This window comes from Thunnus thynnus, chromosome 21 (genome assembly GCF_963924715.1).
Source record: "Thunnus thynnus chromosome 21, fThuThy2.1, whole genome shotgun sequence".
In the NCBI taxonomy this organism is placed as follows: domain Eukaryota; kingdom Metazoa; phylum Chordata; class Actinopteri; order Scombriformes; family Scombridae; genus Thunnus; species Thunnus thynnus.
In genome coordinates, this window is record NC_089537.1 from 13,364,481 (window position 1) to 13,941,196 (window position 576,716).

General features: G+C 41.1%; 18 protein-coding genes, 2 long non-coding RNA genes and 1 other non-coding gene across 42 annotated transcripts; 10 read left to right on the forward strand and 11 right to left on the reverse strand.

The window, feature by feature from the left end:
- Nucleotides 1–343: 343 nt before the first annotated feature.
- Nucleotides 344–3,953, forward strand: LOC137173799 (caskin-2-like). The gene is made up of 5 exons (XM_067578876.1): nucleotides 344–735; nucleotides 985–1,016; nucleotides 1,568–1,735; nucleotides 2,904–2,995; nucleotides 3,689–3,953. Exons 1-5 carry the CDS (start codon nucleotides 669–671, stop codon nucleotides 3,951–3,953), a joined length of 624 nt encoding a protein of 207 aa, XP_067434977.1. The 5' UTR covers nucleotides 344–668.
- A 3,135-nt stretch (nucleotides 3,954–7,088) lies between these two features.
- mybl1 (v-myb avian myeloblastosis viral oncogene homolog-like 1) lies at nucleotides 7,089–19,741 on the reverse strand. Of its 3 annotated transcripts, none has more exons than XM_067578193.1 (16): nucleotides 18,766–19,741; nucleotides 15,895–15,994; nucleotides 15,572–15,643; nucleotides 15,213–15,305; nucleotides 14,185–14,405; nucleotides 13,893–14,094; nucleotides 13,726–13,800; nucleotides 13,316–13,426; nucleotides 12,265–12,504; nucleotides 11,782–12,174; nucleotides 11,510–11,649; nucleotides 11,233–11,347; nucleotides 10,996–11,112; nucleotides 10,715–10,819; nucleotides 10,280–10,471; nucleotides 7,089–10,070 (listed from the first exon to the last, which is right to left on the reverse strand). In XM_067578193.1, the coding sequence occupies exons 1-16, from the start codon at nucleotides 18,786–18,788 to the stop codon at nucleotides 9,945–9,947; spliced, it is 2,325 nt and encodes a 774-aa protein (XP_067434294.1). In that variant the 5' UTR covers nucleotides 18,789–19,741; the 3' UTR covers nucleotides 7,089–9,944. The 3 variants fall into 3 exon arrangements, with proteins under 3 accessions (XP_067434294.1, XP_067434295.1, XP_067434296.1); XM_067578194.1 differs by having other exon boundaries at nucleotides 11,782–12,156; nucleotides 18,766–19,740; XM_067578195.1 differs by lacking the exon at nucleotides 13,316–13,426 and having other exon boundaries at nucleotides 18,766–19,739.
- A 2,144-nt stretch (nucleotides 19,742–21,885) lies between these two features.
- Nucleotides 21,886–33,647, forward strand: sgk3 (serum/glucocorticoid regulated kinase family member 3). 2 transcript variants are annotated; one of them, XM_067577949.1, is made up of 17 exons: nucleotides 21,886–22,126; nucleotides 26,697–26,879; nucleotides 27,044–27,127; nucleotides 27,235–27,307; nucleotides 27,540–27,615; nucleotides 27,844–27,919; nucleotides 28,260–28,309; nucleotides 28,466–28,523; nucleotides 28,861–28,944; nucleotides 29,033–29,164; nucleotides 29,829–29,941; nucleotides 30,570–30,606; nucleotides 31,010–31,096; nucleotides 31,379–31,474; nucleotides 31,587–31,742; nucleotides 31,979–32,068; nucleotides 32,738–33,647. In XM_067577949.1, exons 2-17 carry the CDS (start codon nucleotides 26,802–26,804, stop codon nucleotides 32,906–32,908), a joined length of 1,461 nt encoding a protein of 486 aa, XP_067434050.1. In that variant the 5' UTR covers nucleotides 21,886–22,126; nucleotides 26,697–26,801; the 3' UTR covers nucleotides 32,909–33,647. The 2 variants fall into 2 exon arrangements, with proteins under 2 accessions (XP_067434050.1, XP_067434051.1); XM_067577950.1 differs by having other exon boundaries at nucleotides 21,886–22,121.
- A 1,015-nt stretch (nucleotides 33,648–34,662) lies between these two features.
- On the forward strand, nucleotides 34,663–40,549 carry mcmdc2 (minichromosome maintenance domain containing 2). Of its 2 annotated transcripts, XM_067577998.1 has the most exons (14): nucleotides 34,663–34,881; nucleotides 35,009–35,139; nucleotides 35,214–35,273; nucleotides 35,411–35,606; nucleotides 35,782–35,904; nucleotides 36,042–36,143; nucleotides 37,419–37,547; nucleotides 37,709–37,946; nucleotides 38,058–38,263; nucleotides 38,382–38,548; nucleotides 38,996–39,175; nucleotides 39,302–39,441; nucleotides 39,859–39,968; nucleotides 40,343–40,549. In XM_067577998.1, the coding sequence occupies exons 1-14, from the start codon at nucleotides 34,779–34,781 to the stop codon at nucleotides 40,507–40,509; spliced, it is 2,052 nt and encodes a 683-aa protein (XP_067434099.1). In that variant the 5' UTR covers nucleotides 34,663–34,778; the 3' UTR covers nucleotides 40,510–40,549. The 2 variants fall into 2 exon arrangements, with proteins under 2 accessions (XP_067434099.1, XP_067434100.1); XM_067577999.1 differs by lacking the exon at nucleotides 34,663–34,881 and having other exon boundaries at nucleotides 35,008–35,089.
- A 267-nt stretch (nucleotides 40,550–40,816) lies between these two features.
- LOC137173268 (transcription factor 24-like) lies at nucleotides 40,817–46,812 on the reverse strand. 3 transcript variants are annotated; one of them, XM_067578002.1, is made up of 10 exons: nucleotides 45,937–46,812; nucleotides 44,748–45,671; nucleotides 43,875–44,054; nucleotides 42,854–42,904; nucleotides 42,663–42,726; nucleotides 42,346–42,407; nucleotides 41,725–41,776; nucleotides 41,393–41,451; nucleotides 41,097–41,163; nucleotides 40,817–40,912 (listed from the first exon to the last, which is right to left on the reverse strand). In XM_067578002.1, exons 1-2 carry the CDS (start codon nucleotides 46,360–46,362, stop codon nucleotides 45,552–45,554), a joined length of 546 nt encoding a protein of 181 aa, XP_067434103.1. In that variant the 5' UTR covers nucleotides 46,363–46,812; the 3' UTR covers nucleotides 40,817–40,912; nucleotides 41,097–41,163; nucleotides 41,393–41,451; nucleotides 41,725–41,776; nucleotides 42,346–42,407; nucleotides 42,663–42,726; nucleotides 42,854–42,904; nucleotides 43,875–44,054; nucleotides 44,748–45,551. The 3 variants fall into 3 exon arrangements, with proteins under 3 accessions (XP_067434103.1, XP_067434104.1, XP_067434102.1); XM_067578003.1 differs by having other exon boundaries at nucleotides 42,854–42,901; nucleotides 43,875–44,062; XM_067578001.1 differs by having other exon boundaries at nucleotides 43,875–44,062.
- Nucleotides 46,813–48,202: 1,390 nt separating this feature from the next.
- ppp1r42 (protein phosphatase 1, regulatory subunit 42) lies at nucleotides 48,203–54,405 on the reverse strand. Its single transcript, XM_067578000.1, has 9 exons — nucleotides 54,276–54,405; nucleotides 53,325–53,548; nucleotides 53,074–53,240; nucleotides 52,837–52,975; nucleotides 51,831–51,947; nucleotides 50,049–50,166; nucleotides 49,726–49,860; nucleotides 49,169–49,256; nucleotides 48,203–48,660 (listed from the first exon to the last, which is right to left on the reverse strand). Exons 2-9 carry the CDS (start codon nucleotides 53,454–53,456, stop codon nucleotides 48,576–48,578), a joined length of 981 nt encoding a protein of 326 aa, XP_067434101.1. The 5' UTR covers nucleotides 53,457–53,548; nucleotides 54,276–54,405; the 3' UTR covers nucleotides 48,203–48,575.
- An 834-nt stretch (nucleotides 54,406–55,239) lies between these two features.
- On the reverse strand, nucleotides 55,240–62,051 carry cops5 (COP9 signalosome subunit 5). The gene is made up of 9 exons (XM_067578564.1): nucleotides 61,993–62,051; nucleotides 61,763–61,909; nucleotides 61,261–61,495; nucleotides 59,526–59,654; nucleotides 59,075–59,140; nucleotides 58,715–58,800; nucleotides 58,425–58,536; nucleotides 57,529–57,677; nucleotides 55,240–56,856 (listed from the first exon to the last, which is right to left on the reverse strand). Exons 2-9 carry the CDS (start codon nucleotides 61,897–61,899, stop codon nucleotides 56,766–56,768), a joined length of 1,005 nt encoding a protein of 334 aa, XP_067434665.1. The 5' UTR covers nucleotides 61,900–61,909; nucleotides 61,993–62,051; the 3' UTR covers nucleotides 55,240–56,765.
- A 152-nt stretch (nucleotides 62,052–62,203) lies between these two features.
- On the forward strand, nucleotides 62,204–75,464 carry LOC137173645 (centrosome and spindle pole associated protein 1). 4 transcript variants are annotated; one of them, XM_067578561.1, is made up of 30 exons: nucleotides 62,204–62,314; nucleotides 62,868–62,988; nucleotides 63,077–63,155; nucleotides 63,249–63,346; nucleotides 63,468–63,548; nucleotides 64,478–64,579; nucleotides 64,722–65,098; nucleotides 65,218–65,280; nucleotides 65,856–65,950; nucleotides 66,101–66,197; nucleotides 66,312–66,369; nucleotides 66,522–66,856; nucleotides 66,943–67,067; nucleotides 67,822–67,909; nucleotides 68,148–68,259; nucleotides 68,749–68,896; nucleotides 68,991–69,116; nucleotides 69,255–69,325; nucleotides 69,514–69,657; nucleotides 69,785–69,934; nucleotides 70,018–70,116; nucleotides 70,207–70,267; nucleotides 70,383–70,509; nucleotides 71,405–71,541; nucleotides 72,915–73,052; nucleotides 73,123–73,157; nucleotides 73,263–73,326; nucleotides 73,910–74,019; nucleotides 74,226–74,361; nucleotides 74,822–75,464. In XM_067578561.1, exons 2-30 carry the CDS (start codon nucleotides 62,977–62,979, stop codon nucleotides 75,013–75,015), a joined length of 3,462 nt encoding a protein of 1,153 aa, XP_067434662.1. In that variant the 5' UTR covers nucleotides 62,204–62,314; nucleotides 62,868–62,976; the 3' UTR covers nucleotides 75,016–75,464. The 4 variants fall into 4 exon arrangements, with proteins under 4 accessions (XP_067434662.1, XP_067434660.1, XP_067434664.1 ...); XM_067578559.1 differs by lacking the exon at nucleotides 62,204–62,314 and adding an exon at nucleotides 62,324–62,756; XM_067578563.1 differs by lacking the exon at nucleotides 62,204–62,314 and adding an exon at nucleotides 62,324–62,756 and having other exon boundaries at nucleotides 65,859–65,950.
- On the forward strand, nucleotides 63,847–63,919 carry trnar-ccg (transfer RNA arginine (anticodon CCG)). The gene has a single exon. It is a non-coding gene; the product is annotated as a tRNA-Arg (tRNA).
- Nucleotides 75,465–75,539: 75 nt separating the features above from the next.
- On the reverse strand, nucleotides 75,540–126,824 carry arfgef1 (ADP-ribosylation factor guanine nucleotide-exchange factor 1 (brefeldin A-inhibited)). 2 transcript variants are annotated; one of them, XM_067578557.1, is made up of 40 exons: nucleotides 126,474–126,824; nucleotides 108,849–108,879; nucleotides 105,675–105,831; nucleotides 105,249–105,395; nucleotides 103,690–103,869; nucleotides 103,141–103,194; nucleotides 100,510–100,894; nucleotides 99,669–99,797; nucleotides 98,294–98,541; nucleotides 97,598–97,731; nucleotides 93,701–93,935; nucleotides 92,856–92,955; nucleotides 92,371–92,510; nucleotides 92,156–92,264; nucleotides 89,651–89,852; nucleotides 89,452–89,563; nucleotides 88,427–88,632; nucleotides 88,211–88,295; nucleotides 87,905–88,070; nucleotides 87,597–87,748; nucleotides 87,376–87,504; nucleotides 87,127–87,285; nucleotides 86,511–86,655; nucleotides 86,282–86,372; nucleotides 86,102–86,142; nucleotides 85,790–85,959; nucleotides 85,086–85,237; nucleotides 83,879–84,051; nucleotides 83,406–83,566; nucleotides 83,051–83,181; nucleotides 82,774–82,903; nucleotides 82,406–82,541; nucleotides 81,772–81,910; nucleotides 81,466–81,538; nucleotides 81,023–81,182; nucleotides 80,781–80,920; nucleotides 79,813–79,984; nucleotides 79,466–79,604; nucleotides 77,329–77,446; nucleotides 75,540–77,014 (listed from the first exon to the last, which is right to left on the reverse strand). In XM_067578557.1, the coding sequence occupies exons 1-40, from the start codon at nucleotides 126,595–126,597 to the stop codon at nucleotides 76,793–76,795; spliced, it is 5,877 nt and encodes a 1,958-aa protein (XP_067434658.1). In that variant the 5' UTR covers nucleotides 126,598–126,824; the 3' UTR covers nucleotides 75,540–76,792. The 2 variants fall into 2 exon arrangements, with proteins under 2 accessions (XP_067434658.1, XP_067434659.1); XM_067578558.1 differs by lacking the exon at nucleotides 103,141–103,194.
- Nucleotides 126,825–127,949: 1,125 nt separating this feature from the next.
- cpa6 (carboxypeptidase A6) lies at nucleotides 127,950–147,046 on the reverse strand. Its single transcript, XM_067578528.1, has 11 exons — nucleotides 146,635–147,046; nucleotides 143,204–143,279; nucleotides 136,346–136,470; nucleotides 134,177–134,291; nucleotides 133,531–133,632; nucleotides 133,312–133,416; nucleotides 131,867–131,977; nucleotides 131,260–131,350; nucleotides 129,583–129,785; nucleotides 129,328–129,412; nucleotides 127,950–129,086 (listed from the first exon to the last, which is right to left on the reverse strand). Exons 1-11 carry the CDS (start codon nucleotides 146,763–146,765, stop codon nucleotides 128,872–128,874), a joined length of 1,359 nt encoding a protein of 452 aa, XP_067434629.1. The 5' UTR covers nucleotides 146,766–147,046; the 3' UTR covers nucleotides 127,950–128,871.
- A 7,076-nt stretch (nucleotides 147,047–154,122) lies between these two features.
- Nucleotides 154,123–248,964, forward strand: prex2 (phosphatidylinositol-3,4,5-trisphosphate-dependent Rac exchange factor 2). The gene is made up of 42 exons (XM_067578909.1): nucleotides 154,123–154,239; nucleotides 154,359–154,611; nucleotides 174,300–174,371; nucleotides 175,457–175,579; nucleotides 177,140–177,244; nucleotides 179,586–179,687; nucleotides 180,603–180,764; nucleotides 183,814–183,947; nucleotides 184,897–185,000; nucleotides 186,539–186,688; nucleotides 187,273–187,414; nucleotides 192,525–192,625; nucleotides 193,633–193,736; nucleotides 193,836–193,885; nucleotides 196,847–196,922; nucleotides 197,996–198,068; nucleotides 199,501–199,643; nucleotides 199,935–200,027; nucleotides 201,210–201,358; nucleotides 201,473–201,558; nucleotides 203,735–203,871; nucleotides 205,540–205,657; nucleotides 206,310–206,494; nucleotides 208,031–208,192; nucleotides 212,630–212,852; nucleotides 212,978–213,185; nucleotides 216,493–216,672; nucleotides 216,898–216,992; nucleotides 217,624–217,706; nucleotides 218,635–218,725; nucleotides 221,046–221,174; nucleotides 222,161–222,202; nucleotides 223,198–223,295; nucleotides 223,458–223,604; nucleotides 226,771–226,873; nucleotides 227,025–227,168; nucleotides 227,296–227,410; nucleotides 238,140–238,206; nucleotides 239,005–239,195; nucleotides 242,581–242,683; nucleotides 246,035–246,102; nucleotides 248,322–248,964. Exons 2-42 carry the CDS (start codon nucleotides 154,474–154,476, stop codon nucleotides 248,365–248,367), a joined length of 4,842 nt encoding a protein of 1,613 aa, XP_067435010.1. The 5' UTR covers nucleotides 154,123–154,239; nucleotides 154,359–154,473; the 3' UTR covers nucleotides 248,368–248,964.
- On the reverse strand, nucleotides 166,590–167,789 carry LOC137173358 (uncharacterized). Its single transcript, XR_010925167.1, has 2 exons — nucleotides 167,357–167,789; nucleotides 166,590–167,039 (listed from the first exon to the last, which is right to left on the reverse strand). It is a non-coding gene; the product is annotated as an uncharacterized lncRNA (long non-coding RNA).
- Nucleotides 248,965–249,447: 483 nt separating the features above from the next.
- Nucleotides 249,448–308,898, forward strand: c21h8orf34 (chromosome 21 C8orf34 homolog). 2 transcript variants are annotated; one of them, XM_067578464.1, is made up of 15 exons: nucleotides 249,448–249,820; nucleotides 260,599–260,743; nucleotides 260,974–261,105; nucleotides 263,199–263,318; nucleotides 263,550–263,578; nucleotides 264,537–264,700; nucleotides 269,877–270,043; nucleotides 285,030–285,165; nucleotides 289,283–289,368; nucleotides 289,488–289,561; nucleotides 297,260–297,386; nucleotides 301,085–301,545; nucleotides 304,650–304,746; nucleotides 307,597–307,635; nucleotides 307,885–308,439. In XM_067578464.1, exons 1-15 carry the CDS (start codon nucleotides 249,752–249,754, stop codon nucleotides 307,887–307,889), a joined length of 1,851 nt encoding a protein of 616 aa, XP_067434565.1. In that variant the 5' UTR covers nucleotides 249,448–249,751; the 3' UTR covers nucleotides 307,890–308,439. The 2 variants fall into 2 exon arrangements, with proteins under 2 accessions (XP_067434565.1, XP_067434563.1); XM_067578462.1 differs by lacking the exon at nucleotides 307,885–308,439 and adding an exon at nucleotides 308,449–308,898 and having other exon boundaries at nucleotides 249,449–249,820.
- A 3,595-nt stretch (nucleotides 308,899–312,493) lies between these two features.
- On the forward strand, nucleotides 312,494–398,699 carry sulf1 (sulfatase 1). Of its 7 annotated transcripts, XM_067578764.1 has the most exons (22): nucleotides 312,494–312,636; nucleotides 361,390–361,609; nucleotides 375,116–375,416; nucleotides 375,886–376,125; nucleotides 376,851–377,002; nucleotides 379,769–379,938; nucleotides 382,745–382,895; nucleotides 383,091–383,266; nucleotides 383,545–383,673; nucleotides 384,289–384,345; nucleotides 386,616–386,742; nucleotides 388,950–389,163; nucleotides 389,604–389,850; nucleotides 389,950–390,046; nucleotides 390,178–390,272; nucleotides 390,421–390,498; nucleotides 391,268–391,440; nucleotides 391,747–391,889; nucleotides 392,137–392,260; nucleotides 394,507–394,540; nucleotides 395,416–395,466; nucleotides 396,242–396,426. In XM_067578764.1, the coding sequence occupies exons 3-22, from the start codon at nucleotides 375,242–375,244 to the stop codon at nucleotides 396,273–396,275; spliced, it is 2,667 nt and encodes an 888-aa protein (XP_067434865.1). In that variant the 5' UTR covers nucleotides 312,494–312,636; nucleotides 361,390–361,609; nucleotides 375,116–375,241; the 3' UTR covers nucleotides 396,276–396,426. The 7 variants fall into 7 exon arrangements, with proteins under 7 accessions (XP_067434865.1, XP_067434862.1, XP_067434866.1 ...); XM_067578761.1 differs by lacking the exons at nucleotides 394,507–394,540; nucleotides 395,416–395,466 and adding an exon at nucleotides 339,976–340,025 and having other exon boundaries at nucleotides 396,242–398,699; XM_067578765.1 differs by lacking the exon at nucleotides 395,416–395,466.
- A 58-nt stretch (nucleotides 398,700–398,757) lies between these two features.
- On the reverse strand, nucleotides 398,758–437,302 carry slco5a1 (solute carrier organic anion transporter family member 5A1). 2 transcript variants are annotated; one of them, XM_067578766.1, is made up of 10 exons: nucleotides 437,151–437,302; nucleotides 435,182–436,658; nucleotides 416,635–416,767; nucleotides 416,325–416,545; nucleotides 411,562–411,726; nucleotides 407,046–407,244; nucleotides 404,665–404,824; nucleotides 403,941–404,182; nucleotides 403,710–403,774; nucleotides 398,758–402,490 (listed from the first exon to the last, which is right to left on the reverse strand). In XM_067578766.1, exons 2-10 carry the CDS (start codon nucleotides 436,140–436,142, stop codon nucleotides 402,033–402,035), a joined length of 2,604 nt encoding a protein of 867 aa, XP_067434867.1. In that variant the 5' UTR covers nucleotides 436,143–436,658; nucleotides 437,151–437,302; the 3' UTR covers nucleotides 398,758–402,032. The 2 variants fall into 2 exon arrangements, with proteins under 2 accessions (XP_067434867.1, XP_067434868.1); XM_067578767.1 differs by lacking the exon at nucleotides 437,151–437,302 and adding an exon at nucleotides 436,879–437,115.
- A 26,248-nt stretch (nucleotides 437,303–463,550) lies between these two features.
- Nucleotides 463,551–468,314, reverse strand: prdm14 (PR domain containing 14). Its single transcript, XM_067577956.1, has 8 exons — nucleotides 467,661–468,314; nucleotides 467,370–467,423; nucleotides 467,103–467,263; nucleotides 466,724–466,994; nucleotides 466,428–466,630; nucleotides 465,884–465,985; nucleotides 464,618–464,837; nucleotides 463,551–464,313 (listed from the first exon to the last, which is right to left on the reverse strand). The coding sequence occupies exons 1-8, from the start codon at nucleotides 468,292–468,294 to the stop codon at nucleotides 464,144–464,146; spliced, it is 1,815 nt and encodes a 604-aa protein (XP_067434057.1). The 5' UTR covers nucleotides 468,295–468,314; the 3' UTR covers nucleotides 463,551–464,143.
- A 2,114-nt stretch (nucleotides 468,315–470,428) lies between these two features.
- Nucleotides 470,429–532,907, reverse strand: ncoa2 (nuclear receptor coactivator 2). Of its 4 annotated transcripts, none has more exons than XM_067578893.1 (21): nucleotides 532,889–532,907; nucleotides 506,672–506,779; nucleotides 506,029–506,201; nucleotides 500,814–500,917; nucleotides 496,285–496,462; nucleotides 493,551–493,739; nucleotides 491,065–491,166; nucleotides 489,613–489,753; nucleotides 489,153–489,300; nucleotides 487,204–488,563; nucleotides 481,525–481,723; nucleotides 480,957–481,163; nucleotides 479,863–480,066; nucleotides 479,243–479,369; nucleotides 478,701–478,875; nucleotides 478,304–478,597; nucleotides 477,763–477,840; nucleotides 477,108–477,573; nucleotides 476,052–476,229; nucleotides 475,572–475,785; nucleotides 470,429–473,780 (listed from the first exon to the last, which is right to left on the reverse strand). In XM_067578893.1, exons 2-21 carry the CDS (start codon nucleotides 506,758–506,760, stop codon nucleotides 473,769–473,771), a joined length of 4,638 nt encoding a protein of 1,545 aa, XP_067434994.1. In that variant the 5' UTR covers nucleotides 506,761–506,779; nucleotides 532,889–532,907; the 3' UTR covers nucleotides 470,429–473,768. The 4 variants fall into 4 exon arrangements, with proteins under 4 accessions (XP_067434994.1, XP_067434992.1, XP_067434995.1 ...); XM_067578891.1 differs by lacking the exon at nucleotides 532,889–532,907 and adding an exon at nucleotides 532,057–532,295; XM_067578894.1 differs by lacking the exon at nucleotides 532,889–532,907 and adding an exon at nucleotides 532,057–532,294 and having other exon boundaries at nucleotides 477,345–477,573.
- A 1,203-nt stretch (nucleotides 532,908–534,110) lies between these two features.
- On the reverse strand, nucleotides 534,111–541,520 carry tram1 (translocation associated membrane protein 1). The gene is made up of 11 exons (XM_067577940.1): nucleotides 541,206–541,520; nucleotides 539,266–539,329; nucleotides 538,035–538,156; nucleotides 537,820–537,936; nucleotides 537,664–537,722; nucleotides 537,466–537,550; nucleotides 537,190–537,260; nucleotides 536,886–536,990; nucleotides 536,576–536,719; nucleotides 535,790–535,941; nucleotides 534,111–535,448 (listed from the first exon to the last, which is right to left on the reverse strand). The coding sequence occupies exons 1-11, from the start codon at nucleotides 541,326–541,328 to the stop codon at nucleotides 535,378–535,380; spliced, it is 1,113 nt and encodes a 370-aa protein (XP_067434041.1). The 5' UTR covers nucleotides 541,329–541,520; the 3' UTR covers nucleotides 534,111–535,377.
- A 165-nt stretch (nucleotides 541,521–541,685) lies between these two features.
- xkr9 (XK, Kell blood group complex subunit-related family, member 9) lies at nucleotides 541,686–545,693 on the forward strand. The gene is made up of 4 exons (XM_067577939.1): nucleotides 541,686–543,013; nucleotides 543,687–544,119; nucleotides 544,485–544,699; nucleotides 544,797–545,693. Exons 2-4 carry the CDS (start codon nucleotides 543,752–543,754, stop codon nucleotides 545,423–545,425), a joined length of 1,212 nt encoding a protein of 403 aa, XP_067434040.1. The 5' UTR covers nucleotides 541,686–543,013; nucleotides 543,687–543,751; the 3' UTR covers nucleotides 545,426–545,693.
- A 19,197-nt stretch (nucleotides 545,694–564,890) lies between these two features.
- LOC137173711 (uncharacterized) lies at nucleotides 564,891–574,016 on the forward strand. The gene is made up of 2 exons (XR_010925231.1): nucleotides 564,891–564,960; nucleotides 573,341–574,016. It is a non-coding gene; the product is annotated as an uncharacterized lncRNA (long non-coding RNA).
- The last annotated feature ends 2,700 nt before the right edge of the window (nucleotides 574,017–576,716 follow it).

Here is a 576,716-nt window from a genome sequence, read left to right on the forward strand (position 1 = left end):
TGGATGCTTTTTAATCGCTGACACAAGCTCACAGCCAAGCTCCATCACACCGGAGCGGGAGAGCAGAGGTGGGGAGGTGGGGAGGTGGGAGGTGGGAGAGGGGGGGTTCAATCACCATCTGTTGAGCAGTCCGCCACCCTGTCCCAAGCCCATTCATCTTTGTCCCTGCTCACCCAGGCCACTGGAAAATGGGACACAGTCAATAACCCTAAATCAATCAAGCAGCTCCTGGTGAGGTAAAATTATGAATTCTCATCCACGTCAGGCGAGCCGTGGCCTCGAAACTTCTCACAGTCATGTGTGACCAGATGGTCAAAGAACAATAGGCACTGGCATGAAGATGAGTTGGTCAAGCATCATCTCTGAGATGGACGCTGCCTTTTATTCCACCGCTGAGCTGAAAAATATTGAAAACAGATCTGTGTCTGGTGATATTTAACCTTGAAAATGAAGAAAATCCAAACTATTAGTCTCATAAACTAACATTTTTCTTGTTCTCAGTCATGTGCTGCTAATGCTTGTAACTGTGTTGTTGCTTGTGTCCAGCTCCAGTCAGTGCTGCGGTGGATTAGTCAGCTGCATTTATTTAAAGGTAGTGCAGAGAGAGAGAGAGAGAGAGAGAGAGAGCGCATGAGCCTCCGTCAGTGTGCAAGTGTCAGATCTTCAAGATGCAGCGCATCTACATGCACAGCAATGAGCACTTTGAAGTCTTCACCACTGTCCTTGCCCCACAAGGTGAGTGGAATCATATCTGCAGTGAAGTGTGGCATAGCATGACATTATTATTGTTAATGAGAGCGAGATGGTATGTCACTGTACAGAGGATAAATAAATGATGGGCTAGATCTCTCCCTCTAAGGACTCTTCATTTGCTGAAAATACTCAAGTGCATGCATTTTTGTAGAGATGTTCTCGTGCATATTTGCAGCTATGAAAAAATCACAACCTTTTTGCTGATTCATGTCCACTCTCAATGGTTAACAGGGAGGTATCGATACAGAGCAGAAGCTGAAAAGGCAAGTCAAACATTCTCCTTCATTAAAATATCATCAAGTATGCACTGATAGAAAAACTGATCGCTGGCTGCAGGTTTCGCTTCATGTATGCCTTAAGCAGCAGAAATAGAAAACAAAACTCATAATCTCGTATGATCTTAGTCTTACGTACGCTGGACGTTGATTGATATGAGTTTGACATTGATGTTATTATGTAAAGTCAATCACTTTCCTCCGTCTCCATTATGTGTTTCATTTCTCTAATTCCTCTGACAAACATGGACCATATTTAGGAGGAACAGATAATGAAGAGTAGACCCAGATTTAGAGTCTCTATTTCACTGCACAGCAGTTAATCTCTGAGTCTTGACACATAATCCTCTCCATTCCATCGTCAGACCTATAGACTGCAAAGAGTTTTTAACTGCAGTTTTAATCAGTGCAACAAAAGGGAATGTCTCAAAATGCAAATCATTTAGATTTAGCATCATATTTATCAGTGCAGTGAAGTACATATTTCTGGGTACAAATGGCTACAAAGCTCAGGCTGTGACTCTCACTCTATCCATTAGATGGTAGTGGTGCACAGCTACAGGCCCCACTGGCCAGATGAGCTGGTGCTGTCTCCGGGTGACGTCATCCTGGTGCTGTCCAAACATGAGGAGGAGAGGTGGTTTGGGCGGCTGCAGGACGGCCAGCAGGGCTACTTCCCCGCCTCCTGTGTGATGGAGCTGAGCCAGGTTGGTTGGCTGCCTGTATGCGTTCAGCAATGCAGCATTACAGGATTGTACTGCTGCTGCTGCTTACTGTCTGAGGGCAGACTATGCTTCTATTCTACTTTGTTTCTCCATAACTGTGTAGGTTTTAAAAACCCTGAAAAACTATTTCTCAATCTGCTCCTTACTATGAGCAACAAGATCCTACATAAAAACATTATTTTTGACAAAATCTTAACAGATTTGGTTGTTTCTATCTGTGCTGTTTGGTTGAGTTGTTTTTGTAAATCATACCAAAGAATGCTTTTTTTACACAAACTCAAACTTTGTTTATTGTTCATTTAGTCATTAATATTTAAAGGGGCACTGATTTTACACATGAAATTCAGGCTGTAAGGACAGTTTTATAATGTCCTCTGTTGCTCTGGAGGAGCTTTCCAAAGTTTGAAAGACAGCATATCAATGTATAGATGATTATATCGGTTCAGGCTTGAGATTCAAAATACAGGAAATCTGCAGTACAGACTGGAGTCATGTAGTTTGAAAGAAGTGGACATTTACTAATGAAATTTATTGTTGCATTATAGGAAGTGTAGGATCCAGAGTTTTTGGAATGTAACCCATACTAATGACTAAAAATCTGGATATCTTGACCTCTGCTACTTCAATTTTGACCCCTCTTTATTTAATTTGCACCATGTGTGTTCCCCATCTTTATGGAAGTAAAATACTAAATCTCTCGAGTGCTCCTTTAAGGTTTTAGAGAAATAATTACAATCTGAAACCTTTTTTAACAGGAGAGCTCTATAACTTCCTTATTAATGTCCACTTTAAATTACATGAGAATGTTTTTCTGTATAAATAGACTTGATATAATATATAAAGTTCGTTTTTGACAAAGATACTTTATTTGGGGGTTTTTATAGCAAGAAGAGATGATATAGTGTTCAATTCTTGGATCAAACAGTGCAAATACACTTACATTTTCCACTAATGTCTAAGTAAAGAAATAAATGAAAGTAAAATAAAATATAAGGACTTTGAACTGTCTACTGTGTTTTAAGGTGAAAAAAACAAACTAGAGGGAAGGATTAGCCCAGATAAGAGAAGACGGCTGAGGCAGATGCAGGTTATTTCAGGATACCAGTAAGACAGTTTTACCTCAAACACACACGACTCTTTTCATTCTCAGGCGAATCTGCCTCCCAAAGGCCTTCGAAGGAGTGTATCTCTGAGAATCTCTGCCTGGGACAGTGATGTAAGTCTGCGCGGTAAATGTGGAAGGTAAGTGTAAACCTCATATAGCAGCAACAACAACAAACTACCCCCCTCAACAAGTGCATGCATACACATCATGCACACACACACACACACACACACACACACACACACACACACACACAGCAGCTGTTCCACCATCACACATCCCCCCATCCCCAAATCCCATCCCACTGCTCTCCGCCCAGCGCCCCTAAACAGGTGGCCCCTCTCGTCCCTCATCAGTTGACAAAGCACACTGATTACTAACCCCCATACACACACACACACACACACACACATACATGCAATCCCCTCTCACTGCATTGCATCTCATTAAGGTCAGAGAGGAGCGGGAGGATGCCAGAAAGACTTTGTAGTTTTTCACCTAAGAGGAAATGAAAACGCATGATAGCACAAGCAAAATTTTACTCTTTTTTATGGTAAATTATCAGCTATAAAATAACTTTTTATCAAAGCAATACATTCATTTTTGCACCATAAGTTGTCTGATATGATACTGTATCTCTCTCGCAGTTTATTTGACAGTAGGGGGCATTTACATTTGACAGCCTGCCACTGAACTTCACTCACACACACACACACACCACACAGAGCCCTCTGTACAGCTCCGTGCCTGTCTTGTCTGCTTGCAGTGGAATTTGGGTCATGAGGAATAAACAGGGCCTTTGTGTTTGTTATTTCCTCTTTGTCCCCCAGTGGACACATTCTGCAGGCGCTCAAGAGGGGGAGCAGAGGAGGAGGTGGAGGTGGAGGTGGAGGAGGAGAGGTGGGACTGGATGGGTGCCAGGGTGATAGCGAGGGCCCCGTCCCGGTGCGGAGGCCCCAGATCCCTCTGCCTCAGCCTGTGGCCTCCCAACCCCAGACGCACAGATCCCCGGGTCTGCTCCACAGGATCTTGTCCAAGTGCCGGAAAAAGAGTGAATGCCAGGGAGCCACCAACGGGGCCTTCGAGGGCGACTAAGAGGCCCTCGTTTTTGTCCTGGGTGGCTGAGTTGAGTTCACTTCTGAAGGGGGGCGGGTGAGCGGAGGAACTTCTGAAATATACAAAAACAGGTCTTGAATATCCTGATTTGAGCAGGAACTTGTTGCCATATCAGGTATTCTTGACTTGGCTACATTTCCAGAAGCAAGAGGTTAACAGGTGTGACTGTACACATCCAAATCAGTGATGTCACAAAAGGTGTATCACCCGTACACACATATGGTTGACAACGCTTGCTGTGACATCACGGAAGGGGGCGTGACCAGAAAAGAAACATGCCTGTGAGTTTGAATGTCCAGATGCAGTTTTCTTCTCTGTCGCAGTATGTTAAAACCTAATGCCAGGCCTTTGCTTTGTATAATATATAATTACATTCACTGCAATCATACAGTATGTGTAACTATAAATGCAGCACATAGAAATTAGTGGCAGCCAGTGAAGCAATAAGTCATGCTTCAGTGCTCAAATTTAACCTTTTTCTTCAACTTTGATGCAGTAAGAGAAATGTTATTTCCATTGTCTGTGTGCATTTTGTCCCCTGTGTGTCAGTGTCAGTCTGTTGATATGTATGTATATATTTGGCTACATAATATGCAAGCTATTATTATTTTTATGATTATAAAACCAGCAAACTCTCACTGGCTAACATCTTTTTATTTCAGTGGAAACATGCCTCAACGTATTACCTCATACTTCAGCTCCTGTTCATTTTCCTTTGAACACACTGGGCCTCCCTCCTATTTACCAATGCCGGAGGGGGAAAAAAAAAAAAACTCTCTCAAGCGAAAGGAAGTGTGATTGAGGCCTGCTGAAAGCCTCGCCAAAAGACCAGGGATTGTGCCGGTTGCCCCGGAAACGCCAAAGCAGCTCTCAGAAGTTGCATGTCGTCTTCTTCCTCCGCAGTGCCTCCCAGCATGTCCCAGTAGTGGGATCTCTATAGGGTGGGATGTAGATTACCTCCTTCCAGAGGACGCAAACACCAAACCTAATCCTAACCTTGGCCTTGACCTCCGTGGGGGGAAATGCACCCCTTTCCCTCCCCTCCCCTCCCTCTGGTTTGATTTGCTCTGTGGTATAATCCTTTGTAATAAAGGCTGTAGGAGGCAGTCACTCTGGGGCCAGTGTTTGGGAGGCATGTCTCGCGTAGGGAAGGGAGTAAATGTTACAAAGAGAGACAGCGCCACTGGTCCTCTGATTCATGAGGAGAATATTTGAGTGGGCCTTTCCGCTGCTACTGTTGCAGCTTATCTCAAGCTTGTGACTCTCACTTTCATGCAGAGGGAAAGAACATCTTGCACGAAATTTGACCTTTGAGCAATGACACCATATACCCTCACTGAGTATAAAAGGTGTACACTTTCCTTAATGAGATACACAGTATGTTTGTGCATGAATGGGAAGTATGTGAAAGGAGAAATGTCACTGACAGCTATGTAGAGGCGTCCTCTTTCACCTGTTAGTGTAAGAAGTGGTTCAGCACTCACTTATAAGTTCTTGGCAGCGATACATTTGAATTCAGATAAGGTCACAAACTGTGGAGATGCTGTTTTAATTCATACTTAACACCAAATCATGCACTGTAGGCGTCATTTCAAAACTCTGCAAATCCTCAGTCAAATGAGAGCCGGATTTATCTCACACGGCGCTGACACATACAAGTGGAAACAGTGACCTATATAGGGCGGAAAGGCCAGGGTCCAAATTTGACACACACACACACACACAGACACACACTCAGGGCTGTGGACTCTCCCGCCTAAAGTGTGCTATCCCTGCTGTGTTGTGCTGGGTGTCTTTGGGGGGATGGGGGAGGAGGGGTAACAGGGTGCCTGCCAGATGACTGCTCTGTCAGCCCTATAATGGGTTGCCATCTGCTGTCTAGCATACACAAAGGCAAACAGTGTGTGTGTGTGTGTGTGTGAGAGAGTTTGTGCACTCGCTCATGGGTGTGTGCTCAAGAGGAAGAAGGCAGGGGAGATCTGGTCGGACGCCCGCAGGCTCTGTTTCATGTCTTCGGTGTTCAAGGAAAAAAACACACAACTCACCTAGAGAAACACTCTTGCACTTATGGGCTCACTCAGCGAGCAGAAATAAAGAGGGGAGAAGGCCTGTAATGGAGAAACTGAAGCGGTGCACACTATGGTATGTTAAGTTTTACAAGATATTCAAATAGAAATGATGGAAAATATAATAAATCCCACAATATGAGCTGTGTAATAAGTCTAGTCTGTATTCAGCGGATTTGTGTCTACGTGTCAGTAAGTCACTTTAAGGATTGTTTCCCTTAAATACATGCAGGAACCATAAGGTGGAAGGGCTGCTGCCAATAACCAATTAAGAGGGAAAAAGGTCTCTGACATCTTTCAACTCTTAGTGTGGGTCACGCAAGAACAAAAGACCCTCTTGTACGAGAACGACAGAGAAGAGAGACAGATTGATTAAGTGGACATGGCGTGCATGCAGCGCCTGTGTGTTTATGCGCGCATTGTTTTGTATGCATGTGCGCTGCTGCTCCTTAAGCATAAGGCAAGTCGTCACGTCCTTTGCCTCCCTCATTTGGTGGGCAATTGAGTGAATGGGTCTGTAAAACCAACAGCCCCGAGGACAAAGGAGCCCGGGGGCATTAAGTCATGGGTGAGTGGGCCCCTTTAGGGCCAGCAGCTGACCCTGTGGAGAGGCCTCTTGTTCTGGTGGAGGGGGCTCGTGTCCCTTGGACCCCAGGCCAAGTTGACGGCATCCCAACATATACATACACACATGACAAGGAGATTCCACTTGAAACCACTCAATCAGTGTCAGTCGAACCCCGGGGCCTCCCCAGTTCACCTGCCACATCCACCTGAGGACGATTACAGTTACATGTGGAGGATCTGACTTTCTGTTTTTATCCCCAAAGAAAAAAAAAAGCTCTCAAGGAATCACTTGTTGGCAAGAGCTCAAGATGTTGCTATGCCTGCTGTGAACATGTCAGAAAAACTAAAGGATCACCAGAAATCTTTATTACGTGGGAAACGCCATGTAACGTATACTAATTTGTAGCAGGGGCAGCTGGCAAAGAAAGAAGGCTCCCATCAATTTCAAAAACATGGAAAAAAAAAACATAGACACAGGAAGTTCATGTCATGCAACAAAGGCATTTATTTTTCCAAATTAAGTACACGGTTACAAGACAGTCGGCAGGATTTCTATGGTACCTTGGTTATGATTTCAAATGCTACAAAATACTGTGTGAGTGTTACATTTGTGATTCACCATATAAATTAAAGCAGAGTCCAGCATTATGTGTGTTGCTCATGCATAACTACAGTAGTATGACAGCTGCTTCTATCATGTATATGTACTTAATTCCCTCAAAACCTATGATGTTACATGGCCAAGTGTTGTTAACGTACAAATATATTAACTTGGACTCACAAATGGAATGTACAAACACAAATCAAACCAACAAACATACAACATATAACAAATATATACAGATTAGACACATCTCAGCCACCAGATTTTAAAATACAAATATGTTGATGTTAGTTTACTTTCTGTTTTAGAGTTGTGTGCTGTATACTCCTGATCTTTCCACTTGATCTCCCTGACAAGATTCCCTTCTTAGTCTCACTCAAATGCTTAATGCTGGATAATCCAGATTATTACTAATACTGGATCCACTAATGCCAATAATACAAAGAAGACCATTTATAGCTGTAGTGTTGCCTCACCGGTCCGAGATATAGTAGATTACAGAGTGTTTGTGTCAGGATGGTTAAAAAAAAAAAAAAAACAAGTGTCATGAGTCAGCCTGTTAATATGGAAGCACAGTGTGGTACATTTCTTCAACATCACACTCAAATTTGTGCGTTTTTACATTACATTTTAAGCATTTTGTTCTTATGTAAGGTGTTAAATGATGAGTGAGCAGGTAGGGGGTTGTGGTTTTGCTCAAGGGGCATTTCAGCAGGGTACAAGCTTGTTGAGTCACAACTTTGGGTCCTGCAGTGATCAAATTTAGACCTTCTTGTAATAGGACGGTCTCTGATTGTAAAGGATTAGCTGTGTTTTTGCCCGGAGTTGTCTCTTTTTTAAAAAAAATGTTAGCTGCAAAGGCTTTGATGTAGTGTATTTAACTACACATTTCTGCAGCAAAGCAGGATAAAAATATTAAAAAATCAAGCAGCATGATCTTAACGTCAGCATTCAATTAAAAGAAAAAAAAAACAAACTGAGACATCCATCTAACACACAAACAAAAAAACCAAAATAAAAATAAGGACAAGAGCTACATCATCAGAATGAACAAACACACATTTAAAATTAAATGATGAGTAAAAAAGTGCAATTTGTCTATGATTAGAGGTCGGAGATGGCGTCCTGCTACCTAATTAGAGAACATCTGAATAAAAAGGAAAAAAAAAAAAAAAAAAAGTCCTAAAAACCTATTTGTTACAAGATCACAGATACAACTACACAATGATTATTTGCTAGATCTTGCCTGGTGAGGAAAAAAAAAAAAAGAGAGAGATTAACATGTTAAATTAGTGGCAGTGCATGTTCTTCTAACTTGGAGTAATGAAACTGAATGAATGGTAGCCCAATCCTGATTTTGAAAGAGAAAAGACAATAAAATTCTTCAATAATTCCTCTTAAAATGTTTTTTTTTTTAGAAATAAATAAATTAGTAGACATTAAATAAATAAAAACCTACAGCCTTCATATAAAAAGTAAATCCTTCTCGACCAATATGCTTGTTGTAGAACACTGTTGATATGAAAACTCTGGTCAGTACCAACCGTGAAACGCCTGACCGAAGCAATGGTGACCATTCATTTTTTATCACAGAGAGAGAACTGCTTTAGAGAAAGTGAGGGTTTTTAGGCTGTTTTGTCAGCAAAGTTAAACTTCTTTAAAAAAACAAAACTCATGGTGTCCGATTTATATTAATATCTAGGCTTTAGAGCAGTCAGATAATAAATAAAACAAACAGAAATAAACATTAAGGTACCCTTCTATCTTTTGAGGTTCTTACACATGTACATTGCAATGAAATACATTCAACCGATGTCTCGACGGACACTATGGCCTTGGAAAGGAAACGTTGTGTTGTTACAAAAAAAAGAAAAGAAAAAAAAAAGATACCATCGCAAGTGCTATCCAGTTTGCCCTTAAAAACACTGCTCCTTTCTCAGCAGCAAAATCAACTCAGTAGTGCAATACTGACAGCTTCCTACTGTATTTCCATCCTCAAAAAACTTCACATCACCATGGATTCTCAGCAATGTAACACCGCTGTCTCAAAAAAAAAACAAACCACGCAGCTGCATTTTTCTCTAATTTGAAAGCGGTGATTAACGCTCATGCGTGTGTGTCTGTGTGTGTCATGACCCTTTAGTCCATTAAAACCCATTTTAAAAGTACAATACAAATTCTTGTGTGCATGTACGTGTTTTTTTTATCTGATAACAGCAATGGGGCAGTTTAGCAAAAACGAGCTAGAGGAGATACACAATGTATGTACACAATGCGTTACATCATAAAATGTTTTTCTTGTCATTTAAACAATATATTAACAATATAAAACTCGGAAGCAGCCACTGCTAGTAATAAACACTCTATTTCTACAGCCTATACTGTATGTGCAGGTTGTTTCAACATTACTGACTAGTGCAGGAAAAAAAATCTAGCCTCTTCATATCTGTACAAAACTGCACATGTAGCCAGGTTTTGTGTGTGTTCGTAAGAAAATATAGGCCAAAGAGAGAACGCCTTTAAACAAGAAACTACTTGGGCAGTGACCTAGAAACGTGTTGAAAACAATACGAGCAGCCATGCCTTTTTTTGTGCACGTCCTTGGCAGTGCATTTCTGCTTTGAAAGAAAAGAAAACACTTCGTCTTCACTGGATTGTCTCTTACAAGATTCAGTGGAGGTTTTTTAGTTGTTGGGCAGGTGTAGTGTTGCCTGTGCAGTGAGGGGGACGGCTTTAAAGCACAAGGGCCCTTGAGGTAGAGCCAGATGATGGGTAAGGGTTCAGGTACTGACGGGCCTGTTCTGTCATGATCAGCTGGTCCTCTGTCTTCCCATAAACCACTGCTTCCCACTCACTCACCTGCGGAGAAGCGACCAAAGGTTACCAATGGTAATGCACCCTTTCTTACGCACAACAACACTGGTCACAACTACACTTATCTACTCACTGTACATTCTCATTTACATATTTTACCCTTTATTATTTAATAAAAGGTAAATGAAAACCATGAGCATACTTCCTAAGGACTAGAAAACATTTTATGCGGGGTTGGTTTGGTTTCAACATACCTGTACAATGGCGTGTTTTGGTGCTTTGTGGGAGGCAGGGAGCTTCTTCACCCTGGGGCTAGTGAAGCGATGGGGATGCACGGGGACTAAAGGGGGCTCCTCTGCCCCAGAAGTCAAAGGGCGGCTACACTCCTCTTGCTCAGGGGTTGGGGTGATCAGAGAGGAGCTCGTCAGTAGACTATCATCTGGCACCTGCAATATGATGTTTAATGAATGGAGGAGCTTATGATGACGTAGTAGATTGACAATTTAAGTAATGATGTTGCATGAGTATGCATGCTTTTTCGGCAATGCCAGATACTTCACTATTGATAGCTGCTGGGCTGCTCTACCTGCCTATAATCAAGTGCATATCAGTGGTAGTCACTGGGTCAAGATAAGACTTACTGATCCCCTGGGTAAGCTTTCTTATCAAGTGTCCTCGGAGTGACTTACTTGTGCGTTGTTGAGCTGCTCTTGGAAGAGTTGGACACTGAGGCAGTCTTTCCCCCAGGGGTCAAGCACAAGGGACTTGCGCACTTTTCGAGCTGGACCATCCATCTGAAATCAAGGGGCCAAGATATGAATAATAGTAAATGCTCTAGTTCCATCAGTACTACCATTTAACTCATTAAAATTCTAAAATTTGTGCATCATTAAGTATTTGCTTCTACAGATAACAGAGCAGGTTAGTATGTTGATATAATGGACGATTTGCATCCTAATGCTACACATACATTATGTTTCCATGCTCTGTAGTCTGGCTGGAAGTCTGTTCTGTTGAAGATGTCTGCTCCAGTCTCCTGCTTCAGAACTTCTCGAATGTCCTCCTCTAGAAATGCCAAAGGCTGCGGCTGAAAAACACAAAGAGACTAGTATCACCCACAAGGACAGGTGACTGCGTATACTGTATGTGAGGAACGTTTATTATAAATACAGATGAATAAAAAAGCATACAGTGTGCAGACACTTACCTCCATCTTTAGTGGCCCATGCATTTTCTCCTGGGCAGCCAAAGCATTTTTGAAGGGAGTCGGTGTCCTCGGGGTTGGAATCATGACAGTTTTATGGAATTTAGGAGTCCTGGAACTGGAAAATTGAAAAAAAATGTTTTTAATTAATCTTGTCCTAACAATCAGATGGAAAATTTCCTCAATGCATATCATGATTCTGGCTTTTATCCCAGCTCTTTTGGGATCTGTATGTATCTTTATTGCCTTTTTTTTCCCCTGTTTATTCATATTTATTTACCCATCATTCTCTTTCTGGTGCTTGGGTGTGGTTTCTTTGTGAAGCGGCGTATTGAGGAGACATCTTTGGGCGCACACAGGAGTCGAGGTGAGGGCTGGGTTATCCAAATTCAGATGCTCTGCCCCTGATATATTGCAGAACTGGGGAAAACAGACAAGTCATGTCAGCCACATGACCAGAGCAACCTCAGTATATCTACTCTGTAATAATGCAATCAGCCGAGGGGAGGGGGGGCTGTGATGTGTGAAGAAAAGAAAACAGATTTCATTTACTCGTGATGGAGTGAATGGCAGTGACTTTGTGGGCGTTTTCTTGGGCGAATTTGAGACATTTTCCAAAAAGGAGGAGCAGGTCCTGTCGCACAAAGGAGACGGTTCCCCCCTCTCTCTTCTCCTCCTCCTCCCAATAGATGCCTGGGTGGGTTTGGATGAGTTGATGGGCGTCAGGGAGGTGACAGGGCCCATACCAAGCGGATCACAGTTCTTGTCACAGCCTGAGATGGCGGTCGGAGTGTTGACTATGAAGCCCATCGAATTGTCAATCGTCCTCTCTTGCAGGAGAGAGGTGTAGCCTGCCTGGTTGTGCCTGGGTGGTGTCGCTGCCTCTGACAAGTCAAAGCTGGCCACATCGCTCCATGCCACAGGGTCCTGCAGAGCAAAGCACATCTGCAGTAGATCTTTAATATATTCAGGACTATTTCAACAAATTCATACTGAGATATTTTAGTTCTCTGTTGTGCTCTTTGTGTTACTTACTGAGTCAATGAGCTCCATGGTCTCTGCAAATTCTGGTATGGTCTGCAGGGTGGAGAGCACAGTGCTCGCCTCTACGGCCAGGAACTTGCTGGGCGAGACAGGAAGTTGTGCTGGAGGTCCCCGGGGGATCTCAGGGCCCCTCCAGGGCCTCCTTTCCGCCTGCTCCTCCAGGCTGCTGCTACTCGTGGTCAACGTGTCATCTGACACACTGTCCGACCAGGCCGAGTACTGCTCCAAGTTCTGAAGGGCAGGAGTGAGAGAATCTGATCAGGCGGTGCAGGAAAATTATTCTAAGTTTGTGTGTGTTTTGAATTGATATGTGATACTGCAACAAATCAGCCCAATCTTGACCACTCAATCATTCAATATTACATCACTGACTGTGAAGAATGAGGTATTACATGAATGGAGTGAATGAAATGTGAAAACAGTGCAAGGGAGGGACAGAACAGGAACAGGAGAGACAGAGGAGAGTGCGCTTGTTTCAAAAACAAACTGTTGGCGGAGCATGGGGGTGTGAAGACTGGAGGGGATGACAGAGCGGGTTCATGTTTGGTAATGATGGTAATGGGGGGCGGAGGGGAGGGGAGGTAGGGCGGCTACCAAGCACAGCTTCAGGCCAGTCTGAATGAGTAGCGATGGGAAGCTAGTTACTATAGCAACACTACAGCAAATCAGGCTACAGGCACGCATACATGTGCGCCATTCTTGTTTTCACATGGATACACTGCAAAAAGTCCATTGCGCCATGTCTTGAAATCTTCTTTTCCTTAAAGTAAGGAAAAAAATTCACCAAGCAGATGGGATTTGGGAATTTTCTTGAAACATGTGTCAGTATTTTTTTTAAATCAAGTGATATTAAGGCCTAAAGAATAACACCTGGTTCGAGAAAATTCATAAGATTCTGACTTTGATTTCATTTCAAGACTCAAAGCTTGGTTAAATAATATTTTTAATATTAAAATGACCCTTTTACAGTGTATGTAAGCTACAAACACACGCAGGCTATGCTGACTAAGATTGCTAACACACATTTGGAGTGTGTTCTTACACATGGACCTCTGCACTGCACTTGTCGTTGGACTTCATTTTCTGCTGACATAAGCAGCAGCTCAAGCTCCTTAATTCTTTGCTCTCTGTCGGGATCATCCAGGCAGGATGGCTGAAATAAACAAACGTCAGGGAGGAGAGGTTGAGAGGAAAGGAGGAAAGGAAGAAGTTAAGAAAAACAGGAGAAAAAGACACAAAAAAACAACAGATTTACACATAAAATACTATGGGAGCATTTGAGATTAACCCCCTTATATCTGTTATTGAATGTTAGGTGAAAATAACGGGACATTCAAGTATTTGATTTGAAGTCCAGAGTTAGCGATCACAAAGAAAATCACAGAAAGTCTAGAAAATAAAGATGTGGCAAGTGATTTTCAGTAGCATGCACAGAATCACACAAAGACTCACCGGTATGAAGCCTGAACTATCAGAGAGACTGTCCATCATGTGTCTACTGTGAGGATCATAATTATATCCCCCCATCTGAATCACAGAGAATCACATTTAAGTTCAAATCAATAAAGACAACAAATAGAAGAAATCAAAACAGTATTTAGACCAGAAAGAAAGTAGACCTGGTTGGGTCCCGTCATGGGCAGGGGGCTGCGGTCACAGTGCTGGGGCTCTGTTGGTGTTGGAGGACACTGTCTGTGATGGCGCCTCTTCCCTCCAGTTTGAGAGGAAGTGAAAGTCTTGCAGCCATCTTGTAGGTAGCCCTCATGCTCCACCTTCCTCCTCATGGTGGAGTTCCAGTGGTTCTTGATGGAGTTGTCTGTCCTGTTGAGAAGAGGATCAGCCATTTTAAGCAAATTGCCTGTTTCAATGCTCAAACTGGAAATAGATACAGGATGTGTGAGATGATATTACCGTCCAGGAAGGAGCTTGGAGATCTCTGCCCAGCGGTTGCCCAGTCGTTTGTGGGCCTCATAGATGATTCGATCCTCTTCCTGAGTCCATGAAGATTTCTTTACTTCTGGGTTAAGGTGGTTGTGCCACCGTTCACGGCACTGCTTCCCAATTCTTCCCTGGAGGTGCTTTGCGATAACCGACCAGCGCTTGGGGCCATACTTGTGAACCAGGTCAATAACCTGCACAAACACCATCAGAAGAAATATATATAAGACATAGTTTTGATTCCTTAATCAGAAAATTATCATTTAAACATTGCTGCATCTTCCTATAATGCTCTCTGTCATCTTTCATTTTATGTACGATGGGGCCCATATTGCATTCTTACAAATTACAAGCTTTATAAAGAGACAAACTGCATGTCTTCCTTCTTTTTCTTATTTATAGCCAACAGCAGCTCTGGTGTTTGGAAAGCTCTCACTGCAGCAGCAGCAGAGCTTGTTTGGCTGTTTCTGTCACAGTTGAAAAATGTTGTGACGTCGTTGTTGGCAACCCAGGCTATTATTGATATTGTAGGTTTGTGTTTCTGATATGATGCCAAGGTTTTGGAGGAATGAGACACCATTCTTAACATTCTTGAAGAATCCTGATCCATGTAAGGGATGCATTATTCATCTTAGAGCTTGGGCTGATATTAGAGCTCTACTGTGTACAAAGAAGGGCTCGGCTCTACACGAGTGACGTGTAAAGTCTGTGTTTTATTAGGGATGATGTAGTGGAGCATTTATTTAGCAAAAAGAAAAAGAAAAAAAAAAGAAGCTAAGGCAAAGAAAGTTTTCGGCGGGAAGTAAGCTGGCGCCTGTGCACAGCCCTGTTAGCTTGGTGGTAAAAGACACATTGCATATTGTGGCATTTGTGTTTGTGTTCTTGCACTTAGACTAAACTATTCTCGACACTCCTCACGGCCTCCTTCTGTCTCCCCTATCATTTAACTATTTTGTCATCCCTCTTTCTGTCTAGAACAGGACACTCCCGGCTCCTCTTACCTTTTGATCCTCTTCTTTTGTCCAGGGTCCTTTCACCAGCTCTGGGTTGAGTACCTTCTGCCAGCGGTGCTGACACTGGCCATCTGTCCTCCCCTGTGACAGAGCAGCACAAAGCTCAACACCTCATTACACCACACCACTACCTCACAGTTACACCTTCTCCTGACAGCTGTAAATGAATCAGTCCAGTCGCTGAATGCATGACTATCACTGTTAAAAACATTGGAACGATGTTAATTTACTGAATGGTGTGTATAGTTATAAACTGTTAAAATGGAAAGAGATGGACCAATGCCATACAGCACTTAACAAAATTTGTTTTTGTTACACAATGCAGACACATCACATTATATACTTACTAGAAAATAGTTTGCTATTAATTTCCAGGAGTCAGTTCCATGCTGTTCCACAAGCTTTTTCAGCTTTTCATCCTTAAAACAAATAGAAACAGAGTGAGTAAAGACACTATTCCTTCATCTACATTACCATACTGTCCTCTTTAATTGTACAATTGAATAAAATAACAGCAGTGACTCCACTAAAACGTGTGGAAAACGCCTTCTTATTGGCAAAGATAAAAATACAAATCTCATGCAGCAGAAAGTCCCCATCTCACTCTGCCAAATAACCTGCAAAACCCCCCCTACAGTCCAGACCTCCCTCGTACTTCTGATAAACTTACCTCATCACGGGACCACTTCACTTTGCACAGCACTTTTTTGTCTTTGCTCTTCTCTTTACTCTCTGGATCTGTGGAGTGTAGCTCTTCATCCTCATCATTGCTAAAAGCACACAGGACAAATGTGGAAAAAGGAGTAAAAGAAGAGCAGGTTTTATTAATGGAGCCAAAATTTCTTTATAAGGTCAATGACTGTGAGCAGGACGTGATATGTGATATGAGTATGGCATTGCATGGAAGTTGCCAATACTGGCTCCTGTATCAGTATCTTAGTTCCTATAAGTACCTAATACATTTTGGATAGTCAAACTTATGCAAATGCATACATGTAAGTCTCTCCACTTGTAAAGGATATCCTGTCATTGCACAAGCTCCCAGGGGAAAGGTGCAAGAAGTTACACAAAGCTCAGCTTTTAGTAGATTTCTTTAAACCAGGTTGGCTCATTCCTTGCTGTATTGCAGGCTAAAAGAAGTTTGGACAAAGATGTGGCAACTGAAGACTAATCACCAGTGACCGGTAATTGATGGATTGAATGGAAACAGGTAAGGATCACTGGGGTGGTCTAAATAGTATATAATAACACTGTATGAGTAAAACTAAACTGTCACTGGCCTTATTTAGAGCCAGAATTTTTGACAAACCTTGTCAGAATAAAAAAAAGTAAGAGAGAAGCAACTTGCATACATGCCAGCATACAACAACACAAAATTCCTCTCCTCTGAGTCTGACACAAGACGTTGGCAGGTAGTTCTGTACTTCTGTGTTCCCATAATACTTGCTGCTGCTGCTGGGCAACACTTTCTTTGTGGTAGTGGAGCAGACTTTAATAAATGGAGTAGAAATTAAGTTAGCCATTACCAAGATCCATTACCATACAGAAGACCTTTACAATCATACACACTGACACAAGGGGAAAACAGTGCTTTCCTCCAGGTCTCGTGTCAGAATGTGGAGTGAAAGGTTTACTTCAGTGTGGAAACTTGAACATGGCACTTGAATTTTGGTGTGGCCTGATTCCCTCACTGGAGCAAAAAGAAGTGTGGAAGTGAGTCTGGACCTATGGCTGAACAGGAAGGAGGGGCATAAGGGGGCCGAAGGAAAGGGGCAATCCCACATCAACAGGCTCTTTCACCTCCAGAGGTGTGTGAGTGTGTGAGTGTGTGTGTGTGTCATTTTTGATGGAGGAGGCGGTGCGCTGGGGTGTGGTCAAGGGAATGGCAGAGCCCTAACGGTCCAGTTGTTCAAAAAGTTTCAAAAAACAGGCAGGCTTATATAACTCCTTCACATTTTATTTAACACATTATTTACCTTAATATAATAAAAATATGATATCAAAATCTGTTTCAAAAGTTGTAGAATGAACAACCGGAGTATCAGTAGTATCAAACATTCATCGTCAGAGTTTCCTGCATTTTCATAAACAGTTAAGAGGATATTGCAAGATACAGGATGTGCGCGCCCTGCATCAAATCCTGAGTTGGTCTAATTGCAAAATCCCACCCATCTTTCCCCAGATGTGAACACAAGGAGGCGGTTCATGGTGGTGATAACACATAGCTGAAGTTACATAATTGCCTTGTTTGTGTTTTTAGAGTTTTATATGATCAGAATCATGAGTAAGGCTGCAACCAAAAATTATTTTCATTGTTGATTGTTTTTTTTCAATAAATTGTTTACTTTAGTCTATAAAATGTCAGAAAATAGTGAAAACATGCCCATCACAATTTCCCACAGCCTAAGGCTGAACCTTCAAAATGCTTGTTTTGTCCGACCAGCAGTCTAAAAACCTAAAGGTGTTAAATTTATGATGATAAAAATCAAAGAAAAACATCAAATCCTCATATATGAGCAACTGGAACCAGCAAATGAATGGCATTTTTGCTTGATAAACTACTAAAATGATCAATCAATAGTCAAAATTAGCAATTAAAATTATGTTGGTGAGCCAATCAATTAATCAACCTATTGTTTCAGCAATAATTGTCTGTTTTTAACATGAATAATTATGACACATGACAACACTTGAATGCAAATATTATTAGTTTTATGCAACCAGCTGTTTTTGGATGCCAATGCTCTGCCTGCTTTGGTCACTATAATTAAACAGGCAAATAAATATAACTTGTCATGTCTAAGCACAAACACACACAACTTTCTGTCTCTTGGGTACTTTTTGAAAAACAAAGAATGACTTTAGGCTATGCAAGTTACCAATATGACCAATATGAGCAAAACATTTAACACCAATATGAGCAAAACATTTCATTCAAAACATCTCATTTTGTAGCTTTTTATCGGTTTTGTGTCCTCATCCAGACAAACAGAATCTAACTTGTAAAAAGGTTTTATATGCTACAATTAAGCTGACTGACCTGTCACTTTCAAGGATGTTACTGTTACATAACTACTCTTTGACAATGAGCTGCGCGCCTCCCATACATAGCAGTCTAAATTATTCCAACAATATAAAAAAAAAAAAAACACGTTAAAAACATACTAGATATAACTCTCATCTTAAAATAATATCCACATTTTACACTATCCAGACTAACGTTACTTTTAAGGCAACTGTGAGAGGTCGGTTATTAACCATCAGTTACTATGTATGCATAAGGCACTCTCCATTAACTAGCAGTCATTAACAATGCAGGTGGAGCTCGTTACAGTGTGTCTGTGCAGGTGCAGGTGCAATGCAAGTTGCATAATGCTGTCAAAAATGAAACTTAAAGCAGCGTGGCTTTTTACGTTTCATTTTCAGGACACCGTAGCAACACCCAGCTTAAATAAAGGTGCACAGAGACATTGCTGAAGGTGACAAACAGATCCTAGCGACCTGGATAATGAAACAACACTGTATTATTGTTGGCACCCACCTGCGTGATTTCACGTTGTCCATGACAGTCGGTAGGATGATTGAACCTTTTCAGCGACGAACCTGTGTTTGGCAGCTCTGTAAAATCCCACATTAATAGATGTTTATCCATAGAAATCGTTGTCATTCGGCTAACGTTAGCCAGCGAGCTAACTTAATGTACAGTTCATAATATTACGCTGTCTCTGTAAAAGCCGCGTTCATGGTCGATAACATCTTTACAGAGAAACGCGGTGCTCCGTCCTCCTTTAAGACTTTTACAGGACAAAAACACAAGATAAAACGCCGATATTAACCTAAAAAGACGGACATATTACTTTCATTACTCGCAGTCCGAGTGCTTCTATCTCACTCATCTTATTTCCATTTGGCGTTATGATTTTTGTCCATCCCGCCGATTCTCGCGCCCAGCCCTCTGCGCAGGCGGCCTCGCCCCTGATTGGTCAGAAATATGGCTCTTAAAAAAAAGGAGTCGATACTCGAAACCGATTGGTCAAACAGTTGGAGGAGAGGCTCGCGTGTGATTGGCTAAAAGTGGGATGTGGTTTTGTTTGATTGGTCGACAACGCGAGGAGGCGGGAATTAAGTAAGACGACTGTGCTGTCACCTTTCTAGAGAATGGGTCTTTTCATGAAGGCGGTGGTGGCTCAAAGTGGGGTGCGGGGACTTTCAGGGGCCCTTGATGGAGTTTCAGGGGGCTTCCCAACCACATAATTAATTTCACTGGTGACAAGCGCGATGAAATATCACTACTAGCCTTCAGTGACTTCACTTTTATCCTCTTACACAGTGCTGAGAGTAATTTTGTGTTCATGTGTAACCAAACGTATTCCTAGAAGCTGACAGCTCTACTTGAATGAATATAGCCCATTTTTATGCAATAGGGCAAGTCTTTATTGGAGTGCAAGACAGCAGTGTTTATGCCACCTATTGCTCTTGTTTCACAATGTAAGGTCAATTAATCGCGAACTCAAAATTGTGGTGTCCTGCAAGGAATTATGATGGTTGTAGGACTTGAGATTCGTTCCACTTTGATGCAGAATATTTGCAGAAAACTCTGATAAACATATAGATGCATAGATAAACATTTCCTTTCGCTTTGACAGGCAGCAATTGTATATCCACAGCACACACTGCAGCTACTTTAAACTGTGTTTTGCTGACACCTTGTGGACGTAACTTTTGCATCCTCACTGTGCATATAAAGCTATAAATATAGTATTTAACATGAAAATGAGTTATATCCTCACATTTCTGCAGATTTCACTATGAATTTTAATTGGTCATAATATCATATGTGCTCATCAGTTCCAATCGTGTAGGTCTACTTGGGACATACTCTTGATGGATGGGGTAAGTGGTGCAATGCGTCTGTATGGATTTTGACAGCTACTTACTCGGAAACATTTATTCAAAATGATGACCTTGAAATAGAATGTAATAGTATGAAATAGACGCATTTCACTATGTGTGTTGTAAACTGTATCATGATTCTGAGATATTATAATTCACAGTTATGAATTTATGTTGCATAATTAGTGTATCATCATTTTTACACAGTCATATTTATGAGATATCGATTATTTTTCTATCACTCCTTGATCTTTTTCCATTAATCTATTTTTCTGGCGATTATGGGCCAGAAATCTATTGTTCCTCCATATAGAATTAGGATGTGTATGATTTTATGGATACCTAATAGGCATGTCCCTCCTTTCTACCTGTAGGTGACACTGTTTAACTGTTTGACGTCTAACATGTTGTCATTCTTGAGTGTGAGTGTAAGACAGAGTAGATATGTGAAGTTAGCCAGGAAACCACAAGATGACCGGAAATGACTCATTATGCGTCCAAAAATAACAGCATGAAAGCTGTCACTTTGGAAATAATGCATTTTGTGCAAAAATGCATTTAAAGTTTATCTGAAGCTTTTATGAGGCTTCAGCAGTCTGAGTTAGTCATATCAAGTGGATATCTGCCATATTTACAGTGTTTTTAGTATAAAATTCCCTATTTGTGTTTCCTTGTTGTACTACAGTGGAAGTATAATAAAAAGAGAGACTTTGGCGCTAAAAAGACTGTAACGTTGAAAGATATGATTTGACTAATTTGGATGGCTGAAGCTTCATATTAGCTTCAGATAAACTTTTAAATACATTTTTTCACAGAAGGAGGACTTACATTTTAAGCACATTATGAAGGGATCTTCTAATGGCCAGTATAAAAAAGAGAAATGATTATGGCAAGAAAAAATTTGGGCCCCTTACTTTTGTTTTAACACAGACTTGAAAAATTGTGAACCTGTCCTTTAATGTGTTTACTTTGAGGTGACAGGATATGCAGGCCACAGAAGATACAGAGAGATGTGGTTTTTAAAAAACACCCATAAGAACTGTAAGCAAAACTAATTATCAAAGACTTGGTAGCTCTTCAAACATATCAAAACAAATGTAGTATATCAATGTATGTCAGTTTAAGGGGTGAATTTATTGAAGAGTTGTAGAGAAGAACTGAAAATACATAACACACTTTGTACGTTTAAAACATGTCTAAAAATAATTTAATGAATAATCATATTAGCATGGTAGGGACACAGATGTTACATTTTGACATCAAAAAATGTTAGCTATATTGTATTATTTTCTAAAATTGCCTGCAGAAATAGCTTTTTTTGTTTCGTTTTTTTTTCTTTCATTATTCCAAATTGGGTTTTATCATTATTTACAGAACAGAATACATATAGAGTTGTTAATAGGGTCCTAACGCCTATTTCGTGGCCCAGGGCACCTAAACGGGTTAATCCAGTCTTAACGATTATTAAGAAGTCCCATTTCCCTGGTTTTATTTAAACCTGTAGTACCGGAACTTCAATGTGTACTCTGCATCGCTTTATCAGTACACCAATCTTTTTTTTCCTAGGACGGCGATATCATGACCCGCCCTCCTCTGCCTCTGATTGGCTAAAACTCATTGCTTTCTTTGGTTGGATTGGTTGGGTTTAAGCATGAAGAATAAGATTGGTAAAGTTAAGAGAAAGAACATCAGTCTCAGCCAATTAGAGATAGAGTAGGGCGGGTCATGACTTCGCCATACTAGGAAAACAAAATATTGCGTCCCGTGACAAATTTCATTGGAACTTTTTACGGCCAGGAAACACTGATGTTTCCTCCTTCTCGGACCTGACAGACGACTATAGGTAGTCAGAAACTATACCTTCAGCTTGAGGGGCTTTGGGGTTTTTTTGTCACGACTAAACACGAGATAAATGTTGGGTTAAGTGACAGTTTAAGTGGCGTAAGCGAGCGAAATATCCCCGGCTGGAACTAAGAAAACAGATGAACACCGCATGAAAACACTGTAAGGTACGTGATGTTCATGTCACTAAAACGTTAACTTGTTTTCGTTTTGCTAACGTAGCATTGCCTAGCTGTTGAATAATATCTACTTAACATAGGCACTAGTATCATTTAGGGTAACATAACGTTGTATGTAAGTAATAGTTGAGTTACTGCTATTGCATAACAAGAACTTTTTTCGACTAAAAAAAAAGACTAACAGAGGCTTAACCGATGCTAAATAGCATAAACAGCTACTTTGCTGTTTAGCATACATGATAGGCTGAGAAATGTACAATTATGAGCTTTTACAGTGCTGTTTATAGTTTGTATTACACACGGGAGCCTGTAAGAGCATGTAAAACCTTTCATTTCGTGTGTGTGTCTGTGTATTTGTGTATATTCAGCTCCTCCCTTCTCTGGCTCCTTTTTTTCTCCTCCTCTCCTCGGCTGGAGAAGGTTTGCTTTTTTTCCTGTAATACACGTGATCTGTGCTGAGATTTTTAAAAAGTTGTACCTGTGTTAGTACACATGCAGCCTCAGGTGAGAAGTATTTAAAAACTTTGCCAAATTGCTCAGCCAAATTCAGAGAGGAGTAGGCGAGGCATTTTTAGTGCTCTGTTTCTGTGGAAATGTCATATAATTGTTCTTTGCACTGTTTAAATTATGCGTCAGACATCAGAGGCTATCAAAATGAGTCCCCACCTTGCATGTTGATATGCTGTGTGGTGTTGCCAGTGGCATGCAACCCCTTTCTTAGTTGGATGATGTGCTTGTGAATATTTTTCCTCCTGTGATGGGTATTAACAAATTTGCAGTGACAAGAAGGATGCTTTGCATGATAGTCCTCCTCATTATCCTTTCTACCGACTATATTTCAACTCTGTTATCTGGAAATCTCCTTACTTTATGTTTGTTATGAGTTGATGAGGTTCACAGCTGGTTCCCTGATGTAACAGGTGGCTTTGAAGAACATGTTTTGTATAACAAGACAAGGTTTCAAGTTATTAAAGATGGTTAGATAGATTTGGTTTACACATAATGTGAGAGCACTACATCTGTGATAACTGTGTTGTGGGGGTTTAAAAACACCATCCGAACATTAGTTCAAATCTCGCATGTAGACCTGATGTGCATGTCTTTCTACATGTCATTTAGTCTGCACGCTTGCTGATTCAGACCTGTTTGTAAAAGGAAGTGGGAGCCACAGTTTGCAGACCATGAGCTGTCTGGACGGTCAGGTTAAGTCAGGAATTTGACCAGATGCTGAGGTCGATTGCACGTACAGGGGTTGACTGAGTTCAAGCCCCTCACACTTCTCCAGCTGCACTTCCTCAATCAGAATGAGGTCGCCTCTGTTGCATTTTAATGAGACGATATATCTAAACTGGAATAAAGTTTATGTTCTTCAGATGTATCCCACGCTTACAGATATCATTTACATTTGTCCAAACTTTACAGGTGTATTGTCAAACTGTAAACATTTTGAATAAACCCTAAACAGATTTTTAAAAGTGAATTTGTATAAGTACCTGGTCATAATAAAGCTTATAATTGACATTTTTTCTGAAATAGTCTTCTGGTTCATACACTGAATATGATCACAACAGGTCTTTATGTAGTTTTTCTTCTCTAAACATTTCAGTTTGTGTGGCTCCATGTTGCTGTTTATCAGTGAATGCATGGCTGATTGAGCTTTCACATCGCATTTACCATTTCTAGGGTGACTTCTGCTTTGTTTTCTTGTGAAGTGACACACACACAAACAGACACACACACACACACATGCACAGAAAAGAAAATATGGTCAACATCCTCATAGGATATCCACAGGCGAGGATGTGTGTTTGAGCTAAGCAGGAAGAATTCTATTTTTGATCCCCCTGTAGTAGCCCCGGCATATTTGTGCCTGTCAGCACAAGTTAATTCATGTTGTGGCGTGAATGCGGGGCATGCTGCGCTTCAACTGCGGCGAGGGGATGTGCTTATTTAACATGAATCTTGTTCCTTTTCACACTCGCCGTGCCCTCCGAGCCTTTGTTTTCAATCCTTACTATAAACTTGACAAGGTCTGTTAGTGGGTGTGGTGAGCTGCAGCAGCATACCATATGAACGCAGTAGCAGTGTCAGCTGAAAATCGAAGTTTTACCAGACAGTTATAGGTTATTCCCCCCGTGAACAAAAATCTCTCTGGAATGTTAAAAAGCGGGGCCTACCCAGCTACCCAGAGTCAGTTAACCATGAAAACAGGCACAGATGTGAGGCAGCTCAGGGAGGTTGCCTGCAATTTTTGTTTTACCAGCCACGAGTTGCACAAAACACAAAAGAATGTGTGACTGTTTTCCACCAGGGTGGCTGGTAGGTGAGGCAAACTGGGTTGTTGTGGCTCAAATGTATCATCTACATGTATTTGGTGTTGATTTCTCACAATGATAGTGTCTTTAAGATCCGGTTTCAACTAGAGCTCATATTATAAGTGAAAGAAAATTCATTTGCAACTGTTTAGATTAAATCGTTTCTGTATCTTCATGCTTTCTCTGCTTCTAGCTTCTCTAACGTGAATATCGTTCTTTAAAAATCTGTTTTATATCATTATAAACTGAATATCTTTGGGTTTTAGACGGTTGATCAGACAAAACAAAACAATTTAAGATGTCAATTTGGGGTCGGAGAAATTGTGATGAGCACTTTTTGACAATTTCTGACACTAGAATCAGAAAAGAGAAATGAAAATAATAAAAATCAAAAACCAAAGTCTAAATAGTTTAAGCATAGGAATATAAACAAATTGTGAAAGAGGAAAATGATTCATGCTTCTCTTTGTGGTTTGTCTAAATAATAGTGAGATATGGTGAAATTAAAAGAAGGTTTTATGCAGGAACAAAAGAGAAAGAAGGGTTAGTGATGAAGAGGGCATGAAGGTCCCTCTGACTGCACACATGCATTTTAAAGAGGGCCCGTTCTTTTGCTGTCCCCCAACCTCCCCCCCCCCCAACGTGAGCAGAATGAGATATCCTGTCAGGATGCGTTCAGGATCAATACGCAGACGGAGAAAGTTAACCAAAAGCAGGTTTTTCTGTGTGTGGTGAGCAAACAAGGGTGAGAGGAGCAACGATTGTGGATAGAAAGACAAAAACTACTGAACAAACGAGGCTGACCTCACCAACATCAGACAATGGACAAAGTCAGATCAGCAAACAAAGAGCTTTGTTGCAAAAAGAAACAGACGTGACATAACTCACAGTGAAGGAAAAGAGATATCCCCCGCTGTGTGTGACCTAGTCTGATTACACAGATTTTAGTGTTGACCCTGCACAAAATAGTTTAATATCAAGCCCTCAGTTTAATCATCAATGAATACAGGAGATGGAGATCCCCTCCCTCACCATCGGGGAACTAAGATCTTGAACTTGTGTTACTACAGTTGTCAGGGGAAGGAGTCTATTACACCACAGCAGTGAGATTTATTTCCCTCTATAAAATTGTGGGGGAATTACAACTCTGGGGGTCTTATTCTAAACCCATTGTGTAACTCAAGCTTCAAAGACCCATGGAAGGTTATTTAAAAATACCTTTCCACTGACTGAAACAAGCCAGAATGTCACAGTCCCAGCGGGTGTGTAAGAGCGTGGGCTTGTGTGCGTTGACATATTAGAGAGGGTGTGCGCCGACGGACGAGGCTGCGCAGAAAGAGACTCTTGATTCTCATGTGAGTGATAAAGATTACATCATTAGTAGTAAAACAAAAAGTCGATCTAGAGAGTAATTGACTATTATGTGCTGTAGTGAGTATTTTTTTTTCATAATCAACAGTCAGATGAGAGGGAGGATGGGATGTTCACGCTCAGAGGAAGGAGTGAGTTAACTGGCTTCTGAGGGGGAGGGAGCCCACCTGCTGTCATGTTGCAGCTCACTGACCCTCCTGTTGTTGCTTGTGCACTCTTGCTACACAAGAATAAACACAAGAGCTACAGAACCCATGGTCAAGGTTGCAACAGAAATGCCTTTAACAGCAAAAAAACCTCACTAATTGTTGACATTTTTGCCCAAATTTGTTAGTAAGCATTGACAAACAGGTGTAAAAACACATCTGCAAGAGTATTTAGACCAACATGCAACATTAAATTATGTTGAAAGTGATACTAATAAAACAGTAACAACAAATTATAAATAACTTGTACTGCTGTTAAGGACATTTAAAGTAAAGGGGTTTCAGTTGAAGGTAGTGACAAATAACTGTTCAAAAATATATTTTTGACGGGGGAAATAAGTATATATTTTTGAAATATACATATAGCAACAGCACCAGGACTAGGGACATCAGTCCTTGTAGCTCAGACAGACCAAAGAAAAAGGCAGCATTGTTTAATTAAAAATCAAGAGGCAATGTTACTACACCAGGAAATACCTTTCAAAAGATTACCGAACAATCAAATTAATCAATAAAAAAAACATTGATGTAGCTGTAGTTGGGAACAAACATGTATCTTGTTAGGTGTAAACAACATAGTCACTGTGGACAGAAATGTTTTGAGAGCATGACACCAGTTTCACTTCCTGGATAACAGAGCGGTCTGTTCTCTTTTCTCCTCTGTAGCAGTGGCCCAGACTGAGCATGGGCCTGTTGTATACTTGAAGTCTCATCCCTGGAGGATCCATTACTTTATAACCTTGCGCCTTTGAACGCCGACGGCCCCCCAAGATGGACGAGCAATCCAGTCACCCCAGTGTTAGCATACCCTGCCACAACGAGCAGAGGGACAAGAAAAAGCGATACACAGTACGTGCAAAAATTCTGCTGGTTGTTGAATTAGCATTTATGAGTAGCAATAATTCTTCAAATTGTTTGGTTGTCAAAAACTGAACGCTTAAAAATGTTATGTTGCTGTGAAATTAGCTCAAACGTATGTTAATGCAACACATGTTCTTCCTGCCTCTTTGTAGGTTTACAAAGTGATAGTCAATGTTGGACAGCAGGAATGGTTTGTCTTCAGGCGATACGCAGAGTTCGATAAACTTTACAACACAGTGAGTGATGTCATTTTGATTTTACAACATATTAACATATTTCTGTTCTGTTCATGAGTCTTTGATGACGTCTTTTTTTAATTTTGCTCTCATATCTTTTAACGCAGTTAAGGAAACAGTTTCCATCAATGAACTTGAAAATTCCTGCCAAAAGGATATTTGGGGATAATTTTGACCCCGGTAAGTGTTCCCACGTGGCTCATGTTAGGTTATGTGATGTAAATATGCTTAAAATATTCTTCACAGCATAATCCAACACATATATTCAGATAAAAGCCCAGTTCCAGATGTTGAATACTGTCAACCCTAATATCCTGGTGGAACGCTGGAACTTTTGATTTACAACAATGTTTTTCTTGATACATGTTTTTTTTATTTGATAAAATCAAAACCGTATGCATCCATCCGGTAGAGTTCATCAGGCAAAGAAGAGCAGGGCTGCATGAGTTCATCAAGCGACTTGTGTCTCATCCTCAGCTTTGCAACCAGTAAGTGTCGGGCTTCTCACTGTCATTACATTACATTACATCACCGCCTGTATTAAGACGGATGGTTTCAGTTACCTGAATCCACCGTTCTAATAAGATACAATTTGATTCGCCATGGTTTACACTTGACATAAATGAGATTAAAAAGATGGAGAGTTCTGCTTTGTCATGTGTTACTGCTGTTGAACTTCTCTTATGTAACTGCTTGGTCCCTCTTTAACTTTACAGTCCAGATGTGAGGGCTTTTCTACTGATGGACAAAATGCAAAACTTTTCAGATGCATCTGAGGATGAAGATGATAAAGTAAGTAACCAATCAACTTATTCCAGTTTTGATTCATTTACTGTTTTTTGTTGTTTTATATGTTGCTAACCCCAAAATAAGACTATGTCTTGTCAGTTGTTGCGTGGGATTGTCAAGAGATAGTACATGTTAGCCACTGATCGTCTATGTATACTCAAAATAAAAAAAAGATTGTAAACAAACTCCCTTAGGTTGTTCTTGGAGCACAGATAAAGGAGTGAATTCTCGGATCCAAGAACTGTCCTTGGCAGTGACTCAGTGTTGAGTGTGTGTCTCTGTTTTAGCCTTTGGTTACATCTTAGCAGCTACTCTAGATAATATTTCTTCTTCTGTTTAACAGAGCAACTCTACCTCGAGAAACATTAACCTGGGACCCTCTGGAAATCCACAGTATGTTTCATACACTTTTAAGAAAATCTAATGTTATAGCACCAAGTGGGCTGCCTTTCTCTTTGCCTTTAATAGCCATTTCACACTTTGGAGTTGTGTAATGACATACAGTACATTTTTACATTAGTGAAATGAATGTCATAATTTCTGTTTCAGTGCCAAGCCCACAGACTTTGACTTTCTAAAAGTCATAGGAAAAGGGAGTTTTGGGAAGGTATGTGAACAATGCAATACTGGAAGATACATTTGGTTTCTGTTTATCTCAAGAGTGATAATTTACAGGAGAACAAACCAAATTTATGGATGTATTTAGATAAAATATTGTCGTTAATGCAGTAGTGTCATCACATGGAAAGCAGTTTCATTCATAAATCAACTTTTTATGTGCTACTTTTGAAATGTTTGTGTGTTGTTTTTCTTTTGGGGTAGCACTGAGTTTTAGTTCTGCTCTGTCGGTCTTTCCATATAAGAAGTGAGAATCAGATTGGGAGTTATACTGGTTTACACTGTTGATGCAATGTTCCACATGCTGTTTCTTCCTTGTGATGCAGGTCTTCCTTGCCAAACGGAAACATGACGCTAAGTATTACGCAGTCAAGGTCCTACAGAAAAAGGTCATTCTCAACAGAAAAGAGGTAACTTTACAGTCAGATGTGATCTATATGTCAGCCATGTTTATTTAATCTATTGTTCTCCTACTAAATTACTCCTCCTTCAAATTAGCAAAAACACATCATGGCAGAACGCAACGTGCTGCTGAAGAATGTGAAACACCCTTTTCTGGTCGGGCTTCATTACTCCTTTCAGACCACAGACAAGTTATACTTCGTCTTGGACTTCATCAATGGAGGAGAAGTGAGTTGTTTCAGCTTTGTGAATAATGCGCTCACACAGATATGAGTCACAAAGTCAAGAAAAGCTGAGGATGGCAGTAATTCAGGAAATTAGTTTTTAACGACTTTAATGGCATTCCTCAGAGCTGTACTGTCACTAGTCAACACACTTCCACGTGTGAAATTCTTATCAGAGATCACAGTGTTACCAAGAATAAGGAACAGCTTGGAGTGTGACTTCCTCTGTGGACCTCCTTCAAATGTGATCAGCCTTTTTAAAGCCGCCATGTGTGACTGACTGTGTGAGAGTGACTAAGTACAATCTGTGCCCAAGTTAATCCGCCTCTTGCCCTTCTGAACATGATGACTACAAAAACCTGTTGGATATAAATGAAATCAGATCAGTATTTTCATTTTCCAGTCAATGTACTCCAGTATTAAGATAAAAAAGCATTTTCAGACAAAGGCGTATTGTATTTAATTAAAGATATTAAGGTATTGTGAAAATATTAACAGCTGTGTAAAGCTTTCCTATCATCATGGCTCATTAGGTTTTTTTTCATTCAGTGATATCTTTGTGATATAATGGCTATAATGGCTTTGAAGTGATACAGTATGCTCCTATAATGTCTCTGCCGAGTAATATTAATACATCCCAATAATCCAGTGGAACCTTTTCATTTCAGCTTTTCTTCCATCTTCAAAAAGAGCGGACCTTTCCAGAGCCCAGGGCAAAATTCTATATTGCTGAAATGGCAAGTGCACTGGGATATCTGCACTCGCTCAACATTGTTTACAGGTATGTTGAGGGAGGCCTTTAAGTTGTCAATATGATTCAACCAAAGTTCTTGTCAGATGGTCGAACAGCGTTTGAACCCCTTACCCCAACACCTGTCTGATATCGGAATTCAGGGGCCGCGTCCGACAAATTCAGTAACTTTCTGAAACCATTAACCTGAAAAGCATGCCCTCTTGACACAGTGATTGGTCAGACTCTCCCTTTACCCTTCACACAAGTTCTCATCATTTTTCGTATGTATAAATGCAACACTACAAACACATTTGAGGAAAGATTGTCAGAAAGTGCACAATGTTATTCCCATTTGAACAATCATCATGTCTTGCCCTTCTCTATGATGGCAGGCTGTTTGCCTTTGAATAGGGGTGTTTGGAACAGCTATAAAAACACTTTCACATTCAGACGTGGTCGGGCGCCCCGCCATAGTTTGTTTGGAGCTTACTGACACCTTTAATTGAACAAATGCTGTAAAGTAAAATATGTCTTGTCAGTTAACCAGATAGCTATAATCTAGAAAATTTAACCGGTTGCTATAAACTTATACATCTAAACTTGAAGATGAATTTACTTTAACATATTTTATGATAATAATTGCTTGATAAACTAACTTCATGTTCATTTCTTACAGAGACTTGAAGCCAGAAAATATCCTTCTTGACCATGAAGTAAGCATTCCTGTTTTTCAATCAAACTCATTGCTGTCCAGTTAACATCAGCTTAACAATATTTACAGTAAATACTCTATACCTGGATGAGACTGGAACCAATTTTCACTATGTTTAATATTACATGTACCGAACTACAAAATGTCATCCTTTTCCAGCCATATTTCCACCACCAGTGTCATTTCCAGTCTCGGCTGTACAGAATGCATGTGATTGGATTAGGTCTTACTAATGATTTTCCTGCCTAGCCTTATAGAGAAAGTGAGGGTGCGATGAATGGGACTGACTGAGCTACACTGCAGCCAACATTCCTGGGCAACAATAGAATCCTCAGTCCGGGGGATAATGAGCTGCTTGTGTGGCACATGTTGTCTAAAAACGTCCCTGTGTCCTTTCTTTAAAGGGGCATATCGTTTTGACGGACTTTGGATTGTGCAAGGAAGGCATTTCACAGACAGATACCACCACTACGTTCTGTGGAACACCTGAGGTACGGCAGCATTGAGTTGGAAACTTACTGCTAATTGTGTGCCAGGGTTGAACAATGAAGCCTCACCCTCAGTGTCAAAAAGTAATAATTATTAACAGACTTTTGGTAATTTTGTGTAGTTAATGATTTTGAAAGAATGACTGTACCCTTTTTGGGGTCATAATGCTGTATATCTACTGTAGGTTTATGAGTCACATTTTCCAGAGGCTTTTTTTGAACAAAAATAGTAGTTGATATACATTTAGTTGGTCTATTTTAATGTTGTTTGCTTCTTCTTACCAGTACTTAGCTCCAGAGGTCCTGAGGAAGCAGCCATATGATAACACAGTAGACTGGTGGTGTCTGGGTTCAGTGCTGTATGAAATGCTCTTCGGCCTGGTGAGTTTTTACTTTGAGCCCCATAACCCACATATAGAAATGTGTTTTAGTGGCAAATATTAAAGCACCTCATTGTACTGTCACACCCACTACGTCTTTTTTCATTTCCTAGCCACCATTCTACAGCAGGGACACACATGAGATGTATGACAACATCCTCCATAAGCCGCTGGCGATGCGTCCTGGTGCGTCCAGCACAGCCTGGTCTCTCCTCCAAGGCCTGCTGGAGAAAGATGGCACACACAGACTCGGGTCCAGGAATGACTTTGTGAGTGGACTTATATCATAAAGATACTATACAGCGGACTTTTCAATTTGTGGGCTCCCTCTAGTGGACATGGTGTATTCACCATCACACTGTTGCAGATATCTTATATAAACTTTAAAAATGATAATAAACTTTGTTTATAAAGCACCTTTCATACTCAAAATGCAGTTTAAAGTACTTTCTATGAATCCAAAGTTATATTTTTGTTGATATTTATACTTCGTTTGTATTTTCAGAGTGAGATCAAAGCACACAACTTCTTCTCCTCCATCAACTGGGATGACCTTGAACAGAAGAAGATCCCGCCCCCATTTTTGCCTCATGTGGTAAATATTTTGTCTTGCCCATTAATCAGAACTATAGAGGTGTTTTATAGTGACTTGCTCTTTGACGTCTGCACTCAACACTTGCATACACCATTTTAACAAAGAAAGCATCTGTGGATGCTGGCTCTTTGTCACTCTCTCATAGCTTTAGGGCACTTGAATAAAATGGAGTTGTTATTAATGTTATTAGTAACACCTGTGCTTTTTCTACTCTGACGAGTCAAAATGTATGCTGTGAAAGAGGTCCATTAGTGGCCTCTTAAAGGGGGGATTTATTGCAGGGCTATTGTATTTTTTGCACAGGTGTTTCTAATTAACAGTGGAGGTTGTCTAATTAAGTACCCTCTTTGAACCCACCTCATAAAATGCATTTTTATTGGCTTAACTTCATGTAATGTTTTGGAGTTTTCTATTTTTAGTCTTGCGTTTGTTCATTTTTGGCTAGCACCTTTTGTTTTTAATGTTTTAATTGTTTTACATGTACTTGTAGTTTAATTGTTGCATATTGTTGCACCCAGATAAGTGCTATAACTTCCATGATTGTATTTTATGTCATCAAATTAAGTTCCTTTTACTGAAAAACATGCATTGTGTCTAGTATTTGCTAACACATAAAGAATGGTAATAAGACACATGTTAATGTTTCCTTTTCCACCATGTTTTTTACAGAGCTCTTTCTCTGATATCTCAAACTTCGATCCTGAGTTTACGGATGAGATGGTCCCCAACTCCATCTGTTGGTCTCAAGAACATTCCATAGTCAACGCCAGTGTAATGGAGGCCGATGATGCCTTTGTGGGCTTCTCTTACGCCCCGCCATCTGATGACTCTTTCCTATGAAACATTCCCAACGAGGTCTTGAATTGCCTTAACCTTCATAACTTCTTTTGACTAAAGGGAATAAATTTATACCATGGATGAACTTGTTCTACAAAGCCAAAGCAAGCAGCTGACAAGAAACAGCACTTAAAACTGATTGTTTGCCAGAAAAGTCTTTATTTTTTACCAATTTGTATTTATATAAATATATATACATAACAGATGATATTTTAAGAATTATGGACAGCCATTCTCTATTAATGTAATTCCTGGTGGTTTCTAAAATGAGCCATTATAAAGCCTTAATTTTCTCCCTTAAATGAAATCAAGAAGCAGTTTTCTGAAAAACTTGAACAGTCCACTGGACTTAATATAACACCATTTGACTGTCAGATGGAGGCGCGTTTGTCCATGTAATTACTGTAAAAAAAAAAACCTTATGTATCATATTAATGGTAACTAAGCTGGAAATAGGGATTACTTGAGATACCGCTGAATTAAGCTGGTTTATAGGTCACATTTGTAAAAAAAAAAAAAAAGCAAAAAAACAAAAATTTCAGTTACTTTTCAGTTTGTCTTTGCAGATACTGAGTGAATTGTTTTTTTTTATTGGATTATTTGTTAATTTTTTTTTTTTGCTGTTCTCTGCCTTAACACATTTATTCTTAATGTCAAATAATAGAAATCCACAATGCTTTGCTTTGCCTGGCAGTTAATTAGGCCTATACTCCTGCACAATAATAATAAAAAAAGAAATATAGTCTGTGAGTTTCTGTGTGTTTTGTAGTGAGTGGAAAGTTTCTCTGCTCACTGAAAATCATGAGTTTAACAGGTGTACCTATTATACTTGATCTTGATCACAGCTAGTTGGGAGCCAATCATGGTCCAGTATGCCACTGACGCAAGTGTGTCATGGTGTGATGTAAAAACTTGAAGCCACCTTGTGTTCAACGAAATGAAATAGAAAAATATTTGCAAATTTATAGATTCTGAACTGTTCAAAGAGGGAGGAGTAGATGTCATTTTAGGGATTTTTTATACAGTATACCGTAAAACATGTCTGGAGGGGATCTTTAAGTAAAAGTATCACTACTACAGTGCAAAAATACTCTGTTATAAGTAAACGTTCTGCATTATCAGCAAAATATATAAAGTATCACAAACGAAAGTGCTCATAGATGTACAATGCCCTCTGTCAGTGTTACAGTTTTATACACTGTAATGTTTAATTATTATTGTTGATGCATTAATGTGTATGCTGGCCAAATTGGAGGAAACTATAATTATACATACTCATATTTTATAAGTAACTGGTAGTCGTCAGATACATGTAGTGGAGTAAAAGAACAATATTTTCCTCTGAAGTATGCTGGAGTAGTATAAAATAACACAACTGGAAAAACTCAAATTTTTTGGTACTCAAAATTGTACTCAACTACTCAAGCACAGTACTTGTGTAAGATGTATTTACATGTACATCCTCTTAAAAGCATTTTTCAGACTTTAATGCTTTATTGAACAATACATTTACATATAACAAGGCAAGGTGTTAAAAACCTGTGCATGTATCTGAGTAAGAGAAAACAAACAAAAAAGAAATCAAAAAATCATAAAATAAATAAACAATACAATAAAACTATTTAAAATGAGAAAATAAATTTTAAAAAGATATATATCGTAAATAATACAACATAAATAAAACAATAAATAATGTTTTTTAAAAAAGATCAATTAACTGTCCGTCACTGGTTATATGTAAATACGTCACTCACTTGCTCAGAGTGGTCACTATGGCAACGCGGTCAACTAGCGCCAAATCAGTTCGTATGTTAGCTAAAGATTGTATTGGTTTGTGCTTACTAGATGTGTTGTGTTGATGTCTTGCTATTAAATGAAAATGGCTGACATCTTGTCGTTAAGAGAATCAGTTCTGGTTTATTTAGACAGAAGTGGTGGCCTTCAGAAACTTGCCGCAGACTGCATACCATTTAACGGTAGGCCTACTGTTAGTTAAATATAAAACTAGCTAACCGAATTTGAGCTAAGTAATGTTAAACTTCAGAGTCACGTTCAATATACCTAACGCTAAGTTAACTATTAAATGTGCCCCTTCATTTCCAGACCCACAACAAATTGAGGCAGTGTACAGGTTTTGTATCAGCGTGAATCCCTCTGATGTGATAGAGGTGGATCCTGTATTGGGTGACTATGTATTACATGATCCCCTAAGAGCAACATCTTTGTTTCAGTCTGTAAGTGAAGTGACTGTAACATTAGCATTAAGTCTACTGTAACATGAGCTTCATTTGCCCAATTCCTCTTTCAGGTTTGCTTCCTGGCTATAAAGACTCTTTCACTTGTTGAAAAAATACACACAGAGAGTCAGGTATGAATACACTGTCTGGCTGTTTTCTCCTTTTGAACACTGACAACAATATATTTACCATAAACCTATTTGAAAAAGGTAACTGAATGATCAAATCAATCCGGTAACAATGTATTTATCTGGTTGTTTCTTTTGAGGTGAATATAATTTTGAAGTTGACACACCTGCCTCCATTCCCTGAGTACACCTTGGACCTTTGTAGTTTTCCACGTGGACATGGTCCCATGAGACCTGTGGTCATGGAGGGCCTAGTCACTGCCATTACAAGGGTCACAAAATATACTCAGGGGGCCAGGTTCCTCTGCACTAATGATGACTGCCCTTGTTCTACAGGTACTACACATACTACTATGTTTCCAATAAGGTGTACGAGTACTAACTGTAAACACAAACCACAGTGAAGTAGGTTTGTTCAGAAACCATTGTATGTTTCTCATCAATTACCATACAAGTAGCTAATCTTCATGGACTGCAAAAATGTTTCACATCTCCCTAATGCTGGCTCTAGGATTCCACCACATCCGGGTCCATGCACCTGGAGCCACAGAGTCAGCTACTGTGAGAAACGACTTCAGCTGCATGATCTGCAGCTCCCAGCTGAGAGAGGATGTGAAGTTCAGAGTGTTGGGAGGTGAGAATGATGCCTTATGAATGTCAGACGCGTAGGACGTTATGTAAAATGCTTAATGGTTACAAAAGGTTTACAGAAAATGTGCATTTTGCATTGTTATGCTCTGTATGTGTACATATGTGTCTTTGTGGAAACAGATAAACAGCTGGTGGAGCTGATCCATGTCCAAGCACTTAATGTTCTCAGTGCCCATCAGCAAAGTGCACTCAGATACCAGTCTGTCACCTTGTTTCTCAGAGGTAGGTCTACACCATAAATTGCTCAAACACAGGACCAATCTATAATTGTTTCCCTGATTACATATTTGATAATTGCAACCATTAGAAGCAACATAAATGCTAGAGTGAACAAAGCTAATAGCCAGTTGAAAGAGGCAAGGACTACTAGCAGCATGTATTACAGCGCATAATCAAAAACAATAACAGCATTACTTCTCATCTACTTTCTCAAACAGGACTTGAATCTATTTGTGTTTCTTGGCATCTTTGAGTATTTATTCTAGCTGCAGAACAAAAGAGTGACTCCTTTCTTATGTAACTTGTAAGCTATACAGCACAAAATAAGTAGATGTCCCTCTGGTGGAGTATAAATAGGTATCCCTTTCATGTTTAAAAGAGTCCCTGGGATATTTTTAGACATTAACACTTTCCAACTGTTATGCATGCTTCACTCTGTATTTAAGTGAGTACATGACTGCTAGAAAATGCAGAGGAATGGCATGGGAGTATGGAGACTGATGGCGACTGTCCTTTAACCAGGGAGCTGGTTCAAGCCAGTGAGCTGAGGTGTCCTTGACCTTGTCCTTCAGTGTTTGCATAGCGTAGAGCAAGTCAGCGCTTTGATTTTTATTAAGTTAAATGGCTCATTTTTCATTTGCAAATCAATATCTTAAAGGTAAAGGCAAAAATGCTGTAAATCTTTAAATAAATATCCTCAACATTTAAAAGGGTATTATTTGTTTGTAAAATCTTATTCTCATACATTATGTTCACTCCCAGTCCTGAATAATGTGGTTGTAATAGCTTATATTTACACTCAGTCAGATGTGTTGAGGTTTGTCATTAATATTCTCCGCCTTTCTAAATGAGACTCACTTTGGAACACAAACTTTGTGGGGGAGAGTTCAAATAAATAAAATTTTGTGTAGCCAGCCGCGCACTGTGCCTCATGGTGGGATATTAAGTGTTTCTGTCCCCTCTCATAACATTGTTCTGCTAGTACCCCTGAGATCTTAGCAAATCTCAGCACCAGGATTAACATATTCTGTTGACCCAGTCCTGTGGAGGAATTCAATACACCGGGTTCCTGTTACTAAACATATATGTTAATAAGTGCAAGGAACACTCATTAGCTGGCTGTGTGATTTGCTCACAGAGAAATCTTTGTTCTGAAGGCCTCACTGTGTTTCTCTTGGCAGTGGTTTGTAGGTGGCATGCGTGTTTCTTCAATAATCACCAGGCAGCGGAGAACAACCCCTTTGAGTGTTATTGCTTTGTTTCCCTTATTTCACACAGATGAGCTGTGTAACTCGATGAGAATTGGTCGTCTCTACAGGGTGTTAGGCATTCCTGCGCATGTGCACCAGTGGCCAAATATTACCTGGAGTGTTGAGGCAAATAGCATCCAACCGTGGGAGCCAGAGTGTAAGGCAATAATTTGTCTTCTAACACTGCTTCAAACTGCTCCCAACCACAAGCATACTGTGTACACTCTCAAAGACCAGAACATTTATATTTTTCATATGCAGCATTGTGCATCATAATTGTGCTGAAACACCTAATATATTCCAAAACTCTACCTACAGATCCACATAAAATCAATGCCAACTTCCAGGAGCTGTTGAAGGCCACATCCGGTTCTCCATGGAGGTTCTCTGCCATTGTAGCTCACTGCTTCGGGTTGGACATAACTCCTCCAGGCCTCTACAGCACTTTAAAACTGTGCTTGTTGCTCAGCTTGGTGCAAACCAGAGCGGACGCAAAAGACACTTTTCACAGCTTGGATCTCCTCGTTGTCACCACTGACACGCTCATATTAGACAGGTAGAGTGATCTGAATCACCCAGCTTCACATGGACACACTGGGTACCAGGGGGATTTGATCCTCATTACTCTGAATTGACCAACTTTTTAAAAAATGTATTTGTGTGCCAGACTATTATCGTACAGCTTGAGCTTGGCGTGTCGTGGGGTCAGGCATCAGGCCTCAGGGGAGATGTTTGCATCTCTGTCCCGGGACGAGCATGGAGCAGGCACTGCTAACATCCATGCTGGCTCTGCCCTGCTAGCTACCGGTGGCATTTGCATGCTGGGAGATCTCAGTTGTTACAAAAAGGACAAGCTGGATGCCATTCAGTCAGGTAGAGCACCAGAGAGAATAATACATAAGTTATGGCATTGTGTAATATGCTGTCAGCTATGCGAATGATTATATTAGACACAATGTTGATGTACTTTCCTCCCCTGAATTTTTATCAGTTCTGGAAAACCGCACAGCGTCTGTGTTCATCCCAGGGAAGAAGTACGGTGAGGACGCTGATCAGCAGCTTTCCTTCCCAGTCCAGTGCAGCTTCTGGGCCCTCACAGACTCCACAGATAGCTCCCGACGGTCTGGGAGGGCAGACTGTGCTGTATTGGGAACAGCAGTGAGTTCAATCACAACATGGTGTTAAATTACTGTTGTAAAGCTCACTTAAAATGTGGTCTGGATGTGCACTAGAAGGTCTGAATTGATATTTTTTTGAAAATGAATTACATTTGAGGAACTTAAGCCAGTGTGGTACATTGACTACAAGAAATGTAATTTCATGTAACTCAAGATGTTGTTTGCAGATAAATCTGGCAAAACAGGAAATTGAGACAATTTGGTGTTCTTGAAGGAAGTGCCCTGCCCAAGCAAATGTACAGTGGGACCCTTGAGAATAATCAATGCTTTGTTTTTAGCTTTTGGAAGGTGGACAATGAACTGTATAAGCAGTAACCAGCACTTTAGATCTCAGGTTAAAAATAAAATGGTCTCACTCATTTTAGAAAGGTGGCAAAAACAGCACAGTAGACAGTTTTCTGATGCACAGACTCTTCTTCATGAGCAGGAAATGGGTCCCGTACCATTTCAATTGGCAGATGCCTTTGGCCTGGTCATTCAGTGTCGGGATAATGTGGGAGAGCAGGCCCTGCTTGCCCAGACTGTCCACACCCTCCAGCAGGCAGTACAGCCTGGAAAACCCCACTACCCATCCTGTGTGGAGCTTTCTACCCAAGACTACCGGGAGGTTAGCAAACATTCTGATTTTAACTGGATTGCATCAGTTTGTTTTTTTTTATAAAACACTGCTTTGATTTTAATATTAACACGTTAACCTTATATTGCACTTGCTGTTCTAAATTCTGTCTTCCAGCTGGTAGCCCACGCACAAAGCTTGCAAGTGGAGCTTAGTCCTGGAGCAGAGAAGATAATCCATGGCTACTACATGGCCAACCGTAGAGTCCGATCACAGAGTCAGGGTGTCAAGATGTCTGTGACTTCTGTCAAACTACTGTAAGCAAAGCAATACTGCAAAAGCTGGATGAATCAGAACAGTTGTAATGTTGTTTCCTATGTCATGACCCTGGAGTGTGTATAACAAGATGAGGATGTCTGTGTCCTGTTATGTCATTATCATCCACTAGGTGGAGAACGTTCATCTATGTTGAGCCATATCCTTGGATGACAATTTTTCACCTACTTATGACAAATGTTTACAAATCTTTTTCAGTGTGGTGACATATTTAATGTTGAACTAAAACTATGAAAATAAATCTGTTTTCACTGAGAGTGTAGGACAAAAGTCACATTCTGCTCACTCTCAATTTTACAGATTACTTGTTTTTCAGCAAATTAAAAAAAAAAAAACTACTACTACTCTGGCAGTCTTCCACTTATAAATGATCCTTTTCATGTTTATTTTTGTCACAGGATTTCTTTGGCTGAGGCCCACTGCAAGTTGTGCCTCAGAACACGAGTACTGGAGGAGGACGCTGTGATCGCTGTGCTCCTTTGTGAAAACTCAGTCACGCTGAAGCACGGTATAATTTTCTTTTTCTTTTTTTTTTTTTAAAATAAACCCCCCTTCATTTATACCACAAATACAAATACACTACTTCCATTCATAGAATTAAATCATATCCTAGTACAAATGTACTTGTATGCTATTACACTTAATCTACATGTAATCCAATATATTGCTATTGTCTTACATTATGTTCTCTTTATGAGCAGATCGATAAAAAACACCTGAGTCAATACTGTACATACACAGCATTACAGTCAAATATTTCTTTATTGTATGTTTGATCCTTGCCCTGGGTATTAGTTATTTAGGAGCACTATAACACTATAAGGGTTCTATGTAGGCCAACAGCAGCTCCCTTTTTCAAGGGTTGCCTGCCTCTTCCAACAGGGGCATCTGCTCTCGTTATTCCACCTGACGCAGTGTTTCCTTGTGACCTGGGAGATGTGGATGGTTTGCAAAGGAGAGACATGACCCTGGATGATCTCCACCAGAATATCCTACGCTTCATCTACGCCTACGCACCAGGAGCAGACACATACATCACAGAGGAGTAGGAACCTCTATACGATTAAAAAAAAAAAAAAAAAAAAAAAATACAGGTAAGAAGCAGGATCCTACTGCCCATATACCCCCCTTTGATAATGATCCTATGCCTGATGTTTGTGTCCCTTCATAGTTCTAGACTCACTGAATCAATAGACAGGCAAAAACCCTTGAATTTATTGCAAAGTGATACTAGGGATGTTGCCATTATCTGACCAATATCTTGTTAATTTCTTGGGGGGGAAATAATCTAAAATATATATAAACAGACAAAGACATGCAGGGTAACAGATTTGTTCAAAAAATGAAGTTGAGGTATTTTCATAGCAAACAAGTTTTATTAATGATGAATGAGACTTTGATCACGCAGATGTGGCAAAGCCTCCAAATCTTGGTCTAACGCCTCGATGAACACTGTAAAACAAAACACACATTAGGATCACTCATACACTTGTACAGACTGTAACAGGACAACATGCAGCTAAAGTCAGTGTCTGTATTGCATTTGTAGTAATATAGGTTAACAGCTAAAACATGAACTCCTCAATATAACAGTATAGACGTCATCCAAGTTGACTGGGGTAGGGGCGATACTTACTGGTCAAACGAGGCTTTCCTGAATTCCCAAGCCATGCAGACCAGTGAACTGGCTACTGGCCCAATCCCTGCCAATAAATAAACAGAAATATAATCAGTTTGCATGAAAATTCAGTGATTTGAGATTTTACAAGTCTGACTTTTAGTTCAGTTAGTCACAATCTCAGCAGCCCATTTTGGTCTGATGGGTAAACGGCGAAAATGTGAGCTCATCATTACTATTTAAAATAGGAGATAAATCAGGCCAGATGTAATGCAAAACAGTGAACACATTAGTTTAGTAGTGGCTTTACTCACCAGAGATAAGAGAATGCAGACACTCATGTCTCTCCATTACTGCTGCTGGTGCGCCTTATCTGCAGAATATGGAAATTTTATTTGTCACTGCAGCTCCAACTGTACTATAACAATGTGGCATGTCAAGATGACAACTGCTGTCTACATGTGAAACCATTTAGTAGTTGGGAAAGTTGCAGCAAGTAATTCAGTAGTCACAGTCTCACCACTCTATTGTCTGATGGGTAAACGGCGAAAAGGTGGACTCATCATTATTACTTATAAAGAAGATAAACCAGGCCACATAGAATTCAAAACAGTGAATACATTAGTTTAGTGCCGGCTTTACTTACCAGAGATGAGACGACGCTGACACTAATGCTTTTCTCCATTACTGCTGTTTATCTGTAGAATATGGGAGATTGATTCGTCACTTATCCACTGCAAATCCATCTGTATCATTACATGGCGGCATGTCAAGACGACAATTCAACATGAAACCTTTGTAATGGTAAATAGATACATAGTCTAGTAGTTGGCAAAAATATAGTTGCAGCTAGTAATTCAGTAGTCACAGTCTCACCACTCTATTGTCTGATGGGTAAACGGCGAAAAGGTGAACTCATCACAATTCCAGCTGCAAGAGTTGCCAATGCTCAAAGTTTAGAAAATTATCTAAGACTTTGCACAGCAGATATATTATTTCTGACCGCTCTGCCACACAGCGAGTTGATGAAATTTAAAGAAATAACCAGATTTGGGGAAATATTTCTTAACCAGGTTGGACTAGTTGGGCAATGACTTTACCAAAATCACTTTTGTTCAGTTTAAATCAAGACAACTTTAACAATTATTTTGAGAAGCTCTGTATTATTTTTGGCAGTCTGACCACTCAGTATGTCTGGTGGGTAAACTGAAAATATGACAAGTGTACAGCAGCACAAAGAGCGAAAATACTGTAATAAGAAACCAACCTCCTCCAGCACAGAAGACAAAGATTAATCATGGTGCATCTCCAGTGACCACAGCAGGACATCTGGGGAAATGAAGGAAAAAAAACAAGAATAAATAAATCTTTAAAAAAAATAAATAAATCAAAATGCCATTATCTATACCAAATACTCTCTTATCAAACCAGTACTGCTTGATGTTATGCTGGTAATTCAGTTAGTCACAGTTTCACCATCTTATTGTCTGATGGGTAAACGGCAAAAATGGTAACTCATCACTATTCCAGCAGCAGGACTCCCCTGTAGCCTAAAGAACAGCACAACCAAACTCCAGCACTCACCTTAACATCCATACAAGGAAGACTGCCATGTGACGATCTGTAGTTTACAGTGGGGACCCGACATCTGCGGAAGAAAACGAAAAGACCACTGAGTGACTCGATTCAACATGTATAGTCCTCTCCAGGCTCATTTACTATTTGACTGATCATTAAATTATGTTTGATTACTGATATAAACCTTCTAAACTTACCTCATCAGGTGTACCAGTCATAGTTAGAATCAGCCATCTTCATCAGCACTTCTAAAAAAAAAAAAAAAAAAAAAAAAAAAGACAAAAGCCACATGATTAAATAGGTTAATACGTGTTCAGTCTTAATTCATAATCACCACTTCAGACAGCAATGATTTTTTACCCCCCACATGATCCGTGCAAGTCTGTCACAGCAACTTAATTACTCTCAAGTGTGAACTATTGATTTGTAGCTTGCATGAATAAGATGTACTGAAGGAATAGTCGATATGGAGGGGACACATGACTGATCACCTGAAGGTCAAAGGGTACAATGTAACACAGCTTGGGAGCACGACTAACATCGCAGGTCTGAGGACGGGTTCAACAGCAGGTCACGACCTCTGCCATGACCTTACGTCCTCAGAGGGGGCCGTGAAGCCTTTCCCCAGTGAAATAATGGGGGGGAGAGGGCAGCAGCTCTTCTGCTGACCCCTGGACAAAACCAGCTATGATCAGTGACGTAGAGGGCGTTTTTTTACTCTTTCAGCTGTCTGAAACGATGATTTATTGCATTACTTCAGGGATAAGACCTATTTACAGAGAGAGACGGAAAGGCTGACCTATCTATGCGTTACATTTCTACGTTGAGTTCACGTTACACTTTTTTGAGGTTGTTCTGTTGCTTCATAATTTGCAGGACGTGTTTCAAACACTAGCACAGACGTGAGAACAACTTAATAGACAGTAAGACCTGCATTAAAGTCAAACTCAAATTCATCTGCGTGCACGTTGCACCGCCTGCCTTCATAATTGAAGTGTAATTGACATAAGATGCTAAACTGTAAGCAATCAATGCTCATTATATTATACGATTACTGCTTGAATCATGATACACACAAATCAAGTGGCACGCTGCGCTCCTTTCTCCCACGTGGCCGAGATGCTAACGTTAGCTGTAAGCTAACTAGCCATGACTATGTTTAAAGCGCTAACTCTAGCCTACAAACAAGACGACAATATGCAAGTAAAATGATCTCACCATTGCCCACAAAGGTTGTGGAGATTAATCGTGAAGAAGTGTTCATTCTGTTGAGATGTGAAGAGGAGCAGGGAGGCTTGCATTGCTCCTGCTTGTCTCTCTCCAAGACCAAAGGAAGGATATCCGGTCAGACCTGCAGTCACTGTCTGCGCCACAGAGCTGCGCACTGCGGCTCATCCACTGCGCAGCTGGGCAATAATTTAGTTGTCAGCATCAACCTCACTGAATTGCGTTGACGCTCATATTTAAGTTACAGTGATGGTAGGTGAATACATTCACTCGCTTTTCACTACAGAAAAGCACCAGGTTTTTGACGAATTAGTGTGGAAATTCAAGGTTATCTTTCTTTTCTTCAGCTCATTAAAACAGATACAGATTTTTAACCCATGACTTTTTAAAAAAATAAATAAAATAACCACCCTCATTTCCATCAAACTGGCAATAATAAACATATACCTGTCCTCTTAAAAATGATGGCATTTGTTCACGTATGCCTCAACATACAGAACATACATCATATAATTACACCAGTTAGACTAACAAAGTTAAGTAAATTAAGACCTAATTATTGTCGAAAAGACATCTTACAACTTTTGCTTCCACTCAAATGTTTCGTCTTTACAATGCCTGATGTTAAGAGGAGAATTGCTTATTAAAATGTACCCCTGTAATCTGTGAAAATAGAGGTAGGTTTTCTTTACTTTCTTTTTTAAACATGTTGACACTATAAACACAGCTGAAACACCATTTTATATACACAATTTTATATTTTAAATATCTAATATTAGGCCTATGTATTAAACCTAATTATTAGGCTATTTCTATTAATATATAAATATATTTCTGTATTTCTGTAAAGCTACATAGCCCCACCGTATTTTGCAGTCAGGTGCAGTAATTTTGCTGAAATTAAATGTGGTGACCTGTTAAAATCAAATCCTGTATTTAGCCCATCGAGCGCCACAGCTGAATTCAATTGATTTGATTGAATGCTGCTAATTGTCATAGAAGAGGAGAGTCTGTCCGATGACCACGAACAATGATAAAAAGCCAGCAAATACATACCGTTAAGTGGTAAATAAGTAAAGTAGCAGTAACTTAGTTTATTTATTATATTACAATTAATTATGTCATAATCTCTACGTTCAATTATTTTTCGTTTTCACTTTTCTTAAACCGATTCTCGATTATTTTTTTTAAAACTTTATGAGACATGTCTTCTTTCACTGAAGTCATTTATTCACAAACACATTTACAACCATGCATGTAAAAATAAGAAGGAACATGAGATGAGGAGCCACCATTGTTGACTCTCTGACAGACCACTTCACATGACAGATGTTAAGTTATTCACACATGCATTTAGTGCAAATGTTTCAACTGAAAGTGCACACTTCAAGCATGACGGACTCATTACCCCACGGAATTTCTACAAATATCATACCTGGGACATGTATGGAACTGCACAACGCAGGATAAGCCAAAATAACAACAACAGAGAAACATAATGTATGCTTTCTCATACATTAAAATTCACGTAATATATTAATTTACAATGTCCACATGGAGCGGGCTCAGTGGAAGTAAAATCAGTTTAATTTGTTCTACACTCATGCTGCTGCTGCCAGAATAAACAGCAACACTCATGCAAATATGAAACAGTTTCATACAGATGATTTAAGCCTGTTCCTTGGATTTGGACGATGATGGGCCTTGATTCTCTGAATCTGAAGGATGTGTGGTGTTCAGGAACTGTCCCGTAGCTCCGACGTACAGTCTGGATCGCATCGGCCATTTCTGTAAAGACATTTAATCTGTTATTAAATTAATGTAAAGGCCACCATGGGTGCACTATTTCAAATGATGTAACATTTCCTATAAAATATATAAGTACCCGAACAATGGATATATACAGTAAGAAGTTTCATTCAGTCAATTTATCAAAACAATTTAATAATATAGCCTACTGATACAATAGATCTACAGGTACCAGACCTTTATTATTATTGTTAATAATGATATTTTTATTATTATTATTATTACTATTATTATTATTACTGACCTTCACTGGGTGCAGGTAGCCATCACCTTTTAATGAGTGTAACGCATCTGTTTGTTTTGTGCTCTCTCCCTCCTCCGTGCCTTCCTCTTGTAGTGTTCGAGTCAAATGGGCAATGTAGGTGGTGGCCAGTATCAACACGTCGAGTTTGGACAGCTTGGTGTCCGGCGGAACGGACGGCAAAGTCCTTTGTAGCTCCAGGAACGCGGTTCTCAGAGTTTGCACTCGACTCCTCTCCCGCGCTGCGTTAGCTGCCGCCGGGCGTCCTCTGCCGCCGAGCCCGCCGGCCTGAAGCACCCTGGCCCGCTGGAGCTCCCGACGACGACCGTCCGGACTGGGACTGGAACTTGGACTGGATGGAGGACTGTCATCTACCACAGTCCCGGAGCACTGACCGCTGTGCATTCCGAGAGTCTGTCTTCCAACCATCGGGGTGCACTTACAAACCTGAAGAATTACAGACGAATTATCAAAACACCATGTCACTTTTAGTGGTTTTTCCGGCCCGTTATATTGCACATTTGATTTGAACTCAAGTTACATTTGACTAACTTATTTTAGACATAACTTATTAATTATTTACTGTAGCCTAGTAGCCCTGTTCTCTCTGTTTAACTTAACTTTTAACTTATATTATAATTCATAAATATTTAAGATATTGTCATTGTTTTTTTATTAATTAAACCATAACTTATGTTCTCTGGTCTGCAGTCACTTATTGAAAATGTCTGTTGACAAATTGCACATTAGACAGTCAACACACCCAGTAATAAACAAAACTTTAAAAAGCCAAATCATACACAACTGTCCAATGTTGCTCTAAAGACACATGAATTAGTTCTGATTACACGGTGACATGTGAAAGACATGCAAGTGAAGCCCCTACCAGGCATATTGCCAGTGTACAAACTCATGAGAGCAGTTTCTGGTTGGTGGTCTGATATGGAATTTACCTCTGGTATTTCTCCAAGGCGCTGTCTTGAAAAACGACATGAAGGCAATCCAAAGACGGCTTCTATAGGATACAGAATTTGCTCCTCAATGTAGAATTGTCCCACTCCACGTCCAGCTTATCCTTATAAAGTGGCGCGTCTGCAGAAAGGGTGCGCAGCGGTTCCTGTACGCGCATCCAACACTTCACCTGTGTGCGTAAAAGTCTCAGGAGCCCTTAATTTATTGGATACACAAAGCGGTAGACAAGTATTTCACTCCGACGTAATTAATCACTCGCCCCATAACACTCCCTCGCAGTGGAGAAGACTGCTCTTTCCCCTCTCTAACTTGTTTCTGTCTGAGGGCAGTAGAGGCTCGTTTTCAACGCCAGAGGCTGGACTCTCTTTTCCTTCAACTCTGATATGTGGTGGGCCATATCCCATTCTAATTGGCTGCGAATCCGACACTGTATTTTCTTTATAAGCCTATCAAAAAGTGGCAAAAAGGAAAGAAATGTAGTCAAAATTACCTCCAAAATATGCTTTCCATGGTTAGAAATAAAGACTAGTCTATCAAAACGTTATTTGCAGTTGACCATGAAGAGAAACTGACAAGTGTAAGGTGATATGCAAAACATTTGACTAATTGCCAGTGTGTCTTGAATTGCAAGCTCATTGGAACAGCTAATAAATAAAGTCCAGCACTGCAATCAACAGGCAGGCATTGAGGAAATTCTTGTGAGACTCATAAATTAATCACTCTGATTTTCAGGGCTCCAAACGGAGATGTCGGCAAATTAATGAAAGGAATTATTCATAATATGTATATCCTCGGACTGTTCTTAATAAACATTGTTTTTGTAAGGATGGAGTAACAGTATTGCTCCGGGCCACTAATTATAAGGCGAAGCAAAAGGAAGGTTAAGTAAGCTTGTGTCTCTAATTACCCCGCATCTTTCAGGGGTTACACACCCACGTGGCTCCTAAAAACTCATTCAAATATTTAGCAACAATGCTGACAATAAATACATCCGTGTTGTTACTGTATTTGATATAAATAAGGGTTGCATCATTTATCACAGTTGATTGAATAGAAGCATGGGTTATGTTATTAACTTTGGATAATGTAAAGCCTTGTTATGATAAGGCAGATTGATCATTTAGATTATGCCACTCCTATTTGCTAAAATCCATGAAAAAGTACACACGCCCTAGAAAATGTAGGACTGGCAGCAAAGTACAGTTTGAGTTAGACAAATTATTTCTATCCTCAGACCCAAAATTGTAATTAGAAATAAAGCAGCTGTTGAAGCAAGGCAAATAAATGTGAACAAACCTTTCATTCACTGTTTTACTGTTAAATTTTTTAACAACAGCAGACAATTTCCAGACCTTTTAACTAATTTACAGCAGTGTAGATTAGGTGACAGAGAAAGATAAAATCAAAACATTTGAACATAGTTTTTTGACAGTAAAAATGTTAATCTTATAAACCAGACCAACTATTTCATCCACTGCGTCAAGAATATTGCAGTAACTTAGAAGAGACTGCAGCTATGGACATCACACAGTTTTCTGTCCTGTCAAATATAAAAGGATAAAAGATTCACTGCTATTATGATGACCAAGATGCTTGAACAAAGCAGTAGCACCAGTCTTGTGCTGCGGTTAAATTGTGTGTGTGTGTGAAGAGTAGGTGGAGAGTTTGTCTCAAGCATCCACAGGACTGCAGATGGCTGATGACACAGCCATATGGTTGAGTAGTCTACTCATAGGAATCTTTAATTTTTGTGCCCTATAAGAGAAAGAAAAATGTATGAAAAAGCAAACGTTACTGGATCATGCATCAACTAACAGAGAAATCTTCCCTTAAAATTACTTTGTAGCAACAAATTTAGTAAATATCCTTTTTTAATTTCAACACAGCTAGACAGTACTATGGTAATCTTTTTATTTATCCAAATAAACACATAACGTCAATCGAAGTGTCGCCAAATAAACATGATTACAAATTAACTTAACTTAAACTTAATAATGTTTGTCACATGGATTTTGAGGGGAGCTATACGACGGAACAGGATGTGGGGTGAGTTCAAACCTATTAGCAGATGTCATCACACATAATTTGTATGTTTCATCAAAGGCATATAATTTCTGCGCGACCGCTGGTTGTATAGTTTTAAAGATAAAACACCGAGGATTGAATTTCTAGAGTTTAATAATTTAGTAAAAAAAAATAAAAAATAGAGTCAGTGAAAAACGTGTACTCTCGTGCTTCATCTGAGTGAACTATGATACTGGACCTTAGAGACTGGTGTGGCTGCCATCTCTGCACGTTAGCGTTGCTGTAGATGTGACCGGGATGTGGACCCTGACCCACGTTAAAGTCATCTGGGATATAAACAAAGTCAAAGCAAAACACACAAATTCAAATGTGTACAAACCTTCACAGCATAATGAAGTAAAGAATGATAAATATGTTTACAGGAATAAATATGTGAGTCTTTTAAACAAGTTACCATAAAATTCAGTTAACACATTTTTTGTGGTTTCCTGATTTTGCTGAAAATTACAATATCTTTTAAGTTTTTTAGTATTGTGGCTATACAGACTATTACATTTCTAATACACTTTAAAAATCCTTACATGTAACTGAAGCAAAGATATGACCAAAAAAACCACGCAAAAAAACCAAGTAAAGTGAATAAATATTAGGAAGATTAAAATTACTGTAAGACATTTATGGGCCAATTTTCTTAAAACATACTTGATTTCATAAATTGTAATTAAGAATAATTGTGATTATGTGGGCAAAGATGTTACAGTAGATTTTTAAAAAGTGCAGAATTTAGTGTCTTACTTGTTAAGGGATGGGGGACCAGCGGTCCAGTCAGCATGTGTTTGTTGTTTTTTTTCTTCTTGGCCTCTTTGGATGCTTTCCAGTTAATAAGAAACTGTCTGGTCAACTCATTAATTTCCCGGCCATCGAGAATCTCTATAAAAATAAATACAGAAATAATACAAACAAAAAATGTAAACAAATAATCACATTCTTCATTAGTATGTTTGTAGAGTGAACAGATTTTAGTGTTTACATTTTATCATAAAGTGGCGCCTTAATGTCAAAGCAATAAAGAGCACAAAATAGGTCGTCAATCAAGGAGAAGGTGAGTAATACTTCACCGAGTCTTTTGCACACGGTTATCAGGCGGTCTCTGTACTTCGTTTTTTTACACGCAGGATTTCCACTCAAATCCATTTGAAGTAGCCGAGGCCAGTGGCTGAACACATCCTCCAACTCCTGAAAATGCACAAAAAAAACTTCACCTATCATGTGTTTTTGTTTCTTCCACCAATGACTCAAATGGCAATTCTGCATCACCACAACTATGCTCAGTGACTAAACAAATATGACGCATAGTTATAATATGATTACAGATCAGAGAAACACATTGGGAAAACTTTTAAAGATGTGGTATAAGTGAATGGTAATGTGAAGCACAAGGGCCAATGGAAAGTGCATAAACAACACATCAGTCTATTTTAATAAACAGTGTCGCCGGTGTCATGTAACTACAAGTTTTCTCCTGGGGCAATGTGAGGTTGGCTCCTCCAGCGAGTTGCCTGCAGTTGTATGTTTATCTAAAGGCACATTAATCCAAGCCTGGAAATATGAATACTCTCTGGACACGCTCTGATTGTTCATTGCCTTCCTGTCTCGGCCAAAGCGCTTCCACTTTTCCAGCCCGTGCTGCAATCAGTTCAGAGGGGACCCCTGAGCACCGCGCGCTCCCAAGCTTTGATAAATGATCGTGTCAGGGCCGTCACTCAGAAGGCCCTCACTGAAGAGCAGCCCAGCGCCAAATTGCCCCCCACGCGGGGGCGTGGAGAACAGCAAAGGCTTGCAACTCACTAAGCTTGGCTGACTCTCTCGCCTGGACTAATGATGGGCCAGTTATGAACCTGTATTTGACCAGGGCTTCGATTCCCCTGTCCTCTCTGCCCTGCACACGGCTAACGGCCTCCAAAGATGCTCCCCATTTGTCACCCTGGCTGACTGCCTGTCATAATCTATTTTAAAAATCCATAATGTTTCCTCTGGATTCTGACCAAATGGTGCAGAAGGAGGGATTGATCCTTCGGAGCGCTGTCTTTGCGGAATCAATAGTGGCAGACGGGTTGTATAAATTATAGGAGATATCTGCTAAAAAATGACACGTGTACAGCAATTACCTGCATCAATGTTCTCAAAAGAAAATCACTTGTGTTAAGAAAGTAGCTTTAGCAATATAGTCAATTATAAAGTGCTTTCAATGTGTCACACTGATGTTCAATGCCAATAAGAAAGAATGATTAAACCCTTTTCAATTCAGCCAATAAGCTTTTCAGTTAATGTCAGTTCAAGAAGAAAAATGAATGCCGTCCAGAGAGTGGGTCTCAAAAGCAAGCATAATGCCAGTGAGCATAAATCATATCTGTTTCAGATGAATCTCCCATACAGTTAAGTACTGGTGGTTTAAAGTATCAGACACAGGATTCTAAGGCAGAGAGGAAAAATCAGCCTCCCCAGGAAAGAGAGAAACTTGTGCTTGTTTAAAGCTGTCAGCGAGAAAATTCTCCAGGGAATGGCTTGCTGATTTGTTGAATAATTCTGACCCTGTGCGAGTCATGGAGACTGGGAACGTATGGCGGGATTTGCAGGATTTGGTTCTTTAGAACCCTGTTCTCCATATCATTTCACACATCACTGCAGAAAGCTACGGAACAATGTTAATGCTAACCCAATCACCCTAATATGATGGTATGTATGATTTTAATGTGCCGTGTCATGCGTAGTTGCTGTGATGTGGTACTGTTTACTTGGACTGCACAGTGCAAAGCATGCAGTCAGTTTCTACTTGTGTAATTCTGCAGAAAAATGGAAAAAGTCTTGAAAGGTTAGTTTAAAAAAAAGGCTATATTTACCTCCATATTGTGAAATTTATTGTCAGCAGCACAAAAATGCTGGATTTCCTTCAGCACTGCCAGGTCCCGGATTTCATCAATGTTGTTGTTGTTGATATTCAAGACACAGAGAGATTCCTGTGCAAAGAATTCATATTCATGAAAAGAGAAGGGTTAATTTTATGGTAAATATAACAGAATATTTGAAAAAAATATGTATATATATTTTAAACACTTAAGGAGAAAACCCAGCATAATTCAACAAAAGATATGATTTGTGTTGACATTACACCTATCGAACAGAAAAAGGCTAAAATCACAGAGTACATTAACACAAATTTACACACACTGAAACAGCTTTATTTGAGTGTTTCCTTATGATGACAGCTTCTTAGCAGAAGCACTTTGCAGTACTGTTGTGAGCCCAAAATAAATCTGCAATGAACTGTATTTTTTATATCTGTTCTCTTGGCCTGCAACATTTCTTCCCTTCGCATGTCTGAACTACTAGGATCGGGTCCAAATCAGACTCTAGATAGTGCTGTTTCTAAATATTCACCTTGGTTTGAAGTTCTATAATGGCACATTTATAAAAAGCTGGAACTCTTTAAATTTGCACAGCAATTTCTTTAATTATCCAAACAAACAAGAAGCTGAGACTTTTGGTGTGTTTATCCATGGCCTGGGCAGTAAACGAAGTAAACAGACCTAACTGATTTGTCAGACCAGAGAGAGCAACAGAGGTCTCTTTGACATCATCAAACCCAGCACAATACTGCTTTTACATGGATCACTGGCCTGTGAGAAATCTGAGAAATCTTTACCTATGGATGTGATAACCTACCAGGCGGATACACCGCACATATCCTTGTGTGGTAAGGAGAGAAAATAAGGCGGCCATTTGATCTTTTAATTACTTTAATTTAATTTTAAATGAAGAGAGAGCCCAATAAATTACACAGGGAGTGTGGATCATCCTTTTTTCTCATACTATCTTTGTACTGAACAGAGTAAAAATAGGTCATACAGCGAGAGAACGGAGAGTCCTGGGGTCAAGGAGCAACTTTTCCCCTGGTGCCAGCCTCTGATTCTCCAGATGAAGCTCCTTAAGCTCACTGAGCTGCTCTAAGCCCTCCACCACTGCAATCCTGTTTCCACCAAGATACCTACAGAGCAGAAAAGCAACACACATGTTCATACACACCTAAGACTCTGAATGATTGTCACAGCATAGGACATAAATCAGTTAAACATGTCTACTTACAGCTTGGAGAGCTTCTGAAGGTTAGAGAGATTATCTATTTGTGAGATGTTGTTGTTCTGCATATACAGATGGGTGAGGTTGTAAGCGAAGCCGAGGTTGCAGATATGTGTGATCTGATTGTCATACAGGTAGAGAACAGTGAGGTTTCTACACATGGACAGATCACCCTGAAAACAGAATGACAACGTGAGGCACATGAGAGGAAGAAAAGCACAGAATCAAAAGCGCCAGCGTTAATATTGGCTACTCACAATATCCTCGATATTCTTGCTGAAAAAGTGGAGGTGGGTAAGTGTCTTGAGGTACTCCGGCAAGGAGAGGCCCCTTTTCTTTTTGAAGTGGTTTCTAGATTTAGCGATCAGATCTATGGTCAGGCGTACCATGGTGGCTTGTCACATTCGCTGCTTCAGTGAGGATCCTTTTCAGCTTCAGCCAAGCGTTCAGCCCACAGCAGTGACTGGAGCTGTCTGTCTGTCTGAGGGAGAAAAATAGACACATGTGAGCTGAAATAGATCTTAGCAGGCAAACAAATGTTACTCTGAATTGCCTATTTACACATTGCCACATTAGTTCAGTATTTGTAACCACAAATGACAGGCAAAGATTAAGCCCTGCGCAGAACTTTAAACGGGCTAAAATCCAGTTGTCAATTCACAATTAGGGATAATTGATGACCAAAAAAGGAGAGAAAAAAGAAACTACTCTCCAGGAAAGAGGCCAAAGGTTGGGTGACCACTCAATTTGTGTTGTAATTAAGCGTGGTCAATTCCCCAAACAGACTGAGCAGAGGGTCCAGTACTTCATGTTATTTAGCACCCATGGGGCTTGTTTGACTGCTTGACCTAACATTGAAATATGACAATTTGCACTTTGCTTTTACTTCATTTAAAAGTGCTTTATGATACATCCCCTGCTGCTAATCATACAGCAGCCAGTGTTTGTGTATAGAGAGAGAAAATGTGGTGGTGAGGAGAGAAAGACACAGCTCTAAAATTAATACAGATAGCTAGCGAAAGGCCCAGAAAACTTCCAGTAGGATGTTATGAATTCAACCGGACTGTGTAGCCTAGACAGCTATGGCTAACGTTAACATTCATAGCTAGCTTAAAAGCTATCCTGACACAGCAGTAGCTATTTCGTGTCACTCCTTTATATTTCTGGTTAATTTTAACGTATATAACACATAAAGTAAACTCTCCTACCTTGCGAGGTCTGCAGCGAGTTATATTCGAGGTCACAGAGAAGTTGTGAAGCAAAGGGCGAAGTTTTTTTGGCTGCTTTGTTTGGGGATACCAAACTGTTGCTATGGAAACCAAGGCAGCGGTGAGTCAGTGTGATGGTTCAGATTTTGGCAAAGATGATACGTCTGCATATTACGGCTTTTGTATTATTTGGGTTACAACCAAACATTCATAATATAATAATACATTAATTTAGAGTTAATTTAATTGCATTTTAATTGTATAGTTGCAAATAAAAACAAAACTAAATATGTATAGATATATTTGACAAAACCACAGGTAGCCACAGTGCAGTTGCACCATTTGCACCTTTCACACAAAACCACAACCGTTTTACAACATACAGACAAATTCTGACCTTTTATTCTGTAATGCAAATGCAGTAAGGTCTTTAAACAGGAATGGTAAAAACTATTCTGTGTTGAAGTCAAAATAGGGGATTTTTACAAATAAAAAACTCAAGGAACTCGATGTACACTAAATTTATGTGTTCATACCCTCTGACTTTCTCTTTTTTTGCAGCCAAGATGACATTTCTCCAATCAAATAGTGTCTATCTGTCCTGGCAACACATGCCAAGTCACAACCCCTCGCAGTGACCCCTGCATTGTTAATCTATATGATGTCAAGACCTAGGTTTCCTGTGAGGGAGTGACTTACCTCCACTTATGCAGAAGCACATGGCAGAGAGGAAGTGTGGCACCTCCAGCTCTCTGAGCTGGGTTCAACTCCTTCACACACGGCACCACATTCGTTTGTGGGGTGAATTCCTCTGAGAGGCAAACTAAACATAACATCTACAGACCTTAGTGGGGTCATTAACTCTATAAGGGCCTTAATACTGTAGCTACCCATAGCTATTAATCATGAGCCTTATCAATCTGCTGCTCTCATATCAGCCGGTGTCGAATCACTGAATTGCTCATACCATTAAACCACTTTATTTTGGTGTGGACAGCAAAAGGAGGAGGCATTCCTGTGCAATCTGTGAAAACCTTTTTTTATAGTAATGGGGAACATATTTTGGAATTAGAAAGTTGCTAAATGCTAAAAGAGTAAGGTAAAAATACATGTGTAATGGATTTTTGGCTGCCCACAATTTGACTTGATTAGAATTTACATAAATTTTCTTATTCCACCTTTAGTCATGCATACAAATGTCCATCTGGTGATAATCACAATATTTATATGTCCAATGAGTTCAACATGTTTTACCGATTCTGAAATCACCATGAAAGACCAAACATTAGGTGAAAGCGTTTAAGAAGTGCATTCTTTAAATACTTTCTCAGCACTGTGACAGTCATCCATGTAATACATTTAAATATCTGGCAAAAACATGAGCTATTCACTAGACCATGTGTGCAGAGGACCTATTCAAAAATTGCGAATTCCTAAATTACATTAAACATAATCTAATAAGTTTCTTCTTCCTAAACCGCTATACTGAACACCCTCCATTTTTAAAACATGGCTTAAATAATGGTAAAAGAAAATCATTATAAGATGTGGTGCCAAAGCTCATATATACATGAGAAAAAACAGACACCTCCACTGTCCCACTGGGATTTTCTTCTCAGTGATACATGACATCAAAAATATACATTCAGCCATTACAATACGATAAAAAAAAAAGACATGACACAAACCCAGGCCAATGCGTCTGTCTTTAAAAAAAGGCAGACTTGGTGAGTGCCTGCTTCGATGGAGAGCAGACACTTTGGGTGAATAGACTCCAGTGTGTACGGCTTCTGTTTCTGCGCTGCATCACTGCCACACCACAACTTGACGAGCTGGCCACTCCGCCGGACTGTGTACCACTGAAAGCCAAACTGTGCTGGGAGTGACTCCGCAGAGACATCCCACACATGCCAGCCGATTCCCTTTGAGTCTACGCAGAAGCTTGAGTTTGTTGTTCCATTATGTAATGCTATGACAGGCTGCACTTGAATGACGGACCAGTGTTAGGTTAGGTTGTGTGTTAAATGCAACCATGGTGTGTGTTTAAATGTTGTGCTGCAAGAGAGTTTTTTAGCAACAGCCAGAGCATGAAGTGACACAATGCCACTTGCCTCACGCCTTAAGAATACTGTACTATATCTATAAATGTCCACATTAATACACCAGTGAAACATCAATTTATCAGCTACAAAAAACTTTGTGTTGCACAATTTTGACTGGAATAAAATCACATCAGATTGTTTAAAAAGTATAAAATACCCAGATACAGTTTTTGCACTTTTTATGTTTTATTTTTGCATGTTTCCTGACTGGATTTCTTGGCCATTATTAGGACAAAAGAAAGAAATGAATTAAAAAGAGCCCAAAGAGAAAAAAACCAAACAGCTAATACTACCCTTAGAAGTAAAACATAAACCATAAACCAGTAAGTGCTAGACATGCACAAGAAAACATTTCCGGGTGAAATCCAAATCGGCTCGTGGTTCAGGTCTAATTGCCGGATGTGTTGATTTGATTGAAGAGTTTGTCCTTAATGACTTGAGACATCAGACCATGAATTGCTTCTATGGTTGTCTTGCAGCTAAAATAAACCACGGTGAAAAATGGAGATTAGTTCAAATACCCAGAAAAACAGACACAGCATACAGAGCTGTAACATCTACACTGGTATTAGCAGACCTCCAAGAGGAACAAATAGTAAAAGTGATGTTTCTAAGTCTCTATCTTCAGCCTCTTTTATCGGCTCTTAATCATTCAATGTGTTGCATAAACAAAATAAAACAATGGAAAATGTTCTTCCTTTTCTGTTTTTTATAAAACTACTTGTAAATTTAAATACTACATATCAGTAACATATTTAACAAAAACTTAAAATTTAAACTGGCATTAAAAAAAACAACACACATTTCTATTACTTATACATACCAGTACATAATTCCCAATTAAATAAATAAAAATTTAATTCTGGGATGTGATAATGAAGTTATTAGTTGAAATGTGACAAAAACAACATGTATTACATGAGATTACGAGTTATTAACATTAGAATAAGGATGTATTATTAACAAACAAGTTGAGTAAGCAAACACTGAATATCAACATAGTAACAAAAAATAAGCATTAACCCACTCTCTTGTTAGGATATAATTTAAGCAATGAGGGAGCAGGAGTTAACACTATAGTAATAGTGCCCAAAATAATTACAAGTTCATGTTTTAGTATACAACCTCTCTTTTCAAAGTGCAAGGTTTACCTATCTCGTGTTGCTTTGGCCAGTTTGTCCTCAGACTTCCTGTCATGTGTGTCCAACCCAAGCATAAAGCTGCCTCTCCCCAGCTGGGCCTCTGACTGCTCCAGCTTCTCCGACAGGTCAAACACCTGGCCTGTGGTGTAGTCCGAGTTCTGACCATCCAACACACACACACACACACAAACATACACAGGCACACAGAAACCAATTCATGCACAATTTCCCAACAAAAGCCAGATAACAGATTTTCCACAAAGAACAAGAATTTTGCAGGATGGCAACAAATCCGTCTAACAAGCTGCGGAGACACTTTGTGCTCTGTGGTGAATGAAAAGAAGTCAGTGAAACGTTTGCTTAAGGTGAGGCCATGTTTTTAGTGGAAAAGGTAATTAAAACACAATGACGTAGGGGCCCCTGACTTGGCGCGACAGTGTAGCAACTGACAAAGCCTGTCACCCATGGAGCAGCTCGTTCCTGACATCTAGTCAATTCATCTTCATCCAGAATGCAAAGAGCTAACTGTTTGGATAAGCCTGATGCCTATTTACACTGTTTAGTCAAGCTCGGGACAGAGTGACTGGATCAACAATGGGAATTCACATGAGGGGCTTTCAATCTTTAGACTGACCCGAAGTGGGAGGGGGGGGGATGATCCATGACAGCATCTGTATCACTGGAGTTGGATGCAATTTTAATACTCATCTCCCTTGTCACAAAGTTCACATTAACCTTATTACTAACATCAATAAACAAAGACTCCTGGCTAATAGGCGGCAATAAATCACAACATCACAAGCTGGTGACCACATGTCTCAATGAGTTATAGTGTAATAATTAACCATAAATCAAAATGTCAAATTAATTAGCAAACATTTTGATTTTTAAAGTTGCATACATACCGTAAGGAGACTTGAAGAACTTAAGGTATTGACCCAATATTTATTCCAAAGGAGTTCCAGGAGCTTTCTATCGAGGGAGGACTTAAAGTAAGTTACCTCCAAGGCGTAATACCTAAAAAAGATAGATCAAAGAAAAACTATGAGGCACAATTATTGTGTCATACAGTAAAGATAAAGAGAGTAAAGGTACATATTTAAAAATAGGATTTGTACAATACATATATTTTAGAGGTATTCTTTTAAATATCTCTAATATGGTGAAAAAAAATGTGATTTATATGAACACTCACTGTTTACAGTGTACACCGAAGTCTTCAATCTTGTTCAGGGGGATTGTTTGATACTCTGAGGGTCCTTCATCAGGCGGTTTGTAACCCTGAAAATCCAGAGAGGACATGCTGAGAAATAATAATACAAGTAATAGCTTTTCACATTTTCAGAATTTCTGTAATATAGCCAGATAATAACTACTTAGTCATGAGATAGGTGTTTACAAAATAGTTCATTTCTAGCCTGTACAGTATAACTATACAGCTGTAAAACCCCAAAATGGAAAAACTACAAACACAAGCAAAAAACACACATGCCCAAGCTTCATTAATAGCAAATAATTTTATTACTTTTGAGCTTATAAACAGTATTTGTTTTACCTTTGGGTATGTCCTGAAGGCGCCAAGGTTGACTTTCCCTGCAGAAATAGTCCGAGTGGGGTCGATCTGTAGGAAGCAAGATACAGTAGAACAGGAAAACAAAGTCAGAGGTCACACAAACCTCCGGGGACCACTCAAATCTGGCCACCAGGAGCCTTCTACCATGGCTGTCAGTGTGCTGAAAATCCACACTTAATTATACGACGCCCATGGCATTCAAGCACTGCTAAACTAAATGAAGTGTAAATAGTGTATATGGTTGCAATAGCAAAATATTCATCTGTACTACATGGAAACCCACAACTCATACATCAACAATCTCAGCCCTTCTCAGTTACACCCACATTAACTTGTATTAGAAGGAAAAGATCTTACTTCCCTGAATTTAACATTGCACACTTAGAACTGAACGTTGACTTGAAATAAAAATGGTTACTATTTCCTGTCTTACCACAACGGCCACAAAAGGCTCCTGAAACTGCTGGTTGAGCATCTGAGTGCTGACATCTATGCCCGAGAGCCAGCATCCATAGCCGGGGTGACTGTGGTACCAGCCAATAGCATTCTCCAGCCGTCCAACCTGAGGGATGAGAGATTCGATGAGAGCCGTTATTCGAGGCACAAAGCCGGTACAATTTTAAAACGCTCCGACATACAGAAATAACGCAGATTTAAAAAAAAAACAAAAAAAAACAATAAAATGAAAATATTGATTACATTATATATGTAGGGTATATGTAGAACTGACATTCTTGTTATATTTTTTTAATGAATATGCCACCTAAAACAAATGTCAATTTAGCAAGAGAATAAAGGTATGATGGACTTGTTTGAAGAAACAAAACCCACATCTACCTTAATGCAGCCATGTTCAAAGGCATACAGTGTTAAGCACTATCACTTGAAACACGAATAACAGTATCGGACCATACGGGTGATATAAGGGTGGATGATGCAGATAAAAATCTGGGTATGCGTAATTTCATTTTGCAATATTGATATAAAGGATTGTGATTCAGTACACTTAATGGAAAAGACAGTGAGAAACATTTTAGGGATAAAATAACCAGACATTAATGTTTTTGACAATATTCATCTTTTCATTCAATAAAACTGTAAATACCTCACAGAGCAAGGTGCTTTATCATATTGATGCAAATCCCTTATAAAAAAATCCTATATTACCATACAGTAGTCCCGCTAATTGCTATGTAACATCACCTAAAATGGCCAAATACAATCAGAGATAATAAAGTAACAGCTGCCACAGTATGAGTGGTATGGTAAAATTTCCAATGGATGAAAAATATGTGTTTTTTTAATGGTATTAATTAATGGTCATATTGCCCAATTTTAGGTTGAGAATACCCACTGCACCTACAAACAAGGCTGTATATACTGTACACAACTACCTACTATCTATCTATCTATCTATCTATCTATCTACATATATACACACACACACATATATATATATATATATACACATATGTATAATGTAACATGTCTTTTAATATTTATCTCAGCACTCCTTGCACTCTTCATGTCTTTGCACTATTTGTATCTTGTTAACAGAAACATTTTCACCTGTACTTAGTCATTCCATGTGTATATTTCTCAAGATTGTTGTGTTGTTATTCTGTGTAAGTACATTGAGAGCCAGGTCACAAAATTAGCGCCAACCACCAGCCAAATGCTGGTAAAATATGCAAGTGGCTGGTAGATTTGCTTCACTCACCAGCCAAAAAAACAATGGTAATCTATTGAGTGGTGTTACATCCTGTTTTATTTTGGTGTTTCCTGTTGATCTAGTAGTAATCTAGTAGTTTGAACATTCATCAGCCATTTGGCCGATGGACAAAAAAGTTAATTTTGCACCCTGTTAAGAGCCCCTAAACCAGAGTCAAATTCATTGTATGCATAAACATACTCGGCCAATAAAAATAATGATGATTCTGAGAGTATCCACTTTCAGTACTGACGTCTATAAAGTCATATTGGTTCATGTCTGTCCACATGTCCCGAAATAAACAATGACTGCACATTAATTACATAATTACATGTAAAGAACGTGGTGAACTATACATTTACATTATGGAACTGAATAGAGTGTGTGCACAGCTTGGTTCATTCTTTCTCAATCATGAAATCCATGAGCTGCCCTTTAATGGAAGTCAGTGACCAACCTGTTTGGCATTTTCAATGTAGGCAGCCATGTATTCATATGCTGCAGCCTGGGCGTTAACTCGGGTCTCTGTGCCTTCCACAGGCAAGGCAAAGCTGTCCATAATGATCATGGTTTCACCGTCCACCTTGCCCAGCATGAGGCCCATCACCTCCAGGTTTCCTCCAGACCTGGCATGCATCACCATCTTCAGCAGTGCCAACGCTGAGATCTTGCAGTACTTGAAGTAGTGATGGCTATTCATCAAAAAGAGATAACATATTAAATAGTAAACGTATTAAGAATGATGCTATGGGGTGGATAAAGCTGCAAATACACATTAGAAAACAGTTTGCTCTGCTGCTGTTGACAAACAAACCAATGCTAGCTTTGTAGCAAAGCTACCAAGGGTATCCTAACAAGAAACCTCAGTGACACAACAACTAACACCAGAAGATAAGCTCATCAATCGCTTAAACACTCAAATTGAAAACCCAAATACCACTTTAATGTTTTGAACTTACTCTTTTGTCCATGGCTTCGCAGCGAGGATTTCTTGTTGTTGCTTTTTGTCGTATTTGTAAATTTCATCAATGCTCTGAACTTCCTGCATGCTGTTAGTTAGCTCCCATGTTTTCTGAGCCGTGCTGCTCCCCGCCATGATGAACTATCTAAGCACAAAAACGAGCCGTTAAACCCCCTTTTTCTGATAAGTAATCGAAGAAATGTTGTATTTCTTCAAGATTTTTGATACCGTAAAGGGGCCACTTGCTCAGGGAGCCATGACAGTGAATGATACCAATACAACAAATTGCAGTCGCCGGGGGGGAGGGGGGCTTTGTCTTAATATTACACAAGTAAGATATTGATGTGATTTTATGATACTTTATATTTTTAAACATTGCAACATACTTATATATAACAATATCATTCCACCTGAAGCGATTCTTACCGTATTTATCACTTATATTAAAACATAAACACCCCTCTGACGGATTGCATGGTTTGGTCCTGGGAAGACGTCAACTAACGGACAGGAACGCGCTGACATCTAGCGGCGCTTTTCAGAACAGCAGGTACGTTTGTGAGGGCTTTTGCTCTCAAAGTCTTTGGGACTGTACTTTAGTGAGGGCTGAAGTTTTGGACGAAAGGATAAAACTGCAGCTAATGCTCATTTATGAGGCTAAATTCAAGACTCATAGGGCTACTAGTAAGAGCTAATGCTAGTTGGTATTTCATTACTAGCGTTAACCCGCCAGTAAACTTGTTTTCCACCGCGGTTTGTAATGTTAAATCAGCCAACGTCCTAAAAAAAAGCCAGTATAATCGACTAATATAACAACTTTTAGACACTGGGTGAGACGGGTCTCCTGAATATTGTCCTCAATTTTCCGCATTGTGTTAGTAAACTTAGTTAGCCTCTCCTAGGAGAACCTTTTGTGTCATGGTTGCCCCTAGCAACGGAAAGATGCTTTGCGCCTCGCTGTTAATCTTAACAACAGCATTTCTCAGGTTTTGGTCAGTGAAGAAATATAATATAAATATTAATTATATGGTGTATTATAATATTGTGTATGGCTTCCGTAGCCAGAGTCATAGCTGAGCATTGAAACAGGGCTAATTCTTTAGCCATATACAGGTTCAGTGATTAACTTCCACTTGGATACGTGCGTCGAGGAACATGAAGAGGAAACACCCAAAGATATATCATCACTGACGTGTGACACATCATTCATGTATGCTAATCGAGGTATGTGAAATATCAACGCTTTGATGATTGTTAAAGAGAAAATACACTTCATGTATTCATGATTTAACATCATGTGTGTTCTCTACAGTCAAGGGCATGTAACATAAACACTGTGGATATGCCTCCAGCATCAGCAGCACAAGGAATAACATTTAATCCAGACAGAGGTATTGTGCAAGTTTTTAACAGTGGAAACATTGCATTCTTTGAGTAGAATGTTACATCATACAATCCCTGGTTATATGTTGTGTATTTTACAGGTTTGGGCTTAGGTTTGGTGCTGGGAACAGACTATGAGAGGAAGAAGCAGAAGCTTCAACAGGAGCTTCAGCTGGACTACAAAAATTATGTTGCCAAGGTCTGATTATGTCTCAGAATAGTAAATAATCACCAAAACCTTTTTTGTTTCACTTAGTAGTCTCTTTATCGCATTTTACTGACTCACTATGCTGTCCTTCTTTTTCATATTCTTCCTCCAGAAAAAGGATCTGAAAACTACTGAAGCTCGTCCACAACCCCAGGGTCTCTCCCTACCTATTGATGAGAGGGTATCAGTTAAAGTGAGTGACTGAGTGACTCTGTGTTCCTGTGTGCTTGGATGGGTACATAGGTGAATATGTGCCCCTGAGTGTGACTTGGCAGGAAGCAGATAACTCCTCATGGTCATCAAAGTGGGACTTTTCCTCATGACATGACGTGACATGCTCACAACAACACTAATGGAGTTAATATACTGCAACCTCAGTTTAAGATTATATAAATTGTTGATTGTACTGTGCTTTGTGTCTTACGCCAACTGTTTTTGTCTACAAGTGCCGTCAAATTTGTTAGAGGTTACAAGTTATAAAAAGGTATAGTGGCCCAGTGGCCTAATGGATAAGGCATCAGCCTCCGGAGCTGGGGATTGTGGGTTCAAGTCCCACCTGGGTCGATTGAGTCTCACCTGCATTGTACAGAGCTTTCAACTCTTTCCATGGTGACATGCAGCTCAGTCTTTCTTTAATAGTAAAATAGATGCAATAACATCTATAGTATAATCAGGCTGTCATGGGTGAAGTAGTCTAGTGATAGAGCCAGTCAAGCTGTCATGGGTGAAGTAGTCTAGTGATAGAGCCAGTCAACTGTTAATTTCAGGGTTGGTGGTTCAATCTCCAGCTCCTTCCACAAGAAAGGGAAGTCCATACTTTGGACAAAAGTGTCTGCCTCTCACATCTTCCTGAATGGATTGATTAGGGTGTAAGAAATCCTACTGCATATAAGCAGTTAGTGTAAACTGTGATATAGGAAAGGTACATTAGGTTGTCTAATTTTCAAATACTACTGAGTGTTGATGCTTTTAAAGACATTTTTTCATTTATTAATTAGAAATCAACAGAGAATTAAATGAACAATGATAAGATTCAAACATTGCATAGGATCTGTAGATGTTGCCCGAGATGAGTAAGATGGCTGCTTCATAGACATGACTCTGAATTTCTTTCTCATACAGGAAAAACTGAGAGAGGAGAGAAAGAAAGAATACAACCTCTTCCTCCAGGGACAAGCTCACACCAGACGGTTAAAGAGGGGAACATCTCCTGTCACTTGTAAAGTAAGGAAAAGGATAAATAAACTAACAAGTACAGATTATGTGCAATGCAACAGTGCATTTGGTGCAATTGTAAATATTCTAATGAATAGAATTGCTTTTACCAAGTTGACACAGCTCACTAAACAAAGATTTTCACTTTCAGCCTGGACATGGTCAAGCCTCAGATGCTGTGTGCATTTCTTCCCCAGCTTCTCCCCTGCCTTTGCCCATCCTCAACAGCCACACAAACATACACCATCCTCAAAGGGAGCACGCTGCATCCACAAGAGATGCTGCCACTCTGACTGAGGCAGGGGATAATGGAAAAAATGGAAAAAGCACAGAGACTTGGGGTCCGGGACATCAGGAGCGAAGGCGTTGGCACCTCTATAGGCCAAAGGAGCTCTACAGCTCTGAGGAGGAGCTGAACATAGACAAAGATAAGGAGTTGGATCTCAGACACAGGAGGTGGCAAGACACACACACTCCAAAGCCTGAGTACAAAGAAGAGAGGAGAACGTGGGAACGCAGAACTAAGAGGTGTAGCTTTTTCTGTGTTGTGATTTTGAGCTACTGATGTTTTAATCTATTAGCATTGAGTAAAGGTCAGGTATGGTAATATAGTTCCTCTTCATCTGTCTTGTCTGTTTCTATGGCAGAGCCCCTCAGGACATAAAGGAGATGGAGGCCCCTGGTGTTCATGATCAGAACAACGAGTCAGAGTAAGCGTGACCAGGTTCTATGTACAGTTCTGGGCGATTTGTCTTGCAGCAATGGGATTTGTAAAGCTGCAACAGAATGATTCTAAATAGCAACAGAATTTACATACAACCAATTACATCATCCTGGAAAATCACATACGTTTTCCCAATTGATAAAGTACTCTCATTAAGCAAACTAACACAGCACAAGACAGTTATGGAAATTTTTTTCGATACTCATTTATTGCTCTATAGCACTTCTCTTACATGCAATTGCATTCCATTGTTTGCCCTCAAGCTGAGCTACTGTCAGTAAGCTGTTAACTCCATCCACAACAGTGATGGAGGGTGAGCCTCGGCCCAGCTCCAGGCAAGCAATTACTCACCCCAGTTCTATCAGAGGAGCTGAATTGATTAGAGATTTAGGCTTCACTCCGCATCTGTGACCATAAAGCTCTGCGGACAAACTGTGAGGGAGTGTATGATGTAACATGGTCATTGGGTGGGGCTCAGAGGGGAACTGATTGCTGAGCTGTTACCTTCATATGTTGTTTGTGATTGGCTTACTCTGTGTCTGAGACTGTCTGTGTGTTCAGTAGCCTGCAAATGCCAGACAGGATGACTACAGCTACAAGATCTAGACCTGCTACCAGCAAGGATAAAGCCAAGTTTGCAACTGGACTCATGATTGGTGAATACCTTTCTTACTGCATAATGCACATACAGTATTTGGACACATATTAACTTGTGGGATTATTGACGGAAATGGTCACTGGAAAATCCTATTTCAGCATCACAGGGGACAGAATTTGTATGTTTGTGATGCTCTGTTGTCACGCAGGAGCAACAGAAGAGCAGATGGCCTCTCAGTTGAGGAAAGAACAGTACAAGCAGGAGCTGCTGAAACAAATTGCTGAACAGCAGAGAAACAAGAAGAGGTGAGTGTTTACTCACTAAATCAAAATTTTGTACTTTTTAAATTTTTTGCTGTCTGAGCTGGCTACATCCCTGTGAACCAACAAGACATTAAGGTTTGGGTGATCTACTTTCAGGGAGAAGGAACTTGAGCTGAAGGTGGCTGCGACTGGAGCCACAGACCCTGAGAAAAAGGTAAAACAAAATTGCTGTTACTTGATAATATTTTGACGTGATGGCATAACACTGCCCTGAGAAAAACCCTATCTTGAGGTTTTCCCAATATTTGTTGTCTAATTTCCTGATCATCTTTGTATCTCTGTTACGTGATGTATCCTCTCTTTCAGCCTGACCGAATTAAGCAGTTTGGGGCTGTAAATCGTCATTATGACAGCTGGAGACGGGATGTTCCCTACAAGCCTGGAATAGGTGTGGGGGTCATAGGGAAGGACCCAGATCCAACACCTGAGGCTGACAAACCCATAGAGGCCACAGAACAGAGGGTCCCCCCAGGAAAGTCCCGGGTAGCCTTTCCCTCTCCGACCATGGACAACAATACAGCTCTCAATAAGCTGCCTGGGTCCAGATCAGGCGCAGCACAAGGTGGCCCCTTTCTGGACTATTTTAATGAGGACTACCACAGGGGCTTCTCAGACATGCTAGGAGAGGTGACCATACCGAGGTAGTTCACTATTGCTTTGTGACCCTACACATGAATAACAATTCTACTGTTAATTCATTGTAGTTTCTATGATTTTGTTTTCTCAGAGTGGCTGGTGTTCCTCCTCCTAAACCTCCCGCTGTAGCCAATACCTACAACACTCCATATGATGAAGCCTATTACTACTATGGAACCAGGAATCCATTAGATCCTAATCATCCCAACAATCAAAGTATAGTATTACAGTGTCTTTTTTTTAGTTTAAATTTTATAGAAATGTTTTTCTTCCTTTGCCTTTTACTATATGTATACTTTGCATTATTTGTAGCCATTTAAAAGCATGCTGAAATGTGTTTTTAACTGGTTTCTATTAATTTTGCCATGGTAAGAAAATCTACTTACAGACTGTCAAAGTTAGACTGTCATTCATTGCTTGGCAATGCAGATGTACAGTTTCATTTCTCTGTAAAATAATTTTCATATCATACAGAAATGAGTGTAAAACTGTGGCTGCTTAGAGTTAGGGAAATACATCTAAAATACTACATTATGCTTTGGGAAATGGTCAGAAATTTCAAGTAAACACTGGAACACTACACAGTCATTGGGAGTAATTCACATTACCTTACATAAACTCCCAGACCTCTGTCTGTAGAGAACTATTACCATTTATTATGGAACCATTTTATCACCATATCAATGGCCAAGAGGACTTGGCATGGCAATTCATAAATCTCCTTTTACAACAGAACTGATTTTATTGCTAAGGGGATATACAGTTTATTGGATATGAGTTCAGCAGATCCAGATGGATCTCTCTTCATCCAGCTGGTCCATTTGGTTACATTTATTTTCTTTCCATTTTTAGTTTGCTGCCAATTTTTATGTTGGAAAAAAAGCTGACAGATTATGGCAGCGGATAGCTGATGAAACTGTTAAATCAGCATGTATTAATTGTCTTGTGTCTTTGTTTTGTTCTTCATTAGATGGTTTGCCTGGGGGAGTGCAGCTGTCTGGGAATTTCCACAACCCCTCTCCGAGACCACCTTCTGTCAGACACAGTCGTCGCACAGAGTCAGTGCCCATCGTACCACCTTGATTTCTGCAACAGGCATTTATTTATTCAGATGATGACTTCAGTGTACACAATTTAAAGCAATTTCAAGACATGTGCAACAGCTATTCTTTACACTGAAAATCAGTTTTAAGATTTTTTTCTCTCTCTTCCAGAAGAGGGCCCTCACTGCAAACTAACTGTGTGTCTGTATGTACCTTCTCATCATCATTTGTCACATTGTATGTCTGCTTCTAGAGCAACTGATCATCATAGAGCATCACCGCTGGTCTTTGGAGAGCTTTCTGCAGACAACTCTAAGCAGAGGAGAGAGAGTGCAATGAACTACCAAGAAGCACTCAAACAACAGGTACACGTTCAGGTCTCTATGACTTCCTGAATTAATGATCAAGTCCATGTGGCAAGTCAATCTCATTTGTAGTTTTTGCAGTTTGTGGCCAAGAAGCAGGCTCACTTTACTTCCAAATGTGTTTTGGACTGTGTATTTTTGTGCCCACCATCGTGGTCTGCTAGTGGGTAGTTGATGGATTTTGTGAGGGTTAAATGAGGCAACAACCCATTGACATGCTAGTGATTGCTGTGACAGACTTCCTCCCAACTGATGCCAGATGAAACTTTAGACAATGACTCATTTTAGGGACAGACCTCAATATTTTGACAGACCAGATCATGTTGGGGTCAGCATTTTCCCCATGGTTAAAGACATGAACTGTGGCAAGACCAGCACTCCACTACTTGCAGCTGTAGTTGAGGACATACAGTAAAAAAACAAAGTCAGTCCCCGCTTCAAGGGTCAGAGATGCATGAACTTTTAACACCCTACCTGCCTTGTGTCTAGATCAAAGAAAGAGAGGAGCGTAAAAGAAGAGAGAAAGAAGAGAAGGAACGATATGATGCCAAGATAAACGCTGAAATGATGGCCTACAACCCCTGGGGGAGGAGTGGGGGAGGTGCTCCAATTAAAGACCAAAGAGGCAACCTTGTTAGTAAGTTGGCTCTCACTCCCTCTTTTAATGAGGTTTGCTAAACCTAAGATACATTTATGATGGATGGATTATGTTTCTCTGTACTGTGTTTCAGGTGATCTGAATCACATGCACAGGATCAATGAGGAGTCATATAGGAACCCAACCAATGATGAACAGATTCTTTATGGACACACTCCTAGAGCTGAAGCCAGGTCACCTCTCTCCCATCGAATATCAGGTAGTGCTCTCTCTCTCTTCATTGGTCCTTTCATCCAGTGTATCTAAGTGTATTATACATTTGTGTGCATATTTTGTGTTCTGCATACATGCCTTTTCTTCATTGATGGATTCCTCTCTGTCTCACTTGTCCTTGCAGGTTTCACTGATCCATCACCTCCGCAGCAGCTCCACATGCACGACACTTACAAAGAAGCCCTGAAACAGCAGGTAGGTCCTCGAACACAGCTCACTATCTCATCTATGCAGGTAACTCAACTCTGCCTTGATGCTACATTGATCAAACAGAAGGTGATTTTCTTCAGTGTGTGCATAGTGTCTACAACCACTTTGGTGTTCCTGAGCAGCTTTGAAGAGGTTGTAAATAAATTCTAAATATAAGTTAACATTACACACAGATAGAAGAAAACAGGCGAAAGCAGTCAGAGGAAAGAGAACGAATGAGGATTGAGGAGGAGAAAGAAGAGAAGAGGCTGGCGGAGCAGAGGGCTCACATACAGCGGGAATATGAGGAGGAGCAAAGGAAGCAAAAGAAGATTGGGGTGAGGAGTTCATCGCTTTGATGAAGAGCACTTCATCTTTCCTTGTTCCTTGCAGTCAGGGGCTTCTCCTTACACCAGGCTTCCCTCTGAACCCTAACCCTAACTTGTTTCTTTACTCTCTCTGCAGCATAGGCTGGAGAACCAAGGTTGGATCCATGAATGTAAAACACATCGCCCGATGGAGGAAAAGACACTGAGGGAAGAACAGGAGATCGAAAAGAACGTACCTAAGAGCAACAAGGACAGAGAGGAGGAACAGGCGCCAGTGGTGAATGAGGTACAGTGAACTCCAAAAGACAGTAGTTCTGTAGATTGCAGTTTTTTCTTTGTTAAGAAAAGATTCTTCTCATGAATTTGCAGAGAGATCCATCTCCTCCCATCCCAACCTTGCAGAAGAAACAGACAGACCTCGTGGCCTCCAGACCTTCTTCTGCTCTGAGCCAACTTTCCTCCAGGACTGTAAGCTACTTAGTAACAGATGCATTTTTTCACATCACAGCTGTTTTGATGTAAATCTAAAATAAACAATGGCCACAATTTCCACAACAGGAGCGCATTGCTTCAGGTCCGCACCTCCGACCAGTCCCTGGAAGAACAAACCAGCTACAAGGTGAGATTTTTTTGACTTATCAGTTTTCCAGGCCCCCCAAAAAAATGAATGTGTCTCTTCTAAATTGCCTCTTAAACATGTCTCTGTCTCTCCCCACTAACTCTGCTTGCTCCAGATGGTACACAGGAAGTGATGAGAGAACTGTCAGCCCTCCGTAGGTACCTGAGAGAAAAGCAGAGACAACTGGAGGTTCAGCTGGGACAGACAGATCAACAGGAGACACACTACACTCCCCCCAACAGGTATTACAGTCAGACACCCATGAGCAGCAGGGGTAATGTGCGTAGACATAGTGTGCTCAGAATAAGTAAGATTTTATCATTTTCTTCCTGGCTATAAAAAGAAAATGAGCCATTTAGAGGAGCTATTAGAGGTGCTGTACCCCTTCAGGTACAATTTCATCTAATACACCCCAGACGCACTGAGTTGAAGACACAATGCTAATTATATCTCATTAAAGGGGCAATTTTGATTTGCTCTTCTTTTTTAAAGCAGGCATTCTTGTGCTCTGAACTAACGAATGTGACTTGAGTCAAATTGGCTATCTTCTAATTTCCATTTTGATTTGTTTCAGAGACTCATTACTGCGGTACTGTAACAGTATGATCCCAAAAGGGAAATTCTCTTTTCATCTGTCTTCACCTTGCGAGATCAGCGGTGTCAGCTGCATTGCAGTATCCAATAGAGTTTCAGTGTCTTGCTGAAGGGCACCTCAGCAGCACTTGTGGCTGGCTCTCCAGCCACCCTGTATATAAAAATATATGTTTGGATTGGGATGTATAACAATCTATTTGTAAAGTCTGTGCTTATATTCAAATGAGTTTATTGCAAATCACTGTAGAACTGCTTTGAACTGGTGCCAGTTTCACAGCTTTCCTTTGGTTACAGTATAAGTTGCTTAGACAGAAAACTCTTTGCTTTAGGCCTTCTAAAAGAATTGAAAAGCATACACACACATCAGGTGTTATGTCATTACTATTTTAAAACAACACACATTTAATTCCTTTTGAAACTTTCCTAACTTATCAAGTGGAACTGATTGTTGTAGTCATTGTGTACAACTGAAAATCATTTAAGATATGTGTGTTATTAGAGGCAGTTGCTCTGTTCAAAGTGAGGTTTTCCCTCTTTGCTCAGGCCCAGAGGACGACGAGTGGATGCCTCTGAACCGGCGAACAAACAAGATGTCCAGCCAGCAACCAGTAGTCCCTCCTCCAGTGCTGCATGTGTTAACATGCAAAACATCCGGGAGTTCAACAAGCTTAAATACAGGGGTAATGGAAGGAAACGCCACTGATTAATTGGACACAGATTTCATCATGTGAAGCATTTTAAAACATTTTTTTAAAACATTTTAACAAGATTGCCTTCAAAAAATTAATTCAAAGTTTAGGTCCCTGCAAGAAAAAGACCACTCTTAGATGGTTTTCTGTGCAATCTATGTGCCTCAAATGTGTCTTGGACTGCAGAATCATGAGCAGTGACTCTCTGCCTGCCAGCACCAGTTCATTTCTTGTATATGACCTGGAGGTAGTGAGCAGTCACATGACTGCAGTAGAGGTCATACGATACTTCCTAACTGCACAAAGACTATTCATACACATTGATTGATTGTTACTTTTTTAGTAGCTTAACAATTTCTTCTCCTGTTACTGTTTTCATTTCTATACAGGAAAGGATAAAATTTAAGTTCAAGTATAGGATTTGTTGACATTACTATATAATACTCAAAGTGAGTTAATGCTTTATCTCATTTCTATCACTCCAATTACTTTGGTGAACTGATCAAACATCTAATGATTACAAATGAATTTATCCTTCTGAAATGAGAGCAGTTCAGCATTGCTTACTTTTCTTCTGTACTGTGAACCAACATCTTTTTACAACTTTGAGGAAGTCATTGAAGAACCCTCTTCAAATTGCCTCGGTCATAGTGTTGATGTAAGGATGAGGGAGCAGGATCACTGCAGTCTTACGCCAGCTGGGCATTGCCAGATGGTTTAGACTTTCCAGAGCCTCATCAGTCCTCTGTCTCCCTCTGGCCACACTGAAACTTTAATCTCATGAGGTCATGGGAGGCGTCCATCAATGACAGTCAGTTTGGCAGTGTAAACAGAGAATGTAATGCAAGCGACCAAGGAAATGGCTTTGGACGGGTTCCCAGACCGAGTTAATGCGGGGGTCTGACAGACATTCAGAGCTGCAGCTTGTAAAACCAGCAAAATAGGAGGAAATGCTAGTTCATGACGAACTGAATGAATCACTTATCAAACCTCCACATATGAATTATGGATTTATGCCAACCTTATGTCTGAAAGCTGCATCAGATCCATTATGCACAGTCAAACCTGATATGGTGTAGTGTGTAAGATGTAGCCAGGCTGTGGAGCTGCTGAGTCACTGCCAAGCTGCTGTTTTGGAGAGTGGAAGAAGAGGGAGGCTGCAGATAAAGTGAGCAAGGCAGCACTTAGACGCTACCCCATCAAATATGTAAAGTGCTGATTTCTCTTTTAATGTCTAGTATTTGTATTTCCTGGACTTATGTTTCTTATTCTTTAGTAGCCACTTGAATACATCTATAACACACATATATGACAGTACCTCAAATAGGGGCTAAGCTCCCTCTTCTCGTCTTTGTGTTTTTCAGATACAGCATCTCGTGAGGAGGTCCGTCACATGTTCCCTGACCCTCCCACTGACGCACAAAGTCTGGATATCCAACAACAGGCTCTTCTTCGAGAACAACAGCGCAAAATCAGGCTTATGAAGAGAGAGGAAGAACATGGTCAGCAAGCAGACACAGATATCTCCTCAAACTGTTGTTCTCTTTAACTCATTGCTCTGTCTTCCTACAGATTATTTGGACCAGCAACTGAGCCACCATCATCCTGTGAGTGGTCATCAGTTATGCGTTTTACATCTAGATAGGTAGATGCTTGGCTTGCTCTTCTAATGAGGAGGTGTTTTATTGTTTCATATGTGTGTATTTTCTCAGAGGAATAGACCTGGGCACCGCATCCACAGAGACTCCATTTTGCCATCTGAGACTACCTTTATTGGTAAGCCTGGCTAAATATAGATTTTTGTAAAGAGTGTCCCTGTTCTTTTTTACTACTTCTTCTTTTATGTATGAAGACATGGCGCACTGATATAAATGACAGGGACAAGCTTCACATTTCTTTTTCTAAGGCCCCAGACATTTTCCATAAAGGTGAGATAGCTCGGGAGGTCAGCTACATACACCCTCACAACACCACAATACAACAGTCAGGCTAATTTAGCTCTTTGTCTCTGTGCCAGGCTAATTGTGGCACATGCCAACTCACGTCTCTGTGTTGCAGCTGGAGCAAGAGCTGAGTGCAAGGCACCCGTGCCAGCTGCAGGGTGGTGATAGCACAGTGCCAGGCATTGGGAATGGGGGCAGTTGACAAATTGTTTAAAGCTTGATGCAGGAAAGAAGGCTTTTCCAATCCTTTCCTTAATACTCTTTTCCATCTTGCCTCATTTCTCTGAAAAGTTTGGCTGAATGGACCAAGTTCTCTGTTTTCCTATGACATAGTCTGGACTGAATGAACTTTAAGGTCCCTAATTTCTGTCCAAGAGGTTTGTGTGTAATGATGAATGGCTTTTGGACTTTGTCAGATGTTTACAGTGGTGATCCATCCAGAGACCTGGTTCATCAGCAGAGATCCCTTCAGCCCTCACCAGCACACCAGGAGAGGACAGCCCTGCAGAGGAGACACGACTATGATGTATGATGCTGATCAGTAAATAGATTCTTTCGTTTGCCTCAGGTCAAAATGATCCACATCACTACAGTACCAGAGCTGTATCCCATGCTGATGCTTTCAGTACTTTATAACACAAGTTTGTTTAGTTTTCTTATTTTACAACATTGACATGACAATCAGAGTCCATACTGACCAGCTGATCCCTTTTTTCATGTTTCATTGATCAGAGGGAGCGTGACATCCAGCCAGCCCAGTCACCGCAGTCAGCGACCAGTCTGAACCTTGAATCTGAAGTCAGGGCTCGCAACCAACAGCACAGCACGAGACACGACTCTTGCATTGATGACCACAAGGGCAGATCAGGTAAGACGAAACGATTTAAGAAAATTAGAAATAATCAAATAAATGAAATGCTAATAAAACTAAAGTCTGGAAAGTGTAGACACAGAGGAGTGTTGGTACACTGAAAGACTTCAGAAGAGGTGGCATTAATATCCCTCTTGGTGTCACCTTCCAGGATAGGTTCACAATTTTTTTTTAACAATCAGGTGTCCAAGTGAACACTGAAAGAGGTTTTCCTCACTGTAAAAGATCCCCTTCAAATGTGCTTTCAATGTAGGTGATGGGGGACCAAATCCAGTGTGTCCACACAGTCATTTTGTGCAAAAATACTTTTAAAGTTTATCTGAAGCTTAACTTGCTTTTTGGGAGATTTCTCCCACATATGCTTCAGAAAAATATGTATATATGCCAATTTTTCAGCATCTTTTAATCTCTGATTTCATAAAGAAGTGTGTGACGGATAAGCTTCTGTGCTCCTCAGAGGGGCTGTCTGGTGATGAAGTGGATGTCTTGTCTCTGCGTTCTGCCCTGGGGAGGCGTGTCTCCGTGGAGACTGTTGCCACAGAAGCCTGGCTGCGTCCTGGCACGTCGGATGCTGTGAAACGCTCTGGCTGTAAAGAGAGGCCAGGCAGCAGGAGGGATGCTCCACCCTGGCTGACACATCGCGTCGCATAGCTTCCATTAGCTGGTCTCCACTGATGGGAAACTGCACTGAGTGAGGCTTTAGTCCGTCACCAATTCCCCTTTCCTTTAGATGCGGGTGGTGGTTTCTCTAAGGATTAACCGAAGTGAGAACAACTAAAAATACTTTCCATTGACTAACATGGTAATTGTGGTTTTGATTAGATTACATAGCTTCAGAGACCACAGTTTGCCAGTAAAAACATCTATTCATGTCTGTCAGCTTGGACAAGAACCAGCTTACACAAGACTCACTTTGGCCAATTTCTCTCTGCAGGAAAAGAGCAGTTTTAAAGCTGCAATACAGAATTGAAGGATTAGATTTAGTCCATAAAAGTAACTGTATTGTAAGGTGCATATTGTACATGATAATGTAGTTATTTTATTAATACTATAAATATACACTGGAGAGTTTATTTTATAATAAAATGTTATAATTCTAATGGTGTCCTGACTTCTCATTCATGTAGAAAAACAGACAGCTAGCTGCTATGTAATTTAAAATCAGTCATTCAACATTTCAAATCAACCAAGTTCAAAAACTTTATTGACCTAGAACCTGATTAGAATGCCAGATGATGTATCGTACAGAAAGTTGTACATAATCTTTTTTGCAACATAGAAAACTTTACATTGCTGTATCATATACATTTTGTTTTCTACATCCATGAGCAGGAATACATCCCATTCATACTTAAAGCACAGCTAACGTTTTTCATTTTCTCTATACATATTACTTTCCCCCAAACCAAAGAAAAAAAAAACATTAAATATATTATTAACTTTTGATTTTGTACACAAGAGTGAAAACTAAACTCAAAAACATGAAAACAGACTAGTGACTCAAAAGCAGCTAGCATCAGGTTTCTCTCTCATCTTCCAGTTTCATAAGCACAGTTATCATCTGTCTCTGTTAAAAACCTAACATATAAAATGGAATAATTTAACCCTTCACTTTCCGCGGTCTTGTTCAATTACAAATCGTACTCGTATAGGACAATCTGCAGGAGATGTTACAGTCAAATAAATTATCACAAAAGTAAAATCTCCAGTGCATTCAAAAAAGAGATCAAGTGCAGCAAATCCAGAGGAGGAAAAAAAAAATAAACAAAAATAAATGAAATCTAGTGTTATAAGATTATATTACATAGCGGCAGATCTGTACAACTAGTTTCATCCAAGAGGCTATCAATACTAATGTTAGCCATCTGCGGTGCAGACAGAAAGATCATTACTATCAATGTGTGACAAATGTCACATTTCATAGTTAGTGAATATGTCTTTTTGCATGTTGTTGAAATCATTCATTCTTTACTTTTTTAAATATACAGTAAGAAGCACACGTTTTTTTGAAATATATTCCTTCTGAGCAGATCAGAGATACGGGTAACTGTCAGTTTTTTATCAGTAGTTTTATCCAGTGGAGGAATCGCTACACCTTGTACAAGACATGACTGTTTTCATCGTGATATCAAGTACACCATCTAGGCATGTCTCTCTCTCTCTCTCTGTGTGTGTGTGTGTGTGTGTGTGTGTGTGTGTGTGTGTGTGTGTGTGTGTGCGTGTGTGTGTGTGTGTGTGGTGACGGGGGTTAAGGGTGCGGGCGGGTGGTAGCAGACAGCTGATTGGTGATCAGCCGTTTAAGTCAAGTGTTCAGCATAAAACCACATGGAGGGCCCTGAGGTGACATAGAGCTGCAGCACAGTCGCACAGATCTGAGGTGGAGGCCACGGTTAGAGCTCTATGTTTCCAGGCTGTTTGTGGTGCAGCATCACTGGGCCTCCTCCCCGGCCTCCTCTCCCACCTCCGTGTCTGTCTCCTGCTCAACACTTGCCGGCTGAGGGTCCGGCTCAGGCTCAGGCAGCTGCGCGATGTGAAACACAAGGCCGATACGCAGGTAAAACTTTCTTAGGACGGCCCGGAGCTCAGGGATCAGGTCGAACTGCATGATCTCACACAGCAGAGGGTAGTATCTGGACGCATGAGCCTTAAACTGGAGGTGAGAGAGTGACACGAAGACAGAGAAACAGAAAAACTGTTCAGCGCCCCACAGAATAAAGTCACACTTTTAGGCTTAGACAACTAGCAAAGCTCCAGCTCTCAAGACGCTCTTGTTGTACTCTGTAAGACTCAGATGATACATAACATTCAATATTGTGTGAAACTGTAACTGCCCCAGTGAGGTATTTTAAAAGGAGTAAGCCATCAATTCAGTATTGCACTTCCATAACACTGAGGGACTCATAAAAGTCAAAATCGATCCTCCCTTTTAGTTCCTAGCATGGCTCAAGCTCCAAAAACACTTACCCTTTCATCGCTGATCTTTAGCACCTTGGTGAGGAAGAGGAGCAGCAGGTTGGTCCAGGCCTCTCTGTGGCTCTCCGAGGTCAAAGCCAAGAAGTACGCTACAGCCTCACTGCACACACTGCAGCAGACAGAGAAACACAAAAGAAAAGAAACGGTTTAGAAATAGATGTTAACACAGTGGGAGAACAATGAATAGAAAGAAGCTGCTATCTGAATAAATTTCACACAGTCTGGTCAGGATTTTATGAAAGAAAACAATAAAATAACAACCCTTCAGAGCTGTGTTGTTCTGTAACATATTGTGGTAAGAAAGCATTCGCTTCTCTGTCTTGTTCCTTACATGAACGATTGCCGAGATGAGGATGATTAAGATTGTTTTCGCTCAGTTGCTGCTAATTAAAGCCATTGACTGAGGCTATTATGCAAACAATTAGACATTTCTATTCACAGTTTAAGCTTGAGGAAAAACTGACGCGACCTCTGACCTTTCTTCTCTGACCCTGCGGCACTCTTCTGACATCAACGCCTCTTCCTCTTTCACAGCTCCCTTGCACTCAAAATCTCTGCGACCTAATTGCCTCCCGAATGTGCTTTGCACCCTGCACTACTCAACTGTGTGTGTGTACGTGGCCTCTGGTGAGCAGATAACAGGGTGAGGTGTGTGCGAAAAAGAAGGAAGGAACACAAAATATAGACATGATGACACATAGCAGTGTCTCAATGAATTAGGATTTCAGAGCCGCTCTCACGTGCAGGCACCACCCTTCCTCCTCCTCCTCCTCTTCCTCTTTCTTATCTTCTCTTTTAACGAATGCAAGTAAGAGATACAAGCGATGATTCTTAATATCATCGTCAACACGAGAGTGAGGCTGGGAGAGGAAAGAGGTGATGGCTGTTTGCTGAATAAAGATGAAGCGATGACAGCAGCGCTGACTGAACAATGAAACATCACTGTGCTAAATTCCTTTGGATCTATACAGCACACGGCATCCGTTTCAGAGACCTGCAGAGATGTGTGCACGCTGTGCCTTTGCCACGAGTAACTGACTGGAGATAAGTGACATCAAAACAACCCATCCTCCTCTCAGGGCCCACGTCTTTTGATTTCTCCTTCCTCTGAGGTAGCTATTGACGTTTCTGCCCGGAGAAGTGTGATTTCTTTATTGCCACCATGGAGCTTGTGAAGGTGAATTTGTGAGAGACTCGCAGTCAGCTATATCTAAGACAACATTTACATATACTCACACGCAAACACAGACAAGGGGTGGAGCGGTCCGATTGCTATCAGTCCGTATTAATATTTCACAGATGTGTTGGCAAACACATCCCTGATATGGCGCCAATGGATTCTATACAAATGATGGTAAAAGGAGCCTTAAAGATCAGGAGCATTTTAAATAACTAGAAAGTTCCCTCGAGACTTCCTGTCTTTTTAAAATAACATTTTTTTTGGAATCATTATTTTTCAGGATGTACAAAAGTACAAATAAGAAAAAAAGAAAGAACTAACTTTGAAAATCAGACCAAAAAATCTCCATATTGGCTTATTCCATCTATGCACCTCATATATTTACTACAGCTGTTTATTTAAGCAGAGTATTTGCAGAAAAATGGCTGTGCATTTTATAATTACACACCAACTATTTCCACTAATTTCCATTGCAACCTACCATCAACAAACGTACCAATTAGTTTCTGAATTCTGTCAAATTGAGGCATACTGTCTATTGCTCCAGCTGTGACGGAACATACTGTATGTTTAGCAGGAGCCTTGTGCTCTGTAGAAAATGATGTGGGATTGTCAAGGAATGCAAACAGCATCATTAGCGGGATGGAAATGAACAGAGCAACAACAGAGACCATTACAAAGATCAGTAGTGCAGCCTGTTTAGGGAGTCAACACTGCTTCGCTTGCCAATGTGATGATCACTGAGAAATGCATCTACAGTCGTTATCTGTGTGCAGCTGGCGGTACAGTCGCCGTGGGACTGAAGGTTAACTGCAATAACGAGTGTCAGGACAATATTAGAAGAGTGTTGCAACTACTTAGTAATCATATTAAACATCAATGAATGTAGCTGAGTGAGTGTCATTCTCAGTAGACGCAGTGGTGCTGGATACATGTTGGGTTTCTTACTTGAGCAGTCGTCTCTGGACCTCCTCCCAGGCGTCCTGGCGGCTCTCATCTGTGTACATGCGAAACAGGATACGCAGGCCGCACGCCAGGCTGCTGGTCTCCTGCTTCAACAGGTTGGGCTTCGACTTTCCTTTGAAACCTTCGACACACACACACACATAGAGTCAGACAGCCATTTTAAATCAGTATTTTTCTATCATGATCCATCATTCCCAAACAGCCCCAAGAGGCAACAAAGAACCTCTATAAACAGCTTTGCAGTGCACCTGAGATAAACCGCTTATCACAGTCTACCTCAGTGACAAGAACAAAAGCAACAACATGCAGACGGTGGTTTGTTGCCCTACCTGCTTTCCACAGTAAGGTCCTCTGCTCGTTGTTAGAGTTGAAAGCCTTGGCAAAGCAGTGCGACTCCAGCAGGCAGTCCAGAAGCTTGAAGAGCTGTTCAGAGGTCAGGTAGCGATACATACCCTGGTCCTGAGTCTCCACGGGGACGTCCGCTGCATACAGAGCGTCTCGCTTCAAAAAGACAAAGAGGAGACAGATTATTACAGGCTTAAATCACAAATGACAAAACACTTAAAGAAGAGGAAAGCTTTAAAACCTCTTAAAGCTAAACTTCTGGATTTTTCAATCTGGACCGTATTTTCCCATCATTTTGTGTCTAAGTGAATAATGGGGGCAACAATTTTTGAAATTGGTCCAGTATTGAGCGAGAGCGCTTCAGCTGGCAGCCGCAAAATGGGCTGCAATGTAATCCTTTGGGGCAATAGCGTTCCATTAATGTATGTCCTCTTAAGTGCTTGTTTTTACCACTGAAAGGCCCAGATGGTTATTATAGGTGTCTGACAACATTATGGAAAGGATCCATACAGAGAAAACCTTTTTCTTTTCCTTTCACTTGATCCGGTCTGTTTGTTATTGTGTCTAACCAAGTCTCACTCAAGGAGAAGTTTCACTCTGAAGTCTCGTGAGAGTTGAGTGTAGCTTAGTGTTACCTATAAGATCTTCAAAGTCATGGCTGATTATTTAGCTCATCGTTTAACTGTCTTCCTGCAACAACGCAACTCTGGCAAACACTTTTAATGGATGTACATCGACGGGTTGCTATTGCCCCAAAGGACTGCAGTTTCGTGGCTGCCAGCTGAAGTGCTCTTGTTCAATACTGGACCAATTTCAAAAATTGTTGACGCCATTAGTCACTTAGACACAAAATGATGGGAAAATAGGGTCCAGGTTTAAAAATAATTAAGTTTCCCTTTAAGAGACTGCTTATCAGTGATCATGATTATCAGTTGACCACAGCTGCTTGTACCTGAGCAGCTGCAAAGTTCTCAGCATCTTCCTTCTTACTGGTGGCAGGAAAAAAGACGATGTTATCAATAGTCTGGATCAGCTCCAGCTGCACGACGCACTTTATCAGCAAAGCCGAGAATAAGCGCTGCTCCTGGACCTCTGTGAAACATACGGGTGCACATTCATCAGTACACACACACACAGCCAGACGAAAAGACATTCAGATCCTCAGTCAGTCTTTGAGTAAAGCAACAGACTTACTTGTTGGGGTCCTGCTCCTGGAGCCATCCTCATACATGCCTGAGCCTGAATTGTACTGACTCTGCCGACGGCTCTCCACGGAAACCCTATCAGCGCTAGTGATGGAATGCTGGTCATCAGAGCGGGACTGGATGTCCACTGACTTCTGGGAAATAGAGTCCTGAGAGAAAAGTGGGCAGAGTTACTGCATGCACATATATAAACAGTACTTAAAACTACACAAGCATGGTGCAAATGCATCAAAGAAGCAAAAGAAATTGTGGAAAAGAAGCAAAACAAATAATTTCTTTCCCAGCAGGATAAAACAGATCGAACAAATATAGTCAATGACGATATATTAGTTGACAAAAAAAGTTAAGAAAACATTCTGCATCACATGTAAGTAACAAAACAAATACTGTAGTAACTAATGTAGAGGAAAAGTAGAAAAACAGTCTCCTCACCAGCTGTTTGTCTGATAGACTCTGTGTTGTGATGTGTTCTCCTTCTGCTCCTGCTGGTCTCCATGTTAACAGCCTGAAACAAGAAAAGCATCAATTCCATAAATCATTATCACTCTCGTACAGAATGACAAACAACTTCCAGACTAGAAAATTAGAGGAGCAACATAATCCATCAAGCTAAACATTAAGTAATTTGGTTGTAGTCTCAGTTGATTATCCTTCAAATTACAGCTGAATTTAAGAATCTTATCTAACTTTAAAAAGCATGAGGAGGCATTTTATGTCCTCGTTTTTGCGGCAGCTTACGCGTGCGGGATGGTGGTTTTGAAGATGTCCAGCATGCAGTTACATGTCTTGTCCCAGGTCTCTGGGGAAAACTTCTCTCCGTTCAGGATGACCACATTCTCCAGACAGTTGGTGCCTGAACGGGCAAGCTGCTCATTATCTACAGACACACAGATGAAGAGGAGGAGGAAGAGGAGGAGGAAGAGGAGGAGGAGCAGGAGGAGGAGGGGTTGGGCCAATACAAGGGAGAGACATGGGAAGGGTAAATTTGAAGAAGAAAAAAAAAAGATGTAGTGAAAAAGGTAAGACATATTGATACATAAAGTCTGCTGAGATTTCTGCCCTTTTATCCATTTTCCAGTAAACAACCAACAAACACTAAAGACGTTTATCGATCATTAGCTTAACTTCAGTCTTTTTACAAAGTGATGGACCATTATTGATGCAGCACATGAAAGCTCGGAGGCAACATCCAAGTTCAGTCAAGTCAGTTTTTACCTCCAAAACCAGCATCAATAACACCATCACCTCCCTCTGCCATTACTTACAGACAAGAGGACAATCTGGACCTTAACGCTGAGCACTAATTCGAATCTTAAGATTACTTACTTGCTTAAAAGACAAACATGACTGGAGAGAGGAAGCGTTGCCTTACCTTGTTGCACACACCAGTAGAGCTGAGCCAGAATGTCATCCAGCAGGACGTCATTGAGGGACTCAAAGTATTGAGTGAAGACATCGCAGATGGCGTAAAGTGCATGGTTGCAAGTGGTGGTCATCCACTCTGCTTTCTGAGGATGCAACACAAACTCTGTGAGAATTTTTTCAATGTCAATGTGACAACAAAAAAAAACACAATCTACAGGGAGATTAGAGATTGTGATATTGATATTGAGATGCTCTTTTTTTTTTTTTTTTTTTAAACAGCAGCAGCTTTTGGATAGACTTCCACCAAAGAGATGGATGATGAAAACAACTATGAGGATGCAGTACAGGAGGTGAAATAGTTGTCGTGTCGTGTACCTCAGTTTGTTGCTCAGGCAGCTTCATGTTATCAAAGATCCTGAAGACAATTCTGAACAGGTCTTGCCACCAGTGCTTCTCAAAGGTGTGCCCGTAGGTCTTCATCACTTCAAACATCACTGTCAACCCCCTGGGAAATGCACACACACACACACATTATCCACACACTGTATTGTCCCTCCATCTATGCTGTAGCTGACATTTGCTTTTTTGTAGTAAGCCCTTTCTTGCTAACTGTGCAGCAGCAGTACTGTATAATGCACATCCGTTGAAATACCTGGTTCTGACATCCAGTTTACACCTGTTGATGATGCAGGAGAGCTCAAAGAGAATGGGGAACCAACCCCGCACCCACACACGGTCCTCGGGCGCTACATTCATGTCATCACTGGTGTAATCTTTGAAAGCCTGCCAGAGAAATAAGAGCCGTGTTCACCACTGTACCGTTTCTGCCTCGGGAGAGAATTAACCCTCCTACACAAACGCACATTTCCATACATACTGTACGTGCCCTTGATATACTCTACATTTACCCTTCTCTTCTGTCTGCACGTATGAATCAGGAAAACACAAGTGGCACCTTCACATTCAGAAATAAACTGCTCTGCATAAGGCGGGGGACTGATACTGACCTGTGGCCTCTCTGAGACGTATTTGGCGCAGTGTCTGATGAGGCGGATGGCTTCCATGCTGGTGTCTGGGAAGGAGGCATTACAGGCAAACTCCGACAGACACTTAACGGCATCCTGGAAGGAGTCGATGGTGGCCGCAAAGTGCTTTTCAAATACATTCGCTGGGAGAAGCACAGAGGGAGATTAGAGCACAATAACACAAGGGTGGGTGGAGGGAGATAAAGATAGATGAAGGGGAGAGATAAAGAGAAAGAGCAAGACTTTAAGATCAGATCAAACATCTGTTGGCCACAGGATGAATCGTGGTCTGGTCTTAAATTATTGTAGAGATCTCTGAACTGACAAACTCCTCCTCTGTATATTAAAATCTTTCAGGAAAATGTCAAAATGTAATAAAAAATATCCCCGAATCAGATTCAACGACTTCTTAATAACATAAATTAGAAAGGTTGTGATTAATTAAATGAACTTACTGACGATATGGCCCGTGGTCTGAAAGGCCAGCTCTACAATACTCTCGTCCTGGTCAGATGCGGCCAGGTGGAAGACAGAGAAGATGTTCTTCCAGCCTGAGCGGATGTTCGCAGCCTGGGAGTTAACCATCTGAGCTATACAGCGTACCACCATGTCTCTGATGGTTGGAGATCTGGAGAGGAGACAGAGGGGGCAAGAGGAGGAGGAAGAGGAGAGTGAGTTGGAAGACGGATCAGGATGGACAAGAAGAGCAGATAGATAGGAAGCATATAGTGGGAGTCAATCAATTAAAAAAAAGGAAATAAACCTCTTAAACTGATATCAATTAGCTTTAAAAGCTCTTGATAACATCTTCAATCCCATTTTCAGGCAGAATCATTATTCCAGCAGTGGCTAGTCTCTTGCAACAATGGGTTTTTACAGCAAGAGCACCCCTAATTGCTCAGGAGTTATGAATGAGTGAAAAGGCTGCCTCAATTTACCAGCAAACGCACACACACAGAGAAGGGCAGCATGAGTGAGTCTAATGGACACACTACGCTGCAGGGTTTACATGGCTGCCTGCCATCTCCTCTCTGTTGAAGCTCTCAGCCTGCTCAATCTGTGGGTGGATTTATACTTATACTGCTACTCCTCTTTCACATCAATGAAAAACACGCTGCAGTAAAACAGCTTGCCTTTTAACATGCTGCACACACGATCACAAAGCCAATATTTACATGAATCAAACTCATTTATGACTGATAGCTGTTCAAAATCCATTCAAGATAGATTCAAACAAGGGAGGGGGAAAAAAGCTTTTAAATTAGTTCACTGAGAGGGTAATGCAAACAGACTGAAATGGGTCAGTCGAAATGTTGGTTTGCCGCTCGTCTCCGAGAGAACAACAATATGCTTAATCGCTGCTATGAGGAGAGGGGAAGGAAAGAGAGGAAGAGACGGAGGGGGAAAGAAAGAGAGAATGAATAACAGAGGAGGCAGGGAGCTGCTACAGAGGTTGCGGGGAGGAGGGGGGGAGTGTGACTGTGGGACTCTGATTCAGTGTGTGTCTGCAGCCATGTGAGAAACAGCCCCAGAAATAGTAACCACTCACGGCCACAGTGCAGACCTTGTATTTGCAGCGCCCGGCACTACAGATTTGCATGGGTGTAGTAACATGAGCACTCACTCACAGATAAATGTACTTCTTGTTTTGTTTTTTTTTACCTGTTCTTTTTCATGATGTGCTCAAACGGCCTCAGAAAGTCTTTCTGGAATCTGAAGTTGGCCAGCTCCCCCTTCTCCAAAAATTTCATGGACAGCTGCCTGAGAGAGTCGACTGCAAAAATTGCCACATCTTCATTGGAATTACAGCCAACCTGCACGGAGATAAAACATATTTCAGTTAACGACACACGCGCAGCTTCCAAAGAAGAACAAACTATTCCTTCAATAAGATGTGTAACTGAAAAACAAGCATCTAGGTGCACTAAAGAAACAGTTCACCCCCCCCCAGCAAAAAGAAATGTTTCTTAAAATCCAAACTGATAAATGACTACTGTGATAAATTGCTTCTACACACAGCAAACCTGGTTTGCAGCTACTCAGTGAGAAGCAGAGCCTCACTGAGAGAGCTGCCTTTCAATACCAAGATGCCTGAAAGCCTTTCTGGCAACAATTTGCGTTTATCAGTGACTGAAATCTACTGTAGAGAAGAAGGTAGCAGAGGAAGAAAACAGCCATTTTCCCTTCCCTTCCCAACATGTGGAAGATCACCCTCACAACAACATTATATTTATATCCATTACTGTTCAGTTCCTATTCCTTGTTTGAATACCAATATTTGATGCCTTACAAACATGCCTGTTTCATGGTGTTCACACAGGAAAACTAAGCATCACCCATCCCTAAGGTGACCAATCCTCTCCCACCTTGTTGAAGTGGTCTCCGATAACTTCCCAGATCCTGGACCACTGCAGCCTGATGCGGCCCATGTTGTAGTAGGAGATCTCGACTATTTTCTGCAGGCTGAACATACGTGGGTGTGTGGGCGAGGCCAGCTCATCCATGGACACAGCACACAGCCAGCGCACGAAATCAACTGACAAATAGATAGAAGATGTTGGCAATGAGCAGAAAAAAAGGTGATTTATACGAGCAGAGTGACTCATAACAGTCAAAAATAGCTAGAATGTACCTGTCCTTGGAGCGATAAGAAGAACACAGTATGTAGCTACACTCACCTATTGCATTACCATCCAGTCTGGTAGAACCTGTGAATATCCTAAAGCAAAAAAAAACAACACATGATTGTACAAGAAATTATGACAACAATAATTATATTATAACATATTATAACATAATAATTTGTTCTTTATAGACCAGTATGTTGTAACACAGAGTTCAACCACAAAATCAGGTACCTGTCCACAGCTACCACCACACTCTGAGAGCTGGTCTCTCCGATTGACTCCTGGATGCTGGCGATCTGCTTTCTGTCCACTGTCCCTCCAACTGCAGAGCAAAGCACAGATGTTTCAAACGTCTAACAACAACTTCTACAATCTTATGTGACAGTTAAGGTCTGTAAAACAGGTCTACAGGTCTGTAAAAAAAGAGGCATGACTGTGACATTAGACGGTTGCTGCTTACCTAGACCCAGATATTCATCGTTGCTCTGCTCCTTGGTGCTTGTAACAAAGCCCTCTTTGCCCCGCACTGTCCCTGAGATGTAGCGTGCCTTCACCCCTGTACCAATTAGCTGAGCCAGCTCCAACTGACTGATGCACTTCATGATCTGAGAAGAGATATAACAGCAGCAATTTAGAGAAACAAAGATAACAGTGAGTGTGGAACTGGGAGATATGTGGATTGAAAGAAGGAGCTGTACAATCCTCCAAAACCTAAAAAACAATCACTTTTGACTGCTTAACATTTAGGTGACATATCAATGCTCTAACTGAAAATCATATTGTCACACAATTAATTTTAGTTTGTTTGGCAAGTTTGTTGAGCTGCAGTTTAAAACATTTACTGCTTGTTTGGGCAGCAACAAAAGCTCAATAGAAGATACTGTGTTGACTGAACTTTTAAATTTGTGTTAAATACAATACTACTTTTGCAGATGTCTCTTAAAAGTAAAAATTAGTTTGTTCATTTTGTTTCACTTTGTGCCCAGCAACAACTCTTGACTGTTCTTAAAAAAGTATTGTGAAGAAATACAGGGACTGAAAATGGAGCAGTTTTAAGTGAGAAGAGAGGAGCAAACCTCGTGCCAGGAGTTGCCCAGATAGTTGCCATCAGTGTGGGCCACAGTGATGAGCGTCTTGATGGTGTCTATGTTCTTCTGCTTCATCTCTGCGATGCCAGAACTGGCTGTAAGCAGGGTGAACCTGGCCAGGGCTTGAACATACGCATCCCTCTCCAACTGTTACGACAAAAAAAAAAACAGAGAGTGTGTAAAAAATACTGCAAGGTAAAAGAGTAGACACTATTCCTCCGATTCAGACTACATTACCTGTATGGAGAAGATGCACGCTATCCTGATCGCGCAACGGATCCCTTCGAGACACAGTGAGGCCACCTCAGTGTCATCACAGTCCTGAAGACCCACGCTGAAAGCAGCCAGGAAGGGTGTCCACGCCAGCTGAGGAACAGCAGAGGGAAGAGGTGTCCAATTTGTGTTGTGTATGAGAACAATAGCGTGCATGTGTACATGTATGTGTCTGTCTATGTTACCTTGAACATGGGCCTGACGTGCTCCAGATGTGTGGCGCTGGTGAAGGGCGCCTGGACGTGGCTGACGGCCTCCATCAGAGCTTTGGCCGTCTTGGCCATCTGCTCCATCTCCACGTTGTACAGCAGACGCCTCTGCTTCTCACTGGCCACACCTGAGTGAGAATCAACACCAGCCATGGATACACACATACAAATACCGCATTTTATAGCTACGAAATGGCTCTGGATATAGCACAAACTTTCTTTTGACACGCTTTTAAAGTACAATGAGAAACTGCATCATCACATGCCACGGCAGTGAGACTCACTCTGCTTGCTGGATTTCATGGTTAGTTCTTTTGTCTCCTTCATGGCGATCTTTTTGCCCGCAATCTCATCGTAGATGGCTGAAAGATACTCCTCAGGTAAGTCTTTGCTGTCGTTGATGCCGCGGTTCATCTTGATGTATTGCTCTTTTGTCATTTTATTCTTCACCTTTGCAGAGAGAAACAAGGATATGGGTCAAAACCTGCTCACGCAATCCGTGTGATTTATGTTGCACTGATATCTAAGGGAATGACTGCTGTCAAAACACATTCCCAAAGGCTGCTGCCGCACGGAGGTGAAGGATTTACCTGTGGACTGTGAAGGTCCGTTGTCAACATGATGATTGAGTAGGCAAGGACGTATGCAGTGTCGGCACTGGCAAAGAGAGTTTGCCTAAAAAATACGTATTGAACAGAAGGGAAAGAGAAAAATCGGATTAATGAAAGCAACATATTGTAAACGAGCCACACAGAACAAAATACAGCTGTTTCTACAGTATCTCCTGGCAAGACATCCACCCTCACCCCTGATTGCATTCAAGATATCTCGCTGCAAATTTCTCCATGAGCCGGTCGATCTTCTGGGCCTCTCCGGGGAGCCGGAAGCCCTCCAGGAACATCCTCAGTGCAGAAACAAAGTCTTTGCCTTGGAAGTCCATTTGATCTACGTAGGCGTACATCACCTCTTTATTGAAACGATCATTATCCCCGAGGAATTCTCCAACTTGAGTCTAAAGAGAGCAAAAGATGATCGGTCAGTGTTATTTTAATACTATACATACTGCAATGTACAGAGTCTGAGATCTTGTGCTGCCTCTTTTTATCCAGTTTGATTTGAACTGACAATAATCCTTCCAGCTCGCCACTCTCATAAACACAGCTATTAATTGTTCTTTACCTAACATTTCCCTTGTCATAAAGGGGAGAGGCAGAGAGAGAAAATCCATTAAGTCACCTTAGAGAATCATTTATTTGTCTTACTGCCTTTTCACCACTTACTCCTTTTCACTAGAACCTAATAAGAGCAACTGTTGTAACAGCAGGATCATCCAGTAAGTGAGGATTAGATAAATACATGTTATACTTTCACAGTTATCCACTCTGTTTGCTGCTGTTGTGGTGCCACTGCATCTAAGGGCCCTTGTTCCTAACCAGACGTTATGAACGCTCTTTAATGCTGATTACCGCTGTGCACAGACACTCCCGAGGCTGTCCAGTAAAGGAAGAGTACACTCCTCATTAGCGTTAACGTTTGCGCTTCTTATAGGACTCTGGGTTAGAGTGAGTGGCTGTTTAATGTTGGTGGACAGGCACTCGATTGTTGTGTGGCTTCTATGTGGTTTGGTTAGATGATAGAGAAGAAGAGAGTGCAGAATTCGACTGGGTATTTGTTTATTTGCCGAGCATTTCACTGTTAATTTGGCAGCTGGATTCTCATTTTCTTTTAGAGGACACCCAAACAAACCCAGTAACGGTGCTGCAGTTGAATGAGCCTGTCTACTGTTCATTGGCTGAGAAGTTGAACATAAACAGGGTGACTTTTTTTTTACCGAATCAAGCCTCTCTTCTTGGTGCAAGAACTGAGCGAGGTCCTCTGGGGTTGTACCCAGCATGCCTTGCTCTTGAAGGTACTGGATTCCTCTCTTTGGTTTCTTGTTGAACCTGTTTAAGAGAGACAGAACATTATTGAAGCCAATACAGTATAACCAGAATAAAATGAATAATTTAAGTGTGCGTAGTGAAACTTACAGGTCAATCCCTTGCTCGATGATCTCCTTTTGCTGTTTGAGGACCTCAAACTGTTCGGGGTTGTCGGTCCCTGACATCTGAGTGCTGTAGCTGCCGATGCCAGAGGAGGCTGTAGAGTCCAAGGAGTTAATGCTCCCATAGCGGTTTATGGTCTCCGGGGCCTTTGTCTCTGTGCTCTCCTGTTCTGACGGTTTCTCCTGACCTACGGAGCAAAAATCACAAGATAAGATCACTCAGAGGAGATGGTAGAAGAGTTGAAATAAATCAAGTATTTCTATTGTTACTGTAAGCAGCAAAACCCCTGACTCCATCACAAAGGTGAGCATTTTTAATCGAAACTCTGTTGTTGGCAGTAACTCAGCCTCGGGGCTTAAAAAATGAGCCAACTTAAAGCTAGTACTGCAGGAGAGAAACTTCAGTAATTGAAAGGGGAAACTGCAGCACAGAGAACAAAATGACCCTGAGGCCTTCTTAATGATTGTTGTTGGCAGGGAGGGTACGCACACTGGTGTTGCTCACATGCACGCACAATCACAGCCTAACGAACTCTGGCAAACAGACATTTTTTCCACATAGAGCAGGTGCAAGGCCGGGTAGGGGGAGAGGGTATTATAAAAAAGGTGGGTTATCTAAAAAGCTCCAGGCAGTAAAAGTAGAAGCAGCCAAGACTTAGAGGCCGAGAGAGGTGGTTTCTTAAGCCTGCAGAGACAAGCTGAGGGATCTGCTGCAGCTGTAACCCTGTGCTACGGCCAGGCGTCTGATTACCCATCGGAAACTCTTTAAAACATTTAGGACAGTGTCACAGTAATGTGAGCTGGCAGTATGCCTTCTATTCTTAAGCTTACAGAGTAGAGAGAAGGTGGAGGAACACACACAGAGGAAGGGGACATTCATTTCATAATATTTCTAGACGATTAACACACATTTTTACATGTTTAGTTCACAACAAGTGTTTCTACCATTAGTTCAATTCAAACATATTTTTGGTTACAATCTATGGGGTGTAAGTGGGTGACTGGAAATGCTTTAAACATCACACAGGTTATCTAATGCAAGACTTGTACAAAATCATGTAAAACTACATCCATGACGCAACAGGCTTAAAAAACGAACGAATCCCACAGCAACAGTCTAGCAAACACTCTGTTCTGTTCTACTGTTACCTGCTCTTGCTTTGAAGTCATCCAAAAAAGGGGAGAAAATGACACGGCAAGTGACAATTAAAATGTGGAGTTGATATGTTGGACTGTAATGATGTAATGCATGAAACTAAGTCAATGTTTTCATAATGCACTTCACATTATAAGAGAAAGAAAAGAGTCTGAAATCCTCCACTACCACCAGCAGCAAATTTAAAATTCAAAATTCATATACTGACCTATGAGCTCCCTGCTAGATTACTAATGAGTTGTCAGGTTTTGGCGAGATAACGTTCCTGCGAGTGAACACAACTGCCTCAGCTGGTTAGCCTTGACAGCTTAGCCAGAGGGTTGCCTGTGGATGGTACTACGGGCTTATGGAATATCTTTCCAGCCCCTTCCACAAAGTTTCTGAGCTCTTCCTTTGGCAAACAACAGAAACCCTCTGGTGTGTAGAAGACCCAGGGGCCAGTGTCACACACGGGTGATGCTCTGTATGTCGTAGACGGGTGTTTCATCACTGACTCTGCCTAAGGAATCGCTCTGTTTTAGACTAAACCTCCTGGATGAGCCTGTCTGTACTGGCCTCTGGGCATTATCTCACTGCCTCCTCCTCTAGCTGGAGATGAGCTGCTCACTTTCCTTCTCGGAGCGGTAGCTTCCCTGATGGATGCTAACTGTCAATCCTACAACTGATTGCAGCTGGATAAATGGATGTGAGCTTCACCACTAACCCCAGTTAACCTCGATGATGAACTGCTGCCAAAACTGGGCTGATCACGGGAAAGACTAGTTATACCTTTGGCAGTCTCATCTATGACACACTCTTTCCACAATGCGGCTTCAATTCTCCACAGACTGTTGAGAAATAACAACCTAGAATTTTATGGGCAAAACTAACAAAGTGTAAAATTGCAAGCAGACAAACAATTCCAGCAGGTACCATCTGTGTTTAAGCTCTGAACGTAAATTTAAACAGCTTCTGATAAAGACCAGTTGCACAGGAGGATAACATCTTGATGTTATTATGGATTACAGTTAAATGCATCACTATATACAATCAATCAAACCTTCTCCAGGAATGACTAAAGACTTCTCCTTGGACTTTAATTTAGTTTTCAGTCAAAGTAATGGGACTAGTGGTTCAATGGAATTAGATTGTTTTCTGTGGTTAATCTTTTTTATACTGACCTGGACAAAAAGACAAACATGAATTCTGCCACTTTTGTGTCGAAAGACTACATATTTGGTCAGTGTGCAGAATAATGATGAACAGAAAGGTCATTTCCTTGTCTCTTGCATTCAGTGCAGGTATGACAGCTGCCAGATAATCGTGATAAATTACATTTCATTTTCTATTTCTTACCGAGGCTGGTCTGGGAGTTGGGGTTGACATATTGGTCCTTACTCCACTCTACCATACATTTCAGGATGGACACTAGACATTCAAGGCCTTTCTTTCTCAGGGTCAGCTCCTGGAAAGGGTTACAAAAAAAAATGTTATCCCAATGCCACAGAGAAATTGCGTTGTATTGTACCATTGGAATCCAAATTGCAGAAAATAAGAGGAAAAATAATCACCTGTAGGGGTGTTGTGCCGAGCTCGTGGCCGCCGCGACCTTGCGCGATTTTCGAGAGGTCGTTGACCAACCGCTCAAATATATTAGCAGCATTCAAGTCACAATCGTAGTTCACGTAGATGTCCACCACACTCTGGGCATCTGGGAGAGACAGATGAGACACAAAGAGTCCGTCAGTGAAAATTGATGACACAAGTACAGAGTGTGTCTAGAGTGAACAGAGTGTGTCTGATGTGATTACATACATTTGGCTCTAAAAATATGCTATAAAAAACAGTTAAGAAAACAGAAATATGATTGTAAGACACATAGTAAATGGCAAAAGCCCTTTTAAAAACGATTTTAATAAAATCTTGGGTCTAGATGCACCAGAAGCTCTTCTTTTGAGCCTCTATTTGCTGCCTAAGTGTCCATGTACCAATACTATTTGATTACACATAAAGAATCAATGTAAAAAGGGCCAGAAATGAAAACACAGATACACACCTGCACATATTCTAGTGAGGGTTTGTATGACCATCCACTTGTGGTCGTAGGAGCTTGTGGACGTTTCAAGAATGTACAGGAAAATCTCCTTGAAGAACACCTGCAGACAGAGTCCACGTGACAGTGTGAACAACACATCGAGAGCCAAAGACACAACACAGGTGCCCACATGACTTTCCTTCAGTGGACACATCAAATAAAGCAGGTGAGGGTCACGCAGTTAATATAAACTTTGAACCAGCTCAGACAGAATAAACCGGGGGCAACAGAAAGCAGACGAGAGTACGGCTTGATTGCACCAAGGTGGGAGAATTTTACATTACTCTGTGAGAATCCACATCTCCCATACATCATCGGTGTTAGCTGCCTGCTGCATTGAGAAATAGTGTCAGACTGTCAATAGCGGGATATGTGATGCTGTTCAACAGGGAAAGACTGACAAACAGAGAGAATTCAGACTCTGAAAAGAACAGAACATCCGTGTGCGTTTTATTTAACCAGGTTAAAGCAGGTGAGGATAAACTTTTAACCTGTGAAGTGATGAGCACATTGGTAGAAAATAATGTTTAAAGGAATCTTTCACTCAACCTCTATTTAGTCATAATTTCCTGTTTCCCAGAAAGACTGTGAGCAGCCAGAGAAGGTGTGATTGTTGCTTTTCATCATGAAGTGGTGGGTGGATGTATAAACATAGCTGCTGCACTTAGCCAACTAGTTCATCAGGTTTTCCCTGCATATTTGAATCAAAATAGAGTGACACAAAACATGACGTGGAGAGCACTCTGCTGAAGAATGAAGCACGCTCTCCACGTGATAACCACAAGGTGTCTTAGCAAATCTCTTACCTCAATTTGCATCTTGAGGTGCGTCTTGAAGTGGGAGAGCAGCGTGAGGAAAATGGAGAGAGAGAGTTCGAAGACCTCAGGCACAGATGAGACACCGTTCTTGGACAGGGCCACGCACAGGTACTGCTTGATGGCGTTGATGAACATCTCGTTGGTCTTGAAGATGGGCCCGGCGTTCTGCAGGATGGACAGCAGCAACTGGAGGGACAAGACCTTCGATCGCAGCTCATGGGACCTGAGGGAGGGACGCAAAGTTGAGGAACTGTTTTTTTTTTCAGGGAAAATTCTTAATTAATTTGAGGAAGTGAGGGTGAAATGGTTTCGCTAGCATGAGAAATATCATAGCATGTTGACATCTACCCCCCCAGAATGTGACAGCTGAGAAATTCAGAGGAATATTATGATGAAGTCAGTTTAAATATTTTAATAGGAAAGGAGATGATTATATATTGATGAAATTAACATGCAGTAAGAGAAGGCAGACTGACTGTGTGTATTAGTGCATAAAGTCCATATTCACATATTTAGCTCTTACACTGAATATTGTACCCTAACCATTTGAGAATGAAGCTGGCTGCAGGATAAAGATTAATTAATTATAATTAAGATTTTAGACATGGAATAACAAAATACAATAAAACAATAAAATGAAAGAAGATTCACTAAAACTAATTACCAATTATCTTAATAACACCTCAGAGAAACAGCAGCGTGATGCACACTGAGACCACATCTTACTGTATCGCTCCACCAGAGAGTTAAAAATCTTCAACAGCCATCAAAGAGCTGCGAGGCCAACTAAATCAAAGCTCCTCTGCGTGTAGAGCCTCAGCTTGTCTAAATTTTTTTTTTTTCTGCAGCAGCAGGACAGGAAAACTGGAGCTCAAAAAACACACTTTCAGCTACTTAATATGCTGAGATTGGCTGCTTCTCTCCAATGTCTTCCATCTCTGGCGAGCAGACAAAGACGGATTTATTTGGCACAATAAAAAAAATGTCTCCACTTCTTCTTCAACTGCCAAAAAATATGGACTTTTATTTTTTATTTTTTTGACATAGGATTAGAAAAATCTGACACTTCATCACTCGAGTTCCAGCGATATGATCAGTACGAGATGAGACTTCTGTCAAAGCTGACGTGCTTCTCATAGTTAACTGTGCATAGTGCAAGAAAAACAAAAGGGAAACTGTGACCAAAACCTCACTTCAATTTTAAGGAAAATATTTACTGTGAAACATTTTCAAGTGAAAGGAATTGGTAATATATATATATGTAAACTGTTTGCTTAAGTTAGATATGTAGTAAATTTTCATTTCTAAAATAAGAATTGGTCACAGAATGCACAGATGAGTATAAATCCTACGTGTCGTATAAAAGACTACATTACCCATAATGCTGGGGACCAGAAAGGTTGCAGTTAGTCGTGTGTGTTCGAGTAAACTGGTTGACAGTGAGAGACCAACATGTGTTAATTAAGACCAGTTGTTCTAGTGAGAACATGGAAGTCCAGAAAGTATTTTTGAACTACAATAACTTTCCTAAACAGAGACTACAAAAGAGAGATGTAGCCATGGTGAAGAAGATGAACCCATATTTAACACATATACAACTTTTATACTTGTTTGGATTTGATTGCTATCCACTCTGAATGTAAAAATCCATTCAACAACAGAAGACATTTTCCTATATTTTGTACTATTTTGTACTATAAAGTATAAGCATAACAGGCACATAATAAGCCCTCTTGAGACCAGAGGCCTGTACTACCAAGCAGGATTTGGGGTTAATGAGGTTTAACTCTGGGTTTTCAGGGTTACAACGGTGGGTCACTTCTTACCGGGGTACATCACCATGGTAACTCATGCTGAACAGCTAACCTGCTCTAGAGTAGGTTAACTTCAGAGGATCGGGTCATAACCTGTCAACACTCCAACCACTGACCAATCAGATCACTGGGAGAAAAAGAGTCATCATTCCTACAGGATCCCGACATGGACAAAAGTCCTGAGATTACAATGAAGTGACAAGTAAAAAAGAGGATTTTTTTTTTTATACGTCAGTGGATACATTTCATTGTTCGAGGATTTCTATTTCCAGTCTGGTTTAAAAACAGAGTGGAAAGATTGTTTACGACACTAAACACAAAATGATGATTTTAGCTGCATCTTTATGGTATAAAGTTTATTTTATCCCCGGAGTGAAAGCTGACAGTGTGGATGATTTTACACTCTGATTCCATCACTGCAGCTCAGAATAACATGAAACAACTGTGTGATGATAACTGGAAATAAAAATGCCAGATTGTCTTTTATTAGAAAAATAATCCACAGACTGTTAATTGGCTCCCATGATTATAAATGCAACGTTTGGATGGGATAGACCTCATCAGTCATTAACTGCTTTTCCACTCTTTGCTTCGGCAGCAGAAACACTCTATAGTTAAGTCATATATAATAATTCCTTCATGTATTTTAAGCCTTAGCCTACTTTTAATATGTAGAAATAATTTCTAGTTTTTCTTGTTTACATTTCACTTCGTTGAATATGACTTGCTGCTGCTCTTAAAACATAAGTTTTCCGCAGGTACTTGATATCACTGTTTCATCTCATATCATATGAAGTATATGTTTCTGATGATGTAGCTTGTGATTAAAAACAATCTTTCAAATGAACGCGCTCGTAGCTGGAAAACCCCGAGTTGACTGAGCTGGTTGATAATCAGCTCCGTAGTACTGGTTATCTGGACGGCCAATGTTAGGTTCTTGGTTCATTAGGTCAGATAATGAAAAAAATATCCTGGGTATGTTGAATCTGCTTCATAGTAATGGCCCCAGATATTAACCTTCTGATCCCACATGAAGATACAAAGTAGTTGCTGATAGTTGAGATAATAATAATGCAGCTCTTTGGTCTGTGTGCTGTGTTGTTTGTGTGCGACAGAGAATGAAACATCAAGCAGAACAGCCGCGTTAGAAGGGTAAAAGGTTTCTGTCTGGCACTGACATGGCACATCAGTGCTGAGGTAATTGACATGGCCTTCATCAGACACACACACACACACACACACACACACACACACACACACACACACACACGCCTCTTTTGCATCTCCACAAGATTCATTTCAAAAGCTTTTCAACTGAGCTTACCTTTTGCATTTACTGACATAAAAAAAATTAGATCAATAACAAAGTAAACATGCAAATATCTAAGAAACCAGATGCAGGCAATCCTGTTTCACAAAAGCTGCCGCTGTCAGGACTAGCCAATCAGATGCCTCTATTTTATCAAACCAGAGCATGATTAAAAAATCATATGAATCGTGACAAATCAGATGATCTTTTCCCCTCACTGGTGCTATAAAAAAGGAAACATTTAAAAAGGGGACTATGTGCTTTAAGAAACCAGGAAGTGATTCAGAAAATGCTGAGCGATGCCTCATTGTCTCCTTCATAACCATTTATCAAAACACTGCAGTTATCAGCAGAGCAATCCTCATTTTAAACCATGATTCATATCTATTCTTACACCCAACACACTCACCACACTAACACAGAGTAATCACTAATAGAGGGGACTTTTCACGTTGGCTCGACCAACTGTAGAGCAAATTGCTACCCTCAGAATTCATCAGCCATTTATCAAACCACTAGATTTTCTGAGTTGTTTACTGCTCAGAGAGGCAAGTGCAACACATAAACAAATAACCAATAGAAGCACAAATATTGATGCAATGAGGAACCAAAGCAGGAAAATATCCAAAAGACAAAGGACCAACAACTTATTCTAATACATATTTTAAAACAGTTCATGAATTTTTAGGAGACCGAGCTTTCAAAATCAGCTAAAATCCTAAACAAAACACACACTGCACACTACATGGAATTCATTCTTACTTGGGATCAGGGGGTCCGTCTGACAGTGGCTTCATTGACAGCTTGCAGAGTGAGCGAAAGACAAGGAAGGCATCTTTCTGGAGGATGTGGGAGAATTTAGCACCAGGCGGCTGGCCCGGTGCTGCTCCTGATTCCTACAGTGAAACAAAAGCAAGGAGCACAGCAGTGACAAACTGAATCTTATATCCTCCCACCTACTAATGACATAAACAGTGTGTGAAAAAAGCCTCCAGATCTATAAGATTTATTTAACCTTGAACACAGAGGAGTGCAATCAAACATAATTGCAGGGTTCATATACAGCTGGAAAGAAGGGTGATTATCTAAGACCTTCCAGGGAATACATTCACCTTAATTAAAGAGACCGGCTTTAGGAGTCCTCGCAGTGCAAGTGTTGACAATCTCTTTCATTATTTTCTTTTGATTAAATCAAGTGGTTCATTTCCCTCTGACTCTCAGCCAGCACAGCTATTCAGCAAGGCCAAAATGTTACATCACATACAGGAAATTACATATTTTTGAAGTCAGTTCGCAATCATAACACTAAAATATGAAACAAATAAAAATAAAGGCTAACATTCCAAGTTTAAATGATTTGTTGTGTAGTTTCTGTTGTCTCTCAGATTATAATCTGTCTTAATGTTATAACAAAAATGTAACGAGCTATAAGTCTTTTATAAGAGGTTTGTCCTTCACCTGAGTGTCATTGGACGAGACAGACAGTCTGTCATCAGGCAGCGAAGGGGTGAAGCTGGCAGAGATAGGAGTGCCGGGGATGCCGTTGGCATGGACGTGCTCACTGTCACTACCCAGGGTGCCCTCGTCCTCCAGGGAGCACTGGGTCCCCTCTGTCACTGCTTCAGCTGGCTCTGACTCCGCCGGCTCGCTCTCGCCACCGGACTCCTTGGTGTCTGAGCAGAGGTTCGCAGGGTCCAGGCAGTGCCCTGTGGTGACGATGGAGCAGGTATGAAATGGAGGTGAAACACTTATCTCTAGTCTCAACATGCAGATTCTTAAACAACCTCAAACATGCTGGACCAGAACTGCAGGTTTTATGAGCAGCGAAGCAACATTTAACTGTCAGATCTTTTGAGTTTGACATGTTGTTCTGGTCAAATACAAAAAGATAAAATGACAGTCAGTGGCACATTGTACAGAAGCAGCATGTTCAATAGTGTCTAAGGGAACTTTCAGGTTCAGGGAGGATACCAGAGTGCATTTCCGCTCAGTGTTCCTCCCGACCATTAAAGCTCTGTTTGTCAAATTGCTGCTCAAGGGTAAAAGTGTATTTGAAAAAGGAAGCCAAAGCACTATTCTTTTGTGTGTTAATAAACAGCAGCTTTTGTACAACCTTGGCACACAAAGAAAGAGTGCTTTGCCCTTTTTTTGTCAACATCTAAGGGAACTTCAGGGAACTTGACCTGACCTAAAATTTTAGGAACTTAAGCTGTTATTTATTTATCGACAGCCAGGTTTACTTTTGCGCCTTCTTCCAGACTAACTTTGTACCAAGAGATTTGCTTCCTATTTATAAAACCAAGCACCAGGCTGGAAGCACAGTTTGCACGTGATCTGAAGTACAGCTTGTATAAAAAGTGCACGTTGCTCGTTTTCCCATATCGTGCAAATAATGGGAGGATCGCAAAATCGTTTTGATCACAAAATTTGTGTGATTCTCCGACTCACAAAAGCTTGTGCAATTTTGCACAGAGACTTTGGTGGGTAAGTGAAAATTCAAATTACCTGTATTCTACAGTACAAAATGTCAACAGCAAACAAAGCGTGGGCAATTTAAGGGTGAGCTGCACTGAACAAAAAGCAGAAAGGTAGTTGTGAACTTGCTATTCACCGAGCTCCTAATAACACAGTAACAGCACAATAACAAATACAGTCATTTGACAGTCACTCTGCAGTGGGTTGTAAAAGCCATTCTTTTGTGCTTGTGCATTTATTTCCTTAGAAACTGGTTTAATGACTCCTACAGCATTAGCATTAAAAACTGTCCTATAAATAAAGATCTTTTTAATTTGAGGACATATTTTTTTTCTTTGTCTTTGAAAAGATGCCTCACCTCCTGCAACAGTGTTGACCACCTCCTGCAGAATACTCTGGACAATTTCCTGGGCTTTCTCCTCATAGTTTTGGGCTTCCTCCTCCTCTTCCTCATCACCTGTCACTGGATGCTGCTGGGCTGCTGCATCTAAACAAACACACAGTTTGAGGACATACACTCACAACTAAAAAGGTGCAGAGTGCAATGAACAGATTGTTCTGCTATAGGCAAAGAGCTTTCTGGGACAGAATGTGCAACGTTACGATGTCACTGACAAAATATTTTTCATCCTGCTCTTCATATCCCACAGTTCTCTCAGTGAATGAGCCATTGTAGTGCTGAATGCGGTATCAAATGTTTCGCAACAGTAAACACTCGCTCTCGCTGCTTTCTTTTCTTTAATGAAATCGCAGAAAATGTGGAGTGCGGCTTTTATCGTGCATATTCAGGGTGTAAATCAGGATGTTTCAATCATCAAACAAAGCAGCCTCAAATGTGCATAAAGCTCAGCAGATATGCAAAACAGCTTAAAATGTGTGATTTAAACATTTCTGTGGTTAAGCAAAAAGTGTGAGTGGAGCCCGATAAATCTGAAGTCACAGTTTAACAGCATTTGGCACTGAGAAATGTGATGAGAAACGTGAGAAATGTGATGTTTCTCAGTTTTGAAGGCAAGATAACACCAGGAGATATGACTTAAAATGGCAAACCGATGGGTTCACGATCAGGATTTTTTATTTAAAAGGTGGTATTGTTAAAAACAAAATCATGATGGTACTGGTAAGGTTTATTTAAGAGAGCTAGAATACAAAAGGATAACAACCAGGACACAAAAATACAAGAGAATAAGCCGTCTTACTCTGTGCTGCTGCTGTGGCTTGGTCTGCCTCGGTCTGTTCATTCTCTGCCACACAGAAGCCAGAACCGTTTTCTGGATCTGGGCTCTCGTAGACGGACCCCTGCTCTCCCTGCTCCTCCTGCTCCTCCTGCTCCCTCTGCTCCTCCTGCTCCCCGGACACAGACCTGCCGCTGCCCTCCGGCGCCGGTGTCGAGGGGGTCGACGGGGTGGATGGGATGGTGATGCTTGGAGTCGGAGGGGTGACGGGCCCGTTGGCCTCCTGGTTCAGACCCTTGGCCGGCGGGTGGATGTGAGTCTGTAGCTGGGGGGAGTCGGGCTCGGTGTGCTGGGTGACCGGGGAGTGCTGCCGGTGCCGCTCTCTCTCCAGCTGCTTTGCTTCCTGCAACTGCGTTCGGGGAAGGGACACGCACGTACAAAACAACACGTACGCAGACAATGCACACAAAGAACGGCAAAAGCATTCATAGAACAGGCGCATGGCACACACACACACATGCACACACAGAAAAAAACAGGTTAAGACTGTATAAACCATCTCATAACAGCAATTACAAGTTTGAACAACCTGTCTACATTCCCTGAAGGCTCACTGAGCCCAAAGCAGAGCCACAAAGCTTCTGGATGTCAAAGCAGCGAGCAAAAGACAGTTTTTAAGATTGTGTCAGCATACATTAAACGTGTGTTCTTATGGAAATGTATATGAATATGCACTCACTGAGAAGTAGGACATGCTTCTGAAACAGCAATGAGACAAACTTTGTGGAATCAATTCATGCTGGCTCGGGTGAACTGGGCCTATTTCAATCCGCTGGTGGCAGAAGGTATTTGTGGTGGAAAATGCTTCATGCAGCCATGTCCTGACTGATGTGTCATGGCTGACATGTGTTACCATTGCTTCTGATATTGAGCGCTAGAAGGTGTTGCAATGCTTTAGCTTGGTAGGTCACGAGCCAAAAAGTGGGTCACAAGACATTTGCACACGGTTGTGGCCTAAAAAATATGTTATGTTAGTGAATATTGTTATTTCAGATATTGCATAGCTTCATGGAGGAGAACTATTCCTACTGCTGATCTCCACCAATCACAGAGGTAAAAAACGTACTGATATGCACAGTTACACACTTCACTATCTCATAGCAAACACCGATACAACTTCCAAAAGAGAGCAAACAATTACAAGCAGTGGAAATTCTCTCAGCCAAGCTAAATTAACAACAGCCCATGGTGCATTTTCAATCCAAGTGCATTTGTAGATTTGTTGGAAATAAATGTTGTTTTTTTTTTTAAAAAAAAACAAAACACAAATTACAGACTTGAGTGATTCAAGGAGAAAAGGGCAACGGTAACTGAAGAGACATGGGTTAAAGATGAAAATATAAACAGCATGACACATTTACAAAACAATGGTGATAGATGGCGAGCCGTCCCCCCCCCTACAGCAGACATGATTTCACATTAATAACTGTAATTAACAGCATGAATCTGCCAAGCGCAGAGACTGATGGCCAATGTGAATTTGTTTCAGTTAAGTAGTCTGTCTCATCTCCCTTTCTAGCCACGAGTCATAATTATACAATCTGTTTCATGACATTTCTTCGCAGAAAGTCTTTTTTTTTTTCCCCTCTCACAAGGCAAACCAAAAATTATATTTCACATCTACTTCTTACACAAACTCCCTTTATTAAACTCATTTTGTCTTGTTTTTTAAAAAAAAAACACACCGCCATCAGAAGGTGTTTGCCTTTAATTAAATGACCCTGATGCTATTGTCACATCCAAATGTAACGTAACTAAATTCAATGACACAGCATTCTGAATGAAACAATTAGTATTGAAAATGAGCAACGGTAACAAGGCCAGACAAACGCACCTCCACTAGAGGGGACAGCCGAGGCAGCGCAAACAAACTAAGCTCATTATTTAAATGCCAGCTCAGTCGGATAGTGAAGGCTGAGTCTGTGTGCGGGTGAGCGAGACAAACCCTGTGTGTGTGTGTGTGTGTGTGCACGCGCCAGTGAGTGAGTGTGTGTGTGTGATCATACCATGCTGAGCTGCAGTCAGGAGGATACATCTACACACGAACACAGAGAGTGGATCTCCCTGTGCAGCAGCACAACACTATACAGGCAGTGACAACACAACAATGGGCCTCTGCCTCAAAGTCTGCCTTGTCTGTCTATCTCTACCCCTGACTGCTTCTTTATATTTCTCCGTCTGTGTCTGACTCAATACCAGTCTCATTGTTCTTAAAGAACTATATTAGGCCTTTGGAGAAACAAAACATAACAAAAAGCTGTCAGGAACTAGACAGGCATAGCTGACCTGCGATATATATAAACCATTTACCACGCCCAGGAGTGAATGTAAATGTAAACTAAAATGCAAACTAAAATGTAAATCGGTGCAGGAGAGCGAGATGATTTGTAGGTAAGTCAACAAAAAAGCCACACGGCAAGCATATGGTGGAAGAAGTACACAGCATACCTGCTCCTGTGTAGTGTAGGAGCAAAAGGAAGGAAACTGATGAGTGCATGAATGGATGAGGAGAAGCTTAATGCGCAAACACAGATAACACAGAGAAGAGTTTAAGAGCTCTGATCAGGCAAGTCACGGCAGTCCTGCACGCTTTACCTGGCGGTCACGCTTTCTGGAGGCCAGAGACCAAGATAGCTTGTGATTTGTAAGCTATGTGTCCAAAAGGAAGGGAGGGGAGGCAGGTGAGGAGGGGGGAAAAAGTGTCATTCAAAAAGAAAAAGATGACATTAGAGCAAGCTTTTTTTTTGAAGGCAACACCTAAAATGTCCCTCTGGACACAAAGCAAACAGTACACTTTAATTAAATCAGGAATTGATGGCTTGAGTAAACCATCTCTTAGAAAGCTTTTCCACAGCATATGATATCTTTCATTATATTACAAACCAATTTGACTCAATGCCATATATATATGTATATATATATTACATATTGCTAATTCGTAGCAGTATTTTAAAACTGCCACTTTACAGATTTTTGAGTCTCAAAATTGCCCAGTTCGTTTGATCCTAGAAACAGCTTTATACTTCATCTTGCTTTTTTTTGCCATTTTCAAAATTTGATCAGCCAGCGGCTCAAGAGAGGAGTTGCCCTCTCTTTCACTTTTGAGTTTGTGTGTCTAAATATCTCCAAGAGGGTTGGACATACTGCTTGATTCTCCATGCGTGCAAAGATGACGTTGAGCATCTGTGTGAGCGTGGCCTTGGCTGTGGTTTGGTTGATGAGATTCTTGCTAGCCAGGTAGATGTTGTAACACGTGCGGACGGCCTGCAGGACGGTGCCCTCGTGGATTTCTATGTGCTGGGAGGTCACTGCTGTCAACAGAGCCTGGAAGAGGAAAAGAAAAGGGAGTGACAGGGGAGGTGTTTCACCAAGAGTAAACCTTAGAGTAAGCTGATTAATACTGTATGTAGAACAGGTCCAATTTATACTGTTGAATGATTTTACATTTTATTACACAATTTTGTCGTGACTTACTTTACATTACTTAACATACCTGTTTTATTACATGACAATTGGACAAAGTGGTCCAGTTTTTCCAGTTGGACCATGGGTAAAACTTTTAACGTTTCACATCACTACTAGTCAAATATCAGTATGTCTCTAACTTTCCCACATGCACTTCACTCCATCAATGCTTGGGAAATTTTACATGTCAGTGTCAGGTTTTGAAAAAAACGCTGACCTGAACTAGCAGGTCCCTCTGGTACTTCTCCTGCTCAAAACCTGGTAATATTTCCATAACTCTTGAAGTGTGAAGCCTCATTAACAGACACTCCATACGCATAAATAATTTAACGAGTTATAGGAGAGATGTAAGCATATTTTTAAAAGGTATGTTTCTTTAAGGATTTTCCCTCATGGTGCAGCACCACAGAAGACCACAAAAAAAAGACCATCAGTCAACTGCTTACAAGATAAAAAACCAGCAAAACAGATTTAACTATGATTGAGAGTATGTGAGCAAAATAGGAATAAATGAGAGAAAAAAACTTTGTTTTAGTAACTATAGTGGCTTGAAAACTTTCACTCTGTAAAATAGGCAGCAATCAATGAAGATTAACAGCCATTAAACATCAAAATAAGTTTTTAAAATCCATCATTTAGACAGCCTGTGTTAGAACTGAGAGGGCTCTTCTACACGGTGGCAACATCTTCCATCTCACTGCAGTTCTCATACTGTGAACCCAAAACGTTATACCTGGAAGAATCAGCATATTTTTATATATGTCTTGTCTCAGGCCAGATCAGAAGGGAAACTGTGGTCAACAACCTTCATAAACGTCACTAATACTAGAAATAAAAACACTACAAACATTATAATACTTGGTGAGGAACATGGGCAAGATGGCTACTACGTACCACAATCTCCACTAATTACAGTACAACAATCTCACAGTGACGACCCGCCCTGTAAATTATCCCATTTATAACATAATTATACATTAACTACATTATTATTTTCAAATGACATTGATTCATAAGCTAAAATAACACTAACAACTGTCAAGCAGGAACAACTTTAGCCATACATTGTTGTCATTTAATATAGTAAGAAATCAATAAAACCGACTAGACTTTTGATATCAAATTGATACAAGAAACAAGAGTTTAGCCAATAAAAGGATTCAGAGGTCGGTGAAGTATCGGTGAACAAATCAGTGAAACAAACTGTGATGCTGCAGGTGACGAGGACAGCGGCGCACCTTAATAATCTGTAGTTGCACACCCTCATCAGTCTGTGGCCCCTGGAAGCAAGCGCAGATGGTCTCGATGATCCTGTCGATGAGCTTCTTGCCCGGGGCCGTGCTGTCCGGGGCACTGCCCGTCAGGTGGCCGTATGCTATCAGCTTCTACAAGTCAGACACATGCACACACGCAGATAAACACACGGGGCACACACACACATATACAAACACAACTTGCCTGAGAATATGACCTGCTAGTCTTTATTGTTATGACAATTTCTGCACACATGACCTGACTGAATTTACTTTATTTATACTTTCAGTTGTCTCTTCAAATTGACTTGATCACCATTGGCGTAAGCACACACCATACAGCGGACTGCCATATAGAAACACTCATGCAAACATTTCGGGTTCTGCGGTCTGACTTATCCCGCCACTGACCTGTAAACAGTCGAGTGAGGTGATGACGATGCGGGGACATTTGGACTGACATGCCAGCTCAAACGGCAAGAAGTACTTGTCAGCTTCAATGAAGTTGGTCTTTGATTTGATTGGCGGTAAAGTGCTGGAACCCGATTTGCCGTCTCCACTGGGTGGGCTAGGAAGGAACAATACAGAAAAAAAAAAAAAAAGATAAGAGATTGTGAGATAAACACAGCGATCACCCGGTCCAGTCTGTCAACTGGAGTCACTAGAAAAGAAGCAGAGTTCAAAAAAAATCAGCCTGACACACTCCCACTCGCCTTGACATCCCGGCATGACTAACAGTGTGTGCTAAGAATGGCATGTTTCACTGTGCAGAACAACCTCTTCTCATCTACAGTTCCAACAGGACATTAAACGTGCTAAACCTAAAAAAAAAAATGCCTTGCCCTGCATCCTGATCCTCAAAGAGAAATGCAGAGTAACAAACTTTATTACACTGAATTTAATATAATGCCTGAGTGCTTCAAATTTTTCACTTAATCTGTGTTATTCGGTCTCATGTGTTCATGCTGACAAAGCATCTCCAGGCCTCCGACTGGCTGCTAAACCCTAAATCAAATGATACATCTATTTTTTCAGATTTTTTAAAGACCAGGGACACAGACATAAAATATGGAGCATTGCTTTCAGCCGCCATGTGTCTAAAGCATCCCCTAGCACAACCACCACACCCAGACTGCACTTGCTGGAATAGGAGAAGAACAGAGAAAGGGAGGGAGGGAGGGAGGGAGGGAGGGATACAGATAGAGAGGGAGGGGTTGCATTGTTTATGTCTTGGCAATGAAAAGGGATGACTTCAGCTCTTTCAGAGGGACGACCTCGCAGAGTGTAGCAGGGCACAATCGTTAAGAGGAATAGAAAAACGAGAGGAAGGATGAAGAGTGTCGTAAAGGAAAGTTTTTAAAAAAAGGAGAGAAAATTATAAAGAGAGCAATTTGAAAACAGAAGGAGAAACAAGCACTGAATGACATGAATTTAAGTTAGAGTTAGAGAAGGAACAAGAGTACAGTACATGAAGAGAAATAGAAGAACGACTAAGAGCCTAGCAGGGGGAAGGAACAAATATTACGAGAGCTATCTGAAATCAAAAGAGGAAACAGGCTTTGAGTAACATGATTTAAAGAGAAATTAAAGAGAGAAGAAGAGATCAGCTACAAATATACACACGAATATAGTGATTCAGGGAAAAAAAAAATCTGTTTAACAGCCTTCTAGACATTTTCAAAACCTTTTGGACAACAACATCAAAGTGGGGCTGTGATTCAGCAAAGAGCATCCACTCTGTTGGCTGATCCATAAGGCCTGACCCAGTCTCCCGTCTCTCTCAGCTTTTGTGTTGTGTGTCTGCAGGGAGCTCTTCTCCTCTGGATTATTCCTGGACTCTCTCTCTCTGCTTAATGTTAGCAGGAGTGCTCCATCCCCTTATGATCACACACACCCAACCTCTTTAGACTTAGCCTGCTTATAAACATAACACGGACATTAAATGTGTTTTAGTTGGACAGCGACGTCTGTATCTGCAGCTCCACACTGCTGTGGTGGGGTGCCAGCAGACAAAATTTACATCGCTGATCAGTGAGGTTGATAATAATGGTTTTCTGGTATTTGGTTATAGTAATATAGACATTAGAACTGCAACGATTAGTCGATTATTCGATTAGTCACTATTTTGATAAATGACTCATCGTTTTGAGTCATTTTTTAATAAAAAATACTAAAATTTGCTGCTTCCAGCTTCTTAAATGTGAATATTTTCTGGTTTCTTTATTCCTCTATGACAGTAAACTGAATAGCTTTGGGTTGTGGACGATTTGTTGGGACAAAACAAGACATTTTAGGTTGCATCTTAAACTTTGGCACTTGACATTTTATAGACCGATCCACTGATGGATTAATTGAGAAAATGACCGACAGATTAATCACTAATGAAAATGAAAAAAATCGTTAATTGCAGCCCTAATTGACATGCATCCTAAATGTTGAGCTTGACGGTTCATTCATGACCTTGCAGTTGACAAAAACAATCTCCACTTAGTTGCTTGCTCCGGAGCTTTCGACCATATTATACAGTCAAGTTTGCTGAGTTGTCATGGAGATGTAAACATGTAGAATAAGTACTAAAAAGTGTTAATAATAATGAAACGCTTGAATATCTACGGTTCAAACTTCTTCTGCTGGTGATGACTGCTGTGTGATGCGGTTGAAAGCTACAGAACGATCGAGTAAGTTGACCTTTAGTGGATTTTATCTATATCAACCATCCATACTGTTAAGTTTGTAAAAGATGTCCTTGTTCTATCAGGGCTCGTACATCTGAGCTACAGAATGAATGAGGAACAAGATGCAATTTAAACCGGGCTGCGGGCTCACAAAAACAGTATATCTGTATTCCTGAGTGGGACTGTGAGACTGTTGCATCTATATAACATGAAAAATAGCTGAGAGTGGCAAAGTACCCGAGGTGAATCCAAAATAGCAGCGTTTGAGTGAAAGCTTGCACAAACCTGGTCCTGCTAATATGAAGTGAATGGATGAATGAAATAAGCAGGGAGAAATGATGAGGGGTGAAGGAGGGGGAGGAAGAAGGGGAGGGAGGGACAGCGTGTGTCGTAGGGAATAAAAATGTAAAAAAGGAAATAAGAATGAGACGGCAGGAGGAAGAAAGGATTGGAAAGAGGAGAGGAGAGGTGGCACTCATGCTACGTTTCATTCCACAACCCACGTTACTTGGCAGCCTATGTACATACACACACACACACGTATGCACGCACACACACACACACACACACAAAAACAAGTTCAGCATTAGGCAGGGGTTCGTGAAGAAAGCCATTAATGAGAAGGCAAGGGGCTGTTGGGAACAGGCCAGGCAGAGAGACAAAAACAAAAACACTAGAGGCTACACACACACACACACACACACACACACACACACACACACACACACACACACACACACACACACACACACAATGTTCTAATCCCCTTCAGTCTGAACACAGGAGAAAGCAGCAGAGGCTCGCACTTGAGCCTTGAATTTTACACTGCCTGAACATGTGGAAACTCACCCAAACCCCATTAAATGACCCCCAATGCTTTATTCTATTATGTGATTAATTAGATGCTTACCTTAATTTTTCTGATTCCTCTTTGATTTCCTCTGAAAGAGAAAAAAAAACAAAGGCAAAAATGTAAAAATTAGTCAAGTATCAGCCTTGGGGAATGCAAATTCTGCAGTCTTTTACTCAGCTAATGACACCGTAGGGAGCAGAGCACAGATCAGGCCTGGCAGCAGAGAGGATACCATTTATTTATGCTTTTTAGACAAAAACAACAAAAATAACTCTCCCACTTTCACAACTTCTTTGGTGTTTATGCACATCAGAGCATATGCTGCTTTTTAGTTGATAGTAATGTATATCTGCACACATTTTGTATTAAAAATACTCAGCAGAAGAATGTGTGCATGTGGTTTTTTTTTTTTTGCATGAATGTCTTCTGTGTCGTCATGGTGACGGTTTTGTTGATGTCCCACCGCCGAGCAGAAAGGAGCCTGGCTAATATATTGCCTCAGCTGCAGCTCAGCCACCAAAACTGTTATCATTATTCACTCTGTGTGCTGTGTCGATGAGCCAGGCCAACATTTGTGTTTATTTCACAGATCTCCAGGCATGAAAGCAGTTGTATGAACTTGCTGGGCGCTGGCACAGAGAAGCAGAAAAAAAAAAAAAAAAAAAAAAAATAGAGAGAGACAGACACATAGAGGAGGGGTGGGAGGGTGGTGTGGGGGGGGGGTGAGAGAAAGAGCGACAGAAATAGAGCTGGAGAGCGCGAGAAGAGGGGCCAACTGGTAGACATTAAAGGCAGCCTTGAATGAGGAAGCTTTTTAAAACACAGTGGCAATCGGCAAAGTCCTCACAGAATTGCACCAGCCTGCGATGGTTGGGAAAAACCCGAGTAATGCAATGACAGCTCAATTATTTCACTGCTGGAAGGTTATGAGTCCTTTCAAAGAAATCCACTTGGCGAGAATATTTAGCACTTAACACTCCGTGGAATTAAATTAGGCCTGGTTTCAACCGTGTTTTACTGTACTACCCACGAGGGAAATAGGAGGAGGGGGGTGGTGCTGTCATGTATAGAAAAAGCAAAGGAAAGTGTCATTTTTGATTCGAAACTGAGTAATGCTAATTTATACGTCCATTATATACATAAAGAAGTCACAGTTGGCCTTCAGGACCGCTCTGAGCTCCCTGCGGATACAGATCTGACATGAAATCCAACCACATATCATGTTGTCATCTTTTCACGCCATTATTCCGAGACAGACTGAATGGGACTGCAGCCCCGTGACTCAGTCTATTTTTGACTGTTTTGTGCAAAAATGTGTGTGTGCGTTTGTATTGTGCTGAGTGGACGGGCAACAAATGAGAAAGAGCTGATAGATCAGGTTCGAAAAAGTGACTGAATCCAATGATTCTCTGATAAATCGAACGGTTAATCTGTAAGATGTGAAAGAAATAAGAGGAAAAGACCCATCACTATTTCCCCATTGTATTACAGATACATCAACAACAAAACATATTAAATTTACAACAACAAAACAGAGAAAAGTGAGTCATCCTCTCATTTTAGAGGCTAGAACCACTAAATAGTTGGCATTTTTGCTTGATAAATGGCTTATAAGTAATCACTTAACAACCAAGTAATCCACTAATCATTTTAGCAAAGAACACAAATCAATGAATCTAACACCAGCACTTCATTGCAGCCAGTGTCACAAAGCACTGCAACTTTAAAACATACAGTAAAAGAGCTGTTGCCAAATATATGACACTTTCAGTGTCTGACACAATAGCAGATATTCAAGCATTTCTAGTACATGCAACTGAATTTGAAGCACGTGATGGATAAAGCTAAAGCATGCTTGACCTGAAATACACTTCAGCTGCCACAGTAAGACGGAGGAGGGGGGGGGGGGGGGGGGGGGCAGGCGTTCAGTGTGAAGTGAAGGCGACTTCCAGCTCAAGCCGACAGCCTGATGCGGCCAGTGTGTACGAGGAGGCATCAGACTTTAACAGAAACAAACAAGAACAGAGAGAGACGAGAGACAGGAACACACAGATGGAGAGATGTAGAAGCGGATGCTCTGAGATATACCAGGCTCTGCCAATTATCTTGTTATAATGATGACAACTTCTCATATTGGGTTTGACCTTTTGATTTTTAATGTAGGGGCCATTTTTGGAAAGTCTCTCATTATTTTGTGTTTGTTTGATGTGCTTCCCTCTCGAGCATGCCATTAAAATGATCTCATTCCAGATTTTTTTTTTTTTTTTTTTTTTATCTACCAACTCTGAGTTGAAATCTGACACTTAAAGCCAGAACTGTATGAATAAGTTTTGGCTTCTAAATGAGAGGCGTTGTGCTTATTAACTGCTGCTTTCTGTACTGACCATACACACATTATATTGTATAAACTGTACAGAACGCACTGTTTGAAGTCCTTTCTATTATCATTAGAGGGCTGCAAAAAATGTCTATATTTCATTGACAATTAATCTGTGACTTGTTTTTCATGCCAGAAAAATAAATGAAAAATGTCAGACTTCAAGGTGACGTCTTCCAGTTCCTTCTTTAACTTGACTAACAATTCAAAACTTAAACAGTATCAAATGATTTGATATAAAACAGACAAAAGATCCTCAATGAAAAACCCTTAAATTCTGAAAAGTGCTTTTGCTAATGCTTAATAATTTATCAATTATAAAAATGACTGCTGATTAATCTATGTTGATTAACTAATTGTTTCAGCGCTTATCACAGTCATGAACATGATACTCATGAATATTCATCAGTATTATTTAAAGATCTCTGCCTTTGTCATATTCCCTTCAAAGTTTGAGATGCGCGACAACCAATCGGCTCCGGAGTTTTCTTCACCAAAGTGAATAATCATTGCAGTCAGATCTTTTATTTCATTTTAGCTGGAGTGCTGCTGCTTGACAAAGCCCGACTTCATAGAGCTGGACCCAGGAGAATACTGTACCAGTGCAATATTACACTGTACTGAATGCTACATTAAAAGAATAAGCTGTATGTCTGTCTCTTTCCCACCCTGCTTAGTGCCATCTGCTCTGTAGTCCACAATATAAAATTTACTGCAAGACTCTAGAGGTCTCCTTTCCAGGATGTGTGAAATTACATACATGCACTGACCCCCCCCCCCCCAAGCTATACCGCTTTTAATATTAGCCTCATGTCAAATGATTTCTGAAGCACAGGGTTATCAGATTTATGCAGATACACAAGTCATACAAGATGACAGGCGGGCACACAAGCAGACAGTTTGATGGGAGGGATGGGGATTGTCATATTGACTGTGTAAGTAACTGTCAGATAATTAGCTTGGTGTGTCAGGAGTGTTGATGAGGAATTGGCACCCCAGGATTTGAACAGTGAAACCATAGCAACGGTGGGTGGTGGTGGTGGTGATGAAAAAGAGCAGATACTGTATGTAAGTACTGGATATGCCTGGTACTGGACAGACGCAAGCCGTAAATGAAAGCTGTAGAATCACAACTGATCTGCCAGCTGATAGTTTTAAAACAAGCATGTACAGAAAGCCAAGTGGGACAAAAACACACGTGTGCATTTAAACATCAAAGCGAATGCCACTTACACATATGTCTGTATCCTGGTTAGTTTAATTGGCTTTGGTTGTTATGAGCTTCTGTATTCCTTCTCTACAGGCCCAGAAATGGCAGCCTTTTGTCACTTATTTACCCAACCACACTCTCCCTCTACCTCAGCTCTGCAGTAGTCATACTAAATACTGACTGCTGACCTTGAAGATGTTGTGTTCTGTGCCCTGGATTGTCCCAGGGCCCTGGGACAAAAGAGGAAACAACAGTAGCAGCAGCTCAGTGGAATGGGTAAAAACCTCCTCTATGCTGCTGTCACGCAAGACGACGGTGATGCAGATGAAACAGAGTGGCTCACACTCATCAATCTAATGAGTTCACATGAAAAAGACCAAGGGTCCATGCAGGAGCTTTTGTGAATCAGCTAAGTGAAAAAAACAACAACACAGAACTGAAATTTGAGAAATGTCATGTTACAGACTGCCACAAAGGCCAAAATCCACAGCAAAAATGCCCATATCCACATGAATAGTACTCTCATATCATATCTTATAAATATATTTTCCTGAGACATCTGAATAATCCAGCTAGTAGATGCTGAAATGGCTCAATATTTCACATGAGCTTTCACCTTTAGCATTGCAAATGATACACATTTTTGCTTTGATTGTAATGAGGCACAGTAAAGCCAATCAATAAACCTGTTAAAATGGATTTGTATTGAAAAAAAAAGTAAAATAATTTCACTTCATTGATGATTTTAAAGTGCTACAACTTTTCAGTTGTAATTCTCAATGCCTCCATCAGCATCACTGCTGGGTTGATGCTTCAGCAGGTCAGAACAAGATTAAAGCTGTACTTACAAGCCCTCAGGATGGTCTGTCTCATAAAAAAAAAAAAAACACTGAAGCCGAAAGACTCTAAAACTGCCTTTAACCAAACCCCAGAGGGGATATGGCATACATAAGACACCTATTTCACTGACCAGATACATTAGAGGGAGCCATCCTGCCCTCCAGTGAGCTGTAGCCCCGACCAGCTCTCAACACAAAGCCTCTGAGAGCTCCATAATGTATGAGAGCAGCCTGCCGAGCCCTGAATCTCAACACATCTTCCACAGGCAACCATTTTCCTCGTGTTCAAGGTACTTTTTCCTCTTACCCTGACTTTGACCCAGATCCTTACAGCAGATGACAGTAAGGCATTAAATGAACATTAATGTCAGCACACCTAATTCCCCTCTTAGAGATCATATCGCTTTCATCATCATGAGACAAGTGGGTCACATTTATGTATAACTGTATAGGGCTACTGCTGCAGTACTTATATTGAGCAGCAGTGTCCACGAAGGCCAGCGAACCCCTCCAGTCCTGACCAAAGTCAGTCCAGTTACTTAAGTATGAGCCTTTTACTCTTGTTTCAGTTTCTGCGAAATCCCGTATACCCTGAGGTTGTCATCTATTCAAGGGCCCCCTAAAGCTGCCTCTGAGCTGGGGAGAAGGTCAGTCAAAAAGCTGGCTAATCATTTCTCCACTCCACTCTAGAGTGACTGCAGTCTCCAAGCCTAGATAAAGGGAAGAATGGGCAGAGAGAGAGATTTCTGAGAGCTAGCAAGAGTGCAAAGTGGACATGCATGAATGCAGCCAAGCACACAATCTCCAGTCAGGTACTTCCCCACTGTCAAAAGATATTGTGGCACCTACAGCATAAACAGCCTTTGTCCTCCTGATGAGGAAGTACAACACTTCCTGAAATTCAGAAAACACTCATCATGTCAGCTACTGTCTACATAAAATGGCACACAGGCAACGGTTAAAGTTGCAAAGCATTACAACATGATCAACCCATGAAACATATCCTCATTAGAACCATATTTATTATTGTATAGTGAAGACAACACTGCGCAAACATCCCTGTATATCACGGCCATAGTGGCAGACTTATTAAAGAGAACATGATAGCCCGGGTCCCTCAGTACAACGTCTGATATACGACACCTACACAAGAAGGCTGTCTGTGAAAAATACATGAGAAGATGACGACATCAGGGGTCAAGCTTAGCACCTTGGCCCGAAGGCAGCTCACACAAAACAACCGAATTCCATCTCTGTAAGCATTTATGCTGCACTTACATGGAAAGAAGCATGAATATGGATGGTATACATGTGTTTGGAGAGCACCATATGTAGGCGGTGGGTCAATAAGTCCATGTGAGGACAAGAGTGAAATCCTAAGAGAAGGATAGTTGTGAGAGAGAGAGAGACACACAACAACCTTACAGCTTCAGGTGACTGCGATGCTGGACTAAACGCAGCCCGATCCAGACTGAAAGACGGCGACATAACACTCAGTTGCTGAACTTGACAAGGAGCAGAGACAGGTTTCTGCGGTGCTTTATTTAATACCTGTTTCAAAATGGCTTATCAGTGATCCCTTCAATCACACTTACACTGAGCTACAGCAAAAGCTGATCATGGCTTAGATACCAAACACACGACGGTGTAGTCAGCCTCTTAAGATGCAAATGTGCAGCTGTAATAAATGAGGATGATGATTCAGCAAGAGAAGAATTTGGGATCCCTGAGCAAAAGTTAGAGGCAGATTGTGGCAGGGAATGTCTGGAGGAAAATCAGAGCCTACAGTGAATGAAAAAATTTGCTCCCGTCCTGCATCAACCATAGCTTGTACATAAATATATAAATACTTCTATACAGTCAATGGTATCAACTACTACCAAAATCCCTGGAGCATTGCAGTTTACACCCTATTGCTCTAAATGTGAGTTTGTGTATCTGGACGAAAGTAAACAGTGTTGCTAAAAGATGTGCATGCATATTCATTAAACGCTCACTGAATAAATAAACACTATAGCGAGGCTAAGACTACACTGTACGTGCTAGGGGGGGGTGAAGTTACAACACATGATGATGCATTTTAGAAAATACATACAAGCAGACTGACAATCTGCTTTCACGATGTATCGCATCAAAGTCCGACTGCTTCTCGAGGCAGCGTGACAAAACAACCCGCTCCCTGTCTCTCACTGCTGACGAAGAGCTGCTTGCAGGCTAACTTGAGTCTTCCTGGGTGCCACCCTGCCTGAGCAGCGTGACAACGCATTCCTGAGCCAGCAGCAGCATAGCACCCCATTGGGAGTGTCCACCACAGGGACGACAGCCAGCCAGAACCATTAACACTGCAATCAAGGGTCCAGTCCTCTCCCCATGTGTTACTGTAACGTACACCTGTCCAACTTATGTCTTGTGTGTATGTGGCAAGTGACCAGTAGAAAGTGAGGTTTCACATGATCTTTCCTGAGTTGGAAACTGGATGTCAAATGAAGCATTGTAAGCATTCAGTTCTGTGAAACACAGTTACAGTTTTTGGTGGCAGCCTAATTAATGTTCACAACCTGTATCTACAACTTGAAGCTGAGCAGCATAATATATGAAACGTTAATCAAATGTATCACATTCAATTAACAGTGACAGCCTAATGTGCTTCAGGAGCTACTTACTCCAAATACTGAAGGTCCTGATTCAGAACTATTAAGCTGATCAGATTAAAATGCTGATATGATAATTAAACTTTAATTGGTAGATTCTTAAACTAATGTAAGGTGATCAGCCAGGTCATTTCTCTGGGAATACACAAACATGGCATGGTTGGCTAAAAATGAAAGGCCTGCCACCTAGGCTATATGTTTTCTATTATGCACAGTCACTTCACTACAACCGTCACTTCTTGAACGTGAAGCTGCCCTGGAGCGTTTGGTAAAGGGTCCAACAGTATTTTTATAACACCTGTGGAGAGAGTAGTGTATCCATGTGAATCAGTTAGGCCACAGAGGTTTGGAGAAGATGTTTTTTTTGCTACCAGCATAAACGAATTCAGAAGTTCAATTGTGGTTTCCAACCAATAGCGGCAGCTCATTCGAGGGGCAGTATGCCTGCAAAATGTTGCTGTAATAGAGGCAAAGCGCCCATTATTTTAACCCAAGGGGGGGCTCTGCTTCCTCTGCTCGCTGGCGTATGCTGTCAGTGTGGACACTTCATTTGAAATAAGCAGCTGGTATATATCTGTTCATGCAGTCCTGTTTTTCACTTGCCTGCAAAGTCCTGCGTAGAGTACAATAAGATCTAGCATGCCTGAAATGCAACAGACTAATAACTAATATTGCAGATAAATCTATAGTTATATATCTACAATCAGCCCTTATGCTCATCTTGCAGATTGTCTCATGACATTCGTGCATTACTATTCATTTAATGTTACAAAACTCCTAAAAAGGAACTCTCTTTCAAAGTACAGGTGTACCACCTCCTGGACTCTTATGAATGGCATCATTATTTAGAGCAGACTGCAACCCGTGTGGGTAGCAGGTAGAGCCTTGCAAAGACAAGCCTGGGAGGCTGCACGCACCTGGGCAAATATTCTTGCTGACTAAAGCTGCTGGATCAACACTAATTCAATAAGTAAGACATTCTGCCAGCAAGATGTTCAAACACCGAATCACAATCAAACATGCACAAATATAGCGCAGTAGGCACACGCACGTTTAACACGCATGCACATACACATGCGCGCACGCCAAAAATTCTCAAGAGAGCTCTAACATTTCATCAATTAAGACACAGCGGAGCCTGCACACGGCTGCTCCACCGGCGGGAGGGAGAGAGATAAACAGACAACTCTCCGGAGACGCTATGCACTACGTCACAAGACCGGCAGCAAGAAAACAGCTCACTGGGAGGGGACAGTGGGTTCAGACGTAGAGCGAGGAGAGAAAAAGGAGAGAGCGATAGAGAGAGAGAGAGAGCAGGGACAAGGACGAGGCTGGCTTCCAAAACAAATCAGCTATATAAACCTGTCTCCTGCCAGCTCTATGGTTTGTGTCCACGTGCCATGTGAGTGCATGTGCTCAAATTACAAGGCTAACAGAGAAGGGTGGTATGCTCTCATTCTAACACTGTAGTGAGACGCTGCTTTATGTGTCCTTTTAGCTTAAAAAAAGGGAAGGGCATAATGAAGGAATAATGGGGAAAAAAAAAAAAAAGACAGGAAGGATTTGAAAGAATCCCAATCACTTCCTGCCCTGCAGGCGGGTCAGAAAAATCTGCAATATGATAACACAGATTCCTTCCTAATACACTTCAGACGATTTCCACACACATACGCACGCAGCAGAGAGGTTAGAGGTCATTCTTTGACTCAGTTTCATCACCTGAGTGAGGAGCTGGAGACTGAAAAAGGGGCATCCCGCCTTCTGCAGAACCATTTCCATTTCAAAGAGCTTAAAGCCCATCTGCATCTGGCATGGATCCCATGGCTGGCACTAGCCACTCTGTTTGCAGCAATCAGCTCTAATTCAATCCGCTGCCCGCTTGCCTTTAGCTCAGTAAAACAAAGGTGGTCACGGTAACTGTGTGTCTCCACATTCAGAGCTCTGTTGGCACAGGATGTTCAAGCAGGTAAGGAGATAGTTTAGGGAGGCTCCGGACTCCTGTGGACATAAACTGTGGCTTCATGATGGTGCAAGGTAAAGTTTTATCTCCATTCAGAGTTGGAAATTGACCCCATTAAGCGGGCTGTAAGAAAATATTACATCTCTGGTGTATTCATTAATCAAACAACAGCATTTGTAATAAGATCTTGTCCTCAGGCGTAATAATAAAGACCACACTGCGGCTTTTCACTGCTAAGATTGGTTAATCTGAGTGTGTGTGTGTGTGTAGGTGTGTAGGTGTCCACCTCCACGTCCTATCAAACACAGATAAACACGGGGCAGCTGCGACCACCACAAAGAGCCTGAGAAAAATCAGACCCCTGACATTTCTATTGTCCAGTCTGAAAGGAAAGGTTGCATAGCAGTAATTACATTTGGAGTGGAATAAGGAAAACACTGTCAGAGGTTGTCTGGGCTACCTAATCGTGTGTGCGTTCATGTGTGTGCGCATGCCTGTGTTTGCGCACTATGTCTGTGGCTGTGCATGTGTGTGTATGTGTGTGTGTGTGTGTGTGTGTCTAACCAACCGACCAACCAACCCCCTCACTTGCACTTGCATACGCCTATGGCTTAATCACTAGTCTCACTCCCATGGCTGAATCAAGGCTCTCCTTTTCTAGCCAAAAAGTCACAAAGCACTCTGCCTCCATAAGGCCTTGATTACTCAGCTGTTGGCTTTGTCACTGAAATATTATTATTATATTATTCATCTTTAATAATTCTGCTACGGATACATGATTTGGCATTTTTCTGCTGTAGGCTATGAATTGCATTTTCTGTCCTCTGAAATGAGGTTATTATCATTGTGCAGGACTGTGCTGCAAAAGCTTGAGATTAATGGAGTCAACAGAAGATAAATATGTGAACTGTGAGCTGCATCCTCAACTCATTCAGCCAAAGTGCCCTCCCTCATCATACCTGCCCTCTTTTAAAGGCCCAGCATGCTCAGCAGCAAGGCGTGATGGAGTAAAAATTTCACCCAAATTCTCCTTAACACATCTATGAAGTTTTCCTTGTGAGATTTCTCCTCACTTTGTGTGTAATATAAACTATGACAGAGCAAGTCAGAGCCCTTCAAACTATACTAACACTGGTACAAAGCATTTTCCCCCTTTTTCAACAAGCCAACACAGTGTTTGTTATATACAGCTAGAAATTTAAGGCTGTCCTTTTGCAACATTCAACATTTGGGAGGACCTATCGTGCTGTTAAATTTGTATTCCGCTCGGAAAGTGAAAGCTAGCAAGCGCTTGCTGTTGTTTCTAGAAGATGTCACTTTTCATTCATATTATTTCAAGACCTGCGAAGTTATCGACAGCACGCTTGTGTCATTAGATTATACATAATAAAGGAGAAGAGTCTCTACCTAATGTAAGTTGTCTCTCTTGCATCAAAACTCAGCAACAGCTAGTTCTGTAACTATAACATGTCACACCAGAAAAAGCATAGATGTTATTCATATCATCAATCATGGCTGCAGGTTTCAGAGCCCTTGAATTGTGCATAGTTGTTTGCTAATTGCTTACCTGGACACTTAAAATGTAACACAGCCATCGTTACTACTCTTAGTTACACCTGTGTTTTTCCTGATATGACAAGTCAAAGTGTCTGCTGTGAAAAAGCCTATTGAAGTGATTTTATGAATTATTTTTAAAGCCCATCCTCAGAACTTGCACCAATCAAATAAAAAGTAATGACATTTACATTTCTTCTTATTGGCAACTACAAATTGACTAAGTGAAACACAAGTTATTTTGTAGCTAGAATTTATTTTAAATTTGGTTCGACTTTAGACTCTTAATTTCTTCAGAATAACATCACATTATTATTCACAAGCCTTCCTCCATCTCTTTAAATAATGGTGATGTATTATTTGCAAGGCACCAACTTCCCTCCAATGAATACAGATGATAGATCAATACAAGATAGAAACTACAGATAAATACAAGCACAAGATGAAACAGAAACAGAAACTGTTTGTGGTATAATTAATTTATCGCCTGTCCCAGGACTGGAGGAGGCATCAGTGGAGAGAAATGTATTATGTATGGAGGTATCAGTATTAAATAAATAAAAAAGTGGAGGGAGGAAAAAAGAACATACTCCTCCTTCTAAATTCTAAACCATCTCTTCCGTAAAGATAAAAGGATTATTATGCTTTCAGAGCAAGCACTGGGTCCGCCATGTTGACTAGTCTACTGCTCATTATCTGAATACCAGTCAACCTTTTGGGGTTACAAGCAGCTTAAGCGTCTGCACTTAGTCTGGAAGGGAGAAACCAGACAGAAAGCAGGCACACCCTTTCACCCTCTACTTCAGGGCAACATCACAGCGGGCTCGATCGTGGAACAATTTATGCTCACACACTTACTGCACTATAAACGCACACCACACATACAAAATCCAGGTGAAACCTCTTGCTATATCTTCCAGCCTATTAGTCCAACAACAGAAAATTAATTAACAAAAATTTTAATGATTAATTAATCTTTTAATTATTACGTTTTATCAGCCAAAAGGGTCAATTCAATTCAACAATCTCGTGCTTTTACCACTACTTTCTCTCATTTTAATAATCAATAGATTCATGAATGTAAATAATTGTTGGCTGCAGTCCAAGAAATGACTAGGAGGGGAGGCACAGCCACAAAGCATGCCTGCTTCCATAAAAGTAAAGAGTTTTTAGTATATCTAGTCTAGCATGGATGTTTTTTATACTTTGAAGAATTTGGACTGAACTGAACTGCACACACATACAGTATATCTGATTCCAGTTAAAGTCAAACACTGAGTCATCCTTAAAATAACTCATTTACTCATGAATATTTACAGCAACTCTGAAAAATAAAGGTGACATAAAAATGTGGCTGATGGCTTTCCTCATTTACACTTTCTCGTGCACAGTAATACCTGCCAGTTTCACCAGCAGGTCACCATAGAAATCAGAATGAAAGTGCCTGACTTTAACTTCTGGGTTGATACGTTTCTGTCAGCAATATGAAGGATACTGGTAAAAAGGCTGTCAGGTACACAAGTCAGGGAGGCTTTTATTATTCAGTAAGAGTACAAACATCTGAGGTCTGCCTCGTCAGCTCCTGCACTTCATATTTTGGGAAGGCTGAGTGGGGCGATCTCTGGGGAGTCATGGTAAAAACCATAATTAACAAACAGAACCATTTAAAGCCTGGTGTTTATCGTGGGTGAGCATGTGGTGGCTATGGTGCAGTTTATCATGGAGGACCATGTGTTGGCTCCTTAATGATCAGGGGTACAACTGCCCCATTGCCACCCCTGACAGGTCTGCCAGCTCTAGAAGAAAGAAAAGAAGAGGTGGCCCATGCAGGGAGTGGCCGTGGGTTTGGTGCAAAAGAACAGCTCTGAGACTTTTGTTGTTGACTTTGTCTGTGTTAACAGCTCATATTCAAGGTTGGCAAAATGTTTTGCAGTTGGTAAGAAACAAATGTGGCAGCATTTGTTGAAACTGACAGCATGGTTTTTGTTTGGTCCAAATTCAATCTTACAGTGAAGCAAAAATCCCACATATGAGCAGGAAACATTTCTTAATTGTGAATGCTGAGGTTCCACATAGTTGGCAAAGCGTTATATTAGTAAATAATTACTTACCATTGACATGGCAGATTATTAATACAGTAAATCTCTAAAATCTGCATCAGTAGTTCAGTGGTTGCTCAACAATCAATTATTCAGAGAGATCTTAGAGAACACTCTGCCTCTATGAAATACAGTATACATAATACAGCATGTTAACAGTAATTAAAAAAGGACAGAAAAACATTAGACTTTGAATGGTTAACAAATTCCCAAATGGATTCAACCAAAACTTTCAAAGCTCCAGTGTGTCCCCTAGGCTAGCGAGGCTATGATAACAAAATCACAAACTTTTAAGAGCATTTAACAATTGCAACACACATTCTGTCTTAAAGAAGAAAAGGATTATGTTGATGAAATTAGTGAGGAGATGAGGACCAGTGAATAAAATAAAGAAAACAAACCTCATCTACCAATATGGCATGCCAAGAGTCAGTGGAGCGTGTCAATATAGCTGTTAGCTCCTGCTTTATTGACATGTCTTTTCTCATAACCGCACCATGTTGCAAAACATTCAGATTTAATGAATGTCACCCCTCATACCATCAGGAACACGCCAGAGACAGCGTCAATACCTCCTAGCAAACAAGCGGACGAGCAACAATAACTGGTCAAAACACAACTTTACCCAATTTGCACTGGCTCTCACATACTCATTTATAAAATAAATAAGCCAAGACAAGTCAGCTGTACCTTACCTATCAAGCGTGAACCTGCTCAAATTCCTGATTAAGAAGATTAAGCATCTACCAAACTATGAGACCCCATATTTCCCTCAAGAGTTGGTGGATGAAACACAGCACACTGAATAATGGAGTTTGTCAAGTGGAAATAAAGCTGTATCCAGTGGGATTCCCATGTTGCTCTGTGTCTGCTGAACATGAGTAGCTAAATGTTCACTGACATGTTAACACTTCACTTCTCTAATGTGATTTTTTTGCAACATACTGATAGAAACAAAGTTATAACAGTTATCGCAATAACAATTTTGTCCATACTGCCCACTTCAACGACACACGGCTTTCATAGCCAGCATATGGAAACAAGACCTGTTTCTCTGAAAGCACAGGCAGTACAGAGAGTTGAAACAAAATGAAACTATAACACTTGCCGGGTATTGAACCTCAATACTATTTTGGCACAGACTAAAATGTATCTGATGCACCAAGGACTGAAAAACTATCAAGCACTAAAAGCTGGTATGAAATGACCATGCTGTGACATATCTGGCCACTTTAGCTACAGCTCGCTCATCTTCAAAATGAATTAATGATAAGAAAATAATAGAAAATTAACTATTTTCTTCAATGTAATCAACGGCAAGAAAAAAAAAAGTTCACTGTAGGTTTCAGACACAGCAGATCTCCGCTTCCAGTTGCTGCCTCCCAACACATGAACATAACATGCACCTGAAGGTAACAAAAGTTGACGGGAGGATTCAAGAATACAGCAGCAAAAGGTTTTCAGGTTGCTGTGGCCTCTTGCGCTGACCCTCAGATCATACACCCTCAGGGCAGAGATAATGAGCAATGTGCTCAGCAGGACTCAACTCCTTAAGTGACTACTAGCCTGGAAACAAGTTCTTACTCCTCTTGGCGTGGCAGCTTGTACAAAGTCCTGTGCTTCAGCTTGTTACATTCACAACAGGACTGTTTTTCCACCAGCAGCAAAGCTACATGAACTTTTCAAGTCAGAGAGGATAGGTTGGGTTTAAAAACAATGACACTATCCACAAAGCCAGCATTATATGAAGCTAGCTATGTGTGACAACAATGAACCAAAGCCTCTAAGAGGTGGGGGGCAGCTACAGCCTGAGGGCCTTTGGTATTTTGAGTTAACTGTCAGTCTTACCCTCTTTCTTTTCCTTGCTATCAGACAGCCCCCTTTCAAAGAAGCCAACTGTCTGATTGAAAGATAATGGGATCCTGCTACCGCTACAATTTAGAGCGTGTGAGAAATTGAGACGGTGCTCTTTTTGGGAATGAGCGCTGAGTGACATTTTGAGAGAATCTAAAAGAAAAAAGTCAGATCGGGAGCGAGGAAGGTGGGACTATGTCTGGGCCAAGCAGCTGAGTCAAAGCCTTTCACCTCATTCCTATACATGAAAAAAACTGCAGAAGAAACAATATATATATATATGTATATAAACACACACGAACCTGAATCTGCATCCCAAACACGATTTCAAACAATACCTCGTTTTGAATAGTAGCAACCTTTAATAGGGAGATTTTCAATGACAGTGAAAGAGGAGACTGTGGCACAAGCACTCTCTCAGAGATGTCTCAGAGCCCCAAGAGCTAGAGGGGATTATGTAAGTCACTCTGTATTCTGGGTCACCCAGTCGTTTTTGATATGCACTACTACTGTACCACTGCACGCACATTGCTGAGATTTTCATTTCAGTGTATGGCTGAAGCCCTATGCGAAGTTAAAATATGCAAAAACTAATCATTATATTTCATACACTTTAATTTTTGTGCAATACTGTGCTACAGAAGTTAGGGTTTACCTAAGTGTTGCAATTTCCTTTCTGACCTGAACTGTGTGTCTAATTCAGCGCTTTAAAGGGAAAGTACGCCCTAAAATAGATGCAGCATTATCTTGTTGATTTCAATCAGCAGCAGAGAGACAGGCTGTAGTATTGATATCATCTAGAGGAAAAATATAGAGCTGGTTCATAAACAGTAAATAATGAAACAACTACCAGGACGATATATGAGCCGTGGTGGCTTATAGTTATTGTCTGACTCAAAGTTGGAAGGCTTACATTTCAATAAAACCCATAGGGTCAGCGACTAATTCACCAACAATGGACAAAGAGAAAATGTCACATGATGACAACACCAATTCATATCTTTATGCTCTGACTTCTAGCTAAGGGCAAAGTATTGACTTTACCCTCCTAAAGAATCATTTACAAATTCTGCTTGAGGGTGTGTATTCCCCTTTAAATCCAAGCTAGAGAAAGCTTTACTCCTTTAATGAAGGCTCACCTCTTGCACTCAGTTTTTTTTTCTTTCTGTTGCTCTACTGACAATAAAGTGGGGGGAAGGAATATATTATTTGTGTGGGTGGGTTGGTTTTAAAAGACATCAGAGCAAGCCCAGACAAACATGATTGGTGTATTTGCAAAACCATGCAGCAGCTGAATGTGCTTATAAAGGCAGCTACTGTCAGGGCAGGTAGGACTCATTGTTTCTCTGGTTGTGTCATATTACCCCCATTGCAGAACAAAACCCAGCTTGTTCTTAGTCACAGTGCGGTTAAAACATGTCTGGTATGTGAAATAACTCTGGATATGACATTGTACAGATACAATATGAACTCCTCTGATCCTACATGAATATCTCTGTTACCTAAATTGTATATTTATTAATAATAGTCACTCCTGAGGAAAATACACCTGCTAACAAATAGTTTCATAAAGCTACCTCACGTACTTAAATTAAAACCGGAAGTTAAGCGATGTTGACTTCAAAATAAAAGGGTAGTCAACGTGACAAACACTGGCGTGGTCGTACATTATAGAGGAAAAACATTATATTATTATATAATTATTGGATGTCATACATACTTTAAACGTCCATTATTTATATGTTGGTAGCTACACCGAATCACAAATAAAAAGCGTTAATCTGTATCGCTTAGGATTTTTATTTTGTTACCGACCGGAAGCGCATCTCTGTATTATTTCCGGCAGCTGCATTGTTCTAGCATAGAGGTGCTATTGACAGCTGTCACCTTCTGCTTTCACTGTCCTGGATTCACATGTAGTTTTACAACATAATAGTGGAGGGGAGTGTCCAGAGTATCCACTGATTAAACCAGTTAATAAATAAACGATGTAGTAAAAGTCGAATATGTCCTCAACACTCCCCGTGCTGACCGGTGTTCTGGTTTAACCAGCGACCGTGTTGACTGGTGACTTTCAGCCGAATGGCAGCTGTTGAAAACACGAACAGAACATCTACTTGTCCTCCTAAAACCCTGAAATTTAATTTTAATGAATTTTACAGGTATACCAATCTGTGTTCAGTATCTACGTTAACCATTTACGTAAGTTACATTGTGCTCACTTCTCGTAAAATTTCTTATGATGTGGGAAACAAACTGTTAGCATATGGGATTGGGATTTTGTACAGTTATCCTCAATCGGAAAGTGGCTCAAATTCAACCAATTAACCTGTATAATAATGTCAAATTCCTCATTAGACGCTAGCTGCTCTGCTAATCTGCTTTTCCCCCCACATTAAACGTAACTTCCAGAAATGTGAATGCTTCTTGTTGGCGACACCGTTTAATTTACATAATATAGGACAAAAAGGACCAGACGAATATATAAATACTGTGTTGAACATTCAATTTAAGATAAATTAAGGCTTTTAGGCTTTTTAACAGATGCTGTCACCACGACAACCACGGACGCATTCGGCTGAAAGTCACCAGTTAACACGGTCACTCGTTAAACCGAAACACCGGGCACGTCTCCTGTGTACCAGGAAGAGGCGCAAACATCGCACCTTTATCGGGGTTAAACACACACAATCACACTGTTTAGATACACACAGTTAACACATGACGGGCGTATAACATGTAGCTGTCTGTTATGTCGACATTCAAGGTGGATACAGCCTTTAACAACTTTGTTTTCTGCCCGGTGTTCGGCCTATTCTCACATCGCTAGTTTCGCAGCATCGGTTCGGCGTTGCAAACACCCACCCACCCCTCCTGCACCATTTCCGTGTTTAATACGGACTCACTTCCACAGATCCTGTGCCACGTCAATTAAATACGCAGGGTTTTTGTTGAATTTTAACGCAAGACAATAAAGCTTTAGCAGCATACAGCCTTTAATGAAAGGGCAATACTGTGTTGTCAAACGCTGCGATAATGTTGCAGGATAACCGGTTAATAAGTGAAGGGCTGGCATGACGTGTCTAAATCAATGAGTCCAACACAGCGATAATATAACGTTAAAACAACATAACTTACCTAGTGCCACCTCGCAGGCTTTGCGCAATTGTGAATGGTGAGCCTTTTTCACCTCCTTGTCGGCCAGGATCTTTTCCAAAGCTCGTGTCAGGAACATGTTTTTCGTCTTTTTGCCCTCAAACATGTCGCACCGGAATTTGGGGCGAGGTGTGCCTGGTCCCAAGCGGGGGCTGCAGCCGCCTCGATTGTGGATGTATTCCCTGTACAAATGTCAGCCTCAGAGCCCCCCTAACAGACAAACATAAATAAACACAGAAGGTGGGGTAAATCCCTCAGATTTCCATTAACGACCAGCCTCCTGCGCCATGTTGGAGAGAGGAAACGACGTCACGTACGTTTGAGAGCGGCCGCAGTGAAAAGGGAGAGGGAGATGAGGTGAGTGTAGTCCTTCCAGCTAAGCTTCCTCCATATAGACATTTACAAGACTTAAACTCATGAATATGCATGTCAAAAAAATTAAACAACCAACCATCTCAGCCTCAGTGTGTGCAGGAGATTTCTCTTTTTAATGCATTATAAAAACATGTCACTTTTAAACTTATATGCACCTTATTCTTATGTGTGAGACTTATGTATTTTGTTAACATTTTGAATTTGTGTGTGTATGTTGTGTGTACAGGAACACCTTATTTGACATTTTTTGCCAACTAATTTACAGGTACATTGAAATATAACTTAAAGACAAAACAATGAGCACTTTCACTCTACTTTTCACCAAATATTACTGTAATGTAAAAAAAAAAAAAAATCCTAAACATCCAATCCCTCATCTTCACCCATATTTAGCCTATTAAAGAGTTTTTTGTGCTTTACGGCCCAGTTGAGTGCCTGGAAATTTATTTTTTTATTTTTTTATGCTTACCCTTGGATGTACGCATATTTTTTCCTTTTTAAAATATCATGTCCTATTCCTTTAATTTGCCTTTAACAGGTTTCAACTTTCTCCATCATCTTAGTCACAAATGTGTGAAAACATTTCCTTTAAATTTGTTATGAAACTATGAATTGCTCTGATTTTGTACATGTTTAGTATAGCTACACTGTCTTTTATAGACGTAAGTAACATTTAGTAAAGTCCAACAGAAAATGTATCCAGGAAATCTGGCAATTTGACAACACAGATTTGGTAGTTGTGGGTGGTATAGTTCACTTTGACTTTGGACTGTCTTGCGTGTCGGTTCCACCATTTCTGAATCCATAAATAAGAGCAGCAGAGCTGGAGAATAAACAAGAGACTGGCCATGAAGAGAGGAGAATGAAAAGAGGAGGGTATTTGAAAGAGAGATTTTGATGGAAAGTTCTGCTATCATTTGCTAATAAATAAGGTCAGTGACTAAAAGATAATGAAAGCCATCAGACTAAAATCATGTTGACTATCAAACATGCTTATCAGCATGTGCACAAAACATAAATAAGCGATGCAAATGTGACATTTGAGATGTAGAGATGAAATACATGTGGCAAAATGAGCACGTACTGTGTTATATAACAACATTTATTCAAGTAAGATATTACACATTTATTAAAATCTCATATTAAGCACATAAGCTGTCAAAAGTAAACATTTCTGACACTGTCATTGATCCATACCTGAGTAATGACACAGTAAGATACTGAACTGACAGCTCACTCTCTCCCAAATTCAGTCTGAACCAAATGAAAGAGAAAAAAACGTCTAACAATAAAAAAAAATCTCAATTTAATCCAAACCCTAGATTGTCAGGTGATAGCACATTATATACACCAACAGTGTTGCAGTAATAAAGGCATTATACATTAACATTATAATCTAAGAATCTAAACTGGCACTTGGTAAGAGTAATCCAAAAAAGCCTACAGTAGTGAAAAAACAGAATAACGAATGAGCACTGTTATATTCATTAAAACAGTTTGTTTAGCAAAATACATTTTTGGAAGACATTCAAATCTTTGACGATTATTTCATCAAAAAGTGCTGCTGTATCATGACAAGTGCTTACATGATCACCATTCACTATAAAAAGCTTATTTGTTTTGTTAGTGGAGAGCAACACAGAATTGGGGTGGGGGGTGGGGGGGGGGGCATGATGCTAAAAAGGTCCTGGGCCAGTTTTGAGCTGGTCATTAGATCCACTGATCCACCAGGAGACTCTCTGACACTGTACATTTGATGTTATTAAATGTAAACAGACTGATCTCTTGTAGAATGTTTTTTGGTACAAGAAACTCACCACTGTCAGTTCATATCTTTTCAGAAAAGGGGGGAGGGGAGGCGAACGACCTCAAGAAACAAGAAAAACAAATAAAATGCTTTTCTCGTCCTTTCCAGCTCATCACCTGATAATATCTAGGAGGAATATGAGGTGCCGAGATAAGAAGCTGTGAGGGTAAAGCTTTGGGGAGCTACAGTATAGTGCGGTCATATATATGGAAATCTCTCCCTGTCTGTCTCACACTTCTTCAGCAGACCTGATGCAATGGCCTTCACCGCCCTCATGGTCTCAGTGCAGGTCGGGTTGATCAGGGATTCAGGCAGCAGGAAGCCAAAATATCCTGTATCCCTCAACTCAAATGCAAACGCATACTGGATACCGTTCCTGTAGGCCCAGTCAATAGAACTGCCTGAGCTAACATCTGTGGAAAAAACAAAACAAAACAAGGATAAGAAAAGCTTAGAATAGTATTTGTTATATAAGCATTTTCAACTGTGAGCTAGTACCAATGCCAAAAGTTGCTTGCATTTAGAAACATATAGCAAAATCTGACAATAAGAAGCTTCAGTTTTAGGTAAATCTACATCACAGCACAACAATCATCAATTCAGTTCCTTTTGCTAAAATTGGAAGATACAATAAAGAGAAGGAACGGTACTCACACAGAGTTGTGGAAGCAGGTCCATATCTGTATCTCACTCCATAGGCAGAGTAAAGAGCTGTCACTGCATTATGAGCTGCTGACTCCTGCAGATTAAAGGCACGAGGTCAACTGTACATTTCGTCACAGTAGGATTTAATATCAAGCTGTTCCGGTTGAAAATCTCCAACGTGTGATCATAAAGTAGGTAAAAGAAGCCTTAAATACTTCTCAAATACAATTTATTTAGTGGTTTATTAAGGAATGGGTGTCTTACCACGCAGCTGAAGTTGGGGATGGTTGCATACTTGTAGGAATATGGGTAGAGCAGCATTTGGGCATACGCATGGATGGATATGTAGGCTTTGACACGCTTCTTGTGCTTGCGCAGGAACTTGGCGACGGCCTTGACCTCAGGTTCAGACTCGGGGAAGGGGCCACAGTAGGTGTCATCACAGGGATGAAAGGAGGCACCCTCATCTGGGGGGAAGAATCAGGGAAGATCTAATCACATCCAGGATGCACACATTTCATTTTGGTAATATTTTCTAAATATGAAACAGGTTTGGCACTGTGATCTGGATTTATTTTTGTATTCTTGACTCAATCCAGCTACAATGACAATGCAGGCAGTGTAAAGAGACAGAGAGAAATGCTGTGGGGAAAAACTAACACCGACTCAGATTGAAATCGCAACATTTACATTATAATGCCAAGGGTAACAGCAGCCAAAGACGAGTGTAGCGTCCCAAAATGCTTTGCAGACACAATGAACCCACTGGCATGATGTTTGGGGGTCTGATGAGCACACCATCCTTGTCTCTCCCTCCAACAGACTACATTAGCATTTTTTGTGCTTAGAACAATGAATATCAATGTTTGTGTCCTTGAATGATGTAAATGGATGGTGCAAAAATAAACATAAACCTGTTTACAGGACCTGACTGGCTCTGAAAGGATTCACTCAAAGCAGCTCAGAGACACACATCTTCCCAAGTTTTGATTAACATTATTTTTTGAACTTGAAGAAGAAGAAAGGCTTCAAGTGGGATGAGGTGACTCCTCTTTTTTAGGCATTTCAGGAATTTAGTTGAAGCAACATCTGAAATAAGGTAATTAAGATCACTGGTATACAGATAATATAACTATTGACTAGTTTCAAGGAAAAATGCAGGTTTAATTAACTGATTTCAGACTGTTTTGCAGTGACTTTAGGCTACATTGATTGATTTGCACAGTCCCATGTCTATAAATAGTAGAAGCAATGTGGTAGTCAATATCATAAATTAATAAGTATGGATTTCATTCAAGTTTAGAGTCATCTTTGGGCTGGCTATGTCATGCTCTATGCAATTGTGAAATTATCCATTACTTAAGTATAAATTGAGGTGTTAGCCTTGTAATCATGCTAAATTTATCATGCCATAATTCCCTGAGGGCTTTTCTATGAGTTTTATCATTCATTTGTATGAATTATCAAGCCCACAGATACTGTATGGTTTCACAAACACCACTGCCAAACATATTACTTCCCTTTCTCTCCTTATTTTATTACCAAATACATAGTGCTGCCCTACAATCATACTGTACATTACTGTGCATACACTGGCAAGGATTTGATGTTGTTTTGAGTGTTTTGGGCTTTTTTCAGATACCGATTTAGTCTTGGTCCATAAATGTTCCTTTTCTCACATCACATCTCTGCATGTCCACAAAAATCCTCAGTGTATTCTCAGAGCCCCTCCCAGAGTGATGATGAATTAACGAACCCCCCCCACCCACCACCCACCGGAGACTAAATGACATCAAGCACAGATTGTTGTCACCACACAAATATTTTATCCACAGCTTACTCTCATTAACAGATAGAGAAGACAACATCAGCAAGAAGTGCCTCGCAAAGCTGTGGTGTGTGTGTGTGTGTGTGTCATTGTAAAACCAGTGTTAAACTCACCACACCATTTCACTTTCCAGTTTCTATTAGCGTCCACTCCTCGGCAGTGGAACTTGTGATTTTTGGACCGAGTTTTCCTCCAGAAACGATCCTACAGTACAAATAAAGACAGTTTCACTGTATGTTCACTGACAGTCAGACTCATAGAACAAATAGTTGCCTCCCACCTCCAAAATAATACATCTGTTACTTATACCACTCCAGTGGGTCTATTACTAACAATATATGCAGAAAATAGTTGAGGGGCATTTTTCACAGGCGTTATTTTCGCTGAAGCATAGATAATTACACATAATGCCAGAAAATCACATTGTTATCTCCCTGCTGTTGAGTTTTTCCAATTACAGAACATATTCTGATACAGATGGACATTTCCAGTATGATTTCTTGATAATGTTCAAAATCTGTGGGCAGGAGTAATGTGTTACCAATTTTTACTCTGAATATAATTATACCTACATAAAATAGTTTTCTCTTCAGGGCCCTGCACCAGTGTCAGAATACTTCAAAATGTTGGTTTTTTTTTTACTCTGAAGAAAAAGTTTGAGGCTGTTTGAAAAGTTGCAACATTCAGTCTGTGATATAAGTGTAGACAGAGCTTCAGTACCGTGGTCCAGCTGAAATGGTATCCATCCACATTGAAGACAGGCATGATGTAGAAATTGAGCTGGTTGAGCAGTCGTCTCATCACAGAGTCATACTGATATGAGTTGAGGGCCTGTAATTATAATAAAAAGAGGATAATTATACCGCACACTCATCAGTATTTTCATTGTGATCTAATTGCTCAAAACATCTTGATTGTGGCCAGAAAGTACAATTATGGTGTCATTACTACGCTATGGTTTTGTAATTTTGCAAGCATCTTAACCATCACAGTGCTTTAAATGCACAACTCCAGTAGGTTAATACTATAGATGAGGATTGTAGAGAGGAGATCTGGGCACTGGGGTAATACTGCTAATAGCTGTGCTTTAATCAGACTCAGGCCAAGGTTAGTGTGCCTTAAGCCTTAAACTAACATGGCACCCTGACCTCCAGTGGCCAATGTCAGTTACTACATTAAAGTGGATTCACATTGTAGGGCACGTATTTCAGCTAAGTGGAGCATATTTGACTATTTTTATGAGCAAAATGCTTTCCCAAGTTTTTTTCTCCCTTATTCATTTTTATGTCAGTCTGCTTCTGGTTTCCTGCTGTTATTTATCTCCCTCCATCATTCACTCACTTCCTACTCCTTCTGTATCCTTCTTTGAAGAATTCCTACTGACCCTTTCAGTCCATGTCTTGGCCTATGGTGAATTAGCCACGTATTATGGTTATGCTTCAGTTATGGGAACGACTTGTCTGATTTAGACATCAAATTGGCCATTTGAATAAATGCCCACAAATAGAGTGGCTGTAGAGCACAACAGAACATCGTTTTGTAAATAGTATAGTCCATAAACCTTAGAAAAGCTTAGTTTTAGTTTGTGCATGTGCTACTTTTTAGTGACGCATGTTGAAACAGTTAATTTCTCCTCAACATCATTTCATTTGGTTACTGGAGTTGGATGGTGAATATAAATTTTAGCATTTGTTTAGATTTCTAAAGATGAACATTTTTTAAAAACAGTCTTTGACATAGTGCACTAAACTGATATTCATAAACTTTCCTTCATTTGTCTTAACTTTCTGGCATTTGTTGTGTTGCAAAGCCTGCTCATCTGGCAACTAAGTAGTACAAAACAAGCCATTAAAGGTTCTTAATTTAATGTCTGGGTCTGGTCTGGTACCGTCCTTACTTCAGAGGGTACTGACTAAGACTCTAAGGGTGTAATGGAACTTGAGTTAATGTCTGGATTATGTTCAACATCTGAACAATAAAGGGTATGCTTTAGTATTTGCATAACTGTGCGTGACAAGTGAACAGATGTTCACATTTTGTCGAAGACCCCAGTGACTGCACATCACAGACTGCATTGCTACAGGCTATCACTTAGAGAGGAACAATACATGTAGTGCAAGCTGTGTTTTAATATTTAGATTTGCATCCTATAAAAACAAGACTACCTCTTTGACAAACCACTGGCAGAAAGCGGGTCCTATCCACTCTCTGGCATGAACCCCACAGTCGATCCACACAGCTTTCTTCTGGGGACGACTTCTCTTTCCTAGCTGACAGGAGACAAGCACTGTCAGTTTTGGAGTAACACAAATATGCTTGTCCATGCACCTGTGTGTGTGTGTATGTTGGTTTTGTATGTGTTTGTCTCATGCCTTCTCTCTTACCTGAAGCACATAAAGCGGTCTTCCTTCGTACGACTTCCCGATGGAGAACATGTCAACCAGGTCAGGGTGGGTTCTGTTCATCTCGAACATCCACCACTGGATCTTAGAGACAAAAAAAATGTAGAAAATTAAATTAAGTGTTCCAGACAATCAAAAGTAGTTTTATTTCAAGGCTTGCCAGAGTGAGAACACGTGTACCTGTGAAGTATGCGCATTTGTGTGGGAGTGCGTTTTTCGCTTGCATCATCTGTCTGTGTAGTTGCACAGAAATGCATGAGCGTGTAAACAAGTGTATGTTTTGCAGCGAAGGAGAGGATCAAAGCTCAGCGTAATGAAGACTTGTGGAGGCTCTCAGGATCTGTGTGTGGAATGCATGCAAGCCCTACTGCTTCATAGGACCTGACAGATTCATGAACCAGGAGCCTGATCGACCTGGAAAAATAAACACTCTAAAGCTGTGAAGTGTGTGAAGTAGGGTGCATTTCTCTGTGTGAGAGAGCACGAGGCTGTGGGAGAGAGACTTGTGGAATGGGGTAATTGGGGAGTTTGAGAGCACCTTAGAGGGGATGTTTGTTTACTTTGTGCATGCATTAGAGAGCGTGTATGTGTTAGAGATAGGTGGGTAGATGGTGGGCTTCACATCTACCTCTTCCAGAGAGTGGTAAACCTCGTAGTCATACTGAGACTGTGACCTCCGCTTGCGAGAGGAGCGATATCCCGTCTGCTTTTCAATTTCCTTCTGCAGATTGGAGATGAACACACTGTGGAAGGAAGAAAAGAGAGTTAGACAGGCACATGACGGACATGATAACCAACCACTGTAAGATTCCTGCCAGTATGAGCACAGTCACTGGTTAGCATGTAACTCTAGAGAATATTGTTGTGATACCTTTCAATTTTTCAGTTTTTGCACATAAATAGGTACCACTAAAGGATTCATAAGTTGGAACTAATGTTTTTATTATTGTTCTTTGAATATTTGAATGCTTTATAGCTCAAAAATAGTAATAATAATAATCCTCCTCTAGCATAACTTGCTCTATCATTTTATAGCTCTTTAACAGTGTTTAATAGTTTAATACAAAGTATACCCTATTGGGTAAGTGAGTAAGTCAATAATAAAGATAACTTCATAATAAGTTATCAGATCTGCATTTGCTATATAAATGTTAATAAATCATCAAGAGTTCTTCCACTACAATAATACATCAAATCTGAGGTTAATTAATTTATTAATGACTTTTCAAATAGTCCAACAAATGTGAGTAATATTAACATCAGAGCTACAACTAATACAAAAAGTAAATTATTAAAAGTAAATTAATATTTGAATGAAGTTGCCCATTTGGGGTGGTAGCGATGGTCCAAATAAATAAATCTGCATCACAAGTTAAAAAGCTAGATAAAAGGGTGAAGCGCTTGTTCATATGAATATCCAGCAATATAAATAAAGCACTGATAAATGATTTCATTACTGTTAAAAAAGCCTTTAGCTAAACCTTACAAACTCCCAACAAATGTGGTCTATCAAATAGTAACCATGTACCTAAAACATCAAAACAGCTGAAGAAATGACTGCAGATTTGGCCTATGACATGTTTGCCATTACATTTCTGCACATCTTAAATTTCTAATGGGTTCTCAATGGCTTTGTCAGTGCAAAATGTCCTTGTTGATTCATTTTGACATTTGTTTGTGTCTCATTTTACCCACAACAATGACTCTAATTTGATGTGAGGAAATAAAATTTACAGATGTTCCCCTTTAGTATTTTGTAGCAGTGGGTAAATAACAATTATAAATAAATTTAGTATATCTGTTGAATGCTGGTATGAAGTGGTGGAATCACTGGTTGTTTTTTTTATTCCTAACACCAATTATGCAATTGCACTCACCCACCCTACTCTTTTCCAAGATCCAAACCACTTTCGTACACCAGCACTCATTCTGTCCAATAGCACAAAGGATACCAGTCAGGCCACTGCTGTCTATCATTAAATTAAATGTTCTGAAAAGAAGCCAAAACAATAATTATCACCATAACTGTCTGTCCCTATGGACCTCTTAGTTCCTATGCCTCTTCACTTCCCACTCCAACCTAAAATAGATGATGTGATCTGTTTTCATAGCAGCTATGTAGGCAGCTAGACTCTCCTTACACACACTTCCTCATGAAGGGCCTTACTGTATGTGTACATTTCTATCCATAACTACTTGAATAACACTGAAAAAGCTGCATTATTTCCCTTTGAGTAAAACGAGATCTGTGGTGCCTCACTGCCACTCACTACCACTACCAAACATTGTCCCCTGCTGTGTAAACCATCTTTGAAAACTCCTCAGTCAATCAACAGCGTCGGAAGAAAAAAAAAACTCATCCTCAGATCTCAAATTCCTCCCTTAGGATAGACATGACAATGGAATTCTTTCAATCTGCGGCTGTGGCTGCTGTGATAAAAACTCCATCATTTCAACGTTAATTTTGTTGAGGGATGGGGTAGAGAGATGAAAGGGCTTGCTTTTTGGAGCAGATTGGGAGAGGGGCTCTGATGTAGTCTGCGTGTGTTTGCATGTGTCCCAGCTTTGAGGAAGTATGAGGTCTTTTGCATGCAAGCTATACCCGCCTCTGCATGTGTAAATCATATTCTGGCTGGGAAAAGCTGGGTAATTGCAGCGCCCTTTGTATAACAGATGTGACTCATACTGTTGAAACTCTGCTAACAAGATTACCGAATGTGTGAGAGTACGCAAGCAAGCAAGCATATGTACTGTAGTACATTTCTGTATTTTTGGCAGGTGGTCTTTCTGTCCTTACCGATAGTTGATATGTTCCTGCTTTAAGCGCGCATGTAGGCCTTGTGTATCATTGCGTTTCACATGTACATCCACAGTTGCATTGTGACATATCAGAGAAGCACTGTTGGGCTGCCAAAAGTCCACCTAAAAGGACAGGAAAAAAATTATACAGCGGCAGTTACAGTAACACAAACACCCAGCAAAAATGAACTGTGGGATGTAGGAGTGGGCAATATGGATAAAACTCAGTGTATGCAACTTTATATTGCAATATCAATATATATATACTATTATATAGATTTTTTTTTTTTTTTTTGAAAATTCAAATGAGAAACTGTCTATTTTGGGCTTAACCAAGGAATAAAATACCTGACATAAGGAACTTCATCACATACATGTAAAAATCAAAAATTTATTCATAAAACAGTCCTGCTCAGTGATTTGCAATATTGCCCACAATGGTATAATACAAACAGAAATATTTAAGGGATAGCTACCACAGTATATGGTGTGGTAAAATCAATGATGCTTGACAGATTTATATAATCTGACAGGTCTCATATGCTGTTATATCAAACATCTCTTTGTCTGTTTGTTACATTTGTTATACTGATGATCAACTAGATATTATTTTTTTGTTTTCTGGTGTATGATGCTACTTGACTCACAAGGAATGTACAGATCCAACTTTTTCTCTCCTGAAACAGTTTCAGATGCCTAAACTCAGGGCATCAACAAAAACCAGGTATTATATGGATACCATTGGTCTCTTTTCCCATAATTTCAACCCTATATCCCTCACTGCAAGGAGCTCATTGGAATTACAGAAAGAATCTGTAATTTGTTATGTCTGTTTATCTGCCTGTTATGATATGGCTGCTACCCAAACCACTTAAAAATTAAGCATCTAAACTAAAACTAAGGGTTAAAGAGCATATTTTTCAGAAAAATAATTGACACTACCATATTATCTCCTCTGCTGTGTGTTTAAAATAGCCTCAAACATTTGGTGATAATGACCAAATTGCTACGGTAAGACCTGGACAGTTTAACATTCCTCCCGTCTCTACCTGAAAACGATGGACTAAATCAGGGGAATGATGATGACTCCACAGCGTTAATGGGGCAAACACACTGATGGGTCCCATTAACAACCTGCAGCAACTCTCCCCCTGCTTCCCTTCCACTGTTTGACCTCATATTAGCGACAAATATCCTGCCTTTCAGCGCCTGCTATCAGGCCGTGATAGCCGGGGCTGTTAGCTTTAGCTGAACCAACCGGGCCAACCAAATAAACACAGACGCCATGTGGTATCACTGATAAAATATCAGCGAGAGGGAGAGACACTGAGAGAAAGAAAGTATTTTTTAGCAAATAGGAATGCACTGGTTTACAGATGATACACACAGTAGTCAACGTAAAAGAAATACTGTATATCCAGTGTTTCTATTTTGTGCAGATGTGTGTGAAGGTCCCTCAGCTGGCATTCATTTGTAGCATGGGGGCAGAGACATGAAGGCTGGCACACATGCTTGTTAATGTGTCAATTGGTTTAATGGTTTACAGAATGCATACCAGATTAATTTAACTTTGTGTAGAGCTACAAGGTTAGAAGAGCCTCTGCTGGAACGTTTGGTGCCCTCGACTATAAATCGCTCTCTGCTGCTGTTCGTTTATGGCGTTTCCAAATGGTCGAGTGCCCCAGATGTTTCAGCACCGCTCCTCCGTTAACCAAACAAATTCACAACACATACGCCTAAAAAGGGCTTAAATATCTACAATCAGATAACTCAACTCCTCACAAACAATTCTCTCTCAAGTTAAAATTTAATAGCTGTATTTATGAGCCATAAAGATGCATTCTTTGTCTGATTTATGAAGGTTTAATCTTCTGATTGTTTATGTTCTCTTTTTGTGTGTCTGTGTCTGTGCATACAGGATAGCTATAAATTGAATTTGTGTTGTTTTGGTTGATGTAATTCGGGTATGGGCAGGACAAGAAAGAAAAATTTATAGTTCAATAAAAAGAGCTGGTTTTCCTTAGAGCAAATGAGGTGAAGCTGTAGTTGAGTGTTTATATGTCAAGTAATAGAAGACAGGTCGACCAAAATAAAACACAGTTGTTATTTAATATTATAAGAAAAAAAAGTCCATTGTATGTTCTCTGAATCTCAACAGCTTGACATGCTCGACAGCCTGATATTGGCTACTATGAGAACACATAATGCTGTTATAGCTGAGTTAGAGGCAGTTTATAAAGTATCTTTATGTCTTTTTTTGTTAACAGAATCATAGTAATAACATTAATCATGTATAAAAGTAAGAAGTAAGGATGAACTGATTAAACTGTAAATCCACCCTATACAGAATTAAACATTTATTCTGAAAACAGTGTGGCTTTTAACGACCTCTCCTAAAGACAAACAACGGTCTGTCTCCCCTCAACAGCAGACAGACAGACTGTAGTCATAATGTCATCTAGAAACGAATGCTGTTGCTCCATACACAGTAAATAACAGAATAATTCCTTTGGACACAGATGTGATGATTTTACTGAGATATGAGCACATCTGACTTGCAGATTTAAGCCCTGGAATATGTCAAACAAAACGTCTATGAGCCTAGAAAGAGACAAATTCTGTTATTGGTTCAGGGATAAATGGAGATTTCATATTACGTCACTTAAGTCTATTATTTAGTCTATTACTATTCTGATAATCAATAAGTCATTTTTCAAGCAAAAAGAACAAACATTGCCTAATTTCAGCCAATTGTGAAGATTTATACTATTCTTCATCTTATGTGACAATAAACTGAATATCTTTGGGTTTTGACTGTTGCCCAGACAAACAAAGCAATCTGATGACATCACACTGGGATTTATGGTGTGGGACATTTTATAGACCAAACTATTAATCGGTTGATTGATAAAATTCTCAGCATATTAATTGATAATGAAAAAAAATTGTGAGTTGAAGCCAAAGTTCAGATAGAACCACTGTGCTATTTCCAAAATGTGGTACAGAGGTAGGAGGGTAAATCTAACGGAAATCTAACTGGAAATGCTAACACGCAGCGTGGTGTCATAATAATCATCTTAAGTTATTCAAATATCTCATGTCCCATTTCAGTAACAGGAGCTGCAGCAGTAATGGAGTATAAAAGTAATGATTAACTTTTTGTGAAAATCCAACATGTTGAAATATCTTATCTTTACAATACATAGCTTTTGGTAAAGGTGTTTGTTCTACTGGGTGCATTCAGGAGCTGTTGTTTCTTTTCTGGGCTGCCCAGAGTTCACCTGTCCGTCAGATAGTATCATTGCTCATTCTACTGTATGAACCGGAGAATTTTTATGGGAATGACCAATTTACCATCAGGTGCTTGGAACAGGAAAGGTAAAAGCTTTCATGGGTGTAAGTTAAATATTATGTCAGTCAACAAAATAAAAATATTGCAAATTATGATTTGAAAAAAAAGTGTTAGTTTGTTGATGATGGATCTGATTCTTGTTTTCCGTTCAGTATAAGAAGTTATTATTTATTATTTGACCTCATGTCTTGCCTGAGGATGAAAAGTTTGACTCTGGCACTGGAGGCATTGCAGTGTGGCTAAGTTAGTGAAAACACACAGCTGTCCAAACAGTAGCTGCCACTGCCTCGGTTGGCCTTGGAGCACCGTGTCCGCTGACCTTCCATACGAAAAAATCTCAGGCCAGATCCTGACCAGTAGCCTGGCTCTGTCCTCATATCCCTCACCACAAATCAAAAACATTTACCTCTTTTGCCCTCATTCATCCCTTCCCTGCTCAGAGCTGTGCTGGTCTTGGACCACTTTAAGAAAAGCTTGACCTGAACTCACACAGATGCCTTTCAAATACGCACTTGATGAGGCATCTCGCTACACAAATACAACCCAAGCACACCAAACCAAGCTGCTGAAACTAATCATACTGCCCCAGGGCCATAGCCAGAAGTTTAGAAACACTTAGGTCAAAATCTGCTTAGTCACCCCTAACAATTTAAATAGTTTATTTAATTAGTTGCTCAATTATATTTTCTGCGGGCTTTATTTAGAAGACCTTCCAAGGAAAGTATTTTGCACATAAACAACTGCATATAAACTCAACCCAACGAACTAAACTTTAAGTAATATAAGTAACCCAGAGCTTTGTCTCTATTTACTCTATGATTAATACCAGATTACATACAGTATTTCTTTCCAGGAAACGTCCTAGGAAATTATTAGGAAATTACAGCCCCTTAAAATAGAGTGAGAGATCATAATAACAGATAAAATAGACTGTGAGATGCACTTGAAAGCTCCAAGAAAAAGCTAGTAAGTGGGCCATTCAATTATTTTGTCATTCATAAAGCATTTGTTTTATTTGGAAACATAAATGAAGTTTCTAAGTCTTCCTTACGCTGCCATGAATAAAATTTAGGTTGCTAAAAAAAACAAATTCCAAGAAAAAATACATGGTATATGACCCCAGTTTTCTCTATGATAGATACTGTTCTGTTTTACTACAGTGAAAATGCGAAAATAACACCAACTCTCCCAAACTGACTTAAATTGAATTAAAGGGATATTCATCAGTCTATCTATCCATCTATCCATCCATCCGTCCATCCTTCCATCGTTCCACTGCTTATCCGGGGTCGTGGTGGCATCAGACTGAGTAAGGAAACCCAGACATCCTTCACCCTGACAATGTCCAGCTTCTCCTGGGGGAACCCAAGGCATTCCCAGGCCAGAAGATATATGTAATCCCTTACAGTGTGTTCTGGGTCTGCGCCAGGGTCTCCTACAAGTAGGACGTGCCTGGAACATCTCCAGAGTTAGGCGTCATGGAGGCATCTTAACCAGATGCCCAAACCACCTCAACTGGCTCCTTTCAACACAAAGGAGCAGTGGCTCTACTCCAAGTTCTCTCCGGATCTCTGAGCGCCTCACCCTATCTCTAAGGCTAAGGCCAGACACCCGACAAAGGAAACTCATTTTGGCTGCTTGTATCTGCGATCTCATTATTTCAGTCACTACCCAAAGCTTGTGACCATAGGTGAGGGTTGGAACATGGACTGGTAAATTGGCCGCCTTCACCACAACCGTTCGGTACAATGCCTGCATTAATGCTGATGCTGTACCGATCCAAGCTCAGACTCCATCTTACCCTCTCTCGTGAACCCTCACTTGTGAACAAGACACCAAGATACTTGAACTCCTTCACTTGGGGCAACAACTCACTCCCAACCCAGAGGAAGCAGTCCACCTTTCTCCAGCTGAGCACCACAGCCTCAGACCTGGAAGTGCTGACTCTCATCCCAACTGCTTCACATTCAGCTGCAAACCATCCCAGTACCTGCTGGAGCCAGCAGAACCACATCATCTGCAAAAAGCAGAAAAGCAATCCTGAGGTCCCTGAACCAGACACTCTCCTCCCCCCGGCTGCACCTTGAGATTCTATCCATGAAAATCACAAATAGAATCAGTGACAACCCTGGCCCAACACCTACTGAGAATGAATCCTACTTCCTGCTGAGAATGCGGACACAGCTCTCACTATGGTTATATAAGGACCGAATGGTTTGCAGCAACGGCCCAGGTACCCCATACTCCTGCAGCACTCCCCACAAGGTGACCAGAGGGCCACGGTTGTAAGCCTTCTCCAAGTCCACAAAGCACATGTAGACTGGATGTGCAAATTCCCATGACCCTGCAAGGGTGAGGAGCTAGTTAACTGTTCCACGGCCAAGACAGAATCCACTTTGTATCTCCTGGATCTGAGGTTCAACAGTCGGCTGGAGCCTCCTTTCTAGCACCCTGGCATAAGCTTTCCCTGGGAGGCTGAGTAGTGTGATCCCTGATAACTGGAGCACACCCTCCCATCCCCCTTTTTAAAAATGGGAACCACCACCCGGGTCTGCCAGTCCACAGGCATGTGGGACAGAATGGGAGGGACATGAGGTCACAGTGACCTTCACCTTAGACCTTTGACCACCAAAATCTAATCAGTTCATCCTTGAGTCCAAGTGGACATTTGTGCAAAATTTGAAGAAATTCCCTCCAGGTGTTCCTGAGAACACCTGGACGGACGGATGAACAAAGGGATGGACGGATGGACAGATGGACAACCTGAAAACATAATGCCTCCTGCTACAGCTGTTGATGGCACAGAGATATAAAAATCTTTGCTGTGTACTCAGAAACTAGAACAATGTGCAAAGGAAGGTCATCCATGTTCTCAAGGCTAATGGGTAATTACTCCCAAATGAGTTTGGGAAAGAGGAGAAGCCTTCGAGTCCTCCGGGGTTCCACTATTTTCAGTATCTTTGAAACACATGTTCATGTTTGCCAACTTAAGAGATCCAAGCATTCTGCCCAATAATGAGGAAATCCTTTGTATTTCCTCCATTCTTCTCTTAGTGTTTTTCACTGAAATTAATACAGAGCATCTTATCAACAGTGTATCTCAGTCTCTCAGACAGGGAGTATGTCCTGACTGTGACACATGACCACACTCGGCTGCTCGCTGTCTCTCTGTTTTGCCTATCACTGTCACCAGACCATGTCACATCACACAACCCCCCCCCCCCTTACTGCCAGTGTCACGCTTCACTCGGTCTTTGACTGGTGTTCAAGTGTCAAGTAAAGACTCCTGCGGGACTACAGGGTGATGTGAGCAGAATAAGAACAGATAATACATTTAAATGCAACATTTCAGAAAAATCAAAAGCCCAACATTAAAAAAACAAGTCAGTGCTTAATAGGTTTCATGTCAAATTGTCACTGATTTTGGATGTGTGTAATAGTGTGTGTGTGTGTGTGTGTGTGTGTGTGTGTGGGAACTGATAATAAGATAAAATAAGTGCCAACCTTCATTTGTCCCAGAACTTTCTTGAGCACACGAACCTCCTCATCATTACCTGGAGTTATCCTGAAGACTTGATCACTGCAAAAACAACAGAGCTCTTCTAAGTGTCAGGTAACAACTGGGATGAAAGTGCCCCAGAGGGTTTTAGCGGCACTAAGATTCCTTGTAGCAGAGCTTGGATCAATTTTCTCTGCATTTCGTTTCAAAAACATCTGGGTGACGTTTTGTGCTGATTGAAGGTGACACATATAATAGCAGTTCTATAGATGACAGGATCAAACCCCAGTCAAACAATCTGTCTGACGCATCATTAAAGGATTATATTTCATCGTTTCCAGCTCTGCAGGTAGCACCTGGAAAAATTCTTTGGCAGATACAGTAGCTGGCGGCAGCTGTTCCACATTTTCATATTTTAAATACATCAATCAAATGCTGATGTGTGCCGTAGATAGATATGAAAAACACCTGTTTATATATCAAACATCTATGGCAAACATTTTAGGAGTCTAATAGCCTATTTCATGATAACCATGACGTATAATCAATTACTATAATGTGTTTGCCAATGCCAAAATCTAATGTTTTTTTTCCATTGTGTAACTCTGTACTTAGATCATGGATAAATATAACACCATGATGTGAAAGGCAAGACACAGTGTGAGGTGTTTTGGTTGCTAAACCAGCAGATAGATGATTGATGTTTATTTTTACTTTGTAAAAATTCATACACCTAAAATAAAGCTGCAGTGTAAAACATCTGTGGTCAGATTTAAAGCATCCTCACTGATTTTGAGAACTCAACCCAGTTTTGTTTATCAAGAATCAAGAAAAAAATGATTTTAGTCAACTGTGGAATTAGCTGATTACTTAGTTATAGAATAGGTTTGTTAGCTTTGTTATAATTCAATATAAAAATCTTTGCAGTTAATCGAAAGAAAGCCTGGAGGTAGATACTGTTTCTAAATGAATCTGCAAACACCATCTTATATATTATACATATTACATCACAAAACAAAGGCACTCTTTATCCTCATCATGAATTGTACGAACAGTAGTGTTGCTTTCATTCTGCAGATCATAGCTCCTGAAGGTTGACCTTAAAACTAACCTGCTGCCAATAATTCATTCCAGTCTCCTCATTACAGACTCTCTTTATCTGCCCAGTTACTGTCTGTCTGCCTGGTTCTGTCTGTGTCCACTTTCATGTATTTCTTTTCTTCTCTCTCGTTGGGTGTCTTCCTCTCTCACGTTTTTTTTTTTTTTTTTTAAAGCTTTTTACAATGTCACACAGGAAGTTGGGCCCCTCTAAACAAAGGTGGCAGTCGGCCACTCTGAGGTTTGAGGAACAAAAGGGCCAGGATGCCCAGTGTGAGTATCCACCTTGTTTCAGTGACCACAAACATTGCCAAAAAAACCCCCCAAAACAGCCTGTTTCCATGGCAACGGCAATGATTGAGGACGGACTACAAAATGGGCAGGCTTTTTGGAGGTAAAATTTGTTAACATTTGAAGGGAACGGAAGAACCTGATTAAGTCTCTCCCTTGAATCTAGAAATATTTCAAACTTGAAAAACAAGCTTGCATTATAATATATTCTCTCTGTCACTTTTTGTTTTTACCAGTGTACACAGCACCATGCTGCACGGTAAAGGGGCTTCACAGAGCTAGTCCAAATTGAACCATTTCTTCATCCTTTAGTGTTTCTCAAAGATGACAGACTGTTTTTGTTACAGTACTGGCCGGGCAGAGACCTTCTGCTTTGCATCTACCAGCTGCAGGACTTTCTAGGCTAAAGCTATCCTTAAGTTGTCAGTCTGTTGATTCTCTCTGGGATAGAAACAGTTTGTTTTTAAGACAATCTGGCCCTAAAACCAAAAAACTGACTGTTTTAGATACTATAATGCAGTGGTTCCAAACCTTTTTGGCCTGTGACCCCTTAAAATAAAGCAAAGTCTACCTGGGACCCATCATCACATGTTGTATTGTCTACAAGTTAAGTTACTGATTATTGTTTTGATTCATTGGTTAATCTTTTCATCCACAAAATGTCAGAAAATAGTGAAAAATATCCATTAAGGTTCCCCACAGTCCAAAGTTACATCATCAAATGTCTAGTTTTGTCCTAAACCTGAAGATATTCAGTTTATCATCATGTTCAACAAAGAAAAGCAATAAATCATCACAACTGTGGAGTTGAAACCAGCTTATTTTTTTCATTTTTGCCTAAAAAATTACTAAAACGATTATTCAATTTTCAAAATAATTGCTGATTAATTTTTTGTCGATCGACTAATCAATTAATTGACTAACCTTGCAGACTGATTTTGTTTTAATTGATTAACTTTTAGAGGCTTCAGGAGGTAAAACACAGTAGTCCTCAAGAAATAAAGCAAAAATTAGAAGAAATCTTGACAAAGAAATCACAATTTTATGTGTCTAAAACATGTTTTTTTCTGTATCCTATTCTGCCCGGGTTGGAAACCACTGCTCTAATGTATAGTAGCATCATTGTCCCTCTATTTGATATGACAATGAAAATGGAGACTCTTTTTAGACTAAAGGCTCATTGTGAGGTCCTATATCTTGTCAAATTAGGATGCTGTGAGGTACACAATATTTGGGGTAAACCCAAAATATATGTTGTTTGAGACAGACGAGGAGGGGGGTTTCCCGCAGAGGTGGCCCTCCTCTGCCTCCACTGAACTACATCAAAAGCTCTTTTGAAAAACAGACCATAAATACCTTTACATGCCCCACTCATGCATTCTGTATGTTTATCCAAATTGCTATACTGTGTCCAGCTCCAGATGGCCACAGTGGAGGTCTCTATTTATCCAAGAGTGAGCTCCACAAATTTCATAGCCAAGGTGAGGTGGTTTGTCCCACATCCAGCCTCATAAACAGACTGGTATGCAAGAAACTTTGACAAGAAATTACTGTCAGATTCGTTCATGTTTGCAATTATAGAAACTAAGAATGCGTTGCCACACAAAGAGAATTTGGAGCTCTTGTTAACTAAGTGGTTTGACAGTGCACTGTGGCTGCCAGCATCCCGTGTCATGTGCCTATCAATGCCAATCTGCCTCTCTGCATCACTTCAGAAGGCTCCGGGCGTATGCCATCAGAAAACAAGGTATCCGTGCAGGTATAGAGTAAACAAACAAACAAAAAAAACATATTATGTCTCAGATGGGGAATCTGCACCAAAACGACGAAGAAGTTGGTAAGCATGGAGCCTTTCTTTGTTCCTTCTTTCCTCTCTCAACACAAGATAAACGTCTCTTGATGTATAGATAGTCTCTGCAGACAACTTCTGATAGCAGCAGTGCGCTTTTCCTGCCGCCTCACTCACCTCTCTCTCTGAACATGAATGAGAGCCCCAGTCTGTCCAGGCTCTCATGAGCCCCAGAAATGAATGGGGGTCTTTACTCACCCTGCGTAGCGGTTGTTGTAGAGATAGGCACCGACGGGACATAGCACGTTACTGCAGATTATCACACAAGCCAGTAAAACTGAGGCGCGAAATGCGCTCCTATGCTCCAGTACCATCCTTGGCCAGCACATCAAAAAGACGGAGGATACCGAGTGAGCTGCTTTGCAGGATGCACGCAAATGTATCAAAACTCAAAGGACTCGGTCCAGCGCACCATCAACAGATTGGCAAAGTCACTTATTTTGTCGTTGCGGTTTCACGGTGTTGTCTTGTATATTTCTACTCTCTGACACATAAGGTGCAAAAGGTGCGAAAGCCGGTCAACTGGCACAGGAGAAGCATTTGCCACCTCTTTGAAGCTCTGGGGGGAATTGCAGGGTAGCAGCTCTTTTTAAAATGAGGAGGACCTGAGTCACGTGGTCCCGGTGTCGGCGAAGTTGGTAACTGGATCCCCCTCCTGTGCGCTCTGTGCGCGCAGGGGATCATTTATGTGAACTGTGAACACATGTAGACATTTACCAAATCACGGTGAAAAAAACCCCCAGCGACGTCAAACCATGTATTTTAAGTGATGCATGAAGTTCTCTTTGTGGAGACATGAAGTGTATCAAGTGACTCATCTTCATCATTTCAGAACAACAGGCTTATTCTTCCAATGTGCTCAGCTCAGGTCCTTTGAAGAAGACACTCAGCACTTTTCTTGCTTTAATGAAACATCTGAGAGTTTTCAAACCACCCTCAAATGCCCACTTGTCCATCCACTTCAGTTCAGACATTAGTAGAGTAAAGCTGTAATACACATTGGTGATGGATACTGTTGTTGTTCCTTATTATTTTTGTCATAAATTGGAGTTATGATGTGCATCGTCCTGTACCCTCCTATCCTATGTGTTTTGGAGGAACCCAAACTTGCAAACTGCAAAATAAATATATATTCTCATATTGAGAAGAAATAATAAATCACTATACCTCTATACCCCAAAGCCAGAGCGATAACGAGCTACCAGCTCTGTCAGTGCCTTGGCCTGGCTCCACTAGGAATCCCTCTGTAGAGCTTTAGGTGGCTCTCTCTGTTTTTCTAGGCTTTTCGTGCTTCTGTTTGATCCATTACTTATCACCCAACACAGTGATTAAATGTCTAAGTCAACTGCCAGCCTTTTCCTTTTGTGATTGCATGGCAGCAGCACATTTTTCGCATGCTTTTCTCCAGTGTCAACAGCATGCCACCTGTTTTACACCCAATTACTGTACAACAGAACCCAAAAACACCCTGCTCCCTCCCCGCCAAACAGATGTAGACATTACAGTAGACAGGACAGGAATGCTTTTTTGACCTCATCCGCTTCAAAACACAAGACATGCAGAGTAGCCAAATAAGGGTCTCTTAATTATACATGTCAGGTAATGATATCTGCAGAACACAGGTGCTCAGATTCAGCATAGTAATAAACAGCTTAATGACCCGAGGATGGGATTAAAGTGGTAGTGAGCTCATCTTCTGTTGCACTGAGTTTTAACTACAAAAAGATTTAAAAGATTAACTGATGGTCCACATTTGAGACTAGACGCTTTTATGACTGTGAGATAAAATCCTCTTTATGCGTTTGATGTATTTTCATACATCATAGTATTGTAGATACTTAATCTACTGTCAGTCATCTTTCACTATTTATTATGTAAAGTATTAAGTATGAAGATTTACAGTACAAGCTGGTACCCTCTATGGTATTCACTTCACACCAGTCACAGAAACTCTGCAATGTGTGGAGTTTGGAGTTGGAGACACCAGATTGTGTTCACATATATACCTACTCTGAACATACATGTGTATTTTTTTCTTATCTTACTTAACCATAATGTCCTAGAGTCCTCCTCAACAGCTCAAAAAACATACTTAGCATTGTTTTATCACCACGATACTTCATTACTTTGTAAAAATTGCTTATAAACGTTATTTTGGGCTGATGACATGTTTCAGAAGTCCACTACAGAAAATGCCTCATTACATATTTGGCATCATCTAAAACATGATTACATAAAATGTATTTTTATATGCTCTATATCTGTAATCAGGCTTGGACAGTACTTTTTATGCAGCATTACTCCTCCCAAATCCCATATAAGTCTTTTTGGATTTCTGTTACTGGAGTTTTTGGCAAACAAAAGGAATATATATTTGTGCATACATAGCCCATATAGCATATAAAACATTAGATATGTCCTTTGGTATGCTTTATACTAAAGTTATTTCTGTATGTTATCACCTTCATCAAATGTGCGAGCCCAGTTTGTGGTTACCAATTCAATTTCTCTCTACATAATGGCTTTTAATTCATCCAGAAGAAAAGAAAAAAGGAAAATTGATTTTGCAATTATTTTGCAACACCAGACAATGAGGAAGTAAAACCAATTTCAACAAAAGTTTCCTTTTTACCCCACAACTGTAAGCAGCACTTCATCAGCACATAAAAGTTGATTAAGAGAGTGAATACATCTTTGGTTTAAATGTCATAAAAGTCCCCCTCCTCATTGGAGAAGTTTGTCAAAACTTAAATTTAAAGTACCGAGGGTAAAAGAGGGAGTTTACTGACAGAGCTATTTTTCAAAAAAAACACATACACCTAGAAACTGAAGTGTTTTTGAGCACAGCGACAGCTGCACACAGAAGCATATTCATAAAATGCTTGCTTTGCGTTCCATCTATATCATGTTCAGGGATTTGTGGGGAGAGTGAAAACGCTTGCATGTAAAAGGCTGCTACACTGGCTGGCCATTTAAGCGTGACATGTTGGACACAGAGACGTAGGTTGAGGGCTCTGGGAGTCAGTGTGGTGGTCATGGTGTTGTTTTTAACACACAGGAAGGCAGACCTGGGCGTGTGGCACTGCTTTGGGACGTGGTCTGCGGGAAGGTGAAGAACCAAGCATCTCTCTTAGAGCCAGGGCTAATGCTGTACAATCTAAGAATGGGCACAGAGGTCCAGTAAAGCACCATTTTCCTCTCCGTCTCAAACTGTGCGGAGGGGTGTGAATGAGCTCTTTGATAAGTGTGCAGTCTGACAGCAGGGCTTGCACTGGTTGTGGTGGTGATGAGGGGGGACGGGGAGGGGGGGGGTGTTCTGGTCAAACTGTGGGGCTAACTGCAGCTCTTTGTGATGTTCCAGGGCCTCTGCAGGATCTGAGAGATCCCAACTGACCCCGAGCAGGACTGTGAGTGCACATCTATGACCTTTCAACCGTGAGGCAAGAAGTGAAAGAAAGAGGTTGGCGGGGGTCAAAGATGGTGCACAGTCTGGGAGGCAGCACAAAATGGGCCATTTGGCAGCCAGAAAAAATGTGTCACTCTCACCATGAATGGAGAATTTAGGGGAAGATTATCTCAGTGAAAAGGACTTACTTCTAATTCATGATCTCCAGCTTGCACATCAACCACTCTGCGATTCCGCAATCATCCATCATTGTGAGACAAATACTTAAATGAAACATGCTTTTCTCAGACATCTGCATCCCACAGGCTTCCATCTGTTTGATTACAAAGCACAAAGACTGGTTTACAGTAACAGAAATCATTTAGAGGCAAAATGCATAACAGGGAACTTCATAGCAGAGCATAGTGGTTAGAGAACAGGAGAGTCATTAATAAGCTCTGGTAAAATTACTCAGCATGCAAAAGTACAGCCTGTTATGAATGTTAAGAATTACCTGGCTTATATTATATGCAAATGGTTTCCTACCTTTTTGGATTGTGATTCCTTTAAATGAAGCTATGTTTACCTCTGACCCATGGTCACCAGTTGCATATGTCTGTGTGTTATGAACAGGTCAAACAAAGATAAAGATTGAATTACAGTACAACACTTAAGATAGTGTGTAACTTACACTGACTGCACACTGGAGAGGCCTGTTTAATACTGAAGGTGTAATATGGAGTCTGGATCAATAATATAATTTGAATTTATGGGTTTACTTCAATTCAATTATGATGAGTTCAACTGATTTTCTAGAGACATATAATGAGATAAAGAGATTATCTTCCACCCTGTTCTGAAGAAGAAGTTTGGTATTGGTATTGGTTTGGTATTTTGTGATACACTTTTGTTCACTCAAGGCTTTATTTCTGTCTTTCTGTGGCAAATATCTTGGTTTCCTTTCCTAAGTGTTACATGTAGCGGTTGTACAGGCATTTAAAATCTGCCACAAAAAGGTTTTTATTTCATATCAAGACATGGGTAATGTACCGTATTAGACTTTCCTGCATCTGAATGGAGAGAAAAATCTGAACAAAAAGCAATAACTTTTGACAGACTACTACTGCAGATATGTGGAGGAATGTTGGTTTTGGCTGCCATACGCTGAAACCCTGAGAGGCAAATGGGTGGAAATACAGCCTTACATGTCGATATCAGTGTAAATTAACACTGTTATCGCCTCTCATGTTTGAAATTAAGTGCAAATAATCAGGAAAAAAAAACAGGTCATATCAGCCTGACACTCGTTTTCCAATGTGAGGATCAGAACATTTCCTGGCAGCACTCAGCAAGGCACCGGCAGCACGAAACCACAAATAATAGAAGCTAATTCCACAGACTAAAGTCATGGGCAATAAAATCAGCAGCTCTGGAAATTTACCTGCATTGGAATGGTTAATATAAAACCATAATTAAGTTGGTCTACCGCAAATGTTGTCAAGGCTTCTCTGCTTTTTTTTTTCAGACTTGGACCCACATTTAGTACATCTTCTGTCAGTCTGGGATCCAGGCCTGTTCAGTCTGATGGAAAACCTTTTTTGAGTCATAGTAGGATTAGTATTTTAGTCAAAAACAACAGTGCTCTCTGGTGGCAGCAAAGAAACAGTACATCACATCCCCTCATCATCAGAAAACGCCTCCAAATGCATGCAGTGCCAAATATGACCACCAGAGTATAGTACATGTCAAGATTTATTCAAGTTTAAGAACCATGCATGTCCTCGTCTCACCTCACAAAACTGACACTAACCTGTAATTGAGACATAAAACAGCTCCATAAAATAAAGACTCCCTCTGGTGCTGATGAGTTGGAGCAGTTATCGGTTAAATTCATTTTCTCTTTTGGCGTATATACTCCACAGACCACGCTTCAGAATACACAGAGAGAGATACATAAAAATGTAATGGAACAAAGTGCTGCAGAATGGAGTTAATTCAATCCCAGCGTGTTGAGATGGTTATCCTTTAATTGTAATTGTGGGCTGCAAATGGCTCCCTCAAAAGACTTTTAAGCTGGTGAAATTAAAGCTGGTTTAAGTGTTGATTGTGCTTTATTTTTTACCCAGGCGCAAAATGACTCTGACTGTGTCAAATTCAATATACTTAACATTCCTCTCAGATGTCCTTGTTAGAAGGCGGCATGCAGGGGCTGTTGCACAAAATTGTCACCTCCCAGTGATGGGAAATTCTGTCCTAATTTAACACAATCTGATTGTTTGCCACTGTTTGCATATTCTTTTAGTTTTTCTACAGTTTTCACATGAGAAACTGTGCCCAAACTCTAAGCAAGAATTTACTGCAGAATGAGAGGTGGAAGTAGGACTGAAACAAAACAGGATTCGTATATTTCCAGCTTGTTAAGATGAGCTGTGGCGCAAGAGCATCTGCTTGCTTAATTTAGAGAAACATCTTGAATCAAACCTAGAAAAAAAAAAAAAACACAGGCACTACAGAAAGGACACATTTGTAACAAGAGTACTTCTGCAAGAAATTTTCTTGTGTCACACCTCCTGGAAACTGTGCCGGTTACGCTCATTTTGCACAGATATGTGTCATTGCCACAGTGTAGAGGAAAACAAGGTTGAATGTGTTTCAAATGCAACCCTCTCTTATCAAATTATGAAGAGAGGCAGGTCACATGGTCATTGATGCTCCCAGGATGCTGACCCTCTCCTTAGGAGTTTCACACAGACTGCATCATAACTCACACATTTATCCTGCTATCTGTGTCTCACTTTATTTCATAGTGAAGGAGTTTTTGAATCTGCATTCAAGCTCAATCAGTGAGGAAACTAAAGCAAAGGGACATTCTGTTGAAAGTGGTGGACATAATGAGAGGAGAAGAACTTTATGCCTCAAGCAATTCGGATCCATCTGTGTTTTTAATTGTGTTTTTCTTTTACACTTTTATAGATTTTATTATGCTGCCTGCACTTTAGTATCAGAGTAAATGCTGTTCTGTTCTTCTTTGCACAAGTGCACTCAAGAAGGATGAAAAATGATCTTCAGTCTTGAATCTATTAAGCTTTATTTGCATGAATGGGTACCAGCCGCTGTCCCAAAAGCAGGAAAACAACATACATTAAAAATGTTGATAAATCTAATGATAAGTAAGAAGTAATCACAGAACTAAGTCGAATAGAAAATAATATACATTTATTATTCAAATACATTCATGCATATGAATTTACATATAAACAGAGACATATTATGAAAACAGTCACATTTACTCACATATACTATAAATCAGGCTCACAATATTATCATTAGTTAGCTCTTTTTCTCTTGAAAATGATGGCAGGCACAGATGTAACCTGTGTAACCAAATATTTATGCTGTTTTTTTGTATTTTCACCCATAAACCTGCTCTTTAACAGCTCTGTCTTTCTTCTTGTGCCACCAAAAATAACAACAGTCTAAAGAACTGATGGTGCTGTAACGTATGCAAGTAAATTCCTTATTAACTCACACACATTAGTGATAAGCTCATTTGCAACTTAATGATGTAAGCCAAGGTTTTATGACTGGAATTCATTACTTCAGGAAGCAACTCCTGTGCTTTATTACAAGGAAAGATAAAGGGAGACATAATTAATGTAATGCAACATAATTCTCCAGCATGGGTAACTTTTGCAGTGAGAAGGCTTCACCTTGGTCCGAGCAGAAAGCCTTGACAGGGTCTCAGTGGGTCTTGAACAAAAGAGAAATGCTTTTATTTCCCTTCATTATTTCCCTTCGTCATTTTCAGAGGAGTGAAATTGTGTGGAAATATATTACTCTCTTTTGTTTATCTCCAATTTACAATATATTGTTTGTACTTCATAGTTAGTAAACAAATTGTTGCCTAATTTTATACCAAGTAATATTATACCAATATTATTATTCATGCTATATTATGTATTAAGTCTATTTGTAGGATATAAAGTTTTCTTGTCCCAGAAGCAAAGTGATTATTCCTTTGAAATGAAAACATTGAAGTGTCATAAATTAGCATTATTTTTGCATATTCAGGAGCATAAATTCACCCAGTGTTGAGAAAAATTCCTGCAAGAGTTTTAAGTGTCAGTTTCGACTGATTTAAAGGTCATTTGTGAGACCATAGGAACTATTAGGTGAAACCCGTGAGTTGGTGGTCTCTCATAACTTGTTGATGCGAGTTTATTTTGGAAACTGCAGGCGGAAGTCACAGCATTAATTGTGCCTGACTTGACACTGGTCCATCTCTGCATTAAAGGCTGCAGGGAGGCAGGATCAGGATCAGGATGAAGATTCTGGGAGTCACATGGACTCAACTTTGTAACTGGTTTCCAGTTGTTGTACAGCCCTCAGTCACGCTCTGTGTGAAGCTGTCTCACATTGTTGAGTAACTTTCTTTGATTTTTTTATTTCATTTTTTTTAGCTTACTTTTCATGCGTTTTCATTCAACATTTCGCTTTTTTCCTTACTTTTCTCGGACTCTTTTTTTTTCTTCTGCAGGGAACCTTCACTTCTAAGCATGCTGCAAACTTTACACTTTCGCAACTGAACTCCGTTATGTGACGTGAAACTCTCAACCGCAAAAGGAAATAAGATTTGCATTTATTTACACACAATGACTGAGGAGAGCAGAAGTGAGCACAGAGCTGAAAGCGTGAAGGACATGGAGAAACAGCTCCGGTTACGTGTGTGCGTCCTAAATGAACTTCTGAAGACTGAACGGGATTATGTGGGGACGCTAGAGTTTCTCTCGGTAAGTTTCGACAACAATTTTAAAACAGAGACATCTCATATAAGTGCACATGTTATTCAATGGGATGAAGCCCTAAAGCGCACAAACAAACAAAAACAGCCAGCAGCCTGTTTAGTATGCATGGTGCATCAGGCTCCACAGCAAGAACTCGTCCACTGAGTGTTACATGTTAATAACCTGTGTGAACTACTTCCCCTGGTGTGAGCGGGATGATAATCGACTTTTGAGAGTGTTACCTGTAATATTATCGGAGCTCATCCCTCTGATAGGGATATTAACTTTTCAGATTGCAAGTGTGAAATTGGAAAAGCAGTCACAAAGAGGCACAGCTTTAGTTCCTGCAAAGCCAGTGTCATGTTTAATCCTCTTCTCATTCTGCTTATTAGGCTATTAAAGGATCATAGTGGTTTGTCTGGTGAGAACTAATCATAAACACATCATTTTTTCTTACGGAGTAGTGATATGGTGATTAAGATGCTGTTAAACCAAGTTTTTAATATCCTTACGTCATTTAGGAAGTGCTTACTATGATGTACACCTTGAAGTTAAAGTGTATCAGTCCAGGTTGTTGAAGACACCTCTACATTCATTAGACACCTTTAAATTTAAGGAGAGAATAAACTGAAATCTATCAGTGAAACTTCTTCAGTGGCACCCATCTGTCAACTGACTGTGTCTTTGTCACACAGACAGGCTCGTAATTTCTACATCATTACTATTCCATCCGTGTTATTACGCTTCTTCCCACACGGCATAGAAAATGTGAGTGTGAGTTGAGTTTGCTCTCTTTGCCAACTTCTTATCAAACCCAGAAGGGTGGAGTAGTGCCAAGGACAGCACAGGTGGACTGAAAAACGAAAATCACTGGAGCTGGTACTCAGCTGGCAACACATCTCAAAGTGTGACACTCGGTTGCTGTAACATAGCAACTGTCACTTAATGACATTACATAAAAAAAAACACCTAACCTCAAAGACAAGGAGGGGTAACTCTGTTTAAGCATCAAAGCTGTGAAAATTTGTCATTGTTTAACAGCTGGTAATCAAGTATTTAAACTGCTTTATTTGACCGAGACAGCTGTTGCTGTTGCAAATGCTAAAAGTGAAAATCCTTGCAGTAAACACACCAATGTGATGTGATCGTTTTATCTCGTGTTCCACTGTAAAAAATGTGGATTTGGATGGTTTCCACTGTATTTTCTCAGCAATTTAAGCTCCTGAGCGTGATGGGAACTGTGCAGGGAAGTGAGGTCGAGGGGGCACCGTGTTGTGTGTCATTAAGAGCGCTATTTCCCAGACCACATGTATGAATGTGTACGCCCGACCCCCTCCCACTGCCCAGATGTTTCCAATGGAGGACAGAGGGACTAGGGAGGGGATCGAGCTCTATCTGGCCAGACTGTGCATGGCCTTTCTTAGAAGTGGCATCACTAGAGGAATGGAGGAGGCAAGTACATGAGGGAATGTGTCCTCTGTCCTGGTAGGGGTTTGGAGAATGCACCCCCCCCCCCCCCTCCCTTTTTATCTCCCCTGTTGTTCTGCAACAGGAATTCATTTCAGAAGTGACTGATCCTTACAAGGCAACTCTGTTCTGGCTGCGAATGCCGTGACAGATGCATCAGATTGAGATCTGACAGTGCATTGTTGGTTTACAGCAGAACAAGCTAGACGATGTTGATGGTGAGAAAGCTAGAAAGTGAGAGAGTAAGATGAAGAGTGACTATTATCTACTGTCTTATCATCTGGGAGGTCCTGGGGAGCGTTGTGGAAGATACTCAAGGATGATCAAAGGCAGCCCTACTGGGGAGAAGGGTCATATTGGAGACTTTCATCTGATCACACACAAACACACACATTTTCCTCCCCTGCTTCCTCTACTGCCACAGAAGTTTCTGTCTGCCTAGAGGTCAGAACGGAGGACAACCCGCCCTCTTTCTGCGCGACTCCCTGGTGGGATAATCCAGGGGACTCCGAGTAACAGCAGGGAGAGGCACAGACGGGATATTGCTAGAGGGGTGAAAGGGAAAAGGGTTGAACGGATCATGCAGTAGATATTGCCAGGAGGGTGAAGGGGTAGGTGGGGAGGAAGGGGGGTTGGAGAGGCTGGGCTTGGTGCCTTCTCTTGTAAACCATATTTCCTGGAGGAGGAATTCCTCCGAGGTTAGGAAATGCTGGGGAACAATGAGGCTCCGGTCAGTAGCCCAAGTTGAACTGTAGAGCAGAGACTGTTGCCGCCAATCCGTGGGACCCAAACACAATACACCTCACACATACTGTACCGTTAAGGTAGTGGAAAACATCACAGAGAAGCAGGATGATTAGAGAAATTTGTCCCAGGACAGTCTGAGCCTATTGTGTCGCAACACCTAGCTTCTCATGAGAAAATATACAGATTACATCTTGAAGGTGTCAGTTTTGGAAAGTCTAAACGTGACTCTCTTTGGTTCATGCCAACTTCAATTTATGGCTTCCACAGTAGTCTCGACTGTGAGAGAGAGGCTCTAGGGAAGCTGTCTGATATATCTCATGCCTATCTTATATAATGAACAATTATAGCTGGAGATAGTGGGCGGCGGTGGACACTAGTGTTTATCTTGGACAGCTAGGAGCCAATAAAATGACAGTCACTCTTAGAAATGTCTCAATGAGAGGAACAAATCCAGACTTAATGTAAACAGCCCCTCTAATGAGCTCCTCGCATTTCTGCAGTTCTTTTTTTTTTTTTGCCACAGTGTCAAATGAAATACTTTTCTAAGACTTTGTCATTGTTCTTAGTTGATAGAGGGACATTGAAAGACATTTGCTTGCATGATAAGCACTTAGGAGGGAATGGAAGAAGGGACAATGAAGGAAACCTTTCATGTCTTGATTCTGGAGGGAGATCTGAGCCACAAGTTAACTTAATATATTCCAAAGAGCTTTACAGCGCATTAAGTGGTCCCTCAGCTGCTGCCTTCCTCTCCCCCAACAAAAGCCTGTTGAACTATGAAGCAACCACTGAGTGTAATGTTTAAAACAGTCTCAATCCCTTGAATAAACTGAAATTAAATAAATGTCATTTGAGACATTCCAATGCCATCGGATCCTCATTCCTGTTCTTTTAAGACAACAAAAAAGCCATTGCTCCTCAAGGGTGAAATTACAGAATTACTGTATGTTGTATTTGAGGTTTCACATTTTTGTAGAGCTGCATATGCTTACCCTTGTTATATTTCCTTTATGCAGAGAAGTTGTTGGTCAACAAACATGTCGATGGTCACTTTAAATCTGTGAAAATGGCTGCAGGAAGTTGCAAAATCAAGCCTAATGGAGAAAACAGCCGCTAAGAAGGATCATTTACTGGCTCTTAGAAACCCAGGTGTTTGTGTGTGTGTCTGTGTCTGTGTGTGTATAGAAGTTCTCTCTCTTTTTCTCTCGGGATTTGGGTTTGTTTACATCTTGGCTAGGACTGTCACGTTTGCCAGAGCTGCTTAGGTTTTCTTTTTACATACAACATACAACTAGCTGCAGTTCTGTCCAGAAGGAGGTCAGGTTAGGGGGAGCATGACGAGTGGGAGCAGATGACCCCAAAGGTTGTGACCTCTTGTTCCTATCCCTTTCCTGTCTGTTAATCTGTAGACTTCATGCCAACACCCAGCTCCCTCCTGTCTCCCTATGGAAATAGGAACATAAGATGCTGATGGTCAGCGGCTCCTGATTTGATAAAAGCAAGCACAAACAAAAACGTGTTAACAGATCGTGTGCCAGTATCAGGCTATATATGGAGGCATGTTGCATTCATGTTGAAAAAAATGGTTTTGCCATGCAAGTTTCTTGATGAAATCAAGATTTTTTTGTTATTATTTTGAGATAAGTCCATGCTATGAGAATCTTATTAATATTTTCAGTTTAGATTTGCATGTTAGTCATTCCTGGTGTCTATATTTGAATAGAATTGTCTGTTGTCTGGATTAATTGTATATTGAGCAAGGAGCTGAGTGACCTACTTGTTCAGATTAGGTATAAAATGTGGAAAAAATCTATTATATTATTTTGCTTTTGATAAATTATATTAAGTGAAATATTAAAGTAAAAAGCTAAATCATGAGCCAGAAAGAACAGTTTGGATTTGTAGGAGGAGATGCCAGGTCAGAGAGGCCAAAGCAAAAGTTGTTTACATTACTGTAATGAGACTGACAGCATGTGATATAACTCCTTGTACCGATTCTTCTAAACTATTTAAATAGCTTTTTTAAGTTGGCCGATCAGATAAAATATTCAACATCTGTGCTCACATGATGCTGGTGGTGGGATTGGGTGGTCTAGGGGTTGAGTACTTAATGCTGAGAGCTTGCCAGTGGCCATTTACTGTTGCTTATATTAGTTTGTCTCCATTATGGGCTAGATTTGATGATAAAAGAGTCCACAGAGAGTTGTGTTTTTAAACTGGCTGCTGTTTCTGCCCCGATTACTCTTTTCTTTACTCCTTAATTACTTTGTTTATTTGAGGTTGATGATTGCTGCGTCATTCTGTTCCCATTTCTACACCTGTCTCTTATCCCCTCTCTCCTTTCATACGTCTTGAATCTCTCTTGCTTCCTGTCTTTCTTTTTCGTTTTTCACTGTAGTGTGTCCCAGAGGGAGCGGTGGCTGCATATGTTCCATCCATTGTTTTAGATGAGATTAATTCTGCCTTATTTAAAGTATATATAGACACAACTGTCTCTGTACTGTGTATGTGTGTGTTTGTAAGAGAGCAACGCAGAAGAGAGAATTGGAAGCACAGAGAGAGGTGAGATGTTTTTCTCCTTGACTCTTAATTGGATTCGGTCAGTCTCTGTTGCCTGAGAATACAGACAGTTTCTCTCTTGTGTCTGTCCCCAGTGCGAGGCCCCTGAACTGATGAAGTGGCTCACTTGCATTTTAATTTCACACTGCCTCTACACAAGTGGTTTGCATTTCATGCTGTGTTTGCAAGGACAGTACTGTAACTTCTGAATTACTTGTGATTTTTCACAGTCTGCATTTAAGTGTTAATACATTCTCTCTGTGCGTGTCTGTAGATGTTTATTGTGTGCCTTTTAATGTTGTATTTACAGGATCAATAGATGCATTGTGCGATATACTGTATGACTGTGTGTGACAACCTGTTTAGTACTCTATAGTTAAATCTGTAGCCAACCTGAAGATGAATGATAGCGAGGATTAGCTTGGCAACAACAGAGCCTTTTTCCTGCAGAGATTTTGTGGCAACCTTGAGTCCCATATCAATTAAAACACTGAGTGGGATAATCCTTTATCTTCTCATTGTGTAATGCTACTTTGGAGCTGCTGTGTTTTGCATGTCTTTCAATATTTTATTCATTTATCTTTGTGAAAAAAAAAAAAAAGATTTAGCAATTTCCTCAATGTAGCAAATGTGATTACCATTGGGAAATATTCAGTCACATGGACGCCTACATTATGCCAAGTTGAAGAATTACTAGTTGCTAGACTGAATATTGTGATCCTCAGTGAGAGGCGTGACAGTGAAAGTAATTTGATTTAAAAGGTTGTTTGTAAGCTTCCTGTCTGTAGGGCTTGGTATCACACCTCAATCCTTTATGGTATTGACCAAAAATGTGTACTGAAAGCAGAGTTGCAATCTTATTTACTTCTTTGATCAGGTTGTTCCTGATTTAAAACATTTTGACCAATTTTGAATTATTTTGTTTTGGCTAAATTCCTGTAATGCTGATTTTGTTTCACCATTTCACCATCAAGTGAAGTCTGGCTTTGTTTGTTAAAGAAATAGTTCCACTCTCATGTCTTAAAGGAAGCTACAGTCATTAACCAGTTAGCATAGCAGAAAGATAGCGATTTCTTGGCCAGACACAGTGACTTCCTGGAGTCTTGTCAAGACTATAACCCCGTGTCTAGACAGCAAGCGTAGCGTAAACAGCACGTCAACAGAGCAGCAACGGCAGCGGGTGCTGCTGGAAGCTTTCAGGTTCAGTATTAAGCGTAGATCACCTGTGTGTTGGAAGCGCTCAGAGCCCAATACACGACTGTAGTAACGCGCGTAAAATGGAGGAAAATAGACTTGAAGCGTAAATGAATGCTTCAGGTCGCTGTTACGCCTGTAAGATGCGGGTGAGATGCGAAACTGCACAGATTAAAATGAGAGCGTATCTGTTGCGTGTGACATGCGCGTTAAAAACGCGTATGACATGCTTGTTGTCTAGACACGGGGTAAAGCTGCAAGACATATCAGTGGAGTCACTGTCCCCAGCCAAGGAGTACCCTGTAATACCGCAACTTTTTGTTTTTCACACTTTTGTATTTATTAAACAAAAATATGATGTTTGTATTTGTGAGCTTTAGAGGTGTGGATTTCATTACCCTTGGACTTAATGCTAAGCTAAGCTAACCGTTTGTTGGATGTAGCTTCATATTTACTGTACGGATATAAGAGTGGTATCTATCTTCTCATGTAACTCTAAGCAAGAACGTAAATAAGCATTCCCAAAATGTGAAAGTACTTCTTTTTTAGAAAAACATGGTCATATATTATAAAAGCAAGGTATTAAAAGAAGTATTCCTTTGGTCTTGGCACCGAGACTCAGAGATGGCACAAATATCAAAAAATTTCAACCAATTCCAGGTCTGCCTGTGTGTGTTGTGTGTCCTCCAATCTCATCATCTAGTCTACAGAATGACTTTATTGATAAGTTTGATTGCAGTTCTTTACACCGTCTTTCTGTCAGTATAAAAAACGTTCAAGTCCTTGTGGCAGGTTCTTGTACCAGAGAGAGTTCCTTAGCTTTTGTCTCAGAGACCATTTTTCAAGCAGGATTTCCTTCCTTCCTGGCCCTCCCCGTCTTTACATTGTGCTGCACGTTTCCTGCTTCAACACACACACACACACACACACACACACACACACACACACACACACAGACACACACACACACACACACACACACACACACACACACACACACATACACTCATACACTTCCCCCCGCTCTCTCCACTGGGCCAGGGAAAGCAGAGTCGTGCTACAGATGCCCACTTGGCAACATGTAGCTTCATTGCATATAGACAATAGAGCTGCAAGGACCCCTGCACTGAATCCATAGTGTGGATTCAGCTCAGGAGGCAGAGGTGGTGCTGTGTAGCTGCCCAGAGTAGAAGGCAGTCATTGATTTGGCCAGTGCCAGCTGCCCGGTCACATGGTGTCTACGTGTGACAAGTCGAAGAGTGGCAGGGCTCCGGTAGACACTTGTCAGGACGTTCATGCAGTGTGAAGGGGTCATCATCACAAGGGGCCCTGTGTTTAAGCTGGCATGCTCTGCTGCAGGGAACACACACACACACACACACACACATACACACACACTCACACATTTGCTCAGATCAGTATGTCTGCAGCGTTGGTTTTGCACTCTTAAACCTGCTTCAGCATTGCTATAATTGAAGACACCGTTGGAAAAAATGACAATATGTTTACAGACAATTTAAATATTGGTATGTTGTTTATAAGGCTATTGCCTGTAAAAAAAATAATTACCAACAATGTGGCTTGGTATCATAAAGTGGTGCAACTGCTTCTACATTTTCGAATCTTATTTGGTTTAATTCACTTGTTTTTGATTTAAGTGTCCTCAGAATATGTCTAAACACATCTGCATGTTCCCTTTGTGGTTTCAACTCACACTTTCCATGTCATTAATGTCTCTGTCCTTCCTGCATTTCTGGGCTCAGAATCCATAAACACCCAGAGCTACCCAGCCAGACATGATGGGAAATTCCACTTCACATTGAATTATTTAATTAAACACTTGAATGGGATTTGCTATAGAAGCTCTGAGACTTAAACAAGAAGTGTCTCTGTCCACCAGACGTTTTAAAATGTTTGTATGTCTGTCTTTCTTGCTTCCTGTTTTTTTTTCAGTCTCTAAAACGATTTGTCCCTCACACTTCAATATAAATGACTGGATCTATTGAGGGATATGAATACAACTACTTTCCACCATTAAATCTGCCTTTCACATACTTTTTAGTCTAAAGTCACGGTATGTGTGCCGTCACTTTGGTTTCACTCATAAAGGGATAACTTAATAATTGAAAAATGACCATGAATATGAGGTCTAGTCTGGCTTTCTAAATCAGACCTTCTCAGAGAAAGCTTGTGGGATTTTTCTACCATATCATGATAAAACATTGAGATAATATGTGTTGTAGGCAGGATGGTTAAAGACTGGATTTTATAATATCATTTTGAAAATGTTTAAACTGTTGAAAAGATGTTGGGGTTATGAAATTTTTCCCTTGTTGTCGGTATGCAGTGAAAATGTCATTTACTCACCAGGTAACACAAATATACTGCATTCTTTCCTGTGGTGATGAAGTTAGGCAGCATTGGCATAGTCAACCAGCCGGGCGTCTGTTTCACAGATGCAATTTGCAAGTGATTCTTGCAAGCAGATGGTGAATGTTAACAGTGTCACAGTTTGCAAATGATCGCTACAAATTTATTAGCATTTTGTGAGTCCTACATGTATGTGAATCTTTAGGAATCTCACAATGAGATTCAATTCCAATTCTTGGTGTCTGGTTCAATTCAGAATCGATCCTTGATTCAAAACCGATTCTTGATTGAATGAATAGAAAAGCAGACACTATTTTCAGTCTCTTGCTCCAGTATACTGTGTGCCAAACCATTCACTTGTGTCGAAATACAATATGAAGCATAACTGGCAATTAAGATAAATGGTATGAAGCCTTTTTAATTTAAAAAGTTAAAGGCATACTATACAGGATTTGTTGGTTGATAGTTGAACAAGCTATAGAGTGAATGAAGAGAGGGAGCGGCGCTAGCGAGAGCAAAGCAGCGAATTAGATAAATAAAACATTATTTTCTGAAGTACAAATAAACACACTCACACCTCTGCACAACCCTGCTGAAAGTTGCTGCATTGCTGGATGTTGTGTAAATGCAGCCGAAGCGCACGCTCAATCCTGTCTGGTAGCATGTGCGCGCTGATGCTGCACTGCCTCGTAGTTGAGTTCCGCCTTTTTTGTTCCATCAATATCACGTTATTAACTAACAGTCAGAAATGAAAATTCAGAATTGAGATTCTTATGTAAATCAATTTTTTTCACCCACCCCTACCTACAAGAATTTCTCATTCTCCTGTGTGGGTGTCAAGTGTGTTTTAATTAGTGAAATGTGTCAAATCAAAGCTAGAGGAAATGATTTCATGTTACAAATTGCGGCTTGCATGTTGCAAACTTTCCTATGGCTTTGGTGCGATTAAGCAAATTGAGTCAAGATTCCTTCTTTCCAGAGAGAATCTGCATGAGTTAAAATAAGTAACATAACTTGTTCAGTATCGAAATAACAAAAAATCACAAAAAGCATGATATGTCCTCTGTAAAGTACATTACTACAGTAAAAACTGAGAAGCAAAAATGAAATTACTGACTTAATAAAGTACTCTAAAAACTGCATATATACAAAAAGTTACAATCAAAGGAGTAATTGCACAATCCGTGGTTTTCATCCTTGCTTATTTGGAAGAATAAGTGGACTAAATCATAATTAAGGTCTAGACTGCTCTGATGCAGCCATGTTGGCACGGTGCCTCGTGCACTGTCCATTCACAGACAGAAAGAAGGCATGATGAGCAGAACCCTGGCAGGAGGGGGTGTTTGGACGGGTGGGCATGTCATCAACAGTTGTGCTTGGGAGAGTTGTGGGGGGAGAAACTGGCAGGGTAGTTGTTCAATTCTCCATTGACAATGTCCGGTTCTCTCATGTGTGAGAGAGGCTGACACTGCAGGTTTCCCTTTTTCTTGCTAGTCCTGCTGAGATGGATGGCGTGAGGTGAGGAGGGAGGCGGGGGACTCCAGCGGACGATTCGGAAGCCTGAAATGCTAATCAAGTGAACAATCTGGGTATGTGACAGTCATGCTTGGGAGGCTGACGATTCTGCTAAGTCATCATGCAGATCGATACAGTGTGCTGGCGTGTGGCTCCGTTGGGAATCGCCAGCTATCAGTGGGTGGTGGTTTGCTTGGCTGCACATGGAGATTGGGGAAGCATGGCGGGAGAGTGATCGAGCTCGGTCTCTAAAGACTAACTCTCATCTACTGGATGCTAGTTTCAGTGTTTAATATCCAGTTTCCCATTTCAAAAGATCTTCTTAATTTGCTGAAGATGCCTGCCATTTTATAGCACTGTGGTGGGTGAAATTGAACAAACCCCCAGCCTGCCTGTCAGGTATTCAGTTAAACGGGCATGACCACAAGCATCATTTTATGCTCATGTGCTCATTTCTCTCCAGTGTCAGCCATGCAAGTGGCTCACCAGGACATTGGACACAGACATATTCATTAGATAAATTGCTTCTTTCCAGCTGTTTATGAATCGCCTTGGGTGCCAGGGTCAGTGAAAGGACAGAAATAACATCAAAGAGAAGATTTTTTCTTTACAGGCTTATGCTTGACTCCCCTCCTGGAGTATAGGCCTTCAACAACAGACCTAATTTTTCTTTACCCTTGACAGAATTGTTGGTTGCCTCTAACCACATTGCTAGGTTGGTGTAAATTTTTCTTTGTCAAGCTAGATTTTCCCCAAATCAGGCATTTCTTACAATAATATGGTTTCAAATGGTTATTCCAATTAATCTTTTACCATCTTGAAAAATGACACTTAATTTACGGTATTTTATTTATTTTTGGGAGTCTTCTGTTGCTCACTCAGATTGCCCGAAATTTAAAATGACAGTGGCAAATGTTCTTAAGACAAATGGATTTTTGTTCACTAGAAGATAATGTAAAATGAATGCTCACAACAACAACTCACACGATATTCACCAACTTTTCTCAAGAAGAACTTTCTTCTTAAAACCCCCTTAAAGTTTTCATGAAGATTCTGACATTCACCAATGTTTTCTTATTTGGGATTTGTTCTTACGTAAGAACAGAATCTATGCACACTCAGGAGCACACTTGAGCACATTTGAGTGCTGACATGTTTGTGCAAAATAATTGATCATTGCATTTTTTTCAATTCCACAGTTGTATAATTTTATAAGATTTAAATTTCAATCATATTTTTATCATTTATAATATTTTTTAATAATTATTTCCATTAATTTACAAAGCATTATGGTCTTTTAAAATAAACACCACACTAACCCTTCAATTCACATCAATTATGTTAATTAGGAACCATTCCATCTAATATTCAGTGATTCATCAAGCTATTTATAGGCCTAAAGTAGGTCTATTTCTGCACCCTAGGCTTACTCGTACAATGGTATATTTACTGCTGCTGCAAAATGTTGCAGATTGTGCCCTGAGGAGGGAACGCATCTTCCAGGATCATGTAAATCTATTTGCAGAGAGAGACGTGTACCTCCTGGGATACTTTAGGTTACCAAGAGCTGTTCTCATGGAGCTTTGCAATAGTTTGGAGCCAACACTGCGGAGCCAGAACAGATGGTCTAACCCTGTACCACCTCACATGCAGGTACTCTCGACCTTGGGCTTTTTAGCTACGCACATACGCATTAAGGCACCCTTTCCAGATCTGTTTCCATATCTCAACCACGAGCAATGCCACTCCATAAATGCACAACTCATCTGCGACTCCCGAACCAAATTCTGAATGTGGTCCCCTGCTTCCAAGGAGGTGCGCACAGCTCCTACATTTTACAAAAGAGTTCTGTGGGTATGCGCCTCGAACAAGGAGCTGCTGGAGATGCATGGCTCATTGGTATGCATCTTTGGGTAAAATTCCAGCAACAGTGGGCTTCTATTCTTGTAATGACTTGTTTCATTAGGAGATCGAGGATATCACCAGGAGGTGTCCTTCAATCAGCAGCACACATGTACTCGCTCCACCATCGAGCGCACCATTGGCATCTTAAAAAGACGCTGGATGTGTTTGGACACAGCAGGTGGCAAGCTGCTTTACAAACCAGAGAAGGCGTGTATAAAGAGAACAGCTGAGAAATTGTGTTTTATTCTTGCAAAAACATGATGCGTCTTGCACAACATCACCATGAAATGTGTACCACTTCCCTCTCAGCCACCATAACAATAAGAGGATGTGCGTCTTCACCCACTTCTGGGACCGGACATCAGACTTGCTGTCCAATTTCAACAGCAATTAGTTGCTTGTTTGTAAATAAAGGCTTTAAAATGTATTTGATTTTTACAATAGCCTACAATTAATCTCAATAAAAAAAATCGCACCACTAAAAAACAAACAGGTTTCAGTGCGTATATGTATATATATTTTTAAAATTGGCATTAATTTCTTTAAGTGTCTTGGAGATTGTGGCCAGTGTTGAGGCTATCTGAGATTAGATGTGGGGCAGTTGAACGGGACCTGGGTGCATGCATGGAGATACTGCTGCAGGAAGGTACTGGCAGCCAGGTTCAGCCTCAGATCATCTGTAAATAAATTATAAAAATCAAACCGCTGTAATCACCTTTTATTTTTGGGGGTTTCAATTAGGCAATGTTCGGTCTATACTGCAAAAGCAAATGTTTATTTGAATACAAACTAAGCACAACACTTTTTAAACATGTAGACACGAAGAAGAAGAGAACACTTATTCACAATATATATTCACGTAGTATCACCTGCCTTTAGGGTTGACACACTGATGTTTACATGTTAAATGTGACACATGTTCCACGGTTTTACAGCCACAGCTTTTAGATCAAATATACCGTCAAATTGTATTAATTCTGAAAAATCAGCTTACCGTCTGATTCTGATATAGGAGATGAAACCACTGACACAGGACCCAGGTCTGTGTCCAAATGCTCAGCTGGAAATATTTGTTTGGCCTCAGATTTGAGATCAAACCGTTTTTTATTTCATCAGTTGTGTGCCCTTCTCCAGATACAGTGTTCATAAAACAAGTAATATCATCCCATGCATCTTTTTTCTCTGTTATTTTATATCCACTACTTATGCTACTAAATATGACAGCTCGTTTGGTGTTCACTTCTTGCAGCAATACTTCCACTTCAGAACTACTGAGGTTTTTTTTTTTACGTTTGGAGTCCAGCGCTCCACCCTCTTTCAAATGGACTTTCTTGACTTCTTTCAACTTTTCTTTTCAATTTCTGTGTGTGATTTCTGTGAGTGCCCATGGCCTTGCAGTCTCATGCCCTTTTATGGGGACTGACGGGGCATTTATCTATGCTAATTACAATCGCCTGGCATGAGCTTAGGCAATAGGATTCATCATTATAAGAATACAGGTGCGAACAATTCTGCAGTTTAAGAACACGTCGTGTATCTGACGTTGACTTTTCTAAGGACCTTTCTCAAGAACAAATTTAAGAAAAAACTTAGGAAGATGTTGGTGAATGATGCCCTATGTTCCTAGTTGTTAATTAAAACCAGAGACCCTGCATTCAGCTGTGCGGATGAGCCTTAATAGCCACTCCCAAGATGGACATATTAACATTCCCCGCTGTATTTATAGTGTCTGTTTCCTGTATACATTCCTGGTGGAGAGAAATGGGGCAGTTAGGGGAAAACTAGCTAGAGGACTAATTAGATAGGAAGCCCTGGATGACTTCTGGAGGTGTCACCAGGACCTGCTGAAGACAGCAGGGGCCTGGCTTGTGGGAGAGAATCACTACAAAGAAGCTTTTCTCTCTTTTCGGATGTCCCCCAGTGTGCTCAGCATCAGAGACTGACTCTGTTTGTCTCTGGTCAGTACTTCTTGGGGGAAGTTCGGTTTTCGCTTGCCAGGAATTCAGTGTGTATGCATAGGTGTGAGTGTGTGAGGCCTCTGTGCAGGAGATTTAACCCTGTAATGTTGAAATCCGGTTTGAAATCAGTTCCTCTGCTCAGGAAGTATGGTAAAGGCACCATATCCTCCCTATAGGGTTGTTGTGTTAAGAAGGCCAAACAAGACTCTCTTTTTTCCCTTCCCTCCTCTGCATTTTTGTTATTCTGTCTGCATTCTCTCTTTTTATCTCTGCCGTTCTCTCATTTTCTCACAAGTGTGCACAGACAACGAATCCAGAGGTGTTTCGAGAGCTTGCCTTAGGGTGCCGAGCTGCCAACACACCTGTTACTTGCTGTCTTTTAACTGTTATCACAGTCCTTTACAGTACTTTTTACTGTTTTTCTGGGGAACAGATGTATGACAAAGAGACACACACACACACACGCGCGCGCGCGCGCTCAAAAAGACTGTCACGTTAATGAGCATACCTTCACAGTCTAGTGATTCACTCCAGTACGGAAGCTGTTGTTTGTGTCTCCATCTCCGGCTTTGAATAGCCTTTGTCTCGTCTTTTTATTTGTTAACGAGAGAGGACTCTTTCACAGATTGGGATACAATGGATTACCTGTGCATGTGTTGATACGATTTCATCTTTTCTTTTGCAACAACTCTCAATAAATAAAATGAAAGGTAGGAAAAGATGTTGATGTATGTGTTTGTTTGCCAGCTCTCCGGGTCGCGACAACAAAGCAAATCAGTGAATCATCAGTGGATAAAAGAGGCAGTTTGTCCAATAGACTCTGAGAAAGGCCTATTCATTCTTCCAGAGTGACAGTTTATACTGGTGGCCACTGCCAATGAACTCACACTGGAGCTTTTTCAATAGTGAGCAATAGATTCCCCATTACAGCAAAAGCAGTTGAACTCAGGTAACAGAATAAGTTCATAAAATTTTGCTGACAGATGTATTATTGTATTTAACTTTTTTTTTTTTTTACTCATTTTAATAGAGCAACTCCAGAACTTTTGATTTCATTTCAGTGAGAGCATGGTGTTCTACATTTGAACCAATTGATCCACCGGGACCTAAAATGATTGTTTTGCATGTAATACATCAAACAGACCCCATGTTCCTGCCAATGGTTTTAACTTAAATGCTTAAGCAGATGTTTAAGGCTAGCTTGATTCAAACTAATTTCTGCAGCATGGCAGCAGCTAGAAAGCTTTCTGTTTTTTGTTGTTTTTTTTATCAAACAATTTGTTGCATCCTTTTGTTCTTTTGGATCCATCTAGTGCTCTTTTCTGCTGGGTGGGATTTGTATTCCCATCGCAGCTCAGTCTGCCAGGTGTAAAACATGATGAATGACATACTTTTTTCCTCTCTTGCACTTTCTTCACACTCTCGTCCACTCATTCCACCACTTGTTCTGGCTTGGCAAATACACTGTACACACATTGTATTTTGGAGAGCAGGAATGTCCATTATTGTCCTGTTGTTATATTATTGTTGTTTACTTGTTTGAGGAAGTGAGTAGCCTCTGTTTTTGCCAAACTTGTGTGCTGTGTTGTTCATCTGTTTCATTGACATTCATTCAGACATAAATATATACAAGAGGAGTGGCTATAGCCTTCCGCTGATTGTATCTTTCCAATCTGGCGCATTACATAATGATGTCCATTCACAATGTGTCCTGAACTTAGCTGGCTCAAGAGACACTCTGTCGTCATGGAAACAGCCCTCAAGCCAATCCGTTTGACCCTCTGCCTCTCCTGTCTGTACATGACACTGAAGTCCAGAGGATGTGAGGTGTAATTTCAGCCACCCTCCTCCTGATCTGTCACTCATGTTAGATTGAGACACTTTTCCACTCTGTCCAACCAACTGCTTAGTCATACTGACTCTGTGATGGAAAAGTCTCTGATTTGTCCTGCGAGTTTGCTTTCTGAACCTGATTTCAGTTTTCTGATTTGAATTTTGGTGTGACAGTAAAGGTCAGGTTGTTATCATAATTTCTTCAATCGAACCATTTTCCGTGTCAGGCAGTAGAGCCATGATTTCCCCAACCACGGCTCTGTAGCCCACAGCATGTGAGCTAGTGTTGATTAATGGCAGGTAGGGCCACATGTGGTGATTGGACCAATCTATTCATCACACCCATCTGCTCTGCGGAATAATGAAAACTTTAATGGGGTTTTAATGTGTAGCTTCCCTTCAGCTATCAGAGTGACAATCCAGGTGATTACACCTGGGCCTCAGGGAACAAAATGACTCTGAGAGTTTTTTTTTTCCTTGTTGAATGCTGTTGATACGTGATGAAGGATAGATGTTGTGTATATGTCCAACAAGTAGAAAGTAAAAGAACAATTCCCTTGCAGCAAAAATATGTCAGTGGCTACTCACACGCCAACTTTTCCAACTTTTCCAACTTTTTTTATCCTCTTTGTCTTTTTAGCTGTTATTTTCCGAGCATGGTAGCAATAAGAAAATGTGTTCAAACATCATTAATCCAGATGCGATTGACTAAATTATACTATTCAAAACCTCAAACTCGCGCTGCAAAATCAGTATTTTATGCTCAGTTCAAGCTGTCTGATGATTTCTGGTCACAGAAGGCGTGACATGGATCACCATCATCTCCTGTTGAGCTTAAAAATGCAATAAAGTCTGCTTGTGATTCGGTAGTGACCAGTGCCCAGACACGGTGGATTCCTGCAAGAAAGCACATCCAGTCCTAGGGAACAAAACGTGTCCCGCTGGAATTCAATCGGTTGTTACTGAGTGTGAGGACAAAGACAGCAACTGTGGTGGATTTAGGAAATGTGTTACTTATGAATGGGCTTTAAGCTATTTATCTGAAGTCTGCCTGAGAAAAGTCATGGCTGAGTCTTCATCATTTCAGCTTTCCTTCTGCATTTCTGCATGCTTTTGGTTTGAAATTATTGCAAAAAAAAAAAAAATCCTCTTAACTGCAATTTGTTTCAAGTTAGCAATTATTAGAATCATAGGCAGCTCTGTCAATACTCCCTTGCTCTCAAAGCTTTAAACCAGAGAGCAGATGCTCTGCTTGGTGATGCAAGCAGGAGACAAATCCTTTGGATGACTCATAAAATGTTATATTTAGATACAGTACAATAAGACTTTTGCAAATGACCTGTACATTTATATACTGCAGGGCTGTCAGGTACTGTACAAACCTGGAAACGGGCTTATATTCACAGTCACCCTGGGTACTGTTATTGCGTCCATAAATTCAGTCAGCTTCCCATTCTGGAGCTGTTCCAGGATCAGCCTCTTAATGACATCAACAAGGCAGTCTTGGCTGTCTCTCTCTTTAGAAGGAGACGTGTTCGTTTCCACAACTCAAGTTTAAACTGTGCACAAATTCAAGGAATAACACGATCCCTGTCTCAATTTAATTGTTCTGACTTTTGTGTGTCCTGACTCAGTTTTCTGTGCTTCAAAAACAAACACTCTCTTATCTTTTGGCTGATAACACAATTTATTATCTCCATCCAATCAGATTTCTAGTCCCTGCACTTCATTGCCCTGTGCTTTTTCTTATGTTGTTTACTTCTGATAAGCATCTGCAGTGTGGCTCCCCATAGCTGTAGATATATAGCATAATTAGTGCTTTGCAGATATAGTGATTATTTCCTGTTGAATAGACTCTTCATTATTAAAACCGAAGTGATGGACTCCCTAATGAACACATGTTTGATGTCACACATCAATGATAGGAAGCACGGTTTTGATGCAAATTAGAACTACTCTTGCTCAGCGAAGGTCCTATACTGTAAGCCCTGTCAGGCCTTTGCGAGGGCCTGTTGCAGTCTGCTCCGTGTTTGTACATATTAGACTTGCTAATCAAATGCTAATGCTTGTGAGCGGGGCAGAGTTTGCAAGGCAAGGCAGCTACAGAATGGTAATCAGCGTGGAGTTGGCCCGCAACAAAGAGGCTGATTATTTAAGCTCCCTTTTTTTTTTTTCCAACCACAAGCCCAGATTCAAGCATTCACTTATACAGTTCATTTTGAAGTGTTGCTTGACGTCAGCGAGTTGTGATTAAGATGATTTCAGTTTCATTTTTTCATGTCAACTTGTTTTTCTTAGAAAGTTAACAGAACATTTGGTAATCAGTTCCAAATGGGAGCTTTTCACCACTGATTTAGCCCCATCACCTTCACATTTGTTCACAATTAATCAACTGAAACTTTTCAATAAGCACACAGTAGTCAGAACGGCTCTCTTAGATCTTGGTGTAAAGAAATAATTCTTGGCTCGTGTGCTCATTAAAGTAAGCTGTTTATATGCTTTGTGGTTGTATCATGTTAACTATGCAGGTCAGGCTGCCTGCTGTGCGGCTGCATCAGGCAACAGATGGCATTATGGCCCTCAGTGGGGCAGTAAAGGGATGCCCACGGTTAGGGTCAACTGCAAAGACAGATGTAACTTCTTACTTCACTAACAGCGACTGCACACATCACACTTCCTTTCAGCGTGGAGTTTGATCGTGTTGGTGTGTTTCGGGAGCTGCTGTTGTCGGTTTGTGTCATACTACACCATGAAATGATGTTTTTGTGCTCCTGGAGTGTTTTTTTTTTGTGTGTGTGTCAGAATCTTTTGTGCTGTACCAGTGTTATTATGTTGTCTCTCAAGCTGTGTTGGATTTGTGTGAGGACTGATGTGATCAGTGACAAGCCATTTAAGTCATAATTTGAGTTTTGACAGCCCTGCTGCATTCTGGGAACTCTGTCTTCTAAAAGGTTTTATGGCGGTCACAGTCGATTTCAGACTGCTGGCCAAAGTAAAAAATATTTGCCTCACTTTTCTTTCATTTGGTTAATTTATCTTCAGTGTCATGAATCAGGTTTGGCATACTGAAAGCCAAGTACATGTTCCAGTCCTCTACTTAGAGGTCTCTGCTCTGCTTTTATCTTACTTGAGTTACTGTCTTTTTAGCCATTTTGAGGGTAAATTAAGTTAGTTGTGTGATATGGGAAATGAAAACAAATGTCGGGAAGACAAGAACAAGTGTGATTTTGTGATGTTACGCCAAGGACGTTTTTTTCCTGTTGCTTAATTTGCTGTCATTCAAATTTGACAGCAATATGAACATGAGGGATGGTGTTGTTAACATCACGCAAGCAAGCAGCAGGTTTGATGAAGATAAAATTCAGCGCAATTGAATATAATTTCTCATGTACTTTATATTTTATGAAAGTTTTGATTTTCGAGCCTTGCTTTGGATTTCATCATAGCTTCCCCGAAGTGAAGTGCATAAAAAACATCAATCATAATCAAAGTGTGATGCTGCCAATTTGTTTTTCCGCAGAGCTTTCTACTGAAGATAGATGTCTGTCTGTCGAGCTGTTTTCCAAACATTGCACATATAAACATAAAGATTCTTGTCTGGTACCTGTTGATGGATGTCCTCTTCTTTAAAAGCTCCCCCTCAGGCAGAGTTCAGAAAATGTCTAATTCCTCCTTAGTCACATTTTAAAAATACATTCGAAGCACACCTTCTTGATTTGCCATTCTCAGAAAGTGCCCTGAAGCATTAAATAGGTTGTTGAGGGCATGTGCGGTGAAGCAGCCTGGGAACCAGCGTCCTTAGGGACTGAAGAAAGTAAGAGCACTTCCCATCCATCTCAATTCACACACACTGTTGGCCTCTCCAGCTCCCATCCCCAGCCACTTAACTTCGCCTTTGAAATACCATGCGCTGCAATTATTATGTTTTTTTTTTTTTTCATCCAGCGCAAAGATTGTGTTTCGTGTGTATCAGGTCTCCATTGTGATGGTTACCAATTTGCTCTGGCAGCCAAGTGTTGCAGCTGCACACAAAGCCTTCTGTTTGGCCTGTTAAAGGTACAAACCGTCAGACGCCAAAACGTAATTTAATCCTGGGGCTAGTTCGAAAGTGTTAACTGTTGCTTTTCATTTTCTGCCCTCCTTCAGGTGTTCCTACATCGTCTTAACCAGTATGCAGCCACCAAAATCGACAAGAACATCACAGAGGAAACAGTTAAGGTGAGGGTCAATCTGTGAGGTATGTGACCGTATAATTAAGATTTGGGTAAATGTTACGGGCAATTGACTTTCACTACGACACTCTGCACACAAACCTTATTACCATACAGTAACCTGATACATGACAGGGCCGGAAATTACACTGGAAACTACATAAAGTGAGTCCCTTGTTTAGGGTGCTCTTTCAACTTAAAATAGTCAAGTTCTGAATGGAGAAAGAAGTCGGGGGCGATCCAGGAAGCAGCTGTAAATATAATCTATTTATAAATGATTCCGGCTGGAGGATAATAAAGGATGCTCTCTCACAGTGGGAGTGTCTGTAACTGTCTCAGTGAGCTTGCTTACTCTTGAAGGTAAACACACATTTAGAGGATATTTACTGCATCTCCCGTGTTTTGGAATATGTCTACCCATGCCATGTTTTGTTTGGGAACATGCTGTACGGAGAGGGTTTTAGTAACGGGGGTCATTACGGGGTTGGGCAGCAGCAAGCTATGATGTCACAAAGCAACTGAATGACATCCAGTCCTCCAGAATGGAAATGCGTTGATCAAATATTACCAGATTTTTTCCTGTTTTTAGTAAAACAACCATAAAAGACCCGTCTGGTTTTCATGTCTCTATTTTATTTCACTGGCGTTACGAAGCCCTTTTTCTCCATCAAGAGTCAGTATATTGTTTTGTCCTTTAATATCACCACAAAAGTTGCATAAAAGGGGGCAAAAGTAACCACCACATGAAGGCACAGTTTCCACACCAAAGATCTTAGAAATGTGTTCCTTTTTTAGCTTCTCTGTTAAAATATCTTTAATAATGTTTGAAATTCAAATATCAAAGACTTCTCATTCGAGATGCCCATAACAAAGAAACCTCATTCTGTGCTTTGTGGCATCAGACATTCCCTCGCCAAGCACCACTGGCCACAAAAAGAAGCAGTATATGCCAAAGTATTGATTCAGGCTGGTCGCCGGCAACTGCAGGAACTATGCTGGAGAAGAAAAATGCCTACAAATATGCCAAAAACGAACAGTTACTTAGTTTTATTTGTGACAATCCACTGGCTTTATATACTTTTTCTCCCTCAGGTTTTATTCTCCAACATTGAGGAGATTCTGGCCGTTCACAAAGACTTCCTGTCGATGGTGGAAGAGCTGCTCCAGCCTGACCCTCATGCTCACCATGAAATCGGTCGCTGCTTCTTGCACTTTGTAAGTAACACGTGCTCCGATACAGCTGCCGTTACTTAGTGCTTCCTCTCTTGCGAGTTGAATGTCATCACCCAACCTTTAATTATCAGGTCACCATCTCGTCCAAGCTCTTTTAGCTCAGTCAAATTGATGCATGCCCACTGGAGCCTGAAATCTGACAAATTTCTTTCCTACTTTACTATCAGAGCTTAAATTCAAAGTTATGCCTTACTGTGCAGCTGAAAATGATAAGATACGCCACATGTTGTCAATATATCTCTCTGGATTAACTGTGATGAGAGAGCGCACATGTGTGATGCGCTTGATAGAGCTCTGATATACTGCTTACCCCCACTATATATCACATTTCTTTGATGCAGAGCCTTGAGGCACGCTGGCATATAATAGGTTTCAAAGTCTAATAAATCTAACCATCCTTCTGTTCGGCTTAAGACGACTTGTCTGCCAGTATGGGCGGCAGGCTGATGTTGATACAGGTGAAAGAGAGACGATCTAGCTGTACAGATGGTATAGTTCGGTTTATGATGAGATGACCTCATTGAGAGAATGGGATATAATTCGGAGTATAACTGAAAACACATGACTTACGACCACAATTCAGTAATGCGTGATCATGTGAGCCCACAGAGATAAGACTTGGACAAAATTTTCTTTTTCTCCCCTCTTTTTCCTTCTCTTATTCTCCAGATTTTTCAAAGTTTCCTTCTCTTCATTGATTTGTTGACGCTCTAAATGTTCCAAGAAAAAATTACACAATCTAACTTTACTACAGAAACACAAATAGGTAAAAACTATGCCAGCTGGACACTGGACCGCTCAAATCCTGTGTGATTCAGGCCTGCAAATTGGCTCATGCTGAGACTACACTCCTCCCTTTTGGAATACAGTAAAACCAATCCCTAAATCCAAAAAAATCCTTAATTTAAGAGTACCTAAACTCACTTCTTAGAAAACATGATTCACAAAGAAGAGCATCATGTACACTTAATCATAAAGTTGTGTTTTTGTGAGTGCTAATGCTTGTTGTTATGACAACTCTCCACATCACCAGCTTTGTCCTCTTCGGCAGAGCAGCATGGTTGAGGACCATGCACTATTTTTGTTGCTCTGTAGTGACTTTGTAGTGAGTGATATAGAGGCTGTGTGGTCTGGTCCCTTTGCTGCCTGTCAAAGACAATGGAGTATGAATGTCATCAGAACTGCTTTGGTGGAAAGTCATCGGTCATATTGCTGCACGACAGATGACAGGATAGGATTGCAGCCCCCCCCCTCCACGCTATATACATTATATATTTCAGGAGAGAGATGAATCCATACCTACTGTGAATCCTATAATTCAGTTGTTTGTTGTTGTCTATTTCTGCCTTTTTCTCTTATTTTTCTTTATTTTTTAGTCTGTAAATTTGTCGTCTGTATTGCCTCATCCCGTTTTTTATCCTCTCTTTTGCTTTTTCTCTTCTTGGCTTTGTCGCCCTGTTTCTTCTTTCACCTTATCTCTGAAATGACATTGTTTTATTTTTCTTGCATCTTTCTCACCTTGTCTGTCTCTGGCTATTGCAGAGGAGCCGTTTCCAGATTTATGATGAATACTGTGGAAATCATGAGAAGGCCCAGAGGCTGCTGCTGGAGCTCAATAAGATCCGGAGCGTCCGGACATGTTTATTGGTGAGAAGGGACCGTAAACGTGCACGTAATGTACAATTTGTAACATGCATTCAATTGCTTACATACTTCAAGCGGTGCCGAAGGAGGCGCAGTTAAGTCTTAAAAGGTCAGTATTTAAGTCCAAGCCTGAGAAACCAGTTTCAATTTTTGCTGAAAGGGTAAAAGTTTAGGGTCCAAGTGGGGTCATGAGTGATTGAAATTGTGATTTGAGAACTGCTCACACATCAAAGCTGTAACACAAACACACACTCTTAAACATACAAACACACAGTCACCCACACATGGCAGCTGGACAGTGTAAAACCTTGTACTTTATGTTCCAGTGTGTCTGACAGCTGATGTGACTCTGCCCCTTGTGTGGGCGGATTCCCTCTTCCTGTCCCGACACTCTGTGAGACTTTCACTTCCACGGGGAGCATCATGTTGCTAGAACAAAAGATGACTACATCCCCACTGCTGGCTTGCTAAAATGTGTCTGTGTGTGTTTGTGAGTGCATTGTGTGCACTCAGGGAGGTCAAAAATGCTCAATCTTTTTTCCCCCCTCCATTGCCTTTCACACATCTTCACTTAATGCTGTTTACAGTCTTTTGTCCTCTGTTCATACTTTTCACTTTTTGGCTGGACTGCAACAGCGAGGTCAGACCTATAACTGCAACTGACACTGACTGACTGACTGGCTGACCGAGTAGTTGAGTGATGAAGTCACACCATCAGTCGGCCGAATACCACCTTAGCTAAGTATCCCAGAATGCATTTCTCAGGTGAGAAAGTAACTATTTAGATTACTGTTTATCCAAATAACGCCTATTTGAGAAGAGAGAGAATTTCCTCATGTTACATGCGTCTAGTGTATTTTTAAAAATCACTTCCGTGTTCATGGTAAAATAAAATTAAAGCAATATGACAAATACATTTACGAATGCAAAATTTAGACACATGAAACACACTGTATTATTAGCGTTAATGATTAACTTGATGTTTTTACTGGATTTAAAACTATTTTTTGGGTTTTGGGTAAGTGAAATAGTATATAAAACATAAAAAATAGTCTAAACATTAACTCAGTCCTTCTTACAACAGCACCATATAACCTACACCCAAAATCTTGTGCAATGTTTTTGAAGTATTTTTATGGTTTCTCTTATGTGTACAGCACCTTGAGTTACAACTACTGCATGAAAAGTGCTATACAAATAAATAAGCTTAAACTTAAAAACAAACATCTTGAAAATGCTGGCAATGTCCATGGTCGATGGTAACCAGGCGACGAACAAATTAAAAGCCCTCTAGTGTTTCATACACGGTCCAGCCATGACCTAGTCTTGTTTCTCCAAGGCTTTGACAGTTTATAACGCTAGTCCTTCTCACCTCTACTCCGTGGCCTCAGAGTGGCACACACTTGTATCACTACACCCCATCACCCCCTCATGTTTTAAGACTTCCATAAAAAACAGAGCGCTTTGAAATCGAGATCTACAGCAGAGTTACCCGCCCAGAAGAACCAGAGTACGGCCGCACACTCACTCGTATAGATTGGCAGGTTCTGTGGTGACACATATGACCTTTACTTTGACTGTAATTGATGGAATGAGAAATGAAACACACTCATGCTATACACACCATCAGAGAAGAGTGACTGCGAAAGCTCTTAAGTCTGATTTACTGTTCATGTGTACCTTTAATCTAGGGAACCTGAAGAGGAAAATATATTAATTGACTTTGAGTTAATGAGGTCTTTATAGCCTTGACCTTTATGTGACCTAGCCTTCCACCAGGGCCATATGGATCTCATGTTACCCTCCATCCTGCACTTGGCAATGGGCTAATATAGCTCAGGTCACTGCGGTGACCAGGGTGGGGATATCCGCTAACCTCCACTAAACCTTTGGCCTACTGGCTGCTATAAAACCTGTTTTATTGTTTACACTGTAATATACCACCTCATCTAAATTTTAGGTGAGAGGGAGGTGAGAGTGAATATTAGCAGTTGACCTAGTAACTAGAGCCCAACCGATATATATGGGATCAGCCGATATTGGCCTATCACAGATATATTGGTATCATATTGGTATCGGTGTCTATGTTGTCTGATATGTGCCGATATTTTCTCTAAAGTTATATTGGCTGCTATATCGATATTGGAATTTTTTTACTCCCTAATATTAGCATCAGCATCTGCCCCAAAAATCCAGTATCGGTCAGGCTCTGCTAGTAACCTGTAGCCTTGCACATACAGGTGACTCTGATCAACTGAAGGCTAAAGGTATGGGAAGTATGGGCAGTTTATGGGAAATCTGAAATCTTTTCTGCTCTCCTTTCTTTTCCTCTCATCTCCTCCAGAACTGCATGTTGCTAGGAGGCAGAAAAAATACAGAGGTCCCACTGGAGGGTTACCTGGTAGCTCCTATTCAGAGGATCTGCAAGTACCCACTGCTGCTCAGAGTGAGTATGGCCTTGTGAATCCTAACCATGCATTATGGAGACACCACACCCTTGTGCCACCTCTCTAGGGCACCTTTTACCCCTCTTTTCATCCACCACCACCTAGTCATTAGTTAGGGCTGTCCCATCCTATACGCATCAACCTTTCCCTCGCTAATGAAACACTGGTTTCGTATTCTGACACGTCTCTGCTTTAGTTCCCCAGCACAACCGCATTGTAGGAATAACACAAGACCTCTCATCACCTCCCCTGCCCAGCTGCACATTCAGACTCTGACTGGGCTCATTCATACCTGCACTCTCAGATGTTAGTTTTGAAATTTCCATTTCCCAACGTGAAACGTGAGCGAAACGAAATACAGTTTCAAAGGCTTGTTTGAGTCGGTGATCTGAGCTGTCCCGTCCCATTCATCTTGTTATGATCTATTAATTCACCCAGACGTTCTCTAAACAGCCACCAGGACGGGGCACAGAGATGTAATAATAATAATAAGGGGGTAACCTGATGCTCTGCCATTTGAAGTCTTACAGCTGCCGGGGCCTCCTCCTCTCTGTAAGATGCCAGAGATAGCCATCAGTGGCTGCAGATATATCCTGAACAGTGTAAATCAGACATATAGTAGCTTACACACTGTGTTTAGACTATAGATGCAGAGATTGCTATGGCTTTTGCCAGAGCATGGCATGCAGTAGCAGGGGTTTTAACCACTAAACACAGGAACCACTAGAAGGTGAGGAGTGGACATGAAACATGTTTTCTTTTCATGCTTTTCATGCCATGAAAATTATGATTCAGAGCCACATTTGACACTTGTGTGCATCTGTACTATCATGTAACATGATTTTATGTGTGTGTGTGTGTGTGTGTGTGTGTGTGTGTGTGTGTGTGAACTCATGTGGTCTTTACATATACAGGAGCTGCTGAAGAGGACCCCAAAAAAGCACAACGACTACGCCTTGGTGCAGGAGTCTCTGCAAGTGATGAAGGCGGTGTGCTCCAGCATCAACGAAGCCAAGAGACAGATGGAAAAGTTGGAGATTCTGGAAGAATGGCAGTCCCATATCGAGGGCTGGGAGGTAGTCCTCAACTTAACTCAGCACAGTGTGTTTAATAATTTGATTCCTATCCAGTAAGTTCAATTTAAATGGCTACAAGGACTGGTGCTACGTAGTCCTATTATGTCAGAGTAGGCTTGCAAGTTTTTTGTCCCCCCAAATCTCAAAGTCATGACTTATTTAAAGCCACTTAGACTTATTCCAGCAATTCAACAAGAATTCGAAGTGGCGTGACTTTTGTAGCCTTTTAAGCTTTCTTGTTCTCCCTGGGAACAATGACTTGTATTCACAATGGCCAAATTCTTTCCGCCTGGATGAGCCTGTAGTTAAATGCTTTAGGGTGACCGATCCAATCATCATCAGTTAGACCGCACTTCTTCGTCAGGAGGTTGCCTTTAGATTAGTTTTCTTCCTGAATACCGGGGGATGCCTTAATAAGGGGTCAGTAGGCCTAGTGGTGGTTGGAAAGAGGAAACGGTGGTGGTAATTGTAAAGCAAGAGGCTGGGATGCTTATGTAATTGACCTAGCTTCATGCAAAGGGGTCTTGAAGGCTTCCTGTACACATGCAGACAAAGAGACGCTGCGAGTGTTGATAGAGGCTCTGACTAAGGTGTAATACAACACAAGCTTTCAACAGATGTGAGTAAGACAAGATACTGCAGAGCACAATCAGACTTCCTTGCATGTGAGCAAGATGTTCAAATTTTTCTGGGTGTGCTGTTTTAGGGTCACTGACAACATAGGAGTGTTGGTATAGTATTAGAAGGGTGTTTAGAAAGGCTTTTAGTAAGTTTTTTTGCTTCACAGTAAAATATACTACAGGAATATGAATAGTGGGGCAACCTTTATGTCAAAATAAACATCTTGAATCAATTAATATAGAAACAGACCAAAAAAATAAAGCTTCTGATGGATTTAGACATATTGTTTAGAATGTATATACAAAATCAGTTTTGCAGTTAAATAGGAGAGGAAAATATACACTACAGATATTAGGTGTCTACATCCACACACATACACGCACAGACAGCTAAAAATCTAATAGAAGTGTGATCAGTATGAGGTTCAGTGTTGGGTGGGGTGACATATCTTGTACTCGACACAGTCCTGGCTGTAGCTACTCTGCGGTTTCCCCTCAGCACATTTATTAATTGTAAACATTAGCTCATTCTGGAGCAGGACTCTCCGAGTGCTGCACGCCAGGCTCTGAAGCTCTAAATGAGATGAAACTAAGACGGAGAAAAACAGGGGGGGAAAAAAAAAGTGAGAGAGCTGAGTGATGGTTGCATCTTGCATTTCTGTGTGGGTGTTTGAGGAATGATGGAGGGATGAGGAGTGATTGTGAGAGCTGCTGTTTTTCCGTTCCTGCTCCTCCGCCCGACTGATTGCTTGTTAGCGCTGACCTGCTACACAGCTGGCTGCCCTCGGGGCATCCTGGCAGGTTCACCTCGCGTGGGAGAGACGGGGCGATGGCCCGCCGTGGTCACCATGGTGACGACTGCCAGCACTTGTCAGGGCGGTGATTGCCAGTCGGCTGCAAGTGTCTGTGTTTTGTCACTGCGTACCATAGAAATAAAATATGTTAATTTTAGAGCAGAGGGTAGTAGTTTCCACTTGTGTTTCACTTCACATTCTGTTCTGTTGTTGAGTTTAATTAGTGTTCTTAAAAACTACTTGAGTTGTGGAGTTTGCTTGATTTGGCTCCCTTAGTTAAAGCATTCTCTCCTCTCATCTCCTTAGCTAATTGACAAATACCTCTTCAGAGTTCAATACAAACCTTTTTACTATACTTTTCCCTTAATTAATGGCATATCCCACTTTGTCATTTCTCATTCTTTATCCTTTTCTGCAGCTGTTATGCCTGGCAGTTGTCTGACTATAAAAATAGAGGGTTGAAATTTAGATGAAACAGATGACTGAGGGTTTAAAGTGTTGCTTAAGTTTTAGACTGAATACACCCTCTGCTGTTGGGCTTTGGCTTGGAACAAGATTGATGTGAAGAGAAATGCTGCAGCCTCCTAAACCAAAGAAAGCTGTACCAAAAAGAGGTAAATAGGCTAGGTGCTCTGTTGAAAGCACATGAAACACAAAGGGGAAGTGTTGGTTCTTCCATTTAGGAAATGCAGATCTAAAGCTTGGACCAATGTGGTGTTGCTATTGGCCCCTTCAAGTGACCAAGACAAGCTGGCCTTTCCATGTCTGGTGTGCACACATTCACTGGCTGCAAATTAGTTTAACATCTGGTCATGGGCTGGGGAGTTAAAAGGCCCTGAAAGAGCGGGAGAATAAAAAAAAAAGTGTGGGGGAAGGAATGAAAGAGATAGAGGAATAGACCGGGGAATCAAGAAGAGGGGAAAAAAAGTGAGAGATGATCAGCAGAAGGGAAGGGAGGAAAAGGAGAATAAAAAAGGCGAGGCGAGAAAGAAGGAAAAAGCGGGATAGGTTTTGGCCCGCTGATGTCTCCAACAGGAGGAAATGCTTAGCACATTTTCCGGCTCTGTGCGCATGGGAGTTATTTTTAGCTCTGAAGGGCCGATCAAACGTGGTACATAAATTCCCAGAGCAGGCAAGGTAAGGGAAAAGACAGCACATTTTATCACTTGCAGCAGGAACCCCAACCAGTATGGTGACCAGGCGCGACAATGCAACACACATAGTTTGACTGGACGGGATGTTATTCTATAGAAGCTATTAACAGCCGCGCGTTTTAAAGTCCCAGAGCAATCTGCTCCGAGGAAGCGGGGGGTGTTTTTACAGACCCCTGAGAAAAGGAACAGGAAAGGTTGGGCTTTTTAATCCCTCCTCCTGTTCAGACACTATATGTGAACATTCAATGGTATAGAAACGATTTGTAGAAACTTTTCTAAAGTATAGAAACTTTCTCTTTTAAACAAATTTGTACATGCAGACCAGAAATAAATTCTAAATTCTAAAAAGAAAAAAAAATCCTAAATGAAACTTTCCACATCAACATTATTTGCCTGTTTGAAAAACTTCTGTGTCCATCTATATGTCTAAGCATCTGTTTTACTCTCTGTTTAACTTTTGCTTCCACATGTCTGTTTCCAGGGCTCCAATATCACAGATACATGCACTGAGATGCTCATGCAGGGTGTCCTGCTGAAGATTTCCGCTGGAAACATACAAGAGAGGATTTTCTTTCTGTTTGACAAGCTTCTGGTCTATTGCAAGAAGAAAAACAGGTGTTTTGATTTTTGTATTCATTACTCTACAGACAAAATCCACAAAGCAGAAGATGAATTTAAATTCTAATTAGAGTGTGTATTTTTTTTTTTTTTAGGAGAAGGAATAAAAATTCTGTTTATGCAAATTTGTAATTTCCTTCGGTCTCTATACTCCTACAGAGCATTTAGAGCACGGGCTGTATAAATAATTCACAGCACCAGTTCCTTTACTTTTTTAAAGAAAAGGGAGCAGTGCACTGTGGGAAGAATTTTAGTTTTTCATGAGGGAGTAGAAAGAAAGTTCATGCTTTAGAGGAGACATGTGAGAAAATGTTTTTTCACTTCACTTCAAACTGGGATATGTGATTACTCGAGATTAAACGTCATCTCTGGACACATGCTCATTTCCTTTTACTGCTGACTTATCTGTACATTTCTGGTGTATATTACGATCAGTGCAAATTGAGTCAGGAAACTCTTGCTGATTGCCAACTATTGTTGTGCATCTGCGGGCAGAACACTTGATGAATAGTCTTCTCTGTATAAACTAGTTTCTATTTTGGCGGGTCAGTGCTGCTCACACTGAGCTACTGATGCAGCTGCTAACAATGTTGCTACGTCCATTGTATGTTCTTTTGACAGCTTTTGTTCCTCCACCACCAGCCAGGCAGCTGCCAGCTCTGATTTTCTTTTACCTGCTGTATACAGTGTAGCGTCTGATGGTGGAACATAAAAACAAACCCATTCACTGACTAAAGAAAGAAAAAGGAAGAAAGAAAATAACTTTTATTGACCTCAATTTCAGTAATTTGTCTAAATTGGATACTTTTTCATGACCTAATTTGGTTAGCGCATGTGGATAAACATCAGAGTTGTGTAATTCTGAATGAACTGTGAATGAGACTAATTATTCAGTACGCAATGAAATGATTAAACCTTGTTTGCTTGTTTTTACACTTTATTCAAGGCGTTTAAAAAACAGCAAGACGGCCACCGAGGGTCCTCGCTACCTGTTCAGAGGCAGAATTAACACAGAGGTGATGGAAGTCGAAAATGTGGACGATGGCACGGGTGAGTGATCCTGTAAAAAGATCCAACATTTATTATGGACTAATGTATGTTTACATAGTTAGATTTTCTTTCTCTTTATTTGCTCACTCGCTTTCAGATCTTCATTTTTTATTTCAGCACTTCTGGCAGCAGGAGTTCGAAAATATACCATAATAACCCACACGGGAAAGTTGACAACATACTCCGGGGCCTAAACTGCTGGATAACTTTGTGATTTTACACTTGGATCGACGATAGAAAAATAACGTTTACCTATAAACATTTTTTTTAGACATCTAAAGTTACATATCCTTGAGTCTGTGCTGCTTCTGGTACATGGTGAACTTGAGCGCTTGTGTCTCTTGGCCTCACATAGCCACTGATTATCATTTGTATTTGTAGAAGCCATCATTTCCTTTCCAGCAGACCTAGATGGGCAGTAATATTGGGTGTTTTTGGTGAGAGATGGATGGGTTTGGGTCTGGAGAGGGAGGATAAACACACAAGGCAGGCGGTGGTGCAGTAACTCGTGGGTGTTCTGCACCACAGGCGGGAGATCTCAATCTGAGATCCAGGGCGACAGGAGTATTTTAGCTCAGATTCCTACGTAATGAAAGCGCCGCGACTCTTTCCCAGGCACACACTTGCTGCCCGAAGTTGAAAAAAAAATACACCCTCGAGGCTTACCATATAAAGGACACCGCATTGTAGATGCTTTTAGACATGATTGTAATTGATGATTGTAATGGTTTGCTTTATGTTACACCCTCAGAGGGGAACATCAGAGGTCAGAGCTGGGGAGGCATTTGAAATGTTGCTAAGAGATGGAAATAATGATGGAGATTCAACCAACGGTCAAGAGTTCATTTCCATTCGCTGGAGGTTTTGACATTCTTAACATCTATATATGAGTGTAGGTAGTGAATCACAAGTAGCCATCAGCTCTGAGGGAGTATTCTGAGGACTCAGTTGTAAATAACACTGATGGATGGTTCTTCTTGTGCATCTGTGTCCACTCGTTTATCTCATTAAAGGAGAGGAGCGATAATCAATGAAGCACTCAGTAGAGGGCCGGCACTAGAGCTGGGAAAAATGAGTCTAGACTGAGTGTTTACACTATGATATAGTATATTTTTCTCAATAGCTTTATAATGAATGTTGTTTTTGGAAAGCAGAGCACACACTACTGTATAAAAAAAGGCCTTAAAGCATAAGAAAACGTTGTCTATTTCTTTTTCTTTCTCGTATGAACCACAGTGTTGCTATCACAACTCTATTCACCCTCATTTTTTCTGAAGCTTGGAGTGCCTCGTGTTATTGCTGCGTTTTATGTGGTAACCCCCATTTACTGTCAATCTTACTTCCTAACAACTCTGTTTACAGTGTCATGATCAGTGCCACCACTGATTCATGGCGCTCCCTTTCAAACATGAAAAAGCATGAGTCAATGAGTCAAAAAAGAGGATCGGTGTTGTTCCACCCCTTAGCTAGGAGAGGACTTTATAAAACAAGTGGAGTCAAGATCTTTCCTGTCTGTGTTCTCCTCCTCTGCCTCGCAGCTGACTACCACAGCAGCGGGAACATTGTGAACAACGGCTGGAAGATCCACAACACAGCAAAGAACAAGTGGTTCGTCTGCATGGCCAAGACCCCGGAGGAGAAGCAGGAGTGGCTGGAGGCCATCATGAAGGAGAGGGAGCGGAGGAAAAGTAAGAGGGCACTTCTGTGTATCAGTATCAGGGTGGGGGTCGGTTTGTTTTAATACATTCAGTTAGGGGAAACTCATTTCGCTTTTTCTTTTTTTTTTTTTTTCTTTTCAACATCTGTCTTGAATTAAATAACTGAGAATATATGCTGTGTTTGTGAAAATCAATAGTTGTTTTTTTACCCAAATGATTAAAAAGAGAGTACATCCCTGCCCTGATTAGTATGTGGGACCTACATCTAAGACTGAAAGAAAAAGAGAGTAATGCGGTAATGTATGGGCTTTGGCTAACAGATTTTCACGCTGTCACTCTGGTCAAGCAGAATACATAGTGACGACAGCATATTTTTCAGTTTCTACTTTACCCGTTTTGAGATTGTGTACATGATAAACTCTTCATAATGTCAGTCATTAACCCTGCCTAACACTATTAGTGCAGACACTGAAAGGCACTTCTAATTATCTTGTGAAATTAGGCGACGTTAACCTTCTCCAGTTAGTAATTGATGTCACATCTAGTCAGGGAGCTGACTGCAAAGATTATGAATGCCGTGATATTGACAGGCTTTCTCCTCCTCTGCTGTGTAGGTCTGAGGCTCGGCATGGAGCAGGATACGTGGGTGATGGTGTCAGAGAAGGGAGAGAAGCTCTATCACCTCATGACCAAGGGTAACCTCATTAAGGACCGGAAACGCAAGCTCACCACCTTCCCCAAGTGCTTCCTGGGAAGGTAAGGCTCACACTGCTAATCTGGACATTCGGTTTGTCCGGAGAGGAAGCTGCTGAGTGTTTACTGCTTGTGGTTTCGTCAGTGTGAGCTTTGTAACTGTGAGAGAGTGTGTGAATGTCAAACTGGATGACTGTGCCATGAGCTTTTTAGATAAACCAGAATAAATATCTAATTCTATATATTTCTTCTTTTCTGATTTGTAGGTATTTTTATTTGATACAATTAGGTAGGAAGGCCTTGTACATTGTTAGGTGAATTATAATAGCATCCACAGTATATGATAATATCCTCAGAGTAGATTACACAGAGCATATTTGTAGTACAGATCCGTTTCTCTATTCCTGCTTTGCATTCTTAAATTGGCAAGGATTTCTAAAGACAGCTGGGAAGAAGAAAGTGTCGCCGCTTTTTGTTCAGGGAGACTGTGTGTTATGTATATCTGCAGTCTCAGTCATGGGAAAATCAAATCCAGCCAGATTTGCTCATGAATCTTATTTAAGGATTATTGGTGTTGTGTCTGGGGACGGATCGGCCATTGAATGCCAGTCATAAATCACAGGGAGATATCCCTGTGTGGCTCAGCTGACTGCCTGCTTTCTCCCTCGCCATGTTAGATTACAATAAGCTCTCTGCTGAGGAATCCATGAGGTAACTACTGTAGAGGGCCCATTAAGCCAGAGCAGCTTCTTGGTGTGGTTGTAGGGGGGTTGGGGGTGGGGGGGGGGGGGGGCAGCTTTGCCAGTGCACTTTCCGCTTTTGATGAGTCGAAACACGCCCATCTGTCCTTCATTTTTTGAAAGGTAAGAATACTTAACGGGTGCTTTGCTAAAAAAATCCTGTCCTTGGGCTTCAGTATTTTAAGTATGCATGAGTTTATGCCCCCATTTCAGCATTTTACTTTCATCATATAAGCTGTAGATGTCTTTCTGTCATATCAGTTTTCCAGATTTTCACAAATAAGTAAAAAAGTTCAGAATCAGATAATCAGGGGGCACAGGCTGTAACTCCACTGATGTATGTGAGTTCCTGTCTCTCCGTTGTATTAACAACCAGAACCCACTGATCCTCAGACCTTACACTGTGATAAAATCTTCTTTTTATTAAGTCTGAAAATCTTGATGGGATACAGCACCTATTGCTCTCCTAAGCTGGGAAAGCACAAAAACCTATGACCTCAATTCTTATGTCCATTCCTCACATTCAACGCTCTTTTGCAAAAACGTGCTTCCTGTATTGTAAATCAATTGCTAGTTGTGAGTGTGAGAAGGTGACAAAGCTGGATCAGGATAGTAAAATCTTCAAACATCTGGCTGTAGCCGACGAGCTTTCTGTGTTTTAAAATGAAAATTGTATGTGACGGCCAGAAGTCTTTTTATAGAGTGACGACAATATGCAATTTAAGAGGGGTTAGAAAAAACATGAAGTATTTTCACAAGAGATTCTTGGTTGGATGTTATTTAAACTGTGCTCCTATCTGGACATTTGAAATCCCATAACAAATTTCCCTTATAAACACCCTGGTACGTTCCAGAATGAAAATGTTTTGACTGGTAATAGTCACGCTGAAAATCACCCGAGCTTAAAGAGTCATTTCAAAATCCCTGTTATTTTTAAAAGCATGGAGAGAGAGAGGAAAAAAAGAAACAACCAAAAAGTCCAATTGGACATAGTTGCGGCCAAGTTACATCGCATGGTGGTTTGGAATGAAGAGTTACTTTCTCCTTTGGTCCACGCAGACAACACCAGATCTCTAGTGGTCTGGAGGAGGAATGGATCTGTCAGCTAAAAAGATTAAAAGGATCAAACGTTGGTCATATGTGGGCACCTGGTTGAGTCTGAAGAGATCATATGGTGAGAAAGTAGCTCAGTGAAGCTCCTTATGGAAACATATACCGCTTGGCTAACACCTGGATGACCACTTGTGGGTAAAAGGACATCTCTAGCCCCTCTGTACTTCCCCTGTCTGAGATGATTTTGGAAATGATTACATGTAGGCGTAATTGGTGAATTGGAACCAGCATGGTATGTCTCTGATGAAAGCCACATTGCCTATGCCTTCAGCTCAGCCCACTCCCTCCATTGTGAAATGAGTTTCCTTTATTCTCTTTCCACGCCTTCTCTTTCTTTTTGATTTGTTTTTTAAGACTGAGGGCTATTTCTGGGTCTCGAACTCCTCCCCTTTAACTGGTACAATTGTATTTGTGGTTTGGTTCCTGCAACAGTGTAATTCATCAAAGGAACTGTGTGTGACAGCCACCTAGCTTGCAGTTATCAGCCCATTTGAAACCGAGGATAAACAAACAAAAGAGACTCATAGTGTTTGTCTTTTCCACATGTGACAGACAAAAGTGTCTGTGCTTTGTTGTGATGGATGTTGATGGAAAGGCTTTTAAGAGCTCAATGAAAAGGTTAGACGTCCTGTAAGAAATGCCCTTTATCTTTGTCAGTCTCTGCACTTTTTCATGACATGACTTGGAATACACCCTTTGCTCTATCAGCATACAAAAATGATATATACTTTTCTTTTGAGCACAGAGCTGGGAGAAATATTTCTGCATCAGTTACTGTATTTAAGGATTTTGAGATTTGATTCTAATGTAGAAACATAAAACAATAGTTCGCCATTTTGGGAAATGGGAGATGTGAGAATGGGATAGGGTTAATGGGACAAGCTAACAGTCTTTATGCTTAGATGAGCTAACCAGCTGCTCGCTGTAGCTTTATATTTAGCGGACAGACATGAGAGTGGTATCAATCTTCTCTTGGCAAGAAGTTGAATAAGCATACTTATCAAAAGGTCGAACTATTGTTTTAAATGTGCTTTTCCTGATCTTAAAGTACCTGAAAACATATTTCCCTATAACATTAAATTCTCAAGACTGAATAAGAAACAATCACTGTAGGTATTATTTATTAATCTGCTAATCTGCTTTATCAGGACTCTTTGAGTGTGGTTTGATCAGATTTGACTGACAACATGACAACTTAAGCTTACAATCCCAATAAATGTTCAGTTGTTGCTAAATTCTGATTGGTGCAAGGAAATAAATGACATCATCATTCCAACTGTCCAAACAAGTGACAGGGGTACAAACAAAAAAACACATAAATACAGAAATATCTCATGAGAAATAACAAAAACTGTTCTAACTTTGGCAAAAAATATTGTATTCATGTAGGACCCAAATGCTCATAGTAAGAAGCTGGTTGGCAAAATAGGTTTTCAGGACCTTTAAAGGCAGAAATAAGTTAAATGAAACATGTGAGACCAAGCACCAAATATATCTAAAATATTGTGTTTTTGTCCTCCAGCCACACATGTCGATCTCAATGGCTTGAAACTGTCCATTGCATATGTGACCCTTATATGCTTGAGGCCATGAGAACTACGTAGCCCAAACTTTCAGGGTGTTTTTCCACCCATGGTTAAGGTACAAAGGTTGACAAATTGACATTGTTGTAGACTTGTGTTTCTCTTCTCCTCTCCTCTCCTCTCCTCTCCTCTCCTCTCCTCTCCTCCCATCCCCTCCTGTGTCAGCAGCTCTTCTGTTAGCAACAATATTCAGGCTCCAAGGGCTTTTGGGGGAGACAGGCTTTAAGATGTCACTGTAGCAATTAGCCGCAGGCTCTATTAAAGCCCACACCCTCACTCACACACCTCCCCCGTCCTCCCCCTTCACGCCCTGCACTTAAATCACACTCTGCCAACCATTTTTAAGGTGATATGACTCTCTCATCCTCCTCTTTCCATCCTGTCTCTTGTTTAGTTTTAATTTTTATTCTCTGAGGGTTTCCACTCTGAGAAAAAGTCTGAATTTGTTGGTGAACAGGACTCAAAGGTCAACCTGAGTGTAAAAGTGTCGATTTAGATCAAGTTCAGGTTGATTTTACCCTTAAAACTGCAGGATTTGTTCTGATGAGATGCGGTTTGACAGTTTGATTGATTCCCTACTGATTGTAAAATTGATCAAAGTTGCTCTGGTTGGTTCCTCCGCTCACTGTGTGTGTGTGTGTCTGTGTGTGTGTGTGTCCATACTGCAGCAGCATTGTCCCTGCGCTGCCTGCTGATCAATGAGACGACCCAACAGACATATAATATGAATTCATGTATTCAATTATCAGTGCCCTTTTTTTTCCGCTTGAGCACCTGTACCCTCAAAATGTCTGTACACAGCTCTGTTGAGAGAAAAAGACGTCAAGGATGAGTGGTTAAAGAGTGTACAATGTTCAGCAGGAGGGAGGAGGAGGAAAGACGGGGTGTTTGGTCAGTTGTTTCTCTGAAAACTTTGCTAATTGCTTGCGGCCCTCCTGTTGGCTCCCCGCCGATAACCGTTCGCCTCCATCATGGCCTGGAAGTGAATTCCTAAGAATTCCAATGGTGCTGCTGGCCTTGTTTGTTTGGCTTTTGTGGGGAGACAGGACATCAAGGATGTAATCAGATAGGCTACTGCTGCTCTGCCTGTTCTTCCCGTTCAGTCTCCACTCTCTTTCTTTCTTTTGTCCTCTTACTCTCTCTCTCTCTCTCTCTCTCTCTCTTGCTGTCTATCTCTGAATCACTAAATTGTGGAGAATTATCCCATTTAGCTCATTTGGGCCATCAGAAGATTGGCGGTTGGTTTGTTTCCTCTTCCCAGCTGTAAATGATGCAGAGCAAAAGTTATCTTGCGTTTTCCATCAAGAACATCCCAAGATACAATTAGATACTCTCACATTTGATAGCGTTACATCGTATGTCTAAAATAAATAAAGTCTGAAGCAGACAAAACACACGAACCAAAGCCTGTTAGTTGTTTTAACAAGCAGATGTGGCCCCCAACACTAAATAAATAGTTCCTTTTTGCAAAGACAGTGTTTGTTGCCATAGCCACATCAATTTAAAGTAAATGTTGTTCGTTGAAAGCCTTTTTGGAATAATGGCAAAGGCCACTAGTGTAAGCTTTTCCTATTTTAAGATTATCAAGGGGAAACTTTCTCCTCCCTCCACTCATCACACACATTCTCCTCTATGGGGTGATGATGTATCCCAAGGGATTTTTGGGTATGTTTGTTGTGTTATCCCTGAGTGAATATGTGTGTTTTTATGCCAGCGTTGTGTTTTGTGTATCCCCAGTGAGTTTGTGTCTTGGCTGATGGAAATCGATGAGACAGGCAATCCAGAGGAAGGGGTTCATCTGGGTCAAGCTCTGCTGGAGAATGGCATCATCCACCATGGTGGGTTCTCATAGTTTTCTCCTCCCCGCTCTCCAGCTCAGACTTGCTTTATCATCCTTTCCTGTTTTGTATCTAAAACAAAATCTACCCCTAATTTAGACTAATTTACTCTGTGCTTCACGGTGTAGAGCATGCAAATGCCTGCCGTTGCCTAACCTAATCTCTAGCCATGTTTAATGAATGTTCCTCATCCTGCAAGTAGTTTCACAATACTTTCTCTTGCTGAAGCCTAGAATGTAGTGTAGATGCAGCTGTCTTACTTATTTCTTAGCAGGTGTCCCATTTAAACACTCCCTTGACACAATGTTTAGGTAAGGGATTATAAATATTAATCTCTTCTAGCCATAATGTTTGTGTAATATTTGCTCAGTGGCTGTTTTGTGGTTTTGGGTAACAAGTGTGTTTAGCGCATGAGGCTTAAGCTGGCTAATGCTTTGCATTCACACTAAATGGCGCGTACCGCTCTGCATGTATATTTTCCTCAAAAGAGTAGGGCCTCAAGCCAAGTTGTATCTTAAATCACTCAGGGGTGCTTTATTGCTTCCTCACAGAGAAATGAGATTGGGCTTTAGAGCTGTTCCTGACAGAGAGGAATAACTCCGAACCCCTCCGAGCTCTCACAGTGCAGTTAGAAGTCCCCATGTGAAAAATGATAGAATATCTTTTCATAAAAACCTTTAATGGAACCTGCCTCGCTGCGGCCAAGAATACAGAGCCAACTGTTATTACTGGGAGGAGGGTCCTTTACAAAGTCCCCTCAAGCAAGAGCAGCAGGGAGCTCTGCACTGCGATGTTATCTGTGACCACTCTGTATGAGGTTTGAGTCTTCCTCTTGTCTGGAAAGCTTGTTCCACTATGTGACCCTGCTTGGCTTGAATATGTCTTTAAACCTCTTATGCTTTCCAATTTTAAGCAAGGATGAATAAGGCTCCCTCAGGGTCTGAGACTTTCATTTTGGCACATTGCATCTCAAAAAAATCTCCTTATGTTCTGAATTGCATTTTTAGTCACAGACAAACACCAGTTCAAACCTGAGCCTGTACTGTACCGCTTTCGCTACGACGATGGCACCTACCACCCAAGAAGTGACATGCATGATGTCATATCAAAGGTAACTGTGCTACAGCAGAGTCTAATTTAATTAGAATTACATTTTACACACCTATCACTGAAATAACCAAAATTTGTTTGTTTGTCTTGTTTATCTCAGGGTGTTCGGCTCTTCTGCCGCCTTCACAGCCTCTTCACTCCTGTCATCAGGTAGGCAGCCATTTTCTTTTCCAGTCCATTGCAAGCCGTCCAGGTGGGGCTCCAGTAGCATAACATCTGGCTCTTGCTCCTAAAAATAGCTCTGCCGCAAAGTAACCACAGTGGAGGAGAGAAATATCACAGTGAGCTATGAGCTCATTGTTCTTAAAGAGGAAATGACTTAGAAAAATTTGGCACAGATGGTGATGGAGTGCAGCATGGCCTGTGGGTGATCGTGCTTGGCAGGTTTTATCTGCCCGGTCTCAAAACACAGATGTGGCGAGGAAGATTGAGTCTACAAAATGTCACAAGTAGTTTGGATACATGTGGTTAACACTGTGACCAATATCTCTGTTTGCTTTTGAAAGTTTCATGTTAATTTTTAGCCTCAAAAGATGTTTTGTCACCTGTTTCTTAATTTGATCTAACGGTGAATTCTGGGCATTTTCTTCATCACAGCTACAACTAGCATCATGTCTGTTATAAAGCATTCAATGGAGGCCATTCAGTCACAATACACAGGTCTTAAACATTTTGCTGACTGTGAACCAACAGCATATTGATCCTGTGCTCTGACAGGCCTGACACAGAGCTGGCAAAACATTGATTGCACTTCTTCAACATAAAACATGATGCAAAACAGCCATATTGATATCTGATGATCAGCACTGCGTTTTCAGGCCGTCTGTGGTATTATTCAGGAATAATAATAAGTAAATTCCCGGTTTGCCAATTGTTAACACATGGAAACTGATACATCCAGCATGCTCATGAAATTGTCACTTAATCCCAGATGCAAAACAGGTGATTTTTGCACATGTAAGAAAACATTCCCTTGTCTAACAGAGTTAGAAGTGGAGCAGTCTCATTTTATTGGAGTAATTTGCTGGCATGCTTTGGTTTCTCGTTGTTGTTCTTCTAAATTCCATTTCAACAGTGTTTGAGGTTCAGGCTGCTGATGCGTTTTACCGCAAAGCACCGCATCTAGGTTAGCTGTTTGTGTTGGATTTGAAATGGCCTGAAGAAAAGCTTTAATTTCACACCAATAAAATGGTGCTATAGCTGGAGGGGGAACTGTGATGCTCCGTTTATTCCAGCACTGAAGCTTTTCTGTGTTTGTTTGATCCAACTACTAAAAAGCCTAAAGGGTGATTTTGTGTATGTGTGTGTCAGCGTTCAGCTGGTGTTTGTATTGGGGCCAAACCTCTTAACCTAAAAACTTTTCTCACTGCGTGTCTTCGTACTACAGTCGTGTGTGCCGTTAACCAGCATATCTGTTCAGTGCGTTCTCATTGAGAACTCAGTACAATACATCACAGGGCCTGGGAATGCCAGAGTTTAATTGGAGCAACCAGCCCCTGCCTAATTAGGTGGAATTTCCTGGCAGAGTGAGATAGATGAGGCGAAGTGGGGAACGCGCACTAAGCTGCCCCCGTGCCCCCAGGAAGCTTCTGTGCCCCCCTTATGGCCCTGTTTTCCTCACAAGAAAGCTGGAATCCATCCTGTTTCAGGGGATCTGATTGCGCAGTTTGAAATGTCCATGGGCAAATACTGTGCACACACAGTTACACATTGAAGTATGAATGAGAAAGATCTTTCAATATGCTCACAGTAAGGTTGCAAAACCCTCACAATGCAGCGAAGGTCACTCATAAACTATCCTCATGCATTTCAACTCAACATCTGAGAAATATTGACAACTTTTCTTTATTTTGCGAGTGAATCCTCCAGAAGCGCATGTGTAGGATTTTCAAAAATAATAACAAACAATATGGTGCACAGCACTTGAGTAATTCATCAGGACTAAAGCAGTTGATTAAAGCTTGAACTTTTAGCATGCTCTGTATAATATATCCCAGAGAATGCTTTGAAAACACAACATTTGCCTACATCATCCATTTACCCCTTGCCAAATGTCAAGGCAAACTTTTCTCTTTGGACAGCAAGTTAAAAACCACCTCTCTGACCTTTCCCTCTGTGAGTCCTCAAACTACTGTTTCCTCATGCCGGACATATGGCTGCCCACTGGACCGCTGTTTACCCCCCATTTTTCACTCTGACAGCCTCACTGTGCACCAGCCGCTGTAGCCCCAATCCCCCTGGCTCTAGTATCCCATTCAGGGGAAAAAGGGTGCCTCTTGCTACTTCTGGTCCATGTGGTTTGTGCATGGCACGTCAGGGCAACGTGCCTCACCGGGTAATACCAACCATCCTCATCACAGACCAAAACGGGCTGTCAAATACAGTTACGCAACAGAATGTTCCATTGTAGAGGAAACAGGGCAGCGTTTGGCCTCTCACGCTTCATTCTGAAGAGCTCCAGACAGCTGAGATTGGACTTTAACTTGGCTCACATGTCATGTTTGACTTGTCTGAACTGTGTGTGTGTGCGAGACTGGCATGTGCATGTGCGGTTGTGTCTGAGTGAGTGTTTGCATGTGGTGGAAGCGGTGGAGTGGTATAAGTCACGGTGGTTCTGGACTTTCCCGGGCCTGCAGCTCGGCCCCTACTCCCCAGGGAGGCCCCTGTGTTCATGGGAAAGTCACGGCTCCATTTCAGAAGGCATTCTCGCTGTCTGGCAGAGTGCGGCCATGTGGGTAACGCTGAGAACATCAACACCAGACTGACATGGGGCACCCCAGGGCCAAACACTGCTGAGGCCGTTACCAGCCATCCAGTGTGGAATGCTGTTTTGCTGTCACCAACTGTCAGAAACTCACTCAGATTTATGACGCAACTGCCAGTGCTTGAAAAGTGACCACGCCTTGCTGACAGTAGAAATTATTAGTCCTCTTTTAGACACTGTGTTTAAATAGACCAAGCAATTACTACTATACATGTTCACCATGTGGGTTCATTACAGTAACCGTGAATCAAAGAGTTGAATAGTAAAATGGCAAAGCTCAAGTTTTAAGGTAGAGTTTTGTTCTCTTAATTCTTCTAATGAAGTTTTCTTCTTTTGCCTCTATCCAGGGATAAGGATTATCATTTGAGGACCTACAAATCAGTGGTGATGGCAAACAAGCTGATAGACTGGCTTATAGCACAGGTAAGCCCTAAAACTGCTTCAACTACAGCAAAGGAAGATCAATATTATCATATATATATTTTCAGGGGATTCGTATCATATAATAGTGTTTGCTTGTACTATCATCATGGTATTGCTAAGTAAATTATTCAAAAGTTGAGAGTTTTGTTTAATAAAGTACATAACTTGGAACACAGTTCATTGCACTGAACATCAGTTTGATTTTTCTGAGGGTAGTTTTTCATCCACACTGTGATATATATAGCGATGATGGAAAAATTTTATGGTGATATTAATTTCCGCCATGTCATCCAGGCCTAATCCACAACATGTTGTTCTAAATCACCTGCTGGTGTTCGACCATATTGAAAACACATTTCCCTCCTCCTCCTCCGGAAACTCAAAGATGTTGAAAGAAGGTGCGAGGAAGAGGGAAAGACAGAAAGATGGAAGTGACTGTTGTCATAACAAGCCGGTCACTTCAAATGTGCAACAGAGGAAAGAAACTAAGACAACAAAGCGTTTCTTGCCATGGCTCTCAGCGGAGCCAAAAGGAAATGAAGAAAGAAAAGCGGAATTGATTTGACGGCTAAGCTTTATTGACTTTGACAGGAAGCTTTGAGGTTGACAGATTGATAGTCCTGTCCAGGATGACAACAAAGAAATTAAATGTATATGCCGACCGCCACAGAATCAATGAAAAACATCACATATTTGTGTGTGCATATGTGTGTGTGTGTGGTCGTCCATATGAATGTGTTTGGCCCGGGACAGCGGAAAAGCTGTCGTTCCTTCAGCAGGACTTCAAGAGCTGTCACACTATGCTGTCTAGACATGATTTTGGCTGTGTTCAAGATGGAGTATAGTGTGGCTCTGCTGGTCTTTGGGCTTTTTTATGTGAGAACAAAGGGGTGGGGAGGGGTTGAGTGTGACATTTTGACTGCTCTCTAAAAACACAATGTCCTTTGCTCTTTGTCTCGTTTTACTTTACTTTTGCTTTTTCTTTCTATTTTCACTCATTTACTCACTCTCTCCATGCTTAATTCTGTCTCTTTTTTTCCTCTGTGTCCACTCTTTCTTTTCTTCTGGTGCAGGGGGACTGCAGAACGAGAGAGGAAGCGCTGATCTTGGGGGTGGAGTTGTGCGACAATGGCTTCATGCATCACGGTACAGCACTTTTCACTTTTGAGGATTTTAGCAGACCGAAAAAATAACTACTGATCGTGCTGCTCACAAAACCGTGGAATCCTCTCCATCATTGACTAAATGAGAGTTGACTGCTTTGGAGAAACCGCGCAGAGGGCGCCTGGCATTTAGCATCCTGTTTTAGAACACAACCACTCTTGTTCTCTTTCCATTTCTACTTATAATCCCTTTGACATGCTACAGGAATAGAACGTATTTCCAATGCAGAATGCATTGAATCTATGCGTGTGTGTGTGTGTGTGTGTGTACGTATGTGTGTGTGTGTGTGGTTTGGGTTATTTGTTCATACATACTATCATTAACTTAATGCATACAGTAAGTGAAGTGTATAGTACATGCATGGTTTGCTTTTGCTGTGAGAACTTGGCAGATAACACATGGATGTTTGTCAGTTTAAGTGCAAATGGTCAGTAGCCATGGTTACAGTTTGTTTACGAGGCTGTCGGGCTTGTTTTTAACTCTGTGCTCCCCTCATTGCCAAAGTCCACATCATACACACTACAGTATGAGTCACAGTGTGTCTCCTTGTACCCCCATGATGTAACCACTCCAAACTACCCACAGTTCAAGCCTCACACTACAAATTACCAGCACATATATGGAACATAACAGCCCCAACCATCAAACTTCTTCTCACTTCCACAGCCTACAGGGTAATTTGACCATTCGTGCCAGTGAGTTATTTGGCCTGATGATGTAGCTATTAAAACTATTGGCGCTATATCTGATCTTGAGGGGAATGAAGTGAGGGAATGTTAGAAGGAAACTCTGTTTTTCCCCTCAGGGCTATTTATTATTTGAAAACCGAAGTCTTGGTGAAGGCGTTATGTTGCTGTGGAGACTGGGTTCATTCAAAAGTGATATTTTACTGTGAAAGCGTGGTCTCCCACTCTCTCTCACAATGTGGATTCCTGCAATTGGTGTCCATGTGTTTTAGTGCACAGGCATGAATCATACACTGATGGTCCATGTGGAAGTTTTCAATTAGCCATTAAAAGAGTGAACTAGAACATTTTTATATTTTTTTAAAACAGTTGCCTTGAAGGAAAATACCCCTAGTTTTGCATGTTTTAGCCTATTTGTGACACATTGTGCAAACTGCCTTTTTTCAACCTTTTCAGGCACCTTTCCATTTTATTCATTGTTTTTTTATTCATTATTTATTTCACCGGACATCTGAAACTTTGTTTGAGTTGTATAATTGCTCATGGTAACATACACATTTCATTATAGTGATGAGGTAATGCAGTGCAGACTTGACTGAGCCGTAGTTAAGGAGTTCAACTTTCAATCACACTTGAATTCTATACAGTCTGTTTGCCAGAAATATCATTATTCAGCAAGTTTCATTTTCATTTTCATTCCATCATTACTTTGTTGTTACCTCCTTCAGTGTTGGAAAAGAGTGAATTCAAGGACGAGCCCTTGCTGTTTCGTTTCTTTGCTGATGAGGAGATGGAGGGCTCCAACACCAAACACAAACCCATAAAGCACGACCTGAAAATAGTTGAGAACGTCATCTCCAAGTCTCTCCTGGTGAGTGCTTCCTTATTGATTGATTAGCTCTCAGTCTGTCTAATATGCTACAACTTTGCTATAATGTACCCACAACTCGGAGCAAACCAAAGGCACACTTAATTATTAGGAAGCACAGAGCTGTGAAAAGAAGTCATAACACTGCAAAAGTCCATTTTATACCTCAGTAAGCATTCTTTTCATAGGAGTGAGCAAATACCATCATGTGTGCTATCTGTCTATACCAGTTTGTGAGAATGTCTTGGTCTACTGGCTTGGGATTTTGCTGATGGGGGACATGTCTTTTTCCAGATAAGACCCAGTGATGGAGGCTACGGCTTTACCCTGGAAGAGAGGAACAGAGTCCCTATCATCAAATCTGTGGAGAAGGGCTCCCCAGCTGAGGTGAGAACACACACACATACATGCAAGTCCCCAAATTTAACAATATAATATATAATAATAATATCAGTCCCCTGTTGATCCAGCACCTCTAAAAGTTTTTGGGATGTGTTTGCTCTAGACTCAGTTGGTTTTGTTTGTGGCAAATATGGCTACCAAGAGTTCTTGGTATCTTGTGTTGCTTCTCATGTGGCAGATCAGGATTATATCAAATTGGATACAGCACTGCTAATGTGATAGCTTCCTACATTTAGGACTTTCCAGTTCTCTCTGTTACTTAAATGTCAGCACTGTCAAAACCATAGACTTGGGTCCAGATGGTTTACAATTCAATGTCAGCTGCAGAAATTCACATTTCAAAGTTCACCAAAGTTGAACTCTAAGCATTTTGTGGATTTCCTTTGTGTCTGTAAGCAAATCCAGCAACAATTTTATTGTTGTTTTTATTAACTGTGCTGAACTGGGACCCTACTCAGTGGATTGACCTTTTGTGACTATTTATTTACCATCATTCCGCTGAGTCTGGTTTTGTTTTCCAGAAGCTAGTGATGCCTTTATAGCGGATCAGCGGCAGTCAGCGGAAGCCTTTTGTTGTTACGTTATGGTTTGATCATCAGTCATAAAGAATACAAGCCTTTAACTGTTTGCTCCTAAACTAAATCAGGTTTATGGTTAGGGACACTGATGCTAACATTAGAAGCATTTTCGTGCAGAAATAGAGCACATTAAATGGCGCCATAGTTTTGAGGTCTCCTTTGGTGTTTAGCTTTGATCTGCTAGATGAAAATGGCACAAAGAAGTTTCAAGGCAAATGTGATCAATCTGAGCGCGCGACCCATAATTCCCTCCAGCCCTGAAGTAGCACTGTGTGCCTGGAAGGTCTGGATTGCATAGAAACTGGCGTTGTGTGTGTCTGTGTGTGTTTGCTTTCAAATATTCAATCTGGGACAATGAAATCCGCAACAGGATCCAGCTGTATACCCATAGATAAAAGCTGTCCCATGTTGTCTCTCATGAGAGTGTGTACCCTTTGCTTTGTGATATATTGAATTTCTATTGGAGTATTGTTATTTCTATACCAAAAAAGTTTACTTGGGCCTAAAAAATGACATGCATCTCAAATGATCTCAACTCTAATTATAATATTGTGCCTTTCTTTTCCATTTGATTATATTCTATCGTAAGATGGCTGGTCTGGAGGTGGGGAAGAAGTTGTTTGCCATAAATGGAGACCTAGTGTTCCTCAGGCCTTTCTCTGAAGTAGAGATCCTCCTCAGGCAATGTTTCAACAGCAAGGGACCCCTCAGGGTGCTGGTTAGCACCAAGCCAAGAGAGTAAGTCAGATCTGTATATGCATGTGCGCATGTATAAAGCTACTATTGTAGAGCTACTGTCAAAGTCATGTAGTATCAGCCTGATGCATTGCCCTTTTCCCCTGCTGTGTTTAGGACAGTAAAGATCCCAGATTCAGCTGATGGCTTGGGGTTCCAGATTCGTGGCTTCGGTCCTTCTGTGGTCCATGCCGTTGGAAGAGGTAAGAGGGCACTGCTGCCACCACTTGACCTTTCTGTTATTGTGGCACAGCTGGCAAGCAGCTGGCATGTCAGTCTTTGGGTGTGTGCGTGACTTGGCCACAAAAGGCCCATTTATCCCCCTCATGCTCTCTCTATGTGGCTCAGCTGGTTGGTTAATGGTGCTGCCAAAACTGTGAATTAGCTGTTTATCAGCCACTTTCCACATTACAATGATTTCCATGTACCCATTCACATTTTTCTTGCCCATTTAACTTCTTTGTGTGATGGAGAAGCATTCAGCATATTTTTCTGGTCCACATTTACCCATTTACAGTCCCTCCTTTTCTCCTTTTACCTAACACAGGGTGTTTTGTAGCACTTCTACTGCTACTGCTCAGAGCTGGCACAAGATAGGGTCCAATCAAAAAACAATCCATGGCCTTGTCTGGCTGTTCTCAGGGGAATTGAATCTTGTTTTTTTTCCTTAAGCAATCTGAGCGGGATAGCAGGGTAGAAATATGCTGTGTATATGCATGCGTGTGTGTAAGTGTGTGTTGGCTTGATGGTGTGGTTGCCTGGGAACCTGCTGTGTGTTTAAATAGATGTTCTGATCCCCCGAGACAAAGCTTATGATGTAGGAGGTGTCTAATCCTTTAGATTGTCATAACAGCTGCTGTCCCCTGGTGTCTGAGGTCAACCGGAGCAGGTAATACCAATTAGAGTTATAGAAACAGGAACTGAGAAAGAGGAAGAGTTGAGACAGGGACAGAGAGATGGCTTCATCATTAAATTAATTCTAGGTGCGAATTCACTATATTCTCATTATTTTATATTGGCACTGTTCTTTGTGATAAGCTGTCATTCCTGTGATGCTACACTACTCCTCTTTGAGATCACAGTTTTTTTCTTAATTTTTCTTGATGAATTTCGTAGTACTAACTTTAGCCATGCTAGCCAGAGAGTTGGTCAACCGCTTTGGTTGAAACTGAAATATCTCAGCATCTACGTGATGGATTGCCCTGACATTTTATACAGACATTCATGGTTCCCAGAGGTCTCCTAAAGACTATGGTCATCCCCTTATGTTTCCTGTAGCGTCACCATGAATTTAGGGTTGGTTTTGAGTAAAATGTCTCCATAAGAATCGAATGGATTGTCATGAAATTTGGTACAGACATTCATGTCCCCCTCAGGATGAATTGCACTTGGGTGATCCTTGTATTTTCATCTAGCACCATTCTCAACTCAAAATTTAAACCAATACTTTGGTTTATGACCAAATACCTGCAAAACGAATGGCATCAGCCTCAAGTGTACTTTTTGTTTAGTGCTAATTAGCAATTCCTAATACTAAACTAGTATGCTGAACATGATAAACATTATAATTGCTAAACATCAGCATATTAGCATTAGCTTAGTCTTATTCCCCGAAGCAGCATTGATGCTTTAACCATCTCATTTTATTGGAAATAAAAAACTTCATATCCTGTGCACCAGAGGATATTTTTGAAGAGAAACCTACCTGACTTTGGATGATAGATAGAACATGCATGCTATTGACTTTTGTGTTCAGTCTGTGATAAGGAAGCAAAAATAGACACACATACAGACACAATATGAAGAGATGCAACACAATAATACATAGTATGTCAGAGGCTTGTATCTTGTAAAGTACTTGTTTGTGTCATTTTGTATTATTGTTTAGTACAGTACTCTTTCTTTTTCTTGTAGATATACCTATTTAAAAGACAGTAAAAGCAGTTGTAATTTCATTCTTACGACACTAGGCTAGAGGAATACAGATTCTGTATATTGCAATGTAACGTATGCATGGTGTGTGTTGAAGGAGCTATGACAACAGGAAGAATATTTAGTCTGTCATGCACTTCCTTCTGATAGCTGTAAACCTTGAAGCTCTCTTATGGTTTGAATCACGTCCCTCAGTGAGGCCCTCGTCTACCCCAGATAAACAATTTCCCTCCTCTCCACGCTCTCTCTCACACTTCTCCTGAGCTGCCAAAACAGGAAACAAAGTTGTAAATACAACGAAAAAAAAAAAGGAATGTTGTCCAACCCAATTTTGTGTACAGGATGTGGAATATGTGACTTGCAGCTTGCACCTGCATGAGAATGTGCAGTAGTTATTGCCCTTGACACCTCTAATTTCTCTTTGCCCGTCTCTCTGTCTCACGCCAGGCACGGTGGCAGCCATTGCTGGTCTCCACCCAGGTCAATGCATCATCAAGGTGAATGGCATCAATGTAAGCAAGGAAAGCCACGCCAGCGTCATTGCTCATGTCACAGCATGCAGGAAGTACAGGCGACCCACACAGGTAAGAAGGGAAAGGCAGCTCTCCAAATGTTTTTTTTGGGGGGGGGGTGAGTTTACCCAATATTTGAGGTGATATGCTTTTCCAAGAAAAAAATCATAATACACATCATTCCTACAATACTTGGTAAAACTGAGCAGTGGTATGAAACTGAAAAATGAATAAACAGAAATAGTCCTCTAAGAAAACACAAATTCTTTTCTGTGATTATGTTTGCCTTGGCCTTTTCATGATCCCTTACCGGAGGTCACACTTTCATCTCCCATGACTTCACAGCCAGAGAGTTAAAATAATCTGAGTTGTACTGTCTGATGATTGATCTGTTAGTTATGTAATGGTATTGAAAGTAGTAAAAGTGTGTGAGATTGTAGAAGAGCAAAAAACAGATAAGAGAGGAAACAAAGATTGGTTGACCGTGAGAAGCAACGTAGCATAAAGGCGTCCTAGCTCCAGTTTACCTTCATATCTCTCTTTCTGTTTCTCTCTCTGACTCCCTCTTTTCTTCTCTTGGGTCATTACGCAGAAATAATAGTAGTTTTGGCTCCTCCAGCACTGACCCCTGGCTCACAGTGGTGGGCCTGCTGTGGGAGACTGGCAGACTGCAAAGAGAGGTGGGAAAGGATCTGGGGGTGGCTGGGGCTCAGGGTGGGAGAGAGTGCTGGAGGGAGGTTTGTTGGAGGCAAAGGGGATAGCCCTGCCAGTTTTTTTCTTTTTCTGGGAGAGTGGTTGACAGGAGACAATTATATGAGGAGAGAGCAAGCTCAGTCCACCTGTTGAAGGTGGGAAAGTTGTGTGAAAATAGAGACCCAAGGGTGTGTGTATGGTCTGAGTTAGTCTAGTGTGTCACTATAATTGAGCCCCACTGGGACTTAAGGCTTAATGAAGCACTACAGGTTTCCAACACTACTGGAGATCTGGTTTACATCAAGTATGGACATGGGGGAACCGCCCTCTCTTTCTCTGTCTGTTTTTCTGTGTGTGTGTGTGTGTTTTAGTTGTACACTAGAAGACCACAGACCAGTAGGCAGGCACAGCATGCAACATTGGCAGGAAACCCACTGTGGGCTTGGGTGTGTAGAGGAGAGAGCACACCAGACAGATACACACACACACACACACACACACACACACACACACACGCAGGGCTGTGCAGCACGCTAGAGTGGGTTGATGAGATTGGCATGGGTTTGCTTTCGCGGTCTCACCAAGTACCATGTTTCCATATGTTTGTGAAGGCTTTTCACTGTATGCTCTGCCAACCCAACAGTGACACTGTACACCATATCTGGGCAGAATCACGCACGCAGCATCAAACCCAAACCTCAGCTTGTTTACACACACACACACACACACATACACACACACACAAGGGTTCTGCGTGTTCAGAGTTATATCTTTTCTAATCTCCTCGTCTTTCTAGCTGCAGAAATGCCACCTGTTAACCATGAGGAGACTGATTTGTGTTGACAGTTGTGTGCATGTGTGACTGTAATGGTTCCAGTCGATTTAATTCTATGAGAATACACACTGACCTTTTACAGTTCAATATAAGTTCAAAATATAAACAGAAAAAAAGAGATCATTTTATAAAGACAAAACATTCAGTTTCAATTATTTCTTATTAATTAGTACGATTCAAAAACATTAACATTTTATTGTATTCCAATGCAGCAAGATACCATTAAGTGGGTGTACAACAACAGTGAAAGCGCCCAGGAGGACAACCAGAAAACGAACCAGAAACCCACCCCTGAGGAGAATGGAGACGGCTTTGAGTGCAAAGTAGAAGGTGACCACACATGCACACACAGTGTCGATGGAACTACATGAGAATTACTCATTTGGGAAAAGAAATTCAACTCAAGGTGTCTGTGATGTAACACAGGCTGGTTCACGGGAACATAAACCCTGTTGCCTTCTCCAGTTAACAAGTCAGACACAGCTCCAAACGGCCTCATCTGGAGTGTGTTAGCCTGAGAACAGCCGCCTACTCTGGCTCTTCAAGTGTTAATTCTCCCCTACAATTTATGGATCCCAATGAGAAAGTAAAACAGGAAAGCAATTCCCTTCATAGCAAACAGCTCTGGAGCAGGATTTATTGCTGTATTAAGTCATCGCGTTAGCATTGGCCCGATTAACTTAATGCTCTTGGAATTGCTCATCATTTACGGAGGGAGATGGAAGAAAACCATGAGCAAAGGGTCTTCCTCCAAAATGAACTGCAGATTTGGTGGTCTCAGGCCTCCTACAGTGCCGAGTGTGTGATGATGAAAACACTTCCATTGCAACCATACATTTTGTGGTAAAGATAGGGATTCTTTAGAATGTAACTAGCACATATTTTTGTGATTTGTGAATGTGTGCTGCCATGTTTTCGTGCAAGTTAACAGCGATCGTCTTAACCACTGTCTCTTTGTTCCTCTGTATTTCTACAATCTCAGAGGTAATGGACAAATTCAACACGATAGCCATCATTGACGGCAAGAAAGACCATGTCAGCCTGACAGTAGACAACGTCCACCTGGAGTATGGAGTAGTGTACGAGTACGACAGCACAGCTGGCATCAAGTGCCATGTTATGGAAAAGATGGTCGAGCCCAAGGGATTCTTCAGCCTCACTGCCAAGGTATTACATCCATTCAGTTAGATCAGAATTTAAGTGGGAGGAATGTGAACAATACCATCTGGAATTTATATCACAATATATTGTCACAATTCTGGCACAATATATTGTGTATGGATAAGCATTTTAAATACATCACTACGTGACAGCTTCTTTCTAATTCTGGCTTGCTTATTATATGTTTGTCAAGATTAATTCCAGTTTCACCAGTAAAAGATTTTGGAGTTCTGAATTGGATTTTAGGGTAATTGGTTGAAGATTTCAGATTAATTATATGGAATTCAGACTAGAGAGAAGACAAAAAAAGACAGAAAGGGAGAATTGTGCTGTTGGTGTTCAGCACCTCAGTGCTTCTGTTGCTCACCAGGATATAGAGGAGCTGTACAAAATGAAAGTTATTTTATTTCTTTTTATATTTTTGTTTGGTGATTTGGAGGTTTCGGTCTCAATCTCAGTAGGGTTTATAATCAAGCAGATTCTGATTGATAATTAAGATGGACTTTGTTTCAACTGATCACACAAATACCACATCGTTTTTTTATCTTCAGCAGAGACAAGACTCCGCAGCAAACAGCTCTCTTGCTGAGTAGATCGAGGGCCTTGATGCTAGTTTAAACAGCTTTTTTGACAGCTTCATTTTAGTCACGTTAGTTCCCAGCTGTGTTAAGTGCATGCTTTTTACATCCCAGCGGTGATGTTCACAGAATGATCATTATTGATTTAAGATGACAAAGAGGAAAAAGAAGATTCACTCAGACATAGATGCACACATGCTGGTGAGCAGAAGAAAAACATGAATTGTGGCATCTTGCTGCCAAATTCCGTGATGAACAACATCTCTCTTGTTCATGGTAAATTATCAGAGATCACAAGTTGTGCTCATGTCTTAAACTGATCTAGATTTACAACCCTTGTGTTCTAAAGTCTTTAAAAGCATGATTTTAAATGAAACCCAATGACATTTAAAAAAATAAAACTTGCCATTTCCTCTCAGACTGTAAGTTGTTTCCAAATTCTTGCAAAGTGAAAGTTAGTATTATTATAAACATCTGCCCCAGCAGTCCACATTGTCCTCCGAGATCTGTGTGATGTTGAATTTTAATATCGCTGGTGCTGTCAGAGCGAATGCGTTTTCATGTGCTTCCATCTCTTTCTGCTGTTAAAGTTCATCCTCTGCTTTTCTCTCTCCTCCACTGGGCACCTCATTAAGACAGCTCAGAGGTTTCTGTTGCTCTTCCTCCTCAGACTTAATCTCTGATCTGGAAAGTCAGAGCCTACATACGTACAGCATATGTATCACAATCTGGGTTTAATCTCCATGGATTCATGAATAGCACATGGAAATTTCTGATATTAACAATTCAACTGCTCATTAAATGCTGTAGAGAAATCAGCCTTCCAGCCAAATCTTATTTTGTTTTCCAAAGAAAAAAAGCTTGGTCATCTATTTACATCCCATTAGTTGCTCCAAAAGGGATTTTAGAGGTATTTGCATATCAGTTAATCATCCCTGTCTTTGTTTGCCCTCTCTCTGACCAGATCCTGGAGGCGCTGGCGCGTAATGATGACACACTGGTGCAGATGTGCAACAGGTTGAATTCCAGCTGTGATGTGATCCCGGAGGAGCTGCAGGTACGCTTCAGTGCCATGTGCGGTGAGAGGGTGGAACACATCAACCGGCGAATTACCAACTACAGGAAGGTAAATACACTGTGCTGCATGCTCTGATGATAAAATGAGACTAATTTTAATAGAGGCCCATTATCAGAACTCTGCTATGTATGATATTTCTCTCCACTGCATATATATATATTTTTACACAGCAATGGACTCTGTCTTCTGCAATTATCTGTAGGCTGACAATAATAGAAACAGGATGCAGCTGGTGAAGAAATACCACTTTTACATATTTTTTGCTGTGGTTTTACACAATGGTTGTGCTCCTAAAAGAAAGAGTGGAAATCAAATTTAACCAATTCAGCATACATGCACTGTGACAGGACAGTGTCATTATAGTGATGTCCACTGCACACTGGCTGTGACTGAATAGCATCCCCTTCATAATATACATGGGCAAATAAAGAAAACATACTGAAAGGGCATATATGTATGTATTTGGTGGATGCTGAGTTTTTCACCGTCACGCCGACAGCGAACCCAGAACAGCAATGTCTGAATGCTGCTGTGCAAAAATAAAATCAGCTCCAATTGATCTGCAAGTGGAAGAAGTATTTAGCCAAGAAGTCTGTCATTGACTTGCAAACTTGTCATTGACTTTGTGAATATGTGTGCAATATGTAGTATTATCTTGCTCTTTGTTTGTAATTAGGTTACAGCTGTTTGTTGATGGAGCCCTGCCTTTTCATCACTTTTCATTCATCTGCAATCATTCATCTGTAAGCGTGTGTCTATAGGCAAAACATCCCTGTGCGTGCAAGTGTGCGTGAGAGAGGGAAAGGAAAAGATCTGACTCGACATTAGAGTGGGTCTTGGATTAATTACCAGTCACTTATAAATAGCCCTGCACAGCCACAACCAGGACTTTTGTTTTGTAAGATCCATCCTGCATTGAAGCATTCCTTCTCAGACCCCTAGAGAGAAAGGAGGGGGGAGAGCAAGAGGAAGAATGACAGAGGGGAGCAAGCAATGTAGATAGAGGAAGAATAAAGAGGGAGGAATTGACAGAAAGAGAGGGCCAGAAAGACAGAACAGAGAGATTTTAACCTCAGGCCTGGAAATAAGAATTCCCAAACCTCTAGAGACAGACTGGATATGTGGTGAGACTTTTCACTCTCAAGAGGAGGTCAGCTCATGGTCCATCTGGACCATATCAGCTCGCTTGGAGCAGCAGCTCCATGTTCTAGCTATCTGAGATAACTGAGGAGAAATGTTTGGTTTAAGTTCCTTAGTTAACATATACATTATGTTATGCTTATGTTGCTTGACAGTCCAAGTTGCTAAAAACCGATCCTGCTCATAGCATCTGCTATGTAAAATCCAAGACAGGGTGCAGGCGCTGTGAATGGGAGTTCAAGGAAAGTGCAACCAAACGTTGCAGAGAAAAAATGTGTTTGTGATATTCTGTATCAACTCTATTGGATCCAAGCAGTCCTTGAGGCTCTCTTTGAATTGTGTTTTACATGGAGATGCTATCTTGTAGCACCTTGAGGAAGTTTGTCTGCACAGTTGGGTTGGGCAGAGCAGAGTATCGATGTACAGAATATTCATATATAGCAATAAGCCACCCCCGGAGGATATTTGCATTCATTTAACAGTGAATACAAGGTGCATTTGCTGTTAACTTATCTGAGGAAACCAGTTTTATTTAAACGTGCAGTGCAGAACCTTTACATATAAATGAATGTCTGTTACATTCAAGCTCTTGTCAAACGAGTTCACACAATGCTGATTATGCCTATCACCGCCAGATGAATCTCTCAGTATTTCACAGTATACAGAGTTTTAAAATTTGGTGTTGGTGGCCACGTTCCCGCACTGGCCAGATGAATGCATAGTGTGCATGCTTCCTCTATGGGCAGAGCTTGCGCACCAGAAACTTCCACCGGCTGAGTGGCTAATTTCCAGTTAGCCCTCTGCCAACTTTAATGGGGATAAAATAACTTAATTGTGTGGCTCTTCTAGACTTTCCAAATGTTATCGGACTGAATGGATCAAATTCTTACAGTGAAATGAGTCATTTCGTGGGGATTGTGTGGCACTCAAAACAATTTATCCACTGTTTTACAACCGCAACAGTAGCAACAGAGTAGGCTACGGTGAAGCCTATGTTGACAATGTTTTTGTAATTACTCTCCTTGCCGGAAGGGGGAGACAAAAGTCCCACATTGCAGCTTTAAAGGAAGGCTGTTTTCAGGAAGGTGTGTTTGATAGAACTGTGATGAAAATAAAACCACAACAAATTCATACCATGACCATACATTCTTGAGGAAGTTGAAGTTACAAATCAAATCACACGCAGTAAAATAATGCAGGCTTTCATCATATAATCTTATAATATGATGATATGAGCTTCTATGCATCAGTTCAATTCAAATAAAAAACTATTCCAAGCCTTGAGCTGACAAATGGTTATGTGGGGGTCTGGAGTTTGTCACATATGTGAGTAATGATGATGTTGTGTGTCTGTCTTGGATCTTTGATTTGTGTTAAAAACTTGAGCAGCCACATAAAAAAGGAGGCATGTTAGAAGCTCTGCAGTAATGGATGTTTAGGCTTCTTTTCCAGTGCCAGCTGTCATATATGCAAAACAAAACAGTATATTGAGTTGACAGGTATTCTGTTGTGTGTTTCACGTAGGGCCTTTTATTGCTGTGTGTCATAGAAAATTGATTTTGCAGGGACGTATCATCTTTCAGAGCTTTATTCCAGAATCACAAACGTATGCATACGGACTCAGTGCCTGTGTTAGACAAAGAGCCCCAAACACCAGTCAAACAGTTATTCTTATAGTGGTAGCTGTGTCCGTCACAGAAAGTTTCAGAGCACTCCCTCACCCTTGGAAGATTTGACCTTGGCAATTAATTGGTACAACAGTTGCTCCTTTGTTCATTACTTATCAGTGTTTCTTTCCTGGAGGAGTTCTGCCTCTGCATCCATCTGCTGGGAACTGGGAATTGAAGGTCAAATCACAGCTTCACTTGTGATACATTTGTACACTTTCTCACACAAGGGTTATTGTCAAAGCTGCTTCTTCCAGTAAACATCCTTATCTTGTTTTCTTCCCTTCTAAGGTACTGTGGCAATCTTGTTACCCTCTGATGCATCACTTTAGCTTTGGACTTTGGACAGTTAGCAAGTTTCCTGCTCACACTCCCAAAGACTAAAGGCGCTTTCACACCAAACAGTTTTGGGGACTCCGTGAGAGGAACCGCCCAATCGGGGAGGAGCTCCCCCAAGAACCACATACCTTTAAGGGTTTTTTTTCTGTTTGCACTCTCACTGCCAATAGGAATGCTGATGTGACGTATGCTGGCCAGCACTTGGTATAGAAATGTCACTTCTGTGCGAGATACAACAACAACTAAATGGAGGATGCTGTGATCGGAGAGCTGTTGTTTACTTGGCTAACCTTTTTACATAGGTTTTTAAAAATGGCGGTTGCGGGTGCTGCATTGGCTCATGTGTTCGACCAATCAACGTACACTTATGTTTGGACCAATCAACTTGCATCACTCAAGGTTCCTCTTGTGCTGGGAAAGTACCTACCCTGAAGTAGGAGCTAAAAAACTCCTTCAAAATGGCGTTCTAAGAACTATGATCCTTCCCAGTTCCTGCAGTGTGGACACGATAAGAAGTTTCTTGACTTAATCCAAGAGGTTAGGTGGTGTAGAAATGCAAGAAATTTGTTTTGAATTTCTTTTGGTGAGGGGGCAGTGGGGGTGGCTCATGGATTTCAATCACTGACTTCACAGATTTCAGTCATGTTAACTTGACAGGTACACAATGGTCATTTGTCTAATTTTAGGAATTTGTTGGGTGTTACTCATGGTTTTATTGGTCTTAAGTTATATAGCTCGCCTAAGTAGAGAAAGGTTAGTAAAGTTATTGCAGCATTGCAGCCCTAAACAAGGCCAGAGAGAGGTGGAGTGGGTCAATTTACCACAAACAATGCTCATTTGATTATGAACAAAAATAAGTACTATTAAAATACCCCCCTCAACCCTGATTCCCCCCATGGGAACACTCCAAGCTGAAGTCCAACATTGGCAGCCCTGCAAATATGTGCAATAAAGATATTCAGACTTGATAATATGTGTAGTATGTATAATTTTCCTCACACTGTGCAGGTGAAGTTAAGCTACATAATACTAAGATTCAGACTTTTAAAGCCTGCCTGCTCTAAAATTGTCATTAAAATTCAAAACTATTCAAACATTTGATAACTATTATATTTATTTATTTATTTAAATATTTATTTATAATGATTATAAACCTACCAGCCAGTAGTATCATATGATGGCATTCCCTGCAGTGCAATTATAATGCAAATACTCCCTAGTACAGGTGCCAAATATCTACCCACATTTCTCACAAATTATCTTTTCACTTTACCAACCACATTAAAGCAAACATATTTTATCTCTAAATCATCTGTATCTTTCTTGTTCTTTGTCTCAGTTTGCTCGGGTATTGAAGAACAGGGCATGGCCGACCTTTAAGCAGGCCAAGGGCAAGGTGTCCCCCCTCCACAGCAGCGACTTCTGCCCCACAAACTGTCATATTAATGTGATGGAGGTGTCCTACCCCAAAACCACCACGTCTCTGGGTAGTGCCTTCGGTGTGCAGCTGGACAACAGGAAGAACACACTGGAGAAGGGAGGACGTAGCAGTGCTGAGCAGGGTGAGTTAGCAAAGTGTTCAGCACCTGCACAGTGAAATAATTATGCATATTCATCTGCATGTGCTTTGAAATTCCAGATGCCCACTGGTGCTCTTTTATGTCTGATATGTTTTGTGTTCCATCAGGTAAACTGAACCCCATGGTTAATGTCCAGCACACCATCACCACTATGGCTGCCCCATCAGGTCATAGCCTGGGCAGGACAGAGGGCCACGGCCTTCGCTTTCTGCTCAGAGAAGAAGACCTTCTCACTCTGGATGCTTACCAGAAGCTTCTCCACAAACTCACCACTGTTGTGAAGGAGATGGAGACACATGGTGCCCATATTCATGAGTGAGTATCTATATGTGCACACACACAGTATATACAACACACCTGCACCTACACAGACGTGTTTTTAGAGGTATAAGTGGTCAAATTCGTAAACATAAACACACTCTCACTTGTTTCTCGCAGTCATTCCCATGTGAGACAGAGTTTGTGTTTCATTAAATGTCCTGAGTTTGAGATTAATTTGTTCTAACATATTTCTCACAAACACAGGCTGAAACTGATATATTTTTAAATACTTCAAATCACTTTTTGTTTATGATGGAAAGAGAAGAGCTCTCAGCGATTCCATTTGATCAGATTTTCTTTTGAAACCAGATTGCCTAACATAACAAGCTGTAACTTTAGCAGCCTGCATGGTCAAAGTGCTGCATCTGGCACTTGGCGGGCATACATTTTGGTCATTACTCAAGCACCTGTGTGTGTGTGTGTATGTGAGAGATACAGAGGGGAGTGAAAAAAAGAAACATTTCTGATGTTTTTTTTTTAGCCACATGTCTAAGGTATGCTCAGGCTTCATTTATGCTCAGGACTTTAATCCTCATATGGTACGTGTGTGTGTGTGTGTGTGTGTTAGACCAGTGTTTCCTGGCATGCTTGGCGGGTTCATTGTTTGGAGGCACATGAGGCTACGGAAAGGAAATGGGAAACACTGCTCAAGTTCAAGTTCTAGCCCCCTCTCCCGAAAAGGAAATACAATCTCAATGAAGTAGAGGGTGTGTGATTAGACAGGTGCCCTCTGGAAATGCCATTCACTAACAATGGATCATTCATATATGCATGTATAGTATACATACACAAATTTACAGTGTGGTATCTCATTCTTAATTAGATGTCTTAAGATAGAAACTTTTCCAGATTTTCCCTGCAGCAGTTGGTATTTATTGGTGGACAGTTGACAGATTATCAAAAAATGTGTGTGTTATGAATTTTTAGATGATGATTTGATTGATTAAGTCATTAGAAGTCTTCTCAGCTAAGGCAGCAACATTCGCAGAATGACATTAAAAGTCTCTAGATGGAGCAGAGCTGTCACTTCACTGTGGTCATAATGAGTCGAGTCCACAGCAGGGCTCTTAATGACTGAGTCTGGACAAATTTTGTCATGCTCCTGTCAGTGCCAATTAGTGTAGTTGCATCCGTGCTCGTTCAAATGGTCCAAGACGCAGCTAGTGAGGGGGATAATGACCAAACATGTGCACACATACACACTTCTTCAGGAGCCTGTTAAGAGTGAGCTATGGGGATAGCTGTGAGTGTTTCAAACAAGTGGAACTAATATATGGGTTCTGTTGCTTGTAGCTGCAGTCTGGATGCATTGCGCTGGCCTCTGTGGGTGTGTTTACACATTAACCTGTTTGCTGGCCAACCTAGGGTCACCACTGCTTTTATTGTTCACCCACACCCAACCTCCCTTGCCTAGCTCACATGGTTTTGTCTCTTTGTCCTGTCTCATTTCCTCTATGTCTTGCTGTCTGCACACAGACATCCTTCACTCTCAGGGTCTCTTTCTGTTTCTGCATTGGGTGTGACAATAATGATGTAATAATGAACTGAAGTAGCCATATTTATGAGGGATCCCTTGTGCTTTATGACAAACAACCCCCCCCACCCCCTCGCCTTCTGACCCCGTTCCCAAAGTTAAGAGAGGAAGTCTACGGTACATTCAAAGGAGATTAGAAATATCCTCAAGTAATTTAGGAAAACAAAACAAGTGGACATAGGATGATGTTACATAAGTTTTTGGCCGACCCTCGAGGAATCCATTTTGAGGCAGCAACCTGTGAACTTTTGTCTCGGAGGCCACAGTCGAGGGGTCACAGCTGTGTGAGGACGTGCCCGATGACGTGCTTTATATCGGGACCTCCTCCCTTCCTGGACCTCCAGGACCCCCTCTATCACCACCACCACCACCACCACCACCACCTACTTTTCTCTGTAATTTTCATATAGTTTTTTTATTCTGTGCACATCATTAAGCGCTAGAGGGTCCAACAATTTATTTACCTCGGTATGGATTAAAGCATTATGCAAATCATGAAAATGGCCTGATGCAGAGCTTTGTAATGCAGATTCACTTAAGCTATAGATGCAATGAAGGCGATTGATGCCCAATGGTTTAATGTGTCGAAGTGGGTTAAAGAGCTTCCTGTGAGAGATTAAGAGATCTTTCGGACTGTGCTGCTATAAGCACTGATGTACTTTGGCCTACTCTTGCTCTCTTGCTTTCTGTTTTTTCCCCTCTGTCTCTATCTGTTGAAGCCTCCTCTCTGATCCAGTCATTGTTATTCTCTCTTGCTCCCTCCGATAGTTTGCGCCCCAAAGGTCCCAAACTGCGCCCACTTCTTTATTAACCAATAGCCAATCACAGAGCCTGGAGGGCTTCTCCATGGCGATGGAATGCCACTCTGCTTTGGAGGGCCATTGTGGTGGCTCCTGGAGTGGACCATAATGAGGGCATCTCTGTGGCCTAGTCAGCTTGTGAATGGATAGAAAGGGGGTCAATGGAGAGAGAGGAATGGGGGGAAAGCAGAGGTGTTTGAAATCATAAAGAGCCATAAAAATCTGAGTTGCATTTGGGTAGCATTAGGGAGACAGGTTGTTTATTTCACACAGGCGCAAGTGGCCTCTAACAGCCACCCTTCTCCACTGCCTCCACTTTGAAATCTCCTTAAGGCTGATGTTATGACACAATGGAAAATGTAAGCGGACACAAATTAAAATAAGGCTGAAATGTAAACAGACATCGCGTGTCAGAATGTGCGTGGGGAGAGATCAAAAAAGTCCAAGCCTAGCATTTATTGGAATATGGCTTTAAATGCCACCATGTGTTGCTGCAACTGTGAAAATATCCCATCCGGCCTCTTCCTGCTCCTCTGATAGCTGTCTGATAGAATACAGCAGTAACATTAAGGGGGGAGGGTGGATGGGGGGGGGGCGAGCTGATCTTCGCAGCGGAGTTGCAGCATGTTGACACAGCTGCAGCCTGCTACATGTTTGAACCTATTAATACGATGCAGATCCCTAACCATCTGAAGCTGTTGTGCGGAAGCCAAAGGCAAACAGGTTGGGGTTTTGTTTGACCCACTCAGTCAGCTGTTGGGAGTCCAGACACATGTACGGACATACTGTACATACAGTTCAAAACATTACAGTGCGGGGACACACATAAGCGTTTCCTGTCTGGCATTAGTCTGAACAAAAAAGCTTTTTTTTATCACACTGTTTTCAGTGTTACTTTTAGATGAATGTCATAGCTCTTTTTTTAGTAATTCCACCTCTCTGTCTTTCTACCTTTTTACCCTTTCAGCCTTTTATCCTCCATCACCCACCCTCCAGCGTCAGAGACGAGGACCCCTGAGAGCTACATATCTGCAGAGAGTGAAGGGGAAAAGGGGGAGCGGAACGGGAAGAAAGTGTGTTTTAATGTGGCAGGAGATGAGCAGGAGGACTCCGGACATGATACAATCAGCAACAGAGACTCATACAGGTATTACCAGTAGCTGTTACATAACAGGTACAGATTTTCAGATAGGTCTTAACATTGAAACATGTTAAAGAGAAAAGTCAACAAGAAAAAAATATTGTATGGGAATAAAAATGGCAGAGTGAGTGAGCTAGAATGAAAAAACAAAAGCAATGTGTTGTCATTGCGTGAGACAAATAAGCAAATTAAAAAAAAAAAAAATATATATCTCTTCCTCTTTCTTCTCAGTGACTGTAATAGCAACAGGAACTCCATTGCCTCCTTCACCAGTATCTGCAGCAGCCACTGCAGCTCCTATGTTCACAGTGATGAGATGGACTCAGGTACACAAATACAACACAGTGGACACAACCATTATTCTCCACTATATAGTAAACTTGTTTTGCAGATTGAAAATAATGTAACTTACGGGTATTAAACAAGAGTGAGTTGGATTTATTGTACATCTCTATGGCCATAACCCATAATCCCAAACAACAGCAAATCTTGCAAAATAGCTTCATAAGTGACAAGTCATGTTTACAATCTAACTGCATGATTATGCCTTTCTAGAAGGCGAGAACAAAAAAGACTAAAGTTGAATCTGATTAGATGTGACAGGCGTTGGCCACACATCTCAGCTGGATTTGACATTAATGTCTTACACAGCTGGGTATCTTGGCAAATATCCTTTTCTTGTGTCTCTGAGGATGTGACACACTCATATACACACAGCCACACACACACTTTACAACTATTCGTGATGTCAGGTAATCTATTTCTTTTTCTTTATCCTAAAAGCTAATCATATATACAATAGATCAACAGGCAGTAGAGAGACACATACTGAATTTGCAGACAGATCCATGATGGATGTATTGATGCACTTTGGCCACATACAGTCAATATAGTACGTGTGTCTAATATAGTACATTTTTGGACTAATGTGGACAAGTTGCAACATCACCTCCGCAGGAGATGAGATGCCTTCCAGTGTGTGGCTGTCCCACGATAAGCAGAAGAAACTTCACAGCTTCCTGGAGCATCTATTCAGCCAGGTGGGTCAGTGAAACATCTGCACAGATGTGATTGATGTGACATATTAGTGGAAAGCCTGAGAAACGAGGTGTTGAACTTTCTCAGATTTACAAAGCTACACAATGCTCTCATCTGTAAACATTCCCATGAAAATCCAATTTCTTTTGCAGATAAACATTCTATTAAATCTTATATACTTCATTGATCCCCCTAAGAGGCACATTTAACTTTTTGTCATCGCATAGGGTGAAGAGATAATTATTATGTTGTCTTTTTTGTGTGATAGATTGCAAATGGCTTTGGTTGGTTTTCTTGATGCATCTTTTACACACATACAAGCTGTATCAGCCCAGTGAAAAAGTGTGATTTTCACACACTAAACAAATATATTTCATGTGCAAATTAAAGGTCAGATGTTAATTTAGACTTTTGTGTATGGACAATGGGGATTGTGTATTTTTCTCACTTTGTTGTCACGTCTCATGTCCAGGAAGGGAAAAATCGTGAGAGCTTTAAGCTGACCCTTGTCCTTTCTGAAACCTCCGGTGCAAAGGTTGACCATATCTGATAACACATATACACTCTGACATACACACACACACGCAGGCATACACTATGCAGGAGAAGGTTTATGAGGATGTCTCCATCGGCAGTGGAAAAGCAAAAAAAAAAACGCTTTGCTGTCTCTGCACTTTTGGCCCGCTTCCTGTCATTTGTTTTATTGTAGAACAGTTTCCCCGGCTTTGTTTACATTCTGCATAGCAAATTGTGTTCAATGGGGCTCTGTGGGATTCTGTGTATGAGTGCGCGTGTTAGAGAGTGAGCGAAGCAGGTGTTGGTTATGTTTGGGCAGCAGTTTTTTGCTTCCCTCCGCGCATTTTTCGATCTGGGCTTAGTGGGGAACTGTATCATGTAAGGGCCACAACTTGACCTTTTTGATTTCTTCAGGTGGACTCAATCACCAGCATGCTGAGAGGAGCAGTGGTGGCTCGGGCATTCGAGCAGACCAAGTGCTTCACACCTGGAAGAGGATTACAAGGTAAAACACCAGGACTGTGTCATGCTCCCAACTATGAAACACAGATTTCTTAGCATCTTTCATGACATCCCATCACACAGTGCATCTTGTAGTCAAACCATCTGAATTATAAATATAAAAGTTAGTCTTTTGGTGTCAAAAGTATTGATTCTTCCATATTTTTCTGTCAACATATCTCACTTCTCGCTATAGCAGTGTATGTCTTTCCTTTGAGGAGTGTTTATGTTAGTGTGTAGCTCTGCTTCATGGGCCTGCACTGTGAGGCTGGGAGAAGAAAGATAATATTGGAAAGACTCCTGAGCCCAGCCAGAACCAATACAGAACACAGAGAAAAAACAGAGCACAGGCTGAAAATGTCGCAGCCGCCTGCGCACAGGGGCCGCAACTTCCTGTTGTGTAACGTGTGTGTGCACAGATGTAATTGCAGAGACGTTAGGGAAGCATTGTAAGTGGATTCCAGCCCCGAAAAAAATAATTCCCAGCCATTTTCTCCTCTGTTCATCCCTCCGTCCCATTCTTCCACTTCTTTTCTCCTTCAGCTTTCCCCGTGCCCTTCTCTCTCAAGCACTTTATAGTGTCGAAACAGCACCACTTAGTTGCATACTCATCTCCACTTTACAGTTACTGTAGTGCTACTCAGCAGTCAATGGAAAATATGACCCTGTAGCAGCTTTTGCGCTTCTTAAATTATCTCATCATTTTGTTGTTACTGTGTGCTTATTTGTTACCTAACCTCATCTTGGCCTCGGTGTTTAACCACACAGTCTATTGTTACATTTTATCTCTCACAGGAATGTAGGAAATGTTGCTGGAAGAGGCTAAATTTATCCTTATCATTTCCCTGTACAAATATAAACTAGCTTACGGTGCCCTGTCATGATCTGTGGCATCCTGCACAAATGACTCAGTGCATGTTAAAGATAAGATAAAAGAAAAATTACGTTCAAAAGCAATATTTTTTCTCTTCTTTTTGCAAGTGGTACAAGCATGGATCCCAGACTTTGCGAGAATAAAAACTGCATGTTTTGTACCACTGTGGTTTGTATTGTACTGTGTAAGGCTTCAATAAGCGCTGATATGGGAACATTTTTTTATAACCCTGAATGTGACTTTAATGGTGTGTGATGAGCACTAAAAGCGAAAGAGCAGATTACCAAATTATTCTGTATGTTTTGATAAGTAAAGCCTCCAACCCCCTCCGGACCATTTGGCACACAGACTCCCTCTCTCATCTCAGGCTGTCCTCAAGTGAATGCAGATGCTTGAACTGAAAATAGGTCTGCTTGTGTTTTGTGTGTGTGTGTGTGTGTGTGTGTGTGTGTGTGTGTGTGTGTATGCATAAATGCCCTCAGGAGGGATGTGAAGGCCTTCATCAGAGCTGATCCATCTCAACTCCAGTAATGTGTGTGGTTGATAACAGAGCAAATAGGATTATCTAACAAGTGGAGCATTCCTGCATCTGATCTCTCACTCTCTCTGTCGTCCTCACACACACACACAAACACACACTCCCAACCCCCTTGAAGCCTCGGTTTAACAGCCACCCCTCTATCACAGATCTCTTCTCTTTGTCTCCAAAGTAAACTTTACTACAAGCCTTACTGCCTAGTTGTGAGAGGGATAAAATCAGATTGACAGGCTTTTACACTCATGTTTTGCCATCGCAAGATGACAGATTAGATTGTAGGCGGTCTACAACTGGTGGTCTGTGGTCAACTCTAATAAAATGGGAAGAATATTGCTTGACTCTGGCTCTGTATGACCTATCATTTTCATCATTTCAGTGGGAGAGATAGATAGATACATGGAAAAACAAAGAGAATGTGAGGAGAGACAGATGTAGAGCAAGTGAAATGTGAGGAGAAATAGAGGATGGAAAGAAAAAGATGGATAAAATTGGTTTGAGGGAAAGGAAAAAAGAATAGCAAAGGGGTTTCAAAAGGCAGATTGTAATCATTTGCTGCCATTTGTCGTATTTTTTCAGTGTCCTCCAAACTGAATTATCTTTGTTGACTAAATGTCTGATTCATCTCTTTAATAATTCACTGCTTTTGTAAGGACCCTTGAAGTTTATGATGTCATCTGTGAAGGGAGTTGACTTGACACTAATGGTGAAAGAGAGCTGTAGAAAAGAGGAAAGAAGAAAGAACAGATCAGACAGGGAAAATGTCTCTTACTTTCTTCACTATTTAATGATGCAAGAAGTGAATAAAAGCAGTTTGTAATATAAATGCCCTACATGTGCATTATAGTCGATACACATACAATCATATACCTCCACCAGGTCTTTGCTAATTCTGTGTGTGTGTCTGTCTCTCAGAGTTTCAGCAGGAGATGGAGCCCAAGGTGAACTGCACCAAGAAGTTGCGTCTCCACGTTAAGCAAGATCCCTGGAACCTACCCAGCAGCGTTCAGGCCCTCACACAAACCATCGCTAAATATGTTGAAGGTCAGTGTGTACCTGAGCTACTGAGCTAACATGGTTAACACACTTACAAACACACACACATTGCTGCTTTTGCAATGTTCAGGCCCTAAAGTTTGCTCACACAGTCACATCCAATATTTATCTTGGAAAGCCGTGCCTGGCTGGGGAGATTTTGTGCATTAAATTGACCAATTCTCCAGTGCCCCTCATCATATTTATTAGACACAATAATAACCTCTGTTACATTTTCGTAGGCACAGGCGCTCCCAGGCCACTAACTGTGCTATTCTCTTTAAACTTTAAACCTAAAACCACCCTGGGATGCATACATTTGAAACACAGAGTCAGAGCTGAAGCCTGAAGAATCTGCACTTTATGAGATTCCCTTGTTTGCCTGTTTGTATCGAGATATCTTGTGTATTCCCAGTGGGAGTGTGTTGTTATGTGTTTGTTGGCATACAGATTGAACACAGACATATAGATACATATGTGCACACACACAGGCAACAGGCAAACACACACACACACGCAAGCAGCCCAGAAACACGGCCAGCCACATGACACTCCTGGGAAAGGTGAGTTGGCGGTCATGACTGAGAGAGTACAAATAAGCACAGATAATATTAATGTGCAGCTTGGCCTGTGTACACTGCTTTTTTTTTTTTTTTTTTTTTACCTCTTACCACGATGGCTTTTTCATGCAGCGCAGCGTCCTGCCAAGATACCCGCGGCTCTGATATGTCTATAAACAAATGCGGATTTATGTTATTATCTTTGCCTGTGGCTGGTTTTTATGATGCTGTGTTTTTTTTGCTTATATGTGAAGATAAACAGCTGTGGACCTGGGATGGAGCAGAAGAGTTATACAGCATCTTAGTATTTATGACTTTAAGGGGCTGAGTTTATAGTATAGGTCATACTATTGTGGACGGTGAAAAAGGCTCTTGGGGAGTTGATATAAGGTTGTTCTCTGTCTCATTGTATTGCTTTTATTTGTATTTTTTCAGAGGTGAAGACACGGCTGCTCTTGGTCTTACTCCAGTATACAGGTTTGTCCTCTTGCAATAATTTGCAGACTTATATTGTAGTTCATTGTGTTAATTGTGGACAAAAAACCCAATACACTTTAAAGACATAGCATCCTATACTGTTTTAAAATTTAGAAATGATTATAAAACAATGCTTTTACTGCATGTCATAGTTACAGGAACTCAGAAGTATTAAAATACTAAAAACACAAATGTAAAAAGTCACTAACATGGCCAGATATCAATATCTTAAATGCACCTATGAGTACATTTTAGGATGCATAAAAGTGGCATCAGTCTACAGGATATACTAAAAACTTCCACACTAGCACTGCTGCATTAAAATTCAGCACTATAAAACTCAGATGCAAACTCCTTTAGAGAAACTGTGCTGATTAAATTAGGTGTTATGTTTTTATATCCCTCAAGGAACAACAAACTGAAATAAGTAAAAGTGGAAATGAGTGGATTTTTTTTGTGTGAGGCTTTGGTTGGATTGGTTAATAGTGTCAAAGAGTTTGCGGTCATTTCTCATGACACATTAATTTCTGAGGGGTTCATGAACTCATTTTTAACTCAGTGGAATGCTTAACTGTTTCAGGGGGCCTATTTCTCAGGAAATCATGGCAGCCAATTACTTTCCACTTGGGCACACCTGTCATTTGCTCTCAATTTTTTTCTGATACAATATTTAATACCCAGCAGATTAAAAAAAAAAGCAGTCGAGACATTTTATCACCTTACTGAATGCTTAAAATTGCCACAGCACAGTCTGACCTACAACATTTCTGTTTTAATTACCATAAGAAACTTGTGCCACCTATTTCTAACACTCCTTTTCTTTTGACCTTTTGCCTTACCACTTTCCACTAGAAATTTTAATTTTTAGTCAGTTTTTTCTTCTTTCATTTCTTTTTGACCGTTCCTCTCACTTCCTTTCACTGTTTGCACTTCACATCTTTTACTGAGTGTCAAGGCTTTCTCTCAGCCTCATATCCTCTTTGTTTCCCTTCTAGACTCAGAGATCCAATTGCGTCGTGATATGGTCTTCTGTCAGTCTCTAGTTGCAGCTGTATGTGCCTTCTCAGAGCACCTACTGGCTGTTCTCAACCAGGTAAATTATACAAATGTATTGTGGGGGGGTTCTTTAAACTATGGAGCTACAAGAAATAAGCAGTGTTGTCTTGTACATAATAGCAAGACATCAGAATAAAAAATATTTTTGTTCCATTCTGTTTCTCAGCTTTCTAGTTAACTTTTTCTGTCCACTTTTCAGTTCCATAATGCAGGCAGGGAGCCTGAACAGGACAGCCAAGACCCCCAGGACCTTCAGGAGGCCCAGGAAGCCAGCCGCCGTTGGCTGGAGCAGATTGCCAGTGCTGGGCTGCTCTTCCATTTCCAGTCCCTCCTCTCTCCCAATCTGGTGAGTACCAGACCAGACCTCAGCTCCTATTGAATCTGCTGTAACAGATGTAAACAGATGTCTGTGTACTCAAACAACTATATGGGTTTGTTGGGAGTTGTGCACAATGTCATATAACTATGCATAGAGTACATAGATCCACATTCACATTCAGAGATTTTTTTAACATACACAAAGTCCAGCATTATATATTTTCCTTTTGCACCATGCAATACGTGTAGCACTCACATTATGAAATAAAACCAGTACAGATATACAGTATATCAAACAACAACATTCAAACAATATGAATCACAGAGTTATAAAAACATGCAGGATATGAATTATGCAACATTCAACATTTTTGTTCCGCTCTGTAAATAAGTCTAAGGGTGAGCTACAGCTTGCAAATAAGAAGGGATCTACCATTTATACGTTTGGACTTTAAATAGGTCATCAATCACTTCCAGGCTGCACAGCAGACACACGCAAAAAAAAAAAAAAAAAAAAAAAATCACAAAAATGTGCTGAGTTTAATACACAGTCTGCCCACAGTGACTGTGAAAGGATGTGGTCTGAATCATTGAGGTGTGCCGCTGATTCGCAGAGAAAGGTCCCACAGCCAACCTCCCTCTTGTCTTACTGAAGAAACAGACAGTTTCACCATCTTCTGGATAGTTGCTGTATGTCTGCGGATGTTATGAAAATATCCCCAACAACCAAAAACACACATGATATGTTAAAAATTCATTCAGAAGAGACAAAAATACTGAAATTGGCCTAAATGATTTGAGATTGTCATCCTCAGTTCACATCTGAAAGGGATCAGAACTATCAATCTCAGTTCATATGTGCCTTCATGCTGTTCAAATTGAGAAAACACAAAAACTTTTAATTTAACCTTCAGCTGTTCTGGTTTAATGTCACCGAGACATAAACTAAATATCTAAAATTATTCATCTGTACTCACCCAACCCTTGATTCACAACTTTAATATAACCTTTAATGTTTAGTACTGTATTGTATAGTCATATGAATCATTCATATTTCATATTCCCTGGTTAAAGTGGTCTATTGGCTTATTTGGTGTCAGGCTGATCTATTCTGCTACAGGACCAGTTTAGAGATGAGTTTATCATGAACAGCCACTGTGGATTTGCTAAAACTGAACTAAGCACACACTGTGACCTCATTCACAGCCATATTAAATTATTGCAAAAGACTTTGATTTGAAAAGTGTCAGAGAAACTGTACTCAGGTGTGAACAGCTGAATGTCCTCAAAAAAGGCAAATTTTTCCTCAGTGATTCCTTTCAACGTTTTATATCAAAAACCAAATGGCAGAAATACAGTTTTTTTTTCATTAAGACAAGATATTTAGATTTGGTTTCTATTTCTGTCTCCTTTCAGTGGGAATTAAAGACTCTGGAAGTGCTTTAACAGTGGATTTTGGATGACCATCTATTTAGACTAGAGCGGTGTGTGGGCTTAGGTCAGGTCCCCAGAAATCATTGACGTTTTTTCTCTCTTCCTCTCGTCATGCTGTTTCTCTTTCCCTTTCTTCTCAAGACATTTCCCTTTCAAGTGTCCCAGTGGAACAAAACAGGGTCTCAGTACCTGCAGGAGATTACAGTGAAATCTCAGCACGCTCCTTTTTAGGGCACCACATGAAAGGCAGCATGAGACGAGCTGGGGATGCTGTTGGTGTGTGTGTGTGTGTGCTTGTGTCTGCATGTTTGTGTTTTTGTGTATACTGAAAATGTGTGTGTGTGTGTCGATGGGGTGGGGTGAGCGGGGGTTGTGTTTATGTGACACCCTTTGAGATAATCTTGTCCACACACAGCAGGCGTCACTTGGCAGGGCAGCGGGTACCCCCTCTGTCACATGTCGGGCCATCACAAATGTGTCTTTAGAAAAAGGCTCTAATCCTCTTCCACCACAGCTCTGTTTATCCCTCTGCATGTGGCGGATGGAGAAGAAGAGAGAAAGAGAGGGGAAGGGTGGATGATAGAGGAGCGCAGAGCATCACAATCCAAAATATCCAAGCCACTGTCGCTGTGGCCACTCGCAGATGTGTTTGTTTGCGTGTGATTGGATGCCGGGTGGACGTTTGAAAAGGAAACACGGACACGACACGCACACGGACACACATGGAGAGACATAAACAAACACACACAAGCTAAAGCAAACACAAAAACAGACAAAGACGTACGCATACACACGCTGTCATGTATGTAAACACATGCAGACTCCTCAGATGGGCACACGAGCGTCTTGTCACATTGTTTGCTGAATGCCGAAGTTTTATTTACAGCTCGACTGAGTTATTTTCCAGCTCTATAAGTAGTGTGTGAGTGTGTATGTGAGCTTGTGGAAGAGAAATGGCAAAGTACAGTCACTCCAATACTGTACTTAAGTACAATTTTGAGGTAGTTGCACTTTTTACTCCACTACATATATATGTGTATATGTTATAGCTACTTTGCAGATTTAGGTTTTGCATACAAACCATGATCTCCACATAAAGTCTAATGTACTTCATAGCTTAAACTACCAGTATAAGTAGTAACAGTAAGAGTAAATTTAGCTCTACTTTGATCTGCTACAACATTAAAATTCTGAATACATATTAATGCATCAGCAATACTACATATGTATGTAATGATATCACATTCTGAAAGGGGTCACTTTGAATAACAAGTTTTGATACATACATTCTGCTTCTGGATTTTTACTTGCAGGAGTAGTAAATTAATTAAATTGAGTGTCGGGTTATAATTCAATGGTAAACCCAACATAAAGAGTCTTAGCAAGGCCTCCAGAACATCACCTTGGCATAGACTCTCCAAGTGTGTGGAACTCTACAGGAGTGATAAATACTGTACCATTCTTGCTGCTTTGATGATGGTGATGGATGATGGTGAAGAGCGCCGCCTAACATCACAAAATCTTCCATTAATGTCCAGTTATGTTAAAATCTGGTGACTGTGAAGGCCATTAGCATATGATTCACATCGTTTTCGTGCTCATCAAATCATTCAGTGACCCTGCTGTTCTGTATGGAAGCATATGCATTTGTTATGTTTCTGCACTCTTTTAGTCATGTTGTCTTTCATTTCTCTCTTGCTTCTTCTGAATACTTCTTCTAACACTGTACTCTTACTGGTATGCTACATCTCTCTCTGCAGACTGATGAGCAGGCCATGTTGGAAGACACTCAAGTGGCCTTGATTGACCTGGAGAAGGTCACTTTCTACTTCCAGCAATTTGAAGGGGAGCCGCTGGTGGCCAGTACGTACAGTGCAGAAATTTTTAGTTTATAGATGATAGAGGTTTCTTTTAAGAATCATTAGTACAGCTTCATTTGTTTTAGGAGCATTATGTTGAGCTTCGCCTCATGAAATATTCTTCTCCTCTCCTCTCCTCTCCTCTCCTCTGGCAGACATGCCCATTTCATACCAGGTGGAGGGAACTCGCCAGACCCTGAAGGTCTGCTTCTACCTTGAGAGTTTCTACTTCTCTCAGCTGCCCCACAGGCTGAAAAATGGAGGAGGCATCAAAATCTACCCAGTGCTCTTCACACAAGGTATTCTGAGGCTGGTTAGGGAACTTTAAGCCACTTTATACTGTAGATGGTCATAAACACTAACCAATAGATGTATGAAGTGCCTTTACCACTTTATGACTCACTGTTTTGTTTGATCCCTCTCTAGCGCTGGAGAGTATGGAGGGGTACTACTACAGAGACAATGTCTCAGTGGAGGAATACCAGGCCCAGATCAATGCTGCTTCACTGGATAAGGTGAAACAGTACTACAAGAGACTAAGGTATGTTATACGAGACATATACGCACAGATATTACTTTGAAACTACATGCCCTGTGTGATTTTGGCAGTTTTTGTAGGATATAAATCAAAAACAACCTCCCGTTCAGTCATGCGTGGCTCTCAAAGCCCAGCAGGGCCTCAAAGGGATTGGCTGAGAGAAACACTGCAGGGATGTTTTCTGATTGGTTGCGAACACACACTGTGGGGCAGCTGTGATTGGATGAGAGTGCCCAGCATGTCACCAGAACTGATGTAGTGCCTCTGCACAGCTGCTGCACTCAGTTACCTCAAACCCCATTGGTTTGCCACACACCCAAGACCCTCTGCAATTGGTCAGACGCGGATAATTTGATGAGGGGGAAATAGATACGAAGAAACAGACACTTCTGGGAGTTGAAAATAAGGGGTTGGCTTTATTTAATCTCCAGAGTGTATGAGGGAGTGTCAGACCTGTACAGTGAGCAGTCTGAATATCAATGTTGCTTCATTTTAGACATTTTCTTGTGATTTCAGAGACTGAAAACCACGTTTAAACTGGTTGTCTATGAAAGGATGTGAGTGATTGTGAATGCGCAGGACACATTAAGAATTCATATTGAGAAAATCTTAAGAGACTGTAATAATTAAAAAATTCTTTTTTGCCAAATGTCCTATACTGGTGTTAGTGCAGATTTGTTGAAACAAAGCTGAGGGCATGACAGATTTATAGACACACACACACACACCTGATCCTCTTGAAGTCTGCTAATTGGGCACTCTATTATCATAGATCGAAGCAGCTTCCTCCTGTCTGTATGTTTCAGTTTGGAGCCAGCTCAGTTGCCAATGAAATACAGATACTGTAATGTCAAGACTTAACTATATAAACTGATGCCATCTTGTTTAATAGAAAGAATCAGTCATACTCTAGGAAAGCTGTTTGAAGTCTAGCCAGTGTGTTCCCTTGGTGAATACCTAGGAGGGCGACTGGTCGACACGTCGGCTTTGACTAAACATCTGCTGCTGATTGTGTGGATAATTAAATGCAGAGCAGAGCTCACAACAAAACTTCATCTTGTTATTTAGAGACAATCTGCTCGGGGAGGGGTTGAATGATTTACAGCTCGGGCAGTCATGTGCCACATCAGTGCTGATCCTCCACAACAAAACATTAATTTACTGGGATTATTTTCCACAGACAGCTTTTAATTTGTTTGTAGTGTTTAGCTTGATGAGAGAAAAGAACTTCAAGCATTCATTTCTGTGAGCCTCACATTTCCCAAAGCGCCCAAATTGTGCCGGCTCACTTAATCTCTCTGTTGGGCAGGCCTTTCCAACTGTCCCTCTATCTCTTTGTGTCATGATGGTATTGTCTGCCAGATCTTCTAGCACTCAACAATCTTTTAATAGTAGAATATTGGCATTTTGTGGCATCTCTTTCATTTTATTGAGTCCTTGTTTGCAGACTCCAGTGTAGATAACAGGCCTCATGTTCCATCTCTCAAAATGTCACTGCCGTTCTAATTAAGATACCACAGGGAGGGTTATAGTGTATTATGTGCACACATGTGTTAGGGTGTCTACAGCACCTTTTAACAAGACATCATCTTAACAAATTTATATGCGGTGTAATTGTAAAAACACACACACATATATATATATATATATAGCTTTACTGGAGTTCAGCCATGTAATTCAGTGTTTTTGTATGTGTGCACGTGCACTGTACATATCTGCACAGTTTGACCCGTACAGAAAGATATAATTGAATTGACAGCAGAGGCTCCAGCAGTAACACGGAGCAGATGTTCACTGACAGGCAAGCGAGTGAGACTGGTGATTTGGGGAGCATTAGGGGTGCTGGGTAGGCATGTGGATAGACTGTGTGCTTCAGAAAACCAACCAGAGTGAAACAGTTGGAGACTTTGCTCTTCTCAGGTAGACTCAATCCCTCTGTCAGCAAAACCTGTTGTAGCCCAGAATTGTAGATGATTTCAGTCTAAATCTAATCAGCCCTCTCCCACTGTGTGTATAGTGAAGTCTAGTGGGTTTAATCAGTTGGCATTGACTTTACATATGTAATGAAAGATTCTTGAAAGGAGTAAAAGTTTTTCGCAATCTATGCTGGTGTTGCACATACCAGCAGGAAGTTGCTGGTGTTGCTGAACAGAAACCGTGAGAACTGAATATCTCATACAAGGCAAAGACAGTGCAAAGCATATGGATGATGGTGAGTTATTTAAGGCTGCAACTAACTATTATTTACATCATAAATAATCTTCTTGATTAATTGTTTGTCTATAAATTGTCAGAAATACATATTCAAATTGCTTCTTTTGTCCGACCAACAGTCCAAAACCCAAAAATATTCACTTTACTAACATATATGACAAAGAAAAACAACAATCGTCACATTTGAGAAGCTGGAACCAGCAAAAGTTTGAGATTTTTGCTTGACAAATAACTGAAATGATGAATTGATTATCAAAAAAGTTGCTGATTAATTATTTGTTGATGGATTTATCGATACATTGGCTTATCATTTTAGCTGTAGAGTTCTCCACATCCCTCTAAATACTGTAGCACTTTAATTGAACTTTGCTAGTGAGTCATTCATGTGCACGTGGAATAATATGATGAACACTAACAAAACTTTAGCAGGCTACTTGCACCAGAAACATGTTTCTTTGCTCCCACCCAGAATATTTCCTTGTATCAATTGTAGTAAAGTAAATATTCCCAGCTGCTTTTCAACAGGCAGTGAATACAGTGTCTGTCTCTCTTTGTAATAGCACCAGTAGTTTTCTTTCGCCGGCTGCCATGTGTCTTTGGGCTGACCACAGACCAGGCTGTGATGTCACTCCTCTCTCCATTGCAGCGTTCCAACCCCAGGCACCTCGTTATCCTTGGAGCCCGGCCACGGCAGTGTTGGGTTAAACCCACACTGTGGGCCGGAGCCAGTAGCTGACTGACAGATAGAAACAACCCAGCACACGCAATATTGAACTGAATGAACTGCGTGGCTGATATTCTCAAACATTTTCATGTTGACAACCCATTAAACAGACTCCCATTCCACCTAAGACCCCCATGTGCATTTTAGACCCCTGAGATATTGTTCGTTAGGAGTTGCAATTGAATTATCTACCTATCAACATTGCACGTGGAGAAGTAATAGTGATGAGAATGAATACTATCATTTTCTCTTACTGTACAAATACCGTAATTTGGGTGATTTAAATCAATTAAATTAAGGAAGAAGACAGTTGCTCATTATGTTATGGACGATCCTGTCAAGAATAAATATGCTTTTCCGTAAATCCTATTTGTGTGTGCAAGTATTTGTGCGTATCATATTAAATTCAAAAGCAAGAAGAAAGCTTGCTTCCCTTGTTTTTGTCTTATGCTCCTCCACCAACGCCTTTGCCAGCGTGCATTGCGGGCATTATCTAATTTCAGAGCAGTCACGAACAGTCAGTGATACCCATGTAAGATTTCCCAGCAGCCTCTCTGTCTCTGGCTTACGCTTTCCGTACCCACAACAACATACAGTATGATCCGAGCAAACCCGTAGCTCCTGATGAAGTCACTCAAGTCCTCCGCAAAACATACGCTCACGGGCCAAATCACAAGCACATGCCTGGTCCCAAAGGAGTCAGCGGCATATAAAGCCAGAACACGCACTCACGTTTTCAAACTTTTATGAACCACCTCAGCTGACATGTACATTTTGGTAGAAGAGTTTTGAAACCCAAACTGACAGTTTCCTTTGTCGTAGCCTTGTTGTTTGCTTAAAATATCCTGCAGGTTTCTCCTCTTGCCAAAGCAGGAACACATTGTTGGGCTTAACAGAGGGGATAAAGTAATTGTCTCTCATTTATTTTTCTGTCACAAATTGTGAGATGAATGTGTACCGTAGATGTATAACATTTTCTCTCCACTTCTTCCTCTCTATAAGTAAGTGGCGACAAGAAAAAAAGGAGGAAAGAACATGTTCTGAACAGAAAACGTCTTTTCCTTTAGGACACAGTGAGGATGGAAGAGGGGAAATTGAAAGGGGAATATAGATAGCCAGAGCAGGATGGAGAGATGGAAGGGATTTTAGAAGAGGGATAGAGATAATGGGGTGAGGGGGAGAGTGTGCAAGAGTGGGTTGGTTGGAAGAGGGCAGAGTGGAGAGGAGAACCAGAACAGTCTGCGGATGTATTATTCAATGGGAGAGATTATTGCAGGCTTTTGGTTTCATCTCATTTTGCTTTTATTGACAGGAATGTTCAGGAGGGAATTAGCTTTTCCTCTTGCATGCTCACTTGCAATTGATTGGAGGTGCATGGTACATACACATACAGCAGTGTGGAAGAGTAAAAGAGAAAGTCCAGCATGTGTCTGCAGGTGAAATATATGCGTATCATGTCCATATATTGTTGTTGCAGATAAATGTGGAGAGACAGAAAATTTGTACTGTATGCATTTGGCTTTTCTATCTAATTGAAATTTGGCAGTAGTGGGTAAATGTTTAATGTTGCACTGTGTCACAAAGCAGTTTTGAAATTTCCACATCTTATAGTACATGTCCTTGATAAAAAAAAAAACAGTTGATTTATGTGGATATAAGATCCTACACTGTCTGACATATAATGATGATGTGGTGGCTGAAAGATAAGCTGGGATGTATAGCATTGTTCAACAAATACTATATATCATTGTTACAGGCTCTTGTATCTCATGCTTTGTTAGTTAAACAGTCATCGGTCATCACCACACAGTGCAAGTAATTTGTGCTCATTCTCTTTGCTCTTCTAGCAGCAGCAGCAGGGAATCGGCAATCACACCGCTGCAGCGCAGTTTGTCTTGATTAAGCAAAAATGCTTGATGATTATTGCAGGTCAGAGTGTCGATTTCAACACGGGAGCCAGTTCCCTCAGTCCTTCCTTTATCTCTGTTCCCCTGTAGCTGGAGCAGAGATCAATCCTCTCACTCTTGTTCAGACGTGACCTATTGTTTGGAGTGTAAATACGCTGGTAGAAGTGCCACGTGTACAACAAAAGATGATTAATGCAACTACTTGATCAAGGAATGACCGATGACTCAGGTTAGGCTTTGTTAGTTTTATATACATGGATTAGAACACAGAGTATATCCACTTCTGCTTACATTCCTACGCACAGAAACATGAGCATTAACAAAATCTCTCTTACTGCCGGCTTTGGATTATTTGTGTCATTTGCTCTCCAAGGACACCTCCACAAAATATGCACAAAGGACGAGACTGATAGATAGTGTGACATCACTTCAAGTTGTGCAGCAAGCAGACATGAATCCCACCACTTTGCTGAACATCAAAAAAGCACTACAAATCTCTAACTGTTACTACATGTAATTGATGGTATTTCTCTTCCTCCCTGGGGCAAGGATACACAGCAGTGATTAATAGAGCAATAGCTACTGCAGAGAGTTCCCACATCTTCCGTTTGACATGCATTAGTGTTGTAAGCTTCTCAAACAATTGCTCTTCAGGATGGAGTAACAATAATGCAACAGTGCAGCAAATTTGCGAAAACTGAGATTTCTCTAATGGCTACATCTGTAACCTGAGAAGTTTCTCTCATTAATAAAAATACAGCTTATTGGCTTGTTGGATGTTTCTTAGCATAATTGATTATGAATATTCTTTTAGCAGCAGAAGGGACGAAATGGCAACTTTGATCATATATTTTTCCGAAACAGAAGTGAGCTTTCTTCTCTCTTTGTTCTAACAGCTGAAGAAGTGATGAAAACACTAGCGTCTTTGCACCAGCGAAGGGAGTCCCAAATCACTAGAGCACTGAGGAAGGTGGCGGGGCTTCGTTCTGCTCCAGATAGTGTGCACTGAACCCCTGTTTATAAAGCCGAATAAGGCTGAGCATCAGAGACGTGCTTCCATTTATCATTTCTCTTTGATTATGTCATTGAATGGAATGCTTGATGCTTGATATTGTAGAAAAGACCTTGACTCATCGCTTTAGCAGTCTATGAGAGTTTAAAAATATCACCGTTACAAGAAGCCAAGGATACTTTGCATTGAGCAGCGCAAGAGTCATAAATTTGCTCGCCATTTAAAGCCATTCTTGCATTACAATGCGTAACTGCATTTGTGTCCTCAGTGACAATGATTTGATGATAATATGTCTTCAGCCGGCTTTGACACAAAGACCCCATTAATACTAATCGGCTTTTTGGTGTCAAGGACCGGACATTTGTTTCCTGGGCTTGACTGACACTAATGACTTTGAAAGATGGTTATCTTATCAGTGATTTAAATTGCAGCATATATGTGAAATAATGAATTTTCAGTCATTTGTGTTTGTTCTGCATTATTAAACCAAAAAACATGCCATTGTCACCTACATAAACTTAGTAAATCAGCATTTCCTTGGTGAGTTTTGAGGCTTTTCCTGCTGGTATATGCGTCCATATCAAGCTACAGTTGACATATAGCTGGTCATAAATATTTGACAGGAAGTGTAAATAGGAAGGAGGCGCAGGATAAGGAAATGACCTCCAGCACACTTACGCACACCGTCTTGTTGGTGTCAATGCAGAAGCATTACTGTGTGGTGTGCAAGGGCTCCTGGAAGCCCTCATTAGCCCCTAGGCAGCTCTGCCAAACACTGCAGGGGTTTGCGGGGGATTTAATAACGGTGAGTGTCATTCATCATGGCAGTGTGAGTGATTTACATAGACCAGCATTCACCTCTGCTAGTTCACACACATTGAATGTCATAAATCCCGGACACTTTACTTATGTCCTTGTGGGTGAACGCATATGAAACATGATCCACTGAAGACCGCTCAACAGTTATATTTGAAATACTTCTCTCTCAAGGTATTTTGGGGATAATTTTTGTTTCTTTTGTACTTTCTGAATGGAGGATGTCATACTAATGTGCCCATTCCCACGCTGCTGAAAACATCTGTGCCTCAGATCCCTCTTCTTTGATGCTGCAGCTGACTACTAATGCTCCTGAGCTGTAAAGGGCCTCGAGTGTCCTATTGTCATGAAGGAAGCAGAAACAAAGAGAATTAAGTATTCTCATAGGCCCAATGAAATACAACCAGCTACACACAGAGCCGGTCATCTTTGGCCTGCAGCCAAATCCTCCATTAGAGCCTCATGTAAAACATATTGGCTGGGTGTGTGTGTGTGTGTGTGTGTGTGGTCGGAGTAGGTTTGGTTATTGCAGAAAGACTTCACCTATGGTAAAAAATATGAACAGGGGAAATTCTCTTAAGAGAGAAGAAACAGATGGATCGAAAACACACAATCACTAACATTTTTCTGTTATACGCACTGTGCTGTCAGAGAGATGGTGGGTTGGAGTTTGATTCCTCTGAAAAACTTGAGAATAAACTAGAGAAGCTGTTATTTTTTTTAACTTTTATGTTGAAGAATGCCAGTGGGTAAGACAAGAATTGTAACAAGGTTGTGCAAAAGCCTGCGGGGGCCTTCAATGTCCTCCCATTAACGCAGGGCAGCTACAGTTCAGGCACTATGAGACCATAGGGGCTTAAACCTGAGAGCAACTGTAGATGGGAAAAGAAATAATAGACACCCAGTGGATTTTGACCTTATATATAATGTGTATGTAATGCGTTCTTAGCCACACAGTGATGTGTTTGCACGCTGTGTGTGGGCTTGAAATTTCATTTTTCATTCTTTATAAATGTTTTGAAGGTATTTGGTTTCTAAACCTCTGACAAAAAAAACATCATCAGCTCAGAAGATGTAATGCAGGTTATCTTTAAACCACACATCAATCGCAGTCTGACTCCTATTATTTTGTCATTAGAGACCTCCAGGAGAGTCAGTCGTGTTCCTCAAGCTGTGGTCGATGGTATTTTTAGAACAACCCTTATAGCCAGTGGATGAGATAATCAGTGGGTATTTTGACCTTGGTTCTACTAGAGATGTGTGCAAGAGCAAGACAATGATGTGCTTTTATTTAGTCTAAAACAGATAAACAAATTTGTGCAGATGAAGAAGAGTTGGACGCTTGTACAGCAGATGTCTCCTCTCAGACAGATTTTATCAAAGACCTTTAAGACAAAAGTCTGAGCAGTTGACTGATAAACAAGACAAGGATGAAAGGACTCACAGCTGAGGTAGACAGACAGGCCGTACCTGCTGTAATAGTCTGAATAGGTTCTGTTTCAGAGCACGGTTGTGACTTCCAATAAACTTTTCTTTAGTGTTGTTGTGTTTCACAGCATTTTGTCGCTCCACTGAATCCCTCCTCTCTCTGTTTGTTTGACCTGTTAAGAAAATGATGTTTTGTTTGGAGACTGTTGGGTGTAACTTTCATTTACTGCAGCGGTTTGTTTTTCCACAGAACCCAGTCCTTAAACGCCATACACCCACACACAGACGAGTACGTGTGCACTCACATATACACGTATGCAGATACAATGTGGATGCCAGGTTTTAAGTGTAGGAACTTTAATGAGGAAATCAACTATTTAAAGCTTTAAACAGTCAGTGAAACAAAACACTGGCCTGTTACACCTCACACAGACTATTCAGCAGTTGTGGCAATTATGCTAGTTATACATGCTCTTTATGAGACCAGCTGAGGAGGTGTGCATTCACTGCAGAAGCGCTGTATTATTTCCAGAGTATCGTGAGCATCTTTTGAATGATAAGGCCATCTTGAACCAATTACATGGGCTGTTAGCTCCATCTGAACCCTCAGCAAACTCTGCTCATAGTCATTTAGTTGCGCACGCCACAAGGTTAATTTGCCGGGTAGGGATTAAATACTTGGAATCCTTCGACAAGTGAAGCTATAAAACGGGCAGGTTGCTCATCTGTATCTCACAATAAATGTGTGTTATGTGAATGAGGTGTCACACTTATGTTTAGGGGTAAAGTGAAAAGGCACCATGCTGTTGGAAGCATAAAACATTTGCTTAGATATGAGCCTCCTTAGCCTAAATAAGTGGTAAGTGTAATATGGTGGAATCAAGGCCTTGTGGTATATATATAAATACTTGTGCCCTGAGTGGGTGCTTGTGTCTTTACTACACTGTACACTTTGATGTGAGTGTGTGTTTGTGTGCGCATGTATGTGTGTGTGTTCTCGATGACTTTTCATGTCAACGCGGTTGGTTTATAATCACTATAAAGTCTTGAATCGTGGATGTGTTAACTCTGCTCTGATTAATTAAAGGTGTACTATGCAGGATTTACCTAAAAAAAAAACAATGTATAGACTCATACAAAACTAACCCCTCTCAATTATCACTTATGACCCACTAGAGGTGTGTGGCGGTGTATTTATCTACAGAGACCTTGCTCTCTGCCTGTATTTTCTTATTATTTTGCTGTGGTCTTGATGCTTCTGGGCGTCAACCTTTGGGCAGTGGGTGTGTAGCCCCCAGCCAATAACTGTGGTTATTGTGGTAACTGAGGTTGGGACTCATAGCATAGTGACCAGATTACATCGCTGTCTCCGTCTCTCTCCTCTGCTCTGCTCTGCTCTCTGTCTCTGTGTCATGAACGTATGAAGAGCTGCAGGTCTGTGTGTCTACTTGACCGAGGGCAGGGCTGAGCTACACACACAGGCAGAGCAGAGAGGCCACAGTGGACAGGATGAAGCTCTGCATTCACACAAAATCTGGCAATACAGCACCTTGCCGCAGGGTTGTGTGGGTGTGTTTATTTGTGCTTTAGAAGGTAACCACAGTGAAACAATCAGAAAATAATGTTTTATATATTTGATTCACAGCTCCCTCTGTTCATTCACTCTCTAGCTCGCTCAATCATTGCTGTTCTCTCTGTCTCGCTCTCTCTCTCACACACACACTTGTCCGTTGAGCTGGGGAGGAGGGGCCAACTTTGAATGCTATATGTTTACAAACACCAACCGTCAAATCCTGCATAGTATACCTTTAATTTCATTAATTTCAGGCAGAAATACCACAGTCATAATGAATGCCTCCTTGGCCTGATTTTATTCACTTAATAGCAGAATGAATGCAGATGAATGAGCTTTTTGTAAACAGCCTCCCTCCCTCAAAGTCTTCTTACTGCATCTCTTAGAATTGCATCATATGTGTAGTTTTCAGCAGTGTGTGCTATATGGGTGACTGTGTGTTGTGGATTATTATTCCTTCCAGCAAGAAGTAATGGAGTATGTGATTTTATTACAAGGGGTTTAATGTGGTGTAGTGTACCTATTTTTAGCACCCTGCTGGATTACTGAGATTTGATGGAGTCACAGACTGCTGAGTTTGCATCAGTAGCACTCCACCTCAGATGGACTCATTGCGGCATTCATCCTCTTTTGTCTCCATAAAGACACCAGGCCAGTGCTGCCTCCAGTGGAGAAACAGGAAATAGCACAGAATCAGCTGTACTCCATGAATGAATGAGGCAATGGCAGTTGGAGCGATGCCCAGGACAAGAGATGCTTAGTCTGTGCTTCTGCTGAGCTGTGCCTAAGTTACTCTCATGATTGATAGTCAGATGGTTGAGCTCCATAATGAGCAGGTGGCCTACTTTTCCCAGAAAGGCAGCCAGTGCTCCTGATGACCTAATGGTACAGAGAAGAGAACGTTTTTAAGCAATTGAACCACTAAATAAAAGACAACTCCTGTATGATTGTTAAATGGATGTCTACTGCAGTATCTCACTGCTTAATAGACAGAGTTTTGTCTCACATTACTCCCAGTTTGAACGACTCCATAGGGTGAACTGTTGTTTCTCCCTCAGGGCTTTCTACCTGGATCAGTCCAACATGCCTCCCAGCTCTGCACCCAAAGCTGCCCTCATAGATAAGGTAAGAACAGCCTCACAAAGCTTCATGCTGCATTCATGACATCATGGAAAAAAATGAGGAGTGGGATTAGATCTCATTGTTGCAGCGTGGAAGTGCTTACGCATGTAAAACAAGGCTACAAACCTAACATCAACTGATATCATGTAAGATCAAGCATAAAAGAGCTGCAGCAGATACCTGTTTACTTTTAGAAAGTGGCATTGGCTGTACTAGTGTGAATATATTAGGGTTGCAACTATGGATTATTTTCATTATTATTTTCTCAATTAATCGATAAGTTGTTTGGTCTATAAAATGTCAAAAAATGGAATGTTGATCACTGTTTATCACAGCCCAAGATGCAACCTAAAATGTCTTGTTTTGTCCGCAACTTACGGATATTCAGTTTACTGTCAAGTAAGAGATTTAAAAAAAAAATCACGTTTGAGAAGCTGGAACCAGAGACTTTGGACATTTCTTAAAAAATTACTTTAAAGCGATTAGTCGATTATCAGAATAGTTGGTTGATTAATTTAATAGCTACCAACTAACTGATTAATTGACTAATCATTGCAGCTCTAGAATACATAGTAAAGCTTTGATTTGCAATACATTGGCGCTGCTTATGTCATCTATAGATTAATATGCACTTATCTGTAATTACCACAAGGAAGCTGACATGAACATGTTTTCTCAGTAGGCAGCTACTTTACAGAGGACTACAGCCACCTCATAATCTGCAAAGCTACTCTTTTTATGCAGTGTTTTTTTTGCATCATTGGATCCTGCACTAACCTCTCTTTCTCTTTTTCTGCCCAGCTGATGCGTCCCCTTAATGCTCTGGAGGAGCTCTACCGTCTGATGGAGAGTTTTATCAGTTGTCGCCGCACTGCTGCCTGCCAGTACACCGCCTGCGGGGCTTCTGGAGTGGGGCTGCTCACTGTGGCCTCTGAGCTCTGCTCGCGTCTGGGAGCCACACACATTGTCATGTGCAACAGTGGCGTTCATCGGTGAGCATGTCCTCCAGTTTTATATGAACCAACTTACAGTTAAATTATATGTCCCGGCTTATTATTTTCTTTCTCGTGACAGATTTTTCTCTTTTACTTCACTCTAGCATTGATGCTCTCCTGACCTTTAGTTCACACCGCACTTTCTCCCTCGCTCTGTGCTCCTTCGTTTATCCTTTGTCTACCTCTCAATTTCATGATATCTCCATAGCCCTGCACTCCTCACCGTGGGGTTTTTCTATTAATACACATTTCTCTGCATTAATTACCGGCAGGATATTCTAGTTAATAGGGCCTATTGTTTCTCAGACCAGATTAGGGACTTTTAAGTAGGCATAGCACTTTACAGGATGGAGACAGGTCAATTACTCCCATTCTCATTACGGCTGCCTAATTCACCTGCTGCTGAGGGCAACATTCATCAATGCATGAGGACAGAAATATCCTGATCGTTTGTCACCGCTGATCCCTAGTTCCAGCTTCAATCTTTCATCTCTTACTCTGCTTTTTCCCTTCACCTGCCCCCCCCCCCTCCATCTCCCTGATACCTTCTTTCTTTACCCCATGACAGTTTCCATATCTTTTTGTCTCAGTCACATGCACAGGCTCTCACACACGCGCGTTCATGCATTCACTGGATGTGACTGATGGCTTGATAAAGTGCCGTGGATGGAGCCGCCTGGTTGCCTGAGCTCTAATAGAAAGTTCCTGTCTGTGTGACGACTGCTGCTACTTTATTAACCCACAAGCTACGTGTGTGTGTGTCTGTGTGTGTACCATTATACACACCAGCCACAACTCACCCACACAGGCGGGCTGAGTGTACTGTGACACAGCAGGTGACAGGGCCTGCCGTATTTAGGATTATATGTGAACTGGCTTTCTCCTTAAACACTATTTTACCCTCTGAAAGGGGCAGAATGATAGGCGTATTAGACATTAGATTGAGTTTGAATCGCTTTGGTGCCTGCTGCTATTATCCAAAAATCAATGTCATAAACATTGGCAGTCAAGCTTTTATCTATAACCCCCTTACTATTGACAGAATACAAATTATATATGAATAAACTAATTTCAGTGGTTTCTCTGTATAATTTCACATGTTAAAGTATTTAAAAGAATCAGTGTGTTGCTTGCGTGAACGGTGAGCACACAAACTAAATCTGGAATAATTGAAATCCTATGAAAGCAAGCCAGTAGATTAGTAATGTGGAAATTGCATTATCAGTGTGGCAGCCTTCTCAGGCACTATTGATTGGATTAGTTGGCTTGATGGATGAGTTTTAATAACGGTGAAAGCGTGATATTTTGGGGGCATCAGCAGTTTGTAATATGCTGCGCTCCTCTCCTTTCCTCTTCAGATTTTTTTGTCCATCACCTCCACAAAAATCCATTAGAGAGGCAAAAGGAGAATTCACTGTCTGACAGCAAAACAAAAAGTTAGCACAGAGGGGAGAACGTATCAAAAGCAGAAGGCCTAACCCACATTCCACATAACTTGCTCAACCACTAGGCATTTTTTCTTTGGATTTATTCATTACAGTCAAATATTAAAGACTGCACAAGCAGTTCTTTCTCTGATATAAATGTTTGGCCTCTATATGTTCATCCCATCCTTTTGTTCTTTCTTTCTATCTCAGCATCCTGCGTCTTCTCTGTCATTCTTTCCCTTTCTTTGCACTTGTCTCTCTCTTGTTTCTTCTCATTTATCAGTATGGACTCAGCTCTGGAGGAGTGTAAATGGGATATGGGCTGGAACGACATAAAACAGATGGGTATAAATCACATACTATCTCACCAGCCTTAATGAAAAGGGAAACCATGCAGCCTCACACACAGAGAGATTTTGTGCAGTTCCTTCATCTTGCTCCAACTGAGGAGATATTTAAAGATCCTCTGTGGGTGACTTTTTTTTTTTTCCACCCTCCTTTATCGGTGTGGGAAGCTCAGAATGGGTGCTGAAAATATTCTGGGGTGGCCTGCAAAAGACATCTTTTGCAATTCTAATCTCTACTGGGATATCTTTCCGCACATGCTGGGGATGATTGTTGAGTTCATTACTTTTATCACATCCTATCATAAAGTTATGAAACTGGAACTCAAGGGGATGTTTAAATCTGATTGATTTGAAGTAATTGCTTTTGGCAGTGACACGTCCCTCATTGCACATCCGCTCCTTTTATTTTTTAAAGTTTTGTTCTGAGTCAGCGTGAATCCCAACCATGAGAGAAGAAGATATTAAATAAACAGCTCAGATTTCTTGCTAGCCCCCCGGCTATGTTGCTCAGTGAAACTGAGCCTGGCAGTGTTGGGACTCTGGACAGTTAAATTTGCAGTGAAAAGGCTGGATCGATATACTAGTACAGCTTGTTATCATAGAAAGGTCACCCAGCAGCCTTGACACCTGACACTGGCTCTCCAAGGATTTATCCACACGCTGCCGTCTGTGTGTGTGTGTATGTGTGTGTGTGTGTGAAGGCGAGAAGAGAGGAAGAGACACTATATGTCTATGTATGCGCCTGGGAACAAAGTTTGCTGTAACTAATGAATCACAGACTCGCGTCAACACTCATTTTACACACATCACACTGTTATGGCGGTGAGAGTATATCGCCTCTGCCACAAGAGACACGCTGACTTGTCCTTGGACCCTTTTCTCTCAGCTGCAACAGGAAGTATCAATCCTGATGATGAGAAAACCGGAAAGCCTTCCTCAAATGCAGAAAGTCCACGACAAGGTTTAATCCTCTCTTTCTGCTCAGTCTAAAGCAAAGATCAGGGGAGTTGTTATTCTCCTGATACCGCGTGTTTGCTCACCGTGAGTGACATTTCGACGGCAAGTGAAATGATTCATTAGTGAGGAGATGAGCGGAGGTGAAGCAGGAGGAATGTGATGGTAATGACAAGGTGTCAAGTAGAGCAAAACACGCACAGGGAGATTTGATATAGTTGTACTGAATTCTGCCAGAGATTTATCATGTCTGGATGAAGCCCAGAGTTTGAGTTTGGCATGCTTTTGTTATTTTGTGTTGATGTTTGTTTCAGTCACAGATTAGACTCTCTGTCTGCTGCAAAAACTGCTTTATTACCATGAAAAGATGTTGAGAATGTGAATAAGTGAGTGTTGAGTCATATAAGGTGTTTATTGCCACTATTTAGTATTTTTTGACTGCATGCTGTGATAGGGCAGCATTAGTAAAACAGGAAGATAAATACCGTTAAATGCAGTTTTTTTCTCTAAAACTGCATGAACAGGAGCAATGTTCGTGATGTTTGTCCACAAGACATTTCAGCGTCGTCCACTCCCCTAGTGAGGATCTGATAAGTATGCAGACTGAGAGCGTATGTTTGAGCTTGACCTTATGTTTTCCTCTCTGACCAACAGCTGCACCCTGAGTGTGACACTGGAGCAGGCCATCCTGTTGGCACGAAACCACGGCCTGCCCCCTCGCTGCATCATGCAGGCCACCGATGTCATGCGGAAACAGGTATGTGTTTTTTTGTAAATGAACATAATATGACTATGTATACTTCAGCACACATATCCTGTCTGTCTATCTCTCCTCAGCCTTTTGTTGCTACATTCCCTGCAGTGACATTTTTTCACTTGGAAGGCATGTGTGCTTCCATCCACAGTGCAATTTCTGCATCCAAAATCATTAGATAAACTGTATGCTTCATTGAGTCAAACTGCGCTGCCAAAACAGTATTAGCAATGGATTTAACAGTGCCAATAGAAAAGCTGTTATGCCATTTTAGCTGCCTTGGTCAGGATTGCTCTCAGACACTATTACTTCAGTAAGAATGCAATTTTTAAAGGCAGCCAACAGTAAGTATAACACTTTTCAATATTCGGGAGGGTGAATTAACTTTTTGCTGCTGTCCACAAGCAAAAATCCTAAGCATGCTCCTGTCTACATTACAATTTCTCTCGCCTCTTCCCCTGTTCTACCCCCTATCTGATTTTAATCTTTTCAGATATGCATTCAATGCTACTAGAATATGCTATCTGACCTAATGAGAGGGTAAAGAAAAAGTAAAAGAAACTGACTGGCTGAGAGCTTTTTTGTTTGCCTGCATTTCTATTTGGGTTAGAAGGAAAGAACTCACATTTATCTCTCACTGTGTGCACATTTTCACCCCACAAAAGGCTCCAGCCATGACCAGAGCTTGGCCCATATCTCAGACTCTCATTAGAAGTTCTGTGAGTGGTGGTTATATTGCTGTTTGCAGTGAGAGGAGAGGTTAGTCGAGAGGCTGAGGGAGAAAAGACATTTAATTTCTACACTCATAGAACTGGGCTGCCAGCCAGGAGGGTGCAAGTCTATGTATTGTGTGACCTTCAGTACTACTGTATGTGGCTGGGAAAAAAACTCATCTTGTGGAGGGTGTGGTTTGAGATATTTTTTGTTGAATCAAAGTGAATTTATCTTGTCTTCCTCCTGTTAGAATAGATCTTTTAGATTGTGTCATTTTTCCACGTCTGTCATTAGACATTTGAGTTTCTGTTTCCTTGCGTCATCGTTGACCTAGACACCGCTGAGAAGAGATTGCTCAGTCCAGATAGAGAGCAGAGGGGAGTCTGCTCTGCTGTGTTTGTGTGTCCTTGCTCTCAGACATCAGCTGATGAATCTGATGAATCTGAATATCACACAGGGTTTGGATGACGCCTCTTCTTCTTTGCTGAATAGTCATACTTACTCGCAAAAAGGTTATCAGCACAGCATCCCAGCAGGGCCCATCAATCAAGCCCAGACAACATCATCCAGAATGAGAATACATGAGTGATTTGTGCAAAATGGGTCCAATCACAGCTTGTTTTGCAAACTTTTTCTTAGGAAAGGCCAATGTTTGGATTGTCTAGGAAGAGTGTATATAAATTGCGTAAACTGAGTTAAGTAGAGAACTCACAGCGTCACCTTTTTCCCAATTTCAGCCAATGGTGGGGTTATAAGTAATAACTTTTTTTATAAATAGTAAGAAGTATAGATGAACTTGTACTTCCAGAGAAAAGTTGGCAAGACTGATAATGACAGATCAAATGGAATGAACTAGTTTCCTCCCTGGAAATATTTAGTTCACTTGCTCATTGATGTTCCAACCATTAAAGCCTTGGCAGAATATTAACTTTCAGTTTTAGGTGCAGCAACATCATCTATAAAACAATCCGCTACCAGGTTTGAGCAAAAATGAGTGAAGTGAAGCAAAAATGAGAAAACAAGAAAAAATGTAAACAATTTTACACAGTACATGCAGCATTTTTAATGCATGAGCGACTGGGTGTTCATTGAGAACAAGCTGTGAAGGACTGCTTGTTAATACTTACCTTTATTTTGCTGCCTCTTGAACAGCTTCATTTTTAATCTATTTTTACTCTGTATATAGTGTGTCTTACTTACTTTTGAGCCAAATTAAAGAGTATAGATTTTCTACAGCTTTGCAATAGACTATAAAGTTTTTAAATAAAACAAGTTTCACTTGTTGAAGAAACTGTGTAAAGAGTTTTATTTCTGCTGTTGTGTCTGACTCATCTGATCTTCTATGGGTGCTGTGTCCTTTAGGGACATTAGGGGGCATCTATGTCTGGAAGCATCAGAATGGATGGCTGTGATAGGCATCGAATAATTGCTGATGCTATCGTGCTATCAGGACCTAACTCGGGGCGGACAGTAATATGGCAGACTGCAGAGTTGTAACCGAGAGGTCAGCTAATGCACTTTTGGGCTGTCGCTCCCTCTTCCCTCAAAGAAAAGACGCTCGTGACCTCTTGGGATAATAATTTGATTGTGTATTTTCGCTTGCGTGCATGTGTCACAGAGGGAGAGGGAGGGTGCACTGCACGAGCGCAGGTGTTATAGGTGTCTTGTTGCTTCCTGCACCCTGCAGTTGTGTATCTGCCGACTCTGCTCACAACCAGCAGACTACAAGAACATAGAGCAGACGTGTTCCTGACTGGGCATAATCAAACTCTGTAACACACACACACACACACCCCATTCATCTTCCAAATGCCTTACTACTTACTTTTATTTCCTTACAAAGACTATTCTGCATTTGCTTTTTTGCATACACAGTTAGAAAGAAGACAGGTTCTATAGATAAACAGCACTCAGCAGCTGTGATTTAAATTTCAGAGCCTCAACATGCATCACATGAAGTCTACTTTATGACCTACAATATTTATAGGAGCTGTTTAGCCTAGAATTTATAATGTTTTCCGCACAGGTGACTGCCAGTCATTCATGGCCTGACAAGAAGCAATCTCACATGGAAGAAACTCATGTCATCAAACAAAAACATCACTAGAGATCTAGTCCAGCCAAGATGTTGTCTGATCGTAGCTCATCTGAGGGCCCAGTGGACTTTTAAAAAATGTGGATCTTGTGTTTCTGAATTTATGACCATAAACAAATCTGCTCAACAAGCAAGGCCAAGGGCATACCATCGATCCACAAAGAGTTACACCACTAAAATCAGCAAGGTCTCAAAAGTTTCCAAAGCTTACTGATAGAAAAAAAGTTCAATAATTAATGTTGGCAATGCAGCACATATGATTCCACATAGTAAAAAGTTTCAATAATATTGCGCAGCAAAGTATTATTTCCAAGCAAAAGCTAAATCACCAGACATTTCAGTGTGTTTTTTTTTTTCTTTTTGCATGCAGAGCTTTGGGCGAAAGCATTTTCAATACTCAGAGGGCAGAAATGTTCTTTGGCTTGCTGTCTAAGCTTTGTTTAAGCTCCTCTCTTTATGGTGTTATTCTTAGCTCCTATTTTTGTCTGTTGCGTTTCAACCTGATTCGTGATGTCATGCATTGTTGATGCCTGTTTGTCTTTTAGGGTGCCAGAGTTCAGAATTCTGCCAAGAATCTGGGAGTGAGGGATCGTACACCGTCATCAGTCCCAAGGTAAAACTGCAGTCACCTCCTGTGTATGTGGGGGAATATCAGCATATCGAATTAAGGGAATATACAGTGTTGGATATTGTAACTCAATAGTGATGAACCATGCATATTTTATGTAATTTCAACCATTTTTCAAAGTATAACAGATTTTTATATTGATTTGCTATGTTCCTTGCAGCCATTGGATTCCATTTATTTCACCTTTTTTATCCACTTGCAGAGGGTTAAGACTTGCTAGAGATGTATAATCAATCACCTTTACCCTAAGTTTCCCTGGTTTTGTCAAAGCTATGTTATTCTTCCATGGTAATGCCGTTGCAAGCAGGGATTGTTCTTCCTTGTTGCTACTTTCAAGGATTATCTGACTTGAAAGTTTGAGAGTCTGCATTCAAAGCACAACAGTTTTTGAAGCCCAAACCCATGCACATATAGTATTCACATTATTTTTGTTAGTGCAAATGGACAAGAATTGTTGATTGTTGTACTGTTACGTAGAGTATATACTGTAGTTTGTGCAGACTCTTGAATCTCGGATGTCAGAGTTTATCTAAATGCACCATTGAGAACTTTAAAAGCAACTCTTGCTCTCTGCTATGTGGCAATAGCATAAATTTGACGTAAATAAATAAATAAAGTGATCTAAGTATTCACTAAAAGGTATGAAATCGGTCTCAAACATTTTGTCACACTTTTTCAAGTGATCAGCAGGAAGGTAAATGATGCAAAACATGGAAAGCCACCAATATGGCCTTTGTAGTGCAGTATGAATACAGGCTAGTCTAAGTCACCTTTTTCAGTAGTGCATATATTTGTACAGTAGGTCTGTATATGTGCTTTTTTGTGCAGGACTGGGGCCAAATGGTTCCATTAGAGGGGAGCTCCCTGTGCTCAGTACTGTAACTCTGAGAGGAGGACGAGGAGCGCCTGAGCCATTTGGCTGTGACATATAGGCTTTTGTGTGACAGGCAGCCCTTTTGAACCTTTTAGCGAAATTGACAAACACAATTAAGTAGTGGGATGATTAGTGTTGAGACATTGATGTCGGAGAACAAAATTGCTGCACTCTCAGTAGGTTTATGTCATAATTGTTACAGCGTGAGTGACTGCTCCAGTGTGGCTTTCTTACATATGATTGTGAAACATGGTTGATTCTCATCCCTCCTGATCTGCAGACGGACAGGACTGTACATCTGTAGTGTGAGGTTAACATGCAGTCATGAGATGTGAAGTCGGTGTTGTTAAGACCAAAAGAGTAACACAAGTGATTATTTCAACTACAGAAGAAAGCAGTGCTGTAATAGGATGCAAGAAATACAGCTTATATTGGATACGAATAACACAATTGAATAAGATAATTATGTTTCTGTTCATTAAGGCAGCAGAACAGACCATATAATACTTGATTGTGAGATTAGAATTTTTATGGAAAAAGAAACAGGCCAGTATGCATTCTTATTCTTGTAAAATGTGCAAACAGCTGTAACTATTGTATAATTCATGTGGCATTTAAAAAACTAATTTTATGACTACTGTACATTTTCAATTTCATATTTATACAAACTGTCTTTACCAAGCTGCTGTGTATACAGATAACTTTAAGAAGGTAAAAACTGTGAAGTAATTTTTCACACTTTTTAAACATAATTAATGTTGTTTGACTTTGAGGCACAGAGCTGGTCGTGTGCCGCTAAGGATAATTCTTTTTTTCAGTGCTAACAGCTTTCTTCCTGAAAGTACAGCTAAATTCCTGATTACACCTCCTTTGCACCAAGCAAAGTCAAGTCAATTTTATTTACTCAGAGCCAAATCATAACAGAAGTTATCTCAGGGCACTTTTCATAAAGAGCAGGTCTAGACCCTACTATTTACAATATTATTTACAAAGACCCAACATTCCCCCATGAGCAAGCAGTTGGCGACGGCGGCAAGGAAATACTCCCTTTTTCAAGGGAAGAAACCTCAAGCAGAACCGGGCTCTGGGTGGGCGGCCATCTGCCTCGACTGGTTGGGTTGAGAGAGAAAGAGAGAGGGGGGAGAGAGACAGAGAGAGAGAGAGAGAGAGAGAAAGAGAGAGACAAAGATTTGTAGCCTAAGGAAGCAAAATGTCTCGACACATCATCTGCAGATCATTGCTTTGAGTGTTTGCGTTTTTTAGTGATTATGGTAGAACATGTTATACTGTTATTTTAATGCCATCTTTCCCGGTGTTTCTCTCTGATCAGGTTGTACAAGCTGTGCCAGCCTCCACCCCCAGATGGTGACCCATAATGTATTGCCATCCAGGAGTATGCTGAAGAAGTCCTGAGGAGCTCTGTGTCTCAAGAACCCCCTTTCTGAAGTCTTCCCTCCCTCCACTCATGAAGGATCAACCTAATTAAAGACAGTTATTGGGTCCATAGTAGCTGCCTAAAGTGTAAATAGAATTTTAAAACCGTAAATAGTATTTTTAATACTTTACATTTTTCACTGTTGTACTTTATACATATATATTTTCCATTTTTTTTTTATCGTATAATGCATCTGATTAGAAGATATGTCAGAGTGAAGAAACAAAATATGAATAATGAGAGAATGTGGTTAAAACAGCTCAATGAAATGGATTGAATCCCATCAGTTCACTGTCTAACCCTTATTATTGGATGTTATCGTTGTGAAGTGGATGTCTAGCTCACTACTATGCAAACAAACAAGTGGTAATAAACTGCATCAATAAGCTCAAGTAGTGTTTCCTATATACTGTACTGTGTGCCTGCATTTCAATCAATGTAAAAATGAAGGTTGATATTTGCTGCAGATTTACTTCAAAACACTAAAATGCTGTCATGTATACTGTATGTAAAATATATATTAAAATTGATAACAGTGGATGAACACCTCTGTAGTTTTTGCTCATGAAAATGACCTTTTATACTGGTGCACTACTGGCTTCATTCATACTATTGTTAAAATGCATTCCAATACATAATTTTAGTGTTATATCTTTTGCAAAACACTCCTACTACCTGATAACAACCACTCATCTTGCCACCTTAGCCTACTGTTGTTTAGGAACAGTTTCACTGCTTAATTGGAAAAAAAAAATAATTGCAATAAAAAAAAGACTTGTTGAACTTTCAGCATGCCTTATAATAGGCTAATTAGCAGGATGCACTGCACCTGCGTTAATTACTGTCAGTGCGCGTTTTTGTTGCGCCATTTGTTGGTATGGAAATTTTTCTGCATGGTCAGATAGATGCATTACAAGACACATAATCGCGTTGAACACAGTGGGCTAGGCAGGGAGCAGTGGATAAATGGGAGTGGCGGTGGCACTGTTAACACAGGCAGCCAGTGAGCGGAAGATTTGTAATCTCTGTCACAGAGCTGCTGTGCCATTGGCTTCTACAGGGAGGCTGCCGCCACAGAGTCAGTGAGGCGACAAGCTGGGGATGGTCCCGGGCTGAGTCTCCACAATGAGCCGGGATCAGAGCCGCCTGCTCCGCACTTGACGCAACCCATCTACAACTTAACGTGGCACCACCGCGACTGACAGTTACTTGGGTGACATTTTGCACATTTTAGTCGCCGAGACGTCGCCAGAAGGACGAATGACACCGGCTCACCTCATGATTTCATCCTGCTAAAAGCTCTTGCGAGACAATACAGTTTCTTCATGGCGTCTCCACAACAGTCCAGAATCCAGTCGTATCTTGAGAAGAATAAAATCGGACCCTTGTTTGAGGTGAGTGCACAAATGCACCCAAGAACTCTGAAGTTCTTGCCTGCCAATTTAAAGGACCATTGCTTTGAACCAGACTGCATTAATCCGCTTTTATTTATAGTTTGTGCTGAATGGTAAGCGCACATCTGCAATGTAAGCACTCACACTCTTTTAAACGAGCATATTGATCTGTATTATTACACACATACATCTCACAGATGTTAAAGCTGTCGGTTGTTAAAATTTGGGGAAAAAGCAACCATTTATTTTTACGCACTTCTGTCTGATCGGGCTACCTCCCTTATAACGTCCCACTGCGCTCCGTTTGAAGCCAAACACATATAAAGGGATATTGGCAGATGTTTCTGCCCTCGCATTTCCAGGCTTAGCCTTTCCATCAGTGATTTGCATTTCAAAAGATGATGATGTACCCTGCCACTGCCTGACTCAACACTATTACAGTTTGTTGAAGTTGGGGCCACTCAGGGAAGCCAGTTGTAATTCATGTTACACAGCAGGGCTGGCTTTACTGTGCGTTCTGCTACAGAGGACACAGCCTAACTAACTACCTGCCTCTATGTCTGTTTGTCAGTCAGGGGATTTATGTGTTCATCCCGGGGTATTTCAGTGTGGCATCCAAGCAACCCAAGGGAGAGCATGACTTCATCCTTTTGTTTGCTATTGGATTTCTCACTGAAAGCACAGGTGTGAGGCAAAATCAGAGCAAAGACAGAAAGAGATGAAACATCCAGCTGAACCGGCCGAGACGCAGCAGATCTGTGAATCTGTCATTATGACTTAAATCGAACTGACAACTGAGAAGACATCTGTATTATGACTAAGAGATGCACAGTGGGGACACAGCAGCATAGTATGCACTGTGTGTGTGTTTTAAGGCACAGCAACATTCATATGAAACATGATGCATTTTCACAAAGTGCTGACGTTTCGGTTCTGTGCTTCAGCTGGATGTGTAGTAGCAGCACACACACACACACACACAAACATGGACTGCATGTTAAGCAGATGTAGGAGCTGTAGTGAGGATGGTTTCAGCACCGTGGACAGAGACTCATACCCCGCACGCACAACATTAAAACAGTGAAGAAGACAGGAAATCTTATTGTGAGGCCACAGCAGTCAGTGAGGCTCAACTGCATACATAGTCCCCTGTGTGCTCTCAATGTTTGTTTTTCCTCCCTCCATCTTCCTCTTCCACCTGTCTCTCCCCCCCCTTCCACTTTCTCCCTCTGTTCTCTGCCTCAGTTCTTCTGCCTCTGTTTCCTCTTTATTTTTGGCTCCGTGCACAATTAAATTGCGTCTCCGTTATGTGACAGTTGAAGACGATTAAAGCTGGTGATGCTTTTGATGCTGATAGAAAGCACCTTTGCTCTAAAGATCAATGAGTTTATATAGTAAAGCTTTCACATGCGGTGTGTTGCATCCTGATGTGTGTCCTTAAGAGCAGACTTTTTATTCTGACCAACAAAGATGTGGATTATTGCTGTGTAGTTTGCAGTATTCAGACCGAATTGTGTATGGTGTGCCTGCATTGTACAGTGTAGATATTCATGGTTTTTTGAGGCAGTGAGAGTGAGAGGTGTAGTAAGAGTAGAATGCATGTAAACTCTCCTGGGTCTGCCACTCTCCTCATGAGAAAAAGATGTAGCTTTATCTCAATGTTACGCTTGAACAACCTTGGACATTTCATTGTTGTCCTAAAGAAAATCCACTTGTGTGCATTCGGTTGTAAAGGAACAAGCTTTTTATGAGAAGGATCCGAGAGAGAGGCAGGGATCCTCCTTGTATTTTTCCTCTTTTTGATCAGATACAGAGAACTGGAGTAGCTGTAGTAATAATGCAGCTGTTCTGCTGTGCTGCTTAAACCGAAGAGGGAAGTTTGATTGGCATTGAAACATGAGTACAACAGTTACAGGTAAAATATGCCTGTTTAATGACAAGAAAATCCTGAATACAGAAGCACAATGTAGAAATACAAGTATTTTTCTATTACCTGTGTTACAAAGTGTATCACAAAATGAAAACAGCAACAATATGAGAATGTGATATGCTCATATGCTGTTATTTCATGTACATCTCATAAAGCCCTTTGAGTTAAACTTATAATTTTGGGCTTTATATTTGACCTGATTTGTAACACAGATATCGCCAATATACAAAGGAAACCTATCTGATAACCAATAACTAATTACTGAAAAGAAAAAAACAAACCAAAACCAATAATTCCAAGAACAAGGGAGTGGTAGTAATAGCACTACATCTATTACAGTAATACCACACTGAGAGCTTTTACAGTAAATGACATAATATCCACAAAAAGAATAAATGGATCGACTCCCACTGATCAGGTTTCCATGTGAGTAGAAAGAACAAGAACTGCCTAAATACAATGTATTTCTTGTGGAGCATTTAGTGTGTATGAAGAAACACTCCCTTACAATATGTAATGTTCAAGTATGTAATATAGTATTTTAAGTTATGAGTCCTCTTGTGGTATACATATGCTCCCTCCCTGAGCTCTCTCATCTTCACCTAATTAACACACCAGGTTTTCTACTTCACGTCGTGTAAACACCACCTCGATGTAATCAGTTTCTTTACCCCAAACTCTTTTTTTTCCTCCTCCATTTCTCCATTCCCACTCATCTGCAATGGCCTATCACTTTTTCTTCCTCATACCTAACAAACACAGCTGCAGTATTAAACCGTCTGTGTAACAGCGAAGGCGAGCGGGGGTTCATTTACTCACTCTGATGAGACACCGCATATGATTTGCCGGAGAATTGATTTTTTTTTTTTTTTTACCCCTCGCTAATGAAATGGTGGCTTTGCAGAGATAGCAAGCTGAGTCAACAACGACAGAATATTCTCCAAAACGTGAAGCAGCCTTTCATAATGATTGAAGTAATTGCACTCCAGATTATTGTCAGACATGTGCCCATTTTTGTAAATTGATATTCTTTTCAAACACCTAGTCAGTTTCAGTGCAGTGTCTACTACTCATGTTACATATAGTTACGTCTTTAGTTAAAGGCTACATTTTGAGGATCCTGTTTTATAGTATTCTGTATGACATGCATGTGTTTTGTACATGTACTTACTGTATAATACACAAAGGTTAAGAGTCTTCTTTATCAGCCATTTGATTCGCCTCAGTTGTATAAAAGAATCTGTAGACTTGTTTCATCTTTCCTTTACCGAGGATGATCTGCATCCATCTGCAGGCTGCTGACATGTCGGTAAAAATGTATCAGCCTTTGCCATTATCAGCAGAGAGTAAAACTCCCTCTCATGTTGCTCCCTGCTGTGATCTGTCAAGTCATATCTTAGGCAGTATAGCTGTTCTATTATAACAATAGACTTATGGATCATATAAGTGTAGCTCGGAGCAAAAAATGTCACTGGATTGGGCTAGAATTGGTGTTACAGTCAAACCTTGAATTGTGAAATTATTCTGTGGAAGAACTGGTGTTCATTATGAAGTCTGACTTTTTATTTAGCGGCTTTAATAACTTGAATAGTAGAAGAGTAGGTCTGCCAATATAACTGTAAGTAACTACGTATTAGTCTCAGTTCAGTTATCACCTGCTGATTTTAATTAAGCACTGACGCATAATATAAAGAATTGGATTGGTTCTTAACCCAACCACATGGATTGCGGTTCCTTAGTCACACTTAATGCATTTCTTCTTTCTCTATTTCACCAATATTCATTGTTATTTGTAGTCCAAAAGCATGGTCACAATTAGTGCTACACAGTGAGAAGCACAGATTTTAAATTGATTAAAGAGAAGAAAAAAAAACATTGGTATTCAGTATCAACCAGTACCTTGAGTTTAGATGTATCAGTTTAAATGAGTAAGCTGCACTGTTCCTAGTATTGATGCTGCTACTTAGTGAAGTTAAATGACTTTGCGTCTCCCTATAGATTTCTTTGGGGGAACTATATATCCATCCGCGTGGAAAAGGTCCACTCCAGCTCGCTCAGCTGTGTAGGGTTTCTAATCTGCTGTGCTCAGGGTCTCTGTGGTGCAGCCCTGCAGTCCTGTAAAGAGGTCAACCAGTTAGACTTGAACACATACACACTACCTGACCTATTGATCCACTACCTCTTAAGAAGTAATTTATTGGACTTGGTGTGACTGGGTTTGGTCTATTTTCACTCACTGTAGCAGCAGTATGCTGTGCCTTTCTATATCCATGTAATATAATGGATGTTTTTTGGGGGGAAATTGCAGTGATTTCTCACATAACCATTTGACTGGCCATAGTGATTGAATATAAGCCCTTCTGTATGAACAGAATTTCTCTGCTGCTGACCTACATTCACTATAATTCATGTAGCGTTACAGAGAAACTGAAGAAATTGAATGGAACGTGTCACAAATAAAAAGTCTGGCTTTGAAATATTTGTTATTCTTGACCTTTGAGACACATTCACAGAAACACATACAGACAATTTAGCACAAGCAGAGAGGTTCAATTATACATCTTGAAGCATCCATCAGAAATCTTACTACATCCACAACACACACCTGGAAACACTTCTCTCAGACAGCCTCAGTCTGTCATTGGCATGCCTCCCACACTTTGGGTAATAATAACCGGTAATATTACCTCAGTCATGGATTGCTTTGTTATTTCATTTATGTTTATTATTCCACCCCACTCTGCTGCTCAAAGCAAAATCTTTGCAAAATGAGGTCAGCTATTACAGCATAAAAGGTGGCCATTATGATACTGTTACTGTATGCAGTTCAGTGTGAGAGGCAAGGTGCTCTTATCATACTACACAGCTCAGTATATGATAAAAGCAGGCTCATTACCTTACACCAGTGTCATGAACTATCCATGTCCAGTGAGCTAAAACATGATTTTTCCTGTAATGTTTTTGTCCTAATTTGCAATCAGTTTGTATGCTAGTGTATATTTGCATCTAAACACAGAGATGCTCAGTTTAATTTCAATTTTAAAATCCTATTAAAATAACAGCGAAGGCATGCTAGAAGTCAATACAATCCATTAGAGTAAAATGATTTGCAAACTCCCGTGGCTGTTTATCTTTACACCATGTGAATATTGAAATGAGGCGTTTCACTTTTGCTGTCTCAGGGGGCTCGGCGAAGAAATCAACAGAATCAAAATTCAGAGGAGAGAAACAGTTTGTGATTAGTTAAACTCTGGTTTAATGTGCTGCAGGAAACACAGCCACGGTCTTAATCAAGTCAAATATACCGTGTTCTGATTTTTAGTTTGTAGATACACCATTTTGTTGTTGCCGCTCCCTGACTGGCACAGTTAAAGTAATTACTACAAGACAGGCAGCTGAAAAAACAGCCTAAGCCCAGGTTGGTCCTGGGGGAGCACCAGAGGGGGCGGAGGGTGGGAGGGGGGTGAGCAAAGGATATCTGGGAGATCAGAGAGTGAGTGTGCAACGTAAGGTGGGGCCAGCGGGTGTGTACGTATTTGTGAGAGTAAGGGAAACAGAAAGAGAGAGACAGAGAGGACAGTGGCTGATGCGCATGCTAATGAAGTTATCGTGGCCAGTTATAGCCGGAGGATCCTGATGGCTGACTGCTGTGTGTAATTGATAGTTGTGCTAGTGGTGTGGGAGAGCTGATCATCTGATACACCAAACCTTGACAGTTACCCTGTGTTTATTCAGCTGGTGACTAAGGACTGTATGATTGTCCAAAGAGGGATTCATTTGTGTATATACTTTATATATGCATATTCGGGGTCCTGGAAGAGAGATTTATGGTTTGTTTTTTTTTCTCTGTGCTCTTCTCACTAGTTTGAAGTGGGTGGGGCTCTGATGTCACATATTCCTGCGCACCAATCAGGATCAAATCAAGATCTGATGAGAGGTGTGGGGCTGTTACCTTTTATGTTGTCAATCAAATGTGATCAAAGCACACCCACACGGTCCTGGAGAAGAAGATTAGCTCTGTGTTTCAGTGTTTCACTTTTAATGAATGAAACCTTTTTCCCACACTTTAACTATTGTGTAATTAGTCACTAATATTTACTCTACAGTATATTTATAGTGAAATGCTCAAGATTTAAAAACAAGTTTTCAGGGGCTGTTAATGTTCCAACATATTAATTCTTAAGAAAATATTTTATCTTCTAATATAGTCTTATTTAATCCTGTTGGATGTTTGATTTTTCAGTGCCAAAAAAACAAAACAAACATAATAAGTCAATGCTATAATACTGCAATTTATATGAAATTTAATTGATATTACTGGGGCTTCAACTACTGATTATTTTCATTATCAGTTCACCAAAATATTATTTTTTTAATCAATTAACTACCTTTTTTTTAATCAGAAGCAACTAGAATGTTTAGCTTCTTTGCTAATAAATAAATGGCCAATCATGATGGGTAATCAATTTATTTAAATTGTGGCTTAATTCATTTTCTGTTAACGAAGTGATTGATTAATAAACAAATCAGTTTCTGACTGGTGGAGCCAATACTCTCATACTCCAGTTCTAAATGCCACCAGAAAAATAAGAACAGGTCAAGTCGGAAGAAAACGGACTTCAGGTTATGCTGCGGGAGTGAGTGAGTAGGGCATCTATATCTTGTGTGGGGCAGATAAAAGCACGTCCTCTGATGAGTATTATCTGGTAGTGCCAGCCCGGTCAGGTGACTTTGCCTCTCCCACGGTCTTCTCTTCCGCACGATCTCTTCTGCTCTTGTCTGCCTGCTCATTCAAGGTCTGGATCTCTTCCAGTGGCACATCTCTCTCTGCTTCTCTACTCACCTTCCCCTAAATTGCCTCGCCACATCATTCTCTTTGTTCCAATAATGACCTCCACCTGTATATGAAGCGCACTGGACAGACACACAGACTTCACCTTAAATAACCTGTGATATGCGTTCCCCTATCGCATCGACAAACAGCAGGTAAATCAATGGCAGCCAATGGCCTCTAGTTCAGGCGACAGGGACAGGGAGCCCTCTTGGGAGTCTTGGAAGAGCTGTTGCTGCATTTAAATTTTTATTATACAAGGACAAGTCATAAGGAGAAGATGTCAGGTTTTATAGCTGATCAGAGGCACAGCTTCAGCATCTCTAGGTGGATTGTTTTTAGTTCAGAATATGCTGCAGGATATATGAAAATGTATTGTAACAGCGCATATTTCTTCAATATTCCTGTCCTATCCTCTGCTCTGCACACACATAAAGTATATCTCCTCTGGCCCCATCTCAGTAGATATGTGAATGGATACACCAACTTCTAGGAACGCAGACTTCACAGAGAGCCAGCTCATGTGTTGTGGGCTGGTGGCTCAGTGTCTCCTCACATCCCGACATCCGTAGTTCAAACAGTCTACCAGGAGTCTGCAACAACTCAGGTGGAAATTCAGCAAGCAGGTTGACAAGAAAGAAAAGAGCAAAGCTTTGGCAAAGTCACTTAAATCACAGAGCTTACATGGCGGCATCAATTCAATATCTTTGTTTTTAAATTTTTTAAATTTTAAATTCACCTTTTTTTTTTACTACACTTATGCATTTTTCCATGTTATACATCCTTTATTTCCCACAAGAGAAATGTGTTTTTTGTCTTCTCAGACAGGTGAGTGTTCAGGGCCAGGAATAGAAAAGCATCCCTTGAAGTACTTACAAGGACACTTGAGCAGGGCTGGTGCCCTCTGTGACCGGAGATTGAACTCAGGATTTGTCGTTACTCACCACCTCGTTAGTGTTCTCGTCCTCCTTGTCTATCATCCCCCTTCTCTGTGGATCTCGCTCTCTGTCCTTCAATCTACCTTCAGAAATGTCCCTGTTTGCTCTCCTCTCCCCCTTGTACCTTTTCATTGCCTTTCCACATTCAGTTTGGGGGGTTTGTTTAAGTTGCAGGAATGCAGGGAGCGTCAGTGATTGTCATTGTCCCTGTAGGGAGTCCTTGAGAGCTTTTCCAAGGACACGGGTGTCTCTTGGCTGGCTGACAGCTTGTCAATTACTGCCACCAAACCAAACTGCCTGAGCACAGAGATATCTGGCCCGACAACAGATCTGCACAGATATGGACTGCATCTCTCTGTTGCTAACACCACCTGTTGGCCTGCTTGAAGTGCACTGATGCAGAGGCTGAAACTTCCTGCCTCTTATCTCTCTCTCACACACACACACACATACACACACACACACACACACAAACATATGCTAGGGATGCTATTCTGCTGATGCAAGTCACTCCAAGCCAAATAGCATTAAAGTCTACTTGTATATAGATATGTTGACCCAAATTTGAGTCTACATCTCACTATGGTTGCTGTCAAAGAAAATATGATTACAAGTCAAACTGCATGAGCTTATCAAACAGGAGGTTATTTAAAGCCCCTCATTACCATAGAAAGTGAATGTGTCGGATACGATTACCTTGCTATGCTGTATATATGACTTATGTTATGTATGCATATACTCCATGCAGATGTGGAGGTATCTTTTTATGATGTTATTGTAGATGGTGAAGGACACATAGGTACACGGGTGCATTAGCTCGCTCAGCAGCTTGTGTCATACTGGATGCAAAACGCTCGACGAGACGTGCAATCAATATATGCTGGCACACAAGTGTTTTACAGTACAGACGTGGGCAGAATGCAGATGTGCTGCCATTTCCCTAAAAATGGCCAGGATCTTCTTACAGTATCTGTCTTTAGTCATTTGCCACTATTTGCTTCATGCATCTGACTCATGCCTGTGTTACTCTGTCCACAGAGCTACGTGTGCGGTTACCACTGGGAAACACAGTCATGAAAAGCCATAAAAGAATTGCACATCCTTCCCTTTACCCCATCCCTGCGAAAAAACTATTAAGACTCGGAAACCCTGGGGTACTTAACAGAGTTCTGCTAGTTTGACTTCCCGTATAATCTACCAAATTACAACCTTCATTTATAGACCTCCTGTTGCTAGGTTAGTTAAATTACCCACAGGAGCTACTAAGCAGTAATTACAACTTTTACATCTTAGCATTGTTAGTGGTTTATAATTATTGGATGCAGGCCACAGAAACCAGTTGCAGTTGTGAGGAGAGATACTTGACTAAACTCGCGCGCCGTATATTCTTTCAAAGAATTCTCTCATATGGCTGTTTCTCAGAAATAACATCATTGTTCTTCTCTGAAGAGCTTGTAGATCACTTTAACTTTATCTCACAGGCAGAGGAGCGTGGCTCCGCACTCCTTAAACCTGCAGACTTCAAAGAAACATTTCAGCACACTCCTTGTTTGTCCATTCACATACTGTTTGCTGTCAGAACTGCTGTAGACAACAAGGCCGGGCAGGAGTGTCCCCCTGACCAATTATCTGATTAGCTTTCCAAGCACACACAGTGCAGCCAAGGCTAGCCAGCTATAATACACACACACAAGCTGTCTCCCTGTAGCTCTCCCCACACCCTGAAACACACACACACACACAAACACACACACACGCAGATACAAGAGCATGTCCACATAGGCAAACACACACAAGCCACCAATGTGCATGAGGGTACATTATTTTGTCCTGCTGCACATAAGCTTGTGTACTGTACTCACACACACACACACACACACACACACACACATTTTATCCATACATTATTGCCAATTCACTGCAGTCCACTTTCTTTGCTTTGGTTGAATCTCTCTGCAGTAGTCATCGTGAAGTCAGCCTGAGCTGTTCTGACTGGCTTAAACTGGTCAAACAGAGTTCATTTTCATACCATACCATGCCGGCACACACACACAGACACACACACACACTCAAACACAGCACAGAACACGCAGGCATATGCACGTTTCTCTTTACACATCTGATTCAGCGGGACAGTTATTCCCTACAGCTGTAATCAAAGAAGAGTTTAGCTTTAAAACTACTCTATAGGTGCCAAAAGTAGTTTTTGGAATCATTACTTTCACATTGCATTCGTATGTCAACCCGAGTCTATTATAAGTCTTTGGGTTAGCATAGCAGATATGGTGTGATTAGTTATGACACGATTGGCGCATTTGATGCTGAATTCCCATCCTGCATTTGACGGATTTTAAATTAGCATGCAGAGAAAGAAGTGGCCTCTACCCTCAGCACCTGTTACTGCGACTCCCTGTGTGCTTTCCCTCTTTTCTTCCTTCCGCGGTACTTTTCCTCTTTTTAGCTGCTTTCCCCCCCCATCAGTCCCATTCGTCAGTCTGTCCTCTGAACATTTCAACAAACTCTCCGTTCTTCAGTGTCTCATCAGTTAATTTTCTCTAACTTTTCACATCTTCCATGCACACCCTGTCTCCTTCACTTACTGTACATTATTAACCAGATTGTCATGTCAATGTCAACTCATTTTGATGATCAAAATCTTTATTTGGAATATAGCCTTTAAGAAGTGTTTGTCTCATACAGTGTTTTGGATTCTTGTCAACAGATTTCTTAAAACATCAGGGAAAGGACCATCTTTTTACTTCACAGCACCATATAAAAAATTTACTAATTGCCCAAAGTGTATTTTGCCTTGACTTTTCATCTTTTTTTTATTAAAACTTGGTGTAGCAAATCCTTGTAACTACATTGAAGACAACAGGATTATCTAACCCCTATGGTGACTGTTCTCATATCCATCCGTTCTAGCAAACTCAACTACAAAACCACACGTGTAACGCTTATAGGGATTGATTGTTTTTCTCCACTACAGCATGGTGAATACTCCACAGGCCCTACTCTACAGTCCTCTTTGTAGTGCCACTTTCATCTAACCGCTCTCTGCTTTACTCTGCTCCTGTAGGAGTTGATGACCAAATTGATAACTGAGACTCCAGACCATCCAATCCCTTTTCTCATTGATCACCTGCAGACCAAGCAAGACAGCCCTGGCAAGCTGCACAGAGCTCTCTCAGGCTCCGCAGCTCTGTGGGCGCAGAGCTCCCCAGGTCGGTACACACACACGCAAGCACACATAATGTACACACGCATGCACAATGAGGCATGTGTCTTGCTCCTCGTGAGGAAAAAAAAAAAAAAAAAAGGTCGAAAGACAGCCATCAGTCTACGCCACAGAGGCAACAGAGCCTGCAGAGTAAACTTGCCCTGCATTTTTACACTACAGCATTTGCATAATAGGGCGTTCTGAACAGGAATTGTGACTTCTCTCTCCTAACAGAAAGCAAAAATACTCGAAGGGAGTACAGCAACTATGAGAAGCCATGGCAAATTCACCCAAAGAAACCGAAGAAATCCAAGAGCGACCTGGCCGTTTCGAGTATCTCTCCGCCTTCTCCGGAATCCAAGTCCTGTGAGTTTCTTTTTCTGAGCCATCGGCACATCTCAGCAAAGTTTTGGAGCTCCTGAATTATTTTGTGATTACGTCTATTTCACACAGACACACACAGACACACTCAATCCACTTTAGAATTTCAAGCTGCACAATTTGGATACCTGTTGTATTGCTTGTATCCTAATTACATGCTCCATTGACTTTAATCTCCATTTTTAATTTGATATAATTATATCTAATTAAAGTTAGTCACAGTGTATAGTCCAGCGTCCTCCTTTCAGCTTCCCAGAGCCCTGCAGATGAGTTCATTATAAAGTGCCACTTTTTATACACTTGCTGTACTGCTGCTGCACTGTCGCACACTCTGAAGATGAATTGTTCGCAAAGTTCCTGCATTAATGCAGATGAGGAGATTACTCCGCTGGGAACTTTTTTTAGTTCTGTAATAAATTACTATATCTATGATGTTAGAATGAATGATAACACTTGAGACAATGAGGCTAGGTCAAATGGGGAGCAAGAAGATAGTCGCAGAGCCAAAGACTATTTCAATAATTTAACATTGTGCTCCGTCACTGCCAGACCAAGGCTATTTTAGGCTGAGGTCGAAGCATTGCTCACAATCAAGAGGACACGGGTGTCGGGATGACTGCATGAAGTTAGTAACAAGGAAACAAGTGAAAGGGAGAACTCAGAATAAAGAAAATGACATTCAGCACATCAAGGTGTTCTTAAGTGAGGAGTGTTAGCAGCATTCCCGCTGCCCCCTCAAAGGAAGAAGTCTTCAAAGCTACATTTAATGTCAAATCACATTAAAAATACATGCATAGGTGTGTTGGTGTGCAGAGCTCATGAAAAATTGAAATCAGAAACTGCTTCTTGTCATAATTGTACATTGCAGGGAGAAAAACACAACAGCTGTCATAAATATACAGAGGTTCCACTAATATACTGATCAAAATAAATCCCACATTGTTGCATGAAGGCTATTCCTTTGTAATGTTCTTTGTACAGTTTGGCAAAGGGTTAATATGCTTTGGCCTCCCTGCTTCTTGACTGATTCTTTAATGGGCAGCCTCAGTGGGAATTGAATCCTTAACCCTTAATCTAGGCTATTAAGATACAACACAGCCTTTTGCTGCAGCAGCAGCAGCAGAACACACAGAGCTGAGCAGACGGAGGACAGAAAGGCACTCTTTGCCGGAAGTAATGAACGTTTTTTTTTGTTTTGTTTTGTTTTTTTCTCTAGTCTGTTTTTGGCAGATACATTTGCTCTGTGGTTATGGTTGTTACAATGCCAAGCAGCTTAGTTAGGGTAAACATGGGTAGAGGATGGCAGATTGTAGCAGCAGTGCTGTCAAGTATTCACTATCGAGTTAATTTATTTATGTGTGAGTGCATGTGCGTGTGCAAGGCAAGGTGTGATGCTGTCACATATGTTTCATTTAACATGCATGAAGTTTATTTTCAAATCTTCTTCATCATACTATGGTTGTGTCTGTTTAGACAATGCACAGTGTCCAATAGATGAAAAGACAACCAATGCATTTGTTTGGCGTGTCTTCGTAACTCACTGGTTTTTCATGTTAATTCAAATTCAGCTATGTTAGAGCATAAGAACTTATGATCAACTACAAGTAATCCCTTTCCTATAAAAGGATATTGCTCTTTTCCTTTATAAATAATATCTGAATCCAACAGTTTATAAATTAACCATCATACAGAAACCAAGGGACGCTGCTAGAGGACGAAGACGAGATGTCATTACAGTATGTGGGTCATTTCCTGCTCCTGTTTGAGTTATTTTGAATGTTAATCAAAGAGACTGACAGACATTGTCCTCTGGCCTCCAGCCAGTCTGTGCCTCTGGAAGAGACACGTTGACTTTTCTGCCAGTGTTTCCCGTTCCACTCTATCCTGCAGTAATTCACAAGTCCTGTTTGGACAAATGGTGCATCAAGCTGAGCCACTTACAGATCATATCACAGTATTGTTTTTTCAGCTTTTTGGAGTTATTCTTGTTTACAGGGGATTGAAGCAAAGTTTACCAGTGGTGCTTTCTGCAGATCTGACATAAATCGAATGTTTGTGTTCATGTTGGTGATGTCCAGTGCCGCGGTCTGTCGAGTACCCGTCCTGGGACTGGAGGGAGAGCCGGGACTTTGACGAGCTCAACCATATTTTGCAGGAGAGCAAGAAGCTGGGCAAAGCCCTGGAGAGCCTTTCCCGCAGTGAGTGGCTGCAGCACAGCAGAGGGCATGCTTACACCATACTTAATACATCTTAACATAAAGAACTAATGTGTAGGCCTTTCTGTAAATGTCACTGTAAATCCGGGAAGGAAACCGGATCGAGCAGCTAATCTTACAAGCTCGCCACTAAGCTCAGAAGAAGTCTAAGAAGGGATTTTGAATTGTATTCGATGCTTCTCTGTGCTTTAAACCGTTTTCTTCTCTCTGCAGGCATTGCCATCTCTGATGAGCTCGACCAGGTAGATATTAACCAGACTGGAGTCTTTATTAAACTGACATTACAATTATGTGGAAATAGAGTTCTGTCACTCATCACTCTGCAGCCTCGCTTATACTACATCAAGTTAAAGCCATGTTTCATAACTTTCACTTGGTTGACAGAGCTGCACAGCTCTTTGTTTGATGATGAACTGCTATCTCATGGGAGTGATATGGGAGAGTGATACTTCAGTGAGCGTGTCCCCCATCTCCCTCTCCCTTGCTGCTTACAGTGTGTGCATCTTACACACACACACACACACACACACACACACACACATAGCTTTGCCTGAGCTCTGTCTTTGTCCTCGCCTGGCCCCAATCCTCTCTCAACACAATAGTGCACTTGCTGCCCAGGGTGGAGATGCACATAGTGATTTGGAAGTGATGGGTCTGGATGAGATACACAGCATATGTTTTGACAGGGGCTTCACGTTTTGTTCAGTGTAGCAGTACATGTCCAACGTCCTTGGGTCCAAGCCCAGAGATTTTCCTTCTTTTCCGAGGGACGGAACAGGGAATGAATACTAAACCTGCTTAGATCATGCAGAGTCAATAAAATGTGATACTATCCTGGATTTAGTCAAAGACAAGCAGACATGTCTTTGCCTTTTTGTATTGAGCAGGGTTGTAAATGTCTTCTGGCTGGCTTTGGGAGTGGAAGGGGAAGGAGACATCAGGCGGTACTGTACTGCTTTTTAAATCTCTACCTATATTCTACAGACAGATGTTTCTGTGAAGAACATATTCTTAGTTATAACTTCATACTGGAGTGTTTTTTCTTAGATTTGAAAGTACACAGAGTTAAGATAAAGTTTATAGCAGCACCTTCACCTGCTTTCTCCTGCTCTTTTTCTTTTAAATCTGCATCTTTGTCTTTCTGTCTGTCCTTTTCTGTTTGTTCCTTTGCCTCTCATTCTTTCTATATTGTATTTTTAGAATTTAGGAGGCTATAACTCAGTGTTGCGCCCTCGGGTGGTGGGGGAGTGGGTTGGTCGCGAGGAAGTGGACGCGGACCCTCTGGCCGCTGAGATGCTGCTTCCTCCTGTCCCTCGGGCCAAAACTGAAGTTTGCTGGAGTGGAGACAGCAGTCCTGCTGGGAGGTTAGAGATTGACATCATATACATGAGTGTATGTGTGCATTTGCATGTGTGAATCATTTAAAAAGTTAAAAAAAAAAAAAACATCAAGAAACTTCACAAAGCTATTGTTGGCTCTTTAAAAATGAGGAGACTTCTAGCTGTGGCTCCTGCTGCCTGAGGAATGCCCATCTGAATGGGTTTGATAATCCCATTTCAAAGGCTTGATCAAACATGCTTGTCATGATTCTGCTTCAACCCAATTTTGAATTAAAGCTAACCTCATTTCTGTGCGCTCAAGGCCAAAGGAATTTTGTGCTTGTTATTTTAAAAATGGCCCGTCTTTGACAATATAACTGCGTCATGCGTTGAACTGTTGAACATTTTCTCGCCCTCTCTTTTTTTTTTCACTTTCTTCAAAACTTTGTGTGTTCGCAAAACTATCGAGAGTCCAAATAGCATGGTACCTCTTTGACTTCCCAGTGAGATGTCACCGTTGGTGTGTGTGTGTGTGTGTGTGTGTGTGTGTGTGAGAGAGAGCGAGAGAGAGACTTTGCCTGTGAGTGTCACATGCACAGCAGCTTCTGATGTGACTAATTAGAGGAGGATCGGGTATAAAACCATAAATCATGCACAGGCCTGAGATGACATACACACACTGTTAATCTCATTAGGTTACTGTATGGGCGGATTATGTGGAGAAATCACTTAGTTAGGAGCCTGAGCTGGGAGATAGGGATATGTGTGGGCTTGCTGATGAGCTCTGCTCTGCGTGTGTGTGTGTGTGTGTGTGTGAGTGTGCGTGTAAGGATGTTTTGTGTTTACCTATGAGGAGTGAAAGAGACTTGTGCAGCTGTGTGTTTGGAATGATGCAGCATCCCAAAATAATCACAGCTTCTTCTCTCATTAACTGGGAGAGTACTTGGCTCATCCGATAGGTCATTTATATTAACTCTGATTGAATTTACTGGGAACTTGCTCCCACTTCAGACTGTGTGGGAATTGAGATCAATTTTAATGTCCTCTGAGCTGTTTTCTGGCCAAGCCACAAAGTCAAAAATAACAAGATCAAGAAAAGCATAACATTTAAAGGTGTGAATAACAAGGTATCATAACTAGTGAATTTCAGATCTGGTCAGAAGTAGGATTTGGTTAGGTTTATAACTTGTCAGAAGAGATCAAAATGACTCTTGAGTTTGCCCCCTGAGCAAACTGGCAAAGACCAATGCTGCCCTCTCTTCAAATCCCATCTGAGTCTTAATAGGCCAGCCTCTCTGGCGTGCATACACATTCAAACCAGTGTCCTCACATTTTTTTCTCACATATCTGACCTTATTTGTCAAACCAGTCCATCTCCCTCCTCTTACTTTGGTTAGTTTACTTGTTTTCATTTTCGATCTTGTGCTCCCGTCCCTCGTTCCACCCAAGCTGTCACAGAGGACCATAAGGAGAACTGACAGGTGGTGGAGGCTCTCTGTATGATTGGCCGCAGAGTCTAGGAGGATAAATGCAAGGAGCACATGGGAAATCGGATGAAACTGTAGAATATTCAGAGAAATGGTTTATTTTGACAGTGGAAGTGGACCTCCTCATCCGGTGTTTGTCAGTGTCATAAATTGTACTTCTCTCTCTTCTCACCTTTCTGTTATATCTTCACATTCTTTCTCCTAACACCAACAGACACAGCCCACTTATTGTACGCACAAACAAGAAAAGATCATGATAAACTAAGTAGGGAAAGCCAGCATTGTTGCCTTATACCTGTTTTTATGTTGTGGTCAAATTTATTGTCTTTAATAAAAGGTTTGTACCACCTGAGGTTGGTCCCAATGGAAAAAAAAACTGCTGACACTCTAGTAGCTGCCAGCAGTCATAGTGAGCCAAAGATATTCATTGGAGATATGAGGCTATATAATATGGTGCAACACATAAAAGTAATAAAACTTACTCAACAACCCTTACTCAACCCTCTTTTTTCACCATTATTAGTTCTCTGCATTTAATGTGCAATTTGTTGTCCTCAGTTTATTTACTGTGTGAGACTTTACTTTCCAGTTTGAAATACTTTCTGTGCAATGTTTGGGAAATGTTTAACTTTTCCAAAGCTAGTGTTCAAATAAAGAACAGGGAAAAATTGTGGAAAACGCAGCATGTGCTGAAACACATCAACCACCCTGCCCATATTAGAAGATCTCATTTATACAGAATTACCATACAGAGGGTATGAAGAAATATCTGTCATCTTATGACCCTTTCCCATTATCTGTAAATAGAAGTCATTAAACTGAGATTAGCATCAAATTAATACTCTTCCGCCCCTCTAATCCACACCCTCCGCCAGAGGGATATGGAAATAAATGTATTCAATATAAAGGTAACGCATAAGTCAGTCTTCATAATTGTATTTGTATCTTTAACTGTATAGAGATTGGAGATATTATTTGGTCATTTTTCAGCTGTTCTCCATGTTCCAGGCTTATATGAAGATAATGCAATTTCACCTGAAAAAAAAAAAGAATAAAGCTTTTGGGAGAAGATATATGAAAGAGAGGCATCTGATTTATTTTTCCACATCAATCCATGTATTGTTCTTAATTAACAAGACAGCCTGAGACATTTTAAGATGTATGGTGCTTCGAGTGCTGCAGTAAGCAATGATGCAAATTCTAACGTATCGATAGGGATGGATTTTGCAGAATAATAGTGTATTTGCATAGCTTCATCCCGTGGCAAACAGCGGCTCATGTTTGTGGACGGCCATGTGTTGTAAATGTTAGTATAAGCATGCATGATAAAATAAATAGTGCAGTATGAAGACAAAGATCAAAGGTAAATGAAATGTTAATAGAACACAATTATTGTAAAATAGCAATATGTATTCATTATTAGATTTTAGTAACATTGATTCAGATTTTTCTAAATGTCATTTATGCTCGTCCTCTCTCTTTGCTTTACTTAAATGATTAAAAGATTAAAACAGTAACTAATCTCTCCTCCTGCTAGTCTTCCATCCCATCTTTGTTTAATACTTTGGATTTGATTATTGGCTTTCTTGCTGACTAAAAACCACATGGGATGCTTTGAACACCTCATATCCCTTTACACATTTTTAAAACATGCACGGTGCAGACTCTCTTTTGAACCCCACATCCTCTAAATGTTGCAGCTATTTGTTTTGTGGTTAGTAATACAACTATTGCTCTGTTGTTTGCTTCGGAGCAATTGTTCCTTCTTATCTTCTTCCTGCTAACCATTAACAGCAAGGTGTACTGTACCTGCATGACACTTGAAATGACCGTATGGTATTTTGTCCCTAACACAACCATGGAATGGCTGCCAAGTGCAACCAGTGGTGAAAAATACTTTCAATGTAGTCACACATCTGCACACTAATGAGGGAAATACAACATTTTGTACTCCCTGTAAAGCCTGAGCCTACTTAGATGCAAGCCGGAAAGATTAGGATGAGAGGATGTAATTACAATAGGAACATATTTATTGTAAAGTGTGCTTTTGTTGAGGTTTTAAGCAGGTTCATGCACAGATAGACACCTGGTGGTGCTCAAATACCTGCCCTTTTGGCCTCTGAGTAGATAAGTGCCCTTTTTGCAAGACTTTTTTTTCTATTTTTTTTTTTTGAATTTTATATTTTAGTTTTTAAATTTCACCCATGGCATCTGTTCTAAATTAAAAGCGTGCTGTAAAGCCCGACAACTGCATTTGAGTTCTAAAATTCTGCAAGACCGCATGAGTCCTGCCCCTCCCTCTTCAACTTCCCTCATCACATTCACCACAGTTAACGCACGCAAATTGACCACCCTGCAGGGCAGCATGACCCTTGTCTCCCTGACCTGCCTCCATTGGTGACAGCCAGGTAAAGATAGTGTTTGCCCTAAGCATCGGCATTGTCACTGTTGTGAAATGAAACCACTATTAAAACATCTTAATACAGCAGCCAGCCTAATTTACAGTAGGCAGCAGCCAACCATTAAGCTTAACAAGCAAGCTAGTCTGGCATAAAATAATGTTGTCAATGAAAATGAATGAACTCCAGTAGGCTAGCTAGTTCCCTTGTCAGGCAACTGAAACAAATAAATATGCATTACATGGTTAATAGTCTATGCAATCATATCTCTCCTCTCCTCTCCTCTCCTCTCCTCTCCTCTCCTCTCCTCTCCTCTCCTCTCCTCTCCTCCTGTGTCAGCAGCTCTTCTGCTAGCAGCAATATTCAAGCCGCAAGGGTTTTTGGGGGAGACAGACCCCACCCCACCCCCCACTCACACACCTCCTCCTTCCTCTCCCTTCACACCCTGCACTTAAATCACACTCTACCAGCCATCTTCCTCCTCTTTCCATCCCATCTCTATCTGTAGTTTCCTCTCTGGTTCAGTTAAAGCGGGACAACAAGACTGATAGTTTTAATTTTTATTCGCTGAGAAAGAGTCTGAATTTATTGTTGAACAGGACTCAAAGGTCAACCTGAGTGTAAAAGTGTAGATTTAGATCTAGTTCAGATTGATTTTATTCTTTAAAAACTACAGGATTTGTTCTGATGAGACACAGTTTGACAGTTTGATTAATTCCTTACTGATTGTAAAACTGATCAAAGTTGCTCCAGTTGGTTCCTCCACTCATTGTGTTTGTGTGTGTGTGTGTGTGTGTGTGTGTGTGTGTGTGTGTGTGTGTGTGTGTGTGTGTGTGTGTGTGCTCATACTGCAGAAGCATCATCGCTGTGCTGCTTGCTGATCAATGCGATGACCTAACATGTAATGTGAATTCATGTATTCACGTGGCCCTGGCTTGAAGCATACTTAATGATAATAATAATAATAATAATAATAATAATAATAATAATAATAATAATAGTAATGCATTTTATTAATGGTCACCTTTCAAAGGACATTTTACAAGACACAGCTAAAAACAAGCAGACAAGCAGCGATGTATCAAGACATCATAAAGTCAAACAAAGCAGGGATATATAATAATAAGTTAACACAATAGATAGGTATAAAATCATCATCAGTGCAAAACTCAATGTGGTTGTATCCATTAGAATCAGGATCAGACCGAATATGCCAGTTTGAAAAGGTGCGTTTTGAGATGGGACTCACTATTGATACTTGGATGCTTAATGGAAGTGATGATGAGGTTTCACACTTCATTCATGACTGACTCTTCCTCTGCATTTCTCTTTCAGCCTGAAGATGGAAACAAAGAGCAAGGGGCTTAAGGAGCAGCAGCAGCATCACAAAAAGCTCCTGGCTGCCATGTTGTCCCAGGACTCCTTTGATTCAGTCCACAGCCCTGCCCCCTCTGTTGCAGAGGAAGAGATGGAGGACGAGGACGATGCCATGGAGCTTCTGGGTATGTCACAAGCCTATGTATACACCACCGACCTACATGCACATACATAATGCAATTGCACAGAAAACCTTTTCATGTTGATTCACTGCAGTGTACAGTACAACACACAGTTCACACACATTTTTCATTTGACCTCTGTTAAACATAAAATGCCATTGATCATAATACTGAGCTTCTTCTGACAGGCAGGTGTACGACGCCTTAATGTGTGTATCAGCAGATGCTCGGTTGCTGTGTGAGACCGACACCTGTTTACTTACCAGCTCACACTCACCAGGAACAGCTTGCTGTCATTACCTTGCCTAAGCCATGAAAGCTGACTAATGTCTCATTCACATGGAGACTAGAAAAAAAAAATCTGAGCTGCAACATTTCATGTTTAATGATGAGTCATTCTGTGTGCAGAGCTCATTAGTGTTTTCAGCATCTTCCCTAAGTTTCCATGATAAAATCTGTTCTGATGAGTAGAATCCCACCTTCTTTTTAATGATTTTGAACTACAAGGACAGTACACTACCTGTATGTCTGATGTACCAAACATTTTATTATTTCCATTTTAATTATTGCACTGACTAGATAACTGATCAACCATATTGATATTTACAGTTAAAATTGAAATTCTTTGGTAAAAACAGTTAAAATATCTACAGCATCAAATGACCAGTGTGTAAGATTCAGTGGCATCTAGTGGTGAGGTTGCAGATTGCAACCAACTGAATACCCTCCCCCTCACCCTAAGTGTGTAGGAGAGCCTATACAGGGGCTGTGAAAGTCACGAAAAACATGAAAGGCCCTCTCTCGAGCAGTATTTGGTTTGTCCATTCTGGGCTACTGTAGAAACATGGCGGTGCAACATGGCGGCCTCCATGGAAGGTACCCAGCTCCCTGTGTAGATATAAAGGGCTCACTCTAAGGTAACGAAAACACAATTATTCTTATTTCCATGGGATTATACACTAATGAAAACATACCTATGAATAGTATATTCCATTTCTGCCAAGTCCGTTCTGCTAGATGCCACTAAATCTTACACACTGGACCTTTAACAGATAGGTTCACAATTTTTCAAGTCTGTTTTAAAACAATAGATAGGTGCCCATATGAACATTGGGGGACAAAATCTAGAGTCTGCGTTTTGTGCAAAACACAGTATATTTAAGTTTATCTGAAGTTAATATGAGGCTTCAGCCATCTGAGTTAGTCAAATAAAGTGGATATCTTCCACAGTTATGGTCTTATTAGTATAAAAATTCCCTCTTTGGGTCTCGACGGACAGCGTTTTCCAGTTCAGCTGCAGTGGAAGGATCATAACAAAAAGAGGGAATTTAGCACTAAAGTGACTATAACTTTGAGAGATAGCCACTTGATTTGACTAATTTGGATGGCGGAAGCCTTATATTAGCTCAAATAAGCTATTAAATACATTTCATAGGACAGCAGACTTGAAAAATTGTGAACCCATCCTTTAATTATAAATAACAAGGTTTTTAGGGTTTTCTTAGAAGACACATTGGTGTAGCACCAACTTTCAGCATTGGAAGTGGCAGAAATTCGTCATAGACGAGGTATAGATAGAAAGTCAAAGACTAGAGAGCAATGAGGTCATAAGGCATGTTGAGATAAGGCTTCTTAGCTGGAAAAACAAATGGTTGCTCTTACAGTGCTATTATGATTGCAAGTACTTTCTTTCAACTGTTCTGTGTTCAGATATCTTCTCCGGGAGTTGTGGAAAAGCATGCTGGTAAAAGTGGGAAAGCGCTTTTCCTTTAATAGATAGAGGGGATAGCTAAAACAAAAAAAAAACATTGTAGCTTACATTCAGTCACACCTAAACTCAACCTGTAGATCCAGCCACTACATACTGTGTAGTGGCTGGATGAGCCAGTTTATGTGCTCTACTAAGGAGTCTTAGTAGTAGCTGTTGAAGGAAACTATGCTTCCTGTTTACATAGTCTGGCCAGATGTTCTCATCCAGTGAGTCGAGGTATTCACTCTGACAACTGAAGAATCACAAAGTAGCTCCTTTGATTTACTTTTGGTGTGTTTGAGTGTGTGTTTGTGTGTTTGTGCGTGTTCACATTCCTTCATGAGCTGACTTGAGATGGATGAGTAGGTGACAAAGTGTAAACAAATCTGATGTGAAGTCTTGTTTTGGCTTTATTCAGTGAAGGGTCTGAGAGCTCGTCACCCAGACTGTGCATACGCAGGATGTAATGCCTCACGCCAAAATGAATTTGTTGCCTGAACTGCTTTGTGTGGTAAAGCACTCCTCTTCTTTTCTGCTGAATAGTAATCCTCATACATGCAGGGGCGATGCTCTTGAGTAAAGTAGCTTATCCATGCACTGTAACATACAGTATGCACCTTTCACAGAGGTACACAGCACAGATTATGGAGTGAAAGCATCACTTATGAACTTTATTGCACCTGTAAAACATTATAAGCCAACAGAATCTGCCTCATTGAAAGCTCCATCTAATAAAGTGAAAAGTCATCTTTTGTATAGTCCATAGTTCAGGTTGTCCTTCACTTCCTTCTAGGTTAGCTAACAAATGTCTGCCATACAGTATTTCTTTGAGGAATAACCCACATCCTGCTCTTTGTACTTCTTTGTGTCTATAAGATGGGCCCCAATTATATTCCTTCAGTGTCTCTCCAGTCCCCTCAGAGGTGCTGCTTTGTGGTGACACACAATCTATCTATGTCTTTGCTCTCTGCTCTACTGTCACAGCACTGAGGCACTTCTGCTTGTTAGCAGGATCTTTTCATCAGGGTCATCAAAAGGGTCACATTTCCTGATTGATGTGTGGCAGGGTGGCCTACAGGTTACGCAGACAGGAACCGCAACAAATGCTTGTTTTTGTTCTCTAAGCAACCAATTTCTTTAACATGTTTAGAGTATAAAATATCAAAATGTTAGATAATGACAAATTGCCAAAACCAAATGTGATGTTTTAAAATTGCTTATTTTAACATTATTCTGTGAACAATGGTGATTGCTTTCTCAGTTGACCAACAATTCATTTCATTTGCTAATTGTTTGAGAACAAACAGACCTTCAAACTCTACAAGTTGTTATATTGTCTCTGCGTCAATGCCACTAAGACAAATTCTGCACACCATTTTTTTTTCCTTTTGCTCAGCTCAACACAGTTGTGACCTGGGACAGCAGTATATAATGGTGATAAATACAGCCATAAAGCAGGATGTTGATGGTCTGTGATGGCCCTCCTTGAGCTAGCTCTGAAACCCAGGCATATTCCTCTGGTGGCTTTTACACTACGGTCCAGGGCAGTAATTCAAAGGAAATAACGTAGTCAGGTCATTCCTGATTCTCTGTCAAGGCCTGGTCATGGTGCTCTCCGCAGGGACCACTGCTACCGTGTTGACTGTCACTCCGAATGGCCCACCCCACTACTGCAGACTTGATTAAAGTGATGCTAACATGCAGCATGTGGCGGCCTGGTGGACCTGGAGAAATGAATGACCCTCAGGAGGATCTCTGAGCCTTATTTAGAAATAGGGTCTTGGCACAAATTTTGTGGCTATGACCAAATGCGTACCAAAGATGACTGATCTGTGGCAGAGATCTTGTGATAGCATATTGATCCCTGAAGGAGACATGTATCTTTTTCCTTGCTGCTGTCCACATGAAGGTTAAAACATATGGTCAGCTCCAAGAGTTGGTAGGGATTCAAGGTCTCGCTCAAGGACTCCACAGTGGGATGGGTGCTTTCTGTCAAATTGGTTGTGTGTGTGTTGTGTAGTGTAGCTATAGTTATCATGAGTAAGATTGTTTTTCAAATTCTAAAAATAGCACAGTGTCAATTTACTGTTCCATTTCCAAGCATTTATATCTCTTAATTCTGGTTTACAAAAGTAAATGTGCATCAACAACATGATCAACTGCTATATTGCGCATTGCTACATGCAAGAAGCTCTTATGGTCTCACGTGCAGTGATGCAGCCACTACACTAACAAAGAGAGGCATCTTATCTGTTTTAGCATTTGCTTAGGATGACCTCTAGTGGTGTGAAAGTGGTGTTACATTTGCTGAGTGTGAAATCTGTTGAGAAGCATTGAGCTTGGTCATAAAAGTACTTGGAAAACAAGTGTTTTTACCTCAGATACACTGGCAGAAAAGTGCAAGCGTGCACTTTGCACACCCACACAAATTACTAACAAATGCACATTGATCCCAGCCACTCTAACCATATGTTCATTCACTTTCATATACTTACACATATATCAAATTTTCAAACATCTCTATCTTCACACACATACAAGCAATCATGTACTGTGAAATGCTGATCAAAGACATTCATCCCAGCGGAACATATGTCGCCTCTAGATGCACATCAGTAGTCTCTCCACGTCTTATTGTCAGTTGAGCACAGCTTTGTTCAGCACACCTGCTAATTGGTTGTGAGCCTCCTTGTTGTGCTGATTGCTGCTGCAAATCCACACTATTCAAATGAGAGCAATTGTATTGGTGAGAAATGAAAACGTCCGACAGCGAGGATGTGATCAGTCATGTTTGCATGTCAAGTCCTCCGGAGGAAAAGAAAAGGAGAGCAGAGGAAGGTTCAGGGCTATAGTGAACACTCAACATGCTGCAAAATATCCACTGGGAGGCAGGAAAGGAGCAGTAGAGTGCGCTACTGGGTTACAACAACACTTTCTGTGAGAGAATAGGATGTGTAATAAAAGCAGTCTTAGAAGATACAAAGAAAGTTAACAACTAATTCCCATTTCCATATTGAGCAGAAGGGATTTCCAAACTGGGCGTCTTTTTGCCAACACCTGGATAAGGAGCTTATGAGCAAATAATAAGAACCTCTTGGAATAGCTTACAGTACTGGTAGCCAAACCAAAGACATGGCTAAAGGTGGGTTTGTTTTGTTCAGATTGTCCCAAAGTGAGAAAATAAAATCAACTTAGAGGTTAAGTCTTATTGATTCTCTAGCTGCTCTCAGGGATGGCACCGTGTTTTCCCAGTTGTTTTCATTAGTTCTGCACTTAATATTTACCACAGTCAAAACCATATTGGAAATGAATATGACTCATATGTTCTTGTAAAACCATGGAAAATGTCGAGATTCTAGCTTTCGCCGGGTAGTAAGACCACAATTTTATACTAATCTGAAATAAGAAACAAGCGGAGTTCAGTGTGTGGGGAGAAACACCCTGTTTTTGGCCTTGCAGTGTTATTTTATGGTAAGTAAATGAAACGAGTTGGCCGATTCCCCACTGTAAAGTTACTGTTCTCGTCATCCTTGGTGGAAGTATTCCATTTCACGGACGTACCCTCTGAGTTCTCGAAATCAGCTTTTGTGAAAATGTGTTTAGAATAAATGTGATTGACATACATTGAAACACATATTCTCTAGGGTTTATTAAGGTGTGATGGCAGTTAAATTATAATATGAGTGCTAAGCTTTCATCTTTTTGTACTCCAGTTTTGTAGTCGAGGGGGCTTCCCTATATTTAGACATACTTTCAGACATTACTATCAACTTAGGAACCTTTTGGGAGGGTTGTAGCACACCCCATTTCACATATACATACACACACATTTTTATTGTAGCAGAGGGTAACATCACTCCCTTCCACAAACCCTTTTAGTATGTCTAGTCACTCTTGCATGATTCCTGAAACAGGAGAGGAGGACATTAGAGTAGCACTCTAGTTGATTCACAGTGACAGTGAAGATTTGATGGTTACAGGATGAGGGCATGATAAAGCTATGTCTGATCTTTGATACGTGCAGGATAAAGCAGTGCCTGATGGATGAGTTACAAAGCCTGTGTGTGGCTCTTTTGTTTGAGGATGGTATATCTTCCTTGATCAAGCGATCCATGCAGTATGATACCACAGTTTTTTTGTTTCTTTTTTAGTAAAAAAGAGTAGGCGTGGGAAAGCAAGACAAGCTTTTTTTTTTTTTTTTAACAATCTTTCCATTCTTTACCATCCTGAAATTTAAGTGAAATAACTGCTGTGTTAAGAAGTTATCTGCTACATACAGTCTACTGCAGACGTAAACGTAAGAGTTCTTGCCATATATTTGTCATTTAAGTATTTTATTATTATCTTATTAAGTATTCAGAGTATTTATTTAAGTAAATGTAGAAATAATTGATAGAAATAATTGTGTATCTGCATTCAAATGTACTTTAAGTGCCAAGAGTTACAGAGAGTACACACTATATTATTAGTACAGATGTGTTAATGTAAGCCCTTTTTATGTTGGTTATGGTGGAGCTAATTTTACCTATTTTATATGCTGTTGTGTAATTTTATCTACTGTATTTCAATTAATTATATTAAGTTCAAAGTATTATCAGCAAAATTTACTTAAAGGAGTCAAGTACACATCTTCATTGATACATTATCAGTATGTGTAAGCAGCATTTAAATGTTGCAGCTGGTAAAGCTGGAGCTCATTTTAACTTTTATATAGAGTTGGGTAATTTAATCTATAATGCATCATGCTGTATGAGCTCATCATTGTTTTTTTATTTTTTAAAAGTAATAACTATAGCTGTCAAATAATTTTAGTGCAGTGCAAAGTACAATATTTGCCTCTAAAATGTAGTTAGGTAGATGGATAAAGTAGCATAAAATGGAAGTACCCAAGTAAAGTACTTCGAAATTGTACTTAAGTTCTGTACTTGAGTAAATGTACTTACGTCACCAGTTTTGATATGATGTAACCTGTTGCATGCATGTGTTTCAATGGACTGATTGCAGTGCCAACATGACTAAGAACTGTTTCTTTGTCCTCTGCCTTGGGCCACCATTCAGATTGCTAGTTTCAGCAGACAAGGCACGCACTTCCTGACGCCAGCAGCAGCGGCAACAACACACACCACAGGATACACATACTCCCATCACCACCATTGCCCCCTTCTTCGTTGCCCAAACATCCAAAGACACAACAGTTGCCCTGGAAACAATGTAAACCAACAACAACACAGCAGTATCATTGTGGTCCACTGAGAAAAAAGGAGGAGGTATATGAGAACATACAGTATATGTCAGGGGTGTTAGTTGGTTCAGCACTAAATCTTTCACTTGAAGTGTAAGCTTAAAAGGGTTGGGATCACCTCTGAAGGTTTCGCCGGCCTGATGGTGAAAAGAATGTCCCCAGTAAAAGTCTAACTGCACCCAATTTGACGCCTGTAAAAGTCTCCACGGTGCAGATGGATACGTTAATCGAGAAGCAAATTGCTGTGGTATTACTGGAAGCAATTACCAATAGGCAAGTAGACTGCTGTGATCATATCATAAATCTAGCAAAAGTTATTACACAGAGCATGGTCTAATACCAGCCAGCGTACGTATCTCCGGTGTGCGTAAGCGCCTTAGATGAACTGAGCAGATTATCTGAATGGAAGGGGGCTTAATGGACATAGTGATGCTGTATTGTGGCTACTGTAGCCAGACAGAAGCACGGACGAAGCTAGATGGTAGATAGACGCACAAAGATGATATCTGTGGATAGCGTTATCTAGAAAAACAGATAAAAGACTTGGGTGAATAGATGCATTGTGTTATCATTGGTTAGTCCGCTAAAGCAATGACTAAGTAGATCTTGTGACCCCCAAACAAGTGCTTGTAAAAAAGTGGAAGTAAAAAAAAAAAAAAAAAATCAAGGTAGTTCGCTGTTCTCTGGCTGCTGTGTGCTGCAAGATTAAGATTGAACAGACAAATACACAAGCAAGTTATAGACTTGATGTCATTATGATGTAATTGGTGTGTAATCAGGGGTTAGTGTGTGTGAGGGAATGCTAATGTTGAGCTGCATTTGCTCTTACTGTATGAAGTGATGTGTGTGTTGCTGTATCTTTGTGTTTATCACAAATAATGAAGAAAACAGTGATTCCCAACAGAGAATTAGACATTTTGAACTAATCGAGTGAACATATCATCCCATCAGTCATGTTAACTTCCATTTGTTTTTTTAATAGCCATCAATCTCTAGACTCTTCTTTTATAGGCACATATCTTCTTGATGGATTACTTCATTCTTTTATCTGTGATTAACATTATGCTTTGAACTGTAGATGGCAGCCTTGATCCTGGCAGACAGCTGTATACATTTACTATGCAGTGCATCTCAAAAAATACTTTCCTGAAGATGAAAATATTATTTAAATACAAGTTAAGCAGCAATTTGAAATTCATTTTAAAATTTCCAAAATACAAGACCACTCAAGTCACTGTATCCAAGCACAACGTCTGGCATCGTAATGCATCAATACATCAAGCTCCGCGGTGTCTACAGTGACGTTCTAATCTCTGCAAAATTTGCGGTTAGAAAGCGAGTTAAAAAGAGGTTTGCATCAAGGTCTACGATAAGACTTTCCACAGGCCTCGGAGCTGTGATGTTACCCTGCTCATGTGCGTCCCCATCTGATTTTGATCAAGATTTTTACTGCTGCACTCAGAGATGTGGAGGCTTGGAGCCTAACAGGCATATTTTTAGGCCAGGAGGGCGGGGAGGGTGCCATTGAAAGCCGAGACATAATTATGAAATGTAAGTTGGAATATTGTTTTTATTACAAAGCCAAACAAATGCGTCTCTGCCGCGACTCACATCAAAGATGTCTGTGTGACGACTAACCGCCAAGTGGAGGCTTTGTGCTCGAGGCTTAATGAAACACAAATGCTGGTTGTATGTGTGAGGGCAACAAAAGTGTGAGGTCTGCAAGTGTCACTGTAAGTGTTGGGTTGAGTATGTGCTGAACGCCTTTTTATCTATATGTCTGAGTATGCTGCTCACACATGTGGGTCTCTGTATGTGAGTGAATGCAGCTTTTGAATCTACACCATGAGGAGCAGGGGCATCTGTCACTTACAGGCTATTAATTAGAGCCCAGTGTTATGTGGTGAGACGTCGTCACTGCTCATGAAAGAATGGAAATTCAATTATTTCACTTAGATGAGAAGCAGTAACTCACAGCACTTGATGAAATGCCTTGGATTTGCGGGAGATGATCAAGTGTGTGCATGCGTGTCTCCCCTCTCCACGTGTGGGGTAATGCGTTAAGTGATTCCACCCCATACATCTGTCAACGCATCATCCAAGAAGGTGTATATTAAGTTATTTGTGAAGCGACTGTGCTAATTATGACTTCAACTCTGTTTTTAGTCCCATGAAGAGCAGCACAGAGCCAGTCAGACGGTCGCTATCTAAACAACATTAAATTACATGGAAACTTGGAGAGAGCGGCACACAAACACTTTATCTGCATGCTCTGTTCTGCTCCTTTCTGGCTTTGCTGTGAGTGAGTGATTGCGGCACGGAATTCCTCATCGCTCAGGCCTTTTGTTGGGATTGCATCGCTCGAATAGTTTCCGTTTCCCCACCCCCCATTGCAGACCCATTTTTATTTATCTGCCATGTCTCATCGTTAGACAGTGGGAGCACGCATGGCTGCCCTGGTGCCCAGGGAGTGGAAATGTGACGGGCTGACAAACGGGCGAGTGTGGACAGACGTTTGTTGTGTCTAGACAGAGGCCTGGGAGGCTGTCATGGTCTCAGGGTAAACTGGTCTCAGGGGAGACACACTGTAAACTTATCATGGTGGTATTGTGTGGGAGGCATGCTGGGCTCTATTGTGAACCCGGAGAGTATGCACTCATTCATACGTGTTTGACTAAGTAGACATGGAAAAGAAAAAAGACACTAAGAGGCTGTTTACACTTGTTTTTAAAGGAGCAGTGTGTAGGATTTAGCGGCATCTAGCGGTGAGGTTGCAGATTGCAACCAACTGAATACCCATCGCCCCCCCCCCCTCTCTTTCAAGCATATAGGAGAACCTACAGTGGCTGCGAAACTTGCGAAAAACGTGAAAGGCCCTCTCTAGAGCCAGTGTTTGGTTTGCCCGTTCTGGGCTACTGTAGAACAAAACGATTCTTATTTTCAGGTGATTATATACTAATTAAAACATACTTATGAATATTCCATATCTGCCAACAGATACCCCTAAATTTTACACACTGGTCCTTTAAAATGCATTTCGGTGATCTGAACACAAGTTGACAGCTGAGACACATCGCACCTGTGTCTATCATGTGTCTCTAAGGTGTCCAACTGACCATTGTGTTCAGATTTCATTACTGCCAACATCACTTCCGCTGGAAGGTCAGAGAGCCCTTCGCACAGTTGTTATGTCAGGCTGTCACCAGACAAGTGCCAGATTTGTTTTGCACGTGCTAGCTAAGAAAACAAAAATGTTTCAAGAAGTAATATACATGTACAAGCTAGTCCAACTGTCATATTTTCCTGTTACGTCCTTGTCGGGGACACATCAGGATGCAATAGTGTTTACACTACCAAACATAAATGCATCCCAGACCACTTCGGCAAGTGGTTTAAGTGATTGGATCACAATGCGCCTTGGTGGTCGTTTACGCTCGTATTTGTCCATTTGTGATCTGATCACCAAGGAGGCATTTTAAAACTAAGTGTAAACGAAGTGGAATAGTCTGTACACATATATTAATTATTGAAACATTTTTGTTTTCTTAGTTAGCCCGTGTGAAACAAATCTGGCGTTTGTCTAGCGGCAGACTGACATAATAACTGTGCATGGGGCCATTTGACCTTCTAGCCGAAGTGACATAGGCAGTAACGACATTTGAACACAATTGGTCAGCTGGACACCTTGGAGACACAGATATGATAAACACTGGTATGAACGGCTGTCCCCTTGTGTTCACTGATGTGCATTTTAAAACCAAGTGTAAACAGCCTCTTATATTCACCTACCTAGCTACAGATTTGGGAATTTGGGTTAGCGTGGGCTAAATTTGTTTGAAAAGTCAAAATGGAAAAAAAAAGTTATTTTGGGGGGACATTTAATGTCTTTTATTAGATAGCAACAGAAGATAAATGACAGGAAATAATGGAGAGAGAAAGAATCAACAAGTGTCCCCAGCCAGACTCAAATTGAGGATGTTGCAGTTTACGGTCAACATCTTAGCCTCTAAGCCACAGGGGGACTCAAAAAGTGAGTTGTTTTTTTTTTTTACATGTCTAGGTTACATTGCATTACATTTAACTGACATATAGTCAATTAAATTGTACTGAAACAACCATTGTATATACAGTAACTTAGCCATGTAAAAAATGTTGGTTGGTTGCCAGTTTACCTGCAAACCAATGAATCCATACTCACTAATTAAAATCATACTGAGGGTAAGCTGTTCATACACACATTTACACTTCAAAATGGCTGTTTCTGTTTGTTTGATACCACAAACTCATTTTCTTGACTAATAGGAAACTATTTCTGTGGTCATATTCAGGCCTCTAGTCATCAGGCCACAGTGTTAGCATATGTTAGGATGGTGGTGTGCGTGTAAAAGCAGTCATTTACAATGCTAACACCCAAACCCCAAACCCTGAAGCACAGATTCATCACTTTAGCACTTCAAAATGTACACAGACCTTCCTCAGATACAGCGTGGTGTCAACACTGAAATATGTCACCTCTCCTTCCCCGGTAGAGTTTGATTGAGCCTTGTGGAGGGCTGATATGACTGAGATTCAGACTGCTGCTGCACAGATGACGGGCTGTGCACTCTTAAAGCCCATGTCTGGCGAGACAAGAGGATTTTGAGCTTCCAAAAAAAAAGCCATTTCAGCCTTTTGAACCCCACATTTATCTAAGCAAAGTTGTCTCTCTTCCTGGCTGTCTGGTTTCAGTCCTACAATTTTATACTTTCACACCTGGGAGATACCCAGGGCCAAAATGCAAGAAAAAAAATGCACTGAGCAGCTACATGACAGTTGGGGACTTAAGGATAGTGTTTAGAGGCACTTTTATAGTAGTTGGAACCTTTCTTTTTTCACTCAGTAACAGCACAGCTCTCAGCTCTCCTTTTATCAAGCCAAAATGACCCTCAGCAGGAGCCCACTAGAGAAACTGTTGCAAGTGCGGAACAACTTGCTTTAGCACAAAATGTGACTGCTAAATGTCACAACTTCTGTTGCATTTCATTCAGGCACAGTGTAATCTGTTTTCTGTATAGGATGTACACTCTGGACAAAAGCCTTTGCTTACCCCAATGGCCTTTGAGCTACTGAGAGTATCTTTCTTCTCTTTCAGACACTGAGGTCTTTCTATCCGTCTTTGTGTCATTTTTATCTTGACCAGAAGGAAATAAGTCTAAAAGACAAAGCCGGAGTTGAGGTGACAAGCAGCTGTGTACACTGAGACCATGTTCTCTTTCTGGGTCAGAGCCGGTCGCTGTTATTCTTTTGTTATTTCATGAAAGCTGCAGCCTCACAAGTGAATGTTTCCAAGTGTCAAGTAATGATTTGTATCACAGGCTGTGACCCAAAGCAAATCTGGCATGTCACATTAGTCAATTGCAAAAAAAAGGGAAAATGGTTAGAAAGGGAAGAAGTGGGAATGGACAAAGAGAAAAGAGGAAAAGGTGAAGGCCTAAACTTGAGCAGTTCCCAAGACCAGTAAATTGCCCAAATCGCTGGTGGCTCCTTCTGTCCCCACCCCCTCTAATGCATACCGTGATGAATAGGACATTTAATATTGCCTTGCTTAAGGGTATTACTGGAATCTATCTGTCCCTCTCAAAACATTAACTCATTCTCAGACGGTGTGGATGCAATGTGAGTGACAATGTCAGCGATCAGTTCGTCATACCTTTCAGACTTTATTATAGATAATGAGTTTATTGATTTAGATCCTTTTTATAGGCACTTAGAATGATTGAAAATAAATTCTTCATTTAAAAGACAGGAAGATTTTTTTCGAACATTCTTTTAAATGGCCTCCTTTCAAAGACCACTTTACTCAAATTAGGAATTAATCTATTATATTTTCTATTACACAGAAGTTTTGTTGGCCCTCTACATGTAAACAAACCTGCCTTTTGAAAAGGTATTTTGACATTCACACCCCCAACCTTTAGTAAATTGAAGATAGATATATACACTTATTTATATATTCTTTTTAAATGATTTGCATGTGTTAGATATATTGTGTATATTTAGATGTCTTTTTTTGTGTGGTGTTACCCTAGTGGAGCTATGTTTTCTATCTATGTGCTCTTTTCTGTTAACAACACAGTAAAAAGTGTTAAAAATGAAAGAAAAAAGAAAACACTGAATGCAATGCATCAATATTTTGCTTGTACAAATGTGGTTTTATTAAAGAATTGTGAAAAAAAAAAAAATCAAGATTCAATTATGCAAACCAGCTGAACTAAGCATAGTCATTTGTTAGAGTCATATGTTAATGGATTAGATTGAACCACTGCATTTAGGTGTCTCATCAGAATGATTTCCTCACACCCAAAGGAGACAGGAGGTAGGTGAGATTTTCTGGCTTTGCGCCATGCTGATGGATGGAGGGAGAGCATTCTCATGAGCAAGTGTCATCCAATCTAATCCAGGTGATTAGTCATGCATTCTCTTCTTTCAAGGTGTGAGGCCCATTTTTTCTCCCCCAAACCAGGCTCCAGGTAATGTGATCTTAAAGTGAAAAGTATCAATGTTGGTTTCAAATGTCTAGACATACACATGCAGACAGGCACGTACAGCACTGTATGTACAAGAGCTAACAATGGCAGCGAGAAGCGAGAATATACCGTATATCTTGAAAGAGGACCCCCCCCACCCCTCCCCGCCCACCCTTTGTTGGCACAGCTCCTAAATTCTTCTTGTGTGATGGGAAGAATGGGACAAATATTGTTATGGTGACCGGTCAAAATGTTGTGTGTGATTCAACATGTGTTTAAAAAAAGCTTGAACAGCACACTTAAAAACGTAAGAGTCCAGACACCCACTCGCTATTCATTCTCATAACATGGAAAGTACTGCAATATGTTTTATCTCTCGAGGATGCATTCAAAACCAAAATGGTCTGGCTGATTCAGAGTCTCCCCTTTGATCTTCGGTTATATTTAACAAACCGTTTCAACTTTCTGCTTCGCAGCAGAAAACATTGACTTCATATTATTCTACTTCAGTGCTGTTCTTTCATAAATCTTGTTATTGCTGTGATTTATGCTTTATTCCTCCCATTATAGTAGTCCTGCGTCTATTAAAGAGACATGCATCGAGCACCGTGTCTCGATGCTGATAATTCAGCACCATGATATGAAAGCTGATGATCCTGTTTAGTCTTGAATGACAGCCAAACTTCAAACTTTCCCATATGGAGAGTATTTTTTCTCAAAGCAGAGCACAGCTGCCTTTTGAGATAAAGCAGATATTTTAAGAGAAGACAGACAAAAATAAAGTTTATTTAAATGAACAGAAGAAAAACAAAGTGGAAATAGAGATGGAAAAAATTTCTTCATGTCATTACCTCTGCACCTGTTAACTTTGTGTTTATGTAAGCATATGTTGACATGTGGCTGGTAGCGTGGCAGAGAAAAACAGAGTAAGAGGTTAGGATGAACAATACTGGCGTGTCTGATACATATGGACTTCCTTAGAGAGTCAGAGGGAAGAGGGTCTCTGTGTGTGTGCTCGGAGGGTTTTTTGCTCTTGAGGACACGGAGAGATCAGACGAAACCCAACTTTACCGCTCATTTTTCCTCGTCGACTTCATTGTTCTTTGTCCCCTCTGCCCTCAGCTCGTTACCCTTCCTGTTTATATGCTACCATGATGCGTTGCTGTCATCAGGTCTTCGACGTTGCACATAACAAAGAGTTGTATGTATTTTTAAAGCTTCTAAATCTGTATGTTTTTTGGGGAGTTTGCAGGGTGTGTGGGTAAACACAGCAGGAGGACGGGGCTGAGAGTGTTTATTTACTGTGATGTGCTTGCTTGCTCCTTTGGCTTTAAGGAGACTGTCATCACTGTGCATCATATTGACAAGGAAGAGACCAAAGTATGATTAATGACTGTCCTTTCTCTCCCTTGTTGTCTCTCCCCTATTCTTTGGTTTCCTTCCACACCCTCTTTCTCTCCTTGTGTCTCTTTTGCTTCCTGCTCCCCTCAGAGGACCTGGATGACCTGCGGATGGAGGGTGTGATGGGGCTGGCTCCATCCGGCAGTAAGTTCAGCCAAGGACGCAGCTCCTATCAGCCCGAACCTCAGGCCAAAGTTACACTCAACATCTGCTCTAGGTGTGCCAGGTAAATGTTATCGCCTGCCCGGGCTCCAATCACCTTCTCTGTATGCTTTCCTCCTTTTCACCTTGTGCGAGCCCTAATACACGACCCCCTCTTGTTTCCCAACCTCCACTCTCCCGCCCACTCTCTCTGCGTCTGTATCAGAGGTAGCTAATCTCAAGATTCAGCGCAGAGAATAATATCATATCTTAAGTGCATTCCGGTGTTACTTGTTTTCACAAATCAGCCACGGTAGTGATAATCGTCTCCATTATCATCCTTTCTCTCTTTATCACTGTTTTTCTCTTCTGACACATTTCCTGTTCCCCCTGATCCGCAGCATCAGTCCAGCGCTCAGATTTCTGAGTTGGGTGTGATACCACAGGCAGGTGTGGGCAGGACTCTTACTTGATGCCAGTCAAAGATAAGCGGATATCTGTTCGATGAGACGCCAGGCACACATCAGCCTGTATGGCCTCCTCTGTTTGGGGTTTGGAATTTGTTTGTTTCCTTCTCGTCTTTCATTCACGCTGCTTATCAGTTTGGATGCGTGCACACGCTGTGGGACGTTTTCAGAGGTCCTGCAGGAGGAATGAATGGTATCAATGGATTTTTTTGTTAGTTATAGACTGGATGTTTTTAAGCAGCTAGTTTATACCTTTTTCTTATCGCTGAGTCCCCAGGTTAGATCAGTGGCAGAGCAAAGCCGCATCTGTATCTGGAGTCATTTTTGTCGAGATCCTGAGTTTTTTTTTCATGACTTTAAATATCATACATCTGTTCTGCTTCTCCGTCTTTCTCTCTCTTCTTCTGGTTCAGGCCAAATTCTTGCTTCGTCCTCTTTAATCTGACCACCAACTCCTTCCCGAGTTTTATTGGCGAAAGAGTCGTGGTCGTTCATAGTCATTTTTGGTGAGTGTGAGGGCCATAAACAGATTAGTAAGCTGGAAAAGTGTTGCATGCACGGTATGCCTTTTGTGCTATTTTAGAGACACGGAATTCTGAAATCAGGGGTTATGCGGAAGTTCGTGCATGCACACACAGAGATATTCATGAATTCACACATAAAACATGTGCATGCATGTCCTCGCACGCATGCACACAGAGGGCTCCTGTGAACAGAAGACAGTGAAGGCAGAGGTCACGGAGCAGTTTGGAGAGGGAGAACCCTGACACAGACTTTATACTGTGTGCATTAGCACTCTGCCTTGATGACATTCCCAGAAACACCTTTCAAACGTGGCCCAACATGGGGCCAACCTTTAAACTGACTACTCAGAAGACTTAACAGATGTGACACAGTTAGTGCGCTTGTGTTTCACACCTGCAGACAGCAATACTGTACAGATGTGTGACCTTGTATTAAGGTTTTCTCTGTCTGTCTTTGTAACATGAAGTTTTTAACTTGGATATTATTTAGTTAAGTGTAATATTAAGGTCGCAACAGATTGAGTGGATATTTTTTTGATATCATATAATTCTCACAAGAGGGTTGCTTGGCCTTGTATGAATCTGTGAACACTGCCCCAAGTTGGACAAGCATTCCTCACATACCCGTCACCCCTCAGGCAAACACATTAGAATTCTGCTCCTTTTTTTCTGCATGTGAGCTCTTATGGATCAGTGAGGTCCAGAATTCTGTACATTACACTTTTGTTAAAGCATGTACGCTGTATTCACTCTCTCTAGTTGTCTAAGCGGTCAAATGAGACTAAGCCATTTGGCTGTACTGTGTACCACCCACAGCCAAGGAGTGTCGCTTACTTTCGCACCCGTAGCGTGAAGGCGTTAACTCTGTTCCTCCTCAGCAAGCATTTATTCATTTTCAGCAGCACTTCTGAATCATTTGTGTCCAAAATCCACCTGTAATGTTCCAGGGCGTTCCAAGGAATTTGACTACAATGATACAGTAACAGCAGACTGACAAAAATAATTAAACAGAGAGGATTATATTAAAGAAGATACTGCTTGTGCTCTTTTGGGCAACATGATTGAGTCTAAATGTATTATGATTAAACACTACATGGCAGTATCACTTTTCTTTTTGAACTGGCTGACCCCAAACACAATTTCTTCCCAGCCTTGTTAGACACCTTCCTCAATCACTTTTCCTTCCTCTCTGTCCAGACAATGTCCACACCACCAAACAGTCCAGTCAGCCTGTGTGGCTCCTAACCAGCAGTGGCAGGTCAGGAAACACACTGCTTCCTTTGGCTCTCTACTGGTTGGTTGAAGTGTAAAGTGCCATGTGGCCTGTGTGTTGTGGGCATGTCTCTGTCTCTTGGGCTATAACTGTGGTCACACTAGCCTTCATCCACCTCCTTCATGCACCCGATCAGTTCTTTTAATGGCTATGGGCTCCTGCCACAAAACCTCCTGTGTGCAAACGCATCCCAGATCTCGGGCATAGTCCGAAGGATTTGGCGGTGCGGTCCAAGGAAACGGATAGATCTCCGCTAACCTCTTTCGGGCTTGTAGTTCTCATTAAATTAATTGCTTTCATATCAGGAATGTACTAAGGGAATGGTAGTCAGGACTTGCGGCTATGAGCAGCTTTTGTTCGGAGAATGGGAAGGCCTCATGATAGTCATCTTGGGTTCTTTTTAATGGTCTTATAAAGACCATTAAAGAGGATAAGAGACAAGGAGAGGGTTGTATAAAGAAGGAAAGAAATAGAATATACTTTTAAAAGCTGTGTTCTGCTTTTAACCTCGTCATAGAGGTAGAAACCAAGAGGCCCTGCGGCTATGACGGAATGCAGCCGCACCATAAAAGCATATGGATTGCTTTCCTTTGTCTTTGGCTAATGGTCGCACTGATGACATGGAAATAGCACATAGCGAAAGAATTTGGAGCTTAAGTAGTGTGTAATTACGTATAATATGTGGTATGATTTACAGTCGTTAGAAATATACTTTAGAAAAATAATTGCTGTGTTTTTATCCCCTGTGCGAATTAGTTTGTAGAAGCGTATAAATGCAGCGCATAAGCCACGTGTAACATGTTTATTTTACCAAAGAAAATGCTGTTTGTCTGCAACCCACAGTATACTTTCATATCTCAGAGAAACTTAAATCTTTTACTACCTCAAGGAGACAGCCAAATCTCTCAGACCCGCATCCATTTCAGGCCAAACAGATATCTTTGAAAAAAAAAAGCCATAAGGGCTTGGAAGGTATTATGATAAAGAACAGCAACTGAGTGATTTAAGGGAAACATTTTCACGAGGCGGAGAGAAGTTGGTTTTGAAACAAGTGAGTTGTGCACATTTTTTTAGGTTGCACCTTAAGTCTGCAACGACATTAGTTTATTATTTCATGTTGTGAACATACTACGGACTATTCCGAAATTCATTACAATGGGATGAGAAATTCTGATGAAAAGATAGCACTCTGCCTTGATGACATTCCCAGAAACACCTTTCAAACGTGGCCCAACATGGGGCCAACCTTTAAACTGACTACTCAGAAGACTTAACAGATGTGACACAGTTAGTGCGCTTGTGTTTCACACCTGCAGACAGCAATACTGTACAGATGTGTGACCTTGTATTAAGGTTTTCTCTGTCTGTCTTTGTAACATGAAGTTTTTAACTTGGATATTATTTAGTTAAGTGTAATATTAAGGTCGCAACAGATTGAGTGGATATTTTTTTGATATCATATAATTCTCACAAGAGGGTTGCTTGGCCTTGTATGAATCTGTGAACACTGCCCCAAGTTGGACAAGCATTCCTCACATACCCGTCACCCCTCAGGCAAACACATTAGAATTCTGCTCCTTTTTTTCTGCATGTGAGCTCTTATGGATCAGTGAGGTCCAGAATTCTGTACATTACACTTTTGTTACACTTTTGAAAAGATAGGATGTATGGCCCACAGCTGACCCCCATGTTCCTCCTTTTGTGGTGACGTCCCAGATTTTAGCCTTAGAAGAGATTATAAACTTGCTAAACACTTCCTCTTTGTCTCATCACCTCAGTCTGATACAGACTCGCTTGTCTTTTCACTGTCTTGCATTCAGTTTTCCAAACGTACATTGCGGTGTTGTGGCTGAAAAAAAATGCTGATTCCAGAGATTACTTAAATGCTTTTCTACCATCAGTGTGTACAGTAGTGTATGTGTTACGTGTTATCTCTAGGTTGCAGGGGGACAGTCTATCAGACAACAGATCTGAAGAAGAGCACAGGCCACACATATCTGAACAAGCTGTACCTGACATCTCATGTAAGTTGCAAAAACAGCACAATTTCATTTTGTTTTCTTTTTCTACATTTCTGTGGTCTCATCCTCTGCTGTATCCTTCTTTTCTTGTTTATGTGTGTTGCGTGTGTTGTCTGGAGCAGCTCCATTGCCCGGGGTGGACACAGCGGCAGGTCGGTTGCAGGAATGCCAGGCCGTGTCTCAAGTGTCAGGCTCTGTAAGTGTCCTCCCTACATCCATCACCAAACAATTAAGATCACTTTACAGCCATCAATTACCATGTTGCTCTCTCGTCTCGGCCTCTATTGTCTGCGAGTGAGCAAAAACCACCTCAAGCTTCTTGTTTATAGGACAAGACCCGAGCAAAACTGATCCATCTTTACTGTATGTGGGCATTTCTACTTACACAACAGTTAAATAGTGCTGAACAAGTGATACCCCAATTAGAAATCTCCCTATATCACTTTGCTTCTCTCTCAGGGCACTTGCGTGCAATCTGAAAAGAATAAATGAAAAGGATATCTAGTGACATAATGACAATTGAGGCTGATTTAGAAAGTTTATACAAAAGAGCAAAAATATTTAAAGGTTACAGGAGTGCATTCAGTTTTGTTGAATAGTTGTATTGCGTGATAACCTCACACGCTTTGGGAAAGAAATCCATAGAGGCTCAATGTGGCACACGCCAGACTCAGACATAGGCAGACACTCACATGCTGTTAATAAAGCGGCCAGCTAAGACGCCGGTACCTTTGTATAATTACCCCAAAAAAAGCCAATACCTTTTTTTTTATAATTGCCCAATCTAAGTGTTAGACAAGGCTTTTTACAGCATTTTTAAAGAAAGAAAAGGGTTTGGAGCCAAGGCATTACTCCGTGTGTGAAGCAGATGCAGAGAGGCTCCAGACTAACTGGGAGCAGACTTTAAGAGACTGAAGGCCCGGTTGAATCAAAGCCTGTAGTTGGAAGTCTGACGGACTAGGCCAAATATACTAGCCACCATCCAGAAATTAGACAAATTGTGTAGGATCAAAAAACAAACTACTCTTAATTTATCAAGTGTTACAAAATATCTGTCTTCCATATACTCATTCAGTATAATTTAAAATGCTTGACCAGCCAATATTGACATCAGACAGTGTAAAATTACTGACTGACTTATTTCTCAAAGATTTGAGCTCATTAATTCAGCTTTATTTACCTTATAACTTTCACATTCACGGAGCCTCTCATTTGTAGCTGCTTACACTAAGGGAATAAACACTCCATTTCTCCCCTACACCACATCTCCATAGGTTAAGCCCCGTCTGGCACACTTAAGAACAAGGTACTAATGTGTCCCATATGGAAACCGCAAGTGCAAACATCTCCTGTCACCTACTGTAGCTAATGTGGCTGTTTTGTGTTTAATTGCTTATGTTTGGCTCTCTTTGAAAGGCAAATGCAATTTGTAATAGCCTGTTAGTTTAACTGGTCCTTCAGGGGCTTGTGAGCCACAAACAAGAAACAGTATGGAAAAAATGTAATGTTTTTATGAGCTTATTTGAAAAAAAAAGCACAATAGTTAAAGTCATACAGTATGAAAAATACCTCCGATTGTAGTTCCTTTTTATGGAAGTCAAGAACAGCCGTGCTAGCAATTACCGGTATTTTTTTTTTAATGAAGTTATCTCAAGATCACAAGTTAATTATTTTGTTATCTCGAGAAAACGAGCTTTGTTATCTCAAGACAACAAAATAATCAACCCGTTATCACAAGAAAACAACAGGTCGTTTCCTCCTATTACTTATAATGTTTATCAGAGATCAGGAGTGCCATGCCAGCATGCATAGATGGCGTCTTGACAACTGATTTAAGCTGAAAAGGTCAGATCAAGGAGTACCCATTATTATTAACAGTACCTTCATTAATGACATCTGTGTTGCAGCCAAATGGCAGGTTGATTAACTCCTGGTCATAATATGATGGGATGTTTCATGTAGGAGAAGTACCAAACAATACCTTTCAATCATGTTCATTTTTTTAGACTTGATGAGAGAAAGGAAAGTGGGGTGGAGAGAGGGAGCAAGAACAATCATATGACAGATTTGAACCCATGTCCTTAAGGGCCACCTGAAGGCTTCTTGCGCTTGATCTAAATAGTTGAGCTATCTATGTGAGGGAGACATGGAGAGGAGAAGACAGGAATGAACAAATGAGAATGAGCTCCACCTGTGATAAATCTTGTGATAAAATATCTTGTTATCTCAAGAAATCTGCCTTTTGTTTTCTTGAGATAACGAGATAAATTAACTTGTGATCTCGAGATAACGGCATTAAAAAATAATTCCATCTTGCCATTTGCCATTCTTGGCTTCCGTACCTTTTTTAAAATGTACTTACTATTTAAAATATCTTCTGCTTCAGTACAGCGTGTTTTTTGCATTGGTAAAAAAATGTTAAATATTGTTTCTTCACTGGTTATTAGTGCTAAAGAAAAGATGTATATAACTTTTTCTAGGTTTTAAAGTTTGATGTCGTATTTTATTATCAGCACATTTCTCATATATGGCCGTTCATGAATGAAGTATGCCTTGTATTGCAGATTGCCCTGGTTTGGGGGCTGCCTCTTTTGGCTGCCTCTGCCAGCTCCTTTAGGTGATAAATGCCCCATAAAGACAAATACTTTCCGAAAGCAAAAGCCAGAGTAAATTCCCCAAGAAATTCTTCTGCAGTTTCCTTTGTAAGTGTTAAGTGATATGTATTAACCAAGTTGTATGGGTGTTACCATCATAAAATCAGCCAGAGGAAACTGTTCATTTGTATGGTAAAAATAGAATGATGCAATGCCATGTGTGTGATACAAGGCAGAGCTGTTGTGATGGTTTATTTTTGTTTCCAGGGGAAATTGGCAGAGTTTCAGCTGATACACTGTATGGCTTTTATATTTGGCACCAGTCTGCTCTCCACACCTCCACAGTGATACATGCATGGTTATCCTCTGAGAGACGCTTTGTGATTTAGAGCAGAGGTAGCTGCAGTGCAGTTTTTTTCCTCCAAAGTTTTGTTTAAGATTTCCAGATTTTCCATATTAGTGGTTTTTGCTAATTTGTCATGTATGTGTGCCCTGATTTTTGTCATAATACAACGAGTGAGGCAGAGAAGAAGGAATGGTGAAAGTGATGATTTGTTTTTGTATTGATCTTTTTGTCAACTTTAAGTTCAAGACCATTTTACTGTTTTATTTCAACTCGAAGAAAGTTGTGAGGTTTTACTTTAAGATTATTTTAATCTTGCTAATCTCTAGTCCAGAATAATAACCCCCCCTTTCTTGAGAGTGTTTCAGAGATGCAATTATTGAAGTTGCAGTTGAAATCGACATTGAAATTGACCCATGTAAACATTATATACCATTTACAATGACAAGGATAAGCCCATATAACAAGTATTCTTATTTTCAAGTTTATTAGACAGCACAGGAAACTATTTTGATTTTACTGTATATGTTTATATTGTAAAGAATAATATTAATACACTAATTAATACATTGGAAAAGTCAGAGAACTTTAAACTATTTGAGTGTATACATTCAAAAAAAAATTACAGCAAGCTCCTTTAACTGGCATAAGATTCATATGAGTAAAATGTGTATGAAAACACTTGTTTGCATTAATTCTGTGCATACATTGTCACCATTTCGTGTCATGCATCCTCAGTCTACATTTGTTCTGACAAGCACTCTCCATACTGAGACCAGATCAGTCAACTGCTACATGTATAGAAACTGCAGAATCATGACTGATTTTTAAAAAAAATTTATTTAGCAAAATTAACTGCAAAATGTCACACAAACAAAAGCAAATCACCTTTTATGAACCCAAGAAACTACTGTAACCATTTGTGTTATGGCACTTCTTTCACTCTTTGCTAAATATAGGATCTAGTTTGAAGATGAAAGGCTGTTGGTGGGCAACAGATTGTTTGTAAATGTGATTGTTGATGCAGAGCTATTCCAATCTAGCTATTGAACATTGATTTTTTGCATGCTTTACAATCCAACCACACATGAAAATTTCTTGCAGAACATACTTTATGACTTGATTACTTTCTAATTGAACTTTATGATTCCCTGAAAACATTCCTCTCATTTCCCATTTGCACTCCTTTTGGCATAACACTAAACTCCTCCGTCAGTTGGTCTTTTGTCACTGAGGGATAGACATCAGTCATATAACGTATTTTTGTCATGTATGAATAAGAGTCTAACTGTGTTATTGTCAGTATCCTGTACGCTTTTGGCTGTGCTAACTCTTGAGAACCCCGTCTACAGTCCATAAAATCCATTAAGTGATTCTGCTGTGAGCCAAAACAAGAAGAACTCATTAAAAGTTGAGTGTTACCTCTCACATCCCATATCCTCCTGTGGCTATGCAAGCTAGGAGGGGCTACAACAGTAAAACCAGTTATTTGGAAAACATACAGCATGCCGTATTTCTTACGGTTAAATTTAGTGGATCGACCCATTTGAGAATTTGACAGGAAATATAAACATTGAAATTTGTAAGTTGTTTCTCAGCCTTACCCTGCATTTCTGCCAGTAAATCAGGTGTTCTGACCCCAGAGTCTATGTTTAATGCTTGTCTGTAGCATGCATCCTTACATTTTAACATGTTTTATACAAGAAAATGATTCAATACGAGTGACCTGTGATCATTTGCTCATAACAGAGACGATCTCTCCCTGCATGTTTGAAAGGCTGATAATCCATGAAATCAGAAAAGTTGGTGTTTGGTTATACTCGATGTTCTCTACCTCATGTGCAGATCAAATCCGTATGTCCTTATGTGAGCTCCCATCTGTCAGGATGTTCTCTTCCTGACTCTTACGTCAACGCTTTTTACACCTTATTAGACGAATACTTGCTGGGCTGTAACAAATAGGTCTTTGCTTCCAATTTTCACATTTCAAGTATTTTTGAGATTAAAATCATGGTAGATTAAACTAAACTCATGAGATACAGTCTGGCTTTGTAAAGTTTAAGTGTCAATCATCCAGAATTCTTAAAAGTGCAGTTACGTTTAAGTTCTCATGATGTTTCCATCTTCTTCATTACTAGAGGAGGCGCTTTAGCATTGGATGAGTCAAACCACCAAAACCCTTTATGTAGTAGAAGCTATTGGTAAAATAGTTGCTGGATCCATAACTCTGACCCTTGAAACAGAAAAAGGTGTTTAGTGAAGCTCTAGCAGTGGCACCATTTTTGTTGTAGAACTACTTTTAATGTAATCTGTGATGCAAAAACTGTCTTGTAGAATAGCACCCATCACCCCCAGGAACAAATAGCCCCAAGTTAGGTCAGATTTCCCAGTTAAAGGCCTAAAATAATCATTTTGAAATGAGAGACGTTGCTCACCTGTATGTGTATGTGTGTGTCTGTGTATTGGTCCATATGCTTTCCTGGTCCAACCACAACAAGAGAGTCCATCAATTGTGATTTGCAAAAGCCAGTAAGGGGCTCAAACCTCCAACCCAGCCCAACCACGTTTGAGGTCTGTGACTGCATGCACACAGCCCGAACAGCTCTTGTTGTGTGCAGGGCAATGTTGGACCAAACCCCAGATTGTGGTGATTATTACCGCTGACCACACACGTATAGCTGCACACATGCAGACTATAAAATATTTAACTCTACACTTCCATCCTCTCTCTTTCTGTCTTGTTTGCTCTCAACGTGGAATCAATTTAGCAAAAAACGAGATCCATGTTTGTTAGTTGGGCAGAAGCATCACCAGAGGGTTTTTCCCTTTTCTCTTTTAGGTCTTTAACTTTTTGTCATACTGGGAGAGAGATTATACAATGTTGGTTTTGCACCACTGACATTAATATACTCGTAAGTAATTGCAAAATCATAGCAAGCCTTTATTTCGGAGATGAAAAGGCATTCCTTCTCATCTCTTTGTCTCTGTAGATTAAAGCCTCCGATCTAAGCGTTCAAAGGGGAAAAAAAGTTTTTGGGCTCAGTATTTGGGCTCATGTCATACATTGTTTCTGATAAGGACAATAGTTGCTTTAAACCACAGTGAAGGAAGAAAGCTTTTCATCATTTTCATTGTGTTTCAGTGTGCAATCGAGAAGTCACTTTTTGTTTTTGCCAACTTACTTTGTAGAGCCTTGCTGCTTTGTACATGTTTTTTTTAACATTATTTTAACATTCAGCACTATTATGACATTGTACATTCAGTCTTCTAGCTGACTCTGTAAATATGTATGACTTCACAGAGACATGATAAAACAACTGTCATATTTTGATTGTAATGCCTGTTTGTTTATTGATGTTATCTGAGGAGGTGAATTGCTTGCAGACTCAGTATATCCTGTTTGTTTGCCTGGTCATGGGACTGTACACTACTACCACCAACCGTAGCCTCCAGTCTCTGGGTTATATGGTCCTGATTACAGTATCGTCTTTCCTGCAGTGGACAGAAGAGCCTTAGGGCAGATGGTGTACTCAGGGTGTTGCTGATAAGAGTATATCTGTGTCATTGGGTCTGTAGTATTGCTTTACTATATAATGACTTACAATGTAATGAAGATTGTGAAATGTGTTTGGGAAACTTAAACTAGAAATCTGTTGGTGGCCTTGTTTGCTAGAACTGAGAGGACCTAGAGCGAGAGGAGGACAAAATGATGTCATGCTGTTGGATTTGGGGGGATACCACCAAAGAGAAAGAAATAAAGTTGGGGAGGGGATTCAGTTGTAATGTTTAACCCGCCTTGCTGCTTTATGAAGGCTGTAATTAAGGATTGGCTTGTGGATTTGTGGTTCTGCTGCCACAGAACGCCTCATGTATCTGACAGGCACAAAGATCAATGCCATAGACCCTGGGAATTATGTTCAGTCATTTATCAGAGGATAGAAACTTCATTTGTTTTTCACTATACCTCTTCTTCGGAAAAAGACTTTTCAGCCCACTCTGAATCCTGAAAATCTTAAAATGAGTAGCCTGTTATTTCCCAGGTTTGTCTTTAAAAACTGCTGGAAGACTGCACTGTGCGCATATCACCAGATCTCCCAGAGCCTTAAAATGTCTTTAGTCTGTGTCAGCACTTTGTCAAGTCAACTCTGTCTCTCATTAAAGGCTTAGCACATCAAATGATGTAAGTGCTGGCATCAGAGGTATCGTAACTTATCTAGTGTAAACCAAACTTACACGAGGTGGAATTATGGCTGACAGATTTTATTTCTCACCTGTGCTTGGAGCTCATGTGCACTTGGTCCATTGGCTTAACAGATCATCTGGCCACTTGTGTCCCATCAAAGGAATAAATAGGAGGATTAGGCATGCTGCCATTACAGGACTTGGCAAAGCCCAGTCTGTCTAACAGGTCTCTTTCCAAATCATGCACTTGGCCAGGTAGCGGTGAGAGCAACATAGACCAAAGCAGCAACTATAAGCGATCAAATCTGCCTTTTTAGAATTCCTTTTTTGGAATATGACTATCTTTATTTTTGTATAATGCCATATAGTTGGCTCGTGTTACAGTAGTTTATGAAACTATCCAAATTGGCTGATTTATTGTTCAATAAGTGCCTGTGCAAGGTTTGCTGCTGTCAGGTTCTTTGCCAAGAAGTACTAGTGTGCATTTGAGCTCCTATAGATTTACTGATAGTTATACAAAAATGTCCCGAACCACTACTGACAGCCTTGTGTCCCGCATTCACTAAACAGAGTGCAGTGCACGCTGTACGCTTTCATCTACACTTGCTGTGGTTTCTTGTGTTTTTCTAAAGCCTATAAAATAATAATTGCCTCTTTTTTCCAGGAGATATGGCTCAGATATTTCCAGCAATAGCTGACAATTATATAAAGAGTTAATTGAAGGGTCTTTCTTCTAATGTGACTTTCTCTCTTTTCTGTTCCCCTCGCTAACTAGCGTCAGGCTGTCTGGGAGGCTGATCTGAAGGCTATGAGAGGTGGGAGCTCTGTCGGGCAGACGGGCCTGCTACTGGGTGACTCCCTCTTTTCTAAAGAGCTGGAGAACATGGGCAAACAGCTTGCTGGTAGGCAGTTGTGTGTGTGTGTTGGTGGTCAGAGTCTGTATGGTGTGCATATACATCTGCTGTGCCTTTGTACATATATGAGTTTGTCTGTGTATGACTTTAATGATTAATTGTCTGGGTAAGTCATATCAGTCTACACTGTGCAAACATGCAGACACACACACACACTTTGATCTACAGAGACAAATAGAAAAATGTTACTTATGAGTAGTGGGAGGGGGAGAGTCCAGCCAAAGAATGCACTGCTGGCCAATTTTCTTGGTTAATTAAAAACTGATCTCCTTGCTAAAATGTGTCCGAACTAAATAGAAAAAGCAATTAAAATAATTTCCACATGCCACGAATTCATCTCAACTCCAACTTTGACAGATTCAATCAATAACTCCATCTCCACAGAGTCATTTGGAAGTGATTGAAGCTTGAGTCAGGGCTGGAGACTGGTTTTTGTCAGACAAAATGGAATTTGTGCGGCATTTTTAGAAATCATTCCTAATGCAGTTCAAGGCTTGTCTTTGATATTCGTGACGTCGAGGTGACTCAGGGTCTCCTTTTGTTGTCATGATGATCAAGTATGTATTCGTTTATGAATCAGATGAAAGTGGAGGCCTGAGGGAATGTCACCATTTACCATCATGTGTCACCCACTTGTATACGCATGTCTTCCCACTTTGACAGCATCACTTTGTGTAAAGACCTTGTATTCACATACCAGAGTTATTTAAAGCATATTGGTCCCACTTGGTGAACCTATTACTGTCACCCAACAATGGTCCCAGCTGCCATGGTATTCTCCGCTCATCTGCACATTTGCACTGAATACATTGGTTGCCTTAGTGCCTACAGAATAAACCGGCATGCTGTTGTGTTAACAGCACATTAACTTTTACCCCAGAGGTCCTCAGATGGCATTGATTTCTAGTTGTTTTAAACTGAGTTACTGAATATTCAGGCCGAGGGCTCCCACCAGGCGGTTTAGTGCAGCTGTTCAACAAGCTAATTCAAGCCTTTATTAGCTGCTAATACTTTCCATATTTGGATTCAGAGCCTAACTTTTCATCTTATATTGTTGCCCCAATTATGTGGTTGTGAAATCGCCCTTTGCCTGCCTTTTGTGATAAAATGAATCCACATTTATTAATTACCGCTTATTGAATTACTTTTCGCAGCACTGCTTAATTTGAATGCAGGTATGTCTAAAATAGAGTTTTACCTAATGCTATCATTCAAACAGTTTTGGAATTGCTGTCAGTATGATACCAAACAAACATTTAATTTGTTTTTAGTTTGGGGAATATGAACGTTTGTTTTCATTTAACAAAATATGTCAAACTGCATAATATAGCAGTGTTATATAAAAAACTTTGTCTGAACAAAATATGGTCCAAAGTGACAACAGTTTTCAGATTTACATTAAGAAATATCTGATTAAAGAAAAAGTAACAGTCCTAAGAATTTGTCATACTTTTCGACTCTTAGTCTGGACACATTTTGGCCAGTACTCAGTTGGCCCCAGCCCCAGTGGGACTGTGCACTTCTGCACATAGCTGTACTTAATTTATCTATCCAAGGACAATTACTTGTATATACATTTGTGTTGTAGTAGGACAGCAGATGTAATTCAGACATGTCATTAGCAGTTTTATTTATTTTCACAGGAAGGACCCAATAAAGTTTGCATGAGTTGTGATGGTTGTATTGCGTGCTGTGGCCCTGTACTTTCCCACCATATGAAACTGCTGCTTGATCAAAGACTTTAATAGATTAGATCTGTTTCCATTTTTTCATGTCTCCTTCGCTCTGTCTTTCTCTGTCTCATCCCCCACCTCGTTCTTTTTCCTTTTCTTATTACTCAAAGATTGGATCAAAACCTATCAAAGGTTTTTACCATATGGATTTTGATTCTGCCTCTTTGATCTCAAGGAGCCGTCATTTTATATCAGTGTCTGTGAAATGGCTTTTAGTATTTCTGTGTTAAACACTGTCAATTGTGCAGATCTTTTGTTAAACTAAAGCTGCTTGTCATAGACTACTCATTAATGGCAGGAAGTCAGGGGAAGCGACTGGTTTACAATAAAATCATGAGTGGAGCAACCATTTACGGAAGGGAAAAGGATTTTCACAACAAAAACATGTGGTGTTTATCATTATACTGGTAAATAACTCAAGATGAAAATATCAACTTTATGGGAACAGATCGCTAATGAACATATCCTGTTTACGATATAATAATAACATCTTGTCGTGATGGACTTTGTGTGGGTGTTTAAAGTATTTAACTGGGAAATAATCATATATGGAGCTTTAGTTTACTCCAGCTTTCCTTTTGTGTATATAGTATGTATTTCACTGTTACAGAAGATTTTTCCCTCAGCACAAGGAAGACTTTGTTGTCTGTTTTTCATGCAGACCATCAACCTAATAACAATGCTTCTTTATTATTACATCCTGCAGTCCTGTCACTGCCACACACTGAACACCCTACAGAGTTAATTATCTTCTAGCTTATAGTCAGTCAGGCCGAGAAGGGCCAAGCTGTAACCTGCACCTTTAGTTTTCCCTCTTGTTATTTAGAGAGTAACATGTGTACAATATATTAAGGTTAAAGCAACACAGACACGATGTCAGGCAGTACACATGCAAGGTTATTGAACACATGGGTGAGGTACTAAGCTGTATGTGCTCTGCGTTGTATCTCACTATAAAGGTCGACCTCCATACAATCAGAGCTGATTAAGCACAGAAACAACAATCTCCTTATGCATGTCAGAGAATTAAATGTATTAGATCCCTGCAGGATGGTGTGCAAAACAGTCTGCAATAGATTTTAAACCAGCTAAGTAATGTCCCAAAGCTGCATTGAGAGTAGTGCTGCAGACGTTTTCAGTTTTGCATATTAAATGAATATTTGTCAGTGAAAAGGAGCATGTGTTTAACATTTTTGCACGGAAAAATGTTGTTTGTATAGTAGAAGGCACTATTTGCTCGAAAACAAGGAAGTCAGGGTTTATGAAATACTTGTCAAGCTTCCTTTTGTTATTTATTTAACGTCACACATATACAGTTTTCCAGAAATACTCGCTTCTGATGAGTCACTCCTGAAATTATCCCTCTCAAATGATAACTTCCAGACTGGTTTGTTGAATCCGTGATTGCCAAGATCTTGAACAAAAGCATAAAAACGTGGAAAAAATGATCCAGATGTTGATCACAGAAGTTGGCCGCGTCACTTCTTTCACAAACAAAAATGTTTTTGAGACTACCAGCGAGGCAAATAAATGTGTTTTTGTCAGGAACACGAGAAAAAAATGACCGGGCTGTGCTTACTGTATATCAACTTGGAACCTTTTCTGACAGAGGGAGCTGGATCCACCACAATTTACAGGGTCTATAAATATTGTCATCATTGCCCAGAAGAAGGATTAAACTAAGCAGTCTCGCCCACTTTAATGCTCAGTAAAGTTTTTGAATCATCAGTCTTGTATGATACTAACCTCATAACAACACCCTGAGAATGTGTAATAAAAAATTAAGTCAGTTACTATTAGTGGAATCATATAACATTCATATTTAAATGTGTGGGAAAAAGGAGTTTAATGAGGAGACCAATTCACTCCTTCAAGCTCTGTAGCTGCTGACTCTTAGGTTTCAAGTATGAAATCTGGATGTTTACCTGAATTATCTCCTTTTTTTTCCTCCAGAGGTTGAGAAGGACTTGGCCAAGCTGGCAGAAGTAGGGAAAATGACCACTCGGAGCACCAGTAATCCGCACAGTAGTCTGCTCCATACCCCCCTGCGTCACAGAACACTACCCGACACACTTCCTCTGCCCAGCCTGGTGTCCAGGCCCCAGTCTCCAGCTGGCAGCCTCTCTGGCAAGCCTTGTGGTGTGGGCCTCCCCCTGCTCAGCCCGAAGTCCTCCTCCCTGGTCATGGGTCGGACTCAGTCTCCCAGAACCCCCGGTAGGCCCCTAACCCCAAATAGTTTACTGACACGCTCCACCTTTAACACTGGAGCTCAAAAAGAGGTGACCTTCAGGAGGTCGCGGAGCCGCCCTGTGACGCCCACAAGTCAGCCCACACATCCCCGACCACTGCTCACCCCTCCTGGACTCAGCACTACAGACAGCCTTGGAGCCAGCCTACGGGCCTACTTGTCTGAGGTAAGACTCCAAGCTAAAATATATGCTATTGTCATCAAAAACACTTTTTTCTCATGTTAAGCAATAATGCATAGTTGTCGGGCAAAGTTGCATTGTGGCAGGTGACATTTTGGTCACTTTATCAGTACTATACCATAGAAAATAAAAAAAGAGAAACTGAAAATAATGTGTTGAGTGTCAGTGCTGTTTGAGTTAGGGTTAAATGAGAGAACCATGTCTGTCCATTAACACATGAAGCTACAGTCGGGAAACTATTAGCTTACTTTAGCATAGAGACTGGAAACACGTGGAAATGGCTCTCCTTAAAGGTAAAGTCAGCAATTTTAATTCAATATACTTTTTGTCAAATTCAGCGCATATCTCCTCATGGTCTGCTAGCTGTTTGTTCTGTGTGTGCATTGAAAAAAATCTGGTGTCCATACACAGCACTGGCTTTGTAAATGGGCACGTAAACACTGGCTTGGAGCGACCCTCACAACACTACTCAAGCCAATCAGCAGTAGGGGGGTGTTTGTGCTCGTGGACAGGAGGAAGTCATCAGAGCAGCTGTCTGTGTGAGGACATGACAGTCTCCCGTCTCCAGCACCCGTTGAATGGTGAGGGAGGACTTGCAAAATGGAGAGAGAGGTCATGGACAATTCACACACTGAATCTGAAACAGTCTCATGGAGAAGTCTGTTTCTGTCATGTTTAATCTGAGCAGACAGCTGTTAAAATTACACAAATATCATGTGTTTTGAACTTATTAACCGTATCAATGAGTCAATAAATACAAACATTGTCAATTTCTTCTTGTGGAGCCGACATGCAAACTATTTTGGTTCAGTAAATTTCTGCTGTCAGTCAGCCTGATGAAGGCAATTTGGCCGGCCGCAATCCTCTCAGTTCCCCAGGAGCTGCAGCTGACAGATGGCTGCTTCTGTGGACAGAGACGCTTAACGTAGGTCAAGAGAGAAGTGGGGAAGCCGCAGAGAGGCAGAGCGTGTGGACGGATTGTTGTGCTCACGAGACAATTTTTTTTTCCACCCGTGATAATGTGTGAGAGGAACAGAAGTGACTCAACAGCTGACGCATCGCTCTGGATTCCACCATGTTTCTCTTTTGGTTGGTGCCTTGGCAATGCGTGTTCTTGAATTTTGGGGGGCGGAGCTTCTGAAGGAGCACGAAGGGAGGGCGGAATTTGTTTGGGTGTTTAGTTCAAATATCAACAATCTTTCCCCAGAATGACTGACTCTACCTTTAATATATCCATGGGAAACAACTTGCCTCGATCTGTCCAAACTTTTTTTTAAAATCCACCTACTCGCACCTCTCAAGATTATATCTCATTTGTTTAATCAGTACAAAAACTAGCTTGTAAATGTGCTAAAGTGTATGTGCCGGATTATTTCTTGGCTGGGCACAGTGACTTCCTGGAGTGTCCACTGGTTGCCTGGTAAATTTGTGGTGACAACAAGACCACTGTGCCCCGCTGAGATGTAGTCCTGCACATAAACCTGTAAAACCACAAACTGTCATCTTTACACTTTGGTTTTCATACATTTTTGTTTGCCTTCGACACAGCCAAGCTAGCTGTGTCCTCTGGCTTCCAGTCTTTATGCTAAGCTAAGCTAAGTTAAGCTAATTGTCTCCTGGCTGTAGCTTCATATTTAATAGACATATATGAGAGTGCTGTATTATAATTCAACTCTCAGTAAGAAAAGAAAGCAAATAAGTGTAGACCAAATGAGCATATTTACCAAAATGTCAAACTATTCCTTTAATGGACACAGTATCTTCCGTGGCCATGGTGTAAAATCAAATTCTACATTATATTTTAGCTATTTATTTTGTAATATATATCTAACAATGAAAAAGATCAGTCACACCCACAGTTTATAAAACATGGGGTAAAATGGTCATAAACTTTGGGTCATGGACTTGAAAATCACTCCAACTTTATTGTAATGTTTTATAATGGTTAGAGTGAACTTGTGTGCTGAGCGTCAAATAGGCTCAATGCCCAAGTAAAATTGGCTGTAGAACATGAGTCTTTACAGAGAGAGATTGAGTGAGAGCACAAGAACACACAATATCACACATGTGCATTCCCTCACAAACACACATGCTTCGTGTGGGGTTTAGTGGAGAGTCATGGAGGTCTGTACAGTAGGATATCATTTCATTGTGGAAAAATGAGTCTGGCATGAAAGGGGACCTTTCAATGGGAATTCTTTCTTATATTCCTTTCATGATCTACTTAACAGCAGCGCTGTTAAATATGAGACCTTTTTTTGAAGGTTTTATTAATGGTGGGCAGGAATTTTGCAGTCCCTCTGTATATTCTCTGACAGTTACGCTAGTTGACACCTAGTGAGATTATCCAAAACACCAGTGCACCCAATCTGCTTTTATTAAGCACCTACTGTAGGCCCCAAAAGAAGCCTGGTTATGGAGTTGGTGAATCCTGAATTTATTTAAATCCTGGATTTAAATTTAAATAAAGGATGTAAATTGTGATTTTCTTGTCTCTCTGTAACTTGTGTAGCCATTTAAAGAAATGGGGGCCATTATTTTTGCACTGAAATATAAGAAGACGTAAAAGTATTTTGTAGAGATCATAGAGCAATTTATTTGTCCAGGCTTTGCCCTGAGGACTTTCTTAGGTGCACATAAGAAAATAAAAACGGCTTTAGTACCACCATGTCTGATGTGTGTGAGTTGATTGAGGTATATTGTGCAATATCATTTTTCGACTTGTTGCTCCTTTTATTGGGGTCACTCCAACTTTCCATGTAATATGATTAGAGCCTTAAATAGGGTGGAAAGAACACATATGTCTTTGAATGTCAAGACATTTCACTGTAATATCAGTAGATCTATAATCTAAAATTTCTAAGGGAGATCTTTCAGCTGGATTGAATACATTTTAACATTTGTTTTTTGTTCATTCTCTACAGTTCCTTGAATAAGACATGTGCTTTATACAGAGGGATGAACAGATGGAAAACTTAACAGTCTGATTAAAATTAATTTCTCTGTACTTGTTTTTCATCTCTATTTATCTTCTGTTATCTACACAGAATATGCATTACCCCAATCTTTTCTTCTCTTTGGCATTTCAGGATGAGTTTTACCAGCAATTACAGGCCATTCGACAGCCTTGGCATATTCCCAGTGACACAGACAGTGACATCCTGGAGCCACCTGAACAGGACAAGAGTAAGTGACCTACCTACTCTTCCTTCCTTCTATCTTTTGTTTCTTTTTAAACTTCTACATTCATTATTTATCATGTTCTAATTCAGATTCATTTTTTACTCAATAGAACAAGCTGAATCCACAGTTCCCAAATTTGACAAATTGCTAATGTTTTTACCTTGCCACAGCTTTTTTCTTTGTAGGATGTGTGGTTCATTTCATTACTGTAATGCCACATTACCACAGTGAGTGACTAATGTATTAAAGTGGCAATAGATCTATTAAAAAGTGAAGATTAATGTGCAAGTGTTCCTTGTAAAATTCTGAGATGAAGGATAAAAGCTGACACATGAAAATTTCTGCAATTGGGTGAAATCCTAGAGTGGTTCACAGGGGGGAAAAGGTTTCCATGTAAAATTTCCTTGCCTGGCATCATGCAAGAGATATATCTCTATCGAGATTCAGTCGATAGACAAGAATGGCTCTTCCTTGAATGTTGTAAATCCAGTCATAGTAGTGGTCTGGCTGGGAGACAGACACTACTATATTATATATTACTCAGGCTTTGAACATGACAGAATTAGATCAGACCTCCTTGAATGGCCTGGTCCATAAATCACATGAATGTATGTGGCAGTATGATCTGGCTTGCCAGAATGAAACTAAGAGTAGTTTTCAATTCACAGAGGTCCACTAACAACCTGTAAAATTTATGCTCTCTTAATACTGGTCAACATATGGTGAAACGTCTCTTATCCTATGAGATGTTTGTAAGAATTTATACTATAGCTGGACCAAAGGAAAACTAACCTCTGTAAACATTACATATTTCTGCAGGACAAGTAGTTTTTAGGGCCTGCTGTGTGAATGGAACGTGACTTATAGTATTCCAACCTCATTTCATTAAACCTTTAGGTCAGAACAAACAGAACCCAGAGTTTTTGCTATTTTTAGATCCTTACCAGTAGTGGGCTTAATAAAAGGCTAGAGGGCCATTAAAATAAAAAAGGTTTATCCATTTGGGAGTATGAATATGCTCAGAAGATTTCATGGTGAGATGATAATAAATAGAAGATACAGGATTATGTGTAATGTCAATGTTTTAGTTTGAAGATGGTGCATGTCATGCTCATGGAGTGCCCGAAATGGTGAACGTTCAGCCTACAATGGCAATCTTCTCATACATACACATAATTCTTTGTAGAGCTAGCCATAAGTTTTTGACGTACCTAAAGAACTGAAGTGCTGGTTAAGAGGAAATTCTGACCTGATCAAATTTCCAAACCAAAATTAATAGGAATCTAGCTTACCGTTGTCAAAATATCTTGCTCTGGACCAGCGTGTTAGATGGACAGACAGGCTAACTGTGCAATTGGCAGACTAACAGACTGACCAAAATCGCCAAAGTGGGGAAAAAATGCAAACTTTGCAGTTGATTTATGAAGAAGTCCAAAAATTATTTATGCCATGAAGTCAGAAATGTTCTCAAATTAGTGTAGCCTTGTTTTCTCAGTAAACAAAGTATCAGCATCAGCTACTCAAACTGAAAATCAAGTGCATGTGGGATTCAAAAAGACAGTTTTCACTGACGTTACGAAACAAGAATTCCAGTCAAACAAAAGACCAAGCAGGCAAATGGTTGTCACATGGAAATATAACCCTTCTTGACAAGTTCCTCTAGAGGGTCGTTGTTTTGCCAAATGTGTATCTTGCAAAATGAATGGATACATTTTCCTAATAGCCCCTGGGGGCCTGCTCTAAGGCTTGGCAATGGTAATGGCATGTTGAGAAAGGATATGAGCCACACATTGAATTAGAGGTGGCTCAGACAAGGGGAGAGAGAGACTGACAGAGAAAAAGAGACCCAATAGCCACAAAACGTGACAAAGGACTTTCTGGCGTGAGAGAAGGCCCACAGGACTGTGAAATCTGGTTTGTATGTATGTGTGTGTGTATGAAATGTGTGAGTGATTGCATTTGTCAGGGTAAGGCATTAAAATTGTTTTCAAAAGCATTTTCCCTCCCTAATTTGATGTACAGTCTTTTACAGGGCAATTTTTCTTTTTTTAAATTATAATCTGCAAACAGAGGAACAGAGTAACAATCATAGAAATTTTGTAATGCTTAAACATGCTTGCTCAGATGTTTTTTTCTGGTTGAACGACCTTAATTCTTCAGGCACAGAAAGCTCTTGACCAAAAAAAGTATCTAAAGTGGCCCAAGGGGGAACAAGGTTCCAAATTCATGCATGAGTACATTTAAATCATCTCAATACATTTGTGAAGAAAGTAAAAAAAAAAAAAAAGTTCCACATATGGTGGTTTGCTTGTGTATTTGAGCCTGTTCATGTACCTGTGCATGCATGTGTGTCCATGAATATGGGGCTCATGTCATTTGCGCAGTGACACCCTCTTCCCAGTTTCACAGCAGATGTCGTAGAACTGATGCCAAGTGTATGGTGAGAGCTAAATGATGGGGGGGTGGGAGGGATCTATAGCTATTTCCTGTTGTTCTATAAACTTCCACAATGAGACAACCACACATACCACAATGGAGATCAAAGAAATTTTTCTCACTCCTATCCCCTTTGTCATTTACGGATGTGGCTATCCCACATCTGTAAATGACCTCCAAAAATGTACAGTGGAAGTAAATCAATATGCTACATCACACACCTGTCACCTGGTTTAAAGGATTAATTATTTACAGTGTTTGAGGTCACTTTGTATTATTAATCTACACATAAGTGATGTTGGCAGACATGTTGGCTGTCCTTAAAAATGAAAGATTAGCCTCAGTTTCCTTACTGCTAGCTTACTGTATTTAAAAGTCACCACGCAGCCCTACATGACACATTGTCTTTTTTCACAGGTGGTGCACGAGATGCCAATAAGAGATCTGTGTTTTCAGGTGAGAATCTTCAGTTAGTAGCTTCATAGTCTGAAAAAAAAAGCTCACTGAATGGTGTGCTGTATCATCTGCGTCACCAGAAACTAACCATTTTGCTATTGTAGGCACTTGCCTCAAGTTGAGAGAGCCACAATGTCTGTCAATGACCTCATTTGTAGAGCCACAACATGTTACCCAAATAACTACCAATGGGTGACTTACTGTAGGAGCCTCCACCTTCATTTATGGTCCATTCAATTACCCTCACAGGCTAAATGGAGGGCACAGTGGCTCTGAAATGCGATTGGTGGAGGCTGGCCATGTGTGGAGACTGGATCACTGTTGCCCAGTTCCATTAAGTCACTTGGGTTCTGAGTTTACATGCAGCAGACAGCGTCAACTCTCAGCGTCAACATTTGGGAGAAGGAGAAAGTCTGTCTGGTCTGAGGTTGTCTGCGGTTCTCCTTCTTGTGGCTGTGGAGGTGCCCACAGTTCCCAGTGTCAGTGTGCCAGTCTGGAGAGAGATCTGACAGCAGGCTGCTTCTGCTTGGCTATCAGAGAGGCCAGAGCATTGCCACGGCAACCAAACTCAAAGCTCTCTGCTTAAGTCACCCCAGTCACTTCTGTCCCAGAGCTTATTATGAAATATGGTCGTTGGAACCTCCACTGGGCAGCAACAGGCCTCATTTTCCACCTCATGTTTGTCTATGACATGTTCAAATATTAAATAGCTGTTTTATAGTAATTGCCCCAGTTATTTTTCTTATTAGCGGTTAAATGTGTGTGATTTTTGGTTTCTAGGAGACTGATGTTTTTGTCTTTTATTTTTCACAGGCCTATAGTGACAGAGACCAGAGACACTGATCCAATCAAACTATTATGCAAACCACTGAACATTTTAAATGTGTACAGAGACAATTATTTTTATAATTCATATGAATGAAAAAAAAAAGATTGTATAATTTTTTCACAGATATTTCATAGACATTGTACTGTAACTGTATGATAAAATATGAAAACATTACTTCAGAGTATGGAATATAACATTTATTTTTGTTTGCTCTATAGCATGCTATTGAACTTCCATGTGGAGTCCAGAAACAGATGCATTTTGTTGTTGACAAAATCTTTTTGTAGGAGTCTGCATATTCACATTGTGAGGGCAGCACACATATATTAAGAAGGCGTTTATTGATATGCACTGTTAAAAGATGTAGTGATTTTAGCAAATAAGGAAGTTGTGGAGGGAAAACAAGGAATGCTGTTATATGAATTAAAAATGATTTGGTGCACATGTCCTCCTTCAGTTTTTGACTCATATGTATCTCAACCGTTTATAATTGGAAACTTCTGCATTTCAACTTACAGTACAAACTCTAAAAGAGGAGTTAAATTCAAAGTTGTCTCCTGTCTCATTAAAAACACACTGAAGTCATTATTGAAATGGCTGAAAATTGTCATAACAATGTCTGTTTAATCCCGTCTTCTCCCAGATACACGATCCATCTAACTCTGTGCCTCTCACCCGTACCGTGGTGCTGACTGAGGCATAGAAATCTGTTCTGACCATGACTACATTGCTCCTGTGTGTTTGCCTGGGCACGTGTTGGTTAAACTGTGGTTGTCTGAGTGTTACACAGGCGACGTCAGCTCCAGAGACAGACACACACACGCACACACACCGTGGATACACCCTCCAGCCTGACACAGTCTGATCCATCTATCCGAACCCTACTGACTTTTGTGGTATGGTATACCCAGCCATGCCAGCTTTTGAGTCTGTCTCCTGGGATGTGGTCAACAAACGCAGTCAGATCTCCAGTCTCATTTCACTCGGGGTGATTCCTGTAAAAGGATGTGTGAGAGGGCTAATCACTTAAAACCCCATCCTGTAAAACATGGTATGTGAATTAATGCCCTGCGTATTCAACACATAATCTGCTCATTTGAGAGGGATGTGGTTAGGACATGGCATAATGAAGTCCCAGTGGTGCCTTGAGATAATTTATATCACTATAAACATTGTTTTCCTGTCAGAAAAGGGAAATGTCTTGTATTGCATATTACGATTTTCATATTTCATATTCCATTTTCACTTTTTTGGAGAGCAGTCAGGAGTGTGATTGTCTGTGTTGTTGTTCCACAGATCACCAGCATGCTAACTCCGTTTATATTATCAATATTTTCTCTGAGTTCATATGTCTCCTCATTTGTTATGTCAGCAAAATATCCAGGCATGAGGAGTTCTGGAAAGACGCACAACAGTTTGGAAGATGAAGACTTAAGTTACTGCCACAGATGTCACACAAAGACAGCTCTCTGATGCTTTTCCTCCCTCTGTGTATCTGTGAATGTCTCAGTATGTCACAACTTATAAAGATGAAATGCTGGGGCCATTACTGATGCTTTTTTTTCTCCACAACTTGTGCAATATCATATTTCAGACTACAGCCATATGACTCCTTTATGATTATGCCAAATACACTAATGTTCCAATTTTTAATTGTTAGCTGTATATATAGAATTATTTAGTTAAAACCACTGAATATATTTATCAGTCACATATGTTATGTTATTGAGAATCAAAGAGATTAAGTTTCATATCATTATCAGAATCTTCCTGGAGAATGAAACCTCCAATACTTTCTTGGAGTATGTTTACTGCGTGTCTTTATACACCAGGCCCATTCAAAGCAACTGTAAGGGCCACCCAGGAATACAACAGACATCACTGTACTTACTGGGAGATCTGGACCACCATCAATGGTCAGCAGACTGACCCAGGTCTTAATTTACAACTGAACAGACTGGGAATTATCCTGACGTACATGTACAGCACAAATAAATCTATGGTGAAAGAGGTTTATGCTTTGAAGGCATATAAAGTCAGTATCACTTGCTGCTAGAAATTTTCCAATATGGTTAGAATGTGCTATATCTAGAAGACTAACGGTGTGTGTATGTAAGATTGGGTCTGAGTATGTGCACAGAATGCGTGTGCAGGTTTGTAAAACTGGTAAGCTTTTTGGAAAAATTGTACCTGTGATATAAGATAAGAAATAGGTCACAATGTTTTGATCTTGAGTTGGAAAATTCTCTCACTCACCCAAACTATTCTCTCTTGCTTTTTAAATAATGAGAAGGAACACTAACTATCAACTTTTCCAGAAACAGTTTATGTCTATAAATTTCTCTGACTATAAAATAAGGAGAAAGCAATCTGAATAAATAGCTACTACTGTACTTCAAGCTACACCACCTTTACAATAGTACTATGTATAATTATGAGAGAAGCTCCATTTTAAAACGTTTTCATCAGGACTCTTCTGCAGAACCACCGGGGGAGGTTTGTGTGGCTGCTTTTTATGGTAAGTGTAATTTAAAACATGATCAACAATCTGGATTTTGTTTTCTGTGTTCACTGAAGTGAACTGCCTGTTCTCTTGAAGCTAATCAAATCAGCCTCCACTGTTCCTCAGCTGTAAATTTCTTCAAGTATGTCATCATTATGAAAGTTAAAGGTTTGTTCTGTGCAATTATTTGAAGCCTTAGTAGAAGTTCTGTTCCACTTCAGAAGTTCACTAAAAATGTGTAGTGATAAACATTCATAGTTCATAGTTGCAGTAAAAGCAAAAATAAACATTATAAGTCTGTCCCGTGTCTTTGTTTGTGGAGCTGATCCAGGGTTCACATCTTGTTGACAGCACAGACTCGCTAATGTTCACAGCCAGTATTAAGCTGTTCTGCACCACTGAAACATTGGGTGTACTGTTACCCCAAAACTTCAGCATGTATTTTAATAACCCCATAGCATTTGGAGAGTTGATGACTAATAAGAAACATCAAAAAAAAAAAAAAAAAAAAGAGTTGGCTGGGAATTTTTAACCTGTATGATGCCCCAAATACCCTGTTTTTAGTAATGTGTCTCAACCTTTTTTTAACTAGTATGCTCCAGTTGAAGTTGGGTAACAGTGGGCATTACACTTCAGAGGATCCAGAGTCTTGGGATTGGTTGTTGAATGCTAACAAAATGAGTCTTTAAATCTTGGCATGATACTCTGAGAACAAATGGTTTGAATTGTGACTATACGATTTCTGAATGTGTGGACATGGTTTGTTTTACAGCTGTTCTTTTTACAATGTGGCACAAAAAGTCTTTCTAAGTCCCAGACCCAGGCGTCATATGACCTGCCATTTTGGATCTGACCTCTACACTGAAATGATTCAACCAGAGGAGTGTCATGTCTTTCCAAGCCTTACAAGGGCTGTCAGTTATGATGTATTGTTGATGTATTAAACCTTGAATGCGTGATATAACTCCTCCTCATCCTGCTTGATTCAATGTCGTCCCACTTTGTGTGCTTCACAAACAATCATCATGTTTACAGTGGACTTTTGCATCAACAACTATACAGGAAAATCACAGAAAAACAACCCTGAGGGCACAGGTTGTCTGATAAATCTTGTTGCTGTTTTGAGGAAATGTCCAAATTTTCCAGAGACTGTCCCATCCAGCTGGACTGAATAATATTCCATGTACTCCACAATAAAGAATTTAATAAATATTTTTAACTTAAGTGCAGGATTTCCAATGCAATTGCTACTACGTTTCTTAAACCAGACATAGCAACCAGGAGTAATATTGCTTATTTGCTTTGCTTATTTTGTACAACTATATGAGCCCCTATTAGCTACTGTATGTATGAAAAACGATAGCCTAATATATTTTCAGCGTTGTTGATGCCTCATTCAAGGTCATTCATCATACTCATCATAGTGAATCATCATTTTTATCTTTTTTCTTCTTAACTGGACGCAGTAAAGTCATACTACTTCCCTCCACAGGTCAAACATCTCCCTCAGTTAATTAACCTAAGTAGCCATCACTTCCGGTTACCATCTTCGTTTGTCTGAGCAATTTGGGAAACGGATTTCAAACGTTATTCCGCGAAACATGATTTATTTTTGCTCCAGCTGAACAGAAGAGTCTTTCAGGAGCCTGGAAATGCCTTCAAAACAGCGGTAAGTGTTGTGTAACGACCTGCGGAGTATTTCGAAGTTTCAAGTTCAAGAGAGAGGGTATTTTGAAGCTGAACTAAGCTAAGCTAAATTAAACTTAGCTAAGCTATGTTGTGTGGTGTCTCCATTGTTGCCGTCAGTTTGATGAGTCTGCGCTTGTCCTGCTGTATTTGAGCACCAAAAAAAAAAAATCACTTAAGGAACTTTATGTTATTCCATAGCATTAAACTAACTTACATAGATTTTGTAGTTGCATTACATTTTAAGTTTTTGCTTGTGATAACATGTCATGAAGCTATATCTCTCTAAAATGTATGGTTAATGTGAAATGTAAATCTAATGTCAATGTAAGATTACTTAGCTTTTTCAGCTCTATTTGTGTGACATTTTAAGATTATGTCTTAAATCTTAAGCATACATTTCTAATCCTTTGGCAGAATCCAAGTTTGAACTGTTTAAACCCTCGAGCGGCAGGATGTATATACTCTCATCTCTACTTTAAACATTGTAAACCAGAAGATATCAATCACTGTTGTGTGGATAGTTGAGGCTGTTACAGCAGGTTTGGCTTGACTTGAGAAGTGTTGACGGACATACTGTCTGTATTAAATAAGTGTTATGATGTCTCTAGCTGAATAGCTTTTCTAAAATTTTCTGCTGTTTGCTGTGGCAGTTTATTGGCCTTCCCTTTTATAACTGCAAACAACACAGTAGTGCAGGCATTCATTCAGTTAATGGTTTTTCCATAAAGATCTAAATGTCAGTCTCAGTTTTTATAAGTGACATGAAAATGGCTCATCCCCTTTGGTGTGTTGTGCTTGAAAGAAAACGATCACTACTGGGATTAGCAAATGCTGGTATGATCCTTTGGAACATCATGCATTTAATGTCGCTCCAAAGAGTTGTTCAGCAAATCCAGAAGGATTACATAGTGGATGGATAAACAGAAATCCTGTTGTGATCTCTGGCTGATTGTTAAGCTTTTCTGTCAAATCTCCCTAAGAGTCACAGCAGGAGTCTCTGGAGTACTCTGCACTTAAAGGTTCAATTGTGAGACAGTATCGGTATGTGAGAACGGTAGTCTTAGCTGTCTTGTCTGTATCTCCCTTTCTTTTTCACAGACTAATTTATGGTTCTTCTTTCTGACCATGATGTGGTCAGTGCGCCAGACGTTTGGGGATATTTTCACAGGCCGGGCTGTATGTGTGCTATACACATTGGCAGGCCTTGTGGTGGGTGAGGCTTTAGACCTGGGTCAGATGACTCATCCAAACTCAGTGCCTGTCTCATGGTTCAGGGACTCTTTGTGCTCATATTAGTCTTATTATCCTTTCAAATGTGAGGATCTAATCTTGGTGTCATGGTGCACTGCGTCTTGGAAATGTTTGCTTGAGTTGATATGTTTTATTCACGTCTGGAGTGGATTGAAACTAAAATATTGTGGCAGGGACACAAAAGCACTGCTAACCTGATGATACGTATATTGTCAAAAATCCTACGCCTCCAAACACCCAACTAAAGCCCCCTCAGGATAACATGCAATATCTCCATTGCTGTAGTTACACTTGGTTTTTGTTTCGCCTACAGAACTGATGGTTTCACTATCGTGTTCTTCAAAAGTGCCAACAATCCCTCCGGATCCCTGCACTTTTATGTTTTCATTTATATATATAGTTGTCGTGAATTTATTGAGTCCGCACATGGCTTTTTACTCAAGCTGTGATTTATTACACGTTCTCATGCTGCTTTATTCTAATTGGCTGCCAGAATATTTTTTGTGCTGTCACCCATTCATCAAAGCCCTCTGGCAGAGGCTGCTGGTGTATGGCTGAGCAAGATGGATATGTGGATTCCTTTCACTCAGCTTTATAGATTCACCTTCATTCACTCTGTGTAGCAAATATAATGTTTTGTCACTATGCCAAATATCAATCATAAAACATTACTTATAGCTGATTTTTCTGTACATGAATATCCTAAATTAACAGAAAAAACTTTTGTGATAGATATGATTGCAATCCAGATGCTGCAGTCTGTGTGTTTACTCATCTGTGGGATTCGCCATGACCAATCAAATAAGATCAGAGAACACTAAACCAACATTCAGTTCTCGTAACAGATGCTAATTGGATTCATATTCCAGTAAAAGCATTGTCATGTTACCTCCCGCCGTTGAAGACAAGAGACAAACAATTGTGGGATGTTGGACGAAGAGATTTTAGGGATGAAGTGATAATAAATTGTCAAGTCTAGCCTGCCAGATTACATAAAATGATAGGCGTGTACCATGGCCTTGACTAAAATGAGGATTGATTTTCTTTGCTGAAGCTGAATGAACTTTAAATGTTTGCTAATCACTTTGGACACATTTGCGGCTTGATTATGTCTGGCTTCAGCAAAACCATACTACCACCATAAACCACCACTGTATAAATGTTCTACTCTTGCACAACATTCGAGAGCCCATTGCCTGAGCAGACACATTCATTTTGAAGTGATATTTAAACTTTAAACACTGTCCGTCTGCGCTCTTTCCTTCCCTTCCCTTGTTACCGTAATGGATTCTTAAGTACTTAAGCAATCGCAATCACAAGTTCCACAGATAACCTTCTAACACAAAAACTGGGTGAGCTGTAGAAATAATATTGAATCATTTGACTTGGCGATAGAGGCTCTTTTGTAGTGTCCTTGTTATTCCATCAGGGCTCGGAGGGACAGCGTGCAGTTGAAGGGTGGAGTATGACTGAGTGATGATGCTGTTACTGGCCAGTCGGGAGGGGAGGAGCTGCGCGATCAGCTCTGTTCAATAACCTCAAGTGAATATCTGACCACAGGAGACCAAAGAATGTCTGTACTAATGCCAGCAAAAAAGTTTGATGGCTTTCAGCTGCTTCACACCTGCTGCTCCGTCTCTCTCTTCTCTCCTTTCTTCTTTGGTGTATCATGTCCCCTAGTTGGCATGTACTGTATGCAGTAGTGTATGAGTTGCCTTTCGGTGGTTTTCTTTTTGTGCATACCTGTCAACAGCATTAGCTTCAGTCTGTTGATGATGGTTAAGGGCCACTGGCTTGTAGGTCATCGGAGGGAAAATGGCAAAGGACAGTTTAATTGTCGCTGTGTGAGTAACATTGGAAGTGTTTGGTTCTCTTCCTTCCCAATCAAAAAGATGACGCTGTTTCCCCTCATCAAAGACTAATGCTGCCAAAAGTCTGATCTCAATTTCCCAGCATTGCAATGTGAAGTGGAATTATTCAGGGGTCATGATACATTAGTTTCAGCCTGGTTGAACCGAAGCATGATGGATGGACCAGAACATTAACAAGTCACATTTGTTGTTGCGACGGAGTTTGTCATGATTTGCTTAAGATGTTGAGAGTATCAACATACTGAGGATGAATTCCCTGCACTTTTTTACAGCAGAGCTAGGGTGAAATTCCGCCCGTGAGTCATAAGTGTTTTTGTTCTGGCTGTACAAAATGCTTTCCATTTTCCGGGTTTTCAGTTTTATTATTTTGAACAAAGAATTACTGGATGTCTAAACCAGCTGTCTCAGATTGTTTTTTCACTATGTCCACCCTAAGGACAGCATAAAACCTCTTTTTTTTCAGGGCCACTTTCATCTAAAGGTTGTAAATGCAATGTTTATTCAAATTTGAGTACCTCTGAAACCCTCAGCAGGTTGTTTGAACCACGGGATGGAGTTGACTCAAAAGAAAATGTTGTGTCAGAAGGTTACACAGCAGGAAGGCTACCTCACCCACCGGCTTTGGAACAATTTTGCAGCCACACTGTGTTTCATCTCCTATTAGGTAGGGACCACAAAGATCTAGAGCAGTGGATGAAAAAATGGTGCAATCATGTGAAATTCTGTAACCCACAAGTGTGATCTGTACAATATGTATGGTAGGCGTGCAGGCAGACTTGATGGTAAATGATCTCATTGGTGTCAGCACAAGAGCGAACAAGAAAATAAAATGGATTTATTGGATAAGAGGGGAAGACTTTGGCATCCAAAGCAACGATGTGATTAATGGATAGAAATGTCATCACTAGATATATAAAACGTATATAGCCCGGTGTGGGTCTTTTATAGAGAGCATATACAGTAGTCTTAAAGGCCATCCCACTAGTTGTCATAACAATGACCGATAGGGTTTGCTTACTTTTACTTTTACTGCCTTTCTTACCTCTTACTTAAGCAAAGCTCCATGCTAGTCCATTAATTTGAGACCTCCTAAGTTTATATTAACAACCTAAAAGAGGCAGTTATCAAATTATTCAGTGCTGGAACTAAATATGAGCCATAAAATGTTTTATTACAAGAAGATTGGTTCAAGATTACAGCCGATGACTTCTGTGTACTGGCTGTTCTGATCTCCTTTCTAATGGGAACCATAACAGGATCAGACTGAATCATCCTTTGTCTCTTGCATCATCTCGGGGCAGAAGCCTGTAAAATCCCCCTTTAAATTGCTTTTGATATTTATGTCACACTCTGGCTCATCTCAAGTGGGAGGCCAGTGAATGAATGAAAAAATCATTGATAACCGAGCAATTTTAGTGTTCCTCCATGATGTCAGTGACAGGTTAGCTCATAGTTGGACTTGAGTTTATGAATACAGCACGCTGACGTTTAAGAGCCTTTTTCAAGTCTACGCCAAACAATGAGGGGTTTGGGGCTGATACTTGTTTCTCTGATAGATTTCCATGAAGCTGAGAGGTATTTGGGTCTTGCTGGTGGTTTTTGGGGAGAAAAGAAAGACGAGCAACTAGAGAAAAGAGGAGAAGATTAGAATAATTTTTGAATAGGAATGCACCGATCCGATACTGATATCGGATATCGGGTCCGATACTGACTCAAATAGCTGGATAGGGTATCGGTGACATGGGGCTGATCTCGGCTGATCTTTAGTAAATAGCAGCTGTCCTGAGGAGCCGATGTAGCCTCAACAAGACCGACTATTGTAGGTAATCTTGCTGATGGAAAACCAGTTGTGTGTGGCCTAAAATGTAACGGCAAAACTCTGCCGCTAATTGAATCCAATGCAACATAGAATTTAAAAAAATCCCCTGACTATCTACTTTATAACTGTGGTGGTTATGTCAAAGCAAGCGGCTAATAAAAGTTGAGTTTCCGTTTGATTATTTAGCTGTGGCTAGCACCAGGATTGCTTTCCTCTCTCTGTCGCATCACCGTCACTCCAGCACCGCTGAGCCTACCGGTAAAAAATATAGCATTAGCATTACTATAAGTTTCCTTAAAGTTGGATTTGTTCAAGTTTCTGACAGAGAAATTGCTGTGGTGGGTCAACATCACCTCTCGGTAGGTTCACTTGACTCAATCCAGAAAATCTTTTATTGTTTATGTTTTTTGTTTTGCACTGACATGCGCACACACGCGCTCCGTTCAGTCAGTGTATCCTTATAGCTAATGTTGTGTGTGTGTGCACTGCGTGCAGTAATGTTAAATGTAATATATGTGCATATAATATCAATATAGATAATGTTATATATCTGGATTGCAGTCCAAGACCGATGTTGTTGAATCATTGCAGCTAAATATTAGCAACTCGAATCAGCTGTATATTTGGTGCATTCAACACACTCCATTCCTCCTGTGAACAAATGACTTGAATCACTCACTCATGAATTCATGATTATATCAAATAATTTTAAACAAATATGCTTATTTGTTACATTTTGTTTTACAAAGTTAGGAAAGCACTGCTAGGAAAGCAAAGTCAAGCCTGATGTTGCCTTACACATACTGTAAAAGAATGACCCCAGTCTCTTGCACACAGTAAGGCACAGCTGTGTGAGCTTATTAATTAAACAATTGGATCGGACCGGTACTCAGTATCGGCCGAGACCTAAAGCCCAGGTATCGGTATCGGGACTGAAAAAGTCAGATCGGTGCATCCCTACTTTTGAAAAATGTAGGCTATCTTGCCAGCAGCTGTGGTCTTTGCCTCTGATCTTACAGGGAGATGCGGGGAGTGAAGAGGAAGTTGAACTGTGCCAGCACTCCACAAGAGGGCACAGATGATGTTGCTTAAGGAGACTAACTCTCTTCCTGGAATGTTTCTGATGACATGCCTAGTTGGTAGAAGCCTTCATGTTGATCTCCGGCCCAGCTCTGGTCATTAATCTCCTGTTGTTGCTATAAATCACATGTCTGGTGTCTGCTGAAAGACTGAAAATCCCTGGTTACACAGTGTACAGTAAGGATAGCTCAGCGTCCACTTAAATACATAACTTTGGCAGTTGACAAGATTAAGTATACACAGGTTGTCTTTCACAATCTGTTTTGATTGTGAAGATTTTAGTGCATCCCGTCAGAATGTTACAGAGTGATGTTGCAATTTATCAAAGACAGATTTGAAGCTGCCGAGATTGTTTAGCATTGACATGCCTGAATCTTTATGTGCCCTACAGCGAAGACCAAAAAGTCTGTAATTTCTTTATTTTTAAAGCTGCCTTAGCTTTGCTTAATGATGAAGCACACTAAATCAACTATCCCTGTCACTTGAAAGAATATTTTGATTAATCTAATGTTTTTAAGGACTTACAAATTGGAAAAGCTTAATATCTTTATTAACACATTTATGAATACTGTAAATCACTTTGGTAATTTCCTACCATGTGTATTTTTAAACAATCATCAAAACCATGACCTGGAGTGTTTATCCTAATACAGTGGAAACCGCTTATAGTGATCACATCTGTCCGCGTCAAATCAATCGCTATAAGCAGATGGTTATTATAACCGAATTTATTTTCTTTGTCTTTATTTCTCACGCAGATTACCATTTAATTGGCATCTGTATATTTATTACATGAACATAAAGTAATGAAACGGATAGCTTCAATATTTACTGAATTTTATTGACTTTGAAAATGCAGTACAGCTGTTTCAGATGCTTGTTGCTTCGCTGGTGCATCTTGCTACAGTTTCACTGCTGCATCTTGTTGGCTTGTTTTTGGCAGTTTGTCATAAGCTTCAAAGAGACGTTTTTCATTGAGAGAAAATGACTTTCTTTTTCCTGTCATGATTTCAATGTGCACGCAGTACCAGCACCAGCCTCAGGTAACCAACCGGAGGCAGACGGGTTACCGCGACGCAATAACGGTGCCGCAGCCGCTAAGTACATATCATAGGTGTATCGTGGGAGTCAAGTAAAAAAAAACAAAAAAAAAACGTAGTTAACGTAGTTTTTAATTTTTTTCCATGTGTTGTCATGTATGAAAAGACCCAAAATGAACACTGTAAGCAGACTATTTGATTATTATAAGCAAATTATTTAGGCTAAACAGTCTTTGTATAGGAATGATTCTGTCCCGAGCTTTTTGATTCATATAAGCGGTTGATCACTGTAACCGTGATCACTATAAGCGGTTTCCACTGTACTTTTACAACTTACTACTTTTCCATTTGGCTTTGTAGGTTGACAGAAAAAAAAAACTTGAGGTCAAGTTGCATGGCTTGCTTATTATGGCCCAAGTTTTTTTGATGGTGGTTTAAAACATTTCTAGTGGAACATGTGTATTAAGTCAAATTTTCCCTTAAAGTAAATAAAGTATCAACGTGAATGACCACACAGAACTTTTTTTGTTTGGGTGTACCACAGGCTACCAAAGAACCTCTCCAAAATGTGTTTCTCCTCTCTGGTCAGGTTTTCCACTTTTGTCTGTGAAGCAGGACTATGAAGTGATCATAATGGTATCACCTGGTCTTTTAGTGCTAGATGTCAGACGCTGACACAGAAGAGCAGTCGGGGTTTGATTTACAGGAACATGTGGTCTGGGCTGCTGTTTGTCCTTGCAGTTGGTGTGCTATTACAGAGCCTTCGATTCTGTAGATGGCCCCATATGGTGCAAAAGACATCTGAAGTTGTCTCAATGTGTCTGGAGTTTTGTTTAGAATGAAAAGTAGATGAGTACAGGTGTCAAGTACAAGTGTCTTCCTAACTGATGGCAAAAACAATAGTTGTTTAGACTAAAAAAGTAGCTTTTTAAACAGACCTTTTCTCCTAACCCTTAGTGAGGATCCTTTTGTGCACCACAAAGAGAGAGATCACCAACATCAGATGGTTCAATAGCTTAATAAATAGCTTTGTAAAATTATTTTAGTAGTTGACATAAAATTTATTAAGTCTTTTTCTGGTGCTCTCTTTTCTTTGGTTTTATTCTTTTTTTAGACCAGTTAGGGTAGTGAGTTAAATTAATAACCCTTTTAAATGCTAACAGTAAAGTTAAAATTGTTTGTTTGTACTTTTCTCATCACCTTTCATTCTTTTCTGCAATTTATCAAGACATGCATTTCTCTCAGGAGGTGAAAACTAGGGCTGGGCGATATGGCAAAAATATCACCATTATCACCATTCTTTTTCATGTTGGTTTTTAGACTATTTTGCAAGTTACTGAACGGTACTTAAGATTCAGGATTAAAAAACTTTATTGTCTAATCACATAATGATAGAAATTTGTCTTTTGGTTAGCGGCTCACAAACAACATAAAAACATACACCCATGAAAGACTCACATAAAATTACATTAAAACACAAACATTCCCATAAATAAATGAGCAGATGTGCACAGCTGCATTAAAAAGTAGTGACAGTCTATTTTGCCTTGTTTTTAAAATGGATATTGCAGTGGGAAGCCAAACTAACAGTACAACCAAACTAATTTCACAGCTGAAAAGCAAATAGTTTATTTTGTGTGGAAGTGTTAGTGTTTCGTTTCGGATGACTAGCAGGATGTGCACTGTTAAAAAAAGGCACCAACACAGTACACCAGAGCTGTCATCATGTTTATTTGCAGCATGACAGAAGTTAATGCTACCAGTTAGCAGACGAGCCTCTAAGCAGGACATCGAAACTGCTGCTGATTTCATAAACACACTACCAAGCATCAAATCTGTGAGCTAACTGGTGAGCTGACGATGTGACAATGCTCAGACATGTGGGAGGCTAACAGCGAGGCCTAAAACAAGCACTACTGCTTGCTGTTTTTGCAGAATTTACTGTTAAAAACAGTTTGAGCTGCTGATATGAACCGTGCAGATAGTTTGCTCTGCTGTGAGCTTGTTTTTACCTGAAATCCTTTTGGCTGGAGGTCATTTACTTCAGCAAATTGGAGATGTGGTACGAGGCACTAGCCATGTTGGTGCTGTTACCTGTAAGCCTCCTGCTAGCAGACTGTGCTCCGTCACAGAGCTGATATTATACAATATACACTGCAGCATGATACCAACAACCTCTCTGTAAAGGCAGATTGCTGACATTGTAAGCGTTCACAATCTAATATCGTCACGTTGCACACCCCTAGTGAAAACCCTTCTTTACTTTAAAGATGCAGTATAGCTACAGCGGAAATCTAAATTCTGCCTGTGCATAGTATTAGTTCCTTTTCCCCCATAAACCTAATTGATACCTAAGGCATGGCGGTGAAGTGTAAACAGACAGGCAGCTGGAGAGACAGCCATGTGTCTTGGATAGAGCAGCCACCCAGCCCATAATGTAGTGCAGTTTGGATTGTTCACTCCCTCTTCTGTGGCTGTCAGGGGCGAACAGAGGCGAGGAGACGACCACACAAAAGAAATATTTGTCCAATCTGTCCAAGCAAACTCCCCAATTGAGGACTGAACTTTCCCATCGCATTGCTCTGTGTTATGTGACATGTAATTGAAAGAGGAATGACGCTTTGAACTGAGCAGGAGGCAGCCTTTGCATTTAGAAACAGTCATGAAGTGTAATGACCACTGACAAATTATGCACCTGTTACATTCAATTTTGACCAGGTCTGACTTAAACATACGGAAATATATTTACATTTTACAATAACGGAGGCAACTTTAGACAAAACAATAGCTTGGCAGCGTTTTCAAAGCTCCTTTTGTTTCTTAAATGTTCTTAACAAAACATTTAAAGTTATGAGAGCGATATTGAAGATGAAAAGATACTGAGTTTAGACCACACCTACTTTCATTTATGTTTATCTTGAAATCTTAAATATGTTATTTTAATACACCATGTTAAAGAGTTTTGTAAGCCAAGCCTTTATTTCAGTAGAATGATTACCATATGCAAACATCAAATATATCCTCATTGCGCTATAGTTGAAGGCTTGCTATTTAAACACAATGTTTTTCCACAGTACCTCGGTCCATAGATCTGTCCATTGCTCAGAAAACGGGGTTTCCTTATAGCTTCTCAGACAGCTTTGCTACCAGCGTCACAAAGAGCCAGGAAGTCTCGTTCTGTGTGCAACTACTTAAACGTTTATCTCTCTCAATTCGTGATGGTTGTATCGTCAGAACCCTGCTTCTGTGTGTGTGTGTGTGTGTGTGTGTGTGTGTGTGTGTGTGTGTGTGTGTAGACTCAAATGGTTTGCCAGTGTGAAGTGAAAAGGGTTGCCAGGGTGGTGAAAGCAAGCTGTTTGCTCATGTCCAGACCCGCAGAATGGATGAGGACACAGATGGGATTTCTCTCTGGTGGACTTTTCTTCTGACCTAGCCTCTCTGTGTTTGGAGAGACATGGAAACCTCAGCTGGAATGGACAGGCATCTTATTGAATGAGGGAAGACTTAGGGCTTTCACCCAACAGAGTCTGAATAGGATGCAGGAGACAGGCAGCAAAAGTTGTATGTGTTTGTTTTGGGGGGGGCGGGGGGGGGGTTGCAGAGATGAGGTCAGTATAATGTGAATGGCCCATGCTACCACCAGTTGTTCTCTCTCTTTCGACTCCGGCCCTAAAAACACATCTTAGCTACAAATTAACTTAATGACCAATTGCACATGTCCAGAGCATGTGGTAGATTGATATGAAATGGTGGTCTGTACCATGGTTGTCTCATGCAACTCAGGCGAGTCTAGGCCTTGCCCTCCTAGGCTCCGTAGAGCTGCAGTACCATAAAACTTCAAAGCCCGGACTTAAGAAATCATCTGGGTTTGTTTCTGTCCATGCAGAGTACTTCTGCTTTTCTCTGGAGAACCATGGGGGGATTCACAAAACAGCAGCACATTTTCAGAGGGAAACGAAGTGCATCTCCAAGAATCACATCCAAGAAACACAGTTCTTGGCTTAATGCAGAAGGCAACCACAGTATATCTGAAGTCAATACCAATATACTGTAATAGGAAAGATAGTGCTGAGACACATTTTCCATGACTGGTCTGCTGATCTATCCACCACAAGATCTACATCACCTTTTTGCACTACGATTCTTTAAAAAGAAAAGGCAACATAAGATAAGGCTGAAGATTAGATGTGTATCCAGCAGGATGACTCACATCGCACCCCTCTTATCATCTTTACATTGGCTTCCCATCAAGTTTTGGATTCATTTTAAGGTTTTTGTTTTCACATATAGACCCCTGCACAAAAACTCACGGTTCAGATTGTATCATTTTTTCCAAACAGCAAAAAAAAAGCGGGAGTGGGATAAATATAACTATGCTTTCCATTTATTCTGTAAAACATTTAAAGCAAGGAACTTTCGCCTTTTCGTCTTAAATGAAAACAACAGTCAAGATGTCCAGTGTTTGAATAAAATCTTAAAATATATAAAATATTAAATACTTAATTGTTAAATTAAATTGCAATGTGAGGCATGGTACCTTCTTCCTTTAAACATGGTAATTAATGAAAAAATAGCCTGCGGCCACGTCATCAACACTTGATTATAACTTACAAACATGAACACACGTCTTGTCCAAACAAACATTCACTGGGGAAAAGTGCACAGCTAACGTCAGTTAGCAGTCAGATAGCTAATTAGCTGCAGCACATTAAACAGCATGTAAACACGTCTGCAGATGTCACTTCAGACCCGTTAGATGCTGGTTTGGTCGTTGCTCTTCAAAATCCCTGTTAGTGACACACTGTCTGTCCATGACTTGTAGCTACAGCAGTTTGTTTACTTTGTCTCCAATAAGACATTAAATTTTGCAATTAATCTGCGGTTCACATGCGTGCTGAACCGTGAGGGGGGGGGGGGCGATCCTGACAGCTCATGAATCAACTACGTTCCGTTACACCACTATCAGGCACCTGTGTTCATCTCTGACCTGCCCCATCCTTATATCACCAGTAGGTCACATTAGGTCTTCTGACCAGGGCTTACTGGTTGACCCTCGCTCTCGACTAAAAACAAAAGGTGATCGTGCTTTTGAAGTTATGGCTCTGACACTGCAGAACACTCTTCCTGTAGACATACTGTAGTCAAACTGGCCTTTGTCTCGCTATGTGCAGTCTAGTGTTTGTAATTTTGTGTGTTTTTAATGTCTTTCTGTTGCCTATGTTGTTGGTTTTCTTTCTTTACCGCTTTTTATGGTCTTAGTTTTAATAATTTTACTCTTATGAATCACTGGTGCTATACTAAATAAACTCTACTTACTACTTATGTCATATATAAAATATACTGCTGTCATGTCTTATCTGTGATCTTAAGCTGTAGGAAAACTCAGTTTTTTTATTCTCATTTTTTCTTTCAACTAAATATAGGTGTTGCCTTACATCAAGAAACCTCATCAACCTTATACGTAATTTTTAACAGGCAATTCTGTTACGATTTTTTAACATGAAAAAGGAGTAAGTTTCCAAATATGAAGTTTCCTAATTTACTGAAGTAATTCGCTCCATGTTCCCCTTTGTCATACAGTAGGTGTTAGTCAGTTGCTTGTTGTCTGGCCTCATGCCTGGGACCAATTTGCCATCTGAGACCCTGCCAGAAACTAAATGATCCAGACAGCATTGCACCCAGGGTCACGGAAGCACAAAGTTCCCTCTCCCATGATAAGGTGGCATGTCCAGCAGGGGAAATGTGGATTTGATGACGTTTTTTTATTGGCCTTTAAATTATGATGACAATTACTGACTAGTCACAAAAAAACGGAGCGTGAGAGAGGACACAAATGCGCAGGAGGCACAGAGCGACAGTGGTGTTACACAGTTGACGCCAGGCCGACTGACACAAAGTCGGGTGTTGATGGGATTTCTCCTTCCACTGCAAAAGCAAATCCTCACTTTGAGGCAGAACTCTTTTTCAGATGTCTTTTCACTTGAAGCCTACTGAAGCCACTAGTTTTACTTTAAAGCATTCAGTCTTATGATGTTGGCTGCCATGGCACTTTGCATTTAAATGAGTAAGTAAAATTTTTCATTGGGTGAGTCGTTGCACCAAGTGAAGGGTGTCTTTGAATCTTGTTCCAAGACTGAGGATAAAATGGAGGGGGGGGGGGGGGGGGGGGGGGGGTTGGGGGCAGGGATCCCACGGTGCAGTTGTGACTTGCTGACAGGTGTAGCACGACCAAGGGTTAAAGGTTAAGAAGGTTACCATGGTAATACAGGTCTGGAACTGCTTCTGATAGAACGACCAACCAACCGTGCTCGTGGTATCTCTTCTACAGTATATTGTCTTTGTTATTGTCTCATTTGCATTTGTGTTAAGGAACCTTTGTCCTATTTATTTATTAGGATATTGTAGATGGACATTGAATGAAATGTATTGAATGATAATCACTGTGGAGCTCTTAACCAGGTCTTTGAGTAAAATAATTCACTGGCACTGGTCTTTGTGTGGAAAAACTGAGTTCAGTTTAAAAGTATTAACATTTTGCAAACACACTCAAGTCGCCAGGGTATCAGTAATAATGCCCCACATATGTTTCGCCTACTGCGGCAAGTCATAACATACCTGATTTCTTTCTTGTTTCAAGATGCTACTTAAAAATCACATCTGACAGCAGAGGTGAGGTGACAGAGGCTAGATGCACTTTAGACCTCGTGGAACAGAACTTTGTTTCAGATGTGCGGAATGGGCCCATCAACATCAGGTTAAACCAACATTGGGAATGGGAGTGAGCCAAGATCATTAGAGGGAGAGAGCGAGCGCTGTTCAGGGTCAGGTTACATGTTGTCGACCCCGGACCTGCTCTGAACCTGTCTGTCAGAGGAGAGGTGAAGGCAGAGAGAGTGAGGAGGAGGAGGAGGAGGAAGAAAAGACTGACGAGTGACACATTTTGACACAGGCCCAATGGCGTCCACTCAGCTGGACCCTGCTGCTTACTTTGGCATCTTAAAAGAGCCTAATCGTAACTGATGCCTTTATTAGAGCCATTTCAAGTCACAGTCGTTAGCCAAGTTGTGTGTGTGTGTGTGTGTGCTTTTCTTTTTGGACAGCCTGATTGAACTATCCTGTGATGTGTTTTTGTCATGGTTTTTGCAGGCAGCGCTTACAGTAGTTTGTCATTTTATTCCTGTGACACAAAACTAATACAGCAATATGGATCAACATTATGTCAGTGATTTGTTCCAGTGCTCTGTATTCAACACTGGGATGTCTGTGGCCTGGATGTGACATCATTTAGGGAGGTGAACCCAGTGCTGGGTCAGGCCCTAATGAGACCCACAGAAGAGTCATTACAGTCACTGGGAGAAAGTTAGACTGTTGAGAGTAGCAAACCGCCGGGTGGAGCAGGCCCCCTCCCCTCTCCGTTCCTCCATTCCTCCTCCAACCAACCCCCCCCCCCCCCCAGTCCTCCTCCTTCACCAGCTGGCTAACAGATGGAAAGACCTGTTGGCCAAGAAAGTGAGGGAGAAAAAGGGAATGAGGGAAAAGAGGGGGAAAAAAGAAATCATTGACAGAAATATAGAATGATAAGATACACTTTTTAGATCCATTTCTTCCACTCCAAGCTTCCTGATTTCCCTCTTTAATGTGTCTCGTTCTCAGGGGTATTTATGGCAGTGAAAAATTACATGCTCCACTGATTCCTCTCTTTGACAGTGCTCACATAATCCTGAGGGATGTTAGTTTCACGCATCACACTACTAGCCTCCTCAATTCTTGATTGGCCACCGGCGCGTGCCAATAGTCTCCGATGCGTGCAAGGGGAAGGGGCTATGTTGTGTGTGTGTGTGCCAGAGAACGAGATGATATGATGATGATGATGACGACCGATCGGGCAAGTGAGTTGCTAGATTTACTAGTGCGACGTGGCATTTTACTTGCCCCGGGCAATTGGGCAAGCCTTATTGTTGAACCATGCGGATGTTTGGATCAGAGCTCGGGGAGCACTTACATATTTTTCTCCCTCATTGTGGACAAGTGTGACAAATGTGCATGTGTGTGTGTGTGTGTAGGGGTGACATTTGGATAGGGTTGCCACTTTGGTTATGCAATGTTAGTGTTTGGCGTGTTTGTTTACAAGGCTTGCGAAATGAAGGAAGTCAGATTGTGCAGGGGATGGTGATGAGAATGTCAGAGGATGGTTACGGGCCATAACAACTCGCTCGGTTTGATGTGACGTGTGTGTTTGTGTGTGCACGCATGCTTGCGTGTTTGCATTTGTGGTCAAGACGCGCTGCAGTGAGTCAGAATGATCTCTGTCCTGCTGTTATTTACCTTCCAGGCCCTTCAGAGAGGAAACCAGTGGGTGTGGTGGGATCAACAGGGACTTGTCCTCCTAGATTTATACAAACACCACCTCCTCACATTGGCTGAGAGTTTTCTCTGTCCTTGTGTGTGCGTGCATGCGCGTGCGTGTGTGTGTGTGTGTGTTAATGAGTACAACATTTTTAAGCTGTATGCACAGGTGGTAGCAATGGAACAGGAAGTCAGGTCCTAGTTTAACTGGTGTCTTTGTTGGTTTTGGTTTGAAGGGATATATTGTACAGTTTATGAAATTTGATAAGTTATGTAAAATGTATGTGTGTATATAACAATCATTTTCTGTTTACTGTGAACAAGCCTTTGATTACAATCAGTGTTTTATATTTGACTTTTGAAAGTGAATACTAATCTGTGAAAATATTTTGAATAAAGCGGATTTATGATTTCTATTGCGGTGGTAGTGGCAAACACACTTTTCTCATTAAATGACAAGTGTGAAACACCTGAAGAAACAGTTTCTCACTAGTGTTGACAAAGCTGTGCTCTGAATCACTGTCTTTTTTTTTTTTTTTTATCTGCACCATTTCAGTAGGAACAATGGTGAATTTTTCTGAAACCTACTGTCGCTGACTGAGAGAGCACATTGTTGGCATGTTTGTTTTGGTTTCCTGTGAAACTGTAGTCTCGTTTTCCATCTGTTCCACAACTATAAATTACAGCTGTTATCATGTCTCCTCTTGTAGATACTGTTTCATGTTCATGAGGGCAAGCTTTTACAATTAGATTCAGTTTATTTTGCTGCACGTAACATGTTTCTTAATTTGACTGATTCAAAGATTACAAAACATTGAATATTTCTCTTTTGTGGGTCTTTCATGTCCAGTTTCATTGCACTCCAAACCAAAAAAAGGTCAAGAGTTCTGCTATTGTCTCATGCTCATTCTTCAAGAGGTAATAATACAAAGACTGGTCTAGTTTTATCAGGGTGACGATGCCCCTATAAAACCATTTAACATTTAGATGTTTAATGGTGGCATCTGACCTGATGACTTAACACTCAGGTGATATTATTTCTGTTATTTCCTGTCTTGAGAGTAATAATGTACATTTGTTTTAGTTTTCCATCCAGCATGGACACACTTTTAAACATCATTTTACTTGTTTTGAAGGAAAAGCAAGTTACATTCCTTGAATATGCTGACTGAAAATATTAAGTGCGGACTGCTTAAAATTGCCAAAAAGAAAAGACACGAGATACCTTTCATAAGCCATGTTGGCACCTGTTAAACCAAACCTGTTCCTAAAATAGCCAATTTATGCCTGAACCAACAATCATATGAAGTATTTTTGCCTCAGTTATTAATAGCTCATACATCCATATGATAAATTCTAAGAAATCAAATAATTGTTGCAAAAATCCACCTTCAAGTCTTTAGCCACTTCTCCTGGGTTTTTATAGCCTAGGTTTTTCTTTTCTCAGTTATGATGAAAACATACTCTAAATCTGGCAGGCTACACTATGCCGTTTTGCTGGCCAGTGCCTTGCAACATCTTTTGTATATCAGCATGCTCTGCTCATCTTTGTTGGATATTTCAGGGAAATCCAGACATGGAAAGGCCTTCCTCCACAGTTCAACTCAGTTTTCTTTCCCACAGCTCTCAAGATGTTTTGGCGGTCACTGCGTCTCAGCAGGAGAATACTGTATACACTATAGTATGGCTGAAGTGGTTTGCTCAGGTTTGGCCGGGACTAGAGGATGATCATTTCCTTCCAACTCTGGTATAGTATCAGGGTGGTGTCTTTTAGATTCAGAAGGTAACATAGTTTGTCATTAAATAGCCTATTTCTCTCTATTTCACTTCACCTGTTTTCACTCTGTTTTGTGAGTGTCTTTAATCCATTACTCTGGTGAATGTTTTGTTTACCACATGGCTGCCAGGGAGTCTTTTTCACAGTCTTTTGATGGACTCTTTCACTTCTGTTGAAATGTGTCTTTAATACTAGTGACCTCACTCAGCAGGTGCTGGGAACAGCGTGGCATTTCCACTTTCTCAGGCATTGTTTCCTTGGCAGTCTGCTAATCAGCTTCAGTCTTTCCAGCTGTAGCCAACTTTAGCCTGTTATACATATTTTGTTCAGTTTCTTTAGTCAATATTTACCTTGACCCTTAGATGATCAGTTACAATTTCCTTTGTAAATAATGTGTCCTTTAGTAGCCATTTACATTCATTACACTCAGCTACGCCTTTACAACAGTATGAATGACAATGACTGTCATTGCTGCATCTCAAGTCAAAGCTCTTCACTTCCTCTCGCCCGCCTTCTTCTCCACCTCCTAACATGTTCTCTGTTGTATCTTCCTTACAACCCATGACTATAAAATGCTAATTTGCCAGTCAGTTGTCTCAGGGTTTTGTTTTTGGCAGCTGAAAGCAGACCTGACCTGGCTGGGACAGTTAATGGTAAGTGAGGGACAGCTGCTCTGCACCTCACTGACTGTGTGAGAAAATGGTCATCACAGGACTCTCCTCAGGGCTTGACTGTTCTCTTCCCTTGGTTTTGTCCTTTTGGGAATGGAGCACTAGGCGATTCAAACTCATGTCCCTATTACAACACAAACACAGCTTCTGCTGTTGTCTGCTGTGAGTGAATTTGCCCCAAAAGCTAGACGTTACTCGGTCATTCTGAAATACTCTGAATATAGGTCTGTGTTTTAAGGGTCAGACATTTCTGCATCTTTCTTTATTGCTGTCTGCTCTAAAGGGCATTCATGGAAAAAAAGACTTCATTTCATAATGTGAGAAACACGGTTGACTTGAAGTTTTGAATACCTTGTTGAACAGCCAGGAATGTTTTAGTGAGTGTGCTTTTATTCTCTGTAAAGTTTGGTCATAAAGATGGACGGCATCCTGTTGGGCTGATTGACCCACTGATGTGTGGCACCTATGTGCCTTGTGCTAAATGTGTTGTTTGTTTTTTGATAGCTCAGTATGTACTCAAATTGGATTTATGTCCGTCTGAGCAGCGGGTTAGAAGTTACCCCCAAGAGAATGTGCTAAAATAAACTGTTATGCCCCTATGGATCCTTTGGGATTGCCCATAAACCCAAATTCTTCTCACAACTAAAATCCCCTTGTCTCTTGTAATGAAAATGTGAATGGAAAACTGCAGGACATTCATTGGTTGTTTTTGTTAGGTGTCTTTTACACATTGAGTAGAATGTCTGCTCAGATTTAGGTTGTACTTGTCCATATAAATTATTGGTTTGAGATCATTGCAAAGGTTTCTTGTGTGTGTGTTACACTTTCAACACGTTAGTTCATTCACAACTACAAACTCCAATGCAGTTGGTATGTCTTAAGCCCCATGAAACTTTTTAATTAGTCTAAGCTGGTTCAGGGCTGTAGGTGTGAGTGTGGAAAATACCTTGTGTTCTTAATAACCCACTAAGCAGCCACAAGTTCACACGTTCACATTAAGACATAATAACTGAACCGGCATCATTTGTAAAATCTCAGCATTTGCAGGCTGTGTACATGGTTTAAGAGAGAAAGAGCAGACATCCAGGTGTAAGTGAATGTGTGTGTTAATGGCTGTTGGCTGTGTGACTGCAGATACTCACTAGTCAGAGCGGCCGAGACTTGCTGATAAGATCTGGAGATGCCTCGAGTTATTGGAGTCCCTCTTCGAAGGCTGTCATTTCCTCTTTTAAGTGTCTCAGTTTAAAGACGTAATTGAATAACCTTTATTAGCCTGTTAGTTCTCAGCCTAGACGTCCTGTGCTTCCTTGTACACTCTATTACCTGTCTTAAGTTGTGCTGTTGAAACCGATATGCGGCTCGTGAAGTCGGCTGTCAGAATGAGAACAATGGCCTCTAACATACCTTTTTATAGAGAATATGTTTGCTTTGGATCGAAATTGTATTTTAGATTACATGAATGAGTGCAGGCATGTGAACTTATTTATGCTACAACTTTGTAAAAAGAGACAATGCAGGTTTAAACAAAGCGTTACAGACTTCCTTTTCAAAATGTGCCCCCATGTTTACTGGATGTACAAACTGAAAAATTCTGGAAATGTAGCCAGTCTTTGATGCACAGTGTCTGCTCCCCAGAATTTGATGTTATCATCACTCAATAAACTATGCTGAGGGTGAACACTTGGATAAGCACCAGCATATCATCCTGGTTTTCCTCAATGGACAGCCTATTTTAACGTTGAAATAGGTCCAGTATCTGAGTGCTAGTATAACTCATCAGTAGATTTTGTTTTTACAACTACATATAAAGGTTTCTGGTATTTATCTCCTGGACACAGATTCTTCCCAATAGGCATGTTTACCAGTGTTTGATGAATGCAAGGAGTTAGACTGTGCTTTAAATTGTTGTTGTCAGTATACATCTGAGGGGAGTTAAAGGAGGAGTGACTCTTAGTTATATTAGCAGAAAATCGTCTTTTCTTCCTTTTCTGTCTTTTAAAAAACCACACCAGTGCCCCAGAGCCCAAAGAGAAGCTCATGGCAATAATGTCTGAGTTAGAGGGATATATTTCCAGATATACATTTCCATTGGCTCTTTTAGGAGCAGTTTGTATTCACACTACATCCCCCGCTGACCAAAAGGGTTGCATCAAACCTTTTCATTATCACTTATTCTTTTAGTCATTTAGTGTGTAAAATGTCAAAAATAAAGACCAATACGCATAAAAAGATTATTGTATTAAAATTTTGAATTGCTTATTCTCTGTCTCTCACCAACAGTCAAAACTTCAAAAGTTTTCAATTCACACTTATATAAAAGACAGAAACGCACAGATTCTCACATTTGAGAAGCTGTAAATGGGAAATGTTTTGTATTTTTACTTGAAACTGTTGTCCAATGATTTTATTTAATAAAGAAATTGATAAGTTAAACTAAGTGTTTCATCATTACTTGCAATATTTTCCTGTGGCTTTATGAAATGTCACGCAACCTTAAGAAATCTCACATTGCTGAGTTTATGAAGCCTAGGGTGACGGGGATTGATTGGTTTTTATCCAAAAGTTGTAATTAAAAGAAAAAAAAAATCCTGTTTCAAAAAAAAGAAAACATTTTAAGTGGTGCTTAGGAAACGCTTTACCCATTCAAGTGGTAGCTCAGGCATCCCAGCTCCTCAGCTATTAAGAATGACCCAGCTAGTGCCATGTGATCAATGTGTTTTCTTTTCCTCTTTCAAGTCCGTGATGGTCCTAAATCGGTCCTGCAGCCTTGGCCTGTCTGGCCCTTCTCCCAGCCACACTAATCAGGGACCCTTGTGTATGCTTGTCTGGCTCTTTCACAGCCAGCCTGGGAGCTCCTCTAATTTATGAGTCATTTCCTAAAGAAAACATGCCGTCTCAGCAAGTCCTGATATAAGGATACCTATGGGTGGGACAGTTTAAGTGAGGTTTGATTACTGAGAGGGTGGAGAGGGTTTGTAGAAGAGATGGAGGAGAGAAGATGGAATGATGTCTGATAGGAGAAAAGAAGGATTTATGAAGCACCTATGACACCAGGGAACATCTGGAATGATGGCAGAGTAAAACGGATTAGAAGAAGGCAGACAGAAGGAGAGCGAAAGCTTAAGTGAGTGATGAAAAAAGGGAAGTGATACACTGAACAACAAAGATGGACATCCATACGTAGCAGAATGTATGCGACTTTTAGAAAATTTAACAAATGGGACCAAAATGAAATCCTTAAATTCCTGCACAGTTACAAATCTCAACTAGAGATACATTCTTTGCCTTAGTCTGTCTCCCATTTTGGTTTAACTATTGGGTGTTTTGAAATAGTACTCGGGTCTGTATTCTTTTTGTTTTTCCTCATTCAACTTGTACATATAACAACAAGACTAAGAGTCTAGAGCCATGCTGGTGGTTCTGTGAAGCTGTACTGAGTCACAGGGGTGCTTCAAAATAAATGCTAACACCAGCAGCCTCAAGGCAACATGCTGAAGATGGTGATGTTTAGCAGCTATACTGTTTACCATGGTCACCTTCCTGGTTTAGTGTGTTAGAATGCAGATGTTTGCTAATTACCAGTAAACACAAGTACAGCTGAGACCGGTGGGAATGTCATTTTGTGGGTATTTGGTCATAAATAAAAGTATTGGACAAATTAAAATTTTGATCTAATTTATTACAGTTCATCATAAGGGGAATATGAATGTCTGAATCCAGTTTCATTGCAATCCATCCAATAGTTGTGGAGACATTTCATTTAAAACCACAGAAGCCAACCTTATGGTGGTGCTAGAGGAAAGGTCAGGGATCACACAAGTCATTGGGATTCATCACCTGGGAACCATAAATCTTGAATGTTTATATAGTATGTTGTGCCAATCCATCAGGTAGGACTTTGATCTGCTGGTGCTGTTAGATGAAAAGTCAGGGGATCGCAAGAGTCATTCGGATTCATCCTTTGGTGACCATGAATCTCTGCACCACATTGTGATACCACAGTGGTGGTCCAGACACCCTCAGGTGGCTAAAAAAAAGTTACTATATTGAGGAAATAGCTCTACAGTAGAAATAATTATAACCCTACATGGAATAGTAAACAACATCGGTGTGGTCACTTTCTACCTATTTGAGCAAAATAGAGTTACTATTAGGAGAAGCTATGAGCTGTTATTACAGCACCTGTGTTTTTAAAACTGTATTAAATGGTCTTAAGGGCTCTCTGTTCAGCAACACTGTTAACATTGCAATGGGATAAGGTAATCCTTCTTTACATTACTATAATATAAGGGCTAATGTTCTTTTTACTGTGATTATATAGCTGTTAAAATACACACGGTCCATAGCTAGAGCTCCATATTTCTAGCATGAAGGAAATCATAACCCCCATTAGTAGTGTTCCATTTTTACAAAACTAGCAAACGTTGCAGTGTAACAGATTGACAAAGGAACCCTGGACAAGTAAGAGACCTCCAACTTTGATGTCGGTATGAAGGCTATTAACTTTACCTCAAAGAGAGCAATGAAAGCTCTTTCTTTCCTCCTTCTGGCAGGGTGTCTCGCTCCTCAAGTCTGTCCCTCTTTCCTATTGTCTGTCCAAATCCATCTCACTCGTGTAAATCTGTGCCTCTTTAGCCAGGCAGCCTTTTACTCACAGCCTTCTTGTATCCCAAGGCTACAAAAATAAATATTTCAAAGTGCAAATGCCAGTGACTGTTCCCTCTTACACAGGAATTATGCATGGGATATTTGAGGCTGAGCCATATTAGCTGTCAGATGGGAAGGGGGGGGACTATATTAACAGGTGTGTTCAATTTCCATCTCTTTTATTTATTTGTCAGATTATCATCTTTTCTTTTGGTGTAGTTGGGTTCAAATAAATACAGGAACTGCCTGCAATGCTCCACTGGGTTGTTCTGAATTTAGCTGATTTATTGGTGGACTCCACAAAATGTTTGCAGTGTTTGTTTGATTTTTGCTAGGCTGGTTTGGTCTCTATATGAAAAGCCTTAAAGTTAAGCCATCAGGCTCTGATGAGCTCCAGTTGCAATAAATTATGGCCAGTTTCACAGAGTCACCTCCTGTTATAATCACTTGATAGTTCAGTTTTGTGAGCCAGTATCATAGAGAGGGTTATCGTTCATTTCTTCTTTCTCTGTCATTCTAATTTTACTCTTCTAGTTATAGTGTATCAGCACAACCTTTTTTCCTAAATCATGGAGAATATGAGTCACTTAATTATAAATCATTTTGTGCAGGATAATGCGTCCATTCTCCTCATGGCTGGCAGTTACTTGATTAACCCAAGTGGTTCTCATTTACTGTGAACTTATTGGCATATCAGCTCAAAGTGTAAATAATGCTGAAAGACCACAACAGCATGGATTGTACCATATAAATAGAGTATCTTGAGTTTAATGTAGCACTTAATTTGCCTAGCTAGGGTTCCCTCAGCTTTGTGTCCACACATTGCTGTTTCACATTTGCCTTTGTTTACTATTTGTGTAGCTCAAGTGACCACTACTTATCCACTTAAGGGACTAATTTACTAAATGAGTCCTGGCATGCAGTTGTTTCAGATGTTTTGGGAAACCTGGAAGAGTATTTGTAAGAGAGTATTGCACAAAATTCATCCCCATCCTCATAGAGGCAAACAGAGCTAAGTTATCACGTCTTCAGTCGTTTATGGACAGACTGTGCTTCTGTTGGTGAGTCCAGATGTTTCTGCAGTGCTTATTAAACAGTGAACATATTGTCATACTGTAGAAGCCGTAAATTCTTAGAGCGGGAAGAAGGCAAAAAATGATCTTTTCAGATGGTGGAGTGGAGTCGTTTTCAGTTTACACCACACTTATAAGAAGTACTCCCATCACACCACTTTGTTCTTTTGCTGCGGTCTTTTTATAAACCTGGAATAACAGGTGTTTTTCATTGATGTTGTTCTTAACACAGTCTTTTAGTTTACCGCCTGTCTCTTACTGTCCTCCTGCTGGGAATCCTGTCTGGGATTTGTGGTTTCCAAATCTCACCTTTTCACACTGAGCTACTGTAATTGCTCTTTTCTATGTGGAAAAACAGATATATCTTTCATAATAGAGAGGAAATGAAAATGTATCAGCTCAAGTGTTTGATTTTTTTTTGTTTTATGGATTGTACTAGTTATGCAATTTTCTTGCTTAACCAGATTTCCCTTAGTCTACATACCGTGAAGTTCACACAAATGAGAAATTTTATTGTATTAAAAAATGCACGTCAACATTTATTGTAAGATTAACTTCCAAGGAAGCATTGAGTAGTCATCATTCATCACAGCTGGCAGCAGCTGGTAAAAATGCAATGAACAGATCATACTCCACCCCACTTGCCTGCACCTTTTCAGTGATGTCTGTACTTGCAATGTACATTCACTCCCAGGATTACCGTCAAGGCTGGCTCCCATTTTCAAAGGCTTTGTTTGAGAACCACAGCAAAAGTGGTGTTAAAAGTTTGGAAGGCTGCATAAAGACAACACAGTGTACTCTCTCATAAAGCAGCGTGAAGGAGGACAGCCACAAAGGCCTTCAAGGGCATTGCTACAGCAGTCTCAAAAGTCCATTCAGACTTCTACAGAGTGAACTAGTCTGGCTTGGCTTCTCAGATAGGTATTCTAAACAAAATCTCCTGATAACAGATGAAGAAAAGTGTACAAGCCAACAGTTTTCCAGAAATGACAATAAGAGGAATACTTCAATATGTTTAAAAAAGTTGTTTTTTTGCTTTGAGTTTTTACTGGCACAGAGGAGGGTATGATGTTGAAACTCCCTTGAGCAGGAAAGTGGGTCATTGAGTTTATCAAATGGGCACCACCCACTACAGATGTTTTATTGAATGGCACATGACAGCTTCTGAACCTCCCAGTTAACCCAAGAATGACATATACAGTCATATAAAAAGATAGGAGACCCCATGAAAACCTGTCTTTTTCAGCATATTTAAACATATGCACATTTGATCTTCATTTTAACATAATTCATTTTAATATTACTAAACAAATAAAACTCAAGAAATATCTTTTAAAAATGATTTGTAAAATGTAATTAATAGAAATTAAAATTTCTTGTGAGGAAAAAGTTAGGACACCCTCACATTTATCTCTAAAAAAATTAGAATCAAGTGTACCACATCGGGTGCAAATGATTAGAACATCGTTGGAGAGGATTTTGGAGGAGCCTGTCTTATTTAAATCTCAACATTTAGTTTGGTTTGCTCTTGATTATTGAAGTGAGTGGTATCACCATGACGAGATCAGAATAGCTCTCTGAGACCTTCAGAAAGAAGGTTGTAGATGTGTATGAGTCTGGGAATGGATGTAAAAAGATCTCCAACCAATTAGAAATCAGCCATTGCACTGTCCGGAAGATAATTTAAAAGTGGAGAACTTTTAAAACAGCAGCCAACATGGCCAGGTCATGTCCCGTTTTAGCAAGTTCAGCCCAAGAGCAGACCACAAGATCCTTAAAGAAGTCTCCAACAATCCTAAAATGTCATTACTGGACCTACAGGTAGCTCTTGCCACAGTTAATGTCAAAGTACATGCATCTACTAATAGAAGGAGACTGCACAAGTTTGATTTTCATTGGAGGTGTGCAAGGAGGAAACCCTTGCTGCCAAAAAAGACTTCTGGAACAATGTGCTTTGGACAGATTAATCCAATGTTGAATTATTTGGGCACAGTAACAGAAGACATGTTTGGCGCAAACCAAAGACAGCATTTGAGCACAAGAACCTCATACCGACTGTGAAGCATGGGGGTGGAAATGTCATGGTTTGAGGCTGCTTTACTGCGGCAGGGCCTAACCAGCTCACCATCGTAGAATCCACTATGAATTCTTTATTGTATCAGAGGGTGCTTGAGGGAAATCAGAGACCATCAGTCCAAAAATTGAAGCTGAAGCGGATGTGGACCATGCAACGTGACAATGACCAAAAACATTCCAGTAAATCCACCAAGGAATGGCTCAAAAGAAACAAATGGAGAGTTCTGGAATGGCCAAGTCAAAGCCCAGATCTTAATCCTATTGAGATGCTGTGGGGTGATTTGAAACGGGCTGTGCATGCAAGAAACCCCTCAAACATCACATAGCTGAAAGAATTCTGCATGGAGGAGTGGGAAAAACTTTTTCCCAGTCGATGTCAGAGACAGGTAGACAGTTATAGGAAATGTCTAATTGAGGTTATTTCAGCCAAAGGGGGCAACACCAGCTATTAGGGCATAGGGTGTCCTAATTTCTTCTTGAGTAGGAATTGGTATCTTTTTTCATTTTTTGTTAAATAAATGATAACAAAGTTAAATTTTCATTGTTTTTGGTTCAATTACATCATCTTTATCTATAGATATTGTTTGAAAGAAGATCAGATATTTGCTGTGTTTCCACTACATGGTACCGGCTCGGCTCTAGTCGCTTTTGGTACCAGGTACTTTTCTTGATTTTGTTTTCCACTGCAGATAGTACCCCCTCAGTGGGGGTAGGGTTTGCAGGGATGACCATTGCTGATTGGTCAAACACACACATCACGGCTGCTTCAACTTGTGTACCGTTTCATTCATGAAACAAGAAAATACTCTATTATTGATTTAGGATCAGTTTAGGACGAGGGGAGGACATTTCTCTTTATTTGATAACGTTAAAGGTAAAGTTAGGCTTCCTGACTCATTTTGAAAAAAATGAGAGAAAAAGAGAGAGAGTGTGAGCGAGAGAGAGACCACGGCGGTGGTCAAGCGAGGCAAGGGAGCCATGGTAGAGAGAGCAAAGCAGTGAATGAGCCAATCGGTGGTCTGCAGTGTTTTCCTTTAATATCGGCTCAGCTTGCATGGAACCTCAACAGAGGTGATACCAAAAACAGTACCAAGTACTGTCCACAACTTTTGCCCAATGAAAAACCAATGTGGTGAAAAAGCGGCTATTGATATGTCCATATTTCTTAAAAAAGAACTAAATATTTCATGGGGTGTCCTACTTTTTTACATGACTGTACATGCACACATACACACTCTCTAACTTTCTCTTTCTTTCTTTTTACAAAAACTTGAATAGTTATTTGTAATTGCTAAAATGTTAATAGACAATTGTGGTCCTCCAGCACACATAGAACAACATTTGTTGACTTGCCACTTTGCTTTTTCATGCTTTGTGCAAGTTTGAGCAAATTAGACTGTGATTTCTCATATGTAACTGTAGTAAAAGATAAATTCACTATAAGGCACTCATAGTAATAGCTCTGTCACAATTAAACATTGGCTACTTTTTCAAATCGAGTAACAAATTTACTACTAGCTGCTGGATGCAGCTGAAAAGGGTCCCAGAGAGGCATCTAAGAAAAAAAGAGCATTGACTGTATTTTTGGAAAAATCCTCTAAAGGGTGACAGATAATATGTGCGCAAACGTGTAATGGATGGGTTGATGATCCCTCGATTTTCTTTCAGCACAGTTACAACTGAAAAGGCAGGGAACCATGAAACAAGCCAATGAACAGGTCAGCTAAACTTTATACTCATGGTGTATACATCTTGTCTAAGACATGAGAAAGAAATCCATACTGTTGGTTTGCAGCTGGTATCCTTCCTTTTCAGCTAGAGACACTGTCTTAATGTGAGTCATTAGTAAAGAGGACCAGTTATTCAACGGCTGGACAACACAGATATCTGTCAGGGGAAATACTTTACATTTTTTATAAATTTCCAGTTATGCGCAATTAATGCCCAACAACCAGATGGTAATTCGCACAGAGGAATCCCTGACAAGTAGGAAAAAAGCAAGTTTTGTTTTTCTTAACAATACTGGCTTTCTTCATTTCCCTCCATCACTTTCACATAGACACTTAAGAACTTATCAGGGATGGTTTTCTCATTGGTGGGAGGAAGATAAAGCTAGTTTTTTGACATTTAGCCCCCCTCAGCTGAGGCCCATAGGCCCCTTCTTTTCAGCTGCTGGCAGAACAAGGTTGCTACTTGTCCTAGAATCTCAGTGCCATAAATCAATACACAACCAGGATTTGGAATCCATCTATAAACCAGCAGCAGTTTTGATAGATATCTAGAATAGAGATGTCCAGGGTAAAAAAGCATTGCCAGCTCTGCCATGTTGAACATTTGCCTGCTATGAACTTAGAGAACACCAAAAAATTTACTTAAAAATGAAAACACTGGGGCATCCTGATGGCCTGCTGGTTAAGATGCATACCACATGGGCACAATGTCCGCGGTTTGATTCTGGCTGTGGACGTTTGTTGCAAGTCATACCCTTCTCTCTACACATGTTTCCTGTCTCTCTGCACTTTCAACTATCAGAAATAAAGGCAACAATGCCTGAAAAAAAAATCTTTAAAAAGAATTTAAATGTTATTTGTTTCTGCACCCACTTTTCGACCCACTGTAGTCACTGGGTGGTCATGCATCGTTTGCTTTAGATGACATGTTCAAAGAAGCAGATGGACGCCAAATTTGTTGTTGATTTATTGCTTTTGACATTTAGCGGTGCTTTGTGAGATAAAATATGCCCTGTATTTATATTTTGGTGTTGTATACTGGTGGTCCGTATTTAACCCCCTACTCTAAGCTGTAACCATGCATCTGCTTTAATTAAAATAATATGGAGGTAGTTTTCCTGGTATTTAATCTTTGGGGCATATGATAAAATGCCCATAACCATTCTTTGAATTTTGTTCTGTCGTTTGATTGGCAGATTTCACATTGGGATGTAGAACATAAATATTTTAACACCTGAGCTTGGTGTGCCAAACCAGCTTTCATATTGAATTTTATCAAAACAAGGATGGAACATCTTACTGCAGAATAAATTCCCCTGTTATTAAATTCCACCCACAACCTCACTTTTGGGGTCTGAGGTTAGTGGTGTTGTTCTGGAATGGCACAGCATGGGTGCAGGACTGACATTCATTGCTTGGCATATTAGTGTGTTGGTGTTCTGTCATGGCACTATGAAGATGGTTTGTCTGGGACCGGCCACATCGTTTACAGCATGTACCACCAAACCTCAAGCAGGAGGGGAGTTTTCATTTTTTTCTTGGTTTGCTGGAAATGAGTGATGTAATTTTTTTTGCAATCCTTACACTGTCTTTGTGTTGATTAAATAATCTTTTGTTTGTATGACAGTTGGGGTTAGTTGGGGTTTTCACTGCCTTGTCCGTTATTTACACCCACTCAATGGCATTTGATTCCTCTGCTGTGTCTCAAAGCGTATGAAGTCAAATTACTGTAAACGCACTACTTTTTAAGTCTTACAAATGATTTATCGATTAACTCAAGACGACCAAAAATATCACACACATTAAAATTCAACTGCTTTTACACAATGATGTCATACATAAAACACTGTGGGCCTCTGCGTTCTTAATGATGTGGTGGGAACAATATCTTCTACGGCATCAATGCGGTGATATGGAGTCTGATTAATGATCTGGAGGACACACAACTAGCAGATGGTATGCTGATCTCATGTTTTTGGTGAGCTTGTTTGAGTGCAGCAGCCTTGAAGCCTGTGCTTATAGCAACATGTGGAGCAAGGGGCTGTCATTAGAACAAGCTCTTTATAGGGGAGATGGAGACCAATCCCCTCTGACTGCCTGCAGACTAGTCCATGGCTGTTGCTGGTGGGTTCTCTGCCTTATGTGGGCTGCAGATGGGTGGGCAGATACTTGACGAGAGCGCCACTGCCGAGGAACAAGAGACTCAGACAGCAGTGGCGTAAGGGGAAAGTATGATTGTGATTTTTTTAAAAGGAAATATTTTAATGCTTTCAGTGTGGTTATAGCCCATTGTGTCCATTCTGTGTCACTGTTCCTATTCTTTCATATCAGAGGTATTCCCCAACACGCAGACTGTATATTTTCTGTATATGATCTTTTAAAGAAGTAGTTATTGGCTTTGACATTTGCTGTAGGGAAAGAGCCTCTTTACTGGAGACATGAAAGCCCTGTTTAAAAATGTGAGTCCTTTCTATAAATTGATCTATCAGTGTGTGTTGTCTGATGGGACACGGCTCCTGAGGATGGTATGGCGAGCCATTATTGTTTTGTCAGATGGAAACCAGAAATTGCTCTGGCCCTCTGACTGGGTGCTGTGTGCAGCACACTGATTAGAACTGCCATCACAGGGACCTAAGGGAGCCTTTCGAGATCACATGGAAATCCTAGAAGGGAGCTGCTGCAGCGGAAGTGAACCACACAACTTCTGAAGAACATCAGTGAGGCAAAGTCAAACTGAGATTGTGTAATGGTTGTCAAATTGGAGGTGAAAGAACTGCATGCAGTGGATAAGTCCTGACGTGGTTCATTAAAGATAAATCAGCCACTGCCTAAATCTTCTACATTACACAAATACAGTTAGACAATGTTTGGTTCTCATTCCCCCATGGCTGTGCAGGGGATAATATCTTGGTAAAATTTCCAGCAGATGCACTCTATTTTTTTGGATCAAAGGGCCAGAAAACAAGCATAACAACATCATGCCTACTGTATTTCACATCTGGACCTGGGGATGTCAGTCATGTGTGGGAACTTGTCATAATTTGGATGAATCAGCCTTCACTCTTCATCAAAGGCATACTATTGTGAATTGCAGATAATGTGGTTAAAGTCAGATTATTTTTCATAAACTGGGATTGTTTTACAAATCTAAGGATTTCGCTCCTGCACTTGTGCTGACCTCTGAATTGTAACATAGATGGATGAGGTACTGTATTCATTGTACTGTTGGGAAATCTATTTCACTGAAAAAATTCCAGTGGTGTAGGTCAGTATCCTGGTGGTATGATGTATGTAATGGGCCTCTTCTAATAGGAAAAGAGTTAGAGCCAAATCCTCTTTTGGATTCAACCCTACCATCAATTTAAAAGTACAACTACTTATTTTTCTGCATCATTTAGTATTTTTGCTTATAGGGGAATATCTCTGCTCCAAGATAACTTGGTTTATTTTAGTGTAGACAGCTGTCCTCAATAGTGATTAAGAGAAAAAGAGGCTTGTATAGACCAGCGTAGAGGACTGGTGAGAACAAACTGAAAGAGAGAATATCAGAATAGTCAGGTGATTTTTTTAAATTTCGATCAACAATCAATATGAACCCTCTTTGGCTTTTCCAAGTCAAATAAACTGACTGTGAGCCAATTTAATCATTTGTCTTCATCACTGGAACCAGACAGATTGATGACACTACAGTCACAGATATGTGATTTATTAGTTTGTGTGGTTGCGTGCCAAAGAAATGGCAGATGTGAATGATCATTTTGAGTGGCGTACCCCTCTAAAAGGCAGTTTAAGCTAATGTGTGTGTGTGTGTGTGTGTGTGTGTGTGTGTGTGTCACTGTAAATAAGTGAAAGTGGTGTCCTGGCCAGGCCCTGCTGTTCCTACTCTCCTGGGCTCAGGTTGCAGCTCCCAGATGGTTCCTTAATCTGTAGGTCCCACTCAGGTCAGCTCCAACAGAGCCAGGTAACACGAGCCAAACTCATAACCCCACCATCCTCCTAAATGCATCCATAGAGACCTAGACAGATGACTTTAATGTCTTCACTTCTTCTGAAAACCGAGCCACATGGAGCTCAGCAAGCTATGATCGAGCAGAAGCCTAACTGAAACCTATTATCTACAAGACCTGCTGCTGTGAGCTAAAATCCTTCTCGCTGTGTGCATTTGATGAGCAAGCATCTAACCTGCACCTTTTTGTAAGAGCGCTTGAACATGATAGTGGTCAGATTACCTAAGACGTCACCTCATGTGGTGTTAAAACATCTCATCACTTCCCACTCACTACACACAAACCTTATATCTCTCCTATATGTAGGCGTATATATGTAGTGTGTAGGCGTTTTACAAAGCGTAGGAGTTGAACCACTTTCCAGAGCTGGACCAAACCGCACCAAAAATGCTGTTTGTCAAAGCCATAGTAAGAAATTACAGAACACTCCTGAGGGTTTGATCCCTGGCCAGATAAGGAACTGCTTGACGAGATTGGGTTACCCCCCTTCCTAGCCTTGGAAGAGAACAACCACAGCAGGTCTTGAACCTCAAGTGTGATAAAATGCCTCCCTGTTGGAGTTCTCCCATCTCCTCCTATGTGTAATGTCTAATCATTTCCATGCTCCGATATCAGTTGACTTGACAGGGTTTGGGTGTGTTATTGCAGCCAAGTTACAGCTGGAAAGCTTTTCCAGGCCAACCTGAAGGGTGTGAATGAGCAGCTGACCCATAATTTCACATTCCAGCTTTAAGTGTTTTGAAATTAGCCCTTGAAATTGAGGGGTTTTGAATCTGTCTTTGCACCTTTGATCTCTTCTATCCTATTACTTAAATGCTGGGCTATGCTCTCCTCTGTCTTTGACTTTTGTCTTTGTTTGAATTTCTTATATTTTATTAGTTTTATCTCATGGGTTTGGTTGTGATATATAGTTTTCTAATTCCTCTGCAAGTTAAATAGAGCATTATGAATGACTCTAGTTGCAGAATAGTTAGCATTTTTGCTATTTTACTGCCATGTATGTAACTTAAAATTAGGCAAAAATAAATGGATCCTTTTCCTTTCTGCCTCCCTCTAGACACCGTAAAACACCTTGAGATAAAATTTTAGTGCATAGGGTAGGCTTTCACCAACACAGAAACTACTCATGCCGGCCACTGGTGTAAGAACAGGGTCTTGTTGTTCAGCAGGTTACATCAACACCCCAACATTTTTAAGACTTGTACAGTCACTTTTTGAGTACCTGCATTCAGTCCTTTGTGTGCTGTCTCACAAAATGAAAAAAAAAAACCCTCATAAACGCATTGTGAAAAGTATTGAGATTGATGTTTATAAGAAGGTGCAGACGTTTGTGCTTGTCAACATGTGTTTTCTTTTTTCCACTGACCCTCAAAGGATTCCAGTGATCTTAATGAAACCAATTTTCATATAAAGACGCCTTTTAGCTTTGGCTCCTTGCATGAAGGCAGTAGCATTTTTGACTCAGCCGCTGTGAGGAGACCTGGCCTTTGAAGTAGCCTCTGGTTATTTTTCTGCTTGACAGATCAGAGCAACTGTGCAGAAATCAAAAGGGAAGTGCCCTGCCGCCCCAGGTAAATGGTAACTCAGGACTGAGCCGGGACATTTTGAAAGCTAATATGGCTACTGCTGAGTTAGGGCCATCTGGACAATTTGCCCTCCATCCAAATTCTTGAAAATGTGACGTTTAATAGAGTGAGATTGTGTGATGCACTTGCGGGTCTTGTGCCAGTCGTACATAATATGACTCATCAGAAAATACTGCAGCACACCTCCGAGAGAGTGAAAGACGGACCCGAGTCTGAGACATGGTTTGTTGCTTGTGAGTTGTTGACCAAGGCTATCAAGGCATGTCTGACCAATCTCCACTCCTATAGCAGGAATGTAGTGTAAGGAAAAAAAGTGTTCTTGAGGCTCTAAGGATCCCACATAGCACCTGGCGGAGTTTCCCCCATGAGAACAGTAGGTATTGAGGGATGAGACACGGTCAATTTAGCTAAGTGAGATGTGCTTCTTCACCAAGGAATATCTACCTCCCTTCTCCTCCAGTTCAATTGTCCCCTTACCAGGGCAACGGGGGGGAGGAGGACAAGGTTTCCACAGCACTTGCATTTCATTTTCCAATGCCCCCTGGAGGTTTCAAAACAAGCTCTGGGGTTAAGAACAAAATCGCTGAAAGCCGTTACACCACAACTGATGCCTAGTCAGGTCTGCTTCTCATTGGAAGGGATCCTGGGTGAGGGAGAGGGCTTACTAGGAAGGCTCAAAGTTGCAAACAATCAATGCCACATTGGTGCTCAACCCCACTAAAATTATAGAAGCCATACATACACACATGAACTGAAATGGGATGTAAATAAAAAGAATTATATTGCCTAAAACTGAAAATAAAATGTTATATTGTCTTTTGTAACTGTGGTATTATGAATTAAGTATTATTAATGATGCTGATCATTTTCTCCGTTGTGTAATCTGCCCCCTTGTGTGGCCCACATGTTACTTCTTCAGGAGATTCTGGTAACCAGTTGACCACAAACTGCATTATCTTTTAATTTGTTTCAGCAGCAGGGTCTGCAACAGTTTCGGCATGCAACCTCAAATCAAGCAAAACTTATTTGTTGAAATATTCAATATAAAAAAATATGTGAGGTAGAAATAAAGTATTCTATATTATTCCAGAGAACAATCTTTTGTCTTTTGTAGATTATCTGTATCTTATTAACTAATGGCAGGTTATTCTCCTCATTGCCAGCTGTGCTTCTACACACATACAAACACACACACGCCATTAAACTGCAAATAACACATAAGTAAGCCAGAGTCTGGGTGCATATGTTTGTTGGAAAGAGAGTCAAACAAGCGCTTATTCTTACTCCTGACATGGCTATGGTGTGATAGGAAGGAGAGGCATGTTTTCAGAGTGACTTTATATCGTTCTGGCTGCTTTGTATTGTCAAAATAATAATGGGCATTTTTTTTAAATTTTAAACTGTCAATACTGTAAAAGAATTCCCAGTTTGTCCAAATATGAAATATTAATCATGACGTGTGGCCTCACCACACAAACCATTTTTGTTCCTATCCCACGAAAAGTACTGCTGTCATAAGATGCATGAATCAGCTATTGTAATACTCTCTTTATGACTAAAAAAAAATATATGGTTGTTTTTTCCTCACTCAAAATCTTCCTTTTTTTCAGTTTGCAGATACGGAAATAAATGTAGTAAATACACTGGTCCTTTTATTAATCAATTCCAGCTTTACATATAAAAAATTTAAAAAATAACTTGCTTGACACACAGAAATGAAAATTAAATGAGTAAATGTGGTTAAAATGTTAATGATAATTTCATAACGGCACGGTTGACAACGCTCTGCACATTTTTCTGTGTGCTATATAGATTGGCATACAGTAGTGTTGTTCTTGTGCAAGGTTGTTTATCTAGACCAGTGGTGGAGATGATTTAGTGTTGTCTTAATACAGCTGCTCGTGGCCCTGCTGGGCCCAGGAAAGCTGGGAGGTCTGGGAGTCGAGGAAAGGAGTCAGAAGAGGATATGGGTAGAGGAGAAGATTTATCTGCAGTCCAAGCTTAACCTTAGCTTCACTTTACCTCCAGACCTCTCAACTCCCAAGGATACAGGCACACAACACACCAACTAGCCAGCCAGATTGATGTGGGAAAAGTAACTTTAGAGTGTTAGAGTTTCTCATTAACTGTCGTATCTTTAAAGTCTCAACCTCTGTAAGTGAAAATGACACACATGAACACACAGTCTGGTTTATACACTCACACTGTATGAACCCATAAATGATCATCACTATATATTTTTATTATACCACAACCCAACAAAATATTTTTTTCAGATTTGGATTTATCAAAGTTCTAGTTTGTTTCTCTTTTTATTGAATCATTTCTTGTAGGCCATTGTGTTGACAGTGACATATTTGTCTGGCTCTGCTTTCAACATGACAAAATTTCAAGATAGCATCCTGCAACAACTTGATTAGGCTATATGTCTTAACTATTCGAATGGAATCTGTTGGGCTTATCAGCAAACACTGTTTACAGATCTGTTATATGCGATAAATTAAGTCTCTTTGATATAGTAAGAACTTTTTCTTTTTAAGAGAAAGACTGCCTTAGGGTTTGGTTCACACAGCACTGAGGGGCTGATATCTGATAACCTTCTCCTATCCAATGGATGGCCAGAACAAACTTGCCAATAATGATTGGTATGTGTTTTAGACTGAGCCCAGAGCTGATGCTGATGTTGGACAAAAAAAAAACTCCTCCAGATATTCTGTGAACCACGCTTGCAAAGATTACGCTAGCACTGTTTCATAACATCTTCTTATTAAAAAAAAGAACTCCTTGATCTTTTTTTCCCATTGATGAGGCCCATTTTAGAGGGGATTATGGGAACATCATGAGGGTTGCTGCTGTATTGTTCTGTTGCTAACATTAGGAGGATGTAGGGCTTTAATACTTCAATATGTTTTGCATTAAGTCTGAGCATGTTTGCCTCCCTCGGGGAGTTGGACATGTTAGCAGATAGCAAATCTTTCTTTAAGCTCAAGTTTTTGCATACCTGTTGGGCCTCATAAGCAGGGATTTTAGATGTGTGTTAGGAGGAGGGGAACAAATTGAGTCTCAGGGTGATGTGTTGTTTTTTATTGAGAGATCCTTTAAAATTGACTCCAACCGTGTTAGAATGCCCAGATGTGGAAGAGAAGTGCAGGAGAAGAAAAAGTTCCCACGGTCATGGAAAATCTGGAAAAGTCATAGAATTTTAAAATCTAATTTTCCAGGCTTGGAAAAGTCTAGAAATGAAGTAAAATCATCAAAAGTTTTGGAAAAGTCATGGAATTTGATTTTGTTGGTTGTAATGAAATTAAAGGTTGTGGATGGTTATGGAAATTATATTACGGGTCCTTGAAAAGTCATGGAAAAGTTTTGAGATTTTGTCTGTGGAAATGTGTAGGGAAAAAGGTGAGAAAGAATAAAGCAGTACCAAATAAATTTTTGTTACCTTACATACATGTTCTCTGGTTTTGGCATAGTCGTGTCTGTGGATTTGAGGCTTGGTTTCTTTCCTCCTGCTAATAGTGTACTGGCCACTTATTGGCTCCCTGTACACTATTTCATCTCAGACACACTGCCAGCATGGATAATTGGCCCTCCTACTAATAAACAATGACAGGAGTTGACTCTCCTTTGTGTTTATGTGTGTGTGTATGTGAGTGCGCATGCATGTGCACGTGTTCCTGTGTTTTGTATTATGGTCTGGGCAAACCCATACTTGGCTCTGTTTGAATGTGGTAGGATAAAGGCTCATACATTTTAATATATTGCCCCCATGTCAAGCAAGAAGGAGCAAACACAATGCCACGGGGGAAAAGCTATTTGGTAATGAGAATCAGCTTCAGAAGCACCAGTTTGAAAAAAAAAAAAAGGCGACTGCTGCCATGTATTTGACACTTGGGTCATCAGGTTAGACATTCAGCCTCTTTTTCTTTTATTGTGACCTAATAGAACCAGTAACTAGTGGATTCATGAGTGTCCTTTTTGCTCATTTTCACTTTTTTCCCCCTACATTTTCACCTATGCATTATAACAGTTATAAATACAGCTTATTGAAAACCACTTGTTAAATTTAAGTCTTCAATCCTCTATCCAGAATAAGAGAAATTATTTAAACTTGACCTCTTGCCCCTACATCAATGTTCTCCACTTAAACAGATTGTGGTTTACCTGACTGCAACATTTGCCTCCTCTCTACTCACTACTGAAGAGGACTCGTTGAGACGAGGGGGATTTAGTGAGAGTCCATGACCAAAGTGTCATACTCTACTAATCCCAGACCTCACTGACTCCTCAAACCCAGGTCAAAGGTCATCTGCCCTCCTCACCACTCTGACCACATACAATACGGTCAGGGTCAGTTTATCTGATAGGAGTAACGTGGCGTTTAGGTGGAACTGGACGTTTCCTCCAAGTCTTGTCGTGGAACATTAAGTAATGCCGCAAAGCCGCTACATTGTTGAGGGATTATCACTCTGATTGTGGGCCCTTATTTGTTCTATTTATAGCTGTAAATAGTGGCATTTCTGCTCCTTTCCAGATGGCTTTCATGGCTAAGACTTGCATGCCCTTGACAATTGACTCCAAAAGTTTGGCTTGTGCACAACACACTGGCACCACACACACATCTCGACCAAACGCTCTGTTTGCCTGCTGTGTGCCTGTGAGTAATTTGGAGTGCAGTGGCCTTGTCAGTCAAAGTCAGAGCAAAAGGGCTCAATTTGAAGTGTTTTGTATTCTGGGATATATTTATATAGTTTTAATTGTGGTAGAAAAGACATTGAAGTGAAAGCCCTTTGACTTCCTGTTGATCTAGAGTTCTGTATTTGTGGTGCCAGCAGCCTAGTTTTCTTTGACTTTGTTTAAAAACTTGAGGTTGTGATTTGTATTTGGCTGATGATGCGAGAGGACCGACTTGCTGTTTGACATGGAACACCATTGTGTAATGCAATCACAGGAGATGCCAAGAGCATGGGGTTCATATGGCAAACGTGATGTTATGTGGAAAGTGCACTGAGCACATTTTATAGGCAATTTCTGTCACACTTTTTGACTCCACATATTTGTGGCTAAAATGAGTTACTGTTTCCCCAAAACGGGATTTACACAGCTTCCCAAAACTGAATGATTTAACCTGATTTATCAATAAGTTCACAGCATGTGGCATCAAACCCTCGCTTGCAATAGGGTTAAACTACCTTGATCTCTTTGGCAGGTAGTGATCCCGCTTTACATATAAAGCCAAACACCTCAGCTGTGTAAAGCCGTCGTCTCTCTAATCCACATTTTCCATGTCATTCCTATAGACTGAAAATTTGCCAGCTACATAGTCCTCCTCCTGGAAAACAGAGCTTAACTATTACAACCAATTTCACATAATGCCGCACCCAATGCGAAATCAATCTAAAATGATATAAAGGGCTAAATAGGCTTGTATATTTGTGACTGTAATATTAATACAATATGAGAAGTTTTCCTTATTTTTTTACTGATTGCCTTTTTGTTGTTGATAGTGGTCTCTCCACTCATTTTTAGCCTGAATTATCAGATTAGAAAAATACTTGTCTTTGTTGCCTATTGTAAACTTGTCAGTTTACCTCCCTGATTGTATTAACATACCTAGATAGGAGTAGACAAGCGCAGAAAACTCTTCCACAGCTGAGATGTTTTGCATTCTGAAAGCATATTTATCTAAGCCATAGCCTATAATATTTATGACTGTTTTTTAATTCAGCGAGCGTACAGTTTTGATTTCACGATCAGCTCGAGTAGTGTACAATATGTGGCAAGGGGTCCATAAAGACTTTAACATGTTTTATCCCTCTATTTCTTACGTGTATTTCAGCATGTCTGACACCAAGCTAAACACATTCATGTCTGTATAAAAATGAGACACTATTATTTCAGTTTTTTTCAGGAATTTACCCTGAACCCTTGTGTTGAGTTCAACTGCAGGATGGTTGAGTTCATCAGTCGTATTAGAAATGTTAATTTCTAAATATAGCTACTGCTTTCAACATGTCTGTGGCTTTGCTAGTGAATATCCTATCACATTAAAACAATATGATTGGAAGATTTCATTCCACAGTGCTGTATATCTTTTTGTTTTACTTCCAAAAACACACATCTTGATTTATGGGTATAAGAAGGCGGACATGTACAGTACTGTTATGATACAAATCCCCCCTACCTCCCACCCACTTTATCCTGCTCGGCACCAGCTCGGTCATGAAAGTCTTCAGTCATTCCGTTACGGATGTTCTTTGGATCCTTTGGCCATCTGGACCCGGACGGGAACAGGAAATGAAGAATGAGGAATTAAGAGGGGTTCTTTTTAGGATATGAAAGCTTGAAAAAGAAAAGCTGAGCACTCCTTTTCCCGGTTTAAGCCTGGTCTACACAAATTGAGGCCCTTTTCCTTTTCCTTTTAATACCTTTCTTGCCACTTTTCTTCTTCTTTCCTGACTTTCCTCCAGCACTGGGTGATGTTTTATTCAATGTAATATTATCAAGAACAATGTGGTTCACAGCTCTTATGTGTAAATAAATAACTAGTCAAATTTTACCAATATTTGCCAGAGCATGAGAGCTTAAATCCTTGAGTACGTACATGTTGATGAAATTTTACAAATTTTTTTGTAACCCCCCCCCCAAAAACAACAGAAACTAAAACAAAAAACAATATTAATTTTGTCCAAATTGCTCATCTCTATTTTCCTTCTATTTCTTCTTCCTCCGTGATTTAATTTTGCCCTTTTTGTTAATCTTTCTTTCCATCCTTCCTTGCTACAAGGCTTGTCACAATTAAATTTCACTCGGCCCTTAATATTCCATCCAGTATATCTGCCAAACACGCTGCCAATTGGAGCCTTAGATTGCACCAGTTTTGCCCCTAGTGTTTCAGTGAGCGCAGGCAGTGTTATCAGATGGTCCTCAGAACATTTCAAGAGCCCAACAGGCTCACCAACAAGGGAGGGGGGGGGTGGAACATCTCTTTTCATACCCACAGTGGGAACAGGGAGAAGAGAAAAACACAGGTTAGGTTTTGATAGCCTTGCTCTCTATCGATACCTCCTTTTCTGAAATTATGATTTGAAAGTTCAGGCCTTTGTAAACACTGCATCTTTTGTGTATCTTCAAAATGCTAAGGGAACTGTTATTTCTATAAAAGTGCTTTTTTTTTTTTTTTTTTCTTTGACTGAATAATTCACAAGATGATGCCCGTTTTCTTTTTTTGGCCTCGTCATTGTGGCTGAGATTCCATACCCCAAGAGGGAAGATAAGCACTTACTAGGAGGATATTCTGAATTCCTGCACTGATTTTCTCTCCTCTAATGTCCCTCTCTTTTCTGGGGTGTATTCACTGAAACAACTCCATATCCATGTCATCTTGGAGAGAAGGGAAATCCACCGAAAGATTGACGTTCAGATAGATGATATTACAGTATTATGGTCCTCACTTACTTACCTGCAACATCTCGCTCTGACACATACTGTAGCTTATGCCCCCCCCATCCATATTTTTTCTTTCTTATTTCTTTTCATTGTAGTCTTTCTTTGTGATTATGCGGCCGGTTATAGAACAGCACACAGGACAGTGGAGGAGCCCCATCTCCTCTCATGCATATTCAAGCACGTGTGCACACGCAAACTCGCACACTGTGAAAGGCAGCTTGGCTCTTGGTCAAGGGATCTTTGCTAAAGACTGGCCCCGGACAAGAGAGCTGATCGCCAGCCAAGCAGGACAGTTACAAAGTGGAGCACAGGAGGCCCCACCATGTTTGCAGAGATCTAAAGCTTTTTTCTCTAAAGCTTTGTTTGCATTTTGTTCACTGCAGCAGCTGAACAGTACACAGAAAAGCCTTTTCTTACCCTTTCTCTGTCCATACTCTTTTCGCTTTTCACTTTCTCTGACTCGACTGCCTTCTGACAGTTGATTCAATTCCTGTGTACTAAAGGAAATTATGTGCTTAATTGGATTATTGGGAGTTTTCTTCAAATGAGTGCTCACCCACCCACACAGCCCCAGACTCAGAATTCTCCTTTGGGATGGGCTGTCTGATACGTGTTTCCAGACTCCGGAGTCTGCAAGATCAGTGTGACATGAGAACCTGGGAGTTTGTTTCAGTTTAATACCATTCAGTCATAGTAATTACAACAAATGTAATGTAATATTCACATCTTAAAAGGTTATATTTACACTATACTCACTTGATTACTGAATAGTTTTCAAAGCAAGGCAGCAGTACCTCCTGAACATTCACACTATTATGAAAAAAAAAATCATTTGGCTCTTTATTCCTCTTCTTTTTTCTCTCTCACTTGCACAGAAATATAGTAAAACAATGTGAAAACTGAAGCTGATATGGGGCATGAAAGCAGGTCTAGCTGTCAGACATCTCTTCTGGCCATCACCTTCAGTGTGCTACTTGGCCCGGGTTTATAGAGACACAATAGTGTCCAAACGCACGCAGGCATCACTGGAATTTGCACCTGTTGGAGACCTGGCTCCTGTGGTCTTCCTCCACTCCTGAGAGCTGACCCTCTGGCTCTTTCTCTGCAATTTGCATTTTTTAATAACCGAGGGGATGACCGGAGAGTGGTGGTATGGAAATGATGAAATAAATCTTTAATGAAGCAAAGTCGGCAAGAGAGAGTTGAAATGGGTAGAGAGCAGAGTGGATGATGAGAGGCCTGAGAGAGACGGAAGGGTGAACAGTGTATAAAAGAGGCTGGATGAGGGAGCTTAGAGAAGGGGAGGGTCCTGCTCTTGTACCTATTCTCATACAAATGATCTCTTACGCTGTGTGGCCCTTCAGTGGGTTATAAACATCCCAGTGGTTGTGCAGTTGTGTAGTGGTGAGCTGTTCATGTTACTGATTTTCTCCTAGAGCGAGGAGGCCAGTCCAGGGCACAGATTAAAAGGCCTCTCTTCCCAACCGCGTGCGAATCACAAATCACATAGAGCCACAGTGCTTCCCCTTGCCCAGGAACCCAGCAAACACCCTGTAAAAAGCCACAGCCACATCCACATGTTTTCGTCTTACTGGGCACAGAAAACATAGTTTTAATTAAACTAGCGTGTGTACCACAGTTTCCATGTGGAAGCCAGTGCTTGCAGTGGATTCCTATAAACTTGCCGATTTAGTTCTTGTGCCTCATTATTAGGAATTTCGCTCGCTGATTGCGCTTAGTTTGGTCGTGGCTGTAATGCGATCGAACGTACAGCAGGACTGATCATTCAGCAGAGCTGTTATGTTGTGATGTATCATCTAGCTACTATATGTCAACATGTAGTGTATGCTCTAACCTGATCTTCCTTGTCCATGCCACGTTGTGCTGACAAATGAAAATTCTGTCCTTATCGTGGCCCAGGGCCAGTTAAGGCCTCTGAGGGGATAATTGAATGGCCTATCTGCCCTACGCAAATCCTAATTCTCCCTCTCAACAGGCCACTGGCGGCATGCTTTATGGGATTATTTTCAACCCGGCATTTCGAACGTTGTAGCATACATAGGCCTTCCTTCCCACGTACAGCTTTCCCCCTTTTCTCCTTGTTCCTGCCTTTCACCTTCTCGCCTGAGAGGATTAGTAAGTCAGGCTTCCGGAAACAGAGCACCACTCGGTGAGGATGAGACTTCCAAAATCTCCTCAGAGACAGGAAGGAGCTGGACACTGGCTCTATGACAACAATTACCACTTTTTGTCAATGTCTTTTAGGGGTCAACATTTTTAGAAATTAAAGTGTTGGCCTGTTTTTCACAGAGAATTTCAATGTAAACAAACACTTTTGGAGCAGATAGTTTGGCCGCCCAAGAGACTGAGTGGAGTCTGTGGAGTCAGAGGGTATGAAGGGAAATGATTATTTGCTGAATGCGTTATTGTTTGGTGGTGTGGAGACTGTTGATTTGTGGCTACGTAGGAACTCTGCTTGAGGGGTCAATGATATGCTTTACCATTGTCCTTTTTCTTTTATCTCCAATAAATCTTTTTGGAGGCAAAAACACATTCTTTGTCAGGATTAAAATATATCCATGTCTTATTGACAGTTCCAGCAAAAGGGTTCATATTTAGGTGGGGCTTAATCATATTTTATACTGAACCAGATTACCTCCTGTTGTAAGACCAGATATAGAAAGTGAAAATTGATGGGAAATTGCGTGGAATTCAAAGGCCCATAGTGTGGGTCCTATTTTGGTCCAAGTGGAAAAAGAACAGCTGTTACTACTACTGAACTTAGTATTTAAGATGAACCTATTTTTGTGTTACCTCTGCTGCTCCAGTATGAGAGATGTTAAGGTTACTGTCGTGTCCACAGGAAAGACCCTCTTTTACAAGGTGTGATGAAACCAAAAGCCACAAATGAATGGCATTTTTTGATTTAATAACCTCATTACTGCAGCTTATCTTCCTAATCTTCCCAAGCCCCCTGCTGACATATCCTTATTAATGTTTTGGTCACTTGTACTGCTCTTCTCTGACAAAGGCACCAACACGTTTTGTGAATTCAAGACAAAACTGCGAGTGGAATTTAGTTGTTTAAAAAGTCTTAAAGGTCCCTGGGGCTTTGCCTGTGGAACCTGGTCACTACATGACTGCCATTGTCCTACCTGTCAGAATGTCTTTCATCTTCTTACTTGGACCCAGGGAGAGTGATCTATATCTCACTGTTGTATCTGTCTCATATCTTCATGGCTTACAGCACTGGTTCCCAGCCATTTACCCATTTACTGAACCTTAAGGCTATCCCAAATCATTTCCGTCATCCTGTGATTCACCAGATCAGGGGTTTGATAGGATTGCTTTCTCTCGCTATCTGTTCCCAACTTTTGTGGAAGTTCTTGGAAGGTCCTAATCCAGCTTTAAGATGGCTCCCTGGGTGGTCTGTTAGATTTCTACTGGAGTAGTTCTACTTACTGTTGGTGAATTTTATCAATACTCTGAACATAAAACGTAGTATTAAGTTCTGAAAAGCAAATTAATTGGTGCTCTGTCATTTCTGTATCCAAGGCAACACAATATTTAAATATTTGTAAGGTTGGCTACTATGGATTTAGAAGATATCCCCCATTTGCCACACAATGTTTAAAGGGTTGATCTGTAAATGCGTCCATGTGTTAAGTGTTTCTGGCAGCGAGTAAGACCCAGGGAATCATTGTCTGTCCAGACAGTTGTTGTTATTTAGAAATCTGGATGCATTTACCTTTTTTCATGCCAAGTGTTATCCAGTATAGGCTACATTCCTCTTGAACTAGATATGTGGAAGTGAGCAAGTATTTGCACCTGTTTATCATTAACAATGATACACCCTGTCATTTGATATTTTGTATGGAAACAAAAGTTATAATTTATTCAGATCAAAAATGATCAGCAGAGGAATTTAGTCAACTCTAGTTTGGAGAAGTCGGGAGAGCAACATGTGTGATAGCGACAAAGGCAGGGTGGCTTATGGAAGCAATTGCCTTCAATAAAGGATACCCACTAGTGCTTTACATTAAAGGAAAGAGATGTACTAACTGCTCTGAACTCAGATATTTTGGGTGATTGTTGGTTAAAGGCCCTAAGATTTGGATTAGTTTGTGACAACACAGTTATATCTTCCACGGCTAAACTAGCTTTCACACTCTTTACGCTGATGGTCGCTGACCAGTTTGACCTTCATATAAACATCTGCAAGATAACACATCTGGAATCTCACTAAAGTCTGTTGGTGGATGTCATTATGAACAGACCTCTAAATCCTATCATCATTACCTAACACTTGATCTCAGGTTGCTGTTAATGAGTTCATTATGTGTTAGTGTATTCCCTTTGTCTGCAGCACTACCTGTTGGCTACTTTACAGTTGGGTTTCTAGAATAGCTGTCGTCCTTGATGTTTATTGTAGTAATGACTGGAAACTTTTTAAGTTTATAAAGGAGTCCAGTGATATATTGTGTTATTCAGTTTTTGGCGTACTACCTGTAAATTGAGTACTCCACACAAACAAAGCATATTGACATGCACACAAATAACTCTTATCATTGCCAATAATTACAAAACTTCCCCAGTAACCCTAATTTACATTTTTTTTGGTAGTTGAGCTAATGTCAACAACTTGGCAAAAGGAGGTACTGTAGGTAACACTCTAGTATTTCAGCTATGCTTGCTCACAGTATATAACACAGTATGTTCTGTTAAGGTGTTAAAATGGAATGTGCAATAATCAGATTATTACTTAATTGCTTTTTTTATTTAATGTGATTCTGTAGGGATTTGGCAAGTGGCTCTATTCATGATATTTTTGACAGATGCTGCCATTGCATGTCTGTGTGCATGTGTGGTTTCATTCGTGTTAGGTCACATACGTGTAGCACAAGGGCACATGCATGGCACAGCAGGAGGGTGGCGTGAGGAGCGCTCCCTCCACATGCGTGTGCTGCGTGTTCAGCTGTCACTGAACTACAGAGGCCCCCCCACCCCCCTACCCCTCCTCTGTTCTCCGCTTTCTCCTTCTATGTTTCCTTTACCCTTGCCGCCCCTCTGTCCCTACTGTATTCCTGTCTCCCCTCTGTCCTGCCCTCGTTCTCCTCCTAGCCTTGTACATTCATGACCAACTGTGCGTGTCTTTTCCTGGTTTCCTGCTGTACCCCCAGATCTCAGCTGTGCCTCTCCTCTGGCATGTACTTGAGATGACACTGATTCAACCCCCTAGAGTGTAAGGGGTCCTGGGAACCAGCAGGACCAAGGCAAATGTAGTACCTGTGGTACCTAAATATAGAGCAACAGCACCATTGCTTTGCAAACCCAATCACACGTAGCCTGAGCTGTAGAAAACAGTTTTCTGTCTTATCTAATGTGGCTATAAGCTTTTCTCCCAGAATTAGCAGTTTATTAGCTGGTTGTTGATGTGTGTAGTGTCTCCAGTGTCTTACATCCTGACTCAAAGGGATCTTGAGCAGCTGACACATTCAATACTTCGATAGCCACCAGTCATCTGACATAGCAGTAGCCATGTGCTAGGCATTTAAAATGCTGTGTAGCGCATCGCAATGTCACCCCTAGGTTTGCCTTCCTCCACATCACGGCTGTATCCCCCAGCTTCAGCTTTCGTGGTCTAAACTGGCACAGAGGCAAGATCGCAGCTATGACACCCCTATGTATCTCATTCAGCCATAGAGAATGGGGCTAGTGAACCGAGTAGCCCCCCAACACTGGCCTCTGCCTGCACCTGCACGCCCAACTGATGGCTGGAAAGCTGGAAGGAAAAGGGGGGAAGTGAGTTTTGAGTGAGATTTGAGGAGGCTTGGATCCAGTTTAAGAGTAAAGCTCGGGCAAGAGACAAGGGTGTGATATGATAGTGTATAGGGAGCCTTATCAGAGAGGTCTAAAGTAAGAGAAAACTGATCATTTCTGTGTTAGATATCCACCATGTGAGTCTCAGTGAGTTCTTTGTGATTTTAGGATAGGGAGAAAGGGAGCAAATGGGGGGTACCAGAGGCCCCCTGCAGGTCATTCAGTCATTCATAAGATGAGGCCATGTTATAGACCTCCCTCTACCCTTGCTTTTGTTGCTGTTGTGTCCATCAGCGGAAGTGAAAATGGAGACTAAGGGTGGTCATGCAAAATGGATGATGTGTGTTGGCATAAGGTGGATGTCCAGTTTCTACCTCTATCTTTGCTGGATAAGACTGGAGATGTTTTCCTTCACAGAAACCCAGAGCCTGATAACCTTTTCTGTCTTCACAGATTTATGATGTTTACAGATGTGCTCAGCTCCTGAAAAAACAGCCCCTCTCCCCAGTGGGGCAGCCATCTTTAATCCAGTAAAGAGCACAGGGATTTGGTCGCCCCTGGCCTGCCTGAAGGCCCTTTGGAAACCTCTCGGCCGTGAGAATGGGGGCTGGGGTTGGAGGTGTAGGTTGGGATGTGTGTAGCCATGCAGGAGGGGCTGGGGACAGTCTTTGTGAATTTAGTTAATCTAATTTGAGCTCTTTCCCCCTGAGGCTCTTTCTCTCCCTCACCACTGTTGCCCCTGTTTCAAACATCAGTCCAAGCTGGGGAAAGTTTCACGTGTCCCTGGTGAAAATAGGCTTTGTTTAGTTTAATCCAATATCCTCACGCATAAACCTGAGGGGAATATAAGTGGGAGCACCCACTGAAAAAGTGACAGTATCTTTCAGCAGTGTGTGTGTGTGTGTGTGTGTGGTGCAATTAAATTAAAATGGAAAGCTGATATACATGAGAGTCTGAGCAGTATCACTGCATAAACATGTATAATACTTTTCTGTCAGGTATAAATATGTATAGATAATTTTATGATACCACAAACAGTGTTAAAGATGGCTCGATATGAAAATGTGATTCAATTTTTTATTTTTAAAGGTTTCAAATTTACATAAATAGGTTTATATACAGTAGACATGAAACCTACCATTGATTAGGGGTCAGTTGAGAAGGGACAATCAAAGTCTTCATTAGTAATTGTCTGTAAATGGTTTGAATTTAATGGCATTTATCAAAGGCCAACTTGAAACAGGGTGCCAGGGTGTTGACGCTGCTCACAGAATGCAAATGAGGCACTTAAAACTTTTCTTTGGTGTTTCACACCTCTGATTAACTCATTGTGATGCTGTCGGATATCAAATGGGTATTAACTCATTAGGGTTCGCCTTTGAAGTCGCTCTCGAATATCATCAGGGTCTCGTAATCCTTTTTTAATGGATCAGTGAGTAGGACAGTGGTTCAACAAAAATGATTAATGTGACAGCCTTTCTCACCTAATGTTCCCTGTGTTTTGCATGAATGGGTCGAAAATTGGTTGATTCATTCAGGAAACGTGCCGGTAATGGTGTTAATGTTGAAAGGTATGTAGTTAGTTGCTTTATCAATCTGCTTCCATCTCGCTGTAAACTCGTACCGTTATCTTATCTTTGTTTCCTTTTCTTTCTTTTTTCTATCTTGCTCTTTCCTTAGCTTTGTAATTTTAGTGTCTTCCCCTTTGCCCTCCTTTTTAACTTAAGGCAATAGGTGGTGAAGGGCAGGAATGTAGCCGTGGGACTGTAAGGATTTATCACACTAAGGTGTGAGGGCTGCTGCCTGTGCTTCTGTGCCTGCAGATGTAACAGTTTAGTGCCAACAGCATTCCCACCATGGAGCCAATACAGAATTTTATTGCTTTTTTAGTTTGATTCTTCAGACCACATACTCCGTGGCTGCAGGGAGAGGAATAGGAGGAAGGGGTCAAGGACAGGGGGTTAAGAAGTTAATGTGTGTGTGTGCATGGATTTTCAGCCTGAGGTTTGTGTGAGTATTGTTAAGTAACATTACCAGCAAGGTGATTAAGCATAAGAATAGTTTATCTCCATCTTCTTCTTCTCTCGTCTCTGCTTTTGCTACTCACACATGCACGTTCTCTCACTCTCTTTCTCCGTCTGTCTCTCTTTCTCTCTCTCTCTCTCTCTCTCTCGCTCTCTCTTTCCCTCTCCTTTAGTCTCCCCTCCCATTCCTTCTCTTTCCACTCCTCTCACTCTCCCTTCCTCCTGCTCTGCCTCTCAGGTTACGATGACTGGGGGTTTTCTTGCTTCCATCTCGTAGAGTGTCTGTGTGTGTTTGACTGCGTGTGTGTATGTGTGTGTGTGTGTGTGTGTCTCCCTGCGCTGAGCTGTGTCCTTGTCCCTGCCTCCTGGCAGCAAGGAGCCACCCAGCAGCCGGTCTGTGATTGGGCAGGGGAGTGGGGTTCTTGACACAGCGCGGTGCTGACTGCTCCGGGACGTGTTTCAACAGATGGTCGAGGTTAGAGAGTGTCATCACATCGGAGAGAGGATTAGAGGAGAGAGGTTGTCTTCCAGGAGCTGTGTGGTCCCCCTTACTCTTGAACCCAACACCAGGACACAAACCCCTCTATGAGCAAAGGGAGACCCGGTGAAGAAACACAAGGAGAAAACCAGGAGGAATCCTAGCCTTGCCTCTCACTCGGCCAGCACTCTGCTCTCCTGCCTTCCAGGTACTTTACAACTTTCTCTTTTTTTTCTGTCATTTTTCTGCTTTTTTTCCACCCTTTTACCACTGCTTGTGCAACATGTGTGTTTGTGTGCCTGATAGTTTGTTCAGTTAGCAGGAAATTTCTTATGTAGCTTACAGTCAGGAGTGGGAGTCTGTAAGTAAGGATTTGTAGTGGTGGTGTGCTGTGCTGTTTCTGCAATGAATCTGTGTTGCCTGTACAGCAGCTCTGTGTGTGCAGGACTTCATAGTTTTCCCCCTGAATGACAGGAATTCCCTCCGTCGCAAATTCCTCCCTCTCAAGGGATTAGAAGGCAGCACATTCCATTAATGTCATTTTTTCCCCAATCCATAAGCGCCCATCTGTTAATTTCTACTTTTCTGAATGCAGGATATTTGGAACTGCTGTAGGTCAGAAAAGCTTGCTGTAAATTGAAAAAAGTGTGCTCCATAATTAACTATGTCAGTGGAGGCATCCTATGAGTTATCATATGCATTAGGGTTAAAAAAAATTCTGCCTCAATGTGTCATTTTCTCATTTTATCTTTAAAAACTTTACTGAAGATGAATTCTTTTCTTATTAACTTTGTCAGTTCCTGTAAGAGGACATTAAAACACAATTTTCAACATTCCCTAAACTCAGTGTGGCATTTAACATTCCCTCACTTCAGCCCAGATAAGTTTTTTCATAAATCTAATTCAGAGTGCACTTCTGGCAGATCGTGTCAGAATACGCTAAATGGATGAGCTGCTGAAGAGCGCTTTCCGGACAAACTGTCAGAGCTAAGCAGAGAGGCAGAGACTCAGGGAATGCACACCTCACTTCAGCTATTTAACTCAACTCAAGTGAGAAGGGAAACTTGCCAGTGGAGTGGGAATATGATGTATAGTATTTATACGTAGCTCCAGGCACTGTGTGTGTGTGTGTGTCTGTGTGTGTATGTGTGTGTGTGTGTGTGTGTGTGTGAGAGAAAGGTGTTTGCAAATGGAGATTGTGCAGCTGTGAAAGGCTGTGTGGACAGCAGCCGGGCTGAGTGGAGAGGAGATTGTATGGGTGAAAGCTGCTGTTGTGTGAATTTTGTTTACCCTGGTAAACCAGCCATAGCTACACTTCCTGCTTGTTACTTGAAGTATTTAACACAACCACCAATAGGTTGTGATCACTGCTGCTTTAAGGCTGGGGGGCGAAGTCGGTATAAAATTGGGTTGTATGAGCAGATGAATTAGGGAAATGGTTGCAAAAGTTTTAAGAACTTGAAGGGAAAACAGATCTTTTTATTTTAGGAACCGTTATAAGAAGTATTTAGTTTTGACTCATATATTTATTTTTTGGTATTAAGCCGAGCAAATCTAAATGTTGTGGTTGAAAACATTTCACTTCTCATTAAAATGATTTTTTTGTAGCTGAAAGCTTGGATGTAGCAGAATGCATAATTATATTCATTATCTGTTATTTTATGGATCTAGTGAGTAACCATTCTCTGTTCTTTCCTGTGTATTTGTACCAATTTGTTAATCTACCAGTCTAAAAAAACAAGAGAATTTATCTTTCTGACCTAGTTTTCTTAAAAGGCAAAATTATGCTGTGCTCACATTCAAAGCCGATTGCTTGTACCAGGCACAAGTTGTGTAAAACACAACACGTTGGTTTACATTTGAGTTCCTTTGCAGTGCCGACATATGTTACTGAATGAGAATGCAGGAGAAAGACGGAGACCCTTAACTTCAAACTTTCAGTATTGACTAGACTGGCAGTGTTTAGATTCAATTTCTGATTATCCTACCCATGGCGTAGCGAAGCAGCTTTAAGGTGTTTGAAACGCAGCATTGACTGCCAGCTCAGAAGAGAAGGGAGATCCTTTAAACTGTTTAGCTTCACTGTGCTACAAACAAGAGCATGAGCAGCTGCTGCAAATAATTAGGTTCTGGGGGGTAGACGCTTGCCAAGACAAACGTTGTTCCAGTAGCAGCTCTGCCATCATTCGAATCTACTGTGTGTGTGTGTGTGTGTGTGCGTGTGTGTGTGTGTGTGGGTATCCTTTAAATGCCAGCTACACTGAATCAGAGAATTCTCAGACATCTTGCGTGACTTCATAAATGCCGACTGCTGAACAAGGTCAAAGGCATTCATGGCAGACTGATTACCACAAGAAGCAGATAAAACACTAAATCTACATGTCATTGTTCATGCATTAGTTCCAATATGTGTAACAGTGGTCAAAAGTACTGAATTAGAATAAGTGTCATATGTGTGTGAACTCTCTCCAAATCAGCTCCATAATTTCCTCACAGCAGAGTCAGACTTTTATCATGCTGCATTTTACTTTCTAAACTTAACCCTGCAATGACAGAAGTCATATTTGTGAATTCTGTCATTATATGATTCCCTTTGGGGTTGCAATGAAATTGTAAGTGTGGCAGATAACTTTCCATTCTCCTGTAAGAATAGGAAGATACATTTGGCCTCTAAAAAGGGAGTTGAGATGGCGTCGAAAAGGAGAAAACCTGGATCTGGAAATGGAAAATCATGCGTTATCCGAACTGCTGTGAGCACCTTCTTGATCAAATTGCATGTAATCAGTCAAACTGTCTGATGATTTAATAAATAACCATACCTCTTTCCCTTGGAAGACTAGTGGAATGCTGGCCCCTCACAGTTTCATCTCTCTGAAAAATACTGAAAAATATGTTTTATAACTATAGTTTGTGTGTGTTCTCATGTGTGCGAGCATGTTAAGAAAAGATTTCCTAAACCACCCTCTCCTCCGGCACTTGTTTATCTCTTCAGCTTAATGATAGTGTTCCTCATACTCGCCTGATTGCATAGTAGCGCTGGAGTAGATTGCACAGTCCTATCACTGCAAATGACCAGTATTTGAACAGTGAGCATTTGGCATGCTTTTATTTATGTGGGATCTAGAAAGGCTATCTTTAGATGAGTCAGCCACTTTCTCAGTTCCTTTGTTGTCCTTACTGATCAAACCTTGCTATGGAGTTTCAATCTACATACATACTGCCCTTAAATGAGGAATGTCCTTGACTTTTAAGGACATATCTCCAGGGAAATATTCCATGCATATCTGGATGCGCACCGACACACACACACTGCGTAAATCTATTTTGGGGGCACTCAGGAGCTCACAATAGCACCCCCAAGTGTTTGTTCAGCCTCTCCTTTTGAGCAGTAAAGGTTGGGGCATGCAAACATCACATCCAGCTCATCACTGGAAGGAATGCCTGATCCTCTAACCTTCAATCACACACAAGTTTGTTGCTTTACTTTTTCTGTGCATTTTTCTCCATTGTCTTTGTCTTCATCCTCTGTCCTGATGACTACTTGATAAGAAAAGATGTATTTTGTGATGAAAAGATTTGTGGAGTTCTGAGTAGATGGTTCAGCCAGGAATGACCCCTGACCAGGTCTTTAGTTTTGAGAATGAATAGAGTGGGAGAAAACATGGGTTTGCCGGTAGTTAAAGCACTACAAGTGCACATTAACGAGTAAAGCTTGAGCAAGAGAGAGGATTTTAATACTTTTTTCGGTGATGTCCGGAGCAGCTTTTGTTCAAATGTCACTGCACATAGATGCAGCACGGGCTTAAGGGGGAGAAAGAGAAAGCTGGGTCAAGAGAGACACAGAGGGGGAAGTGGAGGAGGCCAAGATAAGAGGAAGAGAAAAGGGGGGATGAGTAAAAGGGAGGTGTGCACGTGCGATAAAGAGCGTAAGAAAGTTGGAGTTCGAAGTGGACAGAACCATCCGATGATCATCTCGTGATCAGAGGCCGGATCTTTGTTGTCATCCACACGTGCACTTGTTTGAATCATACGAACACAAACATAATCTTCTTGTGACACAGACGCGCATGAAAGAGAAACATAGAAAAACATGTACACACACACGCACACGCACACACACATACATACTACCCACAAGCTTACCCCTTCCGTCCTCCACCCCCCAGAGGGCCGCACTGTCCCTGCTTTGTCATCTCTCTTGTCCAATAATCCCCTCCCCAGGGAGAAGCAATCTGTTTTAGATTTGAAAGAGAAAGGGCCCTGCCTGTATCACGTACAATTAAGCAGCCGTCAGAATGCGTCGGCGTAAGTTTGGAGGGAGAAGTGCTGCCACTGGGGGGTTGTCCCTTTCATCCACCGCCTTTCCAGAATGGAGATAATGGGGTGGGAGGGTTGGAGGAATGGGAATGGGTGGAGGGCGGGGAGGGAGGGGGCAGAATGAATGAATACGTTTCCTCACCCCTCCATCCCGCTCCACAGCTCGACTAATAGAAGCCAGCATGCGTTTGTTTCAGCTCTTCTGCTCCCTTTCTTCCCTTCTCCCCTGGAGCGGGCAAACACATTCAGCCTCTGCCAGCACTCCCCTCCTCTGCCCATGTGCGTCGATGTGTGTGTGTGTGTGTGCACGCACAAGCGCTTATATGTGTGGACTTGGCCATGTGCTGCTAGTAGCCTTTGGTCCTGTTTGCCCTTACTTGAACAGCCCGACTTTGCCATGTGGATGCAGAATAGCTGGATCTTTGAACAGTCGTAGTATTAAAGGTTGAGCAACTTGTTTACACTGACAACGTCCAGCATTGCATGACACACATTATCTTCGCTTCGCTCTTCTTGAATTGCCCACGGCAAGTTCAGCTGAGTTTGGCTGTGTCTTCTGGTGTCTCTTGAACATGTCGGGATGTTGCACTGACTGCATTCCTTCAACTTTGACTCAAATGTAAAGGCATGGAAGAATTTGGAAGGGTAAGCTTCCAGGTTTATGCTTTGTAAGTGAATTAGTCTTTCAGTAGATATGGTATTTTAGATATTATACAATGCACTAAGATCTGGAATTTTTACCAGCCAGGGTAAAGTTAATTAAATTACAAATGATGTTATTGCATGCTTTGGAAAGCCACACACTGAGCCAGAGGCAATGGGAAAGGGAGCTCCCCTGTGTACAAATTACAGGTTACGTGTCTGTCTGTGTTCAAGTCTGACTGATTCTTACTCAGACTGTTTCAGTATGACTTGTAGTGCACACACAGTGTATATGATATCCATGTACACACACATGCATAAATGCCCACAGGCATGGACCGAAGGGCGTGCTGAACAGGCACAGGTGCAATCGGACGAATGCGTTTTTATGAGTGGTATCATGTTGGTGTGTCACAGCCATGGAGAAGTTTGTTTATGGCGTCCCAGGTCACGCAGGCCGGTTCTCATGGTCTATGTTTGTCTACGGTTCCCAGAGAATATGCCTACACATGCTCCACATTTTAGGGGTGTTTAGTTTCATGCACCAGCAGCAGTACTACACTTAACTGGGGTTTGCTGACTGAGCTGCCACCACCTCACCCTGAGGAATCTACTTTTTTTTTTTTTCTTTTTAATGATTGCCAATCGCAAAGGAGTTTACACTCAGAACTTGTCTTAAATGTTGAACGCTGATTCACGTTCACTTTTATGAGTAGGAACTACTTCAGTAGATAACACTGCTTCTGTAATATTGGCTAGTAGTGGTTAGAAGTAGAAATCAGCAGCTACTCTGTCTCACTTTGCAGCAAGTATATCATCTTGACAGAATTATTACAGCTCTAAATCATCCTTTTTAGCTAGTTCTAACTTGCGGCTTACTTAATTTCAGCAACCTTTCAACCTACACAGTTTTTGTATAATATGTTTATTAGTTGAGTTTGATAGATTTTAAGCTGAAATGATGCTTTTTCGAAGATACACGTAAACATCTCTTGTGTTTACTTCAGTTGCACACAGTTGTCTGATTGTTGTCTGTGTGGAATTATTTCATAAATGTGATGTTTCAAGGCTTTCTTTTCCAAGAAACACAGTGGACCCAGAATGTTCTATTTACCTATTTGTTTTCCTTATTTTGCAGCTCAACACATCTCTGTCTGTATTGACATTGACATCAAACTGTATGAGTTAAGAGAATTCTGTTTCTATTCTAAGCATAGACACACACACACACACAGAAAATGGGACAAACTAAAGCTCAATTTTGCTATATATAAATATTTTTCTACCCTTTTAATAAATCCATTTTATCCAGGAGAATGGTACATCAGTCACTCAGCAGTACATTTAAACTGGTCCTGGACCACAGTCTTCTTTACACATACTGTCAATCAGTAACCAGTGCACAGACAGAGAAGCCCATTTTTTCCTAATGACCTGTCACTAGTCTTGCTTTTCTTCCATGTCATACGAGAAAGAGGATTCAAGTCACACTCCTCAAGTCAGTAGTCGGTGAACGTTACAAGGCTATTGAACTTGGTAAACTGCCGAGTTTTAACAGAAAAAGAAATCCTTCAGACTCCGTGCGTTCGCTCTCCCTCACTCTCTCCCTGTGCCACCATGCTGCTGATTTCATGGAAAAGAAGTCAATCTCTTTATTCTTGACAATTACCTCAGTGGAAACCCATTGAAGCAATTTGCCATAGCTCTCTTTTGTGGTGAAAGGAATAATTTATCTGGGGTATATTTGACACGTCAAAGAGACAAGAAAGCCACCCGTGAGTGAGCAATACGTTCTCCTCCCTCTCGCTCTGACTTTCTTTGGAGCTCTCGCAGCCTGATAGAGTGTTTCTGATGGCAGTGTGGGTTTTGACAAGAAAGTGACTGGAGGAATATAAATGTGCTCTATTTTATTCATCTGAGGTTGTCTATCACTAATGGTTTCCATTCATGGCTTAGAATAGTTTTAACAAGAAAGTGCTTGCTTTAGGCTCACATCATATAACTGTGACTTCTGATTCCCTGATTATGATTCTGTGTTTTCATATCACACAATAAATCAGAGGAGTGGTTTCCCTTTCGTTCACCTCCTCCCTTCCCTCTCTCTCTTCCCGCCACCCCCCTAACTCTCTCTGTCATCCTTTTCCACACCCTCTTGAACGGTAAATCTGCTTTTAAAATTGAGTCTCACTTGGAGAGCAAATCTCCTGGAGGATGAGGGCAAGTTAGTAATGACATTGAGAATCATTTTGATTTGTGTTCATATCATATATAATAAAAGAAAAGAAAAGCAAATTTATGCAATTCAACATTTTAAAAATGCCCACTGACAGAAAAGTTTAAGGAGGAAACTGCCTTCTCAGTATTTTCTAAATTTCTGAGATCAAGACCATTTGTGAAAATGGCTGATATCAGTCTTATTGACTGATACAAAGCCCCATTTGTCAGTGTTACCACCATGAGGCTTTTGCTTAAATATTCAGTCCACGGCTCAGGATATGACCACTTTGGATACACATTGCCTTTACGACAGGCGCACATGTATGGACACACATACACAAATAAATATAGGCAGCTTTCCCCATTTCTGAAATGACCTTGTGTGTTTTTTAGTCATTTCCCTTTCAGGGTGCTCAAAACCCCCTCATGATTTCCAACAGACCACCTGATGGCCCGCCAGCCATTCCCACTTTGAAGTCTTCCGGACCAGGATTCATTTAATTATACATTAAGATGCATCCATAATATTGATGGGGTGGCCTGGCAGCCTTGGCACTACAAAGGTTCTCTTACCAGTTTGGAGAGAAACATGAGGGGTTTAACTAATAGCCGTGAATGCGCCCACTCCAGGTTCACATTTCACTGAATTGAGGCCATTCTTCTTCATTAAAGTGGACTACGTGTACCCCAAACGCACTGCATACCAGTGGATGAATCATTTTTAGCTAAAACATCTGAGCTTTTTTAGATGTAACATGGACGAAAAGAAGACTCTGAATGTTACTGTCAATGTAGAAAGTGGTGAGTCCATAAATATATTGAAACAAAGAGCCAGTGATCTCTCCTCACTGCCTTGAGCCTGGTTTTCTCACTGGAATTTTGTCATAGATCCTACATCAATTTGGGCATTTTGGTCAAACAAATCAGCAGAGTTAAGAGTCTGAAAACACCAAGGTTTGAGTCTTTTCCCAGTGCGTACCCACAGCCAAGTTAGTACATTGGGACAGAGCTCCCCTTCAGAGTGCTCAGTGTGGCTGACGGGCGGGTCTTCATGGGTACAATGTGCTGCCCTTGGCCTGCCGGGCACAGCACCCTGACACAGGCCCTCCTCAGTGTAAAAGGCCCTCGTCAGCCCTGATGGCAGCAGACCAGCCGAATTCCCTCGGATTACAGAAATATTTGGACAAACCTCAATATTAATCTAAGACCTCGCCATAATCATTTTTCCCCTCCGAAATGGAGAGGGAGAAATCAGACTGCACTGAAAAATGTCCCTCATCTGAAGCGAAAATCAAGAGACGTAACATCGTTGTTCTCCGTCTTTATCTCTACTGCGTTGTTTCTTAGCTGTTTTGTTTGCAAAGAAACATCTATGATAGCTTTACTATCTCTAAAGTCATGTTTCCTGGTTTCCACAATTCTATCATGATAGATGTTTGGGTCCCGTACAGGGTTGTGACTGCATGCTGTTGTTGGTAGCTAGTCATCCTGCTTATAGTACAGAACAGCCTACAGAATTCAAACTATGCCATCAGACTTTAATTCCCTTCTCTTTGCCATTGTTCCTCTGTGACTTGGCTGCCTTAGAGATGGACTGGGCTAATAGGGAGGGAGCGAGAGAGAGAATGGACAGGAATAAAAGGGGATTTTAGGTGCTTTGAAATGGCCATTGTCCTTAATGGCAAGTCCCTTTATGAATGACTGATTTACTTTAGTGGGGCATGGCATCTGGTTTGGGTTTTGACTTGCATCTTGTTTTGTGAATGTAAACCCCCTCGCCTCCAACCTTTCCATGTTAACTTGAACAAGTCTACGACCAGACGCACATTAGTGGGTGGACAAATACTCTGCTTTAAGGGATGCATGGATCCTTGGCCGTCAATCAGTCTGTTTTTAACAGAAGAATTCCCCTTTGTGTCTTTCAGTGCGTCTGCTATTTTTCAGTGACAGCTGATAAATGTACAGACTGCCACTGCTGACTGAACAGAACCTAAGCCAGATGCAGCCTGTTTGCCATTGTTGAAATGAATATGCAGGCCAACCACAACCAGACTTTTACAAGACTTTTGTTACCTCCATTCCTCTGTACTGATCCCCCTACACTCCATTTTTTCTTCCCTCAGAGTTTCCCCTCTTAACCCCTGTGTGTGGGTAGCCTCAGGTTGCTGAGGTTAGGTTAAACAAGCCACCATCAAAGCCATATTACCACTCGGGTCAGAGGAGGGTCAGGGTGCAGCAGGGTGTGTGGTTTGAGGCCCTAACTGGAGGGCACAACTGCCAACCAGCCAAACAGTACTGCCCTGGATGGTTACACAAGCAGCAACTCTATTATGTTCAGCTTTACTCTGTGCACAAAGCACAGCTGTCTGTGTAGCCATACCAAATAACTGAGCAAAGCTGTATGTGCCAAAGAGGGGCAAGTGAAAGAGCTGTTTTTTGCAAGTAAAGAAGGAGAAGAAAAACCCTTTACTATCTTGAAAGTAAAGATTAGTAGGGTGTTGAGGTGCGCTAAAAGTTCCTTGTGTTGATGGCCATTAATCTGAAAATTGCACATCTTTTATGTATCTGGCAGCTGTGTGTCTGAAAACTCCATAGTGGCCTTTTTGTTTCAGTCCTTTGAACCCCTGGGCATTTTACGTTCCTCCCATCCATCCCCAATATTCCTCCCCCAGCTTAACCATGATGAGTACAGTAAAGGCTCATTTAAAGGGTCATTAGTGCTAATCCTCCAAAACAATGAGGAAGGAGAAACAATGTGCTCCCTAGTCCTCTGACTCTGTCCAGGAATAAAGACCTCTTGTCTGGTCCACAGATGTATAGAAGAAGCCTGTTCTACTTATATCATACTGGATGGCGTAAATAAATAAACTCATTCAAAATGAACGGTTTATGAAAATGACATGAAACATTATTCTCGCAGAGGGTTCTCAAGGGCTTTCTGAAATTGGCAACATGCATTTTACAGAGGAGGAAGAAGCAGTGGCAACAACAGAAGAGAGATTCAGAAGCCAACTATGTAATAACTTTCAGATTTCAACATATTGACTCATATTGTTTATTGTATTTCTTATGTCCGAGTTCCTTCTCATGAATACATCCAGAAATGTTTAGAGTTGGATATAATGGCTACATTTCGTGCTGCTCATCACTAAGTGCGCTTGAATGTCTGGATAACATTTTGTCAAGTGTCCGCACGAAACAAAAGCACTCAAAAATGACACACTGTTCCAATTCAATACACTTATGCAGTTAATCCTACTAAATGATAACCAGCTATGATTAAAGCAGTATTTTAACTGTCTATTCTGGACAGTTTAAGTATTGTTTGAATTTAAATTGGAGCAAATCTTGTTTTTAATAAACATATGCATAGATTTTTAAGTAGTTAGCCACTAGTCTTGTGGCAAAGTCAGTTGTCTTAGGCATTCTGACAGAAGCAGAGTCCCATTCATGTTGAACTGTTTTTTTAGTGTTTAACTGTCAGACTCAAAGTACGTGAGGAAGGAATGAATGTCTTAAGGGAATTATAATTATAGTGGTGAGTAAAGTCATTCATTTTTTTTGTAATTTTCCACCATATGAACAGGAAACATGCTAAATGTGCCATAGGTCTGATTGCAACCAGCCAACTGCCATCAGCCCTCCTCCTGCGCTACAAACTAATCTCCACACATCAGCACTTAGCTGGTCATTTCCTGTAGCGACTGTGTGCCCTATGTGTCATATTAACATGAGAAAGTCAAGAGTAGTGAGGATGCTACATCAATAAATAATAGAGGTGTTTCCTTTGATGAGCGGTGACTTTGAGATGGACAGCTGTTAAATGATCCAGGGGCACCTTTGGCAGACAGAGAGCTGCTAGAAATCCTTTCGCTCATAAGCGAACTTCAGATGACCCGGGGAGGAAAGTGGATCAGGTGAAATTAAGTTAGGATGAGAGGTAACCTAAAGGACAAGGGGAGGTGGTGCTCTCGTTTATGGCAGCAGCTGTGTCGTTTTGCCTTAGTAACTTCGGGCCACATCCCATCGGTCGTTATGCGTGGCACTTTATTAGCCCTGCCATCTCGCTCGTTTCAGACAGTGTGGCTATTGATACCGTTTTAGCTAACCGCATCAGCACCACAAGGTTTGTATCAGATTCCACAATGAAGTTTCTTGTCTGTTTTCTCGCTTCTCTAAGTCGCAAGAAGAGGGAACCATCGGCATGTAAAATTAAATTTGTGTTGGGTGCTAACATTTCATTCCAGGTCTTCCACAGCTTGACAGAAATAGAGACCTGAATTTTGTCTAGATTTGGACTGCATCTAGTATTGTTCCTGGGAAGCTTTCACATTTATGTAGGAGGACTTGGACCCTCAAAGCAGGAATATGTGTTTTTGTGGGAGAGAGACTTGTGTGTGAGTGTCTTATGAGTTCCTGCGTGTCACCATATGTTTGTACAGTAGTTTGTGTTGTGTGGGTAATTCACTGTGAGGTTCTGTGCACTCTTCCACCCTGTGCTGGAGGGGTGTTTGTCCAAACGGCGCCAATGTTTGCACAGGGCTGTCACGATGACTGGGCTGGCTGGCTCGGACACTGCTCGTCTGGAACGCAGGACAGACCAAAGTGCTCTTAAAGCTCTATCTGAAGGTCTGCTTATCACAGTTGTCATCTAACTGGAGGACAAGCAGATAAGCAATGAAGAACAAGTCCAAGAGCGTGAATTTTTCTCACATATCTGCCCAAATCTGTGATTGGATGATGTGTTGCTGGGAGATGGTGAAGATGATTTGTAATGGTGTTATCTTATGCAAGGACATGATCTGTTTAACACTTCACTGGGAGTAGGGGTTTTCGTTTGTTGATGCTTTTCCTCTGCTTGTGTTTTTGTGTGCTCATGTATATTCTAGTAGGACAAATATATATCAGTATGGACAGTATATACAATGGTATACAATGATACAACATTTGGTAGGCCCTTTAACTTATCATCCCTTTACTGACTTCTACCATCTACACCATCTGAAGACTTCAGATTATTGAGAAAAATTCTTATTCATGTGACTGAAGCCATTTTCACCAAATCAACATGGTACATTAATACAGAAAATACTTTGCATTTCACCCTTTTAAAAATGTTGATACACTTTTCCAAAGTGGCTTCCATTACGCACCGGACGCCATAATGATCATTTATTTTAAATTACAGCTTTTATTCTTTGCCAATTGGGACCGGACCTTTTGTGGAAATGAGGGTAAGGGCGGAGCCACCCAGTGGGGTTTGACCAGGCTCAGGTGTCACAGACCTGCTATTTGTTTTCAGGCCATTAACTCAGAATAGGGAGCAGTATGGTGCCACTCAGTGGGATTGCTGTCCATAAGGCAATGATGGAGTACTCATTATTACATCGTCATGGTTCATCTCACACCCACAAGCCTTTCCTTCACATACATGATTGTTCCTGAATTTTACCTGCTAATTTGAATAATTTTGGCATTTATGCCTAGTTGTATTCTCTTCTCGAATAGCACCTGTGCACTTAATCTTGTAAAGACAGTAGATTTATGGATTTATATTTGAAATTCATCTAAACAAGTGTGATCTCTCTATTGGTGACAGCATGAGGATGGAATTGCTTGAATGTGTTACCTTGAGGTTTGTGAGAGATTTGGGTTAACACTAATATAAATTTTACACTGGTCACTGGTATTTAGGCAAAAGATATGGAGACTTTTAATGACCAACCATGACATTGTAAGTGAGCAAGAGGCTGCAAAGTGCTATGATGACTCAGAGGTAATCTGTGATTGGCGACAGTGGCACTGGGGTTAATGTAGCGGAACCCTCTCCCCGCCCTCCGTGCCCCCTAACCCCCTCCCCCCTAGTGTGGACCCATCCTCCCCACCGGCCCTCTGTCACGCTTGACTCACCAGGGGGTGACTTTTGAGTGACAGGTGGAAGGTGGCCTGCAATTGGCCGACACAGGACAGTGGTTGTGGGTGTTTGAGTGCGGACAGCCAATGGCGAGGTCTCAGCACAGTTGAGCTGAACAACAGCTCTCCAGTGGAGATGGAGAGTTTCCGTGTGTGAGTGTGTGTTATCTGAAACAGAAGGAGAGAGGGAAAAACAGAAGAAAAAAGGATATTATGAGAAAAGACCAAACAAAATGAGACTCGCTAGATTCTCTGAGGTGAGATCTGTGCTTCTGGATCTTCACTGCTCTTTTGTTTTTTAAAATGTTTTCATGGGTTGCTATGATCTTGTTGGGTTTTTTTTTTCTAGTTCAAGTCAGGAGAGTTTATATTCAGGGATTTTCTTTTCAGGAGAGAGTATTGATTTCAGTCAGCATGTAACATATGTTGGAAATGTTAGTTAAATTATCCTTGGTGGACCACCAAAGACTTAAAAGAATTCCTAGAGGGAAGCTGGGCTTTTCATTGTCTGTCTGAAAGTATAATGCAAATCACTATTTTACCACTTTGAAACTGCCTACTCTATTCCGCTTGTTTCCCTCTGTTCCTCATTTTAATGTCTCCATGTGTTTTCTCTCCTTCACAGTCGACCACGGCTGCGAGAGCCACACGGGTGTGAGTGAGTGGCCTGGCTGGACCTCTTCCATCCCTCCCCTCATCTCTCCATTAATTCTCCCATCTACCCACCCCGTCTCCTGCCGTCTTGGGCACCATGCTGATGCTGTGGCTGGCCTGGTTGGCCCTGTTGTCTCCGGACTGGGCTCCGGGCAGCATGGCCTTCACCACTACCAGGGCTCAAGGCCTCAGGGGTCGCATCCAGAGAGACCGCAGAAACATCCGGCCCAACATCATCCTCATCATGACTGACGACCAGGATGTGGAGTTAGGTAAGGCTGGCACTCTTCCTGGTCTTCCTGGAATTCTGTGGGCCCTATTTACTTTTCACCTCGGCCCTGTTTTTTTTTTCTCCTATTGTTTCTTACATTAATTTATTTAATTCTTTCTAATTTTCTCTCTTACTGTGTCCCCATGAATTTCTTTGTCTTTCTGGATATTTGCCTGAGGATTTATGTGGTCTTCCTCTACACATTAAATATTAAATAGAGGCCATAAGCAGAAGCAGAATGACCATCTGGACTATTAACTGAGTGAATTATAATTATTTTGTTACACAATTCTGTAAGAAAAGATCAACTAATTTAATGAGCACTGTGTTTATCCATTTGAAAATAATGTAAATATATGTTTTTGTCATTTTGAAAGGGCAACACTTGATATTGTGCGTATTGGCTCAGCCTATTTTTATACTACCAACAATGTGTGTCACAAAATTGACCTCCATTCCTTGTCCTCCAGGTTCTCTACAGGTCATGAATAAAACCCGTAAGATCATGGAAGACGGAGGCACTAGTTTCACCAATGCCTTTGTCACCACACCCATGTGCTGCCCGTCACGTTCCTCCATGTTGACGGGCAAGTACGTCCACAACCACAATACCTACACCAACAATGAGAACTGCTCCTCCCCTTCCTGGCAAGCTCAGCACGAGCCACGCTCATTCGCTGTCTACCTCAACAACACCGGCTACAGAACAGGTTAGTTTCACGCACGCCTACATACACTCATTCAGACCCTTGTGTATATGCAATAATCAGCACTGAAGGCCTGCTGTATGTCCACCAAAGACCTCTTAATGTAGCGCTGGTGTTTTCTCATGATTTTTCATGGGAAAGTAGCACTTCTCAGGTTATGATAGTTCACCTCCAGTGCATGTCATCTCACTTTCAGCCAAGATACTGTCAGTCACTACCAGCCCCAATGTCCTTCTGGTCTCTCTCTATATTCACTTGTGCTAGTCAATGAAGATTTTTACAGCAAGCTAGACTCCACTGCCCTGCCTGGCTGTCTGCTGTGAGAAATGCAAACATGGTGAGCGTGCCAGGTCGCTGTCGTGTCTCATCAGACAGTGTCTATGAGAGTGATGGGCAGGCGTTGGACTGGGCAGCTCAGTGGGGTCCTGTGGGCTGCAGCACGGCCTGCGGTTTTCGAGCTGATGCGTGAGTCTGCAATTAGCCTTCTCCGGGACAGGCTGGCTCCCTGCCCAGCCTATCCGAGAATGCTGTGCAGTGAAGCCAGGGGAAAAAAGAGACAAGCAAAAAATATATGGGTCTCACACATACATGCGCACAGAGAGAAACTCACACAGACACTCAAAATTAAGTTTTTCACAGGTATAGGCAAACAAAGAAAACATGCATTGTTCACCTAAGATTATACTCTATACTAAAAGAGGGTTCTCTTCTCTCTTTCTCTTTTGCAGGCTTCTTCGGCAAGTACCTCAATGAGTACAATGGCAGCTATATCCCACCTGGGTGGCGTGAATGGGTTGGATTGATCAAAAATTCCCGCTTCTATAATTACACTGTCTGTCGGAACGGTTACAAGGAGAAACATGGCGCAGAATATGCCAAGGTATGTGCTCCCATAATTTCTAAAAAGGGACCATTAACTCAATCACTCATTTGTTTTCCCTTTATGACCTAATATAAAGACTTCGCCTGACAAATTGCAGGTTCCACTTCACTTATAAATACAGACAGTGAAGCACTTCACTTATCTCAGCGCTGTGATCCAGGCTGGCAGGAATTCTCATTCGAGAATTAAAGGGAATGAGTTGACTTGAGCTGGCGTCTCCTCTTTCTGCAGCATCCCTTTATTATGACACACCTTAACTCAACATTTAGACACTGTAAAATTGAAGCATCTTTATGAGAAGCCAAAGTTGCCCGTGATAAATACCACCCTGCACTTGTTTTTGTCTCCCTCTCTGTCTGTCGACCTGTCTCCTCCTTTTCTTTGTCCCACCATGAATTTCTGCTGAATAATTTTCTGCTAGAGTAACACAGTAAAATGGAAGGGAAGAGTCACTTTGCCACACTCAGACTCCAAAGATGAACACTGTGGTTGCTCTGTCTTTTTGTGGCTCTGAATGGCATCAGTCATCAATCTTCCCTGAATGTTTTTGTTAGAGCTGTCAGTTTGTTTTCGCGGCTCCATGCCAATATCTTCCCAGGTAGCGTAGTCCTGGGGACATGAGGAATCCATGAGGTGTTTTTATAGTTTGGATACATGTCAAGTTTCAAGATGGCCTGCCCAGAAGATGGGCAAACAAATGTTTGGACTGCTATTCCTCTGCCAACTTGGATGGAAGTGTAATGTTACCCACAAGTTGAGGCCTAGGTGTTTACAGGACATGGGCTTGGTCAGCAGATTGTGGTCTATAACCAAATGGACACTCTATTTGCTATTTACTGCCAAAAAACATTAACCTGCTGTTACCACCATGACAACCACAACTCCTCTTTTTAGACTCTCACAGGGTGAGAGGGTCAGGTTATTCCGCATAGAGTGCAGCGGGCACACCAAGTCATTGTGATTTGATGAGACACTTGCCCAGTGATTTCATTCAATTAGGTCCCATCTGATTTTCCATCTGTAGGAGGATGAGTTCATTGAGGGAAAGGTCTTTGTCAGAGCCCTTTTGTGTGAAACTTAGTTTGAGGATATGACTCATAGACTTTGTTTCTTCAAATACACAGTCCACAGCAGCAGACAACTATCATAAAAATCCAAAGCAGCCTGGACTGCAAGCCAAAGGTGATATGTTGGTGTCATTAATGCTAACACATATTTCCACCACTCAGAAATTGAGCAGCTTTGAATCAACAGACAACTCCTCGCATACAAATCTTGCAAATTCAAAGCCACAGCATCCTGCTGCAATGACAGCCAAACCATGTAGGTTGTTATAAGACTTAAAATGGGAGAATCACAAATTAGATGAATGAATGTTGTTGTGAAATGAAACCGTGTGAATGAGTTCTCATTACGTGACTTACTACTAATCAGCTCCAAAAGCTTCTGGGAAAAGTGATACTCTTCACCTCCCTGACCTTTTTATAGCTGTTGGCCAGGCATTCTCCATGACACCATCACTTCCTTTTGACCTGCCAGAGCCCTGAGCAGCAGTGGCTCAGACTTTGGAGAGCTGGCAACACTGAAAAAACAAGTATGGCAATGCTTTGCCATGTGCACGCAATCACCAGCCGCCAGGCCATTAAGACTTGCCTGGCTATAAAGCCTATTAATAGGGACAGGATGAATCAGCCAAACCCACTTCTGACATTTCAGGGAAATCACCCTTTACCCTTTCATTCTGAATCTGGCACTCCCTTCCGTATGTTTTATGCCAGGCAACAACAGCGGCATGCCAAAATGCAGGTAGAATGGCTGATCTACGGTTGGAAACTTGGCAAATACTATTGTGATTTTAGTTCAGGGTGCGACCTACGGTATATTTAAAAAAAACAGAAACGACACCACGCCTAGAATAAAGGTTTTGATAAAATGTAACGCCTGCTGGTTGTTTGATGTGTCAATTTCACATTTCCTGAGCCTAAGTCCTTTACAGGAAGTTAGAGTGAGTTTCATTCGGTTGTCGTCTGCTTGCCCATTCCACTAAAATATGAAAAACAGAGTACTCAACGTCTGGGGGACCCTGTGTTTTTCCCATCTACCGTATTGAACTCATCACTCACTGCAGCTCATTTCCCTAGTAATGCCTGAGGCTTATATCCTTTTGAGAGTATTTTCTCTGATTTGTGTGTTCCATTATCTCCCACAGTGAATCAGTGAGATGGAAAGAAAAGACACGTTAAGGGAAACTGGCTAGAATGAAATGAAGTAGGAGAAAGAGAGCGGATAGCCCAGAGAGGAGTAGAGGCTGGGAGCTGTCATAACAACATACCATTTGAGAGCACCACGCTCCTCTCACCATCAAGTGGTGTCACATTCAATAGTGCAGAGATTCACTGATGAGGCAACAGCCCATATACTGTATACACATACACACACAGACTCAAGCACACACACTCACATTTACACGCACACACACACACAGGCGAGCTGCCAGCTGTTGACTCGACAGATTGGTACTGTGTGTACTCAATGGCCCCAGTTCATATCCCCACTGGCCCCTCTCCATTTATTTGAAAATGACTGGATGAGGGAAAGCAAGAGCAACATGTCACGGTGATTGGTTGTGTTGCTTCAAACGAGTTTTATCAATGCTCATGTTGTTTTGCATTTTCCCCAATCCCACCTACACTTTCAGTCCTTTCTAGATCTGATTTTAGCCTTGTAACGTCTAATTATTTCACCGTGGCTCTTCTTTTTCAGGACTATTTCACAGATCTGATCACCAATGACAGCATCAGCTTTTTCCGCATGTCCAAGAAGGTATACCCTCATCGTCCTGTCATGATGGTCATCAGCCATGCTGCCCCTCATGGCCCAGAAGACTCAGCTCCACAGTATGCCGAGCACTTCCCCAATGCTTCGCAGCACATGTAAGTTACACCCAGGCTGGCATTATCACACACTCTCAAATGCACACACTTGCCAGAGTTCCTACGTAGGATTTACAAGTTAACAGAATATGAAAAATTAACTTCCAGGACCCATATTTAGACATTATACACACAGACATTCAGGCAACTGTTGTCTACTGCTATTGGGCTTTTTTTTTAACATCCAATTTGAGTTTTTACGATTCGGTGTACCTAACATTATTACAGTACACCCGCCCCTCAATCCTCAGTGATGACAGGTTTCTGAGAGGCTGCTAGAGCAGACAACTCGGCAAGCGTGAAATCAAAATGATTTATCATTCAAGAATAGCTGGGGCACATACCAGGGAGAAGATCAGGGATGGCTTTTTTTTTACGGAGCACTGCTCTCATGCTAAGCCCACATTGGCCTCCCACAAACTCCCATCGCTGAGTTGAGGCAGCGCTGCAATACTCTGGGTCGTTCCATGGCAACATAACCTGTCATCTCTTGGTGGGCCCTCCAACAGGCTCCCAGGGTGCACTGCTCCACTGTGTGGGGGGAGGAATTGTGTTTTAGAGAAATAGATTTAAGGTTCAAGGGTGCAAGACTGCCAGTTCTTCTCAATATTCTTCTTTCTTCCTCTCCCACTTCCTTCCTCTCACTTTCTATCCCACCTAACATTCTCTTCTGTCTGTTTGCTCTACCTCTCTGTCGCTTTATCTGTATATCTCTGTTTCTGTCTGTGTCTCTATTTATCTTTCCCTCTGTGTCTCCCAGTGTCTTGTCTGTCTCGTTTTCTTGCCCCTTGCCGCTCTCCCCACCCCTCCCTCCCCTCCTGTGTAATTCGCGAAGGACTTCCTGACCCTGTCCATATCAATCAGTAGTTTCTCCCCGTGGCTCCTGGGACGAGAGGAATGCATTGTGTGGTTTGGAACACCCTTTGTGACATTATTAATTTATTTTTAGCTCGAGCCTCCGGGTGAAGGGGGTTGAGCTGGGGCCCGGGGGTGACTAAAGGGGTTGCCCCAGTGATCGTGTGTAGGTGCATAGTGTGCGTGATATGCAGTGTTGTTACTGTAGCAGCAAAGGTGGTTGGCATGAGCGTGTGTTTGTTTTGGTGTTTGTTGACTATACACTTCCATAACAGATATGGAAAATATTTTTTTCACAGGCAGATGTTTGGTAACAAATTGTGTCTTAGATACCATTTTATTTTTCAGCAGCCGCTTCCTATCTTCACATTAGATGCCATATACAACAAGGGAAGAGACTGCGTGGCAGTGAAGGAGGAGACGCCTCATAAATCAAATGAGCGTCTGTACTTTTGACAGCAACAATAGCAGGGGAGGTTTGATGTTAATGTCATTAACATTCCTCACCAAAGGTGTTTTTACCCTGTCTCTTAGACGTAAGCCAAGCATCTGACTCACTTCAAACACTATAGATGTGATGTGGTTTCTGAATGGCATGTGTCTCTGCAGCAGAGAATGAATGGCGTTATTCTGGTCGTAGCTCAACAAGTCACTTTAAGGAATGTTGGTAATCCTCGTGCGTGATGTGTCTATGTCAAGTTTTGCAAGGTCAGGACAGGAGGCATTCTGGGGTGAACATCAGGCCCTGCTGTAATCCAGGGATAATACCGCAAAACACCAACATATATGTGACAGGTGACAGGTGTGACCTCTCCTATGGACTGGCTTCATTCCACTGACCTCTGCATTCCTGGCACCCTGGTGCCCAGGGCCCCATACCTTGGTGGCCCATTGCCCAGAGACAGGTCCCTTTGTGGGGCTTATTAGACCGCCTGGCTAGGTGGGTGAAGAGTTCACCCTGCTCACAAAGCAGGCCTGAGGAGACAAGGGCAAAAGGCAGCTCACTCAATCAGAGCAAAGCAGCTCCCATAACAGGTCTTCATTAAGTATCTAAGTCTTGATACTTTGTCGAGGGGCTGCTTATTCAGGGGTGGAACCTGTTCATGTTAGTTATAGTTTGTTTTAGGAGTAAATCACTTAGAGCAGGATGGAAAATAGACACTGTTTTCTTATTATTCATATACAGTTTCTGCTTTGAACCTTAGAGGCTTTTCAGACACAAAAGTCAACTTCATACAGTAGTCTACTGTATATCTCCCTCCTTTACTTTATTGCTAATAACACGACAGGCAGGTGAACAGCTTCTCAGCTACAACTCCACAAACAAGACTCCTTCTCCTCCCTCTTGCTATTTATCCACTCTTGTTATTCCCCCATTTCAAATGACTATGACTTATTGAGTTTTTGGTCCAGAAGTTGTTGCAAACTTGACTTTGGGGCCTATTATTTTCTTAAGCATGTGCCAACCCTCAAATGACTTGTCTGTGCCAAGAGCGCAGTGGAGCAAGGAGACTCTCGACTCTGTGTGAGGGGAGAGATGGTCGGAGAGAGGTGTGGAAAAACAGCTAAGGTGCTGGCTGCTGAGTATTAAGATATTTCCTTCAACAAACAGAGCAGCTATTGATGCGTGACAAATGCAGTGGACAACTGTGGCACCTGTTACCGGGCAGTAGTTTGTGAAAAATAGCAGACAGCTGTTTTTTGGCGTCTTAAATGGGCTATTTGTAGCTGTTACGTGCCCTGATAACTTGCATGCAGACAGACAAACAAAAAGATTTTCTCACTTGTACACAACTTTATCAGGCACACAGTATAAATGTATGCTCATCAATCCTAACACTAGCATCATAATGGCCTTTCAGGGTGGTGTCAGTATAAAACTCAAAATACAGCCACTGCGTGGCAGTACTGATCACTTGCTGATCTCCTTTCTTCCTCCTGTGTGCCCTAGCACCCCCAGCTACAACTATGCCCCAAATATGGACAAACACTGGATCATGCAGTACACGGGCCCAATGAGACCCATCCACATGGAATTCACCAACTTCCTCCACCGGAAAAGGCTGCAGACACTCATGTCTGTTGATGACTCAGTGCAGAAGGTGAGTTCTTTGTTGAACACTTAATTAATGTCTTATAGGATTTTTAATACCTGCCCCTTTGTAGCATGTTTGTCTATGATTCTCAGTGATCCAAGTTATGGAATATCATTCAAACAGCTTCTTAAGTTCGAAATGAAGGTAATATTTGGGAAGTCCACTATCTATCATCTCATTATCATTTATTTTACCTCCCAGGTTTATGATATGCTAGAGGAAACTGGAGAGCTGGACAACACGTACATCATCTATACAGCAGACCATGGCTACCACATTGGTCAGTTTGGGTTGGTCAAGGGCAAATCAATGCCTTATGACTTTGACATCCGTGTGCCATTTTTCCTGAGAGGACCCAACGTGGAGCCAGGGGCAGTGTAAGTCCCAGGAACTGCTAAAATCCTATTATCAAAGTTCCCAAGCTTTAAAAATGACATTGTTTCCACTTTTTCCAAATGTACTGTGTCATCATCTTGGACAAAGTGAAACATATGATAATGATTTTGAAAGGGCTCCAGAATGCATTCAACTGTTTGTATCTTGTTCTGTCACTCAGTTTCTGAAATGTGATCTTCACTTGTCACTTGATTGTGTTACTTAATATCCTTTTATGTATTTCAGAAGTTTAAGTAAACTGTATGTGTGTGTACTTCAGAAATCCTCATCTGGTGCTGAACATTGACCTAGCTCCCACGATTCTTCACATTGCTGGGTTGGACACCCCTCCTGACATGGATGGAAAGTCCATCCTTAAGCTGCTGGAACAAGACAGGACTGGCAATAGGTTTGTATGGATCCTTCATGCCATGCTGTAATGGATATTACGGTACAGTAATTGCACAGTGTGCATAATATGTGCAACCATCCTATTTGCCATTTGCCATTTGCCATTATTGAGCAAATTTCCATGGCCAGAATGATTGCTTTTGCTCCAGCTGTGCACAAAGTGGGTTCAAGGCAATTTGGCAGATTTTCCTTGGATGTGGGACTTTGGCTGGGACTCACTGAGGTTCTTCTCATGAAGTTTCCCGTAGATTTGTTTGCTAGTTGAATCCTTTGTTTCTCCAGTAAACCCACTGTACTTGTATTGTCCAGTCTGAATGCAAAATTGCTGTCCTTTACAGTTTAGTTTGTGGCATTAAAAAACCACAAACAATTGATATACAGTATCTACATTCAAAAATTAAAAAATAGTCACATTGTGAAAACATTTCTAGAGCAGCACAAAGTACTAGGATAATCCATTTAGTGCTCAAAGAGTATTTGAACCCACAAGGTCTTGAACTTGCTGTGATCAACTTCCATAATGATTTCTAGCTGTGTGTCCAAAACACTGTAGCTGATGGTGAGTGCATAGGCCATACGAATTCCATAAACTTTGTGTGATTTGTTTTCCCAGATTCAAACCCAACCGGAAACCCAAAGTCTGGAGGGACACATTCCTGGTGGAGCGAGGGTAAACTGGAGTTCTTTATTCCCTTTCCACACCACAGACACATCCATGTCATTGCAGAACATTGTGTGTCACACAAACCTGACAAAAACATTTCAGTGAACCCGAAATGTGCGAGGCTCAGTGCACGTTCCCTCTTCCAGCAACACAGCTGCTTTTCGCAGTTATTTGTTATCTGACAGACATTTCCTGACCACAGTCAGCTTGGAAGGCAACGATGGTGGAAGAGGTCGAAATATTCTGAGTTGTTTGGTAAAGCTATAAGCGTCTAGCAAATTATGACAGTTCACGCAAGAGGCGCTGACACATGCGTAACCAGGTCATTTGATCATTTGCAAGAAAAACAAACAGAGGCCTTGTCTTCTGAAGGGGCCTTGCATATATTGAGCGTATGATTGGGGCCCTAAACCTGATTTAGCCTGCTGTTCGCGCACTGGCGGAGACAGACGGAAGATACATTTCAGTAACATGGTAGAGCCAGACACACACAAAATAAACAAAGGCTAGCCAGGCTTAGTATGATGTTACCTGAGGAATGGCTGGAAGGCTCACACTCAATCCACTCACAGGACATGTCACCAGCTCCCCCAGAGTGGAATGCAGCAGCCGCACTATAGCCAACACTCAACTGTTTCCCCGAGACTGTTTTCTTTGTAGTGCACGCGATCACATACAGTGCATGCTCTCTCACAAACCCTGTCAGTTCTTTATTTAACCTCTCTGCTGCCGCCAGATATATGTTGCAGAAAATGATACCTTCAATTTGACAGCCTGCTTTTGTTCACTTAACATGTTAAGCTGTGCTAATGCCAGGGGTACACTGACAGAAACCTGACAACCTGATGAGAAATAATCCCACCAAACTTGTCTTCACATGATACAAGTAGCCAAGCAAAAACAGCTGAAATTAAATAAAAAAAAGAAAGACATGGGGGCATGAGGGAAAAAGAAAGAGGGATAACCCACAAACATTGGTTGAGGCCAGATTGTGCTGGCAGCATGTGTAATGATACTGTATATTACAGTATGTCACGTTCTCCCATACAGCTGCTGTTTTTCTCCACTGTCATTTCTTCACAGTCCCTATTTTTTCCCAAATCTCGCTGGCTTGGCCTTCCCATCTCTTTTCCACTAGTTTGCACATTTGCCAGCGACTGCCTCGACATCTGCAGACACATATCCAACTGTATGAAAGAAGAACGAGTAAGCTCCGCTGCCGCTCATGCAGATCAGTCTCCCGCTGGCATATGTTTGTGTGACAGGACTAGCTGGTCCCTGGACTGCTGTGTATCAAATGAAAAGAGTGTGACCTTTGACCTGTTGGGGCTTTAGCTCTTCTAATCCATTCTTCTATTAATCCACACTGTTTATAAAGGCTGTCTGCTTGTGCGCTTGTCTCTAAATGCTGAGATTAGCCTCCACAGACCTTTCACCGAGGCACAGATGTAGCAGCACACACACAGTAGCTAATGTTTTTTGTGCAGTTCTCTTGCTGCTCATGTGATATGCTCTATGATTTAATATCCTCACATGACCTTACAGTACTGTACCGCTGAGCCTATGAAATTCTGACTGACAGCTGGGACTGACTATGTTGTTTGAGAATCAAATCATCTACGTAATGCAGCCATCGGGGAGTGACATCGATAGCAACTGTTAGCTCTTTAATTGCCCTTGGCTAAAGGCTAGAAACTGCAGCCAAGCTAGTGTGTGAACATTGGCCGTTTTCCCCTGGAACAGTGCGCTACACAGGATCGGACAAGACAACAGGCCTACTCTTGAAGGGGACAGGTTGTTCTTTGCTCTGTTGTCACCGTCATTCTGTCTGTGGGTCGTGAGCAGACAGGCTATGGCAGAGAGCTATGAATAGAGCAAGGGTTACGTGGGTTGGCATGGCTAGAGACTCAGCCAGGCCTTGTGGTGATGGTGGCGGCAGAGGAGATGGGGCAGGGTAGAGGCAGAGTTGAACGTGATGCCAAGCCGAGGTCAAACAGCTTGGCTTGGAGCTGAGTACTGGTGTGAGGCTGAGTGGAGCTCCATGTCTAGACCTTCTGACACACACAGATGCTACATAACTTATCCTTTCATTGGCTACGACATGAGAATCTCACAGGACCGGCAATGACAGAACATAAAAAACAAGAGATACTCCTAAAATGAATAAAACCTGCTCACTTTAGGGCAGTAATAGTTTTATAGTATATTGACTACATGAGTAAGTCAGTTTATTGATAATGATTTCCTCTCATTTGTGTGTCATTGTTGTGTTTCAGAAAGATCCTGAGGAAGAAGGATGACTCAGTGAACACGCAGCACACCAATAGCCTGCCCAAGTACAAGAAGGTCAAAGAGACTTGCCAGCAGGCTGAATTCCAGACACCCTGTGAACAGCCTGGACAGGTACCACGAACACACCCATGTGCACGCACGTTACTTATTTCTGAACACCTTTGTTAAAAGAAAGAAGTTCCCTTCATATCTGTTAAGGAAGGTTTCTTCAAGTTCTTCTCTAATAACAGTAATGTGTACCACTCTTTAAAGTGACCTCTCTACTCCCTGTTGAACTACTCTTGAGAGCCACAACTGAAATTGCCATTTACAGTACATCAGTTGGTTCATAATTGGACCCTTTTGCACTGTTTTGTGGTGTATTCATTTGTTGGTACTTCCCTTTCATGTGTTCCCATTAATTTTCTGGCAGACCAACAGCCAAGTGGTACAGTATGTGGCCTTGGAACAGGCAGACCAGAACAATACAAATTGTTACAAGTTTCAGGTAGCGTTAAATGACCTTCAGCATTTCTGAAGGACTGTCTAATGCAACCCAGATCCATTTTATGGGCACATAAATGTGTGTATGTAACAATCAGTTATTAAAGACAGCAATGGAGCAATTGTAGTTGAGCTCAGCAGTATGTGTTGGAATGTGTGAATGAATGTGAGAGTGTGGGTATAGTATGTGTGCACCTGTAAAAGTGCACAACTGTGTATATATATGTACATATACACATATATATAATGTGGTAGAGGATAAGATTTGGTCATAAATGGTCGGTCTGGCATGATTTAACTTTAACCTTCCAATGAGCAGCCTGTGGAGTGTTTCTTAGAAAATTACGGGGGAAATGGTACTCACTACTTCTTAAATTTTTTTTCTACTTCCACTTACTGTAGCTCTGTAGGACAAGCCAAGGGGAGAGCATGGATCAATATCTGGGTGTATTTGATCAGCAATGTATTTTTATGCCTTTATACACCAACTCATCTCTGGGTCACAGAAAAATAAACTTTCCTGGAGCATTGTAGTTTAAGGAGTCTTCAACAATGATATTAAACCTCAGTCTTGGACCAGATTTCACTTTGAATGAGAGACATTTCGTTTTGAAAAGCCTTAATAGTTACTGCCTTTTGAGTAAGACCACATCATCTTGGTTCAGACAGACCAGATTTTTCTTTGAGCACAGCCTCTGTTGTGTTTTTGTCACAGAACTGTTGCGGTCCTTTGGATTCGATCATGTGATAACGTTATGGGTTTGTTGTGGGTATACCAGATTTACTCACCAGGGACATGGAGCAACCTCTGTTACTGTATGCTTTCGGGATACATGACAATGTGGGTGACTTGCGGTACTTGGGGTCTTTCACCTACCACTCATGTTTCAGCTCTCATGTTCATCCATGTCTGCTTCTAACTAACCACTCCTCCACTCCTCTTCAGTTTCCCATTCATCTCTGCAGGCCTGAACTGCTGCAGCGTTACTGCTGTGCCTTAAAAGCACTCACAGGAGGGAGGGTGCAGGAGAGGGGTAAAGAAAGACAGAGATTGTTTTCATCCCCTAGTGACAATACATCTTTCTCTCCCTCACTTCTTGTCTAATGCTGATATAACAGCTCTGTTGGGCTGTAAGCTCTTCGTCACTATATGAGCCTTCCAAAAGAAACCTGATCTGCCTTATGGCCCTTTGTTTGGACCCTCGTTCCCACACTCACCACTGATCATCTGCACGGCGCTCTGCAGATGTGTCTCTTCCATTTATGCAAGGCCTAACCAGCGGCACTACTCAGCAATTAGCCTTGACTTTCTTTTCCTAGTGGGAATGGATGTTGAGAAAGACACAAAGGATGTAGGAGAGTGCGTGGGTATGTATTTACACAATTATACTGGTGACGCACTTGGCGCAGACATAACCAGTGTGAGAGTGATAGGGGTTTCCACTTTGTTTTCAGACACCAGACAGACCCACTTCTTCTCATGTGGCCATTTTGGTTTATCTTTCCTGCTTCTTTTGGATGCCACTCTTTCCCACAGACTAAGATTTGCCTGATACGTCTGTCAGAAGCATGTGTTTCTCAGGGAGTTTCCAAAAACAGTGGCTCTGTCTTGAAATCTGACATTAAGTTTTTCATATCGTTAAAATCTATAGTACTTATTAGCTATGCCACAAAATCTGTTCGTTATACCATGAGGAAAGTTCTTAAAGGGATCGAGGACACTTGATAGTTGTAATGTCTGGAAATCCAAATTAAATAAGGAGCGGGAAAACTTGAAAGACTTCATGAGGGAAAATTAATTCTCCCTGTTTGTTTCTACTTTGTCGCGTTGGCAGAAATGGCACTGCGTGGAGGAGATCACAGGAAAGTGGAGGATACAGAAGTGTAAAGGTGGCTCAAAAGAGGGCTCCAGGAAGAGGGCCCGCAGCCTGAAACCCCGCAGCAGTTATGACAACCGAGAGAGGGGCTGTGACTGTGGGGACAGTCTCTACAAAGCCACCAGGACGGAGCGCCGCTCCCACAGACAGTTCTCTGCTTCATCTGGCCAGCGTGAGTACATGTGGATAGTATAGATTTAACACACTTATAAAGATTACGGTCACTCTGTTCTTTAAAAAAGGCCTAAAAAACTTTCTATTCAGGTAGGCTTTTTCATCTAAACTCTTATTACTATTTTCTTTATATTATGTATTTTATAAGTGTGGTACAAATTAAATGTTATTATTATTATTAAAAAGCAAGCATACTGTAACAAGTCCTGGAATTTGTTCTGTGGATGTTGCTTTGTCTGTGATGTCGGGTTTGTGGTTTAGAATGGTTTGATGCCCTCTAGTGTTGCTTGGAAAAGGTGTAACTTAGGTATGAATATCTAATAAAGCTCAAAGATGCACTCTGGAATTGGCCCCACTTGTTAGGAGAAACAGTCAGGTTGGACTGAAATAAGTTAAATTTGCTGCTTGATTAAGTTTGTTTTCTTAAATCTTTTACAGGTTTTCGTCCACGTTTTGTCCACACGCGACCTACCAGGTCTCTTTCTGTTGAGTTTGAAGGTCAGATATACGACATTGACCTGCAAGCAGACGATCAGTCAGCTGTCCGCCGCCGTGTCATCTCAAAGCGTCACCACAACTCAGAGGACCCAGAGTTCGACTTGGGGTCAGATGACGGATCAGAGGAAATGCTAGCAGATGATACCAACGCTGTAGGATACCCCAACTCTCTAAAAGTTACCCACAAGTAAGTAGGCAGCCTCCTTAATGACTTCACTTCTAACTTGCATTTATATGTCTCTCAAAAAGAGCAGTGTATGACAGTTTTTTTTTTCATCTTTTTCAGGTGTTATATCTTGATGAATGACTCTGTTCATTGTGAAAGAGAAATCTACCAGTCCTCAAGGGCCTGGAAAGACCATAAGAGCTATGTGGACCAAGAGGTGAGTACATAACTCTGGCACTCACACACCACACACACACCCTCTTCAGGTTTCTCATTTTGTCAGAGGTCAGGAATTTGTCAGAATAGCCATGAAACAAATGTAAGAATTTGTTGCTTATTTCATTCCAGATTGAAGCACTTCAAGACAAAATCAAAAACCTCCGGGAAGTAAGGGGCCATCTGAAGAGGACACGACCAGACGAGTGTGACTGTGGAAAGAGGGGGTCAGTCTTCCTTCTGTTTGACTTCAAAAATACTTTTCCTCCTCGTGTTATTTCCATACAGGATATAAGTTATCTTCAGCTTGTTTTAGGACTCTTTTGGAATCAGTGGATAAATAGTTTTCTGTCTGGTCTCTCTCTCTGTTTTTAGCACCAGCTATTTTAACAAAGGAGACAGAAACAAGGCAGAGAGACTGAAAAACAGGAATGATCAACTCCATCCGTTTAAGTGAGTTTCTCTTCCCATCTATTTATGGATTTTCCCCATTTAGTGTAATCCATCTCCTTATTAATTACTATAATACTAACTATGACTTGCAACTGACTAAGTGTGAAAATATTGTATCTTATGATGCTGTTTGACTGTACGTTATTGCTGGATATCTGCATGCAAGCTCACCTTCATTTAGATGACTTTGTAGATCCCAGTTGACAGCATGTGTACCGTGATGTATTGATGATTTTTGTGACCTTAAAGCACAAATGGGTGTCTAAGAGAAGCATGTCATCTAGAAATTTTTATTGAGTATTTTGTCCTTCAGTGGAGTTTAAATGACAAAGCAGATGTATGGCCAGGGACCTATTTTATGTGTGTGTGTGTGTGTGTCTGGAAGTGATTCAGTCGCATGGAAAGATAGAATGACTCAACAGAGAGGAAATCAGTCAATCCCTCAAACACAGTGATCAACTTGCACCAGGAAACATTGGGAACACATTATGCCAATACAAAGCAGCTGGTTTTTTGCAGTGCCTGTTGTGTGTTTAGGCAGAGAGGAAGAAGGGACAGTGGCTAGAATATCATCCCAGAGAAAATTGGACATGGTAAGAGCTTAAACATGAAAGTAAACAGACTGTCGTATCCTGGCATGGTCGATGCCTGCTGGAAGTCCCCGTCCAGATCTTCCCACCGCTGGTTGCTGGCACCAGAATGGGGAAAAGGGCTGATGTCATCTTTGCATCGCGCTGTTTTGTAATTCGCTCACGTTTCTGTGCAACAGGGAGGCTGCGCAGGAAATAGACGGGAAGGCCCAGTTGTACAACGAGATTCGCAGAAGGAAGAAGGAAAGGAAGGAGAAGAAACGGCAGAGGAAGGGAGACGACTGCAGTCTGCCTGGCCTTACTTGCTTCACACATAACAATGACCACTGGCAGACCGCTCCCTTCTGGTCTTGTATGTATATTCACTTAAAGATCCTTGCAGTGCAGTACAATTTAATGTAGGAAGCGCGTTGTGTAGACCATGTAACAATGTGATTACCAGTATGTAGCGACACTGCAGCTCTTTGGCTGCGAATAATGACACTCATTGTCATTCACTCATTCATTTTAGCCTATACTTCCTCAATCTCTTTATTCATTTAATCTCATACACATTTTTTGTCTTTTAAATGTGAAAAGTAATTATTTGTAACGTCTGTTCAGTGATTTGTTTGTAGCGCCAGTTGACAAAAATGACCGACTCTCTGTTATTGTCTAGTGGGTGGATTCTGTGCGTGCACCAGCTCCAACAACAACACCTACTGGTGTCTGAGGACCATCAATGAGACCCACAACACACTCTTCTGCGAGTTTTCCACCGGCTTCCTGGAGTACTTTGACCTCAACAGTGACCCCTACCAGGTGGGTGAACATCTGTCTGCAGTCAGGCTCCTTATATGTGTCTGTCTGCTTTCTTTCTCGAAGAGTTTTCATTGGCGGCTGCATTGTAAAACTTGCTCTGCCCATAAAAGTTCACGTCTTGTCGGTCATTTAGAACCTTTTTTATGTGGGAGTGGTGACATGCAGTTTCATCCTCCTCTTTTTTTTTGTAGACATATACACTTCCAAATATACCATTATGACACTAAAATAAGATTTTCTTGTGCAGCTGACCAACGCGGTGTATGCAGTGGATCGGGACGTACTGAACAGTCTCCACGCACAGCTGATGGAGATGAGAAGCTGTCAAGGGTACAAGCAGTGTAACCCTCGCCCCAAAGGCTTGGATACAGGTAAAAACTCTTGATTTCAGCCCTTTTTATCGTTCCTACCTACTTGTCCTGAAATGTACAATGAGATGGACGGACAAACAGACTGGTACACTGGGTTTAGCTGTAGTTGTTATGCCAACAATGACTGAAACAGATTTTACACACAGAAGAATTAGATTGAAGCTGAAGCTCGGATGAGTTTATGTGAGGGACAGATAATGGATGAATTGGAAATTAAAATTAATACTGTGAGAGGAGTAGTAACAGTCACACTGGTTTGGGTGTATCCTGTAAAATTTCACTCTAGTCTTCTGCTCTGTTCTGAATCTGTTTCAGTCTCAGTGGTGTGTTTGCACATATCTGCATGCTGCATGTGTTTGTGATGAATGCCAACGTTTCAGGTGGAGGTCGAGGAATCATCACTGAGACTCGTGTGGCCTTTGTTTGATGCGTGTTTGATGTTTTCTTCATGATGACACTCACATGCACACACACACTCTGACCTCTCTTTCTCATCCCAGCACCTTCCACTCTCCTGGAAGATGTTTCCCGTCAATGTGCGCCAGGATTTTTACGCCTCCACGTCTGGTGACACCCGTGGCTGGAGGCGTTATGTTTTCTGGTTGTCCGTACATCCCATTCTCGTGAACACGATACCTCAGAAAAGCCTTGAGGGAATTTCTTCAAATTTGGCACAAACGTCCACTTGGACTAAAGGATGAACTGATTAGAATTTGGTGTTTAAAGGTCAAGATCACTGTGACCTCACAAAACATGTTTTTGGTCATAACTCAAGAATTCATATGCTAATTATGACAAAGTTCCACACAAATGTCTAATAGGATAAATATAAATGATTTTATATCCAAAAGGTCAAAGGTCAACTTCACTGTGTTCTGAAAAAACACATTTCTGGCCATTATTCAACACCGTAACTGTGCTGCTGTGTTGAAGATATATGTGAAGCGTCCACGTTTTAGAATTTGTAGCGTCTTTGTAGCAACATCCATATCTGAAACATCGTCTGCTGTCATGGCAACAACCTTGTGTTCTGTCAGAATCAGCTTTATTGGCCAAGCATGTGAACACATACAAGGAAAATACACTTAATACCTTTTATTAAACTCCTTCAAAGTTTTCACTACAAATTTTATATGAGTCTGGACAGACATGGATGTAAACTGCGACTTGACTGGTTGGCGGAGACGCACAACCGCAAGGCAGTATTTCTAGTTTTCTTTTTTAATCCAGCTTTTTGAAATATTGCATACACAGTCAAAGTAAGGCTGTGTTATAGCTGTGTGTCCTTGCCATCCTCCCCTTCGTGACTCACTGAGTGTTAGAGATATTATTTGGAGGATGCTGTCATCACGGCAATTGAGGCGGTGATTTTATTTGAGCTTGTCATGCATCACCGCTATAATCAGCCGCAATATATATTTTTTTTCCCTCCACCACATGGTCCAAGCATCCCCGAGAGCAGACTTAGTAATAGAAGTGGTTAATAAGTAATGTAATGATGATCTAAGCCTGTAAGGCCGAGCTGTGTGGCATGAGCTGGCTGCATTTGTTTATGTCCCGAGGATAAAAATTTCATGTCTGTAATTAACAGCTGGAAAGTGGAGCACTGGAGCGGCCAAGCTGCTCCGAGAAAACTGATTGTGTTGCAGTGCTGGCATGCTGGACTTGTCAAAACCATGCCAGCACTTGTCACGTAGCAGCCTAAAATCTCTTACTTGCACTGGCTGCCCTTGCTTGAGTAAGATGCCAGCTCTGCAGACCAGTCAAATAGCAGTCGCGGTTACATCAAGTGATATTTTTGTTGGAAAAGTAGATTATTAAACGGTGAAATGGACCTAGCAGTTACTCGCAATCTATTTCTTGAATGTGACTTAACCATCATTATCACCTGACTGGATAACCGTGTGTATTTTGTTTTGAAAGGGCAGACCCCGTTGAACTCTCCACCCCTCAAACCACTCGATTCTGATCCTCATCTCTCCATTCAGCCCAATCATATGACCTTTAAACCCCCCCCCCCCCCCTCCTTTCCCCCCCCACCCCTCCATTCATATCTCCAAAACTCTTTTCTCCTCATACTCATTCCTCCCTTCCTCCTTCTGATCATCCAATAATCGCATTTCTCCATAGGGAGGTAGCAGCTGTGCATGAAGAAATCTTCAGTGTGAATGAATCTATTTATTTTTCCCTCAACATCTCCTTGAATCAAAACATTAACAATCGATTGCTTTTATTTTTCCGATCAGGAGGTAAAGATGGAGGAAGCTATGAGCCACACAGGTATCCACCAATTTTTGTTTCTCTTCAGTGGCTTTTTTTTCTTTAACACCTGCATGGGCCGAACTGCCTCATTCCCACTAATACCCATCCATGGAGTGCCGGCGCTTGAATCTGTGGCTGCATGCTGGGGACATGCTAACAAATCATAACAGATGATTTTTTTTTTTTTTTCTCCATTAAAGCAGCTTCATTTGTTTTCATCTCTGTGCACACAATCTTGTCTTCACTTTTATCTGCTGTGTAACATCAGTCTGCAACTGTTTAAACATAAAATCAGCATATTTTCACACCTTTTGCTTGAGAGCGCAACATTTCTAGCAGTTGTCCATATTGAAATATAAATATTTTTAGCTATTCTTAGGATAGCATGGCTACAATCATTTAGGGAGGTGCTGAATATGTGCTTCTACCCGAGACCCATCCAAGCATCAAGTGCACGTGAATGACAATGCATGACACTGTATCATCCCCCTTCATGCATCACATTCTACATGAACGCTAAAGGGAATAGCTCGACATTTTGGGAAATCCATTATTCATCATTCCTTGCCGAGAGTTACATGAGAAGATTGATAAGAAGAGATTGGTTGAAAGATCTTCTCATCTAACTCTCGCAATAACGTGAATAAGCATTTTTTTCCCCCCAAAATGTGGAACTATTCCTTTAACATCACCCTCCATGCCCTGCCAGCCATATCCACAAATAAACACAGTCATCACATCATGTGCCATTATAACCTGACATTCAGAATACCTCTCATGTTTGCTCACGGCCATTAGCTAGCGGTAGTGTGGACACTTGAGTTGCTGTGACCTCTCTGTCCTCCCACTGACCTCTGCCCTTTTGACCTCTGTTTCTGGCACCTGCTTACCAGGCAACAGCAGCATCGAAAGTGGTCAAAGAGGAGACCAAGCCCCTCCTTCCTGTGAGTCCCCGAGCCTGTGTCAAACCATCCTCACTCTCTAGTTTGCAGTAGTTACAAGAAAGCAGCTGATCTCACAAGGGAAGCCAGGCACAAGTGGCATCGATACATATTTCTTTTCTTGCAGACAGCAAACTGAGCCCAGCTTTGATTTAGCCTTTTTTTTTTGCTGCGATTTTCTTTCATTTGCCTCTATTTCTGATAGCATTTTGAATTCTTTTCTCTCTTTTTTTTTTTTTCTGGATCACACCATTCCGCAGCAACCTCACTCACTTATTTTTGTCTGTTTTGTTGATCACCTTTTGTTTCCTCTGCTGTTCAGTTGTTTTATTCCAGGTTGCCTGACTTTTGCATTTCAATCCTGTCCAGGCCTATCATTAACTGTGCTATTACACTTTTTGTTGTGCAGCTAGTGTGTTAGTTTGTTATAAAGGATTATTACGTTTTTTGTTTTTTTTTCAGTCTGTCTTTATGTGAATTTCCAAGGCAGCATGTGTTTGCACTACTCATGGCTTGAGCATAGTGTGGGTGCTGTGTTTATCTAGTTTATCTAATGCTGCTTTGAAGTGTGTGAGTGCATTTATCTGTGTTTGTGTGTGTGTGTGTCTTTGTGTGTTTGTGTGTGTATTGGGGGGGCCACAAACCCCATGGAGCGGGCTGCTTTAGTGAGAGCCGGATACTGGGCATGACTGCATGCTGTTTGAGTAAACTTGAAAAGATCTCTCCCTCCTTTCGACTCCAGATCCTCACAGTCTTTCTGTTTCTTTCTGTTCGGCAGCACACAGCCAGTATGGGACGGACGACAGGGTTAAGCTTCCTAACTTGACAGACGAGGAGGTGAACTGGCAGGGACTGGAGGATCTTTATAGCATAAACGAAAGCCTTTATGAATGTAGGCCTGACTACAGCCCCAGCCCAGACAACTGGGCCAACTTCCAGAAGGATGTAGATAATATGTTTGCACTGCGACACGTTTTTAACAAATTTAATCAAACCCATAAGCTTGACGACTCCACCCTGCCAGAGCTGGGCTCCGGGGCCGGGGGTGGAGGCCTTGAAGAGGGCAGCGGAGAAGAGTTGGGCTCAACCAGGGACGTCTGGCCAGGCCCGGTAACGGAGGCTCGCCTCACCACCCCCGCCCCCAGCAAAGCGCCATCAGCACCACCCACACCCAGGCCCACACTGGAGAGGAAACTGGAATCTGTTGTCAACGACCTTCCTGAGAGGGTTATAGACAGACCTGGGGCGTCTGCTATGTCAGCATCACCGGTGACGATACCGTCACCAGGTCCTAGGAGAGACGGGGCTATCTTCCAGAGTGACACGATGTGGGTGCAGCAGCTGGAGGAGATGGACGGAGAGGTCTTTAGCGGGAATGGAATGACAGAGCTTGGGACCCAACATGACAACCTGCTGCGTACTCACAACAGCCTTCAGGCCCAGCTGGAGCCAGGCCACGGAGAGGCTGTTGCCCCTCAGCAGAACCTGGGTCTTGGTCTGGACCCCGAAGAAGAGGAGGACATTTTCCAGGCCCAAGGCTTCCTCCCGTTCTCCACACAGACACTGAGGCCCGAGGTGCAGGCCAGCACCACCGGGAGCCCTCCCACCACACAGACTAGCACCACCCCACAGAGTGTCGGGGTGGTACTGCAGGTGCTGCCTCAGTCAGTGCTGCCCCTCACCTTGGACTACGAGGGCAGCGGCTCACTGCCTCAACCCTCCAATCAGACCCTCTGAGGCAGACGCATGTGCTGGCCAGCCAGCCAATGAGCTGCTAGTCGCCATAGAGACACAGAGACACAGTGATTGGGAGATGAGCTTGCCAAGAGCAATGGCGAGTGATGCCGCCTCAGTCAGTCAGAGTTGTATAATGAGTATTAAAGTTATTGTTTATTTTTTTACAGGTGCCTACATTTATTAGTAAACAGTGTTATGTTTTTTGTTTTTTTTTTCAAATATATATTTAGAAAAAAAAAGCCTTAATGCAGCTAAACTTAAGTGTTGGGATTAAAAATGAATAATTCCATATGGATAACACCATTGATGTTTTTAATATATGTTTTTATGAAAAACAAGTGTGAGTGGTGAAACCATTTCAACATCTGAATGGATAGTTAGCATTAGTCAGCTGTAGGTACGCTCCAGTCCTCAAACAAACTGATCAGTCCCAAACCTGCCCAATCACAGGACACATCATCACAACAGTACCCACTCACCAGTTAGATCATGGCAAAATTGACCCCAAATGCACTTTTGAGCTTTTTCTACATGACGCTCACACTCCGTGGTTTGTGGATTTTGAAAATTGTGTCCATTGTGAAATCAGATTTTCTGTAATGATTAATGACTACTTTTTAAAGATGAACTGGGTTGTCACTTCTGAAAAAGTTACAGAATCAACATAGATTCCACGTTTCACAAATAACTCAAAAAAATTATGTTTTTTTAGCATTTGTTTTTAGCTCCTTGCCAAACGGCAATAATAGTTTCAGACACTTTAGACAATCATGGGACAGTTTAACAGTCCGTTTAGTTTATAACTGAGAGCTTGACGTCATCTGAATTATCCAGCTGCAGCCAGCACACCTATCTGACACTTTTCACCAGGCAAGAAAAAATGTCTAGAATTGGTGTTTATTTTTCTAGCGAGGACACTATTTACTTATTAGTTGCACCACTGCACCAGCTCTGACTTTGCAGAGTTGCACGTTTGTCACTATTCACAGCATTTTATTTTAAAAGCTAAGTAAAATTATTCTTACTAATCACAAGCAAATGCTTACACAATCACCAGGGGATAGAAAAAATGTTCATTGTGTAACTTTTTTGGGAAACGTCACCAATTAATCCTGTGCTGTATGATGTAGTGCTTTGATAATCCAGAGTATAGTGTTGCACATGGAAATTGAATTCCGAATGTAACTGTATAGTCCCTTAAAACGGGTTATATGACAGCACACTGTTCCACAGCTTTGTCTATGGCAGTATAGCCGGTAAAATATTCTTAAGGCATTGCATATATGTATTCCAAGGCCAGTGAGGGCAAACTGTGCGAACATTTCTGCCAGCAATTAATCTCTGAGTAATCAAGATGTGCATTTTTGGTTCGAAACTGGTTCTGCAACAACCTGATGCTGTCCTTTTCTTTCTTGACGGTGTGTGTAGAAGTGTTAGAACGACTCTGGTTTCAGGAAAACCATGAAGCTGTTACGAAATAAACCCTTTCAGCCTTCCTAGTGATGTTTTGGCCTCAAGTGTTGTCCCGACTACTTTGCAATAACTCAATCAGACAAGTGGGTTTTTCTGTTTTTTAATGACAAATATCAAGTATTCAAGGCATTTGTAAACCAAGTGTTCACAAACATCAATTAGACTTCTGCTCCTGAGGAACACGAAGCAATAAGAGCTCGACTTTCAGAATACAGCTTCTGTCCAGGAAATTCACTTTCAGTTCAAATACTGATGAAAGGAAAAATGTGTTAAAAGCAAATCTACAGTCGACCTGAAGTCATCTGTGTCGGTAGTCGTCCAAGCATTTGAACGGCGGGAGACTAAATCGCAGGTGGGAGGTGGACTGGACACTTTTACTGTGTGTCACATGATCCGTGTGGCATTACTAACTGATTCTCTACCCTTCCCTGCAAAGAGTGCACTCGTTTGGTTCACTTTGCATCATTGTTGGAGGGAGAGATTTTGGTGAGATCACAGAAAGCCAAAAATACTTTGTTGTTACATCACTTGCTTTTATATAAGCTATTAACTCACTTTTTTATTTCTGATAAAAATGCAAATATTCTGGAAGCCAGGCAATATTAAATACTGTTTTGCCAAGCAATAGTCATCTAAAGTGAGTTTGCTAGGTTGCATTCAAGTATGGATCTTGGTCCATTTAATTTTTTTTTACTCAAACATGTTCAGATATTACAATTTCAAAAGAGAGATTTTTTAAGTGGATGGAAAAAAATAGTGTTTTATTGTTCAATGACTCAGCAAGGATCACATTTGGCTTTCCAGTCACATTATCAAGGGACCTGATCAACAATCCAACATTGGTATTTCTTATTAGAGAGCGTGATAGATGCAGTGCTCAGAAAGAAGGGGAGAGAATCATTACAGAGAGAGAAGGGCATTCTGGGTAACTTCAGCATGTCAATCATCTCAATTGTGTACTCCTCTTGACAGGAAAAAAAATACGCAACTCCCTCCCCTCCTCATGAACATATGCCGACCCTTCCCATGTGAATAATACTGTTCAGGCACCGTGAGACAAATCCACTGTTTGTTTTTTTCTTTTTGTAGCTTTAAATCTTATTTATTCTTTTTAACTACAATGTCAAGGGTTAGTTCATAAATATGCTTCTAGCTATGTGTGAGCTCTATAATATGCTTCATTTGCTTTGTCGATATTTACAGGATGATCACTTATGAATAATTCATTTGAGGTACTAAGTCACAATAATACTAAAATTAGTCACTGCCATTACCACTTGATAATCTTTACCTGGCAGAATACCATGAATCTTGGCCAAAAATGTTAACTTTTGAAATGTTTTCACTGCATCAGAATCTCATTTCCATTGCAAACCTTTAACTAAAATGAAGTCATACTGATCAGAGAATAAAATAATAAACTTTATTAGACTAATTTTATCTTCACCCTCAAAAAAAGGAAAAAAAAAATACTCCTAAAAATTAGATTATTGTGCCACAATCTGACGCACCTGATATATCTAATATCAAACAATGCATTTTTAATACTGAAAAAGTCACATTACTAGCCTTTCCAATTTTCTCATTCCATTTAAAAGTATATCTTAAATAGTTGTAAGCAATAACATGAAGCCAAGGTAAAAAAAAAAAAAAAAGAAATCTAGACAAATATATTTAAAACATTCCCGCCATGTACTGAATGTTGTGCGGACCAAACTAACAAACAGGAAATGAGAATTGAAACGTCAAAGACAGCAGGTAATCTTTTGCTCAGGTGTACCTTTGGGAAACTAAATTCGGTGCAGTGATGAAGTTTAATAATTAACCTTTTAACCAAGACTTTCATGGTACAGTACAGTAGGTCTGACAAACAGCAACATTCACTGGCCTTCACACAATCATCTCTCTGTCCACTAGAGGGCCCCAAACACCCAGCAACCGTTTACTCTAGCTGATAAAAAGGGGTTTCATCGCTTACATGCTTTGCTGCGCTACTTCTTTTAAAAGCCTAGACTACTAGATAACTACTATGTACATCTGATGACCATTAGAATGGAGAAGCCATTACAATACAGAACCAAAATGATGCATCCTTCCATCTGTTGTTGATTGCTGCAATGGATTAGATACAAATCCTTTTACTCTCAAGAATTTTTTTTTTTTTTTTTTTAAAAAGGGGTCAGATTTGTTAAGAAAACAGCAATTTTGCCACATTTTTAAAAAAAAATCCCCCTCACATTTCCAGTTTCAGGTACGATCACATCTTTAGGACATACAGTAGCTTCAGCACATGGTCAGAGATGAGATACCTTTCTTATTCCTTTCTCCTATTTGCCACTTTGCTTATCATTAACATTGTGATCATGTCGGGTGACACGTAATGAAATTTAAGACCTGACTTTTCATTCAAGTCATTTAACACTGTACCACTGGTGCTTGTCGGCTTTAAGCTACATGGTTTCCTTGCCGAGGCAAGAATCTTTGACTCGGTGACAAGTGTTCCCAAACAAAGCTGAGGGCAACGAAGCTGAGTATTGTCGCTCAACTGAGAGGACAGTGACTGGCTTTTCTGTAGCTAGCATTTACCTGGTAGCCAGCTTTGTATATTGGACTGGCCTAGACAGCCTGAGAGGCACTGTTACAAAAAAGGAAGAAAAATAGAGGTGAGAGGATTGAAAAAAAAAAAAACCCATTCTGTCAATTCAGAAGATGCAAACAACACATGATAACCAGACGTGAGAACAGGTGAATTGGCTCAAATATAAGAGAGAGGGCTGATATGTTAACAGCTCAGACTTTAAGGTAAAATGGTGTTTCTGAATGAGCCGACAACATGGATGTGTGAATTGAGCAGAGGCCGAGAAGAAGAAGAAGATGATGAGAGAGAGGTACAGATGTAGAATACAGAGTGAGCTGTACAGTACTGAGAAGGGAGGAGCTGTACATAGGATCTTGCATAGTACAGGTTTGTCAGTTGTGCTTTAGACGCCGTGTTGATGATGACTCATCTGTCTGTACGGAGATTATAATGCCCTGCCTTTAACAGTAGCACCATGTGATGTCTTAACATCGTCCAAACCTTGAAGTGGAAGTCTGACCTTCCGTGGATGCCGTGTGTGGCTGCAGCTGATGATATGCTCAGAGTAAAAGAACATCTGTCAGTCTCCTGTTATCAGAAACAGCAATGAGCAGCCCTTTAAGTATGGTGGGCGTACATGTGTCTCTGCCTGTCAGTCCTACAGCAGCTTTGGAGCCCCGCCTGGTGTCTGATTGGTGTAAAGCAGACACTGAGTGGTGCAGAGACAGAGACAGGAAGGCACGTGTCACAATGAACCCCGGAGGGAGGCTTTGGGGTGCTCTCAGACATGGGCGGAGCCTCTGTGGTGATGCGGCAACAGGATGGGAGGGGTTATTGCTTTGAGGGTGTTGCCGGGGCAACTGAGGCTGCTGTGACCGCGGTTGAGCAGCAGGGCGGCGGGCGGGTCGGGTCGTGGTGGGATGAACACGGGGCAGGAGCGGGTGCGGGCGTGGCTCTTCTGGCCTCCGGCGTGGCATATGAGCTCGCTGACGGTGCCCAGCGGAGGCAGGTGCTGGCGCCAGCGCTCGGCCCGGTCCTCCTTGTGCTTTATCGAGTACCAGGTGAGGAAGATGAAGATGAAGCCTACGAACTTGAGGCTGGCGGCCAGGCCGAAGTAGACGAAGCGGAACGAGGTGACGTCGTACTCCCAGCATGAGCCGTGCACGCCGCAGTCCTGCTGCCACAGCATGCAGGTGGTGTCGATCACAGCACCGAAGTAGATGGGTGTGGGGATGTAGGCTGGAGAGGGAGAGAGAGAAGATGTGATTAATGCTTAAAAACAAGCTGTGTCCCAATCCTATACTACGTAGCATTTCTCAGCAGGTTTAAGTATACTCAAATAAGTCTGAATGTACTAAAAATGCTTGATTGTTGAATGAACTGACATAACTTGCCTACAAGGAAATGGAGGAGCTGCTCACACTTACAAAACATTTGAAATAAAGTGTGGGTGGTGGTTAAAAAACCTCCAGAAAGATCTGGGAAAACAATTTTTTGTTCTATAGAAAAACACTTTGCTGGATTGCCAAACCTCAGAACACATATTGCATCAGTTCCTTGCATAAGAGTTAGTACAAAACAGCTAAGTGCATTGCTTTATTGTATACTATTATTTTGATATATAGTACACACTGTATACAATTAAAGAGACTTGGAGCACTTGAAAACAAATTGAATGTGCTGCAGCACCACCTTTCTACCACTTGGTGGCACAGTTTTGCTTTATAAGGATCATTACCTCCCCTCCTGTTTGTGAGTGGAAGTTGACAAAATATTTGAAACACCTTTCAATATAATTAAATCAAACACAACACCACCATCCTCTGAGGCCTATAAAAAATAAATGACCATAAAGTTGAATCAGCACCTGTCTGACACACTGTCGACAAAAACCTACACATTGTAAACTTCTTAGTGTAGAATGTATTGCCGAACTGTTGTACGTGATTGCATCAGAAGTGCACATAATAAACTGTATGACCACACAAATACATAGTGTACAACGTGCCCTCCACATACACCTTACAATGGTTTATGAGAAGTGATGTGACAACTTTATGTTCGCACAGGCATTCCAAGCAGAACAGAGGCATGTTAGGGCAGTGGTTACTCAGCCTGAGGCTTTTTCTACACATATCTACATGAAAGTTCAGAGGTCGACTACGCTGCTGCATTCCAGCTCTCTCTAAAATTGTAGGGTGTTAGCAAGGACAAGAGAGAAAACAGAGTGTTAGAAAAGTGGATTAGAGACCAGCTGAAACCCTGGACAATGGAAATCAGATGAAGAGATGTGATCGGCTACAGCTGCCACAACTACTAGCACTACTTCAACATCTACTCTCTATGACTGAGTGGACACAATAAATAAGCGGTCATAGTGTTATATCTTGATTCACATGGTCATAAAAAATACACTGTGTATTCCTTATACTTCTGTCCACAAAGGGTCAGAACTTACCAAGAGTTCGAAGCAAGACAAATTGCATCCCAAGAGCAAAAGGCCTCTCCTGTTCGTCAACAGACCTGAGAAAAGAGAAAAAACAGCATGTAAATGATGTAAAGTCACTTCGCTGCACAGAGAAACAGGCCACTGATCATCAGCTGTGACAGTATCACCACCAGCCCCTGAAAGCTTTAAGAAGATGATGGGGGAGGGTAAATTTGATTAGCAGAACTGGCTCTTCTTTACCTGAGTGTGACGATGATGGCAGAAGGCTGGGCACAGGCGGTGATGAGAGTGACGATGAAGAGGAAGATGAGGAAAGGGATGAGCGTGTTGCAAGTGCGGTCGCATTTCCCCGACACCGCATAGCCGTTTTCATTCAGGTAAGTTTTGACGATGACCAGCTGCAGCTGGTTGACCTGGCCGCCGGAGGACGGAGTGATGACCTGTCTGCTCTGCACGCAGCCACAGTCGGTGTAGTTCCTGATCTGTAGACACAAACAATATGTACAATATGAATATTATAATATGCACGCAGATGGGACTGATGAAGATTTGAAGCCAATTCTATTAATAAACTAATGAGTGTAGCTGCATTGAAAAATCTAATGTAAATACATAGAGACAGACTGGGTGGCACCAGCAATGTAACGCAATCAGCCAACTGGACAAAGAATCTAGACGTTTCCTCATGTTGTTATAATTTCCTATCTGACATTGTTGTGCATTGTGACACATCCTGTACTTTGAGAGCAAAAGGAAAGAGAATGTACAGAGCACAAGTCTTTTGTGTATCATGAACTATGTCCAGAGTTTATTCATCTTTTTTTCCCCCCCATTCTACTTGATATACAAATAGCTCCATAGAAATTATTTCTAACAGGAAAACAAAAAGGAACTATCAGTAAACCAAGTACGCAAATGTGTGTGCTTTGATGCTCTGTGTGTGTGTGTGTGTGTGTGCACTCACTCCGGTGCTATCATTGCCCACGGTGCTGCATCCAGCCAGGCAGGGGTTGAAATAGGTAATGCCATCAGAGCCGCAAACCGGAGCGTACTCATGGATCCTGCAGCCACAGTTCACGTTGCAACTACCCGTCAGGTTCCTGTGGGTCATCGTCAGGGTCGGACTGCAAAATGGAAACAGAACAAGACTTATCATATCCATTTACTTGACCACACCATGACAACTGAAGTCATTTGTACAGACCACTTATTTCATTCATGTTTCTATTCTGTTGAGGGACTACATGCATCTGTGTACTCTACCTCTCTACCTAAACATTAATTTATTTAGGTTTGTCTCAGTGCAACATCTTTTACCAGTGTGGACCTGCTAGGATAGCAGCGCACCATTTAGCTCCAGAAAAATTGAGAACAAATTTACGGTGCTATGTGTGTCCCTTTAATTAGCTTTAATCTCGCCCTCCATCTGTTTGTGTGATGTGCGATGATGATGGAAGGACAGGCACGATGGTGTGAGGAAGTGACACCTCAGTGGCTAGAGAGGCCGTGTGGGAACAGTCACTCTAAGCCAAACAGGACTTTGGCTCCGTCTAAACCAGGAGCAGTGAAGCGAGTCCTGGGTTTTTTCTGGGAGGCTTCGCTCTGAGCCCAGCGGAACAGCCGGGGACAGGCCCTAACAACACAACAGCCTGGGGTAATCCAGACACATACACACATACAGTTGATACTAATGTGACATCTCTTTTTGAAAGTTTGTTATTTTAATGTTTTAATAAAATAAAAACCAGCCAAACTGAAAAAAAATCTAAAGTTATCATCTACCTCTTACAGTAAACCAGTCAACTAGCAATTTTGCACCAGACCAGTGATCCTCATTTTTAGATTAGTTATCACAGGAGAATCACATTTGGGCTTGTCCTGACATAACAGTGTTACATTCCAAACACTGTGTGTGTGGAGTCACAGGCTCACTGCACTGATTGCACATATCCTTTCGCAGAATAAACCCCAACCTTCGCTGAACCCTCCAGATGTTGTGTCACTGCGTGCAGGCTGCACTGCATAAAACCCCAAACAGAGAGCCAAGAGACCAAGTGGCTTAATCTGGTTTAGTGCTGCAGACACCGAACAGGGAGAATAATGATGACAAACAAATCTATGAGTTCTGAAGGTTTATCAAGAACAAAAGTCTTACAACCAGGCCAACTTGTAATAATGCTATGCTTTTGCAGATATTTCAGAATATTACATAACTTGCTATTGGCTCCAAAAATGTTGAGGACCTTTGACGTTGTCCATGTCATGTCCTTTTTTTTTTTTTTTGCATCTCCAGCCTGTCAGCGGGAGGAGAGCTACGTCTAGACTGCTGTGTGAGAACAGACAAGTGACACAAAGGGTGGGCTCGGGCTAAACATTCCTCATGTGGGTGCTACCAGTGACTAGTGACCAGTGCTGTTCATAATGAGGAGCCCCACCAGCTCACACGGTCTTGTTGACCCCTCTATAAACACCGGTTTAAACAAAGACTATGGTTATTAATGGGTCAGCTATGGGACTTTAAAGGGCACGCTGTCTATTTGGCAAATAATCCATTTGATTATCTTGGTTACGTGAAAAGTACATTTCACAGAGGTTCTGCAGTTTCACCTTTGTGTGCTCAGTATTTAGTGGGCATCTGACAACTACGCTGTTATGACGAATCAAATATTTATGACTAATTGCTTGCAGAATTAACTCTTTAATTCAAATTTAAGTTTTTTGTACATGTTTTTTACAATACAGTAGATGTGTATTTTTGTTAGTAATACGTTTACAGGGTCTCAGCATGTCTTTTGCATCATCCAAGGTCACTCTATGCATGCTGTAACTGACTCTATGCATGTGTCTGTATGAGTGTGTTCATAATCATGTGTGCCAACAAGACATCCACTCCATATTTCTGTCCGCGGGGCTGACACATGACTGTTTGTTAACTCCGCAGCCTGGCTGCTGATGTGGTGTCGAGCAGCAGCTTCAGAAATAGAAGTGGCGGAGTGATTCGCCGGAGCCACGAGAGCAGATGCCAGTGTTGCTAATTAATCATTCACACTCCGCCACGACGCCACAACACATGATGATGACTGCAGCGCTGACAACATCTATGAGCCACACGCTCCTCCCAAGGTGTGTGTATTTCAGATACGACTTCATATCTGGTCAAAAGTGTGTCTCAAAATAAGAAGTTTAGAAATGTAGATTAGAAATCTAGATTCTCCTGCATAATTCTGGAAGATTTGTGTCAAATGGAAAGAAACATCAGTGTGAAGACAGAGTGACTTTCTGCAGCAGGAGGCATGGGGACATATAAAATCTGCAGCCTGATAGTATCAGTGGACTTGTGCTTACCCAGTAGTGTAGGGTATGTTGATGCCTCCTAAATTGATGCTCTCACAGCCCACTATGAAGAGTGTGGAAAAGCACAGCAGAGACACCCCGCTGCAGATCATGGCCAGCTTCGCTGACTCTCTGGCACCAAGTTTCAGCTTCTTGATGATGTAGCCCCCCAACACGATGCCTACCCCGGCGCTGGGTACGATGATCACACCTGTGAGAGAGATCAGAGAAGAGAAGAAGAGTGGGTGAAAAGGAGGAAAAAAACCTCTGAAGTGTTGCAAAGAGTACAGAAATAGAGCAGCTAATTTGTGTCATGAAAAAAATGTTAACACTGAATTAATGACACTAACGCATGACTGACTTCGTGCAATAAACATCTGTTGTACAATATTTCAATTGGGGCACATGAACATGAATAACATGAATGTCATGCTTTTATATGAAATATGTATGGTGTCTTGTTGGACACGGCTGCTGGAAAAAGAAATGTCAATCTCAATGTGACTTAAACCAAGAATAAATAACTTCAAAAGGAGAAAAAAGGACCAGAATAGGCTACAATGTATCAATGTGACGAGGCAATGAGTCATTTCATGCTGTGGCACTGCACAGCACGTGCCCTCCATCCACTAGAGCTGGTCTAATTGACAGCATGAAGAAAGGCAAAGCTGGCTGCTGGCAGGATTGACCGGGTGGTTAGTGTCAGCGTGCAGACGTTAAGGCCCAGAGAGGCGGCACATGGCAGGCCTCGAGCCCAGCCACAGGCGCTTACGGCCGGGTAACGAGCAAGATCGGGTCAGTCAGTGCGGCCAGAGGGTCGTCAAAGACAGAGGATCAGAAGAGAAGTGATCCAAGCACACAGAAATGTTATGTGGCTTCTCTTTCTATGTGTGTGTGTGTGCGCTTGTGTCAAAGCAAGAGAAAGACAGAGAGGGCAAAAGACAGAAAGAGAGAAAGTGTCTCTCTGAGCACACTTAGTGAAAGCTCCGCAACAGACATCTGTAGCATAATATTATCCTGTAAGTGCATGTGTGCGTTCTAAAACCTTATGCTTTCTGCAGGATTAAACATGCACAGAGACAAACCAGATATCATATCACAGTGACATAAGGTGCACAAACACACACACATACTACTCTTCAGTGGTAAATGCTACATGAATGATTTATACATATTTTATCTGGATTAACAGTTGGTACACTCGCATGAGTATGTGAGCGATTTGATAAATGTGTGCATGTATGCATGTCAGTTAATCTATTCTCTAGATCCTACTGGAGATACGCTTTGACTCTTGTCCTTTTTGTTGTCAACAGCTTGTACAGCAGAGTGAGAAGAAAAATACAATGTAGAAATAAGAGGAAAAAAAAATCTTACGGATGGAAAGTGTGTATTTGAAAGGAACGGTGGCTGGAGATAAAGAAAGCCACTAAAAAAAGTCGGAGAAAAAACAGGCAGAGAGCAGCAACAGCAGCATGGGGGAAACTGCAGCTGAGGGAGGCGTGAGTGATAGGTTACGGTGCTATTTCTGTAGAAACATCTAATGAGCATGTAGCGGTGGCAGCTCTTTAACCGGGCAAGATACAGATTCAACAAAGGTGGCAATTTGCAAGATTTACACTGATATTATTTTGACATCATTGGTGCGACACATTGCTGTTTTATAGTGCAGTAATTTTCCTACAGATTGCAGAACAACCAAAGCGATGACCTCTTTTCCTTTACATATACTAATTTAGAGCTATTAGCCATTGTCGCTATTGCTACCTATTGTAGATACCTAATTGTTCTACTAATTGCCAGCAAAGCAACTGGAGATGCTGCCTGAAACATAAAATGCATCACTTCCTGTGCAGCTCAGAACTTTTCCACACAACGCATTCAGCAAATACAACAAAAACCGCATAAAAGCTTTCATGAACTGAACCAACACTACGTCCAGTCAATTAGCAATTAGAGTTGGGTTCTGTTAGCCAGTTCCATTTTGGATCTGGTTTCAACGGAGGAAACAAGATGAAAACATAACACTGACATACTACTCATCTTTTTATCATCACAATCATCCTTTTTATTAGCAGTAGATTATTTAAAGCTCCTCTCCACTCAAAAATGTGTTTTTCTTATTGTTCCTACAATTGAATGTTTGAGCTTCACTGTGCAGAATGATGTATGTGCAGAGTTTGACACTGGAAGGCTGTTTTCACATTTATCTGCTGAAAGTGGAAAGTTTCCCTGTGAACACTGAAAATCTGATTTTAAGGGGTGGGCCTACGAGCATGACGCAACTAGTTTTATGGCAATTCTTGGTCCAATATTCAACTTACAAAAGTGTGATGTGGAAAACTGAAGCCTCCAGTGCATATATACTGAGAACAGACTTTTCATAGAAGTAACAGACATCTTGTGTCTAGTAGTTCAGCTTCTGAAATCAAATATGTTTGTGGAATTTTTAATGAGGGAGAAGGAAGAGATGCCATTTTGAAGATTTTTACATGATAATTATACTTTTATGTGGAAAAGACGTATCAGACACACATTATTGTTCCAAACAAAGTATTTTCATTGTATTAATGCATGTCTGGAGCTGCTGGCTGCATCTGGAAATATAGTCATACAAGGGGTGAGTCTAAACAAAACAAGTCAAGTTGTGGGCTATAAAATCAAACAATGAGCTGAAAGATGCTATAAAGCACAGTGGAGCAGAGGGGAACGGAGTTATGCGCTAATTCTCTGTGGGTTTGTCACTATTAGCAACCCCTTCAACAATACACATACAGTAATTTTACCCAATTTTAATATAAAATATTCACTATGGCAGCTTTAATACCTACCTAAAATTCATTCTCATCTGTATTTCGTGTTAAGTACTAATTAGCAAATGTTAGCATGCTAACATGCTAAACTAAGATGGTGAGCATTACCTGCTAAACACCAGCATGTTAACGTTCTCACTATGCTAATATGAGCATGCTGACGTAGCATCTTGCTCAAAGCAGTGCCGTGTCCATATCTTTCTTTTTTTAATTTGCAAAGAGCAACGTACACATGTAGGTTGTAATTTAGCTAAATAGCAAATACTTCGTTTCACCTGCAAAGTTAGATTCCCTTACGTTGCTTAAAATTGTTGAAAGCTAAAGCTAAATGGATTAGATTCTGGATTCTGATTTGATAAAACAGTATCAAACCTCAACCGTACTGGCATTACTAGAGGATATCAAAACAACTATGTAAAAACATCACAAATGATTTATTCACACATACATAAACACGACTCTGGTCTTCCAGTCATTCTTAAAAAAAAAACAATCACTCGCAATCATCAGGAAAATGTCACAGTTGGTCAGTCCATCTGGCTGCCCGAGGAAGCACCGTACTCCCATCAACAGGAGTGCCCTCTCCTCCTCCTCTTCTCCAACCATCATCACATACCAGCAGCTTGGCATCGTTTGGGTAGCCATGGCAACCACACCACCCGTCTGCCCTTACCCCTTGTATCCTGGCAACAGGCAGATGAGATGAGGCAATGGTATTGTGTAAGTGGGTGTGTCTATGTGTATGTATGCGTGTCTAGAAACAACCATATGTTAGCCAGAATACTTGGAAGCACACAAAAACACCTTTTTGCTTTCACAGCCATAATTGATTTTTTAATCACTCCTTGCTGCAATAACCCGGATACCAGATTAGTTGTGTATTAACGCCACTGGCTCAGACGTGACTGAAGGATTAGACTGGTTCTTTGCACATATGCAGTGCACAAATTACAGGCAAAGCAGAGGGTAGTGTGTGTGTGTGCGCGTTATGTTGAATATGTCTCCTGCAGTCAACAGAGAATTGTGTGTTACATTCAGGGGATGTAATGGAAGCTTATCGGTGAATGAAAGTCAGCATGACTCCATGACTCACATCGCTGCCCTCCGACTGTGAATCCCTGAGTGCACGTGGAGAGGTGAGAACAAATGTGAGAGTGTACTGGTACAGACTAATGGTGCATGATGATGGATCATTTATCGTCCTTTCCAGGATCAGGACACACAAAATAAACACACAGAAATGCCATATAATGTAGAATAAACCAAATTTCACAGCAATCTAATTTTTCTACAGCCATTCTACTGTATTTCAAACTGATTTATATATTTAAGTTATAAAGTCGATAAAGAACTTACCTCTTGCTATAAATCAAAATAACAAATTCTCCTTTGCAGAGGACAGTTTTGCCTCACTGATCTGATATTTTGGGGAATTTCAGACCTTTTCAGAGATAATTCAATTAATCTATGACATAACTGCTTTACCACTGCATTATTTATAACACTGGCAAGTTAACACTGAATTTCAACAGCTAGGATTTGTTGACAATCGTGATAAAGTGTCATGGCTTATAGCTACAGTATAGAAGAGGGAAACCTCTCGCGCCTGATTTAACAAATGAATAACCTGAATTTGGATCTTTTTGGCCGTCCGCCTATAACAATGAGAGAGTGATTTAACAGACGAAAGACATTATGTACAAAGAGACACTTACCAGTGTATATGCTGGCGTTGGAGGCCGGGATACCAAACTGTGACTCAATAAACTTGGGAATGAAGGTGATGAAGGCGGTGACGATGGCACACTCTGCCGTGTAGGACAGGCTGACAAACAGGAAGGTCATGTTGCTGAGGATCCTCAACGCTGCCTTGGGAAGATCTGGGGAGGGACAGGAGAAAAAGGCAGAGCACTTCATTACTGTGGTGCTGTAATTAACACACAATCGGTGTCTTAATTTGGCTTTCACTCACTCCCACACAATCTGAACTGGATGGAATCATCAGACCAATCATTAGTAACTGGAAAGCTGTAATTAAGAGAAGACTGAAAAAGCTGGAACCGTAAATAAACCTTATGTAATAATAACTTAGTAAGTAATAACGGCATTAAGTTAACAACAGCTTTAAATATTTCTGAAACACACTCGCACATTCACGCATGCACCCAACCGTGTCTCATTACATCTGGTTATGTGTTCTTGTTTCACACAAGACTGAAGGAGCAAATAACACTACATAGACACAGAGATGCTCCATGATTCTCACGCAAAACACTTTCAGGTTATAAATGAACACAATCTAAACATCAATATTGCCTTTTTAATTACCTGTCTGTGCCTGTAGGTGTAGCCTGAGATGAAATGAAACTCATATTAAGCTATGATTACGTGAGCTGTATAATGCAAGCATGTGGATCATGTGGATCTATGCTGCGAGCACAAAACAAGCCAAGCTCTGCAAATCCAGCGTGAATGCCGTCATCCTTGGTTCATCATAACAAGGGCAAATATGCCCTTTCCGTCTGCCTGAGGCCAGTGTCTATACGATTTGGCCGACATGATGCAGAATGCCCTCTCATCTTGTCACTCACAAGTCATGTGGTCAAACTGTAAGTACATTATTGTTACTAGGCAGAATGAAACGCTCTCTTCTAAACTAGCTTGATGAGGAAACCTAACAAAAGTGGAAGGAAGCTTCTTTTTTTTTCAACCGATCCCCAAAGATAAACCTCTGATGTCACTTTCTCTCCATCAGAGCGAATGCATCGCAGAATCATTTTCTAAACAAGAGCTAATAAAGATTCACTTTCATACTCACAGCCACATCAGCAAGGCAGATGCTTGCTGTCATGGCAACTCTCAGTTGAAAGCATTACCTCTTAAATTATGACACCACCATGCCGTCCATGAAACTCCACAAGATGTCAGCCAATAGCATTGAATGGCCATTTATTTAGTCCGCAATAAGCCCAATTATTAAAAATGCTTAAAAAACGGTCCCATGAAATGAAAAATGCCTTTTAAATCCTTAAACACATTCCACTCAACATCAAGTCCTATCCAAACATCCTGTTTAATGTACAAACGCAATGTGAGAAAAAATGACAAAGCCCATCCCTTGTATAAAAAACAGTTTGCCTTAAATGTTCTTTCCAGGAACACAAGGTTACAGAAAACCCTATTCCCAGGGTCACTGTAACATATGAGCTCCTCCATCTCAACAAGACTGAGGCGTAAAATTTCCAGAGCAGCGTGTGCCAAAATGCAGACCTCCGCAATTCACAGGGACCTCAGAATCAAGGTGCAGCTTTTCTACAATAAAATGAGGCAGCTCTGGTTACTGTAGATGAAGGATGTCCTGTGGAAGACCCCAGGACATGCTGCAGAGGTTACATCTCCCAGCTGAGTGGGAGAAAAACTGCTGTTAACTAATGTAAATGTCTGGTTTGTCCTGTTCGCCCTCTTAAATCTATGACACTAAGTATTGGTTTGTCTTTTACACAAATAACAGTGTGAACACAAAGACAGCAAGAGACAGAAAATCTAATTACGCAGTTGAAAATCCAGAAGGCCAGAAAAGGTCCCTTCAACAAAAGTAATTATTGACAAGAAGCGAGGTTACACGTGTACACACAAAGCTTCTTAATTCAAATGAATTTGAGCTTCTTTGAATTTGAAAAGTCAGACTTTAAAACATTTGGCTGGGGATGACGTATCTAACTGAGCACACAATTGGCATCTCCAGTTTAGTTCTGTGCGTGTCCGGGTGTCTTAAGCCCTTGGCTGAGGGCTAATATTATGACTTTACAGTCATCTGAAAGGCTATCATTAGAGCTTCTTCTGGCTCACGTGCTTCACAGATGTCATGTACTAAAGAAAGAAAAACAGAGAGGGCAGGAAATATGTGAAGTAGCTTAATAATGCCTTTTATTAGGGAGGCTATTAAAAAGCTGGCCAGCCGCTAACTGGGTGGCACGGTGCCTTGATTTGGGGATAGCCGTCCCAGCGCTAATTCAACTAATCTTGTTGTAGGTGGGGAAATGTTAGCATCTGTCAGTGTTCTCCCAGATCAAAGGTACGAATAATATAGTGACGCTAATCATTTCATTCCTGGGGTGCTGGGCTGTAATCTTGTCTGGAGGGGGGACAGATGGCGAGGTCCTGTTGACGTCTCCAGCAGCTGCTCTCTCAATCAGACAGACCACTGGCTCGTTATAAGTTGCCACAGTTGTTTTTTCTTTTCTTCTTAATTTATTTCATGACTTGGTCAAATTGTTTCATCCATGTGCTTTTCCAAAACGTTTCTCTTCGAGGCAGGACAAGTCATAATAGCATAGTCTTTGTAATATGCTCTGTAGATCACACAAGTGGTGTTTCAACTTATGAAGCTGGTCAAGTCTAAGCAGTGGATGTGATATGATTGTTAATTCTACTAGTTCTAAAACAATTGGGAGATGATTGATTTGTTGATTGTCAGAAAATGAATTACCAACTATTTAAATAATCAGTTACTTGTTTATTCTATTTACTTCTGGCTACTGGTGTGAGGATTTGCTAGTTTTCTCGGTTTTATATCTTTGTAAACTGAATATTTTGGGGTTTTGGATTGTTGGTCAGACAAAACAAGACATGAAGAAAAGGTCACCTTGAACTACGGATGCACCAACTCCAACTTTTTCTCTCCCAATATCAATTCTGATACCTCAACTCAGAGTATCAGCAGATACTAAATACTGATCACATACCAATGTCGTCTTTTTCCCAAATTTCAATCTTTATATCTTACTACATGGAACTCATCTGAATATTTTTATGTAAGGTAACCTGTGGCCAGGAATTGCTGTGGCAAATCTGAGTCAGCGGCACACCATGACAGAATGAATGTAAATCATAGTAGAAACGCTGAATTTTGACATTGACTGACACAGATGGAGAAACTGTATTCAGTGTGGATTGGTCATATCGTGGCTGATACTAATCTGCTTAATAAGGTCAGCATCTGAGTGAAGTGAAGTGAGTTGAGTCAAAAAATATTTGCAAGCAAACTTCTTTTGTCCTACTTAAGAGTAAAATATCAACTGACATTACTGTATCTTACAGGATCTGTATTTTAAATCCTGTCAGGTAAGTCTTTAGTAACTGAAATATGAAATGTGATATATGTGGCGGCAATTAGTCATTCATACTAACTGATATTGCATGGAAAGTCCAAAAAAATGCTAAAAATCGCTTTCAAACCGCAGTTGACCAAGGTCTGGAACATTCCATAATAAGTCTGTCCCTCTCACTCACATTACTGAAATTACTCAGTGTTTGCATTTTTCAGTGTCTGCTGTTGATGTGAAGGGCAAAAAAAAAAAAATGCTTGTTGAAAACAGCTTATCTTTCACAGAAAATGCTAAATTTGTGCTATAGACAAAACACACACACCCCAATGAAAGGACACACACAACACTAAAAAACGTTACAGATCTAAACATTGAAGTGCCTGACTGTGCAAAATTGGCCATAGTTTGCACAAAAGCCCAAAACATCCTGCTGGGACAAGTAAAACAGCAGAAGAGTGGCTTGAAGATGTTGTACAGCATGCACGGTTACAGTATATATATATATATATATATGCATTCCAGTACAAAATGCTGCGCTGGGTTGTGCACATAAGTATGGATAAATGCAGCCATTTAAATACATGTTTGAATTCATGATGGTTATTTTATGTATAATGAAGAGTGCAAGAGCAAGCCTGTATACGGCTGTGCGGCTGTTTAGCTCTGCTGCCGAGTCCGTTTACTCCTGTGTGTGGAAACGTGACTGAGTTCCCCTGAGAGCTCATTTAAGAGAGAGAGAGAGAGAGAAATAGAGAGAGAGAACTGCCTGTCTGAGAGAAAAAAGGCAGACAAGAGGAAGCTGGGAAACACTGGAGCAGGATTCAGCTTAACCAGGGGGGTTCTCCGAGGGAAAACCGGGAGATACCTGGTTAATCTGACAGAAAATAATAAATCTTCTAGCATCGCTGCCTATAGATGCATTACAGCTTTATTATGTGTGCATATGTACTGCCACTAAACGCGATTGAAGGATTGCATGACCTTCCGTGCATTGAGAGAATGGTTTCTTCAGGGGGCGGGGGGTGTAAAAAAACATACTGTCCTTAATTTCTTCAGCTGATGGCAACAAAGCAGCCATGTTTACTAGTAATTTATTAGAGTAAATAGAGCCCAGTGCCCAACTAAAACCGCCGATGTTAACAGTTAATCACCTTCTTCATTAAGTGTGTGGACAACCTCCTCTATCACAAATCAATACCATCTTTAAAGGAGACCTCAATGGAGCCTCCATTATTAGATAAAATGACTAATCCTGGCCATTGACTGGATTATGGGCCATTTGTACATCAATAGCTTCCTTTGTGTAAGATACTTGTAACACCGCGGAGCAAAGAGGTGAAAACAGGAGGCTGATATCATCCGCTCCTCACCTTTGATGTCCTTCCCAAAGCCCATGGAGGAGGAGACGTTCTGGCCTTTGCCACCGGACTTTTCTTTCATCACGTCATCGTCGCTGGACACGTCACCGGGCGAGCTGATCTTTTTCTTCTTCTTCTTCTTTTTGTGGCGTGGAGGCAGCTTTTTGGGGAAGGCAAACATGGGGAAGATGACCAGAAGCATGGCTATGGAACACAAGAGAAAGCCGCTCCACCTGAAAGAAGGAAACAACAGCTGGTAAAAAAACAAGAGCACACAAGCAGCGCACATAAGGAACTGTCACACACACACGTGCATATTTACCAGTTGCCAACAAAGCGAGGGTCACTCTGGTCGATGTTGACAACAGTTTTGGGGTCCACGTAGAAGCCGATGAGCACGCCTCCCAGCAGGTAACCAGCTGCAGGTCCCAGGGCTCCCATCACATACATGATGGCTAGAGGAGACACAAACAGATCCAATAATAAACTTCCTTCACATCACATACTTTTCAAAACCTTCCTAATGGGAAGTAATAGAAATAATTTGTAAATTTGGATGAGCATGAAGCCAAAATTAACTCTCATTATTAATTGGAAGACAGCACTTTGTTTCAGAAGTTGCTCATTGCTCATTAATGCTCTTAATGACCCGCTGTTCTATGTGACTGTTTAAATCAGACTTGTGGGAGCTGTTCATTACCCCTGATGCATCACCCACCATATTCAGAACACCTGCGCTGAGATCTGTAGGAACTTTCCAGCGGCCCTGAGGTCATTTCTCACAGCTTCTGAAACGTCTGTAGCAACTGACCTGAAAGCTCCAGAGGTCTTGCACTGACCTGAGGGCACGCCTGCAGCTTTCCTACACCAGCAAACCTCAGAGCGAGCCGGGGCGAAACATTAACCCTCGGGGGGGGCCTCTCAGACCATCACTGAGGTAAGCCAATCACACTCCATCACTTTGCCGCAGGAAGGGAAAAACTCATTAAAGTTAGATAACCGTAGTTGGACAAGTGGAAAAACCTCCTGCAGACATCCAGCAGAGACACAAGTCAAAGCCATTTAGCAACCGTAATCAGGGGGGCAAACTTTCTATAATTACACCTGGAACATTGCCGCAAGCTGTCTGGTTGCATGTGTGTGTGAATGTGTGTGACTGAAGAGTAGGGATTAGCTCTTTATAAATGTTAGAGCGTGCATGCGCATATGCATTAAAAATATTTTCGTGAATTACAAAACTCTCACCCACAACCAGACTTTGCAGTTTTGTGAGCAAAAACGCTCCTGTTCCTCTATTTCTATCTCTCAAATGTCACTTTCTTGGATGCTGGCAGCATGAACCCCCATCGGCAGTGTGTGTGCACACATGGGAGAGTGTGTTTGTGACAGAGTCTGTGTTTAGTGCAGAGGCAGCAGGTGTGCTCTGTGTCCAGACCAACACTCAGATGTCTAATCTCTCCCCGGAGACTAAAGAGACACCTCCCCTCTGCCAGATTACATAACAAATGCATGCACACACACACACACAAACACTTCTCCTCCATCAACAAAGTTGTTTTATTGCCAGTGAAAGCTCAAAAGCCAATTCATCTCAGTCTGTTTCACCAAATGTTTCAGCCATCCTGCCAACATTTCCATATAGTCTTCCTACATCCAAAGTGGCTTGCATCTATTACTGCCCTCATACTTTTATCCCAGCTCTTTGAGTGCAGTTTGACATCCCTTTCTTTGTGGATGGATGCCAACACAGTACAAATATCCATGTTTGCTCCTATACCGAGGTTCCAACAATGTACCAAATCCCATATCCTTATCTAGACTTAATTAAATCAGGCTTTCCTTTAACAACACTATTGGGAAAAAGAGAAAGAGAGGAAAATATTGCTTAAAGAACAAAAAGACCTTTTAACAAATCCTCTTATCAGCGTAAAGCAGACACACACACACACACACACACACACACACAGACAGCAGCATGAACACGACATGCATGAAAATGTGCAAGACAACAATGGTCAATTCCAAGGGCTGCGAAGACTGTGTGTAGACATGCAATGATCCCCATACAGTATGTGAGTGTTGCGTGTGAGCCTGAAGGTCTGTGGCAGTTTCATTCCTATAAATCTACCCGAGAAGACATTCAAATCACTTCTCTAAGCACCTAAAGCAGGTGTCCCTCTTTCACTTCTCTCGCCTCTTTCTTTCCCTTTCCCTCGCATATCGTATTTCATTTTTTTAACTCCTTTCACTGTGCCATTTCTCATATCCTGCTGGTTGCAGAGTCAATTCACTGCAGCAGTCAAACCGTTGCACAATGTAACAGGATATTACCACCCGGAGACAATAAACAATTAATTACAGTTGGCGAGGACGGCAAGGTCTTATCTTATTATCTCCATCTTGAAATTGAAAACGTCTCGCAAAAAACCTTTGCTGGTGCATCACACTTTTGTGGCACGCAGCAAAATCATTTTCAACCATAAAGCAGCGACCACAGTCCACAATATAAAGGCTGACTATAATACCGACGAGACCGTACTGATTTGCAGCTGAAGGTTGAGTCTGAACAGTTGGTACGCATCATTTTATAGATGGCAGGGGTTTCAGATTTGAATCTCGTGTCTTGACTGAACTTCAGACCAGTCAGACTCTTTAAAGCTGTGCAAGCAAATGCGAATCTGGACATCTCGAAGTATGATCCAGTAGTTTTGAGCTAAAAATATCAGGTCTGAATATTCCTAAATGATGCTTAGAGAATGCAGATCCACATAAAGAAAAGCCCCTTAATTAATCATTCCCATTGCCTCACCTTGCAGACTGCTGACCCTTCCTATACCCCAGAAATATAGCTCACCATCATTTAAATGCAATCTGGCTGCAGACAGATACAACGGGTGCACTGAGCCGTTCACTCACCGGGCACAGGTTGAGCACCAAGTATGGTTCTTTGGTTGCCCTCCAATGTCTATCTCCCCTTTCTTGGGCACCCAGGCAGGGACGGCCATATTTTATCCCCCTTGGGTGACTGTGTAAGTGCCTGTCTTGCTGCTCCATCCATCATTTTAACAGTGTTTTGCCCGACTGGAGGATGAAGGGTAGTCATAAACTATGCCCTATCCTGCCCGCTTGGCATCAGGCCGTTCGCTGTAGTTTAGGATCAGTATGTTGGGATGAAGGGATTGGAGGGCTACGGCCGGGCTGAAGGGCGGCTAGGGCAGAGCCATTGGATTGAGGAATATGCTGGCACAGCAGCAGCGCTCCATCACACACAAACACATGCTGCGGTGGCAGACGTCAGTGGAGCGTAGGGGGTGCATGCCAATGAAGAACGCATGGCGCGCCACAGGCTCACTTTACTGAATTACGCAATAGACCTTCACCAGCAGCATGTGAAGGACAATACATTATAGGCTTCATATGGCTTCCTACACGTGTGCAGGTAATGGATTATGAGCTCTCCATTGCAGTTATTGGTTTTTCACTCTTATTTTATACAAAGTCAGCATCTAAACCCTCTACATGGTCATTCAGCCTGACTTTCAATATGTTCTGTTAATTTTGTGCTGACTATGTGCTATGCATTAGACATGCATGAAAAGATACAAATTGAGGATGAAGTCACAGAGCATGCAAGTTAACATATTACAAGCAGAATTCAATTTCAGCAAAGAAAATGTTTATTGCACGGGCTTGTGGAAAACAAATGCACGCACACGTGAACTGAAAAGGTCTCATCGAGATGCATGAATTACAACTCTGTGACTTTAATGTCAACCAAGGTCTGCACGTGACAGGGGGGGTGCAGGGACATCAAGGGTAAGAGTGAAGGCGGAATAAGGTTAGAGGGTTTTATAGTGTATCATTGACCCCAATTTAGTGTTTCAGTTCCTGAGTTTGTGATGGATGAATGCCTCGGTGTCAGGCAGCGGAAGAAGAGATTTACACGTCAATAATCTAGAAGGAGAAAGGCAATATAGTGAGAAACAAGGAGAAATAAAAACTGATAAACTGAGAGAAGAGCAGCAGGGAGGGAAAGTGGAGATGAAGAAAAACAGAGGTAGGAAAGGAACAATAACATTTGAGAGGGGGAGCGTAAGTGATAGAACATAAGAAATAGAGGGGGAGGAAAGAAGAGGAGCGAGCTGAAGTCTGTGGTGACTGATCCTGCTGTGTAACAGTGAGATAAAGCTTGCTCAGCAACATCTCATATCTAACCTTCAGGGACCAACACTGCTTTGTTGTCTCCACTCTGCCTCCTCCACACTCTGTAAGAGCTCTGCTCCTTCTAACCGCTGTATTCATGATCTGCACTGAGTCATTCACAGCTTGTAGGAATGAATGAGGGTCAAACGGAAAGAGAAGAATGGCAGACGAGAGCAGAAGAGATGTGAATTAGATACATTATTACAAGAAGGTGAACGTCCTGGTGGCCGCTGACACTTTTGTAGTGGTGAAATTATCTTCACTGCAAGACTATTGTCCTGCATCTTCAGCTGGTTCTGCCTATCTGTCTGAAACTAATGATTTTTTTTCATTTCAAAGTAATCTGCTGATTACTTTTTTTTGATTGTTTGATCTATAAAATGTCTGAAAATAGTAAAAATGCTCCTCACATTTTTCCAAAGACCAAGCTGATGTCTTTAAATTGATTTTGTCCAATCAATAGTCCAAAACTCAAATATATTCAATTTACAATTATACAAAATAGAAAAAAGCAGCAAATCTGCACATTTGAGAAGCATTTTTGCTTGATAAATGACTTAAATGGTTAATTAATAATCAAAGATTGTTGACATTAAAATGAAGTGACGTAATCTTTATTGTGAAACAATATTAATAACAGAATGAGATTTTAGACATTGTCACTAGATTCTTCAATGTCATGCAGCTTCATTTGCAACATCCAAATTCCAGCTCTGAAAGCTGATTTCCTGCAGTAAATGCAAAGAATTCTGGGATACACGGCACCCGACTGCTCCCACAGTTGCCTTGACTGTGAATGGAATTTAAAGCGTAATAATAAAATGGCGTCTGTGGTGCGCTCCCTCCCCCGCCCTCCCCCTCAACCTCTCCTGACCTTCTGTTCTCTTCACCCCTCACCCCTCATCCCTGAGACGCAGCCAGAGCAGCGGAGAATGAAGGAGGAGAACGCGGAGCAAAACAAACCTGATGAGAAAGCACCTTGCACCAAATGAAGCCGCTCCCCCGGTGGCCAAACTAATTACCACAGATTAATGATTTGATTTAATTACGTAGACAAAATAAAAAGGACAGGACTTTCACTGCCTTGTCGGAACACTGTGGGGTTAAAAGGTTGAGGCTACAATCCCCACAACAGAGGAATTATCAGAGTCACACTGCCCTTTTATCACATCTACAACTCAATACAGAATGAACTAAAATTGACAAGAGTCTGTCAATGCGAGCGTCTCATTGCAGTAACTCTCTTTAGTTTTGGATTTTTTTTTCTCTGTTGTCAATGTCCTGCAATAAAAAGCTGCAAACGTATGAGTCTGGCTCTGCAATCCCTTTCCACTCTCTGGCTGGTAACTTCGTTTCAATGAATTATGTAGCACTCCACCTGGCTATTAGCCTACAAAGCCCAGTGAGCCTCCAAACAATCCTGAGAATGGATGGCAGGCAGGCGCACAACGACCTTGGATTTGTATTCAATGCTTCAAGCTGGAGCTGTCTAATCTCTAAAAGATGTGATCACGTTATCTTCTCAGCATTACTCAAGAGCCGTGTCATGTTGATCTATGTAGCTTTATGCATCGCACATTTGCTGTTCACTATGACCTAATAATCACTTTTTTTACCGCAGCTGTATGACAGACAAAAATCTGAACGAGCTATTCTGCTTTATTCAGTAACTATTGTATTTTATGTCAGCACACACTTCAGAATTCTCATTTGCAGTCCAGCACAACACCTAAAGGTCTTTGGAAAGTGTCGCTGCAGGTGACAACTGTATGATAGATGATCTATGCGGCTGTGGCTGTTTAAAAAAAAAAAAAAAAAAAAAGAGAATAAAAGAGAGGGACACCGCTCTATGCATCCCTGTGTTATGGGGATCAATTCAGTCATGTGACCTTCCCCCGATAGACAAGAGGAGGAAAAAGACAATGAAATAGGGGAACGACTGCATTGTCATGGAAAGTTGCTGACATGGCAGTGTCTTCTTACAAGTCCTAACCTTACAGTTTTACCCAGAGGGCATGCACGGGGACTGTGGCCTCTCAAACACAAACATATATAGACACAACACACAGGAGTAAGGGCAGTGGGATAAAGTGCATTAATATGCATGAGTTATCCAGATGATACGCATACACAACCGGATTATAACATTGCATGTTATGAGGCATGTTTTCTCTAAATCCATTTGTTGTGAAGTGCTAGTGTGTTCTTTCTCTTTCATGTTGCATCTTGTTCTGAGTCCCAAAACTGATTTAGTGTTACAGCGACAAATTCCTGTAGCACGAGTAAGTGCAGATTCTCATTCATAGCCTTAGGAGAGGAGTTGTCTTTGCATGATTGTATGTGTTCATGTATTGGGCACAAGGTGAAAAATGGGGGGGGAAAGTGTCTATTTGGGTACGTGTACAAGTGACTTCTATAGAATACGGACAGTCAGGGAAATGGAAATGAAGAGAGAGGATGTGACGGGGCATGAACAGAGAGAAAAGATGGAAAAGTAAGGTAGAGGTGGTGGAATGAATGAAAATGAAGTGTGATAGGAAAAAAAATGATTAAGTTTCCATCAAGTTAGAGACTAAATGGACATAAAACTAAATCAGATATTCAGACACGGACAGACAAGATAGAATTTTAATCAAGATCTCTTCAGTGCCCCCCTCCAACCAGCTACTGGCACACAAGCTCACATTAAAGTATATTTAAACAACCACATCAGTGCATATTGGACAGAATTAGACTAACCAACACACTGATGAAAGCCAGATAGAAACTGCGCTGTTATAAACAGGTCAAGAGGCCATTTTCTGCCATGGGTTAAAGCCAGCAGACAGTCTCTCTGTGATAATAACATGCAGATTTAGCTTTGCAGTGACACATCAGTTGGTTTGGTATTACCAAAATGGAGCACAGCCTCACCAGGGCTATAAATATGCCTCTGCACGTGTGTGTGTGTGTGTGTGTGTGCGCATACATTTTCCAGTAAATTGTGTGAACTTCACCTCAAAAGAACTTTCCTACTGTAGACAAATCTGGTTTCCTGAGCTAAAATTTGTTTTGAAATGGGCTGAAATGACTGCATTAACTCCTGAATAAGATGTCCCTTATTTTGTTGACAGAACCAGTTTGGGTTAACATGGTCTACCTGAATGATGACAAATTCTTTTTAATTCTTACTCTTGAAATAAATTTGGACATAAAGTCTCCAAAGATGTATTACAATTTTAAAGTACCAGACTACTTTGAAGACAGAGAGGCTTCATGTGCATTTCCTGAATTATTTTTACCACATGGTGGATGTTTTGAAAATGACCACAATGACCAAAAAGACAAATCTAATTTATCGATTGCGCATTGATTATATATTTATTTTCATGTTAAGTTCTACGCAGTGCTCCTATGCCACAGACAGAATAGTGGGTGGTAAAAGGTTTAGATAAGTATGACATAAAATGGTTCAGATCATGCCTTGTAGTGGAGAGCCAGTAAGGATGTGGTGAATATTTTAATGGATCAAGTACAGTAAAGAACTTTGATCCTGGTGTGCAGTCGGCACTGACTGGTACAGAGCAAGAGCTCAGACTTTATCAGGCAGACAGGACTTCTAAGAACCAAATGATCAAAAACATCAAACACCTTTCTGACTTAATTCAACATTCAAGCCACCCATCATGCTTTTGTACCGCTTTACCTCCCGAGCATTAATGTTATAAGCCCCTTAAGCAAAGACATGACAAGTCACAAGGGAGGCCAAGGACTTGATCAGCATCAGTTTGCCTTTCCCATCTCTCCCGACTCCTAACATCCTCTACCATACAGCAAACTATGACCCAGTGACCTTTACCTCTCATCCAGATGCAGGTCATGAGGTGATGATGTGCCTGATTAATGGTGCCGAGGTGAGAGAGACAATGACGGCAGGTCAGGATCCAATATCTACTGTGCATGCTCTGCTGGGGTCGCTCTTTTTGAAAAGTATCATAAATAGTGTCCTCTGTTGTTGGGTTTTATACCAAAGCTCTTCGCTGCAGGACAATAATTCCCAAATCTTTGCTGTAGTGCAGGAATAACCCATAATGTACACTGTAATCAATTTTTCATGCAAGCTGCTATACTTTCCATTCAGGGGTTCCCTAAGCTCACATTGCTAAATCAAATATTTAGAAAATGAAAGAAGAGAGAATGGAAAGGGTTTTCTCTATTCTTAGCCGCTCCCCAGCTGCATGAGGAAAGCTATGGTACAGCAGTCGGCCAGTCGGTGAGTGAGGCATCACGTCTGCAAACCACAAACATACTTTCCTTCATTCACTGATACAGGTCATCACAAAAGTGACACAACTGGCATTTATTAATAAATGGTTCTAACCAGACAGCAGACATGCAGACAGTCAAAGAAAAAGTTGTAGCAGTCATCAATTACCACATTCGTCTATAGCGTGCAAGGCTTTCCAGAGGGACCCAATCTACCCACATCGTTTACGGTACAACTCGTGTGCATCAGTGAGGTCACGGACCCTAACTCTGACATTAAATCACCATTTTCTGCTGATTCTTATGCTGGCCTAAGACTGGACCTGCACTGACAGCAAAAGGCCACAAATCTGCTGCTGCTGATGTCGACCAGAATCCACTTAATGGGCTGAGGGCTGCGGGAGTATGGCTGAATGCAAAGAAACCTAAATGGGCTAAGTTGCAAAATCAACTGGGAACATGGTGATGGAAGGAGAACCCAGCCAGCGATGCATAACAGGTCAGTCCTCAGCTGCCCACTCTTGTATGCTTCATTAAAGCATGTGACTGGGCCTCTAAATCCATCACTGTCAGATGGGCGAACCCTGAGTCTGATAGAAGAAGTCTGAGTTTAGGAGAGCTTTTTGTGTCAAGTGGGAGTTCCTTTACTAGAATTATTGTGATTTACATTGATTGAAACTGTTTTTTTAATTGGTAACTTATGTGTATTTATTGTTGTTTTTGTAAAAATTGCAGTTTTTTCCCAATTCACCATTATACTGCTATCTCAGAGATTGCATGCGTCTGTCACTGACTGATGTGGTTGCAAGCTTAACCAAGGCTATTAACTGTATAACCTGAGGAAGCCTGTGGTGAAATACATTTTTCATAGCTGCACTTGTTATAACATGAATATCATTCATACGAGTGAGCAATGATTCACTTCTGAGTTTTATTTCTTGTCATTTTATAACTGCTTTCATCAGAACCCAGAGAGGTATTTCGTGAAAGCTGTGCACAAAGCAATCTTACTTTGTTGTCGATCATGAGTTTGTTAGAGAGGCGGTGTGAGGGGGTGAGGGAGGATTCTCACCATCTACGCCGGCGTTATATAGCGTTATTTATTAGACAGTTGGAAATCTATTTCACTCTTTTATCCCTCACAGTCTCTCCTTGTGACAAGCCAATCAAAGCAACACATTTCTCTTTAACTGGCTTAGTGATGGAATGTCATTCAAAGGCACAGCCTAAGAGAAATGTGCTAATTCCTTTGTGCCTCCTCCCTTTCACATTACTTCACTCTCTAATACTTCTCAGAAGTCTTGCACACACTGCCGCATCAGTAAAGCCTGTTGGTCTCTTAAATGTCTAATCCCTCATCTTGCGGATTTGTCTAATAATCCATCTTTCTTTGTGACTCTTACTCCCATGCCACTTACATAATTTGAACAAACACACAATTTTTATTTATCCAAGACTAACTCTTTTAATGGAGGACTGAAATGAGGAGTTTAGAACATTTTCTGCCAATGAAAGCTCTTCTTGTACACACTGAGGTAAAAAACAAAAAAAAGAGCAAAGTTCAGGTCAGAATGTACCTTGAAAATGTACAGAACATAATACAGGGCAACAGGCAGAGACAGAGAGTCCACTGTTCAGCTTGTTATTTTTTCCTCACTTTCTGGCCAAACTGTCAAGTCAACAAATTGCTATTCTAGGTTAGGATTAGTCATCAAATTTGTGAGATTAAGGGCACAGTTAAAGTTTATGAAGGCTTTTCTAGGTGAAAAATTACCAAGCTGTGGCTTTACAGGTTAGCCAAACAGTATCAGTCATTACACAGAGGATAAAAATGGACATTTACGGCCATTACAGTAAATGGTGACAGTTGGCTTAACCATATTAATATCTGATCAAAACTATACAGTATGTCATCCGGCCAATCCGAGGAGATTCTCTCATTACCTCCTTACATTCCCTCTTGCCAAAACACGCACACACACACACACACACACACACACACATACATATGGACCTGTGGTTATACCCCAGCCCAGATGCCTCATTCATGGCCACTCAAGATTATCTGCCACCCTCTCAAAATGCTGGAACATCATCTATGCATAGACAAACACACAGAGTGGCAACAGACTCGGTGTGTTTGGCTCCACATTTGGGAGCACTCCACTAGTGTGTGTGTGTGTGTGTGTGTGTGTGTGTGTGTGTGTGTGAATACATTAGAGTAGCAAGTATGGGTCTTAGTTTGTAAGCCACAAGCTTGCACCTGCACCTTTTCAGCCTCTCTCATTGACAGACATGGCACAGCAATCTGGTCCATGGTATTAAAGCAGTGCCCCCACCCCCCCACCCCCCACCTTGCCTTCAGCCAGCCACCAAAAATCTGGCTGTTTCATCAGTACATCCCTCCTCCCTCCAATCCCTGCTTGGGCTCCTCCTTAAGAGGAAAGTAAACAAGAAAGAATGCTGATTCCAACTTTACAGAGCTCACTCATTATTAAAGTCTTCTTCATACACAAAACACCATTTCTAATAGCTCACATTAGCTCATGCCTGAGAAAACATAACATCATATCTGAGATTAACCAGAATATCAAAGCATATTCTTAATCACATTTCTTGCTGTTACTTATGTCTGCATGTACAGATGTTTTCCAAATGTGTGTCCTGTGTAAGCTCCATTTCCTTGGCAACAATGGGAAAATTGGATTTGCTGGTATCTTGAAGGATAAAAAGCTAAAAGAATACATAAATAGCTGAGCTTAAGACAAATGTGATCTTGCGTACTGTGCATGTGAATTCAATTACTGTAGCAGAACATGCAGCATATGGAGTGACTACATCGCACTACCCTGGTAATAAAAAGACTTAGTGCAGAGGTGCCTCCTACACACGGTGACGGGAGTGTATGAATCCAGTCTTGACATTCCTCTGCCAGACTTATTTGAAGTCTTTACACACGGGCACAGATGTTTAAATGCCACTGCATGCTTGCAGTAAAAAAAACAAAGTATATACGGTCTTCAACACAAAACTCCGCCTCCTGCGACTCTTACACCCGCTCCCAACAAGCCCCAAAAACCTCACCCACCCCCAACTGCAGGTGCACACACACTCACATACATGCACACACACACACATACACACAGTGCAAGCACCCTGCCAGCTTTTAACAGCTGCTCTTCCACCATTCACACCCTGAGATCGTCTACCAACAACTAGGCCCCCCACAATGTAAAACACACAGCGACAGGAACAAAAGCCTGAAAGCATTAGAGCGGTGAGCTTTGGGGAAATTATTATACAGAATCCTACTGTGTACTTTTAATAAACTGTTAGACAGCATTTCCCCCCCTTAACTTCCCACAATGAACAAATTCAGTCAGCTAACATCTGCGGACGACTCTAGTCAAAACACTGTCTCTCCAATGAGCTATATCACGCTTACATGTTAGCCTATTAGCCTTTATTATATAATGCAAAACCAGCTTAATGCTACATTTAGTGGCGTAACAGAGCCTGGCAGAAGCGCTATGACAGACAAATGAATGCACACAGCAACATTCGCCCCAGTCTGCACGCCTGTCAAGCTACATTTTTGGTCTTTAGTGCATTATTTTCCGGCATGGCTGCATATGTGTCTGCGAGCGTGCCAGCGTGCGTGCGTGTTCAGTATCAGTCCCACAGGGTGAGGTCAGAAAACGTTTAGAGGCACGCATCTCCCTCGGAGTGAGCTTTAGTCCCTCCAGGAAGCTCAGCACAGATGGGTCTGCTATGTACAGCCAGCACAGTAGGACAACAGCTGAAGGTCAGAAGGGGACAAATGCCAATTTAGGGAAAAAGAAAAAAAAAAAATCATGTAAACAGGACATCCAGTGTATGAAAATGCCAATATAAAAGGAACAAAATGAGTTAGAAATGGCAGTTTTTACTCATATTCTAAAAGAAATACTTTAATTTTCTTATTGAATGTTGCCCAAGTGTTCAAAACTATTTGGGTGCCCATGTGGAACACAGCACGACAGCACTATTTTTTTTTTCCAGATACCACAGCTTCTTTGTGCTACACTTATGTAAATGCCATTAACACTTCTCCCCGAAGCGACCCTCCCTCCCTCCTCCTCCATCTTTGCAGCACCGGGGTCAAGGAGAACAATAGCCAGTCCACCGCTCTGAGGGCACAACACTAGAATGGAGAATGATTTTTTTTTTTTTTTTTTCCATCTCCATAGCAAATCAACACTCCTAACAACACCCTAAAGGCTGAAACAACTTAGAGGGCGGTCTGAGCTGAGCAGATAAGATGGAGAAGAGGGAGAGAAGGGAATTCAGCCTGATATGGATGCACAAGCCGTCTCTGTACAGTGTATGTAACTCTTTGATCCAATGAAACTCGATGCAGGTCGGAGATATCAAACCATAAACTGCCGCTGCCTTTATTTATTTATTTATTTTTTTTAGAAATCCAATGCTTTATAGCAACAGTACCCTAAGTGCTGATAGCCATCACAGGACATTCTGAAATTCTGGTAACAGATAACATCTGGTAATTATTGACAACAACTCATTTCCTGACTGGACACAACAGGCAAAAGGAAGGACATGTTTCTCTTCATAATGCCGACTTGCTTAATCAGAGAAAATACACAGAGAGGCAGCAAGGTTTTGAGTGTTTTCAGCCGACACTGATGAAAAGTCAAAGGCTCTGAGTGAGAGCTGTACCGGAGGACATTTAAAGTTTTTTTTTTATTACTGTCAGTCATAAAATACAGAAATAAATGTGACAGCTTCGGGGAGATATTAACCGTATTAAATCTAGCCACCCTGTCAGAAAAAAGATAAAACAAGAAAAAAAAAACCACCACAATTTGCAAGTCCAGATGTAACATTAAGATGTGCTAACAATTAGATGTGAATTTGTTTCCTTTGGGAATGAGCCGCTGCAATTTGTCCAAATTGACAGACGCTGCTCAGGTAATCATGTAATGCCCAAGGCGTCCAATAATTAAGATTCACAGCTTCGTGGGTGGGGGGTGGAGGTGTCTGTGGCCCACAGTTCTTTGCAGTTACCATATTACATCCAACCAAACACACAGACCACTCAGCCATTAAATTAATTACACTGAAAATCAGAATCATTTTGCTCTACAAGCCAGTTCATAATGTTCAAAAGCCCCAAACTGTGCGAGAAATAACAATCCCAAATTGTTTCTAGGAGGTGACAATAAAACCACTTCAAAGCTATTTTGGGACGTTATTTAATTTTAACCTAAGCCAACAAGAGCCAGGGATCAAGGAGGATTTGGTGGAACAAAAATGGACCAAAGAGCCAACAAGAACAAAGAAAAAATGTCAGTTTTTTTTCCACCCGCATAGCTGAAAACAAAAGGTTTCTCAGTGTTCCTGCTATCACAAAAAACCTCTTGTGGCATTTCCCCAGGAACCTTCCCACACTGTCAAAACAACCGGATCGCAACGCTGAAAAACGGCCAGCAGTCATCGGCCAATGAGGTTGAGCAATGACTACACTACAGTTGTTGCTGTTAAGACCCCTGCCTCTGGAAACAAATGGACTCCCACACTTGCCTGAACTCTCTCTGCCTTATTCAATCACTCCTTCTCTTCCTAAAGAAACTGATTACGAAGAATATCGGAAGAATTGCAGTTTGGTAGAGACAAAAAAAAACAGAGATTTTGAGGCACAGAGTCATCAGTGACTCAGGATCAGCCACATAGAGGTCAGCGGTTCACAGGGGGGGTAGTAGTAGAAGTAGTCGGTGCTGGCAGCCCTTCAGTCTGCAGCTAAAAAGGTCGCCTGCTGCTGAGTAACCCTGAGGGCCAGTGTGGGCAACAGGACTGTGCGGAGGAAAAGGGGGCAGCGATATTTAAAACCTCCATGAGAATAAGCCAAAGGGACAGTGATGAAACAGGACAAGCCCTCTTTCTATATGTGTGCCAGCTTCTGATGGGGGCCAAACGTGTACCCTAACCAATCCTGAAATGTGATCTGTCAGCCTGGAGGGGCAAGGGAGCAGCAGGGAGAAGGCAGGACCGCTGGGGGACCAGAGTGTGTTTGCTTCTCTGTGTGTGTGTGTGTGTGCACAATCTGCATTTGCTTTGGCTGCAGCTGAGCAGAACAGGACACACAATTTAATGAAATTGACTGAGTGAGCACAGAAAGTGACGTGCCAGGGCCGTGTCTGATAATCCTGAATCGCAGAAAATACAAACACAGAGAGGTTTGACTGTAACCTGACTGTTCATTTCTGCTTCTCCCCCCCCCCCCCTTTAATCTGCAGAGGACACACACACACGCACACAAAACACACTTCAGGAGAGCGACTGAGAGCAACTGTTCTTTCTAAATTTGTCGGGGGAGTGCAGAGAACACACCCCTTGTGCTTTTTGAGAGCATGTGAGTGCGTGTGTATCAGAGAGTGCAGACAAGACCAGTGTTCAGGCTGTCCCTGCGGGTGTTTAAGCTCCTCTCTTCCTAAACTGGGCACCACCTCTTTGATAAATAAACAGTCCTCTACAGTCTCACTGTGTCAAGCAGAGGCTACATCAGATGCCCATGGTTTTCTCATGAATGTCATTTGTGTTTTCATGAGTAACATTAATTATGCACAAGCACCAATATGTTAGTTTCAGAGTCTTCTGCGCCGCAAACTAGTTAATGCAGAGGCAGCGGGGCTCTTTCGGCCAGGAGGAATCAATTAACCTTATCCTGCATGTTGAAAGGGTGGATATATGCATCTTTGCATGCAGAGAAGCTGCAAAGTCTAGACAAGAAAAGGCTACAAAAGAACAATAGCGCATAAACACAAGGTTGCGATAACAGTGGAAATAATAGGTGTACTTTCGCTGCAAGCTCAGTTTATACACATGCTCTGAAAGCCATGCGATGTGGACATGCAGACAGCAATCTAATCGAACCTGACCTCCCCATTCATCCCACGTCAATAACAGCTTCTCTGCATCATTAGCTTGTAAATCACTTGAAAGAAAGACGAGGACATCAGAAGAAAAGAAAAAAAAAAAAAAAAAAGAACTGCTTCATCTGATCACTGGAGGTCACAGGTCTGTCCAAAGCGTGCAATGTATCAAAAATTCAATGAGGAGAAACTAAATTATTGATCACTTAGGTGTATGGGTCATTGTTTCGCCAAATCAGATGGAGATGGTGACAGATAGAGATTGGAGACATTCATAAATAACAACAGAACAAGAACAAAAGGTTAACAGTGTTTCATATAAGTCCTTTTTTTTTTTTCTCCAGTTTAAAGCTCGTCTAACGCAACCAGCCACCTTCACACAAGACGGATTGGCTTCTCGGAGGAGGGCACAGGCAAACGTTCACCATAGTAACGTCAAGAATGGTATGCTGTAAATCTGTCAGAGCAGAAAGGGAGAAAAGACTAAAGGAAAGAGGTAGAAAATGCGCACACAGCTGCATTTTCAGCACTAAATCCACCAGTTCTTTTCTTTATACTCTCTAACAGGACTACTGTAAAGTCTGAAAATCTTAAGAGGTTTCACCATTTGTTCACACAGTAGAGTAAAAAAGAGGTTAGGTTCTGATATCGTGCCTGTTACATTACCATAGTGACGTTGGGGCCAGGGCTGGGAAATGGGGTGACGGGTCAGAGGGAATGCCCTACTGTGTATGCATGCGTACACAAAGATAACATCCTGACAAAAAGACACACACACACACACACTCTTTCTCGCTCTCCAAGGGCGCTAGAAGTACCCCTCAGTGTAAACCACATTGTCCTACAAAAGCGAGCAACTCCTCCCCTCTGAGCCAGTGCAAATTGAGATGGGGTTTACGTTAATGGGTTCGGAGGAAAACCACCTCAAGGTAGGGTTTAGAGGGAGTTCCCTTCCTCAAGATATGGGTAGCCTATATCTCCACAAATTTAAATTGTGATAGAGTATTGAAATGAGTTTGAGGATTTCTGGGTAAACGGGGTAAGTCATATGCCTCTCATTCCATTTTTTCCTGTTTGCAGAGGGAAGAGGGATGGTTAAATGTGTTTTTTTTAAAAAAGTATGTATGTAGGAGTGTGTATTTTCAGAGCTCGTAACAGGTGAACTAATGAATTCTGGTATCTGTGGGTGGAATGTACTCAAAATCAAGATAATACATGACAAGCAGCACTGACTGCCTCACCTGTGACTAATTCATGCACCAAATACCACAACATGATAAAAATGCACTCAAAACACCTGGATAATATAACTGAAACTCGGTTACCATGGTTATTTTGACTATCTGAAATGCAAATCAAAGACATTTTCCCCCCACTTATCTGCTCCCTCTGACATGTCAGAACATGTCTGTTTTTCCAAAGAAGGCTTTGCTGGAACAAACAGATTATCCCTCTATGGGTTGTCTGAAAATAGTCATCAAGGTCAACGTGGCGAGCGTCTCGTGCCACAGCTGCTTTTGATGGTTATCTGCGAGAGGAGATATCTCAACTGTGACTACTCATGGCATTATGAGCCATTATGCTTTTTCCTCTGAGGTGCCCTGCCAAGGTGAAGGGGAAAGCAAGTCCGTGTTTGGGGTTGTTTTTTCCCTGGTTTTTTTCTGGCTGGTTCAATAGCTATGCTGCATTGGCTCCCTGTGATGCAGCGATGTGATCAATACTGGGTCTCAGGGGCAGTGGAGCAGGCAGCGAGAGGAGGACTCGACTGTGAATATGCTCCATAGCCTGTGTAATGTTGTGATGAAGGGCTGGTGTCAGCGCTGTGGCTAATGCTGTGCAACCATCTCAGTGGTGTTTTTCATCCAACAGGGTATGCATTCCCCCCCTCACACAAATAAACACAAACACAAGAACTGAAATAATATCTCTCAGACCTTGCTACTCTTTTTTTTTTTTTTTTTTTACTTTAATTTAATCTATATTATTGTAAATTTGCTTTTTTTTTTTACCTGATGTGCATGTACCCTGTGTTTGTGCAAATGGTAATGAAGTCTCTTGAATCTTGAATGATAATAAGGCTACAACTTGCGATTATTTTTGTTATCTATTAATAGAATAGTTGCTTTGTCTTTAAAATGTCAGAAAATGTTGAAAAATGTCAATCACTGTTACCCAAAGCCCAAAATGCAACCTAAAATGTCTTGTTTTGTCCTGACTGACACTCCACAACCCAAAGACATTCAGTTTACTATCATAGAGGACTCAAAAAAAGAAGAAAACATTCACATTTAAGAAGCTGGAACCAGAGAATTTTGTCACTTTTTCTTTAAAAAATTACTTTTTCTGTCATTGTTGCAGCTCTAAATGATCACTCAAAAATATAAATCAATACACTGATGATGAAAATAATCAGTTGCAGCCCTACACAGAGGTCAGTGGGACAATGACCATCTGTGTGCACCAGATTGAGGGGTGCCCCATGTCCCAATAACCCAACTACAGTGCACAGACACATAGGAGGATTACTTCTGCAATCATGAACTCCTCTAGGAGCTATGTAGAATATGTGGTATGTATGTACAGCCGATCACTCGGGGCCAGCAAAGCCCCGACATACCAGATAAATTACAGGATACCTGTATAGAAACGTCCACATGATTTAAGGAGGAATACGGTTCGCAATCTGCTCACACTCAAACACAGCAGAACCTGTCTTTTCTGGCTGGACATGGGAGTATGTTGTTTTACTGCTGCCAGCCTTTTGTGCACATCCAAAAACCTCAGGACACAGTGGTATTATGTGTGAGCGCGTGCACACACACACACAGTACTGGGCCATTAATCATAAGCAACCCAGTTCTGCTTCTCACCCCACACTCCTCTCTCATGTGCTTCTAGCCCAAGGTTGACTTTGCAGTGTCTGTATTTACTTCAGTGCGGTGCAGGGGTTGCATGCCGTGGAGATTAAATCAAAAGGACAGAGGGCTAGAGGGGATGAGTGCATTGTTGAACTCTGCTGGTATACACACATGCTCGCGGTAAACATCAGCAAGACCAAGCTAGTCTGAGGCTATCTTCTTCATGTATCAAAACGCAAACATCCAATCCATTTATAAAGGGAATGAAATCAGCTTGGATGATTGACACTAATTGTGTTACGAGACCACTAACTGTGTAACCCCAAGAGCTCTGAATGCTTCCAGTTACACCAGACTTGCATGGTTTGTACCGCGGAGCGAGACAAGTGAAATTGCTCAAGTCTAAAAAAAACAGTTTCTGTTCTGTATTTATTCAAATAAATTCAGCAAGTCTGGATTCGGTGAAATCCCCTAATTGCTTTTTATGTTGTAACATAATTCCATCACTTGTGTAAATATCAGTCATAACCAATAGAAATAAAATGGATTACAGGATGGAACTGATTTATTTTATCTGGCTACAGTGCTTACACACGTCATTAATCTGGCTTCCTGTTCCAGGTTGCCTTACCCAGGTAGAGAGATGCGTTTTCTTTCTTCACATTGTCATCCAGGTAGGTGGGCCCCAGGGTGTAGATTGGCGTAGACCCCATGCCCACGAGTATCTGGGCGCAGATGAACAGAGCCACATACAGATTGTGCTCATTGCCCTCCTGGTCGCGAGGGCACGACGCCACGTCGAGCAGCTCACGCCCGCTGTTGTTGCCGATGAGACAGAGGCCTTCGTGGCCCGCTGATGAGTTCATCTCCTGGATCTGGTAGGGTGGTGAGATGAAGTGGGGCAGGGAAAACAATGCTGCCCCTATAGCAATGACCACACCGCCCACAGCCAGCCAGCGTGGCCTCTGACCTCTGCCCCCAAAGTAGGAGATGAAGACGACCACCAGCAGGCTGCCGATGTCAAAGCAGCTGACCAGCAGGCCTGACTCAGAGCTGCGGAGGCTGTAGCGCTTCTCGATGGTGGTGATGACACTACTCAGGTAGCCCGAAACCATCAGGGACTGAATGAAGGTCAGGTAGCACATGCAGAACAGGAAGCAGCGAGAGTCCCTCAGGATGACCCGCACATACTTCCTGGCTGGGATGCGGATAAGGCGGGTGAGAGAGAAGCCGAGTTTTTTACCCCCGGAGCCTGCAGCCCTGTGGCCCTCCACAGGTAGAGAGCTGCTGAGCCCCACCATGCTGGAGACAGAGGGGGAGAAGTCTGTCCGGGAGGAGGGAGACTCTGCCTGGCTGGAGTCTGGGGTTTTTGGCTGGAGCTCGCTGCTCTCGTCCACAGCCACGCAGGTGTGAGCGGTGCTGACCAGCCGTGGCTCGGCAGCTTTGCGGTCCTGCTGACAGGGTCCATTCAGGATGGGTAAGCTTTTGGATTTGAAGCAGTTCTCTGTGTCCATGTACTGGTCCTGGAGCTCACGGATCTCCAGAGACTCTGACAGATCACTCCCCGTCTCATCATTGTCCGACGAAGTCATGGCGCAGCTGGGGACGCAGCTTCACTCGGCTCCTGGCTGTGCTGACAAGTCAGTCAGTATCTAGTGCCACATGAGGACACCGTGGAGCTGATGCAGGGCTGGGTGTTGGAGTAAAGACTGCCCTGCCAGAAAGACCGAGGCGGACTTAACCCCTCTAGTTATGAGCATGTTTTATTCCACATTGCTATTAACAGTAGCTCTGCTCTGTCACAAGAAACCTTTGTCACAACACAACATCAGGGCCAAATTATCCTAAAAGTAATAGTGGTATCTTGACTGTATACAGAAGATCACCTTTGTTAACTTAACACTTTAGAATATTGTCTATGAAGGGATTTGCTAACAATAAATAGCCTTGAAAAATGTGAAATCAATGACAAAAAGAAAAGGTGTTGTGTTTATGATGTTCCCCTAGGTTAGGATCCCATTCTGATGTTGATTTTATGGCTCTTTGTTAGATGGCAACCTTGCTTCATAGATTTTTTTGTTTCCTTTGTCCCATAGCTGTGCAGCATTCTAGGAAAAAAAGGAGAAAAACAGGAACACATTAACAAATATCGAGAATAAGTGCCACTTCCAAAGTGGATATATTTCTACATACAAAATGTAACCAATTTTACTTCTGGCAAAACTGTATGACCACTATGGGTTATACTGGCTACTTTATGTCGCTAAATTGCTAGACAGGACCAAATATCCCACCAAAAACAATAATTTACACAGACGAATAAACAACCTCATCGGTGTCAAACTGTCGCAGCGGGTAGGTAAAGCAAAAATAACACCCAGCGCTCTTTGTCAAACGAGGAATATATATATATCTAGAGAACAAAAGACCACGCTGTCCACAAACGTCTCAGTCATGACTTTGAAAAGAAATAAAATCCCGATACAGCACGAGACATTCCCAAAATGAAGCAGTGTTACGTCTCGATTAAAAACGGCGACAAATATGATTTGACATAACTTCTAGGAAAGGCTGGAGGTGCAGGAGGCGGTTGTACTCACACAGGACAGGGGGAGGTAGCCTGTTGTTCTCTATGGAGCGGCCACTCACTGAATGAAATGTGTTTGATGCGGATGGCTGCTGCTGCTGCTGTTGCTGCTGGTGGGTAATGCTGCCTCCAAGGGCGGTGGGAAATGTCAATGTTGAGAGTTCGTCGCTCCAAAAAAAGTGGTAAACAAGACTGGGAAAGCGTCTAAACTATACGTTGATATTAAAAAAACGATAAAATTGTGATATAATTGCCAATTACACAAGAGAATTATGTGATTAAATTCAATAATCAAGCACATTACCTTAGAAGCACTCCGTTCTTTGAATATTTTTTATCTTTTACAAACTGCCCCGAAGGAAACATGTTGCTGTTTTATATAACCTTGATTTGATGTGGGCCGTGTTATGGATATCGATGGTATGGCCTGTATGCCTCTCTTCTTTTATTTTTTCTCTTGTGTAGCTGTTACGTATTGTATTGTATTATTGTCTTGACCAGGACTCCCTGGAAGAAGAGATCCTGTATCTCAAAGGGACCTTCTTGGCTAAATAAAGAATGAATAAAATTAAAATAAAGGACAAAGAAACATATCGTTCACTATTTTGTCATACAACTACTAGCAGACACACGAAAACAGGACAATTCCTATCTGCAACTGTCAAGTTAAGAGACACAACACAAAATGAGGAGGCGACTTGAACGCAGCAAATCGTGGGGGTGAATTGTTTTTCCACACTTGACACCTTGGGACTTGTAGTTTCCTTCGTGAGTCTTTAACATGAGTTCATATCCCTGACGAAAAATGATGTGAAACAGCGTTGAGTAACAGCGACGCTACGACACACGTGGCACGCTTGATATGGATGCAAATGTTGCTGTATTCACACTTTCATTCATTAATCTCTTATACACAAACTGCAGGACTTCACGTACCAGCATGCTTGTCGGCCCATATGGTGGCTTGTTTAGTAGGCAACACTACGTCATCTGGACAGCTGGGACCCTTGCTGACCCAGCAGTGATTGACTGGTCACAGCCTCATATAGACAATGGGCCCTGTAGCCTATGTAGCACTCTATCTGACGCAATAAATTGTAATAAATACATGAAAAAAAAAAAGTTGACTGAAGCTTGTTTATTTCATCAAAATTAATGAACAATATTTCTATTTGGATGGGACATTTCCCCATATTGGAGGATTACAATGTATCCATTTTAAAAAGCTGACGCTTATTTTATGAAATATTATACAACAACAAATTATTATCACATATGTAAATAATGTTAATTAAATATATGAAAATTTGTCTTTTGAAAAGAAAAAGCATTAAAAACACATATATGGTAAAAAAAAAAAAAAAAAAAAAGATAGTGTATCGTATGAATAAAAGGTATTGATTCTGTGTTTTTAGAGTTGAATGGATGTGCTGACACAGAATAAGATGTTCCTTTTTGCAGAAAGAGGTGACTCCCAGCGCCTGTCAAAGGGATGGATGACTTTCCTCAAGGTCATTAATTCATTTCCTGGACTTGGTAGGCTGATCAATCCAGTCTTCCTCTTCTCCTCATTCTGCGCTGTGGTTCTTCCTCGGACCACAAGGAATAAGATTTGAATGAAGCCTAAATGACAAATCTCTGCTTCACATACCTACACTTGGTATGTGGTAGTAAATATCACATCAAATATAACATCACAAACACTCTTTTTTTTTAAAGTGACACACAAGCTTGGCTTACGCAACCCACCAGCTCCTCTGTGTCTGAGAGACAATGACTGTCTCTCAACAGACAATCAGAAGGATCAATGAGAAGTTTTTCATCTCTGTCTCTGGCTGTCAGCATGCTAATCAATACCACAGACCACCATGAACACACAACAGCATAAAGACATGAGAGGAATTGTTGAGCAGATAGAGGCATCGTATAATTCTGGCAGACATATTGTAACACATCTGCAATTTCTTATAGTAAGTGTAAGTAAAACTCTCTTTGTTTTCAGATTTTAGCCATGTTAGTGGCATGGCTCTAGGGAATGGCAATGTCGGTCTTTCTAGGTCTTATTGGTGAGAGACAACATGTTTAGATTAGAGAAAAGTCAAAACGGATTAATTTGTGTAACAGAAATACTTCTTTTATTGTGATCTTCTCATGACTCACTGAAACATTGAAAGCAACACATAGACAATTGACCAATATTCACTGGGACTGTTTCATTTTTGTACAAATGCAACTTTTTCCACCAGGATAATTTGAAAATTATCATAATCCCATAAAAAAATCCATACATTGTGGCTTTGACACCATAAAACCAATTGAAAACAGTTCAGATTCTCTAGTACAGATTTCAATCCCGTACTTCAATTTATATTTTATCAATTGCCGCAGGGAAGGTCTGGTTTTGCACCAGGTCAGGGTGCAGGACCATTAATTGAAAAGCAGAGGTAGGTAGATAGGGATTCAGTGACTGGCTCAAGGACACTATAGCCCCATATAGCCCACTATGTCCTATACTATACCCTGCCACTTATAGAATTTCTTATTAATGTTTTGTGATATATATACTGTCATATTACAGTTAATGTGCATATGTTTGGTGGTTGATATTGAGACAGACATGCAACAAGGGAGGAGAAAGAAGCCCCCAGTCCAAATCACACTGGGGACGATGCTGTTTCATGGTATGCAACACCACATACTCAGATGGTGTTGACACTATATAACTGGCATACTGAATATAAAGCATTTTGTACATATTCATGGTGCATAACAGATTTTTCTACCCTCCAAATGCCATTGATTTAGAGAAGATGTGGACATTATACTGTTAGCCCTGAGATGTTTATGTGAGCCCATGACCTTTCCTAAAACAGAGAGAGAGTGTGGAGACTTCACAGATGACAGGAGCAGCCTTTACCAAAGGTTAATGTGTTCATGCCTCCTCAGAAATGGCTTTAACAGCTTACAGTGCAGCTTCAGAAGAACTTGGCTTGAATGCCACTCACCAGCAGAAGAACAAAACATCTGTCTTCAGTGCAGAAAAAAACAAACAGAAAACTTCCCATGTGAACGAGTGAAGCAGTACAATAGAGGCTGAACAAGCATGCCTGCATTTTTAAAAGGGGGTTCACTACAAAGCTTTTCTTTATATCTGAATGTTTCCCACGATCATTGCCAACAATTATTGCTATTGTATATTGCATTTCTCATAAACCAAGCAATAAAATACACAGCCTATTATCAGAGCAACTGGGTGCTTGCATGAAGTATAATTCATCTGCAGTTATTCACCACAGCTGTTTATAGGGGTCAGAAATCAAACCTATTCAAAATATCGATATTGTTTTGCAATATTCAGACCAGTGTTATGCAGAAGTTTATTATGTTTATTGGCAGCACAGACAGTGATAACTGTTTATAGTCAAAGGAGACAACTCCACTGTAAATACTTAGAGAAAACAAAACTCAAGTCTCTCTAGAATATGGTGTTTTGGATGTTACACTGGAGGTTGTTTATGTGTTAATATACAGTATGTGATGAAACAGGGTATTGATTCCAAAACTGAAGACTTGTTCCACAGAGTGGAGAAATACAATACTACCCTCTAGTGCACAATACAATACAATGAAAGCAGGATCTCCACTCTTGCATTTTTAAAGATGACCAATAGATGGTGCTTCGTCCTCAAGATTCTCAGCATGAGACAGAAGTCTGATGTTAGGAAACATCAACAGGTTTGTGAAGTGACTGCTTGAAAATGAGGGAAAAGAAGTTTGATTTACAAACACTATTTTCTCAGATACACAAGGTTGCAAGTTAAATATGATGACTGATATATCATTTGTTATAGTTGACTTTTTCATTGATCTGATCTTTTTTTTTTTAAAGGAGCACTCCACCAATTTTACACATGAAGCTCAATTCACTTGCCATGAGGAGTACTACTGAGTAGTACACTGTATAATGTCTTCTGTGGCTCTGAATTTCAAATCAAGTTATCCCAGGTTTGGGCTGGAGAATTCAAAATTGTAACGGAGTGCTTGTATTAAAAACTGGAAACCTGGAATTTGAAACGTAGGCATTTAACTGACATTGAGGATTTAGCGAAGATGCTACTTAGTTGCATTATGGAAATTGTTGGATCCAACATTTTAAAATCATACTAGGGACTAAAAGTCAGGATATTTTGGCCTCTGCTGCATCAGTTTTAACGATTCTATTGTTTACATATCTCTAATAAGTCACAGCAGTAACCATTTAAAGCAAGTAATCAAGTAAAATCCTTCCCAACTGCTTTAGTACATCATTTTCTTTCATTTTAATAAAATATAAAAGCCAGACAAGTTAAATTGGAGATGAAACCTGGAATTGTTAGTATTAGTATACAGACATTTTGTCACCTCAGCATTACATGTTATTTAACACCCAGTGATACTCAGTATGCCTTTGACTTGCTTGTTACAAATACAGTGTGCCAGTCAGTTGATAGTGATGACATCATCATCATCATCATCATTATCATCATCATCATCATCTGCAGCCTGGCCCGACACTTCCCATGGCCTTGGGTCTGTCTCCCCCTGCTCCATCCCACACTCTTCCTGTTAACCATCCCAACTTTATTGACATTACAGGAATCACTAATGAAACTGTCTGCCCGTGGAGCTATTAAAGGAAATCATGCAGACGCACAAACTTACACAGACATGTGTGTTCATAAATTTGCAGTACGCTCCTATCCCTCCCCCCACTGTTGACATCTACACACACAGCAGCCTCTTCCTGTATGTAGCCTTGGATATCATGTCCACCGTGTAACATACGGGAAAATGCAATGTTGACAGACACTGAGGTGTGTGCATCTGTAACTGGAAGTCAGGGCTGCTTATAGGAATACAGGGACTCCTGAGAAAATGTGATCGCGGCCTCAAATGAAGGCATAATTGACAAAATTTTATCTTATAGCTTCTCAACTCATTGCTATTTTTGGATCATTTTCTGAAAAGATCTGAAGGAAACAATCCAATTGTTGCTGACTATTGCGTGGTTTCATCAGCTAATGGCTTTACAACAGCACTCAGAGATATAGGAGGACTCTATGCCTGAACTATAACCCTCTGTGGTACTGTTTTACCACATTCTGCTTACAGGAAAGGCACCCTTTTAAATTAGCCGCGCTCTTTGTGCTGCTTTCTAAGGTGAACATTCTTGTGTTGTGGACAGACTCCCTGGTCTGTAGTCAGGACTACTCCCCAAATTAGTTTACCCATTCAGAGGGGCTTGCAACTGGAAACTTTGCAACCCTGAGAGCGACTGATGCATATGAATAAGGCAAGCAGATCAGGACAGAAGGGTGGTGTAGTAATTGTGTTAAAAAGTGCAAGGGCCCCAAAATAAAGACCCCCAGTATAAGCCTGTGGAGGCCCCCTCACTGTGCAGAGCAATCCCAGCAGATTGGGCTCCATGCTTATGCTAAAGTCTTCACCCCCTCCTCACAACCCATCACATCCAATAGCCTGTTTGGTAGACCAGGTGACCCAGTGAGTGGACTTACACAGGTCTCTCCATGACAAAAGCGGGCTGAATGTTCCTTTCCTAATAAATCATGAGGACATTAACAAAAGTGCCTCGCTAAGAAAAGAGCACAACAGCTCCCTTCCCTGTAGGGATCTTTAACATTTAACACATGGCTTTGATTAGCAAAGATAACCACACAGTGATAGCTGAGAATTCTCCCCTGCTGAGGGATGCATTGGAAAACATTTGACTAAAAAAATTAAATCCCACCTGATCATAGATTACTGTAATGCTGCTAATTTTCATTGAATAAACCTCATTAGATGCTTGATCAATAAAATACAGCAAAGTGTAAAATGTGTTAAATAGTCAGAGGCAACAACATTTTTAAAAACTGAACCAGCTTCTCCATGAAAACTTATTTATCTAATTTCAGTTTCTACATAAATACATCAGTCAATTACACACATCTGCAATCTTAGTTTGATGTGTTACTGTAATTATACTAAATGTAAATGAATGACTGAAGCATATGTGAGTTAAGTTATTATATTTCACATTAGTCTTATTATTTTCAATTACATTATTTCACTTCTTTGCTATCGATTCTGAACTTTTTCTTTTACTAGAAAACATAATAAGGAATGCATGAAAAACACATATAGCAATGCTTGTCAGTTTTATTGAGAAAAAAAGTGGATTTTAATGACACAGCATGCAAGGAAATCATTTTAATGTATGGTGTTTAAAAGATAGCACCTGATGGGGGAAGATGGGGGACTAGGCTGATTGCATGAGTTGGAAAAAGCAATTTAACTGCATACTCTGCAACTGAGCATAGGCTCAGAAGAGACCCAGAGTTTACTGTAAACACAGGGCTGTTTCAAGCCCTCCTCAATTCCCCTTAACACATATGGAAATGGCCAATACCTTTAGGGCTTTGTCCCCCTCCAAGAGCATCCACACAGCCCTCACAATGTTAAAGAAGGGACTGCCAAACATTTCATATTCATGGGACACAATTACCTCCATATGAATGGAATAATTGCTCTTTAGGAGGCTTAAGCTTCCAACTCAAGTATGTGTGCGTTTTTCAGGCCCTTGGGCTAAGGTGATCACCATCAGCCACCTAATCAGAAGGTCTGCTCTATCATCTGTTAGAGGGAAGGAAAGTTTACCTGATGTATCGGCCTCTGTGCACAAATCTGTAACTGTAGGTCTGAGTATGCTGTACTGTCTGTATATGTGTGTGTGGGTCTGTCAAGGATTGTTTTATATGTGCATGAAGCAAGTCAGACTGCTTATCTGATGCCTACCAGCTGAAAAGAAATGCTAGTGTAAACTGTCTGCAGTACTGTTTCTTTTTGTTTTGAAAAGGAAGCATGATTGCTGGAGATAGCAGTGAATGAATTTAATTTCCCTTGCTGGCTATTCATTAACAAACCTCATACATTTAGGACACAGATCTATAAAATTAAAAAGAAAGGGGTGAGATAACAGCAGCATTGTCATTCCATCATCTTTGTAGAGAAAGAGAAATTCCTTTTGAGATTCCTTTTGACGTTTTATAAGTGGAATCAAATCAATCCCTCTATGTCCTACTACTGAGCCAGAAATTATTTTTTGGACAGTTTGTCATAATGAAAACATGGATGAAAATCATTAAACTGTGGTGTCTGTCACTTCATTTCCTCTGAACAGGGTGAGTCCTGCTTGGATGAATCTAAAGGAAAATCTCTTTCCTATTGTTGTCATACCACACATCAGCTCCTCTGCTCCTCAGAAGCCAGAGGTACTTGAGCGTGTGCCTTCTTAACCCCTGAGGAGGATCCTTCTGCCCAGCTCATCCCACTAATTACCTCCTAGCTATACTGTAAATGGGCCACTCCTGATAATCAGCCTAAACTGGGAGGAAGGCTGGATAGAAGCTCAGACAGAGGGAGATGGATGGACAGGGGATGAAAGGGACAGGGGTATTTCAGTAGATAGCACCTAATTAAACTGAGGCTGAGGCCAAAAGCCCTGGTTAGACTTGTAAAGTTGTGAGTTTCCTGATGACGTTATCCCAGATCAATCCCCAACTGAGCAGCTGATTTATATCTTAATTGTGTTTCTGCTTGTAGAGTTGGGAATCTCAGTATGCTCTGCCAGTAGTACAGCAACCACTTTTGCATTCTGGTTTCAGACTGTCAGCCCCTTCTAAAGAAACATGGTTTAAACTTGCAGAATTGTGCACTAATATTGTAAAATGGAAGCAGGTTAGGGAATTTTAACAGTAGTTGAGAGTGTGTGGCCGTGGGGTTTTCTTTTTTTTCTCATTAATTTTTTATTGCAACACCAGCAAATAATAGACAGAACAACAGGTTGCTGAATACATTTTGATTATTATCCCAACTACCCCTCCCCCCTCCACCAACCATCAGGGTACTGATATCTACACAGACAGAGCATCCATATTTAGTCAGAAGATCATTTAAGTTAGGTATCAAATGTATCCACATTAAAATTGTGTTTGGTCACACATCATTGACTCTTACTGAGACAGTTCCAGGTAAGAAATGTCCAAAAAGTCTTGAAGCCAGTGAGTAGTTGAAATGCCATGAGGAAGTTTCCAACACTGGACTACAATCTTCTTAGCTGAAGTCAGGCCTGCCAGCCAGACTTTACAAGTGAGGGAAAGGTGGGACTCATCATTTAGAAGATATACAGCAGGGTTCACTGGTAACTGTACCCCTGTTAGATGTGCAAGGGGACTACTAACCTTTTCCCTAAATCCAAAAACTCCTGGACACTCCTATACACCACGAATAAAAGAGCCAACTTTTCCATGGGAGCAGAATGAGCAACAAGGGTCAGGTATCGGTCCCATTCGATGTCTAATTCTCAGTATGCTCTATGACAAAATTTCAAATGTATATACTGATGATTTGGGTTTGTCGAATCACCAGTAACATTACTCAAATCTAAGTCTTGTCCCAATTCTGATATGTCCCTATCCCAAGGTTTCATTCCTCATGTAGGCATATATTTCTGGGAGTTAAATTTATCATAGATATGTGACACTATCTGTTTTGGAGCACTCTGTACCCAACTTAAAATAGGATGGTCTTTTAAATCTGACCCCCAGGGAACCCTGTAGGCTGACCTTACTCTGAAGTAGAAGAAAAGAGAGTGTTTATTAATATTATATTGAGAGAGTAGTTCTTGAAAGTTAAAGATAGTGTTTGTCCCATTAATATCTTGAAGAGTTGTAATATGCACCATACACTTTTAAATTTTAGGAATTTTTCTGCTGCTCTAAATACCTGTAGCATATCAGATAAAATTGGACCATAATTTAAACCACCTTTTTTGGTTGACATATCTACAGTGAGAAAATCTTTTAATCTGATAGCGCTATTAGCTCGTTCCATATTTTTCCAAGATGAAACTGTATCCTCCTGCATCCAATAGCTGAGATTTCTTGATACAAATGCCCAGTGATACAGTTTAAAATCTGAATATGCTCACCCCCCCTTCTGACTTTGGCCCTGCGGTTTTCTGACTCATAATAGGGAACACATTTGTGCATGCACATTTACATGTGTACTGTGACATTTTAACAAAGCACTAGAAAAGACACAAAGTAAGTACAAACAGGCATTTGCCCCATTGTGGTGTGTTTTTTTTCAGGTGGTATGTGGAAGATTTGTTTTTGATTTTCTGTTTAGTAAACGGATTAAACTTTATTGTTTGAGTATTCTAATTGGATACAGCCAGTGAATTCTAAATAATACAACTCTAATGTGTTTCTGGGATACTTAAAGTCAACAACAAATCGCATGAACAGACCAAAACAAACACTGAATTGATCCTACTAAGTATTGTGTTGTCAAAGCCTGATATTGCTTATTTTTCGGTGCCATAGACCTCCCTGTTGTCCATAAACTATTAAAAACATGTCAATTTGCCTCACTGTTGCACTGGGTGACATGTTCCTTCAGTGCGCTGAACGTGGGCACTGTAGCTTATTATGAGTCAATCCCAAATACACTGTTTTCATGCTGTAAATACTCATTAATGCACCAGATCCACAGCTAACAGTCCCCAACAAACCGTTCACTCCTCTTTGAGTAACATTTGGTAAAAACTACAGTGCCCAGGTGTTTCAGGAAATTATTTAGCAGTTTAAGAAATTTAAAGTATGTATTTATGATTTGTGAAAGTTTTATGTCATTAGTAGGAAAGAATGGACTTGAGCGCCACAGACATAGTGGGGAAGTTTTAAGTATTGAGGGACAGATTGACATGTTTTTTTTGTTGTTTAATGTAATTAGTTGGTGATAAAAAAAATATAAAATACCAGCAGCCCTGTCTTTTAATTTTTAAGATAAAAAAATGTACAGTACTTTTTTTTTCTTGAGGTACTGTTATTGCTATAATGATCTATAGTAACAGAAATAGAGGAAATACAAAAGCAGAATCTTCCTCTTTCCCTGTTCTTCACTATTCTTCTGGATCATCCTGATCATCCCCCCCCCCCCCCCCCCCCCCCCCCACATCCACCTCTTACAGTCATCAGATTCTTGAGACACAGCTGCTAATAGATCAATGCCTTCTGCCCTGATCCATACGTCTGTATACACACACACATACACGCACATGCACACACAATGCAGCAGTGTTTGCACTGTAATTACTGCAACACTGTCTTTGTCTGGACAATAATCCGGGGGATCCATTGTTGGTCATACGTGCCTGCTCCTTCATTATTACCAATACTCAGCCTCCTCCTTGTCCCCCAAACCACCCCCAAAACCCCTCCAAAAGGCTGTCTCTCTTTCACCCCTCCTCCACCCCACACACAAGAGAAGTGTGCTGCACCACAAAGGGACTAAAAAGAGGCACAATTGGCCCTGTGACAGTAAGCCCCGGCGTGGGCCAGGAAGCATGCCGCACAATGGGACAAACTTTTATATGACGCTTTAATGCAAACACTGAAGTGTGCTGCCTCATGCCGCGGTGCTTATAGCCCGGCCACTCTCATCACAGGCCTTTGTGACCAAGAAACCAGCAGTCATTCATTTCATTTATTAGTTACCCATTAATTGGGGAGGCACAGTGTTACCATTGAGGCAATAAGGGAGACGGTGTTACACAGGATGGATGTAAAAAGAAAAAAATCATCAGTAGGCTGAACCTTTAATTGAATCCCATGCTAGTCATTCAGAGATTGCTCTGTCAATGATTATGTGGGAATCAATACAGTGAGGGCAATTGCTATGTGAGATGGGATGAACAAATTGGTGAGCCACTGGTGTTTTTTGCCATAAACAGCTTGGAGGAAAACCTTGTGTGTGCACTGATTTTAAGAAGCTAAAGAGCAAAACCACACAAACAATCTTACATTCAGAAACACACACACACACACACACACACACACACACACACAGCTTATTCAGCCCTTGTTTGTGCTGTTAAGCTGTGTCAAAGCACTTCAACAGGTTTCCACTGCTACTCTGTATTTGCACTGCAGGACCCACATTAATGATCGGCAGGCTTAAATAAACCCTCTGTGGTTGTTCCCTATCGATCAGGTGATCTGGCATCAGATAAGCTAACAGATCTATGAAGGACTCGTGCTGTAATTGAGTTGCTCTGTGGGAGTGTGTGTGTGTGTGTGTGTGCCCATTCAAGCACATGTGTTTACAGGCACATTGTGTATGCCCAAGGTATGTTCCTGAAGGATTATCAGCACCCGTTAGGCACATAGTGTTGCTTTTTTGCATGTGTTTCACACTGTCAACCCAAATGGGAGATGTGTTCCCTGTGCTAATTATGAGTTGTAAAGCAGGTTGTGATTGCGGTTGTTGGTTTGAGTCCCAAAGGGGGATCAGTATTCAGTCTGTCCACTGCGCTGTGTGATTAGAGAGACTGGGGAGAGGAGGAGGGTAAAATTTGGATTGAGATGCTGGACCAATTAATACAAAGACCAGGACATAAGCAAGAAAATCCCATCATATCTCATTGATTTAGTCATTCAGTTTAGTAGTAGTTATTACTCATCACTAAACTGAATACTTATCCTTTTCGTCCTGTCTAAGACATAAGGCTGAAATTATATGCTGCCACTAAATCCTGTCTCGTGCTTTGGCCTGTGCTTTGTCCCATGAGAGACCCATTTCTTCCAGTTCCATCAACACTGTCCTTCGCCAGGTAGTTTTTGGTCTATCTCCTCCCAGTTGGGGTCCATGTCAAGGCAACTTTAGGTATCCTTTATTGGCCATCTTCAGTACAGGACTGAGCCATCGTAACCTGCGTTTCTTTATCTCAAGGGGCATCTTCATGCTGCTTGTCTTCCTATACAGGTCCTAAAAGCACCTCTGGCTTTGTTAAGACGGGTCTTGATGTCTTTTTGGGCGCTGTTTTCACTGCGTATGAGATTTCCGAGGTATGTAAATCTTCAACACGTTCCAATGCCTCTCCATCGATGGTGGTTGGGGGCACTGTTGGGGCATTGATGCACATCACCTGGGTCTTTTTCTGGTTGATGTGCTGACCAATTTGCTTTGCATAATTGCTTAGCTGGTCAGAGTTTTCCTGGAGATGAATATGAGTGGATGACATGACTGCCAGATCGTCGGCAAAGACAAGGTCTTCCAAGTATGTGAACAAGGGCCAATGGATTCCACAGGGACAGTCTGATGTTGTTTGATGCATCACCCAGTCGATGGTGATTAGAAACAGAAATTCGGGAAAGAATGCAGTCTTGTCTTACTCCAGACTTTACGGAGAATGACTGCCAGAGTGTTCTCCAGACTGGCACTGCATTCAAAGTGTTCATAGAATTTCCCAATGATGGTTACAATTTTGGGTGGTATTCTCTATGCCCTTAAGATCTTCTATAGGCTCTCACAATGAACATTGTCGATGTTGATATACGAGGGGGCATTCCACTCAATGCACTGCTCAATGATGTTCTGGAGAGTAAAAATCTGATCTATGCATCCTCGACTTTTACGAAATTCTGCCTGTTCCTGCCTTAGCTTGACATCTATGGTGCTATCCTAACCTTTTGAGGAGAACTGTACAGAGGACCTTCCTAGGAATGAAAAGAATTATGCCTCGCCAGTTGTCACAATTGCTGAGGTCACACTTCTTAGAAAGCTTGAATATGAGGCCCTTGCTCCAGTCCTTTGGGTTTATGTATTGCTCAGATGTCAAAAATATTTTTGCCAACTATTTGCAATTTCATCCCATTTCCACAACAGACATTTGATTCGCCATTCTAAACAACTGTGCTGTAATGCATTGTGGGAACACATAAAATATACAAGAAAGAGACTTGACAACAGCCAGCAAAAAAACAAACCCAAAACATAATAAGAAAGTAGTATAAAGTTGATCCTCCAAAGAATGACTTGAATTTGTTCAGGAAATGTAATCAGTGTAAATCTGACAAAAAAAAATTGGGGTTAAAGAAAACATTTTTGACAAAAATTGGGAAAGTGGACTATTTACATGAGTCAAAATGCTGAACAACTATTGTTTAAATATGGATTAACTGGAAATGTGAAATACTTGTAAAAGTACCCCATGACAATCAGTTATTCTGTGTTACGGCCTATTGGTTTTGTACTTTTGTCACATGTTACCTATTAAAGCTGGCAAACATTAAAATATTCAGAGAAAAAGTATTTTACGGATAAATTAATACTAATTATGAAGAAGTTTAGAGCACCAATTTTGAGTAAATCATACTGATAGTAACAACACCAGTATGTATGGATTTCAGACGGGATACTAATTAAGTGAAACAAGTAGTAATATTGCCATAAACTGTATTTATATGTGTGTGTGTGGGGGTATGTGCACGTGTGTTCCCACTCGTGTGCATTTGTGTGTGCATGTGTGGCACTTCCATGCTTCTGTGACCACCTGTGATGCTAATGTTACCTGTCAGCTTGCTCACCACAGCAGCCATACCGGCGACATTCACTGACTAACTAACATGCTTTGCATCCAGCAGGAGATGGGTTACAGGACAATAACAGTCACAATTAATGGACACTCAGTCTGGGAGCTGCTTTCATTAGGTGTGTGTTTTTTTCACAGGAGTTGAAGGGACAGTCTAATGGTCAGGTTTAAAGCTAATAGGGCACAGGGGGATAGGAGCACCTGAGAGAGGGTGCTGCTTGTATGTTAGGGACACACACTAACATTTACACACATGGACTGCTGCAGGGATGACACACAAAAGAGAAATAAAAGGCATTATTGACTGTTATAGAAGCAGAAGACTTTTTCTGTCTTTAAAGGATGGGTTCATAATTTTTCAAGTCTGCCTTGAAACAAGTTAGTGTGCCCAAATGAACACATGTTTTTCTTGCCATAATCACTCCATCTGTTCATACTGGCCATTAGAAGATCCCTTCATAATGCACTTACCATAGAAGTGATGGGGGCCAAAATCCACAAGCCTCCTTCTGTGCAAAGATATATTTAAAAGTTTATCTGAAGCTAATATGAAGCTTCAGCTGTTCAAATTAGTGAAATCAAGTCAATATCTTTCAACGTTACAGTCTTTCTAGTGCCAAAGTTCCTCTTTTTGTTATTATAACATGGTCTGAGGAAACACAAAGAGGGAATTTGATGCTAAATAGACTGTAAATTTGGCAGATATCCACTTGATATGACTAACTCAAGACAGCTGAGGCCTCATATAAAGAAGGGGACCTTTTAATAGCCAGTATGAACAGCAGGAATGATTACAATGAAGAAAACCTCGTTTGGTGTTCATGTGGGCACCTGACTATTGTTTGTAGACACACTTGGAAAATTGTGAACCTATCCTTTAAGGAAAAGGAACAGGGGAACTAGAAAAACAAGTACTTCAGTAGAAAGTAGTTGCAATAAAAACTGTTGAATTATCTGAATTATCCAGAGTAACTGTGACATTTCTTTTGGAAAGGGATGGTGTTATTAGTTTTTTTTAATGTCATTTTTTAATGCTCTGATAATCTGAATGATGGCAGAAATCTCTTAGACAGATACTTGAAAACCTCAGCAGATATAACCAAAGAAGGAAAATATGTCTTTTTGTAATTTGGGTAAATTTTACTGGCTGTTGTGGAGAAAAACAAACAAACAAACAAACAAACAAAAAACCCAATGAAAAACCAACATCTGCAATTTTCCAAATTCACTCCCAGTTTAGACTGCACAAGCAAAGAGTGATTTACCCTGCCTCTAACTCAAATATTAAAGGATAGCTTCACATTTTTTCAAGTTTGTCTTAAAACATAACTCACATGATCATATGTACATTAAAACAGTTTTAGGTCAGTGTAATCATTCCTCCTGTCCACATTAGGAAGGGATCTCATCATGGCCAGTATGGACAGGAGGAAATATTACAGAGAATAAAAACATGTACATATGGGGGTGTGAGTATTCTTTAAAAACAGACTTGAAAAAATGTGAGTCTGTCCTTTAAAACACCCTCCAAAGCGGGATGCCTATCATGAGTGTCTGACCCTGACCTTACAGAGCAGTTCCGGTTTGCATAACTCACACACAGTTGCCTCTGTGGTAACAGCGAGGATCCACGTCTCAGCCTCTAAATCGTGGCCTGTAGCCCCTTCGATTTCCCCACAGCCTTTCTCCTCCTCTGCTCCAGACAGGAGTGATTCCTTTTGTTTGCAGAGGAGCGTCATCATCACTCACAGCTGCTGCTGTAAATCTAGCCAGCCTCAGCCGTCTTCCAAGAAAGCCAAATGAGCTCATCCTTTTGGCCTCACATGGCACCTCTGTTGCAGCTGTGAAATATTGAGGATGATGATGATGACGGTGATTATTGGTGATTTCCTTGTCTTGTTTATGTGTGTGTGTTGGTATAGGAGGGCCTGCTCAAGGCGGGATGAATTGTCTGTCCTCGGGTCACTGTTTGGATCACCTGGCTGATTGTATTTCAGCTGCTGATTAACTAAGGCTAGATTAATGTGAGAGCTATATATGGCAAGAAAAAAGAGTCATGAGTCAAACGGCATCGTTTCTTGGCCACGGTCGTTGTGAATCTGTGCTTTATAAATGGAGCACTGAAGTTCTCTATCTCTTTCCGAGGCAAACCCTATAGCCCCCCGCTCTTCCCCTTCTCTCCTCATCTCCATGTTCCCTCTTCCTTTAATTACTGTGTTCATGCTTGACGGGCACTGATGACTTGATTAAGCCTGCCGTGTGCAGTTCCAGTCTCTACCCTGCTGATGAATGAGTCTAAAGCTTATTAACTCACTCATTCTGATCAATAAGGCGCTGGGCCTGAACACCGCAAAGACAGAGGGGAAACTGTGCTGTGCTGTACTGCCCTCCGTGCTGGCAGCCGGGATGAAATCAACACACATGATTAGCGTGTGTAACCAATCCTGCTGCTCTGTGGAGAGAGGAGTACAGGTGGATTGATTTTCTGGATTACTCTCAGTTGCAGAGGCTTTAGAGCTTTTGTCTGCTGCCTTTCATGAGAAAGATAGATGCAATAGCAAAGTTATTCAGTTCTTTTGCTTGAAATTGATCATAAAACTGTTTATATCAAAACATTCAAATCAGGACATGGAGTGAATTTGAATGGGAGGTCAAAATAAGGAGTGATGGTCTCCTGATTAAGGCCAGAGAAATGGTTATGGTTCATTTCTTTTACAGTATTTGTTGAGTTGCAACACATAAAACTACAAAAATATACATTTAGGCTACACACGCAATAAAAAACTGAACTGTCAACTTGTTTTGGAGCTTAAAACCAATCATTTAGTAATACCCAAACCATTACAGCTTATACCAACCTCTGAGAATACCCCTCAAACATTAGCCAGTCTCCCTCTACTCATTTACACTCAGGAGGCCTTCTCACAGCACCACGGCACGCCAGGAGGCAGCAGATGAAGCAGGTCACATCTAAACCCTATTCCCCCGAGGAGGCCTTTCAGCTCCACCGGGTCCTTTCGAAATGAGAGGCTCATCATTGAAGCTAATTTGACCTCCAATGGAAGCAGTCAGCATGCAGAAGCCTATACAGCGGTGAAGAGATATTGTTTGAAGGTGACATCTAAACTGGTAATCCATTGGAATAGGAGATTATGACTGAGAAAAGTACCTGTCTGGATTTAGCCACAGACATCTTTTTTTTTTGCTGCCAAGAAAAGACAATATGCTTTCTTCTCTTCACATTCCGATATTGATTATTTTTTGGTGCTGAGGGTTCAATCTTTTTTGGTGAGAGGTGCCAGTATTGATGTATTGTGGTCAGTGATACAGACAGCAAGCCTGCATACACATGGACTAAAAGGTGTTTGATTCATTTTTCATGTCAGGAAAACAGATGCTTCCTGTTGCAGAGATCATACGATATCTCCCCATACACCTTTATGTCTGAGAACTATCTCCGGTTTTGTCAGGGTCCTTAATGAACAGGACTTTGTAATGTAAGCCTTTAACTGTTAGCAGGCCCAGCTAGGCTAAACAAGCCTTGGTGCAGGAATCAGGATAGCCTGTATTGACCTCTGTTTCCCCTCTGCTGGCTGCTGTGTTTGAAGCATGTGTGAGAGTGTGAGCGGGAAAGTCTTCTGGGAAGAGCCCTTTAAGATGATGTGCACCATTAATGTGACTGCAGGTCGGCTCCATTTCAGAGGCATTGATCTGCTGCTGGAGCTTACAGAGCGGTGTGGCAGCAGAGCTGAGTTGGAGCCTAAGAGGATGGAGAGAAGGACCAGTGGTGGAGCTAAAAATGATGTAATGAGGGATACTAATGCAGATTACTGTGGGCACTAAAGGTTTCAGCTATGTTAAGTGACTTTGTTCTGTTGTTGTTTTAAAGAACAAACAGTTTTGTGTATCCTGGAAAGTTCAAGAAAAGCAACTTTCATCATAACTTAAGTAGTTTTTTTTGTTGTTATGGAAACACTAAGTATATAAATAAGAACATTTAATTGATAAGATTCTTAAAGACAACTGCTTTTGTCATCATCATCATCATTATCAGTTTCTCAGAACATCCAGATTAATCAGAAATATTAACCGTTTAAATGTTTTACATTTGATTTGAAACATTTGCCCTTTTTTCATAAAACATAGTGTGACTTCAACCCCATAGTGCAAAATAGAAAAGTTCCAATAAGGTGGCATAATTGGTGGCATTTATTGATTTGCAGCGATACTGTGTTTTACAGTGATCAGGATTGTATATACACTCATATGTGCCTGATATTGTTGTCTCAGGTGGACTAAACAACTAAAACCTTATGCGAAAAAGTGTCAACTGAAGGTTTATTTCTTTCAACCTTTATTTATACACCTACACAACCTATAATGTAGGTTGACTGAGCATATAAGTTCTTTTACACCATTGCCTTGGTAACAGCTAAATGGAATTACAGAATCAAAGTAACAAAGACAGACAGACACATTAATAAAACAGAGATTGCATAGTATACAATGTTGAAATTATCGAGAATATTCTTGAAGTTACAGAACAAAATATCATCTTTGTTAGTATATGTTTGAGAAATCAATTGTTGTATGTTACTGTAATCTGTGTAGCTGCAGAAAAGATTTGATATATTGTAGCCATTCGGTGTCTATTGCCTTAATTTAAAGAATAAGAATATAATTTAAAATAATTACAGGCATGTAAAAAAATCAATTTCACAAAATCCATTTTAAAAAAAGCCAGAGAAGCATTTTATACCCATTGAGTCTAGGCACTCATCAGGCACCATACTGTATATCCCCAATAGAAAATAAATCCTGAAGCAAAGAAAATTCATGCAGAGCTCTGCAGTTTTTCCTCTGATGAATGCACATTATCAGAAATATGGACTGACTCTTACCGTATCCTGAGTGTGAGCTATCTTCTGTGACTTCTATTACCTGAGTCAATAAGTATGTGGTCAATAATGTAGTCTGGGATGAATAGTTTGTACTTAATCTGTACTGTGTCTTTTCTGTTCTATATTGAATATTTAATGCTTTAAAGAAAAATAAAACACTAAGTATTTCGGGTTTTCCAAACATTCCTGAAATTGCAAATGTCACAGGTTAACTGATAATGCTTTGATAACGACTGACTCCCCAAAAGCAACAATGATCGCCAGAGCTAATTAATTGGTCTGGTGTTACCAGATGATCAATGACCATCAGGAGATTGTCTATGGCCGAGATGAATCTCATGTGTTGGAGATTGTTAAAAAAGCATAAACAGATCAATGGAGCTCGACTTTATAGGCTTGGATATGGCTTACATATCCTTTCTGGTTGGTATTTGAGAGTGTGTGGGGCCGACGGTCCGCCTGGTAACCAGAGCCGTAACACAAGCCCATTTAGCATATGGCATTTTTTACCACGGAGAGGTAAACACAGTGGGGAGGCCAGGAGAATAGTAAAACGCACTGCTCAGGCCAGATCTCCCTGTGGACACACACAGGGTGGACACACACAGAGGACACAATGTCGAGTCCCAATGACAAGCTGAGGTCATTCTGCTCAATACAGGAAGCCTTACTCTGATTTACTTATGTCTTTTCTTTAATTTTATTTCTTTATTCTGAGTTTTGACTCAGGCTTGTTAAAAAAGGTAAATTATGTACCTGAACTCACTTTCTACACACTCTTTTTCCCGGTCCTTTCATCCCACCCTACACCCATCAATTCTCTCACTCTTCAGTGCATTCAAACCTGTCACAACACTAAAGGATGTTGATATCAGCTGTCAAACCTTAAACCCTAATGGGGCTTTTTTAAAGTGACAATCTTAACAGATCAATGCTCCCCTTAGGGGTCAGATTACAGAGACTTTCAATGACCACACGTGAAGGAGAGGAGAAACAAGAAGAGGGAACAACATGAAACTGGAAGCATATGACAAAGTCAGCCTGAACTGCCCCCAAAGACACAGAGCGAAGACATGCATACCGAATAAACTGCATACCTGCTACTTGATTTAGTGGATGGCTGCCCTGAGGTAATCATGCTGAGTGCTGCAGTCATCCTTTGTCCACTCAGGAAACTTACCAGGGCGAGGTTTCTCCAACGAACTGCTGAAAGGGCGTAAAAGACCGGTGGTGGCTGGGTGTTAAGGAGTTAGATGCCGGGAAGCAGCACTAAGGTGATGCTAGGCTAGAGAGAAGCCATAAAGGCCTGTTAGGGTACATTAGGTGGAGGAGAGGGTCATAAGGCTTCATGAATGTTTCAGTAGGACGGGGGGCATTTGTCTTCCAGTTCAACTGTCAAAAAGCCATCATGACTCAGTGTTGGGGGTGGGAGGTGGGGGTTGGGGCAAGACACTTAGACATGGACAGAAAATGCACTGAGGCACAAGCGCATAGCATCATCACACACCTCACTCATGCACATATACTCTTAGCTGTGGTAGTGCACTCAGTGCCCGACTCATTCTTCACAGTTTTCATCTCCATCACTGTCACCTCGCTTGTTGTCAGCTTCAAGTTGAATCATTGCCTCTATTTGTCTCCTGGATGAGCAGGTTTAAGACCTTTAAGCTTTTACACCCGCTCATGTTTGGCACAGTCGCAAAGCATCAGGTGCTTAAACAGTCACTCCAGCCCCGAGCTAGCTGCTGCACATCCATACCCTGAGACCTTTCAGCATCGTCTCCCCTTTGACCCTGCAGACCTTTGGGAGCTGCCTGGGGTCACGGTCAATTGTCCCCTGAACAATAGAAGTGTAGCTGTGATAGCAACACAGACTATATAACCTAGTTAGTAAACTGATTTTTTAAAGGCAGTAATAGACCCTGAAGGAGGAGGATGTTGACCCTGACATCAACACAACATCATATCATCAAAATCCTGGAGGTTGCAGGCCTGATCCTGAAGATATGACTTCACATCAGAGTAGTTTAATGTTTCAATGTCTAATTTCAGGGTAAGGTTAAATACTGATTTTGGCCACTGTTTAACACAGGTAAATTTGACAATGCGACCACTGAACTGCCTCATCATTGTTCCATTTAGAGCCAGTCCTGCCAGCTTACAAGAGATGAAAAGAACAACGATGGACTTAAGACAATGAAAATGTGGGGATTAAAAAAATGAATGCTGCAATGCTGGCTCTAAGTGACAGAAAGAGTTTTCAAAGAGCTTCCAGCAGGTGCCACAAATCAGCTTATGGTGGCAGGAGGTGTTCAAGATCTCTTGCAAGACACCACAAGTTACATAGGAAGCAACAACAGCCCATGATTTTAGTTTTGTGCAAATTCAGACCTTCATCATTTCTTGTCTCACACTTAAAATTCCTCCAACTGTGCTTTTGGCTCCCCAAATCAGACTGCGAGTTTAGCTGGAGCAGCAGTATTACAGTGATGAGAGAGGGCGAGGTGCGGCAGAAAGGAGGTGATGAGAGGAGGAGGGAACTAACTAGGTGATAAATCAGTTGTCCTCCCTTGTCTCTGTGCTGTTAGCTTTGTTAAATGTGACTGACAGCTATTGATGAGTATGTCTCTGACCTGCCCCCCTCTGTCCATCACCTCGTGTGTGTGTCTCTTTATTGCATGTTGTTTATCTACATGAACACATCCAAGCATGTGCAGGTTTTTGTGTGTTTTCTGTACTGTGTGCATTTGCACAATCTGCCTGCGCATATGAGTGTGTGCATATGCGTATGATGGATTGGTTTGCAGGGTTATAGTACACTGTGTGGCTCACTCTTGCACTCTCATGATGGTCTGTGGGGGGATCGATCATCAGCTGTCCTGTGCGGCTGGTGACTGAAGTGAGGAAAAGAAGTGAAAAGAGTGCTTATTAGCTAATTCCCTTCGAGAGGGTTGCAATTTTCCATTTCCTCCACCTTCTCTTGCTCTGTCTTTTCTTATCTGTTCATAAAACAGCTACATACATTCACAAACATACAGTGCATATGGTATGAGATTATCCCTTTCCTCCCCTCCTTGACAGTAACAGAGAAAAGGCAAACAGATTTGACAGGATAGCACAGAGTCGATGTCCACCATACGTGAGTGTCACCCTCTAAGTGTTCATCTAAATGGACAGCTTAGTAAGGATTAGTTGAACTAACAGAAAACATCTTCAGAGGCAGGGAGGTCACCTCGTCCATGCATGGATGCGCATGTGGCAGGAGTACAGTGTCCATATGTTGTAAATCCTTCCCTCAGGGACAACACATGCAGTCCTCCTTTTACTGCTAGAAAGTACACATTCTTAAGCTAAATGCTGCAAACCTTTTAGGTTAAGATAACCAATTTCCTCTCTAAACACAAACTTTTGAGGTGAACATGTTTTTTTTTTACTTTTAAAACCTCCAACCTCTAAAAATGCTAATGTTGTTCAATGACATAAGCACCTCCAGTTGCCCATAGAAAACTGTATGACAAAAGGATTTGAGTTGTCTAAATTTGAACATTCTCCTGGGAATACTTGCTGAACTTTTTCACAAACCAGTTTATGCAGGCAAGTCTCTTTCCTATAGCCAGTAGTGTCGTAGCAGCATGTGGTCCAACTGTACTAAAGTATCAGTTTAAGGCCTCCCAAAGCCTTTCGACACCACTACCCCACTGAGAGAAACATTCGCCTGATAATAGGCTCTCGCACAACAGGGGCAGGCAACACCATGAGGCAACTGTTGCTTAGGAATTACATGGTTGGGGTCTAACGGATCACTGCATATACAGTATCTGTGTCTGTTTTGATGGAAAGACAGCATCAGGCCATAATTTCTGGCAATTTATTCATCTATCTGCACAGAAGTAAAGAAAGCAGACTTGAACAGACGGTGAGAGCAAGAAATGTGGGGTGATACAGAAAGAGAAGTGTGTGTGTATGAGAGAGAGAGGGAGGGAGGTAGGGAGTACTGTAACAGTAGCTCCTCTTCTCACTACCCTACTGCTAGATCCATCACCTACAGGAATAACAGTTAGCTACATACAATAGCCTTGCGCATAAAGACACACAAATAGCACACCGAGAACTATTGTAAAGCATGGTGCATGTGGAGAAGAACCCTATAACACTTTTTAACATCCCGAATGACAATGACAGATGTCAACCTACAAGCAGATTTACTCCTTTCAGCACATTGCATTTGAATTGGCCCAAAAGAAGAGCCCTGCAGTCCGTCAAAGGTGAAATAGTTCAAACAGAAGCAAGGAGGTAATGTTTTTTTCCAAGAACAAGGATGTTAGATAGAGCTCAGGTATACAGTATATTTTGTGGCAAGTGGTTTGGGGGTTGCTGGGGGTTATGGAAGATGTGTGTGTGTGTGTGTGTGTGTGTGTTGGGGGTGGTAGGCCAAAATATGTTACCCCACGGGACCACAGTGGAACCTCACACCAGCCCCCTCAGAGAAGGATAAGGCCATCTGCCCTCCTCATGCATCAATCCCACCTAGAGGACACACACACACACACACACACACACAAACACATACACACACAGTGCTCAGCAGCAATATGGAGAGGCTTTGCGGACAGTGTTTGATCTGCCTTTCATCCAGCCAGCAGCATGCAAGCCCCTGAGCCTCTCTGTGTGTCTCCTGCTGTACTGTCCGCCGTCCCAGTGGAAATCACCGGCCGATAACAACAGCTCCAACCTGAGGCATGAATGGCAGGACACAAGCTGATCAGCTTCAACTCTTGACTGAGGGAACAGGAGGGGGCACAGTTCAGTGGAGCCATTCACACTTATGACTCGACTCAAATGTTTCCTTTAAAGGCAAGAAGTCACACAGATAAGACGTCATTGTGACAGCAGCGAAGTAAAACGAAAATCCAGAACAAAGGCTGGCATTAAAAATGAAACACAGCTAAACCATGTGAAAAAATAACTCAACAGGAACAGAAAAGTCTTCAAAACCAATGGAATAAAGTGTTGTTTGAAAAAATTGAATGATGTCTACTCAAGCTGCAAGAAAACAAGAACACAAGGCAAGTGAAGAGACACATTTAAAACACAATGAAAGAAAAATCAATTATGATAAATAATATAAGATACAGTAAAATACAATAAGACATAAAATAATAACACAGAAATGCAGTTTTAGTGCAGAAATAAGTTGCCACAAAATTCAATAAATGAAAGCACAGTAAAGAAATGAATCTATCAAAGGTACAGGAGAACAGCAAAGAACAGTGGACAGAGTTTAAATTAAGATACAGGAGTGACTCAAATTGGAGCACATTCAAGCTCATCAGAAAAGTTCCATGTGTGCAAGTACTATAAGAAGTGGGAAATGTCAAACTGTAATAACCCAGCTCTGCAAATATGGTATTTTTTGACATTTTTCTTGAGAGAAATGTTATCATCACCACCTTTAAAACCTAAGTAAGATTTTAAAACATGCATGGTTGTTAATAATTCCGAAATGGATGAAATGCAAGAAAGCTGAGCCAGAATGCTCTAAAACACACTTATAATATATTTATTGTCTTTATTTATATAAAGCAAAAAGTAACAAGTTTTACAGTTCTCCTTCATCTTCATCATCGCTGAGTTTTCATGTGGTTTGGGTGGTTGCGTGGAGGGACTGCAGGCAGACTGAGGCACAGATGGACAGAGAGACTGGTGTGGTTATAGTTTATGAGTCCACTCAGCTGAGAGTCTGAGGCCTGTCTGGAACTGGGGCTTGCCTCAATATCAGCCAGACTACAGCACACACACACACACACACACACACACACACACACATACACACACACACACACACACACACACTACACTGACAGCTCTTAGGCAATCAATAGAAGCTAATACATCAGGGCATTTGACCACTCAGCTCCACTAGCTTAGCAGAAGAGAAGAGAAGAGAAGAGAAGAGAAGAGAAGAGAAGAGAAGAGAAGAGAAGAGAAGAGAAGAGAAGAGAAGAGAAGAGAAGAGAAGAGAAAAGAAGAGAAGAAAAGAGAAGAGAAGAGAAGAGAAGAGAAGAGAAGAGAACAACAATCTTTTCTTTATATCAATAAATATTATTAATAATCGAAATACTGACCATTGTAATAAAACATCATTCATCATTATGGCCAAGAGTTATGGCCCCTGGCTTCAACCTCAGAGGGAACTGACCTCAGCAAATCTAAGCCATAAAACTCCAGTGCTCCTATCATTAATATCACATTAATATAGAGATTAATCTGATGGATAGCTCTCCAGAGGCCCTGTTAACTTGCCAGGAGGTTAAGTGTGAAATCAATCCGTATAAACAACCTAGATAAAAAATTCTTCCATGCTCAAGCGTCGGGTCCTAAATCAGCCAATCAGAGAGGTGCTAGTAAAACCAGTCTTTTAGCACGGCTCGCTAACAATCTCAGTATTTCAGCTCTGGCAGCTCATTCTCCCTTTTCTCCTTCTGTCTTTCCATTCTTTCTTTCTTTCTTGTCCCATCCTTCTCCTCCACCCCTCTGCTCCTGGAAGACCACAAAGGGGAGTATCCTCTCTTTTCACAGCAGGCCCCTCGTGGAGGCTCGGGGGTTGTATACATGGGAGGGGCAGGTCCAATGAAGGTTGATCTACACTTGTTCAAGCATCCATATTTTGGCTATTTGAAGGGAGAGGGAGGCTGTTAAACATTCAGTGAGGAGGTGACCCCTGACCCTAAAGGCTGCTGTCCATCCGTTATAGGAAATACAGAGGGGTTAAGTGGTGCTGCTGCTCTTCTCCCTGCAAACATCCCAGAGAAGTGAACAGAGAGCAGAGCAGAAATCCCTGTGACACTTTAATTGGCTGAGAAAAAAAGGAAAAAGTCATATCTACATCATGTGGGCTAAAAAATATATTTTATCCTTAAGACATCCCGTTGCTATTTACATCTTTCTTGTCCTTTTTTGCTTTACTTGTCATCATTTTGTTTTTCTGTCTGTAATCCACACATAAAGCATTTAATATCATATATATTGAGTTGTTGTAGCGCTCACCAAGCGCTGCCATGGCGTTGTTGTGTCTGACTACATGCCCTCACTGTGAAGTATGGTGACCTAGAGGTTAAAGGTGACATAACAGTGCACTGAGACAAAGACCGAACACTGTGTCATCTGTCAGACCTCATGCTGCTGCCACCACCACCGTACCAATTGGGGCTTTCCTCAAATTAACCCCAACAAGACACAGACACACAATCTGTTACATCTATCTATCTATCTATCTATCTATCTATCTATCTATCTATCTATCTATCTATCTATCTATCTATCTGATCTAATCTCAGGAGAACACATGTGGGCCAGTTGGTGACAGTGAGAGCAGATGTCAGTCATAGTGAGCTCCTTTGTGTGTGTGTAGCAATAGACCACCTTACTGTTGCACTCTATTGTCATTCATTCGGTCCAGTGGGGTTTGTTCATTTTCACTCAGAGCATACAGCCTCCAATTCATCACTCTTGGCTACACACCAAACAGTAGATGTGTACAAAAGGACACATGGACTGGAGGAAGAGACACACAGGTGAAAACTGTACATGCCCACCACAACACAAACACATATACATGCAGCTATCTGCAAAATGTTAACCCAGAAACCATATAGAGCATAATTTGAGTTATTTAACAACTTTGTACTCTTTTTTTAACTGCACTGATGGACACTATAATGCCACTTTTGGATCATAATAGATGGAATTATATTAACTAGTTTATTTAAACTGGTGAGATAAATAAAATCTCAAACTTTTGTTGCCTTTTCCATTTAAAATGATGCCATAGTTGTCACATTTCTAACCAAAAGCATCAGTGTGTCACTCAAACATTTTGTAAACGTTATCAAAAATAAACTCATGCAGCCCCAAGCCTATTGTATAGTTTTTGCTTTTACATAATTAATTTTAAACATTTTTTTTTAAAATGGAAGACCTGCTTAATACGCACATAAACCACAACCAACAGCCATAGCCTTGTTTTCATGCGCTGACTTTTTATTTGTTATCCATGAAAAAGCTCATAATGAACAAACGAGGACACTTTCGATTTGCTTTTGAGGTCTTACATCACAGTAAAAATATTATCAGACATTATAAATTAAGAGAGAGTATAAGATTTCTTTTTTACACAAATAGACTCAAATCTACAATGAATAGAAATAGCTTTGCTTTTCAAGCGTTAATGATGCAAGAAAACCCAACGTAATAATAATAATAATAATAATAATAATAATAATAATAATAATAATAATAATAATAATAATAATAATCGCTGCTATTGTTATGTTATCACACTGGGTACACAAAAACATTGCAGAGTGAAAGCTTTAAGCCACAAAACAACACAAAACATATAAATAGATTTAGACACATTTTTGCCTGACAATTTAAATTATCATGTACCTCTTTAAATATGCCTGTACAACAAAATCTTTTTTTCTTTTCTTATTTCATCTCATTTATTTATTTCTCATGGTATCACCACAATGTTCCTGTCTTCTCGTGGTATTTGTATCGTCTAAAATCCTCTAAAACATTTCACAGGATCTTTGTCAGGTTTTACTCCATAATTTAGATAATAGACCATTAGTTCCAGGGCCGATATTCTGGGTTTAAAGCTGTTAACCCGGTGTAAGGGAAGTTTTGTCCGGCGTTTTTCTGATTTTTTGGATTGTCCTTCACTGGAAACGCGGAGTCCTCCAATGCTTCATTCTCTGGAGAAGACGGAAGAACTGCGCTGTCCAAGAGTTCCCTTTCTGCAGGGAGAGAAAACAGACCAGTAAATAACCAGTTTTCAAAGTGGGAACAACGAGACATTTCTGTTTGCAACTTACAATATACATATTTCCATATTTAAACAGACACAATACAAAACGTTTCCTGCGAAACTGAATATGAAGAAACCAACACCATAATCAACTTCAATGTATAAATCAAAAATCAATTAGAAATTATTTATGTATATACTATATGCTACATAAGCAGTCATTTTAGCACATTCTATAGCCTATATATGTGTGTGTGTGTATATATATCTATGCTGAAGAAATAGCTTCTTACTTTTATGACTTTTCATGTGGTATTTCAGGCCCTGTTCCTCTTGAAAGGAAGCTCCGCACAGGTCGCAGTTGAAGGGCTTGTCTCTGGCGTGGGTTCGCCGGACGTGGCTGTCGTGCGCGGCGTGGGAGGCAAAGGCCTTCCCGCAGTGCTTGCACTTGAAGGGCCGCTCTCCGGAGTGCTGGCGGATGTGTGTGCGCAAAATGCTGGAGGCAGTGAAGGCCTGGAGGAGGACAAAAAAAAAACACTCAGTAAGGATATTTTTTATGTGTTAAATTCACAATTTTGGCAACAATATTTTGGCAACACTTTGGACAGCATGTGAAGGATTTTAACCGCAGTTTATAAAATAGATAAGCTGGTGATTAGCTAGCTAGCATGCACACCTGTATTTCTATCTCTGTTTAATTAGGCTAAGTAAAATGTTGGCTTTGTAAAATGTCACTTTTAGCAATTGTGTTGTCACCGTTTAATGATAATGTAACAAGTAGGTTATTGCTTAAAATTGTCTATTTTTCGTTTTCTTATTCCCATTTTCACCGTCTTCAACCCTTTAAAAAATGGCTGCAAACCGCTAGTCTCGTGGCGTATTACTTAAATTGTCCGGACAAGGAGAAAAGGGGGATTACGTTAACAAAACCCTCTCTGGGTGCATAAAAAGGGGAGGATATCGAGAACAAAGAACAAAAAAAAACTTCTCCTCATTCCAGGACCGTAAATTAAAAGTATAACCTCGGCAGACAAAAGGGTGGGTGTACATCTGGCGATAATTAGCATGTAAGTGTCTCAGCGGAGCGTGCCCGTCCGCAGAAACAATAATGAGGGGCTCGAGCCAAATGCACCATGAAACGAGGAAGCCCTAAATGGATCCAAAGCTGCTGGTTTAAAAGACGCGTGAAGGAAGAGTGGTGAGGAGGAGGAGGAGGAGGAGGAGGAGGAGGAGCAGAGAAGGCCTGCAGGTCCTGTACTTAAAGAATCAGAAAGGAAACTAAAAAAGATACACTCATTAGAAGATAAAAGCCTCTGACACTTCAATAATTACTAATATAATTCTTCTGCATCTCTTCTGTTTTTTTTTCCCAATCTTAAATTCACATTTAACGTGATTTTTTGATGACTTGAAGTGTTTTAAAATGACAAAATCATGAGAAGGGTACAGGCTACATACAATTATAATACTATACATTTTATAGATTAAACCGGCGGGTAGTGCTTCTGATTTCTGTGCTACAGTGGCATTGTTATGCAAAAGAGGAAAAATCTTCTCACCTTATTGCAGTAAACACACTTGTATGGACGTTCTCCGGAGTGCACACGCATGTGTTTGTTAAGGCTGGACGACTGGGAAAAACTCTTTCCACACACCGAGCACTGCAAATCAGACAAAAAAGTATTTAAATTTAAATTTGCCATCATTTTTACAAAGATATTCTGAAAGATAAACTAACCTAAATTGATTCACACTTTTTCAGTAAGCACGTATACATTTAAGACTGATGCATTTTCTTTAAAATGGTAAAAAAATATGAGTTGCATGTATAATAATCATTTTTTTCATGAATTTGTGTTTTTTTAAATATCTAATTTGGTTGATATTGTTTCGTTGTGATGCTTTAGGCTATATGCTCACAGTAATTTGTCTTTTTACGAGGCCTAATAAAAAAGTGAAGCATCCTGTTCTGAGTGATGCTGTAGGGAGCTGTTCTTTCAGCACCACGCAAACTTTTACATGCACCCATCGACCCTGTAATGGTCTGCTGATGTAATGGTCTGCAGTGTGGGCAACAGACATGCACACGCACAGTTTCATTACCTTGTGAGGCCTGTGTTTCTCGTGAACGTGTAAGATGTGGATCCTTAATCTGTCTCTCTTCTCGAAGGATCTGTTGCAGAGGTGACAGGGGAACTTCCTGTCGCCCTGGTCCACGCAGCGTGTGTATTTCAAATGTTTGTCTCTGTAGTATTTGTATGCAAACACTTTCCCGCATCGGTCACACTTGAACCCCTCACCGGTGTCTGAGGAAAATAGAGGGAAAACATATATTTAGTATGGTGGTAGCAGGAGTTGATTAAAGCAAGAGTTTAATCAACAGAAGGTTAGATTCCGACCTTCAGTGGGAGGAATCACGTCGGTGTCCTCTCTGGGGTCTTTCAGGGTGAGTGGGATGCCGAGGAACTGCATGTAGCAGTCTCCATACCACACAAGCAGCTCCTGGCCTGGCCTGATCTCCTTGCAGGCCTCGTAGAAGATCTGACCCTGGACCTGCACAGCAATCAGGTTCTGTTCCTCTGGGAAACGAGCACACTTTACCAAGGACATCCAGTTCCCTGATCCTCCTCTGCCATCCACGAAATGACTCAACCGGCCATTCTCAAACACCTGAGGGAGGAACGAGAGTGTGATTATGGGATGTAGATTAGGGTAAGGAATTATTCCTAGATAGACAGGACCAGGAACAGGACTTTACAATAAAATTCAACACATTACCTCCCACATCAGAGTGTTATCGTCGTATGTTTTAATCTCGCTGGTATTGACCAGTTTTCCTTGGAAAGGTCCGAAGCGCGTCGCTTTAGGAATGCTGCTTTTGTCTGTGAAAACCCCACAATGGGAGACGTTTCCCCAAGTTGCCCGGAGGAGGGTTAACCCTAAAAAACACAGAATCAAAACAGAGTCAAGCTTCAGTCGTCCCATGATGATATCAAAAACAGAACTAAAGGTAATCTATATGAAAAGAAAGTTGTGTTTTCATACCTTCTGGAAGTTCAAGAGCTTCTTTGTCCAGTGGGAGGATATGACTGTCAGACACTGAGAAGAAATAAACCACGTAAGAAAATTGCAAAATATTTCATGTGTATTCTACATTTCTTGGGGGAGAGATTATTGAGGTAATGTTCATGTGATTTTTGGACGTTCTGGATATTTTTATTGATGCTTATATGATACAAATAAATCCAAAATAGGTCTCAGTTTAAAGGGTGCAATTATTATATGAAACAAAATGAGCATCTAAATATCTAATCATCATGAAAGCAGAGTTCTTACCTTGGTTTTCGGGCAGGGCCACTCCTGATATAGCGTGACCCACGCTGCCCTCCTGGCTGCTGGAGTAACCGTACAGCACCATGAACAAATCATCCTCGCTGAAGTTATAAGATGTGCGCGTTTTTTCTGGCGACACGTCTGCACCCTGGGAGCGAAATAAAGTCTGCTTGGGCGGCGAGGTGGATGAAGAAGATGCACAGGAGGACCTTTCACTGGACGGACTGCTGAAGTCCGAAGACAGCGGACCGGCGGCGTGCTCCGTCACCACGGCAGCCAGCTCCTCAGGTTTGGAGTATAGAGGGTGTCCGGGCAACATCTGGCTCAGGTAGGGGAAGCCGGAGGCGCCCAACATGTGTTCGTGCAGGACCGAGGCTTGGTGGCCGCCCTGGCCGAGGAACGGAGGGGTTCCGCCGTGCAGGCTGAGCTGCAGGGAAGCCTGAGTGTCCGACACCAGACGACCGAGGGATTTGAGAGGGTGGAGGAGGCTGTGCGTCCGCGGGAAGAAGTCCATGTAGTGATGGGGGCCGGGGAGAGGGGCAGGGTAGAAGCCTCGGGCAGGACTGCCCTTCAGCATGCCGGCTTGGTAGCTCTTGTCCTTCAGCACTACAGGGATGCTGGACAGGGACAGCGACATGAGGCTCGGAGGACAAGCAAAGGTTCTAATGGAGTTGGTTGAGTATCCTTCAGAGACAGAAGAGAGGGTGGGAGAGGAAGTGGGGGGTAGTTATAAAAGTTTAATGCAAGAGATCTAAAAAAGGAAACATGACATTAAAAGAGGTTGACCACACCTGAATGAATTATTTTAAATCGAGAAAGCCTTCTTTAGTATTTCAACTTGTGTGATCTCACTTTAACAGATCAAGTCATTTTAATTGGATAACCATTTCAATACATGGAGCAGCTATCAGAAGTTGATATATAGAATACAATAAACAGAACAATGGATTGTAAACTAATTATTAAGGTTCCAAGAAATGTTATTTATCATTTCATGAATACATTGTTTCTTTTTTTTTTTAACTTATCATGAGTTAAAAATATCCAACATTTGCATTTTAAATTTAAAAGCCCACCTAAAAAAATGCTGCAGATGAAATAAATATTGGGCAAATATTGAACAAAGCTATTCCACGACGACGTCTACGATCCGCAATTACATTAGACAGCCGATTTTGCAATATTTCCAGCTGAGAGGACACACACCAGACACGCAGCGCCTTTTAAATGACTGTCCGGTACATGGTGTGCTTTTTAGGAACCGTTTACCAATCAGCTAGTAGATAGAGATACAAATCAGGGTCATGACACTAATTAAAGAACAGTCGACCAGAGCAGAGGTCAACATTAATGAAGCTTTTTATAGACTTTGCAATTACCGCAATCATCCCAAAAAGGCATCAGCAGGAGAAATTGTTGGAGCAATAGGCTCAAAGGAAATTATCATTCCCAAGAAAAATATAGCAATAATATAGAATTTAACAGTAGGTTAATGAAAAAGAAATAAACATACCCCATCTCAATTCTACAGCCCAGTAATTAAACCAAGAACAATATAGGTATATAATTATAAGAACGACTGAGCCATAATCAACTCGTAGCCAACACAGTTTTCTATGCAATGGGTCACTCCAGTGATTTTTCATCAGCTGGGAAAAGAAGCTTACCTTGTTAAATAAATTCGAGATGTTTCACAGTAAAGTTGTCTCTGTCATGTCCACAAGCGTCAGTTTTAAATCAAATACAACAACTCCAAATTCTGCAGGTATAGGCCTACAAACCCGGCAGGTCTAAACTTCAGTGGATGTGTGCTGCAGGAACCTTTCTCTGCGTGTCTGTGGTCATCTGAGGGCAACTTCACTGTACACAGTCAGGTCTGCTGAAGATGCTTCTCAGAAGCTTCTTCCTATTGGTCAGCTCAGCCTCATGCATCTCAATGCTTTTCAGAGGAATACATCTTCTCAGCGACAACCCACCCTGTTAACTTCTCCACACACCAGTCATGCTTTCTCCGCTACAATGAGGCCGATAGAGAGAGGATCCAAAACATTTCCATATGAAGACCCCTACCCCAACACACACACACACACACACACACACTTGATAAGATTTTATCTCAGGGACCCCCAGTGGAGTATAGATATTTGTTATGACTTGGATGTGGTGAATTAGGAAGAGTGGAAACAATGGTTAAAATACAGTAACTGCTCAAAACCTCATTGAGAAAATGAATAAAACTGAAACCAATACTTATTCATATTTTAGTGCGATCCATACTGAATATTATACATCGTGCATTTAATATAAATGAATGCTTTTTAAACGCTTAATTTAAATTATATTCCCATTTCTATACTGTACTGTATTTTATATGCACTGTACCAGATTTAGCTTCAAGCTAATTTTCATCTGCAGTCCCTTACAATTAAAACATACTGTTAATATGAACGAAAATAAGCATAAATAGTATTTTTCACGCTATTTATAGGACGTTATTACTATCTTAAAATGATAAATTCCTCTTTTAAATGATTTACTTTAAAATTCATATTAAGGTATTTCGTATTTTTGCGAACAGGGCATCTCGCTGGAATTCACAGATATTAATATGGCAAATTCATTAAAACGTTTCCACTGACAACATTATCATTTTCTATCGTTTTGATTATGAAATAAAATATAAAGAGACATGGAGGCCTTTAAGGAGGCCTCAGTTCAAACCTCATTCTCCTTCACTTCCAATCACATGAAATAAAAGTCACTCAATTAAGTATTGCAATAACAGAATTCTTTATTTACAAGGCAAATAGCATCAGCGAAGCCATATTAGTTCACAACTTGCATAACTGTGGTTTTAACTTCTCTTGTATATCTAATTTTGCATAAAACGCTCACACACACTAGGGGTACAAAGGTTGATGCGGGTGTACAGTGTGATTCCTGTGAACAATGCAGAAAAAAATCTCAGGAGAACACAACAAGCTTTCTTCAGAAAGTCCATATAGTATATTACATATTGCTTCAATATCCCTATGTATCATATTTTCCATACAAACAGTGAGGGGGGGAATGAAATAATAAAGTCTTCAACCCAACACAGAACAGAGAGCAATGATGAGGGACAGTTCAACTGTGACCAAGTCTCCAGCATCTGAGGAGAGTTGAACAATGCTGCACCCATTCAATATTGTACACAATTCATTATACAAATTTATACAGACAGCGGTGTAATGTACAATAACGAGAACGGACGAAATCTAAGGCATTATGCTAGGGTTTTTAGCATTTCAAGGTTGCATCTTAGCTCTAAGAAATTGGCAGACAATACAAAAGGGCATTTAAAGTTCTTCAAAACCATAAGTTAAAGAGAAAAAATATTTTTGTTTTGTGGGTCCAAAGCCTGGATATTTGTAAGGGGCAAAATCATTTATTTGCACCTGTCCTCATTATAAATGCTAAAAAAATGCATTGCTACCACATGGCTTTTAAGTCTTTTCAAAATCTTGACAATCTTTGGAAATTTGCAAAGGGCTGTGAATAATTCTTTAAAATGGCTCAAAAAGGCTTGCTCTGCACGACTGTATTTTACAATCAAAACAGCATTTATCAAAAAAGTGTGATCTGTTAGTAGGCCTACAGCAAAACAACTGCAGGACATCTGCAATGATGACAACCATTAATGCAGTTTCTTTGTCCCAAAGTTGACTTGCCGCTGCTTCAAATTTATTATTACAGGAACTTAATTTAAAAAAAAAAAAAAAAAAGAAGCAACAATGGGCAACTTCCTATGTAAACACTGAGAAGAGCACGGTGCAACTGTACACCATGTTGTCAACATGTTGACAAGGAACACCATCAGTCACATCTTTAGGCCTTAATGACAATACATTCAGAATGATTCTCTTCCTGTTTTATGCTGCAACATCTATATTAGACCCTGTTAAGTGACATCATCATAAATTACTTGTTTATTATGGGCCTCAAAGCATGCTAACCAACAGGTCGTCTCTCACTATGAAAATAAAAACTTGTGGAATTCAGAAATCCAATTGAAAGGTGAGGATTATTTGGCTTGCTCCAAGTCTGTCCTGGGTTAAAATAGTTGATATAAAAAGTTTTGTTTTTTTGAGGAAAATGTACTTTTGAGGTTAGAGAAGATGACTTGCTTTTGTTCTTGTGAAGGTCAAACCGAACCCCTACTGGGGCACAAGAACAGCATGTCATCACTGAACACTTTATAGTTGAACCAACTGCCTGAGGTCATAAAATATGGCTAAGTGTCTGTCAGAGCAGGTCTCGTGAACCGTGCAGTCTTAACTCTGACCTCTGCTATAGAAGAGTGGCTGGAGGCAGAGAGGGCGCGTGTCAACAGGGGGGACCAGAGCCCATGATCACCTTCTACTTCCCTCTCCAGTCCTCAGCCAATGCTGCATAATCTAATAGGAACGCTGTGTGTGGATGTAGACTTTCTTGGTACAAACTGCAATAAAAAACTGTGTTTAATACTGCATCCAAACGTGGAGCAAAAATGTGTCCTTTTATTCAGGAAACTGTACAAAAATTACAAAAACAAAAACACAAAAAACCCCCAAGAGATTCTCAAGTAATCGTTATTGCTTGTTTACATCACACCAGAACAGTTTGCACCTAGCAGCTTGTATGAAGCATTTTTCACTCCAGACAACATAGAAAGCACACTTCTGTTATTTTTTTGAGTTATTGTATGGCTGTGTTGAATTTGTCCTGTTGTTTTTTTTCTTCTTTTTTTTTTGTGATGTTCTATGCTAAAGGCAGAGAAGCAAGCGATAATCTGTACACTGTATACACAGCACACCCCCTTACAACCCTTCCCTACCTCCCACCCTCACCCCTGTCTGCATCGTACCAGAACATCAGAACGTGAAGGCTCCTACTCCACTTCCCAAAAACAAAACAAAAATAGAAAAAAAGAACAAAAGGAAAAAAAAAAAAAACCTGCTCTGTTTCAAGAGACAGTTGTGACCAGACAGGGGGAACAAAAACCCTACGGAATAAAATAAATAGGAAAGAAAATGTCTTACTTATTGGTATGTACAATCTCTGTAATTCCTTTTAAACCATATTCGATTTTGACATCTTCTTCTGAAACTACAGGACCAAAGTATAATCCATTATTCAGGTTAATAGAAGAATCTTCTCAGAAAGAATACAACCATTACTGTTAAAATTATATAAAAAAGTGCCTTTGTCACACTTTTAGAAATATTTTTCTTCTTGCTACTAGGATAAAGAATAATCTACAATAATTAAAATGAATCTATACAGAAAAATAAAACTTAATTTAATACACTATATAAACCTCTTGACTAAATTAGTCTAATCATACAAATCACCATTCCACTCAAACCATTCTTCTGCAGTGTTTTTCAAGATCAGTTTTTTCAACCATATCTTCATTCTACATCTTAATTCTCACAACAAGGAAAAAAACAAACTAAAATAATAATAATAATAATAATAAAATAAAGAACAGCAAAAAGGCAAAACCGGCTAAGTATTTGAGCTCCGTCCATAATTCTGAACATAACTTGGAGTCTTTGCTGCCATTTTGGAACTATGTGGAAATGTCACAAATGTGTGAGAAAAAGGTAGGACAAAAGAAAAATCAGTGTACGTAATTTTTGAGATGAGATTGTAAATGGCCGCTGTCCACTGAGAGGAATACATTCATCAGAACGAGGGATCCCACCCACTGCTGCCCCCTTAAGTCAGTGTCCCCCACCAGGAGGCCTACAGTAAGTCACACTACGGTGAATGCAGCTGGACAGGCAGACAGACTGGCTCATTGCGAGGCTCTCCTCCAGGAGGGTTAGGCATGTTGGACAGAGATCCACGATCCTTCCCCAGCCCTCTTCACACTCCTGTGTCTGTTCGGGGCCGGGCTCCTCCAGGGCTGCCGAAGAGGCCCTGCCAGGACAGACGGCAAACTTGGGCTGGGGAGACGGGGTCAGGGCACGGCCTGGCTGGTTCAAGGGGCTTTCGGTTGGTTACATGTTTGTACAATTTTTAAAGGGCCGACGTGCTCCTTGCACCAGCTGATCACTGAGGTTCAGGTTAAGAACTCCATAAGGGTCAACAGTATTTCTGCAAAGACACAACACATTTTCATAAATACACAACTCAACAGCACAAGTGATTGGTTAACCTGAACTTGTAGAACTTGAACTTGTCTGGAGTAAATCAGCCACTTTTGCAAAAGACTATAAACAATTAAAAACCATCTTAGAACACACCATCAAACTTAAAACAAGTCAGTAAATCGTGTAAGTCTGCACTAATGGCCAAACGGTAAATAATTGAAATAATCTAAGTGCCAATATATTTCTATAATCCTGGAAGGAGAATAAATCAAGTGACAGATATACTGGTATGTTACAACAGTCTGAAGTGCAGACAATCAAACAGAAGCACCTTGGTTAAATATTTATGACCCTTTATTGGGCTTAAAAGCATCATGGACAACAACAGTGCATTCCACATACCAAGCTAACAAAACCAGTGAGACAAAGGAACAAAGATTAACTTGGCTGACATTAAATTAATAATAATGACCAGGATTGGGGTGCAGATATGAAAAAAAAACTGTCAAGACATCACTCATTGATTGATTAATATCTTGCCAATTGTGTGTATAGAGACTGTGTTGGTTTGACAGATGTAATGCTGTGTTCACATGGATTCACCTTCTGCACGACACGGGAAAAACAAACAAACAAGTCTGACGGAGTGGCAGGACAGCAAAACGAAAAACGCATGGTGATATGTTGCTGTGGTGATGTCATATTGTTTACAAAAGAATGGAGTAAAAATATAGTCCTGTTAAATAAAATTATTTTGTGTCTACCATTTTATGTAATTATACTAGTAAGACATCTAGCTATAAAATGCAGCTTTCTCTTAATATTCTAATGCAAACTTAAAATTAATGTTTAATTCCCTCCAAAATTGCACTTGGTGTATCCCTTGTTTATGTTTGTCTGAAAAAGAGATGATAACAACAACAAAAACAGAAGTGCATATGGGTGCATCCTATTCTGCAAGAGCGCAGAATACGTGATTGTCTATTTTTTCTCCTTGTGTGAGGGAGCGACGTTGACGGGACGGCAAAAAGTTAAAATATTTTAACTTTTGACGGCAATACCATCTACCGTTAACATTGCTGGTATTCTCTGCCAGCCTCATCTAATTTTACCTTCCTGCTCTTGTCCACTAAAATGATATCCAGTTTGCAGTCATCCGTCTGCGTGAATCCATGTGAACACAGCATTAGCTATAAGACGTCACTCTGTCCATGTTAACAGAGCAAGCAAATGAGTCCACAGTCCAGACATGCCAGCCTTTGAACATGATACAGTAATGTCTATATAGTCTAAATGGTCTGGCTCTAAAGTGCCCGCTGCTAATTACATCATTGTCCTCTAAGTTCAAGTCAAGTACTACAACTCTGGCTAGAGGAGTTAAGTAAACTATGGAGTAAATTATTCACTAGCATGGCTGTTCAATGAGTGTACCCAAACACTTAGGGTCTTACGATAAGACAAACGTGTACATAAGCAGCCATGAACAAGGAAAGACGAACCTTTTAGTTTTTCTTGGTCCCGTGATTATGGGGACCCATTTTGTTAACCTCTAAGGCTTAAACTCTGAAAGAGTCTGACTTATAAATCTGAAGTCCTACAAGAGGCTAATGTGAAGGGGCTCCCACTGTGACATTACTGGTCCGCTCTAGTTTGTTTGGAACATGTTTAATGATACACAGCTGTGAAACACTTGAAAACAGCACTAGGCATTTCTCTGAAGCTAAATTTTGGGTAATTCTTGCTCCTTCCAGTACCAAAAGAAGAGTTCATGTGTCTGGGTTGGACTGGTATTTACCTGTTCTTGCCCCATGGAGGGCAGGCCGGGTGAGGGCCCTGAGGCCATGGACGTGACACTCATCTGTCCGGCCATCTGGCCCATGCTGCTCATGCTGCTGGTTGCCATGTTGGTGGCCATGGAGACATTGTTGAGGTTCATGCCATTGCCGTTGTACATGTTGCTGTTATTCTGCTGGGTGAACTGGGGTGATGCCTGTTGCTGTGAGAACATACTGGGGAAAGGGGAGGGAGAAAAGCCAAAAACATTTAATTGAGGAATACAAAGAAGAGTACATGTTCAGGTAAGATTCACTTTGAAGGTACACAATTATTATTCATTATTTATAGTTTCAATTTTCCAATATGCACAACATGATCCAAAGCAAAAGGACAGAAGAAAGTACGTTTTCAATTAAGTTTTTGGACCACCAATGCACCTGATGCATTAAGTATCACGATCTTATGATGAACTGGTTACAGCAATTTACAGCCATGTTACCTGTTCCCTCCCATGTTGCCCTGTGGCCAGCCGTTCATGTCAGGGGAGCCCTGGAAAGCAGCGTTTCCTTGGCCCTGCTGCATCATTGGGGACTGGGTGTGGGCCATGCGAGGAGAAAGCAGGGGGCTCTGTGGTGTGCTGGGACCTCCAAAGCCTCCGTCTGCCTGTTGGCTCATACCTGTGGTGGATGCATCGGAACAGGTCAACCAGACTGAGCCTGCACAAACCTAGACCATTTTACTGAGTAGTAATGTCAGCATTCCTTGTAATTTACACAAACATGCCACATAAAGACAAACATTTTAACAGACAACAGCAGAAAATGAGCAACTGAACAAGCGTGATGACTAGTGTGACCCAAAATTGTCCATTCTAGTCTGCATTCAGAATTACTTGCAAGCCATTGATATTATTACATGCATGTAAGCAGTGAACAGGCAAGGAACTAGGAAGTAAGGGAATAAGGAGGTGGCTGAGGAGAGAAGGGAAAGAGAGAGGTAGGATTGAGTGGAGGTAATAGCTCTGTACGAACCCAGGGGCCAGGATCAGATTAAGAAGTGAAGGATAAATCAAACATGTCATTACACAAATCAGTATTATACTAGATTATCAGATTATGCCCGGATTACACACCATGCTGTCAGATTGACAGACACAGCCTTGATTATTGCTCTGCCTGGTCACAATCTTAAGAGTCAGGTGTCAAAAAATGTATTAAGCTTTGATTGTTGCGCTCTTGATGCCCTCTGGTGGAGAAAGTGTGTATTGCCAGGACACCATTTTGGGCAATGCAAAAACATGATCAACACATACTGAACTCATACTGTATATTATGCGGTAAAATTGAAGATTAAAATAGCCAGTATGATTTTAACTATTCAATGGCAGCTGATTAATGCAGTCATCAGTGTATAACAATAAAAATTAGATGATTGCAGTTACTAAAAAGCGTGATGCTGTGCAACTAGAGTCACATCAACACAGACACAATGGCGCGCACACACACACGGGTTGTAGGGTGAAGTGTGTGGTAGGCTGGGGGTGTGGGAGCAGTACCTGAGTTGGGAAACTGAAAGGCACTGTGCTGCATTTGGGGGCTGAGTACTGCCCCGTACTGTCCGCCCATCATGTTTGTGTTTCCCATCATCATCTGTGAGGAGGAGGAGGAGGAGGAGGAGGAGGTGCCATGCAGGTGGAGCTGGGGGTTGGGGGGGAGAGAGGGCAGGCTGGGGGAGAGAGGGGAGGAGAAGGGGCTGGTAGGGGGAGGTGGCGAGGCCAGGCCTGTACTGGTACCGTAGCTGGGCGGGTAGGGGAACTGCTGGGGGTTGGCCTGGGGGATCCGGGGGTTACTCATGCCTCCAGTGGCCATGTTGGGAGGCAGGTTGAGGCCCTGGGCCCTCATGGCCATGCTCCTTTGCTGTTGGACCTGCTGGACCTGCTGCTGCTGCTGCTGCCTCTGTCTCAGGTGATTACTCAGCAACTCCCGCTGACGCTGCGCCAACATCTGAGCATTGATGGTCCCCTGGTAGAAAGAAGAGGAGAGAGGAATGTATTATAGATGTATATCAAGTTTGTTTACTTATGAATCTATAAGTACAAGGAACACTTAAATTCAAGCCTTAAATTTATTGCATCAACAAACTAAAATAGCATCAACAGTCATAACAACATGTGTATGCAGGTTGTTGTGCTGCTGGCAGCGATGACATACCTGGTTTGGAGCACTGGCTCTAAGAGGTAGGTTCACATTTGACACACTACTCATCTGAGTCATCATTGGCTGACGGTTCTGATAGGAAGAGACGGAGTAAGCGGTTAAAACAATCACCATCTTGTGAGTTGTAATGCAATTTCTTTAAAATCCTTAATTCTTGCAAATTATTCTTTAGTATATAAGTCATAGTAAAGGATTACACACAAATTGTTATCAATAAAATAAGTATCCTACATGAGATATGTGGATTGGAATAATATTACAGATGAATTAACAGTCCTGATAACATTGAGATCTATCATTCGACTAAATTCCTTGAGAGACCAGCAGGTGGCAGGTAGACCTAAATGTCCCAGCTTTTTCTCCTGTGCATAGAAGACCTGCCAAAATGTCAACCTCAAGGATAATTACACAACTTCCATCTGCACGTACAATCACACAGCTACTGATCAAACAGTGTGGTTGCGTCAGAAAGAGTGAACAATCAATGGACAGAATCACCTCCAGCAGTGTCATGTCAGTGTAGATGTGTGTGTACCTGCTGTGACTGTAGCCGGTGCTGGAGCTGCAGCCGTAGTGTGTTGGGCTGGTTGGGGACGCTGGCGGGCCTGAGTCCGGGTCGGGCCTGCATCCTCATCATGGGGTAACCCTGCCTTGGGCCCATCTGGCCAGACATGGGATGGAAGCCTGGCTCTTGCATGGGCGCACCAGGGTAGCCCCTTTGGGCCATGTGGGATGGGGGGGGACCAAATTGCTGGGTGTATATGGGGGGCTTCTGCTCCAACATCATGGAGGGGTCCTGGGGGAACTGGTCCTGCTCCAGTGTCTGGGTCTGAAACAAATCAAAAAACAATGTAAAACCACAAAAGATAATAAAGAAAGTCACTTAAAATCAACACCAATGGATGTGATGACATAGAAAGGATGGAGCTCACCTGTTCTATCAGAGCAGGGATGCCGAGGGCACGATCAATCTCCTCCAAGCCGTCAAAATCTTTTAGTGCGGTGTACAGCTGGGACATCAGGGCCCCTTCATCTACTGCACTGCCTTCACCCGAACTGTGGCCCGTACTACACAGCAAGTCATCTTGGGGTGCTGAGTGCAGTGGCCTGGGCAGAGAGGAGACCAATGTGAAAAATAGCAGATGATGCAGATGAAGGACTAGAAAATAGTTGATTAATTTTCTCAATGAGGAAACTTTGTCCAGTATAAAAATCAGCCGAGATGTGGAGCAATGAAATTACTATGATAATAGAGAGAGAAAAGAGGACAGATATAAAAAGATTGAGAAACTGAAAGGTAGACAAAAGGTCCTTTTACAAGAAAATCATCTTCCTCTTGCCCTGTCCGCACAGATAGTAGATACTCAAGTGTCTTGTGAAAGGATACTGGCATAGTAGCTTAAACCCAGATAGTCTTGAGTGTGGGGTGGTCCTCCTGTTAATTATAACCCATATGCAAGTAAGGGCAGCTTACCTATTCTGGTTTACAAAAGCTGTCTGGTCTATAGGCATCATGCTGTCCGGCCAGGGGGCTGTCTGGTTGGGTGGAGCCTGCTGCTGTGAGAAATGGTGGCCGACCATACTCTCCATGTCAGGTTGGGCTAAATGGGAGAGGTGGACAAAACAACTTAATACAAAAAGGTAGACTGCAGTGCATGGTCACTTCAGCAATTTTCAGTAATATATTGAAAAAAAAACAGGAGAGCATATTCTCTTGAAGCCAGGAACAAGCAGGACACAGGTTCCTCGTTAAATCATGAAAATGTCTATGAATGTGTTGTATACTATACTGCAGCTTGCCACTAGATGGCACCCTTTAAAACTCTAAAAGCAGATTACTGTATATGGGTGAGTTGAGGTCTTTTCCTTTGAGCCTCACCATATGTTTAATTTAGATGGACTATTTGTGTGGTTATTTGGAACTTCTTTACTACAGCTTAATCCATGAATGTAAGTGTTTTCATCTGTACTTGTTATATGGAGTCAGGCTAGAGTTAGAGTGGCTTTATTATGTTGGGTCATCTGAAATCTACGGTGTATACACACACTTTGTCTTCTAATTTCTGACTTTGATATTCTAAGTAACCCTCTCACCAGTGGCCATCATTGGGGACTGGAGCAGCTGCCTGGGCCCTGGCTGGCTGTTGGGCCTCATTGGAGCACTGTTGGGACCCATCCTGCCCTGCATGGCACCTTGCGACCCGGGGCCAGATGCTCCCAGAGGAGGGGCAGAAGCTGAGCCCACCCAGCCCTCCTGCTGCTGCATGCTCGGCCGTGGACCACCCGGACCCATGTGTCCTGGAGGAATAAGAAGAAAGTGACAGTGAGAAACACACCGGGACAGACCTCAGTGGATGCCCTCTGTCCCCATGATGCAGTGGTGCAATAGAAGGGGAAAAGCCAATCTATGCTGTGTGTGTGGGCGGGGGGGTGGGGGTGAGGGGGTGTGGGGGTGTGGGGAAGTGTGGGTGACAATCTATTTCCTGTCACAGGAAGTGAGTCACTGTGCCATGACATGACATGCCACAGACAGAGAGACACACACACATAGGGGGGGCAGGGGTCGTCAACAGAATTTTGTAAACTGGCAGTAAGTGTTAACACAATCATGCAAAAGTATGTAATATGCTTCCTCCACAGGCTTTTCCATTGTGGATGGAAATTATGTATGATAGTGAGCCCAAAATAGAAAAAGACCATTAAACAACCATGATAATAATTTAAATTAATTCAATTCTTAATTACAACCTAATGATTTTAGTTTGATGCCTACTCTAATAGCCACACTACTCAAAGTGCAAAAATTGCTGGGAAAAAAGTTTCCTCTTTCTCAGCTGTTTCCTTTAAGTTTGTCATGAATGTTTGTGTGTACAATCATGTTCATCATTTTTATATTCATAAAGTTACTGTATGTTTTCCAACAGATGCCTAAGGACAATTTGTGTAGGAAGTCCATTCATTACGTAAAAATCTAACTGTGTCCAGGACACTGTATGTCTCACTGTGGGCTGGTCATTTTTTATTTAATCTACACAACTAGATCAGAGCATACTTCATTGTTTGACCAGGCACCTGAACCATGGTTCATGTCTTTATCTGGGCACACCAAGCAACAAAGGGAGCAGCACACACATTCAGACAATAACCCTGTGAAACTGGCACCACAAAAGCATGGCTGTCACACCCACCTGTGCTGACCATGCTGGCCTGGTTAGCCATCATACTGTGACTTCCCACCATGCCTTGCTGCTGTTGCTGCTGCATAAGTGTGTATGGGCTTGTGGCCCTCATGGGGTATTGTAATGAGGGCTGCTGGGGTGACACATTCATGTCTAGAGACACGCTCCTCACAGGCAGACCCCTGCCTGGCTGGCCTGGTCGGACACTGCCGAAGTCTGGAGATAGATAAATAGATTTTAGCCAAATGCCCAAAACTTTAAAAGTCAGTAAAATAAAAGAATTATAGTTCCATAGGTACAAATTTAGAGTGGCAATTGTGTGTAAAAGTGAAAATTCGCACACATTTATTTTGGCGTAATGTGCATGTCAGTTGTGATTACCATCAAACCAAATGACCTCATGATTGAAGAGTATTTTGAGATCACTGTAAAGACAAATCTCGATTATCTTAAACAAGAGGTAGTTTTAAAATTGTGTAGTCTATTGTTTTGCTCTTAACAGACATCTTTCACTCAGGAAAGTGTAAGTTGGAAACCCTGCGGTGCACTTCTTTTTTCAATTAACTGTGGTACTCACTAGTTGGGCCCATGCCAGGCCCGATACTCCTGTGTTGCTGCTGTGCTGCCAGGGAAGGATTGGTCTCGGACATCTGCAGGATGTCATTGATGATATTCTGTTTGTCCATGGGACTGGGCAACGAAACGGGCCGCGGCTCGCAGAAGAGCTGCGACTGGGCATTCTGCAGGTCATTCAGGATGTCATCCAGCTCTGACGACTGGAGAGCACAGGGACAAAGAGGGAAAAGTGTGAGAACAAGAAACAGATGAACCACTTAAGACTTCCATTTAGAAAACCAATTGCTGCTTCACCTGCAGACACACAAACACAAACACACATGTACCATGTATGCACATTTACTGTGAACAAACTTGGTGTGTAAACACAACAACACTTGCATGAGGAGTCTTTATCTGGGAGATGAGAACAGCAGGCTTGGCCTTGTTTATAATACAGCAGTAACCCCGGGATAAAATGGACCACTTTACATCAAATCTAGGCCACACTTCACTTTTACTTGGCTTATCAGACTCACATACTACTCCTTGCTTTCACACACATAGATGTTTTCAGATGTCATATTAATATGGCATTATTAAGTATATGCTTAAAAGTATATGGCTACCTAAAAAGTAAATGTATGGCTAACTGACACTGTCTTCTGCTGAATAACATGAAAGAGCAGCAGGAGGTGGCAGGAGTGTGGTCAGTGCCAGAGTTTGAACTGCTCTCTGCCCCCCTACTGTAAACAGCTGTACCGAGTCTGCCCAATACAGCCCAAGGCTACAATCATATACAGCTGGGCTTTGGACTATCTGGACAGTTTTTGTTTGGCTTTTCACACAACTATCTTAAACAAAGACAAGGCCATGCTGGGATCTGGTTTCACTTGCGGAACTTAAGATTTGAAAGAACTATGAAAGATGAATCTCTTTAACTGTTTTTTTTTGTTTTGGTTTAAGACACTGGCCCTGTCTCCTGTGTATTTCTCCTCTCTGACATACAGTAGTGGACAAAAAAAGACACATCTTACTAAATAATGGAGTCAAACACAACACCAAACCCACTAAAAACACAACTAAACACGAAATACTTAATAAAGTATCAGAGTCGATGAACACCACCCTGCCAAAATATTATAACTTTAATATAACAAAAATCAGCAATTATTAAAGCATTACTGCGCTGACTAAATGACAAAACAATGAAGGTTAACATCAACATCATAGTGCCAATGAGAGCCCTAAGGGACTGAAAGTAAATAAGTTGCAATGGCTGTAATTGGCCACCAGAGTGCAGCACACCTGGAATCACTGACAACTGGTCGTGACTTACTGTACAGCAGGAAAACAGCACACCAGCTCTGTATCAATGTTTTACTTCAATGTTGGAGATGATGACATGTATCTGTTAGGTATGTTAATACTTCTAAAGATAAAAAGGATGCCAACAATGCCTCAGAGAGAGGTTATCTAAGGTACCCGGCAATTTGTGTAAACCTTTTGCTCCTCAACCTTTGAAGATCCTGTTTGAAAAACACTAGCCACTGCAGATCACTCTAAGCAGCAGACAAGCATACAGGATATATGGGAGAGCTAGAGAGAGTAGCAGTGAGGAGTGGGGGGGTGGGGTGGGGGGGGTGGCGGTGGTGGTGGGAGAGAGAGAGAGAAAAGCCCTAATGAGGTCAGGAATGATGTAATGCTGCTGTACGCTCTCAGTTTGCCCACTTCCTCCTCCTCTCCATTTCTCTCTCCTCCCACTTTCTATTCTCTGGACTTCTCTAGTTGCTTTTACCCTTAATGGGTCCTATTTCTATCAATCCCTGTTACTCTCCTCTTTCAATGCATGTCAGTGCATGTAATGCAATCCACGTCGCTGCATCTCAGGGAAGTGTACTGCATTTGGGTAAAACTGCAAGGGATTGTAAGGCCAAATGACCATTATAAAGTATTATGTCTAAAGCCATGTCTTGTTTGCAGATCATAATTTAATATCCTCATGTCAGAACTGTACTCACACTGGAAGAGCAGCTAAGGACACATATAATGATAAAACAAAACATAACTCATAAAACTCAAGCAATAGGAGCAGTCAGATTTCATGTACTTTCAACTGCAGAAATTCAATTGTTTATAGTGACACAATTAACAACGCATCATCTCATGTTTCATACAAAGGGGACTTGCTCCAGAGACAGTTGCATGCTTAGGAACAGCAGAGGCTGATTTCTCACAACAGGATGGCAACGAGGCCCTGCCAAATGTGTATAATTTCTGACAATTTGACTTGAATCCATCTGGGACTCAACTTAAACCAATCACATCTGTAAAAGAATGGTGCTGTTGGCTGATACACTTTCAAATCCCACATTCATTTCAAATATATCCATTTCACGTATACGCTCTGATGTCGATGTGGAATTTAGGGCAGTAAGACCAACATGTCTTTCTGACCTACCCGTGCCATTTGGCAGGAAAGGGAACTAAGAAACAGGGTGGATAAAGCAGAAGTGCCACTGTCAAGTAAGGCAAAAAAGAAAAGTCCTTTCAGGCCACAATCATTTTGGCCTGTTGTTGGCTAAAAATACAACAATTTCACAAAAAACACTGCAAAAATCTACTCTCTCTTTGAAACAGCTGAAATGGAAAATTTCAAAGTCACATGGATGATTGCAATATTATTTGCAATACTGATGTACTTCAATATTTGAAGATTCTATGTTGGGAGTGTTACTAGTCAGCACTTTCTGTTTTTGTTCATGGTTTTTATGATGAGATGAATCATATTACATAATTTTATATTACGTGTTAACATTTCTTTGTTCTCTGACTGATATTTAAGAGCTTTGGACGACAAAAAACTGCCATAAAACATGGGAGTTAATCACAGAAAATCAACTTACGTCGCTCATTCTGCTCTGATAGCGGCATCTACTCAATACATTCAATACATTTCTGCTGAACTGTGGAAACACTCCCCCTCAAATGTCTTTCAGGACACCATAGGCAAAAAGGCTCATCCGTTTTTGAAAACCTTACACATATACAAAGACCCATGTAACGTCTGATAAAGTAGGTATATTTGCCTGTGAGTGAGCATCCATGAAGATGACTGAGGCCAGCAGAAACCACTAGAGGATCATTAAAACATCATATCAGCCTGTATCAGGTGTATTAATACAACCATTATTTTGTTTTCTTAACCTACTTGCTCATATTTAGGGTCATAGAGGGGCTATGGCTATTGTGACCTACATCTGTCATAGTTTTTTAAAAGATAAACTCAATACTGAGATGAGCTGCAGTCATTTCACATGCCAAAGCAATGAACAGCTGACGCTACCACAGTGTGTGTCATGTTCTTTTCTACAACATTCCTGATAATTATTTGCTCACTTGGAGAACATATGTTTCAGGGTCGTAATACAATGAAGAATACAGAAAAACGGAAACACGCAGTGACCTAATTACATGCAGCAAAATATGAATACTGCTGCGGTGCAAGCAGGTTTTTATTAAGCCTCAGCAGACAGTGTGTTTACATGACACAGTGCACACAAACACACACCTATAAAACACACAGATAATCCTGCCTCCCATAGGCCCATGGGACTAGTCTGCTGCACCATACCTATAGTTCCTTCAGCCATCAGCTAAGCAACTACTACTGAGCTCTGCTCTGATTTCTCATTTAGCTCTGCTCAAGCCATCAATAATTCAGCCCTCAAACAATCATGAGGAGGAGAGCGGCAGAGGCAGAGGGCGATGGCGAGAGAACAGTGGGTGAGGTTAGCTGAAAAGAAGGGATGAGTGGACTTTTTAACTAGTACAGTCAGCTTTCACACATGGCCAAGCAGCCATTCACCAGTAAGGAACAGAAACCCACTCACACGTGTAATGGCTCTAATGAAGTCATAAATTAGTCCTTATCTGACAAAGGAAACCACACTTTGTGAAATCTGTTAAACTGGAATCAACCATCGCAATCACTGCTTGAAGCCACAAGTCCTTTAATCTCTATGTAGATGTAAAAACCCAAAATAATGGCATTGTTATTATTGACAGAAGGACAGAAATTATTTTCAATATCATTAGGGTTAGTTCACTGGCCAATTACAGAAAAAAAACCTTTACTAGACATCTCTGTTTCTCTCAATTTCTATTTCACTCTATTGTTTCTTTTATGTTGCTTGTTCTACAAACACACCACTCCCTCTCCCCTCTATCTCCATGGTAGCAGGGAGGACATGCAGGAGCATATGGCTCATCATTTTCACTCAGCCTGCCGAGGCTGGGCTCTCCTGGGGGTATCTACACCTCTCTCATCTCTCCTCCTTTGTTCAGTTCAACAACAGCTCTTATTATCCATCCAATCACCTTTTCCTCTTCTTCACATGTACTCAAGTGGCCGAGCACATACTGTACATATACAGACATTCTGTACCGCTGCCACTCAGTCTGCATGCTAAACACAGTGCAGACAACAAATGTGCCACAAAGAAGGAGGGAGACTATAAGAAAGTGACAAGGATGGTTCTTACACATACCCTCTATGACACTGGTTACACCCATGTTGGCAGGCATTTCGAACGGGTCAATCTGTACCTTATCTGACCTGCTTTTAAGACCCTCCTCCATATAAAACATGCATTTCCACAAAAACGTGACTTTTGTTTATGTTATTGACATTTAAACAGCATGTATGTGACCTAGACTCTCTGACTGGTCTGAGTTAAGGGAGGTAATTAAGGAAATGGAGACAACAAAGCGTGCAAGAGCATTCATGTAATCTTGTGTAATTCTATGTAATTCTGTGGTTTAGCAGTGATGTGTGTGATAGAACTAAAGTCACAGACCTGAGTCTTCAACATGTGTTTAGTAGAGCGTGTCATACACAGGTTTCCTGTATGAAAGGTTATGCCTCTTATGAAACACCGCTTTTCTTTCCTGCATTAGAGAATCAGCAAGTTGGGTTTATAAAAACACTGCCTTTCTGAAAACTCCAATAAGTTTCACCAGCAACACTCTCCTCTGCTCACTCCCTCTTACTCTTTTTCTCCCCTTCTCTCTTTCAGCGCCAGGCATGACCCGAGCTCAGTGCCAAACCTGAGGATTCTGGCCAAATGCAACCAGGATCAAATGGCTGGAGAACCACAGGGGCTCCTTCCAAATGTCACAGTTGTTTGAAGCTGGTGGACAGCTTCCCTCAGCTTGTGCTGCCAACACACAGGCAGTGAAAGGACCAGATGTGTTTATATGTGTGAATGAAAAAAAACATGCATGACGTCTTAAGTGTAGATGACAAAACTGTAAATATGAATGTATACGGTGCAAATGCTGTCTGACCTCTACACTGCCTGACCGTTTGTGAGTTTAGCTGTAGTATTGTATATGGACATGGGACTTGGAGGAGCCAACATCTGCTACCTAACCCAGATTAACACTCAGACTGAAAGAGGAGGCAAGTGGAGCAGAACAGGGCAACAACGATTTGGTTTTTGCAATGGGCTACAGAGAAGGAGGTTACAAAATCAGTTTTAGGGCAGCTCTAGTTCTTTCATCATTTCAAAGATGGAACATGCAGTAAACAGGCTAGTTTTCACACTATACTAAAAAGGGAGCAGAACTGTTTTTAAGGTTTAATAGCTGTCTTTAAGGTACACACAACGAAGAGTCAAGCTTTCTTGTAAAAACTGACCTGTTCAGCCCGGTCATATCCTGCGTCTTGTTTCTCTGCTTTGACAAGAGGGTGTTTGCCCCCTTCAACCTTCACCTCCCCAGGCTCCAGCTTAGGGACCTTGTCCTTCAGTCCAGTGTCATCCTTATCCAGTAGGTAGCGGAGCAGGGCATTGTCCTTCTTTTTGGGGCTCAAGGGCTCCTGCTTAGGGGCCATTTCTGTCCCAGAAGCTGTACTACCAGCACCCTGGTTTGGGTCTTGACCGAGCTCTTTGCCTGTGGCTTCTGCAGTGAGTTTGGCCAGGTCTACAGGGGACGTACTGTTCTGAAGCAGTTGGTGGAGGATCTTGTGTTTTTCTTTAAGGGATGTGGCATGAGTGTTCCCTCCTGCGTGGCCACCCCGGACCCCTGCCCCAGCCTGGTCCTTGCCTTCACCTCCTCCACCAGGGGACAGGGGTGTCTCCAAAGGCTCTGGCTTGGTGGTGAGCAGTTGCAGTAGCTTGGTGTGGCCCTTGTTGTCATGAAGACGGTTGTGAGCGTCGTGGCCCTCAAGGGCCCCATCCCTCTCCTCCTTGGGCTCAGCTAGGCTGCTTTCTGTCTGGCCCTGTGAGTGCCCCTGACCCACCTCTGTGTGAGGGCCAAATGAGTCTCCTGTACCACCAGTGGCACCACTGCTTCCTCCGAGTTTCGACATTAAATGAGTGTTTACCCCTGACCCTTGTGTGACCCCAGCTGGGGAGCCTATCTTCCGGTCCGGAGAGCCAAGTGTGTGTGCATGAGGGGGCCCATGCCCGTGTCCTACACCGTGGCACTCGCTAAGAGCCTGCAGAGCTGACAGAGAACTGCTAGTGTAGCTGTTACCATGGGTGCTAGTCGTGGTACTACTACCTGCACCACCAGGCCCTCCAGCACATATCCCCACCGGGGAGGGCGAGTGCAGGCCTCCTGCTACACGAGGGCTGCCTGCTCCCCCAGGACTCCCACGGTGCCTGGGGGACAGCATAGAGTTCTGTTGAGGTGGATGGGGTCCACCGGCCGGGCTGGGGCTGGCACGAGATGGGCTGTTCATTCTCCAGTTTGGGCCCTGCTGGGGTGGTTGCATGCCCCCAGTGTGGTTGTGTGGTGGGGGACAGCCATAACGGTAGCTCTGCATGTGGCCCCCCATTGCTGCTGGTTCTCTGGGGCCAGCAGGGCCTGGAGGGGAGAAAGGCGTGCTGTTGCTGCTGATGGTAGTGTCTTGGCCCTGAGGTCCTGATCCTGGCAAACTGCCTGGGGTTGGAGGAGTCATGGAGGGAGTGGATGAGTTCATTGGTTTGGGAGCCATCCCTGTGGCCTGATTGCCAGGACCCATGTCCTGGCCCATTCCACATACTGTCTGCTCCCTAGAGGTGAAACAAAAGAACAGATTTCAACACTTTTCATTACTAAGCATTTTTTTCAGAATTGAAAAATAAAGTGTTCAGCCACTGCAACATCTTTTTATGAATAAATGTAACACTATTTATAAAAAAGGTGATTTTATTGCCAATTTTTTTCTTTTTTTCCCCTTTCAAATATGTTTTATTACATCAATTTTTATGCAATATACAACCAACATAAAATCACTTTTTTTCAAAAATGATTTTTCAGCAAGCACTACAATTTAAATCCTGTTAACCTCTAATATGTTGGTAGAAGACTAAGTAATGATTGGGCAAATATAGCCCAAACTATTGGCACAGCTAGATACCAAAAGAGGAAGTTGGGAAAACCTGTTATTTTGTCTTATTTGGGTGGACTAACTTTCATGGTGAACATCTCCTGAGACCCAGGCCACTGGCAAGCATGACTTTCCATATTATCCCATCCAGACAGAATGCATTAAGCCATCAGGTCGTGCTGCAGGGCACCAGCAGGCTAAAACACGTAAGGAAGTTCATGCTGCAGATTTGTGTCTGTCTTTTTGACATAGGTGTAGGTAGTGAGACATACCTCTGTAGAATGTGCAGGGACATGTAGAGCTGGGGTTCATTGGTGGCAGGTGAGCGCACCAGTTTGCTCTTGGTGTGGGCTGACACGATGGTTCCATCAGAGAGGGAGAAACGGTAGATGGGGCTGAACGCTTGGCCATGGCGGAGCACTAAGGACACATATGAACTTACATCGGTACAGGTAGGGGCACACACACAACGTTTTTTGCTTTGATGATTGATTTGTATACATGTAATTAAAATCTCAGTCTGTTTTCAGTTTCTTTTTGTAACTGCATTAAAACTGCTATTGGATTGAGGGTCTTAAAGCAGCAGGAATCCCTTTCAAGGCTATTGCACACCGATTGAAACATGGTCAAATCATCATTTTATACTCATGCAGTCATCTGACAATATCAGATAGACTAAAAACTAAAAACCAATAACTACATACAATAGTCATTGCAGTTTAGTGACATTACCTTCCTGCTGGTGTCTCTTGGCAAAAGACATCTCTCCGTCGTTTTGTAGGTGAAACCTCTGGATGCAGCGCCTCACCAGATCCTCCCAACCTGGCTTCATGGACGCCCGCAGCAGACTGGTATCCAGGGACGTTATCTTACCTTAACAAAGCAATCACAGGGGAACGGATTAAGGAAGCCTTAGTCAGACACGGAGGTAGGGATTTCTATACAAATGTAGAAAATCCACACCAATTGAGTTGATGGGGATTTAATGTATCTCTTCAAGATAAATTCTAGAGCAGATGCTTGCTGACTAGAAGATGCTCTCCGCTTGGCCACTCTGTTGCACAACAACTCTGTGGCTAGATATTGGTTGAAAAAAAGCAATGATATACTCATCACTCATTTGATTCCAACTTGTCAAAAGCTTTGGCTAGACATTTCTGCTGTTAGGATTTTAGAAACTCAACACAACAGGTAGAAGGATTCATTTCATAAGTCACCAGGGCAGCTCAGGCTCAACTATCTTTAGAGCTCAACAAATACAAACATGCTACGTCTGTAAACACACTCACTCATAGCAGTTTAACAGTTGTCCCTCACTGGGTTGCAATCTAAATGGAGGCAGTGATGCATTTAAAGGACTGACAAGGCGACTGCTGTGTGAATGACAGCTGTAGGGACTGAGTAACAACTTGTCATACAGATATTCGTAGCGGGAGCCTTCTGTACCTGTATCCAACAAGCTCTCATGGACACAAGCAGATTACAGAGACAATATTATTTTTTTAAAAAAGTTTTTCTAAAAATGATGAAGAGAAAATTATAACTTAAATCCTGAATGTGAAAATTATTATATTTATTTTATCCTGAATTGTGCCGACCTAATATACAAGCATATGACTCTACAGCAGGGTGGGTGGGGAACTACAGTAAATTACTATATGTCAGTGGGTAACTATGTGTGCATTTGTGTGTTTATGTCTGTGCGTGCATGCCACACACAAATGGTACAAGCACATCAAAGACCAGGCGAAAGACAGACAACTGTCTGCATGTCTGCGTCAGTGTTCAGACGGGTACTTTACCTCCCAGAGCGCAGACGGAGGTGGGAAGCAGGTTCCACTAATGTGTTCAATCCTAAAGGGCCTTTATGAAGGATATAATAATCTTTAAATACCTAACATGTAGCATGAGGTGATTTATGGGCTGGTGACATGAGTTGGGGCACTATATTACTTTTCAGCAAAGCAGGGATGAGCTTTATTCAAACAGTTGTACATGCGAAACTGCTCTGCCAAACCGGTAGTAGGGGAGTCATAATCTAAAGTGGTCTAAATTACCCTTTAATGGACAGTATTTGTCTGAGAAAATTTTGTTTAGTCTGTGGGAGAAAAAAAATCTAATTTTCTGTAAATTGTCTATGTGATATTAGTTTTAAACTCTGGCCTGTGTGACTGATTAGCGTACCTTGTAGGTCCTGGCGTGTGGTGAAGCTCTCATGTGTCGGAAGCATGGGTCTTTCCTTCATGGGCACCCTGCGAGCCACGCAGATCAGGCACGACTGAAAGTCTAAATGAGAGAGATAAAGAGAGGGAGAAGAAAGCAAACAGAGGAGAGGACAGAGAGAATGCATGGAGGAAAGAAAAGATGAGGTAGAGCATGTAACAAAGAGGACAGGGCAAAGACAGAAGAGATGAAGGGGGATGGGAGAGGGAGAAAAAGGGGAGGATGGGGCGTAAATGATAGAGACAGAGGGAGGGAAAGAAAATGAAATGCATGTTATTCCCAGGCAGCATAATTAATACAGTTATTAATGAGCATGGGGATCAGGGCTCCGCTCCTTTCATGAGGAGGAGCAGCTATCGCTGGCAAGGGAAATGATGAAGTGTGACCTTTGAAGGTGTGTGTGTGTATGAGTGTGAATGCATGCATGTGTATGTGCGCTTGTGTGAGTGTGTCTCCAGCTGGTCTCACCTACAGTGCCATCTCACACTGATGACACCTCCCCCTGGCTCAACATTAAAGATGGCCATCGCTTAATCATGACAGTTGTCTCTAACGCGCACACAGATGACACCGCCAAGTCCAGGTCTGGGGTGACCCCAAAAAGTCTGCCATCTAACTTTCCTGTGCCAGTAATACCCATAATCCCACACATGTTTCTAGCAAAGAAAAGCATGCCAGGGCTAACACACACACACACACACACACACACACACACACACACACACACACACATTCCTCATTTTGACTTGTAAACAGAGACTCTTGGGTGGTCCGGCCCTTAGATCTGTGAATCTCTCTCAATTTTCTCTCTCTGTCTCGCTCTCTCTCATTCCTTCCTTCCTTCCTTCCTTTGTCTCTGGCTGGACACACACACACACACACACACACACACACACACACACAAACAGACACACGCACACACACACAAACACACCTCTGGCCTGAGTCCTAGTTGGTCTATTTGCCAAGGTATGGCTGGCAAGCAGCTGGTGCACAAAGCAAGCCAGAGAGGGGAAAAGACAGGTTGAGACAATACTTGGAGTGAAACATTTGCATTTTCACTTATTGTTTTAATTAACTACTGAGTTATAGTTTGGCAGTGGGAAATTATGGCTGCTTATCAAAATCATTCAGTAAATAGGATTAAGGTAATTAGGATGTATAATATTCCAATTGTTTTGGGACCATTATGGAAGCACAGATAATTTTGGGATTAAGGAAAGTCATTTGTGATGGAAATTTACTCAAACTATTGGATCTTAAGTTCCTTTTCGCAGCCATGAAAGAGCCCAGTGACCTCTCCGTGCCTGAACGCTGAAAAGGAAAGCAGAAACAACACGCAATTTTCTTCATCTCCCTGTAAAGGCCACAAACACAGCTTCCTTTCCTTCTCTGCTTCAATAACTTTAAATACATAGTCAAAGTGTTGATATTCTGTTGGTTGATTGGTTCAGTGATGCAATGCCCCATGATTAAAACAGAGACATACTTTCCTTGGAGTCATAGGCCCACGTTTGTGAGGAATGTACATGAATTATAGATAAGCTTTAATGACAGCAGCCCAGCCTCTCGTCTCCCTTGTGTCACTTAACTTTTCATGGATGTAAGTTGAGTGGCAGCAGTACAGCTCCTGATTGGTGCCTTGTGCCCCTTTTCCCCATACACAGCACGTTGTAAAGCTAAATCTCAGTGATCTATTCATAATAAATCTAAATGTAAATGGCTGCAACTTGGATTAATATTTAACACCATTTTCCATTCTGCAGCAGTCATGTTCTGATGTTTCTAAGACCCAAGCAAGCCTCTCAACTCTGTTTTAAAGTCCAAATAAAAAAAAGTTTCTGAGCTACTGCATGACCAAGCAACTCTGCTGTCTGACGTCTTCTCTTCACTGTTTAAGAGGACTATGAAATTTTACTGCTGCAATCAGCACGCTGTTACATAAAGCAGAGACGCTTACAAATTTGTTGTCGGTCTGCTTTTGAGTTCTCCCCAGTTTCAATATGGCTTTTTAAAGTATACAACAGTGTTGAAAGATAATTTTAAGGCAATTCTCTCTAAAGTAATCTTTCTTCAGGCACAATAGTTTGTCTTTTGTTTGTCATGAGCTGATTTTATAGTTCTACTAATGACTTTTATGACACACTAATTTAAAAACGCTCAAATTTTTATCAAATTCTTAACATTTTTTAATTTACTTAGTCCCATTCAATTCTTAAGTTTTATAATTTAAGAGTATTTACAGCGGCTTAAATGTAACCAAGCATAAATATAACAGGAATTGAGGCAATTCATAAGGCTTTTAACAGTCCTCAACACTGATCCTGTCCAAGGTTTTTTTGTTTTTTTAAAAATTTTTTTACAGGATCACTATGAGCACCATCCTTCGCTTCTCCATCCACTTTCTTTTTCCCCACAACATCTCCCCTCCTCCTCTCCTTCCTTACCGTCTCCTTCCTCCTTGATGGACTTGGGCTCTGAAACGGCGAAACACTGCATGGTCTCGTATTTCTGCTGCTGAGGCTCGTGCTCGTGCGGCTCGTCCTGGCTCTCGCTGTGGGGGTTGACCAGCATACGGCAGTTGAATGTGTGACTGTTCCTCCTCGGACCCTCGCTGGACCATGGGACACCGTTCACTATGGGGGGTGGGGGGTGGAGGGGAGTAAGAGAGATTTATAATGCGGCCTCTTGTGGATTTTATTTGACAAATTTAACTGCAGCGAAAACTGAACGACAAAGAAGGGGAAAACGGGAGCTGCGACGAGCGAGCCAAGAGAGGCTACCACACTGCAAGTGAAAGACATAATGAGAGCAAGACAGAGAGAATGAAGGCGGAAAAAAGTGTAAAAGGGAGAGAGCAGTTGCTGGGTAGAGATCAGTCATAATGAGCAGTTGGAACCCTGAGCCCTGTGCCATCTATCCACAGCCATGCATCACAGCCAGGCCTCCATATGCATGTCCTCTAAAACATCATTGCCAATCTTTCTTCTTCTCTCCAACACTTACACAGGCGCGAGCGAATGTACACACATGTGCAAGCGGACATGCGCACGCACATACACACGCAAAAAAAACAAACAAACAAACAAAAAAAAAAAAGAAGGAAGAAAAGAAGACATGTACAGTCACACTCTCAACTCCTTTCACTCTAGCAAACTCCCATCACACTCCATCTGGTTTGTGATCTCATTCAGTGCATTGATAATCTCCCAGTATCTGGGACACAGCCCACTGATCGTTTCCAGGGTACTCCGCTCTGTGCTGCTCTCCCACCCAGATGGCTGGGCACTCAGACCTCAATCCGAAGCACCAGGAGAGAAGAGGAGAGGAAAGGGAGAAGGGACTTAGAGAGAGCTCCTGATGGGGTGCGCTGACATACATTACAACCACCTCTTGCACGGAGGAGATGGAGAGGTTGATGTCGAATAGAGGTGGTTATGAGAGAAGTTAAAGAAGAGGGAGGGGGGAGGAAGGGGTAAATTGGAAGAGAGAAAGAAAATAAATGGCCTGTTTTTTTTTTTTATGAGATGAGCAATGCTACGATAAAGACAATGATTTTCAGGGGGGCTATGAAATGGGAGAGCGGGAAATGAAAATGGGAACTTGAGGTGAGGGTGTGTGGAGAGAGAAGAGAACACACAAAGTGAAGAGAAGGGGAAGGAAGGGCATGAGATGAGAATATAGGAAGGGAGCGATGCTGCTGACGGGAGAGAAGCCGAAAAAGGAAGTTAATTAGCTGAAAAAAGGGACGGAGGAAGAAGAGAAGAGCAAGAAGGAATGTCTGGGCTGAGCATCAGCGAGAGAGAAAACGGAGACCCTATAGGTTTTACGCAACCCTGTATGTAAAGCTTACATAACAATTTGTATTGGCCAGCTTTCCCACATCCTGTCTGCAGCAGATGAATGGAAAACATTTTGGCGTTTTAATGAAACTGACACCACTTTCAAGTAGCCACCTACAACATACCTATCTGAACAGGGAGAGGAAAACAGGTGAGGGAGTAAAGAGACAGAGGTAGCACATAATGTAATGAGACCAGTCAAAACCTAGTACATGGCTGGGCCGTGTATGGGTGTGCAAAATTGTGGCCTATTTGTTACAGGGATAGTCAGCGGTAGTGTCTATAATGTGAATTCCTGGATACTAAATGTTCATCTGGAGGCTGCGGTGGAAATTATAAATGAGAGGTTTGACAGCATCGGGAGGCTCATCTCCGCCCAGTTACTGCGGTTACAGCGAGCGCACCTACGCTAAACTGATATAACAGCCTGCACGAGTCTCATGTTTTAACTGCAAGACTCAGATTTTAATGCCGTTGTTCATCGTTTGTGATGTGAAACCGTCAGAAGTAATAAAAAGTTGTGTGTCCTGGTATTTGGTTCAGTTGTAAATCCAAATGAAGCGCGGAACGTCTCTCTTGCTGGCTGCTGACAGCGCTGCCAGCTGGAGAGTCGATCACACTGGGTGGTAGAGGAGGAGACGGCGGAGATGCTGGTATGCGTCTGTTTAAACGGGAGTTTAACTGACTTCTCTGCATTTAACACCAGAGCTGAGAGCTCGGAGCAGAAAACACCGTCGCTCTGCATTGCGCTGTTCTCTGTTTCCATCACAGTTATGTATTTAGGTCATTTAGAGACAAGACTGTAGAAGTTTGCAGCCTGTCATGTTGTCACACATATCAGTAAATCTCAGTAAAATACAGACTTCTCTTATCCAATGTGAGTGCACTGCACAAAACAGATCCCTGGGTAATACTAGTCCCATGTGAATAGGGTTATGAGTGGAAACGCTGTAAACCACCCCTGATGATGTAATAGAAAACTGTTTGCACTGATTCATTTTAAAAGAGCGACAGCCAATGGGAAAAGTCTATCACTCGGCCAGCTGACCAATGGTGTAACTTCATCACTCACGGACAACCGCATACATAGGGCTGACACTGCTGTTGCGGTCCAGCCAAAAAACATGAGATGAGGCGAGGGTGTAAACCAGTGCCTGCTCAGTTATGCGCAGAGTGGGAGTGATGCAACACAAAGGACATACATGCAGAGTCGAGCAAAAAAAAAAAAAAAAAAGGAGAGACATGCAACACAAGTGACACAGCGAGACAGAAAGTGACAGGTACGAAAAGCCAGAGAACAAAGTGAAATGCTGGCAGGGAAAATAAGCTTGAGGCTAACCGAGGGATTTGGGCAGCAGGTTCTTGATGAACTCAGCATGATCCCCGACATGCAGCACGCTGTAGACGCTCGTGTTCATCAGCTCCTCCTGGTTGTAATGTAGGTACTGGGTCACATTCTCAGACACGAACACGATGTTGCCCTCCATGTTTACCACAAAGAAGAAGCCGTCCAGGGCCTGCAGGGGAGAAAGAAAGAAAAAAAAATGAGTTGAGTACCGAACAGTCAAAATTGACAGTTTCACACTGATTGAGAAAAGTCTTTGAAATCTCTGACAGTGGAATGGGAGCATAAGTATGTAAGTAAAGATATGTTTGACTATGTGTGTTTTTCACTTACACTGGCTCCTAACCAGCTACTATGACTAAGCTGAGTGGGTTATTAAAAGTCTAGTCTTACCCTGAAATGGTTGTTTCCCCACAGATTATTGGGTTTGCTGTTGTTCACATCAGACACCATAAGAACCATTTGGTTCATGAACAGAGATTTTCCAGCACTTTGTAAATAGCCAACATGTCAGTTTTGGATCTAGAGAAAGGCTGCAGACTTCTGTTGCATGTGTATACCTTGTCTGTAGCCAAAAGTACTAAATTAGAAAAATGTAGGACAAAAATATTCAATCAGTTGTTAAATAATTCCCTGGTTTCCTTACTGTTAGTTCATTATCTTATAGGATCGTGCTACTTGTGTCTGCTGTGCCTGAGTTGGGGCTACTGAGTATCAGCTAACATGCACATACCGTACTGAAATTTCAGCACAGGTCTTATCAAGTTGTGCACTATGCATTACACAACTACATTGTGTCTAAATAGAGGTGATTAGTACTCTGTGTGCTGGGCACATCCATCACTCCTGCAGATGCTCAACATCAGTTTGGCTGATGGAAAGCAGGATAAAAGCATGTGCCTGCAGAAACTGGAGGATGTGAAGGAGGAGGAACACTTAATTGAAAGAATACAGCCCCAGGTCAGCCATTACATACAAGATGGTGTCAATTAGGCCATCAAATCACCCGCAGCTGTTAAAAGGGAATTCTGGTGGTTGTAAAGCTGTAAAATCTGGTGTCAAGATAAGAGACAAGAGACTGCTGCCAAGGTGTCTGCTCCTAACCTCTGCTGTAAGAATAATTACCTCAACACTACACACACTCCTTTAACCTCAAGTTACAATTGACGTTTTTATAACAACTTGTATGATCCTATAGGTATCAATACAGTTTTCACCTATAAACTGACTATGAACCTAATACACTGGGATACATTTTGGGGTGTCGCAAGCGCATACATCCCAGGTTACACATGGTCACATTGAGATGGAAGTTCTACCTCGCCTGTATTAACACAGCATGAGCTGAAAATAGACTTAAGGAGATCTCATCTGTCACTGCATGAAGCAGAGCTGTTCCAAAATGCAACATGGTTGTGCAAGTCCACCCTGTGTGAAGAAAGGCCATGTACTGGACAAGTAGGGCAAACAGAAACAGAGCAAACACGCTCTACTGCCAACTCTTGCCTTCTTCCAGACACTCTTACATAATTCTGTTAGCCAATACCTTAATTTACAGAGCACTGATTAAATATACACTGTGAAGATGACTAACGCCATTACACATGAATATACTCTAAACAAATACATCCTTTTCCATTTTGCACCTAGTTTATTGTCTTAAGAGATGACTCTAAAATGTTTAACCTCCCACTGCGATATAGAGCAGGTAGTAAACTGGCTGTAGTGTCAAGAGTAGACATAGTCGAGCTAGGCGGTCACCTTGGGTGGCACCAACAGGAAGGGAGCCAAGAGGAGGAAAAAATGTTTTTGTAATTAATTTCAAACACCCAAAATATATTTCCAAATCTGTCCTACTCATGCCTATGTGAGCACCACATCCTCTGTGGAATACAATACAAAATAATGTAGGACACTACTGAATGTTACAGAAAACCATCAAAGGAAAGCTTTGAGGCAGGTTATATTTTCTTAATGTAGAGCTTTTCAGCTGACACACAAATCTTGATTGCTGTTTTAATTTTAATACAGGCCTACTGCAGGCTAAGTCAAGCTATGTCAATAGAATTAAAATCAATAATGGATCATAAAACGTGACCAGGACTTTAACAAATGACAAACGTCAGATACAGATCCTCATTTGTTGAGGAGTCAAAGACACTCCTCCAAAGGTAATCAGTAACCTTGATAAAGGATACAAGTAATGAGGCTTCTTATGTTCCATATCACATCCTTAATATGATTATAACCAGGATAAGACTTTTAACAGGGACAGTAGCATGTAAACATACTCATTGACAGTCAAGGCCATGTGTTGTTTATTATATGAAACAGACTAGAGGTTGACTGAAGTTGAATTAAACAAAATTATAATTAAAGGTTGTGCAAACTTTCAGTGTGACATGACTGTCTTCATATAAACATTTCAAAAAGGTCTCTTGTAGGCTGAGTACGGAACCTTAATTTTGATACCAAATGAAATGCAAGTTTATCTATATAGCACCTTTCAAGACCTAGGGCCATATAAGCTAAAAGTAACTCCTGACTGGCCGAGTTAGGAGAAGCTCCTAAAATAAGGGGTGTGTCTGTCCTAACTTAAGGATTCCTAAAGCTTTGTGAGTAACATTTTAGCAGTAAAAGTAGCTCCTAAGGCTGAGAGAAGTTAGAGGAAGTCCAAAGGATTCCTCACTAGTTACTAAGACGTGCTCCCAATCAGTCAGCTGCTGAAGATAATGAGCCTTGTTGCGTCTGTGTTTTGGAAACAATAACAAAATTATAAAATACATTTAGATGGCAGTCAAGTTGGTAAGGATCCCATAAAACCAGAGACAATGGTATGCACAACATAATTTGTAGGACTGATTAACAAGTGTACACTAATTAATCAATAGCTAGGCAATAGCTAGATTACAGTAAGTTGACCTCATAAAAACAGATTTGCTCAATCAACTGTAAAACTATCACAAGATCAACATGTAGGTGGTGTTTGATGCCAGATGCAAGTCAATAATTTACTTTATTTCAGGTATGAAATCTTTGACACAGTTTATAAAATGTATAAAATATTGAAATCCATCCATCAATCTAGCCTTCCTTTAATTTTACATAATTTATTTATATTTTTATTAATGTTTTAAAAGGTTTGTTAAGTCTTATTTTATGAAACTTAATTGATTAATTTTATTTACTGTTACTTTATTAAATGCAGTTGTATTTTGTTTAATTGAATCATTTGATTTAAGTTGATTAAATGTAATTTGTTTGATTTTATTTAATTCAATTATTGGATTAACATTGATTTTTTTAAACCTAAATTATTCAACTTACTTCAATTTATTTTTTATTTGTTCCTTATGCTCCTGTATATTGGTTGTTTTATTTCATATTCATTTCATTGACACAAAACATCTGTCAACCAACCACTGTGGACAAACTGGACATAGTGATAAAGTTCATTCATGAAACATGATGTCACCCATAGCAGCAGGGGGAACAAGCATATTGAACAAGTATTATTTTGTTAAAGTCAGGTACGGTATTAGCGCGCAAACTGAACATTTCTTAAAAGATACTCAGCCTAGTCTCATGTGTCTGAATGATTCTCTAACGATGTTATTATACTCCACTACAACAACCATACGGAGCAGTCTACCAGGAATGCAAACTATATGCTACAACATCTGACAGAACAAGGCTTGCTCCCAGAAGGTTAAAACAACAGCTCTCTGATGTTTTTTTTTACGGCCCTCTCAGTCCCTGCGCTTGCATGACAGTGGGCAGCCGAGAGCCTTGGAGGAGGGTCACGGGGCGCGTGGGTGCATTTCCTGCCGACAGCCATTCTTCTCAGAGCATCCTCTAATGAGCCTGGGCTGGCGGACGGGGACATGGCTAGAGCACAGCGGGTGTGAATGGCTGATCTCTGTGTTTTGGGGCTGCTGACAGATGGGAAAGCATGCAGGCAGTACTGGGCTATATTTAGCCGCAAGTTAGTATGTCGATTCAGTGACGCTGGACCAGGAGAGCTATAAATATTCCATGACAGGACAGATCTAGAGGCGAATGAAAAGAAGATGGGAGGGAGGGAGAAAAGTGAATTGAACAAGTAAGAGAGAGAAAGGGAGGGAGTGTGAGGACAGGCTCAATGGAGTGATTCATTCAGCAGGCTGTTGCTTTCTTTCCCATTATACGTAAGCACTTCAGTGGCCCTCCGCGGGACAACGAGGCCATTGCTCTGCTTGGTGATTTACAGCCAATCTGGGGCAGATACAAGATGCTGGCAGCTTTTACTCTGCACAGCTACACTTACACACAACCACTACTGGCCCATTTGTGATTGTTCTCTGTGGATAGCACTCTTCATTATATACCAATCATGATTTAAAGAGTGGAGTATATCCTATACAAGTGTTAGTATGAGTGTTCAGTGTGGGGTGCTTCAGTTTGAGTGTTCAGTGTGTGGTATTTTCTTCTCAACTATGGCACTCTGAATAGGCATCACATTCAAGAGAAGGATCTGCACTCACCTCCAGCATCATTGGTCCCAAGGCATCTTTGTCAATCACACTTTGGCCTGTTGATGAGACATCAGCCTTCTGTACCTCCTCCTCATTTGCTGCTGCAGCTTTCTCTGTTGAAAAGTAAATGGTAGAAGTTTAAAAAGGGGGGAGAAAAACAATCCAAACCTGCACTAATTGCCTATGGTTCACTTCAGCTTCGTGGAAAGACTAGAAAAAACAGGAAAAACAATTTTTGCCCTGAAACTGACCCACACAGGTCACTTGTTGTGTTGACAAGACATTTAACAAGTATCTTTCCAGGTTACAAAGCAAACACATTTTGTCCCTTTTGTCAAAACATGTTGCCATGGCTCAAACCCAAGCACTGAGCAATGAGCAGAGTGAAAGGTTGTTGTAAATGAGTGTGTTGGAGCACGCAGCTGCCACGCTGGTGGCAGTCACTGGATGGATTGCATTGTCATGTGCAAAAAAAAAAGGCTATTATGGAAACACCGACAGTGTGTAAACAACTCATGTTCCAAAAAGAGTAGCAAGTTGTTACTATGTGGTTAAGCAGCAAAGGCAGACCGCAGAACCTTTTACAAAAAACAAACACCACAACAACAACCCCCTCCCCTCCCAAAAAAAACCAAAACAACTGAACATAAACTTTGCCTTCAATTTAATTCCTGTAAATTTGAAAATAATTGAGTTTATTATCTACTTATTAGATTAAGTAAAAGAATAACCTGGACAATTAAGTTTCAATTTCAGGTAAATGAAGACAAAACAACTTCTTGTCATTAAAAAAGTGAAAGATAGTATCAAATTGATTTCTGAAATAAATCTAGAAAATACATTGCTTTACAATTCAATTTTACTGCTGGGAAAAACAACAACTTCCCTACTCTTAGGCAGGGTTAGACTTCTTTTTCATTTCCTTTCCTTTCTAAAATAACTTGGCTGGCAATGTCTCCTTGTGAGCCCATACTCCAATTGGATATCCAAGTACGGATATAAATAATATGACTTGCTTCACAGTGAGGTACTTATAACTGGAAGAGGACAAAACAACATCAACATAATTTGACAGTGACACACTGATGTTTAAAAAGGAAATATAGCGCCATTGAATCCACTGTATAATAAACAGCCACAAATCTTTTAATGCCAAGATTACGTGATTGGTTTACTTAAAAGTGAAAATCTGGAGTATGCTGTGAGCTCTATCCTCTACCTGGTGCTCTGCATTTGTCCATGTGAGTGATTGGGTTAATAACCATGCAGAGCAGCCTTATGTTCAGAGTGTAGGCTGCCCTACTTTTGGAGATGATGATGAGAGGCGGAATATGAGTGGGCTGTTGGGGGGGGACACGTTAAACTGTCACACCACGCCAAGAAGAGGGTTGACCATATGGTGAGAAAATGTTGGTGAAAAGCAAACAAAATCATGTCCTTCCTTTTTTTGGGTGTAGATATTTGAAAGCTGACACAAATGCAGGTCTCCCCCCCCTTTCTGTGGGCTTGTGCAACACCACACACACCCACATTCATCTCTTTCAGCATTAATGATGTGTGCATCAGCAGGACCTCTCCAGGCCCAGCGGGGCTCAGTATACCAGCACAGCTGCCTTGGGTACAGACCCATCACTCAGTGTCAGTACGGCCTTCATTGGCTCTCCGTCCGTCTGCAGAACTGTGCCACAGACAGAGGGAGGAACCGACTACTTATGAGGGCTGGGTCTGGTAATTGCTACATAATCCATAACTGGTAAGCCATTTACTCTTCTTTTCTCTTTTGTCTTATATTTTACACATATGTATTCATGTCAATGAGAATAATCAATATACTGAAATATGCTCTAGCTGCAGCTCTGCAGCTATATTTCAGCCTACAGCCAATGGGAGCTAGGCTTAACTGTGTTGGCAAGAAACAAGCAGTTAAGAGTGTAAAGGAAGCTGTAAAACTCTTGGCTATGCCATTATTTTATAGTCACTATAAAGATATCATCACTCAACATATTGTCTATTAAAGGGGATGTATTATACTCATTTCCAGCTCTATATTTTTATTCTGGAACACCACTCATTTATCTTATACTGGCCCTTTTTGCAGCCCCTCAGTTCAGCCTCTGTCTTTTAGCAGGCAGTTTTAGCTCCTGTCTCTTTAAGGCCTCCCTATCGATGAGCCTAATCTATTCTGATTGGCCATCTCTCCAGAAGCCTGCTGAGGAGCAGCCGTATCGGAGTCGTGTTAAGTTACCATTGATGCAAACCCAACATTTCCTGCTTTACTGCTTCAAATTAAAAGCCTTTAAATGTTCCTCACCAAATCAGCAAAGATTTGATAGTGGCACTAAAAAACAGTTGACACAAGATATGGAGATATTTGGAGCTATTTGAAATAACGCAGGGAGGAATAGTACAAGCAGAAACAGCCACAGTGATAATGTTTGATGAAGAGCTGCAGACGACCAGCACACCTCCGAAGGGTAAACAACTTATTTTACCTTGCTGTGCTGTGCAATGGAAAAGCACTCACAGCGCGCCAGCTTGACTCAAGTCATGGCTCGGCATGACTCCCCCCAGAAACAATGGAAAAACGCCATAATGTTAGCAGGGCAGAGAAGTGAACTCGTGCACTGTGCGAGGAGGAGCAGATGACCATATAAAGAAATCTGTCACGAGCTGACATCGGCTTGAGCTTAAAGTGGAAAAACCGCTAGACAATTACCAGGTTGGACCCCCTTTTGCCTTCAGAACTGCCTTAATTCTTCATGGCATAAATTCAACAAGGTACAGTAAGGTGTTCCTCAGAGATTTTGGTCCACATTGACATGATAGTATCGTGGAGCTGCGGATTTGTTGGCTGCACATCCATGATGTGAATCTCCTGTTCCACCACATCCCAAAGGTGCTCTAATGGATTGAGATCTGGTGACTGTGGAGGCCATTTGAGCACAGTGAAACCATTGTCATGTTCAATAAACCAGTTTGAGATGATGTGAGGTTTGTGACATGGTGCGTTACCCTGCTGGAAGTAGCCGTTAGAAGACTGTTACTCTGTGGTCAGAAAGGGATGGACACGGTCAGCAACAATACTGTAGGCTGTGGCATTTAAACGATGCTCAATTGGTACTAAGGGGCCCAAAGTCTGCCAAGAAAATATCCCCCACACCATTACACCACCAGCCAGAACCGTTGATACAAGGCAGGATACGCCAAATGTATTTTATTAAAAGTAGTCGGCAGAATGAACTCTTAGCAAAGTTTGCGAACTGAGCATATAGGCTATAACAATAAAATAAAACAAATAGCCTTGCTATTGTTTATTTAATGCAGCCATGTGGGCAGCCTGCAGCTGCAAGTCCGCCACCACCTCCACCTGCCGCGGTGTCCCTGAGCCTGCCTCCCACCAGGGCCGGGGAAAAGTTAAACCTCCTACTGATCAATTACATGTTTAACCGTCGAGCACCGGGCTGATCTGTTTCTTTCACTATGCCAATGATGTACTGTAAACTGTAAGACTTTGCTGTTGCTGGAGAGTGTGCCGGTTTTGACTCTCGTGTCATGCTTAGTCACATGACCAAACACTCAGTGAATCTTTTAATGTGTTAGAGGCAAAAACCAAATGTTTGCATAATATAAGTTTGTATTTAAGTTGTTTTGGCAACATACTATAGGTCACGCAAAACTAGGCTATTTAATATGCTATTAATTAATCAATTAATTTATTTGGCAATCGGCATATGCCAGCTAACGTAAACCCTAGACACCAATCAGTCACGTTAGTGTAATTAAATTCATTCCATAATGTCACCATATCCTGAGAATATCTTTTACACAGTAATGATGCTGTCAGGGTCTCCCAGGTCTCTTATACCTCTTAAAAAATTGATTGAACTCTACAAACAATCCTACAGAGCCTTGGAACATTAAACTAAACAGATGACAGATTAGGTGCAATGAAAAAAACAAATGGTGGTGGTAAAATTATGTATCATTTAGTATCTACTAAATGAGCTTTCAGTGCCCCCATGGTCCTACAACAAGTGCAACAAGAAAAACAAGCGGCTGTTGAAATTGCTGCCTCTCTGAACTGTGCAAGATGAGGTTCAGTGGCACTATAAAAAGGTGTCTCTAGTTGGCCATTGGGGTCTGGAGAACAAAGATGAAAAGCAAGAACAGTTTAGCCCTTCCCTCAGTGGTTGCCATACAAACACAATTATGCCTTCAGACGCAGGCAGGGGATGTCACTCTAGCCTAGCGTATAAAAAGGAGAATGAGCAAAGGAAGGGTTGGAGGGAGAGTGGGAGGGAGTAAGGAATAAGAGCAAAAAGGGGGAGGGACTGACAGACAGTAGCCACAGTTTGTAATTTTTGCATCACATTGCTCACCATTACATAACACTTGGCTCTATTAGTCACATAAAATAAGATGCCTTCAGTCTGAATCATGTATACCTAAAGTGGCCCACTCTTTGTCTCCCAGATTCAGCTGCTTCTCTTAAGCCAGGCTCATTCAAAGCTCAGTTATGTACCTTAGTATTCCCTTTATTATTAAAAGTTACAACTTTATTAGCTATATTTGGATCTGTAAGAAGGAAAAAGACTGGTCTGGTTAAACCAACATGAAAAGTAAAAATACAGGCCGCTACTAATTGCTAAAACTACCAAAAATAAGCAGCTGGCAAGTATAACCAAGCACGCTGATCCATTTGCCTGATGTTCTGGCTCAGGATGGAAGTGGGAATGCCAACAAAATACTGCATATTATATGATGAAGTGATGGAGGGAGCATTGAATCAAACGTGCTGCCCTTTAATGGCAACATTAATTGTGTGGAGCAGATTTGAAAACATATTTATGTAATCAAATGTGAAACTTCTGCCAACATAGTGCCACCTGTGGTTATTTTGGCCTTAAAGCCACATCAACATTTGAAGCATATTCACATATTATTCTAGCACCTTATTCACAGTGTTAATAGCTACAAATCAAACCAGTGTTAAATTCATTTGCGGGTATTCACTAAGATTGACTTGGTAGACACTTAGACTGTATATTATACATACTACATTAAGGGAAAGCCTGTGGGTGGGCAGATACTGTGAAATAAAAACTTCAGAAAAAGCAGCCAGCTGAAAGGTAACTTTTCACTCTTGTACTTCTGAATCTATCACCTTGACTGTTTCTTCAACTAACATAGTGTGTCAAAGAACATTATAGGTTGTCACGTGTACCTTGCTCCTTTATTTGTCTGATCTGTTTCACAGTTTCCTTCAGGATTGCACATTTGTCAGGCTTGACATTGAAGTTGTCAATGTCATTGAAGTTGGCGAAGATCAGCTCAGCGAGTTCTTCGATGTATTTGTTCTCGTGCTCGCGGTTGCGCTTCTCGTTGCTCCGCTTGGGACTACAGAGACAGAGAGAACACTTGGGTGAGAGAATGCAGTGAAGAAGACGGTAACAGCATGAGGGATCAAGACATATGGCAAAGAGATTCAAGTGTGTGTGCGTTTGTAATTCTACTGCAATAGCAGAATAGAGCAAGGACAGAAAAGGAGATCAATCTAGACACGACAGTGCACAACATCTACTATAAATCACTGGTCAATTACCCTCCATATGGCTTGAAATATATTTCTAGGCCTCTTCATTGTGCCAACATGGAGAGCTGCGTCAATAAAGAAAACCTACATTCTTGAGTGCTTGTGTACAGATGAATTATTCAGTTTTCTTGCATTAAAATAATTATGTGCCCTACTCTTTTCCAATTGCTTTCAAGTGTGTACAACTACATCAAGAAGAAATGTCAAAACAATAGTGCTTCAGATGAGTTTTTTGGAAAAAAATGTTCGATTGGTTGTGTGTAAAAAATCTTACCTGGGTCCAAGAAGTTCAGCAGAACATTCTTTGCGTTTTCGTGACTCTGCCCTGGCAGGGTCAGACGAGTTTTCACCGACTCCACTCATCCTCAATGCATATCAGCGTCTGGAAAATGAACACAAAGAGGCACAGATTTTCATATGAAACAATGCATGTAATATTCGATGGAAAGACTACTAAATTCAACAGCAAATTTATGTGGAAACTGATTTTACAGTATAGGTATATGAGCATGCCAATATATCTGCATACATATACACACACACACACACACACACACACACACGCACACACAATCCTGTGCTGGGGGCACAGGTTGATCCACTCCAGGAGAAATGAGTGAAAATGGAGCGGAGAAAGAGATTCAATCATTTCTCTCTGATGGTGCAGCTCTCCCCAGAGAGACTGAAATGAGAGCACAGCACTTTGCCCACAGCACCAGACTGCGTGCTCAACCATGTACCAAGATAAACCTACTCGTTACACGATACCAAGGCAATGCCAGCTCACAGTAAAGACAGAGCAGGTTTACAATCACAACATGTGTTAGTGTTTACTGAGCGACTCTGTGTATGCTTTATGCTGTATCTGCTTCTAAGTGTCATTAAACGTCAGAATCAAATCTTGAAGTCTTTGATAAGCAACACATATATTTAATCTAATATTTAGTAAGATTCCAACTGTATGGAAATCAGCACAGGTAATTCCACTAACAACATAAGTGACTATTTCCCAATGTCAAAAATCTCATCCCTTGCCAAAATTCTCACGCTTATCTAGACAATAACTGTATTCTTAAGCCACAGCAGTCAGGATTTAGGCCACATCGTACAATCTCAGCCACTACACATGATATACATTCTCTGGACAAGAAACACCACTGCGCTGCACTATGTGTTGACCTTTCCAAGGCTTTTGATGCCATTGGCCACCACATTATATCAAACACATGAAACTGTCTTGGTTTGAATAATCACTCTTAGAACTGGTTTCATGTATATTTGCTTGACAGATCACTGGTGATCTGTACTGATGATCTCATATCAACTTCCCTTTTAAAAACCAAGGGGGAACCATTACTATTATTATTTACAATATACATAAACGATCATATTGCTCCAACACAAATCTAGATTATTTTCTTTCTTGATTACAGCTTTCCTTTAATGTTCTTCTGTGCACTATAGGCTATAAGTAGGCTGGTCCTCACTAGCAAGAAGAAGAGAACTGTCGCTTCTGTTTATAAATGTCTCCCATTAATGCTGCCTCAGTATAAAACATCTCTTTTCAAATTTAGAACTACTGTTTATCAGACCAGCTCTCCGACTGCCTGACTCTTGAGTAAATGCTGAGCTTGGGAAGACTGCCGTCCATGATTTGCACCATATAAATGTAATTAACTTGACTGAGGGGTTTTTCTGTTCGTAACACCTCCCACACACACACCGATATCTTTGGTTTCCATTCAATGTAAAATGAGATACTATTAGGTTAGGGTATAAATTTGAATTGTGTCCTTAATTTTAAAAAAACCACAACGAAAAAACAACTCAAGAATCAGTCATGACAAGTTGAGAACCTTTAGAGATTTCGGGTCCTTCATAGCAACATTATTCTGCTCCTCCTCTTACGCTGTGAGTCACAGGCTGAACTTCATGCCACTAAATGAAAGACAATCAATTATTGATCATAGTAATGTCTTATTAATTACCACCATCATGCACCAATTTTTATGTTGGCTAATGGGATTTTATTTCAACATAGGACGATATCTGCTGCACAGGAGATGTGAACACTTGTCGTCTTCCAAAACAAATGATGACATCTAAAAAAAAAATATGAATGAAATTTTTTTTTTTTGTTGTGAGATGAATGATCTATCAGCCTATGCTATGAGAGGGTTATGGAGGGAGGAGGAGAAAACAATAAAAGACAATCAGACTAACAAACTGAGACCTGGAGGAGAGAAAAAGAAAGGCTTTCCCCAGCACAGAGTACGAGGTTGAGCCATGCTTTGTTGTGATACACTCTCAGCCACTCTAACCATGGAAACAGCTACAACACACACACACACACACAACGCTCACTGCTCAGCCATTACATAAGGCAGAACACAGTACAGCACAGCACAATGTTTAGCAGAGTGGAATAGCATAGCTTTAGCAGGAGCAGGCTAAACTAAAAAGAGAGCTAGTGACCATGCAAACTTGAGTCGGGCTCCCTTCTGGCCTGGAGTGACCTACTTTAAGCTAATGGCAGGGTCTGCGCTCAAATGGGTGAAGTCAAAGCAGTGGTGATTAGCCAGAGAGGCAGAGGAGACTCTGAAGGGTAAAACACATTGCCACCCTTCTGTTGACAAGTTACTTGAGCACAATTGTTGGCCTGTACAGGGTATGAACAGATAATGACAAACGTCACCGTGCATGTGTCCTTGTATTATGCTCTTCTGAATGGCATCGGGGTGTCTTTATGCGGTGGCACTGTGCTGTCCACTGAAATTATAACAGTCTCTATAGCAGAGGTTACGTGCTTTTATTAATGACAACAGAAACAGGCCATTAAACGCTCATCGCTAAGTGGCATTCTCAATTCCTATTGGTTGTGCCTGGGCTTCCCAGCACAAGTTACCATGGGGATTCTCGCACTGATTGGTTGTGCTTGTCCTGCCAGGCTGGATATGATTGGGTGCCTTGGTCTCCTTGACATGGCAGTAATGATGGGTCATTGTGCGTTGAGACAAATAAGGGAGACTAGAAGTACTAGGCACGTCTCAATGACAGTAACACAGACAGCCAGACAGTCCGTACAGCAGGCTGGCAGGCCTGCTTCTGTTGCTGGAGGGTAGGATCTTCACATGGGCAGACTAGCGAGGGACTTCTAATCCTAGAGAATGCCCCGGATCCCTGGGCAGCTATAAACAGCTGGACACTGGTGTTAGCACTCGCTGTACGGAGCTGTGTCACTGAGTTAATTATCAACATCGGCCACTAGGGGAGAGTTCCTCTTTCGACAAAGATCAAATCTTTTTGCCAAGGATCTCACAGGCCACAGTAAGTCTGGAGCCAAGTGAATGGTAGTATGTTGCGTAAATGTTTTTGTGTTTGGATCATTATATATTCTCCTCCCTTTCCCTTCCATGTGCTCGATACTGTGTTTATTTTTCCTCTGCTGCAACACAAAAATGACATCCTCTGTTATATTCAGTAAGAACAACAATGTGAAGCTGGGTTAGGGCTACAACTAATGATTATTTTCATTATTGATTCATCTGTCATATGCTGACTTTTTTCACAATTAATCATTCTGTTTACCAGATGCCCTTTATAATTACTCAAATCCCATTAGGGCATCTTCAAAACTCTTGTTTTTATCTGTCAACAAGTCCAAAACCCAAAGATATTCATTTAACCGTCACATATTACAGAGAAATGCAGCAAATTCTCAAAACAAGAAGCCAGAAACAAAACATGTTTGGCATTTCTGCAAGAAAAATGACTGAAACGATGAGGTGATTACCTAAATAGTTACTGATTTCTTTACTCTTGGTTGACTAATCAGTTAGACGACTAATTGTTTAAACTCTAGTTGAGTTACAGTGAAAAGGCAAAACAGGAATAAGTCTAATAAAACTGCAGCTCTCACACACACATTTATATGGACTCTCACACACCTGAATGGATTTACAGCACAGTCTGTTACACACTTAACCACATAATCACCACACACACACACACACACACACACACACACACACACACACACACACACACAGTGTCATCAGAAACAGCAACGCGGTGATGTTCAGGATGATGATAATGAGTTGTCGATAATTACACAGACAATCACGTTTATGGCTCAGAATGCGTGTAAGGCTCTGAGCTTTGTCCTACAACCTACTTTCAGTGTGACACACACACGCATAAATTATTCACCCACACTTCCGTCACTAAACTACTAAAAGAGATAAGCACAACAACAGATGCACCTTATTAAAATGAGCAATTTAAAGGGAAACCAGGAGCAACAACAAATAATATCTGACAACTCAAAGGCTGTGAAAACAACACGTAAGAACAACACAGCTCAACTGTGAGTGCACTGCTGGGTACATCACAGCCCTGAACTTGCATTTTATTCACTGCAAACAACACAGTAATACAAGGGGGACAAAAACTATAAAGGGGAAGTTTTTGGGATACAAGAGGCTGAATTATATTTTATTGTTACATCTCAAAACTGAGCTAGCATCAGCTTTAGCTACCGTTCAGACAATGTAATTAGCTCCAGGCTAGGTTAACAGCTGTGTTGCTACCACAGCTGATAAGCCTGTATGTAGATTAATGCCGACATAAGAGACTGAAATCCCTTGGTACATCTGTGTTGTAGATATTAAGCATCGATTAAGAGCAATGTGGGATAAGGAGGAGAGGTTCGGTGGGTCAATGAAGCTGTTACTTCATCATTCAAAGGACTTTCTAGCATATTTCTATTATATTAAGAAACAGTAAAGGGAAAAAGTGGCACCTGTTTCCATCTAAACTTTCCTCTTTGTGAACATAGAAGATGTATTCAATAATAACAGTTCAGCACAGATCTTCAATATTTTTGGAAATATTAAGAAATGGCAATACTGAGACACATTACCAAGTCTTCCTTTGAGGAAAACGTCATTTATAAATGAGTCTCATCCAGAAAAAAAGGGGATGCATTTCACATGTTAAGTATGAAATGATATTTATAGTGGCCAACTGCTTGCTGTTGTTGGCAAAGCACCGGCAGGCTGATGGTCACCGGGAAATACAAACTGAAGAACTGACTGGAAATGATGCTGCAGTCATGTGGTTTGCTGGAGTAGATAGTCTTCCACGCAGTTATTTTGCTACTTTGAAGTTGCAATGAGCTTAGTAGTAAACACCTCCCCCCCTCTCTCTCTCTCCCCCCCTCTCCCTCTCACCGATACTCATGCACAAAGACAGCACACATAAGTGTATATCTGTGTGCTGACAGGTCAGCCCTGCCAGTGTGAACTCAACACTTCATTACAGGTTTTCATCTTCATCACAGCCTTTCTGTGTGACTGACTCAGAGGGCTAAATGAAGGGTTAGATTATTAAACTACTGCAACAATCACAACACTGTCTCAGCAACAAAGCACTGAGGATTTTACAACATCTGAACACTGATTTATCAGACTGATACACCGCAAATGAGATTTTTATCTCCGATGTACTACACAATATGCTTAGACGTGAAATATGAAATAACATTTACTTAAATTATGTATAAAAAGATAGTAATGAAGTAACAGGTCATTTGACCAAGCAAGAAAGAAAGAATACACACAGATAAAGACACACAAAAAACTTTGAAAAAAATCAATTGACTTTGAAAGCACTAGGTGCACTTGAGGGAGGTGATCATAGGTATGTGTCATTGCTTATATCTTAGGTGTCACAAGAGCAGACTCTCCAGGACTGAGCTGGAGCCAACCAGTCTGGCGAGGGAGGAATGCAGAGACAACAAGGAGCTGCTGCTGCTGCTGCTGCTGCTGCTGCCGCCCCGAGATCTGGAGACAACATTTCCCGCTGTCAAACTCAGCTGGTACAATCTGTACATGACACGCTGTATTACACCGCAATAAACACCTCAAAAGCTCGACAAATTAAACCTTTAAGTGCACCTGTGAGGTTGCAAAGCTGTCCGAATGACACGGGAGGAAACACAGCGCCAGGCAAATGTCCAACTGTTTGGGCTGAGCGGTGATGCCGCACCACGCATGCTTGGATATGGCCCTGTTGACTGTGGGGGGGGACTTGAACTCCCTTCAACATGGCAGAATATTGCTATTGTCCATCACAGTAGCACTCCATGGTTTGTTTTGGTCTGCAAATGTGGATGTCCTGTTTGACCATGACTATAAAAGAGATGTAAAAAAATGAAGCTCTTTACAGATTTTGATGGAAAGAGGGATAAAACCGCTTTAGATGATGTAACAGTAAAAACAATGGTTATTATCACTTATACAAATAAATAGGGCTGCTGTTTTTTCTGCGATGTATTTTGCGACGGAGGGGGGGGATAACGGTCAGAACTTGGGAGACACTCAGCAGTTTAGGAGCGGCTGAGACTAGCTGGTCCACCTGAAATGTCAGTCCACCATAAGTGTTTCTCAAAAACCACTGCAGAGCTGTGACAACCGCTTTTCATAATCATGTTTGACTACTACATTATTAGAAGACTGGTTTTCTTTTAAAAAAAAAAAAAAAAAAAATCAGCTGACATAACTGTACAACTTGAGCAGGGCTGCATACACATCACCAGAAGGGGGCCTTCAAAAACACTGAATCACCCATTCCAGTCATAGTATAATGGAGGGAAAAAAGGGATGCAGAGAAAAAAATCAGTGTCTGATTGCCAAGGGGAGAGGGCATGTGCCAGTGTGCCATTCCTGTAATCATGTGGGTTAGCAGGGCTTTGATTATAGAGACACACCCAGTGTGTCTGGAGCTCAGAGAGTGCTGGGCATGACTGTGCATTAAACTGCATCAAAAGCTGTTGGGGAAGTGTTTGAAGTCTCCTGCACTATAATAATGAGGGCCCTTCCAGAAAGTGCAAAACCACTGTGGGGCACTGAACAATGTCTCGCTAGTTTGTAATCTGTCCTCACATGGCTTCTTGGCACAACAGGCCCCGTGAGAGAAATGGAAGACAAGAGCGCTCCAATAAAGACCGCTTCTTCAGGAGTGCAACACGGACCATTATTTCCCCCCAATTTGAAGAGGAAATTGTGACAGGGGAGGGGCCCACAGGGCTCACGTCTTCTCATTTTACATCTCAATTTTTGCAAGGGTGCGAAGAAGCGCTGAGAGAGCCAAAACACACAGAAAAATGTTGGAACCATGTCAGGTGGTATTAAAGACAAGCGTGTATTTAAAAACAATATCGATTTCAACAGAACGTAAATTGGGTGGGGGTCTGCGGTGAACTTTGGCCTCGCTGGCAGCTGCTGTTACCTTGAACCAGATGTTCTGATATTAAGTCTGAATCAAGGGTGAAACATACGGAGATGGAAGGGCCGATGTGATGACGGACTGAAGGGGATTAAGAGCGATATGAAGCTGAAGCCTGGAATCTTGATTTTAATGAGACTTGAGTGGCATGTCACTCCTAACATATAAAAGAATCAAATCAATGACAGAGAGTGAGCCGGGGAGACAATGAGAGATCAGAGTATGGAGTCAGCCAAGGAAGATGTGCAAAACAAAAGGGAACAAAAATAGGTCATGGGCCTTTTTCACAAAGAAGGTGACGTGTGCTCAGTAAACCCTGGGTGTCACTGTTCAGAGACTCAAATCTGCAACTGTAGTTCCATTTACTGCTAAAGCACTGAATTACATTATATAAGTGCATTAAGTCCAGTTCTCTCCTCAAGCTCACTCTTTATCACTCGCCCACTTGTGTGCACTCTCCTGTTTTCAGAGCTGGCTAAAAGGCAAAGTAAAATATAATTCACCCAACTACGAAGGGTCTCATTCTAACTATAAAGGAAGGAGTCTCTGTCTGTCTGTCTGTCCTTCGCTTTTCTAGGCAACTCTTCATCCGATCTACACTTGGCGGGCGTTTTGCTGGGGACCCAAGGAGGTGCGGTGTCCAGTGCGAGCTCATTATAACCAATAAATTAGATATATTATATAGTATTTCTATTTAACCGGCGCAGCTTTTCTAACCTTTACGGGGAAAATTAGCAGCCCGGGAAACTCACAGACCAATTGCATGTGTTGTCATCTCACATGTTGCTACTCAGCCAATCAAATCTGTGCATTCCAATAAAAGCATTGCGACTGAGTGAGATACACACACACACACACACACACACACACACACACACACACACACACACACACGGGGAGAGACAAGATGAGAGACTTCAGTCGAACAAATAAGCGAGTCAGAGTAAAGTAATTTCACATGGCGTGCTCTAAAAAAACAGAAGAGTAGACGGCGAAAACAGAGCTTTTTTATCAAGGATGGACAGACTCTTACATATTCATTCTTCCCACGAGCAGTTCAAAACCAGTATGTGTCATATGTTCCAGGACCATGGTGATTGTGAAGCGCCACTACGAGACAAACCACAAATCTTCTGAGCAAACATACCTACTCAAATCTGAACTGAAGGCACAGAAAATAAATGATCAAACAGCTCAGTATGACTGATCCACTTTATTTTATTTTTCAAAAGCTCTCTGTTATGCATTTTACTTTGAAATGCAGCCCTTATTTTACTTGAAATGAGAAAAGAACACATTTACTATAGAGTACTTCTTATTTATAACATCTGTGTATAGTAGAACATTAGTTTCTTTCATGTTGTTAGTGTATATACTCATTCACACCCCGCATCGATACTATTAATTTTTCTATGCATTTAAGTTTCGAACAAGCACGTTTTGAACGGGCGCTGCACTACTATCATCAATAAACACATTGATTGACCAAATCCCTGCCAGTGCCTGGAACAACCGCTATCACAGGTTTCTTTCAATCTGATTTGCCGAGTAAAGCTTGAAACCCCCCCTTTGTCATCTGGGTTCCTCAGAAAACAAAGCAAATCTACTTCGGACAAATATGTGTCCAGAAAGTCTGACACAAACACATAAAAGAGACCACCGCTGATTTAGCAGGCGGAGAAGTATGTACCTTTCCTGTTACCAAGTTCCACTTGAGAGCTTGTCCACTCTAGAATCACTGCAAGGTAATGGCTCTAAAGTGCCGGAGTGCAACCAAGAGCCAGGCCCCCCATTTACTGAAAGCTGATCATGCTCATGAATCTTTAACACTGGCAGTCACTTCAGGATGTCGCAGGATGGGAAGGGGAGGGCTTTCTGTATAATAAGCACAGAATGCTGGGCTCTGGCTGTATACGCTGAGGGGAGAAGAGAGCTGGAATGAGGGGAGGAAGAGAGACAAAGAGACAAGGGATGGCAAAATTGATTAACTGGTATAAATAAGCGCCTCTCCACAATAATCTAGTCACTGATTCATCTGTGGCTGAGAGCGCTGCCAAAGGGGAAATTTTGACGCCAATGTGGAAATCAGATTATTGTGTAAAAAGGTAACTATAGGGACATATTGAGCTCATTTCAATGCATGATGTTAATCAGAGTTAATTTTTTAATTGATCAGTTTAGTTTCCTACTGTAACTCACAGCTTTGTGAGCAGGTGAAGTGTGGTGCAGCACAAGCAACCAACCAGCAGTTTCAATTAATGATACAGACAAACCAAGAGTGCGTCACTGTTTTGAGCAAATAAGTAAATGTATCAATTTGCATTTTCAGGTGGAAGTGCTGCTGTTAGTATAAACATGTATTTAAACATGTATTTTTTCATGGAATTTACTCAACAAATGATCTACAAAACAGTGCAGGACACTACAGGAAATTGAATTAACCATTTTTTACTGTAGGCCAACTTTAAAGTACATGTGTACTGTGTCAGCTATATTATGTAGGAAAATATAAATATTGGATTGAGACTGTAAAATGGCACATTCTCTACATTAGATGACTCATTTTGATGGCTGAAAAAAAGTATTTTGCACTCGACCAAAACAAAAAGGTGCATGTATTCTGATATGGTGGGAAAAAACTGAGGAACTGCAACTAAACTCCTGACAACAGCTAATACAACTATTATTAAGAAGTTAAGGTCACTCAGAAAACGGTGTTGCAAGAACTGCTGGCAACACAGTAATCCTAGAGGACACATTAAAGTTAGTGCCATTTGAAATGTAACCTGTAAAAAGGAACATAACCTCCCAGTATAAATGGTGGTTTTAAGAGTGAAGATTTTTTTTTTCACACAAATGGATGAATGTTGCAGACCAACAGGACTATTGGATGCAGCCCTCACTTTCACAAAACAGCTGGATGTGAACACTACTGAGCACACTGAAAAAAGTCACGTAGGAACTGTTACAAAAGAAATGGGAAGAATTCCCCAAACATCAGGGAAAGCCTTTAACTAATAACAATACTGAAAACTGAATTCTGACTTGTAAACAAAGTTCTCATTATGTGGCTAATCAAATGATAGCTGAAAAATGCCTGAAGGTTTTCCTATCAAAACCACTATCAAGCCTCTTTCCCTTGTAACTAGAGAAATGATCATCATTAATAAAACGTGTCAAGTTTTTTTCCTTTTGTTTAGGAGTTTGCATCACCTATACAACTAGGGGACTATGCATGCTGTGATACAGCTTTGCTTTGTGAACCTATGCAGTTTTCACTGTAGGAGCTTACAGTAATTTTGCTGACATCTATCATTTTGTGTTGCTTACTTTGGTGTTTGGACTAGAGTGTCCATTTGCCACATTGCACAGTGGTGTTGCGAAAAAGGAGAGCTTGCTGTGGCAATGCTTCTCACCTTGGTTTAAGGCCAGAGAGTCCCTCGGGCCATTGCTGCAAGACAGTAATGCTAAGAAACCTTTAAGTCTCATCCACTTCTCCCTGCTCTAAGAAAGTGTAGCAAAATTGGGATGTACAGTGTATTGTGTGAATCAGCACAATTCTCATCACAGTGGTAATTCAGTGTATAGTAACAGCATGCTTCAAGATTGTGGCTGTAATGTACTGTGCTACAATACATGAGGTTAACACATAAGTACTAAATACAATTTGCTTTCAAAAACGCTTTTTATTCCTGTAGTTATTTTTCGGTTTTACAGCATAAAAAAATGCTTCCGACACATAATAGACCCTCAACTGAAGACAGGGAGTTTTCACAGCCAGGTCACACTGAGTCATATTTAATGACCGGTCAATTTCAAGAAATATGCAGTTGAAACTTGCTACTTATGAGAGAGAAAATAGGTACTTCAGCACAAAATACTGTATATTTGTATTACAAGTGTATTATAAATTGCAATATCAGTAATAAGACATTTGTTGTTCTAACTGAATGCAAAGTACATGCACCAAATGCCACGTTTTTTTCAACTAGCTCACTTCGGTGACTTTAACAGCCAAAGCTATTCAGGTAACTGTCCATGTGCTTCGAGCCCACAGCAAGTCATTTTATCTAGTGCTTAACTGTTTGCATTGAGTTAGCATGGAGCTGCAAGTTAAGTGTCTACAGGGTCTTTTCATCTCCTAGGGGACCTTAAAGCCTATTACATCGTGGAACACAGTGTGCCTTTTTAATCACGGCACACAATTAATTAGACAGGAGAAAAGTTTCAATTTTAAATCATATTCCCATTTGGATAATTAGAAAATGCAACTGGTAACTCAAAAAAAAAGGACTCTGCAAGGCTATTTGGCTATCATGAAAAATCAGCTTGTACTAGATGTAGGCTTAATGCAGTGAGAGCCAGCCAGCCCTTCTTGGCCTGGGTGATTTCTCCTAAATACCTGCCAAGTGAGCCAGCTGAGGAATGCACTCACGTGATGTCATGTGCTGACATAACTGGAGAGTAAACCGATTCCCCTTTTGAACCCTGCACAAGTCTATAGCTAGAAACAATGTGGAAAGGTGATATTCAGTATTTTGAGCCAGCTGAACTCTGTGATGAGTCAGGGTTTAAAACAGAAAGTGCTCAGAGGTACAGTCCAACATAAAAAAAGACCAATATTATTATTCTGCATGTGCACATAACTAAACATCAAATATAGTAAAAACATTGCTATAGTTAATCTCATCTTTTTTAATTCAATTTCATAACTCAGTATTTCTCAACTCCACCTTCCTCTTTTCCTTTTCCCTTTCCTGCATGGCTCTAAGTTCTCATCCTCTAGAGGAATTTCCTCTGAGCTTTAATGCTGTCACATGCTCAGTTTCAGTTCGGCCCTTGATCTGTGGACTGAGTGACAGAATAAGGCAGAGTGTGAAAACACTCAATTGAACTAGTTTAAAAGTAATAATTTTAAAAATCCCCGAACTGGAACAAAAGTGATGCATCTTTATAGTGAGCTGTGTCTTTGATTTTTAAATTTGAGTCAATTAAAGATCCACTTAATAACAGTGATTTCCTTTCAGAAAAATCAATCAGCAGCTACAACAGGCAGAAATTCATCACAGATAAGAAATATTCAAGCAAAACTGAAAGAGAGCATCTGTACATCCAGGTACAATCACTTTAGCCTGCGTCATCTATTCAAATACTTTTTCATGTCACCATGTCAGTATCACGGCTGTCTAATGCTGTACAAAACAATCTATCACATATTCAACAGGGTGGGCCATGCCAATGCTTCCTGTGATATTAGGGGTGGGGACCTGCTAACAAAGTCAGTGGTGTGACTCAAGACAAGTGACAAGTCATACCAGAAGTATGCATGCACATATGCCTGCATGCAAGTTTCCGAACCATGTAGACACAGTGACGCAGTAGACCTCCTGAGGAAAAAGCGGTGTTCTGTTAACTTGAGGAGGTCTCTATCTTTGAAAAGCTATTCTACTTGGCACAGAGGTGTTAAATGACACATGGTGTATCCTAAACAAAAACACACAACGCTGCCAAGTCTGGCGCTGATTTTCAGTAGCAACATTAATGAGTCTGATATTACCCTGAATACTGACATGGTACAAATCAATAAAAATACTGGTATGTTTCCAAAAAAATTAAGCTCCTTTCAAGTTAAGGATAAAAATACGAAAAGGTACAAAGATCACTGAAGCCAGAGAAATATACCCACCACAGCTATACACTGTCATCTTCTCCAAAACCTGACATTGGATCACGGGAGTATCTCATAAGACCCACAGTCCAACCATCTGTTGGTATTTAAAGGGAGGTCAAAGATCACCGGGTTAAAAATTCAAGCTCCCTTTAAACAGACTGCCGCCAATTAACCCATAACTGCTGATACAGTTTCATTACACGGTGCAAAACCTCACGCTATCCTTAATGATTGTGACAAAATATGATTCCTGTTTAATGAAAGTGAAACAAAACTAGTACTGAATTGAAACTGAACTCATCAACGAAGGGACTGAATGACTACAACTGATAACACGTCCAAGGTCATACAGTTTTGAATGTGTTATACTCTCGTTGAGACAATCATCATTTCTTTTGACAGAGGCAGTGTGATCTTGGGAGGTGAGCAGAAATGTTGCCTTAAGCCTAACATTGGGAGTAGTTGTAATCCCTCCTTTCTCCCGGAGTTGGCAATGGACTCCTTGTGAGTGAGGGCTTTGTCACCCAGGCTGGGCTAACAATGCTAATGAGCCGGCTAATCACGTTCGGATAGGACAAAGAGTAGATGGTTCATGTGCTAGAAATTGACCATAATGGTTAGGTCACAGAGGGGCTAAATGCCAATGGAGCCCCAACTGGGTGCCTTCTGAATGGCCCACTAATGGCCTTCAATTCAATAAGAATCAAGGCTGATGTCTACCCTAATGAAAACACCTGGCCTTTTTGCTCTAGACAAGTCACGCCAAGGTTTTGTGAAGACCCTCCTCTTAAACAAAACAAAACAAAAAAAAATCAATAGGTCTGTCATGTGAGGTGAGATAAATCACACAATCCGATTAGTAAGCCAAACATAAATTTCGTCATGTTAAGCTGAAACAGGGTGACAAAAGTATATGTTCCACCACAAATGGGGCTTGTGACAGCTTAAAGGTTAAGAAGTATTGTTTTATAAGCACATAGAAGCGGGTTTAAGGCCCCAGACCGGCCATGAGACTTGCTCTAAAAATCTAAAAATTAATGGCCTCTGTAACATGTTAGGGTGCCCCAGAACAAGGCACTTGACACCCATTCAGGTCATTGGAGATGCTCAATAGGAAACATTACAGGAATGTGGTTGTACTAGGTTTCTCTGGGGAGATGTTTAACTGTACAGCTTTAAAGCACAACATAACTGGGGGAAAAAAACAACAACCATGGTCATGAAAACCTTGAAAGATATGAGTTAGAAAAGAGCTTTAATAAACCTTCTTTAAAAATGTGAAAAAACACTTTTAACAAATCCAACAATTCGTCTAAAAATGTCAGACGTTAAAATAATAGGCCTATAACGTCTGAAATTTTTCCTGCCCTTGAGGCTTACTTTTAACCACAGAAAAGAAAGGATCATCGCTGCTTCAAGGTTTCATTTTGTGTCACAACAAACGCAACATAGTATTAGTGTGCAAGGGTTATGTACGCAATTGTCAATCAACTAATCGTTTAAAATCGACTGATGTTTAGATTAAAATAGATAGATTAAAATAATGACATAGCCAAAAAGTATGTAAGGTATCCTTCTACATAAAAATACCCTTCAATTTCTATTATTTACAACTTAACAAACCAAACATGATTTTCCATCCATGCCTATACTCACAACATGGTCATTTCCATGTTTAAACACATGTACACAAAAGGTAGAGAAACAAGTCTTTCTGCCTTTTACCAATTTCATTTCCTTCTAAAATCATTGATAAAAAAAGAATTTAACAATTACAAATCAAAGCTGATACTACTGTGAGGGTACGCAAAAAGTGAACTGGAGCAAACAGCCTGCAAGTTAAATACAATTCAAACACAAACCATTGCCGATCACATAAAAGTCAAAATTTCAATTTGACTATCTTCTTTCACCATTAGTGTAAATGGGGACAGGAGGAAGTGGGGGGCTGCTATAAATTTGAATAATTTTGACTGAAAATCCTGTATTCTTGGTGTCATCAGCAGATCTACAGACATGCTCGTATCAGTCACTATTATTTGTTACACTTTGGCACTATGCCAGCAGATTTCAGTGGGGTCCTCTGATACAGATGCAACCCCGTGCCAGGTGCCCTCAACATCTGTTGCTCAAATAGCAACAGCCAGCTCTTTCAGCTGCGACCTCAGGGACGGCAAACACAAATGTGCAAGTCCCATAATGAGACTGATAAGACATGTTGTAAAAGGTGAGTCATAATGACAAGAGAAAGCAAATGAGTGTGTAACAGAAAACAGCCGTGAAAATGCAGAGTTAAGTGTGTGAGCCTGGGAGAGAGGGTGTAGGCATAAAGAACAATTTGTGTACACAGCTGATTGTATCATGCTTTTGAGATGATTTGGAGCTCATCTTGTGACTGGTCTGCACGTCAACTGCGTATCCATTGTGCCCTGTGTATGTGTGTGTGTGTGTGTGTGTCCACCATCTTTCATTGCCTGTCACAGTTTGTAAGGAATTAGTTCCCGTGGAGGCCTGAGGCTGGACAGCGGAAGCAGACTCAGGCTCAAGGAGGTGCTATCTTAGCATGGAGGGGAGGGGAAGAAGGGATCAGCTGACACAACTATGTCACTTTATCAGCCAAACACTGAGACAATGTGACAGGGCAATGCTCAGTCTTGCAGCAAACGCACACGCAGTGACAAATCCTCAAAACACTACTAACAAAAGTAGTTCAATTTGAATTTAAATTAGGTAGAAGAAAGTAGATGGGACAGAGAAAGAGATTCACTGTGTTTTTCTGCTCCATTGAACCAGTGTGTGAGCAGGGTAATAATCTGTGGAGCACGTTTAGGGGGATGACTTTAAACCCCAGCATTACCTGATTAAGAGTGCTGCTGCTCTGACAGTGGAACATGTAATTGGACCAGACAGAGCAAAGAGCAAAGTGAAGCAGCCTTCTCTCTCTTTCTCTCTGTCATTCTCTCCATCTACAGTCCCCTGCTGAAACACTCGGCGACAGCCAGGTCAGGTAGACCCTGCAAACTGTGGCTATTTAACCTTTATTTAGCGAGCGAGTCGGTGCCCGAGAGTCTCTAATGGAAGTCGAAATGATGTTTTATGAGGCTTTTATGAGTTTTCTGTTTAATAACTATTTAAGCTGTTAAATAGCTGACAACAAACTGGCACTCTTCCATTTCCACCTAAACCACAATCTGACCACTGATAAAATCCTGCCAGGTCAAACAGGACTCTGGTCTTCATTTCAGATAGAGTGGGTGCATCTACCTGAGTACCATGCTAGCTATGAATCTACCATACAGCCACCAAAACACAAAAAACTTAAGTTATGTCAAACTACATTTGATATGAATCACTGCTGTGCGTAGTAGTATTGTACCGCTGTGTTAAGCGTGACTCATAATGTAAATAAATTCCCAAACAGCAGTTCTTAAATATCTAAGTATTCATTTTTTAGTGATGATAGCAAGTTAACCAATAGGGTGACATCTTCTGAGGGGTCATTTCTATTAAGGGTCAAAGACCTCCATCCCCTCATTGTGTTGCAAAATTAGGATGTTGTCTGTCAAATTCTGCAGCTGGAGCATCAGTATAACATCATGACTCCCCCTCTCCTGTGTAATCTCCTCTCCGATGAGTTCATTTGTTTTGTACTCCGCTGCCAGATGAGATGGGAGGCGGTTTTGTTTTGACGGCCCACATCTTCAGGTGCCAAAACCACAAATCTCTGGAGTACAGGCATGAATGGAAGCACTTGAACATGCAAACAAACACATGCACACTCATGTACTCCATGTGGGACAGATATGGGCAATTTGGCGGTTCTGTTGAGGGAAAATGTAACTAAATTATGTAGAATTGCAACCATTAGGTGATTAATTGATAAGTTCATCGACAGAAAATTAATCAGCAACTATTTTGATAATCGATTAATCACTTTGAGTCATTTTTAAAAGAATAAATGTCCACATTCTCTGATTCCGGCTTCTGAAATGTTAATATTTACACAAAATATTTTTGGGTTGTGGACTACTGGTCTGGAAAAAATAAGAAGTTTGAGGACGTCACCTCAGGCTTTAGGAATCAGTAACAACAGACCAAACAACTAATCAATTAATTGAGAAAATAATAGACAGATTAATTGATAATGAAAATATCTATTAGTTGCAGCCCTACTTGCTCATATGAATTACAAACAAAATCATTAAAATTTTCAGGAAATGAAAAGGTAAAAATGCAAAAAATGTCATCTTTCTGTAAGCTCTTCAACCTAAGAAAGAGGCATACATTTTCTCTGTTAGCAATGACAACAGGCTTTATGTTAGTTTTACTAACATAGTCATCAGTAATTCACAAAAGCTGGCCTTTTAGTGTGGCAGCAGTGGTGAGGCATGTACATGTGGCATCTAGCATCTCCATTTCTAAAACATATGCAATGAATGCATGGTCATTGTTAATTACATGGGGGGAAGTGTAGAAAAGGAATGCTTTCTTTGCCCACATATACCCCACATCAAAAGGGCGAGACCTGCCTGATTTTATCTTATTACCATCAACAGAACCCATAAAAACCAAACCCAAACCCTACAAGCGAGCAGTGCTTGTGTAGCAAAAGCCTGACATTGCTTTTGTCTCCACGCTATTATTGTAACTTCACTGTTATCTGAAATCAAAAACATGTAAAAGAGCCATACTGTTGCATCTGGGTGACACATTCCTTCATTATGATGAACACAGTAGGTGCAGTTTATTCTCAGGTGGTTAACTTTGTAAAATAAAGTGAACGCTGAACCTTCATGCTTGCACAATGTGAGTATTTTTATAATAAAATCTGTTAAAATAAAACCTGTTTTCTGTACAGAGGGATCTGAAAACCCTGACGTGACACTAGTGAAGTATTTTGCCTGCATGCCCTGTCCTTTACCTTTAACCTGGTATGTACGGCGTGTTATGTGGGTACATTTTGATGACTGTATAATGTGAGAATGTTCTGACCAGAATTTATTTTGAGATGGAAATAAGTTGAAGCTGGTCAGATAACTTACACGAACCGTTTGCTGCCACTCAAATTCTCCCAGTCATGCCAGAACTGTGACCACCAAATAACTCATCTGGCATCAATCTATGTAATCACCATCTCTTTTCCACACTCACTTTCAGAAAACTTTTCAATATTATAGTCATTTATCATATAAAATTCTAATCATTTGCTGATGACATCTTCTCAAATGAAGGGAAAAATTGTTCCTCTCTGTCCTATGAGTACTTTTTGTCAGGCAATAATTGTTCCTTTCTGGCTTATAAGTACTTTTTGTACTATTTGTCAGGCAAAGGAATTTTTTTCTGATATCATGCTTTGTCATTTTTTAAAATTACATGGACTTAATAACTGAGAAAACCAATTTTTAGATTATTTGTTAATTTTAAAAAACTGCTATACTGATAGAGATACTGCTACATATCCATCAGGTAACTTAATGAAGAGCTGATTTACATGCATGCCATGTTCACCTTAGTCGTTCCATTCACCATTTATGGTTCATATGCAATGAATGCATAGTCAATGGTAATTACATGGAGGGATGTGTAGAAAATAAATGCTTTCTTACCCCTCTACCCCACATCAAAAGGGCAAGACCTGCCTTATTTTATCTAATTACCATCAATGGGTCCCATAAAAACCAAACCCAAACAATGTGGGAGTTAATGAGGCATGATACGAGGCTTGTGCACCTGTGGAAGATTTTATAGTCTCTGTGATTAAAAAAAGGTTAGTGCTTAATTTAGAAATAATATTAACCTATACCTGAACTATGCAGGGTGGACGGAAAACACAGGTCAGCTAAGGAGATTCCCCACACTGCTGAAAACAGTAAAGATAGAGCAAGCAAAACCATATTATAGGTCACTGAAGGAACACTGCTGAATCAGCAGAGAGAGCGGGAGAGCGGGAGAAGAGAGAGAGAGAGAAAGAGAAATCATGCTGGTCAGAGTTTGACCCTCACAATGTGTACAGAAACGAAAAGCCTGAAACCGAATCCCCACATTCCTCTGGCTTTATGACAAGAGAGTGAGAAATGCTGCTGCTCTGCACATGTCATTCCATACTGCCTTTGCCCAGTCTGTGATGGTAGTGTACAAGTGCTGTTTACCTCGATTAGAGAAGAAGATTGTATACTAGGCTTTCTCAGGACTGATTCACACTGCATATTTCTGGACCACCCACCCAACTCAACTCTGGCAGGCAGCTTGCTCAATCCAAGTTTTCTCTCCCTCCCTCGGTGCCAAGGATTCCACCCTGGGCAGTGGGAAAGGTGCCAACCACATGCTAGGACCCAATGCCACAAACACATTGTGGCAGAGGGGGAAAGCAATTCATCCACTGACAGAAATTAAGATTTAAAAAGCACACACCCTAACCTTTATCTACAACTGCATCATGTCATGCAACAATTTAGAGAATGCCGTCTTGTATCCTATCTACCATGTCATTTGGGGGTGGGGGTGGTTTCTATACAGCACTTTATTGCCTCCGTGTTTAAATAACCGCTATTCAAAGAGTTTATCATCATCAACGTTATCTTTTCTTGTGTTATTGGATCAGTGACAACTGTAGAAAGAGCTGCGGAAGCCCAGCTCCTCTAAAATGAAAATGAGCTACTTACATGTTCAAAATAGTAACAGCTATTAGATCTAACATCCTGTGCAGTTACATAGTATCAGCCTTTATAATACATGGGATAACAGCTGCAGAAGCATTGTCACAGAGTCATGTGACCTCTGTTGTCTCCTCTGTTCAAGCCAAACTGCCTGAGGGCACCTTCTAAGCAATGAGCAGTAGACACCACAATATCATTTAGCTCAGGAGATCAATATGCACTTTGCTGTGGCTGACCTACATAAGTGGAGGAGCGTGGACTGTCGAAATCATTGGATTGCCTGTGAGTCTCAAGATCCTTGGAGCCCTGGCGACGACTCCACAGGAGCAGAGCATGAGTCAACCTTTGGTGTGATGTTACCGATCTTAGTTTTCAAAAGATTACCAATTCAAATAATACTCAAATTAACTAACCATATCGTTCTAGTGCAACAGTTAACTGATTGCCGCAGGGAATTACCCCCACCCAGTCCAAGGACACCGCATTTGTTTGACAATGTAGAGCTTGAATGTTCTTGAATCTTCCGTTTGAGAGACTTACTCTTACTTGCCTATTCTACCACATCACAGATTCAACCTCGACCTAAGAGCAAAATTGGGGCTCAATATCAATCACAAAACAATTGTAATGTCATGAGAATCCCTCCTGTTGGTTCAAAATCGGTAATTTAGTTTATATATATATATATACATGCTTTTCATTGTTAAAGGGGATATATGATACACATTTCCACATCTATATTTATTTTCTTGGGCTTTAATGATATACATTTGCATGATTTACAGTTAAAAAAAAAAACTGGCCCTTTATGCAGCCTCAGTTCAGCCTCTGTCTGAAACAGGCTGTTATAGCTCCTGTCTCTTTAAGGCTCCTTCCCGATGAGCCTTCTCTGTTTCGATTGGTTAGCTTCTGGAAGCTGCCCCTCAGCAGACTCCCGGTGCCTCAAGAGACTACATAAAGAAACAGTAGTATTCAGACGTCACTTCTTTTTCTCGTTCTTCACTTGAAATGGAAAATACATTTGTACATGTTCAAGCCTGAATCCAATCTGAAATATGAGTGTGAGTGAGAGTGGACGACAGAAACAACCCGTGGAACAACCTTAGTGGACGGAACGGACGGCCGTTTGTGGGCATGTGTAAAACAATTTGATGTCATCACAAAGAGGAAGTAAAGGTAACTTTGCAAATGAAGCGTTCACGGCAGGCTGAAGCCCTGGCTTTTGACTTCCAGGGAGTTACATATGTTCACCTCAAGTTTTGAACCTTTGACTATGTTTAACATAGACATCCGACATCATAACAGTATATAAATAACAAAAAAATCATAAAAAGCGTGATATGTCCCCTTTAAATTTTCTTCAACTCTGATAATGCAGACTGAGTTCAACAAAAAACGATCCCTTTCAGACAGCTGATAACAAGACAGGACCCACTCTCAGCACAGATTGATGGGATGGCTGATTTGAGGTCAGTTAAAACAACAATGAAAACATGCCTCGAAGCGGAGATGGAGTAAATACTCCTGCTCCTCCTCTTCCATGTCAAAGCCCTCTCCGCTTTCCATCAACCACCTCTCCTCTGCCGCCGTCCGTCCCCCCCCCTCCTCCTCCCTCTACTGTAAAAACCTGGCCATTACCCCACTGCTCATCCCTCACGCCCACCCAGGACCTGTCACACTGCTGTTTCCATGACAACACAAACGCAGAGACAGCAGGGTGAGATGCCCAGCGAGACAAGGCAAACAGATACCAGGGGGAGGGGTGCATCATGTCAAGAATACACTGTGGACCTTATATAGCATGTGATGGACAGATAACACAATGAAGTCTGATCTGCTACAGCTAAACTTGGTGTGTGAGTGGAAGCCACATGGTTTCTTGTGATTGTTTTATATTATTGTGCAAGGAAAGTCTATGTTCCAGTTGGGCCTGAATCACTGAGTGTAATTTATTACATTTGAAAAAAAAAGAACGAGGACAATTCTAATAATTCCAAGTTCAACAAATTGTATTTAACTGGTCTGGTCAAAGTAGCTTCTGCCAAGTGCAAAGCAATAACTCCTTGAATGGAATGTGCAGATTTGAGCAAGGACAATAACACTTTGCAACATCCTTATGATACCCCTGATTCCTGCCAGCCTTTCGACACTGGATGTTGTCATGACACTGCTTTTAGAAAAGTAGCCCCGGAGAACACATTAAAGAGCCTGTGCGAGACAGGGTATGGCGTTGTTCAGGAGCTGACCACACTAAACAGAAGAGACAAGGATGTCATTTTCCAGCCTGGTTCAAATGAGTCAACTTAACGTAGTTAACAAAGAGAAGTGTGTGGAAACAAGAGCAGTAGTGTAGTTCACTAGCAAAATTGGACACATTTGAAAAACGTATTTGTCATAATTTAAACAAAAGTGTCATTTCTTTTAGGTGTCATACATGAATAATATTTCGCTTCAGGATGATATGGTAACATTTTCTCTTATGGCGCTTCTTAACAAGATTTGAGTTGTAAATTAGTGTTTTGTTAACAATAATCAGAAGTGAATGGGCTAAAGGTTAGTTAGCTGTGTGTTTGTTGTGAGTAAAAGTGATTATGACTTGAACGTGGCTTTGGTTAGAAGCCTGAATTGTTGTGAAAATAAGTTTTATGCCCAAATAGCAACAGGCTGAAATTATTACTTCAGGAATTCACCACCATCATATCTCTGTGTCATGCAATGAATTCACTTGGGATAAGCAAACACTAAAATGGCCTTAAAAAACAAAAACACCCCTCAAAATTAGAGATGCTGGTTTACATTGTTATTATTAATCGAGCTTTACCACTCAGCCAGTAAGTATTTAACATCACAGGTGGACCAGGACTAAAATACAGAACCCAGCGCAAACAGGGCTCAAATCCACACAAATCCATTTATGTTTGGTTTCTTCTTAGTGTATTTATTTTATGGGTTTTTTTTGTTTATGTTGTAGAGTATTGAACAGCACAACAGCTGCACCAGTTTTTTTTCATAGAGTAATCTAGCATTATTATTTATGCTTAAAATTCAGATAAAATCTCCGCTGATTCTTGACAACAGTGTCTTAAACACACACACACACACACACACACACACACACAATACGCTGTGTTATTTATGCTGACTTATTTTTGGCATCAATACAAAAATGGTTTTTAATTTTAGGGCTGCAACTAATGCTTATTTTCATTCTTGATTCATCTTCTGATTATTTTTTCAACTAATCAATTTGGTCTATAAAAATGTGAAAATACTCATCACAATTTCCTAGAGCCCGAGGTGATGTCATCAAATGTCTTATTCTGTCCAACCAAAAGTCCAAAACTCATAGATATTCAATTCACTGTAATGTAAGCCTGACATGACCAATCAATTATTAAAACAGTTGCCTATTAAATTTCTGTGGATTGACTCATTGATTAAACGACTAATCGTTGCAGCTCTATTTAATTTGAAGTTATAGCAAGGCAGCAGTATAAAAAACTCATTACTAGATCATATTAGTCCAGTTAAGTGACAGAACACAGCAAAGAATCTGGCGGTGTACGCAACAGAACAAGGGTCAAATGATTACAATATCACTCAGGTGACGCAACAAAGCAACCTATCACAGGGCAAAGGCCAATGATTAGAAGATGAGAGGTTTGTCTCCCATGTGCACTGGAAAATACTCCTTTGTTTTATGGAATTATGAACACACATTTAACAGATGGTAGGCAACCAAAAAAAGACTTAAGAGCGATATAGAAAGATGGAGTAAATGACAGGGCTGAGTGGAGCCCAGAGTGAGAAAAGACAGCTAGCGAGCAAGTCAGCAAGAGATAAACGAGAGAGAGAGGTTGTTTCTGAATCATGTGACGAGCTAGGCATTACTCTGTCACACACCTGTTGCTATAGCTGTAGTTTACTAAGTGTGCAGAGCACTACCTCTAAGTAACACCCATTACACGGGTGGTGCCAAGTTAGTGTGAGAAAACCTCCGCTCAGTTATCCTTGTACAAACATCCACATAGCTGCATACACGCTCGCATGAATTCCTGAACTGTCACGATCCCACTGCAGTCATTTTTTTGTTGAGTCAAAATGATTTTTTTATTATACCTGCCACAGATAATAGTCCTGTTATAAAATTCTTATCACAGACTAGTATGATTCAACCTTTAAACAAAACAAACAAAAGCTTGGAAATCCAAAAATACTACACTACAGGAATGCATGCTACTGCACAGGACTGCATTCTTTGTAACCAGGGGAGGGCTGTCACAGGCGTCATTTGCATGCTCCATGTCCTCATCTAACACAGTCTCAAAATTGAAATGAGGTCAGATTAGAAGGAAATTTTGCTTCTTGTCTTTCCCTGTCTCCCAAGGACAAACCGTCTGATGAGCCACTATCCTCAGAAAGAGATACTTCCAGAGAGTGGGTTTGTTTCACTGCAAATTAAAAAGGTCAATAACTTAAGGCACTATGCTTTGGAGAGAAAATGCTGTCTCAGGCTGGCAGGAGGGGTATTTCCCAAGTGGTTAACAGACAACACATTGCATGCAGGTGAAAGGATAAACATCTCTTTAAACTCATCAATCCCTGGCCTTTTCACTGTGATGGTAATGAGGGATATAAACCACATGTCACCATAGCTTTTTTTTTTTAAACTTCTGGAGGGTTTACTTTAGCGGTGGATCCAGCTGAAATCCATCACATCACATCCTTGCGGATCACAGCAAAGGCAGCTGGACAACATGTCATGTTAAATCTCATATCAGTGATGTGACACGAGTACTGTGCACCATCAGGTGGGCAGAGTGATACAACAGAAACTGCTCAACTGGTTCCACAGGATGCGTTCCCCCAGCATTACTGAGAGGAGCGTTGACAATCATTGAAATGGCACAAGCTGTCTGCCTGTATAGTGCTGAATCAGTCAAGCAGGAGAGCCCTTAGAAGGAGTGCACTGCACTCACAACACAGGCATAACAATGAGACACACAAGTCAAACCTCTGAGCAACAATCCCCCCATGCTGCATTAGTGTCTCACATTTTCAGAGAGCATCTTAAGCATTCAATTCAAAGTCTCTATTTACATCTCTACATGTGAGTCCCTACTGATTAAGCTGCTACCTCATTGTTTTAAATATACCTCTAAGTTTCCTTCCTCCTTAGGAAAACAATACAACGACAAGGTGTAAGCATTCTGCGGACCTCTGGACTACAGAGCCACAATCTGGGTTTCTAGTGTGTAGTTAGCAACTTTCTGAACACTTTTCCAAATGTCTGAAGCTAAGTGATGGAGTAATGACAATGGTTGTGGCTTGGCTGCTAACTAGCCTATTAGTAGAGCCTCACGTCAATGCATAATAACGCCAAGAGAAACATTAGTTCAGCAAAAAAAAGAGAGAGAGCGAATGGACCCTGCATCCTGAACAAATGCAGAAAATTTGTCAACTTACCTAACGCGGCGAGTGGCACAGAGGCATGGTTATTAACACAACAAACAAGGTCAACAGTCCGCTCAAACACATGGTGGTGAGAACTGTCCTGACTCACTCATATATTCTGACAACGACGTTCAACCAGCCAGACTAGCCTGCAGCTAAACAGTTAGCATGCTAACTACGCTCCTGCTACACTGGCGAACTTCGTCCGGTGTTGTGTGCACGGTCACTCGCTCGCTCAGCACAAAAAAATGACATATGAAAGTATTGTGCACGCATATAGTTCACTTTAAATCAAATGTATATGCGGCCGTAACACCAATACGTGAAGACGGCTGACAAACGTTGCAAGAACTCGCTTGCAAGCTCGCTGTCTGAGCCGTCTAATTGAGTTTGCTGCAGAAAAACACTATTGACACAGGCAGCGAGCTTAGCCAAGAAGCTAACGCTTGCTAACAAGCTAACGCCGAAGCGAGAGCCTGTGCCAGACAGACACACAGCCGAGATTGAAGACCTCGCACTGGATCGTGGATTTCACAACGAAAACACCTCGTCCCGTCTCAACAAGAGGCACCGACACGCGTGGCTACTTACGATTTAATACTTTGGGCTGTGTCCTCGCTGTTAAATTCCGTTTATGAGAAGCAGCTCTGACCTTCGCGGTAGTGGAACAACATTTCTGCTGGCTAACTGTGCCGCCATGTTACTCCTGCTCCTGCAAACCAATGCTGAGTGTTTATCTGGCTGGTAGCTGCTATCCTCCCCCACACCAGACCACATCACGGGGCTCCAGCAGTATTACCGCCGGGGTCCGTACCTGTCAGAATGACACGGGTGCTTGACATTTGATTTGAACGGCAGCCTATTTGTTGACATTTAATCTGACAACCAATAATGTTGAGCCTACTTTAAAAAAAACACCATTGTGTCACGGATGTTAGTATCTTTAAATGTGTGTTGTGTTTTAAAGGTGGGCAAACCATGACCCCTCCATCCCCAACACAGGTTTCTCAATTTAGCAAAACAAACAATTACAATAGTCTCTATCTACACCAGCTGAGATACTGCAGATATATGTGAGGTCATAAAGATTTATGTCAGCCTATAAAATGATGGTACAAGCTCTGCCGCACATAAAAAGGCTGGTAAAAGGAATGGAGTTGGGGTTTCCCTTAATCGCATCACTAAAAGTTCAATTTCAGTCTAGCCTATTTAATTTTAAGATACTATGAAATTGCTATGACATTTAAGCAGCATTAACATCAGCTGGTCTGTGAATAAGAAAAATGTGCCACAGCAAGCAAGATTTTTACAAGAACCACGTAATTTCGGTCACAATTTTTAAGTAATGAGTAAAGCTTATTAAAACACTTATACCAAGAAGACATTACAAGCTTTACAAAAGTAATAAGTAAGAGTGTCCTACTTATTCAGCAACCTTGGTTTTTACTGTCTAGTCAACTATCCATGGCTCAAACAATCCAAGCAGGCGTTTTCTCTCAATTACACGTGCGACACCGCCACCAAGTGGTGGCTAGCCGAAACACCAACAGGGTGGTTTCTACATGCTTTCATGAGCCACAGTAAATTGAGGACTGGAGAGAAAGAAATCTCCATGTAGACACATTCAACCACACACACACGCCCATTTGTTTAGTTTTTTCTCGCATTTTCTAACATTTGGCAGGGACTTTATTGTCTTTGTTTACCTAGGGGCAGGACTTTTCCAGGACAGAGCTCTGCACAGTATAAAACAAATTTTTGCTCACAATTATGGTGAATGGTTCATGTTCCAATCCAGGTGCTAACTTCCAGTCAGAGCTGTAGTAGCTACCAATGACAACAGTGAGGTCTTGTCCTGGAATTTCTTAAGCTGATTTACTTATGTTTTTGTGAAATGTGGGTTTTAGCAGAGCATTAACCACAGAGGATCTTTTATAAGCTGACTTCAGCTTTTTATGACTCAGTATGTTGAAATGTGACAATTTTGGGCCCACAAAAATAAATAAATAAACAAATAACTACAAGATTTCAACATATAAACCATAATGTAGGGATATAACATTTGCAGAATAATGAAACAATTAACTGAATTAATAAAATATGACAAATCCAAGTGATTTAAAACATATTACAGACCTTGTTTTTGACATCTGGTCAAACATTTATGAGTCATCAGGAGAGTGTTGGGGCTTGTGACAAAAATCCCGCCTATGGCTCTGCCTCTAGTGCACTATAGTGAAATTGAACTCCTCTCCATTTTGGTGATTTCTAGCAATCTCTGCAACCTAGTTTGGGAACAACTGCACTGACATGGCAAATAATTACCAGGCCATGTTTATAGTCCTTTACTGGCAGCCTGTTTCTCCAAACAAAATATAAAATGTGTAAAGCACAAACTTCAACTATTACAGCTGAAGAATAATTCTGACAGTTATTTTTTTTCAATAAAACATTTTATTCCTTTGCGGTATTGATAAACCGTCAGGACAAGTTGGGAAAACCACATATACCACTGATATACAGCACAGCTGGAGGCAACCATGACTCACCACTGTGTACCTAAAATTAGTTATTGGATTTACTCTTTAGAATAAGCCAGTGTTACCTTAGTGATTGATTCTTACAATACAGTTAACTGCACTCCATAGCTTTGTGAAATTCATTTTATGGCATGTAAATAAAAGGCATATATTAACAGTCAATCAGGTTCATTTGGCACAGTCAGTGGTGGGTTGGGGGGGGGGGGGACAGCCAAACAAAAATAGTGTTCTCATTCCCAGTCCATGCTTTTACAACAAATCATTCTTGTTTTAAGGTAAGCAATAGTATGATAAGCCAAACAAATACTGCATACACCATTCCCCTTAACCAGCAAACGTCAAGACAGTGATTCAAACTCACAGAAGGGATGTTTTGCCTGATTTCATCCTTTACATAAGTTACTCAAAACTAAAACATGAGGGATGTTCATTTATTAAGAGTATTTCAAACAGGATTGCAATAAATTCAGCATAATTTCATGGCAAGAATACCAGTAATTAGTCTCTGACAGGTTATTAAGTCTTTGCTGGCAGTTTTACATTGTTGGTTTTGCACAATACTGAACTGTGGATTTAATTACCATATTACATGGAGCTGCTATGTCTACTGTTTTCATCCATGTCTGGTTATTAAAAAAATACTTCCACATTCTATCTTGCTTGTCTGTTGGCCAGTGACATGGTCATTTTTTTTTTTTTTTTGCTATCTGGGTTTGAACAGTCTGTGTTGTGCACCCAGTCATATCCTAAAGATGGAGATTATAACAAGACTGTACGCAACTGTCATTCATGTAAAAATGAAGAGATATTCATAAACTCCATATGTTAAGGAAAATCCATCAGGAGAAGGACAGGAGCTAATGGCAAGAGGAGCTGAAGTGGCGATCATAAATACATGTGAAAAAAAAATACCAAAGGGAAATAAAATACAAGATGGAATATACAGTATTTAGGAAAAAAAAGCATGAAATGACCTGACTTGGGAGGAACATTAAACAATGACGTCATCATTCCTGAAATTTCAAAATTACACACCCTGTACAAAACAATCCGTATCAATAGGCACTTCTTAAATAAGGTCTTTTTTTTTTTATATAGTTTATTTCAGAATTTGTTTTCTTTTCATTCAAAATGGCACAGCAGAGCAATGATTCTTAAATCAAGGCATGCTGGACGTCTGGCGACAAGCGAAGCTTAAATGCATTCTTGAAGTCCAGCTGGGAGGTCAGTCCTGTGGGAGCTGATAAATGCATATCATGGTCATGGAGCTGGAGGATCTCTTGGTCGGATACAGCCGCAGAGGCAAAGGGAAAGATGGTTCTTTGAGGGGGTGGGGGGGTGGGGCTGATAGGTAGGGCTGAAGGGAATGTATTTATGATGACTTCTCTTTTCTTGCTCTTGGTGAATCAGCTCCGTGGGAGTTCACTCCATTTACTCCATTGGCTAAAAAAACAAACAAAGGACACATCCAAATTAACTCCATTGAAATATTTAGTGCTGTAAAGCAGAATTAGCAAGGGAAATTACACATTTAATAGGAAATTTCATGAGAAGACTGTACTGTAAGCATTGTATTCAAACAAACGTGTCCTTCTTTGTTTATTATCGACTGCTGTAAGACTTTGTGGTTTCCTCCTTTTCACTTCCTATTTTGTCTTTTTCACTTCAGCTTGAGTGTTTTGTTTATGTATTCATTTATATTTATTGCTCAGGAAACTGCTTAGCAAAACAATTCTTCATAGTACTGCATGCACGCACTCCATCCTTTGGGTTTCTTCCCTCACCTTTATCTTTCTTTGATTTGCTCTTGGAAGGAACTTGTTTCTTTTTCAAGGTCTGAGCTTGGGCGTGCTCTCTCCACCGGCGCAGCTGAAAGTTGATAAATTTCCACATCATGAAGGCCTGAGTGAGGCAGATAGCGGCCAGGACAGTTATCCTAGTAGAGAAAGGGAACAGTCAGTAACTCAAAAAGGTAAATAAAGATGTGTGTGTGTGTGTGTGTTACACAGCGACAGTGCTAAAATTAGATGTTATTTTTGACCCCTTGTACGTCCAACCAGGTAATATTCAAACAGTCTATAATGAAGCTGTAGGGTAGAGAGAGACATAGTGATTGATAGTTTAGTAAGAACAACAGAGGAAGAATTCACTCACTTGACTTTGCATCTACTTGGCACGAGATATATTGTGGCTGCATTCTAATTTATTAAAGCCACTCTCTTCATCTTTCACAATAGACTTCTTCCTTTATGATTATTGAACCTCAGCGCTACAATGTGAGCATTGAAAGTCTGCTCTGGTATTCTGAGCGGCCAACCTGATGTTGACAGTAGATTTTATGATGACTTTCATTTAAACTCCGCTGCATATCTTGAAAGTAATGGCACATATACTTGACCCCATGGGAGATAAAATACCACAGCAAATAAAAAAAAAGGACAAAACTGACTGAATTGTGCATCACAATTAGCTACTTTAATAATGTTAGGAATTGATTTTAGAGTGGATTTTTGTGGCATGATTATTTTAGGATCAAGTGGTTCATTTTTTTCCTTTTCAGACACACTTACCTAACAAAAAGAACATTAAAGTTTCCTGCAGCCAAATCAAAACCTTGATTCTCAGCTGTGGCGAGGCCAAAGCCCACGGTGAGGACAGACAAGGACAGGGTAAGCAGCCGTCCAAGGACAAACAAGATGGCCCATAAGGTGAAACTAGAAGACAAGAGGATGACCATGAGCCTGCATTCAAGACTTCTGCTCTCAAGCAGCTCAACATCAGTCTGTTGTTTGCTGATCATCACAGGTACATTTTTCACATACATACAAATGACCGGCACACAGTATGTGATATTTCAAAACAGAGAAAATGAGAACTCACCCCATTTGTCTGTTCTCGTTGCTGAAATAGACCAGGCGGGAAACATGGAAGAGAAGCTCGACAAAGTAGTGCAACACTAGCAAGACCAGACCTAGACGGTTCAGACTGAAAGACACAAGGAGATTCCACTTTATTACAATTGACAGGAACAATACAGGTGGACACCGGTGTAGAGCCTTCTGCTTCTGTTTAGATTGCAAAAAACATTCCTTTGCTTTGTAACTTTCTCCTGAGGGGCTGAAATGTCACATGTTCCACACATTCATACATCCAATTTAAGGCTTTCCAAATGAGCAGTTCTTACTTCAGAATGTAGGCACCTGCAATGTGGACCAGGTACAGGAAGATGTACACAAGCTGGCGTGGAATATCCTCCTAAACAGTAAACAAAGAGGAGGGGAGGCCAAAAATGGTGAAAATATTTACAACAGTGTGGCTCCGCGTGTAGAAAAGAATATGATTTTTCGAAATAATGCATCATAATCAAGGAAGTCAAACAGGAAACTCAGGATCCAAACAGAAGCTACAGTACATCATTGTGCGGCAAAATGATGGGACAACCACATAAACACACACGTACCTTCTTTGTCTTTTGGAAGTACAGTTCTGGGAGAGCGTGTAACCAGTAGCCCAGCTGACAAATGTAGTAGAATTTCATCTGGAATCTGGATGAAAACAATGGTTTTTTTTTTAGTTCAAAAGGCACACTTGTTATAAAAAAAAAACACAGACAAATTAAGGGAGAACTAACATAACTCTAAAACAGACATGCACTTACGGCATCAGTGTATGGGGATAACCTTCCCACAGGGAGACTGGATTGGACAGGAAATTTTCCTAGGAACGATGAAGCATTTCAATTACAATCATGGACATTTTTGAGCTTATAACACAGGTAAAAAAAGAGCAATGCCTGCTTAGCTACTGTACGTACAGAGAGCAGGATGCTTGTGCCCCAGCCGAAAGAGAATAAGTAGAAGGCGCTGAGCTGGCCCGACTCGTTGAACTTGCTGTGCTTGGTTTTGGAGAAGTGCTTCTTCCTGTTGATTTTCTGCACAGAAGAACAACAATAAAAACAATGCACAGCTGTCCGTAGTGATTTGAGTCTGTGTACTCATGCGTGTGTGTGTCTGTCTCAGTTTCACTTACATCCAGCACATACTCCTGGATAATGGCGTGCATGATGATGGCCACCAGCATGTAGAAGAAGATAGTAGCCAAGTCTTTGATACCATGGTGGAAGTGGTTCACGGCTGTTTCCTCTGGGCCTTCTGTAAGACATAGTCATCACAGCGACCACAATTAAAAAGCATAATTCTACTTTTACCGGTCATTGTGTTGCATTTATATCTGAATCTTACATGCATTGTGTTCATGCAGGTTTTAAAGGCGTTTTTTAGGGAGGTTTTCCTTATTTGAATCCAGTATCTAAGGACAGGGGAAGTCTCCTGAGGCAAATTTGTAAATTGTGATATTGGGCTATAAAAAGAATTGACTTGACAAGTGTTTGGATTGGGAAGTCTCTACTGTGGCATATGAGACCACAGTGAAAATGCTAGAGTCACTGACTGTGTCACAACTGTAACCGTCACACACAGAGCCTCCTCTGTCTTTCTAAAAGTTACATATTATCTATGCAGCCTCCAACTCACTATCTGTGAAACACTGTGAGTAATTGTGATTATTTGTAGCGCAGAGATAGATGATAAACAGTAGTTTAAGAAAACCTGAGCGAGACTCCAGCGCTCATGGTTTATGCAACCACATGTAGAAATCAATGGGTTGTAAAAGTCAGCACCACTAAAGAAAAACACAGTGGAATTATTGAATTTGTTTCAACTCGGTCACTGTAGAGAGATTTAGGTGCTGCATGTTATTTGTCTTATTAGGTACAATCTGTAAATAAGTTACAGAGATAGCTTAAATGGTAAGGTCTCCTAGATAAGAACTGTATCACCATCTGGCAGCCTGCAAACGTCCGGCCTGCACGACACATAAGCTCTGAGGTCGAACGTTGCTTCAGCAGTATCTGAAGTCGGCAAAGAAATTGTTAACCTTGAAATAAGCAGGACTTGATTTGAAAGGCCTATATTACACCTTAGCCCAAATTCGCCTGGCACAACCTTGCCACAAGAGAACTTTATAAATCAGGCAGACTAAATTTAGCTCCAAAGGGGAAAAAAAAAGAGCTCTCAAATGGGTTTGTGTAAGGCCACGCAAGTAGCGCTCTAGAATCCAAATGAGACGCTTCCAGCAAGACAACTCTTAAGAAAATGCTGCATTATCTATTAAAACCAGACCATGCGCTATTCACACATTATCTGAAAACATCTGCTCTCACCACATGTCTTTTAATCTTATTCTGTAATCCTTAACTCACCGTTTGTGGAGATGGTGACGTTGTACTGGACAGTTATGAATAACACCGCAAACTTTGAGGTGACCTGTGTAAAAAAGATGAAAAGAAAAACATGCAATCTTTAAAACACCACCCTTAAATTTATGTGAAACAGGGTTTAACCAAACTCAAATAATTTTTTTTGCATTTTTTTTTTTTTACACTAAGAGCAAGTTTGCAAAACTTAGTATTGCATTTATGCATCAAAAAACTCCTGCAGGACCCAAATCAGAGTGACTGCAATTGTGATTTATAAGTGAATATTGGAGTTAATACAAAACATTAAAGCCAGTGAATGTTTAATTTCAGAAATACATTATATCTATATAAGTTGATATAACACAAAGATTAAGAAAGTGCAAATACAATTCATATATAGAAGATTTTTAAAAAGTGATAAAACACTACCAATCTATAAATGAGGGATTGTAGGAATAGACTGATTGAGTGGAATTATCTTTGTGGATCACAAAATAGACAGTTTCATTATTTAAGGGTAATATTGGGGTGTGATTTTTAATTAAAAATGATCCCACCAAGTGAACGAATTGGATCAGCAGCACTTAGAGCTGCATCAAGAAAGCCCTATGATGCAGTGGTTCTAAAACTTTTTCACGTCAAGGACCCTTAAACTGACACAAATTAGACCACAGACCCCCATTTGATAAGATTTTGTCCCAGGGTCCCCTTTTTAAGAGCAAAACATCTAAAAGCAAAAAGATTTTTGTTAAAAGCAAAAAGATTTTTGCATCTAAAAGCAAAAAGATTTGCTTTTATTACAGAAAGTGTATGAAACTTATGATCAAAATAGTCATACATTCTGTCATTATGTTTCTTATGGATGGAATTAAAGTGAAAACAAATTATTCCCCTTTCTGCTGGGGACCCCCTGGAAGTTCCCGGCCCCCACTTTGAGAACCGCTGCTATAAATGTTACAATGGGAAGTTATATCTTCCTCCTTCACAACAAAACAACTACTTCGGCGACAAATTCATATTAAATATATGAAAAGAGGTGTTCACTAGCGGTGAAATTGTAACTCTAAAGCGACATTTTGAAAAAAAAAAATGGTGCTGCCGTCGTGGTAGATACACACGTAGCAACAGCTGTTGCCAAAAATCATTTTTACTTTGGAAAACAAAAAGAGGAAGTAGTTTTCATTCTGTCCGACCTGACACTAATGGCGCTGCTTTTTCAGTGAGGATGAAACATGTTTGGAATTAAACAGAATTTGGAGTGAAAGTAGACCCGCATGGAGCTGGGAGTGAGGGGATGCTGGCTGTCAGCCTGCAGCATCCACTTCCATTTAAAACGTTGTTTTCGCTCCTGGCGACAACTTGCAGTTTTTTGGTGCAGGCAGACCTGTGTGATGACAACCCTCTCAGTCGTTGTATGATTGCCACGTAACACATCTCTACGCATAAACTAACGAAGTCGGCAGTGGTTGCACAATAAATCACAGAGAGCGATACATTGTTGCAAATCTACAATAAACATGTAATGACGCCATGCTGCACATTAAGTAACTTTGTTTTGATGATTAAGCCGCGGGCCTGTAGACGATTTGAAATAATTTCAACCGGGGAAGCAGCCAGATGGAAAGCGGAGACTATAGTTCCCACATCGCGTTATTTAATATTAAAGCATATTTCAGCTGGTTGAAAAGCTTCATGCCACACTGCCAGTATCCGCAGATCATCTGGTGGATATAAAACAAAAGCGTTGAGGCCATCGTGCACAGAGAAACTTTCGATCACGGGAGGAAGTAGTGTGTAGAATAGATCAGACAGCCATGTCAGTTTCCCGATGGACAGATGGGGAGTATTCGGCATCCCCGTACACCGCTGGTTCCAGGCAAGCAGAGCAGCCCCGCACGATCCGCAATCAGAACCCCCCCATTCAACATGTGGACGCGACTTACCTCAAACATCAGCCCGAGCAGGAACACCATAGCAACACAGGAAACAATATCTGCATGGTTCTGGATGACAAACTCATGGCTCATCACCGGCGGGTTCTTGTTCGTCTTTTTTCGGATCCCCATGTCGACACGATTCGGTCCAACTTTTGCTTGGCGCAGCCGGAATGCAGTCGGTTTCTTTTAGATAGTATTTATCCCTCTTGAACGAGAAGACTCAAAGCTCCCTCCTGCTTCCTACGAGCACAGGGCCAGGCAGCAATTGAATGGCGTGTCACTCTTCTGCTTGTGGGAGGGTCCACGAAGAGAATGCCGCTGCGCCTGACCAACGAAGCTCTTTTACGCACAGGAGAGAAACAGCCAGGGCTCTCTGTCGCTGCCTAGAGGTTTGGAGTATTAGGAATATCGATCACAGTCCATTATCTATATTTTTTGCGATTATTTCTGATGTACTCAGACATTCAGACCCATTAGAATTCTGGTTTTGGAGTCACAAGTCCAAGCTACAGTTATCCTGTGCAAGTTGCGTGGGAAAGCTTGTTCTCATTTGAACCCTGCCCTCAACCTCAGAGGCCCTGAAAGTCCCAGTTTCACTGAGCGACAGTTAGTCTGTGGTTAATTGAGATTACACTAAAGCACAATATAAACTGCAATAAGGACCATAATTATATAATTATGACCAATTATTCCCTGCCTTTTATTCTATACAAACTGTATATATAGGGTTATTTTTTTCAGCTTACATGATGCACATTTTTAAAGGATACCTTTGGTTTCTGTTTCTGTTTACATTCAGTGTTACGCATCAAAACGCACGTATCGTCCAGGGCTAGCAAACGGGTAACCGCACTTCATTTCTCGTAAATACCTGCAAACCCGAAACATGAAAAAGTAGAGAATTAAAAACCATAGAGCAACAGTACCACAGGAAGAAAAGAGTCATAAACTGACTCAGTGATGTCAATTACACAGAAATTTCTGGCTAAAGTTTCCCACCATTCCGTGTCAGTAGCTACCATATAAGCTACTGGTCATACCAGACCAAGTGAGGTTGGAGCAGTAAAACCTGTGAGATTGCTGAATTGGAAAAGGGTGTGTGTGTGTGTGTGTGTGTGTTTGTGTGTGTGTGTGTGTTTGTTTTTTTTTTTTTTTTAATTTAACTTTCCATTTTTGAGAATAAATGTGTTAGACTGTGTTATTTCTTCTCTCAAACTGTACATAGTTTGCTTTAAATTTGAATACCAATGCCATTATATACAACCATTTATTTATTTGAGTATTTCAAGTTTACATTGTCGTTTGAAAATGATGTACATAACAGGCATCATGATTTCAGTTGAAGCTTCTCATGCTTCTCATGCAAACTTTTAGTTCACAGGAAACCACTGTGTGACATCATCCTTCTCACTATTTGTGTTCACAGCAAACCCACACCCGTCTTTGTACACACAGTTTAACCTGTAAGATGAAACAACATGTCTGGGGATACACAGACAGTTCATCACTATCTGATGTTTAAGCCATCCAAAAGAAAATGTTTGTACAGTCTAAACGAAGGAGGAAGAAATCAGGGATTGTAAAAGTTAATCTGTCACTTGAGCACTCTCACACAAGCACACACACACGCACACACACCTACTGTGCACGCACATGGCCACACAACCTATTACGTAACAACACTCTGTCCAACTTCTCTATTAGTTCAGAGTTTTATCACTAAGGTGGAGCTTGTCACGAGTTTCAATGAAAGAGAAAGAGCACTGCCGCCTCTGCGACTGTACGCAGCCGTCTACCATGGGCAAAATATATTAGTAAGTTCATTTAATGTTTTTATTTGTTGTTTAGGTGTAGCTGTCATTTTTGTAGGATGACAGGCACTGATATTTACTGATAATTTGGGATATATTTGGGTTACAGCTGAGCTAAGAACCATTTGTCAAGAAACTCTGTATTTGATAATACAATAAATGAACACAACTAATGCTTTACAGTATTTTAATGCAGTGAAGACGATATGAATGTAATTATTTGTTTAGCTATGTTGAGTTTGCCTTAAATTTTATTTTTTTCTTTAGGAAAACTAGTTTAAAAAATCACCAATTTGGCATCTTAAAAATTATATTGAAACCACATGATGTAAATAGACTTTATACGGAGCTATTCTGTGATTCAGTTAATAAGTTTTAAAATGCAGTTTTCCAGGAGCTGAGCAGAGAAGATTATTATTTCATGATCCCTATTGTTAAGGTCATTCGTTATTTTTCTGGTACATGTTTTATTGAACTTCAGATAAAGTGTTTATGACAGAGATCGAAGGGCATACGAATATGACAGCAGGTGCCGCATTTCAAAATGTCCCTTATCTTAAGCAAAGATTTGTTTTACATTGTAATAAAAATGGTTGTGCATGTAAAATACCGTATATATGCATGATGTTATCCACGATCCTCATGGTTCTTTATCACTTTGTGTTGTTTTTTGCAGATTGACTGAAATGGCATCTGAACTGCTGAGGTCCAAAAGGAAACTGTCCAGAGCAGCTTTGATCCATGAACCTCAACGAACCTCGAAACTTTTGGTTGAACGTTTCAACTGATAACAAAATGCCTCATGCAGACAATCGATACACAAAACTGCGATGGTTATTAACCATTACTGGACTTTTCTTCTACGTTGTGGACATTTGGATGGACGTTTGGCTGGCTTTCAAATATTTTCAAGGGAAATATTATGTCTGGGCTGGACTGACTCTAGGATTTGTCCTGGTGGGGCTGCTGGTGACGCAGATCTTCAGTTATGCCTGGTACAGGGATGACATGAATGATGTTCTGATAAACTCTGAAAGGAATGCAATATCAGGCATTTCCAAAGGTGAACTTGCTGTCATCCATCTGTTTGGCGTGGGCATCTTCACCAGGTATGATGCTGTTGATGATAATGATAAGAGGGCAGCAGCTTTGACTATAAGAAGACACTTGTTGTCATATGTGCATGGGTTTGGTGCAAAATAACATCACCTCATACAGCCTAAGGAATGTCGGCATGTTGTGACTCTATGTGCAGTATGCTAATCATGCACACTGGCAGGTATCATGGAATGTGCAAACTGGAATAACCACATTTAAGCTGCAGTGTTTTGTGTGCTGCATTTCTCTGACGTTAGGAAAAGGCCTTGCAAATGCATCATCATCTGAGCAGCAGCTAATAATTAAGTAACAAATACATGGCATGGTGGCAACAACCTGTCTGAATGTGTTTTCTTTGTGTTTTGCCTGGTGTTAGGTATTATTACCTGCTGAAAAAGGGCTTCAATGTGGTTTGGAAGTCAACAAATTCCGATACAGTGGAAGAAAGGAAGGATGTGCACCATAATCTGTTTTGCCATGCCACTGATCTGAGCATGCTCAAACTGTTTGAGGCTTTCCTGGAGAGTGTTCCTCAACTCCTCCTACAGGTTTACATAGCGTTGGCCCATGATGAGAGCTCAGTCCTGCGATGTAAGTATGTGCATGTGTGTGTGGAGGCAGAAAGTATCATATTTTCTGCATATACATGAATTTAAATCATTTATTTCTCCTGACTGCTATCTTTCAGATTTGTCTATGGCCTTCTCCTTCTTTAACATTGCCTGGGCCCTGGTGGACTACCGCCGCTGCCTTCGCAGATCCCTCCCCCATATCAGGGAGATGCCTTCTGGCCTTCCCACAGTTATCTACCTCCTCTACAAACTCTGTACCATCACCAGCCACATCTTGAGCTACAGCCTCCTCCTCATGCTTAGCAGCTACAGCATGATAGCCCTCACCATCCTCTGGCTGCTGGGGACAGCCTGGACACACTTGCTTAAAACCAAATTCTGCATATCCAGAAGTCTTGAGCTTCTCTACCGGGCAGTCATAGGCTTCATCCTCACGTTCACGTTTTTCAATGTCAAAGGGCAGGACACCAAAGTGGCCATGATTGTCTATTACTTTTTCTACTTTCTTATAAACATTACAGCTCCGACACTGTACATTTTGTTGAAGCCAGAGTTGAAGACAACCACTTTCTTCCTGACAGTCAGCAGTATAATCTTTGGGGGTTCAGTGCTGGGGCTGGTAAGTCTTGTGTTGTATTACCTCTTCCTGCACCCCAGAGGGAAGTGGCGTGAGGCAGATGAGGTGGACGGCGTGGGAAAGGAAGCAGAGATCACAGGGAGGATGAGAAATTTCTTACAGCCTTGATTTTTAAGCCTGGTTATATATGACTGACATATTTATTCTCATATATTTATATCTATGTAATGTACCACTCAAAAGTTTGGGTACACTTTCTCATTCAAGTGAATGGGAAGGTGTGTCCAAACTTTTGACTGGTGGTGTAATTTATTTGCTAATCCGAATTTACAGTCTACATTGTCTCCTGACATTGCTGGAAAATATTACATGACGATGAGACCAATGGATTATATATTGTAGTCAAGTAATAAAAAGTATATTATGGTCTGAATAATTTGGTTTCTCTCATTTTTGTGTTATGTATGCACATTTAGATATAATTATGTGCAAAATTGTTATTTTCTATTCTTTTACTATGTGCAAGTTGGTTATTGGCAACTTCTTTTTGTCAAAAGATAGCCAGCTCAGTCAAGTACAGCTGCATTTTAGTGGTGTCACCTGGTACTTGTAAACATGTAACACACATATTAAACACAGGGTGGCGTTATTGTCTAGGTTGAATTTTCTCTAATGCTTTCAAGATTGGTCAAGGATCAGTGAGGTCCTTCACTGCTGTGCGCCCACATTAACAAAACATATAGTCATATTATGAGTCAGAAAACATGCAACAAAATTTTAGTGCCAAGATAAGCCTTTTCTAATCATTCTCAGGTCTTCTCTCAAAATATTTCCAGCACCCAAGTTGATATAATCTCACAATATTTAATATCTTATAGTTTTATTGTTGATCTTTGAATTCTATCAAAATTAAAACACATGGCACAACTCTTCTCCAGTACACCATGCTTCTGTCACCAAACACTTTCAGTTATCTCACCCTTCATCAGGGTGGCAACCTCCTTGAAGAGTTTTTTTTTACATTTTTTACATATTTAATTTCTATGGACTCGCATCAAAGCTCACACTGGTCTGCACCTCGTTGTGTGTGCATTTTCAAAGTAGAAAATCTTTAATTTCTAAACTGTGTGATTTCTGATTCCTCACTTAAGCTATTCACTTCCCTTCCAAGTTTGGGTGCATGTTAATTGATTTTGACTCCTGGCATTTTTGTTCTTCTTCTGCCTTCATACTTGATTGATCCCCGCAGATTGATCAAAGTAGGGTCATGTACAGCTTGACAAGACTTGAAAAGGATTCACACTCTTGCTCAGTGACAAAAACAGGAGGAAAGCTAACAGTGCATGCTTTAAAGCGACTCCTACTGTTTCTTGTGGTTGTCTCACCGCCTCCATCATCTCAGTGACTTTAAATAAAACTATAAATATCAGCTATTACTTTGATCCCTCTCATCGTAATCCTTAGCAACTCAACATTACTAGTAACTAAACACGCCCCTCTCCTTAGAAATCATACACAACACAATGAGCTAACTAAAAAATAACAAACCAGTACTAATTTTGTTTTGACTACCAGCAAAATGTTGTGTGAGTCAAGCCGGAGAGCTGAGGACGCCATTTCTTCCTGGCCGGGGCAAGTGGGGGGTGGATGGCCGTGTTCGACTGGTCCAGTGTGAGCTCACCTGGGAGGAACGCTGACAAACCGCAGGGTCCAGAGAGCAATGATGCTTGTTGGCTCTCAAATAAGCACATGCAAGGCCTTTCTTCCTCCCTCTAAAATTCAACCCGTCTCAGAGTTTTTTGACTTGTTTATGCCAAGGGGCCACTTTAACTTTCGTCTGTCAGTTGTGCTCCGTCAGAGGCACTCCATAAAATGACAAATTTAAGTGAGGAACTTGTGTTGGAGAGGAAATGAGACACTGCCAGGTAGTTACCACACAGAATCCAGTTTTACTTTGGAGTTGCAGTGGACAGACAGTAACTCTTAACTCTTATCTCTTGAATGCCTTTTCGTGCTGTATATTTAGAGAAAATGAAGGTAAACATAGAGTTAATAGACTTCAAGTGTGCACAGTAAGGAAATGGATAAAATAAAATGTTTCTGATTAATGACAGCTTACCTTTGGGATCAAGACGATATTGCACCTGTTCTGACAACTTTCTCTGTAACTCTTCATCAGGGAGAAAACAAAATGACTTCATCCTTTGCATTTCAGATGATGGATGCTCCCCTCTCTTCCCTCTACTGTATATTTCCTTGGGTTCAGTGGACTAATGCAATGTAAACCTGCCAAAGGGACTTTTATTTGGAGAAGATGCATGTGTCCTGGACTGGAGTCCTCAACTCTCTCCCTCTTCTTTCTCCCTTTGCTTTTGTTGAACTGCACATACTTTTGGCTGTGACTCACCCTGATAGCACTGCCAGGGACCAGTCACAACCCATTGGAATGGAACGTGTTGAGTAAAGCATTACCTCCTTCTCGCTATGAGAAAACAAGTACAGAAAACTCTGGCGCTGACACCCTCGCGGTAATTTCCACTTCTGGCACTGAGAGCGTAATACCCGGTAATCTCTCACTCTGATCTCACCATAATGCACCTCCAGAAGGATTGGAGAGCGTGGTGAGAATCTGAGAAACTAATAGCAACTCAAAGATTGTCATGTGTGACAGCACTAAAGGTCTTCATTTTTGTTCAACCAAGGACAGAAAATCTTGTGCTAAACGTTGACCACCGAGTACATCTTATCACACATACACAAGAGGACAAACGTGCAAACACAAAGACTTATAAACACACACTGCTGTCACTGTCAGCAGCTCACTTTTGTCTGATTGAATGCTGCTCAGCGTCTACATAAACAACCATGACCACTGACCTCTTCGTAAACCATCACTTGCTTTTCACCACATCTTATCTTTTTGTTTTCCATCACCACATCCTGCAACAGCCGGTCAGGAGGGGGGCATTCCTGGCGTACGCCATCCCCACAATTTGTATAGACACAATAAACCCAGAGAGGCAGGCTGTTTTTCATTAGGGCTTCAAAGTCCATATAAACCATGATTAATGAAGCCCTGAAATGCTGTATGTCTTTAATTATTATGACTATACTGGTGCACCAGTGCCTCAGATGCATTAGCAATGTTGGCGATCTGTACACGTCTGCCTGGCTCACTTTGACATGGCAGCTTCGCCTCATTCTTGGAGAATTCCCCGAATGTGGAGGAGGGTGGGAGGGAGTGATAGAAGCCCCCTTTTTGCAATGGCACAGAAGTTTCTTTAATCACTGTACATGCACACTAACAAATTAGTTTGGGCAGTGACAGATTGGAGAGCAGGCTGAGGATAATTACATGCAGTGGGCTGGAGTGTGTGATCAGAGCGTGGCATTGCGTTACTCATTGGGTTCTGTAAATAAAGTCCTCATGCAATGAATGAGTATATTGTAAAATGCATTATGCTGGGTACAATAGCCCTACCATTGTTACTATTTGGATTTCTGCTCCAGAGTAGCTGCTGGTATAATATGACAAAAGCTGAAACGGGGAAGTCAATCTAGGCTTAAGCAGAAAATACTGTAGATGAGGTCAGTTGTTACCATAAATCTGACATTAGGCACCAATTAACTGCAGTAACTATTCATATACTTTAGAGCATTAGTTGTAGAATATTTCATTATTCTCCAGGGTTTTAAGGTGACCCATCTTTGGATTTTCCCCTTCATTTAGATATGTCAAAAAATATTAATTGAATGTAGGTATTTCTAAAAATTTAGTTTGTTTGAAAGGTTTTATTTGGAGATCATTTAGAGACCCATGTTTCAACAGTCCAGTATTAGAGTGTCAAACTGCTTTTGCCATTCAATAGATACCTTTTAAGAAAACATCACAAAGATTATTATTCTTATCTTGAGTTATAGTGCGTACAAATATGCATCATCCATAAAATTTGGTTCAGAATTTTGTAATGATTTGTTACAATAGATAGATACTCAAATAACAAGAGGAGTCTACAGACACGCTAGTTGTGAGGCTCTACTGAGCTAAATTATAACATCAGCATGCCAACATTTGATAATTTGTACTAAAATCACAAAATACAGCTGAGGGTGATGGGAATATCATGAGTTTTTCCGGTTTTTGGTCACAAACCAAAATACTGGATGAATCAAAAATATTACCTGATGATATTAAGAGATCACCTAAGCTATTGCAACTGAACATCTACACCAGATTTCATGGCAATCCATCCAATCCCTAAACATTTCACTCAAAACCACAAATGTCAAGAACAATGGTAGTGCTAGAGGAAAAGCGAGGGGATCATCAAAGTCAACCAGATACATCCTCTGGGAACCATTAATGTATGTGCAAAATTTTGTGAGATATTTAACAAGATAAATGGAAATGTTGACCTGCTGGTCATGCTAGATGACACCCTCAACAGGTATTGACTGGACCAAACAGTGCAGCAAAGATGTACAATAAGTACACAGGCTTTGTGATGTGAAAAGGTTATTTAATTTTTACTACCCTTACTTCTTACTATGAACACTGACACATGAGAACTGCCTGAAACAACCACAGTCCTACACTGTACTGTTGTCCTCAGAGCAGCTCCACTGGGGCAGTTGGTGTTTATTGCGATTTAGAAACTTGTTGAGGAAGGAAAGAGCGGTAGTTAATCACATCCTGCAACCTGACTTTCCCAGCCAGTCTAAGGATTCAGCTTGGGACTTAAAGAGAAAAAAGGTTATTGTAAGAGAAAGAATTATTTCATTAAACTAAATATTTATGGCTGAACTATAAACCATAAAATATAGATATAAAGCAAATGGTAAAAAGAATATTCTGAGCAAGTTTATCGCTAACGTGCCATCTTAACATCATCATCATCATTAAACTCAGATTAGAACCATTTTACAAGGATTTCTAAGCGTGGTAGGAGTAACGAAACAAAGTGTGCCCTCTACTCTGCATCTTGTCCAGGCAGTGGGACGCAGAAACAAAGAGGAAAGAGGAAGCTCATTTGTATAATCCTCGTTTAGTGCAGGCGGTTTATGTTTCACAGTCATGGACAATCAGTGAGCACTAACATAATAGTGCTACCCATCCTAGCCCTCACACAGTTGCGCACTCTCTCTCTCTCTCTCTCTCTCTCTCTTTTCTCCCTTTCACACACACACTTACACATACACACACACACACACAGACATATACACAGATAGAAAACAGAAGCCATGTTTGTGTTGGGCACGCTCCCACAGCACACAGGATGATGGATTATAGAGTGTTCCTGTTTATTTATGCAGTGCTGGGTAGAGGAATATGGGCAAAGACCTCATGCATACAGCATGGCAAATACAATCAGCCGTAAAATAGGATTGCATATTATGAATGAGCAATGGGTTCACACATACATGCACACACAAAACAGTACTGGGCTGCAATCAAACACACACACACACATACACACACCTCTTTTTGCAGGGGAAGCTTGTCTTGATTAACCTGGCCGGGGGAACCCGACATGTTTTTCCTTTTACGTCATGGCCCGTTCCTTGAGTGGCTCAGTGGAAGCCATCAATTCTAGTTTGTCTGCAGTTTGTCTGTTTGAATCTTTTGCTAATCTGTATTATTCATTGATGGCCTGTTGGCCTTGTACAGGAAGTGCTGAGTGAAGACTGTCAGAGTGTTTTTCACTCAGACATAATACATCATGTTTTATTTTTCTTCTACAAAAAAAAAGTCGCCTCACACAGTTGGACCACTTTCCTCTGCCCTTTCTCAGAATGAAAATTTCTGGCATTATAGAGTTGTACAAGGAAAATATGTTTGATTTTGCCAAAAATTCCCTTCTGACCACTTTTTCTGATAAGAGCTGAAGGAGAGGATTATCAGCATGATCCATGAAAACAGTGAGGAGGTGCACAAAGCATCTGTGACTGTGTGACTATGAGGGACAAATGTTTTTCTCTCATACAGCTACTCTCTGAGCCGCGTACAATACAGCTTATCACCCCCTTGGCAATTTTCAGTTTCACCCAGTATCAGAAGGCCCATAGATCTTGAGTGGAGGAAAAGATGCCATGCCTGATTATAACAAGAGGTCAGGTCTTTGATGCTGGTACGGTGAAATTTGTTATACGTTAAGCCAGTGCTAATGTGATTATGGACATTGATCCATTAAATCTACTGTAAAAATGCAGCCTGCACTAGTTTTGAACTCGATACTGAGGAGAAATGTGAGAGGTACTGTGAAACATTAAAGACGCTTTGATGTAATATTTAACCCATCTGCACCGAACAGGGGGAAATGTCCATAAAACGCATTTTGGGGCAGAGTAAGAGGGACAGGCCGGTGTGAGAAATGGGATGTGTGATTTTCTCTCTGGTCTCTTGCAGTGCCGTTGCAGTGTGGGCATGAAAAGGGGCAACTGCCTGTCACGATTACCCTGGAGGACGTTTTATCAGGGCAATAAAATCAAGCTCTGTGTGGCTTGAATACACTGTGTCACCCTGTTCCTTTTTTTGTCATGGGCTACAAGTTTGCTTCTGCAAGGACCTCTTCTGTTGCATGTCTACATCTGATTCTGCTTGAAGACATAATAATCTTTTAATTGCTGTGAGTTCATTACTCCATATCTCTAAACTAACACTAGCTCACCATGTCTTTAGCAGACCATGAGGAAATACCATGACTTAATTCAATTGTGGGCTAACAATAATTCCCAAGCAGATATCCCACTTTTTTTTCAAAGTGTGGCTTTCTCACTTTTTAATTGTTATTAGTTCAGCGCATTGGATCTGATAATTCAAAGTATGAGACAACCACCAACATACTGTGTGATGTAGTCTTTAGTTTTATCTGATTTCACAAACTTGCCATGAACAACAGCCAGTGCTGTGTAACTGATATATTGTTGCAGTAACCATGCCGGTAACACTTTACACTTTACAGCCCTGAGCCCACAAATTATAGTGTAATTATTTAGTATTTGCATGTATCTAGTATCAATAAAATCCTGTGTGGTACTTATAGCAAGACAAATTAAGTACAGGTGAAGAAAATAAGAGGTTAGGGAGTAAAAGGTGACAACAAGAGGGACATTACACTGTATGTTTTAAATAACTGAGTACCTTTTTTTGTTATTGTTTATGATGTGAAAGTGCCTTTTTATACTGATTGTGAAAGGACATTCTTGGAGCACTGTGCATACCATTTATAATTTAACATATACCAGGTGATTAGAAAAGTGCTTATGTGTAATTTCTCTTAAGGTCATCCCTAAATGCTAATTTTTTACATCCTTATTCCCTTTGTACTTCTTCCCTTGTACCAACTGGGAGGTAGCTGGTGAGTATTTCATTGGTGCCCTGTATATGTACAAAACATTTATGCTTTAATTTGCAGATTAGTGTTACCACAACGTCACATAACCAGTGATTAAACTTTTAATGATCGTGCATCACCCAATCAGGGTTCAAATGATTTTATTATGAGAACAACTGCATCATATTGTAATATAACATCTATTAACAACTTTTGAACAGGCAACTGAGGCACAATAACAGTAAACAATGTTTTACTTATTCAGAAGTGTAGAAACCTTCCTCCATCCTAGAGGACAGAAATATATGTGTCAGTTGAAAGCTGATGTCTGTCCATGTTCATTTGGGTGTCAAGCAGCTGTCATTGTGGCGTCTCCTTGGGACGTCCACAGTGCACGGCCTCTCACTCGGGCCCATAATGCAACAAAGGTGTGGTGACTAAGTAATCTCCTTAAACCGGCTCCCTGGCAAAGCCACGGGTTCACTCCTGGGCCCCAGAGTCTCTACCAGAGGAAACTACAACCCCCTCAGATTCCAACTCAGATAAAGCGTGCTGATGACATCACCGTCTCCCCCATTTTTTAAAAAAAACATCCCAGTGGTCCTCCCTTATTAGCATGTGCAGTGTAGCAGGCAGCGGGAATAAAATGTGTTCTCCCTCTCACACTGACTGAACTATTTGGGCTGAAACCACAAAGGCCCAGGCAGCAGCCAAGCTAAATAACAGTCAGGGGGAAGATGGTCATAGCATCACAATTAGAAGCAGTTTATTTTGTATTCTGCCCACGCCAGAGGGATTGCAGACTGCAATTTGTGCCAAAGATGTTTGAGAGTTTATGTGGCTGGAGAAATCTGTGGAAAGTTTATGAAGGATTGAGATATAAGAGTGAGGTTTGAGGGTCAGAGGTGAGGCTGGGTGAAAGTTGACTAGTGAGGTGGAAATGATACAAGTGCTGTTTTATGGAGAACATCTAGCAGAGCTGGAAAAAATGTAAGAAACGTTGTGTTAAATTCAAGGAACATGCAAAAGAAAGAGAGAAAGCAAGAATGAATGACGTGCCCTGTTCTTAAAAAGGCAATGGGGAACTCAAACAAACACTTCCCCTGTGTCCCAATATTAACATTCTTTGATAGGAGCTCTAACTTTGACTTATGATTATTATTGATCATTTTATGAACCGCGTGAAGCAAAAGTATAGTTTATGCCACCCAAGGGTGTTGTCCAGGCGTGGCAAAACCATATATACCCTGAGTTCAGGCAGGCAAGCACATCTGGGATTTCCCCCCAACAAACACACACACATACATACACATTCTCAGCATCATTATGTAGCTCTGTTGGATTGTTGGCTTGTGAATTGCTTATAGACTTTGCTGCTTTCTTGACCCAAAGACTGTTGGTTAAAGTGAAGCTCTTTTTCCTTTTTTCCCACCAAGAACAGACACTTCTTTTAAGAATCATTAAGACAAGGTGAAATAGTTAGTTATTATGTCAGGCACATGCAAATGTCCAGCCCACATGGACTTACAAGACATGAAAATACAGTTGCAGTGGTGAAACTTTGTCAAATACTGACGAGAACTGAACTTACTTACATTACATTGCAAATGAAGAACTTGTCTTCTGTACTAAGCTTTACAAATAAAATCAGCCACACAAAAGGTTCCTTAAACACAACTCAATTATTTTTATAATCATTCATCCTGAAAAATTCATCAGAAATTAAGGACATTTTACTAAATAGTGTAGCCTTTAAATCATAGCAAATAGCAAATAGTCTTTTCTATTGAGGAAGACCAGTAAACCTGCCTGTTTCTATGGCTACCTGAACGTAACTGCACACACGGAGATCTTTGACTTCTGGATGAATTCTGCTTCACGTAAGGCTTGGAAAATAACAGAGAGTTAATCATAAAAAATAAGGATTTCACATCACTTATCCAGGAGTGTCCATGCAAAATGTTCCAATTAAAAATCTCTCCAGTGACCTGCTGTTCAGGAACATTAACGAGTCTGTTCCAATCATCTCACATTTATGTCTGACATTTGGTGGTTCCTAACTCATATTCCCACTAATGGCCAAAACTGGTGTGAGTTTATGAACTCTCAAATAGCTCTGTAATGTATGGTGTTACAAATATAAATAAATAATAGATTGAGCCCTTTACTGTGACTGATTGAGCGTTGTGTGCCATGTTTTTCTTGTTGGTTCAGGGACAGTTCAGAATCCAAATTTCCGAAAGGTTTTGTCACACTTTCCCATTGAACCTCGTTATGGAAAAAATGAATTATCCTGTAGGCAACATGTCTGCACCTTAACGAGTTTATGCGAAGTATGCAAAAACTGCAAAAACCCAATTATCCATGGAAATTATATTTATTATATTTCAATTATACTCCAAATGGCCACAATGTTAGACCTACATATAAAGCAAGGTAGGCAAAAATAATGGCTTTAAAAACCTCTCTGCACGGCCTTTCACATATAATGATCATTATACAGGAAGTTTCACTGTGCTACTATTTTGTGCACTGCAGTTATTGCAATGCAGAAAATACTAGCAATTATATTACAAGGTGTTCCCTTGTGTCCATTCTGATACTGTCAATACAGCGTAGGAAAACTCCATTGTGTAAAAGAGAAAAGAACAGATGTGCTGGAAAATGCAAGATGAGCGCATAGTCTAATGTCTCCAATGTAAAATTTGGAGTCAGTCATGTATGAATACATAAATCTCTGAATCTGAGATGACGTGTGTCTCATTGTGAAGTCTGGTAAAGGACTGCAGTTATTTGTATGTCTCTACCCAGTAGATGGCGGTATATGTACATGGAAGTGCTGTCAATCCGTGAGGGTATTTCGGCTCCGGCCTGCCAGGGCTTCCAGTCACTGGATGCCCCTGTCTCAGCAGAGGCCACCGGTCAGAGAGACACCTGATCCGGCCTCATTACTCTCATCACCACTCCGCACTAATTACCCGAGCGGCCAACGCTCCAGTTGCTCTAAAACAAACTGTGCTTTGCCTAATTAGCTACGTTTTTAATGAATACCTTTTAGTGGCTGCACTGCTTTAAGACAGTAAGCCTCTAACTCGTGTTCCTTTAATGGACAAATAATTGACTTGTACTGTTTTTTAAATCACTTATTTTTGGTTTACAGCAATGACTGGGAGACACAAAAACGAGCAGAAAATAAAGTTAAAAAATTTAAACTAAAAACCAGGCAGACACAATTGAAATCAACACTTGTCAAAAGTGAAAATGCAGAATATTTTAAATAATTTAATCTTTAATTGACAGATGTGTTAAATTAAAGGTTTTTTTTGTCGTTATTATATACATTATATATATATTATTATATATGCCGTTAGTAAAATAAAATCTATGAAGTAAAATGGTAGAAAAAAAACAAACAAAAAGAAAACAAAAACACATTTAGATCTCGTTGTAAAAATGAACAAACTAATTTATAATGTATGGAGTAAATTACAACAAAATCTATTTAATTTTCGTAGGCTACTTAGTTTATTTATTCATTTCATTATTTAATTCCAACTCAGTTTTTATGAGAGCAATTATTTTTCGTTAATGCGATGCATTATTAATATGATATACAGCTAGGTAACATAATATGTGACATGTTATTCAAGATATACTGTCGAGCATTTAGCTTATAGTCAATTCATTTTTTAAAGACATTATTATTATTATTATTTAAACATTACATTGTCGAAATGTCGAAGTGGCTGAATAATTTACCACAATATGAAATATCGATTGACTGTACATACAAGCAGCGATGGCGTGCGCAGGTCCTCAGTGCGCAGCCAATATGGGCTACAGTAAATGTCTCACTCAGAACAGCGAGGGATCAATAATCTCAGCGGTTTGGGACAGTGGAGTCACATGACAGCAGATTCCATGAGAGAGGCAGCAGGACAGGGCCAACCTTGACACTAAAAGGATTATTGAGTTTCAAGACAGCGAGAAGTTCAGGTTTCATACCTAAAATGAAGTGGCCACAATTAATGAAACCGGAACATTACAGTGTTGCTTGTTGGAAGTCTACAAATAAATGCTGGGTTATATAGATTTGAGATTTGAAAAAAAAATGAAATGTCTGCATTGAGACGAGTCTAACTTATCATTTCCACTTTCTTTTAAATGGTTAAAAAAAATTGTCTAGAAATCAACATTTAAATCCCCCCCAAAAACTGCAGAAATGAAAATCTCCACACAGCTTAAAACAAATGCAAAACCATCAACCGCCCAAAACTGCTTTTCACTTTTGATTCAGGTCTGACACTAATACCGTGCCCTCCCTTCAATAATGTTCCCACCTGTCCTGGAAAGTGATAAAGCTCTTCATCTCACTCACATGCTTTGCCAGGAAGTGACGGCCTAGTGCTCCTACTTAATGATTTCCACAGGATAGGCTGCGCATGACAGACGCCAAAGAATTAGCCCTCATCACACCACACACACACACACACATATACACACACACACACACACACACCGACCAATACTATCTATCAGAGGGATACTATACTTGGTCCAGAGCGTCTAAGTCTTGCCTGTGTTTATATAAGCTTGATTTTCACAACTGGAAAGTAATAGCCATCTGCCCAAGCAGGTTGGAGGGGTATCATATGTGAGCAGGTAACCGACAGCTATTAAAATCACACACACTAGGTCCTGAGTCTCTCTCTCTCTCTCGCACACATACACACAAACACACACACACATGCACACACACACCGCAAGTTGCTGCAAGAGAAGGGGGGAAAGAGAGGAAGAGATGAAATATAGTGCAGGCGCCGGTCTGTCAGAAACTCTAATACTGGCAGGACATACCAGGCAGAGGAACATGGCATTGATGATGGTGATGATTTATAGGTGTAATATTTGATAAACCTACAGTACAAGAGGGTTGTTTCTGCTATGTAAAGGCGAAAGTGTGGTTGAAAATATTCAGGAAAAGTGAAATATTTCTTTTTATAGAAATGTATCACATTACTGAGGCAGTTTTTTTTTTTTTTTTTGAGATTGGAGTAAGACGGACAGACAGACAGACAGATGCTCATGCAGATGGACAGAGCCAGCCAGCCTGGCCAACATAAATCCAGAGCATGCTTATGAGCAGGCTGACGGCAGAGAGACAGGTGAATGGAGTCAGTCCAGGTCTAGGTTAGCCGCATTCCCAGGCCTCATCTCTCCAGGTAGTGCTGTACCTCGGCCCTGCTCAAAGGGCGTGTGCGACCCCGTGATGACATATGACCTCTTCAATGGCCCTCCCGAGCCGCATCTGTCATTTCCCACAATCCGGCTCCCATTTTCATCTCAGGGTAAGCTCGAAATTACAGGAAAGAACAGTGGAAGCTTCCTCCTGCCACCAAACTATAGTACAATCTGAGTCAAGTCAGCACAGTGGATTTATGGTAGGAACAGCTACTCCAGATTGTGATTGTGCACCATGTGAATTTTTGCAGCACAAAAAGTGTTTTACATTAAAGCTTTGTTGGTTTTAGAGTATTTATATACATTTTTTTGCAAATTATTCCAAAATTAAACCCTACACATTTTGGCTTACTTTTCTTTATTCAGCATGGTAATTTGTGAATTTATGGTAAAATGTGTATTTCTGAGAGGAAAAGGTAAAATTCCCAAATGGATTAGTAATTGAAAAAAAAAGATAGCTGCGCATTTTAACATCTCAGTTATTCAGAGGACACAGGGTGTGCTCATTTATTCCCCCGGCTATCTGTAATGGTCTAATTACCCTCTAAAAGCTTCTCCATTGGCGTCTGTGTAATGAGGCCCCTGTAGACTACAGGTTGACATAAGACTGCCTTCAGCTCACCCCCGCTGTACCTTATCCCCCTCCCCCCCCAAACACACACACACACACACACACACACTCTTGCTCCACCTCCACCATCCGGCCTCAAGGGCCTATAGTGGGCCGACCAGCAGCGGTCCATCTGCACAGGACAGGGGGGAGCGCAGACGGAAGCCATTGAGGTGGAACATACAGGAGAGGGCCTGACAAGATAAAGATATCAGGAGCAGACAAGGGCAAAGGAACATATTGATGGAGAGGGCCTCTCTCAGGGCACGCTGACACCAGATACCTGCTATTTAAAACAGTGGTTTCGCTTGCTCATGGATTTGTCCATGCTGCAGTGCCATAACCTAACTGGGAGGGCCACGAACTCTCTCTTTCTCTATCTCTCTTCCCCTACATCCCCCCCTCTCTCTTCATATCTTCACCCTCTATAGGCCCTAACCCTCTTTTACACAGTGTCAAGCAGACAAACACACTCACCCCTATAACTGTAATGCTGCTGACATAAAGCTCCATCTTTTGCCCCTAATGAAATCTGAATATGTGTTATGGAGTTCCAAACTGGATCATATTAAAACGATCCTCCCCTTTTCCCCCAGACTCTTCCTCATGGCTCGATTCAGAGTTAACCATTAGTGTTGCTCTAGTCTTTCAGTGCGACAGGGGCCCCCAGCTCATGCTGTCTGGCCGAGGGCCAATGCCCCTTTGAGGACGGATGCTGGGATCCAGTCTACCCATTGGCCATGCATTGTGTGTGCGGAGCCAAGTGACAGTGAGTCTTGGGCAACAGCTGAAAGACGCTGGCAGTATGAGCCTATATGGGGGGAGGGTTCAGTCTCGCTTTGAGCTCTGCCTAAATCTCACAAAAGTGGAAACAGTATAAGAGAAAAATGTCGTCGTTGTCTGTAGAAGAAATACAAAAGTTTTGAGTTCTGATAGCCGAGTTCCATTTTGAATCTTTTTGGTTCCAGGTGGGTAAAATACTGTACTTGGATTCATGAAGGTTGAAGTTTAACAAATCTTTTGCCAAATCTTTTACTGGACTTTTACTTCAAATATATTTAAAGTGAATTATTTATATACATATTTAAATATTTTGTTTTTATTAGTAAACAGTCACGTATAAAACATTTCCTGTAGGCAGTCATTTGGCAAAATTTGATATTACCACAAGCGTTAAAAAGTTTTGAACCACCCAGAAAATGTTGTGTTTTGATAGAAATAGATACTTTTATGCACCAAGGGGGTATTCAATTAATTTAAATATATAGCCAAGACATCATTTATGTTCCAAAAGCTATTGCTGCTGGAAATGAATCAACTATTCACATAAAACTGCATAGCTCGTTATGGAAGCCATTATTTTACTGTCCTAATCATAAACTCTTTTAGCTTTAGTGTGTTTAAATGACCAGATCAAATCAGTTTACTAACTTCTATGGATGATTCTAAACTTTTGAAACTTTTGAACTTAACTAACTTAACTAAATTTATTAAAGCAGGGATTTGATAAGTATATTTGATTATGAAAGGAGGAACATTTAAATACATTTCTTCAGTGACTTTTTGCATTACATACACCTATTTTATTGTTTCATCCACCAAGCAGACATCCCTCCCTCTCTCCCCACTCCATCCCTCTACAGTACACTGGCCTTTCCTTTCCTTGCCCCCCCCTCCCCACTCCCCAGTGAGTGGCCCCTCCCATGTCCCAAAGCCCATTATAGCCCCTCAGTCCCTTTTTCCCCGCCACCAGCCCTCTCCGCTCCTGCCCCCTCCTGTCACATACCCCTACCCCTGCCTTGTCACACCCCTGCACTGATGGATGGTCGGGGTCACTGGTTCAGCTGTGGAGTTCAAGCCTGCGGGCTCCACCAACTCCCCACCCCCACCCTCCACCCCACACCCCATCCCTCTGCCTGCCAACCCCCCACCTCCCCCCTTCCCCACCTTTTACTACTCCTGCTCTCTCCTCCCTCTCGGATGAAAACAATGTCAGAAACCCAAAGCAGGGCGCTCAGCTGAGAAAACTCATAACTCTCCCCTCAGCGCCCACCTTCCCCAACACCCACTGTTAACACTTTCATTCCTCGCTGGGCCCTCAAATAGACCTGGCTTCCTGGGGCCACATAAATCACAGGGAGGGTCAGGCTGGGCGTGGAGTCAGGCCTCACCTCATGTCGAATGGGCAGAGGCAGGTCACTCACTGTCATTGCACCCTGAGTTATCTCTTTATAATGACGCCTTTGGCTGTCTGTGAATGTGTGTGAGCTTGTGTACGTGTGTCTGCGAATATGTGAATACCTGGTCTTTTTTAAATAAGAGCTCCACAGCTTTAATTTGAGTTAAATCAACAGAATTGTTTTAGCTTCTTTTGGTTGAGGAGTCACATTAGCTCACTATACTGTGGTGCTGTTTACTGTCTGATTGCTTGCTCTCACATCTGTGGAGCCCAGGCCACGTTAGCTCCTGATCACCCCTGTCCTAACAGCTCCATAGTGGGGGGAATCTGGAGAGTCTCAGATCCTAGACCTGAATCCATACTGACACACACTCTGCTCTTATGCTAATCACAATGTTTAGGAACATTGAACCGACAAGGGGGTCGGGACAGAGTTTGGGTGGGAGGCCGGCGAATTCCAGTAGTTTTGAAACGTGGCAATTATCAGCATTAGCCTGCTCCCCCGACCCAACCCGCCAAAGTGAGCGGAAATGGCAGCAATCAGGCCCGATTTCCCTCAGAGATGCTGGACGAGCTGGACACACACATCCTAGAGACACGGGCCCTCAGTCAGAGAGGCAGAGCGGCAACAGAGCCCTGCGAGCCCCTGACAGATGGGAGCTGAGTGGGGCAAGTCCCGGGGCTGACAGCAATGTTGCCAAAATTGCTCTTGGATTGACTAACAATTAAGATATCAAAAGAGATCACGGCAGCTCACTGACAGCTGCTTCAATTGTTTGCACCTGCTCCTCTGGTGTTCTGCACATGTCTGGCATGGATTAGGCCGACTTGTGCTGGCCACATTTCACCTTTCCACAAGTGATTTACTCCAGAATCATCCTCCTGCCTCACCAGCTTGTTGAACACACCCCGTAGCTGCTCTCCCATTAGGAAGAATGGGGAAAAGAGGGAGGGTGGGAAGCATAATGGCATCATTATGATTGCCATTAAACAACATTATTATGTATCTCTCATCTCTTCTTTTACTACTGTTGCAGTGTAGTAGTCTGTACATGCAGTTGCAGCACAAACAAAAATTTGACGTACAATCTCTTTCTCTCATTACCACAATCTGTTGACAGTTGGCTGTTGTGTACACATACAGTCTACCTCAAATGTAATATGTGTGTGGGGTTGGTTTGCGAAATCCCAGGGGTGTTTTTTTACTTTGCATGAGTGGCTTTTCAGCACACTTGCAGAAGATCTTGATAAGCCTGTGAAAACTGAACTCTGGGTTTGAAGCCCTGGTGTGATAAAGAAAGCCTTTGTGTGGTGCACTGCTGCCTGCTCATACTCTATCCCTCTGGGTTAGGGATAGATGGATGGACGGATGGATGGACCGATGGGTAGATGGACACAGGTAAAACAATGTAAAACCGGTCCAGCTCGCCAGACCTGTTCTCTTGTCTCTTGCGAGAGAACAGTTTGGCACACATATGTTAGGGTGGAGTCAGCTCAGGTGCTGGTGTGATTGGAAGGATAAATATACAGTAAGCTGTACTGTCTCTTTCCTCCAGGAGTTTTATCAAAAACAAGTGTGCTAGAGTACAAATGGCTTCTGTTGTTGTTTGTGTGGACAGCTGGTGAGCATCCCTGTCTTTTGTCTTCAGACATCTGTGTGTGGAGAGAAAAAGCTGAAGGATGAAGAGCGAGGAGCATGTGGAAGAAAGGGCACTGTCCAGAGAACACACACACACACACACACACACACACACACACACACACACACACACACACACACACACACACACACACACAACCACACACACGGATGCATGAGCACACACACGGATGCATGAGCACACAGCTGTGTGTCTATATTTGTGTGTGTGTGTGCATGGCTGATGATAATACATGAAGTTCAAACAGGGCTACTCTCTCCTATTATCTTTCCATCAGCTTTAGGCTCCATTTAAACTGCCCTCCCCTCAATGCACAATAACACCAGTATTGTCCTATCTGTGTGCTGTCATTGTCCAGGCCCATAAGGCACGGTTGCCCTTTTTTTACCCGATGGAAAGCTTCCTCTTTGTGTGCGCATGTGTGTGTACCAACAGTCTTGTGTATGGTATTTTAGACAAGCCAATTTCCAAAGTATGTCCCAAAAAAAAAAAAAAAAAAAGCCAAGAACAGGAAGGAAGGATGTAGAGGTGGCAGCCAGTACACTCCCACCCCCCTACCACCACCTCACACAACCGCACACACACACACAGACACACACCACCCCTCCACTCCTGCTCTTGTCTGGCAGGGGGAGACGAGGCCCGTTGTACCCAGTGCCAACCTCTCTGGAGCCAGGCCAGTCCCGCTGGACCCTCTGGATCGTATTCTGGTGTGGGCCGTTGTGGCTGGTTGGTCCCACTGTGTAACTCTAGCTTGGTCTCTGACACAGTACAGGTATGTCCCCTGTGGCCCAGATTACCAGGGGACTGTGTAAACAGCCCTGCTAATCTGAGGAAGTATCCTGTTGGCATATTAGTGAAGCCTGCCTCAGCAACAGGTTTGGTATTTCATTTGGAAAGCCATTGTGGGCATCATAAGACTGACAGTTGAGTTCAATATATATTATAAAATTCCACTTAAGAAATGACAAACCTTATACTGCTTTGGTTCTTTTACAAATGTTTCACTTGGAAAAAAATCTCACTTTTAAAATCCAAGATGTGCTTTTTATTGGACAAATGTTGTTTTCATGTGTGAATGTGTTAAATTGCTAATTCCATTCCATATGTGAATGATCTCTTTGTATATGTACTTAATTAAAATTGCCTTTTACAATAGCAAGAAGGGGATGTGCTTTGAATACACTTTTTCACTGAATGAAAATAAAATAAAAAAACTGTGAAATATGGATATCATAAATGGAAAATAATGTGAATTATTTATTATACCTACTGTTTGGGATATTAAAGTTGTGGAAAGGTACAGACAACCCTTCAAATGACCTTGGCAAAATTTCTGTATTACTTACCTTACCTTTTGTCATGGAGAATTCAGGTCCCTGTGTCTTTAAGTCACTTTAATCTGCTAACAGCTTGGGCTGGGGCCATTCGGTCATTTCTTTGGCCCTCTTTCCATTGTCCTATATGTCATCTCCAGGCAGACACTGTTTAGATATTAATGGCTGCATGATGAGATGGCCTCCTTACAAGGCTGCCCTTACTGGATAATTGATCATGTAGTGAATGACATGATGTGGTTCAGGTTTAGGTCTAGCTGCTCCACCACGGAGGCATGATCAACTTTTTCTTTACTGCACACCTTTTATTTGACTTTGTCTCCGCAGGTGGACACATGATGATCTTTAAGACATCAGGTTCAACTTAAAAGATCTGATAAAAGTTTAGTAGGAATCACATTGTTCACATGCTTGAACAGATGAGAAAATAACCATCTAGCTGTAAATGGAGAAGAAAATAAAAGCCACTGGAAAATCCTGAGAGACATAAATCACACATTTTTTAAATAATAATTCTTACTGTGGAATACAGACAAGTTTATACCTGCAGTACACAATATATTTATTTCATGGTTAAAACAATATATTACACAAACACTGACAACGTCATTGCCACAGACCCTTGACCCTTTCTACGTGAGACAGTCCCCATCCTGGTGACATGATGCAGTTGGGGCACACTGAGGACAGTCCATCCCGGTTGACAGTTGCAAACCAATCATTGCTGGTTGACATAAAACACGTCATTACTGGTGTGCCAGCACAGGAAAGTCACCACAGACATCAGATTTAAAAACTAGTAATACTGCGAAAATACAGAGTGAGTTACCTGGCTGTAATAGGCTTAACGGGGCTATATATAACAAATGTGAAGCAATTTACATGTATTAACCATTTTTTATTGCCAATGAGCGAACGGCTTGTAACATAACTTAAAAGATGAGACCTTCCCCGACTTTCTGGGTTGCCTATAGCAGCCTGTGGACTGATTTCTATCCTATCTGAAGGACCCAGGCTGATTTTTCCGCAAAAATCCTAAGGAGTTTTTGGTGCTCCCGAGTGCCTTGCCTCTCTCCTGCTAAGTAACATCAACAAACGACTGGCACCCACCACAACAAAAATGGTGCTATCCGACTAGAAACACCCTGCAGATATTAGCTCTCCAGCTCTGCTACTCACCATGTTGGCTGGGGGCTAGCCACCTTACCATATCAGCTATCAACTTTTTGGGGGGTTGAGATGGCTAGCTGCCTCCATCAACCACCACACATTTCACAATAAAACTGCAGCGCGTTGCCACAGTGCGTCGCTCATCAGCCACAGGCAGCATGGCAGCATGTGGTAAGGAACATCTAAATTGCGAACGACTTTAGTGCTAACAGTTAAGAGCCTTGAAGTTTTCGATAATATCCAGGCGGGTAATGTCAGTAAATCTGAGTAACTTTGCTTATCCCATGTGAATGAGCTGCATGAAACACAGAGACGTGGGAGGAGTAATTTCTAAATCACATGAGGTCCCCAGGTAATATTAGTCCTGTGCGAATATATGGCTTTAATCAGCATTGTGTGAACTGGTTTGGCAAGGGCTTGAATGTAACGGACGTTCATTTATATGTTAAAGGCCCGCGCTCCAGCTTTAAATATCTCTGAGTGGTTTATTTGATGACTTTTCTCTTGCAGTAACTAATCCCAGGGCCAAATGAGAGAAGTAATGAGCATTCTTTTCTGACATGAGTGTGTTTATAGGAGCGCAACTCTAGCATGTAAAGAGAGACGCATGGAAGCACTTCTCTTCCTTGGAATAAAGTAATTAAGGATCTCTCTATCCCATTTTTTTCTCCCCATCCGAGCTGAAGAACGGAACTTTCTTTATGTCAATCGATCATCGCTGCAACTTGACATCCTGACCCGGACATTTAATTTATTGATCTTCATTTTATTCGGATGTAAGGACCCTTTGCTCTTTTAAATTAATCCAGGTTAATTTGGCCAGGCCCCCTTATCCCACCCAGCATGAATGGGCCCTCTGTTGGGCAGAGCTGGCCTTGGCCACCCAGTTTTATGGGAATCTGCAGTGAATTAGAAAATCTGTCAATGCGAGAGGAGCTGCGCAGCGCAGATATGCCGTGTCACTCCACCTGTAAAAGAACTGCTCTTTGTCCATTATCTCCCAGGCTTACCTGAGGAGAGTTAACCTTGAGGTCAATAACATCTCCATGGTGTTTCATGACTGGCTGGGTCTGGGCTGGGGGTCTGAGGAGAGCCATTGTTAACAAGGGGGCTGCAGACCCACACTTCCTCCCTCTTTGGCTCTCCCCATCAAATACCTCTGGGAAACAGATCTGTAAAGAGCAGTGACGGGAGCCATAAAGATGTGATCACTTTCACAGGAAAGAGCAGCCACTGTACTAGTTTGTCTTCATTGTGGTTAATATTAACGGTTCATTTCTTTAAATTAAGTTACAGCATCAGGGTATAGTCCCACAGGATGTCATTTCTTGGCACCCTGAAGAACTTTTACCTGGCAACCTTTTAAATTCAGCCTCATAATTACACATAATATACAACTCTGCACTAATACTCTAGCCATGGAGCACTCTGTACCCCTGAAACCAGGGATGTGGAACTTTTGGCTGCACGCTCTCTTCCTCTTATTTCCCCCTCTCATGTGATTCATGCTCTTCTCTAGCATGGTCTTTGTAGTTAAGCATGGTATTCAAATCTAAGCATCCCAGATTGGACTATAATTTGCCTGTGCATATCTATTGCTCTGTCTCTAATCATCCATATGGTAGAAATAATTGTAAAGTTGTAGGAAACTTTTAGACACTATGCCAGGGAAGTAAAAACTATTTTGTCACAGCAGTGCAACATTATTTCCATCAATCCAACCCTTGCTGTGAGTAAAAGGAAAGATTAGCATAATAGCATTAACTAAAACTTCATATAATGTATATTAATGGGTCAATCTTAACAGTATAAACAGATCAAGGATTCAGGAGTATTGACTGCAGCATTCATAAGATTATTTCCATTTTTGCGTTTGACCTTATACAAATTGACGTATAATCACAAGTCAGTTGAGGGTGTCTGTTTTTAAATGCTCCTCTGTTTAGATGAAGCCATTTGAATAGGATTTGACCTGCATGTAAATGGTGGGTTGGGAGAAGTTTACACTGAGAGCAGGCAGGCAGGTGCAGAGCGCAGCAAAGTCCAGGTGTGCAGCCGCTGACAATGACACAGATCCACTCTGTGTTGCTTTTTGTCTTCAACCTAGAAACCAGAGCAATATATAATTTACTCAACTAGAAAATGATTTGGTTAAATTAAGTATCATTTACTTTTCCTTGTTGCAGTGATATTTTCATCTTTTCAGGCTATGCGACTCTCTATAAGAGCACACGAGGAACAAGGATTTGGCTAATTTGAGTGGATATTTTCAAGTCAGTCAAGCATTTGTCAACAAAGGCCAACAAAGCGAGACAGACAGCTCTGCGCTATGCAAGCTGACAGTAAATTCAACAGTGCTGGGCTGATTACTGCTTGCTGTCCAACATGGATTTATTTTACCAAACAAAAGCAGAGACTAATGTATTGAGGTGCTCATGGGAAACATGTCTTTTTATGTTTTATGTTAAATACAACCATGCATGCCACGGCTCGGCAGCGCTAAGGCTATGCTAATCAGTTATTGATCCGTGTTGTAGAATAGAGCCCTCTTTCCCTCTGCTCCTTTTCTTGGAAAACTATGTTGTCATTGCATTCACTAACAGCCCCAAGGGGGTAGTGTGGAGGCAAGGGAACATGTTGGGCCAGGCACATCACCTGTTCCTCAAACCAAAATAGGACACAACTTGAGATTCAATTTTAGCAGCCAGTGAGGCTAACCAACGGCAGCGACAGGGGTGTAACGGCTGGTGATGAGTGATGATCACAGGCCTTCACTCACAATCAGCGGTCCCCAGTGGCCTCATTTCACTATACCTGCCACTTACTGTGTCCTGCCATCAACCACGGCCACTAATAATAACCCTGGATATTTGGATTTGTTTTCCATTCAGATCTTATTTGAAATGATCTACACGGCAAAGGGGATTATACTGTTATTTGTTTGAGAGAGGTAGTTTTTGTTTTATACCTTTTTAGTATTTGAGGTTCTTAAGAAGTTTGAACTGTGTGTGCTTCTAACTAGCAACAATGGAAATTAAACCATAGCTGAGAGGACAAACAAGCTAATTCAATCAAATCCTAAAGCTCATATTTCTGCAGAATCTGTATTTGGGTAACATAATCAAAAGATTAAAACTCAAATAATCAAACTGGGCAGTAATCAAAATCACAAATCTTCCTCAAAGGAAGATTAAGTCATGGCCTATTCATGATCGTCATAGAGACAGATCCTATCCGTTGATTTCAGCAGCTGCATCTGACTTTTTTCTGTGTTCAATTTGAGTCTCATCTCGCTGCCATATTAAAACACAATAAACCACAAAACAAATATTTGTTTTTGTTTTTTCCCTGGAAGTAGAGGGCTTTGAAATCCAAACCGGCCGCCTCGTAGCTCAAACTGGTGCTGTGAAATCTAAAGTGACAAAGCATTTTTCTCTCTCCCTCCAGGGGCCTTGCCTAGACTTTTTTAACCTGCTAAGAACTGCAGATGTTTCACTTTTTCATCATTTGGAAAATGTATACCTGCCTTTTTTCTGCTATTGTATATTTAATCCTTTGTGAAGGCTTGTGGTTATTTGCGGTTGTAATTAGGCTGTTTCCATTAAGGAATATTACTGCTAAATGGATCCATTACTCTAGACCCTACTTCGTCATAGGAAAATGCCCGAGCACTACAGTGATTGGACAGAGGCCCAGCCTGGACCTGAAAACAGAAAAGACTCACACCTGAGAGAGACAGAGGCAAAACTGGAGTTCCCTGTGGTAATCGAAATCCATTTTATCCTGCTTATCTGGGTCTGAGTCAAGGCTGCTACATGTTAAGCAAAGTAACTGTGCACCCTTTTTCATAGCCGTGTTCTCCACCTCTTCCTGGGGATCCAGAGATATTCCCAGACCAGTTAAGATATACATCGTCCAAGTTAGATGTGCCTGGAATATCTCTGCAGGGGGGAGGCATCCTGAAGACGCTTGAATTAGCTTTCTTCAATGAAAAGGAGCAGGAGTGTCCGGTTTGGTGACATCTCTGTTTTTTCACCGATTATTTTTTTTTGCTCACTTCATTTGGCCAGTGTGAAGCAATTGGGAAAGGGGTCAACATCTCTATGTCTCCATCTATGCTGGATAATGGTGGATTACCCATTTGGGTTGGAAGTGAGTCACCACCCAAAGTGAAAGGTCTTGTGTACGAGTGAGGGTAAGATGGAGGTTGAGATCAACATAGATATTGCAGAAATGCAGCTGTTGTACCTGACTGCCATGGTGAGGAGGAAGCTCAGCCTGAAGGTGAAGCTCTCAATTTAATAGTCACTTTATTCCAACCTTCACCTTTGGTCATGAGCCCTGAATAGTGGCCAAAGGAATTAAATCACAGATACAACAATCTGTTTCTGTCTACAAAAGCTTTAAAAAAATGCTGCTTTGTGAGGCTTTGGTTGTAAATCCATAAATCTTTTTAAGGAACAATTACCCACGAAAAACACATCTATCACCAGGAAAAAGAGGGCAACCTTTGGCATGTACAATACAATGTACAATAAGTGGGGCCTTATATAAGACATACATTGTCTGCTTAAGGTGTGTGTTGAAAACTTTGACTCCCTGTCAAGATCACACCAGCATTGACAGACTCATATAGCCTGCAGGCTTTTTTGTCACTGATATAGCTGCGTTGTCCCCTGAATGGGTGACATTGACACTTGGATGTCACCTGGACTTTGTTTCTTAGCGTGCCTCAGCCTCTCCACCCACACCCCTCGGGGTGATTCCCAGACTCAGCTTCTCACCCCTCCCTTTTGTATTGAGAGGGCAAACAAAGCATCCCAAAGCTTCCAGGCTATTTTTATACCTCCAAGCTTTGCTGTTCTTCCTCCTCCCTCTTCTTCTGAAATCTACAAAATGACAGGGCCGATCAATTGCAAAAAATATTTTGGGAACTTTGGAATAAATGCATGTGGCCCACAGGGCTGTTCCACAAAAGACTGAAGGCCTTATTGTTGTTTTGTACCATTATGGTGGCAGCCCATAGCGTGACAGCACTGTGACAACAGCCCCTTTCAGCTTTAACGCTGAGTGACGTACTGTTGATAATCATGAACAGATTTAGATCCCCCATGTTGCCTGTATTAGGGAGTGCTGCAGTTGGCATATGCCATATGGAAAAAAACACTGTTATTATGACTATCATACAGTGTTTGTTTTAGTTGATGGGAAGCACCCTCCTCAAAAATGAAGTATTACTGTCCATTTTAATCAGAATGAGCTTGTTTTTATAACTCTGGTAGGAGCGGTTTTGGAAGGTCTTTTACAGTATGTTCAGTTCAAATCAGTTTCCTAAAGAAACATACAACAAAACCAAGAATCCTCTGGCTGATGGACTGTGTTTGACTAAGGACCTCAAGTCATTAGAAAATAATGGACTTCCCTAAATTCTCCGCTGAATATAATCAATGCTACAGAAAAACGTGCCAGTCCACAGTTTACTGGTTATGTGTCAGTGTATGAATTTGGCGCTCGTTCTCTCTGACATTCTGCCCTGTCAGTGGAGCGTGTCCATGGATCTTTTTCTTCATTGTTATTAAGTGCCCCGTATCCTTTCCCTGGTCTTAACCGTGATGACAATGCTTTCCAAATCCCAATCACTTGGAATCCTGTAAACAGACCATCGCTTTCATGTGAGGACAAACTACACAGTGAATACCCTCTAACAGCGCATATCAATTGCTATTAAGACCAGGGGGAAAAAGAGCAGAAAAAAGAAAAAAAAACAGGGGGGTCCGATTATCCCTGAGTCTCTAACCGGCCAAATAAATAGTACCATGTGAGTGATTTGGCCCAGATGGACATACAAGTCCAGGGGAGTTAGCGTTGTCCAAAAACCATCAGAGTTTAGGAGGAAAGTCAGGGTACCTGCCTTACCTCAGCATCCCCTCATCATTAAGGGCTTAGTGTCCCAAATGTATTTTACAGTCACTGCTCTGGAATACACACAAGCATGGAGACTGGGCGCTGCTGTAGGCTTCAAAGCTCAATTAAAAACACTTGTGGAGTTAGTGGTGCACTTTTGAATGAAGGGAACTTTTGAATGAGGGACAGTGACTGTGGAGTATTTCATCATTGCTGAAAAACTATGCTAATGCTATTTAAAAGCTCAGTTCACACAAAATAGTGGTATCTAGTCAAGGATTAACGTGTAATGGAGTATTCTACACTGTGGTATTGCTCCTTTTACTTAAGGATCTGGATACTTTTTTCACCACTGAAAAAATTCAAAACAGCAGCATCTCTTTACAGACTTTGCTGTCAACAGTTTTCATCGGAATGATTTCTTCAATAGAAAGTATATGCACTGAAAACTGTTGACAGCAAAGTCTGTGTATTATCCAGAATAACAGTGATACAGATTATGTAAAGAGATATTGGTGTTTTTTTCCAATTTGTCAATACTGGGAGCACCACAAACACAATTCCAGATGCATAATTTAAAACCTGGACAAATGAAACTTTCTGCATGCCTAGATACCACTAAAAGGAGTTTTTTTTTACACATATATCATGTTAAAAAAAAATAGACAGGGCATTCAACAGTGATTGTCCTGTCAAATGCAGATACTGGCAATCTTCCCATAAGGGCAACGTCTGCCTCTGCTGTCTGTCTCATTTGTGTGTGTAAATAAGCCGGAGCCACGACCACACTGGGCTCTGGCGCAAGCATCAGCAATGAAAATCAGCCACAGTGTGTCAACAGCCTCAAAGCAATTTAAATCAACTTGCTCATCCTTGCTTCATTTAGGATTTGCTTTGCCGTGGTGACAATGCCGACTAGCTGACTTGACGGCTGTCTGTCAGCCCCTCTCTCTCTCTCTCTCGGATTGATGATTCTGTAGCTTATTTTTCTCCTCATTTTGCTTTTGGAGCGATGGTAAAAAGCAGCTAACATTTGTCTACCTGTCAGTTGCGATGACCTGCTGACACGAGTTTTTGTAACTTAATATCGCAGAGAAAACGTAGCCACCAGCCTTCTGTCACACTGTAGCGGGGAGCATAGTGAAGCCAAGTGAGTCCAGAGAAACTGTGCCCTGCTTCCTAGTCATGGGCCTGTATGTCTAAATGCAGCAGCACATGGAAATGGTTGCAGTGGAGCTGACCCCGAGGTGCCCAGTCAGTCCTGTTTGTGAGAGATGGAGCCTGTCTTTTATCAGTCCCCATTAGAGGGGACAGGGGTCTACTGTGTGTGTGTGTGTGTGTGTGTGTGTGTCTGTGTGTATGCGTGTGTCTTGCTTGAGCAGCCACATTAATCTCCATGAGTGAGCGCTAGCAGGTGTTAACCTATGTCACTCCTAATCGCCATGGCAACAGAGTCGTGGCACCTGGAGGTGTCTGTGAGGCTGTGTCATGTTTTGATCATCACCCCCTACCCCAAGACACGCACACACAAACACTTACACACACAACATGAGGATTCAAATGAGTGTGTATGAACATTTGTGTCTGTGACTGTATATTATTGCTGATTAAAGGAATAGTTCCACTTTTTTTTTTTTTAAGGAAATATTCACTTACTTGCAGATTGTGAGATGAGAAGATCGATACCACTCTCATCTGACAGTGGTAACAATCTTCTCACCTTTACTCAAAAATATGAAACTATCCCCTTAACATTTAATGATGATATTTTCATAATTCAGTGTTTACAGATTATTTCATTCGTATTAATTAAGTAAAACAACAAAATAAAAGGTCATAAATAAAACACATTTCTGAATGAGTCAGGCTTCTCCTGAAATAATAAGCAACTAAATGCAAAGACAGCATCATTTTCTCCAAGGACAGCATCACTTCATCCCCTGTAGGCCCTTAAGCACAAGATGAGTCTATCTTTTGGGATCAACTTCAAAATATCTTCCTTATAGTGTAATCATTTCAGCTGAGGTCAAGTACTGATGGTTTTCGGGAGAGCTCTCTTAATGCACCCTTAAGTCCTCTGGCTCTTTGGCTACGCTCGTCTGGCAGACAGAAGTAAGCGATGGCTTGTGGAGGAAATGCTTGAGTAGGACTTTGGGCTGGAATGCGGTGCAGTACGCTCCCAAAAGGCCACACTGCAGAGGCCCCAGTGTGGCTGCCACACGCCGTGATTGCCAGGGGTCACCACCGAGCCCGGACCCTTCAGCTCCAGACTCTCTACGTGTGATTTGGGGGTTAACGTGTCAGAATATTTCTCCCCTCGATGGCTAACACCCCCACATTATTCCTCCACCCCTCATCCTCAGGGACTGCAAGAAGTTAAAGGATGTGTGGAGGCGAGAAGTGTCAGATAAGCACATTCAGATCGGAGATAGAGAAAGAAAAATTAGAAAAGAGAGTGTGTCATAGAGAACAGCGATCTTGCCGAGAGAGGCGTGTCGCAGCAGCGTTGTTTACCTTTTGAAGGAGGTGATGGTGGAGCAAAACGCAGCGAGCTAATGCTGGGTGGCAGCTCTCTGAGGCCGGGCCCCCTGGGCTTTCTGTTGGCTGGCCCAGCTGTCATCTTTCTAATGATTTCTTTATTTTGCAGGAAGAGCTTGTCGCCAAGGGAAACGCGCCACTTCCGGCATGGGGAAACCCGACGCTGGACCAGGCCCAACGCTTGGACCCTCTACGTCTGCAGCCACATCACAAGGGACCAACACACCCTTTCATCCTGCCTGTGTTTCTTTGCTTTCTTTCTCCCTCTATCCACACAGTCATCAGTATCACCCTTTCTTTTAGAGCTCCCATTTGTCCTCAGGGGGTTTAACTTTACTTCTCAGTAGTAATAGTTTTCTTTTGACTTCCAAATGATTATTTAGCATTCCATTTTGTAACACATAACAGTGTTGCTGATACTTTGATAAGATCTAATTACTCTGTAAGTGTTTTTTCTCCATTTAAGGATATGGTCTGGGTAATACACAAAAATCTACTACTGTGAGAAACACAATTTTCCAATGTGGGTGATGTCAGTCTTCTTCCTAAATTCCCTACATTATTTTTTTGAAAGTCAACACGATAAGACTGATTACTGAACCATTTTTTTTGTCTTCTAAATGTAAAAGTTGAAAAGGAATATTTATATCCTGACAACCCTTCGACAAAATCAAACTTATTATCAACCATGACTGAAGTTTTCCTTTCTTTTCCTCGTAACTTCATGGCAGATAAACATTCCAATTTCTATCGTAATTGGCCACATTAAAATGTTTGTGACCACACTTTGACCTTAAGATTGATTTTGTATCTGAAATCCATTAGTGAGTTCGGCCCTGGCCAATTGGATCAGGGTGAACGGGGTTACAGGCCCGCAGTGACTGATCTCACCATGGTGAAGCTTCTCTCTGAGGGCAAGCTCGTACAGATCCCAAGAGCCCCCGCTTTCTTCCAGCCCTCCGTCAGAAACCTTGAGAGGGCCTTGAGGAAAAGAAAACGAACCCCTCTCCCTCCTCCCCTTCGCAGAGTCGAGCATAATCAGGCCCAGCCTCCCAATCATGAAACCCAAGTTAAGCGCGACTTACAGCCATTCCCCCACCACCCCCCACCCCCCCCCACCTCATGCTTCTCTCCAGGCCCCTGCTGCTGATTGTTCCAGAAACAACAGATGGAAATTGTGAGCGTAAACATGTAAATATTGCAGGAGTCATGGCTGAGAGCGGCGTGGAGCAGAGGTCCTCTCCACCATCACAGGGAAGCTATTACAACATGAAACGGAGCAAAGCCTTCAGAAAACAACCACTTTGTGTCAGAAGTGATAGCTGTCAGGATCCAACACACAGAAGCATAAACACGCACGCACACACATAAACACATGCAGTCCAACCAAACCGACATAAAAGAAGGACTGAAATGGAGCATATGTGAATGGATGAGCTTGAGTCAGCTTTTGGTCAATCTAATCTGATGAACAAAGCTGCTAATGAGACAAAGACGCAATTTCTAAAAGGGAAACGACACGACTGAACACCTTCAACAAACAAAAATAATGAAGTATTTAAAAATCTGAAACGTCCAAATATGTAACATAAGTTTTTTGCACCTTACAAAAAAATAACTGCTCCATCTAACAGAAAAAACACAATGACCTAAGCTAACACAAAGGTAATATATACTATATGTCTGTATAGATGTGTGTGTTCTGTATGTAAAAGTGCTCTCATTTTGATAGATCTTAATTGTGGTAGAGCAATCTATATAGGGGCACCTGAAAGTCAAAGCATGCAGCACAGTTGAAATGTAAACATTTTCTGAGACTGATTGGTATCCAAACCACAGGACCGTTACCTGTCAAGTCTGAGCAGCGCTTACTAACTTGATGAGATGTGTGTGTGTGTGTGTGTGTGTAAATTTGTGTGTATGTACATGATTAAGTATGATTGAAACCGAGGCCTGCTTGAGACACTAAAAAAAAGCTCTGGTTAAAATCAGAGAGAGTCTGCTTCGCTCCAGACTGACAACGCCATCATATAATCTAAATTCTCCTTGATTTGATTTCTGGCAACACTAAAAAAAAAAAAAGTAAGTCTGTAGAGAAAGTGAGCCGTGATTAACCAGATGGTTTTCGATGGTCAACACTTGGCAGCTGACATTTGGAACTGAATACTGAAATATATATACAACTGAGAACTGTAAATATATATTTTAAATGACAACATTCAGACATTCATTGCATGTTGGTTCATTTCTTCTAAATTGGCATGAATAATTTGTGAAAAAGTGATTATACAAAAACATAAATTCATATAAATATCTAACCTCTTAAACCACTGAAACAATTTGTCAAATGAAACAGACGTCACGCTGACGTTTTTGGTAAAAGGCAAATTAATTTGGTTTGGCTTGTTTTTTTCTGTCCTAAAACTATTTGTTTTTAATGTGAAGATTTCCTGCCTTTCTCCTCTTTATATCACTGAAGACATAACTTGGGGCTTTGATTTGGAATGTTACAGACATTATTCATCATTTTTGAAATTTTATAGACTAAATTGACTAAAATTATAGTGTAAACTAGTGATGAAATCATATTTAAAATAATAAAAGTGTGTTTTGTTTTTGTTTACACTTCACAGGTAAATCTCTGTGTTGACTAGAAAATAAAGTATTCAGATGTTTGGAAAGGTGTCTGTCATATAATTGGTATTAAAAAAACAGCAACAATGACATCATTTGTGTAAGTTAATAAGTGTTGATGGAATTCAATTGAGGTTTTTATTTCCTCCTCAGATTTGAAATCTTAAAGTCGCACTGAGCAGATCCTCAAATCTTATCACGCCAAGTCCCTTTGGAGAAGTTGTAATCTTCTGCTGTCACTACGGTGCTCACTATAGTACATAACTTTGCCATTGTGTTGTTTGCGAGCGGGGAGCTCCACCATTAAAGCCCAATGATTGACAGCTGGGCCCGGCCTGGAAACTCTGCTGGGGGCTCAACACTATGGGGAGGCTGCCATTGATATCCGTTGTGTAATTTTCTATTGGCAGGTGGGTGATGGCTATGATTAAATCTGGGCTTTAGCCCCTGCCATCAGCATTATTGTGTCGGGATTCCCCGAGTCCCTGCTCTCCGGATCTTCTGTCACATTCTGTCATGCCAGCTTTGGGCCCTGCCAGCTGGCCCTGTGGCATGGCATAACACAGACCATGTTAGCCTCACAAGGGCCCCCGCCTATGCTATCCTCTCTCGCTCTAACACACAGACATACCCTCTCAATCACGCCTTCTCACTCTTTTTCCTCTCCTCCCCCTTTCCCACCCTCCATCGCCCACCATTTAAAGGCCCCACGCTGTTATCCAGCAGCACTGTTTTATTTATTTTAGTCTTCTGCTCTCTCAAGCAATGCATCTGTCCATCATGCTTTGCAGATCAGCTGCGTACAGCCACTGGTGGCGGAGGAGAGGGTCACACCAGGTTTACGATGTAAT

What these genes read in the sequence shown, in the direction of transcription:
- xkr9 (XM_067577939.1), top strand. Translation starts at nt 543,752, where the DNA reads ATGAACCTCAACGAACCTCGAAACTTTTGGTTGAACGTTTCAACTGAT. An exon ending in GGCGTGGGCATCTTCACCAG is followed by an intron (nt 544,120 to 544,484) that starts GTATGATGCTGT and finishes GCCTGGTGTTAG; the next exon opens with GTATTATTACCTGCTGAAAA. An exon ending in TGAGAGCTCAGTCCTGCGAT is followed by an intron (nt 544,700 to 544,796) that starts GTAAGTATGTGC and finishes GCTATCTTTCAG; the next exon opens with ATTTGTCTATGGCCTTCTCC.
- arfgef1 (XM_067578557.1), bottom strand. Translation starts at nt 126,597, where the DNA reads ATGTTTGAGGGCAAAAAGACGAAAAACATGTTCCTGACACGAGCTTTG. An exon ending in AAGAAGAGAGGCTTGATTCG is followed by an intron (nt 88,633 to 89,451) that starts GTAAAAAAAAAG and finishes TGCTCTCTTTAG; the next exon opens with ACTCAAGTTGGAGAATTCCT. An exon ending in CTACTGGTGTGTGCAACAAG is followed by an intron (nt 81,911 to 82,405) that starts GTAAGGCAACGC and finishes GTGTGTCTGTAG; the next exon opens with ATAATGAGCAGCTTGCCCGT.
- sgk3 (XM_067577949.1), top strand. Translation starts at nt 26,802, where the DNA reads ATGGACGAGCAATCCAGTCACCCCAGTGTTAGCATACCCTGCCACAAC. An exon ending in TCGATAAACTTTACAACACA is followed by an intron (nt 27,128 to 27,234) that starts GTGAGTGATGTC and finishes CTTTTAACGCAG; the next exon opens with TTAAGGAAACAGTTTCCATC. An exon ending in ATGAAATGCTCTTCGGCCTG is followed by an intron (nt 31,475 to 31,586) that starts GTGAGTTTTTAC and finishes TTCATTTCCTAG; the next exon opens with CCACCATTCTACAGCAGGGA.
- ncoa2 (XM_067578893.1), bottom strand. Translation starts at nt 506,760, where the DNA reads ATGAGTGGAGTCGGTGAAAACTCGTCTGACCCTGCCAGGGCAGAGTCA. An exon ending in CATCAAGGAGGAAGGAGACG is followed by an intron (nt 491,167 to 493,550) that starts GTAAGGAAGGAG and finishes TCTCTCATTTAG; the next exon opens with ACTTTCAGTCGTGCCTGATC. An exon ending in GCCTGGCATGGGCCCAACTA is followed by an intron (nt 481,164 to 481,524) that starts GTGAGTACCACA and finishes ATCTATCTCCAG; the next exon opens with ACTTCGGCAGTGTCCGACCA.
- LOC137173645 (XM_067578561.1), top strand. An exon ending in CCAAAGAGGCAACCTTGTTA is followed by an intron (nt 68,897 to 68,990) that starts GTAAGTTGGCTC and finishes ACTGTGTTTCAG; the next exon opens with GTGATCTGAATCACATGCAC. An exon ending in TGACCACAAGGGCAGATCAG is followed by an intron (nt 74,362 to 74,821) that starts GTAAGACGAAAC and finishes TGTGCTCCTCAG; the next exon opens with AGGGGCTGTCTGGTGATGAA.
- cops5 (XM_067578564.1), bottom strand. Translation starts at nt 61,899, where the DNA reads ATGGCGGGGAGCAGCACGGCTCAGAAAACATGGGAGCTAACTAACAGC. An exon ending in CCTTCAGGACATACCCAAAG is followed by an intron (nt 58,801 to 59,074) that starts GTAAAACAAATA and finishes CTGGATTTTCAG; the next exon opens with GGTTACAAACCGCCTGATGA. An exon ending in GTTCTTCAAGTCTCCTTACG is followed by an intron (nt 57,678 to 58,424) that starts GTATGTATGCAA and finishes TTGGATGGTCAG; the next exon opens with AACTCGGACTACACCACAGG.
- LOC137173268 (XM_067578002.1), bottom strand. Translation starts at nt 46,362, where the DNA reads ATGGTTGGAAGACAGACTCTCGGAATGCACAGCGGTCAGTGCTCCGGG. An exon ending in GCTACCTGCACCCAGTGAAG is followed by an intron (nt 45,672 to 45,936) that starts GTCAGTAATAAT and finishes ATGTCTTTACAG; the next exon opens with AAATGGCCGATGCGATCCAG.
- c21h8orf34 (XM_067578462.1), top strand. Translation starts at nt 249,752, where the DNA reads ATGGCGTCTCCACAACAGTCCAGAATCCAGTCGTATCTTGAGAAGAAT. An exon ending in TTCTCCGGAATCCAAGTCCT is followed by an intron (nt 261,106 to 263,198) that starts GTGAGTTTCTTT and finishes GGTGATGTCCAG; the next exon opens with TGCCGCGGTCTGTCGAGTAC. An exon ending in GACAGCAGTCCTGCTGGGAG is followed by an intron (nt 264,701 to 269,876) that starts GTTAGAGATTGA and finishes TTTCTCTTTCAG; the next exon opens with CCTGAAGATGGAAACAAAGA.
- prdm14 (XM_067577956.1), bottom strand. Translation starts at nt 468,294, where the DNA reads ATGTCGCTGTCCCTGTCCAGCATCCCTGTAGTGCTGAAGGACAAGAGC. An exon ending in ATAACACTCTGATGTGGGAG is followed by an intron (nt 466,995 to 467,102) that starts GTAATGTGTTGA and finishes TTCCTCCCTCAG; the next exon opens with GTGTTTGAGAATGGCCGGTT. An exon ending in AGTGTGTTTACTGCAATAAG is followed by an intron (nt 464,838 to 465,883) that starts GTGAGAAGATTT and finishes GTCCTCCTCCAG; the next exon opens with GCCTTCACTGCCTCCAGCAT.
- sulf1 (XM_067578761.1), top strand. Translation starts at nt 375,242, where the DNA reads ATGCTGATGCTGTGGCTGGCCTGGTTGGCCCTGTTGTCTCCGGACTGG. An exon ending in TGTGACTGTGGAAAGAGGGG is followed by an intron (nt 390,273 to 390,420) that starts GTCAGTCTTCCT and finishes CTCTGTTTTTAG; the next exon opens with CACCAGCTATTTTAACAAAG. An exon ending in TCAACAGTGACCCCTACCAG is followed by an intron (nt 391,890 to 392,136) that starts GTGGGTGAACAT and finishes TTTCTTGTGCAG; the next exon opens with CTGACCAACGCGGTGTATGC.
- mcmdc2 (XM_067577998.1), top strand. Translation starts at nt 34,779, where the DNA reads ATGAAAATGGCTGACATCTTGTCGTTAAGAGAATCAGTTCTGGTTTAT. An exon ending in AGACTGCATACCATTTAACG is followed by an intron (nt 34,882 to 35,008) that starts GTAGGCCTACTG and finishes CTTCATTTCCAG; the next exon opens with ACCCACAACAAATTGAGGCA. An exon ending in GAAGTTCAGAGTGTTGGGAG is followed by an intron (nt 35,905 to 36,041) that starts GTGAGAATGATG and finishes TTGTGGAAACAG; the next exon opens with ATAAACAGCTGGTGGAGCTG.
- LOC137173799 (XM_067578876.1), top strand. Translation starts at nt 669, where the DNA reads ATGCAGCGCATCTACATGCACAGCAATGAGCACTTTGAAGTCTTCACC. An exon ending in GTGTGATGGAGCTGAGCCAG is followed by an intron (nt 1,736 to 2,903) that starts GTTGGTTGGCTG and finishes TTTCATTCTCAG; the next exon opens with GCGAATCTGCCTCCCAAAGG. An exon ending in CTGCGCGGTAAATGTGGAAG is followed by an intron (nt 2,996 to 3,688) that starts GTAAGTGTAAAC and finishes TTTGTCCCCCAG; the next exon opens with TGGACACATTCTGCAGGCGC.
- mybl1 (XM_067578193.1), bottom strand. Translation starts at nt 18,788, where the DNA reads ATGGACAACGTGAAATCACGCAG. An exon ending in TGAAGTGGTCCCGTGATGAG is followed by an intron (nt 15,644 to 15,894) that starts GTAAGTTTATCA and finishes ATTTGTTTTAAG; the next exon opens with GATGAAAAGCTGAAAAAGCT. An exon ending in CAAAACACGCCATTGTACAG is followed by an intron (nt 10,071 to 10,279) that starts GTATGTTGAAAC and finishes GCTTCTCCGCAG; the next exon opens with GTGAGTGAGTGGGAAGCAGT.
- prex2 (XM_067578909.1), top strand. Translation starts at nt 154,474, where the DNA reads ATGACTGAGGAGAGCAGAAGTGAGCACAGAGCTGAAAGCGTGAAGGAC. An exon ending in CCCAAGTGCTTCCTGGGAAG is followed by an intron (nt 187,415 to 192,524) that starts GTAAGGCTCACA and finishes GTGTATCCCCAG; the next exon opens with TGAGTTTGTGTCTTGGCTGA. An exon ending in TGCATGATGTCATATCAAAG is followed by an intron (nt 193,737 to 193,835) that starts GTAACTGTGCTA and finishes TGTTTATCTCAG; the next exon opens with GGTGTTCGGCTCTTCTGCCG.
- tram1 (XM_067577940.1), bottom strand. Translation starts at nt 541,328, where the DNA reads ATGGGGATCCGAAAAAAGACGAACAAGAACCCGCCGGTGATGAGCCAT. An exon ending in GCACAAGCATCCTGCTCTCT is followed by an intron (nt 537,723 to 537,819) that starts GTACGTACAGTA and finishes CATCGTTCCTAG; the next exon opens with GAAAATTTCCTGTCCAATCC. An exon ending in GCAGGTGCCTACATTCTGAA is followed by an intron (nt 536,991 to 537,189) that starts GTAAGAACTGCT and finishes TGTGTCTTTCAG; the next exon opens with TCTGAACCGTCTAGGTCTGG.
- slco5a1 (XM_067578766.1), bottom strand. Translation starts at nt 436,142, where the DNA reads ATGACTTCGTCGGACAATGATGAGACGGGGAGTGATCTGTCAGAGTCT. An exon ending in AAACGCATCTCTCTACCTGG is followed by an intron (nt 416,768 to 435,181) that starts GTAAGGCAACCT and finishes TGTCTCCTCTAG; the next exon opens with CCATCATGTATGTGATGGGA. An exon ending in CAACGCCAGCATATACACTG is followed by an intron (nt 407,245 to 411,561) that starts GTAAGTGTCTCT and finishes TCTCTCTCACAG; the next exon opens with GTGTGATCATCGTACCCAGC.
- cpa6 (XM_067578528.1), bottom strand. Translation starts at nt 146,765, where the DNA reads ATGTGCTGGCCAAGGATGGTACTGGAGCATAGGAGCGCATTTCGCGCC. An exon ending in TTTACCACTCTCTGGAAGAG is followed by an intron (nt 133,633 to 134,176) that starts GTAGATGTGAAG and finishes TTTGTCTCTAAG; the next exon opens with ATCCAGTGGTGGATGTTCGA. An exon ending in TCCCCAACTTCAGCTGCGTG is followed by an intron (nt 129,413 to 129,582) that starts GTAAGACACCCA and finishes TTTAATCTGCAG; the next exon opens with GAGTCAGCAGCTCATAATGC.
- ppp1r42 (XM_067578000.1), bottom strand. Translation starts at nt 53,456, where the DNA reads ATGGTACGCCTGACCATAGATCTGATCGCTAAATCTAGAAACCACTTC. An exon ending in CTTCAGAAGCTCTCCAAGCT is followed by an intron (nt 52,976 to 53,073) that starts GTAAGTAGACAT and finishes TCTGCTCTGTAG; the next exon opens with GTATCTTGGTGGAAACAGGA. An exon ending in AACCGTGTGCAAAAGACTCG is followed by an intron (nt 49,861 to 50,048) that starts GTGAAGTATTAC and finishes TTATTTTTATAG; the next exon opens with AGATTCTCGATGGCCGGGAA.